A 572,761-nucleotide genomic window follows, 5' to 3' on the forward strand; every position below is an offset into this window, starting at 1 on the left:
CTGTACCTGCACTGAACATATCCTGGCTCTTAGCTTACTGCTATGTTATTGTCTGTTTCTCGGTCTTCATGCTGAGCTCCAAGAAGTTGCTCAGGAAGTTTTTTTTTTTTTTTTTTTTTTTGACAGGCAGAGTTAGACAGCTTGAGAGAGAGACAGAGAGAAAGGTCTTCCTTTCCATTGGTTCACTCCCCTAAATGGCGGCTACGGCCGGCGCGCTATGGCCAGAGCTGTGCCGATTCGAAGGCAGGAGCCAGGTGCTTCCTCCTGGTCTCCCATGTAGGTGCAGGGCCCAAGCACTTGGGCCATCCTCCACAGCAGAGAGCTGGAATGGAAGAGCAACCAGGACAGAATCCTGTCCTCCAACCGGGACTAGAACCTGGGGTGCCGGCACCGCAGGCGGAGGATTAGCCAAGTGAGCCTCAGCGCCGGCCCAGTAAGTTCTTATCCACTGGGTGATGGATGAAGGAAAGAATGGGTCGGTGGCTTACCAGGAGATTGTCTGGGGGGCCTCTCCGGCTCTTTTGTCTTATCTGGGAATGAGCAGTACATTCCTCGTTGCAGAGGGCATTTGGCTGCACCCTGCGCGTAGGCACGTAATCTTCTTTTCCAACACGTCTAGGGAAGACACGGCCTTCCATTTTTCTTTCCTGGAAAACTTGCGCTCTGAACTTCTCAGCATTTGGAGGGGCCCTGCAATCTCTCCTTGCCCACATCAAAGGCCCAGACCTTCCCTAGCTCAAGGATGCTCTCATTCTTGGAGCAAGTGTCTCTCCCTGCACCTTTCCTGGTCTAATCCCCTTTCACAAGGCAGGCCCTGGAAATGCTAACTCCTCACAGTATTAATGCAACCAACCCCTCTCTGCTTTCCCCCTCATGGCTTGCTTTTGACATGTTCAACACACATTCAGACTAACATCATAGTGCATTATTGCCTCCAGACAAGACGAAGCAACTTGGAGAGCAGGGGCGGGCTGTTACCAACTCACCGTTGTAGCCTTATGGCTCACACAGAGAGGCATCCAAAGTTAACACGGGGCCATGTGCCTCTTTCACAGATATATTGAAACACACTTAGTCATAGGAAAGAAGGAATGTGAGGGAGGAAAGAAACAGAGTGGCTTTGCATCATGGAAAGAATTTCACCCAACTTGCTGGAAAACACCCGAACTTGTGAGGTGTGGGTGAAGGGGAAAAAATTGGAAATTAAGACAAGGAAAAGGGGGCTGGCGCTGTGGCATAGTGGGTAAAGCCGCCACCTGAGGCACTGGCATCCATGTGGGTGCCGGTTAGCATCCCAGCTGGTCCACTTCTGATTCAGCTCTCTGCTATAGCCTGGAAAGGCAGTGAGCGATGGTCTAAGTCCTTGGACCCCTGCACCTGCATGGGAGACCCAGTTCTTGGCTCCCAGCTTCAGATTGGCCCAGCTCTGGCCATGGTGGCCAATTGGGGAGTGAACCAGCGGATGGAAGATCTCTCTCTCTCTCTCTGCCTCTATAATTCTGCCTTTCAGATAAATATATAAATGTTTAAACACACACACACACGGGAAAGGGCCTGGGCGCCAAAGAGGTTTTAAGTCTTAAAAGAGCTAGAGGTGAGAAGTGTCTACACTGGGAAAAGAAGGTACCATGGAAAGAGTGATGAGTGGGGGAGCAGTAGGAGTGAGCTGCAGGCCAACCTGACCATGGCATAGAGGCTGCATCCTTTTGAAGTAACACTTTGACAGTAGGGACTCCCTTTTGGAGCACCTGCGACTCCATCTTGAGAAAGCATGCCCCCACCGTGAGATTCTGGTCTGAAACGCTGATCTTCAACACTCAGACAACAGCAGTCTCCTACATCACACTTGGCAACCTGCATCACACTTGGCAAGGCATAGAAACCCCTCGCATGATTGCTCAAGCTTAAAAACAGATAGGCTACACCTGGGTTAATAAGATTGCAATTTGTCTATGGCCCACATATGATTTAGTCCAATATCTGGATTGATGTCAAGATTATAATTGAAATTGTTAAGATTATAACTGGTATTGTTCAGATTCTAATTGATATTAGTTTCGCATGTACTTTAGGTCAGCTTGACCCCAGTAACCGCATATTCCCCTTCCTGTTTTTGTGTTTTTTGCCTTTATAAATCCTGTTGTTTTGTGTTTCAGGGCCGAGAGTTTTTTGGGGCATGAGCCCACTCTCTGCTGCTGGCAGTAAAGTACTCCAAGATTTATCAGCGTGTGGTGCTCCTCTGTCAACATTCACTCAGGCACAATCCTGTGCTAGAAGAGGGGGAGCAAGTGTGCCCCCCACCCCCAGCTCAGGCTCCTAGGTCTGAAAACAAGGTGACTTTTCCCAATGACTTTATTTATTTTCTTTAAAGATTTATCTTTATTTATTTGAAAGTCAAAGTTACAGAGAGAGTGATCTTCCATCTGCTAGTTCACTCTCCAAATGGCCACAACGGCCAGGGCTGGGGCAAGGTGAATCAGGAGCCAGGAGCTTCATCCGGGTGTCCCACGTGGGTGCAGGGACCCAAGCACTTGGGCCATCTGCTGCTGCTTTCCCAGGCCCTTAGCAGGGAGCTGGATCCAGAAGTGGAGCAGTCAGGACATCACTGACTGCCTGCCAATGCCTTTATTGCCAATAGCAGGCCCCAGCTGTGAGGAAGCCCTGCAGGCTGATCCTGGCACCCTCCTCCCTCCGGATCAACAGGACTCCAAGGACAGCGACAGCAACATCTTTTCAGTAAACTTCATCTGCACACATACGATTTCTCTCCACCTCTCGCCGCAGCTAGGTTTCGTTTCCCTTATGCTTGTCATTCAGAGCAATTTGGCAGATCCTGAATAGTGAGTTCCCCTGAGACAGAAAAATTCCCTTGAATGCATGGCATGTGGCTAATGAATCTGAAACGCTGGTGGGGAAGGAAAACGGGGCGGTAGCTCCTGGAACTTGCTTGTAGCTTGAAATTGTAAGGCAATATTCTTCATTCTGACATGTCCACTGCACACTAACAGGTGCCCCTATCTGGCGACAAGCAACTGTAGGCATAATTAAATATTAAATGGAAGACGGGGTGGGGGAGGAACTCATCTCTAATGTGAAAGAAAACAGAACTTTGTAGTGAGAAAACAAACCTAAACTGCCCAACTCCCGCGGCCCCGTGACTTATCGTGTCTGATTAAGGGCATTTCTCTGGGAAGGCGCCTAATTCGGTTAAAACCAAGGCGGCAGCTTTGCAGCCTTGTGAAACCAACTCGTCCTGGGCCATGAAACTTGTCCAAATCCGAAATAAAACCTTCTCCAGTGCCCCTTATCGGAGGTTCCTGCGACCCTCGGCTTACACAGCGGCAGGGGGCCAACCTCGGACCCGGGCCCTCACTCAAGGCCAACATCCCCCGCCCAGCCCTGCGCGTCTCAGGCTCTCTCCAGGAGCCGTGCCACGTCGGTCATCGGCATGATGACCCATGCAACAGGCATGGGGAACAAGGCCAGCCGAGGCACGGGGGAGCACGACCTCGACACACATCCTATTTTCTGGGAACGCCAACGGGGCTGGGAAAAGGAGATAAACAGCTAGCAGCGGACCGGACGCCGGTTCAAAGCGCTGCAGCTGGCTGCAATCCCAGCGCGCAGCTTCCGCTCCCGCGGCTCGCGCGGTCCCCACCGAGGGGTACCCAGGGGATTATCCGAGGGAGGCAGCAGGAGGCGGGGAAGCACCGCTGTCTACACTGCGAAACAATCTGGGTCGCGTGACGAAGTCGCACCAATGGCCAGGGGGCGGAGGGGAAGGCCCGGAACTCCCCCGCGGGCGGCCGCCCGGGCGCGCGCAGGAGGAAGGGACCCTGGGTTTGTTTACTCTGGGCCCGCAGCGGCCGCAGCTGGCCGGAGCCCGCGGTGACGTCACGGGCCCGGCCGCGGGTCACGTGCGCCGCCCCGCCCCCCGTCCCTCCCGCGCGTGCCGCCGCCGCCGCCGCCTTCGGAGCGTAGGGTCCGGCCGGGGACAGCCGCTCAGAGCTCTCGAGGGGATCGCGGAGCCAGGCGGGCGAGCGCGCGCGGGTCGGGAGCCGGAGCGGCGTCGGAGCGGGCCGGAGGGGCGCGGCGGGCCCAGGGCTACGCGGTCGAAGCTCTCGCAAACTTGGGCGCGCACTCGGCGCCACTGCGCCCGCAGCCAGAAAAATGAAGATGGTCGCGCCCTGGACGCGGTTCTACTCCAACAGCTGCTGCCTGTGCTGCCATGTCCGCACCGGCACCATCCTGCTCGGCGTCTGGTACCTGGTGAGCGCAGCCTGCGGCCGCGGCGCACACCTGCTGGGCTGGGCCTGGCCGGGCGGGTGGGCGCTGGGGACCCTGGGACCCCCACCCCAGGTTCCCGGCCCGCGCCCTCGCCCTAAGCCCTCGTCTTACTTTCCACGCCCCCAAGTTCGTGCCCGGGTCGGCCTCGGGGTTGGGTGACGCGGGCGCTCATCCGCCTAAAGTTGTATTCTTAGAAACTTAATGCCCCTGGCGAGCGTGCGCGGGGGCAGCCCCCAGGCACCCGGGGGCCCGGAGGGGCCTGGAGTCCGGAGCGGTGGGGGCGGGAGCTGGGATCCTGGGGGCACGCGCGTTTCCTGCCCCTCCTGCTGCGGCTCGTCCGGTTTACGTGTGCGGGAGCCGGGGACGAGGTGCGGGGCACGGCCGGGTTGGGGTGCAGCGTGCAGCCCTGCGGGCTTGGCCGCGCAGTCCCCGCCTTCCGCGCGCCTTGGGGCCGGGTGTTTAACGGTGCGGGGCTCTCGCCGGCCGCTGTGAATGGGTTTGTTTTACAGCCCTTGCTGTCGGCTGGGGTTTCACACCCACCTCCCTCGGTCCGCCCTGGGAGCGGTGATCTCCGTTCCTTCTCCTGACCGACACCACGGGTGGCCCCACTCCCCCTCCCCGCCCCTGAGGCTCGAGGTTTTAGGGTCTTCTCAGTGTGGGGAGCCGTGGTTGTCGGGGGCCTGAGGAGCCTCGGTGGCGTCCTGCCCTGTGCCGCCCCGCTTGGATCGTTGGCACCCCTAGGCTGCACCCACCCGGGGTCGAAGCCGCTGCATTCTAGGTTCTGTGACGTCGTGGTGGAGTTAGTGAGGACCACTGCGTGACCAGGGAGTCCCCCACAAAGACAGTTGAACTTTTCGGGGAGGACGCATTCTCAGCTCCTTGGTCATGAGCCAGAGTTTAGTATTTGATCTTTTTGTTTTCCGTCTTTTTATATATTAATACATACATATTCATACACACACACATATATATAGTGATCAATTATGTGGAATTGTGGACTCCTTGTGCCACTTTAAGCAAATCTGCCCCCCCCCCGTGTTTATTGTGCTATTTGTAGTTTCAATGCCCATGATGGACCCACAACAGACATTTTTGGCCTTAAAAGCTTTGCAGCACATCTTTGGTATGTGCGGGTGCTTGCGGCGCAGTGTGAGTGCAGATTGAACATCAGCATATTGGCTCAACCCTGACTCTGCTGAGAGCCAAGGAATTCTTTACAGAAACGTGAAATCATAGCGCAGTGAGAGTAGGTGGCTTCAGAACGGCGCTGCCGCGCTGGAGCCAGATTGTTTTATACAAATGCCCTGTGTCCTCCTTGAAAACCTTCAGATCTGCAGACTTGCAAGTAAGTGAATGTAATTTGTAAAATCTAGGGCACTGCATTAGGCAAATGTACTACATGATCTACAGGAAAGATAAATCTGCTTGAGCCTGTTGCTGGCCGGGAGCCAAGCAGACAGTATTGGTGCGAGTGCTCAGCAGGCTTCATCCACTATGTGAGCAGCTCTTTGTGGGAAGTAGTTACTGGTGGGCAGAGCATTTGGAAATTTGCAACCACTTCTGCAAGAGAATCAGAAGGCTTTCTGGAGATGTGAATAGGAAAGCTGCTTTAGGTAAACCCAGTATGTGGAAACCTGTCTTCCATTTTTCCATTTCGTTTTTATGTTTTCAATTTGTTTCTTTTATTATCTTCTTTTTAGATAGAAAGTTTCTTTATACTTTTAAATAAACTTCCATTATCTAAAATAAAATATCAATTTCCACGAACATTTAAAGCTTTCTTTTCTTTTTTTTTTTTTTAACATTTTTTTTTAATTTTTTTTATTAAAAAAGCCCCTCAGGCCTTTACTGTTTATTTGTTACCTTTAATAAATACATTTATTTGTTATTTTCTTTTTTTTTTTTTTAATCTTTTTTTTTAATTTGAAAGGCAGACAGATCTTTCATCCACTTGTTCACTTTCTAAACACCCACAATAGCTGGGGTTAGACCAGAACTCAATCCAGGTCTCCCCACCAGGGCTGCAGGGACCCAAGTACCTGAGCTATCACCTCCTGACTTCTAGGGTGCACATTAGCAGGAAGCTGGGTTGTATGTGGAGTAGCTAGGACCAGCACTCCAGCATAGCATGTGGGCATCCCAAGCAGCAGTGACTATCCCAAGGGATCTTTTTAAGTACTTTTTCCAATTGTTGTTTGTTAACAGTGCCAGTTACTAAAATTATGTGTGCCAAGTACTATACTATATGCTTTGCATAATCTTACTTTTTTAAGTTTTCAATTAAAAATGATTTATTTATTTATTCGAAAGGCAGAGTTGGTGAGAAAGAGAGATAGGGGATCCTCCACTCCTGGTGGGGGGGGGGGGAGAGGGAGGGAGGGAGAGAGAGAGGAAAGGAGTGGGAGAAGGTTTCTCCATCCCTGGTTCACTCCCCAAATGGCCGCAATTGAGTTGATTTGAAGCCAGGAGCCAGGAGCTTCTTCTGGGTCTCCTCTGTGAGTGCAGGGGCCCACGTACTTGGGCCACCTTGCCTAGCTTTCCCAGGCACATCCATCAACAGTGAGCTGGATAGGAAGTGGAGCAGCTGGGACTGGAACCAAGGACTGGAAGCAGTGCCCATATGGGATGCAGGCACTGCAGGTGGCAGCTTTACCCGGCCACAGCCCACAGCCCACAGCGACAGCCCCAGTTTTGTTTTTCTTTTAAGGTTTGTTTATTTGAAAGGCAGAGTTACACAGAGGGAGAGAGGGAGGGAGAAGGGAGAGAGAGAGAGAGAGAGAGAGAGAGATCGATCTTCCATCTGCTGGTTCACTCCCCTGATGGCTACAATGGCCTGGGGCTGGCCAGGAGCCAGGAGCTTCATTTGGGTCTCCCATATGGGTGGCAGGGCCATCTTCCACTGCTTTCCCAGGCACATTAGCAGAAACCTGGATCAGAAGTGGAGCAACCAGTACTTGAACCAGCGTCCATATGGGATGCTGGCCTTGCAGGCGGTGGTTTAACCCTCTGCACCACAACGCAGCAACATAAACTGAATTTTTACATGTTCTCACTGCGATTGATTTTCATACTTCCGCTGGATAGATGAGAAAACCAAGGATAAGAGAACTTAGTGATTTACTTATGTTTCATGGTTAGTTTGTGGTCTCAGATGTTCGTTTGGTCTTTTTTAATTTTTAAGTTATAAAAAATACATTTCATATATAATCTGTTCAGTTTCCCTCCTTTTTTAACCTTTAAAAGTTGTGTTTTTGTTTCTTTTCAGGCCTGCCATAAACGTGATTTCAGGTTTTTATATTAGAGATGATTTTTTTGTTTATTTTCCCTTTTATTGCGACATAATTTTCATACAGTGAAATTCAAAATGTTAAATGTACCATTCACTGAGCTGATAACTGCAAATGCTTATGTTATCCACACCCCTAGAGAACATTTCCCAAACCCCAGAAATTTCCTTGTGCTTCTGCCCTGTTAATCTCCATCACCCATGGCCATGCTGTCCATCAGGTGCTTTTTTGCCTTTTTGTATGAATGGAATGATGTGCACGTTGGTGTGCAGCTCCATTCACATAGCGTAGCTTCTTTTAGATTCATTCATGTTTTGGGAGCATATCAATAGCTTGTTCCTTTTTATTGCTGAGTATTATTTTATTCCATGAGGACACCACAATCTGTTTATCCATTTGCCTGATGGTAGACATTTGGGTTGCTTCCAGTTTGGAACTATTAGAATACAGATGCTCTGAAATTTGTGCAGAAGGCTTCTTGTGGATGTGTTTTTATTTCTGTTGTGTGAATACCCAGGGGTGGAATTGTTAGTCCTTGAGCAATGTGTGGGTTTAAGAATTTGCTGGGGCTGATGCTGTGGCTCAGTGGGTTAAGCTACCGCCTGCAGTGCTGGCATCCCATATGGGAGCCAGTTTGAGTCCCAGCTGCTCCACTTCTGATCCAATTCTCTGTTAATGAGCCTGGAAAAACAGCAGAAGATGGCCCAAGTGCTGGAGCTCCTACACCCACATGGGAGACCCGAAGGAAGATACTGGCTCCTAGCTCTGGCTTGGCCCAGCCCTGCTGTTGCGGCCATTTGGGGAGTGAATGAGCAGATGGAAGATCTGTCTCTTCCCCTCTCTTTCTGTAACTTTTTTATTTATTTGAGAGGCAGAGGCAGAGAGAGAGAGAAAGGTCTTCCATCTGTGGTTTACTCCCCAGATGGCTGCAACAGCTGGAGCTGGGCTGATCCGAAGCCAGGAGCCTGGAGCTTCCTCCGTGTCTCCCTTGTGGGTACAGGGGCCTAAGGACTTGGGCCATCTTCCACTGCTTTCCTAGGCCACAGCACAGAGCTGGTCAGGAGAGGAGCAGCAGGGACTCGAACCAGTGTCCATATGGGATGCTGGCACTGCAGGCAGGGGCTTTACTTGCTACACCACAGCACCAGTTCCAATAAATAAATCTTAAAAAAAAAAAAAAAAAAAAGCACCCATTGCTAGCCAGTTTTCCAAAGTAGTTCTGTATTTTGTACCTCCACAAGCAGTGTATGAAGTTCTGATTGTTCCATATTCTTTCCAGTGTTGGTGGTTCAGTCATTTTATTAGATGTCGGCACAGGTAGTGGTCGTTCGTAGTGGCTTTGCTTGTCCCGCATGAATGATGATATGGAAGAGTTTAATGTTGTCTATTGACCAATCGTACGTCTCCTTTTGTTAAGTGCTATTTATATTTATTGGGTTTTGTCTTTAATCATATTGATTCATGGAATCAGTTGTTTGTTAGCTGTGTATTTTGTGAATATTTTCTCCTAGTGTGTGGCTTGGCTGCTCGACTTCATGAGATTCTTGTAATTTAATAAGTTTGATTAAATTTGATTTGTCAGCCTTTTCCCATTGCGGTCAGCACTTTCTGTGGCTTGAGAAATCTTTCCCTGCCCCAAGGTTGTAAAGAGTCTCTTTGGTTCTCTGCTAGTTTTTTGGCTTTGACTTTTATGTTTAGATTTGTGATCCATCCCAGGTCAGTTTTTGTGTATGATGGGAGCTAGGAATTGTTATTGGTTTATTTAAAAAGGGAGTTTAATCGCTTAACAAAATTTGAATTATTACATAAACTTTAATAACCGCAACCATTTTGGGAAAGTAAGATGCTTATCCATCTTCGGAGGGAATAAAGACTGACTTATGCTGGTTTCCAGAGGGATCACAGGAGCAAAGAAAGACTTGCTGCACACTGAGAACTGTGCCCTCTGGGGTCCCCGCCCCCAGCAGTCCTTGTCCTTGGCACACTTGGCCTTCTCAATCCCTGGGCTCTGCATCAGTGGTTCCAAGCAACTACTGCTAGGAAACATTCCAAAAAGGAATGAATATGTACATACTTTGTTTTGCTACCATTTGTTTTGCTATGTAATACAGTGTAACAGCTATTTGCATAGTATTTACATTGTATTAGGCATTGCAAGTAATCTAGAGGTGATTGGAAGTGTATGGGAAGATTCTCTGCAAACACTTGCCATTTTGTATGACAGACTTGAGCATCCCAAGTCTTGGACCCAGTCCCCCAGATACTGAGGGATGAGTGTGCTGTCAACCTGAATCCATTAACTTCCTCCCTAAATTTGCTCACGCTGTATAGTCTCTGATTCCAAGTCCATGTCCCATAATTTTTTAAAAAGATTTATTTATTTACTTATTTGAAAGGCAGAGTTACAGAGAGGCAAAGAGAGAGAGAGAGATCCATCTTCCATCCAATGGTTCACTCCCCAATTGTCCGCAACGGCTGGAGCTGAGCAGATCTGAAGCCAGGAGCCAGGTGCCTCCCTCTGGTCTCCCACATGGGTGCAGGGGCCCAAGCGCTTGGGCCATCCTCCACTGCTTTCCTGGGTCATAGCAGACAGCTGGATCAGAAATGGAGCAGCCAGGACTGGAACAGGTGCCCATATGGAATGCTGGCGCTACAGGCAGCAGCTTTACCCAGTGTGCCACAGCGCCAGCCCCAACATCCTATTAATTTTTGCTGAACTTTCTGGATATCTCTTTATTCTCTCCTATTCCTTTTTTTGCTACCATTTTTTTTCATTTAGGCTCTTATTTGGCTGTTATAATGTGATAACTGGTCTCCCTCCTTGAACTTCATCTGTACCTAGTGGCTGCAGCCACGTCTCTTTCCCCTTCTCGCCATCCTTCCCTTTCTAGTTGTCCTTTTTTTTTATTTTTTTAATTTTTTTTTTCAGATTTATTTATTAATTTGGAATGTGGAGTTGCAGAGGCAGGGATAGAGAAAGAGAGAGAGGTCTTCAGTCTGCTGGTTCCTTCCCCAAATGGCTGTAATGGCCAGAGCTGGACCTATCTGAAACCAGGATCCTGGAGCTTCTTTTGGGTCTCCCACGTGGGTGCAGAGGCCAAAGGACCTGGGCCATCTTCTGCTGTTTCCGCAGGCTACAACAGAGAGCTGGATCGGAAGTGAAGCAGCCGGGACTTGAACTGGCGCCCATATTGGATGCTGGTGGCTTCACCCACTACGCCACAGCTCCAGCCCCTTGTCCTCCTTTTTGATATGCATGACTGTGACAGTTGCAAGCCAGTACTTAAGCCCTAAATCCTGATTCATTCAGATTTGACAAGCTTAAGTTATTTGCCTATCCCTGAACCAAACACTGGGGCCAGGGACACACGACTGGATCTTGATATGCTTAGGTCTGGGCTAGCCTCTTGCCCTTGAACTATAGAGTAGAAGGGCTGTGAACGGCAGGTGTGGTTAGCTTTATATGTAGCAAAGAATCAGACTTCCATGGGAGGAGGAGGGGGAATGTTTGGAGAAGAGTGAAAGAGGCTTGCCACCCTCCTTAGGGTAGGGTCCACAGCTCTTAGGGCATTTGGTTTACTTAAGTACCATCAGAATGTGCAAGCACACTTTTTGCTTTCCGGTATCTTTTGCTGTGTAACCGCTGCTACTGGTAGTTGGAAGCATCAGTCTTTGGAGCCTTTGTACTTACGTAGCTTCATTTTTTAAAAAAAAATCACTCCATCTTATTTTAGGGACCTAGGCCCTCAGTACATACACAATGAATAACTTTTTGTGCCAGACATGATTCTCAGGGTAGTTGGTCATGTAGCAGATTTTAAAGGATGAAAGAGTTCAACTTGGTCTCACTGGCGTTGTGACCCGGTTCTTCACCTAATCAACTCGATGGCTCACTTTCAAAGTCACAGCTTGCTTGTGGCCCCGAGCTTGATGGTTCTCTTCGTATCCAGTGCTGGTGTTATGACTTTTTTTTGGAAGGTGGAGGGCGGTGTGTCTGGGAATGTGATGAGAAAACTGGCATTTTGTGTTTGTAGAGTGATTAATAGTTTTTAGTGTGCTCTCACATTTCTTCCCACTGAAACCTCAAAGCACCTCTGGGTCAGGCAGGATAGGTGGAGGTAGCCTCATGTGCCTTGAATAGTTTCCAGCTGTCAGATTCGATGACTTGGCCTGTGATTCCCCAGCCAACCATGGGTGATTCATGGTACTTACGTAACCCTTGCTGCCTGGCATCTTTGCCCCCACGGCAGATCCAGAAGGACTAACATTAGGCTACAGAGTTAGGATTTTGCTCTGTAGGCAGCGGGAAATCCTTGAGGAATTTAGAATGAGGTGATAGGATCAAAGCAGTTTTCAAGGAAGATTAAAATGGCAGGATGTTTTAGCTGGCTGGAGGCCAGGTAGTGTCATAATCCCCTACATAAGAGACAAGGCAGGTGCCAGTTCTTCCAGCCCTGGTCTCTGTTTGCTAATAATGTGAAAAAAATACCAATCTTTAAACTAGTCTTTCTTGCCACCCATTCTTTCTCCATGTGATTTAAGGGATTGAATACGTTTGGAAACTGAGGGATGTTAGATGTTTTTAAAAGTACAAGCCCAGGGCCGGCGCTGTGGCGTAGTGGGTAAAGCTGCCGCTGGATAAGGCCACTGCCTGCAGTGCCGGCATCCCACATGGGCACTGGTTCTAGTCCCGGCTGCTCCTCTTCTGATCCAGCTCTCTGCTATGGCCTGGGAAAGCAGAGGAAGATGGCCCAAGTGCTTGGCTCCTGTACCCACATGGGAGACCTGGAAGAAGCTCCTGGCTTTGGATTGGCACAGCTCTGGCCATTGTGGCCGACTGGGGAGTAAACCAGCAGATGGAAGACCTCTCTCTCTCTCTCTCTTTCTCTCTCTCTCTCTCTGCCTCTCCTTCTCTCTCTGTGTAATTCTTTTAAGTAAATAAGTAAATTAAAAAAAAATACAAGCCCAACCCCACCCCTGTATAAAGGCTCAAGTGCAGCTCTGTAAGATATTGGCTGATGGAGATTTCAGTGATGTTTAATATCTTTTGTCCTTGTTTATGCTGTTAGGATTAGCTAGTCATCAGAACTTTAAAACATTTTTTTTTTTTAAATTTTATTTGATAGAGAGAGAGACAGAGAGAGAAGTAGATCTTCCATTTGCTGGTTCACTCCCCAGATGGCTGTAACAGCCCGGCTGAAGCCATGAGACTGGAGTGTTGTGCCTGAGCCAGTGCCAACAGAGGAGTGCCGCATGCTGATAAACTTTGAAGCGATGGAGAGGGGGCTTGCACTCTAAAGAACTATTGACCCTGAATCTCAAAAGCAACAGGGTTTATAAAGGCAAAAACCACAAGGAGGGGAGGAGGAATTGTTACGAGGGTCAAGCTGACCTGAAGCATATGGGAAACAATATCAATTACAATCCTGACATTAGGCCAGGTGCCAACCTAAATTGTGTGTGGGACACATACAGATTACAGTCTTGACATTAGTCCAAGTTCAACCTATCTGTTTTGAGCTCCAGCGATCATGCTAGGGGATTTCTGTGTTCGGCCAAGCGGAATGTAGTGTGCTGCTCTTGTCTTAGTTTTAGACAGAGTTGGTTTCAGACCATGGTGTCACAGTAGGGGGTGCTTTCTCAGGATGGAGTCCTGGGTGCTCTGAAATGGAGTCCCTCCTGTCAGGGTGTCACTTAAGGAACTCCATCCGGGTCTCACCCGTGGGTTGCAGGGACCCAAGTCCTTGGGCCGTCTTCCGCTGCTTTAAAGGCCAAGAAAAAAAGTTTATATCTGTTTATTGTTTATCAATGTTAGGGCTGCAGTTGTGGCTCAGTAGGTTAGACTACCAGCTGTGGTGCTGGCATCCTATGTGAGTGTTGGTTCCAGTGTGGCTGCTTCACTTTGAATCCAACTCCCTGCGGAAGGCACCTTGGAGACAGCAGAACGTGGCCTGAGCACTTGCGCCCTTGCCACCCACATGGGAGACCTGGATGGAGTTCCAGGCCCCTGACTTGCCCCTGGTGTAGCCCCAGTCAATGCAACCATTTGGGGGAGTAAACTAGTGGATAGAAGAGCTCCCTGCCCTGCTAGTTCTGCCTTTCAAATAACTAAGTCTTTAAAAAGAAAAAAAAAATCAGCCTCCCTGGGAAACTAAAAGCATCAAGTATTAAAGTGGTTGATGGGAGTTTTTCATTGCAGTGTGTATTGTGTTTAACTGGAAGTGTGAAGCGTGTGTTCTGCGAACTTACTTTTGAATTTTGGCCTTGAAAGAAGAGGCCATAACTCCCCCTATCCACCCCCTCCTTTCAGTTTTATTGCTCATTAAAGAGATGCTGATGGGTACACAGTAAGCCCTGGCTTCTTCCTCTTCCTTCCTGCTCCGTGGCAAGCCTGGAGGGGGATTGCTAAAGAGCTGTAAACTGGTTAACCCCATCTTACTGGAAGCTAAATGAAAATTGAGCCGAGGTTACACTTCTATTGTCCTGCAGCTTTGAAGGGTGTAGGGTTGCCTCTGCCCCCCGCTGCTGCCTGCCGCGGCTTCCACAGGAAAATTGTCAGTTGGGGAAATGTGTGGGGCCAAAACACACGCTGGCTCTGTCAAAACCGAAATTCCCAACCAGCCCCGGCCCTCCGTTGACTGTTTCATCCTTTAAAAGAGAATCCCTGCTCCCAGGAGCTGGGTTTTACAGATGGAAAAGGGCTGGAGAAAGCAGGAACTAGGAGTGAAAAGCAGACTGGTACTGGTTTTCCTTGTAAATCCAGGACTGGAAGACAGAACAATAGAGACCTAACTGATGGGTTAACCTCAGGCTCCCGCAGGTCACCCTTTGTGTAAGGATTAGGCAGAGGGAACTTGGCTATCTTGCTGAAGCTGGCTTGTTTGGGAAAAGTGGCTGTTATCTCTCTAATCCTGACTGTCTTGGAAGATCAGATAAACCACTTAGTTTCAGCCTGGTGACCTTTAGTGTGGGTGTGACTGCATTTTGATTTTTAGCCTGTTCTGTGAGGTCTGGTGCAGGGGCTTAGTCTAAAACAATGGCTTCCTGTGGTTTTTGTTTAAGAGCAGAATATGATTTATTCGTTAATAAGACTGAACTTTCCTTTTTTTTTTTTTTAAGGATTTACTTATTTATTTGAAAGTCAGGGAGAGGTGGAGAGAGAGAGAGAGAGAGAGAGCGCTCGATCTTGATCTTCTGTCTGCTGGTTCATTCCCCCAAATTGTTGTAACAGCCAGGGCTGGGCCAGGCGGAAGCCAGGAGCCAGGAGCTTCACCTGGGTCTCCTACATGGGTGGCAAGGGCCCAAGCACTTGGGACCATCTTCTGCTGCTTTTCCCATGCCATTATCAGGGAGCTGGATCAGAAGTGGAGCATCTGGGACTGGAACCAGTGCCCATATGGGATGCAGCTGTTGTAGGCAGCAGCCTTGCCTGCTGTGCCACAATGCCACTGCCACCCCCCCCTCCCTTTTTAACATATTAGCCTTAAACTGCTGCAGTTACTCAGGGAGCTTGTTGGATGGTGCAATGGTGGTGAAGCAGGAGCTCCTTGCCACAGAGTAAGGTCTGATACCTGCGTTGACTCAGTAGAGGGCTTGGACTTGCAAAATGGAGGTGCGATAGAGTGGGGAAGAAAGAGACATTAGGCAGGGGCAGATGGAATACCTCAGGGTCGACCCTAACGTCGTGAACCCTCAGCCTTCATGGAGCAGGGATGTGATCTTGTCGCTGCCCTTAGGTTGAACGCTTGGTTTTATTTAGGGCAGAGAGAGTCCCTGCTAGGGTTAGAAAGGGTCCGTCTCCCCCCACCCCCCATTTACTCCAGGTTCTTGTCTTCCCACTTATTAAGAATACAGCTGTAGGCAATGGTGGAGGTGCCCTGGAAAGTGGAATTTATGGAAAGCAAAGGGATAGTACAGACTCACATGTGACTGTGTTATGGGCCTGTGTCTAAGGATCTTGGTCTGTTCCAGGTTCTTGGCCCCCCAGAGGTAAGAATTCAAAGCAGTGGCATAAATGTGGTGCACACATGAGAGCAGGATCTATTTAAAAGTGAGAGAGGGGGTATACATTCACACAAGTGGGCGAGAGAGTTGCCTACAAGGAGTGAGAGTGGGGAGGGGACATGGAGCATGGCTCTGAAGCCCCTCCTACTTTATCAGTCTCTTTTATGAGATGGGGGTGGTGCCCTAACTGAATATACAGAGGGGGTGGAGTTTGATGTACATAAGGCTTTCTATGGCGCCTCCCCATGGTATTTAACTTCCACATAGCCATCATGGCGTCTCCTCCTTCCTAGTCCTGGATGAGACACAGGTGTATCATGGGAAAGTAGGCCTACTAGATTGACAAGTAAGGGGATAGAATTACAATGCCAGACTGGTAGAAATTCCAGCTCGTGTGTTCCTACCTAACTTCCCTGTCTAGTTTCCCTGCAACAAGTGCCGGCAACCTCACGAGGGAGAATTGCCCCTACTGTGGCTGGGGTCTTGCTTTCTATAGGATAAGAGTTGCGGCTCAGGGCAGGGCCCGACTGAATGTTCAGAGGAGGCAGGGTTTGGGGTGGGGCTGCAGCACACATGGTGGTTTCCAGGAAGGTGTCTCGGCATGTGGCACATGATGAGGAGTGGGTGTTGAATAGGCACAGCAGGTATTGCGTTTTGGGCCGTGTGCAGTGCTAGCATCGTAGCAGTCCTTAGCTCCTTGCCAACCCGTATCAATTTTACATCAGATGATCCCAGGGTAACTGGCCTATAAAACCAGCAGGCCAATTTTTGAAAATTTACTGGGCAAATATTGAGGTGAATATCCCAATCCTTAGGCTCCTTTAGAACATCCCCAAAACTGGTCGGAGGAGTTGCTGTATAACTCCCAGACGGTGTGCTTGCCTGGCTTGCGGTAAGCCAGTCTGGAAGAGTAGGTTTTATTTATTGCAGTGCGCAGAGCAAGGAGCCGGTCAGCTATCACTCGATTCCCAGACTCCCCGAGGGAGTAAAGGTGGTGAATGTTAGGGTCCAGAGTTGGGGCTGAGCAGTGCCTGATCAGCTGGTGTTGTGTGCCTCTGTTGGCTAGTGCGCAGTGCGCATGACCAGCTGTTGATCAGTGATGGGGCCAGCATGTTTCCTTTGGAATGGCAAGAAGTGGGTTCCAGTCTGCCTGGGTCTAGGGGTAGACTGGACTTCCCTTTTCTTTGGTCAAGGCTTGAAGTTCTGAACTACATCTCAATGCAAGACCCATGGTGGCATGTCAGCCTTAGCAGTGGTTAGTGAATTCCTTCCTTCCTTCCTTCCTTCCTTCCTTCCTTCCTTCCTTCCTTCCTTCCTTCCCTCCCTCCCTCCCTCCCTCCCTCCCTCCCTCCTAGTGAGAGAGAGAGACAGAGAAAGGTCTTCCTTTTCTGTTGGTTCACCCCCCAAATGGCCACTATGGCCGGCGCGCTGTGCCAATCTGAAGCCAGGAGCCAGGTGCTTCTTCCTGGTCTCCCCTGCGGATGCAGGGCCCAAGCACTTGGGCCATTCTCCACTGCCTTCCCGGGCCACAGTAGAGAGCTGGACTGGAAGAAGAGCAACCGGGACAGAATCCGGAGCCCTAACTGGGACTAGAACCTGGGGTGCTGGTGCCGCAGGCGGAGGATTAGCCTAGTGAGCCGCGTGCTGGCCAGGTGGTTAGTGGATTTCAAGGCTGTTGTGTGTGTGTTGGGGGGGGGGGTGGACTCTGCCTGTGAGTTCTCTTAAGAGCTCTCAACAGAGGCCAGCACTGAGATGTTAGCTATTGAGGACAGGGACAGTTGTGCTGTTCCCCTGACTTCATGTGAGGTCAGCGTTACAGAGGAATTGCGAGCTGAATGTTGCAAGCTTGGGAAGACATACTGAGACCTGGCAAATCTACATCAAAGGTTACTAGGGATCGATGGAATTCGGTTACAAGGCCTGTGCATTCTTTTCCATTAGAGGACACTAAATTACTGTTGTGGGCTGATTTGAGTACTGTCTTGTCCATCTAGACAGCCTGGTGAGTCTGATTTCACACCAGGAGTGACAAATCTTCAGGCCAGGAGAACTTGTCCTCATCCAACTATGCTTAAACAGAGATGCCTGCTTCTGTATGGTCCATTGTTAGGCCTCAGTCTTGATTGCTCTGCCTTTTTGGCTTAACAGTCTTTTTTTGTTCTTAAGATAGTGTTATCTTCTCTGGCATTTTTCTGTTTTTTTTTTTTTTTTTTTTTTTTTTTTTTTTCCCCACAGGCAGAGTGGACAGTGAGAGAGAGAGACAGAGAAAGGTCTTCGGTCTTCCTTTTTGTGTTGGTTCACTCCCCAATGGCTGCTGCAGCCGGCGCACCGCGCTGATCTGAAGCCCGGAGCCAGGTGCTTCTCCTGGTCTCCCATGCGGGTTCAGGGCCCAAGCACTTGGACCATCCTCCACTGCCTTCCCGGGCCACAGCAGAGAGCTGGCCTGGAAGAGGAGCAACTGGGACAGAATCCGGTGCCCCAACTGGGACTAGAACCTGGTGTGCCCACGCCGTGGGTGGAGGATTAGCCTACTGAGCCGTGGTGCCGGCCTTTTAATTCACTTTCATTTACTTTTTTTTTTTTTTTTTTTTTTTTTTTAGTTTTATTTATTTGAAAGGGAGACTTACAAGAGGGATGGGGAGAAGGGAGGGGGAAGGGAGGGGGAGGGAGGGAAAGAGAAAGAGAGGGAGAGACGGAGAGAGGGAGAGAGGGAGGAAAAAAGGAGGGAGAAATCTTCCATCCACTGGTTCACTCCCTAAATGGTTAGGCCCAGCCAAAACCAGAATCCTGGAGCTCCATTTGGGTCTCCCAAGGGTGGCAGGGACCCAAGCACTGAGGCCATCTTCCACTGCTTTCTCAGGCACATTAGCTTTTAATTCACTTTCATATGATATAAACACAGTGGTTATAACAGGTGCAGTACTTAGGCAAGATGCATATTACTTCCTTTCTTACAATCTTCATATAGTTAGCAATTTGATTACTTTTATTCCTTCACAAGGTATTCAACAAAGCAATCTTTGTAATATTCTGGAAGAAGTGTGTAAGCAAGACTAGAAAAGATAGGAGCAGGTAAAGATGCCACGTGTGATGCTGGCACCCCATATTGGTGCCAGTTCGTGTCCCAGCTTCTCCACTTCCGATGCAGCTTCCTACTAACAACCTGGTAAAAGCAGCAGAAGATGGTTGGAGACCCAGGGCACCTGCCACCCATGTGGAGACCTGGATGAAACTCTGGACTTTGTCCTGGCCCAATGCTGGCTGTTGCAGCCATCTGGGGGAATGAACCAGTAGATGGAAGATTTCTTTCCTCCTGTCTCTGTAACTCTGACTTTCAAAATAGATAAATAGATTTTAAAAAGGAATAGAAAAGGTGGTTTTGTGTTTATATTAGTAGTACATAATAACTTACTAGGTAATCTTTTTTTTATTTACTTTGGGAATAGCTGAGAACTGTGGTCTTCAGAGGCCATACTTTTGAAGTAATCTGATACTGTTTTCTCTTATTTATTTATTTTGAAAGATCACTTATTTGAAAGGGGGAGAGAGAGAGATCTTCCATCTGCTGGTTCACTCCCAAATGGCTGCAACACCATGGTTGGGTCAGGCTGATGCCAGGAAACCAGAACTCCATCTGGATCTTCCATGAAGACTGCTCCTTTATCTAGATATATAGTAATGCATACTTATGGTGTAAACTTTATATATGGAAAGGCGAAATCATTATTCAGCAATTTAGCATCATTAAAATCCTTTCTTTGTCTTAGAGATGGTTACACTATAGTATATCACTGTGTTTGGTTCGACTTTTTTTTTTTTTTTTTTTTAAATAATTATTTACTTGAAAGGCAGAGTTAGAGCGAGAGAGATACATCAAACTTCCAATCACTCCCCAATGACCTCAATGGCCAGAGCTGGGCCAGTCTGAAGCCAGGAGCCTGGAGTTTCTTTTGGGTCTCCGATGTAGTGCAGGGGCCCAAGGACTTGGACCATCCTCCACTGCTTTCCCTGGTGCTTTAGGAGGGAGCTGAAACAGCCAGCACTTGAACCAGTGCCCATATGGGATGCCAGCACTGCAGTTGGTGGCTTTACCCTTTATGTCACAGCAACGGACTGTTTTTTTAAAAGGTAGCTATTATCGTACTTTAGCAGCCTTTTGTTTGAATTCTAGAAAAATGGTATGTTGTCTTTCAAAATTTTTTGTTTTTGGACATGTTGGGTGTTTTGCCAGTTTGTTGGAAGATATTAGCCCTGGAGGGGGTGTTTGGTGCAGCGGTTAAGTGCATGATTGGCACGGTGCTGGCATCCCGTATTGGAGTCACTGCTTTGAATCCTAGCTACTATGCTTCAATGCAGCATCTGGCTGATGTGCACCCTGGGAGGCAGCGTTACTGGGGGTGGCTGGAATAGAGATTCTTGCTGTTCCTCTAAGAAAGGAATTCCAGGTGTGAGACAGAGAGGAGTGGTAAGCAGGTAGCAAGGTTTAATGAGGTGGAGCATCCGCCAGAACTGATGGGCCTCTCTCCAAATGGATCAGAGAGAGTGCCCAGCCGTTGAGACTGGGCTAAAGCCTGGTGATAAAGTTTAATGAAGAGAATACACGCGGCAGGCCAGGTGGGCATCTCAGCGAAGGACTGAGGCTTATAAGGGAATGGGGTCCAGTTCTTCCCACCCTTTCTCTTCCTCACTCCCACCTTCTCATGGACAAAGGGTTTGCCGGGCATGAAATGGCTGAAATTCTCCCAAGGTTTTATTACCCAGTGTAATCAGACTGGGTAGCCCACTGGCCCCGGATTCTCCAGGAGTGCTTTCCTCGGAGGGGTGGAGGAGGACTGGGACCTCCTGTAAGTTATAGGGGGAAGGGCGGGACTTGCTGAATGAAGTACTGGGCTGCTTCCAGGTGCTTCGGAAGCTGCTCCGTTCCTGTTGCAGGTGCTTTGTTTTCCTTAGGCCCCCTCCACACACACACAGGCTAATTTCTATTTTCCTAATTAATAGTAGCAGTGATAATAGTTGGGTCCCTGCCATCCATGTGGGAGACTTAGATTGTGTTCTAGGTTCCTAGCTTTGAGCTGGCCCAGCCTTGGCTGTTGTAGGCCTTTGGAGAGAGAACCAGCACACAGGAGATCTCCCTCTGTCTCTCTCTGCCTTTCAAATAAGATAAATAAATAAAATTCTAAAAAAGTGGGAAGGTTTACTTCTCTTTTTTTTTTTTTTTTTTTTTGACAGGCAGAGTGGACAGTGAGAGAGACAGAGAGAAAGGTCTTCCTTTTTGCCGTTGGTTCACCCTCCAATGGCCGCTGCGGCCGGCACACCGCGCTGATCCGATGGCAGGAGCCAGGTGCTTCTCCTGGTCTCCCATGGGGTGCAGGGCCCAAGCACTTGGGCCATCCTCCATTGCACTCCCTGGCCACAGCAGAGAGCTGGCCTGGAAGAGGGGCAACCGGAACAGAATCCAGCACCCCGACCGAGACTAGAACCCTGTGTGCCGGCGCCACAAGGCGGAGGATTAGCCTAGTGAGCCGCGGCGCCGGCGGAAGGTTTACTTCTAAAGCATAGTAGTCTTGAGTGGCATGAGAACTTTGTATCAGGTTGGTTGTCGGTTATGTCTGTTCATGTTCATTAGTAAAGCTGTTCTGTGAGATTCACTTTGGGCAGTTGTAGGAATGACAACTTCCAATAGTCTTTCAGAGTTTATTTTCTGTTAGGCCAAGTTGTTGCAGGGGGCTGGTTACAGATAGCTAACAGACCTAAGAGCGCTGTGCTTCTGCCCTGGAAATTAATTTAGCCATTTTGCACTTTATATGTTTCTCTTTTCTGGTGCCCAGCCTTCACATTTTTAATGCACAGAATTGCGGTCTCCATCGCCCATGTTTAGCTGAGCCCTGGGCTGGGCCTGTCTCTTCCCATTCAGAGACTCAACAGTTTTGGAGTTGAACTGGTGCTCTTATGCAGCGTGGGTGTCACAGGTGGTGGCTTTACCCTCTATGCCACAATGCCGCCCCCGCCCTGTGACTCTTGGGGCAACCTTGGTCTTGTTGCCGAACAATCTCTCCCCTACCACCACCCCAAACTAGTTGGGGGTGTTGTTATAGAACCGCCAAACCGGGGTCCACTCACCTGGCACGCAGCAAGCCAATCACTGACATGGGGTGGTGGGGGGAGAGTAGGTGTTTATTGCAAAGCACACAGCAAGGAGTGGAGTAGCTGTTGCTTAATTCCCAGGCTCCCTAGTGCATCAGGGGTGAAGGTTTTTATAGATGGAAATTGGGGCTGAGAGGTGGGTGATCAGCTCATCTTCAAGAACCTGGTTAGTCAGTGGTGCTCCTGACCTTCCGTTGACCGTCTGGTGCTGCCTCTGGTGCTGCCTCTGGTGCTGCCGTGCTCTTTAGGGAGTGTCTATGGTGGCCAGCTGGGCTCCAGGTGGTCTGCGGCTGTTAGTCACCACCTGCCCCAGACCTGGAATTCCCCTGCCTGCGCCCGGAATTCCCCTAAAACAAAGCCCTCTGGACAGTGTTGGCCAACAAAGTTTTATCTATCAAAGAAGCAAATTACTCCCCCCCCCCCCCATTTTGTTTCCTTTGTTGTCTGCCCTAGGGAGTCCTGCATCAGTCCTTCCTTCTTTGATTGGAAAAGCAGAGTTACTGAGAAAGGAGGAGAGACAGAGAGTGATCTTCATCTGCTGGTTCACTCCCCCAAATAGCTGTAATAGGCCTGGGCTGGGCCAGCTGAAGCCAGGAGCCAGGAGCTTCATCCAGGTCTCCCACATGGGTGTCCAAACACTTTGGCATCGACTGCTGCTTTCTCAGGCACATTAACAGGGAGCTGCATTGGAAGTGGAGCAGCCAGGACTTGAAGTGGCACCCCTATGGGATGCTGGCACCGCAGGTGGATGCCTAACCTTCTGTGCCACAGTGCCAGCCCTGTGAATCAGACCATCTGATTGAATCTGGGGAGAAAACCATCTAGAATATATTTTTCCAATTTGCCCACTAAAATGCGTCTTTAATGAGCAGTAGCGACCTATCATTCAGCTTATACTCTGTCTCACTGTCTATCCTTTGATACCTTAAATTGCTGGCTAACACTTTATTTAAAATTTTTATTGTTTTCATTTATTTGAAAGGCAGTCCAACAGAGAAGGGGGGAGGGAGAAACTGATCAATCCCCAGATGCCCATGATAGCCAAGACAGGGCCAGGTGGAAGGTAGGAGCCAGGAACTGGGTCTTCCACGTGGCTGGCAGGAACCCATGTACTTAACCCATCACCTGCTGCCTTCCAGGGTGCCCATTATCAGGAAGCTGGGTCGAAGCAGAGGCGGAACTAGAACCCGGGCGTTCTGATAGGGGATTTGGGTCTCTCAGGCAGTGGCTTATCCTGTTGTGTCACAACACCCGTCCTTTGGCTGCCATTTTAGTCCAGCTCAGAGTGAGAGGCTCACTTTCGTGTTTATGTTCCCTGCGGTTTTTAATTAACAGTTCTTAGTCACTTGGTCTGATACCCTAAAATTATTTGTGGTATCATTTTGTCTCTCAAGATTTCTAAATGTCTATTACTTTCTGGTATTCATAATGTTGCCTCTCTGTGACATCTTTCAGCTGCTACCCCCCAGCCCCGCCCTGAGGCCCCCAGTGCTCTGTAACCATGTTTTCATCCTGAATGGACCGTCCTATGTGAACATCTTCCTTACGAGGTCATAGGCTAACGTGGGAGGTTTGCGATTATTTATACATGGTGCCTAGCATATGGCCTTACATACATTTGTTGCTTGATAGAGGGTTTTTGAGCTGTGCTGATCTGAAGCCAGGAGCCAGGAGCTTCTTCCAGGTTTCCTGTGGCAGCCCAGGGGCCCAAGGACTTAGGCCATCTTCCACTGCTTTCCCAGGCCATAGCAGAGAGCTGGATTGGAAGTGGCGCAGTAGGGACTTGAACCTGCACCCATATGGATGCTGGCACTGCAGCGGTCGGCTTTATGTGTTATAGCACAGCACCAGCCCTGAAAATCTTTTTTTTTTAATACATGTTAATACATGTTTTTAGTGTTTGCTAGGATTCTGTTACTTGGCTTTAATATTATTTAACTGGAAACTTTCAGGTTTTCATTATCAGTAAGTGTGCAGTGATCATTTTGTGTTCTATATAAATCTCTGATGTGTTCTTACAACCTCAGTCCACTTGAGTGTCCCCAAGCTTCTTTTATTGAGGCTTTTGAAAAAGCAGAGGTGACAGTGACATTTTCAGTGCTAGCTGCCGGTGCCTCTCTTTGGGATCTGATAGATGATTTAAGGGTGAAAAGCTCTTCAGATGCCTGGAGTGTGTCCCACGGCCTACACCTCTTAAGTAATGGGACAGAAGGTGGATTTATTTACGTTTAGGGAGCAGTCCTGTCCAGAACCAGGAAAGCCAGTGCCACCCCAGGAACAGCCTGTCAGTAGAACAAACAGCACCGGTTTGTCCACGACACACCCAGACAAGGAAAACCCCAGTGGAAGTGGGTGGCAGCCGAACATAAACACCCCTTAGACGAGTCAATGAACCGTGGGCATTACGTAGCCCGCCGCCGGCTGCTCTTGGCGTCCCCGTGGTTCTTGTTGGCGGGTATCTTTCATTTTTTTGGTCAGAACTGATGAGTGGGTGCTTTTTCCATATTCTCTATTTTGGAAATGGTTTTTACCCAGTGTTCTTGGGGCTCTGTGTGACCCTTGACCTTTCCCATCAGACCATGTGTGGTCACTACGTGGCTCCTCTGGCCCCGAGCCCTTTGCAGAGACCCAGCTCCTCAAGGATCATCCCTCTGTGGTGTGTGAGGCTCCCATCTAACGACCAAGTCTCGACGTGACACCGCAGGGAGACACATGGACATGCATGGACACGCATGGACGTGCACATCACTCTGTGATTCAGACGTGTGAGTGGGCTGAGCTGACCGTCTCGTCCGGGTTGTCCCATAAGGGCACCCCGACGGGGACTTGGCCCAGGACTACAGTCGGCGGTTGTGAGCAGAGGAGGAGAGGGCACAGGGCAGGTGTGATCCCGCCAAGAGCCAGGCAGAGACCAAGACCTGTGTGAAGTGGTACAGAGACTGAGCAAGAGACTGGAAAGACTAGCGCCAGGCTGTCAGAGCTCGGGCAGGCACACGGAAGAAAGCAGGGCAGACATGGGGACCCAGGGCTGAATAAGGAGGGTAGAGCAGGGTTGGAGGCCAGAGGGGCAGGCTGATAATGGGAGCGTTCGGGCAGCTGGCAGGTGCTCTCGGTGCACTGTGTCTAGCATCGACCTCGTCATAAACAGCCCTTCTGACCGCTGTCCTTGGTTCAGTAGTGACAAGGAAGACCCGTGTCCCAGGCTCGGATCTCAGGGTCTCTCGCTGGCTTCCCTTCCTTTGATCTCTGCATCTGGTCCGTCACTACATCCCTAGCACCTCATGCCATCTGCAAAAAGGCCCTAAGCATCAGACCGTGGCTGCCCCACGCCTAGTGCCTAAGATACCTCACTTCATCTTGCCTGCCTACGCGCAAGGTAACAAGTCACCAGACCCAGAAATGAAGCAATGGGAACTCTCACTGCGCCCCCAGCCAGAGGATTGCAGGCGGCTGCAGATCAAGTTCTGCCTCCCCACCTCTGCCACTTGGTGCTTCCTGATACTTGACTGTGTGGTATTCTACCCCCGAAACCTTGAGGGCGTCTCCATTAAGAACCGGAATAAAGCCCTCGATTCCTCCCCTCTGTCCCTGTCCTGCACCTCTGGTTTCACCCCTTAGCATTTTCCTCCGTACACCCTGAGTTCCAACCCGACAGAGCCACCTGCTGCTCTCAGGACAGGCCCTGTGCCAGGGGCCTTGCTCATGGGTGGGCTTGGCTCTTGCCCACATGTCCCAGGCTCCGCAACCTTCCTGTCTGTCCAGCCGCTGTGGCAGTTCCCCGTCATCTCAGCCCAGGCTTCAGGAAGGTCTTGGAGCTCAGAGCATGCTGACTGCTCTGTGCTGTGTGTGAACATGGGTGTGTGCTGTGTGTCCCCTGAGTCCCCCAAGTCCCCCGGGAGTGCTGCCCATGGTTTAGGCAACTGGTGATGCATTCCAGTAAACCAGGGGGAGGGATAATCTTAGCTGAGTAAGAGGTGACAGGTCCACTGGGACCGAAAGGACAGGAAACCCGCTGTACAGCACTGCTTAGATCAGGAAAACTGGTAATTTTCTGACGCCAGCTGCCAGCCGGGAACTTTATATGGTTCTCATTAAGGCAAGAAGGGGAGCTAACTTGAGTGGCTAGTGCGAGGCAGGCAGTGTTGCACGGGTCGGATGACACTCTTCCCTTCGGTCATGCTCTCGCTGGCATCCTGTATCGCCCAGAATCGAACACCAGCTCCCTAGATCTGGCCCCAGGCCCTTCACGACTGACTCCTCTCCCCACTCCCTCCCTTCCTTCCTCCACTCCTCTGCTAGGGCTTCGCCCACAAATCTCAAATGTAAGTTTTTTTTCCTCTTCATCCTTAAACCTACATTGTTACGGTGACAACACCGAATACATGGCCTTTGTGTGGTTCTTTATACTTTGTCAAACACATTCCTGTGATGTTTCAGCCATACCATTTCACATGCCTTTTTCTTTTTTCTTTTCTCTCTCTCTCTCTTTTTTTTTTTAGATATATTTATTTGAAAGGCAGAATTACAGAGAAGGAGAGAGAGAGAGAGAGCGAGAGAGAGGGAGGGAGAGGGAGGTCTTCATCTGCTGGTTCACCCCCCAAATGCCTGCAGCAGCTGGAGCTGAGCCAATCCAAAGCCAGGAGCCAGGAGCTTCTTCCTGGTCTCCCACGTGGGTGCAGGGGCCCAAGCACTTGGGCCATCTTCCGCTGCTTTTCCAGGCACATTAGCAGGGAGCTAGATTGGAAGTGAAGCAGCCGGGACCTATATGGGATGCTGGCGCTACAGGCGGCCAACCTCTTTTCTTTTCGTTTTTTTTTTTTTTTTAAAGATGTCTTTGTTATTTGAAAGGCAGAGTTATAGAAGAAGGGAGAGTCACAGAGAAAGGTCTTCCATCTACTGGTTCACTCCCCAAATGGCCATATCCAAAGCCAGGAGCTTTTTCTGGGTCTCCCACGTGGGTACAGGGGCCCAAACACTTGGGCCGTCCTCCACTGCTTTCCCAGACCATTAGCAGGCAGCTGGTTGGGAAGTGGAGCAGCTGGGACTTAAACCGTCACGCATATGGGATGCAGGCAATATGGGTGGAGGCTTAACCTTCTGTGCCACAGCGCTAGCCTCTCACATGCCTTTTTCAAAGATCAGAATTCAGAGGGTATGGAGTGCCGAGAAAACTGGGCAGTTTATCAAATGAAGTCTTTGCCAGACATCATGGTGCCAGCCTTGGGACTAGTCTGTTCTTCCTTTTAAGCCTTACTTATGTATGTGCTGAAAAATTTCCTCCAAAATCTTCTACCAAGTGTCTGAGGTCTCTGAAGGGAAGTGGGACGCTGGTAGTTCTAATAACCACAGTGGGGAGCGTGCCTTATGTAATTTCCCATTATGCCATTTGTACCTTATCATTTTTTTGGACCAGTTTGCAGTATCTATTTAAATTAGTCATATGTATGTGTACTCTGGAGAATTGCTATTCTCATATTTTTTTCCAAAAAGCAGACTGTATTAGACAACTTGGAATATAGAGGAAGAAGAAAAATAGCTCCAAACTGAGAATAATCCTACAGTAATCCCTTGAGATTAACAGTTCAAAATGAGTTCTGGAGAAGACATCTTGCAACAACCCGCCTCTGTGACCCCCTTCTGTAGATAGGTACAAGGCACTTCAGGAGTTTCAGAAAATATGTATTATGAATAACACAATATGTGGGTATCAAAATTTTTTGCACCAGGGTTGGCGCTGTGGCATAGCAGGTGGAGCCACCACCTGCAGTGTCGGCATCCCATGTGGGTGCCGGTTCCAGTCCTGGCTGCACCACTTTTGATCCAGCTCTCTGCTGTGGCCTGGGAAAGCAGTAGATGTGCCCACGTGGGAGACCCGGAAGAAACTCCTGGCTTCAGATTGGCACAGTTCTGGCCGTTGCAGCCAACTAGGGAGTGAACCAGTGGGTGGAAGACTCTCTCTCCCCCTTCTTCCCTCCTTCCCTCCCTCTCCCCTTTTCCCCCCTCTCTCCCCTCCCCCTCCCCATCTCCCTCTGCCTCTCCTCTTTCTGTAGAACTCTGACTTTCAAATAAATAAATAAATCTTTAAAAAAATTTTTCCCCCAAAGTAAATTTACCTTTCTATTCCATTTTCCCACTGGATTTTTGAAGTATGCTTGAATTTTCAAATCTGGCTCTTTATAACAATATATAGTTCATATTGTTAGTAAAAGGATTTTTGTTTAAAAAACATTGATTTATTTGAAAGGCAGAGTTACAGAGAGAGAGGAAGAGACAGAGATCTTCTGTCTGCTGGTTTACTCCGCAGTGGCTGCAATGGCCCCGGGCTGGGCCAGGCCGAAGCTAGGAGCCTGAACTCCATCCACATGGCCGGCAGGGGTCCAAGCACTTGGGCCATCTTCCGCTGCTGTCTCAGGAGCATTAGCAGGGAGGAGCTGGACTGGAAGCCGGAACTTGAACTGTCAGTCCCTTTTGGAATGCCTGCGTAGCAAGCAGTGGCCTAAGGAACTGTGCCACAGCGCCGGCCCCAGTGGTGCTGTTTTGTAAGCTGGAGAACAGAAGAGGGGGAGCAGAAGTGGGAGATGTTCAGGAAGATGATTTCTGTGTAGCCAAGCTAAGTAGAAGCATCCCGAGGCGATGAACCCCTGACAACTGCAAACGTGGGCTTGGGCGGGACAGGGAGTCACGGGGACTGGGTCAGGATTGGATCCTGGCTCTGCTCTGCCCTTCAGTCCTTCCTTCTCCAGAGCGAGTTGTGTGATGCTCTCAAAGCTGCCGCGGGCTGAACCGGTGGAAAGTGTAGGATCGTTGTCTGAGCGGAGAGGAAGAAGCAGAGGCCCAGGTGCTGGCTCTTTTTAGACAGTGAGTGGAGCACAGCTCACATAGACAAGAAGTGTAACAGCTAAGGCTTATTATAGGAAAAGTGCGCTTCTTAAGAGAGCAGAAGCCGAGAATCAAAGCTCAGGTTGAAGCTGAGACTCGAGGCCCAGAGCGTGGAAAATGCTGTACGTTTGTAAGGGTTCGGGGCCCTTTGTGAGGCTGTGCAGTCAGTCATGTGGTCTGCAGGCCACCTGCTGTCGCCAGATCTCTATACAGCTTCTAAGCGAAGGGTCTTCAAGCTGGTGATTTCATTTTCTCAGCTTCTCCTTTAGCCCTTTTTTTGTCTCCTGCCTCAAGGTCTTGGATAAGGGAGGCAGTGTAGAGCGAAAGAGACAAACTGTGAAAGCCATGAAAGCATTCCGGAATTTGCTTTTCTCAGCTTCCCGAGTTAACCCTTGTCTGTCTCCTGCCTCAGGCCTGCCTGGAAAGTCTTGGGTTGTGGGCCTTTATATCTTCAGAGTACAGTTGGCCAGCCTGCTCCTGGCATTGGAGCTGCCGCCTGGGTTTGTGTGGGCTGTCAGTGCAGTGGGTGGCCTGACCCAGGGGCCATGGCTGGTGGTGCCCAGGTGGGCGGGCAGTGTCTCTGCCTTGTGACCCCTTTCCTGCTGCCTGCTGGGTGGGGCTGAGTGCCTTTGAAGCTCTCTTGTAATTTCTTTACTGTAAACACCGTCTCCCCGAGTTCCTGAATTATTATTTTTTTTCTCATTGCAGATCATCAATGCCGTGGTCCTGCTGATTTTACTGAGCGCGCTGGCTGACCCCGACCAGTACCACTTCTCGGGTTCTGAGCTAGGAGGCGACATCGAGTTCATGGATGATGCCAGTGAGTCCGTCAGCAGTTGCAGATCCCGTGGTATTTTCAAGGCAGGGAAGCTGGCCACCTGTCCTGCCTGTTAAATCACAAGTATTGATTTGTGTGCCCCCATGGGCCAATATAACTTTTCTTTGTTCCAAATCATATGAACAAATACGTAATGCACATGGTTTGCCTCTGTTCAGGCGCAAGAATCTAAATAAGTTCTCTCTCCCCTGCATTGTATGTTAACTTTCTATTTTGAAAAGTATTCCTTTGTTGTGGATTTTTGGGGCCTTTTGGTCTTGGAAGGGGGAGGAGTAAGTGACAAGAAGGGAGATTTAAAGGATCGTGCGTATCCCTCTGTGTATTCTCTAATGCTTCGGTAGTCCCCTTTCTTCCAGGAGGTGACCGTTTTCCGTTCTGCTTATTTGATGAATGTAGGGCCTTTTCCCAGGAAGTCGAAACATACAGAGAGGTGTGGGTGTGGGGGCCCGCTCTAAGAGCCCTGTTACCTTTTAATGATAGCAGCCGTTCCCTGTCCGAGCTGCCTAGGTCAGTGCCGCGTGCCACCACAAGCAACATCGTGTCCACTGAGTTCTCATTGGCTTTGGAGAACTTCATATGCATTCGAGCAAAAGAATGTGTGAGCAGGGAGAGGGTTTAAGGGTAGACTGGGAGTGTTTGAAAGACTTGGTGGAGTTGTGGATTTTACTCTGTGGGCTTGGGTACCTGCAGGCGTGTGTTAGGAAGATGACTTGCTGAGCGGAGGCCGTGTATGGGGGCTTGGGCATGTGAGGCCCCACAGGCCATTCTTGGATGGTTCCCTGCTGAGCAGGCTGCATAGAGAGAGGCTGGGGTTTTGAAGCCGTGACTGCTGTGTGTGTTCCAGCTTCAGTACGCGGGTGGGGAGATGGGGGAAGAAAAGGAGACTTTGAATGAAGTGTCTTAGTGCAGCGTAGTGTTAGGAGGGTATACTCCAGCCACAGAGCTCAGCTCTGGTTTTTAAAGATTTATTTGTTTTATTTGAAAGGCAGAATAACAGAAAGACAGAGATCCTTATACTCTGGTTCACTCCCCAGTTGCTTACAGCAGCCAGGGCTGGGCCAGGCAGATCCAGGAGCCAGGAGCTCCATCCTGGTCTCCTGTGTGGGTGGCAGGAATTCAAGCACTTGGGCCATCATCTGCTGCCTTCCCACGAGCATTAACGGGGAGCTGGATCGGAAGCAGAGCAGCCGGAAAACTCAGATTGGAGTTTCCATATGGGATGGCGGTGTGGTAAATGGAGGCTTAGCCCACTGAGCCATGGAGCTCAGTTTGCATCCTGGCGCTGCCATGTGTGACTTGTGCTGACCTTGACCTCTGTGTGCCCTGGTGTCTCCCTGTGAAAGACAGTCCTGGTATCCGTCTCCCCCTTTGCATCGATCATTTTGAGGAATAAGTAAGTTAATACATGAAAAGCACATACAGTGGGATCAAGAAAAGTGCCCATTGTAAGTCACTATTTTGTTAGCTGTTGTTGTTTGGAAATGTTTGCGGTGAAGTGCGAGCTGCGTAACAGCAGATTTTAAAAGGCGGTCAGATATGTGAGTCTGCAGCCAGCCGGAGGAGAGGTCCAGACGGAGACACACTTCGGAGGCTGTCAGCCTGCAAGTGGCTTTTGTGTCGGGGGAGAGCAGAGAGACGAGGGAATGAGTCCCAGGGCTGAGCCCTCGAGGAGCCCTTGTCATTAAGAGGTCAGGAGGAGGAGCCGGAGCACAGCGGGTCTGAAGGAAGGAAAGCCGGCGCATGCTTTGTATCTGTCTTCTTCCACAGCGGTGGGTTCATAGCCGTAAGAAGCCAGGGCGTGGGGCTGGCGCTGTGGCATAGCGGGTAAAGCTGCTGCCTGCAACGCTGCGGGCATCCCCTGTGGGCACTGGTTTGTGTCCTGGCTGCTCCACGTCTCATCCAGCTCCCTGCTAATGGCCTGGGAAAAGCAGTAGAAGGTGGCCCAAGTGTCCGGTCCCCTGCCGCCCGCATGGGGGATGTGGTGAAACTCCTGGCTTTGTGGCCATCTGGGGAACCCGCAGATGGAAACCTTTTCTCTCTGTCTCTCCCCCTCTCTTTGATAACTCTTTCAAAATAAAATAAATACATCTTAAAAAAAAGAAAAAGCTCAAAAGAAGTCAGGGCCTCATTATCCTGGGGTTTGGCACCTTGCCAGACAGGGACATGACTTCTGCTATAACATTTCTTATTCTCTGTAGTCTGAATAACTCCATTACGCTTATGCATTCTTCCGGGAAGGATAATGGTTCCGTGAATATTAAATTAATATCTCTTCTGCCTGCCTTCCCTTGAGTTTAAAAAACTACACATATCATGTTTGATTGACATTTAAAAATAATACTGTTTCCAGTAGCAGGATTCTTCTTCTAGGGTAGTTGACGTTAGAGAAAGAAACTTGGGGGCCGGCGCCGCGGCTCACTAGGCTAATCCTCCGCCTTGCGGCGCCGGCACACCAGATTCTAGTCCCAGTCGGGGCGCCGGATTCTGTCCCGGTTGCCCCTCTTCCAGGCCAGCTCTCTGCTGTGGCCAGGGAGTGCAGTGGAGGATGGCCCAAGTGCTTGGGCCCTACACCCCATGGGAGACCAGGATAAGTACCTGGCTCCTGCCTTCAGATAGACGCAGTGTGCTGGCTGCAGCGCGCAGGCCGCAGCGGCCATTGGAGGGTGAACCAACGGCAAAGGAAGACCTTTCTCTCTGTCTTTCTCTCACTGTCCACTCTGCCTGTCAAAAAAGAAAAAAAAGAAAAAAAAAGAAACTTGGAACGACGTGACTCTGTTGCGATGGGATAATAATACTGTGTGCCTTGTTCGAATCACCAGAGTTTTTTTGTTTTTGTTTTTGTTTTTTAAGATTATTTATTTATTTGAAAGTTACACAGAGAGGCAGAGAAAAAGAGAGAGAGAGGGATGGGTAGAGGTAGAGTCAGAGAGAGAGAGAGAGAGATCTTCCATCTGCTGATTCACTCCCCAACTGACCTCAACAGTCAGAGCCGGGAGCCAGGAGCTTCTTCCAGGTCTCCCACGTGGGTGCGGGGCCCAAGACTTGGGCCATCTTCTACTGCTTTCCCAGGCCATAGCAGAGAGCTGGATTGGAAGTGGAGCAGCTGGGACTCGAACCAGCACCCATATGAGATAATGGCATTGCAGCTGGCAGCTTTACCCACCATGCCACAGCGCCAGCCCCTGCCAGAGTTTAAGCCAGGTGATGACTGTCTCACAGCAGAGAGGCTTCACGTAGCTGGCTTCAAAGACTTGCTGGTGCTTATGACCTTGAACTAGTGCTTGTTCAGTGATGTCCTGTGTATCACTCCAGTGCGGTTGAGCTTTCTCTCCTCTCCCCTGTGTCAGAAGGGATTGAACGAATGGTCTGTAATTCCTGGAGACTGAAGATGGTCTGCAAGACTGGATATTCACTGGAGTGAACTTTTTTTTCTTTTAAGATTTATTTGTATGGGGACTGGCGCCCATATGTTAGACCACAGTGCTGGCCCTGTGAATTTGTTTCTAAAAAGTTTCTTTGGTCTCCCACTTCCTTCCCATGCTTTGATCTCCTTTCTTTAATAAGCTTGGAGATCAAAGGTCACTATATTTGACAAGCCCGTCCATATTTAATTCATATATGGTTAGAATTAGTCCTTGAGATGGGTATAATCAGTGTGTTTTTTTTTTAATTGTGCTTGAAAATCTCTTAAAGATCTTACTTATCTGAAAGACAGAGCCACAGAGGGGCAAAGGCAGAGACAGAGAGGTCTTCTACCTGCTGTTTCACTCATCACGTGGCTGCAACAGCCGGAGCTGGGCCAGTCCGAAGTCAGGAGCCAGGAGCCTCTGCTATGTCTATCCTGTGGGTGCAAGGGCCACAGCACTGGCCCTGTGCTTGGAAATTTTAAAAGTTAATATCGTGGTTTTATGTTGATATGTTTTTGGAATGCTGGTGTTGTCTGAAGATTTATTCAGGAAGACAGGGCACGCATGTGTCTCATTTGTCTGTGTGATCAGTTTTCTGAAATGATCTGAAGAGGAAAGCCAGATTCTGGCCTACAGCCAAAAGGGGAATATAGAGGACTCCACTAGGATACTGAAAGGAAGTATAGAAATTTCTCTTTATTTTAAACATAGGCTTTTAACTCTTCTGTTTATATGTACATATGAAATTTAGGAATATTAGTAATGCATGCTTGTAACTTAAGGGATTTTTGTCATTTATAAAAGACAGTGAGTATACTAGGACAGAATGAGGAACTGCCATAGATTGTAGGGGGCTGCACTAAATTCTGAAAGAGAAGAGGGTTGTTGATGGGGAGCAGGTGAAATTTAATAAGGTCTGTAGTTTAGTTGATAGCAGCATACCAATGTCACTTTCCTGAGTCTTAATAATTATAACAGTGCAGATAGATTGTTAAGAAGAAGCAGAAAAAGGAGAAGGATATGGATGAACTGTACTCTGTTTGCAGCTCTGCTGTACGTCCAAAATGACCTTGAAATAAGAAGTTCAAGGAAAAATATTTTAGTCTCTGACTTTGAAGATAGAAAGGTAATAATGCTCGGAAAGCACTTCTGAGTGTGTGTGATGTGTTGTGCATCTGTAACATCGACCTCAGGAATTTTGCAATGTGGTTTGGCCATGAACTGTAATAGTGCTGTGCATACCACCTGAGCAGCAGGTGACCCAAATTACATGTCTGATTAACTTTGCAGATTTGTCTCTCTAGTCAGACTCGCTTCCTTTCATTCGTGGGCTAGGGATACCTGGCCTAGGGAAGGGCATGGCCAGAGAAGTAACCAAGAATCAATAATTACTGGTATAGATGGGAATCTCATTTAGGATAAAGATTCTGCTATGTTTATTGGAGAAAAGACAGTCTGTTCAGTACATTTTTCTGGGTGAAATCAATAAGACAAAGATCAGGTGCCTTACAAAAGCAGATCTCCATAAGAGAAATGCAGGTTACAGCCACAGCCTTAGATTACTGAACAGCTTCAAAGTGGCCGTCATTAACACGCCTAACAGTACCACCTGCTAGTATGGATGTGGAGCAACTGGAATTCTCAGATTGTTGCCGGGAGAGTATATTGTACAGCCGCGTTGAGAAAACTACAGCTGAGCACGCGTCAACCTTGGAACTTAGTAGTTCTACTCCTAGATATGCTGCCTTCAGGAATTGGGGTGTAAGTCCATCATAAGCCCTGTGTAAAAGTGGTCATAGTGGCTTTATTCATCATAGCTCCAAACTGGAGGCATCTGATTTCCACCAGTTTTAGAATGGACAGAATCAGAGCCAAGGAGATAAAGTAGGTGATGGGAATTCACTATACCATTGCGTACATATTTATGTCCTTCTGGGTTTTGAATGTTTTGATAGTAAAAACTTAGAAATAGGGGAAAATAGAGTTGTCTTCCTGGGCTGTTGGCACCATGGAGCAAAGCTTTTCTTGCTCTGGTGTCTGAAGGTGCCTGGCAGGCTGCCTGCTTGCTCTCTGTTCACCTGGGTCCCCACAGTCTTGAGAAAACAGAACAGCAGAGCAAGCTGAGCCACTAGAACCATCCTGCTCCTTTCTTTCATCCATCCACTCTTCCATCTGTTTGTCTTTTGAATTAGATCTAATTAAAAGGATGGCATAGTCTGTGCCTTGACTATTTTTTAAAGGTTAATTCTATGAATATTCATTTTTTTAAAAGATTTATTTATTTATTTACTTGAAAGTCAGCATTAGAGAGGGGGAGAGAGAGAGAGTGAGATCTTCCCTTCACTGGCTTATTCCCCAAATGGTCACAACAGCTAGGGCTGAGCCAGGCCAAAGCCAAGAACCAGGAACTTCATCCGAGTCTCCCACATGGGTGCTGCCGTCCTCCGCTGCTTTCCCAGGCACATTAGCAGGGAGCTGGATCGGAAGTGAAGCATCTGGGACTCAAACCAGCACCCATAAGGCATGCCAGCGTTGCAGATGGCGGCTTAACCTGCTGCGCCACAGCGCTGGCTCCCTGAATATTTGGAGTTCATCATCTCTACAGAGATTAAATAGTGAAGAGGCACCAAAAAGTCTTTATAAAATATGCTAAGTGATGGTGCTGTGAGCACACGTGTCTTACTTTATTGGAAAAGAGTGCGTCGGCCCCTTCCTGGTTGCCTGTCAATTCCTCTGCTCAAGCACAGCCCGCCTCCTGAGTTACCAGCCTTGGCTTTCCTTTATACACTCGCCACACATGCTTGTGTCCGTGAGTGCCCTGTTGTGTTTAATTTCCATGTGCTCCCCCCCCCCCCCCGTGAGACTCTGGTCTGAAGCTATGATCTCAAATAATCGGACAATAGCAGTGCACTACATCACCCTTGGCAATGCACAAAAACCCCCTAGCATGATTGCTCAAGCTTAAAAGTAGAAAGGTTGCACCTGGGTTACCTGGGCTAATAATAAAGTTGTGATTTGTCTGTGTCTTACATTAATGTCAAGTCCTAATTGCTAATTGTAATATTGTAACTGGTATTGTCAAGATTATGATAAATATTAATTTCACTTAGGTTTTAGGTTATGTTGACCCCAGTAACCATATACTCTCTTTTGATTTTAGCAACTGTGTATAGCAACCGTGCATAGCAACCATGTATTCCCCCCTTCCCGGTTTTGCGGTTTTTGCCTTTATAAACCCTAACCTTTGGTTATTCGGGGCTGCTCTGCTCATGATGATCAGACAGCCCCAGCATGCTGGATGATCAATAAAACTTCCCCATGCTGTTTGCATAAGAAAAAAAAATTTCCATGTGCTTAATTAGTGGCTTCATAAAGTCTGCATTCACTCGTGATTTGGGTTTTTCACTTTTGCTGTGTGTTACAGAAAAGTACTCAGACACTTATTGAAGATCGTAAGGAGGGCTGATCCAAGGAGGACTAGGGTGGTGGGGCAGTGGGGTGGGGCTTGAGGCCCCTCCCTCTGGGGGGTAGGTGGAGATTTACCCCAGTCAGTGGGTGGGGATAAGTGGGTGGAGACTACTGAGAAGCAATATGGAGGCAGGGGCACTGTTGCTGAAGGCAGGCCCTGGTGATAAGGTGGAGGGGATGGTGAGAATTTGGTCAGTTACTGAGGTGATCAGATGTCAAAGGTGAGGATTTTCAATCCACTGATCTGTGCTAAGTGAACCAAGGCCTGGGCCCAAGGTGTGGCCTGCCTCGCTTGGCCAGGGTTAGAAAGTCTCCATCTAACTAACTGGGTGCTTCCCGCACTGGCCCAGTTGCCCGGCAATCTGGGAAACTCAGGTTTTAGCCTCAGCCTGTGCCAAGGAGGAGGACACTGGAAGGAGGGGGAGGCGGGCGGTGCTGATTCGCCTGTCCCATGAGTGTGTGTCTGTGTGGCAAGGCAAACCCTGGCCTGCTTTTGCAGAATTCGCTGGCTGTTCTTGTTAGTGTATGTTTTGTGCTTTAGCACCGGCTTGCTCAGTTCCCAGGAAATCGTGTTGTGTATTTGTGTATTGTTATTACACTTACTGATTTATCTAGGGAGGAGTCACATATTTCCTCCTGGATTTTGTCTACTACTTATATCTTTTGTTTAATAGCTTTAATGAGGATAAAGGTTACATACATGAAACTTAGTGTCTTTAAAGGTATGGTCCTGTCATTTTCAGTAAACTTGCAACATTGTGCAACTTAAAAATACCTAGTTACAATATATGCCTTTCTAGTTATTAAAATCTTCTTTAGTGACTGTCAGTGGGGTTTCTAAAAGTTTTCCATAACAATCATGTGTTTTTTAAATTCAATTTGTTTTATTCTTTTGAGGTCTAGTCTTATACAGCCCTGGCTCTCCAGTGAACATTATCACAAATGTAAATTCTGCTTATTGGTTTTATGAAGAACTTTAATGGGAGTCAAGTATTTCATTTTTAAATCCTCCAATAGAATAATGAGGCTGGCAGGAGCTAATTTCCCTTCTTGGGAGAGTTGAGATGTTTTCTGAAGTTGATGTTCAAAAAACCATGATTTCATGGGTCCTTCCTGGCCTCTCGTAGGCCCTATGATGGGGATGAACCCTGAAGCAGCGTCATGTTAAGTGAAAGAAGCCAGGCACAAAGGGCCACACACTGCGATTCCATGGATGTGAAATGTCCAGAAGAGGCAAATCCACAGAGGCAGAAAGTGGATTTGTGGTCGCCAGGGGCTGGAGGAAGCAGGGATGGGAAATGAGTGTGGATGGATATTTGGGTTCTTGTTGGAAGGATGATTAATGAGTGGTGGTTGCACAACTTTGCAAACATGCTTTAAAAAAAAAAAAAACCCATTGAATTGTATACTAAAACACTGCATTTTATGGTATGTAAAATATATCTAAATAAAAATTGCAAAGAACAAAAGACCCAACACAAATACCACGTCCTCAGATAAATTCTTCCTCCTGGCTCCAAGTTACACGGTCCCATCTGACCTCCCCTTGCCTTGTCTGTTATCTCCGGCTGAGCCTGTCTTCCTGGAAATGCTAAGCTCCTTGAGAACACACTGTCCTGATGATCTGCAGCCCCACTCCCAGTGGTTATCCAGGGTACACACCCATTGAAAATTCATGAAATAAATTGAAGCGTAAGGTTAGAAAAAGTAGCAAGTTAAGGAAAACAACCCCTCCTGTTTGAATTTTATTCTTCCTGTAAAAAGGTATAAATAATCAATGCACACATGAAAAAGCTGTGTTGGGGTCTTCCTTCTCTCTCAGAAGAACACAGTTGTCTTGTTTCTTATGCTTCCTGAAGCTCTCAGTCTGAGAATGGGGACCCTGCAGGAGGCACTTGACCTGAGAGGTTTCAGGGCTTTGTATTTTGCACTGTTGTGAACTCAGCTGGAAATAGCTCTCTAGACTTAATGGTGGCAATATCTACCCTGGTTTGCATGTACTGAAGTGCCAGGCTAGACAAGTAAGATATGGGAACATACATTAGCTAGTTAGCAAGCTAGCTACACTTTTTTTTTTTTTTAAGATTTATTTATTTATCTGAAAGGCAGAGTTATGGAGAGGCAGAGGAAGAGGCAGAGAGAGAGAGGTCTTCCTGGAGAGAGAGGTCTGCCTGGAGCTGGGCTGATCTGAAGCCAGGAACCAGGAGCTTCTTCTGGGTCTCCCACTTGGGTGCAGGGGCCCAAGGACTTGGGCCATCTTCTACTGCTTTTCCAGGCCACAGCAGAGAGCTGGATCGGAAGAGGAGCAGCCAGGACTTGAACTGGCACCCAAATGGGATGCTGGCACTGCATGTGGCAGCTTTACCTGTTATGCCGCAGCCCCAGCCCCCTTGTTTTGGGAGTTACATGGAGCTAGTTCTTACTCGTGTTATGGGAGGGACCAACAGTAGCTGGTAAGTCAGAAATCTAGCTATATCTTTTTTTTTTTTTAAGATTTTCTTTTATTTATTTATTTGAGAGGTAGAGGTATAGACAGTGAGAGGAAGAGACAGAGAGAGAGGTCTTCCTTCTGTTGGTTCACTCCCCAGTGGCTGCAATGGCCGGAGCTGTGCCGATCCGAAGCCAGGAGCCAGGTGCTTCTTCCCCATCTCCCATGCTGGTGCAGGGGCCCAAGCACTTGGGCCATCTTCTACTGCTTTCCCAGGCCATAGCAGAGAGCTGGATTGGAAGTAGAGCAGCCGGGACTAGAACCAGTGCCCATATGGGATGCCGCAACTATAGGCAGAGGATTAACCTACTGTGCCATGGCGCCGGCCCCTAGCTATATCTTTTTAATGGGAAGGAAACACATGCAAGAAATAAGAGAAAGTCGACAGAAATAGATTATGTGAACAAAAGCATTTCAGGTCACTTCTGTGTGCCTATTCTATTTCAATGACTGCGTATCAGGACACATTTTCCAATTATGCCTTTTCTGACTTGTGGTGGAGCTTTACTTGGGATCTTTTTCAGGTTACAACTGCATTATTAGGGCAGGATTGTAATCTAGGAAACAATGAGGTGTCAGTGTTTCTGTTGTTGGGTTGGGGAGCTACTGTGCACAGCATAACAAAGAAGGATGTTCCTGTCACTGGCCAGACTGTTAGTGATTACCAGATCCCCATGTTGCTGTTAGGACCATTTCCTCATTTGCCTTTGACTTGTGCAGAATCAATTTTCATTCCTCAGAGTAACTCTCTTTCAAGATTTATTTGGATATTTGAAAGGCAGAGTTATAGGGAGGGAAGGAGAGACAGTGAGAGACAGATCTCCCGTCTGCTGGTTCACTCCACAAATGGCCACAACAGCCAGGGCTGAATTAGATTGAAGCCAAGAGCCTGGGGACTCCATCTGGGTCTCCCACATGCATGTCAGAGGCCCAAGCACTTGGGACGTCGTTTGCTGCCTTCCCAGGTGCATTAATAGGGAGCTGGATGGGAAGTGAAGCAGCCAGGATTTGAACTGGCCACATATGAGATGCACTGCTGCACCACCAAACTGCTGCCCCATGAGCAGCTGTATTCTCTGTGGTGACTACACACTGATTCAGAGCGAGCAGACGTTCTCAATTGCTAGGAGATAGAATGTCCCCTGGCCCATTTTGTGTAACTGCTCTGGGTATTTATTTGCTGTATTGGGCAGTTCTCACCTACGTGTTGAGGTTGTAGGGGTCAGCAAGATCTAGAAGTCCATCAGGGAGGTTACTCCAGCAGAAGTTACACAGACAGCACACAGCTAACAAGCACAGCAAGACAGTGGTGATCCGTGTGTGCCGTAAGGAAAATAGCACTGTAACCTGGTAGGGGTGGTGGTGGGGGGGTGCCTACGGGAACCCTAAGAGCATCAGCGCCTGTCTGTGACACTGGAGCTGAAACGTGAATGACTGGGAAGGGGAGCTGGTCGTGTGAAAATAGGCGTTTCCTTTGGTGAGTGAGAAGCTGCAAGTACAAGGCCCTGGGTGGTGTGATCCTGCTGTGTTCAGTGAACCCAGTGGTGGTGTAGCAGAGACAAGACACCAAGGCCCTTTAACTGCAAGTAGTCTTTTATCGTGCTGTCATAAGGCCCAGGTGGAGTTTCTTACCCAAAAGCCTGAGCCCAGAACAAAAAGAGTTATTTCCTTGTATATGGTTTTAGCCTCTCTGTCTCCCTTGTGTGGCTACATGCATGCATTTGATTGGCTATTCTAATGTTACATGGCCCAGGCAGGAATTGTTGCAATACTGTGCATGGGTAAGTAGTTACCGATGATGATTTTTCCACACACATACTGAGCTGTGTGCTGTCTGGCAAGGGTTAACACTATTGCTCTGTAGGAACAAGCAGAGCCTGAAATGGTTACATAGAAGCAGATAGTAGCTACAGTTGGAGCCTTCACAGGCAAGCAGATAAAAACCACATTTCCTTCCCAGAACAGATTCCAACCTTTTTCTTCTGACCTTGCGAAGGCTTCTACCAAAACTTTAATCATGTCAGTTAGAAACAAGTTTAATGAGAAGACAGGGGCCTCATCTGCAGCGTGGGAGGTTATCACAGTGAACAAGGGCGTCTAGGATGAGGTAGGGTGAGAATAAACAGTAAGAAACAGATTCCATTTTCAATGAGTTAGGAAGTGATGAGAGGGCTGGCGCCGTGGCGCAGTAGGTTAATCCTCCGCCCGTGGCGCTGGCATTCTGTATGGGCTCCAGTTCTAGTCCCGGCTGCTCCTCTTCTAGTCTAGCTCTTTGCTGTGGCCTGGGAAAGCAGTAGAAGATGGCCCAAATCCTTGGGTCCCTGCACCCATGTGGGAAACCAGGAAGAAGCTCCTGGCTTCTGGCTTCAGATCGGCGCAGCTCCGGCTGTTGCAGCCATTTGGGGAGTGAACCAGTGGATGGAAGACCTCTCTCTCTCTGTCTCTCCCTCTCACTGTCTGTAACTCTAACTCTCAAATAAAATAAATAAAATCTTTAAAAATAAAAAAAGGGAAATGATGAGAAAGTTTTCATTAGAGCTGTGAGGCACACGTGAGTTTACATGCCTGTCTATAGAAGAGTACCCAATCTGTTGTTTAGATAATTCAGTGGCCCAGAAGACCAAATTTGTAAAAATACAAAAATCTGTATCCAAGACCCATTTTCTGTTTTTGAAATAATCTCATCTGTGGTCATTTACGTGATTCTTTGGACACTTCACCTCAGTTAGCCATCATCTTCTCAAAATCCCAAGGAACTGTGGGGTTTACTCAGTAGAGGGTTTTTTTATTCCTCACTGGTGTATATACAGAATGGCTTAGCGTCAGCAGAGCTTCATAAACAGGTGCAGCCCTGAGCTTCAGCTTGGCTTTGCTCTTCTGTGAGTGGCCTTCAGGGCTGTGGCGCATCATTCAGTGGCATCCTGGCAAGGTTGGCCTGAGCCCAGCCCTGGGAGGCCTCTCCTCAGAGGTGGCAGGGTGGGCCACCAGGGCCTGGCTGCTGGAAGCTAGCACGCATGGTTACGATGAGGATGAAGAGGGCTGAATACAGTGCCACCTGGCTGACAGCCGCTGCTGAATGAGCTGGTGCAGTAGCTGCCGGAGAGACCACTGAGCAGCCACAGCAAAGAGCAGCAGGTGCAGGTCCTGGTTTACAGGGAACGGCTGTGGTCTCCAGAACCCAGCTCTGTTAACACCATGCAGTATGTTGCAGATGGTGGGCTGCTGGACGAGAATCCTGGTCACAGAGACGCCTGTTAGAAAACACACTGATGGTCCCACGTAGAACGTGGGAAATGAAGGTGTCTGTAAACCTGACTCCCGACAGACCATGCTCTGAAAGCAGAGAACACGGTAGAGAGTGTGACACTAAGACTGCCATCTCCGAAACTGTCATCTCGTTTCTCCCCTCCTGATAGCAAACTATTTGCCGAGCTAAGCCACAGACTAAGTGATTTATAATCCTCATGTATTACCATTAGTCCATTTTACAGGGAAGAAGACAGCACATAAGCTAATGAATAAAAGGAACAATTTGACAAAATGAAAGAAAAAAACCCCATTAAATAGTGTCTGCTACTAATTTTTGTGTTTTTTAAACCTTTGACAGATATGTGCATTGCTATCGCAATTTCTCTTCTCATGATCCTGATATGTGCAATGGCCACTTACGGTGCATACAAGGTAAGCAGCTTGCAGTAAGGTGCTGGCCTTTAATTCAGTGCCTTACGTGTATAATTCATCCAACTCTGAAATACAGGGTGCTTCACAAAGTTCATGGAAAAGTGGTATTAAAAGGTAAGTTTATCAGCACTCTGGCCTCAGAATCAGCCCTTAAGGCATTCAGATCTGGCTGAAGAGCCCATGAGAGTATTTTAGGCATGGAAAGCCAAGACACTCTGGCAAAAAACAAAACAAAAAAACAAAAAACAAAACCCTAAATAAAAGATCTCTGTGAGTGAGATCCCAGTGGAAAGAACGGGCCATCAAAGAAGGAGGTACCTCGCGCTGAAGGGAGAAGAGAACTTCCACTTTGACTATGACCCTGTCTAAATAAGATCGAAGTCGGCAAACTCAAAAGGCTTCCATAGCCTTGGCAACTCATGACTAGAGCCTAGGAGATTACTGACGCCATAAAGAAGAGTGTCAATTTGTTAAGTCAACAACAGGAGTCACTGTGCACTTACTCCTCATGTAGGATCTCTGTCCTTAATGTGTTGTACAATGTGAATTAATGCTATAACTAGTACTCAAACAGTACTTTACACTTTGTGTTTCTGTGTGGGTGCAAACTGTTGAAATCTTTACTTAATATATGCTAAACTGATCTTCTGTATATAAAGAGAATTGAAAATGAATCTTGATGTGAATGGAATGGGAGAGGGAGTGGGAGATGGGAGGGTTGCGGATGGAAGGGAAGTTATGGGGGGAAAAACCACTGTAATCCATATTCTGTACTTTGGAAATTTATATTTGTTCAATAAAAGTTAAAAACAAAACAAAAAAACAATAGTAAAAATAAAGTTTGAAGTTTGTGCTCTAAAATTTCACTTTATTATATTGAAATACACTGTACTCACCAGAAAAAAAAAAGAGGTAAGTTTATTTTCATGCAAAAAGTTTTGTTTTAGTTTCTTCCTATTTGAAAGAGAAAGAGTGACACAGATCTTTTATCTGCCGCCTCACTCTCCAAATGCCTGCAGCAGCTAAGGCTGGATCAGGTTGAAGTCAGGAGCCCGGAACTCAGTCCTGGTCTTCCTAGGTGGGTGGCGGAGACCCTAGTATTTGGGCCAACATCTGCTTCCCAGGGTACACCTTAGCAGGAACCTGGCAAGAATGCAGACATTCCACTATGGATGGGATGTGGGTGTTCCAAGTGGCACCTTCACCACTGTGTGAAGCAACCACCTGGGAGCAAAAGATTCGTGAATTCCACACATCCTTTCTTCATGATAACACATTTCCGTGAACTTTTTGAAGACCCTTCATAAGTAAGAAGGAATTGTTTTGAGTTTTCTGTGGGAATCTTGGCACTAGGAAAACCAGTAACCCCAGTGTGATAGTCGCAGAGGTACTCCTCGGGCCTGGCTTGGTAGCTGCTTCCGCATGGCCTCTCGATGGCCATCCTGACCTGGTGTCAGGAATTTCAGTTCCTCCATTTCCCTTCAGATTCATGAACGAGTTCTTTGAAGTTAGCAAAATTATGTTTTGTAACATTGGCATATTAATGTTCTCTCTTCTCTTCCCTGTAGCAACACGCTGCCTGGCTCATCCCGTTCTTCTGTTACCAGATCTTCGATTTTGCCCTGAACACCTTGGTTGCAGTCACTGTGCTTGTCTATCCCAACTCCATTCAGGAATACATACGGCAGCTGGTACGTGGCCCGCCCAGCTACATTCCTCGTGGGGGGAAGCTGAGACAGGCCGGGGTGTGGAACTGGTAGAGCTAGACATACCTGCACTGTTGTTTGTGGGTGTTTGATTTGCATCTGTGTTATGACCAGAGATTTTTAAATATCTTTTAAAAATATTTATTTTATTTGAAAGGCAGAGTTACAGAGAGGGAGGGAGAGAGATCTTCCATCCTCTGGTTCACTCCCCAAATGGCCACAAAGGCCAGGGCTGGGCCAGGCTGAAGCCAGAAGCCAGGAGCTTCTTTGAGGTTTCGCATGTGGGTGCAGGAGCCCAAGCACTTGGGTCAACCTCTGCTGCTTTCCCAGGGGCATTAACAAGGAGCTGGATTGAAAGCAGAACAGCTAGGACTTGAACTGGCATCCATATAATATGCTGGCTTGGCAGGTGGCGGCTTAACCCAATACACCACAATGCCAGCCCCTAAATATTATCTTAAAGATAAGACTTTTGTTTTTTCAGAATACTTTTTAGGAAATCATAATCTTCTTTAGCCCAAGAGAGGTAAATTGGTGGCAGCACTGGTGGTGTTGGGTCTACCAGCCTACATTATACTCCGGTTACTAGTTACTTGTTTATTTTTATTTTTTTAAAGATTTATTTATTTGTTTGAAAGTCAAAGTTATATTCAGAGAGGAGAGGCAAAGAAAGAGAGAGGAGAGATATCTTTCATCCACTGGTTCATTCCCCAAATGGCCGCAACGGCTGGAGCTGCGCTGATCTGAAGCTGGGAACCAGGAGCTACTTCCAGGTCTCCCACTTGGGTGCAGGGGCCCAAGGACTTGGGCCATCTTCTACTGCTTTCCCAGGCCATAGCAGAGAGCTGGATCGGAAGTGGAGCAGCCGGGTCTCAAACTGGCACCCATGTGGGATGCTGGCACTGCAAGCGGCAGCTTTACCTGTTATACCACAGCGCCGGCCCCAGCCCTCTATTTCTTTTTTAAAAGATTTATTTACTCACTTGAGAAGCAGAGTACAGACAGAGAGGTCTTCCATCCACTAGTTCACTCCCAAATTGGTTGTAACAGCTGGATCTGAAGCCAGGAGATTTCTTCCAGTCTCCCACGTGGGTGCAGGGGCCTAGGCACCTGGGCCATTTTCCACTGCTTTATTTTGTAAAGTTCAATTTGCTCAGTTACCAGCAAAGGATAGGTTCTTATATCTGCTGTTTTATGGGAGAATTAGAACTCTTGTTTGTTTGACTGTAGAAAGTCTCTCTCGCCCAAGCATCATTTTGGAGTTTTTTATTAAATGTTTTTGTGACCTAATGAGCCAGTGTTGGTGGCTGGGTATTTAAGAAGCTTATAACAACTATGAGGTTGGAATAATTCTGTGCCCTCACATTTTTAATCTTTGTAGGTTGTTTTTTCTTTGTTTTTTTAAAATTTTTATTTGGAAGACAAAGAATGTTCCCATCCCCTGTCTCACTCTCCAAATGCCTGGCATGGCACAGACTGGGCTGGGCAGGACCACAGATGGGACCCAGGATTATAACCCAGGTCTCCCACCTGGGTGGCAGCACCCCAGTTACTTGAACCCTCACTGCTGCCTCCTGGGGTCTGCATGAGCAGTAAGCTGGAGTTGGATAGAGCCAGGTATCAAACCAGGTATTCTGATATAGGATATGGGCATCTCTCTCTCTTTCTCTCTCTCTTTTTTTAATGCTTGTCTGTTTGTTTGTTTGTTTGAAAGGGAAAGTGACAGAGAGAGGGGGAGAAACAGAGAAGAGAGAGAGAGAGAGAGAGAGAGAGAGAGAGATCTCCCATCTACTCTTTTATTCCCTAAATGGTTGTAACAGTCAGGGCTGGTCCAGGCCAAAGCCAGGGGTGTGGAATTCTATCTGGGTCTCCCACATGGCTGGCAGGGGCCCAAGTCTTGGGCCATCTTCTATTGCCTTCCCAGGAGTGTTAGCAGGGAGCTGGATCAGTAGTGGAGCAGCTTGGACTAGAACAGCGCTCCCACATGGGATGCCTCCTTCGTAAGTAGCAGCTTAACCCACTCCAGCACAACGCTGGCCCTGGGACGTGGGCATCTTAACCACTAGGCTAAAACTTGCCCTGATCCTGTTTTTTAGATTGTGAAAGAGCCTTAAAATTTATTTTCTTCCGAATCTTAGGCCGTTTTCAGTGGAGAGAATGTTTACTCTTTGGGGTTTTATGTGAGTTTCTGTGTGCAGTTAAAGGAGCAGGGTTTTTCTGGGCTGGTGGAGATGAGCCCCGGGATTCCGTGTGACCATGGCGCCTGAAGGTGTAGTGGAAGTGAGAGCAGTGGAGGGGCTGGAGAGGTCGTCCCTGGGGCAACTGAAGTCTGTGACTTGATGACGGTCAGACCCCTCCCCGCCCCATCACAGAAATGTGACTTGGCACAAAAAAATCCGAAACACTTAAAGACTGCTCCGTGGCAGAGTCTGCATGGAGACTGGCATCTGGCCTAGTAGTGAAGACTCCTGTGTTCCATAACCGACGTACTGAGGTTTGACTCCCAGCTCTGGTTCCTGATTCCGGCGTTGGCCGTTGTGCAGCCTTTTGCAGGGAGAACCAGTGGGTGGGAGCTTGTGCACATGCACACTTGCTCTCTCTCTCCTGTCTTGAACTAATATCTACAGATCCCTGTCTCCCTCTGCCTCTCAATACAGTTTAAAAAAAAAGAATGCCATTGTAGTTGCCCTTGTGTTACTAATAGCTTTTCTTTGCTGTGGAAAACGGGTTCCGTGTTTTGGACAGAATACATTGAGAAAATGTTGGTGCGTTTCCCATATGCCAATTTTCTGTATTCTCCCTTGTTGTGTAGCCAAGTTTTTCCGCCCAAGAGGGTTTGTATGTGATGAACACGCTGAGGAGTTAATCTTTGTGTTTAAGGGCTTGTGCTTTTACTTTGTAATAATGATCTGGTGCTGAGCTCCCAAAACCATGCCAAAGTGTGGAGGCAGCGTGATTGCAACACAGCCTGTCATGTGAGCCGGTGGAGACAGGGTGGGGCGATGATGGAGCAGGCAGATGAGCCCCGGGGCAGCCCTGTGGGCGGGCCCTATGCTGCAGGGATCTGTAAGGAGCTTGAGGCCTGGCACGTGGAACACTCACCACACCACCTCCCCTTCCTTTTGTGTTCCACAGTGCCTGTCCCTCAGGGCTCGTTTGCTTTAGAGCCGTCAGTGGTACAGTTGGTTATGCGGACAGTGATGACAGCATCAGCAGAAAGAAGGAAAGAAAACCGCTATCTTCCATTTTTGTAATTGCATAATTCCAAACCAGTGACATAAGCGGCTCTTCTCCGTGTGTTCCACTTAGAGACCCCTCTGGGCAGAGAGAGCCACGTCTGCAGAGCCCGAGGGATGAATGGAAACGTCCAGGGAGCCTGCCCCCCTGTTCCTGCCTTCCGTTTGCGTGTAGTCTTGTAAAGCACACAGAACAAGTTGCGCATGTCCTGTGAGCCTAGAAACCATGTTTGCTTGTTTAAGAGAGGATCTCTGTCGAAACGATCATAACTTTCACGTTAATCCTTTTTTTTTTTTAAATTAGGACTTATTTATTTGAGAGGCAGAGTTATAAACAGGTGGGAGACAGAGATCTTCCATCCACTGGTTCACTCCCCAGATGGCTGCAACAGCCAGAGCTGGGCTGATCCGAAGCCAGGAGCCAGCTCCCACGGGAGCAATGTAGTTTCTCTTGTTCTTGTGAAAGACGCCACGTTATCATTCACCCTGTAAGATCAGTACCACCTAGGAACTTTGCAGGGCCCACTGTGTGGGATCATCTCAGAGAAGGCTTTGATGTTGCCTGTTGGCCGTTCTCAGGGGAGAGGAGATCTGAAGAGCGGGACTTGGTGGTCCCCCTGAGGAGTGGGAACCACGCTCCGAGTTGGGGGTTTTCTCTGTGCTCTTGCCTTAGCACGTGCGGCTTCTCTGTGATGTCCAAGTGCACAGCGTGGGGCGGGGAAGAGCAGCTGCCTGCCCTGTGCACTCACCAGCCCCTGCATGTCCTGGGCAAGTCCTGGCCCTCCCACGAGCCCAGGTAGACTTTGATCCTCCAAGGCAGGTTTGACCTGGCAGTTAATCAATATCCAGATCACAGGATTTGATTTTTTTTTTTTAATGCTATAAATGTCTGTTATCAGAGAATCTGCTCTCTAGGGAGAGGTTAACAGCCACAGAAATGCAGCATGGAAAGAAGACACCATGTGAGTGGTTTTCTCCCCAGGGCTTGTGGGAAATTCAGACCCCAGAGGTGCACAGAACATCCCCGGATGCAGAGCTGTGGAGCAGGAGGGCAGGGCTGGGTGTCCAGGTCTCCCCCATGACTCTGCCTGTGACTTTTTCCTCTGGGGAGTTACCACCTGAAGTGTGAAGAGACTAGGTTTCTGCCAGCACGCCTTTTGTAGCTTTTTCGTTGGTGCAGGGAGACTAGCAACACTGTGTTGGCCCTGCCCGCTGTCTGCCTTCACCAGTTGCTCTCTGGTAAGCGCAGGTGAGTTGCTGCCCGGGGAAGATGATCCTGGGTGATGGATGAGGTTTGCTAACACCGCTCTCTTCTTTCGCAGCCTCCTAATTTTCCCTACAGAGAGGATATCATGGCAGTGAACCCTACCTGTTTGGTTCTTATTATTCTTCTGTTTATCAGCATTATCTTGACTTTCAAGGTAAGCATGAAGATTCTACTTAGGGTAAATAGTATTAATTATTATTAATTGAATGCCAGAGGAATAAACAGACATTGATCAGTTCATTGTCTTGCTTTAGATACCTCATCTGCTTTGTGATTCTCTAACAGTACAGTTCCTTCTGTCTATATGAGAGAGAAACATTAACCGGGACTCCACATGTCAAAATTGATTGCAAAATTTGTTTGAATGGGAATAAATTAACAGAATGTTACACATTACATATGAGAAGGTTTCCAAAAGTTCATGGAAGATATGTATTGTTTAAAATATGCATACATTTTAGACTTTTTTGCACCTGATAAATTTGTAATTCCATTTCCATGAACTTTTTGAAGTTCCTCTGTATGTTGTAATACTGCAGCACCTATTGTAATATCTGTATGATAGGCTGTTTTGTTTTTAGCTTGTAATGTAGTCTGAACATTGTTCTCAGTCATTCCATTACAGGAATATTATTTAATAAATTACCTATTGTTGGATAGTGATGTGGTTTCTACTTTTTTTGCTTAATAATAATACTGCAATAAGTATATTTAAATATATCCTTGTATACTTGTATGTTTACTTCCTTAAGCTTATTTCTCAAAACAAGAGGGTATAGGCTGTCAGATTGGTCTGCAAAAGCTGACCACCTTGTCATTCCCATCACCGGTCTCCCTTCCTCTACCATCATCAGTCAGCCATTACCTGTTCTTTGTCAACCTCCTTATGAAAGCCTCAATACCTAGCCAGGTACAAAGTTCCCAAATGATTCTTGTTTTAGCATAAAATCACCTGTTTTTTATTTTTAAAAAATTTTTTAAAGATTTATTTGTCTTTATTTGAAAGTCAGAATTACACAGAGAGATGAGAGGTAGAGAGAGTGACTTAAAAGTCACAGTTACACAGAGAGAGGAGAGGCAGAGAGAGAGAGAGAGAGAGAGAGACAGGTCTTCCATCCTATGGTTCACTCCCCAGATGGCTACAACAGCCGGAGCTGTGGTGATCCGAAGCCAGGAGCCAGGGGCTTCTTCCAGGTCTCCCACTTGGGTGCAGGGGCCCAAGGACTTGGGCCATCTTCTACTGCTTTCCTAGACCATAGCAGAGAGCTGGATCGGAAGTGGAGCAGCCGGGTCTCACACCAGCACCCATCTGGGATGCTGGCGCTTCAGGCCAGGGCATTAACCCGGTATACCATAGCGCCAGCCCCTATTTTTTTTTTTTTTTTTTTTAAATCAAGCTTCTGTAAGCTGGAAGAAACTGTATGTTAGGAGAAAAGTCATTTTTAAATGGGTAGTATAATGCAGATAGGTAGAAAGAAATGATCTCTCTATAACTCTGCCTTTCAAATAAACAAATAAAATTTGTTTGAAAGGCAGAGCTACAGAGAGATCTTCCATCTTCCAGTCTTCCACTGGTGCACTCCCCAGATAGCCCCAACAGCCAGTACTAGACCAGGCTGAAGCCAGGAGCTTCATTTGGGTCTCCCATGTGGGTGCAGGGGCCCAAATAGTTGGGCCCTCTTCTGCTGCTTTCCCAGGCACATTAGCAGGGAGCTGGATGGGAAGCAGAACAGCTATGACTCAAAGCAGTCCTCTGGTTAACAGAGAATTCCAGCATTGCAAGTGGCACCTTAACCTGGGGCACACAGCTCTGGCCCCCCCGTGCTCTTCAGTGAGGCTTGTCCCCACACCATTTCCCTGAGGGCCCAAATCAGGACACTCATCAGTGTCGCTCTGTGAAGACAAGACTAGGAGGCAGTGCTCAGCACCAGCTCTGCAAGCAGATGATGGGAGGAATACGTCACTGCAAGTTTATTGGGAAAATACACTAAATAGTTCATGCTCTAACTCAAGATTACAGAAATGTGAAGTAAGAAATGATGTCTCTGAAACAAATATTAGACTTTTTCAAGACAACAGGATGACCTTTTTCTCCTGTTGGAGTGACTTGTAAGTGAATGTGTGTGCAGTTGCCCGGGGCCCCTTGGGATGCTTACTGTGGGTTTGTGGAGCCCCAGAGAGCAGGTACTTCCCCTTCGTTTGTTTCTATAGCCTCTCAGTTATGGAGTTGTCATTTTCAAGGCCGCATAGCTGGAAGAGCCTTTGTACTAAGGAGCCACTGTTCACTGCTAAGATAACAGATGAACAGTCTTCCACAACATGTAACTAATAAGTCCAAACCTTCTTTCTCCATTACCTGCAATAAAGAAGTGGTAGCATTGTTGACTAAACAGCAAGTGTGAGTAAGTTGAATGTATTGTATATGTTATTAAAAATAATTGCTAATCACTGCTCACTTTCAGGGTTACTTGATTAGCTGTGTTTGGAACTGCTACCGATACATCAACAGCAGGAATGCCTCTGATGTCCTGGTTTATGTCACCAGCAATGACACTACGGTAGGTGTACTGTCACGTAAGGTATCCATCACAGATTTAAGAATTTCCTGTGTTTGCTCGGTTTTTGTTGCTATTGGAGCATACTGTGGAGCTGCTTTGTCAGTAAAGGATCTGTAGTTAATTGAAATGTATTGTTGCCTTCTAGCTTTATTCTAGTAAAATCTAAATGGCTCAACTTCTGGTTGCTTTTTAAAAATAGGTAATATAGATATCTTATCCATATATATATACATATATATATACATGGTTCACTCCCCAGATGGCTACAACAGCCGGAGCTGTGGTGATCCGAAGCCAGGAGCCAGGGGCTTCTTCCAGGTCTCCCACTTGGGTGCAGGGGCCCAAGGACTTGGGCCATCTTCTACTGCTTTCCTAGACCATAGCAGAGAGCTGGATCGGAAGTGGAGCAGCCGGGTCTTAACTGAAGTTATATATAATATGGATATATATAACTTCAGTTATTCAACCATGGTATATAATTATAGATATTCTGCATAGCTCGACTATACCATCTCACTTTACATGAAAAATAAAGCTAAGCATTGTGATTTCAGGGGTAGATAAATGAGAATGGCAGAAGTAGTAGGTCTTAAAAACTACCTCCTGTAAAATCTTTTATCTTTTTTTTAATAAAGATTTATTTTATTTATTTGAAAGACAGAGTTACAGAGAGAGGCAGAGATAGAAAGAAAGATCTTCCAGCCACTGGTTCACTCCCCAGATGGCCACAACAGCCAGAGCTGCGCCGATCTGAAATAGGAGCCAGGAGCTTCTTCCAGGTCTCCCACATGGGTGCAGGGGCCCAAGGACTTGGGCCGTCTTCCACTGCTCTCCCAGGCCATAGCAGAGAGCTTGATCGGAAGAGTAGCTGGGACTAGAACCGGTGCCCATATGGGATATGGGCACTTCAGGCCAGGGTTTTAACCCACTGCGCTACAGCGCTGGCCCCCTCCTGTAAAATTTTTTTTAAAAGAATTATGTATTTATTTGACAGAATTACGGAGGGTGAGAGAGAAAGAGAGAGAGAGAGTTCTTCCACTCACTGGTTTACTTCCCAAATGGCTGCAACAGGCAGGGCCAGGCCAAGCTGAAGCCAGGAACCTGGAATATCATCCGGGTCTACTGTAGCAGGGGTTCAAGTACTTGGGCCATCTTCTGCTTTCCCTGGGCACATTAGCAGGGGGCTGGGACAGAAGTGGAGCAACCAGGACTAACTGGCACCAGTATGGATTGCTGCTATCACAGGTGGCTACTCAACCCTATAAAAATCCTTGTTTTTAAATTCTTTAAAATTTTATTTTTTTAAAGATTTATTTATTTATTTGAAAGGCAGAGAGACAGAGAGGGGGAAAGAGATTTTCTCTTTGCTAATTCACTCCCCAAATGCCTGGGATGGGCCTGGCTGAAGCCAGGAGTTAGTTCTCGATCTGAATCTCCTACATGGGTGACAAGGACTCAAGTACTTGAGCTGTCACCCTGCCGCCTCTCAGGGTGTCCGTTATCGGGAAGGTGGAGTTAGGACTCGAGCCCAAGCACTCTGATACGGAATGCAGCATCCAGAGTGTTTTAACTACTTCGTCAAATGCCTACCTGTTCTCGACTTGCGTATAAAATGGAAGTGGAATACTTTCATACTTTGTACCAAATGCGTGCGTGTCAGATGGCTTGACTGAGAACCCTGTGGTATCCAGGGCTTCGTAGCCACGAACAGTTTTCCTAAGTGCTCACCAGACCAGGCCCTTCCTGGGCTGGATCAGATGTGTGAGCCGCGGTCTACGAGCAGACAGTGACGTGGTCAGATGCACAAACCCAGCACATCCGGAGCTGAGATCACTCTTGAGGTCTGCAGAGCCCTGAGCGCTGACGACAGTAAACGTGGGTTCTGTTCAACCCTTGAAGGCATTCCACTAGGGTTGGTGTGTCCCTTCAAGAAACTTCTCAAAACTATTGTAATTCTTTGAAGGTTTTTATTTATTTGTCTATTTGAAAAGCATACAGAGAAAAAGAGAGAGCTCCCGTTAGCTGATTTACTCCCCAGAGGGCTATGGCAGGGAGGGTTGGGCCAGGCCAAAGCCAGCAACCACAAACTCATTCAGGGCCTCTCGCGTGGGAGACAGGGACCCAGCCAACTACTTGAGCTCTCATGCTGCCTCCCGGGATGTGCGTCAGCAGGAAGCTGGAGTCAGGAGCGAAGCCGGGACTTGAACCTGGGCACCTGATATGGGATGTCAGTGCCCCAGGTGGCATCTTCATTGCTATGCCAAATGCCTGCCCACAAATTAATATAATTTTATAAAACTACTGCCTTAATAATATTTATCCCTCCTTCTGAATTGTTGGGCATTTAATTATAAGTTTCTTTCTCTGCTCTCTACCTTTTCTTTAAAAAAAAAATCGCAGCAGAATTCCTGTCCTTTTGAACTAAGGAAAAACATGGCAGTTTGAGATTTTTGAGTTTGAGGAGTGGTGCACCAGCCACAGCGGCCATTGGAGGGTGAACCAACGGAAAAGGAAGACCTTTCTCTCTGTCTCTCTCTCTCACTGTCCACTCTGTCTGTCAAAAAACAAAACAAAACAAAACAAGTAAGGTATGAAGTCAGAGAAGGTAACGCCCATATTACATGTGCTTGTTTTGATATTGTTTGGGTTGTGGTTTATTCAGTGGAAATTTTCTAGCAAGTAGAGTGCAGAGAGACTTTTTAAGAGCTGAGAGTAAGTTCCTCAAATGCATCCTACCGACTTTCTTTTGCAGGGGAACTTATTTTTTTGCCTCGAAACACACAAAATCAGTCTCGGTTTTATGTAGACTTGTTCCTTTTTTTTTTTTTTTTTTTTTTAATTTGACAGATAGAGTTACACTGAGGTAGCTATACTTCCAACTGGGCTCTCCTGGGCCTCGGAGCAGTTAGGCCTCTGTCCTGCAGAACAGCTACCAGCTGGACGGTGGTTGGTAGTGACTACAGGTTGGAGCTGTGGACTAGAGCCAGCTGTGCTTGTTTTCTGGTGTGTTGACTGAGGGTGTTGTGGAAGTGTTGGCGAGGGCTGTGACTGGTCACTATTCTTCAGTCGCTCGGAATCAACCTTTCCTTTCTTTTTAAGGTGTTGTATTCCTGGGAAAGGGACATTTATCTTCTCTCATAAGTCAGTTGTGGCAGTAGGGTACTCCACCACAGATTGCCACCTTAAATCTCAGCTTTCTGCTAATATTTTTCAAGTCTTTTTTTAAAATATATATAATGGTATTGTGGTTTTAAGAAAAGCCCTCATTATACCCAAAATAATAAAAACATCCAGTAAGTGCTCAGATTTCCAACAGACTCATAAATGTTGTGGTTTTCTAGCAGTTTATTTGAAATAGAATCTGTGGGCCAGTGTGTAGTTTCAGTGTCTGTAATTTTTTTGTTGGGAAAAAAAAAGTTTCTTCCACAGTCTAGGTTTTTCTGATTGCTCACTGTAGTCCTGTATTTCTAGCAGATTGTCGAATCCAGGGGCCTCCTGTATTCAAGGTTGCGTTGGTTTTATAGATGGCTTCATAGGTGATAGCTTATTCTGCCACCCAGAGTGAGTATTACCTGGTTGGCTTTCTTATTGGGGCGTCAGCAGCCTCGGATGCTCCATGGCCAGGCTGATTGATTCACTAGGGTTGAGGTATGTATGCAGACATTCTGTTGTTCCCTTTTCACTTATCAGCTAGAATATCTCCATAAAGGTAAACCTTGCCAAGTGCACTGTTTGGTTATGCATTGGCACGTGTGGTTTGGGTAAATGTACTTGGTTTTATTCTTTGTGTCAGTTGTCAAAATGAGTTATTCTTCCATTTCGAGTAGTGACCAGTGAATTGGCATTGTTTTAATTTTGAGAGAGAAAGGGAACACTTCCATCCACTGGTTCACCCCTTAAGTGTCTGCAATGGCTGAACTAGGCTGGCCCAGACCCAGGAATTGGGAGCTCCATTTGGGTCTCCTGTGTGGGTGACAGGAATTCAGTTACTTGAGCCGTCACCTGGTGCCTCCCACTGTGTGCATTAGCAGAAAGCTGGAACCAGGAGTGGAGCTGGGGCTGAGTTCTAGGCACCTTAATATGGACTGTGGGCAGCATCTTAACTTTTTTTTTTTTTTTTTTAAGATTTATTTATTTGCAAGGCAGAGTTAGAGAGAGAGGCAGAGAGAGAGAGAGAGAGAAAAGTCTTCCATCCCATGGTCCACTCCCCAGTTGGCCACAATGGCTGGAGCCTGCCGATCTGAAGCCAGGAGCCTCTTCCGGGTCTCCCACATGGGTGCAGGGGCCCAAGAACTTGGACCATCTTCTTCTGCTTTCCCAGGCCATAGCAGAGAGCTGGATGGGAAGTGGAGCAGTCAGGACAGAACCGGTGCCCATATGGGATGCTGGCACTTCAGACCAGGGTGTTAACTCCCTGCGCCACAGCGCTGGCCCCAGGCATCCTAACTTCTGTGCCAAGACAACTGCCCTGACTCCAGACGCTTTTGACTTGGAGTTGATGGCTCCCATACTGCCTGATAAGATAAGTTGTTCTAAGCTCATTTTGCACGTTTCTTGCCGCACACCTGGAATCAGCCATTTCTCCCAGGAGCCTGCTTCCCTTTGGTGGGAAATGATATCTGTAGGACTGTAGGACACAGCCTGGGTTCCTAGGGTTGGAAGACAAGTTATTTATTTATTTATTTTGGCAGAACTCTACATGTTTCTTTTCTTTTCTTTCTTTCTTTTTTTTTTTTTTTGACAGGCAGAGTGGATGGTGAGAGAGAGAGAAAGGTCTTCCTTTTGCCGTTGGTTCACCCTCCAATGGCTGCCGTGGCTGGCGCGCTGCAGCCAGCGCACCGCGCTGATCCGAAGCCAGGAGCCAGGTGCTTATCCTGGTCTCTCATGGGGTGCAGGGCCCAAGCGCTTGAGCCATCCTCCACTGCACTCCCTGGCCACAGCAGAGAGCTGGCCTGGAAGAGGGGCAACCGGGACAGAATCCGGCACCCCGACCGGGACTAGAACCCGGTGTGCTGGCGCCTCAAGGCGGAGGATTAGCCTAGTGAGCTGCGGCACCGGCCTTTTTTTTTTTTTTTTTTTTTTCATGTTTCAAAATCATTTTGACTGAAGGAAATAACTTAGTGTTCTAACTTTAAAAAACCAGATCACTGGGTCCTCCCTGGGAGACCCTGAATTGGGCTTTAATGGTCTGGTTCTGCCCTGGGCTCTGCAGCTGTGTGGAGAATCCCCTCTGAACAGGGCTGGTGTTGTGGCACAGCAGGTTCAGCCGCCACTTGTGGGATGCCAGCATCTCACATCAGAGGCTCTGCATTCGGTCTAGCCCCCTGCTGATGCACCTGGGAAGCCCAAGGACCTGGGCCCCTGCCACCCCTGTGGGAGACCAGGATGGAATTCCTAGCTTTGAACTTTGGCCTAGTCCAGCCCTGGCTGTTTAGGCCATTTGGGGAGTGAACCAGTAGATGGAAGATTGATCTCTCTGTCACTCTGTCTCAAATAAACAAATCCTAAAAAAAAAGGAAGAAAAGAGAGAAATCCTGTGTCACATTAATCACGTGTGTTTCTCTCTGGTCCATATCTTTATTGAGATCACATTGACAGGCCATAGCGTGCCATGGCTGGCCTTGGCCTCCTATCAAATGTCTGGCCCGCTGGCTTTTCTCCCAGGAGGAGTATTTCCACACTGACCTCTGTGGAAAGATACTGGAGCTCTGGTTGGTAGAAAGTGCTTCAGCCCTACCTACTCTAAAACAGTGCACTTATTATCCAGATACGTACTTTCCAAAATTGTACTCAGAGGGAGGATAGATAAGTCATTAGATCCTGGAGATGATTGCTGGGGTCACTCTGTCCTCTGGTTTCCCAACCAAATCAAAGCAAAAATTGTAAGGAGACTGTCCCAAGTGGTGAGTTGCAACCTCTGTTTATAATGCCTTATGGTCCTCAGGGCTTTTGTTTTGTTTTGTTTTGTTTTGTTTTGCAGTAGTACCCTTAGGCTGTGAAATAAATACCTGACAAATTTTCTTAAGCAGTCATGTTCAAGTGATTTTTAATGTAGGCTTTTTTTTAAAAAGATTTATTTATTTGAAAGGCAGAGTTACAGATAGAATGTGAGAGACGGGGTGGGGGGGGAGAGAAAGAGAGATCTTCCATTGCTATCTCACTCCCCAAATGGCCGCAATGACCCAGGTTGGGCCAGGCTGGAGCCAGGAGCCAGGAGCTTCTTCTGGGTCTCCCACGCAGGTGCAGGGGCCCAAGGACTTGGGCCATCTTCTACTGCTTTCCCAGGCCATAGCAGAGAGCTGGATCTGAGGCAGAGCAGTGGGAACTCAGACTGGCTCTCTGACATGGGATGCTGGTGGCAGGACAAGCATTGCGTAACCTGCTGTGCCATAGTGTCAACCCAGAAATGTATTTGTTTTGCATTAAGTTTTATATAAATTGGGATTTTAAAGACTATTTCTAATCTCTATTCTTGTTTTGCTAATACTAACAAAGACTCAAGTTGTGTAGTACCCATATTTTGTTATTCTGAAAGTAAGAGATCTGGTTCCTTTGTAATTGGGGGACTTTAAAAAGCAGTGAGATGCCAGAATGATATCTGAAATCTGATTTCAGCCAAAGAATCTTAGTCTTGGGTAATATAAAATTTCAAACTTTTTAGGGATAAGTAGGAGAAGTTTAAGCTTCATGGAGTCTGGGATGCCAAGCATATTGTAGAGGCCAGTGCAGATTAACATGATCTGCAGATAGACTCTTGACATCCCTGCATCCATGTGGGAGACATGGAAGAAACTTCCGGCTCCTGGCTTTGGCCTGGCCTAGTGCTGGCTGTTGTAGCCATCGGATGAGTGAACCACTGGATGGAAGATCTCTCTCTCTCTCTCTCTCTCTCTCTCTCTCTCTAACTATGCCTTTCACATAAGTAATCTTAAAAAAATAAAAATAAAAAGAAAAGAAAAGAAATTGCAAATAAAAAATTCCACTGCTAGGGTCAGCGTTGTGACATAATGGGTTAGGCTGCCTCCTGCAATGTTGGCATCCCTTATAGGCTCCAGTCGGAGCCCCAGCTGCCCCACTTCCAATCCAGATCTCTGATATGGCCCAGTGAAAGCATCGGAGAGTGACCTAAGTGCCTGGACCCCTGCTACCCCTGTGTGGGACACAGAAGAAGCTCCTGGCTTCGACCTGGCCCACCCCCAGCCATTGTGGCCATTTGGAAAATAAATCAATGTATGGAAGATCTCTTTGTCTCTCCCTTTCTCTCTGCAGCTCTGCCTTTTAAATAAATAAAACAAATCTTAAAAACAAACAGAAAAACCAAAACCAAAACAACTCCTCTGCTAATTCCCTCCTGCTGCTTCTAAAACTCAGGTGGTTCTTTATTTCATAGTGTAGGTTGGATATGGTTAGAAAGTCCTTGGCTGGGTAACATGGGTTCTGTGTATTTTCCCTCTGTGTAGTGTGAGGAAATGAACCAAATGGGCAGCAGGAGAGATAGCTCAGCTTCCCAGTTCCTTCGGACCCAAGAAGCTGCACTGTTACTGAGGTGAATGTACAGCCTTCATCTTTGCAGATTCTTCAGAAAAATCATAACTGAGTTTCTGGAGTGGGTGGGGGAAGGTTTTACCTAGACAGGTGGTTCTAAGCTGGCTTTTTTTTTTTTTTTTTTTTTAAGATTTATTTTCTTTATTTGGAAGGCAGTGTTACAGAGAGACAAAGAGGGAGACAGAGAAAGGTCTTCTATCCGCTGGTTCACTCTCCAAATGGCCACAAACAGCCAGAGCTGGGCCAGGCTGAAGCCAGGTCCCAGGAGCTTCTTCTGGTCTCCCATGTGAGTGCAGGGGCCCAAGCACTTGAGCCATCTTCTGCTGCTTTCCCAGGCACATTAGCAGGGGGCTGGATGTGAAGTGGAGTGGCTGGGTCTCAAACCAGCACTGATATGGAATGGTGGTGCTGCAGGCAGCAGCTTAACCCATTATACCACAATGCCAGCCTCCCTTTTAAAAGATTTTTCAAGACTTATTTGAAAGCTAAAGAGAGAGAGAGAGAGAGATCTTGTACACACTGGTTTGCCCCCAAAATGGCCACAGTGACTGGGGCTGGGCCAGGCTGAAACCAGGAACCTAGGAGCCCAGAACTCCATCCAGTTCTCCCACGTGGGTGACAGAGGCCCAAGAACCTGGATCATCTTCCACTGCTTTTCCAGGAGCATTAGTAGGGAGCTGTAATGGAATTTAAAACTCTAGCCCGTGGTTTATTGGCTTTCAAGCTTCTGGCTGTTAAATAATTGTTTTAGGTGTATCTCTTTTTCTCTTGTAATTTAATAGATTATATGATCTCTAAGCTTCCCCTCCCTCCCCCATAATGTTAGAAGACAAGACACATGTGAGCGACTTGGTGAAGTCTTGGCTAAGTTGAAATGGCATTTCGGAGACTCTGTAGCATTTGTGATGGAGATTTTTCCTTAAATTCTAGGACACAGGTTGCCACCTGCCAGGCTGTGGGCTGAGTGCTTTCTTTTTTTTTTTTTTTTTTTTTTTTTTTGATAGGCAGAGTGGACAGTGAGAGAGAGAGACAGACAGAAAGGTCTTCCTTTGCCTTTGGTTCACCCTCCAATGGCCGCCACAGCCGGCGCACCATGCTGATCCAATGGCAGGAGCCAGGTACTTCTCCTGGTCTCCCATGGGGTGCAGGGCCCATGTACTTGGGCCATCCTCCACTGCACTCCTGGGCCACAGCAGAGAGCTGGCCTGGAAGAGGGACAACCGGGACAGAATCCGGCGCCCCAACTGGGACTAGAACCCGGTGTGCTGGTGCCGCAAGGCGGAGGATTAGCCTAGTGAGCCGCGGCACCAGCCCCTGAGTGCTTTCTATAGGTGAGCTCACTGAGTCTCCCAGCAGTCCCTGCAGTGTGTTCTGCCATTCCCTGAGCGCCAGGTCGTTCACTGCTGGAGATCACGTGGCGAGTGGGTGGCCGCAGGGGCTTACAGGCTCAGCAGCCTGCTCCCTCCCACCCTCATCCCTTAGGCTGCCTTCCATTCAGACTGCAGCCAGGACCGCCTGTGCTCCTCCCTGATGTGGGCCAGCCGCACCTGTCGAATGGAACCTGAAGGAGGGAGTGGGAATGAAAAGAGGGACAAGGGCGCAGAGAATGGAGCCAAGACAGAAGCCTGATCAAGGCTCGTTTATTCTAGCGTCTCAGTGATATTTTATACATAACCAGCTGCAGCTCAAGGCAACACAAAAGTTAACAACACAGGCAAGCAACTTATCAGGCTTTCTGCAACACAATCATAACATAGTTAATTTTAGCGGAGTGTTCTTGTTTGATCATTCTCCTAGAGCATGGGAATAGGTGACTTTTTTTCCTCCCAGGAATTCCACAAGCCAAGACTGACCTTGACTTGTCTATGACTTGTTTATGGGCTGCCTACACCTCCCTGCCAGTGCCTGGCTGCATGTGACCAAGATGCAGGCGGCAGGCAGGCCCTTGTTCGTTTAGACCAGTCTTTGCGGGTACAGTCATGGAGTGCCAAAGCAACGGGACCTTCTGTGGGGATCTTTGTGTTCTGGCTCTGACACAGGGAAGGCAGGGGAGGATGACTAAGGAAGAGGGGAAGAACAGGTAAGGTGGAAGTTTCCTTGGTACCACCAGGGTCCTCCCACTGCTGCCTGCTGTACACCTGTGCTTCCTGTCACCCAGCACCTGTGGTCTCCTGATGAGGTCATGCAAAAGCATTGTGGGTGAGACGGGGCTTGGCGCCGTGAGATTTCCTCCCGAAAGAGTTTCCTCACCTTTAATACAGGTTCCAAGGTTTCCAAAGAGTGACATTAATTCACTTCCTATTTCGTTTCTTCTGTGTAGTGTTCCCCCATCAACAAAATACACTATTTTTAAATTTTAGATTTATTTATTTATTTGAAAGGCCGAGTTACAGAGAGAGAGAAAGGTCTTCTATCTGCTGGTTCTCTCCCCCAAAAAGCTGCAACGGCCAGAACTGGGCCCACCCAAAGCCAGGAGCCAGGAGCTTCTTCCAGGTCTCCCATGCGGGTGCAGGGGCCTATGCATTTGGGCCATCCTCCACTGCTTTCCTAGGCCACAAACAGCTAGATTGGAAGTGGAATGGCTGGGACTCATATGGGTGCCGGTATGGCAGGTGGCAGCTTTACCCGCTTCACCACAGCACTAGCCCCCAAAATACACTTTTTTTTTTTTTGGACAGGCAGAGTGGACAGTGAGAGAGAGAGAGACAGAAAGAAAGGTCTTCCTTTGCCGTTGGTTCAACCTCCAATGGCAGCTGCGACCGGCACACTGCGGCCGGCCCACCGCGCTGATCTGAAATCAGGAAGCCAGGTGCTTCTCCTGGTCTCCCATGCAGGTGCAGGGCCCAAGCACTTGGTCCATCCTCCACTGCCTTCCCGGGCCACAGCAGAGAGCTGGACTGGAAGAGGGGCAACTGGGACAGAATCCGGAGCCCCGACTGGGACTAGAACCCGCTGTGCCGGCGCTGCAGGTGGAGGATTAGCCTAGTGAGCTATGGCACCGGCCCAAAATACACTTTTTAAAAATATGTCCTGGTCTCCTGGAAGTTGCTTCTCACCCATACAACTTTCTATTCACTTCATCCCAAAGCAGCTTTTGAGAAAACTGTATGAGCACTTTTCAGTGTTAGGAGACTTTGGGCCTGGGGCATTTCAGAGTTGCATCAGAGCAGGGCGTATGGAGTGATCAGGTCAGCACATAGGTACTGAGACCCACAAGTCCTGGAGGAGCGTCTCAAATAAACCCAGTTTTTATTGAGAGACATTTTTACTTGAAAATACACACAGAACTTGACTTCTTATTTAATCACACGTACCTCAAATAGAGTAAATATTTTACTCTAGGGACAAATGAGTAATCACATTTTATTTATTTATTTTAACATTCTAGGAAAAGTTTCTGGAAATGTAGCTTAAGAAAGTAATAAGAAATATATAAGATGTTCATGCATCGTTGCTTTTAAATAGCAAAAGTATCCAGTCTAATTGTCTAATAGTTGGGGAGCAGTTTGGCTCAGTGAGGGTGTATCCACTTGATGAAACGTGTTTATTGCTGTAACAATTGTTATGTGCAGTGTAAGAGCGGATGAAAGGTGTGTGATGTTGCAAAACGGGAATAGAGAGGTTCGTGTTATAGTTACAGCTATGAAGAAACAAAGCTGGCAGGCAGACGAGACTGCAGTGAGGAGGGGCCCTTTCTCCCTTGCCAGTGCTGGGTCAGAGAGGGTGGCCTGAGGGGCAGGGGCGATGGGGCTGGGTGGTCCTGTGTCCTGCCGGGTGGGAGCCCTGGAAACCGTGTGGCGCAGCAGGCGATGTGCACAGCAGGTGGCGCCGCACACACAGGCCTGGGAACAGGGAGCAGAAGGAGCGAGATGCCTATGGTAGAGGAGCTGCTGCCGTGACGGCTCACCGCACTTCCCCTGCATTTAACTAGCCAGCATTCACTCCGTAGATACTACAGATATTTAAACGCGCACAACTATCCCGACTTCCCCTTTGGGCAGCTAGATTATTTCAGTGTTTCCTACTCGAAATGAGGATTTTTGGCCCCAATTTGAAAATAGTGTCTTTTGCTGAGATTAAAGTGAAATGCTGGCTTCTTCCTGTAGTATCAGGTGAGAACAACTCTACTTCTATCATGAATTGGGGGTAACATTGACTTCTATCTTATTAGCCCTTTCAGAAATGATTCCTTACTATAAATGGGGAAATTTCTCTTTAGAATCCCCCAAAATTTGTTGTCTTCATCTCCTGGAATAGCAGATTCATTGAATCCAAGATGCTGTCAACTCTAAATAGCACTGTAATTTTAGGTACTTGTTTTATTTTTAAAGATTTATCCATTTATTTGAAAGTCAGAGCTACACAGAGAGAGGAGGAGAACCAGAAAGAGAGAGGTCTTCCATCCACCAGCTCACTCCCCAATTGTCCACCACGGCTGGAGCGGTACCAGTCTGAAGCCAGGAGGCCAATCTGAAGCCAGGAGCCCGGAGCTTCTTCTGGGTCTCCCACACAGGTGCAGGGGCCCAAGGACTTTCCCAGTCCATAGCAGACAGCTGGATCAGAAGTGGAACAGCTGGGACTCGAACCAGCATCCATGTGGGATGCCGGCACTGCAGGCAGCCCCTTTACCCACTATGCCACAATGCTGGCCCCTAGATACTTCTTTCTGTCAAATGCTGCCAATGACAAGGCACAGCTTAAATTCAGATATAGAAAAGGTAGAAAAATGTGTAACTTAAAAAAGCAGAGTTATGTGTAGGTATGTGCATACTTTATTATAGATGGGGGCATTACTAGATGTCCTTTTAAAAAAGATTTATTTATTTGAAGTGTAGGGAGAATGAGAGAGCTTCCATCTGCTGATTCACTCCACAATGGCCACAATGGCTGGGCTGGTCCAGGCTGAAGCCAGTAGCCCAGAGCGCCATCTGGGTCTCCCATGGGAGTGGCAGGGACACAAGCACCTGAACCATCTTTCCCTACCTTCCCAGGCACATTAGCTGGGAGCTGGATCAGAAGCGGAGCAGCCAGGGCTTGAACCTGCACCCATATGGGGTGCTGGCATTGCAGGAGGCGGGTTAGCTCACTGTGCTGGCTCCTAACTTTCTGTTTTTGGTGATTCTTACATGCCCAAATCAGTGTTTCTGCTAATCACAGAGGTTCATGGCCAGTTGTCTCCCTCTCCTGCTTGGTTTGTATGAAAGAAGCTCACTTCTAAACAGGCCAGTGTGCTGTGGGCAGTTTAAGATGGGCATTTTCTGCAAATGCTGCTTGTTTTAAACCAGATGGGCCTGCGCCGCAGCTTGCTAGGCTAATCCTCCACCTGCGGCGCTGGCACTCTGGGTTCTAGTTCTAGTTAGGGCACTGGTTCTGTCCTGGTTGCTCCTCTTCCAGTCCAGCTCTCTGCTGTGGCCCGGGAAGGCAGTGGAGGATGGCCCAGGTGCTTGGGCCCTGCACTCGAACGGGAGATCAGGAGGAAGCACCTGGCTCTTGGCTTTAGATGGCACAGGGCACCGGCCGTGACGGCCATCTGGGGGTTGAACCAACAGAAGGAAGATCTTTCTCTCCGTCTCTCTCTCTCTCACTAACTCTGCCTGTCAAACAAACAAACAAACAAACAAGATGCATTGGAGATGTAGCATAACAAATGGTGCAAAACAGAAAACAAATATTTTGCCTACTTAGGATTCATTTAAACAGAACTTTGGGGCTGTGTGCTTTGTCACGTGACATTCTCATGTCTTCCAAGGTCAGAATTCAGTGTCGTGCTTTTCCTCAGTGTAGAAGGCGGCAGTGAATAGTTTAGGTCCTGTGGGCTGTTCGACCTCTGCTGTGATGTTCAGCTGTGCTGTTGTAGCATGAAAGCAGCTGTAGACAGCGTGTAAGCTGATGTGTGTGGTTTGCTTCCTGGTAAGACTGTACTTATGGAGGCAGATTTAATTTCATATAATTTTCGCATCACAAAACTAAAAAAAAAAAAAATTCAGCCATTCAGCAATGTTATCGAATCCTAGGCCATGCAGAAAACAGGGGGCAGCCGAACCTGGCCTGTGCAGTTCACCAACCCCTGCTTTAGTGGAGGCTTAGGCTGACCGTGGTAGGTCCTTACAGGACAGCAGTCCACCCATCCCAAGGAATTGGGCAACCCCAGCCTTCAGCCTGGATAAACCCGAGTTGAGCCATCCCCTTCCAGAGGGTTGAAAACCCAGCAGCACCTAGTCCTTAGGTTCTTTATAGTGATATTTTATATTCCTGAAAAAGTTGTAATTCTTCCATGTTTCTATTACTTTGCCTACAGATCTAAATCAAGCTTAATATTGAACTAACCATAGCAGGAAATCAATAAAGGAATCATTCTTTGTGAAAACAGTAGCTGTATTACCCACTATTTCTTTAAAGCACAAACTTCCACCTTAGGTTTTCCAGAGAATAATTTTTTTTCTGCCCTTAAAGACTAAGCTCCTTACAAGGCCTTGGTGGAGGCTGGGGGTAGCCCTGCAGGCGGTGGGGTTTGTGCCTTCAGACTTTACAAGCTGAGTTTTTGATAACTTTGCTGTGCAAGGTTGTTGCAACCCACATAATAATAATAATAATAATAATAATAATGTAGCTGCACATATGGCTTGGAAGGTGCGTAGGAGTCCAGGATGCTTGCTTTGGGGACGTCGTCCCTGGCAGCTGCAGCCTGCGCTGTACTTCCAGTGATGAACTGCTCGGTGGCCCCGTCCTTGGGCAGCGTGGAGCAGGGTTCACGCCCTTGTTGGCACAGCCATTGTTTCTTCTTTCTTTGTCATCTAGGAGGCAAGGACCACGCTCTTTGTTCAAAGACTCACCGTAAAAATGAAGGTTGGCTAAGCCTAAGTATAAGCCTTGTGCTGTGCTAATAAGCACATGCATCTTTCTTTCTGCCCTGTGTTTTCTCTGCGTTGTTGCCAGATTGATCCAAAACATAAATCTGATTTTGTCATCCCTGTCCTGGAGTGATAAGAAGTTATACATAGGTCATGCATTGCTGACACAAGCGCAGGTGCCTATGACATCACTAGGCAGCTGTAACCTCGCAGGATCACCACCATATACACTGTCTGTTGTCGCCAGAAATGTTTGCTGCTCTCTGCCTCCAGTTCCTGACACAGAGCTCCAAGTCTTGTATTTTCCTGGGTGATGGGAGTGTCTTTTTTCCCTTTTTTTAAGATTTATTTATTTGAAAGTGAAGGAGAGGCAGAGAGAGAGAGAGAGAGAGAGAGAGAGAGAGAGAGAGAGGTCTTCCATCCACTGGTTTATTCCCTGTTGGCCACAACAGTCATAGCTTTGCTGAGCCAAAGCTAGGAGCCAGGAGCTTCCTCCGGGTCTCCCATGCAGGTTCAGGGGCCCAAGGACTTGGGCCATCTTCCACTGCTTTCCCAGGCTGTTGTAGGGTGTTGGATTGGAAGTGGAGCAGGACTTGAACCAGCACCCATATGGGATGCTGGCACAGCAGGCGAAGGCTTTACCTGCTGTGCCACAGCGCCGGCCCCAGGAGGGTCTTTTGCTCTACAGGGCTTTGTATAGGGCAACATAAGACAGAAAAACATCCTAGGAGAGAAGGGTCACAAGAAAACGTTGTGCAGCTGGCTATGAGGTGCTGTGCTGGGAACTGCTGGGCTGGGCGCAAGGGGCTGGAGCAAGTGGTGTGGAGCCAGAGAAGCCTCGCCCTGCCTGCCGCATGCATTAGTCCGTGGGGCGCCTCCTGACATCCTGGTTCTGCTGTTTGCTGGGGTGTTCCAGGCCTAGTGGGTGATGTGTTCCTGTGGACGTTGGGTTCTGCAGGCCTAGAGGACTTCTCTATGAGACCCTATCAGCCCCGAGGTCGTGACTTCCAACAGCGTGGTACTTCCCCGGCTTCCGTGTTGAGCGTCTGTACTGCTGTGTCCAGTTCCTCCTGCCCTGCCTTGTGTTCAGAGTCACGTTGGTGATGCGGGCCAGGCCCCTGTCAACTGTTGCTGTTTGCTTGCCCACCAGCCTCCGGGTGGAAATTCCCCCCGGGTAATCCACTTCCTCTTTCATGTCCAGTCGCAGCTGCCATGATTAGCCTCTTTTTTATTTTTTAGAATGTTCATGTTTTTTTAATTTGAGAGAGGCAGAGACAGAGATCTCCCACCCACTGGTTCCTTCCCCCCATTCAAATGCCCACAGCAGCCAGATGTTTGCTGATTCACTCCCCCAAGCAGCCGGGGCAAAGCCAGGAGCCTGGAGCTCCATCTGGGTGGCTGAGACCCACAAATTTGAGCCATCATCTGCTGCCTCCCAGGGTGTGCATCAGCAGGAAGCTGGGATGGGGAGCCGAGCCGAACTCAACCCCAGCACCGCAGTGAGCATCCCAGTGACGCTGCCCCAAACACCTGCCCATCTTCCACCTTTCATCCCCGTAGTGAGCGCCCTCAGTTCTATTTCTCATCTCCATGGTAACCTCTATGTTTTATAGTCATTTCTCTGTTTCTAATAGACCTTTTGACTTCTTGTTGCACAATATTATCCTTCCTGTGTTGTATCGAATTTTTGCGTTATGTCATCAGTTTATGTTCACTTTGACTATAGGAAGATGTGGGTATTGTTCAGTGCAAAGTTCTGTGTGGTTCATCTCCCTCTTCTGTCTGTCCCAAGCTAATGCTTGCCTTGGTTTGGGCTGCCAAGTCTTTTCCCTAGCCCTGCTTTTTTCTAAGTGGCTATGAGACCTGTCCATTACCAATTGATATTTTTTCCTACTTGTTTGACTCCATAGGATCAGCTGTGAGTTCTCTGTCTTTCCTGTCACTCTTGCCCCTGCTCCTGGCTGGATGAGGTGGCCCACAGCTGTCATTCTGGGCCTTGATGACACGAACTTTATCTCATCTTTACTAGGATGAAGGAGGCCGGAGAAGAGACTTGTGCCCCATCCACATGCCTTAAAATCCCCAGAGGTATTTCTTTGAGAATCTGATGCAAATCGGATGCACTCTGCAGGAAAATGCACACAGACATAAAACTGGGTCTGCACCGTGGATCCCCAGGAGCCTGTGAGCATTGTCAGCACAGTATTTTTTAGCACGTTGTAAGATAACCTCTGTGCCCGTCTGCAAGCATCTGTATGTAGGCATGATGCTCTGTGGAAGGTAATCCTAGCAATGCAGAATTGCAGTAAGCCTCTGGCTGAACGCTCAGCTTCTAATAAAAGTCTGATTCCAGCCCCAGGACCCAGCATTTCCTACTTTTACCAATAACTGATTCTTCCCTCTTGAGCATTTTATCATTTCTTACGATTGGATGAAGGAATGCATTTCCACCTTAAATGCCTTCTGGCTTTTCGCCCTAGCGGGAATCACTTCTATTCCAGGATGTGAGACCTTGGGGTTCGTTTGCTGTGAGCGCTGATGTAGTGGGAAGGGTGAAGCTTCTTCCTCGGCAAGCACGCCGAGTCTTGGCTGAGCTGAGACCTGTTCTCGGCTTTGTTCCGTCCACAGCCTGTCTGGTCCTGGCTGCCCTGTTTCCAATCCAGCTCCCTGCTAATGTGCCTGAGAGGGCAGCAGAAGAGGGCTAGCACGAGGGCTTCGAGAGCAGGGGGCTGTCGAGGGAGAGCCCGGGTGTGTGCCTGCTGGAGCGTTCCAGTGCCCCACACTCCGCCGCTGAGACCTGTGAGGGTCAACCCCAGGGGACTGGGCTCAGCTTAGAACCTGGTAGTGGGGCCGGCGCTGTGGCGCAGCAGGTTAACACCCTGGCCTGAAGTGCCGGCATCCCATATGGGCGCCAGTTCTAGTCCTGGCTGCTCCTCTTCCAATCCAGCTCTCTGCTGTGGCCTGGGAAAGAAGTAGAAGATGGCCCAAGTCCTTGGTCCCTGCACCAGCGTGGGAGACCTGGAGGAAGCTCCTGGCTCCTGGCTTCAGATTGGCACCGCTCTGGCCATTGCGGCCATCTGGGAAGTGAACCAGCAGATGAAAGACCACTCTGTCTTTCAAAGAAACAAAATAAATCTTTAAAAAAAAAGAGAGAGAGGAGACAACCTGGTTGCACGTGCAGCAGTCTTGGGCGGAGGTGTGTAAGGTGGGTTTCTGTTTATCTGCTGAGAGGAGCTGCTGAAGAAGAACATGGCCTGTATTCTTTTTTTGGTCATATTTTGAATGCTTACCTTTTTTTTTTTTTTTTTTTAAAGGATTTATTTGGAAGGCAGAGAGAGATTCCATCCACTGGATCTGGGTCTCCCACGTGGGTACGGGGCCCCAGCACGTGGGCCATCTTCTGCTGCCCTCTCAGGCACATTAGCAGGGAGCTGGATTGGAAGCAGGGCAGCCAGGACCAGAACTGGTGCTCTGATAGGGGACGCCAGCATCACAGGTTGCTGCACAAGCCACTGTGCCATAATGCTGGTCCCTGCTGAACTCCTTTTTTTCTTTTTTCTTTTTTTTTTTTTTTTTTAAATTTATTTGACAGAGTTATAGATAGTGAGAGAGAGAGAAAGGTCTTCCTTCCATTGGTTCGCCCCCCTGATGGCCGCTACGGCCAGCACTTCGCCAGTCTGAAGCCAGGAGCCAGGTGCTTCCTCCTGGTCTCCATGTGGGTGCAGGGACCCAAGCACTTGGGCCATCCTCCACTGCACTCCTGGGCCACAGCAGAGAGCTGGACTGGAAGAGGGGCAACCGGAACTAGAATCCAGTGCCCATATGGGACGCCGGCGCCGCAAGCGGAGGATTAGCCAAGTGAGCCACAGCACTGGCCCCGCTGAACTCTTTTAAAATAAAAAAATAGAAAAACTGAGTTTAACTAAAACCATCTTTTCAAAAATGTCAAAGTAGTCGCCTTTCCCCCAGTTTTGCTGTTCGGCACATTTTGCGTTAATTGTCCCTGAGGCTTTCTCAGGTCGCCTGCTCCTGTGGGAAAGGAAAGTACTGTATTTAGGCAGCGTTAGCAGACCAGAGTGGAAACAGGAGGGCAGTCCCCGCCGTACCAGCAGTCAAATCAGCATCATCGAGATGAAAAGATGATCTTATCCCTCAGGAATGTGAGATCCAGGGCACTTGGAGAACTTCTGAAAGCGGTCCAGGAGCAAGAGGAGGTCATTGTGCAGTCAGCAGTCAGCAGTCAGCGTGGGGCATAGAAATCGAGAAACAAGTGAGGCTCGGAAACTTCAGGGCAAGGAGGACCTCTTCTCTGGGCATCTTGAGAGAGGAGGCAAAATACTGACTTCAGATGGAACTAAGATATATGTTTTATTTATTTGAAAGAGTTACTGGGGGGGGGGGGCAGGGGGCGGTCTTTCATCACTCCCCAAATGGCTGGAGCTGAGCCGATCCTAAGCCAGGAGCCAGGAGCTCCTTCCTAGGTCTCCGATGTGGGTGCGGGGGCCCAGAGGCTTGGGCCATCTTCTGCTGCTTGCCCAGGTGCATTAGCAGGGAGCTGGATTGGAAGTGGAGCCACCGGGGCTCGAGCTGACACCCATATGGGATGCCGGTGCTACAGGCCGGGGCTTTAACTGGCTTCGCCACAGCACTGGCCCCTGAAGTGGAACTTTAAGTCTCAAGGTGATTAGCACGTCACAGTGACAGACTGCTGAACCGAATATGAGAGTTTAACTTGACAAACAAAAGGAAGGTCGCAGCACTTTTTCTTTCTTTTTAAGAAAATGTTGTGTTTTCTTCTGTGAGCCTTTTGGAGGATTTGGCTCAAGTGTTGCGTTTTGCTTAGAAAAGGAAGTTGGTGGGGATGGCTGACCCACTTCTGATCTGGTAGCTCCTCAGTGTTTCTCCAAAGACGATGATGTCAGTTTCATTGAGGTTGTGGGAGCATAGCACCGATGCTCAGCTGTGCTAGGTGGCATAGTTCCGGTGCCCAGCACAGCTGTCCCGCCTGTCACCTGCTACCATTTCTAATACCAGCTCTTGCACAGGCGACAGACGTGAGTTCTCCCTCTGCTCAAGCCGAGACGTTCGGGATTCCTGGTTTGCAGCTGGACACTGGACAGGACCTCTGGAGCTGGTGCACACACGCTCTGCGTGCTCCGACCCTGGCCTGTCGTTCCAACTTTGTCTATGCAGCGTTCTCTCCCCAAGTCCTCACCCTGGCACGGCCCTCGCCATTGGCACAAAGCGCTCTGCTTGCCCACACCCCATTCTTGCCTGTGCTCATCCCACTTAGCACCAGTACCCAGTTAACCTCCCGCTGGCCCTCTGCGATGCCTTCTTGGACCCCTCATTCTGAATCGGTTGTCCCTGTAGGTCTGCTCATGCATTGATCATAGCAGATTCTACCCGTCCACCTGCTCTGTCTTCCACCAGACTGCAGGTGCCCTAACAAGCAGTGATGTTGTCAGGTCTGTGTTTTCCTTCCCGAGTGCAGGTGCCCGACATGTGTGGGTCTGGTGGCTGTGAGAGTGGATGGCTTCCTTTTATGGGGAGAAAGCAGGAAGTGACGTCCTTGCGGTATGGGGTTGGCATCCCACACCGAGTGCGTCTTGGACACTCCTTCCCCTCTCAGCATGGACACCAGGTGAAATCTGCCCCAGGCTCTGTTCCTTGGGTAGAGCCTGCACTGTGGACATTCAGAGCACAGGCGCAGGGTCACAGCTGCTTCCAGGAACAAAGGTCGCAAGCCCGACAGGGTCAGATCTGCCTCTGGCCATCACCTGTGTGTCCCTGTGTCAGTTGTCCACTGATTGCTTTGCAACTCTAGCGTCTCCTTTTCAGTCTCATTGGGCTGGGCCTGGTCAGCATTCCTCCCTTCCCGGCTGGGCCTGTTCAGCCATGTGAGTCCAGGACAACGGAGGGGGTTCCTCCTGCAGAGAGGGTCTGGATCTTGTTGGCAGTGACTCCAAGCCGGGAGGCGGTGGGCAGCAGCAGCAGCACCTGCTCATGACAGGTGGCCCTGCCCACCTCCACTCCCCAGCGGGTTCCAGGGCACCAGGCACCTCCCTGTGAACAGCTCCCGGCAGCAGGTTCGTTCTGTCCCAACCCCAGCCTGCTCCATGTGGACCTGCTCTGCCCTGGGGCTGCCCCGACAGCTTGTCTACCACCTGGAGGGCTTCATACCCTGTGCACCCTCCTCATCCCCAGCCACAGGAGGGGACCTTTTCCAGGCTTGTTCCTCCCTGGAGGATCCCAGCTCAGCACTAGCAGTTGGCAGAGGGCCCCTTTGCCCCTCCCAGTCAGTTCCCCATCGCTCCCATCCCCTAGTAATGACTTACTGTATGTTCTCTATTCAGATTACTCTGTGACCTCTGTCTCCTGGCTGGCCCCTCACCAATTCACATGCCCTCTTTCCAGATCACTGCGCCACTGCCCCAGCCAGCAAACCACAGGGTTCTTCTGGGGTTCAAACACCAAAGAACCCACAAACAGCTTCTGGGTTCTTGTCCATTGGCACTGAGCGCCTCCCTCAGGTGAAGTGCCACAGGAACACCAAGACTTAGAGAGGAGAGAGGAGAGAGGCCCCCATCATAGCGCAGCAGGTGAAGCCACCGCCTGCATCCCAGCTGCTCGACTTCTGGTCCAGCTCCCTGCTAATGTGCCTGGGAAATTTAGCCTGGCCCAGTCCCAGCCTTTGCAGCCACTTGGGGAGTGAAATAGCTGATGGAAGACCTCCCCCTCCCCCTCCCCCTCCCTCCTCTTCTCCCTCCCCCTCCCCTTGCTCTCTCCCTCCCCTATCCCTCTCCTCCCCCTCCCCTTCCCCCATCCCTCCCCTCCCCCTTGCCCTCTTCCTCCCCTCCCCTTGCCCTCTCCCTCCACCCTCCCCCATCCCTCCCCTCTTCCTCTCTCCTCTCTCCTCTTCCCCTCCCCCTCTCTCTCCCTCTCCCTCTTATCTTCCTCCCCTCCCCCTCTTACTCTCTCTCCCCCTCCCTTCCCCCCTCCTCCTCTCCCTTTCCCTCACTCTTGCCTTTCAAAATAAATAAAATTTTAGGAAAAAAAAGACTTGAGGAAGAGAAGAATCCACTGTGTGATATGCTCGCAGAGGGGAGGGTGTACATGAGTCTGGGGGGTGGGGTGTGACAGACAATGAAAACTTTAGTGTTGCTGAGGGACTGAGACATGAAAGCCCATGCAGTGGGTGGATATTTGCCCCCTTCAGTCTAAGTGACATCCATAGCAGAAAACACGGCCATGCGTGGCTTTGTTAGTGTTCTCTGTTTCCATAAAGCTCTTGAGTTGGGTGAGGTTTTATTTCTTCTCATGTCTGAACTTCTCCCAGCAGGAACTGTCTTTGACAAAATTATCTTTTTCTTCTTCTTTTTTAAAAGATTTATTTATTTGAAAGAGTTACACAGAGAGATGGAAGGAGAGGCAGAGAGAGAGAGGGCTTTCATCCACTGGTTCACTCCCCAGGTAGCCGCAATGGCTGGAGCCGCTCCGATCTGAAACCAGGAGCCAGGAGATTCTTCTGGGTCTCCCACGTGGGCGCAGGGGCCCAAGGACTTTGAGCCATCCTCTATTGCTTTCCCAGGCCACAGCTGAGAGCTGGATCAGAAGTGGAGCAGCTGGGACTCGAACCAGTGCCCATATGGGATGCCAGCAGTGCAGGCGGTGGCTTTACCCACTACGCGACAGCACCAGCCCCCAGAATTATCTTCTACCTGCAGCAGCTGCCACAGGGAGGCACATAGCCAGTGGTAGCTGACTGATGAAAGGGTTGTTATATTGAGTTTGATTCTGTGGCCGACATCAGCCAGGGTTTCCTTGTGCTAACAGCTGATAACTACTACCACCTAATATGTGTGCACGTGGACTCTATAAAACAGGGAGGTTATCTGTCAGTTTAGCGCTGGTTCCCGTTAGTTTGCAGATAATGTCTACCATTTCAAGTGTGCCCCAAGCAGAGAACTAGGTATTTTATAGAGTCCCAATTCTCACATACTCCTATTTCACAGATTTGGAAACTGAAGGTACGCACTTGCCAAGCCTGGTGAAATGTACCCAAATCGGACCTGGAGTCTAGGTTGACACGCAAACTCTTGTACCTCCCTCTGTGCCATGCGGCTCCCACACTGAGTCAGGGTCCCGGTCTCCATGCCTGCGTCCACCTCCACACTCACCCAGGAGGCCTTTGGTTTTGTGCTCAGAGATGCGGTCCCCAGCCATCCAGGCACCAAGGGCACCCAGGCCCGTGTAGATAGGATTAGGCAAAGTCGGGGCTGAAAATCTCTCCCCATTTACTTCCTCCAGGGCTGAAAAAGTCTCATCCAGGCGGGTGTTGAGCCTGGCGGTGGAGGTACCCACATCTCACACGGGAACGCCAGCACTGGCTTCTGGCTCCAGCTTCCTGCCATGCAGAGCCTGGGAGGCAGTGACCGGGCTCTTGCCACTCTCATGGTAGAACCACACTGAGTGTTGGCTCCGACTCTAGCCACGCCCAGCCCTGCTATTGTGGGCATTAGGAGAGTGAACCGGTGAATAGAGCTCCATCTCTCTCTCTCTCTCTCTCTCTCTCTCTCTCTCTCTCTGCCTATCATCATCATCATTGTAACAATAATAAATGAAGTCTCTCATCAGAGTGTAACTACTTGCTGGAAAATTGAACTTGGTGTCTGTGTGTGTGTGTAGGTTATGGAAAATGTTTAATTGCAGAACTGTTCAAGTGAAGGGCGTGCGTGTCCACTTTCCCACACTAACTCTTGCCTTCCTTTTCTTCTCAGGTGCTGTTACCCCCGTACGATGATGCCGCTGTGAACGGCGCTGCTAAGGAGCCGCCGCCACCTTACGTGTCTGCCTAGGCCTGGGAGGGGGCGGCGGAGCCGAGAGCAGCAGCCCGACGTCCCGGCCGTCGGAGCGGGAGTTCTGCAGTCCCGCTGCCGAGACGAGCTCTCCACGTTGACTTGTCGCTGAAATGCTACATTTTAAGATTGAGATGTTAGGTTGAAATCCTCTGTAGTTTCACACATTTGCTTGAGCTAGAACACTGTGATAGGTTAGCTGTAGAGTTCTTGCTGTAGGGGTGGCGATGTAACGGGCCCCGTTAGTCTTCCCTGAGCCTTGAAGCTGCCCCCAACTCTGGATGGCCCTTGAGTCGAGGACTCTAGTTTTATCCCCTTGGGGGCAATGATTCGTCATACTTTTTCTCTCTGTTCCCTCTATCTGTTTGGAAAGTATAAAATAAAATCGAAATGACACAATACTTCACTTAAACCATCCAGTGTGTGGAACAACAGGCATGTTGACTGTGTGACCATTGCTCTAAGTAGGAGTACACACACACCAAGAGTTCCGCTACAATTCTTTATGGTTTCAATTCAGTGACCTCTTGAATTTGCTGGTTCTGGGTTTTCTTGGTGGTCTACACTGAGGCTATTAGATAATGCCAGGCAGCAGAGGTCAGTCATTCCATGCTCAGGGTGGCACTGGTGTATCTAGCACTAAATGGGAGTTGGTCCCCCCTTATACTCAGTGTTCTACCCTAGCCTAACCCAAAGAGAATATCCGCTTGCTTTGTCAAGGAAGAGGATTGCTGTGTATTTGCCTCATATTATGGATGAGGGGTCTTCCTTCTTCTTCCCCCACAAGACACCTCCCACTAGTGATTATCCTGCTGTGCCTCACCCTCACTCACCATCTTGGAAAACACCAGTCTTCAGGAAGGCGAGGGGGGGTTGTGCTCCCTGTGGAAGGCCCTATCTCTGCTACCTGCATTGCAAAGGAACTTTATATTTCCTCTGTTCCAAGTTGCCACCTTTCCTGTTGTTCATGATTTTGCTGTAAATGAAAGCTTTTGCAATTAAAGCGAAATTTGCCCGTATCCAAGAAGGCGACCTTTGACTGCAGTGTTGGTGCTTGGTACCCTCCTGCCCACATACGGCGCTGCAGACGCAAACGGCTCAGCCGAAGGTGCAGGCCTTGTGGCCTGTTTCACACGTGTGGGTTTTTCCCCGTTTCAGAGTGTTGGCTGGAAGCTCGGCCCCTATCCCCGGTGCCAATCAAAATAATGAGGACAAGGTGTTCAGGCAAAGGAAAGAAAACATGTCTGTCTACAGATGAGTGCTTAGCAGACTCGGTTGTGCCGGATGAGGGGGTCTGGGGCTTACATAAGGGTGCTACGAGAAAGGAGGTGCAGGGCTGTGGTGTCCGGTGCCACAGCTTGTCACCAGATCAGCGACAGTGTCTGCCTTCTGTTTCCTCACAGGCGGCAAGATTAGATCTACCTCCCTGGTCCATTCTGCAACATACCCTACCCCACCCCACCCCCCAATCAAAGAAGAGATAAGGAGCAAGGCAGCTTGTACCTTAGCACGTGGGTATCCGGGCTTCACATTTAAGAAGTGATAACTGCTTGCTTGTATTATTTTCTACCTGCTCACAAGAACATTTTCAGGGGCAAGCAGACCCCAGCTTCCAACATTGACACAAACCGTCCCCCTCCCCAGCTCCAAGTGCTCAGCTGTTTTGCATATTATTGCTTTCTGTCCATAGTACACTGTTAATAAGCAGGTAAGATATTACTTTGTTCAAAGGGAAATGAAAGGTTAAGTGGGGAGGGGGACTTTACCCTTGAGACTGAGCCTAAAGCCCCTTCTTGTGATGGATGTCACTAGGATTCTTTATGAAGTCCCCCTAAGAAATTCTGTTCCGTGAAGCTTTGTGCTCCCAGGATCACACAAAGTCAGGCATGGGAAGGGTGCCAAGAATGGACAGGGCCTGTCGGGTAGTGTCACAGGCCCCGCGGGAGGCACATGAGAAATCACTGTTCCTTGCATCTTGCTCCCCATGATTTTCTGGCTCTTTGCCTGATTTTTTTTTTTTTTTTTCAGTGTGAGAGTGACACTGGCCAGGTGGAGAGGAGTGTCTTGTCCGAGGGTCTCCATCAGGTCCCTGGGGAGGACCCAAGGCTGCCGCTGGCTGGTGTTGCAATGCTACAATGGCACCGGAGACCCCGGGTATCTGCATTCTCAGAGACCCCATGGAGGGCTGTGGTGCTGGATTTTCTTGGCTCCTGGCATGACTCTGGCTAAGCTCAGGGCTGCTTCCGTGTTTACCTCTGAGAATAAAGAATTGTCTTCTCGTGTCTCCACCACGGGGAGGGAGGTTGTGATGTGCGAGTTGGAAGTTCCTGCCGCACACCCTGTGGGTGCTTGTTCTGTGTGTGTCTCACTGTACTTGCCTGCATAAACACCTGTCACCTGTAAGTTCAGTCCCATTCTGATATCTAGCCCCATTCACCTATTTTGTTAAGCACAGTCACTCCCTCATCTCCTTCATTTTCTCACACCTGGGCCCTTCAACATTTTTTGCGTGGATTCCCAAGCCTCCTTTTTAAAAAAAAAAAAAAAAAAAGATTTAAGAAATAGCTCCCATCTGCTGGTTCACTCCAAATGTCGGTAATGGCTGGAGCCAGAGTCAAGAGCCAGTAATGCAGTCCAGGTCTCCTACCTGGGGACAGGGCCCTAATGACTTGAGCCATCACTGCAGGGTTTGTGTTAGCAGCAAGCTGGAGTCAGGGGCTGGAGCCGGGAACTGAACCCAGGCACCGCAGTGTGGGATGCGCGTGTCCCAGCCACTAGGCTAAATGCCATTCAGCCCGAGTCATTATTTTAAGTTGTGGACATTTGAGCTGAGCACCACAAGGTCTGCAAGTTGACCCACTCGTCAACAGCCCCATTTAGGAAAGAGATTTAAGTCTGCTGGGAAAGAGGGAAGGGGGACGTTCATCCCTTTAGTTAATTGTGGCCTAGAAACAGCGCTTGTGAGTGGCTGCGGTGGTCAGATTTTCGTGAGATCCAGTGACCTCGCAGAGGCCTAAGGCCACCTGGCCCCCCTCCTCCCGCGGCCTCCTTCCTACAGCTGCGTTACGTGCTGCATCTTTGCTGTCTGATGTTGATGTACTCATCTCTGTCCCTTCCCTTCTGTTGTCCCCAGGAATGCGTAACAACTTTAAAAAAAAAAAAAAAACTGCTCTGGCCCTAAATGTTTCATTTGGCTGCTTAGCCAAACCACATCTTGTTGCATTTGTCTTCATTAATCAGCAATACTTAATGATTTCGATAAACCAACTTCATAGACTGGAAACATTAAAGTCGTTATTCTCCAAAGGGGAATGTATACTACTTGAAAAGTTCATCATTCAAGGGGAAAGAAAAAAAAATCCTGCTGCTCGCACTGATGTTTTATGATAGAGGAAAACTAATGAGACTATAAAAACTGTTCTTTCCTTTGTTTTTTAAAAGATGTGTTCGTTTTCGTAGCCAGTCTGGAAACCGACTTAAATAGCATTACAGTGTGTGTCAGCAGCGCCGTGCCCTGGAGTGGAGGGAGCAGGTGCTTTGCCAAGGTGTCGAAAGAGCAACTTCAGAAGAGCTGCCAGCAGAAAGCGCAGGCTAAGCGACTTCAGGGCTCCCCACCTTCAGACCTGACAAAAGCCAAAAATAGTGCCTGTGGCTGTAAAAATCAAGTCTTGGCAGCTCAGACACAGATTCCTAAAGGGAAGGAAAAAGGCATTGCGAGGATGGCTCCACACCCATGGAAATCACTTCAAGTGTTTCTGCACGCCGGCCAAGCATTCGCGCAATGGCTCACGGAGTGTGGAAGCCAGCCAGAGCTGCAGCTTTCTGTCCCAGAAGCCCACGCATGCCTTCTGCTCACTAGAGGACCAAGACAGCAGAAGAGAGCAGCTGTCGCTTGGCCAACCCCTAAAAAAGGTAACATCTGAGCAGAAATGAGCCCCATATGCCCGTCCGTGTGCTCCTGGTGAGCACGACTCAGAATGAAAGAGTTTGGCTTCAAAGAATGGCACAATGGACTCAAGTTTTGTTTGGTTTTACCTCCTCTAAAATGTAACCTGCTGAGGCTGGCATTGTGGTGCCACCATCCGAAGCACTGGTATCCAGTATGAGTGCCGATTCGAGTCCCGGCTGCTCCACTTCCAATCCAGCTCCCTGCCAATGGCCCTGGGAAAGTACCAGGAGATGGGCCAAGTGCTTGGGCCCCTGCCACCCGTGTGGGAGGCCCAGGTGGAGTTCCAGGCTCCTGGCTTCATTGCAGCCATTTGGGGAGTGAACCAGTAGGTGGAAGATTCTCTCCCCTCCTCATCCTCCCCCTTTCTTCAAATAAGTATTACCAAAAAAAAAAAATCTTAAAAACACTTACTTGTTTGAAAGGCAGAGTTACAGGGAGGGAGATTTTCCATGTGCTGGTTCACTCCCCAAATGACTTTAAGGGCCAGGCCAGACCAAAGCCAGGATCCAGGAGCTTTTTCTGGGTCTCTTACGTGGGTGCAAGAGCCCAAACACTTGGGCCATCTTCCACTGCTTTCCCAGGCCACTAGCAGACAGCTGGATCAAGCGGAGCAGCTGGGACTTGAATGGCACCCATATAAGATTGTGGCCATTTCACTTGCTATGCCACAGCACCAGCCCCTTACACGTGTTTTTTAAAAAGTTATTCCTGGGGCCGGTGCTGTGACATAATGGGTAAAGTCGCCGCCTGCAGTGCCGGCATGCCATATGGGTTCCAGTTCAAGTCCCGGCTGCTCCACTTCCGATCCAGCTCTCTGCTATGGCCTGGGAAAGCAGTAAAAGATGGCCCAAATCCTTAGGCCCCTGCACCTGCGTGGGAGACCCAGAAGAGACTCCTGGCTCCTGGCTTCGCATCAGCTCAGCTCCGGCGGTTGCAGCTAATTGGGGAGTGGACCATCGGATGGATAACCTTTCTCTGTCTCTCTCTGCCTCTCCTTCTCTCTGTAACTCTGACTCTCAAATAAATAAATAAATCTTTTTTAAAAAGTTACAGATCTTTTTTTAAAAATATAATTTTTATCATTTAAAAAATATTTTATTTATTTATTTTAGAGGTAGAGTTACAGACACTAACAGAGAGGGAGAGACAGACTGAAAGGTGTTCCATCCGCTGGTTCACTTCCCAAATGGCCACAACGGCCAGAGCTGAACCGATCCGTCTATATGGGGTGCCAGTGCCGCAGGCAGATGATTAACCTACTGTGTCACAGTGCCAGCCTCACACTTTTTATCTTATTAAGTTGGGTAGCTAACACAGCAAATAAACATACATTCCTTAGTATGTGTTAAGACGTTCAGAGAATGAGGAGACTTCAAAAAGTTGCTGCAAAGTATTCATGGATTTCAAGACTTTTTGCACCAAAATAAACATTTTAAATTCCATCCTGCTGCACTGCAGATTACTCTGGTATGTTGCTGTGGTGGAGCCAGAATGTTGGTAAAAGAGACTGTGCTGGGGCCGGCGTGGTGGCAGAGTGGGTGAAGCCGCCGCCTGCAGTGCTGGCATCCATATGAGTGCCTACTTGCAGCTTCCCATTCGTGGGAACCTGGGCTCGGGACCACCAGTCCAGGGCCCTTTAGTGCCCATAAAACCTCCACGTGGGTGTGCCGCCTGAGAACCTGGATCTGGGGAGGCACAGTGGGTCCACTTTCCATGGCCACAGGGCAGAATCTTCGTGGTGGGGATTCCCCTTGGACACTGTGTGATGACCTTTGTGTAGGTATTATTCACCCCCTATTCACTCTAACTAAAGGAACTTTTTTTTCTAGTTTTAATTTATTTTTTTAACTTTTATTTAATGAATATAAATTTCCAAAGTACAGCTTATGGATTACAATGGCTTCCCCCCCCCCATAACTTCCCTCCCACCCGCAACCCTGTGGGGAGCAACTCGGACTAGACTAAGTTACTGGAATTAAGACTTATTCTATGCATCTGCTCTCCCACAATATGGCGCTGGGAGAGGAGAAAACAGCTTCTACGCAGCTGCCTCTTGCCAACTTGAGTGATGACCTCCAGGAGCTGATCCTGCTCCTGATTGGAGGAGAGCAGCGTACTCGGCGTGTGGGTAGCAGAGTTGGGATTGGTGGAAAAGGACTATAAAGGAGGAGAGAGACAACATGCACCAGGAACATCTATCTGAAGGAACACCTGAGCAGCCCCCGAGAGAGTCGGCCGGCGGTGTGCCGCTCCCCCGCGGAAGTGGGGAAAGTGGCAGGGGGAACCGCCCTTCCACGGAGGTGGAAGGGACGGTAGCCAACCCGGGAAGAACCAGCAGCAAACCCGGGAAGGGCCGAGCAGACGAAAGAACAGCGCAGGGTCCTGTGTCGTTCCTCCACGAAGACGGGGAGCGACAACCCTCCCCTTTCCCTCTCCCTCTCCCCTTCCATTCACATCAAGATTCATTTTCAATTCTCTTTATATACAGAAGATCAGTTTAGCATATATTAAGTAAAGATTTCAACAATTTGCACCCACATAGAAACATAAAGTGAAAAATACTGTTTGAGTACTAGTTATAGCATTAAATCACAATGTACAGCACATTAAGGACAGAGATCCTACATGGGGAGTAAGTGCACAGTGACTCCTGTTGTTGACTTAACAAATTGACACTCTTGTTTATGGCATCAGTAATCACCCTAGGCTCTTGTCATGAGTTGCCAAGACTATGGAAGCCTTTTGAGTTCACCGACTCTGATCATATTTAGGCAAGGTCGTAGTCAGAGTGGAAGTTCTCTCCTCCCTTCAGAGCAAGGTACCTCCTTCTTTTCTGGTTCACTCCCCAAATGCCCACTTCGGTCAGGGCTGTGCCAGGCCAAAGCTAGGAGCCTGGAGCTCCACCAGGGTCTCCCATGTGCATGGTAGGGGCACAAGCACTTGAGTGAAAATCTGCTGCTTTCCCAAGCAAATCAGCAGGAAGCTGGATCAGAAGTGGAGCAGCCAGGACCCCAGTCAGTGCTCATGGGATGCCATTGTTGCAGGCAGCAGCTTAAGCCGCCACGCCACAGAGTCAGGCTCCTCAAGTATTTTTTTTTTTTTTTTTTGACAGGCAGAGTTAGACAGTGAGAGAGAGAGAGACAGAGAGAAAGGTCTTCCTTCCATTGGTTCACCCCCCCAAATGGCTGCTACGGCCGGCGTGCTGCGCCAATCCGAAGCCAGGAGCCAGGTGCTTCCTCCTGGTCTCCCATGTGGGTGCAGTCCCCTTCAGTAATCCTGCTTTTGTCAGCTCCTCCCAGTCTTATGCAGACCTACTGGCACTTTTTATTCACTGTACCTCAGATGGAAGTTGTCTTTGCTTTCCTTGAAATCTGCCATTGATTAGTGTTGTCCTGTTGGAGACCTCCCCACCGTTCCAGTCTTCCTGACTTGAGATTCTGGGTCTGCTCACCGCCTTACTCTCTTGCCTCCTATCTAGCCGGTCCCCTGCCCTGTGACTTCTCCCTTTGTAAGAGTATGACACATTTACTGAGCCCTTCCTGTGTGCTATTTAACAGATGAGAAAACTCAGGCTTTAGAGGATGCAAACCAACACGGTAGAAGGCATCCAGAACTTCAGAAGTCTGTGCATAGAAGGGCACTTAAAAACCTGCGTGGGAAATGGAATTAGAAGATACACTTAGAAAAAAAAAAAGAGAGAAGATACGCTTAGGGGCAGGTGTTTGGCTTAAAGGGTTAAGATAATGCTTAAGGGGCTGGCGCTGGGGCATAGTGGGTAAAGCTGCCCACTACATTGCCAGTGTCCCATGTGGACATGGGTTTGAGACCAGGCTGCTCCACTTCTGATCCAGCTCCCTGCTAATGACCTGGGAAAGCAGTGGAAGATGGCTCAAGTGCTTGGGCATCTGCTACACACACAGGGGACTTGGAGCAAGCTCCGGGCTTCAGCCTGTCCCAGCTCCGGCCATTGTGGCCATTTGGGGAGTGAACCAGCAGATGGAAGACCTCTATTTCTGAATTGCCCTCTCTCTGTCTGTGGCTCTGCCTTTCAACTAAATAAATAAATCTAAAAAAAAAAAAACGAGGTACTGATTAAGATGCCCCTATTCCCTATTGGAGTACCTGGGTTTGAGTGCCAGCTCCCAGTTGGTGCTTCCAGTTAAAGCAGACCCTGGGAAGCAGCAGGTGATGGCTCAGGTGGTTGGTTCTCTGTCACCCATGTGGAAGACCTTGATTGAACTCCTGGTTATTTTTTTTTAAGATTTATTTATTCATTTGAAAGAGTTACACAGAGAGAGGAGAGGCAGAGAGAGAGAGAGAGGTCTCCCATCTGCTGGTTCATTCCCCAGATGGCCACAAAGGCCAGAGCTGTGCCCATCTGAAGCCAGGAGCCAGGAGCTTCTTCCAGATCTCCCACATGGGTGCAGGGGCCCAAGGACTTGGACCATCCTCCACTGCTTTCCCAGGCCATAGCAGAGAGCTGGATAGGAAGTGGTGCAACCAGAACTCGAACCGGTGCCCATATGGGATGCCAGCACTGCAGGTGATGGCTTTACCCACTACGCCACAGTACCAGCCCCAGAATTCCTGGTTATTGACTTTGGCATGGTCCAGACCCAGTTGTTGCAGGCATATGGAGAATGAACCAGTGAGAGCTCTCTCAGTCCACTTGTCCTTTGTCTCAGCCTTTAAAAAAAAATAAAATAGAATGAACACATCCCAACAAAGAAAGCATGCAAATCACATGTAAACTTTGGATAAATTTTTTAAAAGAGTTATTTATTTATTTGAAGGGCAGAGTTACAGAGAGGCAGAGTTAAAGTGGTTTTCCATCAGCTGGTTCACTCCCCAAATGGCTGCAACAGCCAGAGCTGGGCCAGGCCGAAACCAGGAGCCATGTTATGCTTTCCCAGGCCATAGCAGAGAGGTGGATTGGAAGCAGAGCAGCTGGGACTTGAACCCGTGCCCATGTGGGATGCAGTGGCGGCTTTGCCCACTACACCATAGCGCTGGCCCCTTGACTAGATCTTTGACTCGAGGTTTGTGTTACACAAGAAAACTATCAGTTTCCTATTTAATTAGGCTAGAAAATGTTCTGCATATATCAACTTTTCCTTCTTCTATGAAGACTATTCAGGCAGGGAGAAAGAGAGAGGTCTTCCACCTGCTGGTTCACTCCTCAAATGGCTACAACTGCCAGAGCTGAACCAATCTGAGCCAGGAGCTTCTTCCAGGTCTCCCACATTGGTGCAGTGCCTAATGACTTGGGCCATCTTCTGCTGCTTTCCCAGGCACATTAGCAGGGAGCTTGATTGGAAGTGGAGCAACTGGGACTCGAACCGGCACCCCCATGGGAATCTGCTATGCCACAGCACCGGCCCCTGAGGGGAGACTTTGTAAAGTGCTTAATTAACAATTTCCTTTTGCAGAAAGTAAGCACCCTCTTAAGTGGATAAGAAGAATATGCATATTAAGATTTCAAGCGTGGCCAGCCCTGATGCTCACTAAGCTAATCCTCTGCCTGCGGCACCGGCACCCTGGGTTCTAGTCCCAGTTGGGGTGCCGGATTCTGTCCCGGTTGCTCCTCCTCCAGTCCAGCTTTCTGCTGTGGCCTGGGAAGGCAGTAGATGGCCCAAGTGCTTGGGTCCCTGCACCCGCATGGGAGACCAGGAGGAAGCACCTGGCTCCTGGCTTCGGATCCGCACAGTGCACGGGCCGTAGCAGCCATTTGGGGGGTGAACCAACAGAAGAAAGACCTTTCTCTCTGTCTCTCTCTCTCACTGTCTAATTCTGCCTGTCAAAAAAAAAAAAATAGATTTCAAGTGTGATAACTCAGGCTGGTGAGTAGAAGTGATGTAATTTGTATATGTGGGAGAAGGATTTGGGGACCTTGTGACCCAACTTCCTTCCCTGCCCCAGAGAGCCTGTATCACTGTGTCTCTCCTCACCTATCAAATAGAGAGTGGATCTTGCCACAGGCATGCAGATTTTATTCTGTCCTGTTGAAGTTAATGCTCCATGTCATTTGTGTCCCCGAGGGTTGCTTTCCCTAAACATCTTGATTGAAAAATCTGGTATGACTCGGACATGATGAAACATTGTCAGCTTATGGGTTTTCATAAAGTTGCCTCAGTAATGTATTGCAAGGAAAAAATAGAAAAAACTCTCTCATTTGTTGGGTCTTGATTTGGAAGTGACTTCTTTCTAGAAGCTTCCTATGACCCAGAAGTCTAGGGGCCCATGCTTTTCAGGTTCTCCTGTAGCATACCCATCGTCCCCAGTCAACGCACATCTTACACTGAATGGTACTAGCGCTGTACTTGGCTCTAACACCCCAGTAGATTAGAAACTCTAGACAGAGTTTGTGTGTTCCTTATCGTTTTCTGTCAGTGCCTGGCACACATCTGGCAAATAGAACTCAAGAATTATTTAGTGAGATAAAACATAAGTGCATGAGAAAAATCAAAGCCATCTGTTATCTCGCCCTTAACGACTGCAGTAAATTCTTAAACTCAACAGATCTCAAGTTCCACAGGGCTGATGTCTCACAGAAGAGCCCCCTGGAAAAATGTTTTCATTCCTGTAGACTGCAGGGGCAAAGTGGGAGACCCGCACTTCCAGCAAGCCCCAGCAAAGCCACAGCTGGAGTGGTGCTCACTGGGCGTGTGTGGAAGGTCACGGTGAGGCAAAAACAAAAACAAAAACAAACAAAAAAAACTCACCACAACCCAGCAATATAGTACCAAGAGGCTTGATCCCTGAAGGAAGATTAAAGGATGACTTGAATTTGAACTCAAATGGTCTTAGCGTTTATTATTCTTGTGAAGTCTTTTTTATGGGAACTTTAATTCAGTACAGCTGTGAATGAAAAATTAAATTGCTAGCTATACCTCCCCTTAGGAGCTTTCTCTTTTCCCTTTCATAGTAAATCAGTGGATCCTTAAAGTAATAAATGACCTAAGACCCTGTGGAATCCTGAGCCCTTGGGTATTCGGGGGAATATTCTGAGTTAACACGCAACTAAAGTACAATGATGGATTCATCCACTTCCTGGGCATTTCAGATTTAAATAAAATCCTTGCAAGACCATGCATGATGAAGCATACGTCTTCATTCTCTACGAGAATATGATATGATGGCGACAGTAAAGCAACGTGAATTCCTCTGTGGCAAAGGCAGTAGTACGGAAACTTGGCAGGTACCAGAGACACCAGTGCAGAAATTCCCACTAGTGAGTATTTCCTGCAATGCAAAGTGCTCATAAGAGGTGCACATGTGGGACGGGCATTGTGGTGCAGTGGATGAGGTGGACACTTGAGGCACCTGTATCCAGTTCCATACCTGAGCACCAGTTCGAGTCCTGGCTACTACACTTCTGATCCAGCTTCCTATAATTCACCTGGGGAGGCAGCAGATGAAGGCAGCCCAAGTACTTGAGTTCTGCCACCTGTGTGGGATATCTGGCTGGAGTTCCACGCTCCTGGCTTTCGCCTGGCTCAGGCCCACTGTTGTGGGCATTTGGGCAATGAACCAGCAGATAGAAGCTCTCTCTCTCTCTCTCTCTTTTAACTAAAAAATAAATCTTAAAAAACACAAACACACAAGTGGGAGTGCGAGCTCCAGAAAAGGTAGGAGAAAGAACAAGAGTAGGTGCTGAGAGGTAGAGCAAGAAGCCATTCCTGCCTCCATAGAAGACTTGGTTCGAGAAAGCAGAGAATTCAAAGATGGAAGACAGGTCTGGTTCACAAAGAGACAGAAATGTTTGCATGACGGCTCAGAATTAAAATTTGCATTTTTCTTATCAGCCAAAAATTCATGTGACATACAATTCACTCATTTAAAAATGTACTCTTGGGGCTGGTGCTGTGGTGCAGCGGGTTAATGCCCTGGCCTGAAGCGCCAGCATCTCATATGGGCGCTGGTTCAAGACCTGGCTGCTCCGCTTCTGATCCAGCTCTCTGCTGTGGCGTGGGAAAGCAGTAGAAGATGGCCCAGGTCCTTGGGCCCCTGCACCTGCATGGGAGACCTGGAGGAAGCTCCTGGCTCCTGACTTCAGATTGGCACAGCTCCGGCTGTTGCGGCCAATTGGGGAGTGAACCATCGGATGGAAGACCTCTCTGTCTCTCTCTCTCTCTTTCTCACTCTGCCTCTCCTGTCTCTGTGTAACTCTGACTTTCAAATAAATAAATAAATAAATAAATCTTTAAAAAATGTACTCTTTAGGGGCCAGCACGTGGCACAGTGGGTAAAGTTGCCGCCTGCAGTGCCAGGATCCCATAAGGTTCGAGTTCTGGCTGCTCTACTTCCAATTCTGCTCCCTGCTAATGTGCATGGAAAAGCAGCGGAGGATGTCCCAAATGCACAGGCCCCTGCACCCATGTGGGAGACTCAGAAGAAGTTGCTGGCTCCTGGCTTCGGCTTGGCCCATCCTGGCCACTGCAGTCATTTGGGGAGTGAACCAGCAGATGGATGATCTTGATATCTTTCTCTCTCTCTCCCTCTCCCCCTCCCCCCCCCATTGTGAGTAGAATTGCTTTCTTAATTTCATTTTCAGGTTTGTTGCAAGTGCACAGAAATACAATCGATTTTTGGATATTGATTTTGTATCTGGAAACCATGCTAATATATGAGTTCCAGCAGTTTTTTAGTGCAATTTTTAGAATGTCTACATATCAGATCATGTTGTTGCCAAACAGAGATTTACTTTTTTCTTTCTAATCTGGATGCCTTTTATTTCTTTGTCTTGCCTTGGGTAGAATTCCTAGTATAATGTCGAATAGAAGTGGTCAGAGAAGACATCCTTGTCTTGCTCCTGATCCAAGAAGGAAGATTTCAGTCTCCTACCACTGAGGACAATATTCACTGTGGGTCTCTTACAGATGCCCTCTATTGGGTTTCCATTTCTAGTTGAATGTTTTTTGTTGTGAACGGATGTTGGATTTGTGAAAGACTTTTTCTGCACATTTTGAGATTAGGTCGCTTTTGTCCTTTATCCTTTTTTTTTTTTTTTAAGATCTTATTTATTTATTTGAGAGGTAGAGTTACAGACAGTGAGAGGGAGAGACAGAGAGAAAGGTCTTCCGTCCATTGGTTCACTCACCAAATGGCCAAAACGGCCGGAGCAGTGCTGATCCAAAGCCAGGAGCCAGGTGCTTCTTCCTGGTCTCCCATGTGGGTGCAGGGGTCCAAGGACTTGGGCCATCTTCTACTGCTTTTCCAAGCCACAGCAGAGAGATGGATTGGAAGAGGAGCAGCCAGGACTAGAACCGGCACCCATATGGGATGCCGGCGCTGCAGGCGGAGGATTAACCTACTGTGCCATGGTGTTGGCCCCTTGTCCTTTATTCTATTGCTATGATGTATTACATGAATTGATACTTTTCTGTCCCACATGTAGGCCAGAGTGTGAGGTGAAGCAGTGCTACACGGTGCCCCGTCATTAAGCTTGGGCCAGGGATGCTGCACTAGTTTGGACACTTTGCTTTAAGCAAAATAAACTTTCAACTCTTTAGAACTTTGGTTATTGCATCCCCTTCTTAACATCCTTTCGAGCTCTCTCTCTCTCTCTCTCTCTCTCTCTCTCTCTTACTTATTGTTCACAGATAATGTTCATAGATAATGTGATTCTGGATCACTTTCCATGCTGGGGAATTGCTTTGCCAATTCTTGTTTTAGACGAGTCAAGACTTTTCCAGTGTTTCTTCTCAGAGCCTGCTCTATCATAAAACAGCTTGCTTTGTTGCACTAGGTCCTGTTTTTCTCCCTCTTAACAATTTGTGACTGCTGTTCCTCCCCTTATTCTTTGCACCAACCACAGATGTTTCCCCCTCTCTTGGACCCACATGGCCCAGTTTTTTTTTTTCTTCAGCAGATGAGAACGTAGGAAAGACTTCTGGTACTTTTCTTATTCTTGGGTCCTTACTTATTGAGCTCTGCCAGCATGCTGGGGGATTTTATAGGACACATGCACGTAGGCAATGCCCAACTATTTGCAACCTGCGGTAGCACCAGGCAACCAATGCAGCTGTAGGCAGTTACTTGGGTGTCACAGGAATGAGACCCCTGGCTTCCAGTCACAGACTACTTTGTGATAATTCCTAGGTTTAGAGACAAAAGCAGCAGCAATCTGCATTACTGAGCGGTGCTTACACACACACACACACACACACACACACACACACACACACACACACACAGCAGGTTCATCCTGAGAAGGGGAACCCAGTGTCCAGATAAGCAAGTGGTGGTTCAGTCTTGCTAGCTCCCAAGAAAACATATCGCTGTTCTCTGTGGCTATGCTTAAAGGCTCCCTCCTGCGCCCTATTATCCTTGATGGGAGCTCCAACAACAGCACAAGGCTCTCAGTGAAAGCCACAGCAGCCTAGTCCCTTCCACTGTGTGGCATAGGGCGAGACTGTAAACAAAGAGCCAGTGCCTGCACTCAGGAGCTCACGGTTTAGGTTTGAGATCACCTAAAAACACGAGTCCTCTCTGCAGTAAGTATTGCTTTCCTTTTTTAAGTATTGAACCAACTTTGGACTTATTCAAGTCTTTTTTTACCTGACCACTTTCATCTTGTCTTTCCAAGGTGGGGTGATAGATTTCTTTTTTTTTTTTTTTTTTTTTTTTTGGACAGGCAGAGTGGACAGTAAGAGAGAGAGACAGAGAGAAAGGTCTTCCTTTGCCGTTGGTTCACCCTCCAATGGCCGCCGCGGCCGGCGCGCTGCGGCCGGCGCACCGCGCTGATCCGATGGCAGGAGCCAGGAGCCAGGTGCTTTTCCTGGTCTCCCATGGGATGCAGGGCCCAAGCACCTGGGCCATCCTCCACTGCACTCCCTGGCCACAGCAGAGGGCTGGCCTGGAAGAGGGGCAACCGGGACAGAATCCGGCGCCCCGACCGGGACTAGAACCCGGTGTGCCGGCGCCGCTAGGCGGAGGATTAGCCTAGTGAGCCGCGGCGCCGGCCAGATTTCTTTCTAAATCATTTTATCTTGAGGCAACGGTGTTATTGGTGAGCCTGTCCTTGAGACACGCTCTGGACATGGAACCGGCTTGTCCATGGTGACGGGGCATCAGGAAGGGAGCGCTGCCCCACCTGGCAGGCTGCCCCACCCTGGGCTGCAATGGGAACACAGCCTCCACCTTGCCAAGCTCCCCTCTCAACCCTACACGTCCAGCTCCAGCCATGGAGCAGCGGGCCCCCGGGGGGCAGATGCTTCTCAGGTGAGACATGTTCACCTCTACCTGAGGGAGAGCAGCGGTGACAGCTTACCTGGGACTAGCACAGCATCTGTCAGCTCGAGAAGCAGGGGCGAGCCAGCTACCCTGCAACTGTACATTTCTCCTCATGCACTCAGGAGTTGTTTTACGTCTTCCATCTGCTGGTTCACTCCCCAGATGGCCACAACGGCTGGAGCTGGGCCGATCTGAAGCCAGGAGCCAGGAGCTTCTTCCAGGTCTCCCACACGGGTGCAGGGGCGCAAGGACTTAGGCCATCTTCTTCTGCTTTCCCGGGCCACAGCAGAGAGCTCGATCAGAAGTGGAGCAACTGGGACTCGAACCAGTGCCCATATGGGATGCCAGCACTGCAGGCGGCAGCTTTACCTGCTACGTCACTTGCTTCATTTTATTTCTGGCCAACCTGAAGATCATCAAACAAGGTAGAACACTCATCTGACCTGATTAAGCCCCAGCTGCGCTTCCTACCTGGATTTCCTATTCTGGAGAATTCTGATAGAACTCCCTGGAGGGGAAGTGGCCATGTGAATTGGCATTCACCAACCCAAAGAATCACTACAACGACCGTGCCAATGACAATGTCCTTACAGTCGGGAAGGATTTCCAGGTTGCTATTGTTTTCCTGGTAATTTACTGGATCCTCCTGGTGTCTTGGAATAAGGCAACACATTTTAAATACAAGTTTCCATAAACCGTAACTCAACTTGCCTCGCTCCTGAGGGATTTTCACTGGCCCAGAATCAGGAAGAATTTTCTGCCGTGGGATCCAAGACTTTGGAGACCAAACATTTCCTGAAGACTTTTCCTCTGCTTCTGGACCTCCACCTCCCACCTCCCAAAGACACACAAAGAAGCTATTCCTGATGGGGCAGGCGGCCCAGTGCGCCAAGTGGGCCCAAGGTGCTAGGTGAGGGGGGAGTAAGGGAACGGGAGTGCAATGCACTTGAGTGTATTAACCCTTTGCCGCACGGCTGGAATTCTCAAGAGTCACTTCCAGAGCTTTCCTATTTCAGAAACCAACTCTATCAGCTAATAGGAGTGACGTGACGGGTGGTTACAAAACCCAGCCAGCCAAAAGCTCCTCAATGATTAGACTCTGGCACATCCAGAGGTTTTGAAATCAGTGAGGTTCGACTGCCTCTCCCCATAGCTTGTTAAAACCTGAACTGGGCGCTTGGGTGTGTAGTTTGAGGATAGAATTCTGGAACTTTGGTAGGGGATATTCTGGCTTGTTGCAGAGCCCACATATTCCAACTGGGCGGGCGCTAGCCCCTCTCCTTGCTGCTGGCCCGTCCTCCAAGGCTCCCTTAGGACTCCGGAGGTAAGCTCCCCTTGCTTTACAAAGTTGCTAATGTCTTCCCCTGTAACTCGGAAACTCTTGTCTGAACTAGACTTTCACTGCCGCTGCTGGGTAGTAACCTTGTCTCCTCTCGGTCCTGGCATCCTCTCCCCAGTCCCCACCCCGGGGTGGGGGTGGGAGGGCTGGTCCCCAGCCAGTGGACGCTCTCTTATGTGGACCGGCACCCATGGGCTGGTCTGGGCACTGCCAAGACGGCCCCTGGCACTTGTCACCAGTTATCCCACTTCTCACTTTTCCTCAATCCTCGTCATGGTGGCTGTCTCCTGCAGATCAGGACCCCCGGTGCAGGATATGGGAACCCTGCCTGGCATCCCTTGCACAGGAGATCCTCCCCCACACGCCCCGAGAGCTCCCCAAGACCCCGGAGTCCCACCCGCGCCTGGGCTCGGACAGGGCGCGCGGCCCGGGCTCCCAGCCCCGGGGGCCGTCCTCGCCCCGCGCCTGCCCACGCCTTCCCCGTCCCCAAAGAGGACACCCCTCCTTCCGCCCGGCGCGCTCCCCACCCTCGCCGCGGCGCCGCCTCCCCCGCGCTTGCCCGGAGCCTCCCAGGCCGCCAGCGAGCGAGGGGAGCGCTCTGGGATGGGACTTGGAGGCGGCGGCGGCGGAGGCAGCGGCCTGGGCTTCTTGCTCGGCTCCCACGAGCGACCCCCGAGGAGAGCCGCGGCCCTCGGCCAGGCGAGAAGGCCAACGACCAGGACCGGGGTGGCCGCGCCCCTGTCTCGCTTCCCAGGCTCGGGCCATGGAGGCTGCAGGTGAGCGCGGCGCGCTTTCCCGGGGCTCTGCACGGCTGGGCGGCCGGGGCGCAGAACGCCGACCGACCGACAGGCGGGCGCACGGACCGACCGGCTGACAGACGGACAGACCCGCCGACAGACAGCGAGCGCTCCCGCGCTCCCCCAGGGCCGGCACTCCAGCCCCTGCGGCTCCGCGCGGTCCCCAGCACCCGGCGCTCCCGACCCCTCTGGGGACCGCGGGAGAGGGGAGGACGGCGTTGCCCCGACCCCTCGGCCGGGGGAACGAGGGGCGCCGGGAGTCCCACACGCACGGCGCCGGCTGAGGCCCCGGAGTGCCCCGAGGGGGCGCTGTGCCCCTCAGCGGGGACACCCCGACTGGGTCTACACCGCCGCAGGGAATCGGGGACTTGTTAAGCGGGTACCCAGGGTGATTCCCATGAGCTGGGCAGCCCATGATTCGGATTTCCCCGTGGGAGGCTGGTATTTTCATGATGTCGTCTGGATTTTGTTCTTGTTCCCTATCTTACAAAGGGGGAGACAAAAGGGAGGGCGTTTTGGGGGTAGTTGGCAGACCCCTCCCCGCCCCCACCCAGGACAGGTTCAAGAGAGGACAGGAAAACCGGGAGACTGCCCCTGGTGGGGTGTCCAGGGCTTGGGCACCCAGGAAGGCACTCTCCTCAGGGCTGTTACCTCCCACCCTGAACAAACCCACTGACCAAGATCTGAGCTGTCTGTCAGAAGCCAGGAAGCCAGGCTGTGCCTGCCCCAAGTACACTTTCCGGGGGGCCTTTGAGAGGCCGCGGGAAGCTCCAGTCGAGGGCAGAGACCTTGGGGCCAGCCTGCCTGCTTCAGACCCCAGCCAGGAAGCCGGCAGGCTGGGTCACCTGGAGGTTCTCAGTTCCGCTGTGCCTCAGTTTGCTCATCTGTCTAATAGGGCTGTGAGGACGAGACGAGATAGGACAGGAAAATCTCCCACGGGCCCAGTGCATCCTGATGCTGGGAGGTGGGCTCCTTCCCCCGTCTTTCCAGGAAGGTCAGGGTGCTGGTGTGAGCAGGATGAGGAAGGCCTCTGGGTGGGTACCCCAGGGTGGTGACCAGGAGTTTTGCATGCCAGAGCCTTCTCCTGTGTGCTGTCAAAAGCCATGGCATCCTAAAACCGTGTCAAGAGGCTGAGATGGGCTTATGGCCTGGAGCGTTCCCGCTCAGCTCCTGCAGCTTGTCCCCCAGACCCTCCTGGGGAAGAGCAGGCCACCCATGGGCCTTCACTCCCATTTCCCTATCTGTCTGCACTTTTATTCTGGCCAAAAGAATTCCAACTCACTCCCCATTCCCCCGCCCCCTGCCCCCAGCAAATTGCCAGCCACTCTTTTCTATAAATCAGGGCTCTGAGGTTCCTTGCTGATAGGCACACAGGACCACCTGCACTGCTGGGCGGGCCATGGCAGAGTCCAAGTCTCTTGGACAGCTAATGCCCTGTGTCTCTGTTCAGCAGAAGGTGGTTGAAAACGAGGCCTGAGATTTAAAGAAAAGGAAAGATGATTTCTGTTTGGAAGATAGGGAGGGAATAAAAGAACCATTGGAAGCTTTAGGGGAAAAAAAATGCCACAATTGGCCTAGAAACAGTACCTGAGAGAAGGCAAGGGGTGACATGAGGGAGTAGGGAGGGAGCAAGAGGGGGAGCCAAGCCCAGGGCTCAGGGCAAGCAGGCTGGGACCAGTGGGCGAGGCGAAAGCCTGGTCAAGTTGGCAGGGACCCAGTGCCTTGGGACTCGCTGACCCCTGGTCGGTTGCACATGCAAGGGAGTCCTCCCCAGGGATCCCCATCTTCTAAGAAACAAAGGCGAGCGTCCCTGTTTAACCTGCAGGCAGGGATGACTCCCAGGCTCTGAAGTGTCCAGAGAGAGAGAGGAGCTCATCTCCACTGTCGCTAGGACTCAGCGCCACGTGGGCTCTTGGAGCGTCAGCCTGTGAGGTCACCCTTGCACCCTGCCACGTGGCTCGGCCGACAGCCACCCAGGAAGGGAGATGGGAGGGAACGCCAGGGCTGGGCTGAATCCTGTCAGTCACTGGTGGTGATGACCCTGACAGGGATGAAAGGAGGTGATGCTGTCCCCCTAGGCACAGTACTCTTAGCACCTGAAGTACCCAGATCCAGTCCCCGCCTTACACCTATAAGGATTTTAAAAACTGACTTAGATTCAGCCCCTCGCTTTTCTTGCCAGCACATGCAAATCAGGTAGTGGGGAAAACTGAATCAAATCATACTCACAAAGTGCTTAGCCCCATGCCTGGCTCAGGGCAAGCGCTCTATGTTTATTATCTATAGTTACTGCTGTTACCTGCGCCTCAGTTATGTCATCTCCCAGATGGGTATGATTGAAACTGAAATCTTCACAAAATACCTGCCTGTAAAAATCGGTGGCTGGAGAGGTGAGCCAGGTGACACTTTTGAGAGCTCTGCTAGGAGTGTTGTCAGAGGAACCTTTATCTGCCTGTGAGAATCGTGGCTCGCTGCCCGTTAGAATCCCCATTGCTATTTTAGGCTACTGCATTCGTTTCCCTTGGCTGCTAGAACAAGTTCCCACAAACGTGGCGGCTTCAAACCACACACATTTATTATTTTGCAGCCTTGAAGGCCAGAAGTCTGAAATGGGCTTGCGGGGCTGGAATCAGTCGTTCTGTGGATCTCAGGAAAGAGATGTTTCTTGTGATTCCTGATTGCTTAAGTCTGGCCGCATTTCCTAGCTCCAGGTCCCTCCTTCCGTCTTCAAAGCTAGTAATGGGGCTTTTTTTTTTTTTTTTTTTTTTTAAGAAGACAAAAACACTGTTCCTCAACAGTAAATAATCAGTCCTCAAAATGTCGATTTTGCTCGTATGCTTTGCATTGTCTTGTACTCTATGAGTTACCACAGATCAGGGAAAACATATAGTATTGTGGCGTCTTCTAAACTGTGTCTCTGACTCGCCTGTGTGTCTTACAAAACTCTTGTGATTACTTTGGCACACCTGGGAAATTTAGGCTAATTTCCGCACTTCAAGATCCTTAACTTTTTTTTTCTGTGTTAATATGATATTAATACAAAAGGAAGATTCACTGTAGTTCACAGATACAATTCTAAGAATATGATACTCCCTCCCCCTCCCTTTCTTTCTGCTTCCTTCATTTTTTAATTTTTGAGATAACATTTAAAAAAATATTTTATTTATTTATTTGAGAGATAGAGTTACAGTGAGAGGAAGAGACACAAAGAAAGGTCTTCTATCCACAAGTTCACTCCCCAAATGGCCGCAATGGCTGGAGCTGGGCCGATCTGGAGCCAGGAGCCAGGATCTTCTTCAGGGTCTCCCATGCAACTGCAGGGGCCCAAGTGCTTGGACCATCTTCTGCTGCTTCCCCAGGCCACAACAGACAGCTGGATTGGAAGAGGAGCAGCTGGGACTCGAACTGGCATCCATATAGGATGCCGGCATTGCAGGCAGAAGATTAACCCACTGTGCCACAGCGCCGGTCCCTTGAGATAACATATTTTTAATTTATATCTTAGTCAAAGGCTTAATATTCTACTACATAAAGGGTTCAACAAATAAAGAGTAAAAAAACCCACAAAAAAAACAAAAAACAAAAAACAAAAAACTAGTTCACTGGGAATATAGGCAAGGACTATAAACAGTAATCAAATGAAAAGATGACCATTTTACTCATATACAGCAAATTTTAAAACAATCACAGGTCATTAAAACTGTAGTAGCGTATCATTCTTTTTTTTTTTTTTTTTTTGACAGGCAGAGTGGACAGTGAGTGAGAGAGAGACAGAGAAAAAGGTCTTCCTTTGCTGTTGGTTTACCCTCCAATGGCCGCCGCGGCCTGCACACCGCGCTGATCCGATGGCAGGAGCCAGGTACTTATCCTGGTCTCCCATGGGGTGCAGGGCCCAAGTACTGGGGCCATCCTCCACTGTACTCCCTGGCCACAGCAGAGAGCTGGCCTGGAAGAGGCGCAACTGGGACAGAATCTGGTGCCCCGGCCGGGACTAGAACCCGGTGTGCTGGCGCCGCAAGGCGGAGGATTAGCCTAGTGAGCCGTGGCGCCAGCCAAGTAGCGTATCATTCTTAACCACCGGTTTGACAAAGGCATACAACAAGAGTTTGACAAAACTGTCTTGAAGCAATACTGATAGATGTAGGCTTTTTTCCTTTTTGTTTTGTTTTTCTGTTTTAATTTTAGCTCCCATATACAAAAGAGAACATGTGATATTTGTGTTTCCATGACTGTCTTATTTCACTCAACCTGATGTCCTCCAATTGCATCCATTTTACTGCAAGTGGTAGAATTTAATTCTTTTTCATAGTTAAATAATATTCCATTGTGTATATTTATACTACTTTTTTTAACCCACTCATTTGATGATGGACACCATTGCATATTTTGGCTATTGTGAACAGTGGTGCTGTAAGCATAGTGATGCAGGAATCTCTTATACGATGTGTTCATGTCTTTTGCATATATATCTGGCTTCTAAAGATTGCCCACATTGTTTGGCTTCTTGCTTCCTCCCGTTTCCAAAGTCCGCAGTGCAGGGCTACGTCCTTCTCACACTGACACTTCTTTGAGTATCCCTTGTGCCTTCTCTTCTACTTTTAAGGACCGTTGTGATTATGGGAGTCTTACTTGGATAACCCAGGATAATCTTCCTGTTTTAAGAGAAGATTTATTGTTTGATAGGCAAAGAAAGAGAGAGAGAGAATGAGATATAGAGAGCAAGAGATCTTTTGGGGCCGGCGCCGTGGCTCACTTAGTCTTCCTCCTGCAGTGCCGGCATTCCATTTGGGTGCCAGGTTCTAGTCCCAGCTGCTCCTCTTCCAGTCCAGCTCTCTGCTGTGGCCCGGGAAGGCAGTGGAGGATGGCCCAAGTGCTTGGGCCCTGCACCCACATGGGAGACCAGGAGGAGGCACCTAGCTCCTGGTTTCGGATAGGTGCAGCGCTGGCCGTAGCGGCCATTTGGGGAGCGAACCAACGGAAGGAAGACCTTTCTCTCTGTGTCTCTCTCTCACTGTCTATAATCTACCTGTCAAATAAATTAAAAAAAAAAAGAGAGAAATCTTCCATCTGCTGGTTCACTCCCTCAAATGCCTACAACATCTGGGGCTGGGCCCGGCTGAACCAGGAGCCAGGAACTCCACCCAGGTCTCTCACATGGGTGGCAGGGGCGCTAGTACTTGGGCCGTCATCTGCTGCCTTCTCAGGCACATTAGTAGGGAGCTGTGTGAAAAGCAGAGCAGCTGGGACTCGAACTGGCACTCTAGGATGGGATGCAGGTATGCCAAGTGGAGCCTAACCCGCTGCACCTCAACACTCACTTCCACCTCTCTATTTTTAAGATCGTCTGATGAGCAACCTTTATTCTGTTTTCCATGTGACAAAGCATCTGCACAGGTTCTGGGCATTAGGACATGGATATCTTTGGAGAACCATTATTCCATCTACCTTGCATGGATTCCACATTGTGACCAGCTGGGCAGCCTCATTTTTAATAACAAGTTGCACAATGGCCCATTCCAGTGACAACACCTGTTACAGTCTCGCTAAAGACGCTGCTTCAGCTCTCATCTCTCCTTCCTGTTGTCCGTGGAAGGATCTGAGCATGGAGCCAGGAGCAGTATGCCACTGTCAGTTGCTAAGTACACTTCTCATCAAAAGGATCTGTAAAAGCTGCACAAACCATAAGGTGGCATTCTATACATGAATACACTCATGTGACCCTCTCCCAGAGCTGTGTGTCAGAAGCACCTTTTTTTTTTTTTTTTTTTGGACAGGCAGAGTGGACAGTAAGAGAGAGAGAGACAGAGAGAAAGGTATTCCTTTGCCGTTGGTTCACCCTCCAATGGCCGCTGCGGCCGGCGCACTGCGCTGATCCGAAGGCAGGAGCCAGGTGCTTCTCCTGGTCTCCCATGCAGGTACAGGGCCCAAGCACTTGGGCCATCCTCCACTGCCTTCCCAGGCCACAACAGAGAGCTGGACTGGAAGAGGGGCAACCGGGACAGAATCTGGCACCCCGACCGGGACTAGAACCCGGGGTGCCGGCGCTGCAGGCCGAGGATTAGCCTAGTGAACTGTGGCGCCGGCCCAGAAGCACCTTTTTGACCTCACATTGTTAACTTCCCTCCAGAGGTAGCTACTGTTCTAACTTCTATCAGCATAGAGTAGTTTTGAATGATTTTAAAGTAAGCTTTTTATCGAGGTATTCATGCACAAATCAAGTGCACAAGTTAAGGATACAGGGGCCCGCTTTGTAGCACAGGGGGTTAAGCCACTGCCTGGAATACTGGCATCCTATACGAGCACCAGTTCAAGTCCCAGCTGCTCCATTTCTGATCCAGTTCGCTGCTAATGTGTCTGGGAAAACAGCAGAGGATCGCCCAAAAATTTGGGCCCTTGCACTCATGTGGGAGACCCAGAAGAAGCTCCTGGCTCCTGGCTTTGGCCTTTGGGGAATGAACTGGTGGGTAGAAGATCTATCTTTCTATAACTCTGCCTTTCAAATAAATAAATCTTTTTAAAAATCAAGAATGCAAATAGATTTCCATGATATAAACAGGTGTCACCGACATTCTGATTAATAAACAAACATTAGAACTCCCCCCTCCATGGTACTTTCTGTGCAGTAACATCCCAAGTGTCATTATTATCTTGATTCCTGATTGTAGCATAGTTTTGTCCATTTAAAAGTTTTATTTTATTCAATATGATATTACTAAATTTACCATGTTATTATATAAAACCTAATTCATTCTTTTTATTGCTGTGTCATATTCCATTGTATGACTATCCCACAATCTTCTATTGTTAAGGGTCATTTAGGTTGTTTCAATTCACACTTCATTTTGATAGAGGTGACTATATACCCACACTTTATTTGTCATAAATGGAATTCAATCAGCTGAAATTAATTACAAATTAAATTGTATGGGGCTACTGGGCTGAAATGGAGATGAATGATGAGGGGTGTGTGTGAGTGAGTGTGTGTGTGTGTGTGTGTTGGTAGGCTTTGTAGGGAAGTTGTTGAGGTTAGCATGATTGTATAGGCCAGATTATGGAGCTTTGAATGTCAAGCCATGTAATGTGGATTTGATCCTGTTGGTATCTTATTATTAGATAAGAAGAGGGGTTAGCACTGTAGTGCAGTTGTGTTGGAGAGACCCTCTCATCAGGAAAATAGGAGACTGCCTTCTGTGAGGTCACTTCCATTTAGTCAAATATCATAGATACAGGAAGACATGGGCAACCTTAGCATTACTGGGTGAAAAACTAGGGTCAGTTGGCTTCAACATTTATTGATTGTTTATGATAAAAGATCAATAAATGATCACCAAAGTGTTTATGTAGCATATATTGATTTTCTAAATATTTAGTTACAAAATTCAGCACCCAGTATGTGGGAGATACAGAGATGATAAGGTATGACAGTCTGAAGGAGCAGCTCATAGTGTAGGCAGGGAAACAGATACGGTAGGATCAGAAATGAAGTGCTAGTGCAGAAAGCAAACCTGCCATCGGGGGTGTGTAGAAAAGTTGAGCCTCACTGGGAAAATGGGACAGTGTTTTACAGAGTGGGTGGCACATGAGTTGATCCCTGAGGATTCAATGCAGTTTTTGATTCTTGTGAAATGTAGGCATGCCAGGCCAAGGGACCAACATGGACAAGCCTGTCCACCCAGCTGTGACAAGACTCTGAGTTCTTCAGGCGCTGGTGGGAACTCCGAGTGGATGTGGAGAGCACCATGGTTGGAGTGGAGGGCAGCGATCCATCATGGAAGGCCTTGAATGGTAACATTAGGCAGTGAGATCATAGAGGATTCCAAACGGAGGAAGAACAGGCCAGTGGGTGAAGGCCCCAAAGCAGGGGGGCTCCTGGTTGGGTGAGAATGGAGCATTGACTGTAGGGTTGGGAACAGTCAGCAGATCTGTTTGAGAGAAGCCTTACAGAGGCAGGACAGCTACTTATGAATGTACTGAGTTTGCAGAGAAATGCCAAGCTTCTGTTCTGGGCTGCTGAGCAATGAAATGACCTTGGCCATGGAAGGATCTGGGTGGGAAAAGGAGAGTTCAGTCTAGGCAGGCTGAGCTGGCAAGCAGGCCTTCAGCATTGGGTAGAAGTTAGATGTCAGGTCAATGTAAGGACAACCCAGGTCTAGCATTTAGAGCCACCTGAAATCCAAGGACAGCTTTGAGTTGTAGCAGAGTTTGGCTTCCCATTTGCTGGCTGTGCAGGAGACAGGAATTCCAACAGTAGGTGGGAGACAAGAAGGTATGGTCTCTGATGGTTATGCAGGTCCAGTTATGCAGCTCTGTGAACGCATGGAGAAATTGGTGTGCACACTTGGCATGCTGAATGCAAGGTCTTAGAGGGGCAACACTGTTGAACTTGGTGTCTAAAAACTTAAAAATTGAGGAAATCTCTTTTCTAACAAATGGGATGACTCTAAGACGTGACAGGGGTAGAATCTTGGCTTTGCCAGTGAACTAGCCCTGGGGCCTTGGAGAGTGTCTTTCCATCTGTCAATTTTAGTGCTCTATCCACAAAATAGAAACTCATCCTCGCTGCAGAATGATTAGGGGGATAAAATAAGATGACAATGTGGATAACGCCCAGCTCATTCCCTGGCCTGCTGTAGGCACTTAATAAGTCAATATCAGTGCCTTCCCATTTCCCTGCTTGTGTGGAGCTGAGACTATCATCTGGGAGGGTGTCTTGACACCTTCTTCAGGGTAGCAGGGTCTTTTTTTTAACCACTGATTATACTTATTTAAAATTTTTATTTAAAAGCTTTTCCCCTAAAGAAACCTTTTATTTAATGAATACAAATTTCATAAGTACAACTTTAGGGATAGTTAACTTCCCGTAATACCCGCCCTCCCATTCCCACTCCCACCCCTCCTCCTCCCTCTCCCCTTCCCAGTCCCATTCTCCATTAAGATTCATTTTTAATTAACTTTGTGCACTGAAGACCAACTCTATACTAAGTAAAGATTTCAAGAATTTGTGCACACACACACACACATGCACACACACAACTGTTTAAGAACAAGTTTTACAGTTAACTCTTTTTTTTTGTTTGTTTAAAGATTTTTTTATTTATTTGAGAGGTAGAGTTATAGACAGTGAGAGGGAGAGACAGAGAGAAAGCTCTTCCCTTCATTGGTTCACTCCCCAAATGGCCACAACGGCTGGAGCTGCACCGATCCGAAGCCAGGAGCCAGGAGCTTCTTCTGGTCTTCCACAAGGGTGCAGGGACCCAAGGATTTGACCATCTTCTAGTGCTTTCCCAGGCCATAGCAGAGAGCTGGATTGGAAGAGGAGCAGCTGGGACTAGAACCCTGTGCCCTTATGGGATGCCGGTGCTGCAGGTGGAAAATTAACCTACTGCAGCACTGCACCGGCCCCTACAGTTAACTCTTCTAATACAACTCTTTGAAGACAGAGGTCCTGCATGGGAAGTTAGTGCACAGTGACTCTTGTTAATTTAACAATTAACTCTTATGTATGACGTCAGTGACCACCCAAGGCTCTTGATATGAGCTGCCTAGGCTATGGAAGACTTTTGAACTCACAAACTCCATCAGTATTTAGACAAGGCCATAAGCAAAGTAGAAGTTCTCTCCTCCCTTCAGAGAAAAGTACATCCTTCTTTGATGGCCACTTCTTTCTGCTGGGGTCTCACTCACAGAGATCCTTCATGTAGAATATTTTTTTCCATAGTGTCTTGACTTTCCATGCCTGAAATGCTCTCATGGGCTTCTCAGCCAAACCAGGATGCTTTAAGGACTGATTCGGAGGTCCAAATTGAGAAAGACTGCTTATAGGCCATGCTTTTTTTTTTTTTAATGTTTATTTATTTATTTGAAAGGCAGAGCGAGCAAGAGAGAGAGAGGAGAGAGGAGAGAGAGAGAGAGAAATATTGAGAGAGATCTTCCATCTACTGGTTCACTCCTCATAGCCTGCATCAGCTAGGGCTGAGCCAGGCTAACACTAGGAGCTGGAACTCAATCCAGGCTTTCCATATAGGATGCAAGGACTCAACTCTTTGAGTCATCATCTGCTGCCTGCCAGGTGCATTAGCAGGAAGCTGGATTGGAAATGGAGTACCTGGGGCTCAAACCAGCACTCTGATACAGGATGTGGCCTTCCTAAGTGATGGCTTAACCCTCTGTACCACAATGCCCACCCCTAGGCCATGCCTCTTAGTGATGTCTGACTGAAGCTCGGAGAGTTCTCTCCTAGGTGAGGTCACACAAGTGTCAGGAGGGCCACAGACATAGTGTCACTTCTGGGGAAATTCCACTCGCCTGTGCATTTGCTTCCAACAGTGATGCATAGAAGATCCTGTAGCCAAGACGGTCAGAACAATTTCCTCTCTCTCTTCCCCTACCCCCTTGGTGAAGCTAAATGAAAAGACGCATTGTCCTCTAGAGAGGAGAGAACTTGCGAAAACAAAAGTCAAAGCCATTGTATTATTTTAAAAATATTCTTTCCATGCTCCCAAATGCCCCATGGAATCTGTCCCGATTGAATTAACCTTTCTCCCCAGCACAACACTTCTTCTCATTTGCTCATGTATGAAAGGACCTGTTCTCCAACCTCATTCCTTTTCCCAATTAGAAATGGCTCCTGTTCTTCTAATGCTAATAGCTGTAAATACCAAACCAAGAATCAACCATTTAAATGGGTGCACACACTGCCTTATTTTTCTTCTCTGCCACTGCATTTCTTTAAAAACTCTATCTTGCCTATAGTAATATTGCCATACTGATTTACGTCGGTATCCATATAGTATCCTTTGCCCCATTCTTTTATTTTTGTAACAATTTTTTTGAAGTTCAGTTTACATGTGATAATTAAAAGTAATTTTAGTGTTCAATTTTCTAAAAATTATTTCCACTTTATTTGAAAGGAAGAGAGTCAAGGAGAGAGAGAGAGAGAGAGAGAGAGAGAGAGAGAGAGAGAGAGAGACATCTTACTGGTTCACTCTCTAAATGCCCCTAAGCTCCTACAACAGCCAGGAGCCCAGAACTCAACCTAGGTCTTTCATGTGGATGGCAGGGATTCAAGAACTTGAGCCGGCCGGCGCCGCGGCTCACTAGGCTAATCCTCCGCCTAGCGGCGCCGGCACACCGGGTTCTAGTCCCGGTCGGGGCGCCGGATTCTGTCCCGGTTGCCCCTTTTCCAGGCCAGCCCTCTGCTGTGGCCAGGGAGTGCAGTGGAGGATGGCCCAGGTGCTTGGGTCCTGCACCCCATGGGAGACCAGGAAAAGCACCTGGCTCCTGGCTCCTGCCATCGGATCAGCGCGGTGCGCCGGCCGCAGCGCGCCGGCCGCGGCGGCCATTGGAGGGTGAACCAACGGCAAAAGGAAGACCTTTCTCTCTGTCTCTCTCTCTCACTGTCCACTCTGCCTGTCAAAAAAAAAAAAAAAAAAAAAAAAAAAAAAAAAAAAACTTGAGCCATCAAGTGCTTCCTCCCAGTGTGCACATTAGCAAGGAATGGAACAGGAAGTGGAGAAGCCAGGATTCCAATGGGCACTCTGATATGAGATGCGGGAGTCCCAAGTGACATCTTAACTTCTGTGCCAGATGCCTGCTCTGGTTGTACAATTTGATGAGGTTTGATGGATGTGTAGGTCTGCCATAGTCATGCTATAAGCATTTGCATCACCTTCCACATGTGCCTTCAGCTCCTGTGTAGCTGACCCCTTTCTGCTCCCCTGGCCCGCAGAACCAATGATCTGCTCTCAGTCATGTAATTTCTGTCCTTTATTGGATGTCATGGAGATAGAATCATTCAGTGTGTAATATTTTTGTGTCTGGCAGTCTACTTTGAGATTTACCCAGAAGATCATTCTTTTAATTACTGGGTAGGATTCCATTATATGAGTATACCATAATTAGTGCTTCAGTCATTGGCTTTTTGGGTGGTTTCCAGTTTTTAGCTTTTACAGATAAATTTCCTGTGAGCATCTACGTGCAAGTGTTTGTGTGGATAGTGTTGTCTTAGCTTCTGGGGGAATCCTCAGGATGCGGGTAGCTGGCAGGAGAAAGGGACATCGAGTTTGCTTGGGACCGAAGGTGAACAGGGACAACTGGTCATCCTGTGCCATGTCGCTTTGGCAAGTGTATGTTGAACTTTACGAGAAACTACCAAAATCTTTTCCAAAGTGACCAACAATTTGTGCTCTTGTTAGCAGGGGATGAGTGTTCCTCTTTCTTCACATCCTTGTCAACACTAGGTTATATCAGCCTTTTTAATCACAGCTGTTCTGATGGATTTGTTGTGGCTCATCCTTGAGGTTTTAACTTGTATTTTCTAATGACTAAGAGTGTTAAGTATATTTTTTGATGGTGTGGTTTTTTCAAATATTTTGCACATTTTTAAATGGATGTTAATCTTTTTAGTGAGCATATGGATATAAATAATTTATCAGATACATGTTTTGCAAATATTTTTGATCAATCTGTGGTATGCTGTGCCATTGCATTTTGAAAAAGAAAGTTTCAAATACTTATAGATACTAAGTTATATTTAAAATTAGGAATTTGTTATCACTTTATTATAAAATACATACGGAAGCATGAAAGTTAGTTTAATGTAAATGAAATGAGTTAGTATGATAAAATTACAATGTCTACTTTAAAAAATATTTATTTATTTATTTGAGAGGCAGAGATACAGAGAAAGAGAGAGAGAGAGAGTCTTCTATCTGCTGGTTCCCTCCCCAGATGGCCACAATGAAGCCAGGAGCCTGGGTCCCCCACATGAGTGGCAGGGGCCAAGCACTTGGGCCATCTTCTGCTGCCTTCCCTGGTGCCTCAGCAGAGAGCTGGATTGGAAGTGGAGCAGCCAGGACTCACCTAAGCACTCAGATATGACAGCAGCTTAACCCACTGCGCCACAACACTGGCCTCAACAATGTGTACTTTGTGTTTGTTGATTTTATTGTAGAATGATAATAATAGCAAGTATCTAACAGTTATTCAATACTATCTATGTGGCAGGCAGTGGTTTAAGTGTTATTGTCTATGTTATAAATATGATACAAATATATAACAATTTAGTATGTATATGAACTCATTTCATCCACACAAAAACCAGTTGTGTTGTTATCTCCAATTAAAAGATGAGAAAATTGAGGCAGAGATGTTAAATAACCTTCCCAGGGTAAGACAATTAGAAGTATTTGAGTTCTATGTTTAACTTCCTACCCTTCTCCTATGCTCAGCACCTTTTGGTTCACTATGATGTCTTGAAAACACAAATGCTTCTTGAAATCCACGGTAAACACAAACCATATGCAATGGCATTTCATTTTTGGAAGTGGTCATTATCTACTACATCATACTCTAAGTGTTTGATTTTTTTTACAAATTTATAAAAAATTTATTTAAGGTGTACAAATTTCAATTATTTCACGTATACAATTTTAGTGTATGTGCTGCCGAAGCGAGCACAATTTTCACGTATACAGATTCAAGAACATGGTGATACTTCCTACCCTGCCCTCCTCCCTGTCCACAATCCTACCCTTCCTATTCCTTCCTCCTATCCTCTCTTAATTATTTATATAAAGCTTTTATTTAATAAATGAAAATTTCATAAGTACAACTTTTGGATTATAGCAGTTCTTCCCCCAATACCCACCCTCCCACCCTCATACCATCCCGCCTCCTACTCCCTCTCCCATCCCATTCTTCATTAAGATCCATTTTTAATTATCTTTATATACAGGAGATAAACTCTATACTAAGTAAAGATTTCAACAGTTTGCACCCACACAGACACACAAAGTATAAAGTAATGTTTGAAGACTAGTCTTACTGTTGATTCTCATAGTACAACACATTAAGGACTGAGGTCCTAGATGGGGAGCAAGTGAACAGTGACTCTTATTGATTAAACAATTGTGTTTGATTTTTTAAAAGTATTTTTTGAGAATTTGCTATTTTTTAAAAAAATATTTTATTTATTTTGAGAGGTAGAGTTACAGACACAGAGAGAGGTCTTCCATCTGCTTGTTCACTCCCCTAATAGCCACAGTGGTCTGAGCTGGGCTGATCCGAAGCCAGGAGCCAGGAGCTTCTTCCGGGTCTCCCACGTGGGTGCAGGGGCCCAAGCACTGGGGCCATCTCCTACTGCTTTCCCAGACCATAGCAGAGGGTTGGATCAGAAGAGGAGCAGTTGGGGCTTGAACTGGCTCCTAAATTGGATGCTGGCGCCACAGGCAGAGGCTTTAGCCCACTACGCTGCAGTGCCAGCCCCTAAATGTTTGATTCAAGTACATGTGTGTCAGGAAGAAAGTGAGTCTGAAGAGCCTGTTAAATACATTCGGAAATAAATAAACCTGGACTTTGTATTTGCTCAGTCTGCAGAGGGGAACCGCATCAGGGTAATACATCACATATGAATGATGTCACACACTTGTTTTGTATGAAACAAGGTGATGGAAACCAAGCAGGCTTGCAGGTGAGTAGTAGGCTTAAGATTCCAGAGAGGCAGAGTGCTCTCCGTTGTCTCCCTTTTCTCAGAAGGACGCTCAGAGTTAGAGCCATGACAAGAGACCAGTTCAAATGGTGAAGAGTTTCAGTTGTTTTAAAAATGGTGGCTGGGGCCGATGCTGTGGCATATCTGGTAAAGCCACTGTTTGCAAGACTGGTTTGAGTCCCGGCTGCTTCACTTCCAATCCAGCTCCCTGCTAATGACCTGGGAAAGCAGCAGAGGATGGCCCAAGTCCTTGGGCCTCTGCACCCACGTAGGAGACCCAAAGGAGGCTTCTGGCTCCTGGCTTCAGATCATCTCAGTTCTGGCCATTTCGGCCATTTGGGGAGTGAACCAGCAGATAGAAGATCCTCTCTCTCTCTCACACACTCTCTCTCTCTCTCTCTCTGTCTCTCTGTCTCTCCCTCACTCTCTGTAACTCTGCCTTTCAAATAAATAAATCTTCAAAAAGAAAAAACTGGGGGCAGTGGTTAGCTGTAATGAGTAAGTGGGTTCTGGAACTTGACCTTTTATAAGCCACATAACCTTAGGCAAATCACCCAACTTCTCTGAATTCCGGAAGAATTAAATCATTTACTAGTTTTAAAGTGCTTGGCTCAGTGCCTGGTACATAGTAAGCACAGAATAAATATTCACTATTTTTAATATAATTTTAATGCATAGTAAAAAAGTCAGCTATCTCAAATACAGCAAGTGTGAAACACTGTGGATTTCGAAAATCATCAGGCCTCGGTTCATCTCCAGGCCAATTTCTGAGAACAGTTTGTTGAACAAACAGTTCACTGAAGTATTAAGTATTTTTTAAATTATTGAGTTTTTTTTTTAAGTTTTGGAAAGTGGTTCCTGCTCTGGCCCCTGCCTCACCCTCGCCGTGACCCTACCTGACAGTGAAATAGCTGTGGGTTTTCATGAGTTGATTTCCAAGGATTTGAATTTCAGCTAATTGAGTTTGCTTCTAATTAATGCGATTGCAAATTGGCCTGCTGGCCCTGCTTTGAATCCTGGCTCTGACACTCGCTAATTGTGAATGACTTGGGGAAGCCACTTAACCTCTCTGAGCCTTATGGGAATACCATTAGTTAGCTGAGTGCGTTTGTACCTGGAAAGCATTTAGAGGGGAGCCTGGCGAGTGGCCTCGGTCTAGCACAGGGTCCCAGCCCTTAACCACCGTGCCATGCTCCCTCCTAATAAATGTATGTGAGAGGTTGGGAGGCTGTCAGAGACACAGGGATTCCTTCCAAAATTTACATATATTAATTCGTGCCATCTGCTGTAATTAGAAGGAACATTGTTACTTAGAATTCTCAGATGCAGTTTTTCCTTTTTCAGATCCAAGACACAGAAGGTGACTATGGGTAATTAATAAGAAACTTAATACAAAACTTCAGGGCAGATTTAGATTTCTCAAGCTTTCCGTTCAACTCGATAGTGGGCAAGGTGATGAAGAATTCCAGCTCTGCATGCCCTGCTTGGAGTACCAGCCCCCAGGGGTCTGAGTTCTGCAGGACCAGACACAAAGGGTGTTTGGAGTATGAGTCTGGTGGGCCCGGGCCCTGACAAGCTGGGCCGGTGGGGCTGGGGCACCTGGAGACCAGGGAGCCCTGGAGATGGCCTGCCCTCTCCTGGGTGGTGTTTGTCACAGCCTCACGCCTCTGCCTCCTCCTGACAGTGGAGAAGATGCTGGCGGGCTGCTTGCTGCTGATCCTGGGACAGATCCTCCTCCTCCCTGCTGAGGCCAGAGAGCGGCCGCACGCCAGGCCCTTCTCCAGGGGCAGAACTGCTCGGACCCACCCCCAGACGGCCCTCCTCGGTGAGTGACGGGGACCTGCTCACTTCTGCAGGGCCGTGGGTGAGGGAGGTCTGCCCGGTCCCTGAGTGCTCTGCCTGGGCTTCTTCTCATCGGTCGTCAGTGCATCCGCAGCCGAGGATACGGTTGCACGTGTGTGTCCTGAAGAAAACTGAACCTCTTCCATCCTGAAGCCTTCAGCCGAATCTCAGGCTCATGACTTTTCTCCAACGAGCAGGGCAAGGGTTTTCATCTGGAAAGGGCCTTGCTGGCTAATCTGGGCAAGGGTGTTCTGAGGATTTTTTTTTTATTGGATTTGTCCAGCTGAATTTGCTAATAGTGCTTCTTGCATGGCCGTGTGGGAGGAAGAGCAGGCGCTGACGAGGGGTGGGAACTTCACGATCAAGGTGTTAGGATTGGGTCAAAAAAAAAAAAGAAAGGTGTTAGGATTGGAAAATGCCAGGGGACCATGATTCTGATTGAGCGAACATGTTTTCTCTTGGTGAATTTTTTGTTTTGAGAAAAATTTCTTTTCAAGAGAAGGAAATGTCATGCAAATGCACAGAGAATAGGCGCATTGGCTGGTTCTCGACCTGGGCAGTGGTGTGCACTGAATGTGAGGGAATAGGAAGGTGGCCCGATGGAAAGAGAATGAGTTTTGGTGTACACTTGGGTTCAAGTAATTTTTTTAAATATTTTATTATTTGAAAGAGTTAAAGAGAGAGATAGAGATGAGAGAGAGAGAGAGAGAGAGAGAGAGAGAATCTGCTGGTTTACTCCCCAAATGGCTGCAATGGCTGGGGATGGGCCAATCTGAAGCCAGGAGCCAGGAGCTTCCAGTCTCCCATGTGAGTACAGGGGCCCAAGTAGTTGGACCACCTTCCACTGCTTTCCCAGGTGCGTTAGAGGGGAGCTGTATCGGAAGTGGAGCAGGCGGGACTCAAATCTGCGCCCATATGGGATGCCGGCATTACAGGCCAGGGCTTTAACCTGCTGCACCACAGCATGGCCCCTCAAGTCCTTCTTCTGTTACTTACCAGATGCCTATACTTAGGCAACTCAAGCTGTCTGAGATTCAGTCTTCTCATCTACAAAATGGGAGTATTAATGCTGACCTTGGAACGTTGCTGGAAGGGGTACATGAGGCAACACACATAAATTGTAGGCATGCAATGAATGGTCACTGCAGCACAACTGTTGTTCCATGAAGTTCTCTGAAGCTGTATCTCGTATTTATACCTTCTTGGCCAACGTAACACTCTGACTTCCTAGGAATTCAGGCTACTGCTCTATGACCTGGTGATCTTGGCATTCAAAAGTATAATCAAGGACCAAAGGGACCTTCTTAGTCCATTGTGTGTGGCTGTTACAGAGTGCCACAGACTGAGTCATTTATAAAGAGTAGAAATGTGCTTGGCTCTGGATTCTGGAGGCTGAGAGGTCCCAGATTGAGGGGCTGCGTCTAGTGGGGCTTTCTTGCTGTGTCCTCTCAAAGTGGAAGGGCAAAGACCGGGTGAGAGCGAGAGGTGGAAGTGGCTGCCCGGTGTTCTTTCATTTATCTCTTCATGGGGGTGGAGCCCTCATGACCCAAACATCTCCCATTCGGCCCTGCCTCTCATGGCCCTTCATTGCCTGAGAATAAACTTTCCAGAGCGCACTGTCAGGAGGAGGTATTTAAACCATGCTGGGGACCAAAGAGTCCCATTTGGAGAGGTCAGAATCTTCGCTGGTGTGGACTGAATGATGGCCCCAGTGCTGCTGGGTCTTCCCTGTCTTCGCTCTCCTGAGAGTCTCAGTTTCCGTAGTGATGCAGACATGAAACTTCTGCAGATGTGAAGAGGGAAATGTTTAGCATGTTGAATACAGGATTTTTTAAAAAAATCAAATTTCTGAGTGACAAACATTATCATCAACTTGTGCCATCTGTCCACTTGCGCTTACCTCATTCATTCGCCTGGATTTTCTACTTTGTGGACAATGGCCGCCTTCAGGAAGTACGTGCTGTAGTGGGGGAGACAGGGGCTAAGAAGATTGTTAATTTGGTAGAATGGTGTCCACCAGCAGAGGCACGTCCAAGCCGCAGCTCGCCGTGCCTCCAGCAGGCTCAGTACAAGATTCTCAAGCTTTTGGTCTCAGGACGCCTTCTTTTGACACTCAAAAAAATTATAGCAGATCCAAAGAGCTTTTGGTCGCCTAGTTTAGATTTTTTTTTTTAAAGATTTATTTGTTTATTTGAAAGGCAGTTATGGAGAGAGAGGGAAAAAGAGAAAGAGATCAATCTTCCAACCACTGGTTCATTCCCTAAATGGCTAAAACTGCTGGGGCTTGGCCAGGCTGAAGCCTAGAGCCTGGAGCTCCATCCAGGCTTACATGTGGGTGGCATGGGCCCATAGACTTGGACCATTTTGGGTGTTTTTCCCAGGCATATTAGCAGGGAGCTGGATATGGGTTGCTGGTGCTGGCTTAACCTGCTGTGCCACAATGCTAGCTCCACAAGGATCGAACTAAGCCATCCAACTAGGAGGCAGCCAGGCCACCAGGAGAAGGAACAAGCATGTTCTGCAGCCCACAGTCCCTTCCGGGCAGCAAGGCTGGCAGGAGAGTAGGAGCCGAAGGCCCTGCTGTGCCCAGCGTCCCTCCTAACCCCTTCCTGTTCCCCCCTCAAGGTGATGCTAACTAGAAGGCACGTTTCCCCACCCCTCGTTACTGCCAGTTTTATTTGTGCCCATTTTCCCTTTGTTGTTACATCATTGTCCTATGGTGGTGGTGGTGGTGGTGGGCAGGTGTTTTTGCACCTGTTGCCAGGGCAATCAGAGCAGCTTATTAGTCTTTTTTGGAAACCTCTGCCCTCTTTGCCCAAATTCCCACTGCATTCTTGACTCCCTTGTTTCTGACACGAGCGTACACAGCCATCCTACGTGTCTGCCAACCTGATCTCAAAGTGTGTCTTTCTTTCTTACAAGGTCTGGTTGATATGTGTGCATTCTTTTCTTGATTTCCCACCCAACTCATTTTATTTCTGCTAAGTAACCCTGGGACCTTTTCCTTTCTCCATAATAGGTTCTTGTCTGGATCAATACCACCCACTCGGAATCCGTGTGTTGTGTTTTAAGAGAGTGCTTTGTTGCAGTGTCGGAAGCAGATGGAAGAAGTGGGAGGCAAAGACTTAAGAGGAGGCTGGAAGGAGCTGAACTTCTCACTCCTCTGCCCCCACACTCTCATCGCTAGGGACAATTTCAGAGGTGGTTGGGGGTAGAGGCCACAGAATTTAATGAAATTTCCTGATAACCGTTAACTTACACCTAGAAAAAAGCTAAAGAGAAAAATGGAAGAATTCACTATATACAGCACCCAGTTCTGCTGGTTTTTTTTTTTTTTAAAGATTTATTTTGTTTATTTTAAAGGCAGAGTTACAGAGTCGGGGGGGCGGAGAGAGACAAAGAGAATCTCCCATCTTCTAGTTCACTTCTCAAATGACAACAATTGCCAGGGCTGGGCCAGGCCGAAGCCAGGAGCCAGAAACTTCATCTGGGTCTCTCATGTGGGTGCAGGAGCCCAAGCACTTGCTGCTGCTTTTCCTGGGTGCATCAGCAGGCAAGGAGCTGGATTGGAAGTGGAGCAGCCAGGACATGAACCAGCGCCCTACTTCTGCTTTCTGGAAGTCTAGTCCATTATGAGGCGCATAGCTCCATTTCGGCATTCATTTCATGAAACCTGACGTCAAAATCGTAGTAAAGGGGCCGGTGCTGTGGTGTAGTGGGTAAGGCCACTGTCTGCAGTGCCAGTGGCTGAAGTCCTGGCTGCCCCACTTCTGATCCAGCTCTCTGCCATGGCCTGGGAAAGCAGCAGATGGCCCAAGTCCTTGGGTTCCTGTACCCGCGTGGGAGACCTGGAAGAAGCTCCTGGCTCTTGGCTTCAGATCGGCTCAGCTCTGGCCATTGCAGTCATGGGGGAGTGAGCCAGTGGATGGAAGACCTCTCATTCTCTCTCTGCCTCTGCTTCTCTGTAACTCTGCCTTTCAAATAAATAAATCTTTTTTTAAAAAAATCGTAGTAAAATCGCAATGCATGTCATTTGAGGAGCTGGGACCTCCTAAATGTGCAACATACTGGGGGGGAGTTGACCTGCTTTGAGAATTGAAAGTGAGATCGCCTCATCTGTTGTCAGTGGAGGTTTCCCCCTGGGTCAGTAATTATGAACATTTTCAAGCGTCACTGCCAGTTTATGAGTTTCAGCAACCTAAAACAAAACTGCTGCTTGATATTTGTTGGACCCCTTCTGTGAGGGAGGAATGGCAGATGCCTGAAGCCGTCAGAGTGTGGCCCATTGAAACCACTGAGCAATCGAGCAATCGATCGATGTAAGAAGTCCTCTGATGCCTCTTTGTCGTGTGAGAACTTTTGTCTCCTTGCTTGAGATTTCCTGGGTGGTGTTCCTCGTCTTCCTTCCACCTGCAGTATCTTTCCCTGGCCAAGAGGCATTATCAGCCCGGGCTGAGTCAAATGCCACCACCTCCATCTCCCTAATGAGCCACACACTGCAGGTTCCCTGCCTAGCTCTGTGTTACATGCCAGTGGCAGCTGCCTCGGAGGGATTCAGGCTCTTGGTATTTGTGGGCTTGCCTTACTTTTATCACTACTGTAAATCCCTTTGAAGACAGAGACTGAATATTTTTCATTTCTCCTAACCTTATGGAGGGCAACTGTCATTTACTGATCCCCAGCTGTGGATAGGGACGCTTTACCTGACCCAAACCACTGAGGGGAGAGGGGCACTGCAAGGCGATGATTGTTATGTCCCATTTTTAGATAAGGAAGCTGGGGCTCAGTGAGGCTAAGCAATGGGGAAGACTTGCCTGAGGCTCCTGCAGATCCAGACAGATGGTGGGGTGGGGTGGGGGGTAACTTCCTGGCCCCAGTACAGACAGGATGCGTGGCTTAGCAGCAGATGTGCCCCTGCTGGCTCCTGGGCAGGGAGTTTTTGTGCAGACCATAAAACACCTGTGGGAAGCAGAGCTTGGCTGGTTGTGCTGGGCCCTGCTGACTGCCAGCCCTGCCTTGGCCCCGCCCACTGCTCTGTGTCTGCTGAGTGACTGAGAGGATGAGACATGCAAGTGGCTAGTTCTATCCTCATTTGGATGACTCCAGTCTTTTTTTTTTTTTTTTAAGATTTATTTATTTATTTATTTGAAAGTCAGAGTTATACAGAGAGAAGGAGAGGCAGAGACAGAGAGAGAGGTCTTCCATCCTCCGGTTCACTACCCAGTTGTTCACAATGACTGGAGCAGTGCTGATCCAAAGTCAGGAGCCAGGAGCTTCTTCCGGGTCTTACTGGATGCAGGGGCCCAAGCACTTGGGCCATCTTCTACTGCTTTCCCAGGCCATAGCAGAGAGCTGGATTGGAAGTGGAGCAGCCGGGACTTGAACTGGCGCCCATATGGAATGCTGGCACTGCAGGCAGTGGCTTTACCTGCTGCGCCACAGCACCAGCCCCATGATTCCAGTCTTGATTCGACTTGTTTTTAGCAAGGGATCTGAGGCAAGTTGCTTTCTGCTCTGGAACTCAGGGTTTTTTTGTTTGTTTGTTTGTTTGTTTTCCAGGCAGAGTTAGACAGTGAGAGAGAGAGACAGAGAGAAAGGTCTTCCTTCCCTTGGTTCCCTCCCCTAATGGCCGCTACGGCCAGCGCTGCACTGATCCGAAGCCAGGAGCCAGGTGCTTCCTCCTGGTCTCCCATGCGGGTGCAGGGCCCAAGCACTTGGACCATCCTCCACTGCCTTCCCGGGCCAGAGCAGAGAGCTGGACTGGAAGAGGAGCAACCGGGACTAGTACCTGGCCCCCCAACTGGGACTAGAACCCGGGGTGCCGGCACCGCAGGCGGAGGATTAGCCAAGTGAGCCACGGCGCCGGCCACTCAGTTTATTTTTATTTATTTATTTATTTATTTTTTAAGATTTACAAAAGGTATTTGAAAGGCAGAGAGACAAGGAGAGAGGGAGAGACAGAGATCTTCCATCCACTGGTTCACTCCCCAGTGTACTCCCAGTTGGCTGAGCCAGGCTGAAACCAGGAGCCAGAAACTCCATCCCAGTCTCCAACATGGGCGGCAGGGACCCAATTACATGGACCATCCTCTGCTGCTTTCCCAGGATTTGGATGGGAAGTGGAACAGCCGGGACTCCAGCCAGTACTCTGATATGGGATATCCTTGTGGCAGGTGACAGCTTAAGTTGCCGAGCCACAATGCCAGATGACTATTCACCTCTATACAAAAGAGGTTGAGCTCTCGGCTTTCTCTCACTCTCCCCAGGTAGAAGAGCCCCGTTCTGCAGGACAGGGAGAGAGATCAGAGGCAGCAAGGCTGGGCGGGAGGAGGAGCAGGCGGTAGAACAGGGCTGGGCGGGAACAGCAGGCAGTGGAGCTGGGCTGGGGAAGCAGGATCCAGCAGTGATGCAGGGCTGGGCTGCAGGCGCAGGCAAGGGGCTGGGGTGGGGCGGGAGGATCAGGCAGGCAGTGGAGCTGTGCTTCTCTAACTTGGTTGCACAACAGAAGCTCCTGGAAGGCTTGTGAGAACACAGATTACTGCACCCAGAGTGTCCAGTACCCAGCCTTGTACCTAGAGCGTCTGATCCTGTAAGCCTGGGTTGGGGGTCTGAGAGCTGTGTTTCTGGAGATCTCAGCTTGAGACCCATTGCAGAAGAGAAATCTATGAGCTGGGCTGGGAACGGGTGGGAGGAAAAACTCTTAGGAGGAGGTGCTGCGGGGCATGAGCCAGAAAGACCATTCAAGATGAATAATAACATCTGCAGGGAGAATTGGAGCCGGAGAATAAACTAACTGCTGGCTGGGCCCACCCTTTCTGAAGCTTTGAAAATAAACTGCTAGCATTTTCCTATCCAGGGGGAGTGGGCAAAAGGTGGGCCCCTTGCCTGTGCAGGGAGCCAGCCTCTCACAGCACAGCGGTTAGCCAGGTACATCCAGAGAATCGGATGCCTGGTGGGTGGCTGTATCCCCAGAACTGATTATGAAAATGAAGGTTGATGGGTAGAGTGTATTACATTGATTCTGGACAGCAAAGGCTTTTTTTTGGAAATGAAGACCCTTTGAAGTAAAATCCCTGCATAATGCTCAGCCCCCGTGTGTTCTCCACACACAACCGCAGTTGGAACTTCGGAGCCGGTCGTGGGACTGTCACGGCTGCAGATCAGCACAGATGTGCGGCCGTTCTCCAGCAAATGTATCCTTCGCGCTTCTGCTCTGTTTAATAAACCAACGTCTGTTATCATCCGTGTTTTATAAACCGTATGAAGAGAAATTCTTCATTCCTATCTTGTGATTAATGCTAGGAGAACCCAAAAGAGGCAGCGAATCAGACTTCCAGCAAGCCATAAAGTTAAGTCTTCCTTAACTTAGGGAAATGACTTGATGCATTTTCTCCTACACATTCCATCTCCCTTTCGTTCTTCCTTTATCTTTGTCAAATTCTTTCTTTACCCCCTTCTTCTATACCCTAACTCGATCTCTTTCTCTCGGCTTTCTCCTCCCTATTTCCTTCTTCAGTTCCAGAATGCTCCATCCTCAGCTTACCCATGGTTTTGCATCTGCAGTGTACTTCTGTACTGATGGTTGGAAGTGGTGGGTTATCCACTCTCTGGGTGACATGAGCACCATGCTTCTGTCTTCTTTGGTGGCGGATGCTCTTTGGGCACAAGGCATACAACCGTACCCCTTGGGAGCCATTCATATCCCTGGTCTCCCTGACTGATGACAGTAATGAAACTGAGGGTAATGATGGCTGCCATATTTTGTTTTTGGCACCTGCTGTATACCAGGCACTGTGCTATGCAGTTCACGCTTTCCTCTGTGTGGTTCTATTATCCCCATTTTCTACAAGAAGAAACTGAGGCTTAGAGAAGTGAAATGTCTCTCCTAAGGTCACACAGCTACTAAGCAGCCAGAGGTTGAATTGAAGAAGCCAACATGCTGTTTGCTATGCTCACATCCTTTACGGCAACCCCACCACTCTGTTTTGTCCAACTGAATTGGAAGCATTCTTACTCTTCCAGTTTGGGAAGTACTACACAGCTGTGCATTCCCAGTGTGCCACATTGCCCCTGTGCCTGTAGTTAGGCCATCCAGCTGTGGCCTGCTTCATCTTCTACGTGGCTGCCCATCACTACATCCGCAGGGCTTAGCCATGTGCCTCTGTGTGCGGCAGGCATTGCATAAATACCTGTAGAGGAAGTACATCGACTAACAAAGGAGCAAAGAGCAGTCTCCTGGGAGGAAGCCCCGGGCTGGTGAAGGTTTCCAAAACCAGGGCTTAAAAGACAGAAGATGTGGGAGCTCTCTGCAGGCTGCGTCGTGGCGAGTTTAGACTTAGGAGGAGAGGCAGAACCAGACACCTGTGCTTTCAAGAGACAGCATTTTCTTCCATTATGAAACTCTGTAGGCAATGGATCAGCCCACCAAGGAAAAGACAGGCCTCCTCAAGCATCAGGGTTATTGGGCGCCTTAAGTATGGAAGGAAGGCTAACTAAGCCTTTCATCTGCAAATCCTCACACTCAGGGATGCTGTGGAGCTGCCTGCAGAACTAGGAACTAAACTGGAAGATAAGGACTTTCTCCCCTGTTTAGAAGAAAAATCAGGGCGGGCATTTGGTGGTGGTTAAGATGCCGCGTGGTACACCTGCATCCCACATTGAGTGCCTGCGCGTCAGTCCTGCCTCTACTTGGGATTCCAGCTTCCTGCTGATATGCACCTGAGAAGCAGCTGGTTGCTTAAATACTTGGGTCCCTACCACCCACGTGGGAGACTTGGATTGAGTTCCTGGCTCAGCCCTGACTACTGGGGCATTCGGGTAGTGAACCAACTCTTTGTCTCTCTGCCTTTCAAATAAATTAAAGACATTTTTTAAAGCTAAATATTTGTTTTCCAAGAAAAATCTGACAGCATTTCAGATAACACCTTTTAATCAAGGGATCAATTGAAAAATGATTAGCGGCTGGCAACATGTACAATTGGTTATATATGTTGCATTTCTGGCAATGTTAATTGAATGAGAATGAATGATTATAGGTAAACTTTACTTAATTCATGTAGGACTTGTAGTCCATGAAAATCTCTAGGCTTTTATTATTCATGGCTTAACAGTATCATGTAGCTGACTTTTTTTTTTTTAATATAAATGGAACACTTTAAATTTATTTGTATTAAATTTTATATTCTCGGGCCGGCGCCACGGCTCACTAGGCTAATCCTCCGCCTTGCGGTGCCGGCACCCCGGGTTCTAGTCCTGGTTGGGGTGCCGGATTCTGTCCCGGTTGCCCCCCTTCCAGGCCAGCTCTCTGCTGTGGCCAGGGAGTGCAGTGGAGGATGGCCCAAGTGCTTGGGCCCTGCACCCGCATGGGAGACCAGGAAAAGCACCTGGCTCCTGGCTCCTGCCATCGGATCAGCGCGGTGTGCCGGCCACATCGCGCTGGCCGCGGCGGCCATTGGAGGGTGAACCAACGGCAAAAGGAAGACCTTTCTCTCTGTCTCTCTCTCTCACTGTCCACTCTGCCTGTCAAAAAAAAAAATTTTATATTCTCCATTTAGGTTCAAAATTCTTGCATATTGTAATATTTTCCTCTCAATTTTGTGAGTCAAGATTGCTTGCAAATTTGAGAAAATGTTTTCTATGTCTTTCTCCAAGTCATCATTGATAATATTAAAAGGATACTTTATATTCTTTTATAATGATTAAAAAAAGATAACGACCTTTGCTTTAAAATTCATATCTAAATATTTAGTTAGTCTTAGACACTGAAAATACAGGGAGAGCCAGTTCAAAAAGCTGACTGATCAACCTATCAATTTTTAACATATTCTTGATAAGAAATCGTAGTGATTGGTTTGCTAGGACTTCCATAGCAACAGCCTGGGTGGCTTACGCACTAGAAATTTACTGTCTCGCAGTCCCGGAGGCTGCAAGGCCAGGGTCAAGGTGTTAGCAGTGTTGGTTTCTTCACGTTCCTTTCCTTGGTTTGTAGATGTTGTCTTCTCCCTGTGCCCTCACAAGGGCTTTCTTCTTCCCTGTCCATGTCCAGATCTCCTCTTGTCTATTAGGACTGCAGTCACACTGAATTTGGACCCACCCCAATGACCTCATTTGAACTTCATCCCCTCTTTAAAGAGCCCATCTCCCAGTGCAGCTTTGTTCTGAAGGCCTGGGGGTTAGGAATTTTGCAGGGAGACTGCAGCTCCCAGCAAGTCGCTTTGCTTCCCGCTTCTCCGGCTGGTGGAGGACAACATGTCATCTTCGGACATGCTCCTCAATGGCCTATTTTTCCTTTCTGATTCACTTGATGTTCCCATTTCAGGGTGCCATGCACTGAGGGCGCGTGTTCAGGGACTTCAGGGGTGTGTTACTAATTAATGGATCATCAGATTTCTGAGTCATTACAGTAGGTCCAACAAGAGCGGTGGGATGCACAGCCAACTTCTGAGGGCCGCAGATGGGAACTGAATGCAGGCCAGCCAGGGTGTGAAACCGAGGCCAAGTAATGTTTTCCAAAAGCCAAGAATTAGAACCACTAGCTCAGAACAGTCTTCTTTCAATCTATCCCAGGGAGACGGATTTATAGGGAAAGATGAAAGGAGGGCAGTGTGTGTATTTTGGCCGCTCGGAGGTTGACGAGGCCGGGAAGAAGGCAGGAGGGAGACGTTCTCCTGAGTCTGTAGCCAGCCAATGAGTGGGAACATCAAAGAGGAAGCTGGATGGCCAGATGTACCGGGGCTGAGGCCCGGCCAGGGTCTGGGGGAGAAGCAGATGAATGCAGGCTTAGGGTCGTTAGAGCTCTGAACCAGGAGGGGCTTTCACAAAGTCCTGATGGATTACGTGCAGCGCGGGGCAGGCAGCCGGGGCGAGCTGTGGGAGGAGGCGTCCGCTGGCGCTTTACGGTCAGGCTGGCCTGGGAAGTAAACCATGGAGGAGCCGCCTCCCGCCTCCCGAAGGCTTGGACCTGGCAGAGGCTGCAGGGAGCTGCTTTCTGTCTCCAGCCCTCCTGCTCCATTCATTGAATAAATGTGTGCTGAGGGCCCCTTGTTCCAGGGCTGTGCTCGGCCCAGCAGATGAGAGTCCTTAAATCCCTGGGACTTGGCGGTGAGGCAGCAGGGAAGCACCCCTCCTCCCAGAGGCACCGTTCCCCTGTGTGCCCCCCAGATAGCAGCGTTCTGGCTGCTGTCCTGTGACACCGTCCTGCCCGCTCTACTCTTCCAATCAAACTTGGATTTGTCTCCAAAATGAAGAGGAATGGGAAAACCATCAGTGTTACACAGATTTTCATATGGTGTAGGTACTAATACATTTTTTATTTCATAATTTGCCTAGGTTTTATAATTCCTTCATTCAGCAAACACATATGCAGTACCTCGGAGTGCCAGAGATACTGCAGGGTTGTGCCAGGGTCACATGTGCCTCGCCATCTGCCATGCGCTAGGGTTTGGTACAAATTTCACAGGCTCAGGCACCACATGTTAAGGAATAGTCCTTCTGGGAGAAATTTTCATGGGATCAGCAAGAGAGGTCCCTAATGAGCAGGTAAACTCACTCATAAAATCATCTAGACTTGCTGCCTTCCATAGGGGTATATATTTGACAACGAATTTCCTTTTTTTTTTTTTCCAAAACCCCATTAGTCTATTCTACTTTTCTTTCTTTTCTTTTCTTTCTTTCTTTCTTTCTTTCTTTCTTTCTTTCTTTCTTTCTTTCTTTCTTTCTTTCTTTCTTTCTTTCTTTCTTTTTTTTTTTTTGGTTTGTCTGTTTTGGGAATGGTTGTTTTCCTTAAAAATTGTTCCGTCTGTCTACCCTTTCAAATCTGTTGGCATGAATTACTGTTCATAAGACTATTTTAATTGGGAACATAGGATTCTTTTTTAAAAAGATATTTTAAAAAATTTTATTTGAAAGGCATATTTACAGAGAGAAAGAGGGAGATCTTACATCTGTTAGTTCACTCCCCAAATGCCTTCAATGTCCAAGGCTGGGCCAGGAGCCTGGAACTCCATCTGGGTCTCCCATGTGGATGGCAGGGGCCCAAGTACTTGGGGCTGCTTTCCCAGGTGCATCAGTAGGGAGCTGGATTGGAAGAGGAGCAGCCAGGACTCAAACCGGTGCTCCAGTAAGAGATGCTGGTGTCACAGGCAGCAGCCAAACCTATTGTGCCACAATCCTGGCGAGGGACATAGGATTCTTTAAGAAAAAGTACTCAGGGCCGGCGCCATGGCTCATTTGGTTAATCCCCAGCCTGCAGCACCGGCATCCCATATGGGCACCAGGTTCTAGTCCCGGTTGTTCCTCTTCCAGTCCAGCTCTATGCTGTGGCCTGGGAAGGCAGTGGAGGATGGCCCAAGTGCTTGGGCCCTGCACCTGCATGGGAGACCAAGAAGAAGCACCTGGCTCCTGGCTTCGGATTGGCATAGCGCCGGCCATAGCGGCCATTTGTGGGGTGAACCAATGGAAGGAAGATCTTTCTCTCAGTCTCCCTCTGTCTATAACTCTACCTGTCAAAGAAAAAAAAGAAAAAGTACCCAGTGTTTTGTTCCCATAGATCACAAATCTCTTTGTAAAAATTGTGAAGATCCCTTCAGACCCAGGGGATGATTGTAAGTGTATTGTGGGTAAGCAGAATGTGCTGCCTTTGGGTGTCCCTGATAATACCCAGCATTTTTTTTTAAAAAGATTTATCTATCTGAGAGGCAGAGTTACAGAGGCAGAGGCAGAGGCAGAGGGAGAGAGAGGGAGAGAGAGTCTTCTACCTTCTGATTCACTCCCCAAATGTTCTCAATGGCTGGAGCTGGGCCGATCTGAAGCCAGGAAGCAGGATCCTCCTCCAGGTCTCCCACTTGGGTGCAGGGGCCCAAAGAGTTGGGCCATCTTCTGCTGCTTTCCCAGGTCATGGCAAAGAATTGGATTGGAAGTGGAGCAGCTGGGATTCGAACCGGCGTCCATGTGGATGCCAGCATTGCAGGTGGTAGCTTTACCCACTACACTACAGCGCCAGCCCCAATATGTGGCATTTGCAGAAGCACTTTACAGTCTCACAAAACACCTGTTGCTTGCTTTAGTTCTCTTGTCCTCCTTGTCTGCCTGATGTTCCCAGCTTCCCTTAAGTGCCAGGGCCAGAGCCTTTGTCTGGCCCCAGTGTAGGCCTTCGTACCTGTGAATGGATCATTAAACCCTCCCCTCTTTCCTGGAGGGTTTCCCCTTTTCATGGACAAACTTGGCCAAGTAACCTTGTCCGTGGAAGAGTACCTAGCCTACTTGGTTTCAGATGGTCTAGATCTGGGGGGCCAGCTGTTTGCAGGAGTAGTCTGGGAATATCAGCTGCCCAATACCGGGAACCATGTGACTCCTGGAGTGTCCAGGTCCCTGGGCTACTGGGGGAAGTCACAGGACCCAGGAGAAGTTAAGCTTATGGTAGCCCATTCGGCAGGGAGACAGGAGAGCATCAAGTGCCAGTGAGCCTGTAGGCAGGAAGTCCAGAGGGAGGGATGGTTCTGCTCAGTGCACCGTGATCAATGTCCACTGGCTTCTGCTCGGAAGGGGGTGGTGCTACGTGGAACATACATGGGCCGACCTCCACCTACCCTGTTCCTGTACCTTTGGAAGCCATGAAATAGGAGCAGTGTACCTGGGTGTGGCTCTGCTGCAAGGGGAAAGTTTCACTGGGGGGAGAGGGGGACCGGAAAGACAAGATCATGTTCTGTGTCAGCTCTGTGTGTGTTGGCTTGCATCCTTCCCTTCAGTCCTTTTTAAAAAGAAATACTTATTTATTTATTTTCACCTACTCAGAAAGCAGAGCGAGAGAGAGAGAGAGAGAGAGAGAGAGAGGAGATAGCTTCCATCTGCCCATTCAAATGCCTGCAACAGCCAGGGCTGAGCCAGGCCTCCCAGGCCATAGCAGAGAGGACCAGCAGGGAAGAGGAGCAGCCGGGACTCGAACCAGCGCCCATATGGGAAGCCAGCACTGCAGACTAGGGCTTTAACTCGCTGCGCCACAACGCCAACCCCCCTTCTTTCAGTCCTTTAGGATACATACTGAGGCGTGGAATTCCTGGGGAAGATAGAAGTCTACGCTGAACTTCTTGAGGGACTACCAAACTATACTCCAGAGCTCCTGCACCACCGCCTGTTCCCACCAGCAATGCGTGACAGCTCTGACTCTCCACATCCTCCCCATCACTTGCTATTTTCATTTTTACATTCTTTTTCCAATAATAACCATCCTGGTGGGTGTGGCATTTTATTTTAGGCATTTAAAAACTTTATTCCGAGACAGTGTCATGGACTTTGTTGCGTTGTCAGGAGGGTCCCCTGGTACAAACACAGGTTAGGAAGCTAGGCTGAAGGAGCACGAGCTGGGAGATTTTCTGATGGGTCCAGCAAGAGCTGACGGACTAGCAGCAGTCCAGGGCTTAGAACCGAGATTCCTGGGATTCAGAGAGGCATTTCTCCTCCTGTCCAGTAGTCTGTTCTCATGTAGATGATCTGCCCCAGCCAGTGGTGAGACCTGAGACAGGACGGCAGCAAAGCCATGGATCAAGCCCCCAGTGAGGCTGAACCCTGCTCCAGATGCAAACGAGAGGTGCCTAATCCCTGCTCGTGAGTCACTGCAACACAAAACCACCACACACCACCACAGTGGCTAAACCTCTATTCCTTCAACACAGGTCCACTGTGTGCCGTGTGTCAGAGCAGGCATCGTGTACCGCTGGAGAGCCTGACGCCCCCCCTAGAGCCGCTCACCTGGCAGCTGGGCTTGTGGGAGGCAGAGCTCACCCTGCAGACATTGCCTTCCAATGCAGAGTGAAGTCCTCACCCTGCAGACATTGCCTTCCAATGCAGAGTGACGTCCTGCACTGGCATTTCTTGGGGAGGATTCTCTGGTCCTGCAGGGGCAGCCACCAGTGGTGTTCTGTTTCCTGAGGGTCTTGTCCCCTGGTTTTCTCACTCAGCAGTGGCTGCTGAACCTTCCCATACCTGCCACCACACTTGTCAGCTGGGTTTTAAAAATAACCAGAGCTGGGAGGGGCCATTTGGCACAGTAGTTAGGCCACCACTTGGGATATCTGTGTCCTGTATCCTAGCACCTGGTTGAAGTCCCAGCTCTGCTCCTGATCCAGCTTCCTGCTGATGTGCACATTGGGAAGGCAACAAATGGTGACTCAAGTGCTTGAGTCTGTGCCACCTACGTGGGAAATCCAGATTAAGATCCAGGGTCCTGGCTTTGGCCTAACTAGCCTTGTTTGTAATGGGCCATTTGGGGAACAAATCAGTAGATGGAAGATCTCTATCTGTCTCTGTCTTTGTATCTCTGCCTTTCAAATAAATGAAAAAAATTGAGTAAAAAAAAGTTAAATGATAGTTATCTTTAAAAAATAATAAAAATAACCATAGCTACCTTTTTTTGGGGTAAAGATTTGATTTATTTATTTGAAAGGCAGGGTTACAGAGGTAGAGGCAGAGAGAGAGGGAGAGAGGTGTTCCATCTGCTGTTTTACTCTCCAAATGGCCGCAACAGCTGGAACTGGACTGATCTGAAGCCAGGAGCTCCTTCCCAGTCTCCCATTTGGGTGCAGGAGCCCACGAACTTGGGCCATCTTCTACTGCTTTCCCAGGCCATAGCTGAGAGCTTAGTTGGAAGTGGAGCAGCTGGGACTAAAACCAGCACCCATATGGGAGCTTCAGGCGGCGGCTTAACCCGCTGCACCACAGCGTCCACCCCCGTAGCTGGCTTTTGAATCCTGGCTCTCCCCCATGTGATAATGAAGAAGTAACTTAAACACTCAGAACTCAAGTTGTCTCATCTGTAAGACGGCACAATAGTGGTACCTCCGGCCTAGAGAGCTGATGAGGCTGGGATGAGCTAATGCATAGAAGGGGCTTGACGCAGAGCCTGGAACAGAGCCAGCAGCACAGTGCTGACTTTTAAATTGATTATTAAGAAACACTTTGCGAGGGCCGGCGCCGTGGCTCACTTGGCTAATCCTCCGCCTGTGGCGCTGGCATCCCATATGGGTGCAGGGTTCTAGTCCCGGTTGCTCCTTGTCCAGTCCAGATCTCTGCTGTGGCCCAGGAGGGCAGTGGAGGATGGCTCAAGTGCTTGGGTGCCTACACCTGCGTGGGAGACCAGGAGGAAGCACCTGGCTCCTGGCTTCAGATCGGTGCAGGCCGGCCATGGCGGCCAATTGGGGGGTGAACCAACGGAAGTTAGACCTTTCTCTCTGTCTCTCTCTCTCTCACTGTCTACCTCTATCTGTCAAATTAAAAAAAAAAAAGAAGAAGAAGAAGAAGAAGAAACACTTTGAAAGTTGCAAGGTGATGCTAACAAATTCCTTTCCTTTTCGATCTTTAAAAGCAGGGTTTAGATCTTTTCACCTCTAGTCTAAAACATCCAGGATAGCAACTGCTTGAGAAATGTGTCCTGGGCCCTGCCTGTGGCACAGCAAGTTAAGCCCCAGCCTGTGACGTTGGCATTCCATATCAGACTGTCAGTTTGAGTCCCAGATGCTCCACTTCTGATCCAGTTCCCTGCTAATGCTCCTGGGAAAGCAGTAGAAGATGGCCCAAGTGCTCGTGCTCCTGCACCTATGTGGGAGACCCATGTGGAGTTCTGGGCTCCTGACTTCAGCCTGGTCATTTTTTCCATGTGGGGAGTGAACCAGTGGATGGAAGATGTGTCTCTTTCTTTGTTTCTCCCCCCCACATCTCCTTGTCTCTGTCATTCTGCCTTTCAAATCAAAATAAACTTTAAAAAAAAGAGAAATGAGTAATGAGTGAATGAGAGATGACATGTTTAATGGTATTAGATGACATTTATTAATGAGATGACATTTTATTTATTTTTTTATTTTTTTTTTTTTTGACAGGCAGAGTGGACAGTGAGAGAGACAGAGAGAAAGGTCTTCCTTTTTTCGTTGGTTCACCCTCCAATGGCCGCCGCAGTTGGCGTGCTGCGGCCGGCGCACCGCGCCGATCCGATGGCAGGAGCCAGGTACTTATCCTGGTCTCCCATGGGGTGCAGGGCCCAAGCACTTGGGCCATCCTCCACTGCACTCCCTGGCTACAGCAGAGAGCTGGCCTGGAAGAGGGGCAACCGGGACAGAATCCGGCGCCCCGACCGGGACTAGAACCCTGTGTGCCGGCGCCGCAAGGCGGAGGATTAGCCTAGTGAGCTGCGGCGCCGGCCGACATTTTATTTATTTGAGTATTGACTTAAATATGATAGTAATTTTTCCTTTCCAATCTTAAATCATATATCAATCTTAGAATCAATTGAGGATAGAATGGATTACATGAGCCGTGTTGCTCACTGCCTCTGTGAGCTCAGCCTTTTCAGCTCACATGGAAGTGCAGGATTTGCCCTCTGTGCCTGGCTCGTGTCGCCTGTCACCCGGTGGGAGTGGGGAGGGGAAGGACTCACTGACCTGGTGAAGGCACAGTCACTAGGAGAATGTTCCGGCAGCAGGGACAGGGACAGGGACGACAGGCAGGTGTGAGCCCAAAGGCTTTAGCACAACAGGGAGGCCAGCGTGGCTCTCCCAGACCGAGGGAGGGGCTGTGAAGGAGAAATCAGATGAGTGATGAGGGAGCCTTGGTGGGGCACGGGGGTGGGGGCATCGTAACAGCAGGGTTTTCTCTGGGCAAGATGGGAGTCGCTGGAGGGCCTTGGCCAGAGGCATGGTGTGGTTTCACTTGGTCCTTAAGGATGGCTCTTGCTGTTGGTTCACAGTCTGTAGAAGGGCAGAGTCAAACACTGGTTAGGAGCTAATGCAGCAATCCAATTGTGGGATGATAGCAGAGTTGAGTAACCTCTGGAGTGTAATGAAGAACTACGAATTATTGAATTTTATAGGATTATGGAAATTTATGGATTCAGCCTGCAGAAAAGCCTACAGTTAGAATGAGGGACAGTAGCATAATGTGAAGTCCTAAAGGGTATACTCATGTGTGTGTGTGTTTTCCTGGAACAAATTCATGAAGAATATGAGTTTTTTTTAAAAAGATTATTTATTTATTTGACAGGTAGAGTTACAGACAGTGAGAGGGAGAGACAGAGAGAAAGGTCTTCCTTCCGTTGGTTCACCCCACAAATGGCCGCCACGGCCGGAGCTACGCCGATCCAAAGCCAGGAGCCAGGTGCTTCCTCTTGGTCTCCCATGCGGGTGCAGGGCCCAAGCACTTGGGCCATCCTCCACTGTACTCCCGGGCCACAGCAGAGAGCTGGACTGGAAGAGGAGCAGCCGGGACTAGAACCCGGCGCCCATATGGGATTCTGGCGCCACAGGCGGAGGATTAGCCAAGTGAGCCATGGAACCGACCCCTGAGTTTTATTTTTTAAAAGGTTTATTTATTCATATGAAAGGCAGAATTATAGAGAAAGAGGGAGAGACAGAGATCTTCCATCAGCTGATTCGTTCTCCAAATGGCTGCAACAGCCAGAGCTGGGCCAGGAAGGCTGAAGCTAAGAGCTTAGAACTTCATTTGGGTCTCCCACAGGGGTAACAGGGTCCTGAGTTCCTGGGTCATCTTCTGTTGCTTTCCTAGGCACATTAACAGGAAGCTGGATTGGAAGTGGAACAGCCAGGACTTGAACTGGTGTCTATATGGGATGCTGGTGTTGCCGTTGGTGGCTTAACTCCCTGTACCACAATGTCAGTCCCAAGAGTATGTGTTTTAGAGTCAGACACCTCTAGATTCAAATGCTGGCTCCACCACTTACTAACTGGGACCTTAGGCAAAATACCCTGGCCTCCCAGAGCCTCAAGTGAGACAGTAGGCTGGTGTGAGGAGTAGTGAGCTAGTGTGTGTACAACATGTATCAGTCTATTGATACATTAACCACTGTTCAATAAGTATTAGCTACCATTACAGATGTTACTGTAGATACAGATGTAACCATTAGTAAAGGTCAAGGAACATCTCTATTGAACTTACTTTATTTGGAATTATAGAATCCTGGAGCTGAAAGAGAACTGAGACACATCATTTAGTCCAACTCTCTCACTTTATAGGAGAGGAGAATGGAAACTAGAGATCAAAAGTGGTCTAGCAAAAAAGAAGAAAAAAAAAGGTGGCATCACCAGTGTCACCTAGCTGGTGGCAGAGAGAGGACCAGAGGGGACCAAAACCCAGGTCTCTGAACTCCCAGACTGGTGCTGTCTCTTCTATGCTGTGTTGGTGCCATATAACCTTTAGTGCAATACCATGAGGAAATAAGATTTACAACAGTGAATGGACTATTGGACTCTATCCAAATACTGTTTACATATTTACTTGTTTAATCCCCCTGACAGTCCTATGAGCTAGTATGGTTATTGTCCCCATCTTGCAGAAGATGAAACTGAAGTTTGGAGAGATTGAGTGACTTTCCCAGAATGGAGAGTGTGGGCCAGCACTATGGCGTAGTGAGTGAAGCCGCTGCCTGCAGTGCTGGCATCCCAAATGGGTGCCAGTTTGAGTCTCGGATGCTCCACTTCCAATCCAGCTCTCTGCTATGACCTGGGAAAGCAGTAGAAGATGGCCCAAGTCCTTGGGCTCCTACAACCACGTGGGAGACCTGGAAGAAGCTCCTGGCTCCTGGCTTCAGATTAGTGCAGCTCCAGCCATTGTAGCCAATTGGGGAGTAAACCAGCAGATGGAAGACCTCTCTCTCACTCTGTTTCTCTCTCTCTGTTTCTCTGTCTCTCTGCCTTTCAAATAAACCAATAAATTTTTAGAAACATTTCCCTTTATTGGGTCTTGAAGAAATACCATTTCAGTTCATTAATGTCTTACTAACTGATGTTCATCTTAATGATCAGCTGCAAGAAAAACTGTTTGTAGAACAACCTAGAAACAAGTTACCAAGGCGGTGAAGGAATCCTGAAATGTTACTTCTTTCTTCCCTAGCAACTCTAACATTGGACGTTCAACTTAGTGGAGTCAACTATAGCAGCTGGAACCTAGCACTCGCTCAAGCACTGCGAGTGATGAGGAAATAAAGTGCTGGCTCAGGAGTTTTCCTTTAGTGTAATATACTGTTCCCGTGTGTTTAGGGAGTTGAAACCGAAGCCAAGTTAAGTAAGAATGGAGGAAATGAAGCATTGTATTGGAGTGGAGAGAGAGCCCAAGTTTCGGAGAATGCGTACCAGCTGGGCAATTAGGGAATCGCTATAGAGAGTAGCAGGATGGGAGTGGGCATGCAGAGGTTTAGGGGGCAGGGAGGGGTTGTCCCTGCGTTCACAATGTTTGGGAAGACTAGGATTTCAAGTGAGCTGCGTGGACAGAACTGAGCATGCCTAGTTGTATTTTTCCGTTTCAATGCGTTTGGCATCCTTAGCAGGAACTCAGCGTGGAAGGATACGGCATCAGGAAGCCAGGGATACTGAGGACTGAGGGAGTGCTTAGGGCCAGTGCAGGAAATGAAGCTTGCTTTCTAGGTGCTTCAAGCATACAGGGATTTAATACAGGGAGCTAGGTGCTTACTAAGTGTTGGAAGGACAGGGGCCACCACACAAAAGCACATTGCTGGGATGAGGATGCTGCTGCCACCATGATCACCATCCATGATGCTGGTGAGCAGAGTAGAGACAGTGTGCACGTCACTCCATCCTTTGTGAGTGTATAGAATTGGGGCCACTTACTTCTACTGAGAACCGTAGCTGCAAGAGAGTCTGGGAAATGTGGTTGTATTAGTCACCTTTCCATTACTGCCACAGAGTACCGGACACAGGCTGCCCATGAGGAAAACAGGTTTATTTTGGCTCATGATTCTGAAGGATCAAGCTCAGGACCCAGTCTCCCATTGGTTGAGTGTGTATCTGCTGAGGCTGGTGGATAGCAGTGGCAGAGAGAGGGTCACGTGGTGAGCCAGGAAGCAGACGCAGCCCTGGGCTTTTTTGTCTCAGGCTATGCAACCAACCCCCCTGAGCTGCATTCTGACACCACCTGCCAGTGACCTAAGGACCTCCCTCCAGGCGCCACCTCTGCAATAAAAATTACCATCACTCGGCTGTTTCCACCCTTTTAGCCCCATTACTTTATGACTTTGGGGTTTAACATCCTGCGTGAATTCAGGAGCCAATTCTTGTTCCAACATACCAATGGTTTTTGTCTTTTGTAGCTTCTGTTGTACTGGAGGAAGCACAGGGGGAGACGAGAATTCATGCTGAGTGCCAATTGGTTACTTGAGTTTTGGATGAATTCAGTGGAGGAGGTGGACAGTTGAGAGGGATGAGTAGAAGTGGCCCTTCACTGACCTCGGCTATCTGTATCATCCCCCGACAAGCCCTTCACGTAGACTTACTCCGGGATCTGATAACCACGGGGCAGAAAATCGACTTGTAAAGACCAGGGGCTGCCTTCAAATCCTCCCCAGGGCATTCTCTACTCGGATCTACGTAGAGAGAAATTGATGTGTACCTGCGACCAGGCTGGGGACTGGGGTGGGAGGGGAACATGTGGGGAAGGCTGAGTCAGGAGTTGGTGGAATGTGTCTACAGGAGGATGAGCACATTTATGCCGGCATTCCAGTGCCCCTCCCGGGGGCTTCTAAATGAAGTCCCAGCTTCTTGCAGAGGGCCCATATGCAGCCCTCCCGACACACAGGGCACTGTCACCCTCTTGTCCTTAGGAATTCAGCCATGCCACGGTTCCTGCGGTTAACCCCAGTGTGTCCCTCACTCTGCTCTGGCCTCCAGGCCTCTATTCATGCTGCCCCTTCCCCAAATGCCCACCCTACTCTGCGCCTGGCTAACTCCTGCTCATCCTGAGACAATGTCATAATAGTGTCCTGGCGCACAGCACTTGTCACCTTGTCCAGCAATCTGCACACCCACACGCCTTCCATCTCGGGACTGGCGCTCTGACCCAAGCATCACTTGCCCCTGGTTTTTATGAGTCTTGTGCATTCTGTCTTCTCTACAAAGCTGTGGGCTCTTCCCTGGCTGAGACTGGTTCTCATCCTGTGTCCCCATCCTGTGACACAGAGAGTAGGGCTCTGCAGTTGTTGGCACAACTCAATCGAACTGACGTGATGAGAGAAATGTTGTCAAGATACGCTCGGCCTTTCTGGTTCAGGAGTGTGGAGCACCTGGCCCAGCCCTCTCATCTGCCCTGTACTCCGTGCACAGCTGCACTGCCTCCTTCCGGGGAGAGGACTCCACAATGCCACATCCAGTGATGCGAGACATTTCCACCCCTGCCTCCTGGCTACCTTAGAGGCCGCTTCCCAGCCCAAGCCTGCGTGGCCGTCACAGGGCTCTCTGCTCGGATCCTGGCTCCCACTTGCTGAACTCGCAGGAAGCAGACGAGGCAAATGCCCAATTTATGAAGTTAAAACTCTCCTGTGGGTCAAATGCCAGGTCACTTTTTTAAAACCTGCCTATGCTGTTGCATACTTGGCAAAGAGCAGAAATCACCTAATGGTTTTCCGGTACTTTCCGTACCTTCCTGCATTTGTACGGGGTGTGTGTGTGTGTGTGTGTGCCTGCCCTATCAGGATGGTGTGTATGTGTGAGTGTGAGTGTGAGTGTGTGTGCATGCACTACACTTTTCAGTGTGTCATTTTTCCATTTGATTGAAAGGCAGAAAGATGATGAGGGGTTTGTTGGATAATACCCTGTTTATTCTGTATATATACACCCAGTTAATAGTGTTTTTTAAAAAAGGTTTTAAAACCATGAACCCTTCCAGGGCTTCGCTGCACTCCCCTTTATTTGTTAAGAGAAAGGCCATGTGTATGTCAGACCTAGAGCAAGGGTGTGAGGGGCATTTTCAAATGAGACTTGAGCAGACTGCTTTACCTTGCAGAGAAAGGCAATTGCTTGCAAATTGTTTTCTCCTGGGCTGAGCCAGGGTAGCGTTCTCTTTGGCTTCCTCGTAAAGAAAATGGTCCAGGGTTCTGGAAACCACAGTTGCTGAACCTCAGACGATGCCTCCTTTCTCTCAGCTCATGTAGCAGTTACTAGACGAGGCTGGTGTGATGTGGCGTGTTTTTCCTTTCCGTTTTTTTTTTTTCCTTTTCCATCTTGCTGGCTCATTGGTTGGTGCACTCTCCAAGGGCCTTGGAGGGCTGTGTTCCCAAAGGAATTTATGACAGTCAGCAGGGACAACTGACATTTGAGCTGGTGTCAACCCTGGATCCCCTGACGCCCCTGCCTCCTGTCTCTGTTTCTGCATTATGGAGCCTCGTTGCTACCCAAAGATGTGGGCCAGCAGCAAGAACAGCTCATGCTGGGGTAGACATTAGGCACAGCTGCTTACATTGCCGCCTGGGATACTCGCGTTCTGTATCTGAGTGCCTCGTTTGAGTCCCAGGTGCTCAGCTTCTGATCCAGCTTCTTGCTGATGTGCACCCTGGAGGCAGCAGGTGATGGCTCAGTACTTAGGTCTCTGCCACCCATGTGGGAGACCCACATGGAGTTTCTGCCTCCTTGCTATGGCCTGATCCAGCCTGGGCTGTTGTGAGCATTAGGGAGTGAACCAGTAGATGGAAAGCTCTTTATCTATCTGTCTGTCTCTTTGCCTTTTAAATAAAATGGGGGTGGGGAACCCCTACAGTTCATCCTGACATTGCCACGCCTATTTTGCAAGACACGTTCCCCTCCTTTGTAGATGTTAATAGAATAAAGGCTGGCACTCAGACCCTACCTTGTGTGTTGAAAGAAGCACAGTGTGCAGGCTGCCTTGAATGGAATCAGCTGCCTTTTCCACAGCTCACTGGGCCAAAGGGTCTGTGACCAAAAGCACACAGAGCAGAAAGAGGCAGCCTGGGGTGGCTCTGGAAGAACAGGGAGCCTGGCTAACCATGGCTTCCTCTCCCCAACCATCTTCTACCTTTTGTTCTACTCCAGCCAGGCATTGCAAGCAGGCTGTATTAGGGGAGTCACCTCTGCCTGCATGTGCGCTGTCACTGCCGGCCGCAGAGGCTGGCCGAGAGGCAGCGCGTGCCTTTGCCATCGTTGCACCCTCACGCAGAAGCACACTCCCCAGCCACTGCTCTTCGTGACCTAGGATTTAGCTATTCAGGCCAAACATGTCATATACTTACTGCATAAGAATTTATCTTGCCCCGCCTTGCTCCGCAGCCAGCCTCCTATTTCATCAATGACTCCATGGACTGTAAGCCCCCAAGGCCAGGGACAGTGTCTTCTTTTTTTTTCTTAACTTTTTTAAAAGATTTTATTTATTTGAAAGAGTTACACAGAGAGAGGAGAGGCAAAGAGAAGTCTTCCATCCACTGGTTCACTCCCCAATGGCCGCAATGGCTAGAGTTGCACCTATCCGAAGCCAGGAGCCAGGAGCTTCCTCCACGTCTCCCACACAGGTGCAGGGGCCCAAGGACTTGGGCCATCTTCCACTGCATTCCCAGGCTATAGCAGAGAGCTGGATCGGAAGAGGAGCAGCTGGGACTAGAACTGGCGCCCAAATGGGATGCCTGTGCTTCAGGCCAGGGCGTTAACCCACTGCGCCACAGCGGTGACCCCCGGGGACAGTGTCTTCTAAGTGTCAGCATCCACACAGGACCAATAGTGGGTGCTTTTGCCCTCTGTGCCTTTAGTTCACTGCTTTTTGTGTGCCAGCCAGAGCCAGGCATTGATGAAACCAGGGTGAAGAAGAAGACCCTAAATGTGACTTAAGGCTTGGTGGGACCTGCAGGCCAGTAAATAGCATACATAGCTGTGGGATGACACTGGAGCACATCAAGTTACTGATGAGCTTCTTATCATCACTACCTGGTAAAGCGAAGGTGCTTGTGGACTCAGCTGGGAGCAGAGGGTGACTTTCTGGAGCCTCAGCTGTAGTAGCAGTGCCTCTCAGGGCATTGAACCCAGGCAGGAGTGGTACAGGGCCATTTGCAACCACCAGTTAATGTATTATCTGATAACTGAGTCATTGGGTCTAGGATACAGCCCAGGATCCAGCGTTTTAAATAGGTGCCCTAGGTCGCTGTGGATCTCTGCCACAGGCTGTTCTTTTTTTTTTTTTTTAAATATTTATTTATTTATTTGAAAGTCAGAGTTACACAGAGAGAGGAGAGGCAGAGAGAGAGAGAGCGCGGTCTTCCATCCAGTGGTTTACTCCCCAATTGGTTGCAACGGCTGGAGCTGAGCCAATCCAAAGCCAGGAGCCAGGAGCTTCTTCCAGGTCTCCCACGTGGTTGCAGGAGCCCAAGGACTTGGGCCATCCTCCACTGCCATCTCAGGCCATGGCAGAGAGCTGGACCAGAAGTGGAGCAGCCGGGACTAGAACTGGCATCCATATGGGATGCTGGCGCTTCAGGCCAGGGTGTTAACCTGCTGAGCCACAGCACTGGCCCCTATTTATTTATTTGAAAGTCAGAGTTACACAGAGAGAGAAGGAGAGGCAGAGGTAGAGAGAGAGAGAGGTCTTTCATCCACTGGTTCACTCCCCAGTTGGCTGCAATGGCCGGAGCTGCACCGATCCGAAGCCAGGAGTCAGGAGCTTCTTCCAGGTCTTCCATGTGGGTGCAGGGGCCCAAGGACTTGGGCCATCTTCTGCTGCTTTCCCAGGCCACAGCAGAAAGCTGGATGGGAAGTGGAGCAGCTGGGACTTGAACCGGTGCCCATATGGGATGCCGGCACTGCAGGTGGCAGCTTTACCCGCTGCACCACAGCACCAGCCCCCACAGGCTGTTCTTATTGTACCCCAGGGAACAGCTTTCCTAACTCACCCTAGCTGATAGAGGTGCAACACCTACATGTGCACACACCAAATGTTCTAAGCAAAGGCAGGGTATCGGGTGCTAGGGATTCATCAATGATACTGCCTGTGGCCTGGTAGCTCCCTGCATGAGCTGCTGGGGGGAATGCTCAGACAGAGGGAATCAGGGCTGCACGGGGGCTCAGAGAAAGGTCATTAAGCCAGTGGAGGAGGATCTGTCAAGAAAAGCTTTCCTGAATGGACCCCAGGGCTGAGCCTGAAGCTGAGAAGGCAGCTGAGGCATTCCCAGCAGAGAGGGCAGTGTGTCGGGAAGCGCAGACGGGCAGTTGGCTGCTGCCTGCGTGTACAGTGTCAGACAGGGAGTGGGTGGTGCGGGAGGCTGAGTTCTTTCATTCTCCCCTGGACACCGTGACCTGAGGATGGTGGTAGCTTTGACAAAACAGCTTCCAGAGGCTCGTTTGTCTTGGAAGCTGACAGCTACCAGATCCAGCTGCTGTGACTCAGACCAAGGCGACTCTGTAAATACTCATTCACAGGAAAATTCTCATACTGAGGGAGAAAGAGCAAGGACCATTCCGTCGGGAGAGTCTCTCGTTCCCAGGCCAGGCAAGCCATGAGGGAGAAGATGGGGGGTTGATGTTGGGAGGAATCTAATGACAGTGATTGGAAAGTGTCTTCTAGATGGCAAACTAGTGTCTTCCCATAGCTTCCCCCACAGTCAGTGGGTGGTGGGACCTCAGGGTGCTGTGTTGACAGCAACTCCATGGCCAACTCTGAGGCCAGAATTGACTGGGTCTGCCACAGGTGCTGGGGCTGGGGTGTGGAAGGGCAGCATACAAGGCTTGGATTTACCAGCCTGGCTCCTGATTTTAATTTGTGGCCCCTATCAATTCAGATGTCTCCATTCCTGGGCTTCTAGGGTTGGTTTTTTAACCCCACATGCAGGGCTCACCACCAATTGGGTTTCATCTTGTGAGTTTTGACTCATTATTCCAGCCCTCAGAAACCTTGCTGGTCCTGACTCTTACTCGACGTCTTAACGATTCCTCCCAACATTGTTCGTAGCCGTGTAGAGAGAACCACATGTGCCCCCAGAATTTGGAAAAATGTTTGGAAAATATGCTAGCAAGTGGGAAATGGTTTCCTAATGAGTCCAGGGTTTATCCTAGACTCATTAAGTAGTCCAGGGTGTCTCCCTAATAAAATATTAGCAGGTTTTCGGGATATTCCCCGGTGATTCTTTTGGAAGCTGCGAACAGAGCGTGACTGACTCAAAGAAAGCCATAGCTCATCAACTGCTTTGTACAATGTCTGATGTGAGGTAATGTAGCAGCTGGTGACTGACTAATAAGGGAATTGGAGAGGCAAAAATTGATTATGGGGTTTCCATCCCCAGCCAACGTCCATGGCACACCAATCAAGTGCCCCACCTACAGGGGAATTACAAGTCAAGTTGCAGTAGGGACAAACATCAAAAATGACCCAAATTACCTCTGAAGTCTCACTGAATTGCCTGTATTCTCCCAGTGCTGGTCATGGCCTGGAGGCTCCTGGGGACAGGCCACAAGAAGGGGGGGCAGCAGGGCCACATCACAGGCATCTGTATCCATAGGGCATGGTAGTGGACAGCACCGTGGTGCTGTGTTACATGGTGGTCTTGCTCACAGTCTGTGTCTTTGTCTTTCCTTGACAAGCCCACCTGGTTCAATGTACATAAAGCAAAGGCTCATAAGGTGCAACTGCCCTGTGTGTGGACGTGCTAATTTTATATTCTTAGAATGGGAGATCCATGCCACTGTCACAGCTGAGAATATTTCTTACACTCTTTGTATTTCCTCAGCTCTGATCCTGTGCCCACCCAGCCCCCTCCATCCCAGATGTGGCTTTTTCTGGAAGTTCATGTGCAGACTGTTGACATGGCCAGCCTTGTCTGCCCACCCTTCTTTTTTCTCACAAAAAAGTAACAAGTCAGCACTTAGAGGCAAGCACTCTGTCCTAAGTGTGAGTAGCTCCCTTACCTGTATTCGGTCTCGAAGAAGCAGATCCAACTGAGTGCTTCAGCCTTTGTTGCAGAGCACCAGACTCTGAAACCAGGTTGGCAAAGTAATTCCATTTCATGTGCCAGCTCTGTAGATCGTCTGTAGTACCTGGAATGTGGTGTTGAAAGATCCGGGGGCTGAGTCCAGGCTGAATGGGAGATGGCCAGAATTGATTAGTAATGTCTGCCAGGGACAAACAAGGACATTGCAAAGCTTGCCATAGAGCCTGGGTGTCTGTGCCAAGAAGTAGTCAACCCTTCCCACTCTCATTGTCCCCCTCCACATATCATTTAGAGCCCTCACTCAAGATTGGCTTGACACAGTGACATTCACCACCCACAGCACACTCTGCCTATCTATCCAGCCTGCCTGCTTTATTATGCTCTATTATTGTTCTGTGTATGATTGCCTTTGATAATTGGGAGCCCTTTGCAATAGGTACCCATTAAACATTCGTTGAATGGTTGGCTCTACCTAACTGTTCCACAGACATGGAATGTTCACTTCTGCCTCACTCGAGCCAATCCTTTCCCTTGCTGAGATGCAAACTATAGGTTTCTCTGGATCCTATTCTGTTCTGTTCTAGGAATTCAAAGGAAACATTGCCTGCTTTCTTTGCCCTCCTAAGCTCCTGCTGGCTCCTAATGATCATGATTTTCTCTTTCTCCATCTCTCTCATCAGAGAACAGCTTTAATTTTCTCCCTATTGTACCCTTGTGAGCTGTTGTTTTCTCTGCCTCTTTATAACATTTTACTCTTATTTCTAATCATGTTTCACAGTGTTTCTGGTCACTTTTGGTAATTCTTTTTATTTATTTATTTATTTTTGACAGGCAGAGTTAGACAGTGAGAGAGAGAGAGACAGAGAAAGGTCTTCCTTCCATTGGTTCATCACCCCCAAATGGCCCCTCGGCTGGCGCGCTGCACTGATCCGAAGCCAGGAGCCAGGTGCTTCCTCCTGGTCTCCCATGTGGGTGCAGGGCCCAAGCACTTGGGTCATCCTCCACTGCCTTCCCAGGCCACAGCAGAGAGCTGGACTGGAGGAGGAGCAACCAGGACTAGAACCGGGGGTGCCAGCGCCGCAGGTGGAGGATTAGCCTAGTGAGCTGCGGTGCCGGCCCACTTTTGGTAATTCTTTAAAAAAACCTCTGCTTATTACAAGAGCAACCTTAGCTCTTGGCTCCGTCCACCGTCCCCAGCACTACCCTTGCGTGTTGCTGAGTTCCATTTCCGTATGAAGCACCTCTCAAGAGCTTGGCTTTCTTTTCTGCAGTACTCTTATCTTCCACGAGATCTTGGCCATGTGCTTCTCTTTTCTAGACTCTGTGGTAACTTCAGTTCCTCAACTCAAAAGGAACCTCCTGTCCTCCACTGCACTTCCAATATTCCAGCTGCAACAATTCTGTGACCTTGTTCGGACTTTCAGTCCATCGATCCTGCTATCTCTTCATTGCCCTTCATATCCTTATTTCCTGTCTCTACTTCCCAGCTCTAACTCCCTGGGAAACCATGGCAGTCACTGCCTTTGCCATGCTCCCGACTTACCCTGATGACCTTGCTTGCATCCAGCTTCTGCCTGCTTTTCCCCTTCTACCTGCACAGCTAAGTGTGGCTGCAGCAAAAACGCACAACCAGATCAACTGTTCTCAGTTACATTTCACGATTACTTCCTTCAAATAGGTCTTGAATGCTGCCTGAAAACCATTTTCTAGTTCCCTAATTGATTTACTCCCCCTACTGTCCTAGAAACTGTTATGGTTTTTCTCTTGTATCATTAAATTTTTCACGGTTCCTTTGGCAAGGAACCCACAAACCATCTGCTTGTGGGAGCTCTGCTGGGCATTGATAGGAAGCTGCACCGTTTCTGAAGTCCGGTTCTCTGGGCCTTTGTCCATTGCCTGGACGTGTTCCTGTTCTTCCCCACAAGCCTCAAAGACCGGTGGCCACTGTCTGTCCATCACACCATCCAGTCCTTCACCCTCCCAAGGGAGCTTGCTCTTGCCGAGCTCCCAATAAGCACTTGTCAAGGGAATGAGAATGTGAATGACTAACAGCCTGATTTACTGGGCTGCTGCTATTCGGAAGGCAAGCATCTGTTTTCATTATTTGATGAATTTTTTTCTTTAAAAAGGAATACAAACAGGCATTTAGAGAGGGAGAAGCACTTGGCAGTTGGCAGGCCAGTGCGAGCCATAGTGCTTGGGCCCTGATTCCAGGCAAGCAAAAAAAAAAAAAAAACTGACCCAGAGAGCTGGTCCAGTTCTGATGTATCTTGAATATTCTGGGGATGGCAGGTCTCAGAGGGTAAGATCCTTTCCCATCCACGCTGAGCGGAGCTTGCTGGCTAAGAGTGTGGGCTCGTAACTCTTAGTGCTAGCAGGGTAGACAAGAGGGGTTCACATCAGGGCTCTCTGCTTGCCAGGAAGGAGACCCTGAGCCAGTCGTCCCTCCCTCGGGACTCACTGTTGCCATCCGTGAAGAGGGAATTAGCTGCTTCTCAGAGGTGGTTGTGACGACTCAACAGGACAACATATAAGGCCTGCAGAACAAGGTCTGGCCCCTATGAAGTGCTCAACAAATACGAGCCATAAATTATTAATATGTTCTTTTTGAGTCTCACAACAGTCCTACAAGTATCATTATTCCCATTTTACAGAGGAAGAGACCGAGGAGCAAAAAGGAGAGTGGCAGAGGCTGAACCTGCACTAAGATCACGGGACTCCGTGGTTGGTCCTGTAGGATTTCAGAGCCCTTTCAGTCCCCAGATGAAACCACCGTGCCTTGTCATAGATATTCACATCGCTGCTTTCCCCAAACGCTGTTAGCCCATGGGCGTGGCTGAATGTAGCTGGAGCAGGAGAGGCTCTCGTGACAAGGCTGGAACCCCGAGAGCAGGAAAGAGCGCTGCAGCCGCACAGTGCCATCCCGCTGAGCTAGAAGAGGTGCTTAGGGTCATGCTGGCGCAGACTCCCTTTCTCTGCAAAGGTGAGAGCTAGCCATTGGCCCAGTGCCCACTTTGGAGTTCCACTGACAGTGCTGGAAGTACTACTGATGGAGTCCAGACCATCACTTTACAGCTAGAAGAATGACATTTTATTGCGTGCCCGTAAACTCTCTTCCGACTGCTACTGCAGTGGGGCAAAGGCAGGGACCTAAAGGAAGGTTGTTGTGTGTTTTTCTCCCCGGCCAAGGAGGCAGGGATGCCCCTGATCAGAGGCAGCGGTAATAGTGGGAGAGAAACGCACAGAGGGGAGTCTGTTTTCTGGGGACATCTCTCAGCAGTCCCCGTGTGGAGAGCTGTGAGGCTTGGCAGAGCAGAGATTTCAGGGTGCACCCAAGTATTTGCAAAATTCCTGCCGTAAGTCCAGCTCTAGTGAGGATTTCCTGAGGGTATCCACAGTGGGATGCTGGGAAAGTCCCAGATCTGCCTGTAGGGGTCCCTGAGGCCTTGCAGAAGCAGAGTCATCTTTTTGAGCCTCACTTTCCCCTTCTGTAAAATGAGTGACCAAGATTTTATTAACCCAGGATCCCACGATTCCAAGTGTTTATGCTCCCTCATAGTGGCAAAGATGGGGGCTCTGGAATCCAGGACTCTGTTAGCAGGGACCATACCTGCTCTAGAACATCTTCACTTAATGGTTCTCATCTTCTCCTGGATTGCTCAGTCCCTTCCACCGGAAGCCTTTTTCACCACCCACAATTCCATTTAATTCCACAAAAGGAGTAACTCAGGAATAACTGTGTTCCAGCCACATGACTGCAAAGACAAATGCCATGAGTTTCCCAAGATTTGGGGACTTTGCAATGAGATGATGAGGCCAAGAATTCTCAGAATGTCTTTTATCAGAGATTTCTATATCTGCTAGACCAGACATTCTCAGAGAATGGTCCTTGGACAGCAACATTGATGCTACCTGGGAACTTGTTAGAAACACAGGTTTTCCGGCCGGCGCCGCGGCTTACTAGGCTAATCCTCAGCCTTGTGGTGCCGGCACACCGGGTTCTAGTCCTGGTCAGGGCGCTGGATTCTGTCCCGGTTGCCCCTCTTCCAGGCCAGCTCTCTGCTGTGGCCAGGGAGTGCGGTGGAGGATGGCCCAAGTCCTTGGGCCCTGCACCCCATGGGAGACCAGGAGAAGTACCTGGCTCCTGCCATCGGATCAGCGCGGTGCACTGCCGCAGCACGCTGGCCGTGGCGGCCATTGGAGTGTGAACCAACGGAAAAGGAAGACCTTTCTCTCTGTCTCTCTCTCTCACTGTCCACTCTGCCTGTCAAAAAAGAGAAAGAAACACAGGTTTTCAGGCACCACCCCAGACCTATTGATTGAATCAGAAGCTCTGGGGGTATGGCCAATGGATCTGCTTTTTGCACATCCTCCAGGGAGCTAGGATGCATGGTGAGGTTTGAGAATACGGAACCAGCCCTTCCAGGGATTTAGCTGTGACACTGTAGCTCTGAGACCCCCAGGGACCCAAGGAAACATCTTGAAGAGACTTGGTCACTTGGGCCGCCAGGACTTGTTGGTTTCAATGCAGAACCACAGTTCATTTGGAACCTCCAAAAACATTCTGAACCTTTGTGTGAGCATCCAGGCATTATAGAAGCTACCCGTTTGTTTTGGTGGGAATGAATCGAGTTTAACACACAATTCTGCATGGCACCTTTCAATTGTGTATGATGCTTTGTGAATGCTTAGTCACACCCTGATGACGACCCAAGATAAAAATCTCAGTCCAAGGAGAACCCCTGCTTCCAAAGATCTTCTGAGGAGCCGAATTCTTGGGGGCCAGTGTGCACCTCCTCCCCTTGACAGGAGCCTCTAGTTAATGTGCTCCCCCATGGCAGGGTCTAAACCTGGGCCCTGCTCCCCTCAGTAGGTGGAAGTCACTGAGCTGTGTTCTCCCTGCAGGAAGCTCAGACAAGAAGGGCAGGGCAGGTGCAGCTCCTATGGGGATGAGGGTGGGAGTGGGCAGCCTGGGTCCTGGGAGTGTCTGGCCCTTGTCTTTCTGGACACCTATAGATCTGTTGTTCACCGCTCTAGTCCAGGGCCTATGCTAGACTATGGGTACCTTCACAAACACTTGCGATGCAACCTTCTAGATGCTTCTGAGTGGACTCAGCCCCTGTGGGGTCAGGGTTTGAGTGGATTTTAGTTCCACTTCCCTTGTTGGGCAGGTGTGTGTAGCACTCATTTCACAGTGATGCCTGTAGCCTTGCTTCTGCCAGGCACAAGTGACAGCTGAGAAAGGAGAGCTGGGGTGGGGGTGGGGCAGGCATGTTGGCTGTTTACCCAAATCATTTCCTAAAATTCTCACAACACACAAAAAGGTGAGAAATAGCATCATCTCTCTACATTTTTTTTCTTTTTCCAAATCGTGAAAGATTTTCAAACTCTCGTTGCCTTCATATATTCATCTGTCCAGAAAATCAAGTGAGACCATTGTAATGAAAGTGCTCTGGAAAAAGAGATTTCAAAACCTACAAAGGTCGGGTTTTCTATTGATCGTATCACTGGGTCTTCCAAGGCAGTTTCTGGGGCCTCAGGTTTGAGAAAGCTCATCTTAAAATCCACCCAGCCCCCAGTGTTCTACATGACGGCAGTGGAAGGATGCTTTTCTGCCAGGCTGCTGGCGTTTGGGGCTGCCTCCTGCCCTATAGTCGTCACACTGGCGAGGCTGCCATGATGAGGTGTGTGTGTGTGCAGGCCCTCGAGGAGGAGTCACGGCCTGGCGAGCCAGCCAGGACGGGCTGACCTCATGTGCCTTTCCCACTTCTCATCTTTATGACTGGCTTCACTGTTCTGTTTTTGGCTCTCTCTTCCATTCTTGCAGCTGTGGTGACTGCGATTTAGGGCAAGCATTTGGGATCCCTTTTCTAATCCCTTTCAAATCCTGATTTAGCTGCTAAGTCCAGGAAGGGGGATGAGCAGGAGGGGGAGGAGGGACTCACCCCTGCCAAAGGCAGTAGCTCAGTGTATCTGGGAAATCCCAGCAGGAGGGCCCAGCTTCCACCCACTGAGGCTGGGGGCCCCCCTCATCTCATCCAGTATCTTCCACATCCCAGATACATGGAAGCAGTGAGCTCATCTGTGGACTGAAGCCTCGCACAGCCTCTTGCTTGGTGTTTGAGTCACAAGGACGGTAGTCATGGTGGTAAGAGGGAGATTTTACACGTGCCTTTTTTCCCAGTTTAACTGTCCTTGGTGGGAATGTGTCTTGGTTGGGTCCCTTTTTCTCCTTTTCCACTGTTGCCTCTCTGCTTGAGATCTTAGTCCATCTCCCATCCAGATGAATTCAACAACCTTGTGGATCAACTACCTGGCAACCCCCTACCAGACTCAATTGACTTGTATTACCTAACATGGGAGAGACAGGTCACATAATATGATGCTAAGGTGCTTTGTCACAGGTGGCATCCTGTACAAGTCTCTCAGTCTGAATTTAAAGATCTTTCATGGGTGACTTCAGGCTATCCTCCCAACAAATTCCTGCCTGCAGCTCCTAGTGTTCCCTTTTCCAAGGTCTTCTCACATATTCTGTTGTTCAACACATTCACTCATCTTGGGCTTCTGTTCATGGGTCCCTCTCCATGAGAACCTTCTCTCCAATCCAAACACTGCATCCACAGGGCAGCTCATGGCCCGTCTCCTTGACCCCAGCACATCAGTATCCCTGTTCTCTTAACTGTCAGAACCACACAGTTTCATACTATCTGTTTGAAAGGCAGAGTAAAAAGAGAGAGGTAGAAGGAGAGTCAGAGAGAGAGAGAGAGAGAGAGAAAGTCTTTCATCCACTTGCTCACTCCCCAAATGGCTACAACAGCCAGGGCTGGGCCAGGCCAAAGTCAGGAGGCCAGACTCCATTCAGGTCTCCTACATGGGTAGCAGGGGCCTAAGTACTTGGATCATCTTCTGCTGCTTTCCCAGGCACCAGGCACATTAGCAGGGAACTGGGTGGGAAATGGAGCAGCCAAGACTCAGACTGACGCCCCCATGTGAGTTACCAGCATCACGAGCATAAACAACCCGCTGTGCCATAACGCTGGCCTCACTAGTTACTTCTGCATTGTTCCATTGCAGCCTCTCCATATAGACTCTAAGCTTTTTGACGTTGAGCCTTGTCCTAAGCTTCTGGTGTGTTCTTTGCCAAGCTTGAATGACATGTGCTAAATAACAAAGTAATTTTGACCCTGATTGGGTGTTTTCCCACCTAAAAATTGCATTGGTGACTTTCTATAAACGAATATGTTCATTTATTTTGCAAAAAGAACTCCTATCCATTTGTAGCCAGTAGCCATGAGTGTGTATCCCCATATAACTTTCCTGAGGGGGGATGACAGTGGATGAAGACTGGAGGTTTGAAAGGTGCTCATCAGCCCCAGGACTTCCAACAACAGCCAGTCTGCACGGAGCCCCTGACTCACTTCTAATATGTTTGACCTCTCCTGTGTCCCCAGAGGGCTCCTGTGGGAATAAGCGAGCAGACCTGGTCTTCATCATCGACAGCTCCCGCAGCGTCAACACCCACGATTATGCAAAAGTTAAGGAGTTCATTGTGGACATCTTGCAGTTCTTGGACATCGGACCCGACGTCACACGGGTCGGCCTGCTCCAGTATGGCAGCACAGTCAAGAATGAGTTCTCCCTCAAGACCTTCAAGAGGAAGTCTGAGGTCGAGCGAGCCGTCAAGAGGATGAGGCATCTGTCCACGGGTACCATGACAGGGCTGGCCATCCAGTATGCTCTGAACATTGCATTCTCGGAAGCTGAAGGGGCCCGGCCCCTGCGGGAGAATGTGCCCCGCGTCATAATGATTGTGACAGATGGAAGGCCACAGGACTCAGTGGCGGAAGTGGCTGCCAAGGCACGGGACACGGGCATCCTGATATTTGCCATCGGTGTGGGCCAGGTGGACCTTAACACACTGAAGGCCATTGGGAGTGAGCCCCACGAGGACCACGTCTTCCTGGTGGCCAACTTCAGCCAGATCGAGTCGCTGACATCTGTGTTCCAGAACAAGTTGTGCAGTAAGTCTGCTCCTCTGGGGCTCTTCTGGGGGAATCTGTGGGATTCATTCATTCGCCTTCAAGTGTTAGCTCTGGGCTGCGCTGTCCCAGGTGCTGTAGCGGCAGTGGCTGTTCAGCAAAGACCAAGACAGACAAGTAACATTCTCTTGGGGGGCCTACGTTTAGGCCAGGGAGACAGATAATTAAGCATATTATTAGACAAACAAATAAGTAACATGGTGGGGGAAGCATCCAGAGTGTGATAGAGCAGATAACCAGTGCCTAACGTAGACCTAGGTGTTCGGGGAGCCTTCCCTGGGGAGGTGACATTTGAGCCCAAAGAGCAGAATGGGTAAGGGAAGACAGACTTTTTCTCTAGCACACTGAGCTGCCCTGAATTTCCCGAGTGGAAGGAGGGAGCAGAATGGGAGGACAGAAAGCACAACATAACTTTTCCCTGGATGATGCAGAGTACCACACATCTTTGCCCCTTGGTGATGTTAGCAGTTGATGCTCCTCAACCAACAAAGAGGCCCGTTGCACACTTTGGCAATAGATACTAAAATTGGAGTGATACTGAGGTTAGCCTCTGTGCAAGGATGAGAACAAATTCATGAAGTGGTCTATATATATTTAAGAAAAAAAAGAGGTCCAGCATATCAGTGCATGTAGGGGCCCAAGGTGTAGCTGTCACTCTCCCTTTTAGGGTGGCAGGTGCAGCTCACCACCCATGCCTGTTCAAGTCCTTGACCTACATGCTCTGCAAGAGCATTCTTTTCTCTCTGAATTTCTTTTTTAAAAAAAAATTCTGAATTATCTAATCTTTATTGGAAAGATATTTGATAACTAGGCATTAGAATTGATAGTTTTAATTTTATTTATTTGAAAGGCAGAGTTACAGAGAGAGGGGATATATATATACACATATACACATATGTGTATATGTGTATATATATGTGTATATATATATGTGTGTGTATATATATATATAGAGAGAGAGAAAGAGATCTTTCATTCACATACATATGTGTGTATATATATATATATATAGAGAGAGAGAGAGAGAGAGAGAGAGAGAGATCTTTCATTCACTGGCTCACTCCCCAAGTGGCTACAGTGGCCAGGGATGGGCCCAGCTGAAGCCAGGAGATTCATCAAGGTCTCCCACATGAGTGCAAGGGCCCAAGCACTTGGACCATCCTCTGCTGCTTTCCCAGGCACATTAGCAGGGAGCTGGATCAGAAGTGGAGCAGCTGAAACTTGAATAGGTGCCTGTATAGGATACCAGCATTGCAGGAGGCAGCTTAACCCATTGCGCCACAAAGCCGGACCCTCCTCTCTGGATTTTGAACCCTGTTTTCCACAAGATGCATCCTGCCCTTCCTTCCCATACTCTCCCTAATGACCTCCAAGCCTAGCTCCTGCCTCCACTTTTCTCAGCAAGTCAGTTTGCTCCCTCCCTGGTTTCCAGTTCCTGCAGTTGCCTTCTCGTGCCTTCCTCCAGGAGGGCAGGGGCCCAGAGTGCCAGCCCAGGTTCCCCCATCATCCCTGGAACCTGGAAAATTGCAACCTGACCTGGTAAACGGTGTCCGGTCCAGCTTTGTCCACTCCAGAGGCTTCTGTCCCCTCAAACAACCATGCTTCCCTGCTGGGGAAATAAAGGAGATTTCTATGGATAATGCCTGGTCCTGTTCTAGAGTATGAGTGGAGAATGAGCTTAAGAGCCAAACTCCTCACCAGCACCCAGGAAGGGGAAATGGTCCCGCAGAAGTTTCAGAGAATGATCTCAGGATGTGACAAAGCCTCCTTGCCCCATGGGTTAGGCCTCACGGGGTGAGAAGGAGGATGTGCTTTGGTGGCTCTTTAAAAAACAAATCCTCTTGCCAAGAATGAACCTCAAAAGACAGACTCCAAGGCAGGTATTTGTCACAGTGGCTAAGCTGCCCCTAAGAATACCTGCATGCTATGTTGGAGTCCCTGGGTTCAAGTCCTAGCTCTGCTCTCAACTTCAGCTTCCTGTCTATATGCACCCTAGAGTCAGCAGGTGATGCCTCAAGTAGTTGGGCCCCTGCCACCCACATGGGAGACCTGGATGGAGGTTCTGGCTCCTGGCTTCAGCCTGGCCCAGCCGTGGCTGCTGTGGGCATTTGGGTAAATAGAAGATCCTTGTATGTTTTTGATTTTCAAATAAAACTTTTTTTAAAAGCAGACTTCTTTTTGGCTCCAGAATCCAAAGTTTTATTTTAAAAAATCAATACCATGAAGCAGAAATAACCTTTTTCTTTTCAGTGTCACTTGGAAAATGTTCAGAAGTGCTGTTCCCTGGCGCCACAGAGAGCCTGTGTTATTGTGGTGTGCAGGGCCCAAGACAACTGGAAAACTTCAATCAGTAGAACACGCTGCAAACATTTTTAAGGTTTATGACTTTAAATGACTTCTGCAGAATTTACGTTCCCCTTTCCTGGAAATATTAAAAAAAGAAATTGGTTCCGTAACAGTTTTGGAAAATGTTAATGGTGGAGTTCTTTTATAAGCACTGTGGATCTATCAGCAAATGGAAAGATAATCTGATTAGGCAGAGGAGTTACACAGCAAGACTGACCTCCTTATGGGTGAATGTGAACCTGTCCATGAAAAAAACCTTCTCCATGTGCTTAATGGCAAGGCAGTACAATCAAGTATTTATTTATTTATTTAACTTATGGGAGAGGCAGAGAGATAGAGAGATAGTCCCTCTGCTGGTTCACTCTCCGAATGCTTGCAAAGCCAGGGCTAGAACTCAATCCGGGTGTCCCACATGGGCAGCAGGGATCCAACCACTTGAGCCATGGCCACTGCCTCCCAGACTGCATTAGCAGGAAGCTGGAATCGGGATGAGCTGGGACTCAAACCCAGGTACTCTGATATGGGACGTGGGTGTCCCATGCAGCATCTCAGCGGCTACACTGCACCCCTGCTCCAGCAAGGCTGCAGAAGTAACAGGAAGTTTGGATGTGTAGGGGAAAGGGGCACAGAACAGAGAGAAGACAGGCTATGAACTTGCAGCCAGAATGAATTTATTCAAGAAAAATACATTTCCGGGGGCTAGGCCTTATATATCTTAGGGTGGGCTAAGGGTCCAGAGGAGGGAGGGGGCAGTAGTTGGAGATGAATTTCTCCATACAGGTTTTTCAGATTTCTCATGGGCTTTCAAACCTGGAAAAGAATGCAAGGGGTGGGGTGGGGAATGATAGAGGCTAAGCAGGTCTCTTGAAAGAAGGCAGGAGTAAGGGGTAAAAGGGAATTTTACTTGCTTTCAGGCAAGGAGCTGTAATGGCGGAGGCTTATGTCCTTGTTCCATCAGGATGCGCCAGCCCCCCAGCCCCATCATCTTTGCTGTAATCTGGAAGCTCTAAGGAAACTTGGGGAGTGGGGTGCTGCTTTGTGGTGTAATAGGTTAAGCTGCCATCTGTAGCGCTGGCATCCCAATAAGGGTGCCAGTTCAAACCCCAGCTGCTCCACTTTTAATCCTGCTCCCTGCTGATGTGCCTGGGAAGACAGTGGAAGATGGCCCAAGTGCTTGGGCCCCTGCTCCAGGCTCCTGGCCTCAGCCTGGCCCAGCCAGGCTGCAGCCATCTGGGGAGTGAGCCAATGGATGGAAGACTCACTCACTCTCTCTCTCTCTCTCTCTCTCTCTCTCCCTCCTTTTCTGTCTGTAACTCTGCCTTTCAAATAAGTAAAGAAATCCCTTTAAAAAAAAAAAAGGAGAAGGAAAAAAAAACAAAGAAAAGAAAACCAGAAAACGTGGTTTTTTCCCAGTTGTTCGTGTAGCTGAGAAATGGAGCCCCGGGAGTGTGCCATCCGCTGTGTGGGGTGCAGCCGCCCTCCCTGCCCCTCTGGGCTCTGCAGAGCAGACTCATCCACTCTCTTGAAAGGTTGAGGAGGCCCCAGGGCCTCTTTATCTGCTGCGCAGTAAAGACTGCAATAACGAACACTTACTAAACACTTTCCCTTAGGACTTTGCATTTGAGCCTCATGGAAAGCTGGGGAGGCAGCACCACCCTGCCTCTCCCTTTTTACAGGTTAGCGCCCTTGCTCAGCACATCATGCAAGAACAAACAGGCAGGAGACCGAAGGGCTCATTCCACTCCTCGGCATGTTGGGAATTATAAATTCCTTTTTAATGTGAACCATTTTCTGATGGTAATCTCCATGCTCCAGCCTTGCCAGGCAAACCAGGCTTTGCAGTTGGCATTCACTGAGGTGGGTACAACTCTCGGGGGAAAACTTTGCAGGGTGAGGAGGAGCGGACCCCAGCTGTAGAATGCAGAGTGAATCCATTTGCTCCCTCTCCTTCAGTTGCCTCATCTGTAAAATGGGGATTTTATAAGCAGAGAGGGGAGGTGTGAGCAGGTGCTTTAAACTGAAGAGCCCTATTCATTGTGCACCATGTCATGTGTGATCACAATCAAATACACTGAACCACAGGCTTGGCAAAGGGGCTCAGTTTTGAGCTGTACACAGATGACCAGATAACATCTTCCAAGTTGCATCTTCCAAGTTGCAAGTGACAGTTCTGAGGTGGTTTTAATTAATTGATTTGGAAGGCAGAGAGAGAGAGAGAGAGCAGGAGACAAACACACACACACACACACACAGAGAGAGAGAGAGAGAGAGAGAGAGAGAGAGAGATCTTCCATTGTCTGTTCGCTCCCCAAATGACTGCAACAGCCAAGTCTGGGCCAAGCCAAAGCCAGGAGCCAGGAATTCCCAAGTGGCTAACAGGGACCCAAGTACTTGGGCAGTTTTCTGCTGCCTCCCCAGGTGCATTCGCAGGGAGCTGGATTAGAAATCAAGACAGCCGGCACCGCGGCTCACTAGGCTAATCCTCCGCCTTGTGGCGCCGGGACACCGGGTTCTAGTCCCGGTCGGGGCGCCGGATTCTGTCCCGGTTACCCCTCTTCCAGGCCAGCTCTCTGCTGTGGCCAGGGAGTGCAGTGGAGGATGGCCCAAGTCCTTGGGCCCTGCACCCCATGGGAGACCAGGATAAGTACCTGGCTCCTGCCATTGGATCAGCGTGGTGCGCCGGCTGCAGCGCGCCAGCCGCGGCGGCCATTGGAGGCTGAACCAACGGCAAAAGGAAGACCTTTCTCTCTGTCTCTCTCTCTCACTGTCCACTCTGCCTGTCAAAAAAAAAAAAAAAAAAAAAAAAAAAATCAAGACAGCCAGGACCTGAACTGATGCTCAGATATCAGATGCCAGTACAGCAAGTGACGGCTTAACCTACTGCACCACAGCACTGGCTTCAACTCTGAGGGTTTGGGTGATCTCGTGTGCTCCTTAGGCCTCTGTGGAGCTACCCCCTGATGATAATGACAGCTCATCTTGTCCTGTGCTGGGTACTTTCCATACATTGATCTAGTTAATACTTAATAAGTTCTTGTCTTTGAACAAGAAAGAATAAGGGGGCTGGTGCTGTGGTGCAGTAGGTTAAACCCACCAGTGCAGATGTCCCATATGGGTGCCAGTTCAGTGTCCCAGCTGCTCCTTTTCTGATCCAGCTCTCTGCTATGGCCTGGGAAATCAGTAGAAATGACCCAAGTGCTTGGGCCCCTGCACCCATGTGGGAGACCTGCAAGAAGCTCCTGGCTCCTGTGTTCGGATTGGTCTGGCTCTGGTGGTTGCAGCCATCTGGAGAGTAAGCCATAGGAGGGAAGATCTCTCTCTCTCTCTCTCTCCTCCTCTCTCTGTCTGTAACTCTGCCTCTCAAATAAGTAAATAAATCTTAAAAAAAGAAAAAAAGAAATTCAGATGTGAGACAGAGAGGAGTGGGTAGCAAAGTAGCAAGTTTTAGTGGGGTAGGACATCTGCCAGAATGGATGGGCCCCTTTCCAGACAGAATCTGAAAGAATGCCTCGTCACCCAGACTGGAGAAAGCAAGGTTACCTGGTTTAGTGGAGAGAATGAACCTGGCAGGCCACATGGGAGGCTCAGGAAAGAGCTGAGAGCTGAGCGTGCAGTCTGTAGTCAGTCTGGGGCTTGTAAGGGAAAGGGGTCCAGTTCTCCTTCCCCTTCTCCTCCTCTTCCAGGACAAAGGATGCGCTGAGTGTGAATCGGGTGAAATTCCTCCCGAGGTTTCACTGCTCGGTGCTGTCAGACTGGGGAGCCCACCTGGCATGGGCAGAGGAGCTTCCCCCAGAGTGTCTGCCTTGGGGGAAGACTGTGAGGTTTTATCGCCTAATGTTATCTGGCTAGGTAACCCATTTGGTGCTGAGTAGAGAGGATTGGGGATGGGGGCTATCCTCGGAAGGAAGGCTGAGACCACCTGTGAAGTTACTGGGGTCCGGGTAGGACTTTGTAGTGTAAAATCCTGGGCTGCTTCCAAGGTGTGCCCATAGGCCCCTCTCTCACACACAGGCTAATTTCTAGCTTCCTACCTAACACTGGAAATGGAAATGGAGACTTAGGAAGGATAAGCAAGTGCAGGCAGCAGAGTTAGAGATTCTGAGCCTAAGCTCTTAGCCTCCATGTGCCAGGCCTGAGACTTCCAAGCCGGTGGAGCAATGGGATGTTTGCTCTATGAGATGCGCACTTCAGAGACCTCAGAGAGTCATCTGGAACGGCGGGGCAGCTTGGGCCAGAGAATGCCTGGGTCTGTCCAGGAGCTGTTTTGGGCTATTTGTTTCCTCATTTAGTTATGTAACAAACCTGTGAAGAAGAGGCTCTTATTCTACAAAGAGGAAAGTGAGACCCAGGAGATGAAATAATTTGTCCAAGATCACTGTACGTAGCAAAGGTGACTGGTGAGTCCGGCATTTCTGTAAACAGAACTCAAAAGCGATGCTGGGCCTGCCGACTGGAGGAGCCAGGCAGGCTGCAGGTGAGATCAAGGCAGGAGCTTTAATCCTACGATTCTGAAGAGATCGGGATCTGAAGCCAGACAGTCCCGGGTGAGAGCTTGGCTTTGGCTCTCGCCGGCCATGTGGCCATGAGCCTGAACATAGCAGCGGTTTTATACCCACAGTCAGAATCAGTGGCTTCCACAGCAGCCACAGCAAAGGGAAATCCTGAGGTTGAATTCCCAGGCCACCCCTGAGACCACCAGAGAGACTTGGAGGCCGTCAGATGTGCTGTGAATTGAGGTCCTGTCTACAAGATGACCCAGACCCACACGTCCTGAACTTCACCATCTTGCCACCCAGGAAGCAGGTCTGGCCCCAGCGTGGTGGTGATTCATTGTCACCTAGCAGGCCAGCCTGTAGTTCACCTCTTAGTGTCGGCTTTATCAGCCTCGCCTGGAGCCAGGCTGTTCCTACCCTAATAGCCCCACCCCACCCAAGCCAGGCACTAATAATGTTAAGACACTCCCTTCCTCAATCGGCCTGGGCAAAGTCTACACCTCTTGCACCCCTTTGAGATGCTGTTGTGAAGTGGAGAGGCCAGATGACATCAGAGTCTCTGTGCACTCAGTAATCGTTCTTTTCAGGATCCCCAGTCAGCCAGTGGCTTCCTCCGCTGACTAGTTAGCTGTCCCTCCCCCGACCTTTGACAAAGCCGTGACTGGGTTTAAACCCAAAAGGCCTCTTGAGAAGTGAGGCAGTGGGAAGGCTCCCGGCAGGGCAATGGAGGAGGCGGCGGGACTGTGTCTTTATCATCCCACCCTTGAAGGCCCACCCAGGAGAGCAGGGCCTGGGGCCCTCAGCACTTACCAATGGAATTCCACTGATAGACATGTTTTATTCTGCCACAGTAAAAATGTTTGAGTTTTTTTGGTTGCAAATATCAGAAATGCAACTTAAACTAGGTTTTGGGGAATGAGTTGTATTATTCACAGAAATAAGGACCAAAGTTACCACACATTTGTAGCAAAGAAAAGAAGTTTCTAGAAAAAAAAAAGAGGTGCTACACAGATAAATACTAGCCTTGTCAGTCTTGAGGGACCCTGGAGACCATGTGTGTCCTTACGCCACAGGTGAAGAACAGGTTACCTGGCCTTCTTTTTCTTAGGAGGGGTAGAGAGGAGCCGTCTGGCTCCTAATCAAGTGCTCTCTCTGTTGCACCAAACTTACTGTCTCTGGTTCCAGTTTCTTTCATGTGTCATGGCCAACATCAACCTCAGTAGCAAGGTGCCACTCCAAACCCCTATGCCATAGTTCTTTTAATTTCCTCACTTAACAGGTGAAGAAAGGGAGTTTAAAAAATTAAGTAATTTGTACAAAGTCGTAACAGGTGGTAAGGCTGCCCTCTCAAGTGGTCCATTTCCAAAAACCATCTTCTCACCCACCGGGCTGGCTACTGCCCAATGCTTCCTCTGCATTCCAGCTCCTGTCTTCTTGCTCTATCGAGATCCCAGAAAAAGGCACTAGGTACCAGGCCTCTCCCATGAGCTCCCCCAACAGTGGGTGACTGCTGTCCAGTGGTGGCCTAGACTCCATTGTGGAAGAGACAGTGACATGTGCAGGTGCCTCAGGAATGCCCCCGTGCCCACGGGTAATTTGACTCCAGCAGTCCAGGAGAAGAAGAGAAACTACCAGGGTTCAAATTGAAACAGGGACAGTGGTTTTTTTTTTCCCCCTTTATAAGATTGTCAAAAACTTAACGTTTGATAAGACTGGGTGCTGAAGTGTTGAGCAGGTGAGAACTGATACTGTCATGCATTGCTGGTGTGAGCCCTCTTGGAAGGCAATGAGGCGACTTCTGTTTAAAGTAGGACCCAGTCCTAGAGAAGCAATTGCATGGGCCTTCAAGAAGATGTGCTGAAAAGGTTCACCACAGCCTTGTGAAAGCAAAACCTTGGAAACCACCCAAATGTTGACCTGTGGGGAAATGGTTAAATAAAATAATCATGAATAGTCATATGGCTGGTGGATAAGGCAATCAAAAGGATTTGATAAGTCTAAGAGATAGTTGGTTCTCATTATTCAAGGTAATTGTGTTCTGTAAAGTCACTGCAAACCCTGAACTAGTGACAACTGAAGCAGTGGATAGACAGGACTAGATTCTGGTCATCTGATGTTTTTGTGAGCTGATTAACATGTAACTTTGTTTTAAATGTGTTCCTGTTTAAAGATGTCTTAGTTAGTATGTGTTGTTGATTGTTAACATTGAACTCATGGCCAACATCTCTAGCTCTCGCCTAGATGAAGCGTATCTAGCTGTACGTATTTTCCCCAAAAAGACACCTCACAGCTTCCTGAGCTTGGGAACAGTAGACAGCATTTGACCATTTCAACAGCAAAATTGCAAGCAAATGCACTAACATGCAAAACAAAAAACAAACAAACGAACAAAAAAAAAAAACCTGACACAAAATAGATCATTAAAGGGACATTGATTTGCTGTGTAGAATACGGGAGCTGAAACAAGAAGGCATAGTGTTGCCTTGTTTGACTGCAGCTGGTATCTACATTGTGACAAAATTTTCATTGCTCTGAGCATGTCCAGGAACAAATGTGGAAGTGCTATGCGTATTGGTTGATTTCAATAGTAGACAAATTCTCAGATATGGAATCTGCAAATAATGAAAATCAACTGTGCATGTCTTCACATTTTAACATCTCAGAAATTGGGGTGCATCTTAGATTCCATGCAATATGGTCCCTATATCAGTATGAACAGACTCTGTGGTTAAGGCTGAGTGAAATCCAAGTTGAAGATCAGTATAGGAATGTATAGGATAGACCTATATATATAAAATTAAACAAAATGCCGTGCTGCTTTTCCTTGGCTCTGAAATAGTTAAGAGGTATTGAGCATTGCCCAGGTCCCAGACACAGCTCCAAGTACTCAGTCATCTTAATTAATTTAACTTTCACATGGTCCTTAAAAGGTAGATGCCAATTTTTATCTCCATTTTATAAAAAGAAGTTAAGAACATTGCCCAGGGTCACACAGACACACACAAATAAAGATGTCTATTTCATCCTTCATTGAAAGTTATGATTGGATTTATTCTACGAACTTTTCTTAATGCTATTTGTAGCCTAACAGAAGCTTAAATATATACAGATTATTAACTCAGTACATCCTAAATTATTTTGCTATGAAATAAAACAGTTTTACTCTTCTGGTTCTTTTATTACCCCCATATTTCTTACTTAGATGTGGAGATGTGTACTTAAGGTGGATTTCATCAGTAGCTGTGTTTTCCTACATACTGGATTAATGGGATTGCTCTTAGCTTTTGAGTGCCCCTTTTATTTTAGTTTCATAAAAATATTTCCTGTGTATAGACATTGTTTTTATTAATGAGAACACTTACATAACTTGTCCTGTTTATATTGATGCTTGTTAATTTTAAATATGCTCAAGTTGCATTTTATTGAGTAAGGTCATAAATTGAGATGTAAAAAATGGGATTTTTTTATGAGCTCCAAGAAAACTTATATAAGAATTGATGTATTTGAAAGCTGAGACTCTTCAAATATTAAATGCAGAAATGTCTTATATATATATATATTTAAAGATTTATTTATTATTTGAAAGGCAGAGTTACAGAGAGGCAGAGGAAGAGAGAGAGAGAGAGTCTCGCATCCTCTGGTTCACTCTCCAGATGGCTGCAATGGCCGGAGCTACACCAATCTGAAGCCAGGAGCCAGGAGCTTCCTCCGGGTCTCCCACATGGGGGTACAGGGGCCCAAGGGTCTGGGCCATCTTCTGCTGCTTTCCCAGGCCACAACAGAGAGCTGGATTGGAAGTGGAGCAGCCAGGTCTTGAACCGGTGCCCATATGGGAAGCTGGCACTGTAGGCGATGGCTTTACCCACTACGCCACAGCGCTGGCACCTTATTTATTTATATTTAAATTTTAAAATGTACTTATTTGAGAGGCAGAGGGACAGAGACAAAAAGAGATCTTCCATCTGCTGGGTTGCTTCTCCACACACCTACAACAACCCGTGCTGGATTGGGGCCAAAGCTGAGAGCCAGGAGTGCAGTCCAGGTCTCTCCTGTGAGTGGCAGGGACCCAATCATTTGAATCATCACAGCAGCCTCCCAGGACCCGCATTAGCGGGAAACTGGAATTGAGAGCCAGAGCTGGGACTTGAACCCAGGTACACCTGTATGGGTTGTGGGTATCTTAACAACTAGTCCAATGCCTGCTCCTGCAGAAATATTTTAAAGCAAGACATAAAGGTTCTGGAAACGTGAAACATATGAATGCATATTTGACTCCACAGTTTTTTGTATACTTTGCATATTGAAAAATTACATTCCTCTTGGGGTTTATAATCCTGAGAAACTGTTGGGTCTTTAACACATTCTCATTTAACTGATAGCTTTTCCTCTACTGCTGCCTACTAAAAAGTCCACATTTGTAGCTAATGCCCCTTTTGGTGGTAGTAAACTTTCTGATCCTCCTGCCCAATAAAAGGGTATTATGAAATTAAAGCAGCAGTATCTGTTTCTGTAGGCCAAAAACAATCGACAGCAATTTCACATGATTCAGCCTAAGCCATTTCCTTTTGACCTGACCCTCTGTGGCCCTTATACATGACGATACTTCAGAAATTCATGGAAAACAGAATTAAAAGATAAATTTATTTTGATGCATGAAAGTTTTGAAATCATATATATACAATGTCTTCAAATAGATCAAGGAAAAACGTATACTGTGAAAAACCTATGCAGGACTCTCACTACGGTACAGTGGGTTAAGCCACTGTCTGCAGCGCGGGCATCCTGCATTGGCTCTGGTTCCAGTCCCGGCTGCTCCACTTCCAATCCAGCTCCCTGATAATGCACCTGGGAAAGCAGCAAAAGATGGTCCAGGTGCTTTAGTTCCTTCACCCATGTGGGAGACCCAGAAGAAGCTCCTGGTTCTTGGCTTTGGCCTGACCGAGCCCTGGCCATTGTGGGCTATCTCTTTCTCTCTCTCTCTCTCTTTCTCTCTCTGTCTCTGTAAACTCTGACTTTTAAATAAATTAATTAACAAAAAAAAAGAAAAACACATAAATTCATTTTTTTGCAATTAAATAAGCTTCTGTTTTAATTCCATTTTCTGCAGACTTTTAGAAGTACCCTCACAAATGCTGGTGGCATTTATATGCACCTGTCTTGTCTGCCTTAAAGTGTAACCCCCCTGGAAGACAGGGGCTCCTGTTTGCCCCTCTTTGGGCCCTGCCTTCTCCTTTCTCCTTCCCAGAGCGTATTCGGAGTAAATGTCTGTGGGGTGGAATGAAGTTAGAGTGGGCACAGCCATTCACGTAGCTTCCTATGTGTTCCCTTCCAGCCGTCCACATGTGCAGCGTCCTGGAACATAACTGCGCCCACTTCTGCATCAACACCCCAGGATCGTACGTCTGCAGGTGCAAACAAGGGTACATCCTCAACTCGGATCAGACGACTTGCAGAAGTAAGATTGCTTTGCTCATCTCTCTGGGCTTCTTCTCTCTCTTCTCATGTCTGTATCTGGGCTCACGTTAGGCGTCTCCGTCCCCTCACTGCACCCAGTTACCATTTCCCTGAGGAGAGAAGCAAGGGTTCAAAGTTTTGTTTGTTTTGACCGCACTTCTCACTCTTCCTCCATAGTACTGGGCCAGAGTCGGGCACACAGTAGGCCATCAAGAAGAGTTCGAGAGACCGGTGGAGGCATCATCTCCTAAGCAGCCTCTGTGAAAGTGTGGGCTGGCTTCCTTTGCTTCCAAACTGCTTCTTCAGGGGCAACCACTGAAGAGCCTTTTCATCCACTGTCTTTGTTCAGTGTACCCTGAGGAATTGCTTCTGTATTTTATTCTCTTCTCCAAAGCGTGGACTTAGGATGAGTTATTGACCTTGGCTGGGAATGATTATTCAAGTTCTATTTTAGAGGTGTGCAGGGACCTAGTTGCTTTGATGAGGCACACTTTATAGGTCTCTTAAACTTGAAAAAGGGCAAAGGGACACAAAATGTTAGAACTCACATTCTCCTTTTTTGGCCGAGCCCCAAAGACCAGACAATATGCAGATATTTATGCCAGCACAAGGTTATCTGTCCCTTAAAGAACAGAATTACCCACATGTTGAGTATTGTGTCCCCCCTCCCCTTCTAAGTTGCAAGTGAAACCACTTTGTTAACCCTTGGACAGCCAGGCTGCCAAAGAAAGACTTGAGGAAGGCCAAGGCATGTGCAGGCAAATAAAATTCAGTGACTGTGATGGGTAGTTCATGCAATGGGTAATTGTTATACTGCATGCTAAGCAATTAAGCATTAATGGAAAGCAGTTTGCACAAATGGTTGTAATTAGCATCACACTTATAGAGCCAAACCACATTTTCCATTTTTCTTCTCACTTTTCTGTTTCAGGGTTGAGTGGTTGGCTGGAAGCTTTCCCACTCCCCGAGATTAGGTAACATCTGCTTGATCGCCTCCAGTTCTGTGGCGTGTAGAAGCCCAAGGCTCTCTGGGGTCTGTGAACCCCGCGGTCCCTGTGTTCTCAGCTCCTTTCAGACCCCAGGGCTACAGGCTGAATCACTGTCATCTTCCACTGGAAGATCTGATGTTTCTTCAGGTGGTTCCACAACACGAAAATCCTAAACAGTCCTGGGTTTCGTAGACTTTACTGAAGAACTGGAGGAGCTCAGGACAAGCCATCTCACACACTGCTCAGCAAACAGCCTCAACATCTGAGACCCCCATTCTCTTCTAGCACCCTCCTGCCCCAAGCTGCTTCTCTGGCCCACCCTACAGGATACTCATCTCCCCCTGTCTTGCCCACTTCCTTCCTCCCAACCCTTCCTGGGAGCAACAAGTGGTTCCACCCCTTGCTTCAAGAACTCTGGTGATCAGCTAGGTTCAGGGCATCTGCTGATGTCCATTTGCCATGGGTTGGCTTAGCTGAGCCAGAGGAATTCTGACACTAGGGAATAAAAATAAAAAGCACATTTCTCCGGGCACTAAAATAGCTGACTAGAGGTGCCTGGTGCACTTTCATTCACAATAGAGGACAAAAACAAGGGGAAGGCAACAGCCATTTCCCTAGAGTAGGGGGTGGCAGAACATGAGAGTGCTGTGGGAATGTGACAGAGACATTGGAGCCACAGATGTGTGATGACCTCAGGAAGAAGGGACCTCGGGGCTGGTGCTGTGGCATGGCAGATTAAACCATTGCCTGAGACACTGGCATCCCAAATGGGTGCCAGTTCGAGACCCGGCTGCTCTACTTCCAATCCAGCTCCCCGCTAATGCTCCTGAGAACACAGCAGAAAATGGCCACATGGGAGACTCAGATGAAGCTCCTGGCTCCTGGCTTTGGCTTGGCCCAGCGCTGGCTGTTTGTGGCCATTTAGGGAGTGAGCCAGTGGATAGACGATCTCTCTGCCTCTCCTTCTTTCTCTGTAACTCTGACTTTCAAGTAACAATAAATAAATGCAAGAAAAAGAGAAAGAGAGAGAGAGAAAGCAAGGAAGAACGGAAGAGACTTAAGCACACAGTGTCTGCTGCCTCTCGAGATCAACCCTAAACCTAAAGGGACTCAGGAGTCTCCACTCACCCTGCGGATACCTGAGACGTTTACTGCTGGAGAACTCTGTGACCTTCGCATGCCCTGAGCCCTGTGTGGGGAGCTGCTGGGTTCCACACCTCGCACTGCTCTGAAAAAGAGTCCGGCTCACGTTGCACCCTCCTCTACCCAGATCCTTGTTACATGGAGCGATCTAAGATCCTACCCACATGGAGTCCTGTGAAGCAGCCAGGCAGCTGCTCCCAGCAGCTCTAACAGCCAGTCTTATGGGCTAGCCAGGAGGCCTTGCCCACCGTTGCATGGCCCTAGAATTACCTGAGTGGCTGACTCCAAGAGGCATGGCCTACAGAGGCTCCCAGAACATAGTTAGGTGGCTCTTCTCTGCCTCCTGCTACCCAGAAGGCAGCAAGCAGACCCACTCATCCACTCTTAGCCCCAGGAAGCAGCTGGGAAGACCTCCCTGAAGAAGCCATACCAAAGAGGCTCTACAAAGTCACTTGTGCAACCTTCAAACTCTAACAAGTGCCCCGTCTGGGTACATGGGTGTGGATGAGCATATGCTCCCCTTAGACACTGCACTCTGTACTGTACTCACCAGGGCCCATAGAGATGGCCCCTTTCTCATACAACTCATGGAGACTGATGGGAACCTCACATCCACAACCAGATGGCCATATTCAGAAGTGCCAGAAAGCCCACTCTACCTGAAGAAGTTATATCCCAGCTGATAGTGCACTTCCACAATGCCTGCAGCCTAGACCACTGAGACACCAGTAGATGTCATCAAAGTTGATTTTAGCTGAAGATATCACATTAATACTATACTAAAATACCCACCTGGAACAAAAACAAATACAGCCTATCCAGCCAACATCTCAGGACATATTGCTAGCAAGAAAGTAGAGGTAGAGGTAACTGACCCACCAGATGCACAAATCCCAGTGTAGGGACACAAGAAACATGGAAAAACAAGGTGACATGACACCTCAAGTGAACACAATAACTCTCTAGCAACATACCCCGGAGAAAATGAAATGGATGAATTACCTGACAAAGAATTCACCAGAATATTTTAAAGGAAGATTACTGAAATTCTAGAGAATGAGATAGTTTACCAAAATTCAGAAGATAATTCATAATATGAATGAGAAATTCAGCAAAGATTTAGAGATCATAAAAGAGAATTTGGAGCTAAGGAATTCAATAATTGAAATACAAAAAAATACAATTGAGAGCCTCAATAGCAGAATTGATAAGGCACAAGAAAAAAAAATCTGAGCTTGAAGACAGATCTTTTGAAATGACTCTGTCAAATTTTTAAAAAGGGTGGAAAAAGCAGTTTAAAAGAACAAAGAGCACCTTGGAGTCTTATGGAAGACTTTTACATGAGCAGATGTTGACATTATGAGTATTGCAGATGGAGAAGAGAAGGTAAAGGGCAAAGGAAACCTAGTCAATGAAATAACCTTTGGGAAGATACAGAAATCTAGATCCAGGAAGCTCAAGGGATGTCTAATAGATATGAGAAAAGAAAAGTCCCCCTCCCCCCTTAGGCCCAGGCAAACTTTCAAAAAATGCAAGATAAAGAAAGAATTCTAAAAACAGCAGGGAAAAGTGTAAATTCACTCAAAGGGGAATCTCCATTAGCTTAATGGTAGACATTTTGGCAGAAGCCTTACAGACCAGGAGAGAATGAGATGATAAGTTCAAAGTCCTGAAAGAATCCTCTCCACTACCAAGTTGGCCTCCAGGAAAGAAGAAGAAATAAAAATTTCCCATGACAAGCAAAAATGGAGGAAATTCATCACCATGAGACTGACCCTACAGACATCCTGAGGGAGCCCTGCTGTAGGAGTGAAAGGAAGATCACTACACACACAATGAAGATACATGAAAGTACAGATACACAAGCCAGAAAGAGAATCAAATCCTACCACTGCTGAAAACAGCAAACCACAAACATGAAAAACAAGAGAGGAAGAAAGGAACAAAGAATATATAAATAATCAAAAAATAATCTAACAGGAGTGTTTCTTGTCAAGAATAATCTTGAATATACATGGATTAAACTCCCCAATTAAAAGCTATAGACTGTCTGAATAAATTAAAACACAAGACTCAAGAGACTCACTTCTCCCGTAAAGACACACATAAACTGAGAGTGGAGGGGTAGAAAAAGATACACCATGTAATCGGGAGTAAAAGTGAGCAGGAGTGGGTATAGCTGTATCAGAGAAAGTAGTTTAGTTCAGAAACTGTAAAAAAAGGCAAAGTCACTGTATGATGACAAAGGGATCCATTTAACAAGAAGAAATAACAAATGTATACACACAGACACACACACAGACATATATAATATACCCAATGCTGCAGTATCCACTTACATAAAGAAGCATTATAAGATCTGAAAGAAGTGATAACCTCTAATTCAGTAATAACTGGGGACTTCAGCACCCCACTTTCATCAGTGGACAGATCATCTAGATAAAAAACAGAGAAAGAAACACTGGAGTGAGTGAAACCATGCTATAGACCAAATGGACCTACCAGACATTTTTACAGAACACATCCCTCAACAGCTGCAGAATTCATATTCTTATCAGCACAAGGAACATTCTCCAGAAAGACCATATGTTAGGCCACAAAACAAGCCTCAACAAATTCAAAAGAGTTGAAATTATAGCATGTCTCTTCTGGCTACAATGTTACAAATTTAGAAATCGACAAGAGGAACTTTAGCAATTGTACCTATACATGGGAATTAAACAATATTCTCTTGAGCATCCAATGGGTCAATGAAGGAATCAAAGTGGAATTTTTTTTTTTTTTTTTTTTGACAGGCAGAGTTAGACAGTGAGAGGGAGAGACGGAGAGAAAGGTCTTCCTTCCATTGGTTCATCCCCCAAATAGCCGCTATGGCCTGGCGCGGCGCTGATCCGAAGCCAGGAGCCAGGTGCTTCCTCCTGGTCTTCCATGTGGGTGCAGGGCCCAAGCACTTGGGCCATACTCCACTGCCTTCCTGGGCCACAGCAGAGAGCTGGCCTGGAAGAGGAGCAACCGGGATAGAATCCGGTGCCCCAACCGGGACTAGAATCCGAGTTCTGGCGCTGCAGGTGGAGGATTAGCCTAGTGAGCCACGGCGCTGGCCCAAAGTGGAATTTTTAAAAAATTCTTGAAACAAATAAAAATGACAGTACAACATAACTAAAATCTATGGGATACAGCAAAAGCAGTCCAGAAAGGAAAATTTATAACAAGTGCCTACATTAAAAAAATACAAATACTTTGAATGAACAATCTGCTGGGGCAACTAAAAAAAAAAAAAAACTAGATAAACAAGAGCAAACCAGAACCAAAATTAATAGAAAGAAAAAAGTAACAAAGATTATAGCAGAAACAAATTAAATAGAGACTAAAAAATAAGTATAAAAGGTCAGAGAAACTGATGAGTGGTTTTCTGAAAATATAAACAAAACTGATGAGCCTTTAGCTAATCAAGAATAAAGACATAAAATGAGATATGAAAAGTGAGATGTTACAACTGAGACCACAGAAATACAAAGAGACTATTACGAACAACTAAATATCAACAGTTTGGAAAACCTAGAAGAAATGGGTAAATTACTAAAGACCCATAACCTATCAAAATTGAACTGTGAAGACAGAGAACACCAGAACAGATAGATAACAAATGAGATTGAATCAGTAATAAAATGTCTTCCAACAAAGAAAAGTCCAGGACCAGATAGCTTCACTGTCAGGTGTAACCAGTGTATATTAGTGCCAGTTCTCAAGTTATTCCAAAGTATGGAAAGGCAAGGAGTCCAGGGCCTGTGTTGTGGCATAGTGGGTAAAGCAGCTGCCTGCAGTGCCGGCATCCCATGTGGGTGCTGGTTTGTGTCCCAGCCGCTCTGCTTCTGATCCAGCTCCCTGCAAAGAGCCTGGTAGAAGCAGTGGAAGATGGCCCAAGTGTTTGGGCTCTGCCACCCATATGGGAGACCTGGAGAAGCTCCTGGCTCCTGGCTTCAGCCTGGCCCAATCCTGGCTGATATGGCCATCTGAGGAGCGAAACAGTGGATGAAAGATCTCTCTCTGTCTCCCCCCCACACCTCTCTCTCTGTAACTCTGAATTTCAAATAAATAAATGCATCCTTTTTTAGAAAAAAGAAAGTATATACACACATGTTTATATGCAAATGCATATAAATTTAACCAAGGAAGTGAATGATTTCTGAAATGAAAATTTCAGAACACTGGTGAAAAAAAATAGAGGACACACACTCAGAAAGGAAGTGACACCCCGTGCTTATGGATTGGAAGAATTAATGTTGTTTTCTTAAAGATTTATTTATTGGTTTATTTGAAAGGCAGAGTTACAGAGAGGCATAGGGGGGGAGAGAGAGAGAGAGAGAGAGAGAGAGAGAGAGAGAGAGGTCTTCTATGCACTGGTTCACTCTCAGATGGCCACAACGGCCAGAGCTGTGCTGATCCGAAGCCAGGAGCCAGGAGTCTCTTCCGGGTCTCCTGCGTAGGTGCAGGGGCCCGAGGACTCAGGCCATCTCTTCTACTGCTTTCCTAGGCCATAGCAGAGCGCTGGATCGGAAGTGTAGCAGCCAGGATTTGAACCGTCACTCATAATGGATGCCAGCACTCAAGCAGCGGCTTTACCCACTACACCACAGCGTGGGCCCCAGAATTAATATTGTTAAAATGTACTACCCAAACCAATCTACAGATTCAGTGCAGTCCTATCAAAACTCCAATGATATTTTTCACAAAAATAAGAAAGTCATTACTATAGTCTGTATAGAACCACAAAAGACACCAAGTAGCCAAAACAATCCTGAGCAAAAGAACAAAATTGGAGGCATTACAATACCTGATTTCAAAACATACTACAAAGTGATAATAACCCAAAGAGCATGGTTCTGGCATAAGCACAGACACATAGGTCAGTGGAACAGAACAACCCAGAAATAATTCCATGTATCTGTTGCCAACTAATTTTTGACAAAGATAACAAGAACACACACAGGAGAAAGCAAAGTCTCTCCAATAAATGGTACTGAGAAAACTGGATGTCCTCATTCAGAAAAAGAAACCACACCCTGTCTCTCATATATACAAAAATCAAGCCAGAATGGATCAGAGACTTAACTATAAGATGCTAAAATGTGAAACTGTAAAAAATATAGGGAATGGGGCCAGCGTTTTTGCAGAGCAGGTAAAGCTGCCACCTATGAAGCACCACTCTGTGTCTTTGCTGCTGTACTTCTGACCCAGCTCCCTGCGAATGCGCCTGGGAAAGCAGTGGAAGATGGCCCAAGTGCTTGGGCCCCTGCACCCATGGGGGAGACCTAGAAGAAGCTCCTGGTTCCTAGCTTTGGCCTGGCCCAGCGCTGACCATTGAGGCCATTTGGGAAGTGAACCAGCAGTTGAAAGATCTCTCTCTCTCTCTCTCTGTGTGTGTGTGTCCTTCTCTCTGTAGCTCTGATCTTCAAAATAAATCTTTTTTAAAAAATTGATCTGAAAGAAGTAGAGAACAGAATAGTGGTTGCCAGAGCCTGGGGGATGGGTTGGAGAGGGGATGGTTAAATGGTTAAATGGGCACAGGGGTGCACCTGGATGGGAGGAATAATCCCTAATGTTCTATAGTATGGTAGGAGAGCCATGGCTGACAGCATTTGATTGACTATTTCAGAACAGCTACTCCAGAGCATTGTGAATGTTCCTAACACAAAGAAATGATAGATATGCCAGGTGTCCTGAAGGGATCATTACTATTATATACATGCACTGAAATGTCACACCGAACTCCATGATTATATACAATTATGCATCAATTAAAAAATAAAATTTAGGTAAATTAAAAAAAAAAGAAAACTAAAGCAGGAAAATTGTTTTTGAAATAAAAGGTTCCATGAGCAAGGGCCTTCCCCACACGCCAGGGTTTGCCATCCCCTGCCTGGCCACCACAGCCTGGGTGCCCCTGGGGGCTGTGGCATAGAACAGCCGGAAGCAGAGACTGCGTGGGCTTCACGCTGAGCTGTCAGGTCTCGGTAGGCAGGCCCAGGTGGAGGAAGGAGTGCACAGCGGGGGCCGCTCAAACTTTAGGAACTGACTCCAGGGTGTGCCCTCAGAGATGCAGAGTCAGCAGGTGTGGATTTTCCAAGAGCTTCTGCTGCCCACACACTTTGGGATTCCCTGGGGAGGAGAGAAGGAACTGGGATAAGGTGTGACCAGGCAGTGACCAGTCAGCCCTCCAGCCACCCCAAGCAGTTAGGATGTCTTCCTGTGCACCCGACATAGCTGGCTCCATGTAGGTCCAGTTCCCTCTCTTCCAGAAAAAGATTCTACTAATAACTCATTTGCTGTCCTGAAACTGGCATACCAGTGGCCTTCGGGAAAGAGCAGGGCCTTCGGAGGCCCCAGATCCGGGTTTGCGTCCTGACACGATCCCTCATCAGCCATGGCTGTCTCATCCTGAGCTGCTTACTGCATCTTCTTGGCTTTCCACCTCTTCACTCCTAAAATGGGAATTAGTATCAACCTCATCACCAAGTGCTGGCTAGGCCCTGCTCTGGATCTAGTGGGCAGTTGAAGGAAAGCTGTGCCATCTATAACCTCTGCTTACAAGCTGCTTGTGGGAACCCGTGCCCGCCAACCATGACAGAAACTCACAGTGGGCATGCAGAGGAGTGAGACACAACTCTTTCCCCTTTTCTTTTCTTGTCCTGCGCATGGCTGGGTAACCTCGCAGATGAGAAGAGATGTGGATTCCACCTCTTCCCCAAAGCACTCTTACTGCCTAAAAAGTACTTGCCATTCATTCTTCAAAACACCCATTGATTGTTCATTTACTTTTGCCACATGTTTTTGAGCATATAGGACATCCTAGGCAGCATGCAAAACACTGGAAGTAAAATAGTGAATAAAACAGCAACACTGCTTCTTTTTTGGGGCTCACCTTCTCCCATGGGGTCAATCAAATCAACAACCAAGGTCATTGTATCCAAGAGTGACTGCAGCCCAGGTCCACCTGGGGTTTGCAGCACATCCGGTCAGGCCTAACCAGGAGGTCAGCTCGTGTGCCAGGAGCTCCCCCGGGTGCTTCATATCTGTCTATTGTCTCATTTAATTCTCACAGTGAGCTCTTAATGTAGATTTTATCACTGGCATTTTATAGATAAGGGAAATGAGGAACATGAAGATTAATTTCCTAAAGGTCACATGGCTGGCAATGATGTCATTTTGGCCATCTCAAGCCATAACCAATAAGGTGTTTCCTTATCCAAAGAAAAATGGAAAGCCCTTTGATTATTGAATGTGTTACCCTGTCCACTCTGCTCACCTTCATTGATTTTCTCTTTTTGAGAAGAAGCACAGACACATCTTTAGGGACCTGGTTTTGGGTCTCTTCATGTCCAGGTAACCCTCTCCTGGGTAGATAGCAGCCGTCTCAACAGTGCTCCTCCATTCAAGGACTAGATCAAGTGTATTAAAGGATCGTACCTTTCAAGTTCTGCCCATGTGCACAGTTAAGGATGTAGTAGAGGTCAGCGTTGTGGGTTCTCTCTGCCTTTCTCAAAGTCCTCTCTACCCAAGGCCATTATATGAAATATATCCAGGAGTGGTAGCACAGTGCTAGAACAGTAGACTTTTATGTCCTTCTTTTTCCCATTTACAGAAATAAGATGGGAGGCCTAGCAGGTTGACTGTGACACCAGCATCCCATATGGGCACTGGTTCAGGACCCAGCTCTTGAACTTCTGATTTCCCTCCCTGCTGATGCACCTGGGAAAGCAGTGGAAGATGGCCCAAGTGCTTGGGCTCCTGCCACCCATGTGGGAGACCCAAAGGAAGCTCCTGCCTCCTGGCTTCAGCCTGGCACAGTTCCAGCCATTTGGGGGGTTTCTCTCTCTCTCTTGCTCTCTCTCTCCCTAACTCTGACTTCCAGATATATAAAAAATAAATCTTAAAGAAAAAAAGAATAGGGGCCAGTATTTGGCATAGCAGTTAAGAAACTGTCTGGGGCACCTGCATCCCATTTCCCAGTGCCTGGGTCTGAGTCCCAGCTCCACTCCTGATTTCAGCTTCCTGCCAGTGCAGACCCTGAGGGCAGCAGGTAAGGGCTCACAGAGTTGCCTCTCTGGCACCCTTGTAGGTGAGCTGGATTGAGTTCTTGGCTCCATGCTTCATTCTGGGCCAATCCCAACTATTGCAGGTATTTGAGGAGTAAACCAGAGAATGAAAGTTCTCTATTTATCTGTTTTCCTGTCTTTGAAATAAATAAAACTAAATAAAATTTTACAATGAGGGAAAAAGAAAACCTCATGAGATGAGCCCCACTTCACAGGCCCATCACCCTTTATCATTTCTCCTCCCTTTGAATTCCTGTCCCATTAACAACAACTTGTTTCCTTTTCTTTATATGTTTTTAAATAAGGAATTTTTCACTCCCTTTTGGAACATTTAGTATCTGGCAGCTGTTGCAAATGTAACATTTAGATAACTTCATTTGGCAGAAAATATAAACTTTCTTGCACAGCTTTCTCGGTTTTTCCCCTTTCTCAAGAACCATACCAAATGCATTTTACTGCCTTTGTTATTTGGAAATGTTCCTGATATTATTTTCCCCAAGCTGCATAAGTGATTTAATAGCTTTTATGTTAGAGTTTAAACATGTTCTGGAGCATGACCCAGAAAAACAGCTACATTATTAGAGGGGAGGGGGGACTATATCCAACATTCTACATGAATTTAAATGCAAAAATTCTTAACAAAATTTTAGCAAGTAGAATCCACCAGTATATATCAGAGAACAGTATCAGGATCAAATGGAGTGGGATATATCCCAAGAATGTAAAGGTGGTTTAATATTCAAAAATCAGTCAATATAATTCACTAAATCAACAGACTGAAAAAAAAAAACAAAACAGGAATCATCTCAATAGGAAAAAGCAATGGATAATACTCAGTATTCATTCGTGATAGATTCTCAGCACATGAGAAACAGAAGGGAAATGCCTCAATCTGGTAAACATCTATGAGAAAAATCTACAACTAACATCACACTCGAAAGTGAAAGACAAGCAACAGGTGTTTGGCTCAGTAATTAAGATGCCTGTTGGGACTTCCATATCCCATACTTGAGTGCCTGGGTTCAAGTCCTGGCCCACTCCTGATTCTAGCTTCCTGCTAGTGCAGACCATGGGACAGAGCAGTGATGGCCCAAGTGGTTGGGTGCCTGTCACCCATGTGGGAAACCTGGATTGAGTTCCTGGAACATAGGTGAATTTGTCACTGGTCTCTCTCTCTCTCTCTCTCTCTCTCTCTCTCTCTGTGAGTGTGTGTGTGTGTGTGTGTATCTCATCAGCAGGTAAAGGAGTAGTACATTGTGATTCCAATGTAATTCTGCTCAGAAATGCAAAGAAGAAACAACTGACATGTGCAGCAGACTGGACACATCTCAGAATAACTGCGTTGAATGAAAGACACCAGACCAAAGTGTGTGGGGGGGGGGCAGAATACCTACTATATGGTTGCATTTATATGAAAGCTTGGGAAATGGCACCTAATCAATAATGACGAAGAGCAGATTGGTAGTTGGCTGGGGCTGAGGGCAGAGGAGAGGCAGGAGGAGGGATTACAACAGGACAAAGAGAAAGCCCTGGGGGTGATGACTGTTCATCACCCGGACTGTGGTGTGTCCGGTTTAGCAAATTGTATTTTCAATATGTGCAGTTTATTGCCTGCCATTTATAACTCCAAAAACCTGACATTTGTAAATCAGACAAGGCTTTGCAAGATAAGCAGTGCTGAGACAAATGTGACAAGAGAAGAAATTGGAGAGTCATGAACTAGACTGGCCTGCTGTCTGGAATTGTTTGGTGCCTCAGTAGGGGATAAGGGAAGGAATGTGAGCTGGGACAAATTATGGAGCCATTTGACTCTCGAGCTGAGTTCCAGTGGTGTCCTTTGGTGAGAAAGGGAAGCTGAACACAGGTACCAAAAGCAAAACCACATTTTGGAAAATTAGGGCCAGCCATTATGTATGCATTGGGCTAGCAATAGGTAGAGAACCAGGTGGAGCTACCGTTCCTGCTTTCATATATGCCTTACCTCTGGACTCCCCGCTGTGAACCAGCCACTCTTATGGGGTTTCTCTTAAATATTTGAGATGCAAGGAACAGTCAGCTCTTGGCTTCCCTTGTGCTGCACACATGCACAGCAGTTAAGAAAGATGCAATCAGGCCGGCGCCGCGGCTCACTAGGCTAATCCTCCGCCTAGCGGCGCCGGCACACCGGGTTCTAGTCCCGGTCGGGGCGCCGGATTCTGTCCCGGTTGCCCCTCTTCCAGGCCAGCCCTCTGCTGTGGCCCGGGAGTGCAGTGGAGGATGGCCCAGGTGCTTGGGCCCTGCACCCCATGGGAGACCAGGAAAAGCACCTGGCTCCTGGCTCCTGCCATCGGATCAGCGCGGTGCGCCGGCCGCAGCGCGCCGGCCGCGGCGGCCATTGGAGGGTGAACCAACGGCAAAAGGAAGACCTTTCTCTCTGTCTCTCTCTCTCACTGTCCACTCTGCCTGTCAAAAAAAAAAAAAAAAAAAAAAAAAAGAAAGATGCAATCAGTTTGCAATTACAGTCAACTCAGTGCATGTTTCTCAGGCCCCAGGATTCATTAGGAGACCACAGCAGCAACCTCAGCTCCGGGGAGGAGTTTATGACGTGGGGTGGGGTGGGTGGGGTGCGTGGGGAATGATAGTTTTGAAAGTCAGAGAGGAAACCTGGTTTTGAGGGTAAACTGTTGAGTCCACATGAGCGGCTGGGTACAGCTGGAGATGGAGAATGAGTTCAGGGAGAAGGTCTGGGCTGGCCGTGACCCTGAAAATGGATGAAATCTTGGGGTGGTGGGTGGAAAGCAAAGGTCAGGGTGTGAGCACTAGGGCAGCCCACAGTCGATGTGGAGCAAGAGAGCAAGGGTGAACAAGACCCACACCCACCCCCAGCCCCAGCCCCAACTGCTGAGACCTCCCTGAGCAGGAGCAGACGGCTTGCCGAGTGGCGCTTCCTCCTGACCCTGGCCTTGAGCCCAAGAGCTTCAAGATCATCACGTGCAGTTTGCTCACCCTCTGGCTCTGCCAGGGCACAGGGATTTTCAAATAAGAAGGAATCTGGGCAGAGCAGAGCCCCGTGGGAGAACTGAGCAGACCACATGTGAGTACAGCAATGCCAGCGAGCAGAGAACTGTAGACACAGGAGATAACGAGCTTGAACCTGTACAGCTTCTCCTTTGCCTTGCTGTTTTCACCAGCACCTAGACAAGTGGTTCCTAAGGTGCTGTTCCCTGGACAGCAGCGTCAGCTTTGCGGGGAGAAATGCAAATTTGGGAGTTAGAAATGCAAATTCAGAGGCCTCCCCTAGACCCCTTGAATTTGGGCATCTAGGAGCAGAGCCCAGCAATGTGTGTCTTCACAAATTCTTCAGGGGAATCTGATATACGAATGTGTTTAAAAAGCTCAAGGGAAAAAATGGAATGAAAAGTTTATTGTGGTGCAAAACCTTTTTGAAATCTATGCATACAAAGATTCTTCAAAAAGTTCATGGCAAGTATATTTTATGAATAAACTACACATGGATTTAAAAATGTTTTTGCACCAAAATAAGCTTATCTTTTAGTTTCATTTCTTCCCCCACGAACTTCTTAAAGTCTGCTTGTGTACTGTAGTTTGAGGCCCACTGACCTAGATGTTTGCAACCAGATCTTTCCCTGGGAGGATCCACTCAGTAGGGGGTAAACATTTAAGAATACTACGATGTGACAAGTTTTTGGAAATGGCCAAGTGTAGGGCCTTATTCACATTTTTTGATTATTTTGATCAAACCTATTCAGTCAAGTTTACTTAGGTTTGAAGACGTTGTTTTGGAGATTTCCACCTTCCTCCTTTTTGCTTCCCCACAGAAAGCCAAATTCCGGTTAGAGAAGAGCAGAACTGATTGAAAAAGAATTAAGCTGTGGGGGAAGGAGGCAAGCAGCCCCAGCTGGGGTTTGCCTGAAAGGACAGGTTTGTTGTTCTCAGTGACACTGGATTCGTTTCCTTTCTTGCAGGGTAGAAGCACAAGGCCGATGACTCAGTTACTGTTGAAAGTCTTTAAATCCAAACTGCAGCTGTCAAAATAAGATTAGTGCTTTCAGCCTTGAAGAAAGAAAGGGGACATTCCCCTAAATGCAGGCTTGGCTCCTGCCAGCCTTTGAGGAGCCCTATAACTCTGCGTGTGCTTTGGGTGGGAGTGGGCAGAGACCCCACTGCTTCCCAGTTGAGCGAAAGAACAGCCTTAATAACACAGCTCTCCCCTCTCTTGCTGTGGGAAGCAATTTCTGACGTCTACGTCTTGGGCTACGTAACAGCAGAAGCTGTAAAAAGTAGAGTGTCTTCCGAAGGTGTTCATTTGCTTTAACTCCAGAGGAGAAACTAAACAAACGATCATTGGTGTCTGTCGCTCCCCCTCTTCATGGAGGAATGACACAGGACCCTGCGCTGTTCTTTTGTCTGCTCAGCCCTTCCCGGGTTTGCTGCTGGTTCTTCCCGGGTTGGCTACCGTCCCTCCACCTCCGTGGAGGGGCGGGCCCCCTGCCACTTTCCCCACTTCTGCAGGGGAGCGGCACATGGCCGGCCGGCTCTCTCGGGGGCTGCTCAGGTGTTCCCTCAGATAGATGTTCCCTGGTGCATGTTGTCTCTCTCCTCCTTTATAGTCCTCTTCCACCAATCCCAACTCTGCTACCCACACGCCGAGTACGCTGCTCTCCTCCAATCAGGAGCAGGTCCTACAGTTTATTGGTTGAACTGGAGGCAGCTGTGTAGAAGCTGTTTCCTCCTCTCCCAGCGCCATATTGTGGGAGAGAAGATGCATAGAATAAGTCTTAATTCCAGTAACTTAGTCTAGTCCGAGTTGCTCCCAGTTGCTCCCCACAGATCCCCCTTTCTTTTTATTTTTGGCATTGATACGCGCTTGTCTTCGGTGCCCCGCGGCACACACTCTGCTCTGCTTGCTAGAGTTGCCCACAGGTGCTTACAAGCCCTATCAATCAGGCAAACCGAATCTGGGTCCTCTCTTTGCCATGTTGTGAGGAGGTTTTTAGGCGCTGATGTGTGCCTGTGTTCGGTGCCCTGCAGCGCATGCTCTGCTCTGCTAGAACTGCCTCCAGGTGCTTACAAGCCCTACCAATCAGGCAAACTGAATCCAAGCCCTCTCATTGCCGTCTTGTGGGGAGACTTATTGGTGTTGATAACGTGCCTGTCTTCGGTGACCTGCAGCACATAAGCTGCTAGCCGCCCGCAGGTGCTCACCACCTCCCTAATCAGGCAAACCGAATCCAAGCTCTCTCATTGCCGTGTTGTGGGGAGGCCTTATTTTTCTCTATTTCTCTACCTCCGGGCATTCCTATTTCTCCTATTTTACTTCTATCTACCAGCATTCCTATTTCTCTCATTTTACTTCTAAACTTCTGTTTCTCTTATCCCCGCGGCTTCCTGGCGGCCGCCCCGAGGCTGCTTCTCGGCGCCTCACCTGCGGCGGCTTCCCGGCTCTGCGCGGCTTGGCTTCGCGCGCTCAGCGGTCTCCACGCCCTTCGCGCCCGCACCACAGCCTTCGCGCCAGCCCCGCGTTCCCTATCTATTCACGCCCCGTGCTCTCTCTGCACGCGGCGGCTTCCGCGAATCACACAGCGTAGCTCACGTTTCCACCACCGGTATTCAGTCTAAGTTCCCCGGGCTAACCTGGCGAATTCAACCTAGCTCACGTCTGTGCCTTTCAGTTTGGCTTCCCGTCTTTTGCTCCCCGGGCTAATCTGACGGATTCCAACCTGGCCTACGCGTCTCCGCTTCTGGTTTAGCTTTTCGCCTTTTGTTCCCCGGGCTGACTTAAAGAATTCCAACATAGCTTACGTCTCCGCCTCGGCCTGCCCCCGCGGCTGCATCCTCCCTAACATTTTTCTCTACCCAGTATGTTTCCTAACTTTTCTTCCAACAATATTCCCCTCTCATTTCTCCTGGCTTCTCCCCACAGTCCGTATCCAAATCTAAGTTTCTTCTAGGTTTCACTTTCGCTTTCAACCTGCAGTCCGTATCTGAGTCTAAGTTTCTTCTTGCTTTCACTTTAAATCCTAACTTCTTTCCCACAGTCCGTATCCGAGTCTATGCCTAGGCTTTCGAAAGCTTCTTCCGGCACCTTTTCCGTCCGGCTTTTCCCTAGGCTCTTTGCTAGTCTCTCTCTCCGGTATTTTCCTGCTTCTTCCCGTTTCTTCCCTCCTAGGTTTCCTATCCGAGTCACGGCTCCATTATGTCGCTCCCCCTCTTCATGGAGGAACGACACTAAGCCCTGCCTAGGCTTCATATCCGAGTCACGGCACCATTATGTCGCTCCCCCTCTTCGTGGAGGAACGACACAGGACCCTGCGCTGTTCTTTTGTCTGCTCAGCCCTTCCCGGGTTTGCTGCTGGTTCTTCCCGGGTTGGCTACTGTCCCTCCACCTCCGTGGAGGGGCGGGCCCCCTGCCACTTTCCCCACTTCCGCAGGGGAGCGGCACACTGCCGGCCGGCTCTCTCGGGGGCTGCACAGGTGTTCCTTCAGATAGATGTTCCCTTGTGCATGTTGTCTCTCTCCTCCTTTATAGTCCTCTTCCACCAATCCCAACTCTGCTACCCACACGCCGAGTACGCTGCTCTCCTCCAATCAGGAGCAGGTCCTACAGTTTATTGGTTGAACTGGAGGCAGCTGTGTAGAAGTTGTTTACTCCTCTCCCAGTGCCATATTGTGGGAGAGCAGATGCATAGAATAAGTCTTAATTCCAGTAACTTAGTCTAGTCCGAGTTGCTCCCAGTTGCTCCCCACAGGTGTCGACAGCGTGCGGGGTGGTTTGTCTAAAATTCTGAGAGGTCCATGAAAACGCTTGAGTTAGCCCCGGGTGACATCAGCCACCACAGTGGCAGCCTCTGTCCTCGGTCCCCTCCTCCAGTATAACCAGATGGGAGCGCCGGAGCACTTCAACCTAGTGGGGGGGGGGTACTCTGGGTGGATTTCAGCCCAGCTTTGGGGCTCTGAGCGAGCGAAGCCTCACTAATCTTTTCCACCTGGGAGGAAGCTGCAGCTCTGCTTCCCCATAGAAGTCGCCAAGGACGAAGAGGCGCAAGCAAATGCACCATCAGCTCTGTGCTCACAGTTGCCCTCTGGCCAGGAATGGCTTGGATGTGTCCAGATCTGTTGTTATGAGATTCAAAATTGCCTACTCTGCTGTATCAGATCAATTTAGCACAGAAGTCACACACCAAACTTAGCCAAAGATACTTTTAAAAACTAGAATCTGGAGCCGGCGCCGTGGCTCAATAGGCTAATCCTCCACCTTGCGGCGCCGGCACACCGGGTTCTAGTCCCGGTCGGGGCGCCGGATTCTGTCCCGGTTGCCCCTCTTCCACGCCAGCTCTCTGCTATGGCCAGGGAGTGCAGTGGAGGATGGCCCAGGTGCTTGGGCCCTGCACCCCATGGGAGACCAGGAAAAAGCACCTGGATCCTGGCTCCTGCCATCGGATCAGCGCGGTGCGCCGGCTGCAGCGGCGGCCATTGGAGGATGAACCAATGGCAAGGGAAGACCTTTCTCTCTCTGTCTCTCTCTCTCACTGTCCACTCTGCCTATCAAAAAAAAAAAAAAAACAAAAAAAACAAAAAAACTAGAATCTGATATGTGTGTTTACAGTTTTCATAGGTACTCAAATAAAGTGAAACCAGCTTTATTGGAATCGTGACGTGGGGCACAGTTGGGTTGCAGTTCACTTCTATTTTTTTTTTAAGATTTATTTATTTATTTATTTGAAAGTCAGAGTTCCACAGAGACAGAAGGAGAGGCAGAGAGAGAGAGAGAGAGAGGAGAGAGAGGAGAGAGAGAGGTCTTCCATCTGCTTGTTCACTCCCCAATTGGCCACAACGGCCAGAGCTGTGCTGATGTGAAGCCAGGAGCTTCTTCTGGGTCCCCCATGTAGGTAAAGGGACCCAAGGACTTGGACCGTCTTCTGCTTTCCCAGGGTATAGCAGAGAGCTGGATCGGAAGAGGAACAGCTGGGATTCGAACCAGCACCCACGTGGGATGCCCCTGCAGTTCTCTCCTGTGCTTCAGGCCTGCTCTGTAGAGATCTCCGCCCCCTACCCCCCACCCCGGCTTTAGGAAAGGAGAAAGGACTAATGTTTGTTTCTTGTTGGACTCCTGCTGTGGAGTAGATGCCTTGCCATCTAGATTATCTCATGTCACCCTGCAAAGATGCTTTCTCCACTCAGTTCATTAACCTGCCTGTGAAGTGTGAATCTCACGGGAGCCATTGACTTGACATCACTCCGCTCACCCAGCTGACTCCAGTCAGTGTTCTCTCCACCTGCTTGCCCAGCCTTATCCTCCCTCCATATAATCCCTTCATTTCTCTTTTCTCAAATCACTCAGGCTCCTGCAGAAAAAATAAAAAACCACCTTTTCAGCAAGGCTGCCTTGCACATTCTGTTTGAGATGGCAGCCCTCCTCTCTTGACCCTCCGGACTCCCCGTTCCTGATACAATGCACCACACCACGTGTTTTCACCTGCTTGGTTTGTTGTCAGTGCCCCTCCGTGATGTGGTGCCCAGTGTGCACCTCTCAGCTCTCCAGGGGGACAGATTCCGATTGGTAGCATCTGCCAGTTTCCAGGGTGCGGATCCTCCCACCATGGACACGTCAAGATCCTGGCATAGCCTCATCAAATGCAGAGCTGGGACAAGCTGCACTTAATCTGTCCTTGTGAGTGAGGACGAGCTGACTCCAGCCTGCTAGCGATTCTCCTCCTAGACTGTGAGCTCTCTGAAGGCAGGGATTTGTGGTTTTAACTTCTTTTATTGGCTGCTGTTTTCCTGGCACTTTGAATAGTTTCATGAATGAACAAATTAGTTTAATCACACTCTTTTTTTTTTTTTTTTTTTTCACTTGATCACCAGCCAGGCACTGTGCTGAGTATCTGAGCTAGAATGCTAATGAAGAGAAGGAGTCGAGGACAAAACTGCCTTGGCGTGGCCGGGGGAACAGACATGCAACAGTCAACTTCAAATTCAGCATTGAATTCTAATTGTAGTGAGGACTACAAAGGGAGATTATGATTAGGACTACAAAGCCCTAAAGCCCAGCAAGATTTCCTGAGAAAGTGGCCTTTAAGCTGAACCCTAAAGGATATAGGAGCCAGATAGGTGCAAAGGAAGTGAGGGAGGGGTGTGAGTATTCTAGGTAGTAGGCATGGTATGTGCAGAGGTGCATGAGAAAGCTCAATTTGGAGAAAGGGGAGGGACAGTGTAGAAGGAACAGAGAAAACAGAGAAAAAACAGGGAAAACAGCCTGAGACAGGAGAGGTGAGGGGGAGGTTCACGCGATACTCTATCATATTCGAGATTTTGAGCTTTGTCCTAGAACAGTGGGACGCGTGAAGGGTTTTAAGCAGAAGAAAAGTGGGAGCAGATTGCCCTGGCTGCTGGGGGGTCTGCAGGCTAGGATAGACTCAAGGAGACCAGTTGGGGAGCCACCACGGTTGCTCAGAAGGATGCATGAGAGGGAGCAGCCCTTTGACTTCAAGTTTCTGTTGCCATTCTTGCACCAGGGTAAAAATCAGCTAATCTAAAAGTTTATCTTTGCTCAAGGGGAACTAAAGAATACTGCAGGTTCCTCCTCACTCTCGCATTTCTGCCCAGGAGACAGTGCTCTTGGCTGGGCAGGAAGGGAGGCTCAAGTCATATCAGCATGTCAAATGCATGGTATTACACAGGTACCATGAGGAACACCGAGGCTATGAGAGACAGACCTGGCTGTCAGCGAACTTGCAGCCTAGGTAAGAGAGAGAGGTCAGGAACACCTGATAGCCCCGTGTCTATGTATTAAGGATATTGTTCACTGGTCCCCTCAACAAGCATCTGTTGAGCAACTGTAATGTGCTAGGCATTGTGTTAGGTAGCAGGGATGCAGTGGATAGCAAGGCACAGGGGCCCTAATATCAGGACAGTTTTTGTGGTATCTGCAAGCTGTAGGCTGCCTCCCGGATGTCGTTGTAATCCTGGCATGGGATTGCCTCTTGATGAGGGTAAGAGGAACAGAGACTTGGAGAGAATTTTGTCCCCATCTCACTCATCTTCCCAGGACCCCACTATTGATGGAGGAGAGTGTTTTTGGGACTTGAGGAGCAACCTGTTGGGGGGGGGGCAGGCCTACAGGCTTTTGTCACTGTTCAAACAGTGATATTCATCAAAGGAACACCAATGGAGTACTAACAGCATGCACTAGGGTACTGTGCTAGGCTCTAGGGAATCAAAACCAGGAGCAGCTCCTAACTCTCATGGGGCAGAAAGAAATGTCATCAATCCTTGCAGTACTATGGGACTGTAAGGCTGCCACAAAACACACAAACACCAGAGTTAGAGGAAAGGATGAGGGTAGCCCGACGGGTTGGGGGAGAGGGTAAGAGAGACGAGGGGAGTGTAAGAGAGAGAGAGAGAGAGAGAGCAAGTGTTCAGGAACAGGTCCTGTTAAAACCTTGCTAGGGATTAATTCCCTAAATTCCCTTGCTAGGGAAGTAGGAACAGCAAATCCCATTAGAGTGGGGGTGGAGCTGGCACCTGTGGATCTGTGGTTGGACCATCTGGTCACCTGGCTTCCAGCAATGGCAGCGGGGGCCAGAGCCCAAGCTGGAGCCTAGGGACTAGATGGTGCCACAGGTAAGACTGGGCCATTTTACTAACAGGGACTAATGCGTACATGCTGGACTGGGGCCTGAAGGTTGTGCCACAGGAAACTAGAGGAAGAAGTCTGCTGCCCAGTCACTTGGAAAAGCCTTCCTGGATGAGCTGACATTTGCCTGAAGTCCTGGGCGGTGAGTGAAGTCAGCAGGTAGAGAAGGCAGAAGGCTGTGTCAGGGTAATGGGGTCTCTGAATCCAAAGTCTTTCCCATCCCCCCATGGTTGGTTTTATCACCCTTCAGGGAAATCCTCGGAGGCTATGAGAAAAAGAAGTGCTGTTTTTCAAAAGTACAAAGAATCATCCAAAAAACATCTGCATTTGTTTCAAATGGAAGTGGCCACTGCCAGGAAAACAACACACTTGTTTTGTCAGAACCCAGTCTGTATTTATTCCTTTGTCTTTGTTTAATTAGCTTAATCCTTCAATGGTTTCCCTTGGGTCAGTACAAATCACCCTTGGCCGTAAATCCTGAACATTCTAAAAGCAGTATGAAAGGACAGGCCACAAGGAGCCAACTGGCAGCCTCCCGTTCTTGGGATGATTCTTCTGGAATGTGGGCCGTCGTCGGGCCGTAGTCCCTCTTGCTCCTCTAACTTTGCACCCTCGTCTGGGCCTGTTTTAGCCATGTAGAGAGGGGAGAAAGAGCAGCAGTCACGCTCAAGTTTGCTTCCAACAGGAAACTCGGCTGGCTTAGATTATAAAGGAGATGACAGCTCTGCCTTCTCCTGTGAGGACCACAGGGCCTTGTTATCCGTTAGGTTCAGTGGCTGTCAGCCTGGCTACATGCTGGAGACTTCTGGGAGCTTGAACAGGCACCATTGCCGGAATCCACGCTGAGCTGATCTGATCTGATGGGGTTGGTGGAGTGTGGGCGGTGACTTGGCATCAGATTCACAAAAGGCCCCTGAAGGTTCTAATGACTGCTGGGGCCAGGCACTGCTGCTTCTATCAGAACCTTGTAGTTAACTCACGGACTCTTCTGCAAGTGCCCCAGCCCAGCCTGGAAGGAACATCAAGTTCATGGCCTCTTTCAGCAAACCCCGGTAGTAGGGGGAAGTCTTTTGGAAAAAAGATTGTGGCTTCAAGGTCTTGGTTCATTGCTTTTGAAATGCTACTTTCAAAAGAGTTCTTTTGTAATATACTTATTTTTTCCATTATTATAAAAAGCTCTTGTTTTAAGCTTCTGTGAGGAAATTCAAAATCATACAAAGCCAGGAGCTGGAAACTCAATCTGGGTCTCTTGTATGGGTGGCAGGAGCCCAATTTGTTGAGCCATCACCACTCCTCCCAGGCGTTAATTAGCAGGAAGCAAACCCATGCACTCTGATTCGAGATGTGGGCATCACAGCAATACCTTTATCACTAGGCTAAATGCTTGCCTTTGAGTTTATTTTTAAAAATTGTTTAATGCATTTAATAGAGGTGCTGAATCAGTTCAGCATTTATCTTTGTATCAATTTGATAGTTTATATTTATCTAAAAGCATAATAACCTGTGAAAATCAAAATCTAGGAGATGATATTAAAGTGTGGTTATTGGAGTCAGGGGTTAATCAAACTTTCTATATCACTGCATTTTTATCCTACCTCTCAGAGTAACAGCTTTTAACCAGAGGAGATTCTCTTTAGTATAGTTAGTCCCTTTCACGAGCTCTGATTTTCTCCAATTTTAATGGTAAGATCGCTGGTAGAGCTAGCTAGCTGTCACACAGCACCCAGGCTGTTCTCTGTACTGGGAAGCGGTGTCTGCAGGTCGGCTTGTCTGCGCCAAGGCAGGCCTGAGTCAGTGGTGGCTTGAAGATGTCTTTAACCTTTTAGTCTCTGATGTCGTCTCCACTCCGCTGTGGCAGCTGCGTTCCTGTAAGGGCGTCCCTGCCTTGCATGTGAGTACTGAGCCAGAGCCCAGCACTTTGTGGATACAGAATAATGTTTGGCCAACATAAGACTGATGTGGCCATGGGCTGGAATGATTTTCCTCCAGGCTCTTGTCTTGTACCAGACAAGCATTCTCATTGCAGACATACAGAAGGTGAGCCAAGTAATAACAAAATGTATTCAAAAGTTGAGGAAGTGAACACACATACATGCATGATCATGCTTTGCCCCACACAGAGAAGTACCCACCATGAGTGGGCAGTGGGCCAGCAGGTTATTTGAAGAGAGAAGGGGTGGGGGAGGGGAGACAGGGTACCTGAGTGGCACCTCCAGCTGTGGTCTGTGGTGGAAGAGAGTCCCTTTGTAGCCTCCTTTAAGAGGGTGGGGGTGGTACCTTTCCAGACATGAAGTCACCTGGGAATTATGTGGTACCTCTACAAGTTCCACACGGTGCTCACTCTCCGTATTTTCATGGCATCCCCCACTGAGGTCCTAGATGAAGCAGGTGCATCCCAGGAAAGGGGGCATTTTGATTGACAAGTAGGAGGGTAGAATTACATATAGGGGCTTGCATTGACTTCCAGCTCAGCCAACCTAAACTACCTGCCTGTCCCACATCAAGAACACCAATCCCTGTGTATCTGATTCTCCCTGGGAATCCTTGTGTCCTCTCTCTAACTTCCTTTAGCGTTTTCATTTTCCTCTTGGGTTACTGGGATGAATAAATAGAATACGACGAGTATTTTGCAAGAGCCTCTGGTAGGCAAATGGAATCAGGGAAAGTATGTCCAGGATGATTGATGCAGACTTGGGAGTTAGGGGCTATTTTTAGACTTGCCCTGTTTCCCTGGGGGTGGCGGTTCCTCAGCTGCCCTATCTGCAAAATGTCAAAGACGGTGCCAGATGATCTTGGGGTGAATCAGTGCAAGCGATCATGAAGCGCTTCACGTTCCACAGCTTAGGCGTGGAGTCCGATGGAACAAGTGGAATGCCTGGTTCCCCAGAGCCAGCCACGTGTTCTCAGAGCACTTCACACCGACCCAGGAAAATCTAAACTGATGTGAATTAAACATCACTTACCGCCGCCCATAGAGGTGCCGAATAAGTCCAACTTTGAGAAAATCTATGCTTTACTACACTCACCTGGAGAAAAAAAATCGCCACAGTGAGACCCACGCTTGCCTCCGCGTGGGAGGATTACGGGTGGATTTCCTTTTAAGTGTTTTTCTCTGTTTTCCAAACGTCCTGCTACGATCACGAATGAACCCTTCCAGAGTTCTCAGAGTGCAGCCCGTCAGGCACCGCCAGGGGCCAGGTTCTAATGCTGCCATTTTGCCCCAGTCCAGGATCTGTGTGCCACGGAGGACCACGCGTGTGAGCAGCTCTGCGTGAACGTGCCGGGCTCCTTTGTGTGCCAGTGCTACAGTGGCTACAACCTGGCGGAGGACGGGAAGAAGTGTGTAGGTGAGTATCTCCGCAGCCTTGCTCAGCACGGACGGCGAGCCACGCCCAGCGAGGAGGCGGGGCAGGCTCGCCAGGCCCCGCCGCCACTTCCGGTTACTCTCCCGTGGCTTCCGGCAAAACGCTCCGTTCTGTGGTCCAGTGGTTAACACAGAATTTGAACTGTGAAGATCTCAGTTATGGCAGAAGTCGGCATTTTCTCATGCCGGGGCCTCAGCAAAAGGCATTATGTATGAAAACCTGTGGAAATGTAAGTGTCTGTCTCTGCAGCGCTTGCAAAGGAAGTGGTAGATGTGTGTGGGAAGGCCTGGCTCAAACATAGCCCGTGCGTTGTGCGTGATGGGTGCAGGTGCTGAGTGGCGCCTCAAAGACAGCCCTCCTCCAAGAAGGAGGACCTGCGGTGACAGGTGGGAGGGGTGGAGGTACCATCTGATAATACTTCTCTGCAGCTGCAGAACAGGCAGCAAATCCCTAATATGTGTGTGGGAACTCTCTGATTGTCTACAAAGCCATTGCAACTTTACTTGGCCTCAGGGCCGGCGTTGCAGCAAAGCCGGGTAAGCTGCCTCCTGTGACACTGGCGTCCCATGTGAACACCAGTTCAAGTCCTGGCTGCTCCACTTTGGATCTACCTCCCTGCTAATGCACCTGGGAAGGCATCAGAAGGTGGCCCAACTGCTGGGCTCCTGTACCCATGAGGGAGACAGGAGACCCAGGTGGAGTTGATGCTCCTGATGTGGCCTGGCCCAACCCCAGCTGTTGTGGCCATTTGGAGAGTGAACCAGTGTGTGCTCTCTCTTTCTCTCATTTACTCCCTCATTTAACTCTGTCTTTCAAATAAATAAATAATATAAATAAATAAATAAATAAATAAATTCCATGGTCTTTACCCCAACAAACATGCCTGGCAAGTATACATGTTCAATAAATTGTCCCGGATACTTAGGAAGGAGAAGGTCTGGAAGGACAAGGACCTGACCAGCATTGGAACTGGAACCTAAGTTTTCTAGTGCCTGTTTTGTTTTGTTTTTTAAGATTTTACTTATTTGAGAGTTGGTTTTTTTTGTTTTGTTTTGTTTTGTTTTGTAGAGTTACAGAGAGAGGGAGAGACAGAGAGAAAGGTTTTCCATCTGCTGATTCACTCCTCAAATGGCTGCAACAGCCAGAACTGGGCCGAATCAAAACCAGGAGCCAGGAACTTCCTCAGAGTCTCCCACATGGGTGCAGGGGTCCAAACACTTGGGTTATCATCTATGGCTTTTCCGGGCCATAGCAGAGAGCTGAATCAGAAGAGGAGCTGTTGGGATGTGAACCCGTGCCCATATAGGATGCCAGTGTCTACCGTGCCACAGCACCAGCCCCTGTAATGCTGTTCGGATCCACATCCCCTTGTCAAGGGTCCTGTAATGTCTTGCTTCTCTCTGTACTTATTTTTTTGCCCATCGACTTATATTTTCCACCACACTTTGCTTCTTAACAGGATGTAGAAGGAAAAAAGCAACAAAGCAAAAAGGTGGTAGTCTGCTATTTGCAGGGGAGTGATGAGAGGATCGTGGGGTTTGTTTGGTTTTACACACTGATGGGGTCAAAAGCCACCCTCACCTGAGGGCCACAGAAGGAACTGGTCTCCTGGGCCTATAGCTTTCATTAGTTTTTCCTTGATCAGCCACTGGCGACCACGACAGAGTGGTAAGGTACCACATCCACTAACACTGGCAAAAAGAAAGCCAACATGTGGACACCATGTTGCTTTATATTTTTATTATACAAATAACATACTTTTATTGAATTCCTACCAGACTGTTCCCTATATAAATATTTCCATTTTGTTAATGACTAACAAAATGTCATGTTATGTAATTTTTTTGTTTGTTTTAAAGGTTATTTATTTGAAAGAGTTACAGAGAGGCAGAAGCAGAGGCAGAGAGAGAGAGAGTCTTCCATCTACTGGTTCACTCCCCAAATAACTGCAATGACCGGAGCTGGGCCAATCCAAAGCCAGGAGCTTCTTCCGGGTCTCCCACATGGGTTCAGGGACCCAAGCACTTGGGCCATCTTCTACTGCTTTCCCAGGCCATAGCAGAGAGCTGGATCAGAAGTGGAGCAGCTGGGTCTCAAACCGGTGCCTCTATGGGATACCAGTACTGCAGCAGGCGGCTTTATCTACTGTGCCACAGTGCCAGCCCCATGTTATGTATTTTTTAAATTTAAAAAAAAAATTTTATTTGAAAGGCAGTGTTACAGAAGGAGAAAGAGAGAGAGAGAGAGAGAGGTCTTCTATCCTCTTGTTTACTCCCCATATAGCCTCAATGGCCAGGTCTGGCCAGGCCAAGGCCAGGTGCCAGGAGCTTCTTCTGAGATTCCTATGTGGATACAGGGGCCCAAGTACTTGGACCACTCTTTGTTGCTTTCCCAGGTGCATTATCAGGGAGTTGGATCAGAAGTGGAGCAGCCCATAATGGGCTGCTGGTGCTGCAGGTGGGAGCTTAATCTGCTATGCCACAGTGCCGGCCCCAAGTTATGTATTTTTTTTTAAAGATTTTTTTTTAATTTATTTGAAAGGCAGAGTGACAGAGAACTCTCCCATCCACTAGTTTACTCCCCAAGTGGCTGTAACATTTAGGGCTGGGCCAGGTTGAAGCCAGGAACAAAGAACCCCATCTGAGACTCTCATCTGAATGGCAGAACTCAAGTACTTGAGCCATCATCTGCTGCTTCCCAAGGGCATTTTCAGGGAGCTGGACTGGAAGCAGAGCAGCTGGGCCTTGAACCAGTTCTCCCATATGGGCTGCTGGTGTTGCAACTGTTTAATCACTTGCTCTTTCTCCATTACCAGTTGTTACATGTGCAGAAACTCCAGGTACTGTTGAGTCAGAAGGAAGTTGGGCCCCTATGCTATGGCCAAGCTTTAGGATACAGGGCAAAGGTGTCCTGTTGATTCAGGTGAGGGTAGGAAAAAGGAGAATCCAGAGCTCATGTGGGTAGCAGGAATTAGATGGGACTGGGGACTCACCTTGGCCCCTTCTTCTTTTTTTAAGTCCTCCTGGAAAACTGGAGATACTGGGAAACCCAGCTATGATTTCCTTATTTTCCGGGAGTAGTTGAGAACCTTTATGTCTCTAAGGATTTTGCTGTAACTTTTGGGATTTAACATTTATTGAGGATGCACGATCCTGAGTGGGAGGAACCGTGGTTGCCAGGGAGCTGGGGTGTGCTGTGCTGTGTGTTAGAGCTGGGCATTTCTCTTGCTCCTGCTTCTAAGCATTTAAGAACACCTGAGTTTCCCTGGAGAGGATCTCAGCAGAAGAGTAGAAAAATGGGAGAGACTGAGTCCAGATATGTCCTGAGTCTTTGCCATCAGATGGTCCCGTCATCCTCATTGCCACCACTACCACTGTCCTTTGCAATGATTTGCCAAGCACATGGTTGGTGAGAGGCTGAGAGTGTGAAAATGAACTACCTAGAGCCAGCAGCCTTGATTAGTTCTCGAAAGGTCAGTTGCTGCTCAGTGGGGCTGTGCTGAGTACAGAGCAGATGACAGACACGGCAGAGGCTGAGAAAGGTCAGAGAAGAGAGGCTTCCTGTTGGCTAGGCTGGGAGATCAGGCCATGGAAGGAAGGATAACTACTGGCCAAGTCTGAGCCAAGTGATATAGTAAGGGTAATGATGGGGGGTGGGGGGAGACTGAAGGTGTGCAGTCCCAGCAGGAGCACTGGGCTGGCCCTGCAGGGGCGGAACTGGCTCCTGGGTGCTGGCAGATGAGGGAGAGACTGTCTTAGCGAGGATGCCAAATCGGAAGTTAAACAGGCTTCAGTCTAGAGGGGACCGTCTGAGATGGAGATGCCAGGTGCCCGGTAGAGCAGAGAATCTACAGTAGAGCAGAAGCTGGCCGGGATGCTGGACCTGTTCCATTGGCAGCTGCTGTGGGTGCCTGTGTGGGTGGGCAGCATGGGGTGACCATACATCCTCGGGGGTCCAAGATGATTCCCCGTTTATGCCTATGGCTCAGTCCTTTTTTTTTTTTTTAAAGATTTATTTATTTATTTGAAAGGCAGAGCAACTAGGAAGTAGGGTGCAGGGGAGGTAGAGAGAGATCTTCTATCTTCTGGTTCACTCCCTCAATGCTGCCAAGGCCAGGGCTGGGGTCAGAGTGAACCAGCGAATGGAAGATCTCACTCTCTCTCTCTTTCTCTGTCTCTCCCTCTCTCTGTGTCACTCTGTCTTTCAAGTAAATGAAATATATCTTTTAAAAAATGAGTGATAGGAAGGGATTCTAGAAAAGATAATGAGTAGTTTCAGGCAAGGGAATCTGGCATTGGGCAGGACGCTGACAAGGATACAGAGGAAGCAGAAAGCACAGCATGAACCGGCTGGGGAGAGGGGCCGGCCCATGGGTGCAGTCAGGAGGCAGTGGAGTCCAGGTCTGTCTGCATTTTAATCCCGTTTATTTTCCATTTCAAACATTCATGCATTTGTTTTTAAAGTGTCTGGACCTTTAAGACAGTAAGGCTTGGGCTCAGATCTCTTGCCACGTGTAAGGCAGGTGCCTTTAAGTCATTTAATTTCTGACCCTCACATTTCTCACCCACAATGCAGAATAATAATACTTATGCTAACTGAGATGGGTGGACTAGGTTCTTGTCTTCATGCAAGAAAAAAATCAGATGTGAGACAGAGAGGAGTGGGAGGCAAGGTAGCAAGGTTTAATAGGCTAGGGCATCTGCCAAAACGGATGGGCCCCTCTCCAGACAGAATCTGAGCGAGTGTCCAGTCACTCAGACTGGGGAAAGCAAGGATACAGGTTTAATGGGGAGAATGCACCTGGCAGGCCAGGTGGGCGGCTCAGGAGAGAGCTGAGAGCCGAGCATGCAGTCTGTAGTCACACTGGGGCTTATAAGGGCAAGGGGTCTAGTTCTTCTCATTGTTCCTCCTTCCCCTCTCCCTCTTCTGTTGGACAAAGGGTTTGCTCAGTGTGTTACATAACATTCCTCCCAAGGTTTCATTACTCAGTGCTAGCAAACTGTGGAGCCCACCTGACACTGGGCAGATCAGACAGAGTGGCGCCTCAGTGCTGGGCAGAGGATTTTCTTGGGGAGCTTTCCTTGGAGGGCAGGCTGGGACCACCTGTGAAGTCATCAGGGTGGGGGCAAGACTTTGTACCGTAAAGTACTGGGCTGCTTCCAAGGTGAGCTTCTGAGGCTGAAGCTTTGTTTCCGTTAGCACCCCCCCACACACACACACACGCACAGGCGCGCTAATTTCTGACTTCCTACCTATCACCTACATCACAGGACTTTGTAGGGTTAGAGAGGGTCTTAAGTCAAGTTCCCAGTGTACATAAGACACTTATCATCGTTATTATTACAATACCTGTTATTATCATCACCACTTCCTGGATATCCGAGCAGTCTGGAGCAAGAGGAGACCAAGGAATTAAGCCTTGGATTGTAGTCACCCGTAAGGAGCAGGAAGGAGTGGGGCCAGGAAAAACATGCCAGAGAGAACAGGCTGAGTGGGGGAAGGTGCTGAGGGCAAGGATGGGAGCGGGGGAGAGAGAGAGTCAGACAGCATGGGATATGACAGGGAAGAGACTTTCCAGGCCGGATCCGTGTTAATGTCATGCTCCAGGAAGGCCAAAGGGAACTGATTTTAGAGAGAAGGCCATCGAGTTGAGTCACTGATTCACTCCAGCAAACATTTCAGAACACTCTATGCCAGCCCTCACGCTAGGCGGGAGGAACACGAAGAAGACCAGGAGGCCATTGACAGTAATCGAGGGTAAAGGTCAGGGTTCAAGGGTTGGAGAGTGGGTGCTGAGAGAGTGGTAACAGCTGGTCTGAACTGTTCATTTGGAAATGTTTGGTAGACATTAGCCGAGTCCAGCTGCCGGTGCAGCATCGCAAAGCGTTTTCCATTTCCACACTTCATAGCAGTGGTTCTAGCCCATGACTCACCCCAGAGTTATGGCTGTGACCAGCGTGGGGATGCAGTTCTTAGCCACTGACTGAGGACTTTTTATACAACATTTCCACATGTTTGAGTTAGCGGAATGTTTAATTCAACTGCCAGAGTCCCATTTCCCTGACTCCTCGATTCACTCCTGACAGTACAGGATTTATCTCCACGCTCAGGTGGTCCACACTGCGTTGCCCACTAACTGAAACATGCCTTGTGCTTTTGGGAGTCCCTGAATTTGTGATTCAGCCACTGCCGCCAAAGCTATGTGTGTTGCCGTCCAAAACTGCATTTTTTTCAAAGACCACTTTACATCCTTGAGGGTGAATTTTCTGCTGTCCTTACTCATCTGGCGTCACTGCCTGCCTCGTGTTCTGCATCTGTTTGCGTCTCCCCTGTCCATGTGGACTGTATGCCCTTGGAGTTGTACTTGTCCTGATCATTTTGCACAAAGTGGATTTGCAACACGCATGTTTTCCTAATTCATTGACCGATGGTGAGTGACTGATCCCAAAATCAAGCATTCGGGTGTTTTAGAAAAAAATCTTTCCCTCTTAATTGCTGTTTGCTTATTTTTTAAAATGCTGGAGAATGAATGCATACAAATCAAAGCCTGAAAGTTGCTTCTCCCAGTTTCACTTCCTAGAGGTCATCACTAACAGCTTGGCTTACGCGTGCTGCCTTTCTTTTTCCTTCTCCGCCTTCTTCTCCTCCTCCTTTTTCCTCCTTCCTCTTCCCCTTTCTTTTTTTTAAGATTTATTTATTTATTTGAAAGGCAGAGTTATACTGGTCCACTCCCCAGATAGCTGCAATGGCCAGGGGTGAACCAGGCTGAAGCCAGGAGCCAGGAACTCCAACCAGGTATCCCCCATGGGTGGCAGGGGCCCAGGTACTTGGTCATCTGTTGCTGCCTTCCCAGGTGCATTAGCAGGAAACTGGATCGTTAGTGGAGCAGCCAGAATTCAAATGGGCACTTGCAGGTGGCAGCTTACCTCACTGTGCCACAACGCTGGTCCCCCCGTCTTCTATCTTCCTTAGGATGCAATTTGCTTGTCTTTACCACCCAGGATTTAGTGTAAAGCCCAACACAGTAATTGATGAGTAAATGGTTGTGAAACAAATGAATGGCATTTGGATATCTCTTAATCTTCAAAATCAACCTTCCCTGATTAGGAGTGTGATAAAAATATGAACTACATTTATTGTCTGTTACTGAGTACTAGGATGCATTTGAAATACTCTGTGTATATTGCGACAACCCCAAGAGCTAAGTACTATTGATGTCCACATTTTACAAGTCTCTTAACCTCTCTCTGTTTCAGTTATATCATCTGTAAGGAGGTTAATAGTACCTACCCCAAATGGTTGTTGTGAGAATTAAATGAGCTGCTATGTATAAAGCACTTAAAATCATGCTACAAGTGCTTATTAATAATATTACCTCCATTATGGTGTTTCATAGACAAAAACCTGATACACATTAATTGCATCTTTTTTTTTTTTTTAAGATTTTATTTGTTTACTTGAAAGTCAGAGTTACAGAGTGGCAGAGGCAGAGAGAGAGAAAGAGAGGTCTTCCATTTGTTGGTTCACTCCCCAGTTGGCTGCAATGGCTGGAGCTGGGCTGATCCAAAGCCAGGAGCCAGGAGCTTCTTCTGGTCTCCCACACAGATGCAGGGGCCCAAGGACTTGGGTCATCTTCTACTGCTTTCGTAGGCCATAGCAGAGAGTTGGCTTGGGAGTGGAGAAGCTGGGTCTCGAACCAGCACCTACATGGGATGCCAGCACTGCAGGTGGCAGCTTAAACCACAAAAATGCATTTTCTTGCTGTTCTGGAGGCTGCGAGTCCAAGGTCAGAGGTGAGCAGGTTGGTTTCCGATGGCGTCTCTGACCTTGACTTACAGGTGACTGCCTTCTTGCTGTGTCCTCATAGGGTATATCCTGTACATGTGTGATCACTGATGTCTCTCTGCTGTGTCCAAATTTCATCTTGTAGGGACACTGTCAGATTGGATTAGGCCCACCCTCACAGCCTCATTTTAACTTAAACACCATTTTAACTCCCTAAGCCCTCTGTTAACAATTCTGCAAACATTTCAACAACGTCATTGTTATTTCAGAGTTAACATAACTGGTGGATTAGTTGCTCAATTTGAGTATTTGTAGGTTTCCTATAGATAGGACAATGGGATATCATGAGTTAAGGGCCCTATCTCCAAATGGAGTCCCATTTTGTGGTATTAGAGGTTAGAGCGTCAACATACGAATTTGTGGAGGGGATGCAATACAGCCCACAAGACTGCTCTGTTATTATCAAAATCAGTAAGGAATTCTGCCTGAGTTTTCAAATCCTGCATATAGAAAGCCAGTCTTGCTTTGGAGAGGAGAGGTTTACTGAAACTGACTCTGTGTGTCTTTTAATATACGCCTAGCAAGAGAATTGGTTCTACCATCTCTCTAAATGACAACGTGGCTTCTTCTTACTTTGATATCCGCAAACTTTAGAGTCCAAATGTGCCTCTTTAAAATACCCCGTGTCTGCAGGCTGATCCCTGCTGAGAAAACTTTGGAATGTGACCAGATTATAAATCGGAAACTGTCAATCTCAGGTTTTATTACTTTGCACCAAAGTATTGGTAATCCCTGCAGGCGGCTGAGTGATTTCTCACCCGTTGGGCAGAGACTGAATGAGGCACAATGGACTTCCGGCTCAGGGAATCTTAGGACTCTGTGATCCAGAGGGCCGAAGAGCTGCAGCCAGAACATTACTGTGCTCTTTCCACTTGTAATAAGCCAGAAAGAGCTGGGAAAGGATTTTGTGGAAGTAGATGAGGACTTGGAACAATAAAGCTGTTGCCGAGTTACACACAGAGGTCACCTCCATATATCTGTCCCCTAACCTTGACCTCCCTTTTTACAAGCATGGCTTTGCAGCCAAGTAGTTATGCTAAGAACCCAAAACATTTGGCAAAGCATGTCAGAACTGAATGGGCTGGGACTCTCTTGACCTTTAAACAACTTTGAGGTTCACATACCTGGACGTGGGCTCCTCCATGTCCCACTGCCACACCATTGGTCTCATCTGCTCTGGCGGGAGTCAGTGGGTGGGTCTCACATCTAGGTGGGGGAGTTTTGCATACCAGGGTCTCAGACCCAGGAATGCTAGAATCCTGCCTTATCTATCACTCCTCTGCTCCTCAGTTCCCCAGAGAGCTGTGCACACAAAGAACAGAAGCAGCAATGAGAACCAAGGCCCAGGAGAAGCCATCTTGATGATAATGGAAAATACCATTCAAAAAGGGGAATTATTCTTAAAAAAAAAAAAAAAAAAAAAAAAAAAAAAAAAAACTATATATCTAAACCTACTTTAGCCATTTTATTTTTATTTAAGACAGATATACCTTTAATTAAAATGACTTTTAAAAATATTAACTTTAGGCTGGCGCCGTGGCTCAATAGGCTAATCCTTCGCCTGCGGCGCCGGCACCCCGGGTTCTAGTCTTGGTTGGAGTGCTGGATTCTGTCCCGGTTGCTCCTCTTCCAGTCCAGCTCTCTGCTGTGGCCCGGGAAGGCAATGGAGGATGGCCCAAGTGCTTGGGCGCCTGCACCCGCGTGGGAGACCAGGAAGAAGCACCTGGCTCCTGCCTTCGGATCAGCGTGGTGCATCGGCTGCAGCACGCCAGTCAGAGCAGCCATTTGGGGGTGAACCAACGGAAAAGGAAGACCTTTCTCTCTCTCTCTCTCTCTTTCTCTCACTATCCACTCTGCCTGTCAAAAAAATAAATTAACTTTAAGTCAATGTGACCAAAAAAATGTGAGTATGATGTTTAAAATCTTTCTTGTATAAACCATACTGATAATGTATTGTTGATTATTTTCTATTTGAGTTTCTTTAAATTGAAGCAAGGATTTGAAGACTGTGTTTAGCACTAGGGCAGACTCTTGGTAAATTTTAATGAAAATTTCCCAATATATATATTTTTTTCTTTTTTGGAGGAGAGAGAGCAGAAGAGTGTGCATGCTTCCACGTGCTGGTTCACTTCCTAAAGGCCTACATCATCCAGGAGCTAGGAATTCAAGTCAGATTTCCCATGAGGAAGGCAGGCACCCACTTGAACTATCATCACTGCATAGGTGGGAAGCTAAACTCAGAAGCCAGAGCCAGGAATCATGGGATGTGCTAGTTCTTAACTGCTAGATTAAATGCTTGCTTTCCCAAATTTCCCAGTGTTTTATACTTATTTCTTTTTTAAAAAATGTATTTTTAAGGAATACAAACTTCATAAGTACAGTTTTAGGAATATAGTTATTCTTCCCACCATACCCACCTTCCCACCCCACCGCTTCCTTTCTCTCCCCTTCTCAGTCTCATTCTCCATTAAGACTCATTTTCAATTAACTTTGTACACAGAAGACCAACTCTATACTAAGAATTCAACAATTCGCACACACACACACACGCACACACACAAACTGTTTGAGAACTAATTTTATGGTTAACTCTCATAATGCAACTCATTAAGGACAGAGGTCCTACATGGGGAGTTAGTGCACAGTGACTCCTGTTTTACACTTATTTCTTACATGCCAGGTTTTATAACAGTTTTGGATAGTGAATTGCCTGAAATCTTTGCAAAGTTTTCAATTTAGTTTTTATTTTTTTAACTCAATCTCTTTAAGTACTCATATTTTATTGGTTCTCATTAAATGCAAATTAATTACAACAGTATTACAAATAGCATGGGTAGGTTTGGAAACAAAAACAACTTTGGCTTTTTATAACAGAAGCTGTCAAATTTTAGCAGTCATCAATATCACCTGGCTGGCTTGTTAAAACACAGATTCCTGGACCCTCTGCCTGGAGTATCTGATTCAGTAGGCCTGGGGTGGGGCCTGAGAATTGCCATTACTGACAACTTCCTAAGTGATGGTTGATGCAGCTGGTTCATGGCCCACACTTTGAGAGCTAATATTTTATGGTTGCACACCTCAGTCAATGGAAGCACACAGGTGTTCCAATTACCTGGAACATTTACTGCGCTCTGGGCAATAGGTTCCAGATTGTTAGAGGGAATGAAAATATTGACTGATCAGGAGTTGGTGAAGTGTAGATCAGTTAAAAGGGCTTCTTCTGTACAACTTTGTTTGCTTGTTTTTACAATTGGGCCGACGTTGGATACTCTATTCTATAGCATTCTGGGAAAAGGTAAGTTTGGAGTACGTGCTTACACTTAAATCTTAAGCAAAGCCTCCAGTTTCTCACCAGTCTAAATATTGGGGCCAGAGTACTTATGGGTTTTCCTCCTGCAAGACAGAGATGACTGGGCTCATCCCCAGGTTGTAAAAGGGGATGCCTCAGAGAGCTACAGTCTGTTTCTGTGTTTCAGGAAGAGGGGCCTGACCACTCAGGATTGTAGCACATAAATGTCCTAGAACGTAGAAGTCAGATTAGGAGCTCCTCTCTTGCAGGGGACACCAAAAAGTATGTAGCCAGGCATAGAACTGGCTGGCAGACAGCAAAGACCAGTATCAGGAACTGGGAGATTTTTTTTTTTTTTTTTTTTTTTTTATTTTTTTATTTTTATTTATTTTTATTTTTGTTTTTTTTGACAGGCAGAGTGGACAGTGAGAGAGAGAGAGAGAGACAGAGAGAAAGGTCTTCCTTTGCTGTTGGTTCACCCTCCAATGGCCGCCGCGGCTGGCGCGCTGCGGCCGGCGCACCGCGCCGATCCGATGACAGGAGCCAGGAGCCAGGTGCTTTTCCTGGTCTCCCATGGGGTGCAGGGCCCAAGCACCTGGGCCATCCTCCACTGCACTCCCTGGCCACAGCAGAGAGCTGGCCTGGAAGAGGGGCAACCGGGACAGAATCTGGTGCCCTGACCGGGACTAGAACCCGGTGTGCCGGCGCCGCTAGGCAGAGGATTAGCCTAGTGAGCCGCGGCGCCGGCCAGGAACTGGGAGATTTTCAAGGTAGTGGGTCAGGCCCAGCATGAGCAAGTTGAAGGCTGGAACCACCGACTGCTGATACAGGCCACAACATGACCGACTCCTGTGACACACAGACTGGGGCATGTGCCAGGGCTTGGTACTTCTTAATCTCAATGTCCCCAGTGTCATCATTAATTTGTCTAACAATCCATTAGTTCTTGAAAGATGAGAAATGAACTTAGAAGGATTTGGTGCTAACTCAATATTTATGTTATGACTCAACCCCTGCAACTGGCTAGCGGCTCCTGACATCCAGACCTTGAGACAATGTGAAAGTCCTGTTCTCACCACAAAGACATACGTATAAAACCCACAAATACTAGGGGCTACTAGGGTTCTTTAGAGGGTAAATTTACAAAAACCATATTCTGTATTAAAATGTAATGAAGCCTGGGATCAAAAGAATAAACACAGCACAGTTCATTACCCTTTAAAAATCTTTATTTTTCCCTATTCATCCTTATATTATTACTGTGTTAAATGTGTCACAGTCTTCTCCATACATGGTTCTTAAAAGTTGTCCACGTGTGGCCAGCGCTGTGGCTCACTAGGCTAATCCTCCGCCTTGCGGCGCTGGCACACCGGGTTCTAGTCCCAGTTGGGGCGCCGGATTCTGTCCCGGTTGCCCCTCTTCCAGGCCAGCTCTCTGCTGTGGCCCGGGAAGGCAGTGGAGGATGGCCCAAGTACTTGGGCCCTGCACCCCATGGGAGACCAGGATAAGTACTTGGCTCCTGCCATCGGATCAGCGCGGTGCGCCGGCCGCAGTGCGCCAGCCACAGCAGCCATTGGAGAGTGAACCAACAGCAAAGGAAGACCTTTCTCTCTGTCTCTCTCTCTCACTGTCCACTCTGCCTGTCAAAAAAAAAAAAAAAAAAAAAAAACAAAAAACAAAAAAAAAAAACAAAAAAGAAGAAGAAGAAGAAAAAGAAAAAAGTTGTCCACGTGTATTAATTTTACAATCTATTTCCTTATTATTTATACATTTTATGTCAATATCTCTTAAAACACTGCACAGAGAAACAGTTTTAAAATTTATTTACTTATTTAATTGAGGGGCAGAAAGAGGAACTGAGGGGGAGAAGCAGGTAGACAGAGAGCATGAACTCCCATCTTCTGTTTCACTCTCCACTTGCCTGGGCCAGGCAAACCCAGGAGCCAGAACACAACCCAGATCTCCCCAGGTAGCTGACTGGGATCCAATTACTTGAGCTATTACTCGTGCCTCCCGGGGTCTGCATTAGCAGAAAGTTTGAATCAGGAAGCAGAGCCTAGAATTGAACCCAGATACTCCATTGTGGGATGTGATGCCTTACACAGCAAAGTAATCACTAAACTAAGATGAAAGCGTTTTTTAAAAAAATATTTATTTATTTGAAAGGCAGAGTTACAGGAGACTGAGAAGCAGAGAGAGAGACAGAGACAGAGAATTTTTTGTTTGCTGGCTAACTCCCCAAATGGCTGCAATGACCAGGACTAGGCATGGCCAAAGCTAGAAATTTCATCTGTGTCTTCCATGTTGGTAGCAGGGACCCAAGCACTTGGGCCACCCTCCACTGCCCTCCCAGGAGCATTAGCAGGGAGCTGGATGAGAAGTGGAGCAGCTGGGACTTGAACCAGTACCTATATGTGTTGCCCGTGCTGTAGGTGGCAGCTTAACCCACTGCACCATAGCACTGCCCCCAACTGAAAACATTTTTAAAGGAAAAAGATACCAATCATAATCCTGCAACCGGGACATAGCAAGCATTTTTATTTATAATTTCCAGGCTCTGCCTGACTGCTATATTTTGCCTGGATATAACCTCTGTGGATGTACAATTTCAATATATATATATATAACTTTTTCACTAAATTTTCTTCCTACTTAATAATTATGTCATCATGTTTATAATGTTCACAGCTAGCTAATGCTCCATGTGGAACTCCTGACCTTTCCCCTAAAACCTGCTTCCCCGCACATTCCCTGTCTCAATTAATGCTTTTTTAAAAAATTATTTATTTATTTATTTATTTATTTGAAAGGCAAAATTCCAGAGAGAGCAGGAGAGAGATCTTCCATTCACCGGTTCACTCCCCAAACATACAATGACGGGGCTGGGCCAGGCTGAAACCAGGAGCTTCTTTTGGGTCTCCCACATAGATGGCAGGGGCCTGGGGACTTGGGCCATCTTTTGCTTTCCCAGACACATTAGCAGGGAACTGAATCGAAGTGGAGAAGCTGGGACTGGAACTGGTGCCCATAGGGGATGCTGGCACTGCAGGCGGAGGCTTAATCCACTGTGCCACAGTGCAGACCCCTAATTCCTCTCTTGTTCTTCTTTACCCTCTAATCCCAAGGAATCCTATCAGCCCCACCTTCAACATATACCCAGTGTAGTAGTTTCTTGGAGCTGCAAGAACAAAGTGCCACCGACTAGGTGGCTTAGAGTCACAGAAACGCATTACCTCATAGTTCGGGTATCTAGTAGTCTGAAATTGAGGTGCCCCCGGGACCATGCTGCATATGGAACCTGTAGGGCAGGGTGCTTCCTTGCCTTGTTTCAAGCTGCTGGTCCATTGTCCCACTGTTATTTGCTCTTATGATCTGTTCTGCACTTCTCTGCCCGGAGCCCTCCAGTGATTCCCAGCTCACTCAGAGTAGCGGACAAAGAGTTTGTGTTGGTCCTTGGATTCCTCCAGATCTGTTCCCGTCTCATCTCCCACCTTTCTCCTTGGTCTTTGGTGGGTCCTGCAGTGTACCAGGCAAATCCCCACCTCCTGGCCTTAGCACTTGCTGTTCCCTCGGCCTCGGATGCTCCCTTGCAGGTGTGCTGCTGGCTCTTACCTCATTCAAGACTTTGCCCAGCGCCACTTCTCGGAGAGGTCTTTCCTGACCACTTTCATTTCATCCCTACTCTGCCTCCCTCCACCAAGTCCCTCTTCCTTTTTGTTATTTTTCTCCTGAACACTCTACATCTTTTTTTTTTTTAAGATTTATTTACTTACTTGAAATATGTACATAAATTCAGAGAGACACAGAGATATTCTGCTTGCTGGTTCACTCACCAAATGGCTGCAACAGCCAGGACAGAGCCAAGATAAAGCCCAAAGTCTGGAATTGCATCCCAGTCTCCTTCTTGGGTGGTAGGGACTCAAGCACTTGGGCCATCTTCCTCTGCCTTCCCAGGTGCATCCACAGGCAGCCAGATCAGAAGTGGAGCAGCTTGGACTCGAACTTGTGCTCTCATGGGGGATTCCAGCGTGCCACCACACCTGCTCCTCTATCTTCTAATAGTCTGTTATTTGCATATTATTTTATTTTATTTTTATCCTTTCCTCTCCAACACCATCAGCATCCACAGATAAACTCCTTGAGGACTGAAATGGTTGATATTTTTTTAATCCCCAGCACCCAAAACAGGGCCTGGCACATAGTAGGTTCTCAGTAAATATTTGTGGGTTTAATAATAGCCTAATGTATTTTCTCATAAGTACTAAATGATTTACTCTTATTAAATGTTCATCTTGTTTCCCAGACATGTTTTTGTCATTGTAAATACTGCTGCTATGAAGACCTATTGCATAGAATTCCTTTCTTTTTCCCACATACTTCTTTGAGTCACATTTCCAGGGAGAACATTGTCAAATTGCCTGCCAAAAGGGTTTTGTCCCATTTATAATGTCACCCATGGTCGTAACTGTTTCCATGCTGCCTTGCCACCATTGGGTTTCATCTCATGTCTGTTTTCGCCAGTTTGTAGGTGTAGGTGTGCCTTGTGATCTTTTGCAGGTCTTTTAAATACAACCATAATGTGTTCTTTAGTTTAGCTTCTGGTATGAAGTATTTGATCTAGAATCCTGTCTTAATCTTTAGAGGGCAGAGGCCTTGGTTGCACATTTATCCATCCATACTCTTGTTGGGGAGGCAACCATCTTTATTGATAGTTGTTATAAGTATGCTTCCATTCTACCATTCTCCTTCCTTCTGTTTGCGATTGTGCTTAAATTCTGAATGTGTCTTATTCTCCACAGCTGTGGACTACTGTGCTTCGGAAAATCACGGCTGCGAACATGAGTGTGTAAATGCTGACAGCTCCTACGTTTGCCGATGTCGTGAAGGATTTGCTCTTAACCCAGATAAGAAGACGTGCACAAGTAAGCACACACACATCTGATACGGGGTGGTGGTCATGAACATCTAAGCAATGAAAGAGCATATGACTATGACACGGGGGCCTATGACTTCTGCTGATCTTCCATCAGGCTTGCTTTACTTGTCCTAAAATCATAGCACGCTCCACCTGAATACCACCATCATTCAAGGTGTCTGATGTGGGTCTCGCCAGGGGACTTCGTGCAGGTGTGTCCTCCCAGCATCCAGTGAGCGTGCTGACAATCAGATCCCCCTATGCCCTGCTGACTCAGCCCGACTCTGCCTTCTGTGTCAACAGGGCTTGGGGAATATTTTCCTTGAAGCTTTGTGGCTTGTGGGCCTCAGCTCTGACTCCACACAAATATCAGAAAACTGCTGAGCCAAAGAGAATTGAACATGGTTTCTTCTGGGTAGGGTAGAGATAGGTGGATGATTTGCAGAGAGCTGTTCATTTTTTGTTTGAGCTACTTAGTTCCCTTTGATTTTAACTATATACTTAAAGGTAAGAATTAATTTTAGCTCCCTAGATTGAAGACAAAAATCTATAAATTCAAGGTGATCACTAGTTTTGCCAAAGGGTTCCAATAGTATTCTTTTTCACATGAAGGCAAATCAGAATACTTAGGGTGTTATGTGATTATTATCCTCCCATAGGGAGGGTCTCCTGAAAGAAGTTTATTTTTTTAAAGTATTAGGTGCCAGTGTTTTAGGAAAGTAATATTTTAATGAATTTATCTTTAAAACAGACATCGATAAGATATGGGATTTTTTTTTTTTTTTTTTGACAGGCAGAGTAGATAGTGAGAGAGAGAGAGACAGAGACAGAGAGAAAGGTCTTCCTTTGCCGTTGGTTCACCCTCCAATGGCCACCACGGCCAGCGCACTGCGGCCGGCGCACCGTGCTGATCCGAAGGCAGGAGCCAGGTACTTCTCCTGGTCTCCCATGGGGTGCAGGGCCCAAGTGGGCCATCCTCCACTGCACTCCCTGGCCACAGCAGAGAGCTGGCCTGGAAGAGGGTCGACCGGGAAAGAATCCGATGCCCCGACTGGGACTAGAACCTGGTGTGCCGGCACTGCTAGGTGGAGGATTAGCCTATTGAGCTGCGGCGCTGGCCAGATATGGGATTTTAATTCATAAAATGTTCGTGTACCTAAAACCTTTATAAAATACATCCTTATGTAACCCAGGATACACCTGCACTTTTTAAAAAAACATCCCAGGGGTAGGAGCTTGGCAGTTAAGATGCCCATTGGGACACTCACATGCTTCATCAGAAGGCCTGGATTCAAATCCTAGCTCTGATCCCAGTTCCACATTCTGCACAACATCCTGGGAGGCAGCGGTGATGGCTCAAGTAGTTGGGCTTCTGCCATGCACATGAGAGACCTGGACTGACCTCCTGGTTCATGGCTTTGGTTTGATCCAGCCCCAGCCTTTGCAACCATCTAGGAGTGAAACAGCAGATGGGAGTTTGCTCTCTGTCTATACATCTGTCTGCCTCTCCAGTAAATAAATAATAACATCCCCCCACCTCCTTCAGTTCCCTACAATTCTTCAATCCCTACATAACAACCTGCTACAAACACCAGATCTGGAGGCAAGGGTGGCATAGGGAGCAATAAGAGATGCATTAAGCCAACAGCACTTTTCTGGAGGCCAACCATGAACCAGTAGAAATGAACAAGCCCCAGTCCTTCCTGGAGGAGAGGATACCTTGGCTGAGTGCTGAAGGCAGAGCTGTCATTCCCAGGACTCCAGGAGAAGGGAGGAGGTGCTAGGATGTGGTGCAGACAGGGTATTTGACATCTCCATGCCCAGCACGTGTCGGGCATCCACTTGTTGGTTTGCTTTGTTTATGGAAAGAATAAGTGAATACATGAATGGACTGTCCTGTTCTGTGTAGTCTCCCTTCCCTTCCAAACATTCTGAACCATAGACAGTGGCCAAGGCCACGGGGATGGCTGGGGAGCCGTGGTTGCTGGGCTGATGAGGCAGCCCCCCTGCCAAAGTGGGTCCCCATGTTGCCAGGGAGAAGGATGGCCTCTGTTTGTATCCTAGCTCTTCTGCTTTTCTTTGGATGACCTTTGGGCCAGTTGTTAATTTTTTAAACAATTTATTTATTTATTATTTGAAAGGCAGAGTTAGAAGGAGAGACAGAGATCTTCCATCTGACGGTTCACTCGCCAAGTGATGGCAATGGCCAGGGGCCTGGAACTGAGTCTGGGTCTCCCATGTGGGTGGCAGGGGCCCAGGCACTTGGGCCATCTTCCATTGCTTTCCCAGATGCATTAGCAGGGAGCTGGATCCAAAGTGCCGCAGCTAGGACTTGAACACAGCATTCATATGGGATGCTGGTGGCGCAGGCAGCAGCTTAACCTGCCGTACCACAACGCCAGCCCTGTAGGCAAATTATTTATGCTTTAGTTTCCTCAACTCTAATAGGACTGGAAATCCAGCCTACATCACAGCACTGTCTTGAAGATGAAATGAGATTATTCATAGAAACCATGGGAAGGGACTGGTGCTGTGGTGTAGCAGGTAAAGTCAGCGCGTGCAGTGCTGGCATCCCATATGGGCACCAGTTTGAGTCTCAGCTGCTCCACTTCCCATCCAGCTCTCTGCTATGGCCTGAGAAGGCAATAGAAGATGGCCCAAGTTCTTGGCTCCTGCACCAATGTGGGAGACCCAGAAGAAACTCCTGGCTTCAGATTGGCCCAGCTCTGGCTGTTGCAGCCATCTGAGAAGTGAACCAACAGGTGGAAGACCTCTCTCTCCCTCTCTCTCTGCCTCTGCTTCTCTGTAACTACCTTTCAAATAAATAAATAAATCTTTAAAAAAAAAGAAAATATATTCTAACTGTATATAAACTATCTTTAAAAAAAGAAAGACCATAGGAAATGGCTTGGTGCTGAATATGGCTTTGGATGGGGTGACACTGGCTCCAGAGACTTCAAATTGGTGTTATTGGGCATATACTTCACAACTGGGCTGTTTATACTTCAAGACTTCCACTGAAGTCAGTGCAGGACGCAGGCCACACCCACCCAGCTTAGCTCCGGCAGTGTGGAGTGAGAGGACCGAGGGCCCCCAGTGTGATGCTGATACAACCCTGGCAGGAGTTAGGGGGCGAGCAGCTGGACGAGAGCAGGTGGAGATGCCGCCTCGATGGGAGAGGCCTGCAGGAGCTCCCAAATCCTGCACACTCCCTCCTGCCTTCCCTGGCTGGGATCACCTGACTTCCAGCAAACTCCCAGCTGCAGTCCGCAGAGCTGCACTGTCTTCCCCACGTGGTGGCTCAGCTTGTCTCCCATCCAGCCATGAGGTCTCTTCACGGGGCCAGCAGCTCAGCTATGCTTGCCCTTCCAGAGTCAAGACTCAGAAGTGGGCTACCTGGATTTGCAGGCACAGCAGTCGTGGGCAGGAAATCGAATGAGGGGTCTTGGCAGGCAGAACCTCAGATACACTTCCCCTAGGAAAGCCCCCTTCCCACTGCACTTGGGAGCAGGCAGGAGCCAGGCCAGGAAGAGGTTTGCGAGAGAAAGGAGATGCTGGGAGCACTTGGGAAGCTGGAGAAAAGAAGACAAAAGCCTGCTTGTAAGAGTGGAGACTTCCCGGAGTGCTCTAGGTTTGTGGTAGGGACTGAGGAACAGGGACAGGGGGCTGTGGCTGCTCAGAGTCAAGGCAGCCATCCTGTTAGCAATTACTGAGGCATCCCATCAGCTTCTAGCCAAGTCAGCCTGGCTACTGCTATGGTGTCGAAAGATTTACAAAAAAGAATTTTTCCACTTCTTATAAACTTGGAAAAAATAAAACAAAATACAAGATATGTAGTTCTGGGGCCGGCACTCAGGTGTAGCAGGTAAAACTGCCACCTGTGATGCCTCGTACCATATGGATGCTGGTGCGAGAGCTGGCTGCTTCACTTCCCATCCAGCTCCCTGCTAGTGCATCTGGGAAAGCACTAGAAGATGGCCCAAGTGCTTGGGCCCCTGAACCCACATGGGAGATCTGGAAGAAGCTGCTGGCTCCTGGCTTCAGCCGGGCCCAATCCTAGCTATTGTGGACATCTGGGGAGTGAGCCAGTGGGTGGAAGACCTCTCTCTCTCTCTCTTTCTCTCTCTTTCCTTCTGTCTCTGTACCTCTGCCTTTCAAATAAATGAAATAAATCTAAAAAAAATAAGATATGTAGTTCCTTAATTTCCAATTTGTATTTTTTAAAAAGATTTATCTATTTACTTGAAAGAGTTAGAGAGAGAGAATCTTTTATCCACTGATTCACTTCCCAAATGGCTGCAACAGCCAGGAGCCAGGAACTTCTTCTGCATCTCCCAAATGAGTACAGGGTTCCAAGCAGTTGCGCCATCTTCTACTGCCTTCCCAGGTGCTTTAGAAGGGAGCTGAATCAGAAATGGAATAGCCAAGACTCAAACCAGCGCCCATATTTGATGCTGGCACTGCCACACCAGTTTCTATTTTTAACCAAAAATGTATTTGAAAGCTTGTGATTTATAAGTGTAAAATTATTGTCCAAAAAGGGTAGTCTAGTCACTGTAATATACCAAGCCTGGCTAATGTATTGTGTGTTTTTTTTTTTAAGGATTTATTTATTTATTTGAAAGGCAGAGCTACAGAGAGGGAGAGGCAGAGGCAGAGAGAGGTCTTCCATGTACTGGTTCACTCCCCAGATGGCTGCAATAGCTGGTACTGTGCCAATCCAAAGCCAGGAGCCAGGAGCTTCTTCCAGGTCCCTCATGTAGGTGCAGGGGCCCAAGCACTTGGGCCATCTTCTTCTGCTTTCCCAGGCCATAGCAAAGAGCTGGATCAGAAGTGGAGTAGCTGGGACTCGAATCAGCCATATGGAATGCTGGCACTGCAGGCGGTGGCCTCACCTGCACCACAGCGCACCTGCACCTCACCTGCACCTCACCACAGCGCTGGCTCCACTAATTTACTGTTAATTCACAATGTACATAAGTTAAATTTTATGTTCCTAAACAGTTAATATAATTTAAAATATTTGAATAGTGTTCACAAAACACTTTTTATAACAAGTCCCATCCAAATCTATCTGCATATTCTCTTGAGTGGAGAAGTGTGGAAACACATAAGACCAATCAATTTATAAAATACTGGCAAGGCTTTTTTACTGTGGCAAAATATGCATACTATAAAATTTACCCCTGCAGCCATTTTCTCAGAGTACAATTCTGTGGCATCAGGGGCATTCATACTGTTGGGTAACATCACTACCATCCATCTCTAGAACTTTCCAGCATCCAAAATGAACCTCTGCACCCATTAAGCACTATCTCCCCCTTCCCTGACTCCTCAGTTCTTGGCGACCATGGTTTCATATCCTCTCTTTATTAATTTCAGTCTTCTAGGTACATCCTAGAAGTGGAATCATACTGTATTTTCCCTTTTGTGACTGGCTTTTTCACTTAGCATGATGTCTCCCGAGTTCAGCCATGCTGTGGCAACTGTTAGAATTTGCTTCCTTTTTAAAGGCTGAACAATAATCCCTTGATTATATCTACCACATTTGGTTTCTGCGTGGATACACTGGTTACTCTTGCCTTTCTGCAGGTGTGAATAATGCTGCCATGAACTTGGGTATATAAGTATCTGAGTCCCTGCTTTCAATTCTTTGGGGAACATAATAGAAGTAGAATTGCTGAATTGTAGCATGGCAAGACTTTTTGAGGTTAATTTAAAACTCTTACTCTTTTTTGAAAAAAAAAAAAAGAAGTATTTATTTATTTATTTATTTGAAAGGCAGAATTAGAGAGAGAGAGAGAGACAGAGACTGAGAGACAGAGAGTGAGAGAGGTCTCCCATCTGCTGGTTCACTCCCCACATGGCTGCAATGGCTGGAACTGGGCTGATTCAAAGCCAGAAGCCTGGAGCTTCTTCCAGATCTCCCCCACGGGTACAGGGGCCCAAGCACTTGGGACATCTTCCACTGCTTTCCTGGGTGCATTAGCAGGGGACTGGATTGGAATTAGAGCAGCTGGGACTTGAACTGGCACCCATATGGGATGCTGGTGCTGCGGGCAGCAGCTTTACCCACTAAGGCAGCCACAGTGCCAGCCCCAGAACCCTTACTCTTAGCCCAAGTGTGGGAAAGGACACTCTGAGCTGTGCATGGTCTTTTCACAAGAAAGGTAAGTAGAGAACTTCAGTCCATTGGAGGGGATTTGTGTCTTTGGTATCAAGGAGACTGGATTTCAGGTCTGATGCTTGGTCATCTGATACAGAAATGATGGATAAAGGCTACTGGGGACACCATATTTTGCCTGTTGCCATTTACTGTTTACTGTCTTGAGGTCATTACAAGCATTGATTTTCAGACTCCATTGATAACTAGGTTGACATTTCCACTTTATTTTTCAAGTGGGAGGTTTTTGCACAGAGTGAGGCACTGAATGAATATTTATTTGGTCCTCATATTAAAAGGGAAACACAAGGCTGGATTGTTGCATAGTGGATTAAACTGTCTATAACACTGGAATACAATTTGGGTGCCAGTTCATGTCCAGGCTGCTCCACTCTGGTCCAGTTCCTTGCAGTGTGCCTGGGAAAGCAGTGGAGGATGGCCCGAGTACTTGGGGTCCTGCACCCCCTTAGGAGACCAGGATGCAGCTCCTGGCTCCTGGCTTCAGCCTCGCCCAGCCCCAGCTGTTGTGGCCATTTGGGGAGTGAACCAGTGTATGGAAGGTCACTCTCTGTCTCACCCTCTCTTTCTGTAACTCTTCCTTTCAAATACATAAATAAAATCTTTTTTTTTTAAAGAAAGGAAACACAGAGGGAAATAATTTTATACTAAATCAGCAACAGGAGAACTAGAAGATGCCGATTGTCAGACTTTCTGGCCAAGACATATGCATCTTGCTGAGCCCCACTGCTGCCCTACAGCCTGCAATATGGGGGGACTTTTACAAATCTGCAGAAAACAGAATTAAAGGACCAATTTATTTTGGTGGGAAAAACATTTTAAATCCATGCATAATTTCTTTATATTACGCATTTTCCATGACCTTTTTGAAGATTTCCTGTAGATACAGATTTCAAAACCTTTTGTATCAAAATAAATGTATCTCTTTTTTAAGATTTAGAGTGCTTGCATTTTGAATTTATCTATGAATTCCATTTTCCATGAGCTTTTTGAAGTTCCCTCATATGCCACTTGCTTTTTGAGGGCTGTTGTGTATGAATCAAAGACTCTTGGCTGGAGGAGGCCTTGAAGTTCAACCTAGTTCTCGGCCAGCTGTTCATCCTACGATGTCCCCAAGGTGCCATCATCCAACCTGCCCTTTAATTCACCCCCTGCCTGCTCTCTCACTGCACTGCATGGCAGTTCATTCCCCTTCGTGCAGCTCTGACTCTTGGAAAGTGATTCCCTAGACTGAGCTGCTATCTCTCTCTTTGCATTTAGAGCTCAATGGAACAAACTGAACTTCTTGCATTGTTTGTGGTCACTAAGAATGAGTCATATCAGACTCACTTTTTTCACTTCATAGATTAGCCAGGCGTGGAAAATGTGGTCGCAACTATCTAGACTTTAATAGGCATTGGACCAATTTGCTAGAGAGAGCTCCTTGCCTTGCAGGCCCAATGGAGAAATGTGTGCTGAATAAAAGAATGATTGAATGGGTTTGTAATTGGCTCAGTGTCTGTACCCAGAGCATTCGGATCACTGAGCTGAGGTCCTCCTAGGAGGATTTTAAGTATCCTCGTGGGGGAAGCTTTAAGGCAGTGCCTGAGAGCTATCTTCCATTCTTCATGACTCCGTGGAGTGTTTTTGTTTTCTTTCTTTCTTCCTTTCTTTCTTTCTTTCTTTTTTTTTTTTGTTGTACACTGTTTATACATAGAGGCCCTCACAAAACATTCCATTAAGAGTAATATCAGTAAGCATTTGTTCATTAAACAAATGTTTGTGAAGCATCGATCTACTATGTGCCAGATGTAATGGGAGACATGGAGTTTACCGCAGTAAATAAAACAAAAACTCTCCGTTCTTGAAGCTTACACTTCATTGAAATGGGGTAAGAGAAGATTACAGGTCTCGACAAGGAAGTCACATGAGGTCAAAGACCTTAAGGAGGTGAGATCAAGAGATCTTTGAGGTAGAGGGAACAGTGCTCAAGTGCAAAGGCCCTGAGACAGGAACAGTGAGCAATCTCAGGGAAGCCTCTATGACTAGGATGCAGTGAGAGACTGTGATGGAGGCACTGTGGTCCCTAGGACATGCAACCCGCCTTGTCCACAGTCATCCATTTGGTTCCCCTCTCTCCAAATTTCAGTAATAGCTGTCAGCTTGTAGTTACTCCTCTATACTCACTTTGCTACCTGTATTTTGTTTTGGAATGTAGACATCTGAAACTACTCAAATATATACTTCTCAGTAATGTTCCCCATTATTTTCTTCCCCAAATCTCTGCCCCCCAACCCTGCTCCTTCTTCGATATTATTTCTGCTATTTTCCGTGGCAACTGATTTCACAATTATGAATGTGTATATTTATTTTTGATACTTTTTCTGATCACAAAAGACATACAGTTCCATTGTAAAGAACTGGTTCATTAGAAGTGTTTAAGATAATCTGTGAGTACATCACCCAGAGATAACCATTGTGAGTATCAATTTTGCTACATTTTTCTCCAGACTTTTAAAAAATGTATGCATATTGATATATTTGTATACAGTTGAAATCATACAGTATAACATTAAGTCATGAGGTTTTTTGGCATATCCTTTATATGTTAACAAAAACATTAATGTCTGAATAATGTTCTATCACATGTATATGTCAAAATTTGAACAAAGAGTCAGAAATAGAGGAACAGTCCCATACATACAAGAAGAAATGATTTTTCTTTCCTTTTTATAAAAATGTATTTTACTATTTAAAATTGCTTTTAATGCCTTTTAAAAAAAGATGTATTTATTTATTTTGACAGTCAGGGTGACAAAGAAAGACAAAGGGAGAGAGCAGTCTTCCTTCTACTGATTCACTCTCCAAATGACCTCAATGGCCAGGGGTGGGCCAAGCTAAAGCCAGGAGCCTAGAACTCCGTCCTGGTCTCCGATATGGATGACAGGGGCCCAAGCACTTGGGCCATCTTCTGCTGCTTTTCCAGGCACATCAGCAGGGAACTGGATCAGAAGCAGAGCCAAAATGATTTTTAATAAACATGCCAACACAATTCAATGAGGAAAGGTCAATATCTTAGTCAAATAATGCTGCAACAGTTGGATTTCCATGGGACAAACAATGGAAATTGACCCTTAACTCACACCATATTTAAAAATGCACTTGAAATAGATTTTAAACTTAAATGTCAGAGTAAAAACTATGAACATTCTAGAAGAAAATATGGGCGCTCTTAATAATCCTGGGTTTGGCAAAGGTGTCCTAAGTAGGACAGGAGAAAATACAAAGTTTAAAAATCAAAACTCAATAAATTGAACTTCATTAAAATTAAAATACTTGTTCTTCAAAAGATATCATTTACCCACTACACCACAGTGCTGGTGTAGCAGGTAAAGCCTCTGCCTGCATTGCTGATATCCCATAAGAGCACCAGTCCGAGTCCTGACTGCTTCACTTCCAATCCAGCTCCCTGCTAATGCACCTGAGAAAAAAGCAGAAGATGGCCTAAGTGCTTGGACCCCTCACTCATGTGGGGAGACCTGGAAGAAGCTCCTGGCTCCTGGCTTTGGTCTGGCCCAGCCTTGACCATTTTGGCCATTTGAGGAGAAAACCAACAGATGGAAGATCTGTCTCTCTCCCTTTCTCTCTGTAACTCTGCCTTTCAAATTATTTTTTTTTAAATATTTTTTTAAAAAAAATATACCATTACTAAAATGAAAAAACAAACCACAGACTGGGAGACAATATTTGTAAAGCATTATATCCAACAAAGGACCTGTACTTAGAATATATGTATAAGGAATCTTTTTTTTAAGTCAATAAGAGAGAAATGGACAGAGAGAGAGCTTCCATCTGCTGCTTCGGGCTCCAAAGGCCTGCAACAGCCAGGACCAGGCTAGACTGAAGCCAGGAGGCTGGAACTCAATCTTTAGCTCCCCTGTGAGTGGCAGGGACCCAAGTACTTGAGACATCACCTGCTGTCTCCCAGGGTGTGCATTGGTGTGAAGCAGAGCTGGGACCCAAGAGCACTCTCATATGGGATGGCTATTTCCTAAGTGGTATCTGAACCGCTGCAACAATGATCACCACTAAAAAGAGATAAACAACGCAATAAAAATGAACTAAAGATTTGCCAAAGAATATATGGAGATAGGAAATGGGCATAGGAAAATACATCTGACAACATTAGTCATTAGAAGAATGCAAAGTGAAACCATAATGACATAACGATTACACGTCCACCAGGATGGCTAAAATTACCAACTGATGAGGCTGTGGAACAAATGGAATTCTCATAAGCTTCAGTGAGACTGTTTAAGAAGTTAAGCATACATTTACCTTATGACTCAACCATTTTACCTCTAGCTACTTAAGAGAGATGAAAGCATATGACCGCTCAAAAATTTGTCCATAAATGTTCATAGCTGCCTTATTTACACTAGCCCCAATCCAGAAACATCTCAAATGCCCAGCAGCAGGTGAGTAGATAAACAAATTGTAGTAGAATCATATAATGAAATACTATTCTGCATTAAAAAGCAGCAGACTAGGGGGGGTTGTTGTGACTAGAGGGTTAAGCCACTGCTGGTGATATACCCATCTCATCTCAGAGTGCCACTCCAAGTCCCGGTTCTTCCACTTCCAGTCCAGCTTCCTGCTAATGCATTCTGGGAGATAGCAGATGTGACCAAAGTGCTTGGAACCCTGCAACCCCTGTAAGAAACCTAAAACCTGCATGGAGTTTCTGGCATCTGGCTTTAGTCTGGTCCAGCCCTGGCTGTTGTGGGCATTTGTTAAATGAAGCAGCAGATGGAAGATTTCTCTACCTGCCTCTCTCTATTGCTGTGCCTTTCAAGTAAAACAAATAAGCATGTTCAAAAAGGAAGATAGAAGTCAAAAGCCACATGTGGCTATTGGACACTTGAGATGCTGCCAGTGTAACTGAGGAATTGAATTCTTAATTTAATTTTAATCAGTCTTAGTATTTTAAGTAGCCACATCAGGTAGCATGGTTCTAGATTGAAGGAAGCAGGGTGATACAAAAACAAAATACAATCCTTGATCCTGGACAAGATCCTTCTTGGTTGGTGGAAAATGTTGTAAAGAACATTATTAGATCGACTGACGGATTACAGTTTGGGTAATCGATTATTAAAAGTGTATCAGTGGGGGACAGCCCTGTGGCGCCATAGGTTAATCCTCTACCTGCGGTACCAGCATCCCATATGGGTGCTGGTTCTAGTCCCAGCTGTCCCTCTTCTGATCCAGCTCTCTGCTGTGGCCTGGGAAAGCAGTAGAAGATGGTCCAAGTGCTTGGGCCCCTATGCTCACATGGGAGACCAGGAGGAAGCACCTGGCTCCTGGCTTCAGATTGCCATAGCTCCAGCTGTTGTGGCCATCTGGGGAGTGAACCAATTCTCTCTGTCTCTCCCTCTCACTGTCTGTAACTCTGCTTTTCAAATAAATAAATAAAATTTTTAAAAAAAGTAGATCAATGTAAATTTATGATGTGTATAACTACATTGTGGTTATGTAACAGAATTGTGGTTATGTAACAGAATGCCTCCCCTCCGGTTTTTTTTTTTTTTTTTTTTTTTTTTTTTAGAGAATATCCTTTCCCTTAGGAAGCTCACCATGTATTTAAGGGACAAAAATGAAGACATAGATAATTTGCTCTCAAATAATTGAGAGATGACTGAATAATCAAGAAAATGCAATTAGGTGAATTTGAGTAAACAGCATATAGGTGTTTCTTGTACTGTCATTATATTTGCAATTTTTTCTAAGTTTGAGATAGTTTCCAAATGACAGTTCTTTTCAGTGCCTCTTTATGTGATTATGGTTAATGCAGTTATGTTTTTTTTTTTAAAGAGTCCTGGTCTTTTAAAGCTACATTATGAAACATGGATAAGATGACATAATGTCTGGGGTTTGCGTTAAAGTACTATGGGACGAGAATCTGGAGGGTGGGGTACAGAAGAGAGAAGAACAGCCGTGGATTGACTCCCTTGAATCTACATGTGAATTTGCTGTACTGCTCTGTCCGCTTTTATGTGTTTAAGATTTCCATGACTTTAGACTGGGCAAATTGGCATCTTCTCATTGTTTTTCCTTTCGAGTATTGTATGCTTTTCCCTTTTTTTGGTATGTTTCCTTATGGAGGCCAAAACCTCTTATCATTATAAAAATTATATACATAATACAAATATGTTCCTTAATACAAACTGGGCCTGGCACTGTGGCATACCAGGTAAAGCTGCTACCTGTGGTGCCAACATCCCATCTGGGTATTGGTTCATGTCCTGGCTGCTCTACTTCCAATCTAGCTCCCTGCTAATGTGCCTGGGAAAACAGTGGAGAATGGCCCAAGTCCTTGGGCCCCTGCACCCATGTGGGAGACTCAGATGAAACTCCTGGCTCGTGGCTTTGGTCTGGCCCAGCCCTGGCTGTTGCAGCCATCTGGGGAGTGAACTAGCAGATGGAAGATCTCTCTGTCTCTGTCTCCCTCTAAAAAAAAAAAAAAAAAAAAAAAACCTTATCAAAACAGACTTCTTAAAAGCCACTTAAATGTCAAATAATTTAACCAATGTGTCCAATTTCCACTATAGCAAAATAAGTCACTCAGACCCTCCATTAGGACAGTCTCTTTCCATACTGAAAAATACAGAAGCAAAATTCCATTATAAGTTCCTTGAAACCCGCTTTTTTTCCTGAATATCTTGGTTTAGTGTATCCTCAAAATCATATCCTTCTCTGATGGAAATCTTGAGTTGAAAGCTCCGATTCTGTGCACTTGCCTTCAGGGAGGTGGCGGGGGTGGGGTTGGATCTGAGTGTTTATTTCTCCCAGAGTATGATTCTTCATCCTACTGTTTGGCTCCACGCTTGAGGAGTTGAGGTGGTTTGGAGTTTGACTTCGGGAATGTTTTTATTTGCATCCATTCCATTAAACACTAAACGCTCTCTTCCCAGCCTGTAATCTGGCAAACAACAGCCAGTGTGTATGAACCAAGACAAGGAAAGCATGTTCACAAATTAATTTGTTGCAAAACATTTTGTAATGTGTCTAAAAAGGTCTGGGTCCTAGGGCGTTGGCCGTATCCCTAAGCCTGGGAACAGCTCTATTGAGAGAGCTCTTCATGTCAGAAGTCTCGGGGGTCCTGAGATCTCACCTGGTTAGGAAAAAGCAAGACTGGGAGTCCCTTGGTGCTCCTGTGCTAGCTTTCTCGTCCTGTTCAGCAGTCCCACGCTTTTCCTTCTTTGCAGAGATAGACTACTGCACCTCGCTTAATCACGGCTGTCAGCACGAGTGTGTCAACACAGACCACTCCTACACCTGCCGCTGCCTGAGGGGCTTCACCCTGAATCCAGACAAGAAGACGTGCCGCCGTGAGTCTCGCTGGGTGCTGGGGAGGCCTTGTCCCACTAAGCACTCCTCCACCTACTCGTCCTTTCCTTGCAAACCACAGCCAAGACGGACTCAGCATTTGGGTCTCCCAGCATCACACTGCCCTTTTCTATTGCTTTTGGCTCACTCGAGCCTCCTCCGGGCTTGCTTTCTGTTGTATTACAGCCTATTATGAGAATGAGTTTTCAAGAGTGAATCCCCTGGATCTGACCAGAGTCACTGAGCAAAGGCAGGGCCCACCCACACTTGACACTCCCACCTTTTGGAAATGATGATGCACTCTTCCTTAGCCCACAGTGTGTGTTTAGGATTTGGAGGCAGAAGAGGCTGAGCCCATAGACAGGAGGCAAAAGAGGGTGATTGTTTCCATCCTTCGAGATCAGACACTCAGTGGCTGCCAGGAGGTGGGACATCACAGCTCTGTCCTCTTTGGTTGGAAGGAAGAAGGAAGATGAGACTCTGGGGGTACCCCAGCACATTCAAGGGTGCTGGGTGTCAGCCGGAGGATAGTGAGGATGTTCTGGGTAGCCCACATGCCTGCATCTGGCACACAAGAGGCCTGACCGGGACCCAGAGCACAGACCCCAAAGGGGGAGGCCCACAGGACAGAGGTGTTGGCCTGCTTCTCCTTGCTCCATCCCCAACAGCTCAAAGAGTGCTTGGTGTGCATCAGTGCAGCAGGATGTGTGCTGAATGGACGAATGGGGGAGTAAGTGAATCTCTCTGAGATGTAGCATCTGGAGAAATTGCAACTGTTACTTGAGTACTTCCATCTCCTTAGAAAGGTGGCCTGTTAGCAGGCAAGCTGTGGATTTTGTGAATTTAGACATGCCGGATTGTTTGTGCTCTCCTGACGATATCCATCAGAACTCTCCAGAGCTTCTATTTAGGGCTGTATCCCCCACGTGCTCCGTCACCCACTTCTTCCCGGCAGTGTGTACAGCAGGGGTCAGCATGCAGGACTGCGTTTTCAGAGGTCGCACTGTACTTGCTTTTTGAAAAGCCCAGTGGGCTGTACAGCCGGGTCCAGACAGGTGACACTGTTTACAGCACAGACTGACATACATGCTCATTCTAGTAAGTGCTGACCCTTGTGTGTTGGCACATGGCTGCATGGCCTCTATTTCGCAACTGAGCTTCTCCTAGAAGAGATATTTCCCACCGCCTTGCCTGCATATAAACCCTGGAAACACACAGGCATTGAATGGGAATTTTAATTGAGAGCAATCACAATATGAAAAGAATTAAAGAATTACATGGAATAGTTTCCGTGAGACCACACATGCCTCAGGGTGTGGGAGGGCTGGCTCTTCTGGCCTGGTCACTCCTCTCTCTGCTATTTACACCTCTTTCTAGGGGTGAGTATGTCAGGGGCGGATCACACCAGGGAAAATCACTCGCAGGAGGACTCATTTGTGGCCCCAGAGCCATTTCGTGGAGGGGATAATTAGGTCTGGTTCAACTCAGACACTCATTCGGGTTGCAAGCTTCATCGTGTGTTAACTGGGGAGTGGGGCTGAGATGGGGGTGGGGGTAAGTTAGGCATGTGGCCATGCGTAGAGGAGATCTGCCTGAAGCTCTGCATGTCCTACCAATCATCTGAGGCCCCCCTGGCCCTCGGGCACTCCCTCCCTGCACACCCTGCCTGCTTGGAACTAGAGAAGCGTGGAGGCAATGCTCGGTCCATCATCTAGGGAGGAGGGGGGCTGAGCACACCAGAGAGAGTAGAGAGGAAGCAGCCATCTGGGAGTGGTTTGGCCACCACAAATTGGCTCGCACTGATGGGACCGCTGCAGGCCCGGACGCCGGGCAGGGTCCCTAACACTCACTCATGGAGAGTCAGTGGTCATGGCTGCATGTCCTCTCTAGCCAGGTGCCCCACGTTTGCATCCAAGCAAAATGGAACTTGTTCCCCGAAGCCAGTGTCCTCGCCAGCCCTCCTCCCAGCGCCTTGCCGGACTGCCACATTTTCCATTGTCTTTGCTGTGAGCCCCGCCCTGCTCCCTGAGGTCAGCCTCCCAGAGCTGCCGCTGACTCGAAGCTCGCGATGGATGCTTATGGCAGACAGCTGTACACGGAAGTGAGTGCTCACGGCCTCTCCAGAGCCTTCCATGGAAGAGGGAAGGAAGAAATGGGGTTTCAAATCTGGAAGTTGTTATCAGGAGTCTGAGGTCTCTGTAGTGATCCGAGCCTCACAAATCTTGAGCTCAGGGTAGAGCTGTTTGCATTTAGTGTGAGGTTGGTAGATGATGGATGTGGGCTATTTTCAAATCTAATAAGAAATCTATTTTTCAAAGGAATTTGATGTCATCCAATTAAACTGAAAATTAAAAAATTCAATCCAGAATCCTGCAGAAGAAACGGCTCTTGGCTAGGATTTGGCCTTTCTCCCCATCTGGGCAGTTACTCTGCCTGGAGAGTGTTGTCGTGGGTTTAAGGCATGAGTTATTGTGGCTGTGATGCCAAGCACAGAATCCGGGGCTGGCCTGGCTGCCTAGGAGGGGCCCCAGGGCAGCATCCCACGCGGGACTGACCCCATTAGCTTGAGCAGAAGCTTGAGAAATGCAGTTATCATTCTTGATGTTGCTTTTGGACTGCCCTGAATGGCGAGAAACACACACACACAAAAAAACCTGAAACTCGTGGTCTAGTGAGAGAAACAGGTATCGAAGCATCCCTCAAACCAAAAATGCTTCGAAACCACCGATGGTGATGAGTGCTGTGAAAGAGAGGCCAGGCCCTGTAGAAAAAACTGAGCTCAGCCCAGAGGTCCCGGAGGGTGAGGCAGTGCTATCGGGCTGCCCGTGGAGGGAGGTAGAAGTTAGCCAGGGCCAGGGGAGCCAGTGAAGCAAGAGCGGGATCTGTGTCAGGTCATCAGCTGATTTGTATATGTGAGCTTCCTCAGATAATTTTTGGGGGTAAATAAAAATGCGACCATTCTGTTACTTTATGGTTTCCAATCTTTCCCCTTGGATTAGTTATGATGCTTTATGGTCACAGAAAACAGAAAATCCAATTAAAGTCACAAGGACGTTTACTTTTTACCTAACAAGGTCAGAGATGGTTGGTCCCAGGGTTGACTCAGTGACTCAGTGATGCTTTTGAGAACCCAGACTCTTTCTGTCCTACTTTGGCAAAGCATGTTGACTTTTATCCTCAGGCTTGTCACCTCATGGCTACAAAACAGCTGCTGCAGCACCATGCATCATATCTTTATACTACTCTTCTCAAAGGCAGAAGAGAAAGAGGACAGAAAGTCATATCTATCTCTTCAGACACCTTTGTCTTTTCAAGAAGGAAGGTTTTTCTTTGGGGACCCCAGTAAACTTTATGCTTTCATAGCAAGAACTAGGGCACATCCCCACCCTTAGACCAACCTCTTACAAAAGGGAACATGGTTGCCAGACTGACTTAGATCAGCCATGATTCATGCCTTGGAGGTTGTGGGATAATGGTTGTTGGCAAGACAACCAGCAGTGTCTGCCACGTCCCCAGGAAAAGAACAATGGTGTGCAGTCAAACGGATCCAGCCCGGCCAGTGATGTCAGTAATGGCCTTTCCCCCGACACCAGTCTCACAAAGGCCCTCCACAAGCTCATCTGATTTGCTTTTACTAGCCCGCTATGTGTGTGTGGTTAGAACTTTCTACCAGGAAAGGGATTGCTCCCCGCTACTGGTTATGATGCAGCTTCCAGCTGCTGGCAGAAGATGGGGGGAGCTTACTCCTGGAGGACAGAACTGCAGCCTCCCGGGGCAGTGTTGCAGCCGTGGCACCTCCGGTTTCATGATTCTGAAGCTGTCGAACTCTCCCCAGAGCAAGATTAAGCATTTGGACTTCCCTAAGTAGCTGGCTGTTTTGTAAGGTCAGCTTTTTTTTTTTTTTTTTTATAGGTAGACTTATAGACAGTGAGAGAGAGAAAGAGAGAGAGAGAGGTCTTCCTTCCATTGGTTCACCCCAAAAATGGCTGCCATGGCTGGCGCTTTGCCGATCCGAAGCCAGGAGCCAGGTGCTTTTTCCTGGTCTCCCATGGGGTGCAGGGCCCAAGCACTTGGGCCATCCTCCACTGCCTTCCCGGGCCACAGCAGAGAGCTGGCCTGGAAGAGGAGCAACCGGGACTAGAACCCATTGCCCATATGGGATGCGGGCACCGCAGGCGGAGGATTAACCAAGTGAGCCATGGCGCTGGCCCCAAGGTGAGCTTTTGTTTATTCTGCCTCGTGCTGTCCGAGGTCACTGTCAGAGGTCGCTACAGACACACTGACTTGAGGAACAGACTTGCTGGACTTTCTCAGCTTTGCCATCTTTCTGAGAAGTAGGGCCTCCCCCCAGCCTTCTGCTCTTTGGCCATCCACTCAGCTCAGTGTCGGGCCATCACGGCAGGGCAAGACCGATGTGGGAGAATCCACAGGGACGCTTCTGGTCTGGATTCCTCTTTTCACGCAGCTCCCTGAGAACAGCACCTGATTTCTCTGTGTCCTGAAGAGCCTTCAACTTCTGAACCTTCACTGAAGTTCACCTGTCTTCTCCCTTCCACTGCAAGGCCTTCTTCTGGAAGGCACAGCCCGGCCTTCCACCGCCACCGGCACTCCCGGCCCCAGCCACCTAGCCAGAGTCTCCCCTGCGCCATTCTGTGTCTGGCAAGGCCCAGCCCCCTCTGGTTCTGCCACTCCAGCATCCTCAGCCCCTTGCACCGCCCACACTGGGCCCTCACCCTCAGGCCACGCCCTTGTTTGCTGTCCTGAGCCACCTGGGCAGGCAGCACCTTCCAGCTCTCACCAGAGAGGCTCATGGGAGAAGTCCAGAGTCTGAGGAGGGGCTGTCCTCTCTCCCCTCAGGGATCAACTACTGCGCTCTGAACAAGCCGGGCTGTGAGCACGAATGCGTCAACACAGAGGAGAGCTTCTACTGCCGCTGCCGCCGGGGCTACAGCCTGGACCCCAACGGCAAGACCTGCAGCCGTGAGTGTGTACCCCGGGCAGGGGTCGTGGGGCGCGGGCTCCATGCACAGCCCCCGGTTCCCCAGCAACCAGGCACTTCCGGGTTTCCCATGGGCATCGTGGGCCTTCCCTTCCCTCGGTTCCATCATCCATCAAGTGGGAAGATTTCTACTACTATTCCTTCAAAATTTGGATGATGACGATTAAGAGAATCGTTAGATGTATGTCACTTAGAACAGTGCCGCCTGGCACAAACACTAGTAAGTGTTAGCTAATATTATTTACTGTTGAGGGGGTAGACACGAAGTTTTGGCTGATTTCAGTCAGACAGGCCTGAAATCAAATGTAGGCTCTGCCATCTACTAGGTATGTGAGCAAGCCTCAACTTCCCACCTGAGATGATAATGTTCTTGATACCCCAGCACGGCTCGGGGCACCACGGCCCATTTCAACCTCTTAGTCCTGGTGCAGGCTACCTGCTCAAGCCGGGATAACCACTCATGTCCTGGAACCTGTCACAGTGACCAGCACCCAGCCCTGGGCTGGGACCAGAGGCTGGAAGGGCCAGGCCTTGGAAGGCTGTGGGCTCCAGGGGCAGCGCTGAGGAGCGTGGGACTTTCTGTGAAGGCTTTGGCTTTTCTTAGTTGTGTTGTGTCGGAGCCACAGCAGAGCTCCGCTCGGTGATGTAAGCACATGGGAACTTGCAGGCTGTGCCAGCTGGAGGGGGCCGTGGCGTTCTATGTATGAGGCACAGCAGGGGTGGGGGCGCACGGGCGCTGTGAGGGATCCCTGTGACCCCAGCCTGCTGGGAACAGGGGCCCCAGGGAGCATGGCCATGCAGAAGGGGCCCTTTGTGGGGAAGCCCGCCCGGCGAGCCGCACATCTGCTCTGGCTGTGGAGACAGACGTAGACTGTGAGCGGGAACAGTGCAGCTGTTGAGCGCTTGGACCCCAGACTGCCAGGAGGGGCAGTTTCACAGATGAAGCAGGAGGTAGAGGCGTCCTCAGGAGCTCTCGCTCCCCTGCAGGAGCCCCAGGGTACAGAGGGCCTCACTAGGCTTTCTAAGGATGGTATCAGAGGCCCAAGGGCTTCTGGGCTTGGAAATGGCAGCCAAAGTGAGTGCGTCCTGTGATTCACCTCCAGATGTGTCTGAGCCCCATGAGAACCCCACAGGGAGCAGGAGACTCCCTGCCACTGATGCACCCATGCGAGTCCTGCCTTTCTCTAATGGTGTGGGGGTCTGCCTGCTGCTCGCCCTGGCAGGTAACCCAGGACAGGCTGGGCATGACCCAGTGGAGCCTGCCTAGGCTACACCAATGGTCAGGGTCCACCAGCCTTTCACTCCCAGCATGCCTTAGGGAGCTTAGAGGAGCTCAAAGGCTGGACCATTTCTGCCTAGGTGTCCTCTGGGAAAGCCCAGATCTTGTGTCTCGCAGACTCAGGAAGCCCAAGTTACAGGGACGACAGGCGTTCAGAAGGCTCTCGCCCTATGCAGGCACTGCTGGGAGCACTTCCCGTGCCCTAACTTGCTCATCCTCACCACAGCCCTTATTCCTAAAGATGGGGAAATTGTGCATGGAAAGCCCAAGTCACTTTCCTGGGGTCCTGTGACCAGCAAGTGGCAGAAGCGGGATGTGGCTCCCAAGAGCATGCAAGTGCTGGCAGTGGGGGGCATCCACCCATGGAATGTTCCAGAAGGCTCTAGTCCTAGGCCCTGCAGGAGAGAAAAGGCCCACTCGATGGCCCCGCATAAGGCCTCCAATAACTGTCCAGTCTCTGGGGTTGCCTTTTCTCCATCAAGGAAATCTGGAAGGCAGCCCGCAGGGCCGCCCAGGGGGACCTGTCCATCACAGCTGTGTGATCGCTGGCCTTTGTGCTCCCGGCCCAGGGACCAGCTGTGCAGTGGTCGGGTGCCAGAATGGGCCACCCAAGCAGGCCTAGGCTCCGGTTTGTTTTCTGAATCTGGATGTCCTGATGATAGGGGTAAGCAAAGCAAAACAAAACAAAAACCCTTTTTCTTTTCCACTTCTAAAGTGAATGAAATTATACAATAAATTCTTACTCAGCACTACTTGATAATAATAAGCGTTCATGAGGCGGCTGCTGCTCGCCAGCTCCAGTCCCGGAGGCCTTCCAAGGATCGACTCCTCTAGCCACATTCCCATCCAGGGGAAGGCACCACCATGCGGCTGGTGTCTCAGTTCAGGAAACCAGGGCACAGAGGTCTGGCTCTCCGAGCCTGGCACTAGAAGAGGCAGGGTTTAGGCCGGAACCCTCCTACCTAAGCAGCACTCTGCCGGCCAGCTGTGTGCATTGCCCTCCCTGAGCCTCACTTCCTCCTGGTGCGGTGGTTCTTGCACCTGCTCCCAGCGCTGCCCTGAGCTGGCAGGTTCTGCATGCCAAGGCCCTGGCATCAAGTGCCGCTGTCCTCAGTGCCAGGGACAGCACTGTCCAATCCCTAGCGTTGCATGCACCTTACTCTTCAAACAGGGAGATGGCAAGGAAAGCAAGCTCGGCTGATTTTTCAGAGCAGCCAGTGCTGTGGATGGAGTGAAACCTCCCCTGGAGATCCTACGGCCTCTGGGAGGGTTTGGTTTGCAGTCCCTGTGGCCGGTGGCACGTGACCCCCACCCCACCTGGTTCTTTGACGTTTTTGTGTATGTGACCCACATAGGGGTGGACCACTGTGCGCAGCAGGACCACGGCTGTGAGCAGCTGTGTCTGAACACGGAGGAGTCCTTCGTCTGCCAGTGCTCAGAAGGCTTCCTCATCAACGAGGACCTCAAGACCTGCTCCCGTGAGTACCCTCCCCACGCTCTCGCAAGGACGGGCTGGCCCGAGGAGTGAATCATGCACGCGAGTGCACAGGGCTTCCCTCTGCCCTCGTCTCTAGAGCCCCAGGGTGTGGTGGGCACTGCGAGGCTTCGGGGGCACTTGGTTCCGTCCTCATCACCCAGGGCCCTCACGTGGCTTTGGTTTTGCAGGGGTGGACTACTGCCTGCTGAGCGACCACGGCTGCGAGTACTCCTGCGTCAACACAGACAGATCCTTCGCCTGCCAGTGTCCGGAGGGGCACGTGCTACGCAGTGATGGCAAGACCTGTGCAAGTGAGTGCATGGGGGCACAGGGGTTCAGGGCATGTGGGGACGCTGCTGGCCCCAGGCATGTGCCTGCCTCGGTAGAATGTGTGTGGCTACATCTCTTAACCAAGCGAGCCCTGGTGGCAGCTTCTCCCCCTGCCACCCAGTTTCTTTCCTCCAGTCCTTGCAGTGGTTTTTGGCCATTTCCAGTCTGCCTCGCTGTTGGTCTACAGCTGGACAGAGCTCTAGTTCTTTCTTTTTCTTTTTTTCATTGTTAATGTGTTTATTTAAGAGGCAGAGCAAGAGACAGAGAGAGAGAACTCCCACATCTGTGGGTTCACTCCCTAAATGCCCATGACAGCTGGGACTGGGCAGGGCCAAAGCCAGGTCCCTGAAATGCAATCCAGGTCTCCCAGGTCGGGGGCGGGAACTCAAGCACTTGAGCCACCAGGGGACACATTAGCAGGAAGCTGGAGTTAAGATGCAAAGCAGGGTATCCAACCCAAGTGCTCTAAATGAGAAGTGGACACCTTACCCAGCATCTTAACCACTGGGCCAACCAGCCCACCCAGAGCTGTAGTCCTCAACTCCGCTCTACCCCCAGGCAGCCCGCAATGCCCAAGAATAGTCACATGGGCGCTGATGAACTGCTGGCCATGTGCCAGGCACTGTGGCACGTGCAAGCACTGTCTCAGCTGGTGACAGCTAAGGAAGCTGCAGCTCAGAATAGGTCAAGACACTGAGGTGGCCGACTAGTTAAAATGAGTACACACGAACTCTGTCTGTGTGACGCCAATGTCAGCTCTGGAAGGAGAGGCTACAGAGCCATGCTTTCCCTGCCCCCTGAACCCGGGCGTCTGGCAGCACCGGTGACATCGGCAGCCTTGTGTCTGGGGCTTGCATTTCTTTGCAGCTGGTCCCAACTCCTGTCTCCATTAAAAAAATAAAAAGACTCCCAAACCCCCTTCTTTCCTTCACGCAGAAGTGCTGCGGAGTTTGCTGCCCTGCGTTTGTGTTGCCAAGTAGACCAAGATAAGGAATTGAAAAGTAGTCATCTTGAGTGACAGGGTCAGAAATGGAGGGAAAGGACTGTAATTTTCTTTCCCTGTCCTGCTGTCTTCCTGGCTCAAGGCCCAAGTTCCCTGGGCACGGGTACGACTGTGGCCACAACCCAGCTCACCCAGCTTTTTAAGTCATCCGCTCACACGGGCAGACGAGCTGACTGCACAGCTGGGTGTGCCTCTCCGTGCCGCCTGGGAGAAAAATCTTACCCAAGTCTGGGACAGACTGCTGCGTGGGGTTATCCAAGTTACGGCTTGCTGGTGGCTCCCTGCCCCGCTGCTCCCAGACTGCTGCTGCTGCCAGCGCGGGGAAGGACTGGGGGCCGGGGTGCAGAAGGAGGTGGCTGTGTTGTGTTGCGTCTACGTTTGACTGCGCCCAGTGCCGGAAGCGAGGGGGTTCATGGGTGTGTTGCGGTTCTCTGTCATCTTACATGATGCATACCCCTCCTCTGTCCCTCTCTGCTGTGACAATCAAGAGCTCACTAACGATGGCTGCAGAACTTCTAAGAAATCCTCATGGGCCCTTCCAAACACAGGCAGCTCTTTGTCCTTCCAGCCTTATGTCTCCTCCCGCCCAGCGCGCGCGCACACACACACACACACATATCCCGATTCACATCTGGATTATGCCTTTGGCGCTTTTCAGTGCTGTTCCTTTTCTCACTTCAAGTGTGTCTGGAACTAACGGCACAGTGACCTCATCGCTGTGAGAGGATGTCCGAGGATGCCGTGAACAGCAAATTTTGAGCTTTGTATGTGGCTGTGCGCAACCGTGTGGGGTCAGCAGATGGCTAAGAATTAGCCTTGGGAACCCGGTGGGAGAGGCGCGTTTTTCCCGCGCCGGCCGACAGCTGCATGGGGAGCTCTCTGCCAGTCCACGACTGTCTGTGTGCCCGGATGATGCGGTCTGTCCACCCTGTCCTGCAGTCGCAGGCCAGGTTTCCCGTGGAGATGTGGTGCCCCAAGCTCAGCCACATGACGTGGTGGCGTCTTTGTGTAAGTCTGTTGGGCTGTGGGTGAGGGAGCCAGCTAGGGCCTTGGCCATTGTAAAGTCAGCCATCCCTCCACTTGGAGCTTCCATGGCAGCTGGCCTGAAGAGCCATTCACTCACTTTCTAGAAAGTTCTCTGAAGCATGGGGAGAAGGCCCAGGTTCCCAGAGCCCTGGACTGCAGTGGGCACTGCTATCCTCATGCCCCACACTCCTGGCTCCCTGACCCCCAAGCTCTGATTGCCCAGATCTCCCTGGGAGCTGTCCTGGCCTTGGGCCATTAGAGACACAACCTGGAGTGGCTGCTCAAAGGCCTTCTCCCCTCTGCAGAAGTTTCCCTGAGACAAAGACCAGATGTGCATGGAACACACAGCCCCTGGGCCTGTGAGCTCCTGGAGGTCAGAGGTCAGAAGCCAGGTCTTATCTATAGTCAGGGTTTCCAGGGCCTGGTCCAAGGGAGACTCAATATAAGTGAAGTGAGTAGAAAGTGAATGGACAGAGACCAGCTGTCTTTTTATCCCATAGCCCCTGGCACAGGGTCCACTCCCTGCTCAATAACCTTCTGTGGCTCCTACTGTCTCCCAGAATACATTTCCAGCCGTAGGCTTGCAATGCGCCTGTGGGAAAAGCACTCCTCTGCCTCTTCACCCCTGCCCCAGGTCTTCTTCAAAGCCTCCCCTGCTTCCACCAAAGTGGGAGGCCCCTAGTCTCTGGGTAAGCCTTGTCCTGTATCTTCTGGATTCCTGTTTGCCTCCGTCCCAGCCCAACTCTCATATTGCCCCGTGGGGAACTTTCTGCCTCCCTGCCTGCTGGGCACATGGCTCCTCCTGCCCCACCTCCCAGCCTTGAGGGGATGGGACGGTGCACGGCTCCCAGCGCCCTCCTGCCCACTTTACCCTGTGGCTCTTTGCATGCCTCTGAGAAGCTGCAGCAGAGGGGAGAGAACACTGGACTGGGGGCCCCAGGACTGCACTGAAATCTTGTCACTGCTACCCAAGGCCAGGAAATGGCCCTGCCGGGGTCTGCCTGCCCGTCTGTAAGCTGGGAATGTTCACTGCTGCCTCTTCTAGGGTTGGGGTTGTTTGTTCCGCAGGAGGAGACGCTGGCGGAAGTGCTTGTGAGTGTGTAGAATGCCCTAACCCCCTGCAGTGCCATCAGTGGTGCCCTTGTTAGGGCCTTGCCTCCTCACACACAGACTCCCCCAAAACCCGCCCACTCCCTCACCCCCACACTGAGGAGAGGCCTCAGGGAATCCCCTGCGCATCCCCCAGGGTCAGGCCTGTTCTCCTTGGAGGGCCCCTGAAACATACTACCCTGGAGGAGGGTCAGGCTCAGGGTCCAAGGGCTATCCTGGGGAGACTCCCTTCTCCTGGCCGAGCAGGGTGCCGACGAGGATCTGAGCCTCAGCCGCAGGGCCCTGGCAGCTCCTGGCTGGCAGCCCTCCTGGTCCAGCTACCACAGGCAGATCTGCACAGGCCTGTTCAGACATGAGGCCCCCCAGCTTGGCCTCCTAGGGCTGAGGCCGTCCTAAGCAAGCCGAAGGGAGTGCCCTAGTCTGCTCACGCTGTCACAGCAAAATACCATGGCCTGGGTGCCGTTTCTTAACCACAGAGCTGGCTTTTCTCACGATTATGGGGGCTGGACGTCTGAGATCGGGTGTGGCATAGCTGGGCTCTGGCAGGGGCCCTCTTGCTGGCTCACAGACTGCTGACTTCTCACTGGGTCCTCCCGTGGATGGGTGGGGGTGGGGAGGGGAGGACGGCAAGGAGCGCACTTGCTCTCCAGTATCTCTTCTTATAAGGACACAGGTGCAGCAGGGCCCTGCCTTCTTGACTGGGGGCCTCAGTGGCAGAGCCAAGACTTGAATTTGGGTCCTCTGATCCCAAAATCTTTGCACAGTGTGCGATGCCCTCCAGCAGTAGCATCTCCGTTCAGCTGCATCTTGTGTTGCTGGACAAGAAGCCGTCCTGAGTTAGCAAAGGTTGGCTCCCTTACTGTTACTACAAGCAAAGTCGGGGAATGGGATCATCTGGTGGCTTCTGGTTACCCTCTTGGCAGGCGACCACCGTGGCTTTCTCTCTTGGGGTCTGATTGGTTTTAATAAGCTTGGCTGTGGAGTCCCAGACTCCAGACGCAGGATTGCCATCTGTCACTGCAGCAGAGGTGTGAGCCCACGGAATACGTCAGCTCGCAGGCACCCCGCAGGCGTGTGTGACTCAGCAGATGGATAATCCAGATGTGGGGAGCTCAGTGTGTCAGCGGGCGGGGCTGCCAGACATGGCCCCCCGGGGACTGGGCCACATCCTGAGCTCCAGCTAAAGGCAGGTCCCTGCCTGCTGCTGTGTGGTTCAGAAGGGGTCTTCTCCCTGCCCCTGACACTTCTCCCAGGCCCTTTCAACAACCCCCTAACCGGGCCTGTCTTCTCTCTCACCTCTGAACTGGGGTCTGGGACCCCCTTCAGCTTGTGGCTCATTCATTCTTAGTCTCTTCAAGACTCTGCTGTGTGCCTGCAGCATGCTGGGTGCTGGGAACCCTGGGGTTTCTGCTCTGACAGAGTTGCAAGTTCCCTGGGGAGGGGGGCAGCACTGTGGCATAGCAGGTTAAAGCCCTGGCCTGAAGTGCTGGCATCCCATATGGGTGCTGGTTCTGGTCCTGGATGCTCCACTTCTGATCCTGCTATGGCCTAGCAAAGTAGTAGAAGATGGCCCAAGTGCTTGGGCCCCTGCACCCACGTGGGAGACCTGGAAAAGCTCCTGGCTCCTGGCTTCGGATCAGTGTAGTTCCGGCCGTTGAGGCCATCTGGGGAATGAACCAGTGGATGGAAGACCTCTCTCTCTGTCTCTACCTCTCTCTGTAACTCTGTCTTTCAAATAAATAAAATAACTCTTGAAAAAAATGAAGTTCCCCAGGGAAAATAGATATTTGTGATTACTTTTATTTGAGAGACAGAGAGTGAGAGAGAGCTCCCTTCTGCTGGTTTATTCCCCAAATGCCCCCAGGAGCCTGGAACTCAACCCCAGGAACCCAGTGGCTTGAGCTGTCACCCGCTGTCTCCCAGAGGCTGCATCAGCAGGAAGCTGGACTCGGGAGCATGAGCCAGACATCTGACCCAGGCACTCTGATGTGGAATGTAGGCTCCTAACTGGCATCTTAACTGGGTATTTCTTTTTAAATTTATTTGACAGATGGAGTTATAGACAGTGAGAGAGAGAGAGAGACAGAAAGGTCTTCCTTTTGTTGGTTCTCTCCCCAAATGGCCGCTAAGGCTGGTGCTGTGCCGATCTGAAGCCAGGAGCCAGGTGCTTCCTCCTGGTCTCCCATGCGGGTACAGGGCCCAAGCACTTGGGCCATCCTCCACTGCCTTCCTGGGCCACAGCAGAGAGCTGGACTGGAAGAGGAGCAACCGGGACTAGAACCTGGCACCCATATGGGATGCTGGCCCCGCAGGCAGAGGATTAACCAAGTGACCCACGGCGCCTGCCCCCTTAACTTGGTATTAAAGGCATATCATGCATTCCGAGTGGTAAGAGTTGTGATGTGAGAAGGAGTGGTGCCAGGGGAGCAGGTGGCAGCCTAGAGAATGAGAAGTCTCACCCAAAGGTGGATTAGAGTGAGCTGGGCTCTTCCTTTATCTTCTGAGGGTCCAGCAGGCCATGTAAGCAGACGTTGAGCTAGGATGATCGGTGGATGTGCAACCAGACTGGAAGACAGAGAGGTGACAACTTTGTGACCTAGTCTCTCCTCTGCCCAGGACAGCTAAGGCAAGTCACCTCTGCAGGTGGGGGGACCTTGGGGAAGTCACTTCCCTCTCCCAGGGGGTTGGACCAGTTCATCTCTAAGGTCCCTTCCAGCCCCCACAATATGGGTAGTAGCTGGCTTGGAGTAAGAGCCCCAACACTTACTGGATGAGTGAACACCTCACTGGGATGACCACCATTGTCCCCAGGTTGGGGACACCCCATGGTGGTACATTCTGCAAGGCAGGTGTGTGGGACGGAGGAGCCCAGATGCCTGCCAGCACCTACACCCCATGGGGTTCTCACTGCACTAAAACCAGTGCAACAGGTCTAATGAATTTGGATTTCCAGAGCAGAAAACCAAGGGGATATTTCCTTTTATCAAAGCCGCCTTTTCTGGAGTCCCGTCATGTGCCAGGTGTTTTGTTTAGGTGCTGGAGATAGCAGAGAAGGGCAGATACAGTGCGTGGTCTCTGGAAGACCAGAGTCCTGTGGTCACAGCCCAGTGAGGAGGTGAACACAAATCCAGAGATCACAGAAACCGTTGTCCTACTACAACTCAACACCACCACCATAAGAATGTGTGGTGCTTTGAGACCCTGTGCCAGGAGGCCAGGAGGGGCTGGATGAGGTTTTTTGTTTTTTGTTTTTTTTGGTTTTTTTTAAATTAATTTATTTGAAAGACAGAGTTAGAGAGAAGGGGGAGAGAAAGATCTTCCATCAACTGGTTCATTCACCAAATGGCCACAATTGCTAGCCACAAAAGCTTGGAACTCAGGCTGGACCTCCTACATAAGTGGCAGGGGCCCAGCCAATTGGACCATCTTCTGCTGCCCTCCCAGGCACATTAGCAGGGAACTGGATAGGAAGTGGAGCAGCCAGGACTTGAACCAGTACTCATATGGGATGCAGGCATTTCAGGTGCCACCATGCTGGCCCCTGGAGGAGGGTTAACTGAGAGAAGGGGTATGGTAGGGAAAGAGGCTTCCAGGGAGAGGAATGGTTTCCCAGATGGGTCTTGGAGAGTGCAGAGGGGGAGGTGAGGCTGGAGCGCAGGTGGTGCATGTCTTACTAAAGGTTTCCCATTTCAGCCAGAGACTCTTGGGAAACCTTACAGGATCCTTGCAGGGAGAGGCAGTGATGAGAGCAGAACTACGTTTGGAAAGAGGACAGACTGGAGATGGTCAGGGGTGTGTGCGTGGGGCTTGGTTAGTAGAGGGTGCTACAGCCCAAAAGAGAGCTGGGGGCGTTTGACTCATGATGTGGAGGCCCATGGGAGGGTTCCTGGATTCAAGGTTGGAGTCCACTGCCAATGCTGCACCCCTGGTGGCTCATAGAATCATCTGTGGTGTTTGTCAAAAATCCAGAGCCAAGGGCAGCACCCTTGCCCCCTGAATCAGAAACCACAACAGAGACTATTGCATGTTGTTGGTGAGAATAAATACTGAAATAATCTCTTTTGAGGACAGTTTAAAAGTATTTGTTAGCTTTAATTTTAATTAGTATTTATTTATTTGAAAGGCAGAGAGACAGAGACCTCCTTTCCATGGGTTTACTCCCCAAGTGCCTGCAACAGCTGGGGCTGGCCAGGCCAAATCTGGGAACTGGGAACTCAGTCTGGGTCTCCCACACAGGTGGCTGGGACTCAACTACTTGAGCCGTCACCTGCTGCCTACTGAAGTGACCAAATGTACCTTAGACTCAATGCCTCCACGGCTGCAGCTCTCTCCGGCAGATGCAGATACCCTGGCACCGTGTAAAGGGTTAGTTCAGGTTACTCACGGCAGCCTTGCTTGTAATAAGGAAAAGTGGGAAATGATCCAGGTGTCAAGCAACAGAGTTCCCACACAAGGGAACATCACTCAAGTATTAGAAAGAATGAGCCACTTCTCTGTGTAATGCTATGAAGAGAGCTCCTGTAAATGTCATCGAATTGGGAGGAAAGGCATAGAATGAGAGTGCATAGCACCCCATTTTGGATGAACCTGCTAAGCCACTACCCCGTGTGTGTGGAAGAAAGGGGAGAAAATAAGAATAAATACTTGTGTTTTTTATGACTCACGTGAAGCAATACTGGATGGTTAAATAAACTAATAAAAATTATGCAGTAGTTATCACTTGCTAGGGGACAAGCTACTCCCAAAGCTAGCAGCTTTAAACAGCAAACGTTTGTGATCTCACACAGTGTCTGATGGTCTGGGGTCTGAGAGGAGCTCTGCCAAGTGCTTCAAGCTCAGGGTCTCTCGGGAGGCCTGGGCTTCTCGCTTGGAGCTCAACATCCACTTCCAAGCGCACTTGTGTGTGTGTTGCAGGGCCCCAGATTCTCACAGATTCTGTTTGGCTGGAGGCTGCAGTTCCTTGCAACATGAGCCTTTCCACGGAGCTGCTCACAACAGGGCTATCCCCAGGGCGAGTGACCAAGAAGTGGGAGTGAGCTCACGCAGGGCAGGAGCATCCAAGACAGAAGCCCCAGTGTCTCTGATAACTTGAGAAGAGACGGTGCTCTTGGCCACCCAGACCCACAGTGCGGGAGGGGACTGCACGGATGTGTGCATGCCGGGAGACGGGGATATTTTAATGTTCGTTTATTCATTTTCATCAGCTGGACGTCGCTGGATTCTGCTGGCACTCCTCTGCAGGGGAGAGATGCCCTTTGCATATCTCACTTTTCAGCCATGCACCTGCTTGACCTTAGAGTGTCATTTCTGCAGGTGGCTCTGACGCACGTCTGACACCGAGACCTCACCTGCTCTCTCTTGAGCAGATGCTCTAGGGGTGAGACAGGAAAAGGTCACAGAATGCTCCATGTGCTTTTAAAGCGTGCACACAACGAAAATCCCAGACCGCTACTAATGACAAAACCCAGGAGAACTGCAAACAGGCTAAGGGTTCCTGGAGAGTCCAGGGTTGAGGATGCGCCCTGTGGGCACCCAGCTTCCCACTCAGCAGCAGCGTCTGCACCTGCAGGCTGGGACCGCTGTGGCTCAGGGAAGCCCGGGTGAAGAAGACTCTCGCTGGCTGTCCAAGGTGAAAGCCTGGGCTGAGGACAGAGCAGGCTCCAGGATGCAAGGGCATACTCAGAGGCGTCTGTCTGGATGATGGCTTGACAAACCTGACCGGAAAGAGCTCTAGCTATTTTGTTGCCCTGGAAAATGCACTATCTGTGTTATGATGGAGGAGTGATACAAGCTCACCTCTGCCACCAAGGATCACTCAAGTGTGCTCTCTGCTCACTCTGTCCACGAGGACTACCCACGCTATCAGGAAATGCTCTCCATGACTAATTAGAGTATAGGACGTGCCCAGAGAGGGTGGACAGGCGGCCCCGGCTCTGTTTGGAATCTCTTCTGCAGCTATAATTCACTTAACAACATTTTCCCTTTGTTCAGAGAGTTTGGCAGCTCTTCTGCCCCAGGAAAGACAGGCAAAATCCCCTTCGTGTTCGAAAGCTTACTTGAGAGTATAGCAACGTGGTGGAGTCAGAACACAACATGGGATTTATTGTCATCAGATAATATTTTTAGTCCAGTTCTTCCATTTCCTAATAATTGGCGTTGGCAAGCCCTTAACATTCCCAAACGAGATCTTCTCTCGTTGGTAAATGAGAGGAACAGCAGCTGCCTTAACCAATCATGGGCAGCTGTGAGGACTCCCCTCCAGAGGGAATACTGCAAAAGGCTTTACAGAGACAGCGTGTGGTTTGTGCCTGCTTATAAGATGCACCCTGCGCTTTGGGATCTTGATTTAGTAACCGATGCTTATCCATCGTGAGAGTTCTACTCAGTCTGAAACTCAGTCTGGTTCTTCTAAAAGGTCACTGCCCACCTGGCCTCAATATCAAGCTTTGAAAACCTCAGCCTAGGAGGTGGGGCTTTGGCACAGTGGTTAAGACATTGCTTGGGATGCCCATGTACCAAACCCCAGCTCTGCTGCCGATTCTAGCTTCCTACTAATGTGCGCCCTGGGAAGCAGCTGTGATAGCTCAAGTAGCTGGGTCCCTGCCACTCACATGGGGGGCCTGGATTAAATTTCCTTCTCCCAGCTCCGCTCTGGCCATTGTGGGCATTTGGGGAGTGGACTGGTGGATGGAAGCTCTATTTGTCTGTCTGTCTGTCTGTCTCACTCTCTGTTTGCCTTCCAAATAAGTAAAAAAACTTAACACGAAACCGAAAATCAGCCTGATTTTTACAGGTGCACAAATCTGGTCCCTGACAAGTCTCCCAGCCCGGCGGATGGCAGTGCCACCCTTTAGAGGCTCGGTTCAGCGACCTCGTAGCCATCCTTTACGCCTCTGTCCCATGCAGACTCCTGTTGTCAGTCCATCAACAAATCTTGCAGGCTCCACCCTCAAAACCCAGCCACAGTCTGGATGCTTCTTACCAGCCTGATGTGGGCCAGCAGGATTGTTAGAGCAGGCAGCTCCCTGCTCTCCAGGCTCCAGCCTCACCCATGCTGCACTCCGTGCAGAGCAGTTGTTTTCAGAAGAAGTCGGGTCCGGGTGCTGCACCGCTGGAAACCCCGCAGCGACCACCCTGCTCACACAGATCTGACCTCTGCCTGTGAATCCCGTGTGATCTGACCCACCAGCATTACTGGCCTCGACCCCTGCCTGGCTCTGGGGTGGTCCCCCTAGCCTCTAGCAACTCCTTGTCTTTCTTGAAATGTGCTAAGCAGGTTCCTACCTCTGCTGCCCCACCTTCCTGAAAATAGGCTTTCCCCGACAACCCACGTACTTCTGTCTTCCCAGGGCTGTGCTCTGTCACTTACCTGACCGCACCACGTGAAATGGCTGTCCTCCTACTCCCCGGCCCGATGGCCTCTGTGTTCCCCAGATCTAGCTTTTTCTCCCCTGGACTTTTCCCCACCTGCTGTTTCATACATGTGTTTATCTGTTGTTTGTCTTCTGTGCACCCCCACATGCCCCTGACACCTGCCATGCGTAAGCTTCAGGAAAGCAGAAATGTTGTTTTATTCACTGCTAAATCACCAGAGTCTAGAACAGTGCCTGGTTCAAAGTAGGAACTCAAGACGTGTTTGTGGGCCAAGTAAATGAATTGAATGAGTGCATTTCCTAAATGTGATGTAATGTATACACACACACACACACACACACACACAGACATGCATATGTACCTAAGTAGATATGTAGATAACTTGCAGTTATATAGTGAAGTTGAACTTATTTATCATATTTATAGTTCATTTATATCGCTCGTTTTGCAAATTGTCTTCTTGTCTTTTGCTCATTTTCCCTGGAGAAGTGATTACCTTGTTTTATCTGTGTGTATTCTCTCTGTACTAAGATTTTTTTCTCATAGACTGCTTTCTGTTCTGAAATATGCAGAGTAGGATAGTGATTATTTTAATGTAACGTGTCTGAAATGTCTCTTATGATTGGATAAGCCACTAATGTATGCATCTTTTCTTCTGTTTCTCTTATTCCAATCTGATCCTCAGAATTGGATGCGTGTGCTCTGGGGGACCATGGCTGCGAGCATTCCTGTGTAAGCAAGGAGCACTCGTTTGTGTGCCAGTGCTTTGAAGGGTATCTACTCCGCGAAGACGGGAAGACCTGCAGAAGTAAGTTTCTACCGCAGCTGGCGCTCGTGACTTTCACATCACTGTGCTGGTCTCTGTGTCAATCAGTCAGTGTCATACGCTGAAGTTAATGTGGGCTTTCAGGTGGAATTCTGGGACAGAAAAAGGACATTGGGCAAAAACTAAGTAAATGGACTTTAGTTACTAATAATGTATCAGTTTAATTCATTAATTATAAAAAATGTGCCCTACTAATGTAAGATGTTAATGATGGGGAAATGAGGTATAGGGTATATGAGGATTCTCTACCATCTTTTCAATATTTCTGTTAATGTAAAACTGTCCTAAAAATAAAGTATATTAAGCAAAAAAAAAAGGACAAAAAAAGTCAATACCAAAGCCATGACTGAACTTGGTCACGTATGTGCTTTGGGGCAGAAACAGCAGTTTAGCTGTTGCAGAAAGTCGTACAAGGGTATTTCCAAGGGGTCATGGAAAAAATGGAATTAAACGATGTTGATTTTGGTGCAAGAACATTGAAATCCATGCATAGTTTTTTCATTATGCATATTCCATAAGCTTTGATAGCCGTGGTACAGTGAAAAATGTAAGTAAGCCACTTTCTAGCTCTGCCCTTTATTAGCTGGGAAAGTTGCTTAATTTCTCTGAACCTCCATTTATTTATCTTTAATAATGTTACTGTCACTGCTGTTATTATTTGGGTGGTGAAATCCGTCATGGACACGACCTTGTGATAAGGCCGCTCTTACATTCAGAGGGCAGATTCTCTTAGACGCTGGGGCCTGTGACCAGCCTGCCTAGTGCAAGCAGCTTTAGAGTGATTCACGGCTGTAAGTTCCAAAACACATCTCTCTGTGGTCAAAGCGGGGCGAGTAGCCCTGAGCCAGTGATTTGCAACCCTATCAGTCATCTTTTTCTCAGGCTTCTGGAAGCACATTCCTTAGAGTGACTCATGTGACACTATTTGAAGAAAAGATGGCTAACTAGCATTATCACTCTCATTTTTCAGGCAGGAAAGCTAAGTGATTCTCCTAAGCCATATTTTATGTTGGGGACCAAGCCAAAATTAGATTTCAGCGCTGTTCATCCAAACTGAGGTTCAGTCTCCTAAGTAATCATTTCAACAGGGTTTCCATTCGGGGATCAGAAACCCCGGCTGCAGAAAGCCTGTAGTTTTGTAGTGCACTTTTATGAGACCCCAAAAGTAGGTGCTGGCGGATGACGGTGCCGATGACCGTAAGAAACCTTGAAGACTTAGCCTGTGCTCAGCGTGGCCGTTCTGCTCACTGAAGACCACGGCTGAGGGGCCGGTACCTCCAAGGGCAGCTCCGTGTCACCTGTCGAGGCGAGGTTGTAGTAACGTGCACTGCTGTCCCCAGGGAGAGATGTCTGCCGAGACACGGAGCACGGCTGTGAACACATCTGCGTGAACCGTGGCGACTCGTACACCTGCAGGTGCTTGGAGGGGTTCCGGCTCGCTGAGGACGGGAGACGCTGCAGAAGTAAGGAGCCTGTAGGCGCGCTCAGATAATTCCAGAGGCGCACTCAGTCTTTCAGTTCTTTGTTTGTTTGTAACCAGTGTCACTAATATAAGGTCCGGCTCTGGGCACTTTGAAAGTGTTTCGATCAAGATCAGTCCGGGGGACCTTCCTGCCCCAGGAATGTCGCAGCCTCTTTACCTGTGTGCCTGTGCCCTCAGCTGTGGGCCCTTCCTCAGGTAGCTGCATGGATGCCCAGAGCCTCGGGCAGCGCCTGGCTCGTCCCTGCCAGCAGTCGCTACAGGATCACAGGATAATCACAGGCCTTTGTCTTCTGGGCCTTACAGTGAGGGGAAAGGGTTGGAGAAGGGTTGTATATTTCTTTTTTTATTCTGTTTTCTATATTATTTGCTGCTGTAGCTCACTCGGAACAGACTGTGAAAGTTTAGTTAATATATTTGGGTTCCCCAGGGAAACATAGTATATGCGGTTGTGTGTGTGTGTGTGTGTGTGTGTGCATGTGTACATATATATGGGGGGGAGGGAGGGAGGGTGGGAGAGAAAAGATGGACTTAAGAGATTGGTTCGTACGATGCTGTGGCTGGCAGGTGTGTGTGCAGAGCAGGCTGGAGACTCAGGGAAGACTTGATATTACAGCTGGTGTCCAAAGGCCATCTGGAGGCCAAATCCCCTCTTGCGTGAGACACCTTCGTCTTTTTCCCTGGAGGCCCACCTACCTGATGGGGGGCTGTCTGCTTACTCCAAGCTGTTAATTCAATTGTTAATCACACCCAAAAGTTATCTTCGTAGAACACCGAGGCTGGTGTTTGACCAAGCAGCTGGGGATCATCCCCTAGCCAAGGAGACCCATAAAATGAACCATCCCTGTGCCCACTGGAAGCCAGAGGTATCGGCACCCCTGTTTAGGGACACAGGTGTTGGAAGCAGCACAGGGCGGAGATTTTATTCCACTGGGAGATTCTGGCTGTTCATCCTCCTTTGGGGGTTTGGACAACGTCTGCTTGCTTGCGTGACTCTGCCCCAGGGAGCAGTGGTGCCTTTTGAGTTAGGCCAAATAAGCTTGTTTGCTTCTGGGGTTGATGTGTGGAGGTCTCCTCCCAGACTCCACTGAGATAACTGGGGGTTCCTACAGGCTAGCAAAGCAGGGTTGGGGGGAGGGGAGGCCATCACCCTCATTCCTCCACCACAAAGAGGGGCTCCTCCCCTTCCTGGGGGTTCTCTTTGAGCAGCTGACTCCATGGATGCCCATGATACCTTGGCTCAGCTCTGCAGGGTTCCTGCACCGTGCTGGGTTTTAGGTAAACCCTGAAGCGTCCCTTCTGCGGAGCACACGTGTTCCGTCTGCCTGAGCCATTCATTCCTGCTTTCATTCCTGCAAACATGCACAGACAGACAACATTTACTGCTCCTTATGGTGAGCGGTTTACACACGGCACAGCTTCTGCCGCTGCAGTTTGATCCCTAAATCGAATTCCACCATTCCCACCCTACAGGGGTAGGGAACCTTTTTTTCTGCCATGAGCCACTTGGCTATTTATAAGCATCATTCACAATTCATACAAAATTTTCCACCGAAAAATTAACCCGCTGTAGATTTATTGAATATTGAGTCCTGCCCGTGGTTGCCTTGGCGGGGCCAGAACGGATGATTTCACGGGCCTCATACAGCCCACCCCTATGAGGAATCTGCAGGCACTGGCTCAGGTGTTGAGTAAAGTCTCTCCTCTCAGAGGGCTAATGACGGAACAGGGCCGCAGGCTTTCATTGATGCCTCCGCGGTGCTGGGCGACCCCGGGCCTGTGAGGGAAACTCGGAGATGTGCGTCTCTGTGTGTACGACGGATGCATCCCTCCTGTCGGGGGATGATGTGGGGATTAAAGGGCTGTGAGTGTTCTGAAGGGGTTCAAACACCTCACCCATGAGACAATCGGAACGCAGTGTTTGGAATCTCTATGGGAAAAAAAAAAAAGTGAAGCTGGCCACCCACCCTCCCATCAGTCAGGCTTGGGTGGGCTTCGCCCTCACCTTGGCCTCTCCAAGGTTTCGGCAGAGGTGGAGTTTGGAAAGAAGGACTTCTGTGTGTCATCTCACCAGCGTGCTTCTCCCTGCTGGGATCGCTCACCCTCCCTCCCACCCCCGCCCTTTTCCTCAGGGAAGGACATCTGCAAATCCACCCAGCACGGCTGCGAGCACGCATGCGTGAATCAGGGTGACTCCTACGTCTGCAAGTGCTCAGAGGGGTTTGTTCTCGCCGAGGACGGAAGACGGTGCAAGAGTAAGCGCTCGGAACATGGCAGTCGGCTTGGGTTGGGTTTTGGAGCGCCTGCTTTCTGGGGTGTTTTCAGGTAGCAAGTCCCTCACTGATGCTTCTCTCCTGAATAGAAATGTGTGTGCACCAATGCAGAATGGGGCAGAGACGGGTTAGTGGCAGAATCTGCAGAAAGGCTTGGTGTTAGTTGACAGTAAGTTCTTTCATCAGCCAAAAGGCCAGGGTGATCTTAGACTGAGGGAGCGAGGGAGACGGCGCTCTGCTCTGTAAGGGAGAATCACATTCAGTTCTGGGCATGGAATTTTAGAAACAGGGGTGGCTACCAGCGTGAAACATTAAAAAAAAAAAAAAGCCACCAGCAAACGAAACCTGGAGAGAGTTAGCTATTTTGTAAGCCTGCAGTGCCGGCATCCTGTATCAGATCTCACCCTGCTGTTCTCCTGCTGTTTCCTATGTTCACATGTCCTGGAGAAGCCTTTGTGCGTGCAGGCCGTGGTGCGGGTCCTATTCTGCAAGGAAAGAGTGGGGTAGAGGAGAGCACAGACTCGCTGCCAGAAAATCATCCCTGTGTTTCTGAGATCTGCTGGAGAGCCACGTGCATGCCACTTGAGTTTGGGGTTGGTTTGGTTGGTTGGTTTGGGTTGATTCAAGAACAGGCTCCGAGTGTCAAGGAATCTCTGAGTTGGCCTTGCCCCCTTCACTAATACAAGATCTGTAGGTTGAGTAAGGAGGACAAGCACTTCATGGAGAAAGAGGAGACCAGCTCAGCACCCACAGGAACCACGGTCATGTTCACAGGCCCTACCAGCCAAGCTTAGGGATGCTTCTGCCTGTGCGTGTGTGTGTGTGTCTTCACTTGCTCATATCATTGTGCTTCACTTTCAAAGGTTACACAGCTCTTGATGTAGCAGAGAGAAAGTTCTGTCGCAAGCTATAGACTATTGGAAATGACATCATCCATTTGGGATCTGTAGATTTTTCTTAAGCAGCCCTGAATAACAAAAAAATCTCTCCACACCCAAATTGCTTAAGTATTTGCTTACCTTTGTTTTTAATCTCTCTTTTACTGTCAGTCATCCGAGTTGCCCCAAGAGCTTTGGTGTAGATAAAGAATTCATGGCAATCGTTCATTTTTAAGCATTCAAGCATAGTTACAGGGATGCTGCCAACACACACCACTTCATTCATTTAGTCCATCAACAGCCCTTATTGGACACCCATTGTGTGTCAGGCGTTAAGGTGACAGAAATGAATGAGGCCCAGTCTATGCTGAGAAATGAGTGGCAGAAAAGAGACACCTATCAAATGATTATTGTACGATGTGGATCCTGCATAGAGTGCATTAGGTTGTAAGCAGCTTGGTGTTAGGCATATTGCCTTGGTCAGCTTTGCAGTCCTTTTGTGCCTACTGCCTTGCACAAAGCAGATGCTCATTAAAGACATCGTGGGCTACACAGATAACGAGCACAAGCTGCGGCACCAGGAAAGCGCCTTGGAAGAGGTGATGGTCAAGCTGAATTTTAAGAACCTCCTTCTTGAATGCAAGCAGAACGCCAGTACTTGTGTCCTGTCACCCTCCTTTAGTGAAGCTGTAGGGACCTTTTGGGTGTTGTCAGGCCCTTAGAGGTATTCTGCACACAGCCCTCCACCCGCCCTGGACCTAGCTGTTGGTGATCCAGCATATGGTGTGCGCCAGTTTCCTAGATGATTTATACATCTGCTGTGATTTGTACAATTTGTACACTTTTCTTGAGAAAAATTTAATTTTTATCATTTTGACAATACAACACACAAACACACAAAAGCAAATCTAAAAACTACTGTTGAGGAGAGGACATTTGGCACAGCAGGAAAGACACTGCTAGCGATGCCTGCATCCCATGTCAGAGTGCCTGGGTGTGAGTCCTGACTCCGCTTCCAAATACAGCTTCTTGCTAATGCACACCCTGGGAGGTGGCAGATAATGGCTCAAGTGCTTGGGCCCCTGCCACCCATGTGGGAGACATGCATTGAGTTCCAGGCTCCTGGCTTCAGCATAGTCCTGGCCTAGCCCAGCCCTGATTATTGTGGGTATTTAGAGAGTGACCCAGCAGATGGAAGAGCTGTGTCTTGCTCTCTCCATCTTTAAAAATAAATGAAAATAAATAAATAAAAATCTAAAAAATAAAATCATGTCAGAGACTCCGAGTTTCATTGGGAGGAAAAAAAAATATTGTTGTTTGTAACCCTCCCAATTCCTCTTGTCTGTCTTGTGCTTTTTCTAAAGAAGCTCAAAAGTGGTTCCTCTAACTGAAGCCTAATTGTCTTCCACTCTTGGGCACGGACGAGTTGTCACCGTGTGGCCGTGTCAGCTGTCTTTGTATTTCCGCAGGATGCACTGAAGGCCCACTGGACCTGGTCTTTGTGATCGACGGATCCAAGAGCCTCGGAGAAGACAACTTTGAGATTGTGAAGCAGTTCCTCACGGCCATTATAGATTCCTTGGCAGTCTCCCCCAAAGCTGCCAGGGTGGGGCTGCTCCAGTACTCCACGCAGGTCCGTGCCGAGTTTACCCTGAGGAGCTTCAGCACGGCCAAAGACATGAAGAAAGCTGTGGCCCACATGAAATACATGGGCAAGGGCTCCATGACGGGGCAGGCCCTGAAACACATGTTCGAAAGGAGTTTCACCCAACTGGAAGGGGCCAGGCCTCTCTCTGCACGGGTACCCCGAGTGGCCATCGTGTTCACCGACGGACGGGCTCAGGATGACGTCTCCGAGTGGGCCAATAAGGCCAAGGCCAATGGTAAAAAGGGGTGCAGCTCAGGTTTCTTAAACTCACTGGGAGGGCACAGCGGGCCAGAGGAGTGAGACTCTTGGAAGGTACAGACAGGCCTCCTGTCAATCTCCATTCCTCAGTTTACCAAATGACCACCTAGCACGGGGCTGGACGGGAGTTACGTAAAGTGCTCATAAGGGATGAGCGGGGCTTGCAGCCTGGGAAGCTGGGGTACCCAGCCCACACCAGGTACAAAATCACCTACGTGATTTCCTGGCCAGAGCGTGACTGCCCGTGGAGAGAACCACCCACCGCGTGGGCTCCTTATCTCAGACGAATACACAGGTTCCCAAATGCTGGGCTGCTTGTTTTAGAACCACTTCCAGAACATGTTACAGATAGGTTCCTGGTGGGAACTTGACTGAGACGTGTGCGTGGTTGCGGATGCATGTGGGTTTTTTCTTCTAACCAGTGCTTCCCGTGAATACTCTGAAAATGCAGTAGCCCCAGGATAGAGAATATGCCGGTGTTGGCAGGCAGCAGAAGGTAGCTTCTGAGACAGGCAGACTGTCGGAGAAGGTTGTGACTCGGCTCTGGCCGCTGAGCAGAGCCCAGCCTGTTCCCTGAGCTCCTCCTGGCCTCGTGGATGGTGCAAGGAGGGACCTGAGCTGTGCGGATGTGAAGTGGAGGGAGGGGCACGAATGGCTTTGGAAGGAAGTGCAGAGGCGAGGATGGGTGGTGGAGGTGGCTTATGGTGGTGGTCTGGGGGAGCTGGGCAGACTGGAGGCTGTGGAGCAGTTTGCTCAAAGCCATCTCCTTTAGTACTTGTTGGGGCACACTGCTGTTGCAGGTCCCAAAAATGTCTGCATGGACCACAGCCTCACCCAAGCTCGGGGCCTGGACCAGGCCCAGCACAGAGTAGACGTGGGCCCAGTACCCGGAGATGAATGGACACGGGCTGAAAGTACTGCAGCCAGCGGTGCACGCCGCTGCGCACGGCAAGGCTGTCTCCGTGAAGGAGGCCGCTGCCTGGTGTTGTCTACCTCACTGTGCACTCATGTTGTTCCTGGCCCGGGACAGCGGTGGCCACACGGTGTGTGCTGCCCTGAGTCATTGGAGTGGACTGTCAAATTGGCTGTTCACACCACACCAGCCTGCTAGTCACGTCAACCCCGTGGGCCTCTGGCTTGCACTCGCACAGAGTATTGGGCAGAGAGCAGGCATTGGCACAGCGGTTAACCCTCATCCCACATCTGAGTTTCTGCTTCGATTCCTGGCTCTCCTTCTGATCCGGCTTCTTACTAATGTGCACCCTGGGAGGCATCAGGAATGGTTCAAATACTTGGGTCCCTGCCACCCACGTAGGAGACCCAGATGGAGTTCTAGGCTTCTGGCTTCAGCCTGGCCCAGCCCTGGGTGTTGTAACCATCTGGGGAGTGAACCAGCATGGAAAAAGTATTAGGGGAGGCATCTCTGTGAACCCTTTTATTTGTTTTGCTGAGATTAATCTGCCTGACGCCTTCCCCATTCAGATTTCCACAGATCACACAGAAACAGGTAGTATATTTATTTGGTTCTTGAATCAGCAGGATTTATCTGATATTACAACTTCTAATGTATTTAATTACCCTTGTGTAGTTAACACAATCTTAAAATAGTAGATAGCCTTTTTAGAAAGTTGTGTGTAAAGTCCCCGGGCTCCCACACAAATATGCTGAACTTGGCTGTGGACCTTCCACAGACTCAGAGCAAGGCATAACCCTTGCCCTTGGCTCAGAGCCATTTTTGCATGGGGGGGGGGGGGGGGAAGGTAGTCAGTGAATTAGCCAGAAAAAGATATCAGTGCTGCAAAGTGTTGAAATCAAGCAGAACTTAGTTCATACTGTGTTTTGCTTTCTGATGAAGCGTATGAGCAGGTGGGAGCAGAGGAATCTAACAATTTGTTTTAGAAAAACTCTTGGAGCTGTGTCCTATCCCCATGGAAATCTAAGGTCGATGCCTGGGTTAGTTCCTTTTCCTGATGTGGGGGTCTCCAGGGGGCTGCAAGTTCTCCTTGTAGCTCAGCATCCCCCCAAGACTGTGTCGTCCCATGAGAGGTGGACAGCAGGCAGCTTCCCTTGTCTCGGGTCATTAGGATGCCCTTCCTGTGCCTTTGAGAAGTAGAAAGGAAGTTAAGTTACAAGGACACTGACGGACCTGCTTCACAGACTTCCAGAAGAGTCTCCTGTGTAAGCCGTAAGAGAGCGTTCTTTCCCGCTTGTCCAGAAAACTAAGTCAGGGAAACATTGACGAGCTGTGAGCTAACCCTGGCCAGGGCTGAACAACAGGGCGGTGGTTTAGCTCCCTTGCTTCTCCCAGATGCCTCCCCTCTCCCTTAGATCCCTCTGTTTTGCTTAAAATAAAAATGACCAAAAAAAAAAATATTAAAGGAGCATTCACATATACCCCTCACATCACACCACTTAGTATCTGGCTGCTTTGGGAGCAGGACACACGGCTCCGTCCGTCTTGTTCTGAATGTTCTCTGCACCGTAGGTATCACCATGTATGCTGTTGGGGTGGGGAAAGCCATAGAGGAGGAACTACAAGAGATCGCCTCTGAGCCCACAGACAAGCATCTCTTCTACGCCGAAGACTTCAGCACGATGAACGAGATAAGCGAGAAACTGAAGATGGGCATCTGTGAAGGTAGTGTAGAGATTCTCAATGCACTCCTCCTCCAGAGTGCTCAGAAAAGCGCCTCCCCCGAGGGCAGGGCCGGTGATACCTGGAAAGCCAGGCATTACAAGGGGGAAGTGGGGACAGAGCGGGGGACAAAGGCTACCGCTGCTGGCGTGCTAGGTGCAGTGCCGGTGTGCTGACTCCTCCCCGGAACGCCACAGAGATGGCCATGTAACTAGGAAACCATCAGAAACTAAATCAGGAGAGCTGAAGGCCGCTGCAGGAAGGCCTGTATTGGAGTGGAAGGGGATGGCAGTCCTTGCAAGGCCACGACTGAAAGTGTAAGGCGCGCCTCCCTGTGCGGACTGTAGACCACCGGGTGACGTGCAGGGGTGCCATGCGCACTGTTCCCCAGGCCGCTAACGAGTAGCGCCGGGTGTGCTTCCACAAAGCAGCTCTGCCCAATTTTCCTTCGACTCACGTCCAGGTTCAGTCACCATTAAAAGCCAGTCTAAGCCATGGATCTCACTCCTCCAGAGCAAAGAATTCTGGGATGAAGGGGAACCAGAGAGGCAGGGCCGGTTAGAGTCCTTTGAGTACATCCTGCTTGGCCTCTTGGCTGCTGGGATGCCTCAAGGAGCCGCTGCCATTGCGACATGATACTTCCAGACCCTCAGCTTTCTTTCTACCCTACTTTCTGACATGACCTTTGCGGGAGGGGAGTCTTAAAACAAGTTCATGTACTTAAGGGGTCCTGGCTTCGCTTCCTGGAGACAGCTGCCCTCGTGAGGTCGTAGATAGCATAGCAACCGATTGCTTTGCACTTCTGGTGTTGCCAAATGAAACTGTAGATCCCTGGTTTATGGCAGGCAGCCAGGGAGTTGGACTGGGACCTGCTTCCTGAAGCTCACGTGCATACACGTGGCCAACCATCACTCCTCTTGGTCATCTGTTTCTGTTTAGCTCTAGAAGACGCTGATGGAAGACAAGACTCCCCAGCAGGGAATCCACCAAAGAGGGGTCACCAGCCAACAGGTAAATTTTAGAAAGCAGTGTTTCCAGAATCTTCCATGGGTGCCTCCAGGTGAGAGTGGGAAAGAAGTGAAAGTAAGTAAGATTTAAATGATGTTCATTGGAGCCTTCTCCCTCCATCAGATAGGATTCCTTACTTTGAGCTGTGGTTGGTGACTGGCTGCTCTGTGACAGTCTCTTTGCCATTAGCATATCCCAGAGTAAAGCTCTGTACCAAGTGTACCAAGTTCTAAGAAGACCAAGTACCTTGCTGTGTTGATGGCTGTTCTGCAACCCCCAAGGAGTTAAGGGTGGGATGAGCATTTGAAACCACATCCCATATCAGAGTGCCTGTTCAAGTCCTGGTCCTGGCTCCACTTCTGGTCCAGCTTCCTGCGGATGTGCAAGGACGTGGGTCCCTGCCACCCATGAGGGAGACCCAGACTGAGTTGTGGGCTCTGGGCTTTATCTTGCTCAAACTCGACTATTGTGGACATTTGGGAAGTAAACCAATGATGGATGGACTCTCTCTCATGCCCCCCCCTTTTAAATATCTATTTATTTATTTGAAAGGCAGAGTTACAGAGAGGCAGAGGCAGAGAGAGAAAGAGAGAGAGGTCTTCCATCTGCTGGTTAACTCCTGAAATGGCCACAATGGCCAGAGCTGGGCTGATCTGAAGCAAGGGGCCTGGAGTTTCATTCGGGTCTCCCACATGGGTGCAGGGGCCCAAGCATTTGGGCCATCTTCCACTGCTTTCCCAGGCATATCAGCAGGGAGCTGGATTGGAAGTGGAACAGCTGGGACTTGAATTGGTGCCCATATGGGATGCCAGCACTGCAGATGGCAACTTTACCTGCTATGCCACAGCACTGGCCCTCTTTCTATCTTTCAAGTAAAGTGCAAATATGTACATGTTTTTTATAAAGCAGGTTTGACTTCAGTTTCTTTCTCCTTACAGAATCTGAGCCCGTCACCATAAATATCCGAGACCTCCTTTCCTGTTCTAATTTTGCAGTGCAGCATAGGTACCTGTTTGAAGAAGACAGTCTGTCACGGACGACTCAAAAACATTTCCATTCAACAACATCTCCAGGTAATTCCAAGTACAGTGTTCTTATCAGATCGCTTGATAGCCTTCCAACTTGCCAACAAAATGAGCTTAAAGAAGGAAGCAGGAAACAGGGTCAAGGCAAAGAGGAGAAAGGACTGAAGTAAAACGAGAACCAAAAAGTAAATAAATAAACTAAGAGAAACTGGAGTGGTCTTCCCCGCTAAGGCACGCGGAGGCCTCTGCCAGTGTCAGGAGCACACAGAGCCTCTCCTGGGATTTCCTTGGCCCGGCCTGGCTGTGTGCAAAGAGCTGAGCCCTTCTTCCCTTATGTGTGGGGAGCAACTGGGAGCAACTCGGACTAGACTAAGTTACTGGAATTAAGACTTATTCTATGCATCTGCTCTCCCACAATATGGCGCTGGGAGAGGAGGAAACAGCTTCTACACAGCTGCCTCCAGTTCAACCAATAAACTGCAGGACCTGCTCCTGATTGGAGGAGAGCAGCGTACTCGGCGTGTGGGTAGCAGAGTTGGGATTGGTGAAGAGGACTATAAAGGAGGAGAGAGACAACATGCACCAGGAACATCTAGCTGAAGGAACACCTGTGCAGCCCCCGAGAGAGCCAGCCGGCGGTGTGCCGCTCCCCCGTGGAAGTGGGGAAAGTGGCAGGGGGAACTGCCCTTCCACGGAGGTGGAAGGGTCGGTAGCCAACCCGGGAAGAACCAGCAGCAAACCCCGGGAGGGCCGAGCAGACAAAAGAACAGCACAGAGTCCTGTGTCGTTCCTCCATGAAAAGGGGGAGCGACACTTATGGTTTCCCCCCCGTATGCTGATTCAGCCCTGTTATTATGCGCCGGGGAGGTCTGGGCCATGAGAGAGGTGACCACTTTCCGTCTGCTTTCTCAGGCAGCCATCTGGACGAAAAACACGACCAGTGCAAATGTGAAAACCTGATCATGTTCCAGAACCTTGCGAACGAAGAAGTAAGAAAATTAACACAGCGCCATATCCTTTGCTGCTAGCATGTCTCTGTGTGGAACACAGAGAATAGTCTCAATACCTCAATACCTCCTGTATGTGGCTTTTAGCAAATGAAGGCATTCCCATGGAGTCAAGAAACAGTGGACTCTGGGGAAGGCTTTGTCTTCATCAAGCCACCTGTTGGGTGGTTGAGGCAAGGGCAGGTCAGGCTGAATGGCTGTTCCTGGGGGCTCAGCAGGAAGGCGGGGCAGCCGGGCAGCGTGCAGAATGCACACACAGCCAGACCTAGCTCGCTCTGGGCTGGGAGGATGGGAGGTGGGGAGAGACAGGCCCAGGTCTGAAGTGCCTCAAAGGCACGGTGTGTTAAGGCAAAGAATGTTCCAGAGGTTTTCAACTTGTTCTGAACACCGGGCCTTTCCTTTAGCCCCAAGTCAGACCGAGGCCACACTTGGATTCAGTTGTGTAGTTCCTGGAGGCCTGAGGGAGTGGAAGCCGGGAAGGAGGGGATTCTTTTTTCTTTTTTTGGCCAGAGAGAGCTTTTCAATCAGCACTCTAAGAGATGAAGCGTTCTACCCAGGGAACAGCAGGATCCAATGATTCATTAAAATAATAGCACAAATAGAAGGCATACTTTGGGACAATAGAGAAATGAGGATCCAGTGCTTTTAAACATTGGACGCCCTGCCAACTACTGAGAAGTCAGAATTACAGTAAGCTTACTAGAGCTTACCAAAGCTGGCCCGACGGCTGTCTCAGCGCGCATCAGCTAGTCTGTGGGGACATGGCTTAGCTGTAACTACCTCTGTGCCAGTGCTTTGTAGGATAAAGAACTGCTCAGAGCCGCCGCCTTCTGAAAACTGGAAGCACGCGCCCTTAAGTCAAGCAAAATCATCTCTGCCAGTGGGTAGGAGAGGATGAATCTGGGCCCTGCTGCTGTGACAAGGAGCTGATGGGGTGGGGGTCTGTAGGAGTTTACAGGGAAGACAATGCTCTGTTTGCCTCCCCTTTCTGCCACCCCACTTCTGAAGATCAACTTCAGGAGAGACCAGAGAAATCTCATATGGAAGAACATGGGTCGGAGTTCCTCCAGGCTGCTACCCTTTGGCCTCTCTGCATCAGGGGTGAAGGCTCATCTCCCTTCTCTCTGCCTTTATTTGTGTCTTACTTTCCGAGGCCTGCTCACTTCAGCTTCGCCTCCTCACTACGTTCTCAGCATTGTCAGTTCTGGCTGCCAGGCGTGGGCTGTGGCAAACTCATTTACAAGCAAGAGGGTGTAAGTGAAATTAAAAAAAAAAAATTTTCATGGGGGTCTGCAACATTTATGGTGCAGTGGGCTAAGCCACCACATGTAACAGCAGCCCCCCATGTGGGTGTCAGTTCACGTCCTGGCTGCTCCACTCCAGATCCAGCTCCCTGGTCATGTGCCTGGGAAAGCGCAGAAGACGATGCAAGTGCCTGGGCCCTTGCACCCATGTGGGATACCCGGATGAAGCTCCAGGCGCCTGGCTTTGGCCTGGCCCAGCCCTGGCCATTGAGGCCATTTCGGGAGTAAACCAGCAGATGGAAGGTCTCTCTCTGTCTCCCCCTCTCTATATAACTCTGCCTTTCATATAAATTTTTTAAAAGGACAAATTCAAATTTAGCTCTCTGGCTTTGATAATGTCAACAAGTATTTAACCTGAGATATGTTTGCTTGGATAGCAAGTCAAATGAGCTACTATAAACCACATGTCAAGGGTTTAAAATTTGTAGCAGAAATAGTGGAGGGGAGCGCCTTTTATTTTTCAGGAGTCAGATTTTTATATAAATAAATCAAGGTGTTTGAATAGAAATAAAAGTAGGCAATCCAGATTCTTCTTCCTTAACTTGAGATTTACTAGAAGAAATGACACAGAGAATGGAAGCCTTGGAAAACCGCCTGAGATACAGATGAAGACGAGAAATGATCTATTTGCATGTCATTGCATCAAGGGTCCCAAGGAAAGTAGTTCAGAGCCCCAGAGCTCAGGCTATTGTTAAGTCTGTAACAAAGCAAAGCATAAAAAACGAAGCCAACATAGCCAGTTCTGAGAAAGCGGGTTTGCTGCAGAACAGAGACAAACAGGAGACACGGACTTGTGTAAACTTATTTAGAAAACTATCTTTGAGAGTTCTAAGATGAGTTTACCAAGGGAGAGTAAATAAGCTATACAAGGCATTTTGTAATATGCTGTGGACATGATTTGCTTCCACCTCGTGTTGCCTTAGTGTTGCAATCTCATTTGACTATAAAATAAAGTTTGCAGTCTGACTTCCGTGGAACACTGGCCATAGGACATGCTGTTTTTTTTGTATTGGACTTTACCTTGATATATGTATATGGATTTATGCATAAAATCAAAGGGCATATGTACTTGTGTAACAAGTTGGATTTTTTTATACAATATTAAAATTCACCTCAACAAATGGTATTCTGTGTACAATTCTTCGTTTAGCTTTAAGTCCAAGATATGTGTACATGAGAATCAGTAGATGAGAGCTCTGTTGCTCTGCCTTAATAAACTAATTTTTTAAGCTAATGACAAAATGTTTAGCATTATACCATTTCTGTACTTTAAAGCACATCATTAGAGGCCGGCGCTGTGGCGTAGCAGGTTAAGGCAGCCACCTGCAGTGCCGGCATCCCATAAAGGTGCCGGTTCAAGTCCTGGCTGCTCCACTTCTGGTCCAGCTCTCTACTATGGCCTGGTAAAGCAGTAGACGATGGCCCGAGTCCTCCGGCCCCTGCACCCACGTGGGAGACCCAGAGGTGGCTCCTGGGTCCTGGATTCAGATAGGCCCAGCTCTGGCTGTTGCAGCCATCTGGGGAGCGAACCACTGGATGGAGAACCTCTCTCTGCCTCTGCCTCTTCCTCTCTGTGGCTCTGCCTTTCAAATAAATAAATAAATAAATCTTTAAAAAATAAAAACCACACAATTGGTTGTTCAGTTACATAAATATGTATATTTAAGTCCAAGAAATACTCTGGAAGAATATACTCCAAGTGGGAAAATAAAAAAGTGGGAATAGGAACAGACAGGACTTCAACTGTATCAACTCAAGGCACTTGGAAGAAGAGTTAAGTGGCAGCTTCAGTAAGAAACAAAGATGTTTTATGGCCCAAGTGAGGTTTTACACACAAAACACCTTCCTTGAATAAATTCATATTTAAATATTTCAGGACGAGTGTTTTCCATCAGAATGCCCTCCCCATGAACAGTCATCTGAAAATGATTATTTTCAGGCATGAAAGTAGTCACTCAGTAGTAAACCTTGAGCTTTATTTCTATGTAGGTAATGCCTTTGGCCCTGAAAGTCCAGGTTTTCATCAGGTAGTGTTGATTTGGGTTATGGTAGGTCAGGCGTTGCTTTCAGCTGGCTCAACCCGACTTCACTTGTGTTCCGGCGCCCTCTAGTGGCAGTGAAGACTACAACCTGCCACGCACACAACAGTTTTTTCAAACCATTGATTACGTGTCATCATTGTTGATTTATTAACTAGATTTTTCCAACCTGGGGAAAAGGTGATTTCTGGGAAACAAAAGCTTCCAACCATCAAAACTCTTTCAGATTATTGCAAGGTTTTGAATTTGAAGATCGTCTAAAATTTGAAATATTTCCCCATTTTCCTTGTTTTTGCTACCTTTGTTTACAGGTGAAACCAAGGCATGGGAATCACAATGCAGAACTGCATTCCATCGTCACATATTGTGACTTCTCCATGCCTTGACTTCATCTGTAGAATGGGGCTAATGGTTCTCTCTGATTCGGTTGTCAAGAGGATTAGATGAGCCAGCCTGTACACACTACTTACTAAGTGTCTCATTTTAAATGCTCACCAGTAGCTACTGTTTTTTCTTTGGCAGCCAAGAGCACCTGACACAAAGAAGGTGCTTTAGTTACACGTAAGCTGAATGAAAGAATAGAATGCTTTGGCTTCTGTACTTTGGCGGATTGCCATCCCTCAATTATCCTTTGAAACCAACAGGTAGGAAGTAGTAAATTAAATAATGGTAAACACACAAGGTGTTGAAGAACTACAAAGATGCAGATAAAATTCTGGACTAGCCTATCAACAATAGAGTTAAGTATTTAATATCTGATAAGTGACAAAGTTGAATATTTGAGTCACTATGCTCTGGGACCTTAATTTATTGAGACAGAGGCAATTAATGACATAAAAAGTGTTCTAAGGTCACTCGCAGGGATTTGATATGTACAAGGAACAGGGGTGTGTGGGGCAAGGAAACCAGATGGCACTGCTGACACAGGGCGAAAGTCTGAGAAGTAGCTGGCAGCTGCAAGAAAGATCATGGAGAAAACTTTTTCTATGCCACAGATGAACATCTTCTAGATGACCACTAACTGCATTTATGTCCGCCCTAAAACTTGGTTGCTTCTCTATAAGCCTTTTGCCCCAGCTACCATCCCATAGACTCCACATAATTTTTTTTTTAAGATTTTTATTTGAGAGATAGTTACAGACAGTGAGAAGGTAAGACAGAGAGAGGTCTTCTATCCGCTGGTTCACTCCCCAAATGGCTACAACAGCTGGAGCTGAGCCGAGCCAAAGACTGGAGCCAGGAGTTTCCTCTGGGTCTCTCATGTGGGTGCAAGGGCCCAAGCGCTTGGGCCATCAACTACTGCTTTTCCAGGCCATAGCAGAGAGCAGAATCAGAAGTGGAGCAGTCAGGACTCAAACTGGTGCCCATATGGGATGCTGGCGCTGCAGGCTGGGGTTTCAACCTACTGCACCACAGCACTGGCCCCTACGCGTGCCACGATATCCTACTTCTTTTGGACTTCTATCTCTACATCTAATAGTTTAGTACATGTATAGAGTAAATCTAAGGGGCTGAAATTTCCTGCAAGTCCCTGCACATGACAGCTACCCAGCCAAGCACATTACTGTCCAATGAGCAAAGAATGCTTCACAATGCCACCCTATACCGTCCCAGATCCTCTTGGCCAGTGCTATTTTCTGACTCTGCGGCAGTTCAAGGGCATTCAAATCACAGCTGCCCCAGGCCAGAAAAAACTTCCTTTTTATTAGCTTTAAATTCCCTTTCTTTGAATGTTAAACTCTTCTCAAACAACTGGACAAAAAGAACATAAAAAGATAAAAGCCAGGTGATCTTAGAAATCACATTTTCCAAAAACCATCATTCCAAAATGCCTGCGAAGTCATGCAATGGAAATTGTGAAGAAATGGTACCTTGGGGTCTGCAAATGGTATCCTTAACTGTGGAAAATGTGAGCACAGTCTGACCGGTAGCGAGACGAAGCAGTTCTTACCACAGGTTTCAGATATTTCAAATCGCTTGGACACACCAGAGTCCACACATGTAAACATCAACACAGAACACTTTCCTGACTCAGTAGCTCAACACAGGAGGGATGATGGAGTAATAATGTGGAGGTAACTTACATCTTGGTGGGATGAGGGGTTACAGTAGCCAACAGTATCCACAGCCCTCTCCAAAATAAAGTCCCATCGCAAAACATCAGTGGTGCTCCCAAATTAAGAAATACTGCTGAGGCCGGCGCTGTGGCTTACGTAGTAGGCTAAGCCTATGCCTGTGGAGCCGGCATCCCATATGGGCGCTGGTCTGTGTCCCAGCTGTTCCCTCTTCAAACCCAGCTCCCTGCTAATGGCCTGGGAAAGTGGAAGATGGCCCAAGTGGTTGGGCCCCTACACCCATGTGGGAGACCTGGAAGAAACTCCTGGTTTCAAATAAATAAAATCTTGAACAAAAAAGTCTCGGGTACTAGTAAGTTTTTAAAAAGATTTATTTACTTGACAGGCAGATTTACAGAGGGAGGGAGAGGGATTTTCCATTCCTTGGTTCACTCCCCAGATGTCTGCAACTGCCAGAGCTGAGCTAATCTGAAGCCAGAAGCTTCTACCAGGTCTCCCACGTGGGTGCAGGGGCCCAAAGACTTGTATCATCTTTCACTTCTTTCCCAGGCTCATTAGCAGGGAGCTAGATTGGAAGTGGAGCAGCCAGGACTTGAACCGTCACCCATATGGAATGCCAGCATTACAGGCACTGGCCCCTAATGCTTTGTTCTTAATTTGGGTCATGGTTATAAGTGTGATCAGAAGACCAAAAACTCATTTATCTATAAGCTGATGTCCATTTCTTGGTAGTTACACTTTATTTCAATACAATAAAAAATACCAAGTACCCAAATGAATCAAACTCTAATCAATAAGAGAGCCTTTCTCCAAAGTTTATCTACAACCTCAGTTAAACTTCAGACACAAACCAACTCCCTCATCTTTCAGCCCAGGAATATATGACCAACTCAGTAAGTTGTTATATAGAGCTATTAAAAGAATGTCCAGGGGCCGGCGCTGTGGTCCAGCAGGTTAAAGCCCTGGCCTTAAGTGCTGGCATCCCATATGAGCTGCTCCTCTTCCAATCCAGCTCTCTGCTATGGCCTGGGAAAGCAGTAGAGGATGGCCCAGGTCCTTGGGCTCCTGCACCTGCGTGGGAGACCCCGAGGAAGCTCCTGACTCCTGGCTTCGGATTGGTGCAGCTCCAGCTGTTGCAGCCATCTGGGGAGTAAACCAGCAGATGAAAGACCTCTCTCTGTGTAACTCTTTCAAATAAATCATGTTCAGTAAATCTTTATATAGTACATACAGCAAGTATTTGCACTTCTTCCCTCATTCACCTATCATAAAATCCTGCGGGGGGCTGGAGTTGTGGCGTAGTGGGTAAAGCCACTGACTCTGGCATGCTTTATGGGCACTGGTTTGAGTTCCAGCTGCTCCACTTCTGATCCAGCTCCCTGCTACTGTGTCTGGGAAAGCGGTGGGAAACAGCACAACTGCTTGGGTCCCTGCAGCCACAGGAAAAGACTGAGAAGTCCCTGGCTCCTGACTTCAGTCCGGCCCAGCTTCGGCTGCTGCGGCCATTTGGGGAAGACCTGTCTCTCCCTCACTATAACTTCTTTCAAATAAAATCTTTAAAAAAAAAAAAAAAAAAAAAAAAAAAAAAAAAAAACCAACAACAACAACAAAACAAAAAAACAAAAACACACCTGCCTGAGGAAGAGAAAGAAGGTGAAGACTGTAAAATCCAAGACATTTCTGACCCTTCAGTAGCCTCCTTCAAAGCTTAGCAGACTGAACAGGTACAGATACCCTTACCTGGACCATTCAACTCTAAGATTTACCTTTACCAGTCTCCATGGGACTTCCCACTGGGAAAATGGAAGTTTTCCAAAGACATGAACACAGGCTTACTTCATGCTACATCTCTCAGGATTATATAATGTAAAACCCATTTGAGCAATCTGACATGTAACATTTAACTAGAGGTCTGGAACATTATCTACTTTAACGACTTTTTTTGTGGTCAAAAGATCCTTATTCATTAAATTTCAATGGAATTTCTTTAGCCTGTAATAACATTTTACTTAATCTTTTCTATTTAGATTTGATAAACTGAAATTTTAACTAAATTCTGGTTATTTAACATTGTTGCCTCTCATTCAAATATAAAATGCAATCAACGTTCTAAGACTAGAATTATAGAAGCTAGCATTGTGGCACAGTGGGTTAAAGACCTGCCAGCACTCCATACGGGCACCAGTTCAAGTCCTGGCTGCTCCACTTCCGATCGAGCTCCCTGCTGTGGCCTGGGGAAGCAGAAGATGGCACAGGGCCTTGGCCTCCTGCAACCATGTGAGAGACGTTGAAGAAGCTCCTGGCTTTGGATCAGCTCAGCTCTTGTCGATGTGGCCATTTGGGGAGTGAACCAGCGGATGGAAGACCTCTCTCTCTGGCTCTACCTCTCTATGTAACTTTCAAATAAATAAAATAAATCTTAAAAAGAAAAAAGACTACAATTATGAAAATCAATTCTCTTCAAAGTCTAGTATTAGAAAGGAACCCCTAATGAAAATAAATGGAAACTGGGATATGCAACTCCTCGTACCCAAAGTCTTGTCTACATCCAGCTGCCTCACCCTCTCTAACCCTACCTTAGCAAACTGTCCTGAAACAAGATCTAGAAAAAATAACTGGCATGGACACAGTGATTACCAACAAGCTCTGGCAGGTTTTATTAAAGAAAAAGTTGCATGATTCACTTTTCACCAGTCTGTTCTGGCATGCTTCTAATAATATCAGAATCGCCTAGAAAACAAAACAAAACAAAAAACAGTAATTGTACAAATCACTTAGTGGCTACTAGTAGTCACAAAAACTCCCTACTTTGGTTATGGCTTCTGTAGAAGTCTGCAAATTACCACTATTTGTAAAAGCTGTACTGGCTGCACTGTTATCTCAAAGATCCCATAGAATTAGAGCCATCACATATGAGCATACTAACCAGTCAGAACTATTTTATCACCAGCATTTATAAAACCAGACATAGGGAAAGAACTAGGCCTGGGGACACATGCATGGTTTTAATATAGCGAATGTTTAGCCTGCCCTGATTATTGCAAAACCAGAACAGCGAGAATATTCGCAACAATATATGAATTAAGTACTCAGTAGACTCTATTCATTAAACTAATATTCATTAAACCTGAAACTGAATGTCGCTGCTGTAGGTACTTTTTCCCTCAACCTAATTTTCCTTGTCTGTTTTGTCACCTGCTTGCCAGTCCCTTCACCTATTAGCAAGTCATTATTTCTTAGGTGCTTTATTAAAATACTTTTTACTCAGGAATCAAAGTCACTTGTATAGCAAGGAATATCTGTATTACATTAAAAAGGAAAAAAATGATTTTCTGACTTGAAAAGCATACCTGGATCAATGATAGAAAGCGTGCATACTCTGTAGTATTTTCCACAAGCTGTGCCCAGTTCAATATTATTGCCACTGTAGTGATGGACACCAGTTTTGGCCAACATGGCGTAATACTCTATTTCAGATTTCCTTGGGAAAAACAAAATGCAAATAAATGTCATACCTTGTTACCACTTCTTTTATCAGTTTTAATGTATTACTCCTAAAAATTTTTCATATCCATTAACTGATCCTTTACATGTGACAGCAACCAGTAAGTATCTACCCAATACCTACTACATTCAAGACATCACCTGTGCTCATGGAAAAGGCAAAGATACAAATCAAAGCAAAGTATTATTCACTCAGCATCATAAGTGCCAGTCACTTTAATAACCACAACCTCCAAAGTAGGCATGTGTTCTTCATTTTTAACTAATAGGCATGGGTAAAAAGTGGAGGATCTAAAACCCAACTCCAAGTTTGCTTTTTTAAAAAAAGATGTTTCTCCATAATGAAGGAGATGGGAGTGGGAAGCGGGATGGGAGTTGGGGGGGGTGGGAGGGCGGGTATGGGGGAAAAAACACTGTATTCCAAAGCTTTATCTATGAAAAAAATGCATTCATTAAATAAAAACTTAAAAAAAAGATGTTTCTATCACATCTAGTGTCCTGATTCCTAGATGGGAAATGAGATTTACCCAGAGTAATTTCCCTGTCAATTTAGTGGATTCCAAGGGCCTTACAGTGTGGATCCACAGAGCAGCAGCAGTCCCATGAGCAGCTTATTCAAACTGTACCTCAGACACCATCCAGATGCCAAGAACCAGAATTTTACAAAATCCCAATGTGATCCCTTTACATTCACAATGGACAAACATTACTGTAGCCGGCAAGATTTAAAGAATGGTTTAGAGTAAGACCAAACCATGGGACAGGATGGACTACACTCCAGCTTTTGTCAGTGAGAACACTCTATAGGAAATGTTCTAAGTTAGGCAATACCCTAGAAAATTGAGGGCGGGGGGACTGATCACATGGCTTGTGTTCTGCAAGGTCCAAGTTTATTCACAATAACCCACCAAGTTCAATTTCAAAACAGCGACTTAAGCATAAACCTTGGCTGAGAATACACTAAGTAATTCTATGACAGGCTGCAAGCCACAGTCCAGCCTGGACTTCTCTATGCTACAAAATAAGTGCAGAAAACGAAGCATCTTTAAACCAACTTGAAAACTTAAAATTCTGCTCAAAGATAAGGTTAGAGAGAAGCCAAGCACAGGGTTTGTCTAGGCGGCCGGAGGTGTGGCTCGCGATTAGCAGCAGCCGTACTGGTTATCCTGCGACTGTCTTTTGGAAAACGTGAATGTAGGGATCGCATGTGCACTTCCTCCCATTACCTCAGGGCCGGGCAGTTGTTGGCGAGGATGACCAGCTTCGCCTTGCCTTGCCTGATCATCTTCAGAGACTGCTTGTACCCCAGCACGTATTTTCCGCTCTTCATCACAAGCTGGAGCCTAGAGTTGATCGACTCCAGCGACTTTTTCTACAAAGCAAACATGTAACACGGGCCTGAAGGCCTCGTCTGCGATCACCTCAAACCTGAATCCAGCCTTCTGGAGCCGAGCCTCTTAAAACCTCCGCCATCGAGGGTCCGGAGCCACTGAAAGGGTCTCTCTGTTCCCTCCGGCCTCTTCCCAATGCTACGAGTCAACGCTGTCGCCCCGGCGAGCTCCGAGATGCCCGCCCCGGCCACGGCCCGATCTCTCCACGTGAATCGGCCTCCAGCCCTGGCGCGCCCCACTCACCGTCTTCTTGGCGGCCACCATCTTCCTGCCTTAGGTGCGGGACGGCCTCCAACCTGGAACATAACAGAGGACAGGGCAGGAAGATTAGAATCCGAAGCTTCCAACGGCAACCCGCAGGAATCCCCAGCCTGCTTAATCCTCGGCCCGGTGGAGACCACTCACCAAGTGCAGCCGCAAAGATGGCCGGGGAGCGAGAAAGGAAGGAGTTCCCACAATGCAAAGCTCTTCACGGCAGAGCCGGAACGCAAAGCCGGAAGCGGAAGCAAATCGCAAGCGGAAGGGGCGGAGCTATAGGAGGAGCGCGGTTCCTGGTTGCTCTAGGATACCGCGGGACAGTATGGTGACCTGAGTGTTCGGATCCCCGTATTGTAACGTTAGGGTTCTCGGTGGGTGATGCTGCTTTTGTGGTGCGAGCCGCGGGCGTAGGAACTGAGGAGCGTTGAACCAGGCGGCAGTGGGAGAAGCCGCCTGCGGATGAGGTGGCAGGCTCTGTGAGAACCGGCGGCGGGTGCAGCCGCTGTCTCGGTGCCCAGGAGGTCTCAGCCCGTAGGCGCGGCGTTTGGGGAGGCTCGGGGGACCCTGGTGCGCCCCATCTGCATTTTCCCTCCTCCGGCTCTCGCCTGATCCTGCCTGAGTTACTGGCCCCGGAAACGGTGGCTCCCGGCGCAGGCTCCCACAAACTCACCTTTTACGGCAGTGTTAGTGTGGACCTGTGAGCCGTACTTGCATAGGAAGTGCGATAAACAGTTTTAATTTTTAAAAGTATTTTTGCTGTGAACTTTGGACCTTAGTGTAAATGTCCAGTGAGGGGTCATCCATAGTGTTAGGCTCCGGTGGAGTTAGGCGCAGCGGTTAAGACTGGGTTGGGGATCCTGCATTCCATATCCCAGTGCTGGGTTGAGTCCCTGCTCTGCTTCCAATCCAGCTTCCTGCTGATGCACACCCTGGGAAGCAGTAGGTGATGGCTCAAAGACTTGGGTCCTGCCACCCGCATGGAAGACCCAGAGTTCCGACTTTGGGGAGTGAACCAGGGGATGGAAGATCTCTCTCTCTGCTTCTCGCTATCGCTCTGCTTTTCAAATAAAATAAAAGCTAAAAAGATATTGGCCGGCCTGGGAGGGGCCTTTGGCACATGTAGCACCAGCAGTCTATGGGAAAGCAGCCCACGTTGGCCCAAGGGCTTAAGCCCCGCCCCACCCACTCCCCACACGCACACACACGGCAGAGGGCAGTGGGATTTCTGTCTCCTGCCTACCTGGCCCTTCCCTGGTCTTTGCAGCCATTTGAGGATTGAACCAGCCGATGGACCATCTCTCTTTAACCCTGCCTTTCAAATAAGTAATTTTTTTTTTTAAAGAAATAGATATTAGCTGCAGAAGAAAGTCCCCACCCTCTCACCAGCAACAACAAAAATGTAGAATCAGACTGGTAGATGAACTGTTTCTAGTGTCATCCTGGAAAGAAGGGACAGGGTGCTCGCGTCGGCAGCACATATGCTAAAATTGGAATGAAAGAAGGAACAGGGAGGAACTTCACCCTCAAAACCTGTGCTGAACCAGAAACTATGCTACTTTATTTACTTATATTACTGTTTTTAATATTTATTTATTTATTTGAAAGAGTTACACAGAGAGAAGGAGAGGCAGAGAGAGAGGTCTTACATCCGCTGGTTCACTCCCCAATTGCCTGCAATAGCACCGATTTGAAGACAGGAGCCAGGAGCTTCCTCTGGGTCTTCCCACGTGGGTGCAGGAGCCTAAGGACTTGGGCCATCTTCCACTGCTTTCCCAGGCCATAGCAGAGAGCTGGGTGAGAAGTGGAGCAGCCAGGACTTAAACTGGCATCTGTATGGGATGCCAGCACTGCAGGCGGTGGCTTTACCCTCTGTGTCACAGCACTGGCCCTTTACCTATTTTATTTTACTTAACAGTTAAAAAAAGCTGTGAGATAGTAACCAGATTGTCAGAGTTAGCACCAGAACCAACATTTGTAGCTTAGGGATCTTCACAAAAATCAAGTGCTTGCTCCATTTTGAAGTGAAATTGCTGTAGCAAGAATTACTTGCTTTAACATGTAGGCATGAATTATTTAACATTGTGTGAATCCCATTAATATTTGCCTTCTATTAACTGGTTCTATAAACGTACTGAGTTCTGGTTTTGTTTTCTTAATTAATTTTATAAGTAACAAGTAACCAGTCCTCTGATTTTTTTTTTTTTTTTGATGATTTATGTTTGAAAGGTAGAAAGAGAGCATCTATCCACTGTTCCACTCCCTAAATGGCCCCAACAGCCAGGGCTGGGCCAGGCTGAAGCTAAGAGTCGGAACTCCATCCTGTTCTCCCATACAGGCAGGGGCCCAGATAATTAAGCCGTCCTCTGCTGCTTATCCTGACACAGTAGCAGGGAGCTGGTACAGAAGTAGAGCGGGGCTGGCACCGTGAGGTAGTGAGTAAAGCCACCTCCTGCAGTGCTAGCATCCCATATGAGCGCCAGTCCTAGTCCCAGCTGCTCTGCTTCCAATCCAGCTCTCTGCTTCCAATCCAGCTCTCTGCTATGGCCTAGGAAAGCGGTCGAAGATGGCTGAAGTCCTTGGACCCCTGCACCCACGTGAGAGACCCAGAAGAAGCTCTTGGCTCCTGGCTTTGGATTGGCGCAGCTCTGGCTGTTGTGGCCTCTGGGGAGTGAACCAGTGGATACAAGCCCCCCCCCTCCCCCAGCCTCTGCCTCCCTGTAACTCTGCCTTTCAAATACATTAAATCTTTTTTTTTCTTTTTTTTTTTAAAGAAATGGAGCAGCCGGGACCAGATTAGTCCTCTGACAGGGAATGCCCGTGTTGCAAGTGGCACCTTAACCTGCTGTGCCACAGTGTCAGTCCCAAGGCTCTGATTCAAAGAAGCAGATCTGGAGAACTGGCACTGCTACCTGATAAGAGATGAAAACAACAGTCTCCCTATTTTTTATCCTGGGCTGTTTTTCTTTTCTGATCCATTTTTCACTTAACAGTTGTCATCTTATTATTAAAAAGTGAACCATCTACATAAGAGTGCTTTCTGTTGCAGTTCACTCTAGTGCAGGTTGAAGATGTGTAGTTTGCATTAGGAAAGGCATCTTTTTTTTTTTTTTTTTCTATTATCAAGTGTTCTTCTTAGACACTTGCTGTGGAAACAGCTGGACCCCACCCTCATGGCTGTTAGTCATGTTGAGAAAGAAAGATGAGATCTATGAGGACAGATAAATCCAAGCCTGTGCATCAGGATGAAAGCACTGGTACAGACTGCGCCTTTATTCGTTCCACAGATGGGATCGTGTGCCAAGTCCCACGCTGGACCTGCTGATGTGAGACTCCTTCAGAAACCTTCGTTCTGTCTGAAGGAAAACGTGGATAGCACAACATGCTTATTCAGTGTGAAAACTATTTGACAAATGGAGCCTCACTCCCGGCACTAAGAATATACAGAGATAAGACATGTTCTGAAAGCCTAGTGCATAGCTAGGCCTGAAAGGAGAGTGATACTGAGAATGATTAGCTTTTGTATAGACTTTAATGTAATTACTATAACCTCATAGACTTTTATGTCCTTAATTTGTAGGGGATAAAACCAGAAAGAAAAGTGATTAAATAAGTTAGTGAAGATTGGGTGAGTCAGAACTGAGATTTGAAGTACGGTCCTCTGCAAGGAGGGGGTGCATTCTAATCAGAAAAGAGCTTTGCAGGGCCGGTGATGTGTAGCGGGTGAAACCACACCTGCAGTGCCGGCATCCCATGTGGGTGCCAGTTTGACAGTTCCTGGCTGCTCCACTTCCCACCCCAGCTCTCTGCTATGGTCTGGGAAAGCAGTAGAGGACCGCCCAAGTCCTTGGGCCTCTGCACCCATGTGGGAGACCCGGAAGAAGCTCCTGGCTCCTTGCTTCAATCAGCGCAGCTCTGGCCATTGCAGCCAGTTGGGGAGTGAACCATCGGATGGAAGACCTCTCTCTCTCTCTCTCTCTCTCTACCTCTTCCCTCTCTGTGTAACTCTGGGTTTCAAATAAATAAATAAATCTTAAAAAAAAAAAAAAAAAAGAATTTTCTGGAGTTCTGACTCCTTGGCCCTACCCAGGCCTATGGAAGAAATTTCTGTGGGGCTGGCACTGTGGCATAGTGGGTAAAGCCGCCACCTGTAGTGGCATCCCATATAGGCAGCAGTTCAGTCCTGGCTGCTCCACTGCTGATCCAGCTCCCTGATAATGGCTTGGGAAAAGCAGCAGAGAAAGAATCCAGTCTTTGGGCCCCTACCACCCATGTGGGAGACCTAGATGAAACTCCTGGCTTTAGCCTTACCCAATGGTGACCACTGTGGCATCTGGGAAGAGAAACAGCAGATGGAAGATAAGTATTTCTCTGTCTCTGTTTCTGTCTCTTTCTCTATAATTCCGACTTTCCAAATAAAAAAATATTAAAAAAATCTCTGGGTGTGGGACATGGGAATCAGTTTAATTGACATTCTAGATGATTCTCATAAGCACTGAAATTTGAGAAGTAGAGACCTGAAGAATGAGCTGGATTGGTCCTGAGGCATGCTTACCTAGATAGAGATACTGGGGCCAGCATTGTGGCACAGTGGGGTAAGCCACTACCTGTGATGCCGGCATCCCATATGAGTGCTGGTTCAAGTCCCAGCTGTTCCACTTCTGAACCAGCTCTTTGCTAACATGCCTTGGAAAGCAGTGGAAGATGACCTGAGTGCTTGGTGCCCTACACCCACATGGGAGACATGGAGTTCTAAGCTCCTGGCTTTGGCCTGGCCCAGCCCTGGCCATTGCGGCCATTTGGGTAGTAAACCAGCAAATGGAAGGTTTCTCTCTGTTTCTCCCTCTCTCTCTTTAACTCTGCCTTTCAAATAAATTGTTTTTTAAAAAAGACATATGGGGCTGGCAGGTTAAGTCTCTGCCTGCGGCACCGATCTCCCATATGGGCACCAGTTCAGGATCCTGCTGCTTCTCTTCTGATCCAGCTCCCTGATAGATTGGATGGGAAAGCAGTGAAAGATGTCCTAAGTGCTTGGATTCCTACATCCATGTGGGAGACCTGGAGGAAGCTCCGGGCTCCTGGCTTTGGCCTGGTCCAGCCCTGGCCGTTGGAGCCATTTGAGGAATGAACTAGCAGATGGCAGATCTTCCCCCGCCACCTGCTCCTCCTCCTTTCTCTGTAACTCAAATAAAGAGCCAGCGCTGTGGCTCAATAGGATAAACCTCCGCCTGCGGCGCTGGCACACCAGGTTCTAGTCCCTGTCGGGGCACTGGATTCTGTCCCGGTTGCCCCTCTTCCAGGCCAGCTCTCTGCTGTGGCCCAGGAGTGCAGTGGAGGATGGCCCAAGTGCTTGGGCCCTGCACTCCATGAGAGACCAGGAGAAGCACCTGGCTCCTGGCTTCGGATCAGCGGAGTGCGCCAGCTGCTGTGCGGCGGCCATTGGAGGGTGAACCAACGGCAAAAGGAAGACCTTTCTGTCTCTCTCTCTCACTGTCCACTCTGCCTGTCAAAAAAAAAAAAAAAAGTTATATAGAGAGAGGTCTTCTAACTGCTTGTTCACTCCCCAAATGGCCGTAATGGCCAGAGCTGGGCTGAACTGAAGCTGGGAGCCAGGAGCTTCTTCCAGATTTTCCATGTGGGTGCAAGGGCCCAGAGATTTGGGCCATCCTCTGCTGCTTTCCCAGGTGCATTAGCAGGGAGCTGGAGTGGAGGTGGGGCAGCTAGGAATTGAACCAGTGCCCATATGGGATGCCAGCACTGCAGGTCAGGGCAGGCTGGCTGGCTGGCTGGCTAGCTGGCTTGCTTTATTTATTTATTTATTTAGATTGATTTATTTATTTGAAAAGCAGAGTTATAGAGGCAGAGAGAGATCTTCCATCTACTGGCTCACTGCCCAAATGGCTGTAACGGCCAGAGCTGGGCCGATCCAAAGCCAGGAGCCTAGAGCTTCTTCAGGTCTCTCACATGGGTACATGGGCCCAAGGACTTGGGCCATCTGCTGCTGCTTTCCCAAGGCCATAGCAGAGAGCTGGATTGGAAGTGAAGCAGCCAGGACTCAAACTGGCGCCCATATGGGATGCTGGCAATGCAGGTGGCAACTTTAATCTGCTGTGCCATGGTGCTGGCCCCGAACTTACACTTTTGTGTTGTGCTGTATAATTTCAAAGCATTTAATATTCTCTTTCCTCCAAAGTAATCAGGATAGATACTACCCCTGTTTTAGTGGATGAATGATTAAAGTACTTGAGTTAACTTGTCTGAGTTACTTTTCATTGTATGATAGCAAGTTTCCTGACCCCACTATGTGCCATAGTTTGAATGTCTGTGTCCCTCCAAAATTCATAGATTGAAGCTCCTGACTTTTACCTGGCCCAGCCCTGGCCATTGCAGCCATTTGAGGAGTGAACCGGTGGATGGAAGAACTCTCTCTCTCTCTCTCTCTCTCTCTCTCTCTCTCTCTTTGCCTTTCAAATAAATAAATCTTTTAAAATAATAAAATCACAATACCAGTTATCGTCCAGTATTATCCAGTGGTCATCCAATGAGACTAAAGGAATAAGACAGGATAGGTTAATTGTTGAAAATGAGAACTGTCAGGAAGAGAGGAGATAAGATAAGCATGTGTATTACTTGTAAGTGACGGAGACAAACTAGCATGGGAAAGCTGAAAAGGATTTATTTTATAGCTCATCAAATGGACAAGAAGTCATGGGAGCAAGACCCAGATCTGTGTGCATTGTCATGGGAGAAGTAGCACTACTTTTTAGTCTGGTGCAGAGCACACTAAACCGCAGGACACACCTAGTCTAGGCAATAACTGAGTGTTTAATGTGCCATTTCACCATTTTACAGATTTGGCTACTTCTGGATGATAAATTGAAAGATCAATAAATCACAAAGAAGTTAATGTTACCTTCCTTGTCTCAAAGTAAAGTGAATTATTTGATGATACAATACTGAATATAGGCCAGCGCCGCATCTCAATAGGCTAATCCTCCACACCGGGTTCTAGTCCCGGTCGGGGCGCCGGATTCTGTCCCGGTTGCTCCTCTTCCAGTCCAGCTCTCTGCTGTGGCCTGGGAGTGCAGTGGAGGATGGCCCAAGTGCTTGGGCCCTGCACCCCATGGGAGACCAGGAGAAGCACCTGGCTCCTGGCTTTGGATCAGCGTGGCGTGCCGGCTGCAGCGGCCATTGAGGGGTGAACCAACAGAAAAAAGGAAGACCTTTCTCTCTGTTTCTCTCTCTCTCACTGTCCATCTGTCTGTCAAAAAAAAAAAAACAAAAAAAACAAAAAAACCAATACTGAATATAAGTGTGCCTAATAATGGATTATACAAATCTAATCTAGGCCGGCGCCGTGGCTCAATAGGCTAATCCTCCACCTTGCGGCGCCGGCACACCGGGTTCTAGTCCCGGTCAGGGCGCCGGATTCTGTCCCGGTTGCCCCTCTTCCAGGCCAGCTCTCTGCTATGGCCAGGGAGTGCAGTGGAGGATGGCCCAGGTGCTTGGGCCCTGCACCCCATGGGAGACCAGGAAAAGCACCTGGATCCTGGCTCCTGCCATCGGATCAGCACGGTGCGCCGGCTGCAGCGGCGGCCATTGGAGGGTGAACCAACGGCAAAAGGAAGACCTTTCTCTCTCTGTCTCTCTATCTCACTGTCCACTCTGCCTGTCAAAAAAAAAAAAAAAAAAAAACAAATCTAATCTAGTGTCTATTACAGTAACGGTAATCTGCTGTCCCCAAGAAGTCCATTCAATCTTCCATGAAGTGACTTCCGTGAAGTGATGGGTTCTCTCAAAGCATGGTGCCAGTTCAGAGACTTAGAATTGGTCACTGTTTCTGCTGATGGCAAATTGGCCAGATAAACCTTGGTAAGGGGAAGAACTTGGTGTTGAACCCATTTATGGCTTCTGTCCCTTTCCCTTTAGCCCTTTTCTTCCTGAGCCCAATGACCAAACACTGGAGTGGCCCATGAGAAAAACTTACTGGCACCCACAAGTTCCTTGATTCTGTTGTTTAGCTAGCTATAAAATGCTTCCCTTGAGGAAAATAGAAGGTCCCCAAGGAAAGCTGAGATACCCCAGGTAACTCCTAGAAGATAATTGACAGGGAAAGGGGGCACCTAACTGGGCTCAGTAAGCCCTGATTTAGAATAAATGGTGCTCACCAGGATCTGAATTGCCTGGGACCTTGACTCGGACTTCCCAGTGTCCAGAACTGAGAGAGAGAAATCCTGTTGTTTAAGGCACCCAGTCTACGTTTTTTTGTTATGGAATCCCAGCTGACTAATACAGGGCCTTTTGGAAGTGTCTGTAGAAGACAAATATTCCCCTATTCTGGGCCCATTCTCAAGGTCTGTCCACATTCCTCTCCCCTAACTTTCTTATGCCAATCCTCTAATCTTTCCAGCTCTGACTACATCCAGTCAGATCATTAGCCACTTTCAAAGTATTTCTCTTCCCTTCGCAACATAGTCTCCCTGGGTGGAAGGTGAGAAGGTAGACTCACCGTAGATATTTGTAAAAGTTACTAACGGTCCTTTCTTAAGGAAGTACACACATTCCCTTGTTTTCCAAGGGGTTTGTGAACTAACTGCTGTGTGCCTGAGGCTTTGTCAGGCCCCCCCTCCAGGAGGGAGAGGAAGAGGAAGGGAGGGGACCAGGAGGATGTCGGGGAGAGAGGAGCCTCTTAATATATGATAAAACCCAGAGCTGGGTAGTATTCATGACTCCTATAGGGAAATAAGCCACACTGTAGGCAATTTGAATGTCAAATAAATAATGGCAGTGATGAGGGCTGAATTTTGTCTCCCTCAGCATGCGTATGTTGAAGTCCTCATCCCCAATCCCTCTGAATGTGTCTGTATTGGAGATACAGCCTTTGGAGGGGTAACCAAGGTAAGGTGAGGTTACACTGGGGGCCTAAATCCACTATGACAGGTAGCAGCACTGCAGCACAATGGGCTAAAGCCTTGGCCTACAGTGCTGGTATCCCATATGGGGCCCAATTCAAGTCCCAGCAGCTCTGCTTCCCATCCAGCTCCCTGCTGATGTGCCTGGGAAAGCAGTGGAGGATGACCTATCTCCTGGGGCCCCTGCACCCACGTGGAAGACCCTGAAGGATGAAGCCCCTGGCTCCTGGATATGGATCAGATTAGCTCTGGCCATTGTGGCCATTTGGGGAGTGAACCAACAGGTGAAAGACCTTTCTCTCTGTCTCTACCTCTCTCTGTAACTCTCTTTCAAATAAATAAAAATAAATCTTTTTCCCCCCAGAAACCTTTTATTTAAGGAATACAAACTTCATGCATTTCATAAATACAACTTTAGGAATATAGTGATTCTTCCCACCCACACTCCTAACCCTCTTCCTCCTCCCTCCTATTCCTGTTCTTTTTTTTTTTTTCACTAAGATCTACTTTCAACTAACTTTATACACAGAAAATTATACTAAGTAAAGAGTTCAACAAATTGTATGAAGAAAAAAAAACCTTCAACAGTGGAGACAAGTGCTGTTCAAAGTCATTGCACCTCAAAGTGTTAATTTCACTTTTTATAGATTACCTTGTAGGTGCTCTGTTATCACAGATCAGGAAGAACAAATTTGTTCTTCTGAGACTGGCTCATTTCACTAAGAATGTTGTTTCCCAGTTTCATCCATTTTGTTGCAAATGTCAGGATTTAATTTTTTTAGCACTGTGTAGTATTCCATGGTGTATATATCCCATAATTTCTTCCTTTTTTTATTTATTTATTTATTTATTTTTTTTTGGACAGGCAGAGTTAGTGAGCAAGAGAGACAGAGAGAAAGGTCTTCCTTCCATTGGTTCACTCCCCAAATGCCTGCTATAGCCGGCGCACTGCGCTGATCTGAAGCCAGGAGCCAGGTGCTTCTCCTGGTCTCCCATGTGGGTGCAGGGCCCAAGGACTTGGGCCATCCTCCACTGCACTCCTGGGCCACAGCAGAGAGCTGGACTGGAAAAGGAGCAACCAGGACAGAACCGGCATCCCAACTGGGACTAGAACCCGGAGTACTGGTGCTGCAGGTGGAGGATTAGCCTAGTGAGCCGCAGCACCAGCCCCCATAATTTCTTTATCCAGTTTTCAGTTGATGGGCATTTGGGTTATTCCATATCTTAGCTATTGTGAATTGAGCTGCAAAAAAAAAAAAAAAAAAAAAAGTCTTCAAATAAAAAGAACAGTCACCAAGGCTGTGGTGCTTTGGTACTGCAGCTCCAGGCCACTGATGCTGATGGCCACATAACCCAGTGACTACTGTAAGAATTCGCAGTGTTTACTGATGTAAATGGTGGACAATCAATAGAGGAGGGGAAGTGCTTTTCTACAGCAGGATGCCAGCTAATCAATGTAGGAGACATAATGTAATTCGGAAATCACCATTTGATCATTGTCACCATAATGATTGATCCAAGAATGCTAGTGCATGCCAAAAGTAGCAGACAACAGTTTGAAGAACAGGTTATTTTATTTATTTATTTGAAAGGCAGAGAGATAGAGTTTTTCCCATTTGCTAGTTCAGTCTCCAAGTACCTACAACAACCAGTGTTGGGCTAGGCGAAACCAGGAGCTAGGAACTCAATCCAGGTCTCCCATGTGAGTGGCAGAGACCCGGCTCCTTGAACCAGCAGTGCTGTCTCCCAGGATGCAACTTAGTGGAAGTGGAGTTTTGACCCCTAAAAGGTCCTCAGTCTCATAGTCTCTCCCCATTTACAAAGAGCAGCACGGTGACTAGGATGCAAGAATCCGACAGGGACTACCCTAACTGATCCACGTTCACGTTAGCAGAGACGGGCAATATTCCAGTATTCTGTGCGTCCCAGCCCGGACTGCACAGCCGGAGAGAAATCAGGAGGAAACATCAAACCCGAATCGAGGGTCTACACAATAAATGGCCAAGGTCGGGAAAGACAAAGCAAGATTGGGGGAAACGATTTTAGACGAAAGCCAACAGCAGAGAGGCGCGGCAGCTGAACTCAATGTGTACTCCAGGGTGGGAAAAGCGACACCTCGGGCAAATTGCGTTTAGCCAAGGCTGTGTCTCCCCGTGGCGGCCGCACAGCCGTCCCGCACCTCGAGTCCGCGTATCAGCAGCCGCTGGCCGCGGCCCTCCTCCACCCGGCTCTATTCAGCCACAATTTCGTCGGTCCTCCCGGCGCTTCGCCCCGGCCCCGCCCATGTCCCCTGGCCCTGCATTTCCCGGGAGGTGAATTTTCCCTCCTGCCAGCACCGTCACCTCCATTCTCCTGCTACCCCGACCTGCCACTGCCTCCTCCTCTGCCGCTGTGCCCAAGGCTCCTCCCTGCCTGCGCCAGCTGTCTCGCCGCGGCAGGTGCACCCCCGCTCCCGCTCACTCCCGAGACGCCCGCTGCCCGCGCGCGCAGGAGCCGGGCGGCAGAGTTGGGGAAACTTCTGCGGCTTCGGGTCCGCATTCGCGGGGCAGCAGGACTCGGGCCGGGACCGGCCAGCGGGCTCCGCTCCCCGCGATGGGCTGTGCCAGCAGCGCCCTCAACAAGGCCGGCGAGAGCAGCAGGTTCCGCAGCGGTGAGCAAGGGGCCCTGGCCCCACCCCAGCCCGGGTCTCCGGTGGGCTCCCCGGGACGTCCGAAAGGTGCGATCTGGGCCCACCTCGCTCGGCTAGGCGGCGGGCTCCGTCCCGAAACTTGGCGCGGCAGTGGGTGTGCGCCCCAGCTGGGACAGGCGTCCACTCCTTTGGCCCGCTCCTGCGATTGCGGGGTTTGGCTGTCAATTACCTAACGCAGTCGGGCCCGGACTGTGCCCTACAGAGATGAAAATTGTCCCTTCGCGCTCGCGCCAGCACTTCGGCCTCGGAGATAACAGAGGGTGACAACATAGGCGGGCACTCGGTCCTTTACAGGGGCTTCTGCCGTTGAAGGGGTCGGATGAACCTGCTGACATTCATAAAGAATGTAAGCAGGGCTGTTCTGAGCGTTTGCTATACAGAAGCAGGGTAGCGCAGCAGCTGACAGCGCTAAGTGCCCAGGAGAGAATGAAGGCAGGTGAACCAACTGCCCAAGGACTGGGCTGCACCACTCACGTCTTGGCTTCTGAATGGCTAACATTTTGGATCCAGTTCTTTTTTTTTTTTTTTTAAAGACATTTATTTATTTGAAAGGCAGAGTTATAGAGAAACACAGAGAGAGGGAGAGAGAGGGAGGGAGGGAGAGTCTTCCATCTGCTGGTTCACTCCCCATTTGGCTACAACAGCTGGAACTGGACCGATCTGAAGCCAGGAGCCTAGAGCTTCTTCCAGGTCTCCCACGTAGGCACAGGGGATCCAAGCACTTGGGCCATCTCCCGCTGCCTTCTCAGCAGAAGTGGAGCAGCTGGGACTTGAATTGGCGCCCATATGGGATGCCAGCACTGCAGGCAGTGGCCCCACCCACTTCGCCAGCCACAGTTCTGAAAGTGAATCGAGTCCCCTAGAGGTAGTTTACAGTCTTCTTCAAAGCTAGCTTTAGGAGGGACTTAGACCGCAGGCAACTCCTCTCCCCAGGATTTCTCTCAGCACCTGTTACTGCAGTTCCAGAACAGTCTTGCTGTCCAGTTTTGGGGGAGAGAGCACAGGATTGTTATGAATGCTGATGCGAAGTTCAGCTACAGAGTCCTGGTCAGAAAAACACTGTGTGGCTCATATGTCCGTGGTATCTCATCAGTTATGTCTAGCTTCAGTAGATAACAGAAAGCAAGAAAAAGTTAGGAAGTAGACAAAAAAAAAAAAAAAAAAAAAAAAAAAAAAAAAAAGTAAAACCCTATCTAAAAGGGATTCCAAACCCCTTGCTGATAACCAGGGTATAGAGAGATGGAAGAACCCGCTGGGGAAGCTCACTCACCACTCTCCCCAGGAAGCAGAGCTTCCAAGCCACTCTGGGCTCTCAAGAGGCCAGTGTGAGGTCTGGTTTCTTTGTTGTTTCATGTTTTATGGAGTCAGGCACATTTTTGCATTCTGCTCCCGAACAAATCCTTACTAGTTTCAATATGAAAATCCAAGGGAAAACAGTTGCTTTGGGAAGATGCATCATCCTGCTCGGGCTTCTCTTACTCCTTGCCATGCCCCAGAGGTCCCGGGAGTAGCCTGGGACTCCATCCGGGTCTCCCACATAGGTAGCAGGGGCCCAAGCCCTTGGGCCATCTTCCACTGCCTTCCCACTAGCATTAGTAGGGAGTTGGATCAGACTCAAACCAGTGCTCGTATGGAATGCTGGAATGCCAGTGTCCCAGGCTGTGGCTTACCCGCTGCCCCACAGCACTGGCCTCCATTATAGATTTTTTTTTAATTTTTTTTTTATTTTTTGACAAGCAGAGTGGACAGTGAGAGAGAGAGACAGAGAGAACGGTCTTCCTTTGCCGTCGGTTCACCCTCCAATGGCCACCGCGGCTGGTGCGCTGCGGCCGGCGCACCGCGCTGATCCGAAGGCAGGAGCCAGGTGCTTCTCCTGGTCTCCCATGGGGTGCAGGGCCCAAGCACTTGGGCCATCATCCACTGCACTCCCGGGCCATAGCAGAGAGCTGGCCTGGAAGAGGGGCAACCGGGACAGAATCCGGCGCCCCAACCGGGACTAGAACCCGGTGTGCCGGCGCTGCTAGGTGGAGGATTAGCCTAGTGAGCCACGGCGCCGGTCCCATTATAGATTTTTAAACTGATAAAAATAGATATTTCAGATAATGATACTCTTGGAGAGGGACAAAAGTATTCAAATGGCAGAATGGGATTCATAGTGCTCTTAGAAAATAACAAATAACCTTGTTTTAAAAAGTATTCTGTCACCAGTATTGATAGCTATGTACATGCATTATACACTGTTTTTATTCTTGCTTTCACTGCTCTTCTAAATTTTCATGAGTATTGTCCTGGGAGAAATGTGAAAACACCTGACTACCAGTTTTAGTGTGCTGAAAATTAATTTATACACTGCATCAGTATTGCTCAACACGTACTAAATCAGTCAACAGGTGTATTTAGCTTCTGATCCTTGATAGATAATACGCTGTTGTCATTGGATACTATTGGATATTCATCAACATTTCAACTCCAGGATCTTGGAGGCCCAATAAATAATTCACTTGTGTGCAGCCCCAAGCCTGTGTGTGTGCTCTCAGATAAGAGCAGTCACAGTTTGTGGACTGTCCTGCCCAGGTGTTTATTCACTGTCCTGTGCCTAATGATGTTTGCACAGAGTAGGTTCTCAGCAACTGTTTGCAGAATGACTCGCTTCTTTAATCCTTATAACAATGCTCCGGCGAAGCATTAGGGTTATCCTGATGCTACACAGAAGTAACTTACCCAAGGTCACAGGGCTCCTAAGAGTCATAACTGTGCTTTGAACTTTTTTTTTTAAAAATATTTTATTTATTTATTTGAGAGGTAGAGTTACAGACAATGAGAGGAGAGGGAGAGACAGAGAGAAAAGTCTTCTGTCCGTTGCTTCACTCCCCAAATGGAGCTGCACCGATTTGAAGCCAGGAGCCAGGAGCTTCTTCTGGGTCTCCCACAAGGGTGCAGGTGCCCAAGAACTTGAGCTGTCTTCCACTGCTTTCCCAGGCCATAGCAGAGAGCTGGATTGGAGAATTAACCTAGTGCACCACTGCACCAGCCCCATGTGCTTTGAACTTGAATGATTAAACTAGCTTGTGCTAACTAGGTTGAAATTTTTGTGTTTTTTTTTTAATTATTCTGAATTTCTATGGTAACCCACTATGTAAACAACAAAAGAAATATAATAAAAGAGTATTTATTATACTCCCTAAATAAAATATGCATATTATTACTATTCTATACTTTTATTACCTATTAATATAGTACATTTATATAGTTATGTTATATGTAATATTTGTGTAATATTTATTATACTGCATAGCTTATTAGGAACTAGTATATTATATTATTCTTTGTTTTAGATATAAATATATATTTGTATTATGTATAGTATTTGTATAATACAGAATATATCTTAGAGATTAGAATAAACACAACTTATTGTATTTCTTTTGTTATTTTCAAAGTGAGAGACCACATAGCTAATGAGGATTCAGTATGATTTAAGGTATATAACATAAACATAGAAGACATTTATTGTAATCTATAAATAAAAGTCAGTACAACATGGAGTTTGTATTTACTGCCAAATTTAAACTAGGAATATTTGGAAGACATTTAACTTTAAAGTTGTTTCAAACAGATATAGATAGTTGTGGAGAAACTTCCAGTGCCTTCCTGTGAAAATACAGATAACATCCATAAAATTCTTTTATTTTTTATTCCTGAAAGTGATTTATTTATTTAAAAGACTGACAGAGAGAGAAAGGGAGTGAGAGATTTTTCATTTGCTGGTTCACTCCCACAAAGGCCCATGATAACTGGGACTAGATCATGCCAAAGCTAGGGGCTAGAAACTCCATCCAGGTCTCCCCTATAGGTGACAGAGACTCAAGTTCTTAAGCCAACATCTGCTGCCTCCCAGGGGGTCCAGGGAAGCTGGATTGCAAGTGAAGGATTTGATCCCAAGCAGACCAATACGGAATGTGGGTGTCCCAAGCATCATCTTTACCAACCCACTGTGCCACAACGCCCACCTATACGAGATTCTTTTAAACTCACAATGGCAACCTTAAAACCCCACATCTGAAGCTAAAATGCATGAAGTATTCTATAGACTGGATTTGTGTTGGCAAATCTGCCTTATGGAATTTTCTGCAAGACAATTTCTAGCTAAGAACTGCTATGGCTGGCGCTGCGGCTCAATAGGCTAATCCTCCACCTAGCAGCGCCGGCACACCGGGTTCTAGTCCCAGTCGGGGCGCCAGATTCTTTCCTGGTTGCTCCTCTTCCAGGCCAGCTCTCTGCTGTGGCCCGGGAAGGCAGTGGAGGATGGCCCAAGTGCTTGGGCCCTGCACCCCATGGGAGAGCAGGAGAAGCACCTGGCTCCTGCCTTCGGATCAGCATGATGCGCCGGCCACAGCGCGCCAGCCGTGGCGTCCATTGGAGGGTGAACCAACGGCAAAGGAAGACCTTTCTCTCTGTCTCTCTCTCTCACTATCCACTCTGCCTGTCAAAAACAAACAAATACACAAACAAACAAACAAACAAAAAAACCTGTTATATGTGATGTAGTATTGGCCTACAAGCAAAAAGAATCATAAAATAACGGGCTGGACTTGATATCTCTTAGATCTGGTACAGTTCTAAAATCCCATAACACTAACATAAGAAGTTACTTATGTTTTGGGTTCAAATTTAAATCATGCAGCAGTTACAGAGAGGGAGCTGTCAGCTTACAGAGGAAGAGTCCTTTCTGCTGACACCGGATGTGGCTGTGACCCCATGCCGCATCCCCTCCCACTTCTTTCCACACCTCCAGCGCAGTGGCCAGGTGTGTGTGACGTGGAGGCCCGCCTCTGGTGGTAAATCAGTATCTAGCGAACTGAAATGCGAAACAGCGCCCAAAGGGCAGTTTGTGAAATTGAATTTGGAGTTTCTAGTGCTTGTGAAAGCAAAGTTCCAGATCCTAGGGCAATTTCTGTTCTTTTCACTTCCAGGAAGATCTGATGGAATGAGATCACAAAGATTTTATTGATGTCACAGCCTCTGCGTTAGGACCCTCCTCGCAGCACAGCTGGCCTCCTACTGACATGCGCGGTCACTGCTCTGTTCTTCTCTAATACAGTCAGCATCCATAGCTGGTAGAATTCTCCTTACTGAGGTTTTTCAGCTAGGGCACTGAAGTGGGCAAAGAAATGGTTACTGTGGACAGACTCATTGGGAGGTTCATTCGTGTGCATTTCCACTGACAGCTGTAATCCCTCTTTTGTTCTGGCCTGAATTTTTTTTTTTTTTTTTTTTTTTTTTTTTTTTTTTTTAATTTTTGACAGGCAGAGTGGATAGTGAGAGAGAGAGACAGAGAGAAAGGTCTTCCTTTTCCATTGGTTCACCCCTCCATGGCCAGCCAGCGTGCAGATCCGAAGGCAGGAGCCAGGTGCTTCTCCTGGTCTCCCATGTGGGTGCAGGGCCCAAGGACTTGGGCCATCCTCCACTGCCCACCTGGGCCACAGCAGAGAGCTGGACTGGAAGAGAAGCAACCGGGACAGAATCCGGCGCCCTGACCGGGACTAGAACTCCGGGTGCTGGTGCCACAGGTGAAAGATTAGCCTATTGAGCTACGGCGCCGGCCCTGGCCTGAACTTTCACTAGCTGCCTAGGCAGTAAGATAAAACCATGGACAGCTGATGGGTCTGTGAATTGTTCTCTGTACCGCAGGCATACCTTCAGGCTTCAACCGATATTTTCACACGGTGACATTTCAGTCCTCACTAGACAAACATTTTTTTCCTTTGCAATTGAAAAATAAGCACCACGAACATTTAAACTGACTTTATGAGTCTTTTTTTTTTTAAATGCAGAAACTATAAGGTTTTTTTCTTTTGCTCACTGGACTGAGTCTTTTAAAAAAGATTTTAAAATTTATTTATTTGAAACCTGTTGCCCTTCATCTTTTTACTTGACAATATGGAGGGTTTTCAGTATCAGTATAAGGGAAATTTGTCATTTCTTTTACACCTGTTTAATGATCTCGTGTAAGATTTATTTAAACAGTCCCCCACTGAGTAACATTGGATTTCCCCTCTAGTCTTTTCCTGTTAGGAACAAAGCTGACACGAATTCCTTTATGCAGACATCATTTCGAACGTGCAGGACAGCTTCCCAGAAGTGGCATGGCTAGGTCAAAGGGTATATGCCTTTATAATTTTGATAGATAACTGCCCAAATGCTTTCCCTAAGACCTGTACCAGTTGGTGCTTTCATCAGATAAAATAAATATTTTTCTAGACTTTAAGAGATGAGATGCAGCCACATCAAAACTTGTGTATGCAGCAGAAGTCGGGAGACAAGCAAGGGAACTTCTACCTGGTTCCAGGAACTTTCATTCATGATCTCATTTAATTCCCACAGCAGCTTTGTAAAGCAAACACTAGAGGTACAAAATACAGCTAGGAAACGGAAACTTAGCGAGGGTAAGGATCTCAGAGCCAGCATGGAACAGAGGTGAGGTTCGAGCCGAAGGCCCTGCTCTTCTTACATCTGGGGGTCTAGTGCTGGTGCTGCCAGGAACTTGTGGTGTGGCCTTACACCTAGGAGAAATCCAACCAACTGCTGTTGAGGGGGTGGGTGGGTGACTGGGCGGATCGACAGAAATGGGACTCAGGGAGCTAAGAGTGCTACTCAAAACAGCATGGCGGGGAATGGTGACCTGAGGAACAAACAGCAGAAACTGCAGGCTGCCACTGGCCGAGATGGGCTTGGGGAGAGCACGCTGGCTTGTGGAGAAGGTCCCCGGGGTGCTGAAGGGGAAGGTAAGGCAGGGAAGCAAAGCTCACTCGTGTGCTCTGAGTCTCGCTTCGTGCGGCTGCCACCTGTCCCAGCTTTGCGTGCGGTGTCGCTCCTATGTTAATGTTTTACAGCGTCAAGTCCTGACAAAACTCTGCATGCTTGCCGGGGGTTTACTCAGAGTCTCACCAAGGCTGATAAAAAGTGTCAGGCTTGGCCAGGCTTCAAGTCCTGGAGAAAGGGTAGGGAGAACTAGGTCATGATGGTTGTAAAGCGCAGGACCAGAATGTAGCTCTCCAAGTGAGTGAGGGAAGCATCGTCACGACCTCAGAAGCTCCGTCACCCGTGCCAGGCTGGTGCTGCTGTTTGTGTCCTTGAACCCCTCCTTGGGAAGGGCCCTTGGCTTCTAGATCATCCTTTTCTGTATATTCAAGAATGCTTGAGCTTGCCCTTTAAGGATTAAAACAAACAAAACACTCTCTCTCTCTCTCTCTCTTTTTTTTTTTTTTTTTTTTTTTTTTTTTTTTTTTTTGACAGGCAGAGTTAGACAGTGAGAGAGAGAGAGAGACAGAGAGAAAGGTCTTCCTTTTCTGTTGGTTCATCCCCCAAATGGCCACCACGGCCAGCATGCTGTGCCGATCCGAAGCCAGGAGCCAGGTGCTTCCTCCTGGTCTCCCATGCAGGTGCAGGGCCCAAGCACTTGGGCCATCCTCCACTGCCTTCCTGGGCTACAGCAGAGAGCTGGACTGGAAGAGGAGCAACCGGGACAGAACTGGCGCCCTGACCGGGACTAGAACCCGGGATGCCGGCACCACAGGCGGAGGATTAGCCAAGTGAGCCGCAGCGCCGTCCTCTCTCATTGTGTTTAACAGCAAAAATGCTGTGGGAATTTAGCTTTATGAGGATGGGTGGAAGAAGCTGGGCGGGCAGTGCTGGCGTGTGTCTGAGTACCCTGGATGTTGTACAGGGCTGCCTGTGAGAATGGGTTGCCGGGCACTGTGATGTGTCTCCCAGATTTAGGGCAGCCGGGCAGGGTCTGTCTCCAGCAGCAGTTTGTTCCATCTGGGATACTGCACAGAAATCGTGTTACACGTGTGCCACGACATTAATTGAGCTGTGCCTCCTCTGCTCTGTGATTTTTCACTGCAAATGGAGCATCCTTTATCTGAAATGTTTGGGTTCAGATTTTGGATTTTTTTTCAGGTTATGATATATTTGCAGGTGCATCATGAGTTATCTAGAGGATGAGACTCAAGTGTGAGAGGAAAACTGCTATGTTACAAGTGGCTTTCCATTCTGGAGAAGAAAATCTCGCATTTTGTTGATGTGATCTGTACTTTGTCCTAACCATGGGACCAAAGCCATCTCAAGTGCATTTGGGTCCCTAACCCAAGAAAGAAGCAGCAGCTTCCAGGCCTGGGATCACGCTTCTGTTTGGTCTGCCCAGTGCTCCTTCTGGTAGCAGTGGTTTGCAGGGAGCGCTGCCTGCCCAGATTGGAGGCCCACTGTTGCTGTGGATTCGTTCTGAGAAGAGAAGCGTGGTGGGGACAAGAGGCGCAGAGTCACCACACAGACCCCGAGAGTCGGGTGAAAGCGGGCTAGACGTGAGCAGCTCGCAGACTCGTTTATTTTGGTTGGTACAGCAGCTTAAATAGCCAAGGCAGCCAATCCGGTCAAGGGGCGGTTTATGCCCTAACCAATCACAGACTGTTGCCAGGCAGTATCCGAAGCCATCCAATCACAGCCTGTTGCCAGGCAGGCTCTGTTGCCAGGTGGTTTCCCAGGGGGTTTTTGAAGCCACTCCTGAGTAACTGACACTTGCTTGCCAGTGGCCATCTTGGCATGGCCTTCTTATTCCACCACAGCCCACATGTCTGATGTGAATGTCACTTCTCTGTTGCAAAGTTTAACTGGTCCATCCCAGCCTCCAAGCTGCTAACTGCCGACTCCATCCGCATGCACAGACATCTGCTTTTGGCCACAGGCCCTTGTGCTCAGCACCCTGACCAAGCCCACCACAGGCACAGTGGCTGAGCCAGGAGAACGGCCATCTTCACGGTGGTGTAGCCCTTTACTCTCCTCGTGTAGAATGCAAGTAAAGTATTAACCGTAATTTCAGATAGGAAGTCAGAAAGCTGCTTTTGTTCTGACTTAGCCGAGGCAGAGGCTCGGCAACCCCAGGCGATTCTGAGAAATGAAGAAAGCTTGAGAAAAATCTTCCTGCCCAATATGGAGCTCACTTACATCAGCTCGGGCCCTTGGATCATTGCTGAACCAATATGCTTCCCCTGGTGCTGACCACGGCGTGTTCACATATAGGATGCATTGATCACGTGTAGTCAGCATGTAGTTGAACAGTGCTAACTGCACGTGAGTGATGCCAACTTCCTGCCAATCTAATGCCAACTACATGTGGACAATGCCAACCTCATGTCAGCGATACAAACTTAATGCCAACTTCACACCAACTACATGTGAGCAATGCAAACTTCATGCAAGTACATATGAACAATGCCAACTTCATGCCAGCTTTGTGACACCTATAGACCAACTACGTGACAATGTCATGCCAACTGTATAAAATTCATGTGAAAATGCCATCATACCAACTATGTGTGAATGATGCCAACTACATGCCACCTACACACTAACTTCATGTCAACTTCTTGCCAGCTTCATGCCAACTCCATATATTGTGCCAACTCGATGCCAACTATGTGCCAACTTGATGCCAACTACAGGTGAATGATGCCAACTACAAATGAGTAATGCCAACTTCATCTCAACGTGGGAGACTTTTAGTTGTTTTCCAGCTTTTGCTATTATAAAGAATTCTGTGATACTTTTTTTTTTTATTTGAAAGAGTTACAGAGAGAGGTAGAGACAGAGAGAGAGAGGTCTTCCATCTGCTGGTTCACTCCCCAGATGGCTGTAAAGGCCGGAGCTGCACCAATCCAAAGCCAGGAGCCACTTCCGGGTTTCCCACGTGGGTGCAGGGGCCCAGGACTTGGGCCATCTTCTACTGACTTCCCAGGCCATAGCAGAGAGCTGGTTTGGAAGTGGAGCAGCCAGGACTAGAACCGGTGCCCATACGGGATGCTGGCGCTTCAGGCCAGGGCTTTAACCCACTGTGCCACCGTGCCGGCCCTGTGATACTTTTTTTTTCATTCAAAGTATTTTCCTAAGGTTTATGCTTTTCAGATACATTTCTGGAAGTGGGATTATTGGGTCGAAGAGCATAAACAAAGATAAGCCAAGTTGCTTATCTTCAAATATTCAGAGCGTCTTTGCATTCACTGTTTAAAGAGACAGAACACTTCATGCAGTTCTGAGATGGTGGTAGAGGGAAATTCACCACCATTTTCTATATGAGCTCATTGGGTGCTAAGTTACCAAGGCCACACGAGATGCAGGACAGAACCAGGGTTAAAAAACACATTTCCTAACCGTCTCTTGATTTGTCTCCACCCCTCCCCCCCTTGCCATGTCCCTCAAGTGACAGGAAACTCAGGCCCAGCCATCTGTCCCAGCCAGTACCCAGCAGGGCCTTGTCTGCTCACCAGGGGCCAGGCTGCCCTGGAAGGAAAGGGAGTGCTTTCTAGAGGCCCAACGACCCCACACAGTGACTCTTCCAACGAGCATGAAGAGGAGAAAGGCTGAGGCAGGGCAAAGCATACAAGAAGCAAAGTGCAGTGTCCGAGGTTAGAATATGAGGCAGGAACCACGAGACAGCAGCATAGAGGCAAACAGGAGAAAACGCTGGCTTTGGCGGAGCTCAGAGTTTAGGATGAGGCACCTAAGAGGAAGTGTGGGAAGGGGTTTGACTTGGAGAGCCACAGGGTCACAGTATGTCCTAAACTCTCAAATCCACTTCTTGATACCCATTCACTTTCTCAAGAGCAAAGCTAAGTAATAATGTGTGTTTTCTCTTTGCTTTTTTTTTCTCCCCCAAATAAATGGTCAAAAAGCAACTTCCAAGGAGTGTTTTCCAAACACAGAAGGCAGCAAGGCCTGCTTTGCCCACCCCAAACCAAGGACACTGGGAAGAGAAGCCTATCCTCACGGTAGTGCTCAAAGGGACAGCCCTCCCCTGCCCCAGGAGCTCAAGGCCTCAGTGGCACCCGCAACGAATGGCATGAAACCTCTTCCTGAGAAGCCCCTGGTGGCACCGGAGGCAGCCCGTGGGGAAGATGCCGTGCACCAGTCGGAATCCACGGAGGTGACTCGGCCTCTGGAGAGAGCAGAGGGGAAGCAGACAGATGTGGAAAGAATGGCGGAGGCTCAGTCTTTGAAAGGTCATGGCGAGACTGAACCCCTGGGACCTGAACCCAAGGGTCAGGCTCTGAGGACAGCAGGAGAGAGGGGCTCCCCTGGGGCACTGGAAGGCACTGAGAGCCCGCACGCTGCAGGTGAGAGGGAACCTCCAGCAATGGCCGGCTGCATCACGCCTCTGCACACAGGTGCAGAGCTGCAGCCTCAAGAGGCAATGGGGAAGGAGGAACGGTCCCAGCTCCTAAAAGCCACTCCCGAAGAGAATGAAGCTCCAGAACCAGTGGTAAGAAGACAGCTGATGGAAACAGCTGACGAGCTGCAGCATCAGGCGACACCAGGAAAAAGTGAGCTGTCCCAGCTTCCAGAAACGGATCCAAGAGAGACAGTGACGCCGAAAGTCGTGGACCTGAGTCAGCTTATGGAGACACCTGGAAGGAGTGGTTCACTCCGTACAACTCCTGCAGGCCCAGGAAACCTGGAGCAGGCGCAGCCTGAAGGAGAGGCTGGAAGCCCAGAGCATCCAGCAGGAATGGTAGACATGGCGGCAAATGAGCAAATGGTCTGCACAGTGCCCACTCACAGGCAGCAGCGCCACACTGAAGGTACAGTTACGCTGTCGGGGTGCAGGAAGCTTAGGAGACCAGCTCTGGGGCTGCAGTAACTGACACACAGTCACTAAACTCTGGTTGAAGCTCGTTTGACCTCAAAGAAAAAAAAAAAGGCTTCCAAACCCAGGAGTCATTCCATCAATGCTCACATCAGCTTTCCAGGAAAAAAAAAATTTTTTTAAAAGTTGTATTTAGGGGCCAGCACTGTGGCATAGTGGGTAAAATCGTTGCCTGCAGTGCTGGCATCCCATATGGGCACTGGTTCGAGTCCCAGCTGCTCCTCTTCCGATCCAGCTCTCTGCTGTGGCCTGGGAAAGCAGTAGAGAATGGCCCCAAGTCCTTGGGCCCCTGCACCCACGTGGGAAACCCGGAAGAAGCTCCTGGCTCCTGCCTTAGATCGGATCAACTCTGGCTGTTGCGGCCATCTGGGGAGTGAACCAGTGGATGGAAGACTTCTGTCTCTCTCTGTCTTTGCCTCTGTGTCACTCTGCCTTTCAAATAAATAAATAAATCTTTAAAAAAAGTTTTATTTATTTGAAAGAGTGACAGAAAGGGAGAAAGAGAAGGGGGCAGGGGAGAGACACAGAAAGAGAAATTACCACCTGATGTTTCACTCCCCAAATGCATGACAGCCAGGGCTGGGCCAGGCTGAAACCCAGAGCCAGAAATTCCCTCTGGGTCTCCCATGTGGGTGGCAGTGCCCCCAAGTACTTGAACCATCATCTGTTGATTCCCAGGTGCATTAGCAGGAAGCTTGTATTTTGGAAATGAAGTCAGGACTTTATCCCAGGTACTCTGATATGGGTGTTTCTGGGCTTAACCTGCTGTGGCAGTGTCTGGCTCCAGAAAAAAAAATTTAAAACATGACCGATATCCAAGTTCTTAACCTAGAACTTGATAGTTAAATAGAATCAAATATTGAGGCCGGCGCCACAGCTCACTAGGCTAATCCTCCGCCTGCGGCGCCGGCACCCTGGGTTCTAGTCCCAGTTGGGGCACCGGATTCTGTCCCGGTTGCTCCTCTTCCAGCCCAGTTCTTTGCTGTGGCCCAGGAAGACAGTGGAGGATGGCCCAAGTGCTTGGGCCCTGCACCTGCATGGGAGACCAGGAGGAAGCACCTGGCTCCTGGCTTTGGATAGGCGCAGTGTACCGGCCATGGCGGCCATTTGGGGGGTGAACCAATGGAAGGAAGACCTTTCTCTCTCTCTCTCTCTCTCTCTCACTAACTCTAACTCTGCCTGCTCAAAAAAAAATAAAATAAAATAAAATCAAATATTGAAGATAACATGTTAAATTTTCTGAATTTTGTAAGTTCACTCTTCATCAAGCTCCAGGCATAGTGTGAGGATCCAAAGTCCAGGTGAACAAATGATTAATCGAGGACCTGACCTTCTTACAATAGAAGGTAATGATAATGGGTCTTAGAATGTGATTTTCATCTTGGCCAATCTTCTTAGAAAATTACAGTCTGCTCTTGTTGTCCTGTAATCTTTTTATCTTCAAGAAAAGACTTGGAACATGTGTTATGTTTTAGCATATGATTTTTTTAAAAAAAAATTTCACTGTACTTTAACAGCATAAAACGGACCAGCATCGTGGTGTAGCAGGTTAAGACGACACCTGCAATGCTGGTATCTCATATGGAGCCCTTTCAAATCCTGGCTGCTCCATTTCCAATCCAGCTCCCTGCTAATGTGCCTGGGAAAGCAGCAGAGGATGGTTCAAATACTCGGGCCCCTGCCACTCATGTGGGAGACCCAGATGGAGTTTGAGGCTCCTGGCCATTGAGGCCATTTGGAGAGTGAACTAGCAGATAGAAGATCTTTCTCTCCTTCTCTCTTTGTAACTCTGCCTTTCAAGTAAGTAAATAAATATATATTTTTTTAAATCACAGCATAAAATGCATGATATTTATACTGTTCTTATTGGAGCTATAATAGAAAATAACATTTTATTTTGGGGGCATGATTTGTACTTTGGTAAATTTTAGCTTCACAGTACAGTGTTATTAAGTGAAACATTCATCTGTATGATTTTTTTTAATAAAGATTTTATTTATTTATTTGAGAAGCAGAGTTACAGAGAGAAGGAGAGACAAAATTCTTCCATCCACTGGGTCACTTCTCAAATGGCCACAATGACTGGGGCTGGGCCTGGGTGAAGCCAGGAGCCAGGAGCTTCTTCTAGATCTCCCGCATGGGTGCAGGGGCCCAAACACTTGGCCCATCTTCCACTGCTTTCCCAGGCCATGGCAGAGAGCTGGATCAGAAAAGGAGCAGCCAGGACTGGAACCTGGCGCCCATATGGGAGGCCAGCACTGCAGGCAGAGGATTAACCTACTGTGCCACAGCGCCGGTCCCCCAACTGTATATTTCCTGAGTATCTAACCATACACTGGGTGCTGGGGGCAGGATGGGTTAGATAGTCCTTGTCCTGGAGGGATCACAGTCTAGTGGGGGAGGCAGAAGGTCCACAAAGCACCTCCATCTCTGTGGGTGGCTCCAGGTACTTCATGGGGCAAACAGTCAAAGCACTTAGAGTTCTCTATCCTGGATTGGCAAAGTCAAAAGTTTTTAGGGCCTGGCATATTGAAAATGAGTGAAATGAGGAGTACATAGAACACCTTGGGGAGCTCCTGGAGACCTTGGTGAAGAGGAGAGCACAGCCCTATCAAAAGAGGCCGTTCTGGGGCCAGCACTGTGGCGCAGTGGGTTAAAGCCCTGGCCTGAAGCACTGGCATCCCATGTGGGCACTGGTTCGAGTCCCGGCTGCTCCTCTTCCGATCCAGATCTTTGCTATGGCCTGGGAAAGCAGTGGAAGATGGCCCAAGTCCTTGGGTCCCTGCACCCACATGGGAGACCCGGAAGAAGCTCTTGGCTCCTGGCTTCAGATCGGCGCAGCTTGGCCATTGGGCCATCTGGGGAGTAAACTAATGGATGGAAGACCTCTCTCTCTGTCTCTACCTCTCTTTGTAACTCTTTCAGATAAATAAAATTAAAAAAAAAAAGGAGGGGGAGGGCGTTCTGCCTGGATCCAGCCATGGGCAGAGGGACAGTGTTGCCCAGAATGACCTTGTAGGGAAATCTATTTGCATGTGTAATGTCTAGATTTCTCGTTGTTGGGAACTTCCAGATGTTTAATGGAAGTTTTCTTTAAACACCAGAATGGCCAAACAAGACAGATTTTGATTCAGATACAAAGGAACCTGGGCCCCCTTTTGATCAACAGACAAGTGACACTTTTTGCTGTAATGTGTTCTTTCTACTGCCATTTCTTGGGTACTTTTGCCAAGACTCAAAGATGTTATATGACTTGTTTTATATAACATATGATGTTATACGGCTGCTCAGAGGCCCTAAGGCCATCAGGCACCACCAAAAGAAACTATAATTTAGACCAAGAGAAAGAACTGCCCCCACCAGAAACCAACCATGGGATAATTTATTGTGCATGTCCAGTGTTGTCTCTGATTAATATCACCTTTGGTTACTTTTCCAGGTGAGACAGAAGAACAGATGGAAACAGAGGTGGAGTATAAGAAAGCAAGTGGAGGGGCTGAAACAAATGAAGAAACAGGAGAAGCTGTGGATCTTTCAGCAGCCACATAGACAGGTGTGCTGCTACGAGGGTGAATGGACACAGTGCATCACAACAGAGAGGACAGGAGGATGGCAGTGAACTTGTGGTTACGAGTCTTATCTTTCTCCATCTGTGTGTTTTATATAAGGAATGAGCTTGTGTTTTACAAGGCCTATTGCTTGATTTCATTGTTCCATAAAACTGCCAAGCTATAAACAGCTTTTCTCTTCGCTACCTTGCATAGCTACACATTTAGAGCTGTAAGTCAGAGCCAATATAGTAGAGAAGAACCCTGTGACAATGCAACCAGTGGATGGAAGCTTTCTGTATCTCCATCTCCCTCTCTTTAACTCTGCCTTTCAAATAAATAAATCTTTTTTTTAAAAAATAGAGCGTACAGAAAAAGAGTCTCTCATTATTCTTACTTGATCTCTGGTATGTTTCTGACTTGAAAGCATGGAGGTAGACAGCAACAGGAACGCCCTGAGTGTCGGACATCATCCCTACTGTGCAAACTGAAGAAGCTGGATTGTGCATTGATTGAAAGCAAGGACTGCTTTATGTATCTTTGAATTCAGGCATTTAGTTGCTTCAGTGGAATATTCTGAGTGCTCATTAAGTATCTTGAATCAATAAATGAATAATACAAAATCTTCCCACTTATATTTAACTCACTAAAAAAGTAACACATAGGGGCTGGTGCTGTGATGCAATGGGTTAAAGCCCTGGCCTGCAGAGCCAGCATCCCATTTAGGCACGGGTTCAAGTTCCGGCTGCTCTGCTTCTGGTCCAGCTCCCTGCTGATGCTGCCCAGAAACACCATCCTGCTGGGGTCCCTTGAGAGGAAAAAGTGTGGTCAACCTGTGACCCCACTGCTTTTCCAATCAGACTTTGGAGTAGGAGCTCTCAGTGAAACTAACAACCTTTGAGCTGTCAAAACACCCACATCACTCTTAACACTTTATTCCAAACTGGCCTTCAATTAGGAGTTGCTTTCAAGGGAAAATCCTTTTCCCATATTTAGCCAATGAACATTGGATGGTCATGGTCAAATAACATAACCCTAGCAGGTTTACATTAGTGCTGTTTTGGCAGAAACAATAGCTTGTTAGAGATTACAAACATCCTATTCTTATAGTTTGGGCCCCGGCATCTCACTAGGATGTCACAGGCCCAAAGGTGAGCTTTCTTTTTTTTTTTTTTTTTTTGACAGGCAGAGTGGACAGTGAGAGACAGACAGAAAGGTCTTCCTTTGCCGTTGGTTCACCCTCCAATGGCCGCTGTGGCCAGCGCACTGCGCTGATCCAAAGGCAGGAGCCAGGTGCTTATCCTGGTCTCCCATGGGTGCAGGGTCCAAGCACTTAGGCCATCCTCCACTGCACTCCCTGGCCACAGCAGAGAGCTGGCCTGGAAGAGGGGCAACCGGGACAGAATCTGGTGCCCCGACCAGGACTAGAATCTGGTGTGCTGGCACCGCAAGGTGGAGGATTAGCCTATTGAGCTGCGGCACCAGCCCAAAGGTGAGCTTTCTAACTATCAGGACATCACTAGCAGTTCAGTGTGAGGACAAACTAATAGTTGATTTTGACTACTAGCTGTTTGGTGGGTCAAATGGATGGATCAGTTTCAAGTTTGCTGGATATCAGTTATCTAAAGGTAAAAATAACACTGTTTCTGTCTAGGTACTTAGGACACAGAATGATTATTTAGGTAGTAACTGCCAAGGAGGGATTCCTTTGTTATTAAAATGATTTTTAGTATAAAATGAATGTTCATTGTAGAAAATTCAGAAAATACAAATTTTAAAAGATGCAATTTAAATAGGGCATCTAATTCAATAAAAAATTACTGTTAGCCTGTTGATGTATATGAGGTATTATTTCTTCAGCTGCAAAAGTTCTAATAACAAATTAGTCAAAGCACAATGTTTTTGTTGTTGTTGTTTTGTTTTTAAAGATTTATTTATTTATTTGAAAGTCAGAGTTTCACAGAGAGAGAAGGAAAGGCAGAGAGAGAGAGGTCTTCCATCCACTCGTTCACTCCCCAGATGGCCGCAAGAGTCAGAGCTGTGCCGATCTGAAGCCAGGAGCCAGGAGCTTCTTCCGGGTCTCCCACGTGGGTGCAGGGGCCCAAGGACTTGGGCTATCTTCCACTGCTTTCCCAGGCCATAGCAGAGAGCTAGATTAGAAGTGGAGCAGCTGGAACTCGAACTGGCACCCAAATGGGATGCAAATACTGCAGGTGGCGGTTTTACCTGCTATGCCACAGTGCCAGCCCCCAAAGCACAATGTTAATAGAACTTTAACCCTGTTGAGTAAGTACTTCTGGATGTTTCTCATTGAAATCCACTGCAGATAACAGTTTATAGAAAATATTCTAATAATAATTGCTATAGTTTTAGTCAATTTGGATTAGTGCTGTAGAGGAAGCAGTTGTGCTTAAGTGTATTAGCCTTTAGCTGACTATGAGTAAGAAACAGCTCACTTAAACAGAATATTTTATGTGGGACTATTTAAATGCTTTCCAATTACTGAACAAATGGGAGAAGTAAGAAAAAACTGTATGTTCTTCTGAGGACAGGAAAGGTAGCTCATGTCTTCATTTTCTTCAAATGGCCTGGTATAAATTTGGCACAAATGTTTGTTTTATGACCAATGATCTTTATTCTTATGTAATCTTAGTAACTTCCTTATAACTAAATGTAATTGGTTACAGGGGAAGTTATGGCCAAGATTCTTATAAAATTGTCTGGTATTGCTGGTTCAACATTTATAATTTTGATTGAATACATATGTTACTAGAACTAAAGAGTGTCTGGGGGCCAGTGCTGTGGTGTAGTGGGTTAAGCTGCCGCCTGTGATGCCAATTCAAGTCCTAGTTGTTCTACTTCCAATCCAGCTGCCTGCTAATGTGCCTGGGAAAGCAGTAGAAGATGGCCCAAGTCCTTGGGCTCCTGTGCCTACCTGGGAGACCTGGAAGAAGCTCCTGGTTCCTGGCTTCAGATTGGCCCAGCTCTGGCTGTTTCGGCTATCTGAGAAGTGAACCAGGGAATGGATTATCTCTCTCTGTCTCTCCCTCTCTCTGTAACTCTGCCTCTCAAATAAATAAATCTTAAAAAGAAAAAAGGTGAAAAAAAAAAAGCACACCAAGGGAAATATGCAAGTTTATTTTATTTATATTAGAAAAATACTACCTATATAAAATTTTGGTCCACTGTCTTCTCCTTTGTTTCTATCATTCAAATTTGAATATTTTAATTATACTGAAGTAAAAGTAGAATCCCATGTCTGACATTAGAACTAAATATTTCACATGACAAAATTAATAGGCTTGAGTGAATTAGATATATTCTTTATCATTTCTCAGGAATAACAACTCATCATTCTCACCTACTATTCCCCTTTACTTCCATGGATTTGAGTAACTAGGTATGTGTGTCCCTTCTCCCTCATTAACATGAGTACATAAGTGGACTTTATGGCATCATAACTGGATTCATTATCTAATCTTTAATTCTTGTTCAACTCTCCCACTTAACAAGGTATCTCCATAATAACTTTGGATATTTTAGCCAAACTCAACTTTCCAACACCAATTATAAAAATTAATGTGTCAAAGGCATAGTGAAAATTCCAGACTCGGCAACACAGGGTGCACTCAGAGTGTGGCTATTGAGAGAGGTCCTTGGACAGCTATTGCTTCGATTTCAACACGACTTCCCTGGGAGGAAAAGAATGGGACAATATTTCAATAGCTTTTTACAAATCAACAGATCTCTATAAAACCCAATCAAAACTGATGCAGCTAACGTCAAGACAGTATTTCTTTTTAAGATTTTTTATTTATTTGAAAGGCAGAGTTAGAGAGAGAGAGAAAGAGAGAGGGAGAGATATCTTCCATCTGCTGGTTCACTTCCCAAAGGGCCACAATGGCTGAAACTGGGCCGATCAGGAGCCAGGAGCTTTTTCCAGGTCTACTATGTACAGCGGCCCAAGTACTTGGGCCATCTTCTACTGCTTTCCTAGGCCATAGAAGAGAGCTGGATTGGAAGTGGAGCAGCCGGGACTCGAACCAGCATCCATACGGGATGCCAGCACTGCAGGCAGTGGCTTTACCCGCTATGCCACAGCACCAGCCCCATCAAGACAGTATTTTCTTTTCTTTTTTTTTTTTTTTTAAGACAGTATTTTCAACATTAAACTTTTCAAGGAAGGAAAGGAGGGACTGTTCACTGGGAACCTATCACAGCTCCAGCTGCATCTTTATATACAGGCTCATATGAGGCCCCCAGTAGCCCCATTAGAAGGATGTTCTCCCACTAATTCACAGGACAATTTGCATAGAAAGGTTGATTAATTCAGCCTAATCATCAGGGTGAACAGCAGAGGTTCAAATCTGTATGTTGTGATTCCAAGTTCAGGGTCTTTCTGCTACCCTCCAATACTTTAATAAATTTGATGATCATGATCATCTCAAGAAACAACTAATTAAAGCAATAAAAAGGACATGCTTAGGAGATAACTTTTCTTTAGTGTAAAAATACTAAGTGGAAGTCAGTAAGAGCTGCTTCTTAATGGGCAGGTTACTATGCTGTCAAGAGGGACAGGTGGGGGGGCTGGCGCTGTGGTGTAGCAGGTTAAGCCTTGGCCTGTGGCACTGGCATCCTACATGGGTGCTGGTTCGAGTCTTGGCTGTTCCTCTTCCCATTCAGCTTCCTACTGATGGCCTGGGAATGCAGCAGAAGATGGCCCAACTGCTTGAGCCCCTGTATCCATGTGGTAGACCCAGAAGATTCCTGGGTCCTGGCTTCTGATCGGCCCAGCTCCAGCCATTGCAGCCATCTGGGGAGTGAACCAGTGGATGGAAGATCTCTCTCTCTTTCTGTAACTCTGATTCTCAAATAAATGAATAAATCTTAAAAAAAAAAAAAAAAAAAAAAAAAAAGAGGCACAGGTAAAGAGCATTTAGTGAGCGAGAAAATCAGAGTGGTGATAAATATGTGTGGCTATGTGCGCCACTGGCTTAGAGATTTTTTTTTAGTGGAATATCTACATAGTTTATTATACAATAGCTAAGTGAAATTTTTACTGCAGAGCTTACAAACCTAGCACAAATTTATAGCCCCCTAAATAACAATCCAATACAGCTGTAGTTTTACTTTTTCTCACAATTTAAAGACCCTGATTCTGTTATGTCTATGTTCATATGTTGCCTTATAAGACTTCTTAATTTTTTTTTCTATGTGTGCAATATGGGCTGTTTCCATTTAGACTTTAAGTTTCTGCAAAGCAGGACTATTTCTTTTTCAATTTCTTTTAACAGTGTGCTTAGTTCATTATATTTAGAAAACAATGTAGAAATCCTCATTTTTAAAGTGTACTTACTAAGGGCAAAGCAGCAACCTGGTAAGCAGCTCTCGCAGGAAAATTACTCTTGAAATCTGAATTTAAAAGAATTTAATTTTAGTTTCCAGACATTGTACTGTTATTCTACACTGTATAAAGGAATATATGTGCTTTAGAGACTAGTAAGCACAAAAAGAGATAACATTCCGATTTGTTCAATAAAATACTTTGCCATATATTATTCCCATGATATTCAATAATGTTATAGATGTCAGAGCTTTCTGGAAAAAATGCACTGCTTGTGGACTCTGACATTTTGATCTTGTATGGTGTGAATGGGGCTTTGCCTTCAAAGTGATATTTACAAGCCAGTGATCTGTGAAGGATTTTCCTGTCTCCAGCAGCGTTGGCAAGGATGTACTTTCTCACAAACTTTTCTTTTCTTCAGCAGAGTAAGTAATGCCGTTTTCCCCATATTATACTTCTGTTTCATCCCACAGGTGAAAGGGACAGCCATCTTCCCCACTATGACAGCAGTGTTAATAATAACAGCTAACATGTATTCAGCAGCTACAAAATGCCAGCATCTGCTCTAAGTGCTTCTATAGGCTGTTCTGATTCAATCACCCTGTAAGGTAGCAGTGAATTATCCTCAGTTTGTATATGAGGAAACCAGGGCAAAGATATGCTGGTATCTAACTAGCTGATTCTGACAGAGCCAGAATAATGCAATATAATAGCAACATAAATACCAATTGTGTACATAAAATTTTATGAGGGCTTAAAAAGCCTATGAAAGGTGTAACAAAATGAAGTTAGAGGAGAATGGACTTATAGGGTTTTAGTATATTAACTTAGGGAATCTTAGAAATGTCTCAGATTCTTTTCACAGGAATAGATGGTGTGTTTCCGTTCAGTTTATGAATTCTTTTAAAACAGGATGCCACTTCTTTAGCAATTGCCAACGCTCTTAATTCATAATGGACATTCATCTGTTAATGGATTAATTTCTCTTTAAAACAGAAAATAGCAACAAAGCCAAATTACTTACACTGCTTGTAGATTTCATTGACAGTCGTGAAGTCGTTCATGTCAGCCAGCAAAACAGTTGTTTTCACCACTGGAAGAGACAATGGTGTCATTAGCGTTCGCTATTTGGTCTGGTCTCAAATATTACTTATTGAAAACTCATTCAGGAGTCTGTGACTGTCTTGATTAAATGGGACTGAAGACATAAGTAGAGGCAGTGCTGTTTCCCAGACCATCAGGATAGCTTTACAAAGATACGGCATGATATATTAGTGGGAATATGTAAGTTCTTCCAAAAGACCAGGGAAACATCAGACAAATGAACAGCGCAGTACCATCAAGTTGCTCACCGTTAGTGAAGTCACAGCCTGCAGCTTTCAGAATTTCACCCATGTTTGTAAGAGCCTGTGAACCAAGGCAAGACAGATCTAAAGCACTGCTGCTAAAGTTAAAGCTTTAATTACATCCAGTTAGGCAGCTTTTACTAGCACTCTCTAAACATCTGATGTTACAGGAAAATTCTCCCTACTCTTTCTAGGATGCTTCTATTTAAGTGACGTATTTCCTAGTTTTCCTTTAATGGCTGAATATTTCTGAAATACAGTGAAAAGGCTGTCTCCTTTTGTGAGTGAAAAGACTGGGTGGGGCCGGTGTTGAGGCGTAGTGGGTTAAGCTGCTGCCTGGGACAACGCCAGCATCCCATATGGATGCTCGTTTGTGTCCTGGCTGCTCTACTTCCTGTCCAGATCCCTGTTAACAGCCTGAGAAAGCAGTGGATGATGGCCCAAGGACCTGGGCCCATGCCAACATGTAGAAGACCTGGAAGAAGCTCCTGGCTTCAGCCTGGCCCAGCCCTGGCCATTGTGGCCCATCTGGGGAGTGAACCAGCAGAAGGAAGATCTTTCTGTCTCTTCCCTTCTCTCTGTAACTCTGACTTTCAAAATAGATATCAGTCTTAAAAAAAAAAAGGCAACAAAAAAGACTGGGATGAAGTCCCTTCCTTGGTGTCAAAATGGGTGAAGTTTTCAGTCAATGTCCATGAACATGACACAGAAATAATTTCTGGGATTCCTTACTTTGTATCACTTCAAGGATAAGTAGGGGCTAGTAAGGATTAAGACATATTTTCTTTTAAAGTCAATTTGATTTAAAGGATTTTTTTTCCTTTTTTTCTCTAAAAACAGTATTAGTGATATCTGACATCTAGCTTCTGGAAAACATCAGATTTTAGCCTATTCTTCCCCAATGAATTTTTTTTCCCAATTCATTCCTTTTTTTTTTAAAAGATTTATTTATTTTACTTGAAAGTCAGAGTTACACAATGAGAGAAGCAGAGGCAGAGAGAGAGAGAGAGAGAGAGAGAGAGAAAGGTCTTCCATCTGCTGGTTTACTCCCCAATTGGCCACAGAGGCCGGAGCTGCACTGATCAGAAGCAAGGAGCCAGGAGCTTCTTCTGGGTCTCCCACGTGGGTGCAGGGGCCCAAGGAGTTGGGCCATCTTCTACTGCTTCCCCAGGCCATAGCAGAAAGCTGGATTGGAAGTGGAGTGGCTGGGTCTCAAACTGGTGCCCATATAGGATGCCGGCACTGCAGGCGACAGTCTTACCCACTACGCCACAGAGCCAGCTTCAATTCATTCTTCCTCTCCACTTTACTGGTCACTATAATATCTGATCACACTTTTGTGTTTTTTAAGAAAAGTCTTCAAAGTGAAGCCGGCGCCGCGGCTCACTAGGCTAATCCTCCGCCTAGCGGCGCCGGCACACCGGGTTCTAGTCCCGGTCGGGGTGCCGGATTCTGTCCCGGTTGCCCCTCTTCCAGGCCAGCCCTCTGCTGTGGCCAGGGAGTGCAGTGGAGGATGGCCCAGGTGCTTGGGCCCTGCACCCCATGGGAGACCAGGAAAAGCACCTGGCTCCTGGCTCCTGCCATCGGATCAGCGCGGTGCGCCGGCCGCAGCGCGCCGGCCGCGGCGGCCATTGGAGGGTGAACCAACGGCAAAGGAAGACCTTTCTCTCTGTCTCTCTCTCTCACTGTCCACTCTGCCTGTCAAAAAAAAAAAAAAAAAGAAAAGTCTTCAAAGTGAGTCAAACATGGATATGGCAAAGTGTTTTCAAAGCCATAAAAACATACACACAATGTGAAGATATGCTCTCTGGCTCCCTGGTTTCATTCCTCCGAGCTAACTACTCCTTCCAGTCAATGCTTATAAACAATTCTTAAACATACATAGTTTTTTTTACAGATTTATTTAATTTACTTGAAAGGCCAGAGTTACAGAGAGAGGGAGAGATAGAGAGAGGTTTTCCATCTGCTGGTTCACTCCCCAAATGACTGCAATAGCTGGGGCTGGGCCAGGCAGAAGCCAGCAGCTAGGAGCCAGAAACTTCTTTTGGGTCTCCCACATGGGTGGCAGGGGCCCAAGCACTTGGGCCACCTTCTGTTGCTTTCCCAGGTGCATTAGCAGGGAGATGGATCAGAAGTGGAGCAATTGGGACTTGAACTGATGCCATATAGGATGCTGCACTGCAGGCAGTGGCTTACCCTGCTATTCCACAGCGCTGGCCTCCAACATACATATTCTTAAAAACACCAACATTCACACATGGTAGCATATTGTGTATGCTGTTGTGAATATCGGTTTTATCATGTAATAATTTATTGTAGAATGCTCAACTATCTAATTATATGGATCTACCATGATTTATTCAATGGATATGTATTTAGGTTGTTTTCTCTCTCAAGGATGGACAGTCATGGTGTTTTCTAGATTTGCGTATTACAAACAATCCAGTAAACTGATTAATTTATAATTCAATTCTATTTATTAGATTAGCAGTGTATCCTGCATCCCTAGTTTAAAAAACATACTGGGGCAGGCATGATGGTACAGCAGGTTAAGCCACACTTGCACTGACTGTATCCCATATCAGAGTGCCAGTTTGAGACCCAGCTACTCCAATCCAGCTTTCTGCTAATTCATCCTGGGTGGTTATAGGTGACAGCTCAAGTATAAGGGCTCTTTTATATTGGCCATCCATGTGAGAGACTCAGACGGAGTTCCTGACTCCTTGCTTTAGCCTGGCCCCAGCCTGGCCCAGTCTTGGCTATCGTGGGAATTTGGGGAGTGAACCAGAATATCTTTCTCTCTCTCTCTCACTCTCTCTCTGCCTTTCATATAGATGAAATACAAACATTAGGAAAAAAAAAAAGATCCTTTAAAAAAAAGCATACTATATGTAATCTCTGATAGTTCTCTTCTAAAAATGTTGATTTTTTTTTTTTTTTTACTTCTTTGGCAGTACTTTGCATTTTTTTCCCCAGCAGTTCAGTGACCCTAAAAGGGAAATTTCTCAATCCATGTGAAAGTGGGAACATGTTAATTTAGCTAATTCAGGTTTAAAGTCACATCAGCAATAAAAAGGTAGACTCTTTTCTTTGGTTGTTAAATAATTCATCAAATTTGCAACTCTTTTAAAAATCAAAAACTGTCCTACATCAAGCAATGAATAGCTTCAAAGGCATTTCTCTGTAATTGCTACAGATTGTTAATACTCTTCACTTAAAAAGTGCTGGGGAGGCCAGAATTTGGTGCAGTGTGTTAATCCCCCACCTGTGGCCCCGGCATCCCATGTGGATGCCGGTTCTAGTCCCAGCTGCTCCTCTTCCAAATCCAACTCTCTGGGAAAGCAGTGGAAGATGGCCCAGGTGCTGGGGCTTCTGCACCCATGTGGGAGTCTGGGAGGAGGCATCTGGCTCCTGGCTTCAAATCGGCTGTTGCAGCCAACTGGGGAGTGAACTAGTGGATGGAAGACCCCTCTCTCTCTTTCTGCCTCTGTCTCTGTGTAACTCTACCTCTCAAAAAAAAAAAAAAAAAAAAAAAAAAAAAAAAAAAAAAAAGCTGGGAAAGGGAACTTCAAATGTGGACAAGGACTTACCTGCTTAGTTTCTTCTACTACCCCTCCTGGCACAAGCTTTCCACTGGAAGGGTCCAGGCCCACCTGTCCTGAAACGTAAACGGTCCTGTCGACCTGCACAGCTTGACTGCAAGAGACAGAAAGAAAGAGAGTGTCTACATACAGAAATAAACACTGGACATCAAGCTCACTGCTGAAAGAGGCCTTTGATAGGATACGAAAAGCAGAGAGTAAATTAAAAAGTTGAGATGCTGGATTTTATAATTCAAAACGTTCATCAAAATATAACTTTAAGAACATGAAAAGTCACAGATGAGGAAAATATCTGCAAAACACAGATCTTCTAAAAGACTTGTGTAATGCATTAATACAAACAATCTAATAAAAAAAGGGCAAGCGATCTGAACAGATACTTAAAATATTTAAAGAGTTAAGGAGTACCTGAAAGGTGCTCAACATTATCAGTTATTAGAGAAATACAAACCCAAATCACAGATAAACACCAGCACACACACAAAGACATCACAGATAATAACAAGCCTTGCACAGAGGTGGAACCACTGGAACATTGTTCCATTGTTGGCAGGAAAGCAAAACAACACAGCCACTCTGGAAAACAGCTTGGCCATTTCTGAAAAACTTAAAATACAAACTTAACATACAATCCAGCAATTCCTTAGTCAACAACTCAAGATCCATGAAAACACACGAGTATGTCCAAAGACTTCACATGACTGTTCAGAACAGTACTATCCATGGCAGCCAGGAAGGAAAAAAAGGAACCACTGATAGATCCAATGAAACACTACATACACACATGTGTACAAAATTCTAGAAAAGACAGAATAACAGCTACAGAAAGTAGATGAGTTGTCGTTTGGGCCAAGGGTGGGCATCGACCACAAGTGAGTATGAGGGAATTTCTGGGGGGTGATGGAAAAGCTCTAAAATTTGATGATGGCAGGGGATGCAAGACTTTACATTTACCAAAACTCAGGAGATTTTACATTTAAAATGGGTGATTCTTATAAGTGTCTTACCCCTCAACAACAACAAAATGTAATGTCAAGAGCATTCTTTCAAAAGTCATCATTCTCGCCGGCGCCGTGGCTCAACAGGCTAATCCTCCGCCTTGCGGCACCGGCACACCAGGTTCTAGTCCCAGTTGGGGCGCTGGATTCTGTCCCGGTTGCCCCTCTTCCAGGCCAGCTCTCTGCTATGGCCAGGGAGTGCAGTGGAGGATGGCCCATTTGGGCCCTGCACCCCATGGGAGACCAGGAGAAGTACCTGGCTCCTGCCATGGGATCAGCGCGCTGCGCTGGCTGCAGCGCGCCGGCCGCGGCGGCCATTGGAGGGTGAACCAACGGCAAAGGAAGACCTTTCTCTCTGTCTCTCACTGTCCACTGTGCGTGTCAAAAAAAAAAAAAAAATTTATATAAAACAAAAAGTCATCATTCTCAGAAAAGATTAGTCCTTGCTGGTTGAGGGGTCAATTAAGGATGCACTTTTGAGGGCACACTTTACCTCTGCCAAGTGCTTCATCTTGTAACTGACCTCTTCTGTAATGAAGAAGCTACATTTCAGAATTAGCATGGAAAAAGCACACAGCACACTGATACCCAAGAGAAGCCAAACAATTCAACTAATTCTTTTGTTAAGATTTATTTTATTTGTTTGGAAAAGTTAGAGAGAGAGGTAGAGAGAGAAAGAGAGGTCTTCCATCTGCTGGTTCACTCCTCAAATGGCTACAATGGCCAGAGCTGAGCCAATCCGAAGCCAGGATCCAGGAGCTTCTTCTGGGTCTCCCATGTGGGTGCAGGGACCCAAGCGCTTGGGCCATCTTCTACTGTTTTCCCAGGCACATTAGCAGGGAGCTGGATTGGAAGTGGAGCAGCTGGGACTTGAATTGGTGCCCAGATGGGATGCTGGCACTCAGGCCAGGGCTTTACCTGGTGGGCTACAACCCTGGCCCACGCAATTCAACTTTTTACAGGAAATGTACAAGTGGTCTTCAAAAGGTTCGTGAAAAAATGCATACCCTAAAAAAACTACACACAGATTTCAACAATGTCTGCACCAACTTTTGGTGCAAGCATGTAAAAAATGTTTATTTTAGGGGCCAGTACTATGGCGCAGCGGGTTAATGAATCAGTGAATGGGAAGTGGTTAGTGAACCAGTGGATGGGAAGACCTCTTGCTCTTTCTCTAACTCTGCCTTTCAAATAAGAGAAGAAATCTGAAACAACAACAACAAAGAATCCTACTACCCACAGACAAGTTGTTAGGTTCCAGAGTATCTGGAACAGTGCAAAGGGGAGTGTGTTCCTTACAGGGCAAAGGGTGATCACACTTTCAAAAGCATTCTAATAATAATTCTCACATCATCATCTATACCATGTTTCAAAAATGTACAACCATGTGACGGTGTGCCAGCAAAATGGAACGAGGCAACAGCAACGTGATACTGAAATCTCTCCAGGTTCGGGTCTCACGCACCCTGAAATGTGCTGAGCTGAGCAATTACCGACAACACCCCACACATCCCAAAGCCAGGGCCTCAAAGTTCAGCTTATTTGAATTTTTCTTGGAGGGAACCCAACATTTTCAGAGTGTACTCACTACAAATTCTGTGCATAAAACTGTTTCCAACAGGTTCTTAAAACATGTCCAAGTAATGTTCTCAGGATACGACTAGTTAGAATTTTCCTTTTAATGTTGATATTGTAAAGTAGCACTATTTCCAGTGGCCTTGTACCAACTCTGAATACAGAACACACAGGAAGCCCAACACCCTGGCAAGTCTCCACGCCACGAAGCAGCCTCTTGGCTCCTCTCTCGTTGCACTGGCACACTCGAGCAATGATTCCCCTGCTTTCTGCCTGCGGCTTTACCAACACAGTTACCTCTGCCTCCTAGTCCAGCGGAGTATCTCGGTCACACTCTCTCCTAACAAAGGGTGCACAGTATCTCTATATAGGTTGTGGACGGTGCATGCTTTTAGCAGGTTCCAGGACAAAGCCTCTCTTACAGTCGCTCTGATTTTTGTTAAGAGTTACTTTTGCTCTCAAGGAAAACAGGGTTACTCTGAATGCTGCCACTGGGTGACTGAGGGAGGAGGAAAGATGACTGATTTCTACTTACATTAAATTACCCCTTAACTATTCTGACTCTCCTCCCCGACTTTCTACCAGAATTAATACCATCATTCTCTTACAAAATAAAGTTTATATCTTTGGTTTAGCATTGGAAACCCCCACAACCTGAACCCTGTTAAAATCTAATTTTTTATTGGTCATGGTCTTATTTAATTCCCTAATCTTATGAACTAGTGCTATTATGCCCACTTTACTTGTCTTAAGCAAACTAGGAGAGTTTAAGTCACTCTGCAAGAACCAAAACAAAAATTCCAATCTAAAGTCCAATTCGACAGGATTTCCTCAAGGGTCAAACATACTAAATCCCAGTTCTTCCTTTTCAATTCTCTTTCAATTTTTCTAGGTAGGGGATGGCAAACTAAATGACTAAACCTGGGTTCTGAAGCTCATTGCCAGAATTCAAGTTCTGTTACAACACTTGGTGGTGTGCCCTTGAGCAACTTATTTAACCAGCATGCATGAATTTCTTCATCTGAAAAATGGGGACTGTAAGAGTGACTGAGCACATAAAGTACTTCAAACACTGCCTAGTGTTGAGTAAGTATCAATAAATGTTAGCAATTGTGACTTCAATTCTGATTACATTAAGGGAGAAAAAAATTACCAGTTTTTTTTTTAAGAAAACAAGTTTAAAGACACGTAAGCTGGCCGGCGCCGCGGCTCACTAGGCTAATTCTCCGCCTTGCGGTGCCAGCACACCGGGTTCTAGTGCTGGTCGGGGTGCCGGATTCTGTCCCGGTTGCCCCTCTTCCAGGCCAGCTCTCTGCTGTGGCCAGGGAGTGCAGTGGAGGATGGCCCAAGTACTTGGGCCCTGTACCCCATGGGAGACCAGGATAAGTACCTGGCTCCTGCCATCGGATCAGCGCAGTGTGCCGGCCATGGCGGCCATTGGAGGGTGAACCAAGGGCAAAAGGAAGACCTTTCTCTCTGTCTCTGTCTCTCACTGTCCACTCTGCCTGTCAAAAAAAAAAAAAAAAAAAAAAAAAAAAAAGACACGTAAGCTTTAAGAGAAAGTAGGCCCCAGTATCCAGCCAGAATTTTAATAACACTTTCTAATTTTTCTTTTCTACTTGTACTTTCTGTTGGGTTGTTTTGCACTGTTGTGAAGTTTCCTTTCAAAATTAATTTGTTAAACTGAAGGAGCCAGTTCAAAGAAATGTGTCAAATATATTAAAAGTGGTCCAAAGATTTGGTTAAGAAAAAAAAAAAAGGAAGAAAGAAAAATGGCACTGGAATTACTAAAACTTCCTCTGCAAATCTTTATGCCATTCCTCCTTCCACCTTCATGTCTCAATCCAGTCATTCCCTCTCAGGAATGCCCTTTACCCCATGGCTTCCCCAAAAAGCCCTTAAATAATTAATTTATAAACCAAACTACTGTAAATGGCAAACCCAGCCTTCAGAACCCAGCTCAAGGTCTCCCTACCTCCAACAAGAATCTTTCTAAAAATCTTTTTCTTCCTCTGGCCCGGGTCAGAAATACACCCACCCGGGGTAGACGTCTCGGACAACACACATCCATTTAGCAAGAGCGTGCAGGGCAATTTTAGAAAATGATCTACACAGCGCTTTGGGCAAGTGCTTGATGTTTTATTAGCGGGAAATCAGCAGGGGCAATGAATTAATAAACTCTAGCGCCATTTCTATGCTGTAAAAACCAGAGGGTTCTGGAGCGACGACTCCCGGGACAGGGGCAAAGACCCGCAGCGCGGGCTCCGGGGCCACCCTCTTGGGGCCCCCAGCTCGCCGGCGGGTCTCCGGCTGCGCTGCACGGCCTGTTTCCTCGCGTGTTTGATGGGGTTGGCCTGCAGAACCGCGAGGCTCACTTGGGCTTCGACCCTAGGGACCCCAGCTGCAAGTCATCGACCCTGGCCCCCCGGGGTCTATTGGTGCTCCCACAAGACACATTACCTGTAGGGACCAATGGCCGCTGGGGCTTTTGCAGTGCTTATCACCTTTCTGACCAGGGACGACATGGTTAGTCCGTGTTCTCGCGCAGCTCGTCTGGAAGCAGCGGCTCCCGCGCCAGCACCAGACCAACCGGACTGACCAGCCCCGGGGCAGCGTCTCAGCTCCCAGGGCGCTCGCCCGGGGCCGCGTGCGCTCGGCATTCTGGGAGCTGTAGTCTCGGCGCGACTCCAGGCCACGTGGAGGAAGCGGCCAGGCTGACGCATGCGCCTTTGGGCCCGCCTGCCGCGCGCGTCTTCTCGGTGGGGCTGCGGCAGGACCTTGTCATTCTGACCCGGGAACCCTACGGAGCGTCTGGCAGGTAGGTCGTGAGGGCGAGTGCCTGCCGGGGTCCACGAGTTTGTGTCTTCCAGGGTGTGGGGCGGCCTCGAGCCCTGCGCCGGCGCCCTGACCCGGCTGCTCGCCAGTCCCCTAAGCCTCGGCTCGACTCATCTTGGATCCGTGGAGGCTGCGCCCGGGGCCCCTGTTCCCCGCCTGGAACCCTCTTGAGTCCATGCGCCGGAGCCCCCTGCTTCTATCTTTGCCCCTCGTGGCCTCGCCGCGCGTCGGCCGTCGGGGGAGTGGGCCTGCTTCGCGTCTTCTGCCAGCCTGCAGGACGGGGTGGGTCGTCCAGGGGACCCCGCGGCTCTCTGGGCGGTGTCCAGCTCCTCGCCGCTCGCCAGTTCCTTTCTCCGGAATGCTCCGGCTTCCCCAGTTCTCTTTTGACCTGAACACAGCCCTCACGGTTGGGATCCGACTTCAGAGGGAGGATGGTGCCTTGGTCTCGGTCGCGGCCCCGTGGCTGGTCTCTGGGCAGGTCACGCTGTATGAGAGGGGATGCTACGTGGCTAAGCATCTCGTGTCTCGTTAACATTGTGCTGTCGGAGCGCTTCACTCCTTTTATGCGGTGTGCGTGTTCAGCAAGTAAGTATTGAGCGCCTACTGTGTGCAAGGCCTTCTTCCAGGGTCTGGGGATGCAGCATTAGAAAAGATGAGACCCACGTCCCGCCTGCTTCCACGACACCATACAGGACAATCCCTTTTATTCCCTCACATTTTGCCTTACCTCCTGTTAGAGTTGTGGAGTTCCTACTGAGATTCAAGAACCGCAGGATCTTTTGGATTGATTTACGACTTCAGCCTGTAATAAAAGACCTCACATCCCCTTGCCTTGTACTCTGTTCCCGTACCATGCCCAGGTTGTCCTCCTGAACTCACCCAGTAGAGTCCTTGGTACTCTTTCTTCCCTGTAGATCCAAATTCCAACTGAAATCCTGTTTTTTTTTTTTTTTTTCCTGCTGAGTCACACACACCCCTCCCCCTCCTTGTCCAGATTTTTGTTGTGCTAAACTGCAGATTTTTACCATTTTATTATATGTGGTCTTATTCTCTGGTTGTTTTGTGTTTTAAGGGCAGTAAATGGAGCCAGACTACCTGGTTTGCATCCCAGCACAATCGCAAGCTTAGTAGGCCTGTGTGTGGAGGGGTGGCATTTAACTTTCTGTATTTCAGTTTCTTCAGTTGTAAAGTGAGGACAATATAGTACCCCCTTGCTGAATTGTGGGAAGTGGGTGAATAAATGAATAAGCATGTAGAGGGGTCAGTGCTGTGGCACAGCGGGTTAACACCCTGGCCTGAAGCTCGTATAGGATGCTGGTTCGAGACCTGGCTGCTCCACTTCCCATCCAGCTCTCTGCTATGGCCTGAGAAAGCAGTAGAAGATGGCCCAAGTGCTTGGGCCCCTGCATATGCATGGGAGACCCAGAAGAAGCTCCTGGCTTCCAGCCATTTGGGGAGTGAACCATCGGATGGAAGACCTCTCTCTCTCTCTCTCTCTGCCTCTCCTCTCTGTGTAACTCTGGCTTTCAAATAAATAAATAAATCTTAAAAAAAAAAAAAGTAAGCATGTAGAATGGTGCTTGGCACATATGAGGGGGTATTCAGAAAGTTTGTGGAAAATGTGTGTTAAGAAATACTATTGTGCATAGATTTGAAAATTTTGGCCATCAAATTTATCTTTTTAAAAAATATTTATTCAAGAGGCAGAGAAAGACACAGAGAGAGCTGCCATCTGCTGGTGCCAGCAATGACCCAGCCTGGGCTGAAGCAGGAGCCAGTAACCCAGTCTGGTTCTCCCATGCAGGTGAAGGAACTCAGGCACCTGAGCCATCACGCGCTGCCTCTGAAGCGGGGTCCATATTTGTAGGAAGCTGGAATCAGAAGCTAGAGCTGGAACTCAGACCTATTATGGAATGTGGGCATCTTAACTGCTGAGACCAAACATTGGCCTCTTAAATTTACCTTTTAATTCTATTTTCAATGATCTTTTGAAGTCCCCTTCTCACTGTTAGCTGCCTAAGATGGCTAAATTAAGGAGAGAGATCACATCCTTACACTAGTTTGTTAGTACATAGCAGGAAACTATCAGCCACATATTGGGTATTCCAAAACTTCTTACACGTAGTTAACTGATAGAGGTGGTTTTTAAATTCACCATACCATCTTTTTAAGTAAGGAGCACTCAAAAACAAAAGGAAGGTGTTGGGGAGAGGTCATGGCACAGAGCTGAGGGTTGGGACACCTGCATCCCATAGCTGAGTTGTGTTCCAGCTGCTCTGCTTCCAATCCAGCTCCTTGCTGATGTGCCTGGGGTGGGCAGAGGCAAGGGGCAGTGGATGTTGTCTTGAGTACTTGGATTCTTGCAGCCCATGTGGGAGACCTGAATGGAGTTTCTGGCTCCTGCCTTTGGCCTGGCCCAGCCCTGGCTGTTGCAAGCATTTGGGGAATGAAGATTTCTCTCTCTCTGTCACTCTGCCTTCCAAAGAAATAAGTAAATCTTAAAAAAAAAAAAAAAGGTTTGTAGAAAAGGGGCAGGCAATGTAGCACAGCAGGTTAAGCAGCCATTTGGGATGCCCACATCCCATATTGGAGTACCTGGGATCAGTGGATCCAGCTTCCTGCCAGTGGGCCCCCTGGGAGGCAGTAGATGATGTCTCGAGTATTTGGGTCCCTACTACTCATATGGGAGACCTGGATGGAGTTTTTGGCTTCTAGGTTTGACCTGGTCCAACCCTGGCTATTGGAGGAATTTGGGGAATGAACCAATGGATGGAAGATCTCTCTCTCTCTCTCTGTCACTGTTCCTTTCAAATAAATAAAAGTAATTAAATAAACTTCTAATGACAACAAAAAGAATACTACCCTGGGAACACTTGCTCTGCTCAGAATTAGAATGACCCAGAGGCAGGTTGGTGCCAGAGGATTAGGGTGACCTTGAAAAATGATGTTTCTAAGTTTGGGGCTTTGTTCAGCTTGGTAGTTAGGTGTGGTTAGGACAATCCTGGGTCGTGTTGGTGTGACTGGCTCTGGCTTTTCCTGCTGGTGTACACTGCAGTAATTGGCTTCCTGCCACCCATGTGGGAGAGCTGGATTGAGTTCCCTGCCTTTTCTCTGTTTATCTGTCTCTCTGCCCCTCAACCAAGTAAAAATTTTAAAAATAAGAGTGGCTACTTTGGATTAGCAGTGGTGCCCAAACAGTTCCAGCGGCAGAAAAGAATAAATATAGTATGTGCCTTATGATGTCTGAGGATTGGGCTTATAAGAGCTTCCAGAAGGAATCTTAAGTCTTAACAATCAAGTCATTTTTACCTCTGTTCTGTTCTTGATATTAATCACTTGTGTTTGCTTTCATGTTCATTCATTTTGTCAAAATGTTACTGGGCACAATAGCGGAAAGCTGGAATCAGAAGCCGAGTAACCGGGACTCCAACTGGCACTCTGATAAGGGATGCAGATGTTGCAAGCAGTGGCTTAACCTGCTGGCCACAACACCGGCCCCTCCATGTACTTTAAGAAACAATTTTTTGTTCATTTTTTTTTTTTTTGGATTTGAAAAGCAGAAGGACAAGAGAAACCGAGTCTTCCTTCTGCTGGTATTAGTGAATGGGTGGTGGTTAATTTAGTGGCCCTCAGTGGGAATGGTGCAGATCACTACTGGGCATTTTAGGAGTTTGCGTGGGTGTTTTGGTTGATATAACAATTGAGACAGAGGTGTTAGACATTCTGTTCTGTGCAGAGAGATTTCATAACAGCATTGATTCATGCAGCTTTAATGTAGAATGAATTTTCTAGGACTGTAATAAATCAGAGCCAGTTTGTACTGTTCTTTTTGTGGTAGTGTTCACCAGTATGGAAAATTCTGTCATCTGTGGCATTGTCACCTCTTTGGGACACTAGTTCTCCACATCTGTGTTGCTTTACCTTTGAGGCTGAGCATTCATGTGGAGGAGGACGTAAAGACCAATATTAAAATGTTCTGAAGACAGCTTGGCAAATATCTGCCACACTGAGCTTCCTTACCTCCCAGTGTCTCCATGTCGCCCCTGCGGTAAGCACTGGGGGTAATGACAGGTGCATGGGGAGGCGAACGTCAGGACCCTTCTCCATCTTTATGCATTGTGCCAAAGCTTGTGCTGGTGCCTCGGTTCTTGTGGGTATCCTCTGGGTTCAAAAGCTCTATTTTGTGATGTCGTGTGGTACCACAGTGATGGTGAAATACTAAGATACAGAAATATGTATTACTTTATTAAAATTACTTTCCAGTTCTTTATATTATAGTTAGGGCATATATATGACAAAGCATGTTGTTGATAAGTTATGTATCTAGTAGATTGTGTTACTAATGAATTTATTTCAACAGAAAATGGATGTTTCAAACTGAATCAGTACAAACAAAGAGTGTTGAGTTTGCGAGTTAACTGGGTAAATCAGGCACTAATAGGTTTCTGTCATTTATTATTCAAATCAAAATTGTTATTTGTTACTGTTATAAGTTAAAAATATAGTTGGTCCCGTCTCAGTAGTAGAAATGGGAACATCGAGGATTTATGACCAGTTTTTATGGAGGTTATCCTTGAGAGAGGTCTCCCATCTGCTGGTTCACTCCCCAGATGGCCGCAATGGCCGGAGCTGAGCTGATCTGAAGCTGGATCCAGGAGCTTCTTGCAGGTCTCCCACACGGGTCCAGGGGCCAAAGCACTTGAGCCATCTTCCACTGCTTTCCCAGGCACATTAGCAGGGAGCTGGGTTGGAAGTGGAGCAGCTGGGACTCGAACTGACTCCTGTATGGGATGCTGGCACCGCAGACTGGGGCTCTAACATGCTGCCCAACAGTGCCGGCCCTGGTCAGCTCTTATTTCACCTAAGAATCAAGATAAAATGTTGCAACTCTTTTTTTTTTTTTTTTTGGCGGGGGGAGGGGGGGTGATGTCTCGTTTTCTTATCTCACCGCATTTTTCATTCTTGCAGCAGACTTTGTGCAGTGTCAGCATCTGTGTGTGATTTAATTATTTGGCAACAGAAACTAGAAGGTACCAATAAGATCTCTCCCATCAAAAAATTTATTTTTTTTTTGTTGATGAAGGTTTTGTGTTAATACAAATCCATGATCTCCTTGGAATATCTGCTGTAGCTCAATGTCATGATAATATTTTGGTATCATCAATCCAAATGAACATTTGTTATATTGGGGAATGCAGTTTCGACTCACATAGTCATTAGATTTATTTTTATTTTTAAGTGAAAATTTCCTCTCTATACTAAACTTGTCTCTTCCTTTCCAGAAATGTCTAATGCAAAAGAAAGAAAACATGCCAAGAAAATGAGAAACCAGCCCACCAATGTGACTTTGTCCTCTGGTTTTGCGGCTGAAAGAAGCATGAAGCACCATATCGGAGGTGGGAAACCTTTCAATGCTCAGAAACAAGGTAAGATAGCACACGATGGTCTCTCTGCACCCATTGAGACCTAATTGCTGTTGTCAGCTTCTCTTGATCATCATTATCTAAATAATGATTAAAATAATAAAAACATTTTTCTCTGAGCAGGCGAGTTTGCGTACTTGCTGAAGTTTATTTGTAACCCCCAAATCCATACTTGTGGGGTTTCGGTGGTCGTTTGTGGAAATGTACAGAGCTGGAAGACTTTTGAGTTGCCCCTTGTGCCCATTCCCGGCTGAGGACAGAGCCCTTCAGGCAGCTGCACTTCTGACTAGGGGTTGGAGCTCTGCTGTTGCGTGGCCTCACGCCAGGCACTTAACACTTCTGAACTCTTGCATGAAAGTAGAGAAAATGAGCTCCACCATGATGAGCTGCTTTTGGTATTTAGATTGCATTCTATGTGAGCTTGAGATGTACACATGTTCCCCCTCGGAGCAGTGGTTCAGTATTCACTAATTCAGTGGTCGCTAGGACTGTAGAGAACATTACTATGAATAGTGAATAGTAACCCTGTGTGTTTTAGAGTTGATATATCTTATTCCTACCTTAACATCAATTATTATTAAATTACACATCTGTATTTCCTAGGTGAAGTACAGTACAGTCTTCATCTCTGCATTGAACTTGTGCTGATTTTAGAATCTTATGAGGTGATGGGAAGGGGTGCCAGTTGTTCAATGGGGCAGCAGTAGAAAATGCCAGCAAAAGCTGGTAACCTAGAACTTGTTTGGAATCCTTTAAATAACAGTGTGTGTTGGGTCTGATTGAATAAATTTTAGATTCAGATTCCTAGGACCTAGGTTCAGATCCTATAGTTGGTATCTACCATGCCATGTGGAAGTCCCTTCATGTGTATTTACTCATTAAAACCTCATAATGACAAACCTTGTTACTGCTTCCAGATTATAGTGGCTTAATCATTAACACCACAGTGGAAATAAGCAAGAGCCCTGTAAAATTAACCATTGTTCTCCCCCGCTTGAGACAGACATTTGATGTTATCCTAAGGTCAGAATGCTATCAACATCCAGATGTTTGAATAGAGACTTTACTTTTAATTCTTTCTCTGATTTAGCACAGTGGCTGTCAACCTGAGTGGTTAAAACTGAATATACAAAATCATGTGGATTACATATTATGTAAGGGTGGGTTTTTTGGCTGCTGTAGTAAGATAACATAAACTGGGTAGCTTCTAAATAATAGAAATGTTTTTCTCCCAGTTCTGGAGGCTGGGAAGGCCAGGACCGAGGTGCTGTCAGATTTGGGGTCTGGAGAGGATTTGCATTTTGGTTTACAGAGGTTGCCTTCTCACTGTGTCCACACCAGCTGATGGGGCTTTTCTTATAAAGGCACTGTTCCCATTCATGGGGGCTCTACCCAGGTGACCTAACCGCCTCCCAAAGGCCCTGCCTCGTCATATCATCCACTTGGGGTTAGACTTTTCTTTTTTAAAGATTTATTTATTTTTTTGTAGGTCAGAGTTATATAGAGGGAGAGACACAGAGAGACAGAGGTCTTCCATTAGCTGGTTCACTCCCCAAATGGCTGCCATGGCCAGGGCTGTGCCAGGCCAAAGCCAGGAGTCAGGAGCTTCTTCTAGATTTCCCATGTGGGTGCAGGGGCCCAAGTACTTGGGTCTTCTTTCATTTCTTTCCTAGACACATTAGTAGGGAGCTGGATCAGAAGTGGAGCACCCAGGACTTGAACCAGCATCCATATGGGATGCTGGCACTGCAGGCCATGGTAGCTTTACCTGCTATGCCACAGTGCCAACCCAGGGTTAGACTTTTTTTTTTTTTTTTTTGGACAGGCAGTTAGACAGAGAGAGAGTGAGAGAGACAGAGAGAAAGGTCTTCCTTCCATTGGTTCACCCCCCAAATGGCTGCTATGGCCAGTGCGCTGCGCCGATCCAAAACCAGGAGCCAGGTGCTTCCTCCTGGCCTCCCATGCGGGTGCAGGGCCCAAGCACTTGGGCCATCCTCCACTGCCTTCCGGGGCCACAGCAGAGAGCTGGACTGGAAGGGGAGCAACCGGGACAGAATCTGGCGCCCCAACTGGGACTAGAACCTGGGGTACTGGTGCCGCAAGCAGAGGATTAGCCTAGTGAGCCACATGCTGACCAAGGGTTAGACTTTTAACACATACATTTTGGGGTGAGGCACAAACTCAGGCATTAACAGGAAACTGTAGATGGGGTTGTTTTCCTTGTATCTGTTTATATCCAAGTTTCTCTATATGTCATACTGACATGATTACCTAGTGTACTGGCACCTTGCTTTGTGACCTCCCTCCTGGAGATCCTGCCTCTTTGAAAAGAAATAGCAATAGCTACTTTACAGGGTGATTGACCAGTATAGCCACCCAGCAAATGTTAGTTCTCCCCTACGATCCTTATTCCTGGTAAGAGTGACATTTCTTCTTGTTTCCTTTTTGAAAACCTACTAGAGCCTCACTCTGGAACTACACGACAGCGGCAAACCAGAATGACCCCCCACTCACTGTCTGAGCCTGACGGAAATGAGCTGTGTTCTTCCAAAGTCACGTTTAAGAAAAAGGGAGGCTGGAAAGCAGGCCCTGAGGGCACTTCCCAGGAGATCCCCAAGTACATAACCGGTGGGTGTCTGTCTGATGCAGTCTGTGGGAGGTGTGAGTGCCTTGTTTCTGGTGCAGCCGTGTGCCCGCAGAGTGCCCTCTCCCTCCTCTCCCCTCTGCCCCTTCCACTCCAGGCCCTCCTCACCTCCAGTCCAGACTTTTTTTTTAAAGCTTTATTTATTTATTTTAAGATTTTTTTTATTTATTTGAAAGGCAGAGTTACAGAGAGAGATCTTCCATCCACTGGTTCACTCCCCAAATGGCTACAATGCCTAGGGCTGGGCCAAGCAAAACCAGGAGCCAGGATCTTCTTCCGGGTCTCCCAAATGTGTGCAGGGGCCTAAGTATTGGGCCATCTTCTGCTGCTTTCCCAGGCGCATTAGCAGGGAGCTGGATCAGAAGTGGAGCAGTCAGGACTCGAACCAGTTCCTATAAGGAATGCCGGATCTGCAGGTTGCAGCTTTACCCGCTACATGACAGCACTGACCCTTGGATTTCCATTCTTGAGGTTCTCTTCTCTTACTCCTCTTGCAAGTGCTTATTTGTGAACTGTTACTCTCTGCACCCCTGTCCCTTCCTCCTGTAAATGTGCCATCCACACTCCTTGGGACTGCATTCTCCAAAGATGGAACCAAATGTAATAATTGCAGTGGCAACCAAGACCTCCCTTTAAAGGGCCTGTGGCCAGGCTTTCTGGCCTCATCTGTCATGTCCTCATCACTCCCATCTCCTCTATCACACAAACCCGTGTTCCTTGTGTACACCTGAGATGGTTCTTCTGGTCCTGCTCAGTGCCTTCTTGGAGGAATTTACAGAAGTTTCCCTGTTACACTGTTTACTCTTCAAAAAACAAGAATCTGTATTTCGATAAAGAAAACCAATAATAGACATACATGAAGGGGCTTCAAAAATGTTCACGAAAAAATGGGATGAAGATATAATGTGCCTTTTCCATGAAGTTTTTGAAGTCACTAAGATTTGGAAAAGGCAGAAAATAATAAGGGAAAATGCCCTGTAGTCAAAAGCAGTGTTAACATTTTGTTTCCCTCTGTGATTACTGCACCTAAAAATAGCTGTGACCATATTGTGTGTATATATACTGCATGGAATGTATTGCATGAAGACTCCTGTTTTTAAAAATTTGTAAAATTGTTTTCAAACTAATTTTTTTAAGATTGATTTATTTATTTGAAAGAGTTACAGAGAGAAAGAGAGAGAAGAAGAAGAGGAAGAAACAGAGAGAGAGATCTTCCATTCGCTGGTTCATTCCCCAGATGGCTACAACTGAACCAGGACCTTCATCCGGGTCTCCCATGTGGGCGGCAGAGGCTCAAGGACTTGAACTGCCTTTTACTGCTTTTCTCAGAACATTAGCAGGGAGCTGGATCAGCAGTGGAGCAGTGAGGACTTGAACCGACATCCAACAGGCCCATTCATTTGCAGGCAGTAGCATTACCTGCTATGCCACAATACCGGCCCCTAAACCAATTTTTCTCATTAGAAAAATAAAACTGAATGCTTATAGAAAACTTAAACTAAAGTTAGTTGATGAAGTACAGTCAGACAGTGTTGTTAGCACAGGAATAACCACCATCAGTGTTCACCTGAGAGGGGGCTTGGGGTGCTGGAGGAATTTCAAATCTGTCTTCCTTCTGAAATCCAGCCAAAAAAGCAGTGTGCATTCAAGACTTGTGTGCAGTGACTCTCTCCTTTTCTTCGACAGCTTCTACCTTTGCCCAAGCACGGGCTGCTGAAATCAGAGCTATGCTGAAAGCTGTGACCCAGAAGTCTTCAAACTCACTGGTCTTCCAGACCCTGCCTCGGCACATGAGACGGAGAGCCATGAGCCACAACGTCCGACGCCTTCCTCGCCGATTACAGGAAATGGCCCAGAAAGAGGTGGGAACTGCACTTGGTACCACTGTTCAGGGTAGAGGTCCGAGAAGAAATGGAGAGATATTGATCTAACAATCTATTAAAATGAAAAACCAGGAAAAACACATTCCTTATGGCATGCTTTTGGGGGTGGAGGTGGGGGTGGGGATGGTGGTAGTGGTGGTAGTGGCAGAGGCACATTTGATGCAATCATTCAGTCCTGCCCATCCAACTCCCAGGCCAGATTTGCAGGCAGTTCAGTATTACAGCTGCTGTCAGATGCAGCATTTGGAATTCCTGTCTTTTAATGGTGCTGAATAGTTGATGTTTCCCTCCTGGATTTAAAATGAGATTCTGACCCTCTTACTGGGTAGACAGTTTTGGTTCAGTGATTTGGAGATGTGGCCAACTTGGGGTTGGAAGGTAAAAAGTACAGCATTAATACCTACTGTTTGCCTTTTCCAGGGTTGAAAACTTGAACTTTGTTTTAATTTTTGTACAATTCTAGTGGTGTTTTGGCTTCAGCAAAATTCTGGAGCTGAACATTCTCTGAGACAATTTAAGCTACCCATGTCTTTTTTTTTTTTTTTTTAAGTAGAGTTCAACACATGTCATGTTGATTTATTTATATTTTATTTGAAAGGCAGAAACAGGCTGAAGCCAAATTTTTCAATCCAGGTCTTCCATGCGGTTGGCAGACATAAGTACCCGAGCCATCACTGGCTACCTCCCGTGTTCATCAGCAGGAAGCTAGCTTGGAAATAGAGCGGCCTAGGCACTCTGATATGGGACGTGGGCATCCCAAATGGCATCTTAACCATTGTGCCAAATACCTGCTCTGCTTCTCACATCTTTACTGATTGTTTAGAATTTATTTATTGAGCAGTCTTCTATATACCGATCCTGTTTGGGTGGGGTTAGAGTTCAACACAACAAAGTCCTTATCTTTATATGACTCAGAACTAACAGGAAAGAATTTTTTTTTCTTAAAAATTTAGCTTAGCTGTGAAAGAAATTGAGAGTGCAAATTAACCAGGAATTTTGTACTTTCTAGATTTAATGGAAAGTCTGTTTCCCAGTGATAACTTTCAGCATTTGTCTGTCAGTGGGTTTTTCCCACTGTTGTGTTTTGGTCTTAAGTTTTTGGGTTTAATTACAGTGTTCCAGGTTGAAATGACAATAAGCCAGCTTTTGATTTGTTCTTTCTTGCTCTCTAATGTTAATATTTGACTATTTTGTAAGTATCCTAATCTTCACGGTCCATGCAGTTAGTGATAGAACTGTGCTTCCTTCCTAGCTTTGCCTGACTCTTATATGTTCACTCTTCCCCTTGTCTCTCTTCTCTGCCTACCACCAAGATAAAAAATTAAGTAAACTTAATGAAATCTTTAGTTTCCACTTAATCTAAAGTTAGCTGTTTGAATTCCCGATGTTGAGTTTTGTTCTGAGGTGCTGACAAGCTGGGATCTGTCTCTCTTTGTGAAACCGTAGGCTGAGAAAGCTGTACATCAGAAAAAAGAACACTCGAAAAACAAATGCCATAAAGCTCGAAGATGTCACATAAACCGGGTGCTGGAATTTAACCGTAGACAAAAGAAGAACATGTGGTTGGAAACTCATATCTGGCACGCCAAACGCTTCCACATGGTCAAGAAGTGGGGCTACTGCCTGGGCGAGAGGCCGACAGTCAAGAGCCACAGAGCCTGCTATCGAGCCATGACAAGCCGCTGCCTCCTGCAGGTGCGCTTTTCCACCGGGTTTTACACCTTTTCAAATGGAGATTTTTATTTGTTTTCATTTTATTTATTTTTAACAATGTATTTCATTTATTTGAAAGGTAGAGTTCCAGAGAGAGGGAGAGAGAGAGAGATCTTCCATCTGCTAGTTTATTCCCCAACTGGCTGCATGGCCCTTGGTGGTCTAGGCCAAAGCCAGGAGGCAGGAGCTTCATCTGGATCTCCCATGTGGGTGCAGGGACCTAAAGATTTGGGCCTTCTTCCACTGCTTTCCCAGGCACATTAACAGGGAGCTGGATTGGAAGTGGAGTAGCCGAGATCTGAACTGCCACCCATATAGGATGCCAACTTTGTAGACAGTGGCTTAACCCGCTACACCACAAAGCCAGCTCCCCAATGTAGACTTTTAGAATAGTTCACGGTATGCCAAAGTCCTAACTGTGAGGTTGTCCACTTTATTTATTTATTTTTTAAGATTTTATTTATTTACAGACATAGAGAGGGAGAGACAGAGAGAAAGGTCTTCCATCCACTGGTCCACTCCTCAGATGGCTGCAGTGGGACAGAGCTGGGCCAATCCGAAGCCAGGAGCTTCTGGGTCTCCCATGCAGGTTCAGGGACCCAAGCACTTGGGCCATCTTCTACTGCTTTCCCAAGCCGTAACAGAGCAGCCGGGACTCGAACCAGTGCCCATCTGGGATGCTGGAGCTGCAGGCGGAGGCAGGCGGAGGCTTAGCCTGCTGTACCTCGGCACTGGCCTCTATTTATTTATTTTAAGCTTTTAATTTATTTTCATTTTATTGGAATGACAGAGAGAGAATGAGAGAGAGCTACCATTTGCAAATGCCTGCATCAGCCAGGGCTGGGCTAGGGAGAAGCCAGGAGCAAGGCGGAGGATTAGCCTAGTGAGCCGCGGCGCCGGCCTTTGCAGGATTTATTATGTCTTGCCTAACTGACTTTGTTTTCTCACGTTAGGTAGATTTTGGGGATGAATAATCCTTATAAGCAGTTGTTTTAGGACTTAAAACATTTTAAAAATTATGCCAAAGATCTTTTTTTAAAAAAAAAAAAATTTATTTATTTATTTGAGAGGCAGAATTCCAGGTGAGAGAGGAAGAGTCAAAGAGAGAGATCTTCCATCTGCTGGTTCACTCCCCAAGTGGCCACAATGGCTGGATCTGGTCTGAGCCAGGATATCTTCCAGTTCTCCCACGTGGGTACAGGGACCCAAACACTTGGGCCATCTTCATTGCTTTCCCAGGTGCATTAGCAGAGAGCTGGATTGGAAGTGGAGCAGCCCACCCCAGAAGCAGCAGTTTTTATACCCTATTTAGAACCTGCCTTTGATTATGAGATAAAACATGGATTTTTCAAGTAAGGCACTGATTTTGATTGAAATTAGTTTAAGAATATTTGTTAATGTAATAGGAATGGGTGGTTTTCAGATTTCAACTCACCAAAAAGCTAGCTTTAGCAGTTTGTTCTGTGTTTTGGATGTCCAGAAGTTTTCTGATTTGGATTTGGCTTCTTAGCAGTTTTGCCAGAGGTATGTTCTTAGGTATTTTGTTATGTTTCCCTTTTTATACAGGATTTATCCTACTACTGTTGTTTGGAGTTGAAAGGCAAAGAGGAAGAAATACTAAAGGCACTTTCTCAGATGTGTAGCATGGACACAGGTAATCTTATTTCAAAGCTGGGTTGTATGTTACTTTTGTATATTTGCTCGTTTCATGAACAAGTATCTACTGGAAGCTTTTTGGAATTTACGCATAGATAAAAATGGGTGAGACAGTTCTTGTTTCCCATGAGCGTGTTAAGAAATTCGGGGTTGTATTTAAATCATGTGTAACATGTCAAGGGTGGAGTAGGAGATTGTTGTTCTGACGGAGTGAAGAAACTTCTCTCTTAGGTAGGGAGAAACTCAAAACTCATTAAATTAAAAAATTTAATTCTCATTCATTTAATAATTATTATTTTAAGATTTTATTTATTTACTTAAAAGAATTACAGAGAGGCAGAGAGAGAGAGAGAGAGAGAGAGGTCATCTATCCACTGGCTCACTCCCTAAATCACCGCAGCAGCCAGAGCTGGGCCAATCTGAAACCAGGGACCTGGAGCTTCATCTGGGTCTGCCACGTGGGTGCAGGGGCCCAAACACTTGATCTGTCTTATGCTGCATTCCCAGGCACACCTGCAGGGAGCTGGATGGGAAATGGAGCAGCTGGGACTCGAACCGGCATCCATATGGGATGCTGGCACTGCAGGTAGTGCTACACCACAGCACCAGCCCGTTAAAACATATTTATTGAGAACTTCCTGTATGCCAGGCTTTCATCTAAGCAGGGATCCACACCAAAGCTTCATCTGCTGTGCAGACTGACAGTGAATAGGCAGTGTGGCTCTCAAGATACTTTCCTGTATTCTCAACCCTGAGGATCATGGGGTTTTCTCTTGTTTGTGTCAGGACTGACCTTTGCAGCAGTACACTGCTTATCTGGAAAGCGCCAGGGAAGTCTCATGCTTTACCGGGCAAATAAGTATCCCAGAGAGGTGCTTGGGCCTGCTACGTTTATTTGGAGGGCTGAGACGACCCCCGGGGACCCTTCCGAGAGCCGGCAGCTGTGGATCTGGCTTCATCCAACTCTTAAACAGGTATCATCTTTGGGGTTATTTTCCTGACCTTCTGTTATTAAATTCTTCAGTTCTGTAAAAATGTACATAGTGTGGCAGTGTGGTTGACAGTTTGATATTTCAACAGAGGGGATTCGGAAGGAAGCAGTTTTTTGCGGGGAGGTTGAAACACTTTATTGAATTTGTGGGGTGAGGGAACTTGAAGATGCACCAATGCTAACTGAAATCCCACCTCCTTATCTGGGAACTGCTTAGCATCACTGTCCCTGGGGTAGAAGAGGAGAAGCAATATATATTCTTTAAATTTTTATTTAAAAAAAAATTTATTATAAAATATGTAGTTGACAAAGATGGAATATTCAAGATGTACAGTATGATGACTTGATGGATGTATACATTGTATGATGATTACCACAATGAAACTGACACCTCCACTACCACCCATGCTATACATTAGATGAAGGAGTATATCATACAGAATGAGGCAAATCCTGACCTTTTGTTTTTTAGTAGATCATAAGTAGAAGTAAAAAATGAAAAGCAACCGTGTTATTGTTAGTTATTTGGAATACTGTATTTAGATTACCGCTTCCACCATTTTGGCTTGGTTCACTGGTATCTAGCTGCTTGCTAGAGCCTATTTGATAGTGAGAAGCTATAATTCTGATGATTTTTGATACTGCTTTTAGCTTAGCTAAATAGCATATTCACTGCTTTTACAATAGGCTTTAAATTTTCTCCTTAGACTTGTTCTTTGTTTCTCTTTTTATACAGTTGGTAAAACTGGTCATGTTGTTTTCATAATTGATATTTAGTTCTTTTTTTGTTTAAGGGCCATATACTTCCCAATTAGGAAAGCCAAAAGAGCTTTTTCTGATGATGATACATTTAGTATAATTTGTGAAGGGATAAAAATGTGCATTATTTAAAGAGGTAAAAACATAATAAACTTGCAACAGTGTGCTTATTTCAGAATGTGAAAGTAAATGTGTACCTCTCCATAGGATATCTTAGAGGAAATAAAAGCAGTGTGCCAGTGTACGGAACCCATCAGGCCGACTTTGGACATCCCCGACCCGCTCCAGACACAGTCTCAGGAGAAGAACCAGGCTGAACTGCCAGAGGAGCAAATTGGCAAGAAAAGAAAGAGAAAAGACGATGGGGAGATTGTTAAACCAATTAAAAAAGTGATTGGTGATGGAACTAGAGACCCACACCAACCATACGCTTGGCTCTCCCTGACCACAGGCATTCTGATCAGGTACGAGTGTGAGTTCACTCTGAACCCTCTGGACACTTTTGGTGAGGCCTCCCCTTGTGCTGGGGGCACAGACTTTGTATATGACAGAATTTCCCATTTAAGACTTCTTCTCTCTTCCAGTGACTTGACGACGGAGATGAACAGATTCCGGCTGATTGGCCCTCTCTCCCACTCCATCCTGACGGAGGCTCTGAAGGCCGCTCCTGTCCACACTGTAAGAGTAAACGTGACTGTGAGGTCTCATTCTAGTCCTGGTTTTCTTGGTAGATTTGTGAAACCTATACCAGTACATAGCCTGGTAGCATCTCAAGCCATAGCTTTTAAACCAGGGCTCGGGGACGTGAGGCCGGCGAAATCATTTGCTCTGGCCCTGCCAAGGCAACTGCGGGGGTGGCTTGAAATTCAGTGAATCTGCAGCAGGCTAATTTTTAAGTGGGTAATTTTGTGTGGCCTGCAGATAATGTTATAAATGTCTAAATGGCCCTTGGCAGTAAAAAGGTTTGCCACTACTGGTAGAATATAGAGAGAAGTTAGTGGAGGAATCTGGCACTGGGAGTGCTGCTCTGTTTGCCTGCTTAGTGCAAGTAGCCTTTCAGTGCCTGTGCCTCTCTCAGATTGGACGTGTTCAGACGCAAAGGACTTGACAAAGTTTGTGCAAGAACTGAAAGATTTTATTTTGTTGTCAAAAAAAAAAATTGAAATCCATGCACTGAAGGGGTCTTCTGAAAATTCGTGGAAAAATGCACATTATGAGAAAACTGCATGCGTAGCCAGGGTGATCTTTTAATAACGTATTCACAATATGTTCCTTTGTGATGAAAAGTGTTTGAACAACTTCTCATTGTGTTCAAGATGAAGCCCAGAGGTCGTAACACGACCTGCATAACCTCATGCCTTCCTGCCGCAGTGCCCTCTTAGCTCCTCTCCTTCTGCACTTCGGCTACGCTGGTCTCTCGGGTTCGCGAATGAGTCACTTCCCATCTCCAGAGCCTTAGTGCTTGTTTTTGTTTCTTGCTTGCCGTAGCACTCTTCCTGCAGGTCCTCTGCTTGGCTGAGCCTTCCTCGTCCTTCAGGGTTCAGTCTGTTTCCCTGCAGACCCCTGTCCCGATCCCCCAAGTGAAGGTAATCCCTCCTCTTGTGTTCAGAACGTCCCCCCAGTTCATACAGATTTGTCTGGTTTTGTAAGGTCCATTGTGAGCCTCATGATGGCTAGGTACTCCTCACTCTGTCCCTGGTGCTTAGAGCTTGGCACAGGAAAGGTAGTCCACAATAGGGATAAGATGTGACCATCTGCGTCTATAAGGTTTGGTTCTAGAATTCCTGGAGTTTTGGCCCCTGTGTTTCTTTGTTTAAGAGGCACCTGTGTTATAAGTTCCTCTTTAGGCTCTGTAGGATGGCTGCCTACTTCAGTGCACCGCAGTGTGAATGGTGGCTGCAGGTTCTTGTGGCACTCCTGAGAATTTGTGAAGCCTTGCCCAGTTCCTAATTCTGTCTGGAAAAAGGACAGTGAAATGCTCATGCATCTTACTCCACATTTCCAGGAATACTGTGGTAATATTAGAGGGAACTTTACTAGGCTCGTGGATAAATGGAATTAAAGGATAAGTTTACTTTAGTACAAAAACTTTGATGGGTGCTTTGGTTTGCCTTTGGTGGGAACATTTCATTGACGGGGAAGGAGAGGCTCAGAGCCTGTCTCGTCCGTCCTGTGCTCAGGAGACTGAGCGTGAAGTGTGTAGTGTGGCTGGTCTCGAGAGAAGTACAGTGCCACATCCTTGCTACTAATTAGAAGGGCAGTCCTGTTATATAGGGTGGCGTGTTGCCTGCTTCCCGCCGTAAGTCACTCATTGTCACCCACAGGAGAGAAAGGAATGGCCGAGATCACAAGCAGCCCAGAGTGCGTGAGTCTGATTCCCTGTTGTTCTGGTGAGCAGGAGTTGCTGTTTTTCAGGAGGGCCAGGACACGGAGGACACGCCTCACCACTGGTGGATGGAAGCCTGTAAGAATCCTGACAGCGTGTGCCTTCATCGCAAACAAGAAGCCGTTTTTGAATTGTTGGGAGGTATCTGGGGCTACTAGGGTGTCCTCGGGAGGAAGGGAGGAGGGGGAAGTGGTAACATTTTGCAGCTGGGCCTCCCACAAGAGTGCCGCTTCTTACTCGGGGCTCTTGGTTACCACACAGCACTAGAAGCAGGTAGGAGAGGGGCTGACCTCAGGGGATGACTGTGTTCATGTTTGTTTATGGAAGTGCAAGCAAGGGAGATATCAGTCTTCTAAATAACTGGCACTGTGATATTCTAGATAAGTGCACCTGCCTGGTCCTTGCCTGCCCATGTTGCCCTTGTGCTCATAGGTGCCATAGTCATCACCGATGGATTGAAGTTAATGGGTTTTTGTTTTTTTTTTCCAGGAAGCTTCACTTTTTTTTTTTTTTTAAAGATTTATTTATTTATTTGAAAGTCAGAGTTACACAGAGAAAGAGATGCAGAGAGAGAGAGGTCTTCCACCCACTGGTTCACTCCCCAATTGGTCATAATAGCTAGAGCTGTGCCAATCTGAAGCCAGGAGCCAGGAGCTTATTCCGGGTCTCCCACGCGGGTGCAGGGGCCCAAGGACTTGGGTCATCTGCTGCTGCTTTCCCAGGCCATAGCAGAGAGCTGGATTGGAATTGGAGCAGCCTGTTCTCGAACTGGCATCTGTATGGGATGTTGGCACTGCAGGCGGTGGCTTTACCCGCAACACCACAGCGTGGCCCCTTTGGAAGCTTCACTCTTGATGAATGGTTAAATTATTCTCTGCAAGTACCAATGGGGGAAAAGGAACACATATTTTAAAATAATTAGGCCAAGAAGAGTGTTTCTTTTCTTTTAAAGATTTATTTATTTGAAAAGGAGTTAGAGAGGGGGAGAGATCTTGCTTTTGCTGATTCATTTCCCAAATGGCCACAATGGCCAGGGTTGGACCAGGCCAAAGCCAGGAGCTTCATCCAAGTTTCCCATGTGGGTGGCAGGGGCCTAAGCACTTGGGCTATTTTCTGCTGTTTTCCTAGACACATTAGCAGGGAGCTGGATCAGAAGCAGAGCAGCCGGGGGTCAAACTGATGCCTATGGGATGCTGGCATTTTAGGTGGTGGCCTGATTCACTGTGCCACACGCCAGACCCCAAGAAGAATGTCTCATCAGAAAAACTGAAAGATTGGAAAATATGAGCAAAGATGTGTATATAGTGAATGACTCCATTTAAGTTGGGGTTTTTGATTTTGTTTTGTTAAAGGAATAACATCACCAGCAGAAATTCCAGCAGGTACTGTCCTGGGATTGACAATTGGGGATCCTCGAATAAATTTGCCCCAAAAGAGGACCAAAGCTTCAACCAATCCAGAGAAATGCCTAGGTAAAGTTCTTAAAACATCCCTGGTTTTCCTTTTTTTTGAGCAGTTCCATCCCGTTAGAAAAGTTCTCTTTCTGACACCTCTGCTGTAATTTCACCTGTGAAAATTCAGGGGGCTCTTTACCTGCCCACGAAGATAGCATCATTGAAGGAGATGGTATGTGTGAATGTGTCTTAGCTGTAAAACATGTAGCTGTATCCCTCTGTCATATATGCTTTTCTGAGCTCTCTACTTTTTAGTGTCTAGTAAAACCTGACTCTGCATGCTGGACTCTGAAAATGCCTGGCGTTTCAGAATTTTAACTGTGAGGAAGGGCTCCGCACCTGCAGCTGGTCTTGTGCTCAGTGGAAGCCTCTGTCTGACCATACAGATGATCCAGGTTCGAATCCTGGCAAGGCCATTCCAGGTGCTGAAGTATCAGATGTATGATTTAGACTGAAGAGACAGTGATTTGCTGGGGTGGTCTTAGGAGGTGGGGAGGGGCTGGCTAAACCTTTTGTCGGATCTGGAATTTGCAGCAAATGTGTCTCATTGTATTTACTGTCACTCAAACATGATTAATTGGAAGAGTACTTGAAATTACTTTGTGAATTTTTGTATAAAAAGCATATGTGTGTGTTGTAACAACTTTAGCTTTTAAAAAAATTTTTTTTAATGTCTACATGTAGTTAGCTAGCTTCTTAAGAAGGTATTACATTAATTACCCTGAGAACTTCAAATAAAAAGTGGACTGGATGAGAGCGGAGGTTGAAGATTATACAAGTAAGTTAGTTAATTATCGAGCCTAAGACTTTAATCAGTGAGTTATTGCCTCCTTTTTTTTTTTTTTAATGCAGTGTGGTCTGATGTAGCCCTAAAAATTGTAGCATCCACTACACCATTAATTGTTGACTGTCATCATCATCCTAAAGCCATGTTTAAACTCTGCCCAGTTTCTCTTACTACCTCCAATCTGTTTTTTGGAATGAAGCATTTATGCATTGAATCCTTTCTAAGTCTTAACTTGAATGTGGTCAAGGAATATTAAAGTCTGCCTTGAAAAACATGACTTAATTGCTGCTATAAAAGCTTACTATCTTGTTAACATAGTATTTTTTTTTTTTTAATTTTTTTTGACAGGCAGAGTGGACAGTGAGAGAGACAGAGAGAAAGGTCTTCCTTTGACGTTGGTTCACCCTCCAATGGCCGCCGCGGCCGGCGCACCGCGCTGATCTGATGGCAGGAGCCAGGTACTTATCCTGGTCTCCCATGGAGTGCAGGGCCCAAGTGGGCCATCCTCCACTGCACTCCCTGGCCACAGCAGAGAGCTGGCCTGGAAGAGGGGCAACCGGGACAGAATCCGGCACCCTGACCGGGACTAGAACCCGGTGTGCCGGCGCCGCAAGGCGGAGGATTAGCCTAGTGAGCCGCGGCGCCTGCATTAACGTAGTATTTCAAGAAAACCTGTTTCATGTAACTTCTTTGAAGAAGTGTTTTATTTGGCATGTGAACTACATACGGAACTAACTTTTTAAGGAATCAATATTAAAGCGATATTAAATTTGACATCTCAGATGATAATTCAGAACGAAAACTAGAAATAAACTTTGATTAATCCCTGAAGTGCCAGTGTCACAGTGATCTGAAAGCTGGTTCCCTGACATAACTCCAGCCTGCCTTTCTGTATTTGAAGTCATTCTGTGCCTTGGGCAGAACAGACCAGCTCTGGTGCTTGCTTGAACCATAAAGAAGGGATTGCCTGACTTGGATCAGAAGCACAAACTTTTTGTCTTCATGTGTGTCCTGGGCATTGGCGTGCTTTTAAAAGAGAAGGCATGTGAAAAACCTGAAGTGAGAATGCTTATCCTAGATGCTGTGGCAAAAGTTTGCTTAATCCTGTGTGTCTTGAGTATGAATTAAATATTAACATTCTGTTTCTGCAAATCTTTTAACAATTTCATTAACACAGCATTTTGCCATGTAAGTAACTGGCTTTCTAGAAAGTCTAAGTTCCACTGTACTGTTTGTTAATTTTTGTTCTCCTTAGCATTTGCTGATTTGTTTTTACAGATTATTTTACCTAGACTTTGTCTGCCTGACAGGGATTTCTTGATTGTGCTCATATGCTTTAGGTAATTTGACTTTGCCATACGACCCAAAGCATGCCAGATGCCCAGCTCCCCTTAGGATGAAGGTGGGAGGTCATCCCTTTACTCTTTACAGCTCTCACAGGTCTGCAGTTGACTTTCAGAAATGCCCAGGTAGTGGTCATATTGTCACAACTTCTGTTTCTGCTCCTGAAAGAAAAAAACCCACACAAACCCAAACCCAAATAATTTCAGTTCAGCTGGTCAGCTTTAACTCTCCTGCCTGTTTACTTAACTCTGGAGTGGATTTGAAAGCTGTAACTTGGGTTTTATTTGATTCCAAAATGATAAAGCCTTATAGTAGTTTCCCTTAAATAAAATTCATTGAGTTTTTTTTTTTAATTTAATTTTATTTATTTGAAAGAGTTACAGAGAGAGAGGTCTTCCATCCGCTGGTTCACTCCCCAAATGGCTGCAGTGGCCAGAGCTGAGCCAATCCAAAGCCAGGAGCCAGGAGCTTTTTCTAGGTTTCCACATTGGTGCAGGGGCCCAAGGATTTGGGTTGTCATCTACTGCTTTCCCAGGCCATCGCAGAGAGCTGGATTGGAAGTGGAGCAGCTAGGACTCGAACCAGTGCCTATATGGGATGCCGGTGCTGCAGGCTGGGGCTTTAACCTGCTGCGCCACAGCGCCGGGCCTGTTTTTTTTTTTTTTTTTTTTTGTTTTGTTTTTTATGGAATGAATTTTTTTTTTTTTTTTTGACAGGCGGATTAGACAGAGAGAGAGAGAGAGACAGAGAGAAAGGTCTTCCTTTCCGTTGGTTCACCCCCCAAATGGCTGCTACGGCCGGCGTGTTGCGCCGATCTGGAGCCAGGAGCCAGGTACTTATCCTGGTCTCCCGTGGGGTGCAGGGCCCAAGCACTTGGGCCATCCTCCACTGCACTCCCTGGCCACAGCAGAGAGCTGGACTGGAAGAGGAGCAACCGGGACAGAACCGGCGCCCCGACCGGGACTAGAACGCGGTGTGCCGGCGCTGCAAGCGGAGGATTAGCCTAGTGAGCTACGGCGCCGGCTGCCGGGCCTGTTTTAAGAGTGTTTAAATTTAACATTTGGTGATCTTTAAATATATTTAAGAAAGGAGGAAACAAGCAATTTCCTCATTCTCCAAGTCACAAATCTAGTTAATATTATCAATTTGAAGACTCTGGTCTGGGTATGAAAAGAAGGTACTTTATGTGAGCCTCAGGGGAAGGACTCAGATGTTCAGAAATCGAAGTCAAGGTCATGGTCATCCTAAGCCTGTGCAGATGTGCGCGCTGACTCAGCTGGTCCTGTTCTCAGCCTCCCCCAGCAGACACTTGACCTAAAAGGGCTTTCCCCTTTGCCCTCAGACATGTTTCACTGTTTTAAAAGCACTTTTTGGGCCAGCGCTGTGACGTAGTGGGTAAAGCCACCGCCTGAAATGCTGGCATCCAATGTGGGCGCGGGTTTGAGTCCTGGCTGCTCCACTTCCAATCCAGTTCTCTGCTATGGCCTGGGAAAGCAGTAGAAGATGACCCAAGTTCTTGGGCCCCAGCACCTTTGTAGAAGACCTGGAAGAAACTCTTGGCTCCTGGTTTTGGATCAGTCTAGCTCCAGCCGTTGTGGCCAACTGGGGGATAAACCAGCAGATGGAAGACCTCCCTGTCTTTCTGCCTCTCTCCTCTCTAACTTTGCCTTTCAAATAAATAAATCTTAAAAAAAAGACTTTTTTTTTTTTTTTTGGACAGGCAGAGTGGACAGTGAGTGAGAGATAGAGAGAAAGGTCTTCCTTTTGCCGTTGGTTCACCCTCCAATGGCTGCCGCGGCCGGCGCACCACACTGATCCGAAGCCAGGAGCCAGGTGCTTCTCCTGATCTCCCATGCGGGTGCAGGGCCCAAGTACTTGGGCCATCCTCCACTGCACTCCCTGGCCACAGCAGAGAGCTGGCCTGGAAGAGGGGCAACCGGGACAGAATCCGGCGCCCCAACCGGGACTAGAACCCGGTGTGCTGGCGTTGCAAGGTGGAGGATTAGCCTATTGAGCCATGGCACCAGCTAAAAGACTATTTTTAAAGCAGTTTTCAGTTTATTGCAAAATTGAGCAGAGGTTCAGCAAGTTCCCATATTCCCCTTCCCCGACACAGGGATAGCCGTTCCATAGTCCGCGCCCTCCCCAGAGTGATTCTGCTTGTGACCATCCAGAGCCGACTCTGGTACCTCATTATCACCCAGAGCCCGTAGTTTACAGGAGGCTCGCTCTTGATGATGCACATCCTGTGGGTTTTGACAAATGCAGACTGATGTGTGTCCATCATTATCCTGCAGAGGCTCTGGGGATCCTCTGTGCTGCTTCTTTGTCCTGACTTCCCTGCTGACTCCTGTAGATGATCATTGAGCTTTTTACCGTCTCTTTCATTTTTCCTTTCCAGAATATCCTATAGTTGGACTCATGCAGTGTGTAGTCTTTTAAAACTGGCTTCTTTCTCTTAGCAGTCTGTATGTGTCTTTTCATGGCCTGAGAGCTCCTTTCCTTTTAGCATTGTGTAAGATTCCATTGTCTGGATGGACCACCTCCTTTGTCTGTTTATTCGTTTTTGAGAAAAGATGAGGTAGTGCTTGCCCATGTCTTTATACCCTATGTCTCACCATCTCTTTTGGCCACAACTTGGTCTGAATCCAATCCCAGTTCTGCTGCCCGAATCCCTGGCAGGCTCCCCAGGAGAGTGCTCGGGTGGGGCTGCAGCTTGGTGGGTGGGGCGGAGCTTGTGTGCTCCAGGCCGGCTGTCACCTTTGGCCCTTCCGCGAGCAAGAGTCGGTACTGAAGCTTGGGCTGCTCTTCAGCAGCTGTCATCTCAGACCTTTTCATCCACTGAATTTTCTCTTTATTCTCCCAATCACTTCCAACTAACTTGTTTTTCCCCAGCCATCAGACCCACACAGGTGCGTGCCTTGAGTGACCTTTCTAGGTGGGCCTTTAGAACAGTAGCCAAAATTCATGTATTGTCTTTGTGTGTGTGTTTTTTTTTTTTTTAAACTCTTCAGTTCAGCAAAATGAACTTTGGAAGTTCTTTTTCCTTCGTGATTAAAAGGCTGCATATAGGAAATGTCTTCTGTCAGTGTAGATGTTTGTCCACTAGACTATTTCTACCATTGTGTGGCTTATTTAAAGGGATGAAACAGTATGTTTCACAGAAAATATACTGATTTTAAAGAAGTGAAAAAAATGTTTTACAGAAATGAAAATAAAAAGTTCAATAAAAATGAGTTACCAGAGATTTGAGACTTTTTTTTTTTTTTTGACAGGCAGAGTTAGACAGTGAGAGAGAGAGACAGAAAGAAAGGTCTTCCTTTCCTTTGGTTCACCCCACAAATGGCCGCTATGGCGGGCACACTGTGCCGATCCAAAGCCAGGAGCCAGGCGCTTCCTCCTGGTCTCCCATGTTGGTGTAGGGCCCAAGGACTTGGGCCATCCTCCACTGCCTTCTGGGGCCACAGCAGAGAGCTGGACTGGAAGAGGAGCAACCAGGACAGAACCGGCGCCCCAACCGGGACCAGAACCCGGAGTACCGGCGCCGCAGGCGGAAGATTAGCCTAGTGAGCCGTGGTGCCAGCCGAGATATGGGACATTAAGAAGAGGATGGTACCCTGTTCTTCACTACCACTGGGCCATGAATGAAATACGAAGTCCTGAAGCCAGTGGTTAAAATACGGCTTATGTGTGTAATGTGGTATCTCCCAGAGGAATTGTTTGCCTCTCCAGGGGCTTCTGGAAGTTGTTGATTAATCTTTTTTTTTTTTTTTTTTGACAGACAGAGTGGACAGTGAGAGAGAGAGACAGAGAGAAAGGTCTTCCTTTGCCGTTGGTTCACCCTCAAATGGCCGCCGCGGCCGGCGCGCTGCGGCCGGCGCACCGCGCTGATCCGATGGCAGGAGCCAGGAGCCAGGTGCTTTTCCTGGTCTCCCATGGGGTGCAGGGCCCAAGCACCTGGGCCATCCTCCACTGCACTCCCTGGCCACAGCAGAGAGCTGGCCTGGAAGAGGGGCAACCGGGACAGAATCCGGCGCCCCGACCGGGACTAGAACCCGGTGTGCCGGCGCCGCTAGGCGGAGGATTAGCCTAGTGAGCCAAGGCGCCGGCCTGTTGATTAATCTTAAGTGTGGGATTAGGCAGTTATTTAGAAACAGTTTAATATTGTGATATTTGCATCTTACACATCAAAAAGTAAATATCAAAGGAAAACATTTAGGAGCCTTTGCTTTTTCATAGATTATGAAACCAACTGTTTTAATTTCTTGTCAAGTAAATTCTTCGAAGATTTAAGTAAATGCCTATAAAACATCTTTGTCACTAACTACCGCCAACATTTAGAGTTTGACTTCATTGATCTAAAGGATGTGATTTGAAGGCTATTTCTTTTCCCTCTTAGATAATGAGAAAGTTAGACAGCTGCTCCTGGAGGGTGTGCCTGTGGAGTGTACGCATAGCTTTATCTGGGACCAAGATATCTGTAAGAGTGTCACAGAGAATAAAATCCCGGATCAGGTAACTAATAGTGTAAGGATTACTGGGGGAAGTCTTGAATGACAGGTGAAATTCATCGTTCTAAAGACCACCGAAAGTTGCTTCACACCTGATAGACTCCCATAGGCTTCATTTTATTTTCAAACAACTTATGGATTCCTTACTCATGATGCATATTGGGCTTGTTTTCTGTTCTTAGGGAAGAATGAGCTCTAGAAAAAATGAATACAAAGACTTTTTTTTTTGATGTGATAATCTCATATTTTCCAGAAGTTCTTTTATTGTTTTTTCCCCTTAAATATTCTGTCATTAATTTTGTAATAATTGAGCTCCCACTAGGACCAGACATTATATACATCCTTAGGACATGATTGAATAAGAAAAGGGTACTAAGGAGGCCTAAAGAAGAGAAACTGAGCCCAAACTAGGAACATGGAGGCCTGCTTCCTGGGTGAGGGAACTGGTATTTAGACAGACTCAAAGGTGGGTGTTAGAATTAAGCAGACTTCTTGGGGACAGGGTTAAGGCTATAGGGGAAAAAGGGTTTCAGGAAGTGAGAAGAATGTGTGCGAGGTCCCAGGCTGAAAACAGGATGAGTGTTCATCAGTCTCCATGAGTATTCATGAGATCCAGGGGCTGGGAGTTGATGGCAGTACAGGAGATGAAACCCAAGACATAAAAAATCTTGAGATGTTGTAAGGATTTGGACTGAAGATGCAGATGCAGGGCACTATTGAAGGTTTTAAGGCGGGCCATGGCGTGATAAGATTTCCCTGTGGCAGCCTGTAGAGGGTGGACTTGACTGGGGATGTGGTAGGGATGGGAGATGTGGAATCTGGAGAGAGGATTATGGTTGGGCTTAAAAGAGACCCTTTAAATAATCCAGGTGTGGCATGATGAAGGCTGGATTGTGACAGTGTGGCTCGAGTGGAGGGCCTGGGGCTTAATATATGTTCTTGGAAGATGAAATTGATAGGGCTTGGTGGTTGGTTGGAACAAGATAGAAGGGAGACTTGTAGATCAGCTCCTAACATAGTTTGGCTTATGATCTCAGCTAAAAGCGCCAGAGGCATGTCTGACTTGCTGGTTCTAGAAAAGTAATTGGCACATAAGGAGTGCTCAGCAAATATTGGAATGGATGCGTGAATGAGTGAACGGTGGGAATGGTGGCATCGTTCAGCCTGAGGGGAATGCAGGAGAGTGAGTGCAGAAGGAAAGACAGAATCAGTCTTGGATGAGTTGAGTTTGAGGGGCTATGGGGCTTCCAGGAGGGAAAACTTATGGCCAGAGAGAACCTATCCATGTTTTGGAATTAGCAGTATGCAGATGGTAATGGAAACTGGGGCAGAGGTTAGAAAGGACAGTTGGTCTGACTGGGGCAGAGGTTGGAAAGGACAGCATCCCGAGGTAGCAGTTAGACCAGTGCGGGGAGGCAGTGTTCTGGTGGCTTTCTAAGTGGAGTGGTCGTCCTCTCACCTGCCTTTAACAACTGCAAGTGGATGTTGTTATCCACTCCCTACTTTCCATTTAACAAATAACTTGTAGTGTCTTCTATTTTAAATCTATGATGCCTTCACAACAGCCAGGGTAGTTTTCTAGTTGCATGTCCTTGAGAAATTGTCATTAAAAAAAATATTTATTTGAAAGGCAGAGTTAGAGAGGAAGAGACAGAGAGGGCTTCCATCCACTAGTTTATTTCCCAAATGGTTACAGCAGCTGGGGCTGGGCCAGGCTGAATCCGGGAACCTGGAACTCCATCTGGGTCTCCCACGTGGTGGCAGGGGCCCAAGTACTTGAACCATTTCCATTGTTTTCCCAAGCACATTAGCAGGGACCTGAATCAGAAATGGAGCAGCCTGGACTTGATCCAGCGCTTATAAGGGATTCTGGCCTTGCAGGTGGCAGCTTAACCTGCTACATCACAATGCCAGCCCCAAGAAGTTATCATTTAATTGCACCTTTTACTTCATGACAATGAATATTGAACGTAGGGTCAGAGTATCAAAATAATAAGTTAGAAGGCAGGACTGTAGTGCAACGGGTTAAAGCCCTGGCCTGCAGCACTGGCATACCATATGGGTGCCAGTTTCAGTCCTGGCTGCTCCACTTCTGATCCAGCGCCCTGCTGATGCACCTGGGAAAGCAGCAGAGGATGGCCCAAGTCCTAGGGTCCCTGTATCCACGGGGGAGACCTGGAAGAAGCTCCTGGATCCAGGCTCCTGCCTTTGGATCAGCTGAGCTCCGGCTGTTGCACCATTTGGGGAGTGAACCAGCATGTGGAAGACCTCTCTCTCTATCTCTAACTCTCTAATTCTATCTTTCAAATAAATAAAATAAATCTTTAAAAAATATATGTAATCTTGATTATGAGATTAGTTGAATTAATGTATTACCGTTTTATAACTTTGAATCATCTGGTACACAAGGAAACTTCAGAAAGCTCATGGTAAAATACAAGTTGCTTATTTTGGCTCCATAATTTTTTGAAACCAATGCATAGTTTTATCATAATACATATTTTCCATGAATTTTTGAAAACCTCATTTGTATCAATTTAATTTTTTTGCATCCAGAAAATTCATTTTTCCGTGAGCTTTTAGAAGTAATTGTACATTCTAGCCCAAATTGAACAGACTTAAGAGGAGTTAGTATTTTCTGCCAGAGCACTGATAAAGGGAAGTAATTTGTACTTAAAATTATGGAGGAAAATATTTATCGTAGGAAGAATAGCATATACTTGAAATGACTCATGTTTATTAAGAATGTTTTTTCTTGCTTTTTAGAAGAGCATTTAATGAACTTTCTGAAGCTGAATATTGGGAAATTGAGTAAAATCTCCCAGAAGACTAGGGTTGTTTGTCTTGAATTATTTTCTTCCACTTTAGGATTTAAACCGGATGAGAAGTGAATTGCTGGTACCTGGGTCACAGCTTGTTTTAGGGTCCCGGGAATCCAAGATACCCATACTGTTGATTCAGCAGCCAGGAAGAGTGACTGGTGAAGACCGGCGGGGCTGGGGCAGTGGCTGGGATGTCCTGCTCCCCAAGGGCTGGGGCATGGCTTTCTGGATCCCATTTGTAAGTTGCTGTTGATTACGACTTATGCTTGCAGCATTTAAAAAACGTTGCCAATAAATACAAAGAGCTGAAAGTCTTCCAGACTTTATACACAACTTGGAAGCTGAGTGGTACGTTTCTGCTCATAGAGCTATAGTGCTGGCCACAGGGTATGGTTCCTACATCATGTCCCTGGAGCCAGGTTATCATTAGTAAATCCTGTGCCAGCTTATTGTGAAGTTTTGAGGTTTTTAAAGTGGTCTGATTTAATGAGCAGTAGTGGCAATGAAATATTGAAGTTTTTCACTTGAAGAAACTTGTCCTAGTTTAAAAGCAAATGGCTAAACGTTTACAGAATTATGCAGTGTAATTTTTTTTAAATGTTAATTTGATCTATTCTCCTATCTTAATCAACTGGAACTAAATTTCCATTAAAATCTAATTTTCTGATTTAATTATTACTTTGATACTAGAGAGTATAAGAGGCATATTAGACTGTTAGATTCACATAGGTAATTAAGTTTTGCCTCATGCAATTATGCCTGCAATTATGCCTCATGCAAGGGACATTCAGTTAATCATTTAGGTTGGGAATATTCTAAAGTGATTCTACTTAATGTTTTTGTTATGAAATGTTTGAAGTATAAAAAGGAATATAACAAATGCCTGTGCATTCTCACCTGCCATCCAGCTTACGAAATGAATGAAATGCCACAGATTCATTGGAAGTACCCATGTACTGCTCTCTCATCTCAGTTCTCTCCTTGCTAAAATAGTTATTCTGATTTTGGTATTTGTCACTACCATACATATTGCTATAGCCTATTAAGTATGTTTGTATCTTATAATAAATATATTTGACATGCTTTTAAACTTTAAGGGGTATTCAAAAAGTTCATGCAAAATGTGTACTATTAAAACCTGCATGGATTTCAAAACTTTTTCTACGAAAATCTTTTGAAGTACCATCATATATACTTCACTATATATATATATATATTTTTTTTTTTTTTTTGCAATTTATGAGGCATTAGGATTTTCTGTGTCAGTTAATGACACTCCATTTCATTCATTGTTATTATCTTGTGGTAATCTGATGACAGATTATCCCACAATATACTTATCTACTGTCCGTTTGATGAATATTTAAGTTATTTTCTTATTTTCCCCAATACAGCTAAGTAATTTCACTTCAAGTTGGTAAACATCGGTATTTTTTGACATTTCTTTTAGATCTACCGAGGTGCGAGAGTTGGAGGGTTAAAAGAGGCTGTGGTCCATTCTCAGTATAAAAGGTCACCTAACATCCCGGGTGATTTCCCAGACTGCCCTGCTGGGATTCTGTTTGCTGAAGAGCAAGCTAAGAATCTTCTTGAAAAGTACAAAAGGTAAGACATGGCTTCTCTCAGTTGAACATGTCTTACGGGGAAGAGAAGTGCCTGCTCACATTAGCCAACCATGGTTGGGGTGGCTTCAGTAAGTCCTACCATATAATGTGGAGTTTTTATAGGCTTTCCCTTGAATTCAGCATTGCTGAGATGTAATTAAGATGATATTACTGCAGTCAGGGGATTGTCTTAGCATTTGTATCTGGCTTTTATAGGCCCATCTGGGTTACAAACGTTTCTCTCGGTTATTTGCTGACATTGGTCATTAAGTACACCAAAACTGTGGACATGAGTGTGAGACATTGCTTAATAGATCCCCACTATTAACCACCCTCCCCTAATGCTAAACATATTTAAAAAAAACTGGTTTAGAAGTAATATATATTTACAAAATTTTAATGAAACTTGGAAATACATAAAATACTTTATAAATGGGAATAATCCTGCCATCCAGAGACATAGCACTGTTTATTTTTACCCATATAGACTTGTCTTTTTTCCACTGGAGATGGGTCAGTAAATGGCTTTGTTTCCTTTTTATTGTGGAACATGCCAACACGAGGAACCTGCATTTCCTAGGATCCTGGAAGTGCAAACTCCCCCTTTTTCTCTTGTTTTTTGTGGCATCTGCAGTGTCAAGCCAGTGCCTTGTGCACAGTAGTCCTTAATAGCTTTTGTTTGTTATCTGATAAATGATTGAATAATTGAATGTCATATAGTTCCTTGACTGTGAATTCTGAGGGCAAAATTATGTTTTCCTATTCATTGCTGCAACCAGAGGGCCAGGCATGGCTGGCTTTCAAACCTTTTGTTGATCGATGGAAGAATGGATGGATGGTGATATGTTCTGTTGCTAGCTTACCCGTTCTTTGAGGGCAGCATTCAGGTATTGGATGTTCTTGTGTCTCCTGTAATATAGAGTTGAGGGTCTTATATGTGTTTGTTAAATAATATTTGACAATAATTCTTCTCACTGTTGAGACTTTTTCATGCTTGAAGATTTTTCCATAGATAAAAAATGTTTTTTTTTTTAAAAGCTTATACTTTGTATGCTATGAAAACCATGTTTTTCATTTAACAATATATTATGGATAGTTTTCCTGTATCAATAAGTATGACTCTAAACCAAGTGTTGGCAAACTTTGTTGGTCAGGGGCCAGATAATAAATATTTCTGGCTTTGTGGACCCTTTGATCTCCATCGTGGAGATCAAACTCTGCCATTGTGGCATGAAAGCAGCCGCAGATGACATCAACAAATGAGTATGGCTGTGTTCCAGTCACACTTTATTTATGGACACTCAAGTTTGAATTCCATATAATTTTCATGTGTCATAAAAGATTATTCTTTTGGCTTTTTTCAACCATTTAAAAATGTAAAAACTATTCTTAGCTCGTGGGTTGTACAAAGACAGATAGCAGGCCAGATTTGGTGTGTGAGTCATAGCTTGCCAGCTTTTGCTCAGAATACAACTTGGAGTGATTACATATGATTGCAGTGTGGAATACTATAGTTTATCAGTGGGACTTCAGGTTATTTCCAGTTTTTTGCCATATGTTTCTGTGAACATCTTCCTGTATGGATCTTTCCATGTTTGTCTGGTTTATTCATTCGTTCAAACCATGTTTATTTAGAGCCTACCATGTGTGTGGCACCATTATAGGCACAGGGGCTGCACAGGGATATTAGCAGGGAGCTGGATGGGAAGTGGAGCAGCTGGGACTCAAACTGGCACCCATATGGCATCCTGGCACTGCAGGTGGTGGTTTTACCCACTGTGCCACAGTACCAGCCCCTATTTATTTATTATTTAAAAGGCAAAGAGACACAGAAAGAGATTTTCTACCGTTGGTTCACTTTCTTTTTTTTTTTTTTTTCTTTTTTTTTTTTTTTTTTTGACAGGCAGAGTTAGACAGTGAGAGAGAGAGAGAGAGAGAGAGACAGAGAGAAAGGTCCTTCTTTTTCTGTTGGTTCACCCCCCAAGTGGCTGCTACGGCCTGTGCATTGCAGCCGGTGTGCTGCGCCAATCCAAAGCCAGGAGCCATGTGCCTCCCCCTAGTCTCCCATGTGGGTGCAGGGTCCAAGGACTTGGGCCATCCTCCACTGCCTTCCCGGGCCACAGCAGAGAGCTGGACTGGAAGAGGGGCAACTGGGACAGAATCCAGTGCCCCAACTGTACCAGAACCTGGGGCGCTGGTGCCGCAGGCAGAGGACCAGCCTAGTGAGCCGCGGTGCCGGCCTTGGTTCACTTTCTAAAAATGCTGGCAATAGCCAGGGCTGGGCCAGGCTGAACTCAGGAGACTGGAAGTCAACGTTGAGTTTCCTGCATGGGTGGCAGGGACCCACAATACTTGAGCCATCACGTGCTGCTTCCACAGGTGTACATTAGCAGGAACCTGGAATCAGAAAGAGTCAGGACTTGTACCTAGAAATTTTTTTTTTTTTTGACAGGCAGAGTGGACAGTGAGAGAGAGACAGAGAGAAAGGTCTTCCTTTTGCCGTTGGTTCACCCTCCAGTGGCCGCTGCGGCTGGTGCACCACGCTGATCCGATGGCAGGAGCCAGGTACTTATCCTGGTCTCCCATGGGGTGCAGGGCCCAAGCACTTGGGCCATCCTCCACTGCACTCCTGGGCCACAGCAGAGAGCTGGCCTGGAAGAGGGGCAACTTGGACAGAATCCGGCACCCCAACCGGGACTAGAACCCGGTGTGCCAGCGCCGCAAGGCGGAGGATTAGCCTAGTGAGCCGCGGCGCCGGCCCTGTACCTAGAAATTTAAATATGGTACACAGGTGTCCCAGTTAGCTTTTTCTTTTTTTATTATAAAGATTTATTTTATTTATTTGAAAGAGTTACAGAGAGAGGTAAAGAGAGAGAGAGAGAGAGAGAGAAAGAAGTCTTCCATTTGCTGGTTCACTCCCCAAATGGCTGCAACAGCTGGAGCTGAGCTATCCAAAGCCAGGAACCAGGAGCTTCTTCTGGGTCTCCCATGTGGGTGCAGGGCCCAAGGACTTGGGCCAACCTCTGCTGCTTTCCCAGGCATATTAGCAAGGAGCTGGAACAGAAATGGAGCAGCCAGGACTCGAACCAGTGTGCATATGGGATGCTGGTATTGGGGGCCAGGGCTTTAACCTGCTGGGCCACAGGGCTAGCCCACCAAATCAGCTTTATAACTGCTGTGCTAAATGCTCACCTCAACATATCTTTTAGAGTTCTGCTTGGAAGGTCATTTCTAATTGGAAAATTATAAAAATATTTACCTTTTTTAAAATTTATTCATTTATTTGAGAGGCAGAGAGAGAGAGAGAGAGAGAGAGAGGTCTTCCATCCACTGGTTCACTCCACAAATGTCCACAACACAGGAGGTGGTCTGATCCAAAGCCAGGGGTCTGGAGCTTCTTCCAGATCTCCTATGTCGGTGCAAGGGCCTAAGCACTTTGGCCATCTTCTGCTGTTTTCCTGGGCCATAGCAGGGAGCTGGATCAGAAGTGGAGCAGTCAGGACTCAAACTGGCGCCTACATGGGATGCCGGCACTGCAGGCGGTGGCTTTACCTGCTATGCCACAGTGCCAACCTCTATTATTAGTTTTTAAAAGATTTGTTTATTTTATTTGAAAGACAGAGTTAGAGAGAGAGGTCTTCCATCTGCTGGTTCACTCCCCAAATGGCTACATCCCTTGGAGCTGGACTGGTCAGAATCCAGGAATCTGGAGCTTCTTCCAGGTCTCCCATGTGGGTGGCAGGGGCCCAAGCACTTGGGCCATCTTCTGTTGCTTTACCAGGGTCATTAGCAGGGAGCTAGATTGGAAGTGGAGCAACCAGGACTTGACCTAGTGCTCATATGGGATGCCAGCATCACAGGTGGTGGCTTTACCTGCTACACCACAGTGCTGGCCCAGAAAATTATTTTAAATCCCACTTTTCATACCTATTTATTCCATTCATACAGATCTTCATAATTCAAAGGGGTTTGAAGAAAATTGTGTTATGTGCTGTGTCACAGCATGACATGTGCTGTGATGAAAATGGGTTTTCTATTCATGAGATTGAAGTAGGCATGTGTGATAGCCTTTTGGGTGTTAAAAGGCCTTTGGGGGGGCAGGTGCCCTAGGAGTGCATTTTGCTCTCTTAGGAGGCTGCTGCACATTTAGTTCAACCTTGAGAGTACGGGCTCAGTGCGAACTCTGGATGAAGCCCACAGTTTCATTTTTATTTGCCAAAGAAGTGGATGTGAGAAGCACCATAATCCTGTCCCAGAGTTGACCACTCGAGGGTGCTGCTGGGACTGCTAAGGCCCCTCCAGGCCAGAATGGCCGACACCCAGGGTGACCCCTACTTCTTGGGCCGGGTCTTGGTTTTCATTAGCTTGTCCTGTTTCTCAAAGGTTCTACTCATTTGCACGTTGCTGGAAAGGCCAGCTGGTGTCACCTTTGTGGAAGGCAGCTTGGGAGTGTCTGTCAGAGTAACTACTGCTGTGTGTGCCTGAGCGGCTCTGTTCCTGGAGACTTCCTCTGTGGGCATACTTGTGCGTGTGCAGCGTGCTCAAGGCCTCCTTTGCAGCACTGTTTGCAGAAGCAAAGTGTCCTTCAATGGAGGACTGTCTAAACCAAAGAGGGTGTATTTATGTGGTGGAATAAGATACGCAGCCTTATATAAAACAGTGAGGGTGCTTTTCAGATACTGACATCAAATGATAATTTGTTAAATCAAAAAAATGAAGTTAAGAAAAAGGTCCTGTCTCTAGAATGCAGCCATTATGTAAAAATGGGACAAAACATATACATATCTGCTTAAATATATATAAAAATCTCTGGAAGAATGTACAAGAATATGTGATGAAACGGGGCCGGCGCTGTGACACAGTGGGCTAAAGTCTCTGCCTGTGGTGCTGGCATCCCATGTGGGCACCGGTTCGAGTCCTGGATGCTCCTCTTCCAATCCAGCCCTCTGCTAAGGCTTGGGAAAGCAACAGAAGATGGCTCAAGTGCCTGGGCCCTTGCACCCATGTTGGAGACCCGAAAGAAGCTCCTGGCTCCTGACTTTGGATCAGCTCAACTCCAGCTGTTGCTGCCATTTGGAGAATGATCCAGCAGATGGAAGACCTCTCTCTCTGTCTCTCCCTCTGTTATTCTATCTCTCAAATAAATCTTTTTTTAAAAAAGTATGATGATAATGACATTGTAGAAGGCAGTAGAGTGAGCGTGAGAGAGGAGCAGAGGTGTTAGCCTAGCAGTTAGGACACTGGTTAGGGCACCCATGTCCTGCATAGGAGGACCTGGGCTTGATCCCTGGCTCTGCCTCCCAATTCCAGCTTCCTGCTAGTGTGCACCCAGGGAGGCAGCGGTGGTGGCTCGACTAATTTGAGTTCTTGACACTCAACATGGGAGGCCTGGATTGAGTTTCTGGCTTCTGGCCCAGCCTGGCTGTGTCAGCACTGGGAAGTCACAGTGAAAAGAAGTGCTGTGTGTGTGTGTGTGTGGATTAAAGTGAGAGAAAATTCACTGTCACTTTGAACTCAGAACCTTGCAGATGTACAGGGACGTCACAGCCCGCGCAGGGCTATCAGGGGCATCACTGGTTTGTGCTCGCTGGGCATGTTTACAGCCACATGGGGCTGGCTACTCTGTGAAACACTATTTAGTAACGATGGAGGAAAGCAAAAAAGCTCGACCAGTAAAGCCGGGTATTATCACGGATGTCTTGGAAAGCTTGTGCGTGAGTGTGTTTTAAACAGAGATGCATTATGATGGCCGTGGTCATTGTAACTGCCCCCTCCTACAACACAGGTTTTCCTCTTTGTGTTTCCTTAGACGCCCTCCTGCCAAGCGGCCCAACTACGTTAAGCTGGGCACTCTGGCACCTTTCTGCTGTCCATGGGAACAGTTGGCTCAAGACTGGGAGTCGCGAGTCCAAGCCCAAGATGAGTCTTCCATCGCTTCATCTCCAGATGGCGAGGAGAGCGACTTGAGCAGCGGTGATGAGGTGCTTGGTGCTGCCGAGCCTGCGACTGGTCCTCAGCTCTCTGATGACGTGGGGACGTCTGCCTTTGACCCCAAGGAGCCAGAGGAAGGCATGGACACGGAGTGCCAAGTCCAGGCAGGGCCCGAGAGGGTCAAGGACCTTGGTTCCGGTGAGAACTGTGCTGCCGCCCCTGGAGGTCAGCTCTGTGTTCTTAGGTAAGTGTAGGCCATCTCTGGATACATTTGGGTTGTTTATTTTAATATGGAACAAGCAACAGGGCATAAAAGTTACCACTGATCCTTTATGAAAAAACCATGTTTTTGTCTTGTTAGAAGGGAAAGTCAAGAGAAACCACTTACTAATATTTGATTTGGGTGTATGATGCTAAGTGAGGAAATGATTAAAAGTGTTGTCATCAGGGGCCAGTGCTGTGGTGCAGTGGGTTAAGTCGGTATCCCATATGGGCACCAGTTCCATTCCCGCCTGCTCCACTTCGAGTCCAGCTCCCTGCTAATGTGCCTGAGAAAGCAGTGGAAGATGGCCCAAGTGCTTTGGCCCCTGCACCTACGTGGGAGACCTGGAGGAAGCTCTTGGCTCCTGGCTTCGGCCTGGCCCAGCCTTGGCAGGTGTGGCCATATGGGGAGTAAACCAATAGATGGAAGTTTCTCTCTGTGTAATTCTGACTTCTAAATAAATAAATAAAATGTTGTCATCAATAGATCCAAACTCAGGAGTTTTTTTCTCTGACCTATTTCATTTAGTGTGCTCACAGAGAACCCGCATGGGTGCAAGCTCAGGTAGTAAAAAGCCCCTGGATACCTGAGTCAGTGCCCTGTGCTCTGGGTCACTGGATTAGATGGATTTGTGGTAAGTTAGTACCCCGCAGTGTAGTGTTGTCACATCCTGCAGGCTACCATGTAAAATGCTCACGGCTACTGAGCTCTGCTCCACAGCTACCCTAGGTTCTGTGCCCGTGAGTTCATCTATTTATTTTAAAAGATTTTATTTATTTTAAAGTCAGAGTTACAGAGAGAGAGGGAGAGACAGAGAGAGGTCTTCCATCTGCTGGTTCACCCCCTCCCCCAGGTGGCCACAATGGCCAGGGCTGGGGCAGGCCAGAGCCAGGAGCCAGGAGCTTCTTCCAGGTCTCCCACATGGGTGCAAGGGTCCAAGCACTTGGGCCATCCGCTGCTTCTTTCTCAGGCCATTGGCAGGGAGCTGGATCAGAAGAAGAGCAGCCGGGACGCGAACCAGCACCCATATGGGATGCCGGCACTGCAGGTGGCAGCTTTATTTGCTACACCACAACACTGGCCCCAACTCTTGAGTTTTTAAGAAAAGTGCTCATCCCTCTTACTTACTTTTCTGAAGAGTAACCTAATTTCATGCCCTTCTGTCTTGTTCAATGTAAACTATGCCTAGAGTTTTCCCTCCCTGAATCATTAGCTCCTCTTTATTTTCATGTTTTCACTGTGGTGGCAGCCCTAGATCCTGGCCCACTGCCTTACTTTTCTGTGCCTTCAGTGTCTTTATTTTTTAGCCCTTTATTTCAGGATGGTAGACAAATAAAAAGAAAAATGTCAGTATCCAAATGTATTCATGTGGACTTTTGATTATTAAAATGATCATAGTGTTGATACATTCCCACATATAGTAGGAAACCAAATCAACACTAGCAATGTCTCATTTTCTAATGGCATGTTTTTTTTTTTTTTTTTTTTTTTTTCTGAACAAAATATCCCCAAATGTGTGTCTTCCACTTTATGTAGGAGTAGAAAATTACTGAAGCGCCTGTCAGCCTGGTGTGGGCCCAGTTCTGAGGACGGTCGGGCAGCCCGGCGGGCTCCCTGCAGACGCCAGGAGGAGCTGACCAGAGAGGCCTGGCTGCCCATCTTGGAGCACTTCCCCAGGGCCCTGGTGTGGGTCAGCCTGTCCCTGCTCGGGAAGGGCAGTCCGGAGCCGCACACCATGATCTGTATCCCAGCTCAGGAGGACTTCCTGCGGCTCCGTGAGGATCGCCGCTACTGTGGGCCCCAGGAGCCCAAGCACCGCGACCCGTTCAAGAGCAAGATCCTGAAGCAGAAGGAGAAGAAGAAACTGGAGAAGAGGAAGCAGCGGGGATGTGCCACGTCCATGGACCTGGCTGGGGAGGATCCCGTGGCCAGGCCGGAGGCTCTGCCCCTGGGGCTGTGGTCAGGCCCTCTCCCAGCAGTGACCACACACTGCTCCAGAGTTCTCCTGGGCTTTGTCACTCAGGGAGATTTCTCCATGGCTGTGGGCTGTGGAGAAGCCCTGGGGTTTGTCAGTTTGACGGGCTTGCTGCACGTGCTGGCCAGCCAGCCGGCAGCTGAGCGGGGCCTGGTGTTACTGAGGCCCCCTGCCTCTCTGCAGTATCGGTTTGCACGAATTGCAATTGAGGTGTGAGTGTAGGTTCACAGGCCAGCAAGGCATAGATAACTTTGTCTGCCAAGTCTCTTCAGGGACTTTCCCTTTCTCTGTCTTCTGTTTTAAAATATCACGTGAAATTCCTTGAAAACAAGAATAAAAATGGTATATTATGCAAAGGACAAAATCACATCATTCCAGTAACATCATGGATATCCATCTTTGCCTGTCCTTGCTGGAATACTTGCGAGTTATTTGGCCTGTGTGGCCACAAGCTCTTGTGGTCTGATCTCTTCGTCTGTGCAATGCTTGTTGAAAGTCGTTAGCACCCCTGTCTTTTTTGGTCTCCTTTATTTTGTTAAGAACAAGGAGCTGTCAGTCTTTTTGAAAAACCTGTGGTCATGTGCCTCAGCAGCAACAGCTGTTTCATGATTGGACCGTTAGAGTAGGAGGCCGTAAACATTAAGAGTCTGTACCTGAGCTATGGGTTATGTTCTGCACTGAGAGTGTGCGAGACCTTTGCTCCATAAGGAAAGGAACCAAGGACCGCGCATTGCTGCTGGTTTGCAGGCAGGCAGGTGTGCAGCAGAGGTGCTGGGCTGGAAATAGAATGAGGGGCCTAGGACTTTATGACCCTTTGACCTCTTCACATGGACCTACACATGGTCCCAGGACTTACCTAATTGTTTTAAGTGAAACATTAATTGTTTTGTTTCTGCAAAGCATTTTTCAAAGCCATAGAGAGCATTTCTCAGCATATGTTCTGTGAAATGTGTTGCCTAGGAAAAAGAAAGATTCCATGGTGAGATTGATTTTTAGGTTACTCTGAGTTAAACAAAGCTAGGCATTTGTTTATTAAAGAACCTCTGGAACCTTCCGTGTAATCATGTGTATTGTGAATCTCCAGGAAATAGATATTAGTGTAGAAGACTTTCTAAATCTTCTGGACCCCAAACTCCTTTTACGAGGAGCACTTTGTAAGATCGGTGTTCTTAGGAAGCCACTGTGGGCAGTGTGGCTTGTGTGGTGCGATAGCTACCTCTGCAGGGTGACAACCAAAACCACCAGCTGCTTTTTAGCACCAGTGCAGCCACACTGTCCACCTGGAGTCTGAGCAGGGTAGAAAAGACAGGGCTCATCCTGTCCCAGAGGAAGCGTGAGCTCATCAGTGCTTTTTTTTTTTTTAAACTTGTAGATAAATTCAGTGGCCCATCAACTTTTTGCTGCCATGTACGAGGGTACTTCAAGAAATTCACGGAAAAATGGAACTAAAAGATAAGCTTGTTTGAATTTTTTTTTAAATCCATGTGCAGTTTTCTCATAATAAGCTTTTCTCATGGACTTGTTGAAGACCCCTCATATGTCTCACTCATTCTTCAGTCCCTTAACTTTCCTGTCCTAAATTTCCAGCAGAGTCTGAGTATGCCTTTTTTTTTTTTTTTTTAACTTTAAATGTGTAGTTCAGCATTATTTCATGTGAACCAGTTGGGTTTCTGCAGTAGCATTTGGTAGTAAGCGTCTTTGGGGGTTGCTGAGTTGGGGGAAGGATACAGGAAGCATCAGAGCCGGCAGAAAGCACCCTGAGCAGGTGGCGTGTCTGATGTTTTCCCTCTCACCCTGCCTCTGGATGTCTGTGTCCATCCCAAACGAGATGGAGGAAACAAGTGGAACTGAGTGGTGTCTGTAAACCGAATAAAAATGTCACCTGATGTTCAGTAGTGGATATTTTTTGGCCTGCTTCTCATTTGTTTTCTGGGCTCTAAGCCACTTCATCTGCAGCTCATCTTGCTTAGTGACAAAGTCTCAGCTCGTGTGTGGTCACCTCACCTCATCTGGTACAGCACCTGGTGGGCCCAGATGCCCCGCCCTCCTTATAGCACACAGGGTAGGTACATTTGCAGTTACTCTGCCTTGAGTGATCTAGTGGAGGTCAGAGAGCTTGCACTGTTGTCCAACCAGAATTTCCTACAGTGTCTTCCTGGGAGCACTAGACCCCAGAGGGGTTCCCTTGAGAGAGGTGTCCCGTGCTAAATAAATCCGGGAAAAGCTATATCCAGCCACCTCCTGTTACAGATTCACAGTGACTGTTAGCACAGTCCAGGCTCTGCACAGTTGGCTCCTATAAGCAACAGAACTGATTTTTTTTTTCTGTGTGTTTATGCTTTGCTTTTTGAAATATTAGCATAAGTAATATTGCCATATCAGTCATCCATATTCATCATAGAAAAATTTGAAAATGAAGACCAGCAACAGCACCACCGTTTAAATCACCTGGGTTTTCACTTCCTGGATGTAACCACTTTTCTGGTACATTCCTTTGTAGGCAGTCAAGTGTGTGTGTCGGGGGCAGTTTTAAGAAAAACACATGGAGGTCTGCATTATGGCTCAGTGGGATAAGTCGCTGCTTGTGACACCAGATCCCATATCAGAGTGCCGGTTCGAATCCTGCTGCTGTATTTCTGATCCAGCTCCTTGCTAATGCACCTGGGAAAGCAGCAAAGGATGGTCCAAGTACTTGGGCCCCTGCACCCATGTAGGAGACCTGGAGGAGGCTCCTGGCTCCTGGCTTTGGATCAGCCCAGCTCTGGCCATTGTGGCCATTTGAGGAGTGAACCAGCAGATGGAAGACCTCTCTCTGTCTCTCCTCTCTGTAACTCTGCCTCTCAAGTAAATAAATAAATAAATCTTTAAATTAACACACACACACACACACAAACCTGTATGGTGCAGGGGCAGCTTCAGTGCCAGTTCCTTGTGGAGCTTGATTAGCAGGAACCCTCGTGTCAAGTCTTTTATTGAAAATGGGAAGTCAGTAGCTAGAGGCACACCCGTGCTAGATGTAGCATTGTTATCTGGGCTACCACCTGCCTAGGCTGAGTTCTTTATTCCTAGGCAGCAGGCAGTGAGGGGCAGTGGACACACTATAGGCACTTCTGGGTAGTCCTAACTGGTCTGCCTGGGGCCTGTTGATCGGAGGTCTGGGGAGCACAGTGCTAGTTCCAGGCCTGGGCTATGGTTACAGGTCCCATGGTTACGTGAGTCTGGTCCCTGCAGGCCTCGTCAACAGACAGGACCCCAGGAGCTGCCTTTTCTTTAGAAATGGGCTTGAAAGAATTGCCTGATAGCCCAAGCTTCACTCCGGAAATCAGTCTTGGGTTGGCCCAAGTATTGGTATTTCTTAAAAGCTCCCTAGGCTGTTGTGACGATGTGTGGCTCAGTCTGAGAACCTGCTCCAGGAGGCCTGGACTCCTTGAGCCTTCTGCACCTTGGGGAGGTGTGAATGAGTAACGAGGAGGTGGAAACCTTATAATTTTTGTGCCTTTAACAGGCCTGCTTGCCAATATGAAACAATATATTTCTGTAACATCGGCTCAGGGGGTCTGCTGACTGCATTATGAGACATCCAGGTGGGAACTTAATGAGAACGATGTGGTGTGGGCTGGGTGGCCCAGAGGAGGGGCCTCCACCTGGGAAAGAGGCCTGGTCTTGAGAAAGAAAACAGCCTGGCTCATTACTCGTATAGCCTTCACTACTTGAGAATATCAAATGAAGACTTTTTTGGTTGCATTGCCCAGTGTCTTTCTAGATCAGCTGGTCTTCACACTGGTTACATGTTGGAATCACCTGGGAGCTCACAAAACACTGGGTCCCAGGCCCCACCCTCCTCCCAGGAATGCAAATTTAAGTGGTCAAGGGTGTGGCCTGGACATTGGGCCTAAGAGCTCCCAGGTGACTTGCAGCCAAAGTAGAGAACCACAATTTCAGACTTAAAATAGGGTTCCAATATCATTATCCAGAGACTGCTGATCAGTAGCCGGGAGCCATGTGGGCAGATGTAGGCCATCTTGAGCAGGACACACAACTACTGCTGAGGTCCCTGGTTGGGGTCCTGCTGGAACCGAGGAGCAGCCAAGTTGATGACAAAGGGTTTCCCTCTCCCATACCAGGTATGGTTCTGGAAAAACCCACCCTATGCATCTGTGTGCTTTCAGTTTCACAGATGTGTGACTCTCCCAGTTCCTCTCTTCAGCCTCATCAGAACTCCCTGAGCCTCATTCACTTTGCTCTGACACGCTGGTCTTTCTGTTTCTTAAACAGCCAAGCTCTTGGCCCAGCCACAATTTTCCATGTGCTGTGCTCTGCCTTCATGGAATGTCCCCAGCCCTCGTCATCCCATCCTCTGAGCTTGATTTTTTTTGTTCTTTTTTTTTTTTTTTCTTAGAGATTTATTTTATTTATTTGAAAGAGAGTTACAGGGAGAGGTAGAGACAGAGAGACTCAGGCATCTTAACTGCAAGGCTGCACACCTGATTCCCCCAAGCTTTAAGAGCCCTTCTCTGCTTGTTCTATTTAAAGTAGCCCCCTCCTTCCCAAATTATTCTGTCACACAATGGATTTATTTTCTAATGATGTCACAATAAATAATGTTAGATTCCTTTGTTTACTTTTTTATTATCTACTCCATTGATGTTAATCCTCATGAAGGTGAGATCATTTCTTTTTTGATCAGTATGACACCCAGTTTTTTATTTTTTAAAGAAGGTTTATTTATTTGAAAGTAGAATTACAGAGAGAGAAATCTTCCATCTGCTGGTTCACTCCCCAGATGGCTGCAACTGCTAGGGCTAGGCCAGGCCAAAGCCAGGAGCTTCCTTGGGTCCCCTACATGGGTGGCAGGGGCCCAAACATTTGGGTCATCTTTCCCCACTTTTCCCAGGAAGCTGGATTGAAAGTGGCGCAGCCGGGACGTGAACAAGAGCTTATATGGGATGCCAGCGTTGCAGGCGGCAGCTTTATTTGCTGTATCGCAGTGCTGGCCCCATACACCTCAGCTTTAACACAGTGCTTAGCCCATAACTGTGTTTAACACATTTTTGTAGAATTGTTGCATTAAATCGAAGGTGTTTGTATTAAACTGGGTAATGCTGTTTAGGCCAGGCATATGTTGTAATGAACCAGTGAACCACTAGGTGGTGCCAAGACCTCATGAGTAAATCTCCCTGGGCAGAAAAAAACAGCAGAACTTAAATACAATTTAGTTCTAGTTGGATTGGTCACAGAACAGTCAAAATCTCCCCCTTTGGGGACAGACCCGTGCCAAAAAAAATGCTGGATTGAAAAGAATTCATGATTTTTAAAGAGGTGCCTAGAGAAGAAGTAACAAAGTTTTTATGTCAATGAATCCCATCCTCTTTTTGCTCCCTTCCCCATCACAAGCTGCATCTACCGAAGATGCAGGGAGACCATTTCTTCACCACGGGAAGCAGCAGTAGGCGTGGGCTACACGCTCCACATGTCCCCGTCTAGTCCCGTTTCTCTGCACTCTCACCCCTTTATTTTTATGAAGTCAGTGATGAACCTGTTTGCTTTCTTTTCTCTGGGCTACACAAGCCTCATTTCTTTAGCTTTCTTTCTCTTGTTTCCAACATCTCACAGAGGACCTCAAATTATCTGTTGGCCAAGACACAGTTTGTTCTCAGAACAGCCCTGCACAGCTGTGTGAGCCCCAGGCGGAGGCTGCTGGCATTAGGCAGCCCCGCCAGCAGTCTGGGTCACTGCGGGCCTCCTCCCTCCCTGCTCTGCGGGAGTTAGCCACTGCTGCTTGGGGGCATGTGTTCCTTTGGTTTTCCTTAAAAGCTGAGCCTGGGATGGCTGACATGCAGGTAGTTTATTTTAGGAAGTGACCTAAGTGAACAGGAGCGTGAAGGCTGGGAAGAGTGAACCAGGGAGGGAGCGAAACCTGATCCAAGTGTGCATTACAAGCTGGTTTCCAGGGGGGGCCACTGGGGCTCCCTCCTCCTCCTCCTCCGTCCCACCTCCTCCGAGGAACTGAGTGTACCTCCACACTGTCTACATGAGCTCCAGAAGACAGAAACTCTATTTACTCGCTCCCCTTCCCACTGGCCAAGGGCTGCTTCCCCAGGGCAGTGTTGATTTTCTGGCACCAGGCGCTGAAACCGCTGAGCCTGCTCAGTGCTAAGAAGTTTCACAGGCACAAAACCAGAGGGCAGCTAAGGCAAGGTGTGCCCAGCAGGTTGCTGAAGCCAGGGCTGTGCTGAAAGCAGGCCAGGGAGACGGGAGACAGGATAGCAGATGGCCAGCACAGATAGGGCCCTCCTGAGACAAGTGACTGTGTCCTGTGGGGCCACCTTTGCAGAGCCAAGGGGTGTGTGTGTGTGTGTGTGTGTGTGTACACGCGTGGGTGCACGTGCACACGTGAGCTTATATGCAAGCTGTTGGCATGGGGGGGGGTGCCTGATGAGCACCCTGGAACCAGCAGTACAAGTTGGCGTGTAAGCTCAGAGCTGTTCTTGCCAAAATGTGGAGCAGCGACTGTCCAGCTGCCCAGCAGCCACTCCGCCCGGGACCTGTGCAGAGTTCTGCCCATTGCCCTGTGTGCACCCGCCCGCAACAATGACTAGGAAATAAGCCCCAGGGCTGAAGGGCTTTGTGTTTGTTTGTTGATTTAACAGGGAGACCTGGTTTCTGGGTCACTGTGGCCTTTTTTTTTTTTTTTTTTTTTAGCAGTGAGGTCTGGTTTCTGGTTGCTGATTTGAATACGCCGGGCAGGGACTTGTCTCTCTTCCAGCATCTAGCAGATGTCCCTGTGGGTAACGAATGGGTTTATAACTCCCATGGCCTCACATTTCAGGGGCTTGGGCTCTGGGAGAGCTGGAATGGTGTTGTGTGTGTGCCTCTCCACCATTAAGGGAGAGAGGGAATGTGTCTGAGACACCAGGTCCTGGCTCCCCTGGTATTGCTGTTGAGACATGGGCCCCGAGGCGGCTACCAAGAGACATCAGAGTGTCTGTTTGCATCTCATCTCATCAAGCGCCATGGAGTCACGCCTGTCCACCTACATCATGTCCACCCGAGCCTGAGTGGCCTTGAAGAAAGATCGCCTTAGAAGGCCCTTCTGGAACTTGGGCTCCCATGCAAAGCCTCATCTCACAAAATTCCTTTCTGGATGGTTAATTGTTTTCTGCTAGTGAACGTCTGTGGAGCCTTCTCTTTGGAACAGGGCGAGGCGGAGATAGGACTTGCTTCTCACTAAGGGCAGAGCGAGGCTGCAGGGCCAGCTTGTCACTCTTGAGGTTCAGGTGTGTCCTCCATGGGGAAGCCGGCGGCAGCCAAGGGTTGGGTGGGGGTTTTATTTTCCCCGGGGCCAGCATCATGGACCAACCAAGCTGCCAGGCTCTGCCCTTCGCAAGCCCACTCAAAGGCTGCGGGGGAGGGGAGGGGAGCACCCTCCCCTCTACCGCAGGGACCGCGGAGTCGGGCTGGGGGCAGGCAGAGTTTGGCACTCGGCAGGGATTTGTCTCTCCTCCCGGTCCTTAGTAAGGTAAGACCCGGGGGCCCCTGAGCAGCACTGCACACTAACAGGGGCTGCACGATGGCGCCCCCCACGGGGAGGCCAGTCTCCCTGTCTTGTCCGCGTCCTCTCGAGTAGGAGGTGAGGCACGCTCGGGCACTTAATGCTAGGCCAGAAGCAGCTCGGGGCCTGGCTCTCCTCCCCTCGCCCATTCCACCCCCGAGCCGGCCTGGGGTCTGGGCTAAGGCCCTGGGGTCAGCTGCGAAGGCGAACGGCCGCGGCCGTGTCCTTAAGCAGTTCAAGGTCGGCAGCTCGCCGCGGGGGCGCCGCGGGAAGCGTCGAGGCGTTTTGGCTCTTGGTCTGGCGCAGGCCTCTGGTCTTTCTCATCCTGATGTTTTCCTCAGAAAATGGCCCTGGAGTCCCGATGGATTTATTTCCTCCGCTGTTCCCTCCCACTGCGCCCTGTTATTTACCAGCCGAGCACCACCCAGGCCATTCATCTTGCCCCCGTCAGGCGCGTATGCAAGGCCCGTGATGACGTCTCCCAGTTGGCCCGCTCCTGGCCTAAAGCGCAGCCAGCAGCAAAACAACACCACACACGGCTCGCCCCCCACCCAGGCGCGGGTGGCGCCTGCGTAGGGACGCAGGGGTCGCCCCTGCGGGAGGCCCTCGACGCGTGAGCCCCGTTCCCGCGCGTCCCTCATAGGCCTGCGCGTGCGCCTGCACACTCCGGCCGCCAGGGGTGCAGCTAACGTCGTGTAGGTGAGGCCGGCTCAGGAGTTACTCCGTCACCGCCCCCAGGGCGAACTTAGGCGTCCTGTCCGCCTTCCACCAGGAGGACTCTTGAGGGCCAAGGGTGGCGAGGGATATCTGCAGGGCGACCGCCGAGCGCTGCCGTGGGGCCCGCCGGCCTCGGGTCTGGAAGGCCGCAAGATGCCTCCCTCCTTGGGCGAAGGAGGAAGCTGGGCCCCAGAGAGGGGCGGCCCCCTGCCCCAAGGCACCCCTTCAGCCAGCCGCGTCCGGACAGCACAGGGCGAGCCCAGAGGCTACTCAGCACCCGGCCTGGCGCCCGCAACGGAGCAAGCCCGTCTGCGGTGCTGGATTCGAGTCTGATTCTCTTTTCTGCCCTCCTTTGAGCACCTCGGTGTTTCTTCTGCAATCCTGGCCTTGCCCTTTCTTCTTTCTAGTGGGAGTGCTGACCGGAGTCAGGGGGCTTAGCTGCCAGGCCTGTCATTCCCCGGCTGGGAACCCTTGGGCGGGTCTCTCTCACCTCCGTGCCCTTGTCAGTAAAATGGAGATACTATCAGCGTCCGCCTCACTGTCTTGAAGCAAGTGAAGTGATGGGACCATAGGCGCTTTGTTGAGCCCTTGTTAGCTGCCGGCCATGGAGCCTGAGCTTGTTGTATATGGGTTATCGTGAGTTGTATCATCCCCATTTTACAGAGAGAGAAACTGAGGCACAGCGAGGCGAGAGAAGTGCCCAGGGCCATGCAGGTAGGAAGTGGAAGAGATCGAATCCCAGCTGATCTGTCATCTTAGCTTTTCCACATCCCACCTTTGCTCCTGTGTGTCTCACCTGCCCTCACACTGACCTCCCGTTAGTACGGCTTTGGCAAACAGGGGCTTAAGGTGGCAGGGCCATACTAACCGCGGTAAAGCAGTGCCTGTCTATTTTCAGCGGCTTGATAGGAGGAGGGAGTGGGTTTGAGGGTGACCTGCTCAGGATCCCTGTTCTCAAGACTGGGATGACAATGGTAAGGGAAAACAGGGGTTCCTGCGCGCAGCCCCAGGGTGCCGTTCCCAGGTATGACCGCGAGGTGGCGCCGTGGACCGGCACCGGCGCTCGCTGCGATCCCTGGGAGAGAACCGTCCGTTTGGCGCTGGGGCGCAAGTGGATACCACCCCGGGAGGGATTCGGTTTTATTTGTTCCGTGTTGCAGCTGGGGAAACCGGATGAGGTTTGTGTTCCCTTTGGACTCAACGGACGATTGTGAGGGTCCAGCTGCACACCAGGCCCTAGGCTCTAGAACCCAGGAGGATAAATGACAAGGGCCGTCCCTGCCCCTGGAGCTCACAGCCTGGCCTGGGAGGCAGCTACCCAAGAGAACAGGAAGAAAGAAAACGAGACCCCCCTGCTTGCTCAGACCCTCAGCCCCATGCCTGGCTGCTCATTTGGGGTGACCCGTTCCCAGAGGAAGGTGGATTCAAGCCAGGCCTTTCACAGCCAAGCCCTCCCTCACCTGGGCTGGCCCCTGGCTCATTTGACCCGGTAAAGCCCTCTTTCTTCCCGCAAATGCCACTGCCCATTCTACCCTTCTAGAGTGGTTCTCTCCTTAAACCCTCCAAAATTTTCCTGTGCCCTCCTAGAATAGTGCGTTTCCCACATGACGTGGTCGTATGCAGGCTTAGACATCTGCCCGGCTACATAGGAGGTCCTGAAGGTAGAGTCCCTGAGCTTGGATCTCTAGACCTGGAACAGTGCCAGGCAAGTAGATCACACCCTTTAGGCACTTCAATTGACTAAAGTTATTAATAGAAAAGGCACATATGATTTTTAGCTCTTACTGCCTAATTCAGCCCAGCAACAATCCTGTGCACTTGGTATCATCATCTGCGTATTTTATAGACAAGGCAGTGCCAATTGCTACGACAGAGAAACCAAGAGATTTCCATGACCTCACACACCTTGCAGATGGTATCTTACAGAGCGGTCCGCCATGACTTGGACTGCCTTCTGCCATCTGGATGCTACTTCATCTAAAATCCGTCTCTCCAAGGCTGCTCTGACGCAATATAACAGACTGGATGGCTTGAACATCAGTCCTGGAGGTGGGCAGTCCAAGATCAAGGTGCCAGCAAGTTTGGTTTCTGCAGAGAGCCCACTTCCTGGCTTGCAAGTATCCTCTTGGGCAGAGAGAGAGAAAGAGAGAGCACACACTCTAGTCTCCCTTCCTCTTCTTTTTGTTTATTTTAAGATTTATTTATTTACTTGAAAGAGTTAACACAGAGATAGGAGAGGGAGGGAGAGAGAGAGAGAGATCCTCCATCTGCTGGTTCACTCCCCAGATGGCTGCAACAGCTGGAGCTGCGCCGATCCGAAGCCAGGAGCCAGGAGCTTCTTCCAGGTCTCCCACGCAGGTGCAGGGGCCCAAGGACTTGGGCCATCTTCTACTGCTTTCCCAGGCCATAGCAGAGAGCTAGATCGGAAGAGGAGCAGCCGGGTCTCAAACTGGCGCCCATATGGGATGCCGGCACTTCAGACCAGGGCGTTAACTCACTGCACCACAGCACCGGCCCCTCCCTTCCTCTTCTTATAAGGGCGTTAATCCTATCATGGGACTCTTACGTCAAGACCTTATCCGAATCTGATTATTTTCTCCAAACCTCACCTTCAAATGTCATCACATTCGGAAACAGGCAAACATACAGTCCGTAAAGCTGCTGTCATGACCAGGGCATGTGGACACTAGGCTTCGCTGGTCAGAAGTCACTTCTGTTTGTAACTCACTGGCCCCTACCAGCTGTGGAGTCCCACATAAAGGCACACGATCGCTGGCGTGCCCTATCAGACTCAGCCACTAGACCACACACCTCCGAGCACACTTCTACATATATGCCCAAACACACGCATCCACATGCATGTGCGTGTATATGTTTAAGGATCACACTCCCCCCGAGTAACAAACAACCTACAGAGACACACGGGCAGAACAAGAAAGCATGTGTGTAAAACAGTCCTCATGTTGGGAAATTGAGGGTGCTGAGTTTCATGAGGGAGGTTTTTCCCCCCTCTCATTATTTAACAAACTAGTCTTGGGAAGAAATGTCTGGGGAGAACACTTGAGGAGCAGCAGGCAGAAGTAATGACAGAGAGATGGCCATGATCTGTCTGTGCGGATAACAGGGTTCTGCAGACGAGCAGTTCTCAGGGGCTCCCAGGGAGAGCAGTGAGACAGAATGCTTGCAAGAGTCAGCTTGTGCGCCAGAGACAATTGTTTCATTTCTTGCAAAGATTTTGCACATTTATAGAAACAGGAGAGGCAGCGGAGGGGTGACTGCACCCACCGCCTCGCCCAGGCTGTGCTGCGGCGCCCTGTGGGTGTTGGTACTGCCACAGAGGTTAATCGTGACTTCGGGGAGGTTAACGATGACATTTTGACATTACAGAGACTGGTGACACGTCTCTGTGGGAATTAAAATATTTGGGCTAATTTTAACAATAAACATGCCTGAAGAGAAAAGAAGGAAAAAGTCGAGCTCTGCAGCCCTGGGTGCTGACTGATCTCCTGAGCTTGCTTCCTCCCTCCGGAGGCAGGCCTAGGAAGAGTGACCTGGGCACAAAGGCACTCTGACTCCTGAGAGCTCTGGAGATTGAGCTACTGGTTCAACCCACTTTGATGAACATTCATGGAGCAGTTGCTGTGGGCTTGCTTCTCTCTGGACACTTCCACCACAATGTTCTCTTATTTCTGCTTGCAGGGAGCTGGTAGAGAGACAACATGTGTACTTTGATAATCATAAGACCAGGAAGGGGTTGGTGTTGTGGTGCAGTGGGTTAAGCCAACATCTGTGACCCTGGCATCCCATGTGGGCGCCAGTTGGAATCCCGGCTGCTCCACTTCCTATCCAGCTCCCTGCTGATGTGCATGGGGAAGCAGCGGAAGATGGTCCAATTACTTGTGTACCTGCAACGCATGTGGGAGACCTAGATGGAGTTCCAGCCTCCTGGCTTTGGCTTGGCTCAGCTCAGCCCTGGCTGTTGTGGCCATTTGTGGAGTGAACCGACAGATTGAAGATCTCGCTTTCTTTCTCTCTGTCTCTCCCTCTCTCTCTGTAACTCTACCTTTCAAATAAATAAATAAATCTTAGAAAGCTTAAGAAAAACAAGATCAGGGAATGTGGAGAATCCTGCAGAGGGGCGTGTGCGTCTATCTGCACATGTGTGTGCATGAGTGTGGGGATGTGTGTAGGGAAAGGTTATGAGGAGTGATCTGAGAAATCTAGGCCTTGGATAATGGACACTCCCTGAGCCGTTCTTGGGTCCCTTGGCTTATGATCTATCCAGATCCAGAGGGTTAAGCCTACCAGGTGGAGTAGGGGGAGGGTACTGCCAGATACTGCTTTGGCTCTGGTTATTTTTGTGATAGGCCCCCACACCACCATCCTGTAGTCCTGTGCTTTATGTTAGCACTTGGTGGTGGTGGCACTACTGGCCCCCAGCCACATGCAGGCTCTGCTGTCCCAGCCTTGCATCCTTGTGACAGAGAGAGAGCGGCATCCAGCAAGACCATCTTCTGGATGCCCTGTTAGACACTGGAGGTCAGAAGGCTTGGCTCCGACACCACTTCCTGTGATAGTCAGTGAGACACTCAGTGGCTTTCTGTCCATTTATCTCACGTTATGAGGATTAGGAAGCCTCACGTCATGGTGTGTGGGGAGGTATGCCTCCTCTGTGAAGCCCTCCTGGTCTTCCTGAGAACAGACTTCATGCGGTTCTTCCTCTGTGCCCCGGGTGGACCTTGAACAGATCCCCCATGGAGGGGTGAGCCCCGTGGCATCTTAAATTCTGGATGAGAGCCCTGGGCCACTGCTGGGTGCAAGTGTTTGCTCAGTAGGGAATGGATGCGCTGGAGAGCCCTGGGCACGGAGGGAGAGGGTGCTGGTTTGGCTCTTCCTCTCACGTCCCTCTCCTGCCCCACCCTCCTCACTGCCCCATCCTCTCTTCCTCCTTTTAGACCTTTTCTGGAGCCTGGGGGGCAGGGGGGAAAACCCAGTTGGAAGGTAGCTCACAGAGTCGGTCCCAAGAGGACAGGAAGTGGGTTATAAGATTTAGTTGCTGCCTCTCCCAGACACCCTGGCACCTGTCTGTGGGCAGTGACTTGCTGTCACAAGACAGTGTGGGAAGGGGCTGGCATCGTGGTGTGGTGGTTAAAGCTGCCGCCTGCAGTGCTGGCATCCCATGTGAGCACTGGTTCACATCCCAGCTACTCCACTTACAGTCAAGGTACCTGCTAATGGTCTGGGAAAAACAGCAAAAGTTGGCCCAGGTGCTCAGACCCCTCCTACTCATATAGGAGACCCAGAAGAAACTCCTGGCTCTTGGCTTTGGCCTCGCTCTGTTCTGGCTATTGGGGCCATCTGGGGAGTGAAACAATGGATGGAAGCGCTCACTCTCTTTCTCTCCCTCTCTGTAGCTCTTTCAAATAAATAAATCTTTTAAAGAAAAAAAGACAATGTGGGAACCAGCCTCACAGTGAGGGCCCGGTAAGGCTGTCCCACGAGCGTTCACACCCCCGTGTCGCCCCTTTCCGCAGGAGACAGCCTGGTCTGGGTGATGAGTAGAACGTGGACGGAGAGATGGTGGTGCCCTCCAAGCTACGTCACGGAAGTCCTGCAGCCTCTGTCGTGGCCCTGCTCACCTGCTCTGGAGAAACCACGAGGACACTCAGGCGACACTGTGGAGAGACCACGTATCCGGGAGCCAGAGGCCTCCACCACCGGCCAGCGCTTGTTTTCTAGCCTTGTGGTTAAACCACCATGGGGGGGGGGTCCTCCAGGTGCAGCCCATCCCTCAGATGACAGTGGCCTTGACTGATACCCAGCTGCGACCCCCAGAAATGCTGAGATGACCCACGTTACTCTTTAAGGGGCTGCATTTTGAGGCGTTTTGTCAGGCAGCTTTAACTAACACACACAGGAACGCACATGGTGCAGTGTCACACACCAAGACCCCTCCCAGAGCTGGGCTGCACACTGCCAGGGTGAGGTCTGAGAGTGAATCTAAACCATCTTGTTGCCGTCTGCGCCTCATGTTGTTGTCCGGCTGCCAGCCCATGAGACGTGGCCTGTGCTGCCTGCTCCGCACGCCTGGGTGTCATCACCGTTCTCAGTGTCTGCCCCAGCACTGGGTGCCGTCGGCATGGCAGGCTCTGCTCGCTCTCAGCAGTCTGCCTCGGCCCCAGACCTTGGAGGAGGACCATTCATCTGTCTGTCCATATGTTCATTCTCTCATTTATTCATTCAACAGCATGTGTGCAAGTACCACCTGCCAGGCACAGCAGTGAGCACTGCAGGGACAGCAATGGTGCTGAGCCTGCTCTCAGGGACCTTACCATCAGGCAGGGGAGACAGGTAATAAGTAAAATGGGTCATATATGCCCATTTGAATCTTCGGCAGGAGAGGTTCTGTTACAAAATAAGGGAGGAGAGGGGACGAGCAAATGTCAAGAGGTGGTTGCATTGTAGTCGCAAATGCAGAGTAAAGGCTGGTGGAGCTGAGGACCAAGTCCTGTGATTTCCAAGCCAGGAATGGGCCAGCCAGAGGAGCAGCCGGTGCAGAGGCCCTGCGGCAGGAGCAGCCAGCAGTTGTCCAGGGGCAGCAGGAAGCCCATCTGGCTGGAGCGGCATGAGCATCTTAGTGAGGGGCTGAGGTTACTGGGCCTGGGCAGGGGGGCAGATTAGGAACTTCGGCTCTTACTCAGCCTGAGCCGGGAGCCCACGGTAGGGTGTCGAGCACCAGAGCGTCTGCTTGCAGGGCACGTTCTGTGTGTCTCCTTCCCCCAGCATTCCCCCTGGTGGATGTGGACAGGCGTCCGCAGGGCGTCTCCATATGCCCATGTGCAGCTTCCACGTGTAGCCCTTCCCCTTGCAGGGGGGCACTTGGTGTGTTCACATATGAGGCCCTGGGCTAGGGCTGCAGGTGTGCGGGTGTGCAGGTAGCCAGGTTGGACTTGTTCTGCTCTAATCCCTGATATCCGCCCTCCAAGGGGCTCTGAGAGCAGCCCCGCCATGACTCTGCTGCCGGAGCCCCTCGTGGGTGCACCCGTGTGGCTGGCCACAGGAGCCGGGGAAGGGCAGGTTCTGTGCCAGGACAGGAAGGAGGCCAGCTCCCCTTAGCTCCGAGGCACCTTCGGCACCTCTGTGGCTGGCACCCCACTGTGAGTTCAGCGCACCCCATCTCCCCAAAAGGCACCCTGGAGTTGGCCCTCACACATCTAAGAACTCACAGCACACGGGATGTGTTGTGCAAACCCTTAGTGACACCCACTAAGCAAAAAAATGTATTTATTTATTTATTTGAGAGGTAGAGTTACAGACTGTGAGAGGGAGAGACAGAGAGAAAGGTCTTCCTTCTGTTGGTTCATTCCCCAGATGGCCACAATGGCTGGAGCTGCACCAATCTGAAGCCAGGAGCCGGGTGCTTATTCCCTATCTCCCATGTGGGTACGGGGGCCCAAGCACTTGGGCCATCTTCTACTGCTTTCCCAGGCCATTAGCAGAGAGCTGGATTGGAAGAGGGGCAGCTGGGACTCGAACCGGTGCCACAGGCAGAGGATTAACCTACTGCGCCACTGCACCAGCCCCAACTAAGCCATTTTCATCCTGGGATGTTATGTGTGTGCTACTCTGACACAGTCCCCTTGCCAGTGCTTTCTTCTTGATTCCCTCGGACCTCATCCGAGAGAAATCTTTCATCTCCACCCCCCTGGGCAGGCCTATGAGTCACGAAGCCCCACACTTGAGAACAAACAGGCCGTGCCTGCCTCCCCTCCTCCGCCCACGGTGACCCAGGGCTCCCTCCCCAGCAGCGAGGAGCCTTTATTGCAGCGGCAGCTCAGGGTTTGTCCTGGGACGGCGACGTTATTAAAACCAGACTTGGTGATGCCCCGAGCAGTTAGTCAGCCTGTCCAGGAACGGTGCAGCATGATCGCAGAGCGAAATGGGACGCCGAGGGGTCAGTGCATCTCCCCTTTTAGGCAGGACCACACCTACGTCATTCCAGAGAGATGGGATTATCTTTTATTTGTTGCTAGCTTTTAAAGCCCTCCAGAGACAGCTCAGAAGTCAGCCTCTTTCAGATGTCGACTCCGGTGTCCAGCATTCCCGTGGCCCTGTCACTGGGAGGGTGGGCACACACACACACACACACACGCACACACATGCCATGCACATTTCAGAGTTTCTCTAGAGATATCCGCCACCCACCACTCAGCGCCTGCGCACTCCTCTTCAATTACAGCGGAGGAGGGTGTGGACGCCAAAGTAGGCGGGAGCTGCACACCCCGGTGCCTGGATTCAAACCCACGTCCCTCTCCCACTGACTTGCTTTGTGATCTAGTGCAAAGCTGAGAAGCCTCCATGAGCCTCATTTTCCTTCCCTGTGAAAGGAGGAATAACAACCCCCCCTGGGGGCAGGAGTTTGGAGCAGCTTTTAAGAAGCTGTTTGGGAGCCCCGCATCCAATATTGGAGAGCCTGGGTTCAAATCCTGGCTCTGCTTCCAATTACAGTTTCCTGCTAGTGCACACCTGGGAAGGCAGCAAGGTGATGACTCAAGTTCTTGGATCCCTGCTGCCCACTTGGGAGACCCAGATGGAGTTCTGGACCCCTGGCTTTGGCCTGGCCCAACCCTGGCAGTTGCAGACATGTCGGGGAGTGAACCAGCGGATGGAAGATCTCTCTCCATCAGTCTCTCTTTCAAATAAGTGTCTAGTCCATAGTAGGTACTCCACAAATACTGCTGTTCCTGGAGATAGAGAAAAAAAAAATGTGCCTGAGAGGCAGTGGAACACTGTGACTTGAGCCTCTCCTGAGGACAGACGTGTGGTCTGTGTGGGTGTGCATGAGGGCAGGTCCTCCTGGGGAGCAGAGCCCAAAGCTGCTGGGGCTGGGAGCGGTGCTGGCCCCAGGGCCATTTACCCCCTGGTGCGTCCTATTCTCAGGCTATGGAGGGTGTGGGTGTGCGTCTGTATGTTCTGTGAGGCGTGATGCACATGTCCTGACTTGATCAAAAGCAACCTGTCCCTGAGCTGATGGTTTCCATGGCAGCACAGGGAAGAGCCCCCAAGCAACCAGACAGTCACGCTTTAAAGAAAAGGAGCATGATTGGGGAATCTGGTGATGGTCGGTCATAGCTGTGCGGATGCAGAATTCAGAAATTCATTTTGCTTCTGTATTCGGGCAGACAGGATACAGCAGTGAGCACAACAGACATGGATGCCTCTACTAGAGGAGCTCAGCTTGTGGGGGTGGAAAGCAGACAACGAACACAACAAATTCACGGTATTTCCGGAGGTGATCTGTGCTTCAGAGAGAAAGCACAGGTAATGGGGACTGAGGGTACTGGGTGGAGGTGGGTGTTGCCATATTAATGAAGTGGTCAGTCGGCCTCAGAGAGAAGGCAACCTTTGGGAGAGACTTAAAGAAGTTGAGAGTTTTAGCCTGGTGAGAGAGAAAGAGAGAGAGAGAGAGAGCAGCCTGTGCAAAGGCCCTGAGGCAGGAGTGGCCCTGGTGTCTTCAGAGAGCAGGGAAGGGGCAGTGAGGCTGACAGGAGGGAGGGTAGGAGGAAGTGGCCTTTTGGGCAGAGCAGTCACGGAGGTTGGACCCTGTCGGCAGCTGTGGAGAAGGTCCAGTGAGATGCTGCTGCTGACGGTGGAGTGGCGATGTGGCCCCGGGGCAAAGCGTGTTCCACAGAGAGCTGCACTTGGAGGCAGGAATCAGACAAGCATGCAGATGACCCACCCAAGGTGGCAAAGCTAAGAGTTGTGCCCAAAAGTATGCAGAGTGGATGTGAAGGAGGTAAGAAGCAGCCCTGGCTGATTGTTAGAGAGGGCTGTTGGGGACGGAGACCGAAAGGAAGGTAGAAGTGGAGTCTGCCTTTGGACATCCTGAGATTACAATCTAGCAGGGCGTGGAAAACACGTCAGGAAGCTGTGCACACGTCTGGCTTCCTATTGATCTGGGCCAACTGGTTTCTGTCAAGGAGCTCCCAGACTCCAGGGGAGGGCTTTAGCATCGGACCTGGAAAGGGGGCAGCAATCCAATGAAACCAAATGTCTGGACCTGTGGTCTAAGTCGGGCTCCAGGAAATGCTGGCTGGCATCCTTGGCACCATTCTGGCAGGCTCTTGGATGCCACCGCTGCTGGTGGCAAAAAAAAAAAAAAAAGTACATCTGAAAATGCCTTGTGCTCCAGTTGCAGTCCTCTGGGATGGGGCATTGGTTTCCAGGGTTTAGGGACCAGGACTCTTTTTCTGTTTGTTTTTAAATTTATTTATTTGAAAGGTAGAACAAGAGAGAGAGCTAGTGAGAGAGTGAGCATGTCCATCTGCTGGTTCACTTCCTGCAACAGCCTGGGCTGTGAGCCAGGAGCTCCATCTGGATCTCCCACATGGGTGGCAGGGACCCAAATACTCGAGCCATCCTCTGTTCCTCCCAGAGGGTGCATTAGCAGGAAGCCGGCTAGCAAGCAGAGGCAGGACTTGATTCCAGATGGTCCTACAGCTTAACCCGCTGTGCCACAACACCTGCTCCAGGACAGGACATCTGGCCTTGCCAGGTTTTGTACTAGGAAGGACGTGGAGGGTTTTTTGTTCCCTGCAAGGTTCCCACCATGGGAGTAGATTCCCCAAGGTCAACCACTGGGAGCCAGAGGAGACAAAAGATCTTGTGTGAGTTTGTTACACTTGCTGGGCGGCTTAAAGCAGCAATGTGTCCTCTCATAGTCTGGAGTGCTGAAGTCCCATGGCGTGGGCTCTGAGTCTAAATCTCCCCTTTCTATAAGGACATCAGCCTGGAGAAGTCTCATCTTAATGACTTCATTTAAAAAATACACATATTTATTTATTTTGAAAGTCAGAGTTAGAGAAAGCAAGCGAGAGAGAATGAGAGCGAGAGAGAGAGAGCGAATCTTTCATCCTCTCTGATTTACTCTCCATATGGCTGCAATGGCCAGTGCTGGGCCATGTTGAAGACCGGAACCAGAAGTTTCATCCAGGTCTCTCACGTGGGTGGCAGGGGCCCAAACATGTGGGCCGTCTTCCACTGCTTTTCCCAGGCCTTTAGTAGGGAGCTGGATTGGAAGGGAAGCAGCCAGGACTTGAACCAGCAGCCGTCTATATGAGATGTCGGTATTGCAAGAGGCCATTTTACCTGCTTTGCCACAATAGCAGCCCCCCTAATGACCTCATTGATAAACACTTTTAAAAAATTTACTTGAGAGGCAAAGAGAGATACACACACACACACAGACACACAGAGAGATTTCTCATCTCCTGATTCACTCTTGCAGTGCCCACATGGCCTGACCAAGGCTGAGGTCAAAGTCAGGAGCCAGGAACTCCGTCTAGGTCTCCTGTGTGGGAGGCAGGGACCCAATCACTTGAGCCATCACCTGGTGCCTCCCAGGGGTTGAATTAGCAGGAAGCTGGAGTCAGGAGCTGGGGTTGGGTCTTAAACCCATGTTTGCTGATACGGGACCCAGGGAGCGTCCTAACTGGTATCCTAACTAACTGCCAGGACAAACATCTGTCCCCGGTAACCATGTATTTTACTTGATTCCCTCTATAAAGACCCTCATTCCAAACAAGGTCCCATTCTGAAACAGTGAGGGTTAGGGCTTTGGCGTGGGTTTTGGGGGCCACCACTCACCCACAACAGCCCCTGCAGTAGCACGTGGGTTTGGCTCTGTTGTGCCATTGCTTCACTTCTCTTCAAGAGAAGGATGGTTTTCATCCTGCTGGTTTTAGAAAGATATTTATATAATTGCCAACTTTTAATTATGGAAATTAAATAAATCTGCTTTGCCCTTTCCATCATTCATAAAAGTTGGTTCACAAGCTCTGGTTTGCTCTCAAGTCATTTCTGTTGATAGACTGTAGGGCCGACGCTCTGCTCACTCAGAGCGTCCCCAGCCATGGGATAAATGTTTTTTCCATTATTAACTTTATTGTTGTGGTACAAGAATCAGTCAGAAAAGAGAGGCTGCTGGCACTGCTTTCAGAGAGAAGAGACATGCTCAGCACGGGGGCTGTGGCAGGGGCCAAACGCCAATTTGCAGCCCAGTGCTGTCACCCCCAGCCCACCCAGGATCCGTGTGTTCACCCGTCGGGCCTCTTCCGCAAATGTTTGGGGCCTGCCGGGCTTCAGGAAAAGACTCAGAGGTATCTGAACATTGTCAGGCCTGAGATCGGGGGCACCCCCGTTTGGTCTGCTGGGGCAAGTTTTTCCTGCCTTGGCACCTTGTGTCTTTGTTGCCTGCTCTGCTCTCTCATCGCATCATCCTCAAGGAGAGCGTAACCGTGTTGTGCCAAGTCCCAGACACCCTCTTTCCCTACTTCTTTTGTGTTGTGTCACCTCCTATGTTTTCCTTCTGAGGCCCAGCAGACCAGAAATAACGGGGTCATCAGAGGTTGACAGGGCCACAGGATCTAGTCTCCTTGTAAATAGGGTTAGAAAAAGGAGGTTTGGCAATGAACCCCGCAGACCCCAAAATAAACCCACACAGAACGAAAGGAAGGAAAGCAGCAATGTGAAAGACGAGAAACCAGACCACCACTTCCGCTGTTCTGTGGCGAGGGGCTTTGGAAACATGCAGCTGGCCAGCGAAGCCCCCAGGCCCAGGAGAGCAGGCAGGCTGAGTAAACAGGAAGTGCCAGGAAGCTATTTTTATTTGGTGCCGTCTTTACTTTCCCTTGTTTCAGTGGAAAATGAGTCTGGATTCCACAAAACTCCTTAGTGAACAACAAATATAACTGGAGGCGGTGCCAAGGCTGTCATTCCTCAGCAGTGGTTTGGACGCGTTTCTTCTTTGCCGAGCCCTTGGAAGGCCCAGGGCTCCGCTCGGGCAGGAAACAGGTGGTTTGCTTTAGAGAAGGCCGGTGGAACGGCCAGCGAGCGAGCCCCGGCCCCAGTGACAGCTCTGTCCTCCTGTGCAGGAGCCTGTTTTCCCATGAACAGCTGAGAAGCGCGCTGGACCCCACCATAGCCCAGATAGTGGTCAGCGTCCCAGGCTGTTCCCATGAGATCCCCAGGCCAGAAGGGGAAGACAGGCATCACGGACCAGGCTCCCTCAAAGGTGCCCACCCTCTTCTTCAAGGCAGAGCCACCGAGCGTCCACTGGGCACCAGAAATCCTAGCTGGGATTGAGGGTGGCGAGAGCTTGGGGTGGGGGTGCACTGCTCAACAGCACCTCCCTGCACCGCGACCCAGTCCGTTTTCTAAGCGCCTGCTCAGATGTATGGCCCCTGATGAGAATGGGGGGATGAAGTGTTTCAAGTGCTCTTTCTGTTCCTTCCAGCCCGGGTGCTTGGGGGGACTGATCTCTCCATGTTGAAAACCATTCCCCTCATGTCTCCTGCTCCCTCAGCGCCCCTTTCTGCAATGCCCCTCTCACTCAGCAATGCCTCAGTTACCATCAAGTGACTATGCACTGGGATTACAACACCTTTATGGTATTATTTTTCTGGGAAGATTTATTTATTTATTTGTATGGCAGAGTTACATAGAGAGACAGAGATGTTCCATCTGCTGGTTTCTTCCTGGTCTCTCACATGGGTGCAGGGGCCCAAGAATTTGGACTATCTTCCACTGCCTTACCAGGTGCACTAGCAGGGAGCTGAATCAGAAGTGGACAGCCGGGACTCGAACCAGCACCCATTTGGGATGTTGGCGTCACAGGCAGCTGCTTTACCCACTATGCCATAGCGCCGGCCCCATTAACACCTTTAGAAACTAGTGACGTTGTAACGCCTAGGGGCAGGTGTTGGGCCTAGTGGTTAAGGTGCCTGCATCCCATACTGGATTACCTGGGTCTGATTCCTGGTTCTGGCTCCTGACTCCAGCATTCCTGCTAATTCCCACCCAAGGAGGCAGCTGTGATGGCTCAAGTTGGGCCCCTGCCAATTCATGTGGCAGCCCTGGCCTCATCCTGGCCATTGTGGGCATTTGGGGAATGAACCAGTGGCTGAAAGCGCTAGCTCTCACTCTCTCTCTCTCTATCTTCCTCTCCTTCTCTCTCTCCCCATCTCTCTACCTCCAAACAAACAAAAATGACTAAGGCACAGAGACTGGTTTTCTCGGGCCCGTCCTCTCCCATCTCCCTGGTGGAGCCCCCCCAACAGTGAGGACCCCCATTGAGCAGATCAGCACTCTAATTCCACCACTGGACAGAGCGTCCTCCTGGCTCCCAGAAGGGCTCCCCTTCCCATCCGTGGTGCCAGCAGCCCCATCTGACTGTTATCTGCTGGGAACCCCACAAACCCTGTGAAAATCAGGCCCTTTTGCTGCCCAGGATCATGAGTCAGCTGCAGGGGTGGGGGACAGCTGAGCTGAGCAGGGTGAACTTCACACGGCTGGTCTCTCGGAGACAGGCCTTGGGTCCTCCACGGCTCTCACACACAGCAGCTCCCTGAGTCACTGCCTCTCAGCACCTTTGCTGCACCAACAGATTTGGCTCTTGGCTCTTTCACTCTCATGACTTGCTCTCCCCTGTAACTTCCGGTCACTACTCATCTTGGCCTGCCCACGGTGCTTTGTTGGCCCGTCTCACCTTCATGCTCTCCAGGGTGCTCCTGGTGTCAGCTCCCACTCCTCACTCCTTGCTCTCTCCATGCTCTCAGCTCAAGTTCTGGGGGTTGGGACTCTGGTGCCCAGCGTGGCCTTCTGTGGGCACAGCTTTTCTACCTGAGGCCATCTCCGAGGCCACCGTGCAGCCTGCCACCCACCTACACTTGGCTATTTCTGGTAGGATGTGATGGGCCACAAATGCAAGGGTAAAATTCCATCATCACTCCTTCACATTCATTTTGCCATCTCATGTCAATAGCAAATGACTAATGAAGATACAGGAGGAAATGCCATTAAATTGTGACAGGGTGATGGGTGTTCAGTGCAGCAGTTACGATGTCTTTTGAGACACCTACGTTTCATGTTGGAGTCCTGGGTTCAAGATCCAACTCTGCTCTTGATTCCAGCCTCCTGCTAATTCTCATGCCTGGAGGCAGCAGTGATGGTTCGAAGTAGTTGGGTCCCTGTCACCTACGTGGGAGACTTAACCTCCAGTTAGTTCTAGGCTCCTGGCTTTGACCTGGCCCAACCCTGGCAGGAGCAAGTATTTGAGGAGTGAGCCAGTGGAGGGACAGCTCTCTTTGTCTCTCTGTCTCTCTTTCCATTTAAGCAAGCTTTTAAAAATTAAAAAAAAAATTCTGAGGTAAGCTTTTGAAGATGTATCAGTTATATCCTTTTGTCCACCCTGTGTCTCCAGAAACGAGGCTGATGCCATCATAAACTCATTAACTTCCCAAATCAATCCCAAACTCTTGAGTCAGTTCCACAGCCGGTCACTCAAGTCCTTCCCACCTGCATTTCTGGTCTTGGTGCACTGTCTTCCTCTTCACATGTCCCACGTTACAGATGCCACTGGGCTTCCTTCAAGCTACTCAGTGTCTCCTTTGCTCATGAGGCCTCCTCCAAGGGCCAGATTCTGATGTGCTTCAGAGAGCAGCCCAATCTCTGCATGTTTCCTAAGGTTGCTGCAACAGATCACACGCTTGGTGGCTTGGAATAACAGAAATGTGCTCCCTCCCAATTCTGGGAGCCAGAAGTCAGAAATCAAAGCTGTCTGTGGGCAGCTCTTCCTCTGAGGACTGCAGGGGAGAAGGCTTCCTTTTCTCTCCAGGGTTCTCCTTTACAGAAACTCCTTGGCTTGTGGTTGTGTGACTTCCCATCCCTGCCTCTGCCTCTGCCTTCACGGGGCTTTCCCTGTGTGTCTGTCTTCTATTTCTTAGAAAGACACTAATGGATTGACAGTCATCCTAAGTGATCCAGGCTGATCCCATCTCAAGAACCTTAACTCAATTACTTTTGCAAAGAAATAAGGTCACCCTCACAAGCTCCAGGGTTTCAGAGGTGAGCATTTGTTTTGGACCACCATTCAACACTCCCCAATCGTTCTGAAGGCTCTGCCCTTAGCCAGTGACCTTTATCCCCTCTGAGGTCTCTCAAGTCTCTCAGGGCACTTCTGATATTTTACTGTGCAGGGTAGTACCTTGGCTCTAGTGGGAGGCACGTAGGTCACAGAGTTAGACATCCTGGCTTCAAACCCCCACTCTGCCACCTGCCTGCTGAATGACATGGGTCAAGTCGCTCACTTCCTTTTGCCTGGGCCAGGACACAGTGAGGCACATCTAGACCACAAGATTTAAGGATGCACTTGGCCCTCTCACCATCCTGAAGTAAGATTTTCACTGTGCCCTCGGTGTCTTTGATTTACCCCACCTTAGTTCTTGCCCTACCCCCCGTCTTGGTTTCCTATTCTGTTACAAGTTTTTTTTTTTTTTAGCCTAAAAGTGACTTTTTATTTATTTTTAAAAATTTATTTATTTGGAAGTCAGAGTTACAGAGAGAGAGAGAGAGAGAGGAAGAGAGAGAGAGAGAGAGAGAGGTCTTCCATCCACTGGTTCACTCCCCAACTGGCCACAATGGCTGGAGCTGCGCCAATCCAAAGCCAGGGGCCAAGAGCTTCTTCCAGGCATCCCACATTGGTCCAGGGGCCCAAGGACTTGGGCCACCTTCTACTGCTTTCCCAGGCCATAGCAGAGAGCTAGATTGGAAGTGGAGACTTGAACGGGTGCCCATATGGGATGCCGGCGCTGCAGGCAGTGAATTTACTCGCTATGCCACAGCACCGGCCCCATACTTTTGTCTTATTATCAAGTTTTTGGGACTTAAAGATTCAATAAATAATCAATGACATTTTTCTGACTAGACAGCATGTTCCTCCGGAGCTGGCCTTCATGTGAAATTCATTTATATATTCCTAATAACCTTAAATTGCCAAAATTTGGAAGCATCCAATATGTCTTTCAGTAGATGAATGGATAAATAAACTCACACATCCAGACAATGGCATCTTATTCAGTACTAAAAAGAAATGTGTTATCAAGCCAGAAAAGACATGGAGGAGTCGCAGATCCATATTACTAAGTCAATTCGAAAAGGCTGCAAACCGTATGATTCCAACATTCTGGAAAAGATAAACTACAGAAACAACAAAAAGATCAGTGGTTGCCAGGGGTTGAGAAGAGGGAAAGATTGGGAGGCAGACACAGGATTTTAGGGCATTGAACCTGCTCTGTAGCTTACTATAATGATGGATACATGTCATTACACATTCATCCAAAACCATAAAAGGCACACCACCACGTGTGACCCCTACTGTAAATGGGGGGCACTGGGTGACTATAATGCCTCAGGGTAGGTTCATCCATGGAAATAACATACCCTGTGGTGGGAGGTTGTTGGCCACAGGGAAGCTGGGCGCATGGGACAGAAGACAGATGGGCAATGTCAGCACCGCCCCCTCCACTTTGCTGGGAACCAAAAACTGCTCTAAAAGATAAAATCAGTTTTTCAAAACAGATTGAACATATTACATTGAAAATAGCAGGTGACCAATTATGTTTGAGTAAATTAAAGAATATCTGCTAAGTTTGAGGCATATGGAAATTGGGTTAATAGTCTATAATTAGGCAAACAACCCTGCATCAAGGCCCTGGATCAAGAAGTCTTGGGCTGGTTTATCTTCTTGTTTGTGCAGTGTTTAGAAGGTTTAGGTGAGTGCTTTGGACCGAAGTAGTAGAGTCCAAACCTCAGAAAATTTCTGAGGTTGGTTTTCAAATTAGAGCCATGAAGGAGAGCGTTCTGAAAGTGGGATGCATGCACGTGGAAGGACTGGCCCGTGTCTGGAGAGCAGCAGATGAAATATGCAAAGTGGCTTCGGTCCATGCATGCTGGTCTCATCAGAGATGGATAGGCTCCTTCCTGGTTACACCCTTGCCAGCTCTCGCGAAAGGAGGCTCTTGCCTGGAACACAGACACTATCTTGCATCTTGCCTGGAACTCTGTGAAACTCTGGGTAGCACCTGGTCCAGCCGGGTGCACACCGAAACACCACATTTATTTGATATTGGGGTTGATATTCTTTTTTTACATAGTGGTTGGGACTCATTAAGTCTCACTAAGGAGCAACATTGAAGGAAACATTTCCTCCCTTTCTAGCAAAAGAAAAAAAAATCCCTTGGATGGGCCACAGCTCCTGTAACTGATTTGCGCTCCTGGCGCAGGACAGCATGTTGTGTGGTACCCCGAGGCTGGTGAGAGAGGGGACAGACTCAAGAATTCCTGGGTGGGAAGGCTCTTCCTTGTATTTACCACAATTACTAAAACACTATGTTTAATAGCTCCAGACTGGTCTATATTTGCATGGAAACTGTGTATGTGCGGAATTTTCTTCTCTTTTTTTACTTCAAGATGGTCATAATAAGAGCCAGACTGTTGATGAGTCTAACGATTAGAAGCAGCCTCTAAATTCCCTGCACAATCATGTTGGGTTCAATTTTGAGATCTTGTTCTAATAGCTCAAAACGTGTGGTGTTTATCCAGCAACTTCACTAAAAGACTCACGGTCACGGGTGCCAAACATGTGCATTAGGTTTGCAGCTGCCCAGTTCAAGGACTGCCTCTGTAACCAGCCACGGAGTTAAAGGAAAGCAGCCTGGAAGGGTGTTGGGAAGGTTCATTTTAGTAACTGCTGTATTTATGTCCATCATATCACTATGAAGTTGGCAAGCAGGAAGGAGTGTTCAGCGTGTACAGTCACCATTCCTGGAGGAGCCACATGCTTGGAAACAAGGAGCACAAAGAGGGTTCTTGGCTTAGGCATTTGGCTCAATGTTTCTATTCATTTGAGTCATGTCCACCATTGCACCTGCTTCCTTTGGAGCCAAACTTACACATTATCACCATTACTCTTTAACAGCACTAAAATTGCACTAATCTATGAAATCTGTCTTTTCTTTCTTTCCTTGCCACAAAATAGAATCTCCAGGAGTGTGTGGGAGTGTAGAATCCATTCTGAGCTGCTTGAGAAATTTTTTGTTGTATTACTTTTCAAGTAATTCTGCTAATGAAAGTTATTATCCTTATTGGGCAGGCAAACATTAAAACTGAAGAGCAATCGGATGGTAAAGACCACTGCTTTAATCTACTATACAAGGGGTAATGGCTACTCATTTCCAAAGCTATTATCAACCTGGCATGTGGGGTTGGAGAAGCTCTCCCAATATAGTTAGTGTGTTCACGAAAGAACCACAGGCTTCAAAAGAGAGACACTTGGACCCCAACAATGAATCCATCACTTTCATTTATATCTTATATCAGCAAAACAATCCTAATGTAAATATCAAGACACAATTCTATACACCCATGTTTTGTACCTGTTTTGTCATGAGCCACAAAGTGTCACTTTTTAAACTCTTGTGTAATGTCCAAGGAATAGAAAAAGCATTGTGGGGCCAGCACTTGGCTCAGTAGGTTAATCCTCCACCTGCAGCACCAGCATCCCTTATGTTATGGGCACCAGTTCTAGTCCCGGCTGTTCCTCTTCCAATCTAGTTCTCTGCTGTGGCCTGGGAAAGCAGTGGAAGATGGCCCAAGCACTTGGGCCCCTGCACCCTCACAGGAGACCTGGAAGAAGCTCCTGGCTCCTGGCTTCATATTGGCACAGCTCCAGCCATTGCAGCCATTTGGGGAGTGAACCAGCGGATGGAAGACCTTTCTGTCTGTCTCTCTCTCTCACTGTATCTCTACCTCTCAAATAAATAAAATCTTTAATAAAAAAGAAAAAAAGTCTTCCAAAAAAGGAAAAACATTATATGACAAGGGCAGAAGAGTCTAGAGCAGGGACTGACAAACTATAGCCCATGGACTGGCAATTTGTTTTTGTAAATAAAGTTTTATTAGAACACAGCTATGCTCACTCATTTACATACTGTTTGTGGGTGCTTTATGTTACAATAGCAGAGTTGATTAGTTGCAACAGACACAGTACAACACAAACCTCCAAAATATTTACCCTCTGGGTCTTTATTTAAAAAGTTTGCCCACCTCGGTCTACACAAATAGTCAGATAAGCCAAGTGTTGGCAAAAGTTCCCCAACTCACAATGCCAAGAGAAGGACTGGCTTAGCTTTGGTTGCTGTGCATTGCATAATATTAAAACTCTTACACATTAGTGTAAGTTAGTGTAAGTTCGGTTAGTAGAACCGAAACGCCTATTTATCTTACCTTGGAATAGTAATATAGAAAGTCACCTGGACTTTGAATGCATTGCTGGATTGTTTGGATGTGCACTGTCATCTCTCAAAACTTTTAATAGATGCAAATGTTGGTGGTCACTGAAGTATTGGCATTATGCTTGGGTCTCTGCAAAATTCCACAGTGCTCAAAACCATGCATGCACTGTAGTTATAAATTAGTCCTACTTCAAAGAAAACTCTTCAGTCTCATTTTTTCCCCATTCTTTGAAACAAGTTTTAAGTCACTAGAAATCTGTAGTGTAAGACACATTTCTTAGCTGAGCCTTCTAGGGCTAATGTGCTAGACTCATTCATTAAAACATGCCTCAAATTATATGCATGACCATTTTATCTGAATTAATGGGACACTTTGTATAATGGCAAGAGTTGTTGGGAGATCAGAAGCCAGATGTGGATTTGGGATTATTTTTCGTACATTGGTGATGTATTCAAATTTCTCCTTGGAACCCAGGATCTGCCTGTCTGGTTATGAATGCAGCTAAGGATGACGAAAAAGCTCAAAGTCCTGAAAGATTACAGTCTCAACAGCTCTGGGTTAAACAGTCTACACAGTGCAAGATGATTGGCCACAGTGATATTGGACTGACAAGTCAGGAGTGATTCGAAAGCTTTGAAATGTCATGAAGGAAAAGATTCATTATTTGATGTTGGTTACAGGGAAGGCTACCTCATTTCTTCCCCTTCAAATACTAGGTCGATCATAGATAAGAGACATTATTATGGATTCCACCTGCTACTGTTATCTTAGTGGATATGTGGTCATCGGTAGCAGAAGAGCCATTTGGGCATAGGAGCACCTGGGCTTCCCTCTCCACCCAGGTTTGGCTGCTTGGCTGTCCTATTCTACAGACTTAAATGGCTCAGATCCAGTTCTTTAATCATAACTCCTTTCACCTAGAAGAATCTACAAAACTTGGGACAATGACTTTGGGGACAAAATGGTTTGTAGGGAAAATGTCAGTAATAATTTAAATGTGATTTTTTCATACTTGTTTTTAGAGTTAAAACATATGAACACAATTGATAAATTATAAGATCTGTAACAAATAAAGACATAGGACATGACATTTTCCTGCATTTCGAGCACAGCAGGACCATCCAGCTGAAGAAAACATCACCATTCTACATTTTTATTAAAAAACAAACAAATATTGATCCTAATCCTTTTTCAGATGCCTTATGAATGTTTGTGTTATCCTTGCAGGGCCATGCTCATCTTCTCTGTGTTCTTCCAATTTCTGTGTTGTAGATGGGCTGCTGAAGTGAGTACAGTCCCAATTCTAAAAACTTCTGCATTTTTTTTTTTAAGGTTTCAAAAGTCCACTAGCAGAAGTCTCTTAGTTTTGGCATCCACCATCACAGAAGGCCACTTGTAAATACTAATAGCAATAGTCTTCAGAAAGGATGGCCCACCATCACTGTTTTAATTTAGTAATGGAAAGGTGACACCTTTACGGGGAGGTGCATGGAAGGTGTTCTGGAAAAAATGAATGCTCTCAAGCCTTTCACTTAGGACTGAGGCCGTGGGCTAATGGGGCTCTTCAAAGCCAGGCAGCTGACACCATAAGCCACGTGGAAATAGTAATCTGTGTGTCCCGTGGCCAAATGGTGAGTGCACGCTTTTGTGTGACAGACAGCCCTGTGGTTAGATGATCGTCAGGGAGAGGTCCAGGGTGTGGGGACCACTTCGAGTTACATTCCGTGAGAACATTAGACTGTCAAAGCTCAGGAAGGCCGTGATTGTCCATAGACACGGAGCCGGGGGGAGGACTGAAACGAATGCGAGCACATGTCAGCATGAAATAGCTGCTGACACAAATTGAACATGTGCAATTTTTTAAAAAGGTGGTATTGAATATCAGGCCAAGAGCCACCCCCTCAGCATTTTAGGCCTCTTTCTTCTCTCCACTTTGGCTCTGTGTTGAGTCACTTCCATCGGGCAAAGTTCCATAGGATAAGCCGTTTGAATCCTGTTGTATTTTGTCCAATATTTGTTTCCCTGTGGAGATCATAATCATAAAAAATCTTTTGAGCTCTCAAAGAAGAATAAGTCTTAATGATTTCCCCTCAATCTAGGCCACATTTTATTGCTTTTTTTTATACTATGTGGTCAACCTCTAAACAGAGGAGATAAAAATCAAGAAGCTAAGGCTCATGGAACTCCATGCTGCTTGGTGGGTGACACGCACTGTTGATGGGAGACAGCCGGTTCCCCCACCTGCAGGCTTGGCTGCACGGAAGTCAAGTTAGGTCAGTCTGGAGATTCATGTGAAGTGTTCACTCATCTCCAAACCTGTCTCTCTAATGTTTTGTCTTCTTTTCCATGTTTAGTCTAATATGAGGGGTCATCAAAAAGTTCATGGAAAACAAACTTAAAAGATAATGCATACTCTCCATGAACTGTTTGAAGACTCCCTGTACCTGTAACAACACAGAAAAACAGCTAAGTGGCTTCTAATGCTGGTACTGGTCTGAGGTCTGAGGCACTGTGAAATGGAAAGCAGAGTTAAATATAAGTAAACTGGGCTTCCACACAAGTCATCTGTAACACACACCTTTGTCATGAGCTCCAAGTCATGCATTGAATGTTTTTGGTTGACAAGATGGCCCAAATGGCAAAGAGGGCACAGAATCCATTGGTTAGGGCTATACCTGCCCAGGCTAAGAGATGAGGCTTTCATGGTTTTTGGTTCAAAGGTATGGTGCTATCGGAATGGCAGTGGAAGCGATGTGAACATCTCCACTTCTGACTGGATACCCCAAATCCCCAGCAAAGCTGGGGACTGCTGAGGGCGGGTGGGCGGGGAGGAGGAGGCGAGGACTCTGCAGGCGGCTTCCGTTGTTCTTGACTTGGCCTCTGTGGCCCATGTGCCTCGATGAGCTACTTCTCAGTGAGAGCTGGAAAGGTGACACCTGTTAGCCCAATTTGCAGTGAGTAAGCTAGGGCACAGGGAAGGGGCCACTCATGTTTTGGTGACTGATAAATGTCACCGTTGGTACCACAGTGCACAAGCCACCTCAGTCATCCCCAGGAATTCTGTCCCTTAGCTGTTCTATTAGAGGCTCCCCAAGGGGCAGGGATCTGCTGTTGGGAGCCAATCCCACCACCTTCCCTCTCCTCTTCCAGTTTAAGGAATCCTCAAAAGGAAATCCCCCAAACCAAGGCAGCAGTCAGTTCTTTTATATCCCCAGTGTTCTGTGTAAAATGAGTATTTAATAAGTTATCATCTACACTTAAAGAATCACCTTTGGTTTTATCATTAAATATAGTTTTGAGCTTAAGAATTGTTTTATGGTAGCCTAACACCCATTGCTAATCCCAGCAATTACTAATTTATAAGGATACAGTTCTCTACTATGAATGAAAGGATATGTAATTTTACCAGGAATATTTCCAATGTCAATATAAGACTGTTGCAGATGTTCACTTTCTCGATTTCTTGTGACCAAAAACACGCCAAGGAATGACAGAAAACACCTGTAAGAAAAATATTAATAAAAAGCAAGAACACTGAGACAGCTCATGGTGTCAAATAACGGAGTTCCTTACTCTACATGCTGGCATAAATTCCATCGGTTTTGTTCATCCTGTTTCTCATGGTAAGCTGCCTAGAACTTGTCTTAATTGCTGCAGCCAATAATATTTGTACCCAGAACCACGACTTGGGCAACATCCAATAAGTCTCTGCCCCAGGTTTTTACCATCTGGAGGCTAATTCAGGCTCTAACCCCTTTGGGTAGACACTAGGTCTCATTTTCTATCCATGCATGCCCAGACCATTACTGGCTGGCAACACGAGTGAAAAAATAATTTATTCTTTAATTTTCTAAGAAATCTCGCTGTCCTTGGCCATAGGAGCAGTCATAGTTTCCAGACCCCAGAAATTTGGCCTCACCCAAATGTCTTATGAAATTGACTTTTCAAGATAGATGGTTTCCTATGCTGAAAATAATCTGGGCTCAAGTTTGCATAACAATGGCCATGCTGGATACCAGCTCAAGGAGGAGCCAGGCACTATGGGAGTGCCAGTTGGAGCCAAGGGACTTCTCCATACCTCAGTGATACACTGTTAAAGTTCTGGCCTCTGCTTGCTGGCAGTGCAGACAATGATGTCCACCAACTCCCCAGGGAGGGTTCAGCCTGGGCACAATGACACAAGAAAGGGATCTGCCCCAGTCCTGGCCTTTTATTCTGGGTGCCCGTAGGGCATCTGTGGTTTCCTAGTTGAGATCTAAAACAGGAGATCCCAAGAATGTGGTGGTTTTGATACAATACAGAAATGCCATGAAGTACAAGGGTCAGTGGATTTCTCTTGACTCTGGAGAGCACTGAAAGCCCTCAGTGTTTCAGAACCCTCAGGAGGGCACCTAGATCAAAAGCAAAGACGCCGAGGCCCGAGGGGGGCATGCTGAGCAGTGTGTCTCCTGTATTATTTTCCAATTTTCTATACCTCAGGTACAATGCCAAAAATCCTATATAGAAGTAATAGAATCTCACATACCTTACCTCTGAGACATTCACTTACCCAAAAAGATATATAAATACAGTGAGAAAAGCGGCACCAAGGAATTCCTGATAAAATATGATACCTATATAGAAATAGAGGACAATTTCAGAATAAGAGTATTTACAATAACTACATACTATTTTAAAAATTGTTAAGACACCACTTTTTCTAAATAGTTATTCTTTTTTCTTTTTCTTTCTTTTCTTTTCTTTTTTTTTTTTTTTGGACAGGCAGAGTGGACAGTGAGAGAGAGAGACAGAGAGAAAGGTCTTCCTTTGCCGTTGGTTCACCCCGCAATGGCTGCTGCAGCCGGCGCATTGCGCTGATCTGAAGCTAGGAGCCAGGTGCTTCTCCTGGTCCCCCATGCGGGTGCAGGGTCAAGGACCTGGGCCAGGCCGGAAGCCAGGAGCCAGGAGCTCCATCTAGGTCTCCCATGTGGATGCAGGGGCCCAAGCACTTCAGCCATCATCTGCTGCCTCCCAGATGCGGAACAGCAGGAAGCTGCACTGGACGTGAAGGAGCCAGGACTGGTACCAGGCACTCTGGTATGGGATGTGGGCACTCCAAGCAGCAATCTAACTGTGCCAAATGCTCTCCTCTAATCTAAAATGTCTGATGGAGGCAGAGAGAGAGATGAGCCAAGAAGCTTCACTTCATTTCCCAGTCCGGTGACATCAGATGAACAGAGGTCACTCCCAGGAAGTCCTAGTCTCCCTGGCTCAGCAATTCCTCCATGTGCTAAGTGTTAGGAAGGCCGTCTAGTCGCAGGAGTCACATTCTTTACACTTCTTTATTCGCATTAACCACAAGGCTGTATGCCATGCCTATAGCTCTTTTTGGTCTTATTTTTCCTTTTCTAATGATTCTAGGACACATCAGTGTGCAATTTTCTTCTCACTTTTTTTTTAGCAAGTAAAAAATGCTAAAGAATTTGATGTATTGGGATATAATATTTTTATTTAAATATGAGGATCAATTTTGCCCTCTAGGGTCAGCACTGTGGCATAGATAGTTAAGCATAGATGTCTACAGTGCTGGCATTCCATATGGGTGCTGGTTTGAGTCCTGGATGCCCCACTTCCGATCCAGCTCCCTGTTGATATGCCTGGGAAAGCAGCAGAAGGTAGCCCAAGTCCTTGGACCCCTGCACCCATGTGGGAGACCTGGAAAAAGCTCCTAGCTCCTGGCTTCAGCCTGGCTCAGCCCTGACTGTTGTGGCCATCTGGGGAGTGAACTGGCAGATGGAAGATCTTCTCTCTCTCCTTCTTTCTGTGTACCTGTCTTTCAAATAAGTAAATAAATAAACAAATCTTTTAAAAAATTAAAAAAATAAAAATTGCCCACCGGCAGTCATGTTTTTCATAAAATAAAAAATGATGCGTTAATTAGGAACCAGATAATTCCTACTTACCTCCAAAATATATAAACTTTGCATTGAGAAATGAAACACCAAGACAAGAAGATGGCAAACACACACACACACACACATATATATATATATATTTTTTTTTTTTGACAGGCAGAGTGGACAGTGAGAGAGACAGAGAGAAAGGTCTTCCTTTTGCCGTTGGTTCACCCTCCAATGGCCGCCGCGGCCGGCGCGCTGCACTGATCCGATGGCAGGAGCCAGGTGCTTCTCCTGGTCTCCCATGGGGTGCAGGGCCCAAGGACTTAGGCCATCCTCCACTGCACTCCCTGGCCACAGCAGAGAGCTGGCCTGGAAGAAGGGCAACCGGGACAGAATCCGGCACCCCGACCGGGACTAGAACCCGGTGTGCCGGCGCTGCAAGGTGGAGGATTAGCCTAGTGAGCCACAGTGCCGGCTGGTGGTAAACATATTAAATAAGCCAATGAACTAGGGAATAACAATACCAAGTTCAATCTGTCATATTTTTGGTTTGGACCAAGTTTTAAAAAGTTAATCAATTAATTAGTTTAATTTGAAAGGGAGAGAGAGAAACAAACAGATACAGAGTCTATCCTTTGGTTTTCTTTCCAGAGGCCTGCAACATCCAATTCCAATGCTGGGAGCTGGGGACCTGGGAACTCAATTCAGCTCTCCTGTGGGTGGCAGGAACCCTGCTGAACCATCACTGCTGCCTCCCAGGATCCGCACTGCAGGGAGCTGGGGTCAGAAGCCAGAGCTGGAGCCGGAGCCGGAGCCGGAGCCGGAGCTGGGGAATCAAACCCAGGTCCTCTGATGTGGGAGACAGGGTCTCAACTGCTAGGCCTCTCCTAGACCAAGCTCCAGATGCATAGCTTTTGTTTTAACAGTATTGTGTCTGTCATATAAAAAACTTGTTCATAAAAACAAAAGAATTATAATAGTGGAAAAAGAGAGGCCTGAATAGTGAAGGGACCAGTTTCTGTCCTTGTGTGTCAGACCTGTCCTGGGACGCCTCTGAACAAGCCACAGAGGGGCACGTCGGCAAGAGTTCACGGAGCTGGGATGCCTGGCCCAGAGACTAGACTCAAGAGGACCTGTCCGTCGCTTTGGTTATCTGATGGGCTGGCCAGGGGAAGACTCCAGAAGGCAGAACAGAGTCGTGTGCCTTGAATTTACAAGGAAGCTAATTTCAGCCCCAAGATAAGGAGGAAGTTTCCAACAATGAGGCCTCGCCAGACAGCAGGACTATTTCCTATACAACACGAGACTGAATGGTTTCGGGGCGACACTCACAGACGGCAGAGCGACCTGTGCACGAGGACAGACGAGGTAGGTGGAGGCCAGGGGGCTGTGGGCTGCACAGCTCCTTATGACCCAAAGACTCCTTGATGCTCTCACTACTCTGGGAAACTTCAATCACGCTTGTGCCCGGGGGTGGAATCCTGGATGTCCAGAGACCCAGAACTCACCTGCGATAATGGCACTAGTTGTAAAGAAAATATGGTTAACTGGCACCACCGTCGTCGTATTGTAGAGTTTCGTGGCTTGGTTCAGGAACCTAGGGCAGAAGGCACTTACTGAAGCTTTGAGAGACGTTCAGCAACAAGTTAACAATAACTTCAAGAAATGCGTGTTCTTTAACTCTGACTACAAAGCGAAAGGAAGTGCAGCGAGAGGGCATTTCCAATCAGCAGTCATAGCTTATATGCATCTGATGTATGAGATCAGATGTCAGGTTTTATGGTCTGTTTAAACCAACAACAGTAACAATGAAAAGCAATTAATCATATTCCGAGGCCACAGAAGTTTGACTTGGAAGTGGTTCAAGCTGCTGGACCAGTATCACACTGGGGCTGATTCATTAGAATGGACCCTAGAATCTGTTAAATATCATATCTGGGGAATAGTATAGCTATCCATTGACATGCCACGTGCCAAGAAAGAAGATGGAGAAGTACAGGAATGTTTAATGTTTCAAAACCAGCGCTCAGTGCTCCAGCTGCAGAGCACATGTGGGAGCCGGGCTTCTTGCTCCGGCCACCACGCGGAATGCAGGTTCCCACAAGAGCGCTGGTCTGCCCCGCCAGGGACTAGCCTGGTTGCTAAGGCAGCAAACTGCACCTTGATATCCTGGGTGCTCTGAAAAAGCACTGAAGCTTAGGTCCCACTCTAGAGCAACTGACAGCAAAAATCTTGGTGGGTAGAGCCCAGGGTGGAAGCAAGGGGGATACAGACTACACAGTTACCTAACAAGGTATGCATGCATGTTGGTGTGTATACACACATATGAAGGAATACACATGGGCATGTCAATATGTGCACACACACACGTACAAACAAATGTCCGCAGGTGACTGCAATGGGCACCCGGGTCTGGGAACCCCAGTTTTACCATGTGATGGGTGCAGGGACTGAAACAATACCATCTGCTTTTTAAATCCATAAAGCATGGCGTTAACTACGCTAAGCCCCTCAGGAAATAGCAGTCCCAACTAATTCAAAGAAAGGGAGAAGAAACAAAATAGCAAGATCCAAATATTAGAAACACAGTCAGTCATCTAAGGAAGAGACAATTGGTGACAAAACACTGGGTTTCTGCAAACTCTCCACAGAGCTTGCAGAGTGTCTCTTCCCAGTCCACAACTAGACTAGCCTCCAGCACCCACAGAACGAAGATCTCGTGTTCCGAGTTCCAGCTCTGACTTCCTGGCTGGCACTGGCCCCGTGCCTGGTGTTCTGGGGGTGAACAGATAACTTCCTGGCCACTCCAGAGAGTCTAGCAGGCAAAGGTACAATCACGAGGTGAGATGCAGGGGACATGATCAGAGCAGATGGAGGTGGGGGCGGGGAGAAGAACGGAAACTCCAAATGTTCCACGTCACCACGATGGGGCCCCAAGAGAACACAAACCGAGCCCCCTGCAATCCCACTGGTACAGAGCCAATTCTGGCCAGAGATGCAAAGTTCTGGGGAAAGGGTTTCCCTCCCGGCCAGGCGTCTGGTTTCGCCCCTCTCCGGGCAACTCATGAGCATGAGCTAAGAAACGAAGGTGAAGGGTTCATGCATCTCCTAGATTTAGAATGAAGCCCTGGATGTGGACCCGCCCCTTTGATTTATTGCTAATGACAACCTGTGTACGAGGGATATTAATTACAAGCAGAAGAGCATCAGGAAAGCATCAAAGTGCACTTAGCTGGATTACGGCCGCACTTTAGAACTCAGAAGACATGAAGGCAATGCCGAGTAAAAACTTATTATTGGATGCGAAAGACAAAGCAAGGCATGCTGGCTGGGGAGAAGCTGGAGGCCCCTTGCTCTTAGAAATCAGTTGTAGCTCATTTTAATTATCATCTGAAATCAATAAGGATTAATGCTCAGAGAAGCACAGGAATGTTGAGAGATTAGCGAGTATGTAGAAGCTAACTTACTTGACTTGGAAAACACAAGATGCTATCATGATGATGAACATGATATAGAAGATGGGATAAGTTAGCTGCATTTTATCCGTCATAGAGAAAGTGATCATGCCCGAGACGGCTTTTACTGAAATAACAGTCAATGAGGCTGAAAAAGAAAACAAACACCACAAATAAAGCACATATTTGGGACAGAATTACAAATAAATATCTTAGGTTTACGTGGGAGAGTAGCAAACACGCCAACCATGCTTTAAGAAGGAAAACTGTTGTAAGAGGTACGGCTACGACTCTAGCCATGCGGCAGCTCTGTGTTACATTTGCTGAGATTAGCTGAAGAGCTGCTGGGTGACTGGGTGCTTTTAATCATTGGAGTCAAAATTTTTTTTATTTTTTTTAGATTTTAAAAATTTATTTATTAGGTAAATTATAGACAGTGAGAGGGAGAGATGAGAGAAAGGTCTTTCTTCTGTTGGTTCACCCCCCAAATGGCCACTACGGCTGGTGCTGTGCTGATCCGAAGCCAGGAGCCAGGTGCTTCTCCTGGTCTCCCATGCGGGTGCAGGGCCCAAGCACTTGGGCCATCCTCCACTGCACTCCCGGGCCACAGCAGAGGGCTGGACTGGAAGAGGAGCAACCGGGACTAGAACCCGGTGCCCATATGGGATTCCGGTGCCGCAGGCGGAGGATTAGCCAAGTGAGCCAGCCACAGCGCCGGCCCTGGAGTCAAATGTTTATTGGCCAGCCCCACCTGTGGAGGATGCAGCAGAGGTAAAGATGAAAACGTTAGGGAGAGGAGATAAAAAAGTCCGAGTTGCCATGTGACAATAATGGGGGAAATCACAGAACTCTATTGTGATAAATCCAGAGAGATGAGAGGACTGGAAAGGGAAAAGCAGCTGACAGCCTGAGTGTCCTGGTAGAGCTAGGGCCACGTGTGTGTGAACCGTTTAGGAGAGGGACATTGTTGTCAATCAAGACAATAATGGGAAGCAGGACCCTGGCTGAGAATTCATTTCTCAGCGTCCCACCATACATCTAAGATTTACAGGATATCTATTCATTTTCTATGGTACAGAGGAAATCCATCCCTAATGAGAAAAAACGTTTTGTGGCTTCCAAATAGCAATTAAGAAAAAAAGTGACTTAATAAGGTTGCATGGGTAGGAAGGCGCTGAGCACTCTCTGGCAGCACCTGCTTCTGCAGGATGAAGATAATGCTTTCTTTCCGGCCCAGGTGCCCTGAAGTTACTGTAGCAAATAATTACATAACTTGGCTGAAACTCCCAGGAAGTTTGAAGGTAATTTTTACATGAGACCAACTAACTGTAAGTCAAAGGCAATGTGAAGGAGAAATACTCCCTTTGTTGCTGCTGAGTTACCTGGTCACAATATATCTGAGCTTCGTTCTTTTAGCTTTGGAAAAGCTATCATATCTCTCTATATATGTGTGTGTGTTTATAAAGAATATGTTTAAAATAGCAGGTGAGGGCCAACCAAGAAGAGCCCTCCATGATTTCCTTTTCCAAAAAATGGAGAATATTACTTTAACTTGAAGGGTATCAGGGCACACTTCCAAATTAGGCATTTTCTTTTGGTTAAATTTCATAATTAACAGGGGAGGCCAGGTGAGAAATTCTGAAAACAATCTGAAGAGGCTCAACTGGGACAAAGAGGCCCATTGTGAGCAGGCTCTTCTTCATCCTAAAATGTCTTTTGATGCGATCCTTTTACATTTTCCAACAATAGCCGTCTCTGATCTGGGAATTTAAAATATCCGTAGAGGAGATCTGTGTACCGCTTGATGGTTTAAATTTGAGCTCAGCTCTTTAGGGACCCTGATTTCCTTCGAAAACACTTTGCTGAAATTAGAGCACAGTGTGGTTATGGCCTTGTGGTCTGAACTGCCAAGTTTCCCAAAGGGATAATGAACGGAGAGGGAACTGAACACACTGCTCCATTAGCCTCTGAACTTCAGGGCTGCAAAGGACTTGAAAGGTCATCTAATTGAGCCACCACCCGATTTTAAATTATACTTAAACAAAAAGCAAAAACAAAACCAGAATGTTTCACTAAGCTGCTAAACAAACTATCAGTTTCTCTAGTTAATCATTATATTTTCAAAGCATGTATAATCACCGACTGATTAAGCACTATTTACTGTCACTCTGCAAGTTATTTCTAGGCTGGTATTGAGTACATGTAAGCTTTGTGAGTGTGTGTGTGTGTGTGTGAGAGAGAGAGAGAGAGAGAGAGCGTGAGAGAGAGAGAGAGAGAGAGTCTGGTAAGTGGAAATACAAAGATGTAATGCAGGAGCATTTTAATGTGTGTACACAAAAGTAGAAAACACTTAAGTATGCACAGAAAGAAGGAGCTAGAAGAATCTACACTTAGATACTGTCAGTAGGTATCTCCAGTACTGGAAATATGAATAGTTTATGTTCATTTTTTTAAAACATCCATAAAATATATGCTCATTTAAAATTTTTGGGAAAATTCTAAGAAATCTGGAGAGAAAAACTGAAATCACCTGTAATCTCAACATTCATCCCCAGACCACTTTTAACACTGGGCACATTGTTATTTTTCTATCTGTAAGTATGGCTGTGTGCAAATCACAACATGTGAGTTGTATGGTACACACCATATGTTTCTGAGGAACCTGTTTTCCATTGCTACTCACTGTTTTCCAGGTCATTAAGTATCATTCAAATCAATATTTTTATTGGCTGTAAAAAATGTATGAATGTCTAATTTATGTTAGTAACTTCCTGCTGTTGGGGTATTTGGTTTGCATTCTTTTTTTCTTTTACTACTAAAAATGAGGCTTAGGAGAATATTCTTGAGTGTCGCTCTGTGTGTCTGCGTGTATCGCTCTGCCTCTTTCCTCAGGAAAACCTCCTGAATGGGCATTACTGCGTCAGCAGCCACTGTGAAGGCTTCTGGGCAACACCAGCAAACTCTCCCAGGGAGGGTCGGGCACGCTGGCCTGCGGTGCGCAGTGACACAGGTTCTAGATGGTTCTTTCTGTCTTTCTCCATTTGCTTACCTCTCGACAAAGAACATATTACCATCCTCATGGAACACCATCTCCCCCATGTCTGACCGTGTTCTGAAATTTGGCCCTCTCATTTATTCTTAGCTCTCCATCCTGTTCCAAGAACTTTTTCCTAGATTGCTGGATCCTCCATCGCTGTCTCCGGATTAGATCCATAAATATTCATGTTGAAATTCTGCTTCGGAAGCCAGGGTGTGGGGAGGATAGAGAGGGACTTCCTGGCTTCCCCAGCTAGCTCATCACCCGACAGAACCCCGCTAAGACGCTCTGGATTTAAGAAACGAGATCACGATTCTCGATTATTAACTATATTCACGTGCTACGCAACAGAACAAAACAAAAACATTTGGGGTAGTCCCCTGTCTGAGATTTGGTAGACATTTTTAAATTGCTAAGAAACTAAAATTTCAAACCTTCTTACCACAAAAAATATTAAGTGGTTGAGGTGATGGCTATGTTAACTAGCTGGATTTGGTTATTCCACACGTCGTTTTACAAGTCAGAACAGCACTGTGTACACATAGATTTATACGATTATAGACGGTCAACATAGTCAAAAACTATGCATATATATTTATACACATACATACACAAATAAAAAGAAAGGAGACCACAGCCACAGCAGAGGGAGCCACTCATTAGAAGGCAAATTCCTTTCTTCCTGATTATTGTCACTTCCTCACCTTCCTTTTTAGCTCATTTTTTTAAACCGTCATATAAATATATTGTAACAGCAATAAAGAAAAAGAACTCACCTCTGCTCTTCCACTGATTTCCAGTTTTTGCTTCAAGTGTGTTTTTAATCACAAGGGTGTGTGCTACTCTTTCCATTTTATGTAACACTACAAATATTTTTCAATTAATATTTAGTAGCAAAATTCGTTCATAGACGTCTTCATTTGTGCTGTCTTTCTCAGATTTGGGACTGGTATTATCTGATTGTGCTAAAGAAGCTTCCTTCTATGTCTTCAGAGCCTTCCATCATCAGAACTCTGCCACTGTTCCTTGAAGGTCTGAAGACCCTGGTTCTTTTTCACAGTGTAACTTGTTAACAATGCCTTCACTTCCTTCACAGTTACTTTCTTTTCAAAAATAAGCAATTTATTGATTAATGAGGGGTCTTCAGCCAGTTCATGGAAAATAATATCATGAAAAAAAAAAAAACTACACAAGGATTTCAGAATTTTTTGCACCAAAATAAAACTCTCTTAATTTCACTTTCTACACACTTTTTGAAGTCCCCTGGGATGTATATGTATGCGTGTATAGACACACACATTTGGAATCTACATACCTATCTAGGTTTTATTTCTATTTTGGGATATTGGATGTTTTTCTAATGGAGGATTTATTTTATTGGTTGTTTTTTTTAAATAACTAATTCTTGGGTTTATTTATCATTCATTGCTTTACCATTATTTTGTTAATTTTTTGCCTCAATAAACTGCTCATTTCTGCTTTCTTTACCTTTATTCCTTCTTGAATTGAGCACTTAATTAATTTCCTTTAAAAACAGCATTACTCACAAGCTATAGGTTTTAACACTAAGTGTTTTCATAATAATTTCAAAAATATATACTGTAATGAAACTTTGCTTTCCACCTTGCCCAGCTGTGGGTTAGGAAGAAGGTGAACATTTTCAGGTGGTAGGTTTTACTGATGTCTTTCTGCTATTATTTTCTCTTTTTTACATCACTCTGTGATCCCAGAATGTGGCCTGTACTATTACAGCTCCCTGGAATTTATCAAGGATTTCTTTGAGGCTAATTATATAGTCAGCAACTGTAAATGTTACCCAGGCACAAGAGAGTCCAATATTAATGCTACCAGACCAAATTAAGTTATGCAGATATTCTATCTTAACATGTTTTTATGTCTATGTACCTTCCATGAGCCCAGAGAAGTCTCCTAATCCCTTTATATTTCTGTTAATGCAATTTTGTATTTTCTGCAGATCTCCATAGCATATTAAATATGACATTTTTGTGGGCTAGACACTTTTTATCAAGATAAAATCGCCCTTTTAAAAATGATTTATGTCTTGATTTTTAGCTTAGTAACATCATGATTCTCTGATTTCTTCTACTTTAGACCTGAGTTACCTTGTTTTAATTGAAATTGATATATGAAGGCACATTAAAATGTTTGTGAAAAAATGGAATTAAAAGTATATCTTGGTGCCAAAAAATGTGAAATCTGTGCACAGCTTTTTTATATTACAGACTTTCTATGTATTATGAAAAAGAAATCTGCACCAAAAAGTTTTTGCACCAAAATAAACTGATACTTTTAATTTCATTTTCACAAAATTGTTGAAGTACTCTCATTTATGGTCCAAACATTTCGCAACCAGCAGGAACCAATCAGAAAGGCTGCTGGCCCTGGAGCCACTGGAAAAGGATCTAGTGGCTCCCTGCATTAATGCTTAGTAGCTCATCCTGGCAGGGCTGGGGGTTAGGAGGAAGCGGCACCCAGCAGGCTGGGTGGCAGCTATTTCAATCACTCCCCTGCATCTCTATTAGTGCAAAAGTGCTGAATACAATTTGAGAATCTTTTTCAGAATCAACCTGAGACTTTCTCTGATGTCCATTTTTTAGTAGGTAAACTCATCCCATTTATCTTTATGTTCAAAGCTGGTGTGGATGCTCCTAATTTTGCCATCTTATGTTCCTATCTAAACTGTCATTATATTTAATATTTTCTTGGATAGTGCACATTCTCTGCCTTAGCTGTTTGCTTTGGTTCTAGGTGATCGTTTAAAAAGAAACAAGTATAAAGTCTCCTTTCCGATCTCTTCAGCGACAGCCGCCAATTTGTTTCCCGTAAACAGCAATCACAAACACAAATCCTTCACGCAAAGGACAGAGAAATGAGAACGAGAAATGAAGAGCCCAGTCCCTCACGGATGTGGTGCAGTACAACCTACCAGACCACAGACAACAACACAAGGTATATAGGACATCTTATTGGGAAAAAAAGAGGCGAAGGAAGAATGCAAATAAAATTCGATAAAGGGAGTTTCCCAATGACTAGTCAGATCTCCTGGTGTTGGTCTCTCTGCAGGTGTTTGAGTGCGTGGGGAGGAGAGAGAGGAAAGAGGCTGCATTAATATATACACAGGGGGCTTACCCAGCATCATCAGTTCTCAAATCTGACCAGGAGCTGGGGGGAGGGGTGGTGATGGAAATGGAAATGGACAGGGAAACAATGAATGAAAGAAACAGGGTGTTCAGGAAAATCATCCTGCTTACCTTTATGTTTCTTATTAACTGTATTTTTTTTTTTTTAATGTAAACAGGATAGGTCTTGCTAACTAATTCCTGGCACAAAAGTTTCAATTGGGTTCATTAGTTTATTCCTCCTTTAATAGTTTTCAATTACAGTCATCCCTTGGCATCTGTAGGGGACTGGCTCCAGGACTCTCAGCCCGCCCCACAGATACCAAAATCTGTGGATGCTCAAGTCCCTTCTATAAAATGGCGTGGCAGCTGCATGTAACTCAGTCACATCCTCCCGTATAATCTAGAGTACTTAGAATACATCTCTAGAGTACTTAGAATACCTAATACTGTAAATTATTTAGGGACTAATGACAAGGGAAAAAAGTCTATACACACTCAGTTGAGATGCATTTTTTTTTTTTTTTTTTTGGGCTGAACACCTTTGACCTGTGGTTGGTTGAATTCTCTAGTTTGGAACCCTAGGATACAAAGGGCAACTGTGTTTAAAGTGTAATTTAGATAATTCAGACTCGGTTTCTATCCATCCAGCAGAGGTGAAAACGAGGACCAGAACGCCCGGGGATTTTCCTGCAGATCTTGTTGATGACCTAGCACCGCCAGCGATCAGGAACCAAAGCACGCGCTCACCTAGGAGTGCCACCAAAGCCAGCAGAACCACCATGTGCTTCACTCCTCTTCTTTTATGGAAATACAGGAGGACGCAGAAAAGTAGTATTTCTAAAATCTAGACATGAAAAGGATGAGAAAGGGTAAGTTATTCTACACAAAGCTTCTCTTACTGATTTTGCAACGGCTCTCCCACAGGAGTCATGGGGACGACACAAGAAGCCACGGTCACCCAGAGCCACCAGCGACACCCGGACAGAGCCCAAAGGCCTCACTTCCCTGCAACTCTGGGCTCACTCATCCGACGGTCTACCAGATGTTTCCCTGTCCGTGTTTAATGGACACTCCACACTAATCAGGGCAGCACTGAACTTTCCGACCCCAAATTGTGCCTCAGATTCCCAAAATGTCTTCCCAATGGGTCCTCAGGGCCCCTCAGTTCATGTCAGCATCAAAATCCCTCCCTGGCCCAAACCAGAAGCTCCTCCCCGAGCCTGGCTCCCTGCCCTCCTCTCTGCACTACTGCGATAAGCTTCCAGCTCGTCTCCAATGGTACCCTTGCCTTTCAACAAACCAGCCGTTCAGGAGCACAGGGATCCCTTAGAAGTACAAGTTGCATCAGAAAATATCCCATATATGTTTAAGGTATCTTTAGTAACACAACAAGTACTCTACCCAACTGCAGGAACACAACCCAGCGTGGCCTTCGAAATCTCTCACTGCATTCTCCTCCTCCCCCTTGGCCTCTCCCAGGAACCCTACGCTGAAGCAGGAGCCCACCATTCACTTCTGTGTGGTTTATCACACCTCTATGTCCCCAAGCTGCACCCGACTCCTTTGTGCACCTTTAGACCTTACAGAGGTGGCATTATGCTTGCTTGCTTTCTTCCACTCTGAATTATGTTTAGAAGATTCATCCGGGATGACACATGTGGTAAAAATATAGATTAGATCCAGCCACTCCTTTGGAGAATTCCCCAGTGGTTTCCTAGTCCATTTAGGATAAAATCCAAATTTCCTCCTGGATTACAAAGCCACGGCCGACTTATCAACTGCATCGTGTCCCACTTGCTCCTGGATGCACTCGCTGGCCACGATGGCCTTTCCACGTCCCTTTTTCTGTTCTTTGTAATTTTAGATTGCTTCTGTCTGGGCTATTGCACTCACTGTTCATGGGTTGAACAGCTTTTTCATTGGTCTTTGTATAACCATTCCTAGTCTCAGCTGGCAGCTCATGTCACATCCTCTACGAGGCCTTCCGTAACTACTCTGACCTGAAAAAGCCAACCTGGTCATCCTGCACAGCCCTGCTTCAGGTTCCCATATTGTATTTCTCATTCATGTACTTCGTGTTTCTTGTCTCTCCCCTACCAGAATAGGGACCTTGCCTGCTGTCTGTTACTCTGTTTCCGGCGTCTGGCACATAGCTGGTCACTCAGTATTTATGGAACCAATGAGTAAGCTATACCTAAAATTTATTGTGAACTATTTGCCAAAAAGACCTAATATCTAATAAATTGAGTGTCCAACACATATTAGTTGACTGAAAGCCTGAAGTGTTCTCACCCCTTAAGAAAAGTCTAGTGTAATTTTAAGTTCTGTTTTATTTTTAGTATTTTTTGCAGCACTGACCAAAACCTGAACTTAAGCTATCACTAACACTCTTTCGATAAGAGATGGTGTCCCTGGACTGAAATCATCAAAGTGAATGTTTGTTTTTCTGACACAGACAAGTAAAAGCATCACCAGGAATTTTTTTCTTAAAAACAAAAAAAAATCGCTGGCGTTTGGGACTTCCTTCGCTCCAGGAGTGCGTGTGATGCGCGGAGCCCTTCAGTCTGCTTCAGTTCCAGATTCTGCTCGCCGACTGGCTTTCTCCTTTAATCCCTCTGTGGGCAGGGAAGCGGGAGGACCCTGCCGTCCCCATTTAGAAACCTTTCCATCTTACCGCAGAAGATTAAATCATTCTTCAGTCTGTTTTCCCCTGCTGGCAAATGAAACCGATTATTTTCACTTTTCTTTATAGGGCTTATTTTCCAGGACCTTAATTTAATTGACTCGATTACAAAAGCCATTAAAGTCCTATTCCCTAGCCTTCCCTAAAAGCTGCCATCAGAACACGGGGCGTCCTCCTCTCTGTCCTGCTCACCGCTGGGAGCAGAAGTGTGGGCTCCGCCTGGCTGCCCCTCACCCCCAAGTCTGCTGCTGCAGACGCTACACGGCAGCGCGAAGCTCTTCCCGCACTCACGCATACCGCGTGCTGGCTGCGTCTACCGGCACGCCCAGTCCTCATTTGCAGGATGGGGGGATGAAGGTAGCTGTTACCAGTTCGAAAACCCATGTAGGACTTTTTCTTCAAATGCCTTTCTGCAGCTTCCGATAAATAAAACACGAGTTCTCATTATTCACGGCATGACTCTCGCGGCTCTGGGTTCTGTCTTGTGGCAGGAGGTCGCACAGCTCCCAGGAATAAAATATTCAAGCCGTATGAATTTATGGTAATTCATTTTCTACTGCGTGTTTTTTTCTTTCTGAAAATAGCAGTGCATCTGCAGACAATCCCGGGAGCTGCGATTTCCCCCGGCTGCTGGGCCCCGGGAGGATGCTACCTTCCTGACTGCTGTCTCCAAGTTCAGAAATGTCAGTGGCGCTTCCTGCATGGCCAGTGCGGGCTGTGCTTGCTCTCGAGGGCTTTCCTGGAGCTAACTTACTGGCTCCTCACAACCGCTTTAGGAGCGAGGCACTATTAGAACATCTCCAGTTCTACAAGGGAGGAAACTGAGGCTCAACAGGGTTCATGACACTGGCCACACCCCCTCCCCGCACACACACCCCAGCCCAGGGGCCACATCCTAAATCTCGAAAACCTGTGACCGCGTTACTTCACACGGCAGAGGGGCTTTGCAGCTGGGATGAAGATTACGGACCGCGAGATGGGGAGATTATCCCGGAAGATCCAAGTGGGCCCAAGAACGTTCCCAGCTGCGGTCAGAGAGCGTTGCAACGTGAGACAGACCCGGGCCAAGGAATGCTGGCGGCCCCCAGAAGCTGGAAGAGGCAAGGAAATCGATTCTCCCCTGGAGACTCCAGCGAGGAGCACAGCCCTGCCAGCACCTGACTGTGCTCCAGCGAGACCTGTGTCAGACACAGCCCCACAAAGCTGCAGGCTCGTAAAGGGGTGTTGTCGTAAGCCACTAAGGTGGTGACAATTTATTATGGAAGTCATAGAAAACGATTTCGGGTCTCGGACCCCTGGCATCTTGGCAGAGAACAGAAATCTCAGGGTGAGTTTTCTGCATTGATTGTGAATGGATTCTCTAACATAAAGAAAGACACAAATCACCCTGTTTCCTATGGTACAAAGAGCACTGGAAGTGCATGGGACGAGGTGGCAAAGGGACACAAAATGTCAGTGCCGCTGCCTCACTGCCGGAGCCACACTCTGACCCAAGGTTAGCTCACCTTCTCTCACCAAGCTCTTTGCTGAAAGCTTAGCTCCTGATACCACTTCTTTGTCCCAAAGGGTTGGGCTCAGCCGAGGCCCTCCTGAAGGCCAGGTATGGACGAAGATTTGCCCCTTGGGGGTCAGCGTTCATCATTCTGCCAGGAGAGGTACCCGGGGCAGGGCACAGGATTGAGTGTCCACAGTGGACCAGCCTGGTTTGGAATCCTGGCCCTGCCACTCAGCACAGGGTATTTCAAAAAAAGTATGTAGAGAAATAGAATGAAGATGGGCTTATTTGGGTGCAAAAAAGCCTTTGAAACCTATACTATGACAGGATCTTCAAAAAGTTCATGGAAAAAAATGTATAATGTGAAAAAACTATGCAGGGATCGCAAAAAATGTTTTTGCACCAAAATAAACTTATCTTTTAATTCCATTTTCCACGAACTTTTTGAAGCCCCCAATATTTATTTGCTTTGGGGCAAGTCACGTGACCTCCTTAAGCTTAGGTGTCCCCGCCCACCGGAGGCAGAAGATAACGGTGCCCGAGGGAGAGAGAGCGATGCTGTGCAGGACTTGATGGCTCAGGGCGTGTGGGCTCCGGTACGGCAGGGCTGTGCCCTGGCGCAGAGACACCGGTCCTGCGTGCTTTCACACAGAGAAGCACATGAACGTCACGCAGCAGATATCGATGTCTTGTAAAAACACACAGCCCCCCCCCCCCCCCCCCTTTCAGGTTTTTAACACCTGCTGGTGGGTTTCGAAGCAGATCTGCCAGAAAGGTCGACTTAGCTGGCGGTTTTGGGTATAGAATGACACCAGACCACAGGCTTGGCCCCTGCTTCTGCTGATTTCATCTTCTGTCTGGCAGGGAGAGAACAAACCCCGTGCAGAGGATTTTATGTTCACAACAGAGGTTTTGATTTGAATAGTCCTTCGGAAAATCTGGGTGGGCACAGTGGCCACGGGCAAGCCTGCCAAAGAACATGAAGTCATGGAGGCCCAGGGCCATGTGTGCTCACTCGGGCTCTGCAGGACATCTTAGTAGGTGTCGCTCAATTAAGGCTCCTTGTGGTCCAGTCAGCCCTGGGCACCCAGGAACACATGGAAACCTGTCTCTTTCCTAAGAACCCTCAAAGAGACAACAAGTTTCCCGGAAGAGGCCATTACTTGGGCTCTTGCTCCAGCTGGTTTGGCCTTGAACCTCAAGCAGTGTCAGGTCAGAAGCTCACCTCCAGGGCCTTGTTTCCGCGGGCGGCTGGAAGGTGAAACAGATGCCCCTCTGGTCCAGGTCACCGGGGGAGAACAGAGCCGTGAGCCAGTCTGGACGGCAGTTTTACAATCCCGTTTTGGGGAAATATAAAACTGACTCTGACTTTCAGATATTTTTGTTCATTTTATAAGTTATTTGGATACTCTTGAAAGACAATTCAGATCCTGTATTTATACCTGGCATACTTCACAGATTGGTGAACTAGACATTGAAAATTTGTTTAATTACTGTAACTGCCATCCTTGCCCTCATGGTTTGCAGGAAAAGCAAAGAATTTGCTACACCTGAGGATTAAATATTCCTGACTTAGAGGTTTAGCAGACTTAAATGGATCTTCTGCTGAAGATGTTGGTATCTAATCCATCTCTCTGAGAGTCTTCGAGAGGAAACTAAATAATGGGTTAAATTCCAAACAAGCACAATATAGATTCCTCCCCTTGCTGGGTCTAATGCTGACAGTGCTATTCAAATGTGACTCTAGTAAAGGCTTAGTTTATGCTATCTTATAAATACTCAGCATTGTTTATGTTTTTCTCTGTGGCATTTACTTTCACACATTCTTAAGTACAGTCTCTCCTGGAGCTGTCAAGTCCCTGCTGTAGGAATTTTACTCTGTACTAGGCGTCTAATCAGTTGAATGGATGAGTGCAAATGACTGAATTTAAGGGTTGATTTTGACAAATGGCAAAATATAAAGAATTTCATAGTATTTTTTTGTGGAAATAGAAGGTTGAATTAGAAAGTAGTATGGGGGCCAATGCTATTGTGCAATAGGTTAATCATCTACCTGCAGTGTTGGCATCCCATATGGGCACCGGTTCTAGTCCTGGCTGCTCCTCTTCTGATCCAGTTCTCTGCTGTGGCCTGGGAAAGCAGTAGAAAATGGCCCAAGTCCTTGGGCCCCTGCACCCATGTGGGAGATCTGGAAGAAGCTCCTGGCTACTGGCTTCAGATGGGCTCAGCTCTAGCCATTGCAGCCATTTGGGGAGTGAACCAGCAGATGGAAGACATTTCTGTCTATCTCTCCCTCTCTTTGTTACTATCTGTAACTCTATTTTCAAATAAATAAATAAAATATTTAAAAAAGTAGTATGGTTCTTTTCAAATATTTCCTCTGGTGTTAAAACAAAACAAGGGATCTCATCATCAAACAATGCTGTTTATTCCGGGAAATAAGTCTTGATGCATCTTTAATCTCCAAAGGATTCAAGTCAGGCTATCGCTTTTCTGGCCACCAGTTACGTCAGTCACTCTTTTCTTACTGGATGAGAACTTGTTTTGCCTGTAGGCAGGAACTAGTAATTTGTTGGTAGAGCTTCAAGTCTGGGCTATCATGAAATAGCCAACAAAGTACAAAGAGCCGAAGTAAATCGCAGAGATTAAAATCCCCTCCAGCGCTTCTAAGTTGATCGATGAAAGCTGTGATCGTTAAAGGACTGAACACGGTGGACAAGTGGGAAGCTAAATAGGCAGACGCGAGGCACAAAGTATGACAGCCCCGAGGGAGGCTCGGTTGGGAAGTCCAGTCCCACAGGTTGAGGCTGAGCGAGGGCAGGCGTAAGGGAAGGAGGAGGAAGTGACAAAGCTAGGGTGGAAGTACAGTCCACGAGAACGGGAGCCAGCGCCATAACACACAAGTAACAGGTGTTTAAGTTGGCAGGGCATTAGGACTGGTAAGCTGAACAACGGACTGATCAGCCAGGAAGAGTTCTTGCCCTGAAGAAGTGCATGGTCTGCTAGAGTAGGGCTTACAGGTAAAAAGAAAATTAAGACAGAACATGGCCCGTGCAAAGCTCAGAAAATGGATCAGCTCATTGGGCAGTATTTCACTGAGGGGGTCACGTCTGGGCTGTGCACAGTGGGGTGAGGGTGCAGGGGGTGGTAAGAGGATGAAGTTGTGGGTCAGAGGAGGCGGGGGACAGTAGACAGGCATGACAGCTACATGGCTGGATGGGCGAGCTGGTGTAACTGGGTTTGTAGCTGCAGTGTTCATGGTCAGCAGTAGGGGAGACAGACTCATGAAGAGGCTGCTGGATCATTTAAGCAAGAGATGGCGAAAGCTTGAATTCATGCAATGGTGAGGGGAATGCAGAAAGAGGGATCAAGTTCAAGAGACTTCAGAGTACCCAATAGGAAGGGGGTGGGGATGCAGAACGAGGGTGTGGGAAAAGTCAAGTATGCTCAGGCTTCTGATGTGGGAGGCTGAGAGGAGAGAGGCCGGGGAGAAGACAGTGGGGTCGGTGCTTCATGTGCTGAATTTGGGGAACCCGTGGCATGTCAGGCAGGGGTGAGTCAACAGTGGACTAATGAGAACACATACCTGGTGTTCAGGAGAGCTAGGCAGGATCTGGGAGGAGGACGATGGTGGGATGGGGAGTGGTCATTTAAAAGACCCCATAAGAGCAGGCCGGCACTGTTGTGTATCAAGTAAAGCTGCTGCCTGCACTGCCGGCGTCCCATATGGGCGCCAGTTCATCCCATATGGGTGCCAGTTCATGTCCCGGCTGCTCCTCTTCTGATCCAGCTCTCTGCTATGGCCTGGGAAAGAAGCAGAAGATGGCCCAAGTCCTTGGGCCCCTGTACCCACATGGGAGACTGGGAAGAAGCTCCTGGCACCTGGTTTTGGATCGGCACAGCTCCGGCTGTTGCCGCCAACCAGGGAGTGAACCAGCAGATGGAAGACCCCTCTCTCTCTCTGTCTCTTCTTCTCTCTTTGTGTAACTCTTTCAAATAAAATAAATAATTAAAAAAAAAAAAGACCCTGCAAGAGTATGTGCCATGAACAGATGCAAGAGGCTGGCAGGAAAGTAGGAGATGCCCACCAAGAGCCTGGGGTGGATTAGTCAGAGAGAAAGCAGAGAAAGGGAGAAAACACACTGAGGAAGCCCAGGAAGAGATGTCCCAGGAGAAGACGATGGGCCACGGAGCAAGGTGCTCAGATTCAAGAAGAATCAAGGCGGAAAAAAGCAACTCCGTTCAGCACTTTGTGGGGAGGGATCTATAGGCGGTGGGGAATCTTTTCCCTGCTAAAGGCCCTGTGGGTATTTATCATATTCTTCATGGGTCAGACAGAATTATCAACTTAAAAACTAGCCTGTGGTATTTATAGAAGTTCGAGTCCCACCTGCGGTCGGTTGTCTTGTCAGGGCCGGACCAAATGATTCTGCGGGCTGGGTGTTCCCCACCCCTGTGTAGGGAGCTGAGAAAGTGGACAGGGCCGGCAAGAGGATATTATTTGAACACATTTTTGGTGGTGAATGGAGAAACAGAAATAGGATAGTTTATTAAAGGGTAGGAGAAATTAAAAATAAAAAACAACAGTAGCAATAGAGAAACCTGATTACCTAGTAGGGTAAGAGACAGGAGACTATAAAGAGAAAAGACTTGGGAAGACCTGTGCTCCAGAGGTCAGAATGCTTGTCACACAGCCTCAGACCGCTGCTGCAATATCCTGAGTGACACTTAGAGCAAAGCTCACCAATAAACATGTCCCTGTAAACACATCTGTCACACTTTCATATACTGAGCAATAAAGTAGGATTATACTACTTTGTCTATTTGACTAAACTTGATAGTGATTTTTTATTTTTTATTTTTTAAAAAAGTTTCTTTTTGACAGGCAGAGTTAGACAGAGAGAGACAGAGAGAAAGGTCTTCCTTCCGTTGGTTCACTCCCCAAATGGCTGCTACGGCCGGCGCTGTGCCGATCCGAAGCCAGGAGCCAGGTGCTTCTCCTGGTCTCCCATGGGGTGCAGGGCCCAAGCACTTGGGCCATCTTCCACTGCCTTCCTGGGCCACAGCAGAGAGCTGGCCTGGAAGAGGGGCAATCGGGACAGAACCGGCGCCCCAACCGGGACTAGAACCCGGTGTGCCGGCGCCGTAGGCGGAGGATTAGCCAAGTGAGCCACGGTGCCGGCCTTGATAGTGTTTTGAGGTCACAGTTAATCTTAAAAATGTACACTTTGATTTTTCAGACTGAATTCACAACTGTTTTACCGACCTAGTTCTGGGCTAAATGCTCAGCTAGACTTTCTCAGATTTCTTCTCACTACCTGCCCTTCCTAGAACATTCTTATGCTCCTATCTAAATGGACTTCTGTGACAAGTTACACTTCAGCCATTTTTGATCATGTTCTGTCCTTATCCCTGCCAGGTAGAGCCACTGTATCAGATAAAATATCTCATCAATGGCTTCACAGTTCTGAGTCAGATGATTTCATTTTTTCTTTTATGCATCTTTTACGCACAGTGTTACTGCTTCTTTCAGATAACCTGCTGCGGTGATTTCAAAGGAAACTTCTTTGAAGGTGCTAACTCAGTACTTCAAAAACTCTGGCATTTCTGTTGTTAACTTAGTGTTTCAAATATTTTGGTATTAGTCAGATATATCTGCATTTTAATAAGTCATCAGTGCTGAAAAGAAAAGATGATATCAGTTTTCTACTGCCTGCATGTTCCAGGGGTCTGGAAGATAAAGCTTCAGGGACAATAAAACGTTTAGAATTCTTACCACATAGATCAGGAATTGCCAGCCGACCAAGAAATACTGCACTGCTCTCGCTGAAATGGCCTGAGTTACATTTGGAGCAAAGTTCACCAATAAGTATGTTCCCGCAAATGCCAATGCCATTCCTTGAAACAAAATGGAAAAGACAAATCAAATTGAAAAGGGACCCTTAGAGCTTTTTGTTGATGCAAACATCACCGACAGCCTGAGCACCGCTCGCAGAAGAACCGACAGTGCCTTCTGTCAAAACACCACTCATCAGCTATCCCCGGGTGGCATCAGATGTTCACCTGCAGAGTCACCTTCCAGGGAGGACGAGGGGCAGGACCTAACTTCCGATTTCACTCTGCTGTTCCCGACGAAGCCTGGCGTTTTCCGTGCAGCTTGCTCCCAGGATGGGCAGCTCAGAAGCTCGTGCCTACAGAGATGCGCGCACACAGCCACGCTGACTGCTTCCACACGGGCCGGTAAGTGCGCCATGGCTCTGGATCTAGACTGCCAGGCCGTGGGCTCTGCACCCACTCTTCTCTGGAGGGTTTTCACACAGTGAGGTGACTTGAGACTGGACACTCTGGAACTGTGCACCTTAAACCACTGCCACCTATTGCCATTCTGAGAGCAGAAGTAACAAAATGAATACTGACTTTGCTGTAGGAGTTTAGTTACTCTGCTCTAGAATCTAGAATTCCAAGGAGATCTTATATTATTTTTTTTAAAGTCACATCAGAAACCTATGGCAGGAGTATGTTCCTGTCATCACTGTAGGTTTGCACAAAATGATGGGGGAAGGGACGGGTGTGTGAGGGGTGGCCATGGAAGGAGAGGTGAAGGGGGGACTCGCCCTTCCCAGCACCACTGAAAGCTGCTCATTTATATGTAGTTAGGAACCCAAGAAATAGTTAGATGTGCGGCATTTTTCAGATAGCACCCTTCAAAACTTAATGCAACCAGTTCACCGCGGAGGCCACTGCTGGTTAGTGTACAATTTGCAGCCAGCGTCGATCCCAACCTGCAATGCCGGTTTGTCTGTTCACTCATACAACTTGAAGGCACCTATTTCCTACTCTTTTGAACCAAATGATTGAGGTTTTGAACTGGTTTCTGAGGGCAAACAGCATCTGACTTTTCACACAAGCTCGACCACAGCTATTCAGGGTCCTACAGAAGCCACAGTAAGTTCCCTCCAATGTAATACTTTATTCTGTAATATTTTGTGCAGACAGTAATTAGAAACACAATTTTTAAAGCTATATTTAATGAGGACTTTTAATATGAAAACAACATACATTATTAAACATTGTAATAAAAGCAAAGTAATAAAAACCATATATAAGAACTTAGAGGAAAATTATTGGTCACTCTTATCCTTTCTTTGGCAAAAAAAAGAGATTATCTTTTTTTTTTTTTTTAAGATTCATTTATTAAGTTGAGTTACAGAAAGGCAGAGGCAGAGAGAGAGGTCTTCCATCCACTGGTTCACTCTCCAGATGGTTGCAATGGTTGGAGCTGTGCTGATCCGAAGCCAAAAGCTTCTTCTGGGTCTCCCACGCTGGTGCGGGGGCCAAGGACTTGGGCCATCTTCTATTGCCTTCCCAGGCCATAGCAGAGAGCTGGATTGGAAGTAGAGCAGCCAGGACTCGAACCGGCATACATGTAGGATGCCGGCACTGCAGGCGGCAGCTTTACCCACTACGCCACAGCACCAGACCCAAGATAACTTTTAAAATTAGGTTCCTGGGGCCAGAATTGTGGCACAGCAGGCAAAAGCCACCATGTGCAATGCCAGCATCCCGTATGAGCACCCGTTCAAGTCCTGGCTGCTCCACTTCTGATCCAGCTCCCTCCTAATTAATGTACCTGGGAAAGCAGTGGACGATGGCCCAAGTACGTGGGCCCCTGCACCCACATGGGAGACTGGGATGGAGTTGCCGGTTCCCAGCTTCAGCCTGGCCCAGTCCCGGCCTTTGGGGATATTTGGGGAGTGACCCAGTAGATGGAAAATCTCTCTCTCTTCCCCACCTTCCCCTTCACTGTCCCGTAACTCTGCCTTTCAAATAAATAAATAAATACATCTTTAAAAAAAGAGATTCCTAAGAAGGAGGGATTAAAACACCAGTTTTCTAAACTTCGAATAATAAAGTAGCGTCACTCCACTGAATACACTTTAAAAAGTCTTCCTGACTTCCAGTTGTGTCCTTTGTGAAATCCAGATTTCCTGTGTGTATCAAGCTTCTCCACCAGATAGTTCATTTCTTTATCTCATCTAACAGTGTCTTGTGTTGATGAACTTGCTCAGGTTTTAATTTTATTTCAAACGGGTGAATGGGTGACATGTGGAGGTGGTAACAATTCAGTGGGAAGTGACACATCTCACACACCTTGGTGACCCATTAGCTTCCCTCCTCAAAGGTGACCACAATACTAGTTCCTGAAAGAAGCGGCTGTGAGCCACCATAAAAGTAGCCTTAATAAAAAAAAAAAAAAAAATGGGGCTCCTGAGACAAACAGTTCCAGAGACGGCCTTGGGAAATGGGGAGTAAACCGGTTCACAGAGAAAGCAGTTAGCTACTAACCAGAGATACAGGCAACAGAACATCCTTCTATGTAGATAAGCCCCCTCCCCTGTGCTTGTTCAAGCTTAACAAAGAAACCATGAGGCACGTAGGGCACGTAGCCACCCCTTTCTGCTCTTCAATGACCCCCTCCCCTTGTCCAAGCTTAGACACGTAGGGCACGTAGCCCCCTGTTTCTCCTCCTCCTCGACGACCTCCTCCCCTTGTAGTTACCCAATAAACTTACGCCACCCTATGGTATGTTAATTTTGTGGTTTTGCCCCTTAAAAGCTGTGTGAGATAGCTGCTCAGGGCTCCTCTCGCTTGCTTGCTGCTTGCAGCAGTAGAGGGCCCATTTGCGCAAATGAAATAAAATTACCTCCTGTTCTATTGCATCGTCTGGTCTGGAGTCTGTGTTTCTGGGGTCGTCACAAGAGGACACCGCTTTTGGGGTCCTCCAGTTCCAAGGTTTTTTTTTTTTTTCTCAGAGATGGTGTACCATATCTGTCTGAATGTGAATAGGATTTTTTTAAAAAACTTATTTGTAAGACATAGAGATAGGTAGATAGGTAGGTAGACAGACAGACAGACAGACACTCAGACAGAGATAGCTACCATCTGACAGACTGACAGAAAGACAGAGATAGCTACCATCTGATCGTTTCCCTAAAAGCCTGCAATAGCTGGGCCTGGGCCAGGCTGAAATCAGGAGCTGGGACCTCAATCAGGTCTTCTGTGTGGGTGGCAGGGATCAAAGTACTTGGGCCACCACCTACTGCCTCCCACAGGGTGCAAATTAGCAGAAAGCTGGAATTCAGAGCAGAGCTGGAACTGGAATCCAGGGAGTCTGCTACAGGATGTGGGCATCCCAAGTGATATCGTAAGTACTACGCCAAACACTCATCTTGGATTTTGTTTACCCATACTACACATAATTTTCTGAGTCCTGCTTTTATTCTACTTAGTATCTTGAAGGACATGTGCCCAGGGTAGCCTCATTCTTTTTAAGTCTGTGCAGTGCTGTATTAGATGGAGGCCAGCTTATTTATGTAGCTTAACATTCGCTATTGCCTGTTTGCCATCTGCTTCCACACTGGCCTTCCATGGCCATTGTTGTCACCATATAACCTCAGTGCATTTCTAAGCTAAAAACAAGTAAAAAGGCGGGTGATTTTGCAAGTACACTTTCATAGTATCTTTCCATGAATATTATTTTATTTGAGCCTTATGTCATTGTGAGCCTAGTAAGTAATTCTATGGCAGCCACATACATTCTTTCTTCTTAATAATTTTAATTTCATCTACCTTTGACAATTACTGAATCACCTCTGCATAACTGTTACCACTTGTCTGCTTGTTTGTTTCATGTCATTCACATTTTTAAAAGTGATTTACTGTCTTCTTCATGAGTCATGTGCATATTTTTCAAAAGTGTTTGAAAGTGTTGAAGACAGCCATTTGCACTTCCTCAAATAAATGTCCTTAAAATTTATTTTTACCCCACCTTTTTCTAAAAGTGGCACGAAATGTCAGTTCCTGCTATTTTTATTCCAGCAAAATCACAAATATTCCTCCTTCTGAAAGAGACAGATTTCTGGCTTAGAAAGCTTGCTAGATTACCTTCTGCTCTTGTTTACCCAAAGAAGTAATCTGGGCCGGCGCCGCGGCTCAACAGGCTAATCCTCCGCCTTGCGGCGTTGGCACACCGGGTTCTAGTCCTGGTCGGGGCGCCGGATTCTGTCCCCGTTGCCCCTCTTCCAGGCCAGCTCTCTGCTGTGGCCAGGGAGTGCAGTGGAGGATGGCCCAAGTGCTTGGGCCCTGCCCCCCATGGGAGACCAGGAGAAGCACCTGGCTCCTGCCTTTGGATCAGCGCGGTGCGCCGGCGCGGCGGCCACTGGAGGGTGAACCAATGGCAAAGGAAGACCTTTCTCTCTAGTAATCTGGATGTGTAAGATCCAGCAGGATGGGGCTGGCACCACGGCACAGCAGGTTAAAGTGCCTCCTGCAGCACCAGTATCGAGCCCTGGCTGCTCCACTTCTGATCCAACTCCCTGCTAATGCTCCTGAGAAAGCAGTGGAAAACGGCCCAAGTGCTTGGGTCCCTGCACCCATGTTTGAGGCCTGGAGAAAGCTCCTGGCTCCTGGCTTTGGACCAGCTCAGCTCTGGCTGCTAGAGTCATTTGGGGAGTATACTAGCAGATGGAGGATCTCTCTCTCTCTCTCTCTCTTCCCCCTCTCTCTCTGTAACTCTGCCTTTCAAATAAAAAAATAAATAAATCTTAAAAAAAAGATAGGAAGTGGCTACACTTGAGGTCAAGACTTGAATCTTAGAAATCTAATCCAATGGAAACGGGCCCCGCACAGGTCTAATTTTATTGCTATCGCTAGCTGGAAGACTTCAGGCAAGTTATTTACCCCCTGTGACTCGGTTCCTCATCTCTAGGTACCATGAAGTCATCATACGTCCTCGACTCCAGGCATCTGGCTCTGCAAGAGGCCAGCCTGGGGAGCTGAATGAATTGGAAAGATCACTTGGACGGAGGCCAGGCTGGATCCATCTCAGGATGAGGACTGCCTGCCATCAGTCAAAGGCCATCAGAGTTAAGCTTAAGAATTCATCCAAAATTGTATCTCTACCATCATAGCTCAGGGATGACCAGGGACTGTCACTGGGGCTGTCTGTAAGGAGGTGACAATGCAGTCGGACAAAGGAGGGGACAGAAAGGAAGGAGTCGGCTGGTGTTTTCTGAATGCACAGTGAAGACTTTTCCCCACTGTTTTTTTTTTTTTAAGATATATTTATTTATTTGAAAATCAGAGTTACACAGAGAGAGGAGAGGAAGAGAGAGAGAGGTCTTCCATCTGATGGTTCACGCCCCAACTGGCTGCAACAGCCAGAGCTGCGCTGATCCAAAGCCAGAAACAAGGAGCTTCTTCCGGGTCTCCCATGTGGGTGCAGGGGCCCAAGGACTTGGGCCATTTTCTACTGCTTTCCCAGGCCACAGCAGAGAGCTGGATCGGAAGTGGAGCAGCCAGGTCTCGAACCAGCGCCCATATGCGATGCTGGAGCTTCAGGCCAGGGTGTTAACCTGCGCCACAGCACCGGCCCCATGCTCTTTTTTTTTTTTTTTTTTTAAAGATTTATATATTTATTTGGAAGTCAGAGTTACACAGAGAGAGGAGGATGGGGGAGAGGGAGAGGGAGAGAGAGAGAGAGGGAGAGAGGAGAGAGAGAGGGAGAGAGAGGGATAGAGAGAGAGAGGGAGAGAGGGGAGAGAGGGGGAGAGAGAGGGAGAGAGAAGGAGAGGGAGAGAGAGAGAGAGGTCTTCCATTTGCTAGTTCACTCCCCAGCTGGTTCACTCTGCAATGGCCAAAACTGTACCAATTTGAAGCCAGGAGCCAGGAGCTTCTTCCGGGTCTCTCATGCAGGTGCAGAGGCCCAAGGACTTGGGCCATCTTCTACTGCTTTCCCAGGCCATAGCAGAGAGCTGGATTGGAAGTGGAGCAGCCGGGACTCAAACCGGTGCCTATATTGGATGCCAGCACTGCAAGTGGTGGCTTTATCAGCTATGCCACAGTGCCAGCCCCTCCCCCCCCCATTGGTCTTAATGAGAACAGAGGAAGAGGTGACCTAAATTAACAGAACACAAAGAAGGAGCTGCAGCCAGACGATACTTGCTACCCATAGCTAACCTTAGGAACTGGGCACAATGCACTGGGAAGCCATGGGGCAGATGAAGGGGGAGTCCGCGTCAGAGGCGAGGCCTCCTATGATTCAGGGGTGTGGCCCCACCCTCTACCCTCACACCCAGACAACTAGTGAATGCACTTTCTCATCAAATACAGCACAAATCACTTAAAAGACTACAATGAGTTGGTGGGCATTTCAGATTCAGCTTGATATTATACACAAATAAAAATGGAATCTCTTCTATAAATTTGTCATATATACAAAACAGGTCAACCAGCGGATCCCTGCTCTTTATAGTAGGTAGAGCAGGTGCACCAGCAGGGCACATGCCTGGGGTGGGAATTTTTTTTTTTTTTTTAAGGTGAAGCTCTTCAAATGCTTGATTTCATAGACAAGTATGACTTGACATAAGAATTGTATTATGATCAGCATCATACTAAAATGTGATGCTAATGTCTATAATAGCTAATATTTATAAGAATGACTCAAAATGCTTTATATGTAACTAATTTACTCCTTATAAATGAACCTTATAAATGCAAAATTATTAGGGTAGCCCCTGTGGTCCTTAAGGATCTGTTTTTTTTTTTTTTTTTTTTTTTGACAGGCAGAGTGAACAGTGAGAGAGAGAGAGACAGAGAGAAAGGTCTTCCTTTTTGCCGTTGGTTCACCCTCCAATGGCCGCCGCGGCCAGCGCACTACGGCCGGCGCATCGCGCTGATCCGAAGCCAGGAGCCAAGTGGTTCTCCTGGTCTCCCATGTGGGTGCAGGGCCCAAGCACTTGGGCCATCCTCCACTGCACTCCCGGGCCACAGCAGAGAGCTGGCCTGGAAGAGGGGCAACCGGGACAGAATCCAGCGCCCTGACCGGGACTAGAACCCGGTGTGCCGGTGCCACAAGGTGGAGGATTAGCCTAGTGAGCTGCGGAAGCCCTTCAGCTGATGCTTGAAACTACAGATGGTCCCAAACCTTATAAATGCTGTGCTTTTTTCATATGTATATATGGCCTATGATAAAGTTCAATTTATAAACCAGGTACAGTAAAAATTAGGAGCTGATGCTGTGGTGTAGCAGGTAAAGCCACTGCCTGCAGTGCTGGCATCCCATATGGGCACCGGTTCATGTTCCAGCTGCTCCACTTCTGATCCAGCTCTCTGCTATGGCCTGGGAAAGCAGGAGAAGATGCCCCGAGTCCTTGGGCCCCTGCACCCACATGGGAGACCCAGAAGAAGCTCCTGGCTCCTGGTTTTGGATCAGCCCAGCTCTGGCCATTGCGACCAACTGGGGAGTGAACCAGCAGATAGAAGACCTCTCTGTCTCTCTGTCTCTGTCTCTCTCTGCCTCTCCCTCTCTCTATGTAACTCTTTCAAATAAATAAATAAATAAATCTTTACAAAAAAAGAAATTAAAAACAGGGCCAGTATTGTGGCACAGCAAGTTAAACTGCTACCTGCAGTGCCAGCATCCATTTGAGTGCTAGTTCAAGTCCTGCTTGCTCCGCTTCTGATCTGGCCACCTGCCAATTATCCTGGGACAGCAGTGGAGGACAGCCCAAGTCCACCAACGCGGCAGGCTCGCATGCAGTTCCTGGCTCCTGACACTGGCCTGGCTCAGCTTTGGATACTGTGGCTATTTGGGGATTGACCCAGAGAATGAAAGATTTCTCTCTCTGTAACTCTGCCTTTCAAATAAATAAAATGAATCTTTTAAACAAGAAACAAACAACAATAAGAAGGGACAATTATAACAGCATGCTATAAAATAGATTATTTAAAACCTATGCATTGTTTATTTCAGGAATTTTCCATTTAATATTTTTGGACTGCAGTTGGCCACAGGTGACCAAAACCACAGCAACTGGGAGACTATTATATATACAATGTGCATGACATAGACTGTATACTCTTGAACCATACAATCTACATTTGACAAATGAGAAACTCGAGTAACAAAAGGAATAACTGTCTTTTTTTTTTTTTTTTTTTTTGACAGGCAGAGTAGACAGTGAGAGAGACAGACAGTGAGAAAGGTCTTCCTTTGCTGTTGGTTCACCCTCCAATGGCCGCCACGGCCGGCGCACCACGCTGATCCGATGGCAGGAGCCAGGTACTCATCCTGGTCTCCCATGGGGTGCAGGGCCCAAGCACTTGGGCCATCCTCCACTGCACTCCCTGGCCACAGCAGAGAGCTGGCCTGGAAGAGGGGCAACGGGGACAGAATCCGGCGCCCCAACCGGGACTAGAACCCGGTGTGCCGGTGCCGCAAGGTGGAGGACTAGCCTAGTGAGCCGTGGCACCTGATGGGTCTCAGGTAAGTTCTGGGTCTGAGGATTTTTTTTTAAAGGAGCATCCTCAAACTGGTGTTCCTAGAACCAGTTTCACAAGACACATGCTCCACCAAAAACAGTCCCAAGTCAAACCCAGGGGACTTCAAAAAGTTGTGAAAAATGGAATTAAAAGGTAAGGTGTGGGCCGGTGCCACGGTTCACTAGGCTAATCCTCCACCTTGCGGCGCCGGCACACCGGGTTCTAGTCCCAGTCGGGGCACCAGATTCTGTCCCAGTTGCCCCTCTTCCAGGCCAGCTCTCTGCTGTGGCCCGGGAGTGCAGTGGAGGATGGCCCAAGTGCTTGGGCCCTGCACTCCATGGGAGACCAGGAGAAGTACCTGGCTCCTGCCATCGGATCAGCGCGGTGCCCCGGCCGCAGCGCGCTGGCCGCGGCGGCCACTGGAGGGTGAACCAACGGCAAAGGAAGACCTTTCTCTCTGTCTCTCTCTCTCACTGTCCACTCTACCTGTCAAAAAAAAAAAAAAAAAAAGGTAAGGTGTGTTTTCCATGAACTTTTTGCAGACCCTCATCTACTTGGGAAGAGGTGAGAACATCAGCAGTTCTTGACTGGAAGACACCTGAGATCCTCTCATGCATCAGTGTCTACTGTGGATTTCCTACAGGAACTACGGTGGTCATATTTTCTAAACACACCTGTGCATTTATATTGCCCTAAGTAGTGTCTATGGGAATACTTTATCCTTTGGTAAATACTCGCACTTGACCTTGAACTGGGTTTGGCTGTGAGCAAGCAGCCTTTGTTGCAGGAAGCTACTAGGTTCTGTTGCAGAGTCTCCTGTGGATTCCTGTAGACCCAGAATGGCCTAGGACAGTGGTGGAGGGAGGGAAGGTGGCCTAGAACCAGGCTCACTAGACTGCTGGGTGCCTCGCCTGTGCCAGCCTTGAATTCTAGGATCCACTTGTACAGCTCTTCCTCAGTTGATACCCTGTTTCCCAAACCACTCTGCCCCTTAGGTAACACCTGAAATCTTCCTGAACCCACTCCCCAGCTGCACGCCAACCCCTATGAACTGCCTGTTTCTGCCTTCTGGAACCTGACTTGACCTGACTCCCGGGGTAGGGGTGGGGGGTCTTAAGAGCCTTCTGATATTCAGCCAACCTGACTGCAAATGAGATCTGCTCGTTGATGCCTTGGCCCCTGCAGTGTGACTGCTGGGCAATGGGAGTCCAGCGACCGCTTTTGTGGGAACTGAGGAGTCACAGCATAAACTTACTCTGTAATTCTCTTCCAGTCGTCTCCCTGTTTTCCCAAGGATCTGGCAGCCAGCTCTGAAAGGAGCCCTAGATTGGGAAGTCTCAATAACAGAACGAACCCAAACAGTCCAGGACCTGATCCTGAGGCAGCTCGGAAACCCCGAGAGCCAACTGCTCTTCAGGACCAGAAACGAGGGTTAATTCGGCTCCATCAGTATACGAGAGGCTGGACCCAACCCAGCTGACCCCCTGCGGGACAGGTAGGGGGCAGGAGGCAGGAAGACCACCTAGGAAACCCTTTATAGGTGACTTGAAGCAATCACGCTACTGGTTTCTGGAGAACACTGGAGAGTTGACCATAATTTTTATTTCTCTGATGACACTATCTGGGCTTAAATCTACGAAGATCTCACAGACTATTAGGTTCGGGACTTTTGATGACTAAGGGAGAAGGAGGAGGAAAATGCTATAGTTTTTGGCTGATTGAAGGGGAGAGAAATCTGGTGCTTTTTTAAAGGAAAAATAATCATTAAAATAATTAAAAATCATTAATCTCCTAAGACTCAGACTCCAAAGCCTGTCACTGAGTTAATAATAGCTGGCGATTCTCTTCAGACATAGCTTTTGTGAGGTCATTCTTTTGAGACTAGTGGTGAAAAGTTTCATGGCCACAGAGCAACATTTGGCAATAAATTAGTTCAGCTTGTTTCCACATGGCCCCGAATCTTCATTTGTTCCATCATGAAAAACAAACTTTCATTTGCTCGAAGCAGGGAAAAATAAATGATTTTCCTTTTCACATTTTGACAATTTAATTTTTAGCATGCTCATATGTTAATCTTTAAAAAATACCACTAACTACTCTTTTCCCTCTTTGGTTTTAGTCCCTGTGAAGAAAACGAAAATGCATTTTTTGCTTTTAACAGAAAGAGCTAAATTTTCTCAAGGCAATGGCCATAAAGGCCTAAAGCACACACATGTGACTTAACACGTTCCTGCGCGAAGCTGGGGTGAGCTCTTTCCCCATACTTCCTGAAGTATGAAGTGGGTGAGGATGGCTTAGATAATGATAATCTCACAGCATTCCTTGCTGGACGAAAGGGCATAAAATAAGTGGCTAAATACTTTTTTTATTCCCATGGTACTAAAAACTGATCACTTTTCACTGTGGTTACAAAACAAATATGACTTAGTTACTATGACTTAGTTATAAAGCCTACTCCAGAAAAAAAAAAAAAGCCACATTAGCTTAGGGGGTGGGCATTTTAGACTAGTGAAGAAGACTCTGGTTAAGATGCCCATGTCCCATACCCAAGAGCCTGGCTTCAATTCCAAGCTCAGGATCCTGACCCAGCTTCCTGCTAAAGCAGACCCTGGGAAGCAGTAGGCAATGGCGCAAATAATTGGATTCCTGTCACCCAGGTGGGAGACCTGGGTTGACTTCCTGGTCATTTGTGAGCATCTGTGTTTCTCAAATAAATAGATTAAAAAAAACCATTAAGTTAGAAGACAAAACCAACCAACAAAACCCAATCAGAATTGTGAGAAATGTTACCTGGATTATTAAAGTTTGAAAAAGTAGCCTAATCCAGGTTTCTCCTGATTAATAAGTAGAGTGTAGTGGTGATGGTGGGGGTAGCTATAGTGGTAGAGATGATAAAAGCAGCTCACATTATGGAGCACTTAATATGAGACAGGCCCTGTTCTAAGTGTTTTACATATATGAACTCATTCAGTTCTGGGAGGTGGGTCATATTATTTTCATCTTAAAGATGAAGACATTGAGGCTTAAAGATCCTACTCATTGAAATTTGCAAAATCACACAGCTCTCTGAGAATAAAGGCTCAACACAAAGCACCACACAGAGCTCCAGGAAGCTGCCACTGTTAGAACACTAGTCCATCATTCACTAGTTGTACGACCCTGGGCAAGTTATTTAACCTCTCTAAGTACCAGATTTTCCCCCTGTCAATAGGTTGTTCTATCTATAAATGAAATAATCTATACAAAACACAACATCATCTCTGGCAAATGTTTACTGAATGTTAGTTTTTATTAAAAATAGGAGAAATTAATTAAGAGTCTTAATTAATTAGAGGTATTATTTCGTATGTTTTCTTGGGAGTGTTTCTATATTTCTTTTTCTTTATATTACATTTTTAGTATTACCTCTTGGGAATCTCTCAGGAATGAAGATGATAATAAAAATTATGGCAATTATAGTGACAGAGTTTTAGATTTCTCGAAGTGGTTTTAAATGAATTATCCAATTTGATCTTCAAAACAGTCTTACATATTTTTCAGCCAATTGAGGAGTTAAGTAATACCAGGCTGGCCACACAGTTGATGGCAGAAGTTGAAGCCAGAGTTGAAGCCATGAGAGTGAGTTTAATTTCTATCCTTTAGCTGAGATTGATTCCAGTAATGTGCAGTTGACCTTGGGTTTTCTGAGTTCATAACTAAATCACCTGTACACATGGCTATTTCTACTTCTTCCTTTCCCATAGTTATGACTTGCACTGAGTTCTTTTCTAACCCTTACAGGCGGCAGCTGTAGCATGGTATTAGGTAGAAACTGGTCTGTTTGCACCTGTGTTAGCACTTCTCCTGAGTCCCTCTGTGTGCCTTCTCCACATCCGAGGTATGGCCTGTGTCCATCCCATCCAGCTGTCAGAACTGATTAAAATGTTACCTCTGCTATTAAAAAAAAATGCTTCCCGAACGTCCCCATCCGAGTAATAGCCCTTCACTCTAATCAGTGGTCCTCCGCTGGGGGGTGATTTTACCCTCTAGAGGGCATTTGGCCGTGTCCAGAGACATTTGTGGTTGTCATATCTGGAGTGGAGGATGTTGGAGACATCTAGGGGGTAAAGGCCAGGAGGGATGTTAAACACCCCACAAAGCATAAGGCAGTCCCTACGCTGAAGAACTATCTGGACCAAAATGTCAGGAGTGTTGCTGCTCAGATTCATGACATCATGACATATATTGTTTTCTACTTTAAAAAATTGGTGGGAGTTTGTGTTGTGGTGCAGAGTTAAGCCATTGCTTGGGACACATGCATTCCTTATGGAAATACTGGTTTGAGTCCCAGCTATTCCACTGCAGATCCAGCTCCCTGGTAATGCACCTGGGAAAGCAGTGGAGGATGGTCCAAGTATTTGGACCCTTGAACCCATGTGGGAAACCAGAATGGAGTTCCTGGCTTCTGGTTTTGGGCCTGGCCCAGTCCTGGCTGTGTGGGCATTTGGGGAGTGAACCAATTGACAGAAGATCTCCTTTATCCCCACCTCTGCCCCTATCTCCTACCACTCTTCCTTTTAAATAAATTAATCAAAAAACCTTTTATGTGCCTATTTTATCATGGACTGTAAATTATTTGAAAGCAGAGACTATATCTTAACTTTTTATCACTAATATGCAAGGTAATTAGCTAATCCTCCTTTATCATAATCTATATTATCTCTTAGATACCTTAAATTAATCATTATCCATCATGAGCTACAAAAGATGACAGATAAGAGGGTTAAAGTTTCCTGAAAGCATTTGATAAATGAGACAAACATTAGGATCTAATGTTTTAATTTACAAAATTCGGGCCTTGGTCATTCTTAATTTTGATTCCATACAACTTCCCTCGGATGATACCACAAACCACAATATATAGCAAAGGGTATGGAAAAATCCTATGTTGGAAAAGATACAGTTCACATATGAATGCATTTAGAAAAACATTTTAACCATGAAAAATTTGACAGTGTTGACTGAAAAATCTACCAGCAGAATCAAACCAAGGAGGAAAAGACAAAGTGAAAACACTCCCAAGCAGTTGGGCTGGAGGGAAACGTGATCGGGGCAAACAAATGCTCAACACACTGACACCGGTGTCACAGTTGGAGCTCAAATTTTCTAAAAAATCTGATCTCTCTGGAAGAGGGTAGGCTTGTTTTAGTTAACGTGCCTAAAGGATCTGTGTTCATTATCATATGTCAGCAGCAATTTGAACAGGATTTTGTCAAGAAGAAAATATGAATTTCCATAATTCTCACCCATATTTCCAACGAGAGCTAGAAGTCACAATGAACATACGATGGCTTTGCCATATAACAGAGACCTCTCTCACAGCCAGAAGGGCTACTGTTGTTTTCCATTAATAAGTGCATTTCCAAATAAAATTCTGAAGGGCAGCATTCTCTGTGTTACTTTTGGAAAGAGCTAAATACAAATTAGGTAGTTAGTTGGTAACATCTCATTTTTTTTTTGTGGTTTTCATTTTTATGCAATACAAATGGAATAATACAACAAATGTGTCCTTTTGAAGTGCAGTGGCCTATTAGGTAACACAGATGTTTTCATTGAATTTTATTATGTTCATAAAAATGTCATAACCTTAATAACAGTGACATTATAAAGTAATAATCCGCTGTGGCCAGTGGCACGGGCAGTGGCCACAGTGAAGATGGAAGTCTCACGTGAGAAGACACACAGTTCCAAGATAGAGACATTCACCTCCAGGTGGGATTTATACCCATTTTGTTGATTCGTTCCCAGTTTTCAAAGCACACATTTTTTATGGAAAGCATTATTTATTTCTTGGTCAAGCCATGCTATAACTACATGAATTAAATAATTACTTACCTAGTAAATCTGCAGCTCTCAGGTTTTCTTTCAGAAACAGAACAGAAATGATGGCACTACCTGTAATGGAAATGGGCATTAGTGGCAGTTCTAGACTGGAAACAGAAACCCGCCTATTACAATTCCATTGGAAGAAGCCCAGCAATTTGCATCTGCTGGCCAGCTAGCTGTGTCCTGACCAGAGACACCCCAGCTGTGGTTCTAACTACAACCTTCTCTGGCTCCTGGTTGGAAACATGTGGAACCTGGTGTGGTTCACAGTGGACTCAGCGCCATGACCGGGAGAGAGCCTGGTACGTGGTGAGAGCCTCCCAAGTGTTTCTGGGATGACTACAAGTGTGGGCAGAAAGAAACAAGGAAGAAAGGCAGGAAGAGCTGGAAGGTTGGGGACGCGACAGGGGACAGAAGGGCAGGAAGAACTTTAAATACAGCCCAGACTGGAACTCCCTTCCCACGACCATCATTCCACGGACACGCACCACCAGCAGAATCCCGGCATCCTCCGAGCCCCTCACATTCCCACCCCACATCCTACAGTGCTGGCCTCTTGTTCACTCCTGCCTCTTCACCCCTCCCATCACCACCCCAGCTCAGGTACAAGTTGAAACTTTCTGTTGGGTTGGGGGCATTCCTCTAGGAGGACAGCCATGGAGAAATCCAACATTGAAGTGATTAAAAACAAAACGCACATCCTAATTTGTATTTTAAAATTTTTTCAAAAAATTTTTAGCTATTTTTTTTCTAAAGTAAAAATACAGGAAAGAAAGAGTATCATAAAATAATATCACTAGAGAAACTTGTTGGTGTTTTATTTCCCTTTAGTTGAGATCAAATCATAATAAAAGTTTCTTAGTTTACTCAGTAATCATATTAAAAGTTGCGTTGTAATTAAGAATCTTTTTAAAAAAAGATTATTTATTTCAAAGATTTACAGAGAGGGAGAGGCAGAGAGAGGTCTTCCATCTGCTGGTTCACTCCCCAAAGGGCTGCGAAGGGCAGGGCTGGGGCCAGGCTGAAGCCAGGAGCCAGAATCTTCATCCAGGTCTCCCATGTGGGTGCAGGGGCTCATGCACTTGAGCCATCTTCTGCTGCTTTCGCAGGCTTATTAGCAGGAAGCTGGATCAGAAGTGGAGCAGCTGGGACTCAAACAGGTACCTATCTGGGATGCCAGCACCACAGGCAGCAGCTTTACCACTATGCCACAGTGTGGCCCCAGTCATTAAGAATTCTTCATAGGCAGGCCGGCGCCGCGGCTCACTAGGCTAATCCTCCGCCTAGCGGCGCCGGCACACCGGGTTCTAGTCCCGGTCGGGGCGCCGGATTCTGTCCTGGTTGCCCCTCTTCCAGGCCAGCCCTCTGCTGTGGCCAGGGAGTGCAGTGGAGGATGGCCCAGGTGCTTGGGCCCTGCACCCCATGGGAGACCAGGAAAAGCACCTGGCTCCTGGCTCCTGCCATCGGATCAGCGCGGTGCGCCGGCCGCAGCGCGCCGGCCGCGGCGGCCATTGGAGGGTGAACCAACGGCAAAGGAAGACCTTTCTCTCTGTCTCTCTCTCTCACTGTCCACTCTGCCTGTCAAAAAAAAAAAAAAAAAAAAAAGAATTCTTCATAGGCATAATTTTAATGTCTGCATTATAATCTATTAAGTGGATGCTTCAATTAAACTTGAATTTGACTATGTCTGGCATTATGATACTCTATTTAAAAGAAAATAACAGAGGCAGGTGTTGTGCAGCAATGATTAAGATGCCACTTAGAATATCTGTATTTCATATCAGAGCTATGAGTCCCAGCTCTGCTTAAGATCCAGCTTCCTGCTAATGCACACCCTGAGAGACAGCAGGTGATGGTTCAAGTGCTAGGGTCCCTGCCACTCACGTGGGAGACCAGAACTGAGTTCATGGTTTCCTGGCTTCAGCTTGGCCCATTCCGGCTATTGGAGGTATTTGGGAAGTGAACCAGCAGATGAAAGATCTCTCTCTTTTTCTCTCTCCCCTCCTTACAAATAGAGAAATAGAAACATTAAGTAAAACAAAAAATCACTCCAAATAAAATAACAAATCCACTGGAAATCCTCATTCAAGGTAAACTGGGATCCTATATGTGTTTTGCCTTTTTTTCTCAACCTAGCTCTCTCTCATTCAAGTTGATGTTTGTCTTTGCAAACTTCTCCTGGGCAGGCTATTTATAGAAATGGAAGTGTCACACAGAATGAACAGTGTGGGAAATGTTCACCAAGCAAATGTTAATTGAGCGGTGGGGCTTTAAAACATTGAAACAAGATTTCCTGTAGATAAACTAACATTTGGATACATAGCTCATTAAGGTAAGAATTGAGTTTAGGGCAGACATAAAATGAAAATTTCTTATTTTAGATTTGAACAAAAACAATTCAGGGAAACAAATTTTGGGTGTTAGAAGCATTAGAAAAGAAATAAAAAACCAAGACCCCTGTAAACCATCCCCTCTCCCATTCCTGATTCTTGTAATTAGGTAAGGAATGTTTTCACGTGGACAGAGATAGATTAGCAATGAAAAATAGGCCAAGTGTTGCTACACTAATACATACCAAATGCAGCCCATTGTAACAATCCTTGAGATGACTACTTCAGAGCAAATGATTCCAGTAAGAAGGGAGACACTGCTTCCAAGGAATGAGGAAATTCAGAGTAGCAGGAGACAGAGAGATAATCTACTCCAGGTCCTAAACTTTGTCATTGGGAAACGCAAGTCCAGAGAGGTTGTTTGTCTACGCACTCACTGACCCTACTCCTCTACCAAACATTTGTATCACAGCAGAGCAGGAGCCAGCACCCCTATCTCCTGATTCTGAGTCCACTGCTCTTTCTGGCACACTCCACTGTCTCTCTCAGAGGAAGAAAAGGCATCATTTTCTTTCTCTTTTGTTGCTCAGCCACAGTTTCAAAAATAATTTTACTTTCAGAAGAAATGGAGAAAAGTTAGGAAGGAAGTAACTTCATTACTTAAAGCAAAAAGGCCATGGTTGGTAACAACAATAACAAAACCCTTGAAATACACTACATGCATCAAATTATATCAGTTGCCATAAAACAATTATCAGAGTTTTCTGAAACATAAACATGCTATACCTTTTGGAAAGAATGAGAAGTCAAAGGCGTTCCCACTCTCATCCAGTGGCACTTTTTGTGCTTTAAGGAAACATGAGCTTTTCTACAAAATTCTTAAATAAGATTTTTACTTTCATATACCTAGTAAGTAAGTGAATAAAAAAGGCCATTCTATTAAGATACTATTACTTATAAGTCATTTATCTTGCAAAAGCAGTAAAATGATGGTCGTGCTGAGCAATAGACAGTGTTGGAGCAGTGGCTAATAATGTGACTTCTAATTAGAGCAGTACATTTTTAAAGTGGGGGAAAATAAATCCACCAAAGTGGCCCCAGGTATCTGCGGTCACAGACCTGTCCAACACAGCTCTGTTTAGTAGCTGCCGTAACAATAACCACTGCTTAATGAACATTTAGCAAAGAGGGGGTAACTATTACCTCTTGATTCCTGTAGAAAAACTGAATATTCAAAACAGAGTATTTCAATTTAAAAAGCACTAGAGCAGAGCTCATCTTGAACTTGCATGGGTTTGTGCGAGGTATGGTTAAGCTATAGTTAGGACTGAGAGTTTCTTCAGCGTTCACAGCCTGGTGGGCATTTTTGGTTTTGGGCATGTTTGGGCTCATGATTGCTTTTCTTTTTTTTTTAAATTTTATTTATTTATTTATTTATTGACAGGCAGAGTGGACAGTGAGAGAGAGAGACAGAGAGAAAGGTCTTCCTTTGCCGTTGGTTCACCCTCCAATGGCCGCTGCGGTCGGCGCGCTGCGGCTGGCGCACCGCGCTGATCCAATGGCAGGAGCCAGGAGCCAGGTGCTTTTCCTGGTCTCCCATGGGGTGCAGGGCCCAAGCACTTGGGCCATCCTCCACTACACTCCCTGGCCACAGCAGAGAGCTGGACTGGAAGAGGGGCAACCGGGACAGAATCCAGCATCCTGACCAGGACTAGAACCCGGTGTGCTGGCGCCGCAAGGTGGAGGATTAGCCTAGTGAGCCGTGGCGCCGGCCTATGATTGCTTTTCAATTCTGGGCCTGGTAAGATACAGAGAAAGCTCACTGGTCTCCATGCTTAATTTCTGAGCACTTTTCCAGAAAGGAAAACCAGGAGGGAGATGCCTGGTTCATAGGTACTCAACAGAATCAGGTCAGTAAATGTCGCTCCATTTGGATGTGCTGTTTTCCCAGGCAAAACTCACTGTCCACAGTCAAGAACTGTTATTCTTGGTTGGCAGAAAATGTCTACAGCACGAAACACTCCTTCCTCCCAACCTTATCAACGACTCATGGTGGATGATGCTACAGCAATTGCCCAAAAACCATCTTATCTTAGGGCCCGTATATAAAATCAGTGAAAGGGGGCATAATGTGGGATGAACGGTCATCAACTCATTCTAGAATATGTCATTATCCTTTAGGTGATGCTCAGTTGCAAAGGATGGGGCTGATTCTTGAGGATGCTTTCAAGCAGAATATGGACAGGAATTAGACAGAAATCCTTTGCTCTTTGGTTATTCAGAATATCGACCCAGGTGAAAAACTAGAAGGTCTCACTGAAAAACGCTGGAGCCATGGAGCTGCGCAGGATGGTTAGACACTGGGCTGTCGGGAACCAGCTATGGAAAGCAGCACATGTTAATGGGCTGCCCTCTGGGTTTTACGTCTTCAAGCAGTGGGATGAAGCATGTGTGCATTGTGGTTTCCAGTTACTGTGCCTGAACATGCTACAGACAGCCAGTCATCAGAAATCAGAGCACATAGATCGAGCTGGGCCCTTGGTGTTTTCCCAGGTAACTCGGAGGATTTGAGGGAGAGTAAGAGCCAGATCCTCTGTTTTCCAGGATGGCCAAGGTCTGTGTGTGCAGGTGTGACAGGAACGACCAAGATCTGATGCACTGCGCTTTCCTTACTAAGTGATGAGTCAGGTGCAGCCACCAGAAGGGCCAGAGAGCCATGCCCAGTGGACAAATGAATGGTCAAGAATACAAGTAATCCACAAAGGAGAATGGGCAAGCACATAGGAAATGGAACAAATTAACCAGTGACAAAAGAAAGGGAAGACGAGGTCGGGTGCTATTTCCCACACACAGCATTAAGGCTGAGTGATGACGAGCAGGCAGTGAAATCAGTACTTCCCCACATCGCTGGCATCACTGTCAGCTTATGTAACCATTCCCAAAAGTGATCTCACAGCAACCATCGGGAGCGACGTTAAACTATTCAAATTCTTTGACCTAGCAATTTTGCTCCTGGGAATCTGTCCTAAGGAAGTATTTATTCCCAAAATGAAAGAGTCTCAAGCCTACTAGTGTCCACTGCAAAATCAGTTTTCATAGCAGAAAACTGGGACAGTTTAAATATTCAGCAGTAGCGGACAGAATATTGTGCAGTCAATAAAAATTATAATGGGAAGTTATAAAGTAATGTTAAAATATTTGTTAACTATTTAAAAATATGAAAAATGTATTTATACAATGGTTATAATGTGGAAAGGTATACACAAAAATGGTGGCTAAATATTCTACTAAGTGCCTGACATGGAATAATGAACTTTCATCCTCCCACCATCTCCGTGAGATAGGTGTTGTTCTACATTAGACAGACGAGAAAACTGAGACTCAGAGGGGTTAAGCTCACTACACTGTGTCACACAGTGACTCCAGGCCCAGGCACTGAACCACAGTGGCCATAATACATTTTTTTTAAGGTGAGAGGTAATATATGGGCACAAAATTTCCATTAGACAGGAGGAGTGTGTTTTAGTGATCTACTTCCCACTATAGTAACACAGTCAATAATAGCTATCACATTTTAAAATTGTTAAAAGGATAGACGTTAAACATTCTTATGAAAATAATAAGTAGGTGAGGTGACATAATTGGCTTGATTTGACCTTTATACAACACACACACATATACCAAAACATCATGTTGTGCCCCATAAACACATACAGATATTATTTGTTAGTTAACACTGAGAAAATAGCTAGGCTTTGAAATAGACATGAGCATTGGGCACGTGGCTACGAAGCTGCTTGGAGCACCTGCATCCTACCCTGGAGGGAGGCCTGGGTCTTGTCCTGGTTCTGGCTTCCCCCGACCACTCTGGGAGGCAGCAGTGATACTTCAAGTCAAGAGATGTGGACTGAGTTCTGGGATCCTGGCTTCAGTCTGGCGCAGCCCCAGCTGTTGTGGGTATTTGGGGAGTAAACCAGTGCTTGCTTGCTCTCTCTGCCTTTCAAATACACACGATAAAATTTAAATAAATCAAATAAGATTTTTTATAAAAGACAATACATCACAATCCACACAGTGGCTCTGTAGGAGTCATGGGGCATGAAAGAGACAGCAGGGTCAGCACGAGGACTGTTCCAGGGGAGAGGACATAAAAGCCTCTCGGGTATTTTCTGTAGTACAAAACAGCGCTTCCACAGAAGCATCAAACTAACGTCACTCGGCCTGGAAGTTCCAGCGCTTCATGGTCAGGACGGGTCTCAGCAACAGTGCTGATGGACGGGCGCCTCTTGGTGAGTCATCCAGGCCCTTTCTGGCTGCTGTCACTCCGGTTGGCAAGCTGAACGGAGAGGCACTCTGGCAAAGGTGGACATAAGCAAACCTCCATGTGGGGGCTCCAGTTTAGGTTTCCAGAGGAAAACAAATGAAGGCTAAGTACTTTCCCCTAAACCAAGACTCGCTGTGGGGGGTGGTCCCAGGGTGGGCAGGTGCTAGGCTGCTTAGGCTTCCTGGTGCCCTTGATCACTCCTGAGTTTGCCCTTCATTCACCTCCCCTCTGACACTACGTGGCTCATGAGACTTAGAGTATAAGACAGGCCACTATTATGGAAGAGTTAGTTAGCTCTCAAGATCCCCTGCATGTAGTGAGAGAGCGAGCGAGAGAGCACAGTACTAAGTAGGCTGGTGCATAAGGGCTTAGAAAGGTTGCAGAAACTTGATCTGGGTTTCCTTCTGTGATTGCTACTAATGGGGGATGGCAAACAAGAAGCCCAGTTTCTATACATTAGCTGTTAAACCCACAGGCAGATTGAATCTGTGAGATGGGCATTCCCTTTTCCACCTGGAACATTAAGATGTACGTGTGGTTTCTACGGCCCTCTCATGGTGCTTTTTCACTGAAGGGTGCAGAGGGCAGAAGAGAGTTCAGTGACTATTTAAATGTGTATGGCATGGCTACTGTTGAAGGGATTTTACCCACTTTTCTTTATTCCTTTCTACTTTCCACCCTTTATTACCACTTCATAAGGACAGACTTATTTTAAAGCAAAGTTAAAACGGTTAACGATGCTTTTGCTCAGATGGGATCATGGCTATGACATTCTTATGTGACTCGGTTGGAAACAAACAGCCTGTATCTGTGGGCGACAGACTCAACTGCCAGTGGGGTCCAGTTAGCAAGTCCTCAACGAGGAGGAGGGGCGCAGGTGAGGAGTGGGTTCCGGGAAGTGGGGCCACGTGAACTACACGCGATCCATGAGCAGAGGTGGTCACAGTTCAGCTCTGGCTGACTGCAAGTCCTGCGCTACCAAGTCTCATTTTTTACAACAAAAACCCATGTTTGCATGTGACACGGTTTAATTTTTAAGCACATATTTTTAAAAACCATAGTTTGAACCAAACAAAACCCGGCAGTGGCTGACTGGTCTACAGGCTACCAGCGTGTGAACTCTGATTCAGTCTGCAAATGAAAATTTTGTCAACTTTCATTTCCTGGACATTTAATTTACTGTGTAACCTCTATCAACCGAGGAGGAACCAGGATGCATGTCTGTAATATAAGGAAGTAGAAGACAAACAGTCAAGGAACTTTCATATGCATACACAAACAAACCATGACATGAAAAGAACATATTTACATAATAATGCTGCAAATAGAAGCTCACATGTAAATATCTGGCTTGTGGTTCCTGACCACTTACAATGGCAACTTTATTGTACTGCTAAAAAGCAAACCACAGGAACACTTCCACGTCAGTCACAATCAGGCTTCAAACACGTGGGCACCGAGTGTCTCACGGCGACCCGGCCGCACTGAGGTACTGCTCCCTAATTATCATTCCTCGTGAGCTCTAGAATTTTCCAAGAGAAACTATGTCTGTTGCAATGTACTCCATGGAGCTAGGATTTGAAGGTTTGAGGATATGACAGCTTGAAAAACATCTTCTCGTGGAGAGAGGGGTTTTCCTGCCATCCATGTTGGCGGAAGAAATGTGTCAAGCAACTCATGTTGATGGAAAAAATTACTGTTGTCATTTACTGAAGATAATGAAGATAGAACCATTGTTGAGAGGCAATTAGCATAATTTCAAATCAGGAAACTTACCTGAATTAAGAACAATAATCCTTTCTTTTCTGCATTTCCTTGGCATGCATTAATGATTAAACTTGAAAAGACTCCAAAGAAAGTAACAATACTACCACTGGCAAGATTAATTCTATATTATAAATTTAATAGTGCATTGCTTCATCATTAGCAGCTTCTCTAGAAATGCCCTTAAGAAAGAGGGGTGGAAAAGATGTTTCAGATTCAGCTGTTAGGCTTCAGGAATGCTTTCTGCTGAGCGTGTATGAGCAGACATAAAACTAAAACTGCAGGGTTTTCCTCTGCACATTTTATGTAGGCTTGCTTCTGGACAAATGTGCCGAAGCAGACAACTTAGCAAACCACTCAGCAAGGGACATTTTCTGCGAATGTCAAGCACCGACATAAACGTCCACGTGAAGTGCTGCTGCCACAGGCATCCGGGAGGTTTTGGAGCATCAGTGACTTCCGCCCGGCGAGCGCCACGCACGCTGCTCCTCAGGACAGCGAAGTCGCGTCATCCAGGTTTGTGCAATGCTCCAGGTCACTCGCTCCTGGGGCCTTCATGTTTCCTTTCATTTGTTTCTAATAAAAATCTTGGAGACCAAAGTTTCTGCTTGACATGACTTCTCTGGAATTCCAGAAGAGCTCACCAGGGCTTTCTGGCTGCGCTGTGACCATCCTCTAATGGATTGCAGATACACTTCAGCCTGAGCTTCATAACGGCACAACAGAACTACAGGAAACATATATTCCATATCATGGATTTCGACTTGAGCTAAAGCCAGCATATTAGGGAAAATTAGAGATGGAAAAGACTTATCAATCACACATCTCTCGTTATTTTCTCAGTGCAGTTAGTTTTCCAACCTTAATCCAAATTAGCCCAATAACAGGGTGACGCCGCCTCTAAGGAAATTATTCTAGGGCCAAGGAGCTCTTGCTGCTATTAATTTCGTCTTTCCATATAAAATTCTAATATAATTTCATATCATTTCCTCCTTAATTCAATCTACTTCTTACTTCAATTCAGCTGGGCCATGATGAAGTAAGAAACCAAGTTTAGGTGTCTCATACAACACCTGCCACAGGGGATGCTCATTCAACACTGGTTCTTACCTATAACCCTCTCATCTAAAGTACTGCCTGGGTTTAACTGGAGAAAAAGTGATGTGTTCTCTGAACTCTTTCCTTGTTCCTTTACATCAGTATTCTCAGAGATGCAGAAGAGAGCAATGTCATTGGCATTTCCAGTTCTCCTTCCCCTGCTCCGTGCCCTGCACCAACTTCCTGCCACACCCCACTCGCTTGCCTCCCCCACTCCCATGAGTTCATTTGACACTGAGCGAGCTCCACCACGAAGCTCCTGAGTTCCATGTCACTTCAGTTCTTTGGGTTGATGATAACTTCATTATTGTAAACTGTCACAGTCAGGGGATAAATAGAAAAAGGAAAACATGAAATACAAGGCCACGCTTCGTAGATGCACAGATAATCTAACTCGGTCTCCGAAGACCAGACTTGGAAGGCTCCAAGGACACACATGAGCGCCTTGAGATGAAATGTGCAACCACCGTGCTCCACCAGGAACTGAAGCCTCTTAAGCAACTGTTTTTCTCTTCCAGCACTCTAGAACAGAACATCCTAGCCTCACATTATCAGAGTTCAACCCAACTCTCCAAGCCGCATCACCGGAGTCCCTGGGCCACGGTCTCCTGGACATCTAAGCAACTAGATGCACATGGCTGCTGGTGTCCTGGGCCTCACTGAATGGTGAGGACAGATATTAACCAGGTCATGCTAAACATGCTGAGAGCAGCTGAAGAGAAAGGGTAGGCCAAGGTTGCTGTGTGCAGTCAGGTGAGTTGTGCACTGCACAAAGACAGCAGAGCTGGCCAGCACCTACCACTTGTTGATTTGTGCATCTCTCAGGGCAGTGTTCTGACAGTCAGCACCAGTGTCTTGCTCTCATAAATCGACATACTCGATAGCTGCAGATGGACAGACATACTGTATCTTAAGCAACAGATGCTTTTTCATGGCCCCTCTAGAGGGCCTGGTAGGTGCGAAGGCAGCAGAGGAAACAGACCACTGGAGTCCCAAGGCCAGTGGAGGTGTCCTGGAGAAGAAAGTTGACTGGAGGGAAGGACTAGCAGTGGTTTGGAATTTTATTACAAACTCTACAGAGTTTATTTTTACTGGATTTCTGGTGTAATAAATAGTTTCCCAGAAAACACATTCTCAGATCGCCAGATCTGAAGGAAGTCTGCGGATCCGCCTGTGTGTAATTGATTAGCACGAGAACAAAGGTGCTGAGAAGCCCGGGCAAGAAGACTGGAAGTTGCGCACGCGTCTAGCTTGCTACGCTTTTCCTCTGAGCAGCTCCTCATCTGTCTCTGAAAATGTGCTCCCTCCTGGTGTGCTATTTGGAAGTTCTGGTATTTCCCGGTATGTTTTGTTAGGGAATATCTGGACGGGTTGAGGAGTAAATGCTGCTTAATGGTCGAATGAGGTGTGAAGAGCCTTCCGCTCTGCTCCCTAAAAACGAACCATTGCACAGATCAGAACAGTCGAAAGCATTTCCTTTATTGGTTCTTCCATTTTGGAGATCTTAACCAAGAGCCAGCTTTGGAGGGAGGGAAGTAAACTCCATGGTTATTATTACATAGGAACGAAGCATGAACCAGAAGCCATGGAGACAGTCTCTAGCACTGTCATTGTCTAGCACTGTACCATGTCCCCCTTCTTGTCCTTGGATACTTCTCTTTGCTCCAGTCGTCTCCACCGCCACCTGTGGGTAGCAACAATTTTTAGCCCCATTTTACAGATTAGGCATATGAGGTATATATTGGTTTAAAGACCTTGCTTGAGGTTACAGAGCTTGCTGGTGGTGGGACTGAGACCTGAACCCCGGGCAGTGTTTCCCCAGAGCTCGGGCTCTTCACTGTCCTACCGCCCTGGTCCACTGGGGCTAGTGTACTGCCTAGGTTCTAGAAGGCACTGAAAACCATCAATTAATGGAAACATAAACAAAAAATCAATATCCAGAATCAACCACACTGCTGCTGTAAGCAGCATTTTGGCCAGGACAAACATTTGCACTTATTATTCACTGATGAAAACCGTCAGCAAGAGAATTAAAATCCAGTCACCTTAAAAGAAGAAACAAGCACTGGCGCCACGGCTCACTAGGCTAATCCTCCGCCTTGCGGCGCCGGCACACCAGGTTCTAGTCCTGGTTGGGGTGCCGGATTCTGTCCTGGTTGCCCCTCTTCCAGGCCAGCTCTCTGCTATGGCCCGGGAGTGCAGTGGAGGATGGCCCAAGTGCTTGGGCCCTGCACCCCATGGGAGACCAGGAGGAAGCACCTGGCTCCTGCCATCGGATCAGCGCGATGCACCGGCTGCAGTGCACCGACTGTGGCGGCCATTGGAGGGTGAACCAATGGCAAAGGAAGACCTTTCCCTCTGTCTCTCTCTCACTGTCCACTCTGCCTGTCAAAAAAAAAAAAAAAAAGAAAGAAAGAAAGAAGAGGAAGAGGAAGAGGAGGAGGAGGAGGAGGAGGAAGAAGAGGAGGAAGAGGAGGAAGGGGGGAAGAGGAGGAAGAGGAAGAGGAAGAGGAAGAGGAAGAGGAAGAAGAAGAAGAAGAAGAAGAAGAAGAAGAAGAAGAAGAAACAAGCACACAGCGACGCTGACACCCTCCAAACGTTGGGCCAGGGAAGGAAAGGAGACCACGAGGCATCCGCACTCTTGTTTATGGCGGCACTAGTCACGGCAGCCAGGAAACAGAATCAACCCCGGTGTCCCTGATGGATGAGAGCCTAGCAAAATGGGGTACTAATACACAATGGAATACTATTAGGCCCTAGAAAAGAATGAAACTTGTCATTTGTGGCAATGTAGCTGAACTCAGGTTAGGTGAAATAAGTCAGACCCAGAAAGACAAATCTCACTGGCTCGCACTCGCATGTGGACGCTAAGTGAGGTCATCAAAGTTGGGGGAGGGGTGAGACCCCAGGGTCTGGGGAGGGTGGTGGGTAGAGGGTGTGGGATGGAGAGAGGGTGAGGAACAGGTATACATGTGCAGCTGGGTAGGAGGAATAGCTTCTTTTTATTATTATTTATTTTATTTATTTATTTTTTTTGACAGGCAGAGTGGACAGTGAGAGAGAGACAGGGAGAAAGGTCTTCCTTTGCCGTTGGTTCACCCTCCAACGGCCGCCGTGGCCGCTGCACTGCAGCCAGTGCATCGCGCTGATCCGAAGCCAGGTGCTTCTCCTGGTCTCCCATGGGGTGCAGGGCCCAAGCACTTCAGCCATCCTCCACTGCACTCCCTGGCCACAGCAAGACAGCTGGCCTGGAAGAGGGGCAATGGGGACAGAGTCCGGCACCCCGACCGGGACTAGAACCTGGTGTGCTGGCGCCGCAAGGCAGAGGATTAGCCTAGTGAGCCGTGGCGCCCGCAGAGGAATAGCTTCTAATGTCCAGTCGGATAACTCTGGTTGACAACATTTAATCATATTTGCGATTTCAGAACAGCTAATAGGATTTTGAATATTCCCAACACAAAGAAATAATAAATGTCTGAGGCAATGGATATACCAGTTATCCCAATCTGACCCTTACACATTGTATGATGTATTGAAATATCACACTGTGTCCCATAAATATGTACAATTATGCATCAGCTAAAATACAATAAAATAAAAGACACAGGCCTGGGCATTCAGACCCACCGATGCCCACGCCATGCACAAAGGTACTATGTCCGTGCTCAGCACCGGCGTGTTATCCAGCTGAGCCCCCAGCGCGATGTGACTGCGTGTGAGCACTTTCTGCTCAAAGTGTTGTCCCTTGAGATGCTTCATGTAAAAGTATCTACAGTTAACAGGTTTTATTTACAGTTAATAGTTTTTATTTACAGTTAATAGTTATGAATCTGCTTCTGACAGATTCATAGTGTGCATGGCCTATTCCAGGGCCCCAAGAAGCCCCACACTGAGACCTGTGTAAATACCAAAGTGCAGAACGCTGTTTGGTTCCAGAACTCTGCTTCTTAGAACACCCAGGATACCTTCTGCAAAGCTACTGCTTGAGACCTGCCGTCTGGGGGTTGGCACGTCAGGGAGGAAGACGGTCAAGGCAGGAAATGTGGGGGGAGAGCAGACTGAAATTCCCCTAACACATAGCGCTTCTCACAGACCAGTGCTGCCTGTGCACCTGTATCCACGTCTACGTGGCTCTTTCTGCATAGACTCAGACGTACCTGTTTAATGCAGTGTACAGAAGGAACAGGAGTGTTGATTAGGGAAGACAAACAGCAGCTCTGACACATGAGCTGTCTCACGGGCAGTCAGACCAGAACATGCATGTATTTACCCACACAATATCCACACATGCTGGTGTGGATCAGACCACCTAAGGAGAGAAGGGGGAGGGAGCTAAGTCTCTTCGCTTGGACTTAAGGGCTAAAACCTTTTAAAGTACTTGGATTTAAACTGTCTTTTCTAAATTTGAGAAAGCAGCAGAAGAAAAATCAGCAACGAATATGCAATTTCCACACAACATTGCAACAGATTTTATCTTTTCTTTTAATTCAAAGGAGGCTCCACTTATTTCTTCTAGCTCCCATTGAGATAACAGGAAATTTTTAAAAAAGTTCTGGCATAGAAAAATGGGGACACTATTCTTTCTGCCTCATCTGTAGACACAGCCATTAGCTACATCTGTTTTGAAAATACTTTCCTTTGCCCTTCAAGTCCTCAGGAGTTTCTAGAATCCTGCTGTAGACTCTCAGGGTAGCAGGGGTGGTTCCAGGGAGACTCCTCCAGCACCAGCAGGCCCTTTCCCACCTCACAGTGACTGCACACTCAGCCTCGGATGCTGCGGGCGGGTGTTTCTGAGCATGCATTGCTGTCCGCAAGGACTGCAGGGTAGGAAATGATGTGTGTTCGGGGCTATAAATTCACTTCTTTGAATCACTTTAAATGGGCAGAGAGGGAGGTAGCTAAAAATGCTCCCGAAGGAAAATCGTTTCCCAGGAGTGGGGGACACGAGATAAAAGGAGAATTTCAAGCTGAGGCAGTGCACTCGGCCCTCCCCCAGGTATCTACCAGATACACCCAGACGCTTGGTCTTCAGCTAGTTCATGGACACTGCACGGAGCAGTAAGAAACGAAACTAAGGAGGAGCAGTGGACACATAGGCTTTCTGAAGAATAATACAACATTTCAGAACAACTGGAGAAATCCCAAGTTGACCAAGGAACTGGATCTTTTGTCTCATATTTCTGAGATTTTGAGAAGCAAAAAAAAAAAAAATTCTAGAATTTCCATGCACAAGTTATGTCGGTAAACAGAAGATAAGACATACACAATTTGTTCATTGTATTGGGATGTCAAAAGTAGTAAATGACTACATCAAATTCTGTACCTTTTCAGAGTGGTAATAGTATGATTATTTTCAGTAAACAGTTTCTAAAAATATTCTACTATCATACATCATGAGACTATTTTATTATTTATTTATTTGAGAGGCAGAAGGTGAGGGTGGTATAGAGGGAGGGGAGAAGGAGAGGAGGAGTGGGAAGAGGGGGAGGGAGGAGAGAGAGAAGGAGAGAGAGATATCTCTCATCTGTTGGTTCACTCACCAAATGCCTGCAACAGCTAGGGCAGGGCCAGGACTAAAGCCAGGAGCCAGGAACTCAATCTGGGTCTCCCATTTGGGTGACAGGAACCCAGTTACCTGAGCCATTACTGCTGCCTTCCAGGGTCTGCATTAGCAGGAAGCTGCAGTCGGGAGCCAGAGCTGGTATCTGATGTGGGACTGCAGGTGTCTCAACTGGCTTCTTATCTGCCAGGCTACACATCCACCCCATGGAGGCATTTTAAATGATTAAAACAGGGAAGCTATTTCGAAAAGAAAATAAAATTCTCTCTGAACACATATCATTTCAATTGAAACTATGCTTTAAGAATTGCATATGTTTTAAGGAACAATATTAAAACTGGGATATGTGAGCATGTGGTATGCTTGATCTAGTTGTTAACAATGACTATCAACTTGTTTCCATTTCAATGAAGATTCTAAATTCACAGAAATTTAGAAACATGCTGTTTCCATACCAGCAGTTAAAGAGTAAAACCTAAGGGATTTTATTGATTTTAACGGGGCTTAGAAATTTTGTTCTCTCTCTCTTTTTTTTTTTTTTAGTAATGATTTTGCTGTTTTTCTTAGTCGTTTGTAACATCTCAATTCATGGTTTTCTAAATGTATTGAGTGAACCATATAAGTCTGGAAAGCAGATAATTGTAACAGTACTTTAAAATTGTACATTCTTTTGGTAATGTAGTAAAACCAATATTTAATTATTAATGTCAAAGAGATGTTGAACTATGGAGTCAAGATTAGACATCAAAGACTACAGTTTAATACAAGTAAAATATGGCATTGTATTACAAACGCTTTTAGGTAAGTTGCTAACGATTAAAGGCACAGCAGTAACATTTTCCCTGAACATTGACTTATGGAGACTCAGACACTGGGAACCAGGCTTTCACAGGCAAGTGTGACGGATACAGAATCAAGTGTCCTTATGGTTACTGGGCAGCACCAAGGGGCTCACTGAGGCCAGCAGTAGTGTCATTCCACACTTGTACACTAAGAAAATGGGGAATGGGATTTCTTCTTGTCAGCCCTTGTTTCCACTGTATGTTTTTTTTTTTTCACCAGTTATTCTAATTTCTTAAGAAACATGGCCCACCTGTAACAGACATACAGCCTAACGGAGCGATGAGAGTAATGGGGGCGAATCCGTAGGCGGCGAAGTTCCCCGTCTCCCCAGCGGCCATCAGCGCCACTCCGCCCCACCACAGCACGCTCTTGAAGTATGGCTTTGGGTACTCTTGTTGTGCCAGCTGGAGATGAGAATATTTCTAGAAGCAAATCAGAAATGCAAATAAGAAAATGGTCTTACTTAATTAAAACTTGCCTGAAATTCTGGGCCCCATAGGTTTGCATCATGGCTTTCACACTTATTTGTGGGTTATTATAGAGCAATTCGCAGGGTTTCCTACTTGTTTCAGACACATTAACAGCAGAAGTGACTCACATGGTTACAGCAGTTAGGGCCTTTTCACAAATGAGTGCTTAAGTTTCATGACAGTTCTAAAATATGCATCATTATGACTGTTTAAGATGAGCTTTCTATAAGGAGCTATGTGACTTTCTAGAACATTTTACTCAAACACTTCTTTTAGAATGTCAAAAAAACTCCAGATACCTAAATAAACATGAATGAAACACCAATAATAAATTATTAAAGTAAAACATTTTGAAAGGGGTTCAGATTTATGGGTCAAAGTACTTACCACAATAAACACAGCTGAGAAAAATGCTTTGGTAGCAGAAGATTGGTGGGGTAACTCTAACGTATATCTGGGTAAGTATGTATTTGAAATACATCAACAAATTCTTGAAAAATGGCCATTAAGTAAAGCCCTCGTTCCCTAATTATTTTATGATAACTAAACACACTTTCGTATGAGAAGTACATACAATTTTAGATTACTTACAACTTTTTCTAAAAGAATGTAATAAAAATACTAGAAGAAAACATCAGACATTAAAAAAAAACTTGGCATATAGAATATCTTACTAAGTATGGTCCAAAATTCCTAAGCCAGAGAAACAAAGACGGTTCAATTTTACTATATTTAAAAAATTCTGTACAAAACAAAATATTGTGAACAAAATCAAAGCAAAAACAACCATGTGAAGTGAGGGAAAGCATCTACAGTAAGTCTAGTAACCGAGGGTTGATATCACTAACATAAAGAGAATTTCTACATGTAAATAAGAAAAAGGCAAAGAATGCAAAAGTTATTTTGCAAAAGATATAAAAAAGTGGCCTACAGAAATAAAATTACAAGTGTAAAAAAGCTCTCAACCTGATGAATAATCAAAGGAATGTAAATATTATGAAACAATGAAACACTATCTATCTATCAGATTCCTTTACCAAATTAATTAATGGTATATGACCTTGACAATATGGAGAATGGGCACAACCAAACTGCTGGTGTGAGTAACATGTCACAACCTACACGGACATCAACTTGGCTGTCCTGAGCAAAATTTAAAATGAATATGCTCTTTGACCTATAGAAAAATCACGCAAGTATGCAAGGTATATCTATCTTTATAAAAATAATATGGTTATGTAGATATTGATTTCATTATTTGTAGTAGCAAAAAAGAATCTATATGCCCTGCATGGTTATATACATTTTGGAATATCCACCTAAATATAAGTGTACTTCTTATGTACAGAAGTCAGTTTGAGAAAAAAATGCATAACTAGCAATGATTACTTTAGAACAATGATAGAAATTTCACTTTTTTGGGCATTTGATTTCTTTTTATAAGGATAATGACTTATTTTAGTATTTTTCTAGTAATTAATACATTTCTCCATAATTGTTGAAAATTATATTTAATTATTTCTAGAAAGCATTTGTATAAAACAACATTCGGGGCCAACGCCTTGGCTCACTTGGCTAATCCTCCGTCTGCAGCGCCAGCACCCTGGGTTCTGTTCCCGGTTGGGGCGTTGGATTCTGTCCTGGTTGCTCTTCTTCCAGTCCAGCTCTCTGCTGTGGCCCCGGAGGGCAGTGGAGGATGGCCCAGGTCCTTGGGCCCTGCACCCGCATGGGAGACCAGGAGGAAGCACCTGGCTCCTGGCTTCAGTTTGGCGCAGTGCGCCGGCCATAGTGGCCATTTGGGGGTGAACCAACGAAAAGGAAGACCTTTCTCTCTGTTTTTCTCTAACTCTGCCTGTCCAAAAAAACCAAAAACAGAAAACAAAAACACACACACAGGCCGGTGCCGCGGCTCACTAGGCTAATCCTCCGCCTTGCGGTGCTGGCACACCGGGGTTCTAGTCCTTGTCGGGGCGCCGGATTCTGTCCCGGTTGCCCCTCTTCCAGGCCAGCTCTCTGCTGTGGCCAGGGAGTGCAGTGGAGGATGGCCCGAGTACTTGGGCCCTGCACCCCATGGGAGACCAGGAGAAGCACCTGGCTCCTGCCATCGGATCAGCGTGGTGCGCTGGCTGTAGCGCGCCAGCCGCGGCGGCCACTGGAGGGTGAACCAACGGCAAAGGAAGACCTTTCTCTCTGTCTCTCTCTCTCACTGTCCACTCTGCCTGTCAAAAAGAAATAAAAATAAAAAAAAATTAAAAACACACACACACACACAGCATTCGGAGATATACAGTATACAGATGACCAGTTTGAAGCAATCACTGTAGAAACTGCATTAGTTCTGCTCTGTTTCAAAACTGATTCATTAAGTGATTTAAATTTTTTTATTTAATTCACGTACAGTCAGCTTTTCGTTACTATAATGGAATATCTAAAATTAAGCTTATGAAGAAAAGAAGCTTATTTGGGCTCACAGTTCTGGAGTTTTACAGCCCAAGATCAAGCTGTTCCGTTGGTTTGGGCTCTGAGGAGGGGGCAGATGGCAGTGGCAGAGCAATTACAGAGATGGACCCTTGCGGGCCAGGAAGAAACAGGGCAGCTCAGCTCAGCTCCCTTTATAACCAACTCTTGGAAGACCTCCCTCTTAGGCTCACTTCCTAACTGTCATAATTGGATGAAGTTTCCACCCTGTGAGGACCATTACCTTATGACTCTTGGGTTTCAAGTCCAGCATGAGTTCCAAAGAAAAATCATGTTCAAGCCACAGCAATGCATGATTTGGTTTACAATTAATATTTTATTCAGTTTTTAGTTTAGCAAATCAGCAATTGTTTCAGGTTTCTAATTCATGGTTCAGTGCGAGTTCCCGTTTTACACTCTACGTTTTTCTTCAAGATCTTTAGTCTGCACTGACAAAGTTAATAGTAATTTCAAGAAAAGGGGAAAACCTGAAAATCTATACTCTTATGAATTGCTTCTAAAAAAATATTTGTACTGCATCAGGGGGTGAAGGCTATGAAAGGAACAAAAACGCAGAAAATGAAACCAGGGCAATTTATCCATTAGACGGAGCACACACCTTGCTGAGAGTTCACAATACTATCATGTGCCAACAAAAATATTTATTTTAAAATCAGAAGAAGAAGAAAATGAATGTGATCCAGCTGAGATTATATTTGCCTTCATACCAATGAGGTCATAAAATACAATTTTTTACTTTTTTTTTGAGAAAGAAGTCACAGAGGCAAAAGTGCTGAAGGCCTATGGAAGTCATAACATGTTTCTGGATCAAATTAAAGAGTTTTAAAGAATAAGTTTTTTCTTACCTGAATATTTAGGGAAATGCTGATTACGAGGTTTCCTAAAATGGCCAGCAAAACTCCCAACAGGTGAATCTGTAAAAGAAAATGTTTTCTTTAAATGAATAGGACTTGCAAGACATGTACTGCAAAAAAGATAAAAAGACAAAATTCAGTTGCTGTTTCATTCATTCTTGCATTCAGCTTTACTGATCGCCTATTTGCAGAGTAGGTCTGGAGCATAAATATGGTTTGAGTAGGATTTGTGTTTTTGCTTTAATTAAATATTTTTTAAAGAAGTAACTTGGTCCTTTACTGAATTCTCTAGTCTTTGTCTGCTTCATTCACTAAAATACATAAACTAACCATCAGGTTCTGACTTTCCCACAAGACACATCTTGTTTCTGCTTTCTGTCCATTTTGTGTTCTCTTAATACATTTGGGAGGATTGTGGTATGCGAGAATGATCATCGTACTTGGTGATAAAGGATAAGCGCCAGATACAGATCTGTGATTTTTTCACTTGAGTGGCTGAGCAAGGGGTTTTCACCCCCCACCCCCACCCCGGCCTCACTACAAAGGGTGTACTAGGCAAGAAGTTTCCAGAAATCCCTGTCTTTCTAAAAAGATTTTTTTCACTACAAAAAAATTCAACAGACATAAAATTTGTACATAGTTATGTGACATTTCATTTCATGTGTACTTATGTGATGTCTAATCAGGATACATATACTTATCCTTTCAAGCATGTAGCATTTCTTTATAGTGAAAACACCCAGAAATTCTCTTGGCTTTTTAATAGAGAAATGTACAGTAAACTAACATCTATCTTTTCCTTATTGTCAACAGAACCTCAAAGCTTCTTACTCCTATGTAGCTATTACCTAGTATCACCAATGAACCTTTCCCAATCCCCGCCTTTCCAGTTCCCTTCGCAGGCTTTGGTAACCACAATTATGTTTTTAGCTTCTATTCAGATTCCACACATGAGTGAAACCATGTGACATTTGTCCTTCTGTGCTCGGCTTATTTCACTTAACATAATGATCTCCAGTTGCATCCATGTCATTGAAAATGACAAGATTTCATCATTTTTTACGGCTGAGTAGTATGCCATTGTGTATGTGCACCGCATTTTCTTTATTCATTTCCTGGCTCCTCTGAATAGTGCTGCAATAAATATGGGAGTGAAGATGTCGCTTCAACAGATGGATTTCATTTCCCTTGGATGTGAAGTGAGATTTCAGGAGCACAGGGTAATTCTACTTTCAGCTTTCTGAGGAACCTCCATGCTATTTTCCACAATGGCTGTACTAATTTACATTCCCACCCGCAGTGTGCAAGTTGCCTTTTCTCTACATCCTCACCAACACGTGTGTCTCTCGTCTTCTTGATAACAGCCAGTCTTACTGGAGGCAGGTGACAGATCATCATGGTTCTGATTTGCATTTCTCTGATGATTACGGATGCTTAACTTTTTTTTTCTGTATCTGTGGCCACTTATAGGTCTTCCGCTGAGAAATGTCTCTTTATATCTATTGCCCACTTTTAATTGCATTGGTTTTTGTTGTTTTGTTTTTGTTTTGCTATTGAGTTGTTTTAGTCCTTTATATATTTTGAATATTAACCCCATGTCAGATGTTTAGCTAGCAAATATTTTCTCCCATTCTGTAGGTCCTCTTTTCTCTATTGATTGTTTCCTTTGCTCTGCAAAAAGCTCTTTAGTTTGGTAAAATTTAATTTGTCTATTTTGCTTTAATTTCCTATACTTTTGGGGTCTGATCTAAATAATATTTGCCAATTTCAGTGTTCCGAAACGTTTTCTCTATTTTCTTCTAATAGTCTCAAAGTTTCAGGTCTCACATTTACCTCTTTGATCCATTTTGAGCTGAGTTTTGAAAGGTAGGAGTCTAGATTCATTATTCTGCATGTAGATAGCTAATTTTTCCAGCGCCATTTATTAAAAAGACTATTCTTTTACCGAAACATGTTCTCAGCACTTTTATTAAAAACCACTGTGCTATGTGGACTGCTACTGTCAGGTCACTGCCAGACGTTGCACCTAACAGTCACTGCTGACGCTGTCCTGCTCCACCAGAGCCTTGGAATTCCACTGGGCTCTGAAGTAGGTCCACAGACTATCTGCAGGCATTGGTCTTGAGGCAGGGACCATTAGAATCTGCTTAATGTTGGGTTTTATCAGTCTGGCACTGAATTCCAGAACAGTCCTCTGCTTCCCTGCTATCTGTGGGGTTGTAAAAGGGGTGAAAGAGTTTCTCAGCTTTCAGGCAGGTCCTAGGTGGGTCACACCTCACTCTCATAGTCACCAGGCCCTGTGCAATCTTAGGGGTTCATACCAGGGCTGCGGGAGGCTGGTGGTGCTACACATCAAAACAAGTCTGTCTCACCACAGTGTAAGTCCCTGCCTGATCCTGGGACAAGCCCACAGACTCCAGCCACAGGCTCCAGCCTAGGCATAGAAACCAACAGAATCTGCCCAGCATTGGGCTTTATCAGTACAGCACCATCGAAATCCCCCTCTATGACCGCCACTGCAGCTAGACCACAATTTCCCACCACTTCCCTGGTCAAGAACCCATAAATGTCTCTCCACAGTCAACTTTGTGAAATTTGGAACCACCACACCAGCTGCCCATCATCTGTCTTCACCCTGGCCATCCAACTGCCTACAGCATGCTTGATGTGTCCTTCCAGGGATCTGGTCCACACTACCTTTTGGTCACATGGGAAGTTGCTTGTGACACCTGGCTCACCTGGGTTCCTTCCCTCACCCACTCCAGTCATACTTCACTCTCCTGGCCTTTATTCGGTCCAGCTATTTGAGACTTTCTCAAATGACTACATTCCATCTTTACTTTTTCAGAGTCTAAATGGTAGATGTCCCTTATTTCTTTTTTAAAAAATATTTATTTATTTATTTGAAAGTCAGAGTTACACAGAGAGAGGAGAGGCAGAGAGAGAGAGAGAGAGAGAGAGAGAGATGGAGGGAGGGAGAGGGGTTTTCCATGATGGTTCACTCTCTAATTGGCCGCAACAGCCGGAGCTGTGCCAATCCAAGGCCAAGAGCCAGGACGTTCTTCTGGGTCTCCCATGTGGGTGCAGGGGCCCAAGGACTTGGGCCATCTTCTATTGCTTTCCCAGGCCATAGCAGAGAGCTAGATCTGTAGTGGAGCAGCTAGGTCTCGAACTGGTACCCATATGGGATGCTGGTGCTTCAGGCCAGGGTGTTAACCCGCTGCACCATAGCACCAGCCTTAACCCTAACCCTTATTTCTTCTTTTTCATTGTCATATATGTCATTTTGCTTTTCAAGGAGAAGGCAAATACTTGAAGTGACAAGACCAAGTCTTATGCTTCTTCCAAGGAGTCTTCTACATTATCTACCACACAAAATTAGGAGCTTCACAAATACGACTTGAAAATAATCTAATCAGAGCAATGACCTCTAATTCGTCCACGCTGCCCCAGATGATTGTCACGGACAGTTCATGTATGACTTGACACCTTCATAAGATGTGTTTGCTGCTTCCATGGGAGAACAAAGGGACAGTATTTTCTGTTGGTATCGATCAGCATGATACAAGGGGCCTCTTTCCCTTCTTTCTCTACAGTAGATAACTTCTAGCTAACTTCAAATCCCAAGGAGTTATTTGAATTTCAAATGAATATTACAACCACAAGAAACTCTTTTCAAACAGCAAAATGTCTTTGAAGTTTTAGAGCTTTATTAAAAGAGCTGAAGTGAAACTCAATGTTTTAAAAAATGAGGCAAGGAAGTTAAAAATTCATTTTATAGTTGATATATAATATCCATCGTCTTTAATCAGCTAAGAATTTCCTTTTCCTAATGGAGGAACTTGGCAATAATTTTGATCACTATTCCTCTTGGGGAACAATTGCAGCAGAGTACAATGTGCTATTTCCATGCTTTGTATTTACAATCTGGCATTTGGCAGTAATCAGGAAAATAAAGATTTAGAAGAAATTTGGCACTGAATGGATAATTACAAAAATCTTCCATAATTATATAGAAGTAAATTATTGAGTAGACATAATTTACTTTAAAATTCTTTTAACCATTCACGGAGTAGTTTAAATGGCACGAGGCCGGGTGTTTAAAAATTGGTGGCAAGATTTGGCAATGATTTCTTGTACATGAAACCAAAAACATAGCCAAGAAAAGAAAAAAAAAATAGGTAAGCTGGACTTCAACAAGATTAAAAACTTTTGTGCATCAAAGGGCACTATCAACTGAGTAAAAAGACCACCTACAAAATAGGATAAAATATTCACAGGTCACGAATCTGATTAGGGATTGATCTCCAGAATATATAAAGAATGCCTAAGTCAACACCACCACTACCAACAATCAATCTGATTAAAAATGGGTGAAGGACTTGAATAGACATTGCTCCAGAGAAGACACACAAAAGGCAAACAGACGCATAGAAAGATGTTCAAATCACTCATCATTAAGGAAATACAAACCAAAACCACAATGAGTCACCCCTTCATTCCCATTTGGATAGCTATAATTTAAAAAAAATTAAGACAAAAAATAAGAAAATAAGTATGGGTGAAGATATAGAGAAATTGGAGCTCTTGTGCATTACAGAAGGGAATGTAAAACGTTGTAGCCACTGTGGAAAATGGTATAGCGATTCCTCAAAAACTGAAACAAAGTATTACCATATAAACCAGCAGTTCCATTTCCTGGATATACATCCAAATGAACTGAAAGTATTGGACTCAAACATATATTTGTTGTCCATGACTATGGCAGCATTATTCACAACAATCAAAAGCCACTGACGTGTCCAGCCATGGATGAATAGATACAAAATAATGTGGTATATCCGAAGAATAGAATATCATTCAGCCTTAATAAGTAAGGACATTTTTTTCATAAAATTTTAAAAAAGATTTATTTATTTATTTGAAAGAGTTTCATACACTGAGATCTTTCATCCTCTGGTTTATTCCCCAAATGGTTGTGACAGCTACCAGGACTGGGCCAGGCTGAAGCCAGGAGCCAGGAGCTTCATCAAGGCCTCCCTCTTGGATGCGGTGGCCCAAGCACTTGGGTCATCCTCCACTGCTTTAACAGGGTGCATCAGCAGGGAGCTGGATAGAAGTGGAGCAGCCTGGACTCAAACCCACACCCATATAGGATACTGACACTGCAGGAGGTGGCTTTACCCATTACACCACAGCGCCAGCCCCTGTAAGGAAATTTTGACACATGCTACAACATGGATGAACCTTGAAGGCTTTGTTCTTAAGTGAAATTAGCCAGTCAAAAACGATAGCTATTGTATGATTCCACTTACATGAGGTTCCTAAGATAGTAAAATCCGTGAAAGAAGGTAAAGGATGGTGTCCAGGAGTGCAGAGTGGGAAGAATGGGGAGTTGTTGTAGAATGAATGTCAAGTTGGGCTGGAGTAAGAAGTTCTAGAGATGGATGCTGGTGATGGCTGCACCACTGTGAAAATGTACTTAGTGCCATAGAACCATACTTAAAACAGCTAAAATGGTAAATTTCACATTATATGTATTTTACCACAAACAAAATTGGTGGTGGAGGAAGTCTGATTGTGGGTTGACTTGGAGAACCTAAGGAAAAGCTCACCTCCTACAGAATAGCTTCATGCCGAGATTTAACATTGAGCACTTTACTTTCATTCTTTTAAATTAAATATTGTCCTACCACAAGATTTTTTTTCCCTTAAAGTGGACACTCCTGGAAAGGTACACACTATTAAATTATTAATATAGTAACATAAATGTTATCAAACAGATTAATCAAAAGAGCCCAAGCTGGCAAAAACAGACAATTCCTCCCTGCTTCCTATACCCATGCACTTTTCTGGGTAACCACATACTCCTTCCCATCAAGAGGCACGGGCCATTTTCTACCCCTGAGTTCCGACTGGCCAACAGACTACAATCAAAGTGAAAGTGTGCTACTGCCACGAGTAGGCCTCAAAATGTACTGCATGCTTCCACACCTTTGTTTTGGAAAGTTCTTGAGAACCAGCCCAGGCTAACCTGCTGGGTAATGTCAGACAGGGGCCAAGCAACGTTGCTGCTCTAGTGTCTACGGCCTAGCCAAGGGTCAGTCAATGACCAGTCTGAGACAAAGGCCATCCCTCTACCAGCCAGCCCCTGGCTTGAGTGACCAGCCACAGCATGATCCACACCAGTTGATCAACTGTCTTAGATGCACCAATACATAGTTGTCATTTTAAGCCACAAAGAACTGGGGACGATTTGTTTTGCAATAAGAAAGAATAGAATGTGGCTTAGAAGACAGAGAAATGGGGAGAGAGATACTCTAGGGCTCTTCAGGGTGGGGAACGTCCAGCCCATAGGCTATGCATGTGAGCCCCATGAAATCATTTGGTCTGGTCCTGCCAAGGCTACAGCAGGTGGGACTCAACATTCAATAAATCTATAGCAGATGATTTTGGATGGCCGACAAATGATGTTATAAATAACCAAATGGCCCTTAGCAGGAAAAAGGTTCCCTACTTCTGACTTAGAGAAAAACAGGGTTTCAAGATTAGAAAGTGAGACATTTTGTTTGCTCTTTTCAGGGACAGACAAAAAAAATACTGTTCCCCAAATCAGGAAACCCATCACTGCCATCTGCTCGCCACATGCGACCCTACGGAGTCTTATCCTCTCTGACCCTCGGTTTTCTCAGCTGGGAGATGAGATGACACCCTCAGGAGCCTGGGGGAGTCCAAGATGTGAGAGGTCATGGAGATGAAGTCAAGATGCAACACAGTGATGATCTGAAGTGGTGGACTCAAGCAATATTAAGAAATAATAATCATGCTATCATTTGTTTATATCTAAAATTTCCAAGTAAACACTTAAATTATTTTTTTGAAAAAAAAAAAAAAACACAACTGTCAACCTGCTTCACACTTTTTGCATCAGAGTATATGTGCCAATTTCATACACTTTACTATAAATATTCATTTTGTTTTCAATAAGGTCTTCCAAATCTGACGAGTTTCTAAAGTAATTACAAGATGTAAATTATCTTATGGTTTTCTTAATGTAATAGAATCAGAGATACAAATTTGTAACATTTTCATTCTTTTTCTCCAAAAATTACTTGATTACAGATATGGGTAGCCGAAGGAGTATTTCATATTTTCTGATCAGTAAAGCAGTCATACTATTCTAATATTTCTGCTTCCAAGCCTTCATGATAGGGTTAGAGAAGAGCTCACATTATAATATTTACCTTGCCACCATTTGCTCTGTAATTTTATGGAGTATTAAAAAATTAGTCATATTTCAGGATGGACAACATAAAATTTATTATTCCTGAAGGTAGAATTAACTTTGAAGTCAGTTACCTCACACCTGCAATCTTCATGGAGCAAAATTTAGAGATTTTAAATTAGCCATGTACAGATTCCCTACAATTAAATAACCGTCTTCCTTCCGGTCTGTTGGGTTTCCCACAATAAACCTTTTCCCTTAAAAAAATTATAAAAAAATGACAGTTGTCAAAGTCATGTGGAAATTCAATTCTACAACCTAAGAAACTATAAAAGGAGGACAATCCCTTTTTTGTGTGTGTCTAAGTCTAGTTCTGAGTGTTATAAAATAATTAAAATAAGTAGGAAAAATCACAAACTATTTCTGAGTGAATCAGATGATTTTCAATTGCTGAACAGAAACAAGTGGGCAGAGACATATTCACATATGCACAATCTTCTCACAAAGAACGTGGAGACAGATATGACCTTCTAAGTCTTTCCTAGCCTTGCTCATCCATCAGAGAACCCCCTACACACATTTCCCCTTGCACACTGATGATTTATTTTATAATATGTGCAATAAAACTTAAGTTCTGGTGGTTGGTCCAATAACTACCATGAATTCAAAGTAGTAAAATTAAATTTTAAGATGTTTTCAACAACTTCAACATGATCTAAGATTATCAGTGGTTTCCACTGGTGACAAGGGTACACGTTCTTTTAATACTACTTCAGTCTCTTGTCCACCTTCATTATAGAAGGAAGTGGTAAACTTCAGCCAGGCTAGTACAAATACAAGAGTAGTGTGTGTTTGTTTGTTTGTTTCTTGTTCAAATTCACCGAACTTTATCCCTGGACAACAAATTCAGAACCCTTGCACGTGGGGTGTGACCCCCCTGTGTTCTTTTTGGTATGTAGGGATCAGTTTTTGCTTGAATTCCTCCAGTGATGTGGCAAATATTTCCTACTAAGTAGTGAGCCGCCCATCGCCAAGTGGTTGAAGGGCTCAGCTGGTCAGTTCTTTCAGGGAGTGGTCATCTTTCCACCCTGGGTTGCACCCCTAGGTCCTTCTCCCTGCGGATACAGACCTAAGTCAGCTCTCTCTTCCACTGGACACTTTTCAGCTGCTAAAAGACAAGAATTCCACTATTTTGTTCTCTCTCTCCCTCTTGCCCTCTCTCTCTTAATGAGGCAGTAACTTTTACTCACTTGCTAAAATGAGGAAACTGAAGTTGAAAGATTTAAGTTACCTGATATATTTCCATCCTTAGTGGGAGAGCCCAAGTCTGTTTGATTTCAGAGTTCATCCTTCTTTCAAGACCTTATGGTGAATTTTTAATTCTTTTACTATATTTCATTCTCTCTCTTTTTAAAGATTTATTTATTTTATATGAAAAGCAGAGTTACAGAGAGGGAGAGACAGAGAGATCTCTCATCCACTGGCTCATTCCTCAAATGGCTGCAATGGCCAGGACTGGGCCAGGTCAAAGCCAGGAACCAGGAGCTTCATCTAGGTCTCCCACGTGGGTGCAGGGACTCAGGGACTTCTGTCATCTTCCACTGCTTTCCCAGGCACATTAGCAGGGAACTGGAATGGAAGTGGGGCAGCCGGGACTCGAATCCTCACCCTTATGGGATGCCAGCATAGCAGGCAGCAACCCAACCCACCACGCCACAATTCTGGCCCCTTTTATATTTCTCTTAAGCTAAATGGAGGTCATCAAGGGCAAGGATTTTGTCTTTTTATTTCTTCCTTATTCATTTTGTTTCTCCAACAATGGCACTGACTTTGCTACTTAAAATTAATCATAGGCCAAGGTGTGTAGAAAGAAAAAGATATTTCTTCAACAACAGTTAACCTGTTTAATTTTATAAAAATAAGCTAGTGAATGTTTTAGAGTGTTAGAAATATTCTGTATGGGGCTGGTGTTGTGGTGCAGCTGGTTAAAGCCCTGGCCTGAAGCGTTGGCATCCCATATGGGTGCCATTTCTAGTCCTGGCTGCTCCTCTTCCTATCCAGCTCTCTGCTATGGCCTGGGAAAGTAGTAGAAGATGGCCCAAGTCCTTGGGCCCCTGTACCCATGTGGGAGGCCTGGAGGAAGCTCCTGGCTTTGGATTGGCACAACTTTGGCTGTCGTGGCCATCTGGGGAGTAAACCAGCGGATGGAAGACCTCTCTCTCTGTCTCTACCTCTTTCTGTAACTCTTTCAAAAAAATTAAAAAAGAAATATTCTGTTTAAAATGTTATTAATAGTTACTGTAATTTATTAATTAAAAATAATCAATACAATTAATTCATTTGTTTTTAACACCAAGTAAAAATTAAAAGTACTATAGGCAACTGTTTTCTTATCCCACACACCACACATTACAGAATTCAAATTATTGATATAGATTTAAAATTTAAGATGTTCTCTGAAAACCAAGGAAATCAGTGTTTTTTTCAGAAATATTTCCATAATGCTCAGCATCAATGTAATATTAGCTCCCAATATAAAATCCTATAATTATACAGGATAAATAAAGTATTAAAATGTCCATAAAAAGGCTATGATTAAAAAGGACAGTTTCTCTACCAACATATAATTAAGGAATTTTAGAAATAAGTGGGCCATAAATCAAACTTTTCATTTCACAAATGGGGAAATGAGAGTCCAAGGAAGTAAGTTACTGAAAGACAGGTAACAATGCAGAATTAGGACCAGAGCCCCAGTATAGAGACTCCATTTTTTATGTCTCTTTTAAGAGCCACATTAATCTTAAATTACTGATGACATCTCACTAGAAAATAATTACATCATCATATACTTACTATATGACATTTAAATTTTGAAAATTATAAAATATACAAAACCTACAGAAAGTATAAAAAATTTTATTACAAACCTATATTCCAACCAAATGACCAAGAAGTCATAAAGAACTAGCACAGTGGCCGGCGCCGTGGCTCAACAGGCTAATCCTCTGCCTTGCGGCACCGGCACACCGGGTTCTAGTCCCGGTCGGGGTGCCAGATTCTGTCCCGGTTGCCCCTCTTCCAGGCCAGCTCTCTGCTATGGCCTGGGAGTGCAGTGGAGGATGGCCCAAGTGCTTGGGCCCTGCACCCGCATGGGAGACCAGGAGAAGCACCTGGCTCCTGGCTTCGGATCAGCGTGATGTGCCGGCTGCAGCGCGCCAGCCGCGGTGGCCACTGAAGGGTGAGCCAACAGCAAAAAGGAAGACCTTTCTCTCTGTTTCTCTCTCACTGTCCACTCTGCCTGTCAAAAAAAAAAAAAAAAAAAAAAAAAATTAAAAAAAAAAAAGAACTAGCACAGCAAGAAAATGAAAGGAAGAAATAAACCTATCTTTATGCACAAACATGACCTTGTATACACAAGATCCATTAAAAAGCTATTAGGAATAATTGGTTAAGCATAGTTGCAGGACAACAGATCATTATACAAAAATCAATTGTATTTATACACATGAGCAAGGAACAATGAAATAAAATTAAGAAGCAAATTGCATCTATAATAGCATCAAAAGGAGTAAACTATTTAGGAATAAATTCACCAAAAGAAACACAAATCTTATAGTCTGAAAGCTATAAATATTGTTGAAAAAATTATAGGTGATTCTAAATAATGGAAAGACATTCTATGTTCATGGATCAGAAGACTTAATATTCTTGAGCTAGAAGCACTCAAAATTGATCTACAAATTCAATTCAATCCCTATCAGAATCTCAACAGGTTTCTTTGTAGAAACTGACAATCTGATCTTTAAATGCATACAGAAATTCAAGGGACCCAGAATAGGCAAAAGAGTCTTGAAAAGGCTGGAGGACTCACCTCATTTCAGAGCTTACTAAAGCACAACGGTAATCAATATAGTGTGATACAAGGATAGGCATCTAGATAAATGGAACAGAATCAAGAGTTCAGAACTAAATTTATCTAAGGGCAATTGTGTGAAAAGGGTGTAAGCTCACTCAGTGGAGAAAGACTATGCTTTTCAACAAATATCCTGAGACCCTTGATTACCACATCCAAAAATAAATGAAGCTGAGCCCTAACTTTATACCATATACCAATTTTAACTCAAAGTTTAGGATCAAAAACCTAAATTAAAGAGCCATAACTATGAAACTTTTAGAAGAAAACATAGGGTAAATTTTCATGACTTACATTTGGCCCTGAATTCTTATATATATCAAATACATAATCAAGAAATAGATAAAGCAGATTTTATCAAAATTGAAAGCTTCTGTGCTACAAAGGGCATTGCTAAGAATGAAAAGACAACACACAAAATGAAGTAAAATATTTGTAAAACAGATATCTCATAAGGGATTTGTATATACAATACATGAATAACTCTAACATCTCAATAATAGAAAGTAACCCACTTAAAAATGGCCAAAGGGTCTGAACAGACATTTCTCTAAAGAAGATAAATAACCAATAAGCACATGAAAATATGTTCTAAACATCACTAGTCAACAGATATGAAAATTAAAACCACAATGATATGCCACTGCATACAAAGTAAGATGCCTACAATTAAAAGTCAAGTAATTACAAGTGTTAGCATGAATGGGTATAAATCAGACTCCTCAGACAGCGCTCATAGGAATGTAATATGGTACAACCACTTTGGAAAATTTTTTCCTCAAAAAGTTGGTCATGAAATTCCCTTTGACAAAGCAATTTCATCACCCCTCACCCTTCAACTCATCAGTATTACTCAAAGTCCACAGTTGGCATGAGAGTTCACTCTCTGTGTTATAGTCTATGGACAAGGACAAATGTACACTGACATGTATCTAACAGTATGGAATCATTTAGAATACTTTCACTATGAATATCCTCTGTGTTTGCTCCTTTATCCCTCCTTTCTCCCAGCCCCTGGCAACAACTGATCTTTTTGCTGTCTGTGAAGTTTTGCCTTTTCCAGAAAGTCATGTGTTGGAATCACACAGTATGTAGCCTTTGCACATTGACTTATTTCACTTACACGGATCTAAGCTCCCTCCATATCTTTTCATGGCTTGATAGCCTCTTTCTTTCTTTCTTTCTTTCTTTCTTTCTTTCTTTCTTTCTTTCTTTCTTTCTTTCTTTCTTTCTTTCTTTTTTTCTTTCTTTCTTTCTTTCTTTCTTTCTTTCTTTTTCTCTCTCTCTCTCTCTTTCTTTCTTTCTTTCTTTTTTTGACAGGTAGAGTGGATAGTGAGAGAGAGAGAGACAGAGAGGAAGGTCTTCCTTCGCCGTTGGTTCACCCTCCAATGGCCGCCGCGGCCGGCACACTGCGCTGATCCAAAGCCAGGAGCCAGGTGCTTCTCCTGGTCTCCCATGGGGTGCAGGGCCCAAGCACTTGGGCCATCCTCCACTGCACTCCCGGGCCACAGCAGAGAGGGGCAACCGGGACAGAATCCGGTGCCCCGACCGGGACTAGAACCCGGTGTGCGGGCGCCGCAAGGCAGAGGATCAGCCCAGTGAGCCACGGCAATGGCCCCATTTCTTTCTAGTACTAATATCCATCCCATTGCCTGGTTGCACCACAGTTTCTCCATTCATTTAGTGAAGGACCTTTTGGTTGCTTCCAAGTTTTGGCAATTCTAAAAAAAAGCTGCAATAAACATCCATGAGCAAGTTTGTATGTAGTGACAACTTACCAATATTTTTGGGTAGATACTGAGGAGCATGACTACTGGATGATAAAATAAGAGTAGTTTGGTTTTCTAAGAAACTGCTAAGTTGTGTAAAATGGATGTACCATTTTGAATTTCTACTGTCAATGAATGGAAGTTTCTAGTCAGGGCAGATTCTTGATGTAGCAATTCAGACACTGCTTGGGACACCCACATTTCACATCAGAGTGCTGGTTTAGAGTCCAGGCTCTGCTACTGGTTCCAGCTTCCTATTAATATGCATCATGGAAGTACCTGCCACCAACGTGGGGGACCCAGGTTGAGTTTTGGCTAATGGCTTCGTCCTGACCCACTGCAAGCTGTTATAGGCATTTGGAGAGTGAATCAGCAGATAGAAGATCTCTCTCTCCCTTCCCTTCCCAAATTTTGTCTCTCTGCCTTTGAAATAAAATGAAAATAAACAGAAAGGAAAGATTATGAGTTGATTTTTTTTTACAAAAGAGGAATGCTTAAAGAAACAGTTGATATTGATTTATAGTCAATACTTGCATTATTTATCCATCTTTGCTCACCATTCCTAGTTTTTAAATAACAGCTTTATTGAGACATAATCCATATAACATATTTTCATCTTTTTAAAGCATGCAATTCAACTTTTTAAAAGTATATTCATAGAACTGTGAACTCATCCCCACTATCTGCTTTCAGACATTTTCATCACCACCAAGGGAAACTACATCCCCTTTAGCAATCACTTATTCCCTCCTCCCTGGACACTGCCAATCTACCTCCTATCTGCATGTATTTTCCCATTTTGGACATTTTATAGAAATGCACTCATACAGTATACAGTCTTTGATGTCTTTTTTTCCCCTCATCATAATGTTTCCAAAGCTTATCATGTGGCATTATTGACATTTAATATGCATGTGTCATCCCTTATATGGCTGTATGGGCCATTATATGGATTTATCAAATTTTGTTTGTTTATCCATCAGTTGAAGATATGTACGTTGTTTCCACTTTCTTCTGGATTCAGCATTCTTCTTCCAGAAAAAAAACTTCAGCAGTTCTTTCAGCAGAATTGTATTAATTGAAAATTCTGTTACTCTGCAAATATCTTCATGTCATCTTTCTTCCTGAGTATGGAAGTACAAGCTGATAGTTCCTTCATTCAACACTTCAACAATTTTATCCCATTGTCTTCTGGCCCTCATTGTTGTTGTTGAGAAGTACATTGTTAGTCTAACTGTTGCTTCTTTGTAGTTAATTTTACTTGGTAGGTCATTTTACTCAGGATACTTTAAAGATTTTCATTGTCACTTTTTTTTTTGTAGTTTTGCTATAATTTCTCTAATGTGAATTACTGTTTGCTTATATTGTTTCCTTAGTTTAAGGACTGATATCTTTCATTTATTTTGTTAAGTTCTCAACCATTATCTCTTAAATGCCATTTCTCCAACGCTCTATTCTCTCCCTATATAGAACTCTTCTTCCTAGTGCATTAGATCTTTTCATTCTGTTCCCATTGTTTCTTAACATTTCTCTCACATTTTCCAATTCTATCTCTTCGCACTGAATTCTGAGTAATTTCTTCAAATCTATCTGCTTTCCTGGCCTCCCTCCTCTGAAATGAGTTTTAAGTGCTTCTATCAGTCCCTATATTATACTATGATTTTCTTTTTACTAGTCCATTTCCCCCTCTAGACTATATGTTCCTTGAGAGCAGGCTGTGTCTTACTCAGAACATATAATAACCTGAAGTAATCACTACTGAATAGTTTTTTCATTTAGAGGCTCTGGTAAATGTGCTTTAAGGACAATAAAATCCTCATGTGCAATTAGAAGTATCACTTGCATACAATGAGCAGGCCCTTAAAAACTTGCCATTAAATTAAAGATATATAGCTCATATCATTACTTAGTGAGTATATTGTTTTCAAGTATTTTAAAAGCAGAGGCTTAGAACTCTCTCTCTCCTCCTTCCCAAGCCCCTTACTAATCTGGAGACTAGTCCGGAAAAGGAACAGGCAGCCAGAGAAGGCAAGTGACTTATGCAAAGTCACACAGCTAGATAGCAGCCAAATTTGGGCCCAAGGCACCTAGGTTAAGTCTGCAACACTGAATCACAGACTGTAGTAGGTAACTTTCTGGATACTCAATGTAAATATACCACACTTTTTTAATTAGCAGAATTTGTTTTTCAGTGTAAATAAAGCAAAGACAACAGTCCAGAGGAAAGGTTGATTCATAGAGGTAGTTTTGAACATGGGAAAGGTCATATTTGCCTTGTAACTTTGGGTAATGATACCTCCTATTCTAGCAGTAAAACAGCCTGACTTAGAAAGAGAGGCCTAATTTCTAGTATCAGCAAGACCAAAGGTTGGAGCGATTTAGGTCCACTAATCTCTGTAGGGATGACCCCAGGACCTATACCTAGGTGGGGATATGTCTGAGCAAAGGGTTTTCGGTTCACCTTGCTCAAGTGAATTCTGAGTAATGAGCTGAGACGTTTCTGCATTTGTACTCAGTAAAGCAGATGGGCACAGAGCCTGTTTCCAGAACAGATGGAGGGGGGGCACAGGAGGACACACAAACTCTTCAAGATACATCCTTCAGTATTTAGGAGTGAACACCCAGAATGTCTGCCACTAAATTTTAAATGGTCGACTCACTCACTCACTCACTCTATCTATATACCTACCTACTTCTCTCCTATCAATCTAAGCATATCTATTTATTTACTGAAGAACATACAAATATTTCACACTCTTAACAATTAGTGAATCTCTGGGTTGAAAGACATATGGTGTTTATTGTTCTAACCTTTCTTAAATTTTCTATAGGAATTGAAATTTCCAAGCTAAGAAGTTTTGAAAACGTTGCTTTGCAGACACAATAAAATGAAAGGGGATATGGATTCACTTAAAAATCTAGTTAAAAGAGATGATAACAAGAAAAAAAAAAGGAAACTGGCAGAACCAAGAAAAGATGTTAAGGAGAAAAATAAAACCATTGCACAACTTAAAACGACGTGTAAAAACACACATTGTGGAAGGAAAGGACATGGAATGAAAAGTGATCAGAGAGAAGGTGGTAGACATGGGAGACAGACAACGTGAGGAAGTGCACATCAGACGTCATTCAGTCAGGCACCCGCTCGGTCTTTGTTCAGCAACTGGTGAATGTTAGGTCCCATGTCTGGAACCAAGGATGCAAAGCACCCTAAGAGGAGGCAACCAGAAGCCTGTGAGGTTTGTAACTGAGGCACGTTCTGCAGAACCTGCAGGAACACAGAAGGCAGCACAGATCTGGTGAGGTTGGGGGCTCTGTTTCCTATGACTGATGTACCCCGATTTTAAAACAACAAAAATGTATGACTTGAAATGGTAGAGTTAGGAGAGCTGTGCTCCCCTGGAGGCTCTCCAAGAGAATCTGTTCCCCATGTCTTCCAGCTTCTGGTGGCTGCTGGCTTCCCTGGTTTGTGGCCATACCACGCCAGTCTCTGCCTACCTGGTCACACGGCCGTCACCTCTTCTGGGTCAGATCACCCTGTGCCTTCTGGAAGGATACGTGTTATGGCATTTAGGGCCTCCCTGGGTGATCCAGGATAATCCCCCTGTGGCAAGATCCTTCTGTTAACCACATCTGCAGAACCTTTTTTTTTTTTTTTTTCTATTCAAGGTAACATTTACAGTTGACCTTGGGATTAAGATGAGGATCCTTTTTGGGAGCTCATTGCTCAGCCTACCCCAGGGAGGGAGGAAAGGAAGCCTTCTAGGGCAGTATCTCACCAGGGTGAGAGCATTCCAGCCAAGGGCAGAGCAAGTACAATGGCACAAGGTGCAGTACACAGGGTGCTCTGAAGGGCCTGGAAGCAGAGGACCAGAGTGCAGCTGGCTTGGAAAGGCAGGAGGAGTTCTGTGTGCCATGCGGCTGTGGGTGACGTTACACCTACGAAAGACTCTGAACTAAACAAAAAGAAGTCCAGAGCTGGCTGTAGTGTGGTGCGTGGACAGCAGGCAGGACGACCAGGGAGCAAGAGGACCAATTAATAGATGGTTCCAGGAGTTCAGAAAAGAAGCAAAGGCAGTCAGGATAGCTCATTGCAACAGGGCTACAAAGGAATAGTACGAACAGAGACGCTGGAGGCAATGTGAAATGTGATGCTTTTTAGACGACTGAATAGGTTGGACACCTCTTACTGCTGATCTCCTGTGTTCTTGTAGATAATTGAGTTGTCTGTAATAACCAGACTAAGTTAAAACTATAATCTCACAGGCAAAAAAGAGGAAAGAACACTTTTCAGCCAGGAACAGATTTTTAATTTGCTGTCTTGGTTATTATATGCTATAAGCTTATTGCATTCCAATCTTGAGACATTCTCATGACATCGAATCCAAACCTGGTGACTTAGGAGCCAACAGAAAAGGTCAGGGTTACATAACACAGTATATCATTGCTGTTCCCCAAGCTGTTCTATGCCAGTGTTTAATCAGCCTTAAAACCTAGGCAGAAAAGCTCAACATAGTGCTTTCCCATACAATTAAGAACTATTAAATTTTGTCTCTTGCTAGAGAACATATTTACTTACATAACTGTACATTTCTTATTCTCCAAAACCAAATTCCATTAAGGATAAGCTTTAGTTTTACTCAAAAGCCACCCTGTATTTTGCTTATGAGAAACTTAAGTTTCAGCAGAGCAAATTTATGGGAAAAGTAGGACATTTAATAACACATCCTTTGGGGGCTTTTAACACTTTGTTAAAAAGAGAGTAACAATAGTCAAGACAAGGCAAGATTCCAGTTAAGGAAGTCTTAAACTTGGTCCTATTACAAAACAACTTAATCTTATGTAGTAATGGGGAGGGAATCTCTGAAATAGCACGGACATGTTGAACACAAAGAATGCTATTGTTTGCAGCCAGATTAATATGGAGTCCCATAACTTTCAGAGTTTGCAAGAACATATTTGTAAAAGTAATTTTTTAAAAACCTAGAATCCTTTGCTTCCAAAGAAGCAGGATTTCAGGCTGTGTTTTTTTAGGCCTATCCCAAGATGGGAATGAGGACTTCTACTCTACAACTGAGGTGAGCTTCCTCAGCTGAGTGAGTTCTCCTCCACCTGCCTGAGTTTCCAGAGTACATACCCCTTTGGGGCAGTGTACGTCTTGAACTCCACCTGATTCTTCCAGCAACTTTCCCAGGAAGACTGAACTCTATCGCCTTGGTCAGGCCCTAGCCACTCGGTGAGTGTCTGTCTCAGAATGGGGAGGGATCATGACATTGGCATTCACTGACTCATGTGCACCAGTCTCCTGCAGCCCTCACCACCATCCAGACCAGATCTTTCTCAAATGAAGGCAGGAATCAAGTTCAAGTTTGCAACACATCTCAGATACTGTGACTTGGGCCCTTCACTGGCTCTGCAAGGCAGGTCTCCACAGCCAAGCTCTTCTCCTTTTGCCCCATACTTCCAACCTCTGGCCAAATTCTCACATCCCACCGACCCAGCAGCCAGGTCCCATGGTCACCTCACAGTCACTGCTCATATGAAACCTAGGGTACTCAGCGATGGCTAAGGGTTATTTGGGTCTGCAAACGTAGTGCATCAACTCATAAAACACTAACAGGTATCACAATTATCCTCTACTCTATCTTTTACTATGACAGCTGCTTATGAGGCCTGCTCAAGCCTTGTTCACAAAGAACCTGCCCATCTCACCACCACTGGGACTCAGGCAGCCACATGCAAGTGTGAATTATCATTTTTCCTCTTCTGCTTTGGCTCTCTTATTTATGATGCCATAATAGGACTATGCTCCTGGGAGCTTCATGTAAATAATGTGTCAGGTAATGAAAGCAAGGATGACTTCAAACCACTCTTTTTTTTTTTTTGGCCAGGCAGAGTTAGACAGTGAGAGTGAGAGAGAGAGAGAGAGAGAGAGAGACAGACAGACAGACAGAGGGAGAGTTACAGACAGTGAGAGACAGACAGAGAGAATGGTCTTCCTTCCGTTGGTTCACTCCCCTAATGGCCGCTACGGCCGGTGCTGTGCCGATCCAAAGCCAGGAGCCGGGTACTTCCTCTCGGTCTCCCATGCGGGTGCAGGGCCCAAGCACTTGGGCCATCTTCCAGTGCCCTCCTGGGCCACAGCAGAGAGATGGACCAGAAGAGGAGCAATTGGGACTAGTACCCAGTGCCCCAGCCAGGACTAGAATCCAGGGTGCCAGCGCCACAGGTGGAGGATTAGCCTAGTGAGCCACGGCGCCGGCCAAACCACTCTTTCAAATGTTGCTTTTCAAGTATTTCTCTCTTTTTTGGAATTTTAAAATTTTATCAAAAATTTATGTGCATTTAGAACAAAGTGATGTTATGCTCTCTTAATACAATGTGGGTAATTAAATCAGGCTAATTAATGTATCTATCCCCTCAGATACTTATCACTTTTTGAGTGATAAGAACCTTTAAAACTAAACTTACAGTTTTGAAATGCACAATACACTAATGTAAATTGTATTCCGCATGCTGGGCAATAGATCTCAGGAAGAAAACCACAACCACCACCTATTTCTCCTGTCTGAGATGCCGCATTCCTTGACATCGTCTCCCATTCCTGCTGCTCCCTGGCTTCTATAACCACCCTTCTGCTCTCTGCCTCTATGAGTTTGATTGTTTTAGATTCCACACGTAAGTGAGAACATGCCGTACTGGTCTTCCCATGTCTGGCTCACTTTACTCAGCATAATGTTCCCCAATTCCATCCATATTGTTGCAGGGGACAGCATTTCCCTTTATAAATGGCCAAATAGTATTCCCTGTGGATAATACTATATTTTCTTTATCCATTCGTTTGTTGATGGACCCTTAGCTTGATTCCATATCTTAGCTATTGTGGATAGTGCTGCAGGGAACAAGGGAAGAAAGCACCTTTTCAACAAACTGGTTCAAATCTTTTGGGTAAACACTCAGAGGTGGGATTGCTAGATCATATGGTAATTCTATTTTTAGTGTTCTGCAGAAGTAGTTTTCCAAGTATTTCTAAAGCATTCTATCCTTCCTTCATGTATATGATGTAGATCACAAAAATATAATTCCTTTTTGAGGACAAGCCCCATGTTTTCTGGTTTCCTTGGTATCACTGCCAATACTGCTCCAATAAGAAGGGCTCTGATCCCTGTTCACAATTTTTAAAAAAGACTTATTAATGTATTTGAAATTCAGAGTTATAGGTGGAGGGGGGAGCAATGGGAGAGAGAGAGAGAGATCTTCCATTTGCTGGTTCACTCTCTACCTGGCCCTAATTGGCCAGGGTTGGGCCAGGCCGAAGCCAGGAGCCAGGATCTTCATCCAGGTCTCCCATATAGGTTCAGGGGTCTAAACATTTGGGCCATCCTCTGCTGCTTTCCCAAGTGCATTCACAGGGAACTGGATTGGAAGTAGAGCAGCCAGGACATGAACCAGTACCCAGCACCCACATGGAATTCCGGGGCCACAGGCGATGACTTTACCTGCTATGCCACAATGCTGGCCCCTCTGCTCCCTATTTTTGCAAATGGATTGTTCATTATATTTTAAACTCCCATTGCTGGTTAGTTGATCCAGCTCAACATGAGCTGTGACAAGAGGGAACACAGTGTAGCCATTTCTCACACAGCCCTGGAATGATCAGAGCCCCGCAAGTGCAGAGGCTGAAGAAGAAAGACTTCCAGAACTCACAGGATTCACATCAAACTTGAACAAGATACCCACAATGCTAACATTGCTCCTGGGACTCCACATAGCCTTGTACTCACAAACCACACCTGTTTCACCAACACCCACCAAATTGTAAGGAGATTCCTACCTACTGAAAAGATGGCCATTGATGGAAACGAAATTGCCAAGCAGGGAGAAACAAGGTGGAGACCAAGCAAGGGACATCATCTTTCCCAAATGCCTGTCTCTGATTTTCCCATGAACAGAAAATCCCAGAGACCTTTCCAGAATTTCTTTGGTGAGGGGAGAGGAGACTAAGTCTAGCATTTGGAAATAAGTCATTGCTTAGAGATAATGCTAATGAAAATGTTTAAGAAATTAATTTCCAAATTTAAGCTTTTAAGAAGATTACTGGTCAGGTCTCACCCAGGAGGACGGGCTAAAAGGGGGACATTTCAGTGGGCAGGGCTGCTCATGTGAGAAGGGGAAGTTCCTGCATGAGCTGGGCTGGGCCTTATTCTAGAAGTTGCCCATGAAAGAAAACAATCAACAGGAGGAAGCTTGAATTCTAAACCCGTCTCTTGGTTACAGGGCCCCTATTTCTTGTGGGCATTCAGTCATTCCTAAGAACGGCCACGTGCATCAGGGACACCAAGTCCATAACTCCATTCTCAGTGACTGCTGGGAGCAGGACATGGACTGAACCTTGTCCAGGCACACCGATGCCCGTGTCTTTTCATTTGAGGCTGAAGAAGTCATGCTCTTCCCTGCTGGGAGTAAAGGCTGATGTGTCCTAGAGGGGCAAACCTGTTCATAATGGAACCAACAACCCTGAGGGGCCAAAGCTGAAAACGAGCAACAGGTATTCATCACAATATAAAAGTCCTTGGATCAAGGCTTGCCTGAACCCAGAATTATTCCGACCCTTTATATCATCCATCCACTGCATCACTGAAGCCAGCAAGAGGTTTTTTGGTAACGTGCAACCTCAAGTCTCCTAACTTAGAAGCATTCTTGCTAGGAAAGCTTCCAAAAGCAGGAATAGAGACTCTTATCGCAAGCTACAGAAATCAGGCCAGTGTCCAAGTTCCTGAAAGAAGGAAACAATTTGAGACTTGCAAAGAAGGTGAGGTCATGTGATTTGGTTTAAGAAGCCAGTGCTGAGGTCATAGGCAGGCAACAAGACATTCATTGCATGCAGATCTGGCAAGACCCTGCCAAGTTCAGGGTGGGTATTTAAAGGAGACATGCCAGGGCAAACACTCTCCTTAGTGAGATGTAGAGCTCATGTCTAAATATAGGCTCCTATATTAGCTTATGTGTGCCAATGATAACAGGAGACCACACTGAGAATGTGACCAAAGGTCACACTGGTGACAAGGTGAGGCAAATAGACAGGTGCACACATCCTGAGAGCTAGGTGGAGGGGGAGCTAGAGTGTTATCTGCCACTGTGGTAACCCACGACAGACTGGGTAAATGCCTTTGCTCTATGGAAAATGTAAGTCCGTTGGAACTCAGGGTGAGGGGTGTGGTTAATAAAAGGTGTAAACTGGATAAAAGAGTTTTGGGGAGTATTTCAGGGGGAAAAATTCTAAGTGAAAATAAATGGCACCACTGTGGTCTCAGTTAACACCGAATGAGCCTTCCCAGGATGGAGGGGCTGGTCTGCTGGCCAGTTAAATCACAGTCCGGGTCTATGAAACGTGATCACACTTCTTCCACCAAACAGCTCTCAGCTGTTCCAGAGCCACACACTCCCTCTCGACAAGCCAGGAGTTGGCAAAGTGGCATCAGACATGGAAGCATCACTGCCTTTCAAGAAATCAAGGGTACCAAATAGGAAATTATACCAGCTAGGAAGTGTTCTGGAAGCTGACTACTCTCGGAGAGTAAAATGGAGGAGACCATCAAAGGGAGTGAGGAAGGTGCTAGATAGAAACTGTGGCTACAGATGAAAGAAAGCAGTTATATCAGAAAACTGACATGCTCTTTCTTATTTCCATTTTCAATGAACTAAGTCCAAAATTACTAGTTTCAGAAATACATATTTTATGACATTTCCTGTAATACAGGTTGAATGTAATGCTACTAATAGTTGCCAGCATTAATGAATGGTACATCCTATATGTCTGGCACTTTGCTAACTATTTGACATGGATTGTCTTATTTTATTCTTGCAACACCCTACAAGGTTAAGTATCATTATTGTTATTAGTGTTATTATTTCCACAGAGAAAGCCAAGAAATGGAGAAATTAAGAAACTTGCCAACACATCTCGTAAAGTGGCTGAGCTTTGAAAATCACACTCCATGGGAGCAAAAAAATTCAGCTTTGGGGAATGCCATCCTTCCCATGGTGACCTCTCCAAGGCAAGTTGTATAACCATCAATGTTTCTAAAAGAGAGTCTTCAAATAATTCTGCAAAAAAAGTGAATTTGGCATATATCTCCAGTACCACCTAGGTAAAATATGCAAGCTGAAGAGTCACAGCAATTTTATTATTTTCTAAACTTTTGAAAAATTGTAGAATATAAAGAGAACTATCTAGATGAATGTTACTACAAAGAATTATTTTTGTAAGGCAAACACCCTTATAACCACCATCCAGATCAAGAAACAGAAACTGGGGCCCTCCATGCTCCACCCATCACTACGCCCTCCCTTCCCCTGAGGACTGGCTGGCAAAGCACCATCAATCACCTCCTTGCTCTTCCTTACAGATTTAGCACCCAAGTGTGCACCCCTCAACACTGCAGCTGCATGTTTTCCTTCTCCCCCACCCACTGTCTTTTAACTCTATTTTAATCTGCAGCTTCTTCCTCCATCTATTCTGTCTCCCTTTTCCCCTCTGTAAAATCTAATTTTTGACAGGTTCTGTGATGCAATGGGTTAAGCTGCTGCCCAAATCCAAGTGCCTGGGATCTGAGACTCACTTCCACTTCTGATCCAGCTTCCTGCTAATGCATCCTTGGAGGCACTAGGTGATGGCTCAAGTGCTGGGGCCCTTGCCACCCATGAGGGAGACCCGGATGGAGTTCCCAGTTCCTGGTTTCAGCCTGCCTGGCCCTGGCTAGTGTGGACAATTGGGGAGAAAAGCAGAGGATGGAAAATCTCTCTCTAGCCTACCCCTTTCAAATAAATAAAGAAATCATTTAAAAAAAAAAAAACCTGTTTTTGAGTATATGAGACCACATAAACCTGTAAACTGGTAGTTTCCTACAGCCTGGGCTTGGCTGATTGCATTAGCTTGAATACTGTAACTGGTTAGTACAGATAAAGCTATAGGAGGGTGTCGGGTTGATTTAAACGCAAGCACCTGGCCTCCAAATCACAGGTGAAGTTCAACCCTGTTCCTCTTACAAGGACATGGGAACTTTTTCATCTTCTCTTCCTTTTTCACTTTTTGTTTGTTTTTAACAAAAGGCTCGATACAGTCGCTTTGAGGTAATCTGTTCCTTCCTTCCTTCTTACTCCCATACACACACACACACACACACACACACACACACATGTCCTTGAAAATCTGGTAAAGGGAAAATACCACATCACACACATGAGGGAGGCAGAAAATCAATAAGTCTAAGCGAAACAAGGATTTTTCTTAGAAAGGAAATGGAAAGAGCCAGTGACTTGTACCCTGCCCTTTGATTCTCTGTGAGTTTCAGCACATTTCTTTAAGAGACAGTGCTACACAGCTACCACAGAAAAGAGACGGATGGCAGCACAGCACAATCAATACAAGGGCAACACAAAGCTCACGGCACTTTTTCTCAGCTACAGCGAGACGAGGTATCTTCATGGTGCCCTTGCCACCACATCCTTTCCAAGCAGGAGTCTCTCACCATGGCCGGCAGACGTGGGATAAAAATAGCTCTGCAACTAAACCTACTGCTGTGATCTCTGGGCAGGTTCCTCCACGCATGTTTCCTTACATGAACGGTACGAGGTTGTGGCGGGGGGGAGGGGGGAGGGCTCCAATGAGATAATAGCTATAAAGTGTCACATAGTAAATGCATAACAAATGTCAGTCTCTTCCCTTGCCTCTTCCCTGCCAAGTTGTATCAATTTCCCTTTAAACATGTTGACTTTAAAAATTCAAGCCATTTGAAACCAAAAGTTCAAATAAAGGACATTAAAAAAATTCTGAATTTTCATCTCTCCCTATAGAGAATATACCTTTCTGACAATGTCCCTGTGAATTGAGATATTTAGCAGTCTGCACACACTTCAAGAACCAAGATCAGTAGGGGCCGGCGCTGTGGCGTAGCGGGTAAAGGCGCCGCCTGCAGTGCCAGCATCCCATGTGGGCACTGGTTCGAGACCTGACTGCTCCATTTCCGATCCAGCTCTCTGCTATGGCCTAGAAAAGCTGTAGAAGATGGCCCAAGAAGACCTGGAGGAAGCTCCCGGCTCTTGGCTCCTGGCTTCGGATTGGCACAGCTCTGGCTGCTGCAGCCAATTGGGGAGTGAACCAGCACATGGAAGACCTCTCTCTCTCCCTCTCTCTCTCTCTCTCTCTCTGCCTCTATTTCTCTGTGTAATTCTGACTTTCAAGTAAATAAAAAAATCTTTTTTTTTTTTAAAAAAGAACCAACAGCAAAAAATCTTTTACCATGTTTCCCATACTCTTCCTCTCCTGTCTATTCCATCTACACCATTTTTACTAGAGAGCTTCCAGGTCTAACCCTAATTTTACCAGTAAGGAGACTGTGGCCCAGAGAAATGAGGCAACTTACTCAAGTACACTCAGCCATTTAACCATGGAGACAGCAGCCTCTAATACTGGCTGCAAATTCAATGCCTACAAAGGTCAGCAGGTCAAACAGAAGACTGGAAGTGGGAGGCACAGCCTGCTTTAAATGGGAACTCCAGCTCTCAGGGACCACGCGGGAAAGAAGGCCCTGTGTGGCTAGGATTTCCAACACTCAAGGAGATGATGGAAACTTGAAATGTTATGATTAATCTCGTTCTTAAATGTTGGCAATATGTTAAACATTTTTAAAATCTCTCTGCAGGTCAAACAAGATGGATTATGGGCTGGATTTAGTCCATAACCAAGCCAGTTTGAGGCCTCTGCCTCCTGCTAACCCTAATTTAAATTTATTTTATTTAATTTGCTTTGATTCTTGCACTCCCTGCTAAAAAAAAACAAAAAAAACAAAAAAACAAACAAACAAAAACTTCAATCCCACCATCCACGAAATAAAGTTCAAACTTCCTTGCCAGTCCTTAATGCGATCCATGACTATAACTAAGACCCCCATATTTCCACCTTCCAGTCAGTCTCCATCTCCCCCTGCAAGCAGATGACAGCTAACTTGTACTCTAGGCACGACTCTGGGTTGTTTTCTTCTTCTTCTTCCTCTCTTTCCTGGAATGCTGTTCACCTGTGCACGCCTATCAGCGTTCATCTTTAAGCATCCAGCTCAAGCGCTAACTCTACAATTTTCTGGCCGCAAGCGGCCACACTGGGAATTTGCACAGGCCCTTCAATCACTCACATGACACTTACCACATACTGCCTTGTTTTGGAGTTACCTACACAGCTCATTTTTCCCAAGCACTAATAACATTCCTGGAAGGAAGCGTTTGAGTCTTGGACCATATTGAATATTCCCACAGTGCTTTGTACCTAGCAGGGAGTTCCATAAACATCTTAGGAACATTATCCTCGTGTCCTGAAAGCTTGTGGCTCCAACATAAAGGCAACACCATTGCAGAACTCAGCGGAATCAAGACTTCCATAGGCTGGGGCTTTCCACCAAGCCGGCAGAGAGTAGCGCCAAAGGACACGGGTCACACCCCTCCAACTCCCCAGGGCAGCTTCCCCACCGAGCTGCTAACTTTCTACTTGCTTTGAGAATTCCTCCTCCAGAAGAACGCTTGCATCTTGGCCTTTCCTGACTCCAAGAACCGCTGATAAATACCCACCTATCAAGTGAAAATATTCCAGGAGAGTGAGTCTTTTCTATGGCGTGAGACTAGTTGATCAGATCTGAGAGTGATCACTCTGAGAGTCACAGAGAACAACTATCCGTGAATACACACTGCATGTATTTCAGTTGCAATAAAACTGATGGAAGCAAACAAACTCCACGAAACCCCAGCCAGCCAGCCAGCCAGCTACCAAGGCCGATTTTGACTGTGGGAGTAACAAACATATCTCACACTTTGTTTTTCTGGAATCACTCCCATTTTCAGCCATCTCTATTCAGTGAGTGTCAAACAAGAAAAGAAAAAGAAAAATTAGACTCCATTTTATTTTTACTGGCCTGGCCACACTAGAGGCACTCAGTAAAAATGTGTGTCGAGTGGATTTTAAAAACTGATCTTTACTTTTTGCTTTAGACAAACACAATTACTGGAAGGATAGAATACCACTGCCTTGTGAGATGGCCTAAATTTGCACAAGGATGGGAAAAGTTGATACAGTCTTATTTCAAACCAAGTATAGTTTAGATGTCAGCTCAGTAATTTCAACTAAGCATATTCTGGCTACACCCCTTCTAACCTGTACAAATACACACTGTCAAAAGCAAGTTAAACCTTGCAAACATTATTTATTTGCCTCACATTCTGTCACATGTTTGGGTATCAGAGAGCCAAGACAATCAAGAATTCCAGGAAACGTTAAGGCAAACCGATGACTACAAGATTTCCACTGTGAAAACGACGCTGTCCTGTTTGGGAGGATGCCAGGGCAGGTCACCCCTGCTAACCCTCTGATTTCCTAACCAAGAGGAGGTCATTCATTCTTAACTTTAATTGGAAATGCTTCTAGTGTGCGCATGCTACAACAGATACACTCAAAGAAGTTCACATAAAAAATGATTCTTTGTAAGTCCCGGGGGTGGAAGGAAGGAGAAACTGGACAGGTTACAAAATTGACTGAGTCCTCCTCTCCCTCTGCCACTATACCCCCCACCTTTTTTTTAATCTTTTTTGTTTGTTTTTGTGAAACAGACTTAAAGCAATACTTTCCCTTTTGTTGAAAACCAGTAAGGAGAACATGCTTACTTATTCTTTATACAAATTGACTTCACTTCGGAAGCCTCAAAGAAATCTAGATATTTGGTTATTGGTTAAAATCCTCCATTTAGGCCAACCGGCTAAAGACATTTGACGGTTCTACTGCCGGAAAGGATCCTTGGTTTTGTTCAAGAACAAGCACAAAGAACACACTTAGGAAAACAGGGGGAAGTCTGGAAGCCTCCGTGGGAAGCTCGCTTGCTCCCACTGGAAAGAACAGACACGCTGCTTTGTTTAACCTTGAACCCAGCCACAGTAAACGCGCAGCTCCAAGTCCCTTTGATCTCACTCGATGTCTATTTCCAGGGCAAACCGGCGTTGCTCAGGCCGACAGTGTTTTCCCCAAGGGCGAGTGACAGCTCTGGAGAGAGGCAGCCACAACCCGTGCAGAAGCGAGAGCTGTGCCCAGGCGCCCGCACTCGCACTCGGGCCGCCCGCGCCCGCTGACGTCGCGGCCCTTCTGAGTTTTTAAAAAACTGTCAACGGGTCCCGGGATGACAACGAGTGAGGTTCACAGAGGGTGGACTCGGGCCGGGGGCGGGGCTGGTCGCGGCTCAGAGGCCCCCGCAAGGAGCCCGCAGGAGGTCAGGGCCTCGGGTGCGGCGGCCGCTCCCAGGGGCTGGTGAGGGAGACAGGAGAGGACCTGGGGCTGGGGGGCGTCCCTCGCTCTCTCAGGGGAGGGCCGGTCCAGCAGCCGGGTGACGACAGAGGCGTCCACTGCCAGCTCTTCCCGGCTCTCTCTGCGGTCGGGCGGGCAGGCGGCCGAGGCGCTGCGCGCGGGCTCGAGCCCCGCCCCTGCCCTGGACCCCCGGGCGGCGGCGGCCGGGCAGCCCTTACCTGGTTCCTGCGGTACCAGGCGCCCGACAGGGAGCCATTGCCCGTGCCCGGAGCCCAGTACGTGAAGTTCCGGGATAGCTCGTCCAGGGCTGCTGAGGCGGCGTCTCCAGGGCCCGCGGGCGCCAGCGCCGCCATTAGGTCCTATTCCCGGCCGCTCCAGCTCCAGCCGCTGTCGCCTTCTCGCCCCGCTGCACCGCCAGGAGGCCGCGCCCGGGCGGCGCCGCAGCCACTTCCTGCCAGGTGCCGGGCGAGACGGGCGCGCCCGGGCCACCTGGCTCCCGCCCCCGCGCGCGGCAGGTGCTGCGCCCGCCTCGCCCGGCCCGGCCCTGCCTTGCCCTACCCGGCCCGGCGCGGCCTCCTCCGACCGCGTGAGGCGCCCGCGGGGAGCCCGGCGGTCTGCGTTCTCCCGGGGCCGCAACCCCGGGGTCAGTATCCGCACCCCTGTTGAAAATCAGAACACATCGGTGACCTTGCTGCCCTTGTGGCCCTTAGCAAATACTTGTCTAAGTGGTGGAGAAAGACTTCGAGGAGACCAAAACAGCTGCCTTCCGCGTCTGTACCTGACAGTTCCAGTTCCCCATCACCTGGGTGGCGGGGCTCCTTTGTATTTTAACAAATTGCATGTGAAAAAGCATGAACTCTCAAAGACGTTGTAAGTGATATGAGAATAAGGATCGGGCGATTCAGTTTCGGTGCCAACAAGGGATAAGCACTCTTTACTACCCCTGGGGTGAAGGCAGGAATCCCCAGGGGTAGCTAGATTACCCTCGACCTGTATTTGGTGACTGGATGGAGGACCGGACTGTGATGGCCAGCTCCAAAGTCTTTATCTACTTCAAAGCCCTTCAGCTTTGGAAGCACCTGATGATTTTCACAGTTGTTTCTCAGTTACATTCCAGGGAGAGATGAGATCACCAGCCACCCCTAACTGGTCAGCAGCCTACCACAAGAACATCCCTGCGCAGATGGGCCAAGAAGCGGCCAAAGTTACCCTTTCGGCAATTTTAATGCCTCATCGTGGTAACATGAGAGAACATGTTAGAATGCGCCTGCGCCGGGTTATTCTCTTTGAATAGCCATTCCCCCTCCCAAAGTGAGAGGCAACTCCTTGCTCAGCGAGTCATGGCCTTGGAAGTGATTCTCTGTGATCTCCTTAACTGCTGCACGTAAAAATTACTTTGAGTGTGATAACTACTTCTGGAGAAGGTTTTGATTTCCACTCCCCCAGAAGTGAACTCACTTTATGTAGGTAACAGGACCAGAAGGAATTGCTGAAGACTTGGCAGCTACCGTGTATATAGGAGTTTTGGATGGGAGATGGATGTTATTCATGGTCTTGAGAACTTTAACCAGACGTTCTGGTTCTACCTGTGTTCAAATTCTACTCATGATCAGTGAGATGTCTCTCCCTCTGAGAATTTTGCGACTCTCTGTTGCGGCCTGAAGTGCTGGAACTTGGAATTCCTTTGTTTACACAATGCTGAGATTCTTCCTAAATGATACGTTTGGACTTCCCTGACTTCCTGAAAGAGAGCCCTTCAAGAAAAGGGAATTGCTGCCTGGCAGGGAACAGGGAGAAGGTTTTGGGTTGTTTCTTAGAGAAATGTGCAAATGAGAGGAGAAAGTGAGAAAAAGTTATTTCAGAAACAGAACAAACAAGACATGTTGTCTTGGAAGTTGTGTCGTTCCTTGTTTGAACACCCCAAATGTTCCGGGAGTAGCTAGCTGCTCCCAGTGTTAAGAGCCTTATTTGTTTCAACTAGAAAGTTGAAGGAGAAAAGGTCTATTTGTCATATTCGCTATAATATTTTGTTAATTCGTGTTGGTGACTTTATGGAATTCTTCTTTCTCCCGATGTGCTGTAGGGTTTAAGTAACAGAATCTCCAAAGTGGCTAAAATAATGAGTGTTTGTTGTCTCCAAAGAGAATGTGTCTCTATGTGGTCTCCAATGTTGTCACTCCCTTCCCTTGTCTCTGCCTTTCCGGAGGTATGTCCTTGTCCCTTTAGAGAAAATCTTTCTGAGAATTCCCCCAGCAGCCTTCTCCCTTATGTCTCATTGGCCAGGATGGGGTCAGATGCCCAGGTCCTGCCTGCAAAGGAGGCTGGGAAAGTGATTCCCAGGCAGTTTCAGTCTTGAGAGTAAGAGATGAGCTCTGCCAGCCAACGGGGGAAGGGTGGGAGCGGGGGGGGGGGGCAGAGTCTGGCAGGATCCCTCTTTAGAATTTTCTATCAGCCAGATTGTAGTATTCCTGCAGCCTCCAACAAGCACAATACTGAACGGATCACATTACTTTCCTGTTTAAAACGCCTTGAAACCTCCCTGTTGACACAATAAAGTTCACACGTTTAGAACCTAGCATAGGAGACCCTTTCTGATCTGGCCCCCATTCTCTGCTACACTCAACTTGTTCCCGTTTTATTTTTTAATTCGAAAAAAATCATTTTCAGCTTCTATTTGTTTAAAACCTCTAGTTTTAGAGGAAGACGGTGCTGGGTGCAAACAAGATCTGTTCCCCAGATCTCAGAGTGCCCCTGCCTGTGCTGCTGCAGTGTGGGGGTGGTTGAACTGAAGACATCGTGACCAGTGTTCCTTCCCACACTGTTCACAAGCGGGTGGCAGGAATGCCATCAACTATTTTGGGCCCAGCCAGGTAGGCAGAACTGTGGAGACTGTTCCAGCTTTGGGGTGGCCTGTACTTGTGGCACTTTTTCTTTGGGGACATCCTGCTCACTTTACAGGATGCCAAAATCTTTGATCAAGCCCCTGGACTCAGCACTGCACCGTGGAGGTCGGTCTTCCTTGGTGAACTCCAGGAATTATGTTCTGGGGCCGTATCATTCGCTGCCGGCCTTTGCCATGGATGCGGAGGGCAGGCCTCCTTGCCTGAGGTCACCCACTTGCTGCACTAACAGAAGTTTTCTTTTTTTAATTCAGCTTTAGCCTGAATCAGTCAACAAGAAGTTAACAATAAACATTTCACTAAGGATGAGTGTTTAAGGGGCTGCTCTGGGTGATGGGTTACAGGGGCATTCTTATTAATTTTAATGGTACACATTTAATACCATGTTACTCTTTATTTATCTTTTTTTAAAGATTTACTTATTTATTTGAAAGGCAGAGTTACAGAGAGGCAGAGAGAGAGAGAAAGATCTTCTATCTGCTGGTTCACTCCCCAAATGGTAGCAATGACTGGAGCTGGGCTGATTCGAAGCCAGGAGTTTCTTCTGGGTCTCCCACGTGGGTGCAGGTGCCCAAGGACTTGGGCCATCCTCCTCTGCTTTCCCAGGCCATTAGCAAAGAGCTGGATTGGAAGTGGAGCAGCTGGGACTCGAACCTGCGCCTATATGGGATACCAGCACTGCAGATGGTGGCTTTACCTGCTACGCTATAGCGCTGGCCCCCGTGTTACTGTTTTGTAACTGTGATCTATTTCATAACATAAAAGACCAATCCAGAAAAACAAATCAAGATCCTGTAGTCAGGAGTTTCAAAAGTTCAAGATGTATAGGCCTGGATTTCAGTGCAGTCTTCTGCTCTTTATCAGTGGCAGATACTCAAGAGATTCAGTTTCCTGATTCATAAAGTGGGAATAATTATATTTTCCCCCAAGACTGTTGTGAACATTAAGTAATAGATGATGTGAGTGGAAAGCACCTTGTAGGTCAGCTCAGTTCACAAAATACTAACTTCGTGCCAGAAGGCAAGGACACGAAGTTGCAGAAAGCCTGAGTTCCACCCTGCAGGAGCTTACACTGCACTGAACAGCCATGCAAACGGGGAGACTCCACGTTACACATCCTCTTCCGTACAGGAGGGGAAATGCAGTCAGCATAGGTTGGGGTGGCAGGTGCAGCCAGGGAAGGCTGCCGAAAATCCGTGTTGATGAGTGTGGAGCATCCTGAGATGTGTCGGCCAAAGAGAGAAGGGAGGGAGGGCTGAGCAGGGCTGGCAATGGGAACAACTAAAGCAAAGGCCCAGAGGCGAGAGACAGCAGAACATGTTTGGAGCCACAGGAAGCAATTCCACGGTAGGCGATACGGTTGTCCCTCGGTATTCATGGGGGGATCAGTTTCAGGGACCTCTGCAGATACCAAGATCCACAGGAACTCAGGTCCCTTATTTAAATGACACATCACACACACCCTCCTGTATACCTTAGATTGTCTCTGAATTACTTGGAATACCTAATACAATGTAAAGGCAGGATAAATATTTGGTATATAGTTTATTGTTTAGGAAATGATGACAAGAAAACTCTTGACATATTTATTACAGAGGCAATCTTTTTTCCTGAATATTTTTGACCCACAGTTGTAGAATCTGTAGATAGGGAAGACTGACTGTATACTCTCAAATAAGGGTAGAGGGGCCAGCAGGACCAGGAGCAGGATTTTGTGTGTTGGGTTATCAAGGTTGGACTTGAATCACTCTAGGCAAAGGAGTGGCAGGACAAGATTGGCACTGTGAAAGACCCCCGTAGGGAGAGAGCAGGTGCACTTTCAGAGGAGAACCACGGGAGCTCAGTATACAAGGCAGGATGCTGTCGTGGCTCATGTGAGAATCTATGAGAAGGTGGGAGAGGAGGAGAGAGATTTAAGATGTTTAGAAGGGAATTCTGCCCAGCCTGTTGATGGGGGCAGGGAAAGAGAAGGAAGAATCTAAGATGTCCTTTAGTTGGGCTGCTGGGTGCAAAGGCAGCACCATCTACCCATGTGGGGAAGAGGAAAGAGCTGCTGGGTTAGTGGGAAAGGATGCGTGCAGGTTGATAATCATCAGATTTGAGGCGCTCGGGGAGCACCCCGGCAGGAAAAGACTTGCAGAATTACCCAAAAGTACAAGTGTGAGAGCAAGCCAAGGAAACAGAGTTGGCGGTCACCAGCAGGCTGATGGCTGAGACTGGCCAGGGAGAGCAGTGGCTAGCAAACTTTTTATACTGCCAGATAGTAAATATTTTAGGTTTGATGGACTGTATGGTGTCTGTCCCAACTACCCCATTCTGCCATTGCAGTGTGAAAGCAGTTACGGACCACACATGAATAAAAGCATGTGACTGTGTGTTCCAATAAAACTTTATTTATGGCTGGATTTAGCCCATGGATCACAGAGAGAGAAGAGCTGAGCACAGAACGCAAGGCCAACAAGGACCACTTGAGAAGTAAGAGAACTTACTTGCTAGGGTTCTTGGCACATGAAGATGCCAATTCAAAGGGGGAATTCATGGACTCATAACTAACACTGGGGAAGCACTGGATCTAAGAGAGTGTGGCAGACTGGAATGTTGGTCCCACTTCTTCATGCCTCCCCAGGCAGGGGTATTTGTGTCATCTGTTCCCAGCCTATGCTCAGTGACTGAAGTTCCTCCTCAGTGATGCTGGGCTTGGCCATGTGACTTTCTGTGGTCGATGGAAATGTGGGTGGGGTGACAGATCTGGGCCCCGGCCTTCAGGGGCGTCATGTGTTCCCCTTTGTTCTATGCTCCTCCCAGAGAAGAGAATGCCCCTAAGTAGGCCCTGGGCCAGGGAAAACAGGAAGCCCAAGAAGCAGACCTGAACCAGGCCTTGCTGTCTTGACAGTGTCACATCTGACCTTCATACTCTCGGACAAGGAAGGAAGTTCTGGTTGTTAAAAGTCACTGTGTATTATGCAGCAACATGGATTAATTAAGAGTATTTCCAACTGGCCTTAAAGAAAAATCCAGGCACAAAACCTTGATTGGGGCCGGCACCACGGCTCAATAGGCTAATCCTCTGCTTTGCGGCACTGGCACACTGGGTTCTAGTCCTGTTCGGGACGCCGGATTCTGTCCCGGTTGCTCCTCTTCCAATCCAGCTCTCTGCTGTGGCCCGGGAGTGCAGTGGAGGATGGCCCAAGTGCTTGGGCCATGCCCCCCTTGGGAGATCAGGAGAAGCACCTGGCTCCTGGCTTCGGATCAGCGCGGTGCGCTGACCGCAGCGGCCATTGGAGGGTGAACCAACGGAAAAGGAAGACCTTTCTCTCTGTCTCTCTCTCTCACTGTGCACTCTGCTTGTCAAAAACAAAAACAAAAACAAAAAAACCTTGATTGGCATAATTTAGAACACGTGACTCATCCCTGGACAGTTGACAAGGACAGAGAGAGAGGTTAAGTGTCACGATTGACTCATGTGGGTCACATGTCCACTCTGTTCAGGGATATGGGGGCGTGTGCAAGGTGAGAAGGGATGGTTTGTAGACAAAAGCAATAGCTAGTACTGTGGAAACCCGGTGTGGAGTACTGCCATGTGGCTAGGGCAGGAGAGAGTTAAAAAGTACGGGTGTGTTGAATAATGCCGTTGACTTCGAAGAGGACACGAGATAATAAATGAAATGAATTTATTGGCTTTGGAAATCATAGTTGTCACTGGAGATCTTTTCCTGAGCAGTTACAGTTAAGTGTTGGGGTGACGGCTAGATTACAGTTAACTGTAATATTTCAAAAACTCAGATTACCTATAGGAATGTCAGTTATTATTAAAAAGGACCTTAGATAAGGAGCAGCCTGGAAATCAGTTAGGAGAGAGCCAGGAGTTTTATTTGTTTGAGCATCACTTTCAAGCCATTGCAGACCTCTGAGAAAGGGAATGTTGGGATCAGTCCACACTTGGGGGAGACGATGCTCAGTCTGGGTGGAGGGATGCCCCTTGAGAGTGGGAGCCTGAGCTGAGAGGCCACGTGCCAGGAGTAACCCCCAGGGTCTGCGGCAGAATTGAGTCTTTGGGAAACAGACGAGGAAGCAGGATCCAAGCAAGGTGGAATTTAGAAAGGGAAGGCCGAGGGAGAAGAGAGCTAATAAGAGTGTCTGGTCTCAGGTCCAGGGAGATGGGAAGAGCCCCAGCCCCAGACAAGACCTTTCAGTTGACAAAATGTTCATCTAGGACCCTTGCCCCTTAAAGCTTTGAACTTTTCTTATCTTCTTTCAAGGCCTCTCTCCCTATCCACACCCTGCCCTAACCACCTTTCCCAACTTCTAACAAGGCAGGGTCCCACCCAGGCAGTCTTCCCCAGAGAATACCAACATCTCTCCCTGCCTCATCTCTAATCGTGTTATCTCGATTCTCATTCCTTTGCCCTCTACTTTCATGGAGGCACCTGGGAATGAATCCCTGCCAAGGTATCCATGTAATTGGCCTTCTTCTTCTTTTGTGGTTCTTGGCTTGCTACATGGATGCTCCTGATAAAACAGGTCTTAACCCAAAGGAGTATTTGGTTCATGGGAAGAATGTGGTCAGACGGAACTGGGGCAGGCAAAATTGCCCCATCTTAACACGTAATAGGTTTGTTACTGAGAAGGCCAGTCCAGAACATATCAAGGGAACATGAAACAGAATCTTTAATTTTAGAAATAAAATATTTAATTTGAGATGACACCACAACAGGTATTAGATGCCCTGAAGTGAGAACCAGGCAAATGGCTGCAGATCTGAAATCAAGAGGTGGCTACTCACACTGTGGTGTTAGCTTTTCCTTCCAGAGGTAGGCAAATCCTCATACCTCTATTGTTTCATACGAGCCTCACAAAAGCTCTGTGAAATACACACAACATTTATTTTATTTTATTTTTTAGGGGCTGCTGCTGTGACATAGCTGGTAAAGTTACCACCTTCAGTGCTGGCATCCCATATGGGTGCTGGTTCGAGTCCTGGCTGTTCCACTGCTGATCCAGCTCTCTGCTATGGCCTAGGAAAGCAGTGGAAAATGGCCCAAGTCCTTGGGCCTCTGCCACATGGGAGACCCAGAAGAAGCTCCTGGCTCCTGGCTTCTGATCGGTGCAGCTCCGGACATTGTGGCCATCTGGGGAGTGAACCAACAGATGGAAGACCTTTCTCTCTCTCTCTGCCTCTGCTCTCTATAACTCTGCCTTTCAAATAAAATAAAAATAAATCTGAACAAAGTTTTCCTTAATTTGCATTTTTAGAAAGCAAATATTTTCACTTAGGGAAGGTAAATTACTTCTCTAACTCTTCTCTGCTCACTTAGGATGGTTCAACTAGGTGCAGGTAACTGTCAGAATTATGCAGGAAAACAGAGCCAACAGGACACACACCACATACACACTTTTTTTTTTATTATTTTTTAACTTTTATTTAATAAATATAAATTTTCAAAGTACAACTTTTGAATTATAGCAGCTTTTCCCCCCCACAAACTCCCTCCCACCCGCAACCATCCCATTTCCCACTCCCTCTCCCATCCCATTCTTTATCATGATTCATTTTCAATTATCTTTATACACAGAAGATCAACTTAGTATATACTAAGTAAAGATTTCAACAGACTGCACCCACAAAGACACACAAAGTATAGAGTACTATTTGAGTAGTAGTTTCACTGTTAATTTGCATAGTACAACACATTAAGGACAGAGGTCCTACATGGGGAGCAGGTGCACAGTGACTCCCGTTGTTGATTTAACAATTGACACTCTTATTTATGACATCAGGAATCACCCGAGGCTCTTGACATGCGCTGCCAAGGTTATGGAAGCCTCTTGAGTTCACCAACTCTGATCTTGTTAAGACAAGGTCATATTCAAAGTGAAAGTTCTCTCCTCCCTTCAGAGAAAGGTACCTCCTTCCTTGATGGCCCATTCTTTCCGCTGGGATCTCACTCACAGAGATCTTTCATTTAGGTTTTTTTGTTTGTTTGTTTGTTTGTTTGTTTTTATTTTTGCCACAGTGTCTTGGCTTTCCATGCCTATGAAACTCTCATGGACTTTTTAGCCAGATCTGAATGCCTTAAGGGCTGATTCTGAGGCCAGAGACACACACACACTTATGATAAGGAATTGGCTGGTTGGCAAATGGGAGACTTGGAAGAGCCCATGCTGTGGTTTTTGTCTAAGTCTGAAGGCCTGAAAACCAGGAATACTGATGGTGGAAGTCCCAGGCCCAAGGCGAGGCAGGCTGAAGACTTGAGGAGGACTGATTTTTCAGTGAGAGTCTGAAACACAAGAGCCGTGTCCTAACTCAAGTGGTTGGGCAGCAGTTGTCCCCTCCCACTCAGCCCTTGCGTTCTACTCAGGTCTTCAATCAGTCGGAGGACGCCTGTGCCCGCTGGGGAGGGCAGTAGGCATTCTGAGTCTTTCCAATGGAATATTAACCTTGTCCCCAAACAGCCTCACAGACACACCCAGAAGAGCATTGGCCAAATGTCTGGGCAGCTCATGGCCCAGTCAAGCGGACACGTAAACTTAACCATCACGGTTTGCTCCTCAAGGAAAGGAATACAAGTGACAACCCAGGTTTGCACTGAGTACTGATGAAACGGCCTGTGAAACCAAATGTGGCAAGTACAAGTTTCACAGACATAAATTTGACCATTTCTACCATTTTCTTTGACATGGAGTTTGACCTGTATAGTAATCCAATTTGTCCTTTGGGTTTCTATGATCATTCTACCCGATCAGGATTCATTTTCTTTCCTCTGTTCTCTTTCTCCCTCCCCTCCACCAGCATTATTGTCAGCATCATCAACATCCAAGTTTGATGGACTGCCTGCTGGGCGTATGGCTCTGTACCAGGAAGCAATTTGGAATTCACAGAGGAAACTGGGCCTGTCCCTTGTTTTGAAGGATTTAAGTCCAAGTTAGAAGACAGAACATGTCATAAAAAGATAACCAAGTATAAACATAAATACAAACATGTGCGTACAAATGTATAAGTAATTAAACAAGGGTAATGTAAGTGTGAACAAGTGCTAACCACTCATGCAGGAGGATGCTAATCTTGGAGTCCAGAAAAAAGGAGCAATTCGCAGGCAGAAGGTGGTCAGGCAAAGCTTCAAAGTCTGAGAGGAAAGAGTGTGAGTAAACTACGTGCTGGGATGGAGAGAGAGTGTCAGGAACACAGGACAGCCCTGGTGCAGCGGGGAGTCAAATATGCACACAGGGACAGCCAGCCGAGGCCTGGTGGGCACCTGCACCGCTGAACAGCTTGATGCCTGGGGCGCAGCATCCAGGAACAGTTTCTGCCCAGATTGCTAATTAGAATTTTTGCACTGTGTGTGAAATTTTCCAGGATCAGCATGGAGTGGCATCTGCGTCTCCTGCAGGCGTCTCCTCCCAAACATGGCTTCTTAAACCTGTCTAACCAGTTGAGTACCATGGCCACCCTCCCAACTTACACAAGCTTCCTCTGTGCCTGGATTTGCATGTGCTTGAAACAAAGAAAAGCTAAATCCTCTATTTGTGTTCGTGCACAGAGTCCATGCTGTCTTTATATATCAGCTGTGCTGGTTAGTTGCTGCCACAGCTCGGGTGTGTCTTAGATGATAAAGAAAGCAGGGACAGGTATGGCGGTTCTCTCGGCCTGGCAGGGCCTGACCTATCTGGGTAATCTGGGATTGCCTTGGGGACATGGTAAGAGCTGCCTGTGTCATGGCTTGGCTGGGCCTCCTGTCCGGCCGCAGCTCTCCACCAGCTCCCCTCCACAGCCCTGGGTTTCTTCTTTCGGTTCTCAGAGGCAGCAGGAGCTCTGAAGCATCACATGCTACCAGCAGCTGTGTGTGCTCCGGTTCTGGATCTGCCACTGGGCAACTGTGTGAGCTTGGGCAAGTCACCTCCCCCAGCGTCCGTGAAAGGAGAGGTTTGGCCTAGATGAGCGTTTGGAATATTTCCCACTGTTATTTCAAGTTGGCAACCAGTACCCTCCTCTTTCTCCGACCTGCCTTTGGCGATCTTTCCACTGTATCTTGCCTGTGTTCAGTCCTCTCTGATCGCCCATTTGTTCATTTAATTTGCTGAGTGCCTATATGTTAAAATGGAATTAGAATTAGAATAATGAGCAGGAGGGATGAAATCCTTGCCCTGGGGAACCTTAAGCTTGACTTGGAGGGACAGATGAGTAAAGCAGAATCTTATGCCACAGTGTCATGGGGAAAAGAAATACCAGGTCAGCTGGCAGCCCGTAGGAGGACAACTGACCTAGCATGGGAGTGGCATGTGTGCATGTGTGTCCATGTGTGTGCACACATGTGTGTCCATGTGTGTAAGGGGGCAGTCAGGGAGGCAACATCTAAAGCGAGACCTGAGGGCTGAGTTGAAGTTGGTAAGTGGGATTTTGGGGTGTGGGATGGGGAAAGGAGGTGAGCATCCTGAGTGAGGAGAGAGCCAGTCCACTTCCCACCTGGGGCAAACATGGAGCAGGGGGCCTGCAAATCCCCGCATCCGGCTGCGGCTCAGGGCAGGTGTGGGGGTGGCAATAGGGATAAGCATGGTCAATAATTTGGTCTTTATTTAAATTCTACAGCAACGATCCTGGAAACGTCGTCTCTGGTTCTGATTTCTCACCTGCATTCCTCCGCTGTATTTCCAGCTGTTTACAAGGGATCTTCACGATTCACTTAAATTCAACACGTTCCAAATCACTCAGCACCTTCACTCCTCTACTAAATATTCCAGACTGGTTCCCTGCCCTCGTTTTTCTGTCTTTAATAATGAGATCAGCATAATTCCAGTCTCCTGCTGCAGCTGAGACATCTTTCACCCCTCCCATATCTTCACCCACTGTACCCAAGCTGTCATTACATCTTGCTAATTTTTTTGACTGAATATCTGAATGCTTTGGGTTCAGGCACTTTCTAGCTTCCCTGAAGATAATTCATCACTCATTTTTCTATAATAGCTTTAAGTTTTCACCAGAGCTATCTAAATTCCAAGTGGTATAATTTTACTCCTTTGAGATATCATTTTGGAACAAACTAGCTGTTTTAAAAATCTCATCAGATTATAAAGTTGGAAAACAACTTGAACAGTCCAGAAGAGCCCCAAGTAATATTTATTGGGGGAGAAAAGCCCACAGTGTTAAATTTTTCTTTATTTTTAGGTTCTGCTTTCTCCTGATATATGAGAAAGTTTACCAAGCTTGTTCCTGAAGTCAGAATCCATAAACAGGGGTTTTGTTTGTTTCATTATGTCCCTCTCTGTCTTTGCAAGCCCTTCCTGGATACATCACCTGCATATTCACTCACCCTAAAAAAATGTTCACCACTGTTTAAACTTGTCCTTGATTACCAAGTATCTTACTTCATGTTGGCTCAGTAACTCATTATAACCACACCCTGAAAACAGGACATGGAAAATTTAAAACACAAGAACCAGATTGCATTTTGTGTCTCAGGAATAAATGAGAAGAGAAATGATAATTTTCCCCAGTTGTATGCTGTCATATTTTAAACAAAATGTCCACTGACTAGAAATTCCATTTCCATCAGTATGTATTTATGGAGAGTTATGGGCTGTGTTCCGATGCAACTACTTGCTAGATGTATTTTAGACGTATGTCTAAAATCAGGACACATGGTGTGACAATGGGATGGAGCACTTGAAACCCGTAACTACTCTGGAAAATCTGGGTGATGTGATTACCATAGTTACAGGACATGCAGGAAAAATATTGTTCCTGAAGCTTACAACTCTATCGGATACACAAGCCTCAGACACATTCATTGAATAAACAGGAAGGGAGCACCTGCAGAAGGGATAGCTTGTTTGCTGGTAGGATTACAGAAATGAAAAAAACCCGGGTACCTGACACGCTGTCTCAAACAAGGTGGGCCTTTGTGATAGCCTAATTTTATATGTCAACTTGGCTAGGCTAGGGTGTCCAGTTCTTCAGTCAAAGACTGAAGTCTCGATGTTGCTGAGATGGTATTTTTTTAAGAGATTCACATTTTAACCAGTACACTTTGAGCAGAGCGTATTATTCTCCACAATGTGAGTGGGCCTCAGCCAAGCTGCTGAAGCCCTTCAGATGGAGGCTTTCCCCAGGCAGAGAGGATTCATCAACTCCAGACAGTCTTTGCAGCCTGTGACCCTGTCCTGCGATTCTCTCTCTCTCTCTCCACACACACATACACACACACTCTCTCACACATACACACACACACACACTTATACACACATACACACGCAAACCCTGTTGGTTCTGCTTCTCTGGAGAACCCTCACACAGCTCTCCCAAGAACTGCTGTTGACTGCCTGTTTCTGAGATAATCTATGCATTTTGTAATTGTATAATATCTTTTTTATTCCACAAATGGTAACATCCCACTTAACAATATGTCCTCTAGCAATGTTTTTAAACATATGGCATTCGCTTTCATGGCCTACCTTGCTGCTGAAAAGAAAATTTAGATGTCAAAGTAGAAATATGAGATGAAGAAACACTGTCTCAATTGCAAGTGCAATGAGACATGAAGGATGCAGAGTCTGAGGAAATCTAAGAAGGGCTCCAGAGAGGGAGACAACAGGAAGGAAAACATAGAGAACGCAACTTTGGCCTTGTGATCACAACATTTGGGAAACAGGAACTGCATGGATGATAGGCAGTGTGCCTGTATCGTTACAGCAAAAAGAGACCACAGGAAGAAAGCAAGATAGCAGAATAAAATTGGTCAAGCCACTGGGGGGTAATAGAATTACCTGGGGGTTTTAAAGAGAGCAAAGAATGCAACTTAAGTGGTAGAGACAAGTGTTGAGTTCAGAACTAGAACTCTGTGGTTTGGGAACTCTTGAGTGTCTGTGAGCTGTTCCCACGGACAATGGTATGGATTGACCTGTTCCACAAGGAACTGGGAGGGCTTTGCAGCAAGAGAATTCTTAACAATGGAGCAGGCCCACTTCTCTGAACCGGCAACATAAAGCATTTGGAAGGGGGAAATCATATGAATAATTAGATATAATTAGGTTGTCTGCTCATAAATCATCGTGTCTTTTCTTTCAGGGATGTTTTGCTTAATTAATTGATTAATCAATCAGTTAATGTTTGTAAAATAAGCTCCAAGCGGCATGTATCATTGGCATAGCATTTCATTTTCAGTGTGATGAATGTAATAAAGTCATGTTAATTTCATATGCACTTTCACTGTAGGAACACATTTGTGCAACAGTGTGCTGGGGGCCTGGGCTCATGGCATGGGCGGCAGGGGTTCTTGCCCTGGTGTCTTGAAGAAGAGCTTTGGATGGCAGGCACTATGCATTGTGTGTGATACCTATCCTGGGTGGGATGGCCCATGTAAAGGGTCAGATCATCCGTGTGGCTTCTAGTGATGAATGAAGGTTGTGTTGGCACGTTATACCCAGCTGGACATCAACACTTGAAAATCAAGATCAGCAGGGGAGAAAACAGTATGCACCTCTTCTGTGTCTTAAGTCACCTGGGCCTACCATATGACACGTACTTTCAGTTTTTTTTTCAGGTAGGAAGTTCATTTTTTAACCTAGGAATGGCTTCAAGTATCCCTGTCCATATCTATTAGCAAATGTTTCAGAAAACTGTACAACTGATGGTTGACTTAGTGGTTGGAGCATATAATTCAGTTTTGGATTTGGTGATTTTTTGAGAGAAGGATCAAACAAGATCTTTTATTTTTTTTCTTTTACAAGATCTTTTATTATTTTTTTTAAAGATTTATTTACTTATTTGAAAGGCAGAATTACAGAGAGGCAGAGGCAATGAGAGAGAGAGAGAGGTCTTCCATCCGCTGGTTCACTCCCCAGATGACTGCAACAGCTGGAGCTGAGCCGATCTAAAGCCAGGAGACAGGAGCTTCTTCCAGGTTTCCCATGTGGGTGCAGTGGGCCATCTCCTACTGCTTTCCCAGGCCACAGCAGAGAGCTGGATCGGAAGTGGAGCAGCCAGGACTCGAACCGGCCTGCATATAAGATGCCGGCACTGCATGCGGCAGCTTTACCGCCTACACCACAGCGCCAGCCCCCAAGCAAGATCTTGAGGAAAGGTTTTCCAACATTTTGACCTCAGGACTCCTTTATACTCAAAAATGAGTTCTCCAAAGAGTTTTTATTTGTGTGGGCTGTATCTAATCAATATGTACGTATCAGAAATTAAGAAAAAATTTATTCATTAAAATAATAAGGGCATTACATAATAACATAAATAAGATACTTTTAATGAAAATATCACCGAGAAGAGTGGCGTTGTTTTACATTTTTATAAGTTTCTTTAATGTGTGGCTTAATGGAAAACAGCTGTAGTTCCCTGTCTGTTTCTGCATCCAATCTGATGTGATACATTGTTTTGGTTGAAGTAGATGAAGAAAATTTGGCCTCACACAAAGCTGTAACTGGAAAAGAGAGGAGTATTTTAACAGCCTTTTTAGATAATTGTGGATATTCCCTTTTGATCTGATGCCAAAACTCGACATGTGGTAGTTTCTTAAAGGTTGGTCGAGTCAGAAGCCATATCAATGGCTTTCTATACTCCACTGGATTAAATCCATCGGTCTATCTTGTGTTGGTATCATGCATTGATCTTTTAGAAAATATCGATTTACTGGATTATGCAGATCTTCCAAATGTTGACACATTTCATAATGCAATATCAAATAATCACTTTCCTTAATATCACCACTGATTTCATAATAAATTCTTTAAGTATTGGTATGCTGTCAAGTTTACTAAAATTCTCATTTTTGCCTGAAAGCTGGAATTTCGTTATTGGCAATAAATACTTTCAGTTATTTCCCTTGAAGTGCTAATCTCACTTTGTTCATTTTAAGAAAAATGTCTGCCAACTACCCACATCTGAATAACCATAGTTTGTTTTCAAGTAAAAACTGGAATTCCATTAAAAAGCAACTAGTTCGGCTCACAACTCAAATAATCATATGTGTGATTTTCCTGGAGTTGACCATTGCAATCGGTATGCATCCAGATCTTTATGAGAACTTCTCATTTCCTCCCAGAGAATATTAAAACGATATGCACTCAAGGGTCAACATTTAATAAAAACGAATGCCTTTCACTGTTTTATCAAGGTCATTGTGAAGCATACTGGCGCTTTTAAGAAAAAGCTGTGAGTGTGCCGCAGTAACGTACATGCTGACTGCTGGTGCAGTGTGATGCCACTGTCCCAGTAGGTGCTGGGTTCCCAGTACTTCACCTGTTTTGTTTTGTTTTGTTTTTAAAAAAAGATGTTATTTATTTATTTGAGAGATGAAGTTACAAACAGTGAGAGGGAGAGACAGAGAGAAAGGTCTTCCATCCACTGGTTTAATCCCCAAATGGCCGTAATAGCTGGATCTGGTCTGATCTGAAGGTGGGAGTCAGGAGCTTCTTCTGGGTCTCCTTCAAAGGTGCAGGGGCCAGCCTTTCACTCGACTCCAGCTTCCTGCTAATGCATGCCCTTGGAAGCAGCCGTGATGGCTCAAGTACTGGGGTTCCTGCCACTCATGTGGGAGACCTGGAATGAGTTTCTGCTCCCGGCTTCAGCCCTGTCCAGTCCTGGCATTTTGGGCACTTGGGGAAGTGAACCAGCAGGTGGGACCTCTCCATTTCTTTTTCTTTCTTTCTTTCTTTCTTTCTTTCTTTCTTTCTTTCTTTCTTTCTTTCTTTCTCTCTCTCTCTCTCTCTCTCTCTCTCTCTGTGTGTGTGTGTGTGTGTGTGATTCTCTCTCTGTCTCTCTGCCATTCAAATTAAAAAAAAATTTTGGTCATAACCCACTAAATTGATTTCACAACTCACTAATGGGTTGGAAACCACAGTTGGAAAAAGAAACTGCTCTGAATAAAGATGCTTTCATTTTGCAATGTATAAATCCTCCTAAGGGCTGATTACCTTTGGTTTAAAACTAGCTGTACCCAGGGATTTTTAATGGCTCCTTACTCTGCCCGTTTCTTGATTCAGTTGCAAATGATTATGAAGTGCAGTCAAATGAGAAACCCTTTTTTTCAAGGATGCAATGTGCGTGTTATTATGTGAAATATGTCTTTGTCTAAATGTTTACCTGGGGTTTGTAAAACCTGATGCTTTTTCTTCAGCATTCATGGATAAATATATACAATAAAGCCTTATAAAGGAGGCTATGTTGAGACTTGGACTGAGGTAATTATTGCTCTCAAAGAAAACACTAGTACATTCTCAGGATCTAGGTTTACATCTTATTTAATACGGCTCTGACTTCCTATTCTGCCATTCCTTTAAGAATTATTACTATCACAGACACCAACTAATTGTCAAAACTAAAATGAAATGGCTATCCATTTTTGTCTCTTTAAAGTTAAGAATTATTTCTTGTTGGTGATGAAAAGATAAATTGTATGAAAGTGGATGCAGCAGATAAAAAAATACCTTTTTTCCTTCTTCAGTATTTGGCCACTCTGTTCTTTCTCTTTGGTTTTTAAGGATCTTTCTCCCCTCTGTCCTCCCACCTGTATTTTTTTTTTTTCAATTAAAAAATCTATTCTAGCTGGATTTTTAAACATTGGTTTCCTCTCTGTTTAAAGTCAAGGTCCTTGCCTCACCCTAACTCTGCTTTGGCATTATCCACTCCCCTGGCTTCAAGTGATCAATAGGAAGACTGGGGATAGGAGACAGCTGAAGTGAGGAAAAGAGATTGCCGTCTGCTGCGGTTGCTCAGAAGAGAGAAGCAGCAGCCCTGGATGAAGGAAATGCCACTGGGAATAAAGAGACCCCCTAAGACTGGGCTGTTGGTGGACGTGGGGCTGAAGGAAGGGAAAAGAAAAATAAATGATGGCATTGAGAGTCTGGCTTGGGTGAACTTGGTAAGGTAGGATGTTGCTGTGGATTTGTTCTGAGAGGAGGGGCATGGTGGGGGCAAGAGACACAGAGTCACCACACAGATACCAGGAGTCAGGTAAAAGCACGCCAGAGGTGAGCAGCCCACAGACTCATTTATTTCAGTTGGTACAGCAGCTTATGTAGCCGAGGCAGCCAATCCAGTCAAGGGGCAGTTTATGCCCTAACCAATCACAGCCTGTTGCCAGGCAGGCTCCGTTGCCAGGTGGTTTCCCAGGGGGTTTCTGAAGCCATTCCTGAGTAACTGACACTGACTTGCCAGCGGCCATGTTGGCATTGCCTTCTCATTCCACCACAGGAAGGCAGAGCTGGCACAGGGAAAACTGTAAGTTCACTTTCTTTTTCTTTTCTTTATAAGATTTTATTCATTTATTTGAAAGGCAGAGTTTATAGTGAGATGGAGAGAGAGAGAGAGAGAGAGAGATTGATTTTCCATATGCTAGTTCACTCCCCTGATGGCTGCAACAGCCGGAGCTGTGGCAGGTCAAAGCCAGGAACTTCTTCCAGGTCTCCCATGTGAGTACAAGGGCCCACACACTTGGGACATCTCCCGCTGCTTTCCCAGGTGTGTTAGTAGGGAGCTGGAGGATGCTGGTGTCACAGGCAGTGGCTTAACCCACTATGCCACAATGGCAGCCCCAATGAGGTCATTTTCTAAATATACTAGAGGGTTTTTTTTTTTTTTTTGACAGGCAGAGTGGACAGTGAGAGAGAGAGACAGAGAGAAAGGTCTTCCTTTGCCGTTGGTTCACCCTCCAATGGCTGCCGCGGCCGGCGCACCGCGGCCGGCGCACTGCACTGATCCGAAGGCAGGAACCAGGTGCTTCTCCTGGTCTCCCATGGGGTGCAGGGCCCAATATACTAGAGGTGTTAGGCTGGCACTGGGATGTATTGAAGTAGAACCTGAGGGAGTGCAGGGCTCAAGACAAGCTGAAGTGGTTGATGAACTCATCACTGATGTGGAGAACATGACAGTAAAATGTAAACTGCTGATGTACTTGGGGGGACTTTGAAGGAGCAATAAGAGACTGGGGAGCCCTTGATGGTGCCAGAGACCCAAGGAGCAGGAAAGCCAGTTAGAAAAATTTCACTTACAGAGGCCAAGAGGTTTGTCAGCCTATGAGAAACTAAGTTTCAGTGTTTGGGGAAAAGACAAAGTCTACCCTCTTGGTGAAGAATAACAGAGCAGGGACAGAGGTTGGTTTAGTGGTTAGAGCTTCTGTGGCTAAGATGCCCACCTTCCATAGCAGAGTGCCTGGGTTTGATCCCTGGCTCCAGCTCCTGACTCCAGTTTCACGCTAATGAGACTCTGGGAGGCAGCAGTGGAGATGGCTCAAATAATTGGGTTCCTCCCGCCAACGTGGAAGACACGGATTGCGTTCCCTTCTCTGGCTTTGGTCTGCTCCTGGTTTCAGCCTGGTCTGGGCATTTGGGGAACACCAGTGGATAGGAGAGCTCTCTTTCTGCCTACATGTTCTCTCATCCTCTCAAATAAATATTAACTTAAAGAGCAGCAGACCGATGCTTAAGGAGATGCAAGATTTGCAGAGAAAGGTCAGAGTTTGGAGCCAGCAGTCAGATTTTTATTTCCTCATAATTGCTTGCTAGTTCTGTGACCTTGGGGAAGCCACAAAACCCAGACAGGGGCCAATGGAAGGCTAATCTTCATGCAGAAGCTTGTCAGAAACACACGAGGTATGAAAGAACACAGTCTGAGGAAGTTAGAGAACAGTGCCATGAGGGTGGAGCTTGAGAGGGGTATCAAAGGATGAGTAGGAGTTTGGTGAATATGGTGGTAGAGAGAGCATCCACAACCTAGAAAATCATGGTTCCTTATCAGAGGAGTGTTGAAGACATGAGCGCCTCCGAGAGCAGAATCCATCTCGGTGTTTCCCCTTTGTTTGAGAACCCAGGAGCCTGTGTACTTGGGTTGGTGATGTGCTATGGTCTGATGCCTGATGGAGGCAGAAACAGAGAAGGAAACGTATGTTATAGGAAAAGTCTTCCTTGGGGATGAATATGTTGTTATACTTTCTTTTCCTTTCATTTCTGAAAGCTACTCCCAAAGCTCTCAGCAAGATGCCCCTGTGTTGTTCTTAAGGAGAGTGGTAGCATTTCAGGTAGGCAGTCAAGCAGCCACGCGAGAACCCCCCACTACATAAGCAGGAGGTGTAGATAAGGATTCATTGCTCAACCAAGAGACCAAGAGTGAAGCTGAGGAGGCTTGGGAGAGGTGTTCTCGATGTGATGCGAATGTGTCAGCTTTCGGATCTTGGTGCGAGGGAAGCGCAGGAGCTGATTTCAAAATGAAGAGACACAGAGGGAACACACTCTAGAAGAATTTGTTTGACTTTCCTGACTTGAAAGATAAAATATCAGTTTGGTGATAAATCAGCATTCTGAGGTCATGCTGAAAAATTAAAAAGTGAAATCCAGCAAACGCAAAGACATTTTTACCACCCTCTGGGGGCAAACACAGGTATAGTTCGACCTCCAAGAGTCAGTTCCGGAAAACTCTGGGCTTTATTGATGATGCTTTGGGACAAGGTCAGCAGCTTTGCTGTGTGTTGGATACTCATTCCTCGCTGAGAATTGTTTGTTAGGCCACATCAGGGGGTTCAGAAGCGGCCTCTGCGTTGTTCCCCTTGCTTTGAACGAAACCAGTGAGATCACCAGTTCTTGCGTTAGTGAGGACAAGCTGGGGATTAGCAGCTGTTCAAAATAAAATCTAAGGAGAACTAATTATGTCATCATTGGGAGGTGACACTCTGGGTTTTAAGAGGATTTGGACACATACAAGGATCATTACTATCTAATTAAGCTATTAAGTATGCATTTATAAGTTAACTTGTATTTGCCAAATGCAATTCAAAAATCATTTCTTAATTATACAGGCCTTCAAATCTTGCATCATTAACCAAACATTTAAAAATGCTTTGTGCACTTATTAAAACAATTAAGAATATCAGATCCTTGCATTTCTTCTGCTCCAAGATTACAGCCAAGATTAACCTGCCTATTGTCTCCTAATTAGATAAATTTTAAAATGTTATTTTCTCACTTATCAAAAATTGAACTGCAGGGAGAAGAGGCAATTTGTGCATATGTATTTATCAGTTCCCTGTTAAAATTCAAGAAACTCAGATTTTTTTTTTCAACCGAATCTGTATTTGTTCAGTATGCCAGACAGGCAGCATGCTGTTAAGAAGAAAGAAGGAAAATAATAAAATTTAGAAATTGCTAGCTTTGAGTTGAGTAACAAAGGAGTACCAAATGGAAACTCATTCGCTAGCCAAGAAGGGCGGTAGTGCACGCTCCCATCCATCACCAGCAGCTGGCAGATGGGCTCACGGGGAATGCAAGTCTCCTCGCATGCCAAGCCCTCTGCTTATGCAGCAGTCCTGGTCCCTGCCATCCGGGAAGGGGGGGCAGGAGGGAGCCGGAGCGTACAGTTCCACGTAGCAGCTCATCCCGCTGGTAAGGAAACTGTGGGGTGAGCCAACAAAATGGAATTCAAATTTGGAACCAGACCTCACCTGATATATTTTAATTGATTGCCATGTGATTGTCCATCTGTTTATAATTTGAGTGTCTTTTCTTTGTATGAGAAATGCTTTTGTGCAGGGTGGGGCCCAGGCTCCTCTCAATTTCTATATGGAAAAAAATATTTTCTATCTTTTCATTGCTGTGCTGAGTAGCTTTCAACAAGCTTTTGGAAAAAAATCTGGATCCAGATTTATAAACTATCAACTGATGCTGTGCTAAAACAATGGGATAGTTTATGGGCTGTAAAGCTCTTGCTATTAAATACTTTTCTGTTATGATTATTTTAATAATAGTGATAGTAAATTATTTTAGAGATTGGAAAGCTAATAAACTTTTAAAAATAAGTTGGGATTATTTAAATTCAATTTACACCATGACTAATTTCAAAATATTATTTGGCTATAGCTATAGTTCTATGCTTTATTTTAATGTCTGCATTTATAATATTTGTAGAAACTGATGCTAGTTAGAATAATGGATAAAATTATAAAAATTTCTAGAAATGCAGAGGTCCCCCCCCCCCAAATTGGTCCTACTTTGTTTCTCTTGTCTAAATTTTTCTGTAAGTCTTTCTTATCAAAATTGTAGCAGACAACCTGAGACTTTGGAGTCACATTTCTTAAGGAAAAAGAATAGAGATTCTCAAATTCTGTTGCACCTGAAGCATTTAGAGAGCTCCAGCCTCAGAGAATCTGAACCGGGGCTCTGGGCATCTTTCTGTCACACATTGCTCTGGGAATTCTGACGAATGTCAAAGCTTGAAAACAAGTGAAACAGACCAGCACAAAGGTCAGATCCTCTCACTGCATGGTGTGATTTTGTGAATAACATTTAATTGGAAAACAGGTAGCTCAAAAAGTTCATGGAAAATGAAATCACAGGATAAGCTGATTTCGGTGCCCAAAACGATGGAAATCCATGCATAAGAGGGATCATCAAACCGTTCATGGAAAACATGAATTATGAAACAACTATGCAAAGATGTCAAAATCTTTTGCACCAAAATAAACTTACCTCAATTCTTTTGGTTTCCATGAACTTTTTAAAGTGCCTACAGATAGCCATACCCATCATTTTTGTGTCATCCATGCAGCTTCCAGACTATAATGACAGAGTTGAATAATTGTGACAGACTACATGGCCTAAAACTGGGAAAATTTACTTTCTGGTCATTTATAGAAAAAGTCCGCCAACTCTTGAACTAGATGAATTATATATAGAGAAATACATTTTCCAGATCTGCATTATTTCGATTTGTTCATTCATTCATTCACATAGACAAATAGGAACTAAAAATCATAGAGATGCTCATAGGATTTAAAGGGATTTTAAATATTATCTTTAATTTTCTTCAAACTGTTCAATCATTTCAAGCAAAGAAATTAAAAACTAAGCTGGATAATCTCCTTTTAAAACTTGACTGTGCTTGATGAAGGTTTTGGAGATTTAGTGATGTCCCGTGCAGCAAAATGACTCATCACTAAGTTAAGTTCTGTAATATATGTAATATCATAAATTTAGTAGCTCTGTAATAGAAGTGAATTTCAAGTACAAGAAAAAGTAGATAGATACAGGAATAGCTTCACCTTGAAAGGTGCACCATATTAAGAAGATTATGGGTGTTCAGCAGTGCTTGAATTTAGCAAGGCAGTGTGGTGGAGAAGGTGGCTAATGATCTTTGAGGATCTAGCCAGAGACAGCACATCATAAACAAGGATGTCTGCTGGTGATACAGGGCGAGAATGCTTGGTACACACTACAAAGCATCTTGAAATGTGAATAAATTGGAAGAAGTTCCAAAAACAATAGATACGCTCAAGTGGATGGAAGGACTGGGGTGCATCGAGGCCTTTGATTTACATAGTATGATTACTTCAAGGCATGTACAATCCTTTCTCAGCAATGGGATACATTTTCCTCCAAGTGCCTGAAGGAGATGTTGAATTGACATCACAGGGAATTGTCGGCAGAGAAGAGAGGCTGATTGCCAGGCTGCAGGAGGGAGTTGGAAAAGGGAATTAGGCTCCTTACACCTTGTTCATCATGTCATTCACTCCCTTCTACAAAGATCTTCAATGACTTCTTATTAGTTAAAGGATTAAAGTCAAACTTGGGCTAGCATTTCTGATGTTCCCTATTCTGTCCCTTCCGCTAGCATTGCAAAGCATTTTCTTGCCTATTCTCACACTTGTTCTTCACAGTATCCCTCATGCAAATCAGAAGAGGGGCTAGTACCTCCATTCTACAGACAGATTCGTTCATGTATAGCTGGCTCAATAGGCTGGCTAACAATCACAGAGCAGTAGGTGACGAGGACTGAAAGTCATGTGTACTGTATTGTACAATGTGTTCATGAATCATTTCCACTAGGTTAGATCCATTCCCAAAACATGCCTCCCTTTCTCCATGTGGAATGTCAGCACTCAAGTTCTAGTTCAATTGTGGTCTCTGCAAGCAAATCTTTCCTGAGTGCCAATCCTTAGTGCTTTTTTTTTCTCCTTTTCTAACACATGCTATTTTTTTTTTGTCCACACTACTCCCTCTCCTCAGAATCCTACCAGGCTTTGTGGTATCTCTAACCTTGTGGGATATTTGTTTTGCATTGCAAGATTCTTCAATTGCCTCTAACTTTGCACATGTGTCTGTCCATGTCTCCAAAGAAAATGCATGCTCTTTGAGGGAGTGTCTGTGTACCATATATGCATTTCTTCCTCAAAGATGCATCTTGTGGTGCATAAAGAAGGTAGGGACTCGGGGATGGCACTGTGGGATAACAGGTAAAGCTGCCGCCTGCAGTGCTGACATCCTCTGTGGGCACCAGTTCGAGTCCCAGCTGCTCCACTTCCAATCCAGCTCTCTGCTATGGCCTGGGAAAGCAGTAGAAGATGGCCCAAGTCCTTGGGACCCTGCACCTGCATGGGAGACCCAGAAAAAAAAATCTTCTGGCTCCGGATCAGCACAGCTCTGGCCGTTGTGGTGAATTGGGAATGAACCAGTGGATGGAAGACCTCTCTCTCTCTCTCTGCCTCTCCTTCTCTCTCTGTGTAACTCTGACTTTCAAATAAATAAATATGTGTGGGACAAACATATGGTTTCATTCTTGTGCTATCTCTGAATAAGGAAAATAAGACAAAACTGAAAAAGGAAGACCAGACTGATGATCACAAATGTGTTTTTAATGGCAAATTCTTTTCTATTGGATCAAAGTGTTCCAATAGCAACAACCCTGGTTCCATGTTTAGCTGAAATCCAGAGTCAAAGGAAAAATCAACCTCAAACTGGGCATAACATAGAGCAGCCCATGAGAAATTTAAGACTTGGAGTAGATACTGATAAGACAACTGTTTAACATCTTTCGCTTCCCAGAACAGCAACTCATGGGCAGTTGGCGTAACGGGGAAAGAGGACAGTGTTTCCCTCCCAGACGTTGGTTGGCTCAGCACCTGAGCCAGTGCTGCTCTGCGCTTTCCTGGCCTGCACCCAGAGGTGCGGCTGTGGCGAGGCAAACCCTGCCTTGGAGCGCCTCCAAGGTCTTCTCAGCAATCTGGTTGCCGGACTGGGAACTAAACACAGTTACCTTTGGGAAGTCTGATAAACGGGAAGTACGATTCTTGGAAGTATCTTTCTACCTTGGGTGCTTCCTGCAGTGCAAGCTCGACTTAGCCCTCACGGTGCCCACTTTCTGCTCCCCTTACAGCTAGTGCTTCCCACTCTGTCTCTGAGTTGCACATTTCCTGTCGGTTCCCCTGACCCTCCAGGACCAGCACATGAAATGACTCCGGGCTGATCTCTTCTCCCATGCTGACCACACCTGTGATCAGAGCTCTCTGGGTTTGGAGCCCTAGCTGGCTTAGGCAGGGCCATGTGGTCTATTCCACATTCCCGTGTTTCTGGATGAGTATACTAACCCCGCTAAAAGTAAACGCTAGGTTATACCTATTTACATTGATGACTTCCTCTCAATCTTGTACGTCCTTCCGTCACAGAAAGTGATTATATTAATCTGAGTGCTACCTGGGAAGTTGAAAACTTATGTGGTTTTTATTACTTCTGCAAGAGCCTCTCAATTATATTCACACACATATTTCTTCACTTAAGAGTAAAACAGAGCTATGTAAAGTGAGCAGCGTGTTTACAGTAGATCCCTATGGCTTGCTATCAAATTAGTGGCAAATCAGTATTATAGTAAACAGAGGTCAAAGATCAAACCCACAATTTCACATAAAATTCAAAACACGAGACACAGAATACAAAATAGAAGGCTCGTGTCATGAGACCATCAACTACTCTTAAAAAATAATCAAAACCAGGAAAAGATGAGAGGAAACAAAATTTAAACAGAATTTTAGCCCAGAATTTGATGCAAAAGCCAGGCCCTCCAGAGACTTTTTAAAACCATGACAACTGCCTACATGTCACTCATCTTAAATGGAAACACACTTCAAAAGGTGGCAAGAACCAAGATTTAGCAACTCCCGGATTCTATTCATGGATTTGACACTGACTTTGGACAAGTCAAAATCTGTCTTCATTTTTCACTCTGAAAAGCAGGGTGGAAACTATTGTTTTACTTCTCTTGATGGACAGCTCTGGAGAGAGTCATGCTAATAAGGAGACAGTGGTAATTGTCTCCTAGATTTGATTAGATGTATTTTTGAAAAGTCAAATGATTTAGTAGCATGAAACTGTATACACCACACCCCACTTTTACCGTAGGCAGCTCTCCATCCTTGGCTCCCAGGCAGGAGACTAGAAGAATCACATGTATTTCATGTTCAAGTGTTCTTTGAAAACAAAACAGAACAAAACCATAAAATCGATTATCATTTAGATCATATTATTAAAACTGAAGTCCTAAATTAATCAACAGATCACACCTATCATCATAAATCTAGGATTGATAATTGAGCTAAAATCTAATATTCTGCTGAACACGTAAGGAATGGATTAGCTCAGATGATAAGTATTATAGAAGGAAAATCAATGCCTGTTAAAACAGAGCTCAGAAACGCTCTGGAAGGAGTTCTGAATGCTTAAAACAATTCAGTCAATAATTCTAATTACAGTGTTGTCAATTAATTCATGCGCATTTGCCTAATCAATGCCACCAGATGTCAGTATATCCTGTATGATTACGGCTGAGTTCCCAGACCCATCCAGAGTTTCCATTCCAGTTAATGAAAACGATACAGCGGCCAAATGATTAAGGCTCTCTGGAGGATCATAAATCTTATTCTTCAACACGGGCTATGTTATGGTAGAGGCCTTTCAGTTGAGATGCAAATTCCCAACTTCCCAATAAATCTCAGCATTGAGGTTCCTAAGTGCAGGAGTTACCATATTGTGAAAAAGATGCCTGGTCATGGAGCCCAAGTAGCATAGCAAGGAACGCAATCTTGAGCACAGCGTCAGCCCGTCCACTCCGGATCGCTGCTTCTGTAATTTGTCAGTCTATTGACCTGCCTTTGCCATTAAGGAAATGTCATATTGGCATTTGGTATTTAAGCCAAAGGAATTATTGGCTTGACAAGTGGAATTTAAAAAAATGTACTGATTTTTAATTGAGAGGCAGAGAGAGGGAGGAGGGAGGCAGAGAGAGGGAGGAGGGAGGCAGGGAGGGAAGGAGAGAGAGAGGGGAGGGAGGGAGAAAGGGAGGGAGGGAAGAGGGGGAGAGAGAGAGAGAGAGAGAGATCATCTGCTGGTTTATTCCCCAAATGTCCATAATGGCTGCAACTGGCCCAGGGCCAAAGCTGGGAGCCAAGAACTCAATCTAGGCTTCCCATGTGGCTGCCAGGAACCCAGTGTCTTGAGCTATCAGCCCTGCCTCGCCAGTCCACATTAGCAGGCAGCTGGAATCGGGGAGCTAGAGCCAGGGTATCAATTCCAGGCACTGTATTACGGGATGCAGCTATTCTAATTCACATCTTAACAGTTAGGCCAAACTCCCAGCCGAATAAATGGTATTTTTATTAATGTAGAAAATCGCTCATTTACACTGGATATGTGCTAGGGTGTGTTGTCTTATCGAAACAATAGCCATTGAGAAAGAATAAGTGTTTAAATACCCTTTGTGCTTGGTGTGTGCCTCTTTTTAACAATAGGAAGGTATTATACTTGCATATAGGCTGGCGCCGCGGCTCACTAGGCTAATCCTCCGCCTGTGGTGCCGGCACCCCGGGTTCTAGTCCTGGTCAGGGTGCTGGATTCTGTCCCGGTTGCCCTTCTTCCAGGCCAGCTCTCTGCTGTGGCCCGGGAGTGCAGTGGATGATGGCCCAAGTGCTTGGGCCCTGCACCCCATGGGAGACCAGGAGGAAACACCTGGCTCCTGGCTTCAGATGGACACAGTGCACCGGCTGCAGTGCGCCGGTCATAGCAGCCATTTGGGGGGTGAACCAACGGAAGGAAGACCTTTCTCTCTCTCTCTCTCTCTCTCTCTCTCTCTCTCTATAACTCTGCCTGTCAAAAAAAAAAAATCTTGCATATAGGCACTGAGTTTTCATTCACTCCCTAATTGGCCTCAGTGGCCAGAGCTACACCGATTTGAAGCCAGGAGCCAGGAGCTCCTCCCAGGTTTCCCACGTGGGTGCAGGGACCCAAGGACTTGAGCCATCTTCTACAGCTTTCCCAGGCCGTAGCAGAGAGCTGGATCAGAAGTGGTGCAGCTGGGACTCAAACCGGTGCTCATATGGGATGTTGACACTGCAGACGGCAGCTTTACCTGCTACGTCTCAGCGCTGGCCTCAAGATGCAGCTTTCACGTGCTGTGCCACACCGCTGGCCCTGGCCCATTCTTTGAAAAGATAAATCTGAGAGCTTTTTAATGGTAAGGATAAGATGTAAAATGTTGCTTAACAGTATCTCCAATTGTGAAATGCATGTGCACTTTGATAACCATAGCTCTACAAAAACTCAAAGTCCCTGGAAATTTGCTAGTTTTTTTTGAAAAAAAAAAAAAAAAGGTCTATGTTGGGATTTGCAGTGATAAGAACTCTGGGGATTACTCTATGTATGGTCCCTGGAACAGCATTGCAGGGCAGCGCTAAGCTTCCTGCTGCATGATGAGGAGCACACATTTTTATTTTATCTCAGGAATAAAAGGATTCTCTTTTATCCTAAAAACTGACAGGGCTATCAGCTTTGTCCTTGAAGAGAAACCCTTTGAGATATTCTATTCTAGAAGAAAAATTGTTACAGTCTTGGTCCTTCATAACGATAGAGAAAAATTCTGCAAGATTTCTTGGGCTCTACTTGCAAAGCCATTTCGTTACCTGCAATTGTTTGTGAAAAGGAAACTGAATTTTTTTTTAAAGTTTAGGTTTAAAATGTTTGTGGGGGCCTGCACTGTGGTGTAATGGGTTAAGCCACCCCGTGTGATGCTGGCATCCCATCTGGTCGCTGGTTCAAGTCTCAGCTGCTCCACTTCTGATCTAGCTCTTTGCTAACGCACCTGGGAAAATATCAGAGGTTGGCTCAAGTGCAAGGGCCCCTGCACCCATGTGGGAGACCCATAAGAAGATCTTGGCTCCTGGCTTTGGCCTGGCCCAGCCCTGACTGTTGTGGCCATTTGGAGAGTGAACCAGCAGATGGAAGATCTCTGTCTCTCCCTCTCTCTCTTTGTAACTCTGCCTTTCAAATGAATGAAATAAAGCTTTTTTTTTTTTAAAGGGTCCAGGTCTCCCATATGGGTGCAGGGGCCCAAGCACTTGGGCCATCTTCTGCTGCTTGCCCCTGTGCATTAGCAGGGAGCTGGAGGAAGTGGGGCAGCTGGGACTGGAACCGGTGCCCATATGGGATGCCCATGCTGCAGGCTGAGACTTTAACCCAGTGCACCGCAGCGGTGGCCCTGACATAAACCTTTAAAAACATTGTTTGTGAAAGTCTCTTCACATAGAGCTCCCCCTCTCTCGAAATGAACATGTAATGTGTTATTTCTTTGGTGCATCGAGACTGTGGAACCAAATCGACAATTCTCTGTTGGACAGCGTCAAACAGGGAATTTTAGCTTGACATTATATATGCTTTATGACACAGACCCCAAAGTCATTTGCACTCATGTACCATGCTAAAGCCTCAGAAATCAGAACATCTTGCCTAGTAACAGAAAGTAGATGCTGCAAAAGTCACTGTTAGATAAATCTTACCTTTCCCTCTAAAAACATATTTCACAAAAATACAGACTCCTGCCTGCTCTTCAGGCCCCTGCATATTTGTGCTACTTAAAACCATTAAAAATAATGGTTTTATTGTGAACCGATTAATTTTATTCACTAAGACTGGTTAGACATTAACTAATCCTCCCAATGGGCTGTTAGACGAGTAAACGACAAGCAAATCCATCTTTTAAAGCTCAAAAAAGAACCCATGAGGAAATGAAAGGTATTTCACACCCACTATATCACTTATTTTTCATAAAGCCTTGCGAGGGAAGGGCTATTCTCTCCATTCAACTGCTGAGGAAGCTGGCTCAGAGAGGGGAATGAACATGTTCAAGGTCACCATCTATGTAAGTAGCAAAGCCAGGATTTAAACCCAGATCCATCTCTGTCTCCAGAAACCATTCTCTTTCCACTCCATCATGTTTCAACTGAAGTTACTTGTCCAAAATTACAAGACGACGGATAATATAATTGCACACAAAACTAGCGCCAGAGCACTGGATTATGTTTACACAGAATCCTCACAACAAAGTCCAACAATACAACTCCTACTCCTACTCACTCACCCACAGCAGCTTTGACTTTTCTCTCTCTTCTATTGGTAGTCCTGATTTAGTGTACACATGCGATATCGTAACTAAATTACAGGTTTCTTTTCTCCTGAAGCCTGTAAGCCACCCTGAGAAAGGGGGATCCACAAATCACTGCAAAAATAAAATGTAGAGAAAGCCCAGCCAGGACGACCACTCAAATGTGGTTTAACTCAAATGCACCACGGCGCTTGCTCATGCTCGTGAATCGGTTGAAATGGGGCACGAAGAGGGAACAGGTTCACAGAGCTTTCAGGTTTGCTCAGTGCTCCAAATGTCCTGTTCTCACTCTGCAACTCATCACCCCCGATTTCTCATCTCTAACTCACAGCCATCGTTTCTGAAACAGAGAAAGAGATGTGTAAAAAAAAAAAAAAACTCACCCAAACAAAAAACCCACAAATGCATATGCCCAGATGATTTTAGCATCAAGTTTTTGAGATGATGTAAGATTGGCATTGCAGTGACAAGTCCTGGGTCAAAAAATAGATTTATCTTAAATTTCAGTCTTGTTTCGTTAGCGTGGGTCTCAGTGGTCTTAGGTGGTACCAATTTCTTCAGCAGATCTCAACACAGTGAGAGCAATGAGAAATAAATCTCTTGCCTAATCAGACAGCTCTGTTTGTTTTTAACTGGTCAATTGAGGTAGTTTCTACCCTTGTGTCTAAATGATGATCCCCAGTGTTTTGGAAAAGTAATAAGATCCTTCCTGGGGCTAGTTTGGAGCCAGCTCTCAAAAGATCACAGAGTATTGGGCAAGCCAGGCTCATAAGTACACCAGCACTTGCTGAATGAGCACAGCCTCCCAGCCACCATTTTATTCTTGTGTGGATGGAGAACGTGAGTAACTGGGTGGAAAGGAAAATCACTTCACAGGGTTGCACAAGTACTACTTGTTGCTTTGTACCCCAGTGGGGAAGTTCATGGAGTCTAAGACATCTTGTGGATCTGGGTGTTCACTCTCCAACTTGTCGTGTGTGTGTGTGTGTGTGTGTGTGTGTGTGTGTCTGTAAGGGGCATTCAACCCTCAGCCATAACCTTAGAAGTTGCCTTGTAAACATTCCAGCTGTCCTGACACAATGGAAGAGAAGCACTCGTTCTATGTGTTGGCAGATTCTGTGCAAGAGAGATGGGTTTACCCTGATTCATCCCTTTACAGAGCCTGTGGATAGGAATGACCCAAAGTGCGGGTCTCTGTCCTTGGGTTACCCTGGAAGGGCCTTGACTTCCACAGCAACGTGGCTGAACCCAAGGGCGGCTGTAGAGCTGCTGTCAGAGGGCACCCCGAGAGGAGCCAGAGATTTCAAACACTGCACATCTTCCACTTTGTTTGGTTTTTAGGGTAAACACATTTCTGTGTGCAGGTAAGGAAAAAATAAACCAATTGATGTTTCATTGACCCAAAAAGGGCAAGCTCTGAAAACTTCATGGAGCAAAAAGAATCTAGGTTGGAAAATAAATGACTGACTTTTGCAAATATTTGTACTGACAATACAGTCTGCACATTAAAATTTTTTTTCTGTTAGGATACTCAAATATAGGATTTTGAAACTTAACAAATAATTCTCACCATATGCTTGTTTTTCTTAATCATATCACAATATTTCAAAGTAGATTGGCCAGGTTTTTTACATCCACTATTTTGATAAAATGAAGTCTCTCTCTCTCTCTCTCTCTCTCTCTCTCTCTCTCTTTCTTTTTTCTTTCCATTTTATAAAGTGCTTTTTAAAATCATGGTATATATTCAGACTGACATTAACATTGCTGGCATTCCAGCTTCCTGATAAATGTGCACCTTGGGAGACAGAAAGTGATGGCTCAAGTGTTTGGGTCCCTGCTACTCATGAGGGAGACCTGGATTAAGTTCCAGGCTCCCAGCTTTAGCCTGGCCCAGCCGCAGCTGTTGTGGGCATTCGAGGAGTGAACCTGAGGATGGGCGATCTCTGTATCTCTCTGCTTTTCAAAAATAAAACTAAAAACTGAAAACAAATGGCGTCGGCCTCAAAAGAGCTCTCCCAGACACACAGAAACACATAAAACAAGAGAATTCAGTGATCCTGGAGGCTTGTACAGAAGACTCCTCCGAGAAGTAAGCCCCATGGTAAGGATTTGGGCATCATTCACTTCTCTGAACGGTAATCCAATGAAGGGAGTGAGAGAGTGAAACAGAGAAGAGGGAAAAGCCAGTCAGGAGCACACTCATGAGGGGGGAAAACTGTGGGCGGCTCGGGTTCAGTCCTGTTGGGGACCCTCTGAGACACCGTGTGAGCACCCTTCCGAATTGTCCTGTTGTAGAGCGAGGAACCTGAGCTGTTTATCAGTGAACTCCTGTCCTTCACTGGTTAGTTAGTGTTTGCTTCTGGGGCATTAACCCCAGGGCACTTCTGCCTGGCCCACCTGGGGAGGACCACATCTGCAAGTCAAAACACAAAGGCTTGAAAATGCATCATAGACTTGCAGAGGGATTTCCCACTGCTCTCCCATTGGTGTCTAGGGTAGTCCTGGGGGCTGGGAGAGTGGGGGTGGGGTTGGGGGGGTAGAGGGTGGGGGTGGGGGTGGGGGCGAGAGTGAGGCACCAGGAGCACCTGTTAGGGCATCATCGATCAGGAAAATGTTCATACTGACGCTGTCCTAGCAAGGTTTTGAAGGTGACTAGGAGATTTTATAGCTGGACAAGTAGGGAAGGTGGTTCAAACCTAGGATACATTTTGCTCCCAAGGCCTTGGCAATGTGAGCAGGCATGCTAATACAGAATCCCCTAAATACTGGGTACAGACAAGCTTGAAGGGGAGAAGGAGAAAGGGGTGAGGTGAGGCTGGAGAGGTTGAAAGTGCATCCTCCCAGCATATCCTCCCAGGGTCCAGATACCAAATCCACAGCAAAATGGTGTACAGGTTTTGTCAGCATTGGCTGTGACGAAAGGGTTTGGTCATCTGGCCAATGCTGACAAACCCTTTTCACTGTTTTCCTGATCTACGCTGTCCTCCGCAAACACAACCATATCTCTTTGTCCACGTAACAGGTGCTGGCTGCAGATTATAGGACTATTTGGAAGGATCTGCAAGGAAGTCCACCCACAGAGCTAGCCTGTCTTCAGGTTTATGAAACATAAGCATATTTTGCACCCTCTACACATTTCTGCTTCTGGCATCTTGTTTTCCTTTGGTTTGTTTACTTACTTTGACAGAAGGAGAAATTTCCTTTTCCTGAACCTCTCAGTTTTACCCTAGTCATTAGCAGAACCATGTGGGATAAGGCTCTCAATGAGAACGCGGCATTTTCATGTCTTGTGAGGACACGAAACTTGGGCCGTGAGGAAAATGGAGACCGTGTTATTGGCAGAAGCAACATGACCCTTTCAGGCGAGAATGGAACACTATGGACTGGGTTAGTCTGACTTCCAACATATACCACTGTGTTGAATGGATAAATAACCCAGAAATATCTACAGTGGGACAGTCGGTTGACAGATTATGATGATGAGACGGCACCTGTGCTCTGCATCTCTGCTGGAGGTGTTTGACTCTGTGCAGTCCACAGAAGCGAGGCTCTGCTGTGCTCCAGAACCCACCAGCACCCAGCCACAGCCTTTCATGGTATTCTTTCTCCAGTAGATTGTGTTTTCCTTCCTCAGCGAGGAAGAAAAGGGAACAAAGCCAATGATAAAAATAAAGGGGATCTGGTGGTGGGGAGGTTGTTCTTATTTATTTAATTTCGTTTTTTTAAAAGGCAGCTGGGAACAGGGATGGGAGAGAAGGGTGAGAGTATTTAAAACCTAATTATAGCATAGAAATCATCCAAGAGCTGTGTGCCAGCCTCTGTCAAAGTCCCAGCTTTGTCCTCAGGCATGAGTCAGCGCCACCCCGGGGGTCAAACTTGTGACCATCAAGAACCACGATCGTGTCTGGCTATTTTGGGGGAATTCTGGAATACAGCTAGTGTCAGTCCCATCTTGTAACATAGGGCAGGTTTTCTCTACGCTGGCACTACTGACATTTGGGACTGGAGGACTCTGTGTTTGGGTGGGTGGGGGTCACAGGGTTCATTATAGGGTGCTTAGCAGCACCCCTGCCTCCATGCACTAAGTAGACACCCGTGGAAACCCCCTCCCTCAATGTGATGGCCGAAAACGTCTCCAGACATTCCTGAGCATCCCCTGGGAGGCGAAACCACCTCTGACAATCACTGATACAGGATCACAAAAATCTCTGCAAGAAAGCAAACTTGTTCTGCAAAACTTCTCTAATAGATCATTCCAGTCTTTTCCCCGAAAGAAGAAAAAAAGAAAAAAGTTTTCACCTTGGCCTCCCTTGGTCTGTAGTTGCTCTTCTAACTTCTAGAGTCTTTTTGTTGCCTAAAAATACACATTCCCCTTTAATACTTTGTCTTTACTGCATTTTCTAAGTTCTCTCAGGCACGCCACCGCTGCTAAACATAACCCAGCCCCCTGCGGCTTGGAAACCTTAGGCAAGTAGATAATCCAATGTTTTCAGACAACAAAAGGGGAAAGAAAACTTTTTTTTTCCATATACTTCCTACTAAAAATGTTATGTGGTGCACGGTGTTATTTTTAATTTCCAGGGAAATGATCATGATTATAATCTCCCTGAAGGCAAGGCTCGTGTTTTGCACCTCTGAGTGCAATTGTTCACAATGCTCAGCACATAGCAGATGCAAACACGTGGTGACGCCTGTTTGACTGGGATGCTTCAACCTGCAGGCAGGCTTCTAGCAGCTCCAGTCCCAGCGAACCCAGAAACGGGCAAGCAGAGCTCTATGTGGGAGCTTTACTGGAGTCATTAGTGGGGGAGTAAGCATCACAAAAATCCAAGGCCCTTCTCAGTTTGCGTGTGCTCAGTAAACATTTATTGAGTGCTTGTGAAGGCGGGCTGGGGCACAGAAATGAAGATTGCTCTCCACTCGCAAGCCACTTAAAGTCATGTGCAGTCACATCATGAACAGCTTCAATGCCTGTGTTTTTTTTTTTTTTTTTAAGATTTATTTATTTGAAAAGCAGAGTTACAGAAAGAGGAGGAGAGATAGAGATAGACAGAGAGATCTTTCATCTTCTGATTCATTCCCCAAATAGCTGCAATGGCAAGGGCTGGGTCAGGATGAAGCCAGGAACCCTGAGCTTCTTCTGGGTCTCCAATGTAGGTGCAGGGGCCCAAGCACTGGGGTCATCTTCTATTGCATTCAGCAGGAAGCTGACTGGAAGTGGAGCAGCTGGGTCTCAAACCAGCATCCATATGGGATGCTGGCATCAGAGGTGGAGACTTAATCTGCTACAGCACAGCACTGGACCCACAATTCTGACACAGGGGCCTAACCAATTCCACGTGAGCCCAGTAGAGGGTAGCAACCTAGACTCTGCAGGTAGGTGGAGCAGAGTTGGGCTTCAAAAAGTCCATGGAAATGCATATTATGAAAAAATCTAGGTATAGATTTCAAAATTATTTTGCATCAAAATAAACTCATACTCAAAATTCCATTTTCCTTGAGCTTTTTGAAGTACCCTTTTGTATATGATCCATTGTGATGTAAAAAGTATTTCATCCTAATCTCTGCACTATTCTCTCTCCAATTTTTGTGTTATTTATAGGTAGAGATGATAAGCTATCTTGGAGATATTTTTATAGAGGCCTTTGTGTTTTTCAAGGTCTCCAAGATCATTAAAGAAGTAAAGTGGGACATCCAAGAATGAGCAGTGGTTTTTCCCAAGGGTGGAGTTGCAGGGATGGGAAGAAAGAGAGGGACTCGGATTTTGAAACCTTAGCATCCTGGTTTCAGCGTATCCAGAAATGGCAGAGGCTGGGCAATGCATGGTCTGAGCAAGAGCATTCTATCGAATAGCAGCAAATTCAGGAATGCTCACGAAGCTCAGGGTGGGCTAAGATCTGGAGTGTAGGTGAAGGTACCTGGAATTAAGCAGGTAAAGAACTCAAACAGCTCATAGCTTGTGGGCCATCCACAAAGTTACTGAAATGTCCTAAGATTTGCACAGCCTTGGTGAGAGTACGATGGAGGTACCATGCCTCCTCTCCCTCCCGACCCTGAACCATTTTGAGATGCAGGTCAAGATTGGGCCAGGCTTGCTCTCAAGCCTGTGTGACCTCAGCACACCCAAGCTCCACTCATACCCCCTCCAACTAGTAGTTACTTGGCTTCCCCTAAGACTGTACCAGTAGACTACCCATCCTCTGGAGGACGGACCAATGGAGGAGGTCCTGGAAGTGGGCTCAGGGCCATTTGGGCAGATACTGCCAGGGTCTTACACACCCAGCTCATGGTCTTGAAGCAGAGGGCTTGGGAATCCTGGGGGATTCTACTCTCACCCCTTTGGACTTGTTGAATCTTATAAAAGATGAGGCCCAGGGTGGGAAGCCTGGTGGATCAGGTCTAAGGGAAGAAGTGGCAGGGATTGAGATGGAGAAAAAGGCTATGAGTCAGGGCCTTGGTCTTCAATGAGACAGAGAGAGAGAGTGGAGAGAGGAGAGAGGGGAGAAGAGAGGGGAGAGATGAGAGGGGAGAGGGGAGAGGAGAGAGGAGAGGGGAGAGGAGAGAGGAGAGAGGGGAGAGGGGAGAGGAGAGAGGGGAGAGGGGAGAGGGGAGAGATGAGAGGGGAGAGGGGAGGGAAGGGGGGGTAAGGAGAAGCTGTTTGTGAGTGTGGGGGAGGGGTGGCAGTGGTGACAAATACAGAGGAAATAAACAAATATAAGGGAAATAAAGGGAAAGAACTACCTTAATCCAACTCTATTGCTTAGAATCCAATGGAATGCAAGGTTCCCGCTGTAGCAGATACTGACTTTGGTTTTCCCTGGTAAGCTTCAGTTCCTGCAGAGTTAAAAACAAGAGAGCAGAATGAGAGATGCTGTGAAATGACATACTGAGAAGCATAGCCAGCAGCAAAGAGGCAGAGAGAGAGAGGAGTCCCCAAATAGAATAACACATTAGTTGGGGGTCATTTAGTGCCAAGGCAAATAGCCCTACATGCCTCAAAAGCTCCTTAACACACAGCTCCATTACAGCATGGGACAATGATGAATGTGCTTTTAGAAGTTTCCATTTTTGGGGAAAAGCATTTGCTTTCAGTTGTCTAAAAACGTATTAATTTAGACCTCCTTGTTCTGTAACGATTCAGGAGAAGTTAGCTGCCGCAGCGGTCCCCACGTGATCTGAACACCAACTTTCGGTTGCCTTTCCTATGGCCCAGATCCAAGCTGTCGAGTCCAGGTGTTCTTCCTTCTTCCCCCCTCCCTCCTGGAGAATTCCACCTGCCCCTCCAGAGAGCCGCTGCAGGGCCCATCGCCTGGTCGGTGAAGATAAAGTCAGTTCCACTAATTTAAGCCTGACGATGAAGTGGCAATTCTACTGTTATGCCCTAATTCACAGGCTCATCATTAAATTATCACAGTCTCAGATGGGACTCTTAATTCTCTTACGACAGCTGGCAAACAGCAGGAACAGACACTTCCACTCGCTGGAGCGGCTTCCACAGAGCAAGGAGAAGAGAGAAGATGAGCGATACCAGCAAGGGAGCTCTAGGCATCTGGCCTTCCCTGTGCGGCACTTGTCCCCACTCACCAGGAGCCGGGTCGCAGCGTGGCACCTAGCAAGGCGGGCCTGGAGCTCTCCTTAGCTCAAGATGGAGTCCCACCACTTCCCTGCTTCAAGTCTTCTCCTTTGGAGCTCATCCCGAAGAGCAGGAGTGAAGATGGGGGCCCCACTTGATGCTGATTCTATGCTTAGCCTCTTTCCCCTGAGCATAAAAAAGGCAGGGTGGGCCAGCCCTGGGACTGAGCCGTTATTTCCAGCACAGCTTCTGTGGACAGGCATTCCTAGTGCCAGAGCCAAACAGCTGACTTACAAGTGGTCAGAGCCACCTTATTTGTACACACGTGTGAATTTTGTGCCTATATCTCGTCTTCCCAGTACTCAACTGCAAAATCAGGACACAGGCTCTGAGTCCACGCCTGACCTGAATGGGTGGATGAGATGATGGTGGCAGGTGGAGGAGGAAAAGAAGATAACCTGCTTTTCAACCCTGTTCAACTTAATTAAGTTTGGCCTAAAGACGTTTCCATACATATTTGAAGTTTGGTCTAATGGTGTCTCCATAATAGTGAACCTGACGTGTGAGGAGGCTGTAACGCTCTCTGAAAAGTATCCAGGTTCCAGCCAATCACAACAGCCCAACCACAGTCAACAAGAAGCAGTCAACTACTCAAATAAGGCAAATGCCGGACCTCAACTGATCCACCCGTCTTTGCACCTCACTTCCACTTCCTGAACCTTACTGCCCCTTCTCTGCCGAGGAATGGCGCGCAGCCCTGTGGCAGCCCCGTGTCTTCCTGAGTCTGTTCTGATTCTTGGGGCTTCCTGATTTCCTCGTTGTTCCCGGCTCAGTTATTTTAGTTTATTTTATTTTTTACAGGCAGAGTGGACAGTGAGAGAGAGAGACAGAGAGAAAGGTCTTCCTTTGCCGTTGGTTCACCCTCCAATGGCCGCTGTGGCCGGCGCGCTGCAGCCGGCACACCGCGCTGATCCAATGGCAGGAGCCAGGTGCTTATCCTGGTCTCCCATGGGGTGCAGGGCCCAAGCACTTGGGCCATCCTCCACTGCATTCCCTGGCCACAGCAGAGAGCTGGCCTGGAAGAGGGGCAACCGAGACAGAATCCGGTGTGCCGGCGCCGCTAGGTGGAGGATTCCCGGCTCAGTTATATTCTGCTGAACCTTAGATGTCTAAAGCTATTTTTTTTAACAACCCCACCATATAGTATCAAGTGCTTTGAAACTATCCTGCCATTTATTGTCACAGCTGCTCTGTGAGTAGGAATTACTGAGACTCTTAGAGATTAGGAAGTTGGGCTGGGGGGGACCGTGTTACTTTCCCCAGGGCATCACAAAGCGAGGTCAACGAGCCAGGATTCTTCCTCAGCCTGTGTTCTACCTGGGGTTGGGCAGCAGCTCCTATAAAGCATTTTGGGTATTTACACTGTATGCTGGGGGCTCAGTCACACTCAGTAGTCCATGGTCCAGCCCTGATCTTGTCCTTTGATGCCAATGGTCCAGCCCTGATCTTGTCCTTTGATGCCAATAGTTAGGTTGCCTCTTCTTCCCTGGGACCAGAGCCCTTGTTTCAGCTCCCGTTTCTTGTAACGGCATCCTTATCTAATTCCCCTGCATTTGGGGTCTATCGTACCAAGGGCCTCCATTTTTCTAGAACAAGATATTTGCCTTGATCTTGATGGCATTGCCCATGAGTTGTAGCTACGGGGTGTATCCCCCAGTCCCTTTTCTGAAATTTGCGGGCAATTTTCACCTTGTTTCTCCTGTTGCTGACCACCTGCACCTGCTTCCATGCTGTCTCTCTCTGACATCCGTTTTCTCCACATTTGTCCATCCCTGGGCACTGGGTGAAGCTGCACCGACTTGTCCCAACTTGTCCAACCTTAGGTTTAAATCACTCCACACACTGAAGCATTTGGAAGAGACCTATACGCAAGCCTGAATTTTCCCGAGTGGGTGCCAGGGAGCCTGGACCATGCATTTCTGCTTCTGCTGTAACCAGGGCCATCCCCTAGTCTTCCCCAGAGATCTGCCTTCTGGAAGCTCCGCCTACCCAGCGGGTTTGCAATTAATGAACTTCCGCAGCCTCTTAGGCCCCTCTCAACATTATTCCTGACCCCAGGGGCTTATTTGGAAGTGTTCTCAAATACATTTTCTATTATTGATGAAATATATAAAGGAGGAGAGCATTATTCATTAGTAATTCTCCCTTGGACTGACTTGCAAGAAAAGCATACGAAGCGAGGGCAGAAAGAATGCAATCCCCAGGGGTCCTGCCAGCTTCCAGCTTCTCTCCGTGGGGAGCAAGGGATGATGAAGGCCTTTGGATGGAGCCACAAGGTTTCCCAGCTTTCCTAGTACAACCTGGTACATGTGGCAGCCCCTGCAGCAGTTCCTGAGGGGTAGCAAGGCAGATAATAATGATAGTGAGGCTAATTATAGATGAAGAAAGAACCCCGGATGAGTGTCAGGGAAAGTTCTGGAGAAGATTGAGAGAGGCAGCTGCCATGGGGTAGCCTTGCAGTGTGGGAGAATTGGAGAGGAGTCAGAGAGTTGTATACTGTTGCTTAGGATTATAAATTGGATCCTCATCTTCGAGAAATGCAAGTAAAGACTGGTGTGCTTTTGAAATCACTTTAAGTTTATGAAATGCATTCTCTCTGAATGTGATTTTGAAAAGAGACTGGAGTATGTGGAACTCTAGAACCATAAAAACCCCATTTGGACATTGTCCCACGCCACTGAAGAAAGCACAATTGTTTTGCAAACCATCATCTCACACATCCTTAGGAGGGGCACCATTTCCATCTGGAGATCAAATTTTCCCAAATTCCTCCACGCTTTCTAATGTCACAGTCCTCTTCATCTGGAAATCTCACCTCCTTTCTTGGCTTTTTGTATCTCTGGTGGAGAAGAAGCATGGATTCTGACCTGCAGCAAACACTCTGAGATTGCTCACAAGTTAGGTTGCCAGGGAAGCCTAACCAGCCAGGAGGAAGAGGGGCGATATACCAGGCACACTTCCGACAGACTCACTGCTCAGAACCTTGTAATCCTCTCGGCAAACGGCCTGGTTTATCATCAAGAGTGGGATAGGCAAAGTCCTTTGGGAAAGGCGACATGTTGGAGCCAGGAGCACAAGTAGGAAGTCGGTGACTCTCTCCAGAGTCTCACCCTAGGATGCTAATCCCATCACCAACCACAGTGTGAACCGCTGAATTCCATCTCCAAGGTTATAAAGGAGATATAAGATCTAGCGAGTATTTTTGAGACTCTTACCAGCACAGAATGTTGGAGCTGAAAGCCCTAGGTGTCTGTGAGAATGTGAAACAGACATTTCAGTGTAAAACAAACAAGATATTGCAAGTTAAGGAATTTAAAGTGGTTTGAGTTCTAAGCACACTGGACCCACGATAGGTCCTCTTGATTCTCCTAATGAGAAAATGAACTTATTTATTGAGTGGTAAACAAAGCAACCTCTCTTTTCCCTGATTTTTCTGATTACCAAGCCCACTCCATTATGTAGCATCTACGCTGAAGGCGTGTGCAACTATCTAGTTCTTTCATTCATTTCATCATAGTAAGAATCATAATTTTCACTCCCTTTCCTGCTTTTTGTACATCTAGGGGTTTGCAATGAGTAAGAGATCCTTCTAAAACATTAGCCATCAGACACAGGATTTGGTGTAGCTGGAGAAAGACTGCCCCCTGATAGCTACCTGAAAGCTGAAAAAGAAGTTCCAGAAAGTATTAGAGGGAACGGTATCTCATGTTCACCCAGGGCACTGGTCTTGTGACCAGGCATGCAAAGAGGCAGGATAATAGAACTTATAACCAGAAGAACAATCAATCATAGAATCAAACCCTAAACTGGCATAGATATTAGAATTAGGAGACCACATCAAAACAGTTTTTATAACTGTGTTCTATATTTTAACAAAATAGAAATTCTGCACTTTTAGACATGAAAACCACAACATCTAATAAACTGGATGGAATTCATGGCAGACTAGATATTGCAGAAAAGATTGGTTGAACTTGAAGATGCTGACACAGAAAGTAGTTATAATATAACACATAGAGAAAAAAGTAGTTCTAAAGTTCACAGAGGTGGCCATCGCTGTGGCACAGTGGGCTAAACCTCAGCCTGCAGCACCAGCATCCCATGTGGGTGCTGGTTCGAGACCTGGCTATTCCTCTTCTGATACAACTCTCTGCTATGGCCTGGATAAACAGTGGTAGCTGGCCCAAATCCTTGGACCCCTGCACCCGCATGGGAGACTTGAAAAAAGCTCCTGGCTCCTGGCTTCAGATTGGCCCAGCTCCAGCTATTGCAGCCATTTGGGGAGTAAACCAGCAGATGGAAGACCTTTCTCTATCTCTGACTCTGTAACTCTGCCTTTCAAATAAATACATAAATCTTGAAAAAAAAAAAAAGTTAGTGGAGCACTAGTGAGCTTTGAGACAACTTCAATGGCCTAATATAAATGTAATTGGAATTTCTGCAGAAGGAAAGTAGGATTGCAAAATCATTTAAAGACATAATGTCCAATTTTTTTCCAAATTTGATGAAAGCTATATGTTCACATATCTAAAAAGCTCAATGAACACAGAGTACCAGAAACATAAAGAAAACTATTTGAAGTCACATCAAAATAAAATTGCTCAAAACATTTGATAAGAGAAAATCGTAAAATCAACCAGTGATAAAACACTTTTAACATTCAAATAACAAAAGTAGGGGCCGGCGCTGTGGCTCACTTGGTTAATCCTCTGCCTGCAGTGCCGGCATCCCATATGGGCACCAGTTCTAGTCCCAGTTGCTCCTCTTCCAGTCCAGCTCTCTGCTGTGGACCAGGAGGGCAGTGGGGGATGGCCCAAGTGCTTGAGCCCCTGCACCTGCTTGGGAGACCTGGGGTAGGGGGGAGCACCTGGCTCCTGGCTTCGGATCAGCACAGCGATGGCTGTAGTGGCCATTTGGGGGGTGAACCAATGGAAAGAAGACCTTTATCTCTGTCTCTCTCTCTCACACTGTCTGTAACTCTACCTGTCAAATAAAAAAAATAACAAGAGTAAAGATAACAGGAGATATCTCATTTGGAGCAATGCAAGTAAGGAGACCATATAAATCCAGAATTCTATACTCAGCAAAAATACCTGTCAAAAACAACTAATGACATTTTCAAACACAGAAATCTGAAAGATTTCAATACCAAACAGTCTTGCACTATAATAAATAATAAATAAATAATAATAAATAAACTCTCAGGCAGAAGAAAAATAATGCCTGAGAGAAAAGTGGGTCAACAGAAAAGAACAAAGAACACCACAAATGGTAATTACATGTGTATTTGTAAAAAAATTTCTTTATGCAAAAAGATATAATTGTATTTTTAAGCACAAATAAAAATGTATTATAGCATTATCATATATGTAAATTATATAGTCACTATAGTACAAAAACCAGAAAGGAGTAACTAAAAGTAAAAATTTTTATACTATATGTAAAATACTTTAATGTCACTTCAAGGTAGACTGTAACATGTTAAAGGTAAATATTCTAAACCCTAAAGCAATAAATAACAAAGCAAAGAATTATAAACAGCAAGTCTACAAAAGAGATGTAACAAAATCATAAAAAAAAAACCCACTGAATTAATCTAAAAGAAGGCAGAAATGGGAAAATGTAACAGATCAGAGAAATAGCAAATACAATGATAAACTTAAACACTTTAACAACCACACCAAATGTAAATGTCTGAACATCTTCATTTAATAAGCAGACTGCTAGAATAGATAAAAAAGCAAGATCCAACTACATGTTACCTACAGGAAACACATAATAACTATGAAGATACAGATGAGTTCAAAGTAAACAGACGATAGGAAAACTCAATGTTGTGAAAATGGCAGTTCTCAACTTGATCTATGGATTTGTTGCAATCACAATAAAAAAAAAAATTCCAAGCAAGTTACTCTGTGGTTGCCAACAAACTGATTCTAAAGTTCGTATGAAAAGGCAGAAGATCCAGAATAATCAATAGAATTCTGAAGGAGAGGGCCGGAGTTGGGGCACTGCTGTTTGCAATGCTGGCATCAGTTTTCAGAGCAGAGTCCTGGCTACTCTGCTTCTGGTGTCAGCTACATGGTAATGTGCCTGGGAAAGCAGCAGAAGACAGTGAAAGTGCTTGGGCCCCTAGCACCTAATGGGAGACCCAGATAGAGTTCCAGGTTCCTGATTTCAGCATGGCCCAGCCCCAGGCTTTGTGGCCATTTGAGGAGTGAACCACTGGATGGAAGATCTATTTTCCTCTCTGTCTCTTCCTGTCTCCATTTGTCACTCTGCCTCTCAAATAAATAAATAAATATTAAGAAGAGAAAAGAAAAGAAAAGCTAAGAAAAGAAAAGAGCCGGCGCCACAGCTCAATAGGCTAATCCTCCGCCTGCGGCGCCGGCACCCCAAGTTCTAGTCCCAGTTGGGGTGCCGGATTCTGTCCCGGTTGCTCCCCTTCCAGTCTAGCTCTCTGCTATGGCCTGGGAGTGCAGTGGAGGGTGGCCCAGGTCCTTGGGCCTTGCACCCGCATGGGAGACCAGGAGAAGCACCTGGCTCCAGGCTTCAGATCAGCGTGGTGCGCTGGCTGCAGCGCACTGGCCACGGCGGCCATTGGAGGGTGAACCAACGGTAAAGGAAGACCTTTCTCTCTGTCTCTCTCTCACTGTCCACTCTGCCTGTCAAAAAAAAAAAAAAAAAAGAAAGAAAGAAAAGAAAAATGTGATGACAAAACAGCATGGAAAAACATTTTAAATATTGAAGCAGAAGAAAAAAGTAGGAGAACTGACTCTATCCAGTTTCAAGACTTACCGTAAGCCTACAGTAATCAAGACAGTGTGGTATTGATGAAAGAACAAATAGATCACTGAACAGAATACAGAGGCCCACATAAATATAATCAATTGATCTCTGACAAAAGAGCAAAAAATATAATGGAAAAAAGGTATTCTTTTTTTTTTTTTTTTTTGACAGGTAGAGTTAGACAGTGAGAGAGAGAGAGAGCTGTCAGAGAGAGAGAGAGAAAGGTCTTCCTTTTCCGTTGGTTCATCCCCCAGATGGCTGCTATGGCCGGCGCACTGCACCGATCCGAAGCCAGGAGCCAGGTGCTTCTCCTGGTCTCCCATGCAGGTGCAGGGCCCAAGCACTTGGGCCATCCTCCACTGCCTTCCCGGGCCACAGCAGAGAGCTGGACTGGAAGAGGAGCAACTGGGACAGAACCGGCACCCCAACCGGGACTAGAACCTGGGTTGCCGGCGCTGCAGATGGAGGATTAGCCAAGTGAGCCACGGCACCAGCCAGAAAAGGTATTCTTTTCAACAAATGGTCTTGGAAAAACTGGATGTCCTTATGGAAAAGAAAAAAAAAGGAATCTGGACACAGAGCTTATACCTTTTACAAAAATTTCCTCAGAATAGATCATTGACTTAAGTATAAAATGTGAAACTATAAAACTCTTGGAATATATATATATATATATATATATATAAAACTTTTTTAAAAAAGGAGAAAATCTGCATGACCTAAGGCTTGGCAATGATTTTTAGATACAACACCAAAGCCACATCCATGAAAGAAAGAACCGATAAGCTGGTCTTCATTAAAATTAAAAATTTCTGCTCTGGGAAAGACTGTCAAGAGAATGAAAGGACAAGCCACAGATTGGGAGGAAATATTTGCAAAAGATAACTCTGATAAAGAATAATGAAAATATTCAAAGAACTTTAAAAAATTCAATATTAAGAAAACAAACAAGCTGATTCAAAAAATGGACAAATGATCTGAACAGAGACTTCACCAAAGAAGATATACAGATTGCAAATGTTCAAATGTTCCAATGCGAAAGGATGCCCTACAATGTACGTCAGAATTGCAACTCATAAATGACAAGAAGATAGCACTACACGTGGGTAGGAACAGTAAAAACCACGAACACTGGCAACACTAAACGCTGGTGAGGATGGTGAGCATCAGGAACTCTCATTCCTTGCTGGTGGGAATGCAAAATGGTACAGCTGCTTCTTACAAAACTAAACACATTCTTACCTTAGGATTCAGTAACCATGTTCCTCTATGCAAAACCCTGCACACGGTGTTTATATTGGCTTTACTCAAAACTACAAAACTGGGATGCGACCAAGATGTTCTTCAGTAGGTGAACGGATACATTGTGGGGCATCTGAGGATGGGACAGTACTCCATGCTGAAAACAAATGAGCTGTCAAGCATTAAAAACCTTGGAGGAAACAGAAAACCACATTACTAAGTGAAAGAAGCAAAAAAGGCTACATATTGTATGATTCCAACTATACGACATTTTGAAAAATGCAATGCTATGGAGATGGTAGGAAAATCAGTGATTGTTGGTGGGGCTGGGGTAGAGGAAGAGATTAATAGGAGGGACAAAGAGGGGTTTTAGGGCAGTGAAACCAATGTATGATACTGTAAAAAAGTCTGTGGGAAATGTAATTAAATTATTGTAAGTTGTATTTACAGATATCACAATATTACAAATATGCAATATTTATATATTACAAATATACAATATTACAAAGTATTGTAAATTGTAAATAAATTAGTTTTTTCATAATATGTCTTTTCCATGCAGTTTTTGACGGTGGATGCATGTCATTCTACATTTTTTAAAACCCACAGAATCTGAACTATCAAGCCTGAACCCCAGTGCAAATTATGGACTGTAATAACGATGTCAGTAGCTGATGATTATAAACACACGACTCTAGTTCGGGATGTTGATAGTGTGTGAGGCTGTGGATACGTGCAGGTGGAGAGAGTAGAGGAATTCATTTTGCTATGAGCCTAAAATTGCTCTAAAAATGAAGTCTGTTTTTTTTTAAAAAATAGAACTTGATTTATCATATTAACACTAATTAAAATAAAGCGAGATTGAGCATATTAATGTCAAACAAAGAGGAACTCAGAGCAAATAATAGTATCAGGGAGTAAATAAGACAGTTTCATAATGACAAAGTGGTTAGTTTTTCAGACGGTAAAAACACACCTGTATCTGGGAAGTTGATCAGAATGAGCAGCTCTAAGGTATATTTTAATAAAGTTGCAGGACTTTAAAGAAAAAGAAAATATTTTGAGAATCTAGAATAAAACAGCTTGTGGCATAAAAGAGAAAGAATATTAGATTATGACCACACTTTTTGCAGAAACATTTTATGCCAGAAAAAAAAAATGAAGTAACGTGTTCAAGATACTTGGGGAAAGAAAGTGCAAGCCAAGGCTCATGTAGCCAATACAGCTGACTCTCAAGCACAAAGGATACAGACATACTGTTGTCAACAACTCAGGGAAATCAGTGCCATGAGGCCTGCCCGAGGAGGCTTCCAGTGAGCAAACCTTGGACTAACAAAATACCTAACAGACACTTGTGAGGAGCATTAAACGTACAAGTATTAATAATATAATAAAATATTTCAATACATAATACATGGTTGTGAAACTAAGACTAACTGAGAGCTGATGAGGGAACAAAGTATGTAATATGCTCTCTCTGACAGTGTAGATACAGTAAAACTGATTTTTTAGTAGATGGGATGGAGACATCAGATATAAAACATTTTTAAATACTTTTTGTCACTGTCATGATGATAGGATTAGTATTGTGCCTCTGAGTCTTCTGTGCATGCAACATGGGGTAAAACAAATGAACAATTGTGGGATACTCTAAGTCTGTTATTCCCTGTGCCCTTGAGAACCAGGATGCTTGGCTTGGAAGACAGGAAATACGGATTTAAGAAGTTAATGAAAGATCATTAATTAAATATGCTTTCTCAGATGAGGGTAGTTCAACAAGTTCATGGAAAATGGAATCAAATGATTAAGTTTTTAGTGTAAATTTTTTTTTAAATCAACACATAATGTTGTCCTCGTACATATTTTCCAAGAACTTTCTGAACAGCCCTTGTATACATTTTCCCTCCCCACCCCCTAGATCTCTCCACTGAGTGGGCCTAGAAACAATGATCAATCCAGGGGCAACAGACGTGCTTAGCCTTCCAACTTCTGAAATACCATTTCGCATCCAAAAGCAGACTTCTTAACGACATGTCTGGTTTCAAGTCCACAATGGGAATTGCACAAAGATGAACAATTTGTCATGTCAGTTATGCAAGAAGCCACCAAAACTATCAGGGTTATGACAAAAGGACCCAGGAGTCAACTTGTAAAGAATTCTACCATTGTAGGATTGGAAACTTTCAGTTTCACTGATGATAATTGTTTCAATGGATTGAAAGCCATTTCATAGGCTTAAACCCATAATTCTATATGGAATTTAAAATGTTTTTAAAAAGATTTGGTCATTTAAAAGGCAGATGGGCTCTTTATTTATCCTACACCATATGAACTCTATTTTTGGGTAACCTCTTTATAAACATATTTCAAATGATAACTATGAGTAAAAATAAATGAAAGGTAGACTATCATTCATTTGTAGTACCCAATGAATGAGAAAATTAGGTAAATATAGAGGCCAAAATAACCTTTGTTACTCAGGTAGAAATGACAGTGATCCCACCTCTCCAAGCCCAGGTGGTTATAAGCAGAACTGTGAATTCGTCAAAATAAGTTCTGGATATCGTCCCCTCACCCTGCCCCTTTCTTGTGCTCTACCCTGTCAGAAAGTCTTTGACACTGATTATGAAAATGATGGCTCCAACCACAACTCCTGTATTGGTCAGACTCTGTAAGGTTTGATGAGGAAGCACTCCCAGACAACATTCGGTAACTAGGTTTACTACAAGAAATGTGAGAAGCAGGTGACCTTCAAAATGGTGCCCCCTTGATGTGTCTGGAAAGTAGAACAGAAACTATGGTGGTGCAGAAGGAATTCAGCACCACTTGGAGCATGGCCTGGAGATGCTTTGGTGGCCCCCCTGCCTGTGTGTGGTGCCCTCCCCAAGGGAGGATCTGATCTGGTCTTCACGGTACCATCAGAGAGAGCCTCGCCTAGACAGAAAACCTCCAACAACTCACTTGCAACATCAGCTTTCCTCATGTCCTCAAGAACCCACAGTTGTCTTCATCTAGACCACAATTCTCAGTCCAATAATTTGGAACCGAGGTAGCAGAACTCATTTTACTGGAAGCATGTAGTTGGAGGCCAGGCAACTCTGTAGCAAGAGCTTCGTGGGATATCTTCCCCCTCTTAACTTATATAGTAGCTAAGCTCTTTCACACCCTCTCTTCCTCCATGATCTTGGAACACAAGTCTGAGTGTTCAGGGAGAGGGCAGAGCAGAGAAAGTTCTAAGGAGGGAACCAGAATCAGGGTTGACTTCAGTGAGCTGTTGTGCTGGCCGCAGGCTGCCCACCCCTGACTCGCTTTGGAGAGACACAAAGCACTGTTTCGTGGTGCTTTTTGGTTATGGGCAATGGAGTATTTCTATTATTATCATAACCCCCATGGACTCTAATCTATCAAAATAGACTAATCATGAACTCTTCCCTGCAAGTACATCATCAAATAGCTCCCTAACCTGAGAAACACATCCATCATAAAGTGGCTATGGCTGCTAATGCGCCAGGTATTAACTTTTCCAGGAGCATCAGTATTTTAACAGGAATATTCTGGACACTCAGTGCCCTTGACATAAGTAATTACCTTCTCTGATAAACACTCTAGTTTGCCCACACAACATTTTTTTTCCTTGCCTACAAAGGCCAGCTTTATTCTGGTATCAAATGTCTGTGTGTTACGGTAAGACTGGGATATTCTCTCACTCTCACCACATGGTTTCTTCTCATATCCACCCCTCTCTGCATATCTGGTTTACTGCTCTTGCCCTGCAGCTCAACTTAGTTTCTCCATGCGAAGGCAGAAAATGGCTTTGCCAGAGTTCTCAGATTTATAAAAACCATACAGACCAGCTGTTTCTGAACCACGATTCTAAATTTCTGAGTGAGAGGCTATTGGCTCAGCTTTGGTTGAGGGCATTCCTCGGATGTAATCAATTGGCTGAGGGAAGGCTGTGTAGTATCCATGTGACAGCACATCCTGGAGCCACCTCTGTGAGTAGGTGGTTTGGGTGGAGCACTCAAGGAAGTGCAGGGCTGGGCAGACACCCCCAGAAGGTATCTACTACCAGCCCAACAGGTTTCCTTCCTGGTTCCCTTGGCTACACTCCAAGTCAGTTCAATAACCTTTTTTTTTTAAAATAATTTTATTTATTTGAAAGGCAGATAGATTGACAGAGAAAGAAAGAGAACTTCCATTGGCTCGTTCACTCCCCAAATGGTCACAGTGATTGGAGCTGGGCTAGGTGAAAGCCAGGAGCCAAGAGCTTCATCCAGGTCTCCCACATGGGTGGAGAGAGGCCAAAGCACCCAGGCCATCTTCCGCTGCTTTTCCCAGGCCATTAGCAGGGAGCGGGATAGGAAGCGCAACATCCAGCACTCAAACCAGAGCTCTGAGATGAGATGCTGGTGTCGCGGGTGGTGGCTTAACCCACTGCACCACGACACCAGCCCCCCTCAATACTCTTTTGATGACAGGGCCCAGAAGGGTGAGTGGTAGCTATGGATACTGCAGAAGGACCTCCACTGTCACACAGGGACAATGGGTGTAATATTCATCAATGTGTCTCACTAAGTCTTTCCAGCTCTGTCTTCAAGGCAGGTAGGATTTCATTCCTGGCCCCCTGAGGTTGGATGGCACCATGTGATCAGTTCTGGCCAATGACCTGTGAGCACGTCATCACCAGATAAGGGCCTCCCAAGATGATCCTTTCCTTCCGCTATGACCACCAACACTCTCCTAGATGGTGGCTATCCCAGCAGCACGGTCCTAGTGTAAGGATTACAATGCAGTGGGCCTGTGGGGAGCGTGCGCTACAACCAGAAAGAAGCCAAAGACGTGGGGGCACTGGTTACTGCAGCACACCAACCCTAGCATGGCTGACCGGCAGCAAACTGGACTGGGGTCAGCAGCCCCTCTGGAAAAGGACACTGGAAGTCTCTGACGCACAGGACCATGCCTGTCACACGGACTCCTCTTCCCCCTGTGTTCTAGGTCCCCCATGAGTGCCTTGTCACAACCTCAGAGGAAAGTCCTATTTCCCAGGAGTGACACCACCAAGAAACACACAGCTGGGAGCTCCCTTCTTGCTTGGGCAGGCGTGGTGCCCAGGGACATGCTGGACACATGGACAGAGTTTGAGCAGGGGAGTTTGGCACTCAATCCCACACTCAAAACTGTCCCTTTGCTGAGGGCTGGCCTGGTTTCCAGAGGGACAGGGCCCCGGGATAGGGCATGCAGCATAACCCCAAACTACCAGGTAAGCATTCTGGCACTGTCCCCGTTTCCGCACAAGGCATGCAAGAGAGGCTTAGGGGTCTGGGAAACTGAGCTCCAGCACATGCAGATCCCAAATGTGGGAATGCTATGTGATGATTTTATGAAATATAAAAGTCAAATGAATTTTTCATGAAGAAGTTATCTTCCCAAGATGCAATAATGGAAAATTCCTTTCAAGAACTGGTGTTTAGACCTCACAAAAATGCGCGGCAAATTGCATTGTGATTTATTTGTCAATGTTTTTATAGGTTAGGCGTTACTTTCTACCCCACAGCTGGAGTCAATTTTTAATATTTAAAAGTGGAAAGAAAGCAAAACCTAAACACATCCAGAGCTGTCTGTTTTAGATTGAGCTTTTCCCAAACAGTGCTGTTTAGAACTGAACCCTGAGCGTGGTCGGTCAGCTGCCAGCTGGCACTTACGTCCCTGCAACATAGAATTAAAATATCTGGGACTGGGCAGATTACATATAAGACCTCCTAAATTGTAGTTGCTGGGTCTGGTGTTTATAACCGCTTGCAAATGCACGTAGCCCGTCTGCCCACCCCATCAAAGACAGAAAGTGTTTGTGCTTTGCATTCTGGGTTTCCCTTCGTGTCCCGAGCTCAAGGTGCTGCAAACAGGACTTTGGAGGCCAGTGGCCCCTTTAGGTGGTAAGGTTAGCAGGGATCCCATAAAATGGTCTCCTTGGTGATTGCCAGCACGCCAACCAACGACAGGGAAGCAACCCGGTTCCTCCAGACCCTGACTCCCATGTCGTCCACTCAGGAAATGACCCAGAGCCCATCCTCCTGGAGTACCAGGTGAAAACCAGCATGCTGGCCTTGAAGACAGACACACATGGTAAAGATTCAAATCACAACAGAGAGCAGGCCTTGAAGCGCAACTCTAAAGGAGCCTGATTGCATCAGGTGACACAGATTCACCAAGGGAGACCGCGGCCCTGCTGTTGGGAGCATCACAGAGCTGTGATCCCAGCAGTGCAGCGTTCAGACCTGAATGCATGGTCCATCAGACTTCATGCTCAATTGCAGCCTCCATTGTTGAAGCCCTGGCGCTGGTACTGCCGGTGGCTAAGGCTGCCATGTGTGTGCTTACCAACAAAGGAATCTGTAACACACAACATCTGGAGGGCGGAAAAACAGCTCTAACTGTGACAGGCACCATCCCTTTGGGTCACGTGGTTGATACCCTTCTGATGGAGCGGGTGTTTCTCTTTGCCTACTCATTCCCGCTCCCTGGGGAACATTCTAGAGCCAAGGCCCACAGGAGGAGTTGACCCATTTCCAAATGTGTGCATTGGTCCAGCTGAATGGAGGGCTCCTGAGGGAGCTGAGACCAGCATCCCCCAGTCAGGTTCCGAGAATCATCAACCACGTCACAGACCCAAGTCTCCGGTTACACGGAGCCCCAGCAGACCAAGAAAACGTCAGATGTGCAAGCGTTAGGGGCCCAGTGTCAGCTACCGTGACCTTTCCTGGGAACCATGCTTGGTCTTCGCCAGGAACACCAGCTTCAAAAGAGCCCCTTCGATAAAACCCCAAGTTCACAGCGGCAGCAAATGAGGCGAGGGGGACGGGCAGTGAGTACTCCCCATCACAAAAGGATCTCTCGTCTCACAAAAAGGATTTGCCACGCGCTCCCTTTTTAAAAGCGCACACCCTGAGAACACGCACAGTAAGGCTTAATGCAATGACCAAAATCTCCAGGCGCAGGCTCAACGCGGTTGCAGCTGAGGTGCCCGCCAGAGGGGGCGCTCTTCCTGGGACGCGAGTCCGAGCCGGCCCAGGCCTCCCACCCACCACCCAGTAAAAAATCAGGCGGGGGCTCCGAGACGGAGGAGTCAGAGCCGAAGCCCACAGCCAGCAAAAAACGCAGATACTGGGTGGGATTGTCCTTTATCCTGAGGGCAACGGGGAGCCGCCGGAGGATTCTCAGAGAAGTGTGGAGTTGTATGGAGGCTTCTGTTTTTATTGACTTTTTATTTTTGCCTCTTGGAGGAGCGCATTTTCAGGAACGGTGTTCTCTGCATTTTCAGCTCCTCTTAAAATGCACCCCGGCAATGATTTATGAACTGGGCGCTTTCCAGGGAACTAGGACAGGTCAAGATGAGGGAGCATGTATCAGGGAGTGCCTAACTTTGTTTTGTTAGGCATGGTTAGGGCGAAGGGAGACAGAACGGCTACCCTTTCCTGCTTCTGTGGGGGCTCCAAGCCTCGAAGCAAACAGCTTGGCACCGAAAACGGAGCAGTTAGAAAGTTAATGGGCAAGACGTCCTGAGATGGAGATTGCGGAGATAAACCTCAGGAGGAAACCGTGCCTGCATCCCCGAAGCCCAGGGCCAGAGCCATGCAGAGCTGGCCCGCTGCGCACGCGCCAGTCCTCCTGGGGGCTCCAAAACGCGCCCCAGACGCGCATCTCCCAGAAGCAAATGAGGAGTGACTGGGCTGGAGAAAGAGCTGGGGAAGCCGTGTTTCCTTCCCGAGCTGAGGAACAAAGTCACGCTGCCTCGCAGAGACGTGAGCTCCCGAGGGCAAGGCTTGGGCTCCATTCCCTCTCCTGCGGCCGCACACTGAGAGTCCCAGCAAGTGTCTCCACTTCAGACAGCTCCAAAAGGCAGGGGCGCGCATGGGAAGTGATGAAAAGGAGAAATGAGTGTTTTCCTGTAGCCTTTCTCTCCGAGTCAGGCCGCTGCAGCTGCAGACTCCCTCCTGGGGCACTGCAACGGGGTTTCCTGCCTCTGGCCTGGACTCCGGCCTCCGCCACGCCCTCTGCAGCCCGAGGGTCTCTCGCAAATGATCCATGGGCTCAGGATCCTGCGCAGGCCCCGGTTGCCCCCAGGACACAGCTCCCCCTTTCACAGGGTTCTCCAAACCTCGTGTCTCTGGAGAGTTCTCTGCATCTCATCTGCTGCCCTTTTGTAGGCTTGCCGTGTCTGCTGTAGCCATTCTAAGTAAGAATCCGGCAGCTCCCTGCCTGGGCCATGTTTTCAGTGCATACAGAGGGCTAGTGGGGCTGAGGGCATTGGAATAGACCCGCGTGCTTCCTCCTGACATTGGAGTTGCTGCGACTCAACGCCTTTCGGGGCCTCCCACAGCCTCCCACCTGCACCCTCTCCTCCTCCCTCTCGCTCTGCCCCGATGCAGGTCTGACCTTTCCTTCTTCTTCCTTGCATGTACCCGGAAGCTCTTTTTCACCCCCTCCTCTTTCTAGTTTATTCTTCAAACGCCGAATGATAAGTTACTTCAGTAAGGAAGCCTTTCCTGTCCCACTGCCACCCCCCGAGACTGGGAGAGGCACCCCTGGTATCACGCTCCCGTGAAACGCCGTGCTTATCCCTCTTGTACCATTTGCACCTGCTGACCTGCCTCCTCCACCTCTAAGCTTGTATCCCACAAAGACGGGCCCTCTTCCCCACCACGTCCCCAGCACACATGTAGCAAGCAGCTCGCATAACGTTTCCTGAACGAACACGTTCCTTTTCTCCAGACCATCAAGAGTCCGACTTTTCAGAGCATTTTTTTCTCTGATCGAGTAGGATCCATTGTTCATGATGCCACAGTTCGTACCCCTTGTCACAGGCATGTGCTGCTCTGTTTGTACTGTAAGGAGTCCTCCTCCTTCCCTGAGAGCTCTCTCGCTCTCTCGCTCTCTCTCTCTCATAGATACTTCCATTGCCTTAATATTTTATGATGCAATCATTTCCCCTAAGTACAAAGGCATCATCTCTGTTTAACTAAATGTCAAAGTGGAGAAGTCCAGGCTAGTGGTTCACTTGGCATCCCAGTGATCAGAAAGCATGGATGCTGGGCCAGTTGGGCTGAGGCTATGGAGGAGTGCTTGCTCTCAACTACTTGTATGAAAAATGATGTGGAAACGAACAGAGCTGACAGATGGCCCAACCAGTTTCCAGGGGTGTCCAATGGCCGTGAGAGTAAACGTTCAGTCCACTCTTGTGCCCTTGGCACCTAAGGGTCCCGAGCTCAGCAGGACAATGAATAACCCAAGGTCAGACTCGGACACTTGGAGGATGTGGACAGCCAGGTGCTAGGTGCCACTACATGTCCTGTTCCCCAGCAGAGGGGGCCCCAGAGAGACAAAGTCTCTGACTTTAATGAACGCTCAGAAATGGCCAACAACCTTGGAGGCTGAAGAGCCTCTTCCCTAAGGGTTCAAGGCCCACCCGTTCCACAGCCCAGTCCCTGCCTCCCGCCCTCCAAGCTCCAGGAAGTGGCTGCAGAGGCATGGTCCCTCTTAGATCACGGCATGGTTAAGGGGCTAGGTTCCGGTGCTTGGATATCCACAACTTATTAGCTTAGTGGGCCTTGGAAGTTACTTAACCTCTCCGTGCCTCAGTTTCCTCATCTGTAGAAGGGGATATTAACAATCCTACCTCTTGGGCTTGCTGACAGGATGAAGTCAGCCAGCAAAGTGCTTAGCACAGTGCCTGACCCAAGGAAAACATTACAATACATGCGAGATGTGTTTATGATCTTAGCAAGCATCTTATCAACTGATGTTGATATCTGTAGGGGTTGCCTTAAAGTCACAAGAGTTCAACAGGCCCAGATCCATCACCCCTGTTGGGTCGACAGTGACAGAACCGTATACCTTATGTAAAACAGTGTAAGTGGGATATGGGACACATTTGACCCCCGCGTGCTGGCTTCTAGAAAAATGGCATAGCTGGACTGGTGGGGCTGGAGGGAGCTGTGGAGACAGGACTTCAGAATGTGGCCCTGCGGTCTCAGGACAAAGGAGCCACAAGTGAATTCTGTTGCCTCTTGGCTCGGGCCACGCGGCATTTTGAGCTCAAGCCAGTCCCAAAGGTTTGGTGATCTCAGCTTAGCTCTTGCTGCCAGCCTGAGTCCTCTGACAAGTGGAGCTGGCTTTGCAGATGCTACACGAGCTCCTGGCAGAGACGATTGGGTCAGAGTCCAGGTGGCAGATATCCCTCCCGGGAAGGTTGTGCAGAAGTGCTCCTTCCTCACGGGAGGAAGGTGGGTTGACCCAGAAAGAGCCGCGCTTAGGAGAAAGCAAAGCAGGGCCGGTCGGGGAGGGGGGGGGGGGATCTGAATTCCCCTTCAGTGTCTGCAGAGCCCTTCGGGGGCAGTGCAGAGCTGAACTTGGATGCAGACGGCTCAGTGGCGCGAAGGAGCCAAACACTCAGGTTTAGAGTTGTCGCTGGAACTGCCACTGACAGGACTTGGTGATGGCTTGGATAGATGTGGAGAAGGAAAGAGAGTGGCCCAAGAACTTGGTGGCCTCTAAGGACTTTCTTTTTGTTTTGCTGCTTTTTAGCGCCTTGGTGTGCTGATGCATATCCCCTTTCCGGGCCGAGCTGGGTGGGTTGTGACCGTCCTGCTAGTTCCTCCTCCCTTGTTCCATCATTCTAATAATTGTCAAGGGTCCCCTCATCAGAGGTCAGGATGGAGCAGTGTCCTTTAGAAGATCCAGGGTGGTGGGGGACATTTTAGGGGTACTTTTGCCTGGTGCATCCAACCTGCATTCATGGACTGTCCAGTTGATCCCTGGCTGGATGGCTGGGGTGACACCCATCATTCCCATAGGTGAAGAGCAAAGCCTGCTTATGGGGGGTGGGGGGGGGCATCTGTGTCCTGTATTTCCCATGGATCTCAGCAGTGCAGTTTCAGAAGCTGGGACAGAGGAAGTAAACATGTGCGGCTTCCACCTGAGCTACTGTCACACAATCATTGTCAAGTCCAGGGCTGAAGGAGAGAAGCTGCTCCCTGGGCTCCTTGGGCTCCGCCTCTCCCCCATATCTGGCCCCTCATCACCTGAGAAGGATGGAAACTCTGCAGCATCTAATCTGAGTCAGAAAGTTCTGATTTGCAGGAAATCATTTTAGACCTGACGAGAGTTAGCTATCTCTTTCTAGAAAGCTCCAACACAGTCACTATCAGCGATCTCTCACTCGCTCGCTCAGATCCACACACAGTTTCTGTTTACAGCTCGAGACAGGTTCATGCTTTCCGAGTATATTCTCCACCCTCTTCACAGACCACTGTAACCTTCTGAAAACCTACCCTTGCTTGTAAATAGACCACCCTGAACCGGAGCAGGAGCTCTGAGTACCCCGTGAGCCCGTGAGTCATGCAGCTAAAATGTCCCCTGGGGAGCGCAGCTTGGCAGGACACATTTTCCTACAAAAAAGTGAGCTCTGAGCTTTCCATGGCACCCGGTTCAATGCCAGAAAGAGCCCCTCTGTGCTGGCGGGGAGGTGAGAGGTGAGGAAACCCAGGAGGACAGAGACTGTGGCCCTCTCTCGGGGAGTGGGGGAGACGCTCCTGCAGGCAGTCACTCTGCAGGACAACCAGGAGAGTCGTGCTGAGTAGGTAGACCAGTGGACAAGGAAATGCGGCCTCAGTACCAGTGAAGGTGGTGCCCTGTGTTCCCCTGGGAACATGGCTACCTTCGCTGGGCCTTTGTGTCCCGACTCTGAAAGGAAGAAGTAACACCACATTAAAACTGGCAATCTCAGGTTTAGAGCTATGGCGCAGTGGGTTAACCCTGCAACACCAGCATTTCATATGGATACCAATTCAAGTCCTGGCTGCACCACTTCTGATTCAGTTCCCTAGTAAGACACCTGGGAAAGCAGCGGAAGATGGCCCAAGTCCTTTGACCCCTACTATGTACATGGGAGACCTGGATGAAGCTGCTGGCTTCTGGCTGCAGCCTAGCCCAGCCTTGGGGAGTGAACCAGCACATGGAAAATTCTCTCTCTCTTTCTGTGCCACTGCCTCTGCCTCTGCCTCTCTGTAACTCTGCCTTTCAAATAAATCTTTAAAAAAATCTTTAAGAAAAAATTGGCCATCACTAAGGGCCAGATATGTGTAGGGGCAACGTGCTGTGGGAGTGAAAAGGAAGACTCAGCTCCGGTTCTCAATGACTACGCAGTGCCCTTGCAGGCTGAGTGGGAACCACCCTTCCTAGATTCAGGAGGCTGAGGCTCTGTGCAACTGACACCTCCCTGCCTTGGGCAACCTCAGTGGGGGGTGTTGTCACCATGGCAATCACAGCCAAGGTCCCCGTGACCAGCTCCTCTCCTGTTGCATCTCCCCCATGGCTAAACTATGGAGTCTTTCAATCCACACAACCCTCCGGACCCTAGCAAGTGCTGATGGGATGAGGGAGGAGTGCCCGAGGGCCGGATGTTACCCGGTGTTCTCTGTGGCTCAGTCCAGCCAAGTAGGCCTCACCTGAGAAGTGGAAACAGAGAAATCTTGAGTTGGTGGCATCACTTTGCTGCAAGGACACGGAAGGCAGCCTGCCTGGGGTTCCTGAGGCATCTCCAGGTCCCCGCAGCCTGATGGGACAGCTAGGGCCCCAGACTGCCTGGACCCAAGTCTGCTCCTGGGGGCAGGTCACACTGGGTGCCTCTGCCTCCTGCCGCTCGCTTCTCCTCAGCTGCCGGCTTCCTCCCACGTTGGTGTGCTATGCAGCCATGCCTACCAAGAACTCCCACTTGGGCAAAACAGATGGGGCTTCGTGACTCCTGGCGGTTACTTCCTGGCCCCACAGGAAGCCCCCATCACCCTCATTCTGCCCCTCACACTGTGTCTCCGGCCTGCCAGCCTCCTTCCCCAGGGCTTAATCAGAGCCTAATTCCAGGTCATATTCCACTTTCTTCTCTGGTTTCCATTTCCTTGACAGTGACCTCTCTCTGGGGCCAGCTCTGTCTCTTTCTGTTCTTCCAATCCAAATTATGTGCTTAACTCTGGCTTAACTCCCTAGTTCAGATCTCAGTAGCACTGAGGCTACATGTTGTCCATTTGCCCCCACCCTCATGCCACAGCCCTTCTCTGCTCTCCTAGGGTTTGATCGTGGGGCAGAAGGAGAGGTGAAGGGAGAGGGGGAGTGATGTCTGTGGACTACATCTCCCAGAATGCCTTGTGCCTGGCTTCTGGTGAAGTTTAGCCAATGGAAAGTACCCAGAAGACACTAGAAGCAGGGGAAAAGATAGGTCAGGATGTTTCTTCCCACCTGATTCCCACTGTGTCCCAGCTTTGGGGCAGCTCTGGTTTTAGGTGAGCCCCTTCATGACTGGAATTGTGACTAGTCATCCTGTCCCTCCTGAGTTTCCATTCTCTCTGGGCTACAGTTACACTGTTCTTTTCCCTCCTCCTTTTAGCCTTAGGGCGGCCATAATTCCCCTCCCTTGCTGGCCCCTGGGTGCTTCATCATCCCTCAGCGTTCCCATGACCTTGCCCTGAGCTTTCTCGGATGAATTCTCTTTCCTTTTCTGATGGTAATGATGCAATAGTCCTCTAGCTTTTATTTCAAAGTTGGACTCACTGCACTTTAGAAATAATATAAATTTTCCACCAAGATCACTGGAATGGATGCTTTGTACTTAATATCACTCCTACTAGAAGTTCTAGAAGAACTCTAGACAGGATACATCTCTTGATAAAACTCTGATCCATGGGAGGGGGAAAAAAAAACACTCTCTTAGGGCCATGATAAAAAGATTTCCCCTGAGTAGAGCAAGAATTTGCTCCTGTAGTTGATACCCCTTCTTACGATTTTTTGTCTTTTTTTTTTTTTTTTTTTTTTTTGACAGGAAGAGTTAGTGAGAAAGAGAGACAGAAAGGTCTTCCTTCTGTTGGTTCACCCCCCAAATGACCGCTACGGCCGGCGCGCTGAGCCGATCGGAAGCCAAGAGCCAGGTGCTTCCTCCTGGTCTCCCATGCGGGTGCAGGGCCCAAGCACTTGGGCCATCCTCCACTGCCTTCCCGGGCCACAGCAGAGAGCTGGACTGGAAGAGGAGCAACTGGGACAGAATCCAGCGCCCCAACTGGGACTAGAACCCGGGGTACAGGTGCCGCAGGCAGAGGACTAGCCTAGTGAGCCACGGTGCCGGCCACGATTTTTTTTCTTAAGATTTATTTTATTTGTTTGAAAGACAGAGCTAGAGAGAGAGAGAGAGAGAGTCAGTCTTCCATTCACTGGTTCACTCCCCAAATGGCAGCAATGGCCAGTACTGGGCCAGGCTGAAGCCAGGAGCCAAGAGCATCCTCTAGGTCTTCCATGTGGTGAGGGGCCCAAGCACCTGGGCTATCTTCTTTTTCCTTCCCAAGTGCATTAGCAGGGAGCTGGATTGGAAGTGGAGCCATCAGGACTCAAACCGGCACCCATATGGGATGCTGCTGCTGCAGGTGGTGGCTTAACCCACTATGCCACAATGCGGCCCCACCCCGAATCTTAGTCCTTGATGAAAATAAGTGAGAGAGGGCCAGGCCTTGAAAGAAGAGAGTGAGGCATAATGACTTCAGGTGGGCTTATTTTTAAGGACACAGACAATACTGAGAGAATCCATGTGCTGCCACCCCAAATAAACAGATGCTTACTTTAAAATGATACTTCAGGTCTTTCTAAAGAGAAGTAAGACATATGAAGTTAATGTGAACTCACACCAGTCCTGTTCCCCTCCCTCTCTTCCCAATCACTATGATGAATTACATGTATACCAGGGCTTGGCGAGGCCAAAGCCAGCAGACTGGAACTCAACCTACGTCCTCCACGTGATTGCCAGGGACCCAGTACTTGAGTCATTATCTGCTGTCTCCCAAGGTGCACATTACAAGGAAGCTGGATCAGAAGTGGAGTGGCTGAGACTCCAACCAGGCACTCCAATACGGGATGCGGGTACCCCTAGTGGAAACGTCACTGCTGCCCACGAAGTTTCAGCACATGATAGATCTGCTTCTGGGCTTTCTTTTCTGTTTTATTATTTATTAACTGTCCCTGCTCCCCCCTCCCTCCCATATGGCCATTGAGGAGATGACACAAAGTCCATAACCTCCTACCTCAACCCCCCATCTCCAACATCTCCCTCCTCAGATTTACCTGGCACACATCTACAAGACCCACCTTTCCAAGAGTCATCATCATTTATTGAGTGCCTACTGTGTGCTAAGCAGTGTGTTAACTATACATGCATGGTGCTGGAGCTGTGGCATAGTAGGCTGGGCCTTGGGCTGTGGCTCCAGGATCCCATAAGGGCACCAATTCATGTCCTGGCTGCTCCTCTTTTGATCCATCTCTCTGTTATAAGCTGGGAAAGTAGTGGAAGATGGCCCAAGTGCTTGGGCCCCTGTGCCCACATGGGAGACCCAGAAGAAGCTCCTGTTTCATGGCTCCAGGCTTCGGATCGGCCCAGCTCCAGTGGTTGTGGCAATTTGTAGAGCGAAATAGCGGATGGGAGATCTCTTTCTCTTTTTGTAATTCTACCTCTCAAATAAATAAATAAAAATCTTTACTAGAAAGAACAAAATAAGTATACATGCTTTATTTACTTACTCCACACAGCCCTATAGCGCAATCTCTATTTTGCCAGTCACGACACTGAGGTTCAAAAGTTGAGTAACTTGCTCATCTCACGCGGCCAATAAAAGAAAAAGCTGGAACCTAGGTCTGTCTCCAGAGTGTTGGTGGGCTTCCACTTCCATTTGCTAACCTTCAAGACCTCCACCATCCTATCTGTAAGATGGGATGCTAATCCTTCCTTCACAGTGTTGCCAGGAGGATTGCGTGGACTTACATATACGAAAGCACTTAGCACAATGCCTAGCATGTAATAGGTACTCAATAAACAGCAGCCAAATGCAGAGAAGCGGCAGGCAGCAGGTGCTAAAGTTAAAAAAAGAAACCAAATGTTTCCCCAGCCCACTTATCCTGGCTTTGGAATCCCAGCAGGAATTGAGTGAGAGCGAGTGATTGGGGGGGTAGAAGTCGTCTTTGGATGGCTCCCCTCCTCCGCTGCTTCTTCTGGTGAGAGGCTCCCGGCAGCAAAAGGAAGACCAGAACAGGGGAAGCTGACAAGGATGGGAAACCCTTGGAAATCATATCCACTCCCCGCTGAGCCTCTGGGGCTGAGGGCCAACAGCTGTTTCACAGCTCTGGCTTTGCACAGCAAGCCTGCCTCTTGAATGGTCATCATGACCCAGATTTCACATCTCCAAGCACCCAGAGCTGCAGAGGGCTGTCTTCCTCCCTGTTCGGACTGCCCGGGCTCAAGCTGTGGCTAGCGTCCCCATCTGTTAGTGAGTGCCATGGCAACAAGGCAGCGCCACGCCCCCTGTCAGAGGAGGCAGGTGAAACAAGACGGCCTTCCCAGGCAGCCCTCTGGCCAATGGGAGCCAGGCTGATGAAAGGAAGCTTACTGACGTGAGAACTTCAATGCCAGCTTGCAAGCTGCCTTTAAATGCTGGAGGATTAGGGTCACGTGCCATTTTCTTGCTAATGGAAGTTTTCATAGGGAAAACAAACACATGTGTTTGCATGGATGGACGTCCTTCCACGCTGTCTCAGAAGCAGCAGGCCGGATGGCTTTAGTTACCGGCTCTCTTTGACTCCACCACTCACATCTGCACTGTGTCAGTGACAGCTCCAGCCACGGCCCCAGGGCACTCTGCAGGGGTCAGAATAACAGAGAGAGGACAGCATGCTCTCTCCCTTGTTTGACTTGGAAACCCTGCCTGAATCTCGCAGTAAGCAGCATGAAGAGTCCTAAAAGAGGTGAAAATACATTAGATTACTGAGAGAGAAACCTAGAAGGGCTACAGCCTATTTTCCTTTGCTGGGGTCTGGCTGGGGTTATGGAGGCAGCACGTGCCTGCCTTGGGATTACTCCGAAGGAGACTGATTCAGAAAGGGCAGGACTTCTGTAAACAATCGCTAGTTTCTCAAAACCAAATGAGGATCCTGGGTTCCACAACCTTTCCATGTGGTTGAGACAGCGTGTATTTCAGATTGAGAGAATGGAAGGAGAAGCCTTCTGTTAGAGGGGTACAAAGGGATTCCCGTTCCTTGACATGCTAACGTGAGACTGCACAAAAAGAAACAGATGGTAGATGTCATTCGCACACACACCACACCTACAGCTCCCGGGACAGGTCCAGGGGCAGGTCAGGTCCCAGGACTGGCAGGTACAACCACACCCATTTCTCCTGAATTCTCAAAAACATGTCAGAACACAGGTAAGTGCCAGGAATGTAGCCACAAAGGGTTTAAATTTATAATTTATGCTTATGTCTTTGAAAGGCAGAGAGAGAGAGAAAGAGAGATCTTCCACCCTATGTTCACTCTCCAAATGCCCACAACAGTCAGGGCTCCCGGGCCAGAAGATCTGATTTCCAGTAGTGGTCCTGGCCCTCGCACGCTGGCCTTGGGCAGGGTACCTGAACGTCAGTCTCCTCATCTGTACAAGAGCGAGGTTGGGCTGGTGCCTCCGAGGGGAGCACTGTGGGTCCAGCGCCAGGTGTGACTGCGCATTGTGAGTTCTGGACATGAGCATGGAGCAGAAGTGCCAGCTCTCTGACCCTTCCTGCTGGCCGTGGACGTGTCTACGTCCTTATTGCCCCCTTGACTACCAAACGGCTTCCTCACCTCCATTGCTTCCCCCAGAATTCTGTCCCCAGGAAAGGAGGTGATAATTGTACACCGAGATTTAATTCCTAAAAGGAAGCAATGTTGCTTTTCAACAGGATGCAACTGTGACGCAAATGAGTAAAGATCTTGTTGCAGAATTTTCGCTGGCTAGTGGGAACGAAGAGGTTTGGGAGTGAGGACCCTAACTACACAAAGGCCAGTCCTATTGCTGATGCTTAAATGCCACCGTCAGCAAGGGGGTCCTTTTGCTAATCCATGGAAGATCTGCCCCCCCCAAAGTGATGTATTAATATTCAGCAGATTTTTAGTGCCTTTTTAATAGAGGGTGGGGAGGTGGGTGGGGGGAGCAGGAGGCCGGGAAGCTTAGTAACTGAAGGTTGAGAGAGGAAAGAAAAAAACAAAAAGGGGCCCTGTAGTCACTTCCTGGAGACGGGAGGTCCCCACACCCAAAGCGTGGTTCAGACAGCGACGTGGATGACAGCATCCGCGCACCAGGAGGGTATTTGTAAGGTCTGTCACTCATGTAGTGAGGTTTGCTTTTAGGAAGAGCAGGGCAGGTTCTCAAGAAGATCCGAAAATGGCTTGGGGTTTCCTGGTGGGTAGGGGCTGGGGCTAGGGGGCGGGCTCCTGCCTGTGGGTAAAGGCTTGTGTGACATGAACGTCCTGCTGGCGGTGAACAGGTGCCCGGGCTTTCTTATCACCTGCCCAGATGTGGGGCAGCAGGGGACAGCGGCCAAACACCAAAAAGGGGATTTGGGGGCGGGACTGTGGTGCAGTGGTCAAGCCTGTTGGGATGCCTGGAGTGCCTGGGTTTGAGTCCCAGATCAGCTCCCAATTCCAGCTTCTAATACGCACCCCTGAAGGCAGCAGACAATGGGTCAAGTGCTCGGGTCCCTGCCGCCCATGTGGGAGACTCACAGCTTCTGGTTTCAGCTTGGCCCAGGCATTTGGGGAGTGAACCAGCGGATGAAAAAGAGTGTGTGTGTGTGTGTGTGTGTCTGCCTTTCAAATAAATAAAGAAGAAGAAATACTTTTTCAAATGGATTTTCGTTATTTTCCCAGGCTAGGAGGGAGCTATAGACCTTGTCTATGAGACTCATCAAGGCCCTCCCTAATGTTCACTAGTCCCCACAAGTGCTGGGCCCCCAGGCCCTTGGTGTTGGGTGGGGACTGAAGTGACTTCAGTATCCTCAGGCAGCAGGACCTGGAAATATCTCCCTCCCTCCCTTCCTCCCTCCCTCCCTTCCTTTCCTCCCTCACTTCCTTTCCTCCCTCCCTCCCTTCCTTCCCTCCTTTCTCTTTCTTGAGGACCAGGGGCCCCGTGAGAACATTCCTGACTCTGTAGTGAGTGTGTGTCTTTCCGGAACCCTGGCTTTCACATGGACTCCAAGCTTCAGACTCATGCATAATGGAACGACTGTGTCTCTAACTTAGAGCTGACGCGCTTTGTGCCTGAAAAGCTAGAGTGCACTGAAGAGCACGGGATGGCGATTCCACAGTCCATCAGCTCACAGCCACCTGGTCAAGGATTTACAGCCAGGTCAAAGGTAATCTTGTCTCCCTAGAATCACAATTTTAAAACTGTAAGTGGTATCCACCAGGAGACAAAGTCTTTGGAGCCAGACAGGTCAGGTTAAATCCCATTCCCTATGAGCTCAGGTTGTTTTCTTCACATCTGAGCCTCAGTTCTCTCAGTGGGGGCACTGAGAGCACACAGAATGTTACAAGAATTAGGAATGTTATACATGAAAGACCTGGCATACAGTAGGCACTTAATACTGACACAGATTTGAAAGGAAAGAGATAAGGGGCATTCACAATATCTCAGTCCACTAGAACCAAGACTAGAAAGCTGAAGAGCCCAGACAAGGCTCCAGGGCAAAGCAAAAACAAAACCGGAAACAAAAAAACCTAAAACCTGTTTGTGACTACAGGACTGGAGCTCATCTTAATATTCATTGTATCCCTGGGGCCCAGCATAAGGCCAGGTTTACAGCAGGTGCTCAATAAACATTTGTTGAGCTGACAGAGTGAAGACTGCCAAACCCTCCCTCTGGTGCTGCCTTGTGAGGTGAGTACGTGTTGAACACTTGTTTTGTGTACTTCCCTGTACACTGTATCCTTGTACTCTCACAACTTGGGGGTAAGTCTTGATGATCCCATGTTCACAGATGAGGAAGTATGAAGCTCCAAAGGTTTGCACTATATCCTGAAGGTCAACTACCTTGAGAGGGATGGAGCCGGGACTCGAACTGGTGCCCATACGGGATGCTAGCATTGCAGGAGGCAGCATAACCTATGCCACAATGTCAGCCCAACCAGTGCTCTTCTAAAAGGATGGAAATTCAGACACAGAGCCAACTCGGGGAGAACAGCCTGTGAAGACGGCAGCAGAGACCGGGTGATGCAGGTGTACACCCAGGAATGCTGAGGAATGCCGACTACAGGTGGCAGCTGAATGCAGCAAGTAAGGGTTCTACCTGAAGCTGCGGAGGGAGCCGGCCTACAAACACCCGGGCCTTCGGACTCTTACCCTCCAGCACCCTTGCTGTAAGCCTCCCAGCTTGTAGCACTTGGTCAAGTCAGCCTAGAAGACTTATGCCAATGGCTCTTGTGGGCAGCCTGTATGTTCTAGAGCCTGGGGCCCCAGCCGTCAGCTGTGCAGACCCACAGACTCCAGCAGCCAGGGCATCACAGCTCCCCTGCCTCCTCCACGCATCCCTGTGGGACCAGACCGGCTTCTGCTCCTAACACATACCGCCCCAGCTCCTGGCTCTCAGCATCTGTCAGAGATTCGAGAGAAAACACAACTATCCATGAACGTCAGCTTCCACATCGTTGCTGCTATTGTCATACTCCTCCAGTGTAGGCTCCACTTTAGTCTAGGGAATAGGGCACTTAAGACTCTGTGCCCGGCACAGCAAAGGCATGGTGTTGGGGTCACAAGAAGAGCCTGGGCTTGGAACACTCATGGTTCAAAGTCCAGCTCTGCCCCCTTCCAGCTGCAAGGCTTTGGGGCATTTGGGACAGAAGCTTAGTCTCTAAGCCTCAGGGTCCTCATCTCCCATCTGAGGTAACACCCAGACCCTGGGGTGATCCTGAGAATTCAATGAGGTATGGAGTGCAAAGTGCCTGACCCTGGGGAAGTAACCACAAGTATTATTACCAGTACCTTTCTCATCATCACAGCTGTTATTTCATCTTTCTTGTTAACTTCTCTGAGTGGGATAGCACAGGCCACAGTCATGGATTGCAGTGTTTTAGGAGGGAAGAGTAGCAAGAGTTGGGGGTGGGGGTGGGGAATTCACCAGGTCGTCTGCTCAGTCCAGGCTGCTACTTCCTGAGAACAGCTCCTCCCTCTGTATCTGGTGCGCCACAGATGGCATTTCTTATGATTACTTTTTGAACATTATTATTTATGTGTATGAGGTTACACTTCTGGGTTCTAGCAGTGCCCATGGCTCCTACAGGCGCCCAGCCAAGGTCAAACTCACAGGCAGCTGTGATGCATTGGATGACTGTCCCCTGTGACAGAATTCTACAACCACATCCATCTCCTGCAAAGTGCATTTCCTCCCTTTATGGGCAGAGGGACATCCCGCAGGGCTTGGTTTGGCCAATGGGATGTCAGCAGACTTCACACTGATGGAGCCCGTGGTCTCGCTTGTCCCTTGCATTTCTGATCATATCCATTGAATGCTGTGTGTGTGTGCCAAACACTGCTCTTCACTCTTACTGAATTTTTCCAACTTTATAAAGTGGGAGTTAGTTTCATGTCACATTTTTTTTTTTTGACAGGAAGAGTGGACAGTGAGAGAGAGAAAGGTCTTCCTTTGCCGTTGGTTCACCCTCCAATGGCCACCGTGGCTGGCACGCTGCGGCCGGCACATCGTGCTGATCCAAAGCCAGGAGCCAGGTGCTTTCTCCTGGTCTCCCATGTGAGTGCAGGGCCCAAGGACTTGGGCCATCCTCCACTGCACTCCTGGGCCATAGCAGAGAGCTGGCCTGGAAGAGGGGCAACCGGGACAGAATCCGGCGCCCCAACTGGGACTAGAACCCGGGGTACAGGTGTCGCAGGCAGAGGATTAGCCTAGTGAGCCGTGGCGCTGGCCTCATGTCAAATTTTTTTAAGTGGCACCCAAATGCCATTTTTTTACAGTTAAGAACACTGCGACCTGGAGAGACTGAGTAGCTTGTCAAAGTCCCATGATTACAGGTGAAATTTTGCCCCAGGCAGTCTGGCTCGCTGACTGCCATACCTCACTGTGCCGGCACCTAGCCTGAAGAAGGCAGTAGAATCTCCTTCTGCCCAAAGACACAAAATGATCGTTTCTTCTTCCTCTCCTCCTTCTCTTTCCACACCAGCAATGTGCCAGTCATGCATGTGCTTTTTATACCTCCTCCTTTCACAAGCACCCCGGGAGTTTTATAGATGTACAGGCTGGCTCAGAAGACCAACGCGGCTTGCCAAAATCACACAGCTAGCAAGAACAGCCAGAACTGGAATCTGACCCCAGATCTTGAACAGCTGACCCCCAAGCTTGCATTCTTTCCATCTTTCCAGGATAGCACACCAGCTCCTCCCTCTGCCTACTGCTGAGTTACAAGGGCCTCGGAATCTAGAATGCAGGTCCTCTACTCCTGCCAGAGGAGTGTGGTGAGGGCAGCTGCAGTCACATCTAGGATCCATCAAGGGTTTAATGCTAATGAAAATGTTGTGTTTTTCAAATACATGGTGGGTAAAGTTCTGGAATGTACTATGAAGGGGACATTTTCCAAGTCTCGGGAGGAGCAGAAGGTTGAGGATTAGTGAAGGTCAAGTACTGGAATTCAAAAGCATCCTGGGAGAAATGTGTGGGAGACACGCAGATGGTCTGTCTGACCAGCTGTGGAGTGGGTGCTGGGAGCCATGGAAAAGATCTAAGCCAGTGGTGTGGATACTGGCTGATGTCTGGTGGCATTTCCAGAACAGGGTGCCTGAGTTTGCCTCCAACCATGCTAAAATGAAGCCACTTACTGTGCGAACATTCACCAGATTAGCTAGGCAGGCTGTCTCCAGCACTAGTTTAACCTTGCACATGGTTGTGCCTTTGAGTACTATGCCCGTGGCTGAGTTCTTCAATAAATAGACCCTCGCTTCTCCCTAACTGCAATCCTGAAGAACAAATCATTCTTCTCCAAAGATTTTGCACACACACACACAAACACACACACACACAGACTGTGATGCAGTATATGAAAATCATCAGATAAGCCACGCTCAAGCCTCTAGAAAATAAACCTTCTCCTAGAATCTAGGAGACTGTGTAACTTTCTATGGCTGACAGGGGAAGACCCTCAGGACATATTAAAACAAATGCTTTAAAAACAGTGTCATTTTGTGAAGCAGGGAAAAATGAAAATAATCTTATTATTTGCTTGTATGTACATACAAACACTGGAAGGATGCGTGGGCAGCTGGTAGCTGGCACAGGGCATGGACAGGAGTGGGGTGAATGGAGGTAGGGGTGGGAGGAAAACTGTCACATGTTTAGATCTTTTTCATTTAAAAAGATGGTTATGTGGTAAAATTAACCAGTTAACCAGTTTTTGGAGAACTTTCTGTACAGTTTCATGAATTTTAACACTTGTATATAGTCATATAGTGCCACTATAATTAGGATACTGAACAGGGCCATCACCCCAAAAAGCTCCCAAGGGCCAATCTTTTGTAGTCACTGCTCCCCCCAGCCATTAACCCCTGGCAACCACGGCTCTTTTCCCCACGCTGTGGCTTGGATCTGGTTTGTCCCCAGAGGTTCAGATGTTGGAAGCAAGGTCCTTAATGTGGTCGCATTAAGACGTGGTGGAGAAGTGGGGTCCAGTGCAAGGTGGTTTGCCACATCCTCTTGGAACTGTAGCCCTGCCCGAGGGGAAGTTTCGATCCCTCAGAGGTTTGCCCTTGCCAGTTCTCATGGCTGTCATGACACGGCAGGTACCAGATGGTCTGGAGGCTGGGACACAGAGGAGGGCACGGAGAGAAAATAAAATGGGGCTTTGTTACTCTCTGGATCGTTAGACACTCCAGAGACACAGCTAAAGGGCCTCTCCTGGATCTCTCTCTCTGCTCAGCAGCACTTACTTCTCAGTTTCTGGGTGTTTCGAGTTGAGGTCGTGGGAGGTGCCTGGAGAGGAAAAAATATGGTGAATGCAGCGCTGGTGAGATTTGGTGGTGCTTTGAATTCTGGTGTTCTTCCTCGATCTGCTTGCTGCTGTTCACTTTTCATAGTCTTCAAATGGTTGCCCATGCATTCTGTTCAGGTTTCATAGTTGTACTCAGTGGGAGAGAAAGGGTGGGATATTAGTTCGTCTCACATGGAACTGGAACCCAGTGTTTTGTATTTATAGATCACAAGCATGCATGGCTTGTTCAAATTTAAATTTTACAAATAGTCAAATCAAGACTGCTTACACAGCTACATGAGAGTCCAGTGTTTATTCAGATCATTTTAAGTATCTGTAAGAATGGAATATTCAAAAAGATAAGCAAATGTACACTCTTATTAAGGCAAAAGGAAAAAATGTGTGTAGTTAAATTTCCACCAAATACAGAAATCTTTAGCATTTGATGGAAAATACATGTCCATAGGTTAGTAAGCAGTTGACTTGGGTGGAAGTTTAAGACTTTCCTGAAAATAAATGTAACTTGTATCCAGGGATCTGGGATAAACGTCTTATAACACCACGTTTTATAACACATGGCATGCTGGTCTTTGCTTGTGGATTTCTGAAGTTGAGGAGCGGGCCAGGGGAGGGGGAACAAAACAAACGATTCCCATTGCTACTGTTTTCCTTCTTGCTCCTGCCATTCTCACCACACTCCTTGGTGTTCTCTGGACATGCTAAGCAGACTCCTTCCTACCCCAGGCCCTCACGATGCCTGGCTTGTTTTTTGCCCTGCAGATTCTTCCCCCCCCCCCCCCAAATCTATTAAATTCCTCACTTCAAATATTAACTTGTCAGTGAAGCTTAGCCTGGCCACATTAATTAAAATTGCAACAACCTTTTTGCCTTGTCTACCATCCCCACAGTACCTATCAACATCCAGCAGGGTGAAAGGGTACTCGCCAACATTCACTTTAAAAATGCATCTATATGCTCTTTGTTAGGCGTCCTAAGTTTACAGTACTTCTTTTTTTGTTTATATTTTATTAACAACGGCTTTAAGTATTTGTGGGCTATGGTGTGATATTTCAAGACATGTATACAGTGCGTGATGATCAAAGCAGGTCAATTAGCATTTCCCCTTCGTTGATGTTACTTTATGACTGGAGGCTTAGAGCTTCTCTCTTCTCTTTGCTCATGCAGTATCTACTAGGTTTTTGTGAACTACAGGCTCCCACCATGCTGTGTAGCACTAGGAACCTATTCATTCAACTAACTCTGACTTGAAACCCATTATCCAGACTCTAATTCCTCACTTCCTGCAGCCTCTAGTACTCCCCATTCTGTGTTCAGATTGATTATTTTAACTTCCACATATGAGAGAGAACATACAATATTTGTCTTCCTGTGTCTTATTTATTTATTTATTTATTTTGACAGGCAGAGTGGACAGTGAGAGAGAGAGAGACAGAGAGAAAGGTTTTCCCCTGCCATTGGTTCACCCTCCAATGGCCGCCGCGGCCGGCGTGCTGTGGCCGGCGCACCGCGCTGATCTGATGGCAGGGGCCAGGTACTTATCCTGGTCTCCCATGGGGTGCATGGCCCAAGCACTTGGGCCATCCTCCACTGCACTCCCTGGCCACAGCAGAGAGCTGGCCCGGAAGAGGGGCAACCGGGACAGAATCTGGCGCCCCGATTGGGTCTAGAACCCGGTGTGCCGGCGCTGCAAGGCGGAGGATTAGCCTATTGAGCCGCGGTGCTTTCCCTGTGTCTTACTTTTAATTTACCATGATATCCTCCAGTTCTATCCATTTTACTGCACATGACAGGATTTTATTCTTTTTTATGACTGAATAATATTCCATCATGCATTTATATGGTGTTTACTTTTTATGAATCTGATGATGGACACATTGGCTGATTCCATATGTGAGCAATGCTGTAATAAACATAATGGAGCCGTCAATGTCATCTCTTTGACTCAGTGATTTCATGCCTTTGGGATGTATGTCCATTAGTGGGATTGTTGGATCATATGGCGATTTTATTTCTGTTTTCCAAGGAAATCTCCATACTGTTTTCCATAGTGGCTGTACTAATTAACATTCTGACCAACAGTGTATAAGAGTTCCCCTTTCTCCATATGCTTGTCTGTGTTTGTTATTTTCTGTCTTTTTGATAATACCCAGGAATGAGGCAATATCTTGTGGTGGTTTTGATTTGCATTTCCCTGATGGCTACTGATTTTGAGCATTTTTTCACACATTTGCTGGCTATTTGTGTTTCTTCCTTTGAAAACTATTAAGTGCTTTGCCCATTTGTTAACTGGATTTTTTTTTAATTTCCTGGTATATTTTGGACTTTAATTCTTTTGTTAGAGAAGTAGCTTGCAAATATTTCCCACATTCTGTGATGGGTCTTCACTCTGTTGCTTCCTTTACTGTTCAGAAGCTTCTGAGTTTAATATAATCCCATTTGTCTAGTTTTGCTTTTGTTGCATGTGCTTTTGGGGTCTTATCCAAAAAAGTCATTGCCTACACCAGAGTCTTGAAGTGTTTCCCCCTATGCTTTCTTCTAGCAGTTTTATAGTTTCAGATCTTACATTAGGTCTTTGATTCCTCCTGAGTTGATTTCTTATGTGGTGAGAGGCAGGGATCTAACTTCATTAGTGTGTGTGTGTGTGTTCAGTTCTGACAGTACCATTTTTTGAAGAGATGATCCTTTCTTCGATGAGTGTTCTTGGCACCTGGGTCAAAAATCAATTGGATTCTGTTCCTTTGGTCCATGTATCAAGTTTTATGCCAGTACCATGATGTTTTAATTACTATAACTTTGTAGTATGCTTTGAAATCAGGATTATGATGATGCCAGCCTGATGTTTTTTCTTACTCAGGCTTGCTTTGGCTATTCCGAGTCTTTTGTGGTTCTCTATTAATTTTAGGATTATTTTTTCTAGTTCTAAAAAATGTCATTGGTACTTTCATAGGGATTGCATTGAATTTGTGAGATTTTTTTTCTTGATTTCCCTTTCAGCAAGGTCATTACTGGGGATTATTGGGGTATAAAAATGCTACTTTCTGTATGTTGATTTTGTACCCTGCAGCTTTACTGAATTGATTTATAGTTCTAGCAGCATTTTAACGTGCAGGTGTTTCCATATACAAAATCATGTCATATACAATCACGGATATTGTAACTTCCCTCTTTCCAGTTTTGATGCCCTTTATTTCCTCCTCCTCCCGAGTTGCTCTTGGTATTACTCCAATGCTACACTGAATAAGAGTGGTGAAAATGGACATCTTTGTCTTGCTCCAGGTCTGAGGGAAAGCTCCTCAGCTTTTCCCCATTTAGTATATTGGCTGTGGGTTTGTTATACACAGCCTTTGTAATTTTGAGGTATGTTCCTTCTATACCCGATTTGCTGAGAGTTGTTATATGAAGGAATGTTGAAAATTATCAAATGCTTTTTATGCGTCTATTGAGATGATCATATGGTTTTTGTTCTTTATTCTTTTTTAAATATTTATTAACTTATTTGAAACTCAGAGTTACGGAGAGGCAGAGGCAGAGAGGGAGAGAGAGGTCTTCCATCTGCTGATTAACTCCCCAGATAGCCGCAATGGCTGGAGCTGCACTGATTTGAAGCCAGAAGCCAGGAGCTTCTTCCAGGTCTCCCACGTGGGTGAAGGGACCCAAGGACTTGGGCCATCTTCCATTGCTTTCCCAGGCCATAGCAGAGAGCTGGATCGGAAGTGGAGCAGTTGGGACATGAACTGGTGCCCCTATGGGATGCTGGAACTGCAGGCTGCAGCTTTACCCATTATGCCACAGCATTGCCCCCTGTTCTTTATTATTTTGATGTACTTCATAAGGTGTCTGGATTTGCGAATGTTGAACCATCCTTGCATCCCTGGAATAAATCCCATCTAATCATGATGTATAACCTTTTTGATGTACTATTGGATTCAGTTTGCTAACATTTTGTTGAGAATTTTGCAATCTATGTTTACCATGGATATTGGTTTTCAGTGTTTTTTTTTTTTTTTTTAAATTTTGTGTCTTTGGTTTTGGTATCAAAATAATGTTGACCTCAAATAGAGTTTGACAGAGTGCCATCTCTCAATATTTTAGAAGTTTCCATATCAGAGATAACTTCTCTTTAAATGTTTTGTGAAATTCAGTTGTAAAGTCATCAGGTCCTGGACTTTTCCTTGATAGGAGACTTTACCATTTCAATTTTGCTACTTGTTATTGGTCTGTTTATATTTTCCATATCTTCTTGATTTAATTTAGATAGGTTGGATATATCCAGGAATTAATCCATTTCTTCAAAGTTTTCCAATTCATTAGCATATAGTTGTTCATAGTAGTTTCTTATGATCCCTTTCTTCTTTTTTTAAAGATTTATTTATTTTATTTGAAAGAGTTACAAAGAGGCAGAGAGAGAGATTGAGAGCAAGAGAGCAAGAGAGAGAGAGAGAGGTCTTCCATTCACTGGTTCACTTCCCAGTTGGCTGCAATGTCTGAAGCTGGGCCGACCGAAAGCCAGGAGCCAGGAGCTTCTTCCAGGTCTCCCATGTGGGTGCAGGGGTCCAAGGACTTGGGCCCAAGGACTAAGGCCATCCCAGGCCATAGCAGAGAGCTGGGTTGAAAGTGGAAGAGCCGGGAGTCAATCCGGTGCCCGTATGGGATGCCGGCACTGCAGGCGGCAGCTTTACCCGCTGTGCCACAGCACTGGCCCCATGATCCTTGTATTTCTGTGGTATCAGCTATGATATCTCCTTTTTCATCTCTAATTTTGTTTAAATTTTTCTCTTTTTTTGTTGTTAGTCTAGCTAAAGGTTTGTATATGCTGTTCATCTTTTCCAAAAAAAAAACTTTTCATTTTATTGATTTTTTTTTAGTTTTACTTTTTTTATGGTCTGATTCTTCTTAATTTTCACCTTTATTAATTTTGAGTTTGCTTTGTTCTTGCTTTTCATAGTCCTGGAGATGCATCATTAGATTATTTATTTGAAATTCTTTGTATTTTTTAAATTTAAGCAATTATTATTATAAACTTCTCTCTTAAAATTGCTTTTGCTGTATCCCATATGTTTATATCCATTGTGCTTTAATTTTCATAGTTCAAGAAACTTTCATCGCCTTTTTAATTTCTTCAATAATCCATTATTCATTCAGAAACATGTTCAACTTCCAAGTATTTGTAAATTTCCTATTCTTCTTGTTGTTGATTTCTAGTTTTATTCCTTTGTGGTCTGAGAAAGTACATGGTATGATTTCAATATTTTAAAGAATTTAATGAGATTTTATTTGTGACCTAATATATGGTTTAGCCTAGTAAGTATTCCATGTTCTGATGAGAAGAATGTATATTCTGTAGCTGTTGGATAAAATGTTCTGTAAATGTCTCTCGGGTCCATTTGCTTCATAGTATGGTCCAACTCTGATTTACCTTTGTTGGTTTTCTACCCATTGATAACAGAATATTAATTATCTCGCCCCTTGATTTTATGTTTCCATTTTACTTCTCCAGTGGAATTTCAGTTTAATGCAATTTATTTTATGTTTGGAAGTTTTCATGTTAACTTTGTAACATTTATTTGCATCAAAATAGAAATTTCAACACCTGTTTCTAGGTACCATCATTACAAATGTTAAAAAATTTTCTTCTGAATTAAATTATTGAATGATTGAGATGAATTAAATAGTAAATGTCCAATTAAAGACACAATATATTATTAAAATTTCATAATAATTATACTGAAAAATGAAGAGTAGCAAAGTTAGCTAAAAAAAAAAAAACCCTTGGGACCAGCACTGTGGCATAGCGGGTAAGCCCGCCACCTGCAGTGCCAGCATTCCATATGGGCACCAGTTCTAGTCCCGGCTGCTTCGCTTCCAATCCAGCTCTCTGCTATGGCCTGGGAAAGCAGTAGAAGATGGCCCAAGTCCTTGGGCCCCTGCACCTGCATGGGAGACTCAGAAGAATCTTCTGGCTCCTGGTTTCGGATCAGCGCAGCTCCGGCTATTGCAGCCAACTGGGGAGTGAACCAGGAGATATAAGAATCTCTCTCTCTCTCTCTCTCTGCCTCTCCTCTCTCTGTGTAACTCTGGATTTCAAATAAATAAATAAATCTTAAAAAAAAAAAAAACCCTCATGCACAACTTACAGATGCCATGAAACCACCAGTCATGCATTGTGAGTCCTGAAAAACGGTGACTTGTGTCACCTCCCTCTTGTGGGCGAAGAAGTTTAAAGACACAAACTCAACTCTCCTGTCCTGAGTGCTGCTCCTCCCCTTCTCAGGTTGGAAGCAGAGCGGCAGAGAGACAGGGGGAGGGAGGGAGAGGGAGAGAGAGAGAGAGAGATTTATCCACTCTTTGACTTCTCAAATGTCTGCAACGGCCAGGCTGCCCCTATCAATCCAGGTCTCCCAAATGGAGGGCAGGAACCCAATCCTTTCTGTCAGCACCTGCTGCCTCCCAGGGTCAGTGTTAGCAAGAAGCTGGAATTGGGAACTGGAGCTGTATCTCAAACCCAAATACTCCATTATGACACATGGGCATCTTAACCACTAGGCCAAATGCCCACTCCTGTTCCAACTCTTGGGGATATGGGTTAAGTCTAGGCCCTGGGGTACCCCCAGCCTCAGGCACTGCTGCACAGTTGAGGCTTCCCGCCTTGGAGGACACTGAGTCCTCAGGGAGGAAAGTGGGCTTGTTGCACAGCAAGATAGTGTGAGGCTGACTCTCCCTGACTCTCCCCTGCCTCGGGTGGGCAGCTCTGCAGGCAGAGACGTGAGGGCAGAACCCATGTCCACACCTGGCAGGGTCACGAGAAGTGCCGTCGCCTTCAGATCCTGAGGAGAGGGAAGAAGAAGGGCAAAATCTCTGATTCCAGAGAGGCTCGGGGCTGCACAATGAGCTGCACTCTCTGAAAACTAGTCTAGGACCAACTAGTGTTTAGGGGGCAAGGGGATACGGCGGGTCTGAGGAGCAGATCCCACCTCCCTAGCACATCCAGCCAAGACGGCCACCTGGACTTTCAGGGAACAAGAGTCGAACGTCCTTTGGAGTCGGGAGCTGCACGGAGGCCCCAGACTTGACTTCCCGGGAGTTACTCTGCAACTTTCTTTTTAAAAAATATTCATGGGGGTGGGGAAAAATATTCATGTATTTACTTGGAAGGCAGAGTTACAGAGAGAGAGAGAAAGAGAGAGAGGGGTCTTCTATCCCCTGGTTCACTCCCCAGATGGCTGCAACAGCTGGGGCCAGGCTGGTCTGAGGCCAGGAGCCAGGAGCTTCTTCCCAGTCTCACATGGGGGTCTGCAACTTTGCTAATGAGTGCACACACTCTCTGCTCCTCTCCTCTTCCTTGTAGGCTTCCTCCTCCATGTTTCATGGTCAATATCACTAGGGGGTTAGGGACGTGGGCCCCCGCAGTCAGGCAGATCTGGGTAAATATTTTAGCCATGCCACTTGCTAACTGTGTGGTATAGGCCAGTTACATTTCCTAAGCCTGATTTTCTCCCTGCAAAGATGGCTATAGCAATAGTTTTCTTCAGGAGTGGGTATTGGGCACAGCGGTTAAGACCGTACTTGGGACACACATCCTACATTGGAGGGCCTGGAGTTCTAGCCTAGTCTCCACTCCCAATTCCACCTTCCTGCTAATGCTCACCCTAGAAGACAGCAGGTGATGGCTGAAGTAATTGGATTCCTGCCACCTATGTCAGAGACCTTGACTGAGTGAGTGCCCAGCTCCTGGCTTTGGCTTGGTCCAGCCCTGGATGTTGTAGACATATGGGGAGTGAACCAGTGTGTGGAAGCTTCCTCCCTTTTTCTCAATATATACATAAATATTTTAAAAGAACTGTTTGAGTTGTAAGAGTGTATGAGGTCACGTGTGCAAAGTACTTTACCTACTGCCTGACACACAGTGTGATTTGCTGCAGGGCATATAACTCAATAAATGGTGGTTGTCTGTCTGAGGCAGATTTTCATCACAATGAAATCCCTGGGAAAACTAAATTTATAAAGAGAAAAGGTTGAACTTGCAGGTTTGGAAGTTCAAGTCCAAGATCAGACGACCTCATTGATTCAGAGGGCTCTGATGAGGGCTGCAAGGGTAGAGTATGGAACCAGGCAGAGGATGGCTCACGTGGTGAGCCAGCAGGCAGAGAGATGGTTCTGGATAACTCAGCTTTGGAAATCAACCCTCTCATGAGAATTGGGAAGGCTTGCCCCCAATGTTCTAGCCTCTGTAATAGGGTCACTTCTACCCTCTTAGTACCCTTAACTCATGACTTCCAGGTTTAGCATCTGCATGAGTTCAGGACCAAATCCTGTTCAGACTACAGCACTGTCTTTAACAGCACCCTCCCCCTCCCCTTTTAAAATCTGCCCATGTCCATGATTATCCTCAGGCCCCTCTTCTTCCTCTGACCTATTTAGTACTGGGAGGGTCCAGGATGCAAAAGCTGCTCACTGAGCATTGCCTGCAACTGTCGCAGCAGCGTACAATACTGCAGCCCCTCTCCTCCTGAGGAGCCACCCCACCCTGCCGTACACCGGCCTTGATCTCCTAGAACCCCGCTGGCCTTCCGTAATCGTTTCAAAGCTCAGAGACTAGTGTGGAAGCCCCACTGAGTGAAAGTCTGTGGTGTTTTGGGGATGAGGTGGAGTTGGTGGGGAGAAGAAGCTGGGGCATAACTAGAGCCCCGGAAGTCCTGGCTGCCAGGACGCTGGATGTGGGTCTTAGCGGGGCTGTTTGTTGCCTGGCTCTGGGGGGAGTCGAGCGGCTCAAGGGTTAACATCTGAGAGGTCTCTAAAATCTTTGCAGGGTCTGGATTCTCAGCTGCTGAGAAGCTCCTACAGAAAAAAGCCACCCTTGTGAAATACGTGAAACCCCAAAGCCAACTTGGTATTCCCAGCAACCGACTGCTGTTTGTATAATGCCCCCAAAGCAGCCACTGAGGTACACAAGCACCATTTGACCTTTTTTTTTTTTTTTTTTTTTTAGCTTTGATGTACAAAAATACATTTATTTTCAACAATTTCAAAACCACTGTCTTTTTTTACAGTAGAAATATTCAAATGGAACAATAAAACCAAGAACAGTATATGTACATATACTGTATATATAGATATGATTCATGCATTTGTATTCCAGTGTTTAGTACAAGTATTGCAATTGTCTGCCCCCTTAACCCTTGAAACAAACAAACAAAAAAAAAACCCAAAATCTTTAGAAATATTCCTAATACTGATCTATGCTGTAGCCAGCCAGTTTTCTCAATAACACATTCTCTCTGTGTCTCACAAAGAAGAATGTGAACAACATCCCACAAAAATTAACAGGTACAAAATGTGGCCTTTCTTCTCATATATATATACAGTATATCATCCTGTAAAACAAGTGTACTCAGGCTGAGCCTGAAAATAAAAACAATGCTCAGAGGATGGCTTACAGTGACCCTACTGAAAATAACTGGTTAAGTGTGTGAAGGGGCTGAGGTGCTTGAAAAGCAAACAATGGCTTTGAAAGCCATTCACCTCAGAGGCGAAAACTACCTTAAGGGAACTGAAGGCAGACATTGGACTTTAAGGAAGTTGTGTACGTCTGACAAGCAAATAGCACAGCTTTGCTACAATCATCTTGGACTAATATCATTAAAGGCTATTATTACTATTATTATGGAAAAAAGAAAATGTCTTTTCTACCTTTTGTTTACCAAGGGCCCCTTCATAAACAGCAGACAGATACTTAGCTTGGGAGAAAAAGGCATTCTTAGCTGAGGAAATGAGACAAAAAATAAATAAATGACTGTCTTTCTGCTAAGGGAGAAGGATGCATCTTCTCACAGCCTCCTTGCTTTATTCTGTCATTGCCAGTGCGAAGACTCTGCTTGTGGTCGCTTTCTTTTTATTTAAGTTGGGTTGGCTTTTCATGACTATCCCATCACCTCCCGACCCCAGCCTCCCCTACACATACGCATACAACACACACCATTTCCCAGTTAGAGCCTCAGGAGGTAGATTAGTGGGGAGTGGACATAGCTACAGAAAGCGTGTACACCTTTGTGAAAGAGGCCCTGCCTCGTGCATGTCAATAGCGAGGCTACAGGTGGCATATTGTATATAATTACAATGTAAATAGCTTTTTATTTCCTAAGAAATAATTTAATGTTTAGTAAAAAAGAAAACAGAAAAAAGATGCGTGTGTTGGCTTACGCACTCACCCTCAGAGCTCACCATTTGACCTTTATGGAATCATTAGCTGAAAACAACTGCATAATAGCTCATTCCCTCTCAGGCACTCGGTATTAGGTAAGGCAATCGCTAGTCTCAAAAACTTTGTTCTTTATTATCATTTTTTCAAGTCAGCTGAATGCGGCAGAAACCTGCACCAGGCCTCAGGAGTTCCTGCCACACTGCGCTGGCCGCCTTGGTGTGCGATGAGCTGGCGTGCAGCTGGGAATCTGGCCCCAGCCCCTTGCCCCTGGAGAACTGCACACAGCAGCTCCAAAAGTCACAGCTGCAGGGTCACCACACCACAGTCCCAGGCTCCTCAGGATAATCAGACCCTTCAGTTCTTCCACTTTTTAGACAAAATTACAATAAAAGATAGCATGTTGTTCATTATAGAAATTGGACACATGTAGGACAACAAAACAATAAAATAACTCTATGACCCAGCAATCCCACTAAGTATTTAGCCAAAGAACTGAAATGAGGATCTCAAAGAGATGTCAGGGCTCCCATATTCTTTGCAGTACTATTCATAATGGCCAAGAAATGAAAACCACCCAAATATACACCAACAGATGAATGGATAAAAATGTGGCATACGGGCAGGCGCTGTGGCATAGTGGGTAAAGCTGTTGCCTGCAGTGCCAGCATCCCATAGGGGTGCCAGTTTGAGTCCTGGCTGCTCTATTTCCAATCCAGCTCCTGCTAATCCTCCTGGGAAAGCAGCAGAAGATGGGCCAAGTGCTTGGCCTGTGCACCCTCATGGGAGACCCAGAAGAAGCTCCTAGCTTTTAATCAGCCAAGCTCCAGCTGTTGTGGCCATTTGGGGAGTGAACAAGTGGATGGAAGACCCCTTTCTCTGTCTCTCTCTCTCTCTCTCTCTCTCTCTCTGTTACTCTGCCTCTCAAATGAATAAATAAAATCTTAAAATAAATAAATCTTTTTTAAAAAATGTGGTGTAATCATACAATGGAAAGAAGGCAATCTTTGCAAAGAAGGCAATTCTGCAATATCTGACGGCACAGATGAACCTCAAGAACATAATTAAATGAAATTAAGTCAGTCCCAGAAAGACAAATACTGAGAGATTCCACTTACATGAGATGTTTAAAACAGTCAAATTCATAGACTCAGAGAGAGTAATGGCAGTTACCAGGGTGGGCGGGAGGGAGAGGAGGAGTTACTGGTCAACAGGTGGAAAGCGTCGGTTAAACAAGAGGAAGGAGCACTAGCGATGGGCTGTGCAGCACCTGCCGACCTTCAGTCAAGTGGCAGGTTTTATGCACTTTGGAGCGTAATCTCATGTTAGGTGTTCTTTTCTCCACAAGATAAATTTAATACATTAGCACTGCAGTGAAGATGTCCACGCCCCATATCAGAGTGTCTGCATTCAAGCCCCAGCTTCACTCCTGACTCCACCTGCCTGCTAACATGCATCCTGGGGGGCAGCAGGCTCAAGTAGTTCAGTCCCTGGATTGAGTTTCCAGCTCCTGGGCATTTGAAGAGTGAACCAGTGGGGCTAGCGCTGTGGCTCAGCGGGTTAAAACCCTGGCCTGCAGCACTGGCATCCCATATGGGCACCAGTTTGAGTCCTGGCTGCTCCACTTCCAATCCAGTTCTCTGCTATGGCCTGGGAAAGCAGTAGAAGATAGCCCAAGTCTTGGGCCCCTGCACCCACGTGGGAGACCTACAAGAAGCTCCTGGATCCTGGCTTCAGACTGGCATAGCTCTGGCCATTGTGGTCATCTGGGGAGTGAACCAGCAGATGGAAGACCTCTCTCTCTCTTCCTCTCTCACTGGCTCTACCTCTCTCTTCAACTCTTTCAAATAAATAAAATATTTTTTTAAAAAAGAGTGAACCAGTAGGTGGAAGCTCTCTTTGTCACTCTGCCTCTTAAGTAAATAAGTAAATTTTAGATAGAGTTAAAAATAAAAAGCAGAAAATAAAATGCACACTCATCACTGAGAGATAATCACCATTAATACTCCAATGCCATCCACCTATCTCTCCACATACTTAAAAAAATCGTCCACTGTTGTAGGATACTCCTGCCATGTTCAATGTCCCATTAGGCAATTGTTTGTTGTAACTAACTTGCTTGTTCACATCTGCTATTATTATCTTTGGATAATTGTTATTTCCAAAAATGCTGTTTCTGAGACAAATAGTTTGCAAAGCTTCTTATTTTCAAGGCTTCTTGTTCACACTGGCCTCCAGAAAAATCCCATTTACTCTTCTTTCAGCAATGTGCAAGGTTACCTATCTCTTCAGGCCTTCACTAAGACCAGCAACTTAACTTTTTAAAAAGCAGTTACAGTTTGCTCTATGGCCAGTTTGTATTGCTTTGACTGTTGATAAACACATGCTTTCATGGGATTTCTGGTCTTTTGCAAATCGTGTTCACTTTCCCACTGGGGGTTCCTCACCTTTTTCTTACAGATTGACAAAGTATGGCACGGAACAAGGAGCTTAGTCTTCTATCACAAAGGTTGCGAACAATTCCCTCAGATTATTGTGTGTGTTTTAATTTTACCATGTTTGTTTGGCCAGTATCTCTGCTTCACAGTCCCATGAGATCTCCATTTCCAGGCTCCTGTGGGGCTCCTAACGCCTCATACTGTCTTATGTGTAGACCTGCCCCACCAGTCACCTAATTGCTAGCTCTGGATCAGTTCCCTTCCCATACTCAACCAAGCTCTTCAGCAAACATACCTGGCCCATCTGCAGTGACAGGCACTTTGATAAGGTGCCATAGCAGATGATCTCTAGGTCACAATCCTGGGAGGCTGAGGAATAAAAATCCAGCAGGAAACTGCAGGGGTAAGAACCAGTGTTTAGAGAAGTTTCTGCTCTGTGCTGGGCATTTGGCCTACTGTCCCACTGAACCCCTGCAACAACTTTGAAGTAGGAGCTATTGCCCCTGTTTTATAGATGAGGACCTAGAAGCTCAGAGTTTCAGCTGCTTAATGTCACCCAGCTGCAAGTGGCAGAATGGGATCCAAGTGTTCTCTTACTCCACCTGGGCATTGGGCCGGGGCAGGCGGACGAGGGGAGTCGTGGAAGCTGGGCTGGGTCCCGCCTTTCTTTAAAAGTTTGATGTTTTGCACACATCATGGATCTTTGGCATTCATTTTGCTTTTTAAAAAGATATTGTATTGGCTGGCCCGTGGCTTAATAGGCTAATCCTCTGCCTGTGGTGCCGGCACACAGGGATCTAGTCCCAGTCGGGGCGCCGGATTCTGTCCCTGTCGCTCCTCTTCCAGTCCAGCTTTCTGGTGTGGCCCGGGAGTGCAGTGGAGGATGGCCCAAGTCCTTGGGCCCTGCACCTGCATGGGAGACCAGGAGAAGGACCCGGCCACAGTGCACCAGCCGCAGCAGCCATTGAGGGGTGAACCAACAGAAAAAGGAAGACCTTCCTCTCTGTCTCTCTCTCTCACTGTCCACTCTGCCTGTCAAAAAGTTTAAAAAAAAGATATTGTATTAAAACAGTATTTCCCTTGAGTCTTAGATTGTGTGCTCAAGTGAGTGCTTCAGTTACCTCACCCTAAAAGGGAAGAACCTCCATTCTTTTCCAAGAAAAATGGACAGGGAGCTGGGGAGTCGGGTGACTGGGGAGCCCAGTGCAGCCTGGGCTGGGACGAGGCTCTCACGGAGACCCTGTGTGGCTCCAAGCAGTCAGCTTGGCCCTTCTGCACCTCTGGGCCAGCCAGTAGCAGAGCGAGTTCTCCACACCAAAGCAGCAGGGCTGGGCAAGGAACGCGGAGCTCCCTTTGCCCGTTTTTGGAGTTCTTTAGAAGGGAGGACTTCCACACAAACACTCATGACCTTGATGTTTGCTGATGAGCTGCACTCTCCGTTATCGCACTGCACATATTATTTTGTTTAAAAAGCACACTTCCTTCCCAGCGCAGGCTCCCAGAAAGCAGGGGAGGTCACACGAGACGGTCCCAGCCCCAGGCCAGCTAGAGCAAAGCCTCCCTGTTCTCTCCAGCTGCCTCCTCCAGCCCAGACACGAGTCTTCCCAGGGGGTGGTCTGTCTGCCTAAGGTTGCAGGGAGAGGGGTTTGGGAGGGAGGCTGTGGCCCAGGCTGTTCCATGGTGTGGGCTCCCACGTTCCCCACTCACCTTCTTCCCCAGCCTCCCCATGTGAGACCCTCCCAGTCCCTCGCCTGGAAGGCGGCCTGACAGCTGTCACACTCCCTTGTCCAGTCCAGCAGCCACATGACTGAAGGGAAATGGCAAGAAACCCGACTCCTGAAACGGGGCCCAACTGATAGGGCCCGGTTCCTGGAATCGCAGCAGAGAGGCAGCCGGCAGGGTGGGGACCAGCCTTCCCAGGGCTTGGGCTCTGTCCTGCATGGCAGGGTTTCAAAGTCCAGGCAGGCCGCAGCTGGGCCACCCACCTCCCACAGAAGAGCAAAGAAATCCAGGCACAAGGCCCCTTCCTCACCCAGGGCGGGGGGAGGCATCCTGGTGCCACAGCCTCCGGGAGTTCGGCCTGCTCCCAGCTGCCTCCCTCTCTGGGTTCATCTGGGCTTGGATGGCTGAGGCTTGGGCTCCAACTTGCCGTGCTAGTCTGCAGCTGGTTTTCTGGGTCTCCCAAAGGCTCACGCGCTGAAAGCTTGGTCCCCTGGGATGGCAATGGTGACAGAGCCTGGCGCTTTTCATGGGGGTCGGGGGAGGCTAAGTGGGAGGTGATCGGGTTATGACCACCCTCAGAAAGGATCAGTGCTGGTCTCCAGCACTGAGGGAGGGCTCATAAGAGTGGATTGCAAGGAAGTGAGGCCACCCCACACGCTCACCCCCACCTGCTTGTGGCAGTTCCTTTTCTGGGTCTCTGTCATGTGGGCACAGTCAAGGGGGCCTTCAAGGAGAGGCTGAACAGATGGAGCTGCCCAATCTCCGACTTGAAGTCTCCAAAATTGTGCTGCGAGACAAATGTGAGCACACCCCTTTGCTTTATGAGGCACCCAGCCTTGGGTATTTTGTTATAGCCACACCAAATAGACTAAGACCCTTGCTTTGAAAGGTGAGAATCTGGTAGGCAGAGACTTTGCCTCGCTCATCTTTGACAGTGACAGCTGCTTATTAAGCTTGTTCTGCATGTTTCAATTTACTCTTCACTCTGGAAGGCAGGCAATGCTCATCACTACCAGTCTACAGATGGAGAGACTAAGACATCAAGAGGTAAAATGATTTGCCCAAGATCACCGGGAGGTGGCTGAGATGAGATTCCAGCCCCTGTCTTGCCATAGCCAGTGCACTTGGGTTCCCACACCAGGGGCTTCAGACATCAGGAGCCATACCTGTCATGCCAAATGGACTTGAAAAAGTTCATGGGAAATCCACATTGATTTTTAATTCCACTTTTCTGTGAACTTTTTGAGGTCATCTAAAGGAGCGATAAGGGAGCAGGCTGGCTCCATCATGAAATAAGAGACGCAGGTCTGTCTGAAGGAGCAGCCACTCCACGCTAGGGCTGACTCTGCCACTGGAAAATGCAGGCCTGCTGTGGCCGCATAGATTGCTCAAGAATAGCTTGCAAGCTGTATTTTTAGGTCAGATGTTCCGATTTTTAAATTTTGGGGATTTGTTTATAAAGCAAAGCAAAACCAAACGCTGTGCAGGCTCAACTATAAAAATCATGGGGTCAGATTCAGCCCATGCACTGGAGTTTGCTAATTCTGTCCCAAGTAATTAAGCTACATTGAGCCTTGGGCACATCAGGTGTGCAGTGAATATTTGTTTTGTTAAGTGGAAAGTAAACCAGCCCTGCTCTGGGAGCAGCTGGACTGGGGGAGGAAGGGAGTAGAATCTCTGATATTTCCAAGGAGATACTTTCTTTTTTTTTTTTTTTTTTCTTAAGATTTTATTTACTTATTTGAAAGGCAAAGTTACAGAGGGGCAGAGGCAGAGACTTAGAGAGAGAGAGAGAGAGAGAGAGAGAGAGGTCTTCCATTCGCTGGTTCACTCCCCAGATGGCCACGACAGCTGGAGCTAGTCCAATCCGAAGCCAAGAGCTTCTTCTGGGTCTCCCACACGGGTGCAGGGGCCCAAGGACTTGGGCCATCTTCTACTGCTTTCCCAGGCCATAGCAGAGAGCTGGATCAGAAGTGGAGCAGCCAAGACGTGAACTGGCATCCATGTGGGATGCCAGCGCTGCAGGCGGTGGCTTTACCTGCTATACCACAGCGCCAGCCTCAAGGATACACTTTCCAGTGACTCAGCTCAGGGGCTGCCCGCTGGGGCAGCAGGTGAACAAGGAGTGAAGGTGGCCAGGCCAGTATGCAGTAATGAAAAGCTGTGGAATGAGCTCTCCTCTCACGGACCTGGGGAGACTACAACCTGGGCAGGACACAGTCTTCTTTGCTTGGCCCTGCAAGGGCCTGGCTTCCATCAGCTGTCCTCGTCACTCCACCTTTTGTAGGGGAAGACTCAGCAGCTGTCTGCAGCATCCCAAGGCTCAGCCCTGGAGCCTCACCAACTCTTCTCTACCTCATCTTCCAATCCCTCTCTCGTGTTTGATTCTTGCCTCTATACCTCACCCAAGACTGAGCCCAGTTCACAGTGTTCCTCCCAGAATCAGCCTCCCGCTGGTCCCAGCTCAGCCACTCCCACTGCATCCTCCTGTGTGGGCAGCTCCAAAGCCCAGTCTCACTCCCAAACCCTTTCCCCTTCATGAATCTGTCAAGTTCTTGGTTTTTGAATTTCAAACATCAGGGCCAGGAACTCAGATAGAATTTCTTCTCACTCCCCCCACTCTTGCTCAGGAGAGAAATGTACCCCAAACTTGGCCTTAGGAAGGTGTGGAAGGTTTGGTGGGTCCCCAAGAAGAAACCCAGTGCCTTCCTTCCATACCCAGGCTAAGCCGTAGATAGATTTGGAGGACAACACAGAGGGAACACATATCTGTTTTTTCCAGGAAGCAATTGAGCACAGCCCAGGAGCTAAGGAGTAGAAATGGCTACAGGGGATGTCCAGAAGACAAGACTGGTGTAGGGCAATAATCAGATGTCTTTAGAGAAAGGCAGGAAACAGACAAGCATCAAGGGAATAGGACCCCTTGGGAAAGTGCAGGGGACCATTCCCAGCCACACGCTCCTTGACTGCACGACTAGGGAGCTGCCAGGATAGACAGTGTCTCAGAAAAAATCTGAAAGTTTGACAGCACACTCCGTTAGGGAGGCCGTGAGGAAGTGGGCACTCAATACCATGCAATCAGAACTGCAGAGCGGGGTAATCCCTATAGAAGGGAACTTAGCACCATTCATCAAAGCTACAAATGCACTCGCCTTTGAGTAAGCTATCTCACTTCTGAGAATTTCTACCGAAGAAATGTTGACAAAGGTGTGAAGCAATGTGTGCACCAGAATAGTAGTTATCACATTTTTTGTAAATAAAATGATTTTATGATGAGCATTCATGTTCTTTTTTAAAATACTTGTTTGAAAGACACAGAGAGAGACAGACAGAGATCTGCAATCTGTCGGTTCATCATCCCCCACCCCTGCCTGGCAAATGCCCACAATAACTGGGGCTGGGCCAGGCGGATGCCAGGAGGCTGGAAATCAATCCGGATCTCCCATGTGGATGGCAGGGATCCAAGTACCTAACTGATCCCCTGCTGGGTCCCAGGGTGTGCATTAGCAGGAAGCTGGAATCAGGAGGAGAGCTGGGGCCTGAACTCAGGCACTCTGACATGGAATGCAGGCATCCCAAATAGCATCTTAACTGCTGTGCCAAACATTGATCCCTGTGGCGCTATTTATCATAGCAAGAACTGGAAGCAGCCCAAATACCTATCAATAGGGCACTGGTTGAGTAAATTATGGAGCTTATAAAAATACACAATAGATTGCCATCAGCTATAAAAAGGAACATGAAATATTTCTGTATATTACCATAGGGTGATTTTAAGAACATATTATTAAATGGAGAGAGGAGTGCATAACATTGTGTATAGCCTAGTATTTTGTCTAGGAAAAGGGAGATTATTTGATTAAATATACATACTGGTTATATATTGTTAAAGTATAGGACAACAAAAACTAATATATATTTTTTAAAGAGTTATTTATTTTATTTGAAAGCAAAAGTTACACAGAGAGAGAAGTAGATGCAGAGAAAAAGAGGTCTTCCATCCGCTGGTTCACCCCAGATGGCTGCAACAGCTGGAGCTGCGCCGATCCGAAGCCAGGAGCCATGAGCTTTATCCTGGTCTCCCATGTGAGTGCAAGGGCCCAAGGACTTTGGCCATCTTCTACTGCTTTCCCAGGCCATAGTAGAGAGCTGGATCGAAAGTGGAGCAACCAGGACTTGAACCGGTGCCCATATAGGATGCCAGCACTGCAGGCAGCAGCTTTACCCGCTATGCTACAGCGCCGGCCCCTAATAACAGTTATTTACAGAGGAATGAGGAAATTAAATGGATAAGACAGAGATGCAAGCAGGACTCTTCTGAACGTATTTCATTGATAGATCTTTACATTAAAATGCATAAATGCTTTACATAATTATAAAATAAACTAAATAGGAAAATGGAAACTTTAAAAACGGAAAGTCAATAAAACAATTAAGTCTAAGTATGTATCAATTTGGTAGCTTACTTACATATGCAAGAATTATTTCAAATGACTTCAAAACAGAATAATTTGGGGGCTGGTACTGTGGCGTAGCTGGTTAAGCCACCATCTGTGATGCCAGCATCCCGTATAGATATAGTGCTGGTTTGAGTCCCAGTTGCTCTATTTCTGATCTAGCTCCTTGCTAACTTGTCTGGGAAGGCAGCAGAGGATGGCACAAGTGCTTGGGCCCCTGTGTCCATGTGATAGACCAGGATAATGCTCCTGGCTCCTGCCTTTGGCCCTGCCCAGCCCTAGCTGTTCTAGCCACTTGGGGAATGAACCAGCAGATGGAAGATTCCTCCCCGCCCCCACAACTGCCTCACTGTCTCCCTCCCTAACTCTGCCTTTCAAATAAAATAAATAAATCTCATTTAAAAAGGAGAGTAATTTGATTATACAACCCAAGAGAGATTAAAACTTGAGGATTCATGGGGCCAGCACTGTGGCGCAGCAGGTTAATGCTCTGGCCTGAAGCACTGGCATCCCATATGGGCATCGGTTCTAGTCTGGGCTGCTCCTCTTTCAGTCCAGCTCTCTGCTATGGCCTGAGAAATCAGTGGAAGATGGCCCAAGTCCTTGGGCCCCTGAACCCACATGGGAGACCCAGAAGAAGCACCTGGCTCCTGGCTTCAGAGCGGCACAGCTCTGGCTGTTGCATCCAATTGGGAATTGAAACATCGGATGGAAGACCTCTCTCTCTCTCTCACTCTTTCTCTCTGCCTCTCCTCTCTCTGTGTAACTTTGACTTTCAAATAAATAAATAAATCTTTAAAAAAAAACCTGAGGATTCAAAAAACCTACATAGAAATATTAAACTTTTTAAAATAATTATATTGTTAATAAAACTATTTTATTTTTGTTGTAAATTATTCTGTAACACATAAATAGCCAGGTAAAACAAGTAACTTATTTTAGGATCCAAGATTTTGAGAATAGGTTGTTACCAATATGAAGTCCCAGAAGTTAAGTAAAAACCACGTGGTTTTAAATCTGAATTAGAAACCCCAATATGGGTCTATGGTGTACTGTCTCTTTATAAGAAAAAGCATTTATTTCTCTTCTCTGTGTGCTGAAAAGACATAAAGACAATGAGCACCCCCAGGCCCAGATTATTGTCTCTAAATACCATTTCCCACTAACAGGAATCATTGCTCTTTGTGATGTGGGACAGGGAATGTACAAGATGAGCCTGGAAACCAAGGAAGGTGTTAGAGACCAAGATGATCATAAAAAAGGAACACAACAGCTTGATAGGGCTCCTATTGACCAAAGGTGAGACAATTTGAGCATCAGAATCAATAGTAATTGCAATGAGTAGAACTATATTAAAAATATTAATATCCATGAGACCATAAAATGATAAAACAAGGGGCCAGCATCGTGGTGCAGTGGGTTAACCCTGTGATGCTGGCATCCCATATGGGTGCTGGTTCAAGACCCAGCTACTCCACTGCTCATGTGCCTGGGAAAGCAGCAGCAGATGACCCAAGTGCTTGGGTCCCTGCACCCATATGGGAGAGTCAGAGGAAGTTCTGGGATCCGTTGGAGCCATTTGGGGGAGTGAACCAGCAGATGGAAGATCTCTCTCTCTTTCTATCTCTATTCTTCCCTCTGTAATTCTACCTTTCAAATTAAAAAAAGAAAAAAAATCTATTAAAAAATGAGTGCAAATGTAATCAAGTCTTAAGATTTCATTATGTTTCCAGGAAATGTAGGTGTCAAAAATAACATGTGCATTGACAGCACTGGGATGAATTAGCAGAATCCACAATGTTGCAAATTACAAGGGGAAAAAAGGGGGAAAGGAACCAATAGATTTTAAAAGAAACTTATGACAACCATCAACTAAATTTAACTCATGAATTTTGTTTAAATCATGATTCAAACATGTCAAAAACTTAATGACAATAAAATTTGCTGATTGGTTATTTGACACTATTAAGAAATGGTTGCTAAATGTTTGCTGATGTCTTTTATCATTACAACAAATGTTCACTTGCTGACCTGGCAAGTGGTGGCCAACACTTGAGCAAAAATTTGGTTGTTGTCTTGTGTCTGCCACTTACCAGCCCGTGTGTCCTTGAGGAAGTCCTTGAATGGATTAGAACTGTCTGCAAAGTGGGTGTATCAGAACAGAGCACCTTATGGTGGAAATAGGAGTGATGGACACGAGAGCCCTTTATATGCCACCTAAACCATCCCCCATGACTGACTGACACCACATCTGCACACATACCTGATTCTTTGCATTTATTCAAGCAATTTCTCACCACCCAAAACATTCTCCTCCTCTAATCTGCTTATGGAGATCTCTCCGTTCCTTCCTTCCCAACCCAAGTTTCATCTCCTCCACGAAACCTCTCTGAACCACTTCAGCCCCTTCTGATTTTCCCTTCCTCTTTTCACTGTCCCTGTTTGTCTGCAATGCTCACCCAGCAGTCTGAAATGACAGTCTGCCAATCGCTGTCTTCCCAGCTAAGCAGAAGGACCCTGACCACAGGGCCACTTGCATCATTTATCTCTTCCTCCCTCCACCATCAGTCCCAGCACAAGGTTTTCATACAACAATGTATACTGATGGTGAAAGGTGAGGCTGCAAGCAAACTGTCATACTGAATTCCTTTTACAGTGCCAGAAACCCAACTCAGCCAGAGTAATATAAACAAAAATCAGCCAATAGATTGGTAACTAAATACAGGAAGGGCATTCGGCAGGGTGGGGGGAGGGTACAGGCACTGAAGGATGGCTGTTACCAGGGACTGGATGTGCAGGATTCGCTGCCCGGCATCTCATTCCATTGCATGTGACAGCAAGTGTCCCTGTTTAGTTCCAATTCAAGAATCCCAGGGAAGGCGATGATTGGTCAGCTTGATCTGGTGCCCGCCCTCTGAGCAGCCACTGAAGCCAGACAGTGGGATGCAGCTCTTATTTGGATCATGTGTTAGAGATGGGGAGAGAACAGTTGCCTCCACCCCAAATGAGCCAACTGCACTAGAATGAGGGAGTGGAGCTGGAGGGCTAAACCATGAAGCTAACTCACTCTATAAGTTACTTATAGCCAAACTGACTCCACGAATCAACAACACACCCAGTATGCGAGCCACTCGAGACAAAGTAGGTCATTCTACTTTGCTGAGATACTTAACTGTGCACTCCTATAGGTTGTAAGTCAGAGATAACAAGTGGACATTGAATCTACCTACTATGTGACGGGTCCTGTGCTAGGCACAAAGCAGTAAACAAAAGTCCTCATATTAAAGGTGTGGAGTGTGACAAACAATTACACAAATAAGTATACACACACACACACACATAATAATGTTTGACAAGAGCTATGGAGAAAAATAAAGTAGATGTTGCTGTGGATTTGTTCTGAGAGGAGGAGCGCGGTTGGGGCAAGAGGTGTGGAGTCACCACACAGACACCAGGAGTCAGGTGAAAGTGGGCTAGAGGTGAGCAGCTCGCAGCCTCATTTATTTAAGTTGGTACAGCAGCTTATATAGCCAGGGCAGCCAATCTGGTCAAGGGGAGGTTAATGTCCTAACCAATCACTGCCTGTTGCCAGGCAGGCTCCTTTGCCAGGTGGGTTCCAAAGCCATTCCAGAGTAACTGACGCTCACTTGCCAGCAGCCATCTTGCCACACGCCTTTTGCCCCCACCGTGCTTCTCCTTTCAGAACGAATCCACAGCAACAGATAGACATCACTAGTGTAGGAGTTTTCAATTTCAAATCGAATAGTGAGGGAAGTTATCAACGAGAAGGTGACATTATGGGACGAGGCACTGCTGAGCGGAGGAGGGACACGATCCGACCTGAGCCAACTCTGCATGACCCCTGCTTCCCCCACAGCACTGGGACTGCAGGGGAACTCTTGCTCTTGGGTTACCCTCCCAACCCTCGTAAGAAACAGCTGAAATTGGAAGACCCTTCCCTTTTCAATAACACTGCTTCCGATCACTGACCATTTCTGTGGCTCTTCTTCACACTGGGTGTTCCGCGTTTCCATCTGATAACACTTTTCATCTGCCTAGAGAACTTTCATAGAAATTCTTTCTGAGCAAGTCCCCTGGCAACAACTCCTCTTCCTTTTCCTTATTGTTAGAATGTCTTTATTTCTTCTTCATTCCTGAGATATGTTTTCACTGGCTATAGAGTTCTGGCATGACAGGGTTTTCTTTCAGCACTTCAAAATTATTGTGCCCCTTCCTCCTGGCTTAAGGGTTTCTGACGAGAAGTCCTCAAGCATTCGAGTTCTTTCTGCTCTAAGCACTGTGTTTTCCTCGAAATGTTTGCAAGACTTTCTCTTTGTTAGTTTTCAATATTTCTGTTTTCAGTAGTCTCCATAATAGAGCGGCTGGCAATGGATGTCTTAAGCTTCATTCTGTTTGAGATCCATTCATCTTTTTGAATCTTTAGGTTTATGTCTTTCACCAAATAGGAGAATTTTCAGGCATTATTTCTTCAAGTAATTTCTGTAGCACGGTGCTTTTCCCTAGGGGGTTTCTGATGACTTAAATGTCAGACTTTTTGATATTGTGTGTCAGGTACCTAAGGCTCAAGTCACTTTTCCAACTTCTTTTCCAGTTGTTCAGATAGGATCATTTCTATTTATCAATCTTTCAAGTCACTGATACTTTTCTCTGCTCCTTCAGTTCTGCTGTTGAGCTCATCCAATGTGTTTTGTTTCAATTAATTTTTGTATATTTCAGTTCTAACGTTTTTGCTTAGTTTTTTTATATTTTCTATTTCTTTGCTGAGATTTTCTATCTTTCCATTCATGTCAAAAAATTTGTCCTGGAGTGGACATTCTGTGTAGCAGTTAAGACACCACTTGGGAAGCCTGCATTGCATATCAAAGTGCCTGGGTTTGAGGGGCCGGCGCTGTGGCATAGTGGGCTAAGCCTCCACCTGCAGTGCCAGCATCCCATATAAGTCCTGGCTATTCCACATCCAATATAGCTCTCTGCTATGGCCTGGAAAAGCAGTCGAAGATGGCCCAAGCCCTTGGGTCCCTGCACCTGCATGGGAGACCTGGAAGAAGCTCCTGGCTCCTGGCTTCGGATCGGCACAGCTCTGGCCATTGTGGTCATTCGGGGAGTAAACCAACAGACAGAAGACCTTTTTCTTTGTCTCTCCTTCTATGTAACTCTACCTCTCAAATAAATAAATAAAACCTTAAAAAAATTCCTGGGTTTGAGTCCTGGTCCTGTTCCCCATTCCAGTTTCCTGATAATATACACCCTGGGAGGTAGCAGATGACGGCTCAAATAGTTGTGTTCTTGAAAACCACATGGGAAACCTAGGTTTCATTCTTAGCTCTTGACTTTGGCCTGGCTCAACCCAAGTTGTTGCAGACATTTGGGGGATAAACCAGTAGATGGGAGATTTCTGTCATTCTCTTTCTCTCTTTCTCTCTGCCTTTCTATATATATATTTTTTAAAAAATCCATCCTAGCTGTGTGGCCCTAGCGCCTGGTCTGGGCCCTCAGCAGTGCTCTAGGTGTAAGTGGTTAATCTCCTGGTTAGGCACAGATCCACACAGGTGCAGCTCACAAACACCTTTATGCAGTCACTTCCTGCGACTCTCCTTCTCCACTCTGTTACTTTCCAAGTCCCTGAGATCCTCCCTTTCAGTTTCCTGATCAGAAAGTGGGGCCTTGGCTGCCTGACTCTGCCATGCACCTCCCACAATGGCACCCACTTTTAAGTCAAAACTATAAGACCAGAACAGGGAATGGAAACACCTGCCAGTTTGATGGCACATCAAACTCCCATCTTCTTCCCCAACCTGGGGTATGTCAAAAAGTTAATGAAGATGGAATTAAAAGGTAAGGTTATTTTGGTGCAATTTTTTGAAATCCATGCATAGATTTTTTACAATATACATTTTCTACAAACTTTTTGAAGACTCCAGATTTCTTTTTCAGAATCCCCAAATAGCATATCATGTAGTCTTTCTGGGGTTTTAAAAATATTTTATTTTGGAGGAGAGGGGAGAGAGCTGTAATCCATGGGCTCACTCCCTAAGTGCCTGCCAGGACCAGGTCTGGACCAGGTCTGGGCCAGGTCTGGGCTAAGCTAAAGCCAGGAATCAGAAAGTCAATCCCATATGAGTGGCAGGAATCCAACTGCTGGAGTTATCACCTGCTGCCTCTTAGTGTGCACATCAGCAGAAAGCTGGAGTTGGAAGTGGAAATGGACCCGAACCAAGCTATTCAGAGATGGGATGTGGGTGTCCCAAGTGGCATCTTTACCACTAAATGAATGCCCACCTCTCCAAATTTTCCAGCTGCATTTTCCTGGGAGATAGGGATGTGCTGGCTCCACATTATCTGAATCCTGACCACTAGAAAACCACTCTAGACGACCTTCTCTAATATGTTCCTGGACTGCTGTCCTTACACAAAGACTCACCGTGAAACTCAAAGTCAGAACAGGGTGGTTTTCTGATGAATTGATGCAGATTTCTTTTTCTTAGACTGTTCTTTTCTCCTCTTTATCCCAGCTACTGAAAAGCTCAGAAAAAAATGACTTGGCTCACATAACTTAATTGCACGGTCTGGCACATAGGAGGTGCTTGGTAGACATTAGTCATCGCCGTACCTGCCTATCCTCTTATCCTCCAACAGCTCAGCGTTGGGCTTAGTCTGGTTTTTGGATGTAATTTTATTCTCTCCCATGCCTTTTATTAGCTGGCTTTTTCTTGCAATTCTCTGATGGTAGTTTAGGGACTTATTTTCATCATATAACTCTAATAAGCTGCTTCAAATTTTGTTTGGAGGTAGACAAGGCATAAATGAATAAATAAATGAAAAGCCCCCCACTGTATTCATGGAATGCTTCATATTTCTAAAACTGCTTCTGTACTTGTTTCCATAGCTTGTCCTAAACAGTACCCCATGTGAGTGAGGAAAAAATCTAGCATGTACCTCCTCTACAAAAGAGAAGCTGGTTTACATTCGAATGTTTTATTCAATGTTCCACCAAGGCTAAAAGCAGTTTCCAAGCCACAGTAGAGTGGCTCTGGGTGACCCTGGGAGACTATGCCCTAGGAACTCCAAGCCTAGGACTCTCCCACCAAGCCCTCTTCTCTCCAACTACCCCCACACCTGGCTCGTGTATCCCCTTGGGACTCAGGGACCCCTGGAGGCTTGGTGTCACTAGCGAGTATGTAATAATGGTTTCCCCACCTCCCAGCCTCAGAATAAGGACCCATCTCGCGGTGGGTGGGCTCTGCACCCCACTTCTGCTCATGAAGCCAAGGATCTCCCCTTCGGTTGGCTCTGAGAGGTGAAGCCCAGACACTGATCCCCACCAGCAAATGTGAAGGGTGATGAAGGATGACCACTGCTACCCTTTCCTGGTTTGCATCTACTTCCTGGGACTCCCCTGTTCGGTGCGGAAGAGCAGGCAGAACAAACATTAGCACAGAAGGGTGGGGGGCAGGGGGCGGGGTGCCAGCACCCAGCTCAGCCCGTCCTCGTCTTTGCCTGCCTCCCTTGTGAAACTCAGGAGTCAAGGATCGCAGCCATCTCTCTCTGAGGGGGAGCCCACTCAAGAGGGGCTCATGTGCCTTTGGCTGTCCTGGAGAAAGGTAACAGGGGGAAGGCTGGGAATCAGAGTGCCACAGGCCAGGCTTTCTGTCCTCATTCCCTGGTGAACTTGAGTGGCCACACCCCGGCCAACACACATCGATTGGGTTCAGCTGGGTTGAGGCTATGTACACTGCCCTGGTATTGGTGTGTCTGAACATGGTCAAGGTCAGCAGTACAGCGGTGATTCCAAGTTAGCCTGGCCTTCTCATCTGTGTCTCCCCTAGCCCAGTGCTCACTTCTGAGGCTGTGGAGGGTTATAAATATGGCAGGAATCCTTATTCCTCCTGTGTCTACATCCTTTGCAATTGTGCCTTTGTAACTCCTCCCATCAGGAGGTGGAGTCTCCTTCCAATTTCCTTGCTTCTGGGCTAACCTTGTAATTTTCTTTGGCCAATAGAATGTAGTATAAGGAACACTGGATGGTTTTAAGCACAGGCCTTGGGAGGACTGACTTACACACTGCTGCTCTTTCTCTTGGAACTCTTTCCTCACCCATATGAACATACTTGAGCTACCTAGAGGGTAAAAGAACCTTGTGCACACCACAATGAGCCAGCCCAGTTATCCTACCCAGAACCCAGGCAGGTAAAAGACCTAAGGCTAGGTCAACAAAGTTGACCCGCCACTAGCTACAGACGCAAGAGGAAGTCACTAAATTCCAACTTACATTGTCAACCTATAGGATAGTGAGCAAAAGCTTATTGCTTTAAGCCACTGAATTCTGGGACAGTTTGTGATGGCAGACTAGCTCACCACTGCAGAGCCTGGGAGCCAGGAGGGCTATTGAGCACCGGGGATCAGTGGGAGCAGTTGGCCAATAGATGGAGACAGGAAAGGATGGGGATGGTGGTGAGCCACGGGCAGTATAACATTGTGTCTTGGCCGGTGCCATGGCTCAATTGGCTAATCCTCTGCCTGCGGCACCGGCACCCCGGGTTCTAGTCCCGGTTGCTCCTCTTTCAGTCCAGCTCTCTGCTGTGGCCCGGGAGGGCAGTGGAGGATGGCCCAAGTGCTTGGGCCCTGCACCCGCATGGGAGACCGGGAGGAAGCACCCGGCTCCTGGCTTCGGATCTGCGCAGCGCAGGCCGTAGCAGCCATTAGGGGAGTGAACCAATGGAAGGAAAACCTTTCTCTGTGTCTCTCTCTGTGTCTAACTCTGCCTGTCAAAAATATTGTGTTTTTAGGGACATTGCTGCTCTCTTAGCACTCTTAGAAGTAGCCAGAGAAGGAAGAGAACAGAATAAGTAGGAGCCTGTGGCACCATCTGGACAAGTGCTCTTGAAACTATCTCCAGGGATTTCCAGAAGTATTTAGCAGAAATACAAAGGGGCTGGAGACCTTACAGAGAGGATATGGTTAGAACCAGAGAGACCACATGATTTGAATATTACATTTGAGGATGCTCCGGTTGAATTATTTTTAACCTCAAAAATTATTTTAACTTTCTAAAAGATATTAGGAGTAGGAAGTTTTCACAAACTTATCACACATGAATTCTTCCAAATAGTGGGGGGGAAATGTGTCATTAAATCACGTTTGTTTTATTCTCTCTGAGGATTCTGCATTTTTATGTAGATTGCCAATTCTTGAGTATAAGAATAATAAAAACTGAAAAATGGGTGCAAAGGCTGGCACCACGTATCACATATGCTTCGTAAACATGTAGAGCACCACACATGTTCAGTTATTGTGGTGGAGCAGCCCCAGGCTTACTTATGTCTGCTTTCCCACATCTCTTGCTCCCCTCATCATCGGCATAGGCCATGTGACCAGTCCTGGCCAATGGGCGGTGAACGGCCATGACCCTGTCACTTCCGAGCAGAAGCACTTCATCCTTAGAACAAGGTCCTCTGCCATTGTCCCCTGCAAGACTGACTGAGGATGGGAGAGCTGCAGGATGCCTGCCTGGATCCCCGAGCCTAGCCAGGGAGGGAAACGACCCCTAAAGTCACACAGACCTGCAGCAGAAATTTCACGGGTGTGAAATTAACTTTCATTGTGTCAGACCAGTGAGGTCTTACAGGGCTTATAACTGAAGCATTGCCCATTACAGTATTGAAAAGCTCACTTGATTTTCTTAAAAATAAAAATCAATGCTGCTAATAAAAGAAAAAAAAATGTTGTGCTGTTGCTGAATGCAAATCATACATGGTTTAATTTTGGCCAGCAAGATCTGGTGTCAGAGGCACATCCAAGAAAGTTTATGAGCACGAACACGATAGTGGAAATTGTATCCAGTTGGCAGGAGCCAGGACAAAATTTGATAATATCATGGCAGAACATTTATGCATACTATAAATACTAACACCAAATAATATTGCACCTATTTAAGGGATAAAATGCAAAACTAAATAATTGAAATCGTAGCAGATGCAATGAATGATATCAGTGTGAATAAGGTAAGGGGAGCTAAACACCACTCGTTATTTTGGCTACAGTGTTGATGTTGTGCTTGAGACGCAAGCCCTGATGGATATAGACCAGATAACAGTTTTTGTTGGATTTGTGGATTTCCAAAACGCAAATATTTCTATATGTAAACATACTGTGTATTTTTTCCAGTGGATGATACAACTGGAGAAGGATTATAAACAGTGTTAGTAGACAACTTACTAAAACAATCAGGAACAAAATAATAATACCATCGTACTGCAAATATGCGTGGAAAACACAACAGATTGAAACAGATGATTCTAAGAAATAATTCTAGGGCATTTTTCTCTTCCTTGATTGTGGATATTTTAATCCTGGTAGTGAATGGTACAGCAAAAATCTCTTCTGACACCACTGAATTTTGTTAGCCAGCATCCAGGATCCATACAACTGCATTTCAGCTGCAGTGAATGCTGTGTATTGAAAACACATTTACCAAACGTGAATTTGAAACATCGTCAAGCACAAGATGGGAGAGTTGAGTTGATGCCGTTATGGTGCTAAAAATTCAATTAAAGACTTTATGCAATTCTTCTTTAGAAAACGTGGGTATATTAATAAAGACATAAGATTTCAAAAACAGCCACTATTAAGTTTGTTTCAGAACTCATTTGGCAAGATATCTGAAGTAAGATTAATGTGATATATGTGTGTGTGTGTGTGTATGAAATGGAAGCTAAAATTCAACATACGGCCTTAAGGAGTGTCCAGAGAAACTCTGTATGTGTAGCTGCTCATTATGATGATGGAGAGGTGGGGTGAAAGTGGTTTCCTCCCGCTGGAGGCCGGCATCTGGGATCTGGGTAGAGGGCACGGAGGAGGCCACACCTCTGGCAGGAGGTACCTGCCTTGCACCGTGGAAGGCAGGAGACCAAGGACCTTCGCCACTGAGATCCTGGAATATTCATGTCTGAGGGTCAGGGGTCACTGAGCTTCTGTCAAGCCAGGCCATCAGCAAAACTCCGTCATATTCCACGGCCTCCACGGAAGTCCAGCCTCAGAGCAAGAGGTGCAGCTTGTCTGGCTGGGCCTGGGAGGCAGCGACAGAGCAACACAACAGGAGAGGTGCAGTGGGAACAGCTGGAGGAGGGACAAGCGATGACAGTTCTTAGAGCACGTCTTCCCTCTGGTGTGTAATCTGATTACAACCAAGACAACTTTGCACACTACTATGTAAAGTAATCTAACATACGTGACTCCACCATATCATCTCTGTACCTTAGCTTATACTTTTTTTTAGCATTTACTGTGTACCAGGCCCCCCTCTAAGTTCTTTGCAGAGATTAATTTACTCAATCCTCTCCGTCACCCTAACTCTGCCCATTTTACAGATTAAGAAACTGAGGCCCAAAGAGGTAACACTAATTACTCAAAGTCAGATTAAATGGCAGAGTCTAGATCCAGGGTCTATGCTTTTAAGCAGGTTGCAATAGAATCTGGATGTATCCCTATGACCAAAGTGTTTACCATGGTATTCTGAGTTATTCCTCCTAAATACATATATACACACACACACACACCCCACCCCCACCAAAACCTGCTGCCAGCTTGACACTGGTCCAGACCATCAGGGTTTCAGGAATGTTGATGTCAGACCTCAGAATCTGCCACAGGCAGGTCCCAGCGTCTTTCCAGGGACAGCTGCTTCCTCTTGTCTCTCCCCTCATGCAGACCATGGACTATCTCTAGAGGACGCGGAGAGCCTAGCAGTGCCCCACGCTGGCGGGAGACGCTGCTGCCCCCTCAGCAGAAAGGGAAAGGCAGCCTGCCTCTGGGAAACGCGGGTGCGAACTCTCGCTCCTCCAATGGTATTGGTGTTGGTGGAGGGGATGAGCCCCTAGAACAGCTACTCGGCAGGGAAAGACCTCCCATCCCTCCCCAAAGTCCTGGCTACCTCTTCGGGCCTGATTTGCCATAGTCAAGGGACATCAGCTTGCTTTGGTTTGCCCAGCGCCTTCCCCGGGTTTGACCACAGAAAGCCTCACACCCTGGGAGCCCCTTCGATCCCAGGCAGTGTAGGACAGTCGGCACCATGACCCATGTAGACATCAAGGAAAACTCATCGCCCTAGTCTCCAGCTCAGAAGACCATGTTTCTCCCATCCCTTGGAAGCAGGAGGTCCGCAAACCCTCACTGTGAGATTTCAGCACCGTTATTGCTGCTCTTGTCCACGGGGACTCGCCATCCCTCTTGCAGTGTTGAGACAAGGCACTGAGGACACAAGGCCTCGGATTCCATCCGCATGTTCCCATCTCCCCAGAGGCTGCAGAATAATTGGACACTGGGCGATGGAGATGCTTGGCAGCTGGAGTTGCTCCCAGCCTTAGGCAAATTTTCCAGGCTTTTGCCTCTTTGGATGAGATGGCAATATTCCCCCTTCATTCCATATCCACAAGGCCTGGGGTCACAGATGCAGGCGGTTGGCCAAAAGGCCTTTCTCTGGGGTGCACAGGCCACGGAGCTGAATCCCGTGGGTTAACAGGTAACAAAGCATTTCACACGATCTGGCCTGGGCCAAAAAGAAGCCGTGGCACCTCCCTGCCTCTTCTGGGGTCTCCAAAGGGGTCCTTGTCCTCCTCCGCGTGGCTGCAGACTTTCACTCTATGTAATCCAGACCCCCATCTCAACGATGTAAGTAAATAAACGCTGAGCATTCAGAAAAAACAAATCACCAGTCCATCAAAATCCTTGGGGTAAATTAGTTCAGCAGACTGGACATGCTCTGTGACTCACCCTCACCCAGAGTAAATAAAGGAAGATTAAGCACAACTTGATTGAATCATGCTGAAGCTTGGCATAGCTCAACAAACAGATCAGCCTGAAATCTCACATTAGGAACACATAATCTCATAAAATTTATGACTGTTATTGCTCACCACATATGTTTCTGGGTTACTGTGTGCTGGGCTCAGAGCAAGCTGCATTGCTGGGGTCTTGAGGGGCCAGTCTGCTGATCTACCACGTATTTCAAGAAAGAAGGCGCGTTCCTGGTTGACACTCGTTGGCATGATCTTCGGCATAGCCTGGCCACTTGCAAGGAAGGAGACGGGGCGGGGTGGGGGGGAACCTGGCAGGAGGCAAGGAGATCTGTGCCGTGCCCCCAGGCAGGCCCCTTGGCAGGCTCTGCTTGAGAAGCTTCGTGGGGAGACTGGCAAGCAAGCCTTTTTCCCCCCTTCTAGGCCCTAGTTTCTCACTTGTAAAACAAGGAGGATTTAGATGATCTCCAAGGTCCTTTTAAGACGTAAGTCTCCAAGAGAAGACCAATGGGACAACTTATTTAAAAATGAGAAAGCAGAAAGTGCTGCCCGACTGCTCTCCATCCAAAGAAGCTAGAACAAGCCTCGGCCCAAGCGCTGCCCGCTGAGATCCGCAGAGCCGTCGAGGTGGGTGTGGCCCGCTGAAGGCAGGCTAGGAGCAGGACGCCATGGAATGCTGGCCCCGAGAATCTGGGAGGAAAGGCTAGACGGCCAAGCGCTTGCATGGGGTTTGATCCCAAGCTTGCTACCCAGAGCTGAAACAGAGTGAGCAAATGTTTTCACACTTGTATCAGCACTCTGCCTCCACTGCCAGCCGACTAAGGCCCTCGGTCCCTCCGGACCCCAAAGCAGCCTCATGGGCCTTCTCTACATGAGAGCTGCTCCCCCACACTGGCCCCAGCCTCTGAGATCCTGGATGGTGAGGGAGAGCTGGTTTCCAGATCCCTCCAGGTTCAAGGGCAGGGATTCCAGGTCTGACCAAAGGACAAAGACTGCAGCGTCAGCGGGAAGCTGGGCAAGGAGAGACAAAGCGAATCTCCTGTGCTGAAGGGCTCTGATTTGTGGAAGCTTGGCTGAGGCCAGAGTCCAGGATGAAAGCATGCAAAGGCCCCCCAGCCCTTGCTGGACTCACTCGCCAGAGCCCAGCATGGGGCAGGAGATTCCCAGGTCTCCAAGGCCATGCTCATCCCGTGTGTCACCACCAAGGGAGCACATGGGCGGATGCGGTGACCTGCAGACATGGCAGGTGCATGCTGTGCTGAGGTTCACGGCTCCCGGCATCCATCCCGAGCTCAGGAGAGGCTGATCCATGCCTTCCCTGCCAACAGGCAAAGATCTGACTCTTCTGACCCTCGGGCCTTCTTCCAGACTTTTCCTGTTCAATTTCCAGCACTGTTAGTTCCATCCAGAGACAGCATTGAACAAGGGTAACATTTTTCTTTCTGGCTAGCTCATTTTCATTACAATTTTCACAGCCAATTCCAGTAAATCTGCTACAATAAAAGTCCCTATTCATCATCCATGTTCTTCTAAATAGTCTTAGATTTGATTTGCAGGCTACTTCTGTTAATATTTTGCCTTTTTAAATAAGAAAGAAAAAATAGTTTTGCTGTTTTTTTCCCTGATTGCAACTCAGACATCAGTTCAGGACTGCTCTGCCCCTCGACATCTGTGAAATGTCTTGTGGCAGATTGTATTTTCCAAAAATGGTCACAACAATATTTTCAATCCCACATGCTGATTCCAGAACCTTGCAACTCCTTCATCAAAAAGATGGGGGCTGTGTCGTCTCCCCGTCAAGCTGGGTGAGACTTTTGACTGTTTTGACTAATAGAATGCAGTGGAAGCGGCTCTTTGCAACTTTCAAAAAGCTGGATGGGAAAAGCAGTGCACCTTCCACCTCACTCCCTGTCCCAGGACACCTGCCTTTGGAGCCATGAACAGCCACACGAGGAGGAGTCCAGCCACCCTGAAGATGCCCCGCTGGAAGTGTTCACATTGGGAGATCACAGAGAGATGAGATAGAAAACCCCCAGCAGCCCAGCCGCTCCAGCCCACACACCAGACTTTTGAAAGGAGAAGGCTTTGCCTGACTCCAGCTGCAACTGCTCTCTGACTGCAAGTGCAGGGGGGACCCTGCTGGAGAACCACCCAGCTAAGCCCAGTCAGCTCCCTGCAAGTGGAGCCATCACAACACATGATTCATGCTGTTTGATGTCACTACACTCAGGCTGGTTTGTCATGCATCCATAGATAACAGGAACAGTTTGGCTCTAGCCTGAGCAGTTCTACGCCTCAGGGAACTCAGAAGGCTTTCCAAGATTTGTGCTGATCCCTGCTTGAATAGAATGGCTTGTTCCCTCAGGGCTTGTGTGTCCTCAGATGCTGCCCCATGTCCTACTGCGCACTAACACTCACATGAAACACGGCTCCAGTGTCAGCACCCACAACAAAAATCACTCACGCCAAGCACGTGGGTGAGTAGCAGACTGCATGAGAAATGTCAGGTCATGATACCAACCATGGGGGATTCTGTCTGTTTACTGTCTCTTCTCCCCAACATCTTCACAATCTCACCTCCTCTCAAGTTGCTCTGGGAACCCATACTCTTCTCCTTCCGCTATGAATAGTAATTCAGCTCCCCCCCAACCTTCTAATCCAAAACATCCATCCTGAAATGCATCAAGAATCCAGCCATCGCTGGCATCCACTGGCATTATAGATGGGTAACTTTTCTTGTGTGCATATGTGTTGTAAAAATGAAACAAAACAAAAAAACCTCAAACACACCAGGGTAGGCATTTGGCCTAGCAGTTAGGATACCATGTCCCACTTGGGTGCGCCTGCCCTGAATACCCAGATCTGCTCTTGTCTCCAGCTTCCTGCTAATGCCGACCCAGCAAGGCAGCAGTGACAGCTCAAGTGACTGTTTCTGATACTCCCCTGGGAGACCTGCATTGATTTCCTGCCTCCCAGCTTCAGCCCCAGCCACGGGCTGTTGAGTGCATTTGGGATGTTAACAAAGGGATGGGTGGACTTGCTCACTCTCTCGCTGCCTCTCAAACTTTTAAAAACACACAGATGGCCGGTGCTGCGGCTCGATAGGCTAATCCTCTGCCTGCGGCGCCGGCACCCCAGGTTATAGTCCTGGTTGGGGCACCGGATTCTGTCTCGGTTGCCCCTCTTCCAGTCTAGCTCTCTAGTGTGGCCCGGGAGTGCAGTGGAGGATGGCCCAAGTGCTTGTACCCTGCACCCGCATGGGAGACCAGGAGAAGCACCTGACTCCTGGCTTCGGATCAGCACGCTGCACTGGCCGCAACACGCCAGCCATAGTGGCCATTGGAGGGTGAACCAACGGAAAAAGGAAGACCTTTCTCTCTGTCTCTCTCTCTGTCTAACTCTGCCTGTCAAAAAATTAATTAATTTTTAAAAACCACACAGATAAAATAAAGTAAAATGTTCTCCAAAATCCCATTACCAAGAGCTAAGGATTTGAATGCTTGAGAAGCATCCTGCCTGCACAGCACAATTCGACACAGATGGGATCACACTAGCCTTGCTGTTCTGCCCAGGTGTCCTGGGCATCAATAATAGCTTTACTACGTATCCAGCGCCTGCAAAGTCCTTAGCAATTGGGTAAGTGTAACATCCTCTGATCCTGACGGCACTCCTGAGGTATATGCCATTAATCACCATCACCTTCTGTTTCCAAAGGGACCTTGGTGAGAGGCAGATCTGAGATGAGACCCCAGGGCTCCTCTCACCTCCAAGGCCTGTGCACTTGCCATTGAGCCCCTCCCCACGCCTGAATCCATTCCCCAACCCTCCATACCTCTGTGTAGACTCTCTCCTGGCCTGAACATCTTGAGCCTGGTCTAGAGTCGAGATCCGCTCCTCTTTCCTTCTTCAAAACGCCGAAGGGAAAAGAGCTGTCTGGACTGTGTGCCTGCCTCACTGGCCCAGAGGGCTGGGGAAGGAAGGGGCTGTGTCCACAGTGTGTGCAGCGGGCAGGCGGCAGGAGCCCGCCTCTGCCTCCTGGTCTGCAGGATCAACATGGCCCTGCTTTGCTGAGTCTGCGGCGGCCTCGGAGGCTGCTGTGTGTGTCATCTGCTTCCCTCCTCCTCCTCTCGGGAGGGTTTGTCCCCGGGCATGAGGGCTGCATCTGTGCAGGGCCAGCTGGGCAGGGGGCAGCCTGTGCTTGCTCCCTTCTTCCTAGCAGAGACTTTGCCGGGTGGGGCGCGCTCCTTCCCCGCGAAGGAAGACGCCCCGTGCTCTCTGCCGGTGTTCTCCCCGTGAAGACCCAAGAGACCCAGCGTCTGCTCTGTCTCCTGGGCGCCAGGCTGGGACCCACGCTGGGGGCCCCGGGAGAAGAGAAACAGCCCCAGGGAGGGCCTGACCTTTCCTTTCCTGACTTCCGTGGGCCCAGAGCGAAGTGTGAAGCTGAGTGCGCAATCTGTCCCTCGGCTGCTCCCACAGCTGCTGACACTTGAGTGAGGCCAAGTGCAGCGAATCCTCCCCCGCCTACCTGAAGGGGAGCCCCGCCTCGCTAGAGCCCCGCCCCCGTGTCCCCAGCTGCCCCGACTTTGAATCTGTGAGCCCGAGGTTTGAGGCTTGGCTGCCTCCCGCAGGACTTGCTTAACCTCCCAGAGGCTGGGGCTCCCATCACCTGGGTTTGCCTTTCTCTGTAGAAGTTGTCCCTGAGCAGCAGATTCCAAGCGCATGTCGTTGAATCAGAGGTGAGCTCAGCCAACACTAGCAGGGCCACAGGTCCAGAATGGGGAGCAGGGGATGAGGGAGCCGTTGTGAAGCAGGTGGGCGATCTTGAAGCCCAATCCCACCGTGCACCTCCTGGAGACGGTGTTGAACACATGCCCTGGGATTATCCACCTCCTCCTTCACCCAGGAATCAGAGGGTTGGTGTATTGATCCACCGTTCTCATCCGTCATTGGCTGACAGCTGCTCTGGGGAGGGGTCAGGGGTCATAATTGTGTTTGGCTGGCTGGCTCCCTGCACAGGCAGAGCCGGCGCCAGCAGGCAGAGTCGTAAGGGCTGCGGCGATTCAAAGGGCCATGGAAGGTGCCCAGGCGATACACAGGGCACTCCCAGCCTCTGCTGTAACTGCCTGTCCCTTAGGGTGCCTGTGGGATACATGTAGATGTTGCTTCGTTTGATTTGTTTTAGCAGCAATTCAATTGGTTGAACACCGACTGCTCATTCTGTCACTTGGGTGGCAGGTACATCGCTCAGCAGTTAGCCAGAGATCTATACTGCACTTGGGTCTCCTCTTTTGGCTGCTCCGTTCCCATAGACCCTCTCCATTTGGGGGGATTCCAGTGTCTCAGACTCTTGTCCTTCTTCCAGGAGGACGGGGGTCTCACTGACCTCTAGCCACTCTGTGACACAGCACAACCTGCCAGCCACACTCCTGCTGGCTTATTTCTAATAGGACTCGGGCTCCCATTCTGCTTAGACAATAGGCTAGATCAGCAAGCACACAGAACTAGGGTTTAGCCAGCCAAGTGAATGAAACCTGCAATCAGGTTAAGGACCGGCCCTGAGCCCAGCTAATCCATCCCATTCGTCCAACCGCGTCTCCTAGCACACGACTCAATTCTCAGCTTAGCAAAATGAAGGGGTGCCTGCTGCCACATAGCCTTCTGTGATTTCCGGAACACAGGCTTCCTTTTAGAAATCTGTAACCAGAGGTTCCTCTTCTGGTCCTGGTTTTTTCATCCGGGACTTCCTGTCCCCAGAAAGCCTATCATTCCTTGGAACTGTATCCTACTCTCTCCTGCTCTGCTAAAAATTTCTGGGAATCCACCGCTGATGGAGAGATCGGTGATCATTTTTGATGAGGAAAGTGGGGGAGCCACCTTTCTGGATTCTTCTGAGGATTGACTGAGACACAGAAAATATCGGGAACTTGTCTGGCACACAGAGAGCCGCTGATAAGTGGCGGGGGCGGTAATATTATTAAACACAAAATAAATACACACGTATTGGCGTTTGGTCTAGAGGCTTAGATGCTGCGGCTGACACCCACATCTTCCTGCTAATGTGTACCCAGGGAAGCAGCAAGTGACGGAACCAGAGTTTGGGTCTCTGCTACCCCATTGGGGGACCTGGCTTGAGTTGCCAGTTCCTGGCTTCAGCCTGACCCAGCTGGGGGTGTTGTGAATATTTGGGGAGTGAACTAGCAGATGGGTGAGCTTTCTTTGTCTGTCTTTCTCTGTCTCTCCATCTTTCAAATTAAAAAAAAAAGTTAATGTACTTATTATCATAAGCATGTACATATATGCATATACAATAAGTGTTTGCTAATTGAATATTTGCTCACATTTCTGCCCATGGGTTTTAATGCCTCGCATGGTACCAGGCCCATGGCAGGCACTCACAGGTTTATTGTATGAATAAGGGGCATAGGTTTCCTTCATTATATTCCAGTCAAAGAAACATACTTATTTCCCCTCTAAATCTTGTAAGTTTGGCTCCAGCCCTCACATGACCACTGAGAATTGTGCGGTACATTGGTTCACTGACACCCGACTCTAGCCCTCTCCTCCCGTGCACCTCCGTCCAGGCTGGAGAACCTGAAATGCCCCTGTTTTCCGGCATGCTCTCTCTCAGGGAGGAGGAGTCATGTGACACAGCAAAGGCCAATGAGGCACGGGGGGCAGTTTGCACTGGCCCTTCCTCTTTCTTCCTGTCTGATCCACAGACACAGTGTGCGTTTACCCTCTGGAGAACACGCGGTGAGTGTGTGAGGAAGACGTGGACACAGCCGCCAGTGCCAGTCTGGGCGTCGCCGAGCCCAGACCCCGTGCTTCCAGACACCTGCCTTCAGGCTCGTGGTGAAAAAGGGCTCCAGTTCGGTCTGCTGCCACTTGTAACCAGATTCAGTTCCTCACTGAAACCAGGTAGGGACCTCCGGTTCTTTCCAGAAGAGCCTGAAAATGGTTTATCTGGTTCTCCTGCCACGAATGACTGGAAAACATCTTGCTCCGGTTCTCCTTCTGAAAAAGAAGGGGTTGTGCTATGTGCTGGCAAGGTTTGGCTCCAGCCCTGGAGTCCAGCCTGGGAGAGGAGGGCCAGCGGTGACGTTCTGAGAGACCCATTCTGCCCTGCAGTAGCTGAACTTGCTAAGGGAATGTGAGCTCAAACAGAGATTGTCTGGGGCTCTTGCACAGCCAGACTTTAGGTAAAAGGAGCCCTAGGTTTCCAGAAAGGAAGTGAGGACCCAATGGCTGTCTGTGGGACAGAAGGAGGCAGAGGCAAGCCTCAGAACTGACTGGAAGTGAAAGCCGAGGGCTGGGAGGGGCGGTGAAGGGGAGATCTGGAGCGTGGGGGTGCCATGAATGTGTGTGGTATGGGGCGGGGGGGTATTTGTGCAGCTGCTTTTAGAGACCAGAACAGTTGCTTAAGGGTGAAGAGGTATCTTCCTCTTCATCTACTGCAGATTGGCACTTCAGAGAGAAGCTGGCCTGCTAAAATACTGGTGCATGTGTGTGCACGTGTGTATGTGGGCACGCATGTCCTATGCTGTGTGTGTGTGAGCAAGAGAGAGAGAGAGAGATGACTCTGGCCTCCTCCCGTCCAGCTGTTTGGGAGGACAGCTCTGTGCGGTCACATCCCAGCCCCTGTAGACTTCAGCACCTCCAGGTGGAAAAGCAGACAGGAGTGGAAGAGAAAACTAAGGGCCCAGCACGTGTCAGGCGGTGTGCTGGCCCCTGCATGTCTGTCACACTCACAGTGCATCTGCAGGGCTAAGATGCCCAGCTCATCTTAGAGACTTCAAAGAGGGGATATGAGCAGAGCAGAACCCAAGACTGGCAGAGACACCCAGCTGGTCTTATACCCATCTGTGTGGCCGTGGGCCAGGCAGCTGACCTCTATGGACCTCCACTTACCCTCTGGGAAGCAGTTCCAGACCCAGATGTCCCTTCCTGCTCTGCTTGGTCCCCAGTGCTCAGGTGGCAATGGGCTACGAGAACATTTGTGAAATTTTCTAATTGTCAAGTACCATGACAATTAAAGGATTATAATTATTTTCCACAACAATAATAATAAGCTAAATTTCATCCTGGCATAAAAATGCAAATAGCTGAAATTCAGTGATGTAGAACAGATCAGTTTGGGGAAAATTACACTTCATCTGCATTTCACAAAGCTGGGGGAAATGCACATTGGCACAGCCCTGAGAAAGAGAGAAAGCTTCATTAATTCAGCAAGTCTACCCAGTTCCTGTTGAATCAAAGGCACAACAATTTATTCATGAATACTCTGCTGGGCTTAGGGGGAAGACTCCATGATTAAAATATATTCTTGAAAGCTTTAAGAGAGTTTAAGCCATCATTTGTATTCGAAATAGGTCTCACTGACACAGCCTCCTTAAAATGGGAGCTCATGAACAAATCCGAAGGCAGAGGCTGGCTGGCAGCGCTCCTGCTGATCTTACAACGCTGACCGTGGGTTCTCGTTCCCCGTAGACAATAGGCTGGAGAAATAAGCACACATACCAGGGCTTAGGGATCTAATCACAAGAAACCACCAATCAAGTTCATCTGACACTGCTTTGGCACGTATTCCAGGCCAGTCCTGCATTCAGATACTCTATCCTATTACCCCACCACGTCTCCCGCCCTATAACCCAATCCTGAGTTTGGAAGAGAATGTTGCTATGGGGTCCCCGTCTGCTCCTGTAATGCAGTTTGCCTTGTTTGAGCCTCATGAACATCCGTGAATTTGAACCCCTCAACTTGACCTTCTTCTCCCGCAAGGTGGCTCATCCCTAAATTGCCTACTACACCTCAGACCCCTGGCCACTTGGCATTCACTGCTGGTGATGCCCCTTGGAGAATGGTGATTATGTGGGGTGAGAGGGGGCTGTCATCTCTTGGGGGATCAAAAGTCTCCAGCTCATGAGATGCAAGAGTGGCACGGGGTTCCATACACAGAGACAAGGAGGGTGTCTCTGTGTTTTGTCTGTAAACCCCCCAATAGCCCCCACTTGTTCCCGGGAGGGTCTCGTCTTCAACACAACCTCTCAGGCTTCCCTTCTGAGCTCTTTCCCTACATGAGGAGCCGGGAAGGGCCCTGCCCTCTGCCATTCCCTCCACCCTTCAGCTTCTCACTCTCTTCTTCCCCAAAGCAGCTCCTTCACTCACGCCTCCCGTGCTCCAGCCAGAAGAGGCCCTGTGCGTGTTCCACTTGGTGTAAACAGGTGCTCAGAGGTCCCCAGATGGGCCGTCAGGTCAACCAAGAGCGAAGCTACAAATCCCACTTGGGACTCAGCCACCACATCCTTCAAGGTGAATTTTCTAATTCCAGATTTTCTATCCCACCACTGTAGCTCGTGTGTCAAACCATGTGTTTCAATTTTAGACTTGAAAAATATGGTTAACGTGGCTCTGGGGCCTCGTGCTGCCCTTAAGTCCCTTCTGACTCATTCTCAGCTGTCTTCGAGCTTGGGACAGTCTCCTACACCTTCCATGCCAAGTGTCTCCTAGGCCAGGCTGGGGGTTGGGGGAATGGCCTGCATCTCCTAGACACCCTCAGTGGTCCCCTCCTGGGCCAGGAAGTGCCTGTGTCTAGCGGGGAAAGAGCTGACCCAAGTCAGAGGCCCTACGATCCTATTTTGTTCAGAATCTAAGGCCACTGAATAAGCCTTATTTATTTTCTCTGCAATTGTGTTTCCTAAGTTTTTCCACATTATTTCTAATTTGGGCGTTAGAGAGGGGAAAAATTAAAAACCACTGATCTAAAGATAATGGAATATCTCGGTGGTTATTGCATTAAAAAACCAGACAGTCTAATCAGATTTGGAAGATCTTAGAAGGCAATCTCTGACTCAAATGCTGTATAACTTGAAACTGGGAGAGCCCACAGGCCAAGGGGCCTGGAGGCTTTGCCTCCCTCCCTGCTGAGAGCACACACGGAGCCACACGGGTGCCACCTTGCCACCTTCATTGCTTTCTGGAGATAGTGACATCAATAAATGGAAATTGCCCCTTTTTGGAATCGGGATCACCAGGGGGTCCAGGAGCCCCTAACTTGTGGTCCTATCACCCACTGCCCATCCAGATTGCTCAAAGCTACAAATTGTCCCTTGGTATCCATGAAGGATTGGCCCCAGGACCCCCATGGACGCCAGAGTCAGTGGATGCTCAAGACCCTTTATATAAAATGATATGCATGTAAACTGCACAATTCTCCTGTATACTTTAAATCATCTCACGATACAGTGAGATACTGTTTGGTTTTGTGCTGTATTGTGTAGGGAATAAGACAAGAAAAATAGTCTATAATGTTAAGCACTGACGATTTCTTTTTAATATTTTTCATCCAAGGTGAGTCAAATCCACAGGTGCAGGAGCTGTGGGTGTCCGGCTGCACTCTTGTGAGCTCCTGGGAAGCCCTAAATGAGTATTTGTTTAATAAACAAAGGAAGGAGAATGGGTATAAACATTTAAGCTGCCTCAAATGAGTTTTGAGTTAGATATGCATGTATGAATGGGTAGATATATGGATAAATAAATGAACAAATTGTCACTCATTGAGTAATATGATTGATAGCAAAACATTCTCTCTCTGATGGGAACATATAATTGAATTAATAGTATTAAATGTGATGTGACCCCCCCCCATGGTCTTTTCTGCCATCCCTCTTACATCTCATCTCACCTCCCATAAGTACTCCCTACACACACACACACACACACACACACACTTGCATGTCTTCTAAAACAAAACCATCCACAGATGCTGCAGGTGCTAGGAGAAAGAACAATGGAGAGTGGATTCTAAACACTTCTGCTCACATAATTGATGGAGCATTTCCTTTATAAGCACAGTTTATTGTTAGAATGAATGACATATTGACAAAAAGAATCCATTGGCACTTACCCCAAAAGTTTGGCATTTGGTGCAATGGTTGGGCCTCTACTTGGGATGCCCACATCCCATTTTGGAGTGCCTGGATTTAAATTCCAGCTCCACTGCCAATTCCAGCTTCCTGCTAATGTGCACCCTGGGAGCCATCAAGCCATGACTCAAGTAGTTACGCCCCTGACACCCCCGTGGGAGACCCAGACTTTGTTCCCAGCACCTGGCTTCTTTGGCCTGGACCAGTCATGTCCACTGTGGCCATTTGGGGAGTGAATCAGCAGATGGAAGCTCTCTCTCTCTCTCTCCCTCCCTCTCTCTCTCTCTCTCTCTCTATCTGTCTCATTCTCACTCTCTGTGTTTCTCTGTCTCTCTTGCTCTCGCTCTGTCTCTGCCCCTCCATCTCTCTGTCACTCTGCCTTTCAAATAAATAAATCTTTTTAAAAATGGCCAACTGATTTCCATACTTAGGTGAGGTTTGCAATAACCCCCCATTATTCATGGTTTTATTTATTTTCATAGTTTTATTTATTTATTTATTTATTTATTTATTTATTTAAGTTACCTCCAGTCAACCACAGTCCACAAATATCAAATGGAAAATTTTGTAGTGAAACAATTGATAGGTTTTAAAGTGTGCTCCATTCTGAGTAACGTGAGGAACTCTCTCCCAAGACATGAATCATCTCTGTCCAGAGTATCCACATTGTATACACCACCCTCCAGCTAGTCACTCAGCAGCCATCCCGATGATCAGATCAACGGTCACAGCACACAGTGCTTATGTTCAGGTAACCCTTATGTTACTTAAGAGGCACAGGGAGTCACGCAAATGAGGCATCAGGGCATGAAACATGGAAACACAGATGAACTCGGCTATTAAGTGGACAGGAAAAAGAGTCCACCATTAAATCCTCAACGAATAGTGGAGATTTGGAGATGGATTTTCTGGATGAGGTAGCACCAGGATTATGTATTGCTCTAACTGCTCTTCTAGTGAGAAGCCACCAGCCTCTGCTTTGAATGTTCATGCAGTAAAACCCTTCATCTTCTTTCAGCTCTTCCAGAGCCAATAAATTACTTGCAGAAGGGCCGGTGTTGTGGTGCGGCTACGCTGGCATTCCACGTGGGCACTGGTTCATATCCTGGCTGCTCCATGTACAATCCAGCTCCCTGCTAATGCACCTGGGACAGTAGAGAAAGCAGCATGCCTGGAGTCCTGCACCCACATGGGAGACCCAGAAGATGCTCCAGGCTCCTGACTGTCTGGGCAGCCCTGGCTGTTGTGGCCATTTGGGGAGTAGACCAGTGGATGAAAGATGGATCTCTCTCTCTCTCATATATATATATATTTTTTCTCTCTAATATTTTGAAAAAAAAAGTCTGCAGAAACAGCAAGTGTAATACTGACATGTGACCAGTGAGTCCCCTCCCCTCATTCAAGCCATCCCCTCATTCAACCCAGTTTCTTCCCCACCTCCCTGTAGTTTGGAAACAGAGTGCATCCCTGTGGGACTCATGCTGCCCCTCCCACTAGCCTCTGCATCATTAACAACTGAGCCCACCTGCCCAGTCTCTCCCATCACAGTCGATGGTCTCCACAGACCCCATTTCCTCAAGTTACAAGTCAAATATTACATTCTTGCCACAAATAAAATGCAAACGTCACTTACTCCAAGGTTCAGTGCAGCCTGAAGGTGACACTGTCTCACACTGGGGACCAAGACACACCTTAGGGGCAACCAACACCATCCTCTGGGGCCACATCTGGGCAGTGTCCTGGGCTGGATCTGACATGACTCCTGAAGGGGCCCGGGAAGTTACTGTCCCACCCTGCTGCTTCTCGGGCTGAGGGAGGCTGCCCCGAGACCACCCCGGCTGCCGTTTGAGCTCCATCATCCCATCTTGCTCTCGGGAGGTGCCATGAGCTTCTCGTGGCTCTGAGTCTTGGTTGGCCATAGCAACGGAGGGATGTGGGAGGTCCATGCAGTTTAAAATCAGTTCTCAATTGCTCAGCCACTGTTTGCCAAAAGTTGCTGATCTTTCTCCCATAAGGATTACCCAAGTGCTTCTCATTATCCAAGCCAGCTTCTATCACCCCTCAGGGACTCCTTGCTGTAGTCGCTCCTCCCGGCACAACACAGGAAGGCGTCAGTGCCGGAGACAGATTCCTAGAATTGAATATATGAACCCTAGCTCCCCTCCCTTCTACCCCGCCTCCACCGCGCCCTCTAGTGGCCAACCGCTAACTCGGACACCAGGTGGCCCTAGGGCTCAGTGCGTCCTCTAACAATGCCTTTTCTCTGTCATGCCTGAAGCCTTCCAGTGCAAGTACCAACACTGTTTTGCTCTGGGTCCTTGCGTGGAACTTAGTGCAACTTTCTTACGTGTCTGATAGCAATCAGCTTGTCTAAGCAATTTCAAAAGCAGCCTTGATCACAACTCTCATGGTAGCAGGCCAGTTGCAGGGGAGCTGGTCCCAGCCAGAGCAGGGCAGCCACTTGAACTAGGCAAGTGCATTTGCCATTGACTTTCTCACTCCTTGATAAATGTCTCCTGTTTTGTAAGACAACGTTGGGTGTTCACGAGGGCTGGATGAAATGATAATATAATTTACCTCCCCGCGAGTTTGTGCAGGCATCCTGCATTTCACCAGTGCTCAGGGCCCTGTTTCCTTCTCTGTGGGACTGACACCCATTCTTGTATGTTACAGTGATTTTGATACCAGAGTAGGTTCTGCCAGTTCTCTCGGGCACTTCTGTGCCATTCAAGTGCTCTTTTCTGATTTACTAACACTTGTATAATTTATAATTCCAACAATATAGCAATTCCAGGCAGTTTCTCTATTGCTCAGGCCTATGTTTATTATTTTTATCTAAAAATATGAAGACTTTGCCTTTGAAAAAAAAAAAACACTCACTACCCAACCCGAATGCAAAGTGTACAAAGCTGAGCCTGCTTGCAGGTCACCGTCTAAGGAACACTCAAGAATGGATGCATTTGCTACGTAAGCTGACCCATTCTCCAGGAACCCTGTTCCTCCCCTGACCACGCAGCCTGACCTTGACTAGCCGCCCCTGTACCTAGGAGTGCTCATGCGACTGACCAACTAAATGCCATCTGCCGGGTGTGGTGTAGGGCTGGGCCTAGTCACCGAACACCCGCCGCACCCACCTCCGCCCCCACCTCCGCCCCCTTTCTCCCTCTGCCTTCCTCTTGACAAACTCTGCAGCAGAGAAAGGATGTGCAGAGGATGGGAAGGAGCCCAGTTCCCTGAATCACCCCTTGTGGGAGAGCTGCCCACCAATTTAGAACAAATATTTTGGACTCGATGTGAATAAGAAGTCAACTTCGATTGTGTTTGTGCCATAATGCATTTGCTGATTTTCGCTGTTGGCATTATCTTAATTAACTGCACGGTGGCAAGGGTTTTCCCATCACGCAGGACAGCGTCTTGAAGTTCTGCTTCTGATGTCTTTTCCCCGACTTCTCCCCAACCACCAGATCCCTAGGCCCTTCTGAAAATCTGTGTTTCGCCCTCAGAAACCTGTATGCGCCTTTCCTGTGAGATGCAATTTAGCTCTCATTCTGGCCGGGGTTCCAGAGGTGCCGTCTTACCCTGGAATTTGGGCAAGGTTAAATGCCTTCCTGCCAACACCTAAGTTTTGCTCTAATTAAGTCGCATATGTTCTCTAGCTATTTTATTTAGAGCCAACAAATTAAACTTTATTCCAGACTGGACAGATTATTTTTGAAATTCCAAAATAATCTAACATAAAAAAATCATTACAATAACGTGGGGCTATTGCACGGTGATTACTAAGAAAGCATTATTCATTGTATTAATTCGGATAAGAGAGATTCTACTACAGGAAACAAGCAAGAGCTCGATTATAAAAATGCAACTAAAAATGCAACCATCCTCTCTCAAACACGCAAGTCTGCTTTAAAGCCGGGAGATGCCAGGGCAGCTGTGCACCATGGGGTAGCCCAGGGACCCAGGCAGCCTTGATCTTGGCACACTGTCCTTTCAATACGGTCGTCCACAGCAGAGGAACAGCGTGCTAGAGCCTCTCACACTGGTAGTTCAATGCTCTGGCCGAGTATTTGGTGCAGCACCTAAGACACTGCCAGGGATGCCTGCATCCCATATCAGAGTGCCTGGTTCAAGTCTTGGCTCTGCTTCCACCCAGTTTCCCACTAGCATGCACCATGGGAAGACAGCAAATGATGGCTCAAGTACGTGGGTTCCTGCTACCACCATGGGGGGAGATCTGTATTGATTCTGGGCTCCTGGCTTTGGCCTGGCCCAGCCCTGGCTGTTGAAGGTATTTGGAGAATGAACCAGTAGATATAAGATACCTCTCTGTGTCTGTCTCTGTCTTTCAAATAAAATGAAAATGAACACATTTTTTAAAAATAGCTTTAAATGCTCTGTCCCATACATGACACGCCACTTCTAGCCGCAGCCCACGGCCTGCAAGAAGCCACGTGGCCCCTCCAAACTTGCAGGGGAATGGCAACACAATGCTCCCACGTACCCGGAGGGACAGGATACGCCAAGCCACCAGCACTAGGAGATCCCCTTTGAACTTCTGGTGGGTCCACATTTTTCTCAGCAATGATCCTGCAAGCTAGAATGACTGCGGTGCCAGAAGACCGGTTTGCCTTATCACAAGCCAGAGCAGCGGAATTAAGGACCTCAGGAGAGGATTCCTCCCTCTCCCAGGAGGCACTGCTCAGTGGGGCCGACCTGGAGCGTCACGCTCCCCAGCGCTCCTCCTCCCAAGTCACACAGCTCCCTACCGTGATAAAAATATCCGAGCCTCCATCATTTTAGCAAGATTTAATTAAAATTGCCCTAAATGAAGAAGCTGTAGTCATTGTTTGCATTCCTAGATGCCTATGTTTAGTTGAGTCGCACGTAAGCAGAGAAATGAAAAATTAGCTTAATTTTTTGGCTGCAGGGAAGAGTGTGAATTGGTTTTCTGTCACTCTTGGGGAACATCTTGTGTCTTCCCTCAGCTGGGTTTCTCTGTCGGGATTGCTTCTTCCCACCCTCCTCAAGGCCCCTGAGGACAAGATGTAGCTTGCTGTGACCTGGGAAAACCTCTAGGGCCCAGAGCCAGCCGGGCTTGGGCCCAGGGCCGGGGGCCTCCTCTGGGAACAGCCGGCCCCGCCCCAGCTGCTGACAGCCGCTCCAGAGCGGGGCTTCTCCTCCGATGCACATTTGTTGCCCACAGAGCAGATCTGCGAGCTGGGGAGGTGTTCAGAAGCCTCCTGTCTTGGGACTCAAGGAAGCTTCCAGAATCCCTGAGTGGGCGTGAGGGGGAATGGCCCTAGAGAGCCATGTTTCAGAGCGTGGTCTCTGAAGTCAGGCTGGCTTGCCTGGAATCCCAGCTCTGGGACAGGTTAGCCCAGAACCATGGACCTGGTACTCAGCCTTTCTGTCGCTTCCCCTCAGCTGATGGAAGTGCGTACCCCATAGGGCTGTCTCGAGCATCAACGCAGATGCCTTATAGTAAATGCCTGATACACGCCAGCTTGTTACTAAGGACCCTCCCTCCAGGGTGTCCCCCTACCCCTGGGGACCTGGTTTCCTGCGGCAGCCGCCCAGGCCGTCTCCTTCCACGGGGACTTGCTGTTCAAATACTGGAGAGCGTTTGGTTTTCTTCCCCGGGAACTGAGGGACACAGTGCGCAAGCGATGTGTGAGTGTGGGTGGGATGAGCCACAGGCAGGGCGGGAGCCCAGCAGTGGCCCAGGCTTGGGGCCCAGCAGCAAAGCTGCTGTCGTGGGGAGCAGCCTAGAGCTTCGCGTCTTTCAGCAAACTCAGAGCAGACTCAGGCCCTGGAGGTAACCATGGAAACAGGAGCCCACAGAGGCATCCAGGGTGTGGGATGGGGAGGTGGGTGGATGGATGGATCGATCAATGGGCGAAGGATGGGTGGATGTCACTGTCACAGAGGAAGGGCGAGGGCCGGGGGCAGCGGCTGCACCCACCTCTGAGCTGGGGGAGATCTGGGGAGCTGGGACTGTGTCCTAGGGTGGACAGCTGGGTATGAGGAAGGGCAAAGAGGTGAGGGCTGAAAGAATCTTTCCGAGAGAGATTTCTCCCAAGTTCCCAGGCTAGGGGAGAGTGGAAGTCGTGGGAGGAGGTGGAGGGGAACGGGGTGTTAGGTGGGGAGTTTGTGCTGCTCCGCTGGGTGAATTTTGCCTCCTATGCATACCCACACGTCCCAGCTCCCCGTACCCACTCCCTCCCATCAACATCAACCAGGCCTTCCCAAGCCCCTCCTCTGTGCTCTGCTTCGCTCCGCCCTGACCTGCAGACAGGAAAGCCACGCCCATCCGTGACAGTGACAGCCGAGGTGTCCTGCCCAGCGCGGAGGTGGGACTGGAGAACTCTCCAGCGACCCGCACGGGTGCCCCGGCTGCTGCCTCCGGCTTCAGTACCCTGTCCGATTCTCCGCTGCTTCCGCCAGGAACACATACGGAGAACCCTGCTCCGCCAGTGCAGTGTGGGGGAGTTCAGAGCAGAAAATGGGGTCCCGAGAAAGGGGAACAAAAAACCCATCGGAGGCTGACAGGCCGTTCCTGGGTGCCAGTCCAGGGCTCCTGGGGAGACAGGGTACCCTGGGTCTGCATTCTGGGGCGAAGACCTCCCAGCTGAGGACGGCAGTGGGCCCGCAGCCCCCACCGTGGGGAAAACGGACAGCTGTCCCTAGTTGAGCACCATTACGGCTCCCCAGCTCAGGTAAACTTTCGAATGCCGAAGGCAAAGGTCAATGACTAAGTGCAAAAGCTTGGTCCAATTACAGTGTCTGAAAATAAGGCCTTTGACAAATGGCCGGACTGGGGTAGGTTGTTAGGGCAGAGGCCCCAGGACCGGATCATCGTGTAAGAGGAGACCACACAGACACAGACAAATGACCATGTTCCCGCCCTACTTGCTGGCTTTCTATGTGACCCCTCCTCTGTCCCCACCCTGCTACCCTCTGTACTCAGACACCAGACTAGCCGGCTCACCCACTCCTGAATTCCCCAGAACTATGAGCCATCTTCTTCCTTCAAACATAGCTCAGGGATTCGGTACAGTTATGAAAACCCGACCAGCACATGGACGCGGGAGGCTACCAGCCATCTACCAGCCGCTAGTCATCATCAGCGCAGAATGCTGGTCACCGCGATTTCCATAACCTCTACATCTCACCGTTCTGTGAGGTCATAGATCTGAACTGTGGCCGAAGAATGCGGACAAAAGCAAAGTCCGCCACTCCCAGGGCTGGCCTTGCAAGCATCTCATGCAATCCTCCACACCCTCCCCTGCCCGCCTTTCTCAGCCTGATGCAGAACCCTAGGGAAGGGTCCAAGAGTTCTAGGTGGAAGGAGAAACCAGGGGGCCAGACGGACCCTGTGGGGAAGCTACTCTCTAATGTGAGCAGGAAACAACTCTTTAACTGTGTTAGGCCATCGGGATCTGTGGGATGTTTGTTCAAGCAATGAGCCAACCCCAATTAATCTTGCACTCACCTGAGACAGTTAAGAGGAAAGATTTTGGAACCAGAGAGACAAGTCTGAGACTAAACACCCCTTCGATGGGCATCAGTAAAAATGAGGATAAGCACAGTACGCCAGTGAGGGCAAGAGGTGAGCAGAGAGCTGAGCACAGCACCAGACACATCGTGGGCGGTCGGTAACTGGTCCCAGTCGTGGTTAGCATTGGAAGTCCTTGCTGCCTGCCAGGCTTTGATGTGGCTCTTTAAAGCATCTTTGAATTCTCACGGTCACCTTCTGAATTAAGGACCGTCATCATCGGTTTGAAGATGAGGAAGCCAAGGCACAGAGGGAGTAAATGCTGGGCTGAAAGAGCCGGCCTTGTAGCTCCAGGGCACACACCTGCGCGACAGCATGGCTTCCCTCAGCCTCCGCAGTGCCAGCTTCCTTCTTCCTCCTTTGTCTTCACCTCCATCCCCCACGCGCTGTGCAGAGACGTCTCCACTCCATGGACGGAATGCGGGTGAAGGCTTCCAGGTGAACAGTCCTGGTCCTGGCGTCCCCCTGGGCCATAACGGGAGAGCCAGTGGGAGGGGCTGGGAGCCTTGGCTCACACAGAGCAGTGTCTGCAGGGGACGCTGCAGCCGTCAGAGGACACGCCAAGGCAGGTGGAGAGCAAACCCCTGGGCGCTGGGCCTCAACTGCTGTCAACCCTGCAGGCGGAAAGGAGGGTCGGGGCTGGGGGAAAAAGATGGACAGACCCCTGGAGCCGCTGAGAGTGGAGCTGGAGGGGACCCTAGAGGGAGGTGGCTGCCCCCTACTTTTCCTGCTTCGTTGGCCTCATGCTGTTAATTTGCAAAGTCCAGAGGTAGTCAAGTTTCTCAGAGTTATTCCAGCTCGGCCCCAGAGCGTTCTGCAGAATCCAGTAACAGGCCCACAGGAGAGAGTGCAGCAGGGCTGTGAGAGCCCCCAGGCAAAGGGGCTTAGAGCAGGAGGCATGAGAGGCAGGGCCTCAAGGACTACAGCGCCCCCAAAGCAGGCGCAGTGGGCTAAGTCACAGCCTGTGACACCAGCATCCCGAATCTGGCTGCTCCGCTTCTGGTCCAGCTCCCTGCTAATGTGCCTGGGAAAGCAGCAGAAGGTGGCCCAAAATGGGAAACCTGGATGGAGTTCCAGGCTCCTGACTTCAGCCTGGCCCTGCTCTGGCCATTTGGGGAGCGAACCAGCAGATGGAAGATGACTTTCAAATAAATAAAATAAATCTTTTTTTTTTTTTTAAGAAAAAACAAACAGCAACCTTCTCTCCCTTGTTGAGCTCCAGGGAGCACACACAGGGACAGAGGGGCTGAGAGGGATGCAGCTCAGGAAAAAGCCAAATGGCCCAGGCATTTTAAATCATTATTTAATCATATATCAAAATCATTCACTTCTACATCCAAAATCAATGTAAGAAGCTATATAAATATCGACTGCTGCCTCCTGAGAAAATACTTGATGAGGAATTGCACAGATAAGGTGCAGTAAACATCTTAAAATCCCCCCTCCACAACTTCCCTCTCACGCACAATGGTCCAAACTCACATTCCTGCCCTCCCCACCCTGGCCATCCTGAGTTAGCACAGGTAGGTGGATGCCCACCAAGGTGAGACACAGCCCTCTGTCTGTACCCCCGGCACCACTGTGGAATCACAGTAAACGCAGATCTCCTGGGCCCTGCACCAGAGACCCTGACTTAATGGGACTACTGTGAGGCCTGAGGCTTCTAGGAGCGCTGCTTAGTACACGGGCTCCCCAGGTGATGCCACGGTGTCGACAGGGATGAGAACCCCTGGGGTTCTCAGCTGCTGGGAGAAGTCCCACAGCCCCAGGCACACCAGGCCCTCCCCCCTCTGGCTCCCTTCTTGATTCACCAGGAGGAAGAGGAGTGTGGGGGGGTCAAGACTCCAGCAGGCACGGAACAACCACAGGCAGCAACTGGAGCATCCGTCAGACCTGTGAAGGCCAGGAGAGAAATGGCCAGAGGGATCCAGTTTACACGGAGCTGTCAGGGCTCTCTGGGGAGGTGACACTCAAATCGAGACCTGAGTGACCAGAACGAGTCTGCTGTCTGCTGAAGTTGCCGTGGAGCGAGAACAGCAGGTGCAAAGACACTGTGCGGGGGAGCAGAGGGGCCACACGCTGTGGCAGTGCAGGTGGAGAAGAGCGCACGGATGGAAGTCCGTGAGGCAACCAGAGGCGTGGCTGGAGGGGCTGGGGGCACTCCCAGTGCAGTGGGAAGGCCAGCCAGCTTTTGAGGAGGGCGTAACAGGGCCTGGTTCGTGTTTTCAGGACACCCTCTGGCTGCAGTGGAGATGGTGGCTGCTGGGGGCAGGGCAGTCCCAGGTGAGCGTATGCCCAGGAAAAGGACTCAGCTCTTCCTGTAGTGGGAATGTAGGTCAGGCACTCAGCTCCCAAGCCACGCCCCCAAGGCAGCCCCCTCGCCCGTCAGGGGGGAGAACGCTGAGTGGGAGATGTGTGGGCTCAGCTGAGCGCGCCAAGTTGGCAGCTGAGGCAGAGACACAGAGATCTGGGCCACCACCTGGGGTCCCTTTGTCCCCTTCCCAGAGCATCTGTCCTCTTTCCTTCCCCCCCACCCCACCAAGTCCCCAACAAGCCAGGGCAGCCCAGAGGCGGGTCCTCACAGAGGCCTGGAGCAGGTGGCTGGCCGTATTTTAAGATCAGGGCTCAGACCTCTAAATAAACCATAAACAAAGCCAGCTTCCCCGGTACAGGAGGAGGGAGCCGGCTCCATTTCTTGTCAGCGCAGTGGCTGGGAAATAAACAAGTGGCTCTGCCTGTCACATACACTTAACCCTCTGCAAAGGCATCTGTCAGACCCACAGAGCTTCTGCCTCTGCCTTTCCAAGAAATAACGGATGAGCCCCAACCCCAGGCTCTCCCTACAGGCTCCAAGTTCAAGTGCCACTGAGGGAGAGGCGGGCATGTGGACTGCTCCCTGACCCAGCCTCACAGGAAAAGCCACAAAGTGCAGGTTTAGATTTGGGGGGTGTGGAAAAGTGGGGGGAGGGAGAAAGGAGAGGGGGTACAGCTGAGAGGGGCATGGCATGATACCGCCTCCAGAGTTGGGGGCGGGGCCCTGGGGGTCTGTGGGTGGGGTGGCTCTGGGTGTGGGAGAAACAAAGAGATTGAAGGCAGAGGGCCTGTCTCTCCAGAGGCGAAATCCCTGACGATCACAAAGGAAGAAGGAATGAGCAGGAACAAAACCAGGAAGAGAGGAGAGAGGCCGATGAATAAAGCAGGGGAGGGAGGAGAGCCCAGTGTCTCCAGGAGGAGGGACCCTCCAGATGGCACAGGGAAAGGTGATTTATGTATCAAGCTAAGCCAGAAGTGCCAGGAGCTGAGGCCAAGGGAACGGGAGCGGCTGGAAATGGTGGCGTGCAGCAGAAGCTACACGGATATGTGGCAATGGAGCCGCAAGGGACTGTGAGCTTTGCTGCGGCCAGAAGGCAGGCAGCCCATGGTGAGAGGAGGGGGCGAGGGCCAGAGAGAGCCACGGGGCTCACAGAGGCTGCCCCCTTCCCAGGTGCTGCTGCCCAGGGTACCTGCAGCAGGGAGAGCTCACAGCCGACACCACCCCCAAAGGGTGGGAGGGGATTAAAAAAAGAGCGAAAGAGACAGCAGCACAGTGATTACACAGGCGTTCGAACACACACGCCCTCAGCAAGGGCTGGCTCGCTCCCACGGGGACCATGGCGACCCAGGGCCTTCAGACTGCGGCCCAGGCAGGCGTGGGGGGTCACAGATCTCCTCTGATAGACCCAGCACACCTAAGCAGAGGACAAGGTGAGCACATTCCAAAACACAGCTAGGGATGAAGACAAAGGCCATAAATGCCAGACGCCCCTCTCTCTTCTCTCTCTCTCTCTCTCTTTTTCACACACACACATACACACACACACACTCCTCCAGTACCATA

At 47.2% G+C, this 572,761-nt stretch overlaps 7 protein-coding genes, 4 long non-coding RNA genes and 1 other non-coding gene across 20 annotated transcripts; 7 read left to right on the plus strand and 5 right to left on the minus strand.

Moving 5' to 3' along the window:
• The first annotated feature begins 3,847 nt into the window (after positions 1–3,847).
• LAPTM4B (lysosomal protein transmembrane 4 beta) lies at positions 3,848–75,523 on the plus strand. Its single transcript, XM_008255778.4, has 7 exons — positions 3,848–4,269; positions 29,310–29,421; positions 42,410–42,483; positions 44,052–44,174; positions 48,748–48,846; positions 51,155–51,250; positions 74,427–75,523. The coding sequence occupies exons 1-7, from the start codon at positions 4,171–4,173 to the stop codon at positions 74,502–74,504; spliced, it is 681 nt and encodes a 226-aa protein (XP_008254000.2). The 5' UTR covers positions 3,848–4,170; the 3' UTR covers positions 74,505–75,523.
• Positions 75,524–90,485: 14,962 nt separating this feature from the next.
• On the plus strand, positions 90,486–244,082 carry MATN2 (matrilin 2). Of its 5 annotated transcripts, none has more exons than XM_070075336.1 (19): positions 90,486–91,012; positions 107,997–108,137; positions 143,312–143,881; positions 156,071–156,193; positions 180,281–180,403; positions 196,355–196,477; positions 209,896–210,018; positions 214,874–214,996; positions 217,650–217,772; positions 217,960–218,082; positions 229,300–229,422; positions 230,781–230,903; positions 233,053–233,175; positions 235,541–235,954; positions 238,463–238,615; positions 239,552–239,623; positions 240,559–240,693; positions 241,558–241,656; positions 243,510–244,082. In XM_070075336.1, the coding sequence occupies exons 2-19, from the start codon at positions 108,005–108,007 to the stop codon at positions 243,563–243,565; spliced, it is 2,862 nt and encodes a 953-aa protein (XP_069931437.1). In that variant the 5' UTR covers positions 90,486–91,012; positions 107,997–108,004; the 3' UTR covers positions 243,566–244,082. The 5 variants fall into 5 exon arrangements, with proteins under 5 accessions (XP_069931437.1, XP_069931439.1, XP_069931436.1 ...); XM_070075338.1 differs by having other exon boundaries at positions 90,488–91,012; positions 240,616–240,693; XM_070075335.1 differs by lacking the exon at positions 90,486–91,012 and adding an exon at positions 91,525–91,803.
• Positions 133,108–137,538, minus strand: LOC103348097 (uncharacterized). The gene is made up of 3 exons (XR_011389253.1): positions 137,404–137,538; positions 135,838–136,006; positions 133,108–135,518 (listed from the first exon to the last, which is right to left on the minus strand). It is a non-coding gene; the product is annotated as an uncharacterized lncRNA (long non-coding RNA).
• Positions 244,083–249,703: 5,621 nt separating the features above from the next.
• On the minus strand, positions 249,704–252,493 carry RPL30 (ribosomal protein L30). The gene is made up of 5 exons (XM_002710706.4): positions 252,371–252,493; positions 252,209–252,261; positions 251,801–251,946; positions 250,421–250,551; positions 249,704–249,800 (listed from the first exon to the last, which is right to left on the minus strand). Exons 2-5 carry the CDS (start codon positions 252,227–252,229, stop codon positions 249,751–249,753), a joined length of 348 nt encoding a protein of 115 aa, XP_002710752.1. The 5' UTR covers positions 252,230–252,261; positions 252,371–252,493; the 3' UTR covers positions 249,704–249,750.
• On the minus strand, positions 250,009–250,140 carry LOC127490853 (small nucleolar RNA SNORA72). Its single transcript, XR_007919244.1, has one exon. It is a non-coding gene; the product is annotated as a small nucleolar RNA SNORA72 (small nucleolar RNA).
• On the plus strand, positions 252,484–255,251 carry LOC138849945 (uncharacterized). Its single transcript, XR_011389255.1, has 2 exons — positions 252,484–252,594; positions 254,755–255,251. It is a non-coding gene; the product is annotated as an uncharacterized lncRNA (long non-coding RNA).
• An 8,201-nt stretch (positions 255,252–263,452) lies between these two features.
• On the plus strand, positions 263,453–279,205 carry ERICH5 (glutamate rich 5). 3 transcript variants are annotated; one of them, XM_051843947.2, is made up of 3 exons: positions 263,453–263,848; positions 274,549–275,454; positions 278,959–279,205. In XM_051843947.2, the coding sequence occupies exons 1-3, from the start codon at positions 263,725–263,727 to the stop codon at positions 279,066–279,068; spliced, it is 1,140 nt and encodes a 379-aa protein (XP_051699907.1). In that variant the 5' UTR covers positions 263,453–263,724; the 3' UTR covers positions 279,069–279,205. The 3 variants fall into 3 exon arrangements, with proteins under 3 accessions (XP_051699907.1, XP_008254007.1, XP_008254006.1); XM_008255785.4 differs by having other exon boundaries at positions 263,573–263,782; XM_008255784.4 differs by lacking the exon at positions 263,453–263,848 and adding an exon at positions 273,107–273,321.
• Positions 279,206–282,190: 2,985 nt separating this feature from the next.
• Positions 282,191–294,791, minus strand: RIDA (reactive intermediate imine deaminase A homolog). Its single transcript, XM_002710583.5, has 6 exons — positions 294,393–294,791; positions 289,348–289,453; positions 285,764–285,818; positions 285,436–285,504; positions 284,424–284,479; positions 282,191–282,759 (listed from the first exon to the last, which is right to left on the minus strand). Exons 1-6 carry the CDS (start codon positions 294,653–294,655, stop codon positions 282,697–282,699), a joined length of 612 nt encoding a protein of 203 aa, XP_002710629.4. The 5' UTR covers positions 294,656–294,791; the 3' UTR covers positions 282,191–282,696.
• POP1 (POP1 homolog, ribonuclease P/MRP subunit) lies at positions 294,642–334,798 on the plus strand. 2 transcript variants are annotated; one of them, XM_008255786.4, is made up of 16 exons: positions 294,642–294,750; positions 300,050–300,193; positions 302,651–302,818; positions 304,521–304,696; positions 306,164–306,412; positions 307,997–308,084; positions 308,873–309,060; positions 310,044–310,300; positions 310,421–310,514; positions 312,252–312,363; positions 313,575–313,694; positions 320,207–320,322; positions 323,187–323,378; positions 324,591–324,745; positions 330,554–330,919; positions 332,474–334,798. In XM_008255786.4, exons 2-16 carry the CDS (start codon positions 300,052–300,054, stop codon positions 333,126–333,128), a joined length of 3,078 nt encoding a protein of 1,025 aa, XP_008254008.3. In that variant the 5' UTR covers positions 294,642–294,750; positions 300,050–300,051; the 3' UTR covers positions 333,129–334,798. The 2 variants fall into 2 exon arrangements, with proteins under 2 accessions (XP_008254008.3, XP_069931435.1); XM_070075334.1 differs by having other exon boundaries at positions 312,255–312,363.
• Positions 334,799–341,114: 6,316 nt separating this feature from the next.
• Positions 341,115–377,617, plus strand: LOC103348098 (uncharacterized). 2 transcript variants are annotated; one of them, XR_011389251.1, is made up of 6 exons: positions 341,115–341,163; positions 346,716–346,924; positions 347,429–347,532; positions 350,364–350,502; positions 376,534–376,652; positions 377,474–377,617. It is a non-coding gene; the product is annotated as an uncharacterized lncRNA (long non-coding RNA). The 2 variants fall into 2 exon arrangements; XR_011389252.1 differs by having other exon boundaries at positions 377,477–377,617.
• Positions 360,951–449,659, minus strand: NIPAL2 (NIPA like domain containing 2). Its single transcript, XM_051843948.2, has 11 exons — positions 449,374–449,659; positions 420,903–420,971; positions 417,360–417,531; positions 401,200–401,259; positions 386,780–386,901; positions 377,573–377,669; positions 370,658–370,793; positions 368,699–368,787; positions 365,861–365,924; positions 364,718–364,812; positions 360,951–363,333 (listed from the first exon to the last, which is right to left on the minus strand). The coding sequence occupies exons 1-11, from the start codon at positions 449,506–449,508 to the stop codon at positions 363,221–363,223; spliced, it is 1,152 nt and encodes a 383-aa protein (XP_051699908.2). The 5' UTR covers positions 449,509–449,659; the 3' UTR covers positions 360,951–363,220.
• A 107,432-nt stretch (positions 449,660–557,091) lies between these two features.
• On the plus strand, positions 557,092–564,137 carry LOC108176521 (uncharacterized). Its single transcript, XR_001793179.3, has 3 exons — positions 557,092–557,325; positions 559,560–559,716; positions 562,348–564,137. It is a non-coding gene; the product is annotated as an uncharacterized lncRNA (long non-coding RNA).
• The last annotated feature ends 8,624 nt before the right edge of the window (positions 564,138–572,761 follow it).

The sequence above is a fragment of the Oryctolagus cuniculus genome, chromosome 6 (genome assembly GCF_964237555.1).
Source record: "Oryctolagus cuniculus chromosome 6, mOryCun1.1, whole genome shotgun sequence".
NCBI lineage: Eukaryota > Metazoa > Chordata > Mammalia > Lagomorpha > Leporidae > Oryctolagus > Oryctolagus cuniculus.

Bases quoted from the DNA above. Each gene is read 5' to 3' on its own strand.
- LAPTM4B (XM_008255778.4), top strand. From the start codon at position 4,171: ATGAAGATGGTCGCGCCCTGGACGCGGTTCTACTCCAACAGCTGCTGC. The intron at 4,270-29,309 runs GTGAGCGCAGCC...TTCTCATTGCAG, and splicing joins TGCTCGGCGTCTGGTACCTG to ATCATCAATGCCGTGGTCCT. The intron at 44,175-48,747 runs GTACGTGGCCCG...CTTCTTTCGCAG, and splicing joins AGGAATACATACGGCAGCTG to CCTCCTAATTTTCCCTACAG.
- MATN2 (XM_070075335.1), top strand. The intron at 156,194-180,280 runs GTAAGATTGCTT...ATTTTGCCCCAG, and splicing joins GGATCAGACGACTTGCAGAA to TCCAGGATCTGTGTGCCACG. The intron at 235,955-238,462 runs GTAAAAAGGGGT...TCTGCACCGTAG, and splicing joins CAATAAGGCCAAGGCCAATG to GTATCACCATGTATGCTGTT.
- RPL30 (XM_002710706.4), bottom strand. From the start codon at position 252,229: ATGGTGGCCGCCAAGAAGACG. The intron at 251,947-252,208 runs GTGAGTGGGGCG...TTTGCTTTGTAG, and splicing joins TGGTGGCCGCCAAGAAGACG to AAAAAGTCGCTGGAGTCGAT. The intron at 250,552-251,800 runs GTAATGGGAGGA...GTTTTTCCCAAG, and splicing joins AACAACTGCCCGGCCCTGAG to GAAATCTGAAATAGAGTATT.
- ERICH5 (XM_051843947.2), top strand. From the start codon at position 263,725: ATGGGCTGTGCCAGCAGCGCCCTCAACAAGGCCGGCGAGAGCAGCAGG. The intron at 263,849-274,548 runs GTGCGATCTGGG...ATGGTCAAAAAG, and splicing joins CTCCCCGGGACGTCCGAAAG to CAACTTCCAAGGAGTGTTTT. The intron at 275,455-278,958 runs GTACAGTTACGC...TTACTTTTCCAG, and splicing joins GCAGCAGCGCCACACTGAAG to GTGAGACAGAAGAACAGATG.
- RIDA (XM_002710583.5), bottom strand. From the start codon at position 294,655: ATGCGTCAGCCTGGCCGCTTCCTCCACGTGGCCTGGAGTCGCGCCGAG. The intron at 285,819-289,347 runs GTAAGTCCTTGT...CTTGGTTCACAG, and splicing joins TAGTAGAAGAAACTAAGCAG to GCTCTTACAAACATGGGTGA. The intron at 282,760-284,423 runs GTAAGTACACTT...TTTTCCTCCCAG, and splicing joins AGGTTGCTGCTTTGCCCTTA to GGAAGTCGTGTTGAAATCGA.
- POP1 (XM_008255786.4), top strand. From the start codon at position 300,052: ATGTCTAATGCAAAAGAAAGAAAACATGCCAAGAAAATGAGAAACCAG. The intron at 304,697-306,163 runs GTGGGAACTGCA...GTGAAACCGTAG, and splicing joins AGGAAATGGCCCAGAAAGAG to GCTGAGAAAGCTGTACATCA. The intron at 310,301-310,420 runs GTACGAGTGTGA...TCTCTCTTCCAG, and splicing joins ACCACAGGCATTCTGATCAG to TGACTTGACGACGGAGATGA.
- NIPAL2 (XM_051843948.2), bottom strand. From the start codon at position 449,508: ATGGCGGCGCTGGCGCCCGCGGGCCCTGGAGACGCCGCCTCAGCAGCC. The intron at 365,925-368,698 runs GTGAGTTCTGGG...ATTTCTATATAG, and splicing joins AACTAGTGCCATTATCGCAG to GTATCATATTTTATCAGGAA. The intron at 363,334-364,717 runs GTAAAATTACAT...TGATCTCCACAG, and splicing joins TGACATTGGAAATATTCCTG to GGAAACAAATATTGGACAAA.